Below are 576,716 nucleotides of genomic sequence, written 5' to 3'. Positions count from 1 at the left end.
AACCTGTGTCCCGAGTTTGGTGTTCGCCTGGCGCCCAATATAGCAACACGATAACTGGCGACGAAGGGAAACGAGCCGACGCGTAGTTCGACGCGTATTGATTGACGGCGCCATCAGGAACAACCAGGTGCCCACCCTGGATTTGCGAGAAGGGAAGGAGAAACGAGCGACATCGGAGCCCACCCAACCGCTTCTGAAAAGATTGCCAACAAAGTGCGGTAAGAGCGAAAGGAAGCGTGTTATCGAAATTGAGGCGCGAGCTCTCGCGAGAGTCTTGGTGGCCATCTTAAGGTCAGGCGGCTGGGCCAATCAGAAGCGAGATCTGTGAAGCGGCCATTTTTAAGTCAGGGGAGCGAGATTTAGATCGCGAAATCTCGCGAGAAGAGCAGCGGCCATTTTGGGAAAAGGACAATACAAAGAAAGACCATAGGAACCAACAGGGCGGCCATTTTAAGGCCAGGCAACAAAGAAAAGAAGCAAAAAGCACAAGGAAAAGACAAGAATAAAGACAAAAAAGGGCTAAGAAAGCCCAGAAGAGGCTAAATAAAGTAAAATAAAGGAATAAAAAGAAGAAAAAGGGACAAAAGATCACAAAAGAGAAAAGAAGAGAAAAGACGAACAAAAAAAAGAAAAAAAAAGAAAAGAGACAATAAAAAGAATAAAGAAGGAAAAGACAAAGAAAAATAAAACAACAAGGGAAGGAGGGACAAAGACCCCACAAAGACAAAAGTGAAAGAAAAGAATGATATAAAAGGAAAGAAAACAAGAGGAAACATAGAACAACACACAAAGAAGCGACAGAACAAAAAGAGAAAAGAGCATATAAAGGCAAGAAGGCAAGGATGGCAGACCCAAAGCCCAGCGCACAATACAAGAGGCCACTGCCGTTCAACTTATCGGAGCCACAAACAGGAATGAGGTGGGAGAAGTGGATCAGACGGTTTGAAAGATATATGGAAGCAACAGATGTAACAGACGGAAAGAGACTAGGGTTACTGCTGAACTTAGCAGGGGATGACGTCGAAGAACTTCTGGTGACACTGCCAACCGAAGAAACAAAGACATATGAGAAACTAAAGAAATGCCTAACGGGCAAATTTAACCCACAACGGAATGTTGAATTCGAACGATATACATTTACTATTGCGTGTCAACAAGTGGACGAGACGCTGGATGACTTCGCGACAAGGCTGAGAAAATTGGTGACAAAAGCAAAAACAACAGGTGATGGACAGAATGCAGAACAATGTCATACATTCACCCCAGTACAGAGATCTGGGCCTAAATCCATCGTTTTTTGCTCACCATGCCTTTCCAGTTTGAACCCAGCCATATGCAAATCAGTTTTGACCCTGTGCCCCATGGGAACAGTCCAGCCCGAACTGCCAAGCCAAGTCCTCCATGGACTGCAAACAAGCATCCAAGGACCGGTTTCGGGCTTTCAGCCCTCATCAGCCTGGATAGCTTGATTCCAGTGGCATGGAGAGCACGGGACTCACGTCTGAGCATACCCGTCCCACTCGGGGTGACAAAAGCAAAAACAACAGGTGATGGACAGAATGCAGAACAATGTCATACATTCACCCCAGTACAGAGATCTGGGCCTAAATCCATCGTTTTTTTGCTCACCATGCCTTTCCAGTTTGAACCCAGCCATATGCAAATCAGTCTTGAGAAAATTAGTGACACATTGTGAGTTCGACAAATTCGACAACGAACAAGCAATAAGGCTACGGATCATTGAAGGCTGTCGTGACACAGGATTCAGGGCAAGGATCCTAAAAGAACCGACCTCATTGGAGAGCATCCTGTCACTGGCAAGAGCAGAAGCGAGAGCAACGGCACATGCCAAGGAAATCGAAAGAGGGAAGAACGTCGAAATCGAAAACGCACACCACGTGACAAACAAATATCGCACAGGCCGGTGGAGGAATGACTGGAGGGAACAAACAGAGAGGAGACAACCTGAAGGAACATGCTACAGGTGCAGAATGGAATTTCCACACAGAGGTCCGTGCCCAGCGTTTGGCCAGACGTGCAAAAGATGTAATGGAAGAAACCACTATGCCAGTGTGTGCCAAGGCGTACAATTCAGAGAAGACAGAGGAAGAACAGGAATATCACAAGAGTCGACAACAAGACACGTCAGATATGTCGACAAAGAAAGGAGAAGTACATCACGAGGGTCAGGCGAGGAAGAGGAAGAAGAGAAAGTGGAAAGGCTATATTACATGTCTGAAGCACACGCAGGACTGAGTGGGGGAGACGAAAAAGGAGAAACAACACACCCAACAGACAGAAGCACGCCGGAAAAGACGGACTCGGCAACGATAGGAGTAGGAGCACATGAAGCGGAATTTGTACTGGACATTGGTGCAACATGCAATGTCAAGTGTGCATCAGAGTACGAGAAGATGGAAGCCAAGCCGACACTGAGAGCGTCCAGGGTTGAGGTTTTCACCTGGGGGTCAAAGAAACAGATAACAAACCTGGGAAAGTTCACAGAGGAACTGAGGTATAAAGACAAGAAGAACAAAGAGGACATTCATGTGCTGAAAGGTGATGTCCCAGGACCTTGCCTGCTGAGCAACAGCACCGCCCAGCCATGGGTGTCATAACCATGACATATGACACGGAAAAAACGAAAGACACACTGAGCGCAAGCGAAGAGAAAATGCAGGGACCAGAGAAAGAGGAAGAGAACGAAAAAGAATCACGGAGGGAACAAACACCACGAAGGGTGGCAGTAGAAAGAGAGGAACTTACAGAGATGGCGCCAGCCGGCCCGCACCACTGGACACATGGCAAGGAGCCAGAAGCAGACGAAGAGAGGCTGGCAAGAGGAGAGCAGAAGGAGGAGCAGAAGGAGGACAACGGACAAATAGAAGCAATAGCTGAGGGCAGAGAACAGCGACCAAGAGAAGAATGCAAGGGGACAAAGTGATGAAACGTAGGAGTCAGAGACTAGGGAGACGGGTCGACCAGACCTATGTACTCTCTCTCTCTCTCTTTCTCTCTCTCTCTCTCTCTCTCTCTCTCACCATAACCATCAGTAGAACTGTACCATGAACATTTGTTTGCAACAAAGGGGGAGATGTCGTGACCCGACAGATAGGGCGACAGGACAGGAAGACACTAGGACCCTGTGGGTCATGAGGGAGGTGACCAGGTCACGGACCCCACATCCGGTTAGGGACAGGAAGGACGGCAGACTGACCAGGACGGGCATGGGGACGGACGTACATGTAACCAGCGGCCAAGAGAAAGAAATAAAAGAAGCGTTGATCAACTAACCTGTGTCCTGAGTTTGGTGTTCGCCTGGCGCCCACTATAGCGACATGACAATATTGATATTGAGTAGATTTGTAAAGCAAAGTGTATACCCTGGTGCTATCTGTGGTCAATAAGAAGAGGGCCTTTAATTGGAGAAGAGCCAGTTTTTTAAAGATTTTCTTAAAGCTAAATGAGTGGTTGAGGATTTTAAAGATTGAGGGAGACTGTTCCATTTAAGGGAAGTACATCTGAGGAAGCTCCTTCCTCCCCAGCACATACGCTTGAGGGTAGGAACTACCACAGTTTTACAGTGGCTGAAGAATAGAGATCTGCCTGGAGTTTACGATTTCAGGTTATTCCTCAGGTAATCTGTGCGAATTCCATGCAGCGCCTTGTATGCTACACAGAGAGCCTTAACGGTAATTCGCCGCTCTATAGGCAACCAATGTAACTTCTTCAAAGTGTGGGATGCAGATTTAAACCTAGGGATGTTAAAGAGCATCCTTGCTGCCGTGTTTTGCATTGTCTGAAGCTTATTCAGTGATTTGTTCGTAGGTTTTGGAAAAGAAGTATTGATCCAAGTGTAGAATAAACTGTAGATGCTAGTGCTCGTAGTTTAGGTGCTATTGTATCACACATCAAAGATGATGTAGAAAAACCGGTAGCATTTGGTTAAATAACTTTGAAAGTTACAGAACACGATGGGTGCTGAATATTTCTGTTTTTAATTTTGGGTGTGTGCTTCACATTATGAATGCACCACAAACCCTTACCAAAGTCCTGCAGTCTGCTGGGGCTAACAAGATTTCAGCAAAGTTGGCCAGATTTGCTTCTTATCCACAAGAATTTCGCCACAAGGAAGAATATGTGGCTGGATGGAAACATTTACAAGCCACATTTTTATCTAGATTTCCAATAGATGTAGAGAATGTTGTAGTTGAATCTTGCAAATCTAGTGAGACGGAGGAATGGGTAAGGATTTTACAAGCCAATACCGTGATTCAGAATTCAGTAAGGAATATATGGAATGGAGAAAAGAATACAGTGTGATGCCTCCATTGCACAATTATGTGAAACTACAAGATGAATTGAGCATGGGGCAAAAGATGCATTAATCATGAGGGGCTATATTGTGCACCTCCAGAAGGGATGAAAAAGAAAAGTATTGAACTTGCACATGAGGGACATTTGGGTCAGACACTCACGAAAAGACATCTGAATGATAGATTTTGGTGGCTGTGCATGGATAATGATGTGAAAAGGTGGTTAGAAGCATGTATGCTCTGTAGGGAGAAAGAAAACCGTTTGAAAGTAGGGGGTGAAGAAATGGGTTCTTTAAGTCATACTGGAGGTGCTTGGTTGAAAGTGTGTGTGGATTTCATAGGTCCCATGGACTACTTATGGGAGTCTGAATGTTCTGCGGTTGTGGTAGTGGATGTATTTTAGAAATGGATGATTGTGAAATTTATGAAAAACAGCACCTTGGAAAGGTATTTAATATTCTTTTCTGAGGAGTGGGGGGTTAGGAAAAGATCATAACTGACAATGGGGCACAACTCACATCTCCAAGGATGCAAGGATTTGTGAAGGCTTATGGGATAAAACATATTTGTGAATCCTTGTATAATCCTCAAGGAACTGGCATTGTAGAATTGGCAAATAGAATAGTCAAAGGGATAATACAAATTACAATAAATGGCAGGAAGGATGTGAGAGAGTGGTGAGGAAATGGTTTGGGCACACAACTACACCTTAAATGGGTTTACAAGCAAATCATCTTTTGTGAATACAAGGGAAAGAGAGGCAAAACACAAAAACTTTCTCTGCAGTGTGTAAAAGAGAGTAGAAGTGGTAGAGAACAGAAAGATGTGCAGAGGAGTGATAGGATTGGGACTGGTGACTATGTGAAAATCAAATTGGGAAGGAAAAATTATGATTTTAGAAAATGTTCTGACCCCATGAAGATGATAAGTATACGTAACTGCCATGTTGTTCTGAAGAATAGGTATAGGTAGATTAAGAGAAGAGTTTTTTGTATTGTAAAAGGGATGAGACAGTGAAACATTATCTGGCAGGAAATGATGTTAAGAAGCAAGGTTGCAGTGTTTTTATGTTAATGAATGATCTTGAAAAGACAAATGCCAGTAACAATGTCTGTAGAGTACAAGGGGAACGAATGAGTCAGGATCAGAAAATAGAAGAAAATCAGTGCAAAGTGAAGTCAATAGTGCAAGTGCAAACAACCGGCACTAAAAATCAGTGCGAACGGTGCGACCAACACACTCTGCTGCTTGCAGAAATCCGGGTAACACAGAGGAGTTTTTTGGTCATTTCGCTGAGTTCCACATAGCAGAACTCCATAAACTCCACCCAGGCCTAATAAATACAGGGCCGTCGCTTAGTTAATAGGATTGGGGGGTGTAAACTCCAGATTTTCCAACAATCACACTGGGATGGAACGTTAAAAAAGATTATACAACATGCAAGCCGAAAAAGCGGGGCTTAAGGGGCAATGGAAATGGAGATGAATACGGACTAGTATAGATACATAGGAGGTGATTAGAATGGTGGGCGGACCCTAGCGGAAACGGGACCGCCCGCCAGCCATGTGACGGTCCGGCCACCCAAATCATGATGCAACCACCAATGCAGCAGTCGCATCAGGTATTCTCAACATTGCGGCGGGTGCTGCTGGCTGCAGCACCCACCGCAATGGTGAAATGCCATGTTGTGCATTGCCATGCACAACGTGGCAGGCACCGCAATGCCAGAGCTGGTTACTGTTCCCAGTCTGACCATGCTCTGAAGCTTGGTTTAAAATAACTTTTGAACTGTGAGTCACCTTGCCACCATTTTTGAGCAACAAACATCAGTGTAAATCAGCACGATATATGGTGGGAGTGAGTTTTTGAGGAAGCTTCAGGACAACCCCATTCATCTCTTAGGAACATAGGGGCTCATTATGATGGCGGGTGGATGGTAAGGCGGCGGTCCCACTGAGGGTATTAGGATGTGCCCGCCACTATGGCGGGCGCATCCAGGCCCCGGATCATTGTGGATGGTGCTGCTGACAGCAGCACCGTTTGCAATGCACAAATGGCAGGCACCATGCGGTGCCTGCCACCTTGTGCATGGAAAAGTAGGGGGTCCCCCAGTGCACATTGACCCTCCCCCTACACAGAGGGGGCCCGCAACGGGCCCTAGAACGCAGACTCCACCAGCCTTTCCTTGGCGGTGGAACCACCATGGAAAGGCTGGCTGACGCCAATATTGCAATCTGGTGGGCGGTGCCTGTTCGGCACCGCCGCATTTCACACATGCTGGACCGCTCCACCAGGCAATCGTGACAGTTGCCATGGCAGAAGCGTGGAGGGTGGTCATTGTGACCTCCGCGGTCAGTGAGCGATTCCCCCCGCCATCCGAATATGGCGGGGGAAATGAGAGCCAGATGGTGGAGGGATTGCCACTGCCGGGCCAGGCGGTGGCGGTCCCTCTGCCATCATAACGAGCCCCATACTATCCAGAATGATGCAGCCTATGCCCTAAGGCAGCTAAGAAGATGCAGATGCTGGTAAGTTTCCAAGATCAGTATGCTGGAGTGGTATTTAGAGTTTCATAGTAATAGGAAATATTGTGTTGTTTGGGAAAGGACTAAATTGGGAGGAGAATCCACTGGTGGAATTGTGACATTTCTCGTCTGCTATATTGGTGGTTAATGAATAGGCATCGGTATAATCAATTTCAAATGTAACAATTCCTCATGAAAGTCTAAAGATCATAAACTGAAGACTGAAGTCACAGCAAACTATGTTTTAATTCACTGTCAGCTAAGGTGGCCTTTGAATTTGTATTCCTCATGTTCAAAGGCAGAAAGGCTTCTGGGCTCATACTCCTTTCCCTTTGGAGTAAAATCATGACATCTTTCCACCAAGTCACTGTGGTTAGACTATAAGGTAGCTGGCAGTGACACAAGGGATCCTGGTGCTCTCAAGTCATCATTTCTACATACATTAAACTCAAGCACCTAGAGGCGAATCAGCCGGCTGCATAGAAATTATACCTTATATGGAAACAATTCAGTGAATTTCACAGACTAATTACCCAAATGAGCACCCAGAGGCATATTTATAATTGTATCACGCAGTGCAGCTCCCTATATCACCTTGCTGCGTGATAGGGAAAGGGCAAGAATGTTTCGTACTTAACATTATGCAGCACATTATTGCCTTTTCTCAGCGTTGCTGCACAATGGACTGCCTAGTGCCAAACCAGGCACAATTGCACCATGGTGCAGGGGTGCCTACATTGTTAGCAGGATTGTTTTTGTGCAGGAAGGGGCACCTAACTTCACAAAAAATGCCCCTGAGGCATTTTCCTTTCTCAGCACACAAAGAAAAAGGAAAAAAACAAGGAGAAATAAACATATTTCTCCTCGTTATGACTCACTTGGGGAGGTGCAGCAGTTTTGGCGCATTCCCAGGTCTACCACTCATGCCAAATCTCCGAATGCGTCAAGATCCATGGGTTTTGCATGGGAAACATCCATGCTCCACCCATCGAATGCCTCCATGGGGCAGAGCAATGCAATGCAATGATTTGCTCTGCGTTTGGTTGCATTACTCTGGATTTATCTGGAGTGGTGTAGCTCACTGGTTAGAGGCGGCAGACCCGGAAGCAGGAGTCGGCACGGGACCAGGGTTCAATTCCCGACGTGGCAGGGTCGTGGACCAGGGTCAGCGGACTCGATAATTCTCGCCTCGGTGCCTACTCTAACCAGGGGTCCCACTCGGCAACTCTGGGCATTAGCTTGCCTAATCTCCACAACGGCCCCATCAATGCCGGGGATGCCTGGCTTCACCTTGGGGACTCCCAGTAGGGACCATCCCACAGGGAAAGCCAGGACGGGTTCCCCAGCGGTATACCGCGCCAGGATACTCCGGTAGTAATTGAGCACGTTACAAAACAGCTTATAACATAACATTTATCAAGCCACTCAGGGCCACGCAAGGTGGTCTTGAGTGGCTTGATAAATCACATCCAAAGGGTTGCATCGCTTTTTCACCCCGTTGCATGGTTCCAAAGTGATGCAACCCTTGATAAATATGGCAATCAATTTCCATCTTCAGGCACATTGTAGGCAAGTGCCAAGGACCATGCTATTTTCTACATAACAATGCCTGTATAACTAAGACTCTACTTGAAAAGAGATGTAAGTCCAGATGCAATGGCTGGTTGTTTGTAAGAGGACACACGAGGCAAGATTTAATGCCAAGCTCTCTCTCTGTTGAGGCAAGACGGCATGTGACACCAGAGCAAAACTAAAATCTAAGGGAAGAGTTTTGTGGATAGCTTGGGAACGGGCTCGGCAAGTTAACATGTTCAAGATCTGCAGCTCATGAATTCAAAACCCAGTAGTGGCCAACACGGTTTGGTGGTGGCGGGCCGCACTGGGGGGAGGGGAAGTAAAAAAAAAAGTACCTCCTTGCCTCTCTCCTGCACTCTCCCACATCGTCTCAGTCTCTCCGGGGCCAGAAATGGAAGCAACCAGGATCCCTCGTTTAAGTCAATCACGACGCTGCAATGCAGCATTGTGATTGGTCTGAGCGCCAAGGATCAGCACTCAGACAGGAAATAGGGTCCGAGGCATGTTCTCCATACAGGCTGTAATGCAGCTTTCATGGAGAACATGCGAAGTGCTCATGACTGTTTGACCCGCCCGTAAGTTATTATCATTTTATTTGTTCTTCCATTCGCTGCTTTGCAGCAGTGGGGCGAAACTCCTCTGCATTAACAGAGGAGCCGCCACTGTCAAAACCTTTCACGAAAAACCACAGCTGTACATTATAAGGATTTTGCAAGTTACCGAAGTATTGCGTCACCATAAAGTGGAACGAGGCTTAAGGTAAGGGGATTAAACTTGCAATATCCCTTTAATTTATAATATGGGTATTTCAGCCCATATAAAGCACAGTGACCACATAACATTTCCCCAAAAAAGTGTTAATCCTTGGCCACATGCTTTCATATGAATGAATAAAGTGCAAATACGGTAAGTAATGCACTGAAAAAGAAAACAGTATCCAGTGAGTAATTTATTGCAAAAATATATTCTAAGCTGTTTTGTAAAAGTAACTTTCAAAAACAGCTGTAGTTCACACCGTGTGGTAACATGCAGAGAGATTCATGCTTTTGTGTAATGAACTATAGCAGGCGAAAAAAAAATCATAATGACTGTTAATTTCAGGAAGAGCCGAAATGATAGTTTTCAGTGTTAATTAGCAGCAGTAATTCCTCTCCTTGGCCTGCCCTTCACACTGTCTGCTCACTCTGGCAGTAGGAATGGTGAAGTTACAATTCAACTGTAATAAATTATCACTTGACAAGTTATGTCGTTTTATTACAAGTGATTAGCGATCTAACAAGTAGACTTTAAAAAGAGAAAGACTAGTGTTTATAGCGGGATTGGAAGATTCCATATATTTTGATGTAATGCTATTAACACCCTTTGTTGCAGCCTAGAAAAGATTATAACTCCTGGATTTAGGGCACAAACATAATGCATTTTATTAGTGCTATTAGGGTGAAGCCTGGATCTGAGTCTGATGAGAGGCAAGCTTAAGACAAGGGCTGTACCTGGAAGGAAGCAAGGGTCACCAAGTAAAGCCATCCTGTATCTCTAAAGAAGCGTGAGGCTAGGAGATCGCAGGCTCTTTGTGTTGTGAGATTTTAGTGCTTAATTTGTAAAAAAAACAAGTGCCAGAGCCCTTCTGGGAAGGGCACTGCTGCCTGCGCCATGAATCGACCCTCCCAGCGATGCCAATGACAGTACCAACATAACACCAAACCATCGCACTCATACAAGTGTGAAAATTCAGACTATTTCAGACAACACAAACAGTGGTGTAGCTAGACTGTTGGTTGCCCGTGACAGTCCCTGTGTTTGCTGCCCGCGACGGCCACAGGTAAGAGCGGGGGGTGCTGGTGATCCCTCACGACGGCGGCAGGTAAGAGCGGAGGGTTTCTGGCGATCACTGCATTTGCCGCAATAAATAACCACCGGCAATAGTGGGGGGGGGGGCACCGCCCCAAATACTCATGCCGCCCAGGGTGGACCGACCCTCCCTTGCTACACCACTGCACACAAAGATATAATAATGGTGTGAGAGGCTGGTATTATTCATTTTCAATGCCATTTGACTTAATAAACAAAGTTGTTGGGCATATCTAAGACTACACCACCATGTGGTGGACTGTCACTAGAGCCATTACTGACAATTAAGTGCCGGTGCCGAGCACCAGAAACCACTGGCTCAAATTAAGCACTGGGGTAGATGCTATGCCAGGGTCTATGGTGAGCAAAACACACAAGATGATGGACGGATTGTTGCACAATGGCAAAACATTCACCCCCAGTCACAGATTTGGGTTTAATCCATCGTTATTTTGCTCACCAAGCCACCCCAGTTCAGACATGGCCATATGCAAATCTGTCTTGAACCTGAGCCTCATGGGAACAGTCCAGCCCGAACTGCCAAGCCATGTCTTCCCTGGACTGGAATCAAGCATCCTAGGACCGGTTTCTGGATATCAGCCGTCTTCAGCCAGAATAGCTTGACTCCAGTGGCGTGGTAAGCACGGGACCCACGTCTGGGCAAACCCTTCCCACATAGGGTGAACAGAAAAATACACAAGATGATGGACGGAATGTTGCACAATGGCAAAACATTCACCCCCAGTCACAGATCTGGGTTTTATCCATCGTTGTTTTGCTCACCAAGCCACCCCAGTTCAGACATGGCCATATGCAAATCAGTCTTGACCCTGTGCCTCATGGGACTGATTTGCATATGGCTGGGTTCAAACTGGAATGGCATGGTGAGCAAAAAAATGATGATGGATTTAGGCCCAGATCTCTGTACTGGGGTGAATGTATGACATTGTTCTGCATTCTGTCCATCACCTGTTGTTTTTGCATTTGTCACCCCGAGTGGGACGAGTATGCTCAGACGTGAGTCCCGTGCTCTCCATGCCACTGGAATCAAGCTATCCAGGCTGATGAGGGCTGAAAGCCCGAAACCAGTCCTTGGATGCTTGTTTCCAGTCCAGGGAGGACCTGGCTTGGCAGTTCGGGCTGGACTGTTCCCATGGGGCACATGGTCAAGACTGATTTGCATAAGGCTGGGTTCAAACTGGAATGGCATGGTGATCAAAATAAACGTTGGATTTAGGCCCAGATCTCTGTACTGGGGTGAATGTAGGACATTCTGTCCATCACCTGTTGTTTTTGCAAGGGTCTATGATGAGAGTACGTGATTTGCCTCTAAGGGAAGGACAGATCACCAGACACCAAGAGACCTTTCAGGAGGAAGGAAGATGGGATGCGACCTAGAACATGGAATAAAAGTTCTGATCGAAAGGGCACAGTTGCCACTGCTGCCCTACACAGGGGCTTCTATCCAAGCTACTCTGCACAATGGGGGCATTGAGATCAGTCTTTATGTATCTCTATTCTTCACAACCATTGCTGGAAATGAGAAAACATGGCTGCCGGGAAAACACACATTGTGTGAGGTTAGCGAAGGTGACTAAAACGGGGTGGAGTCATGAGTGGGAGGCTTCTTGAGGTGCAGAGTCACTAACAGTCAGCGTGTGATCTGCCAGCACATATACATTATTTTTAAAAACTCTGGGGCCGATTTACAAGCCCCTTACGCTTCCTTGCGCCGCCATTGCGTCACTTTTTTTGGCACAGCGGCGGCGCAAACAATGCGGCCAATTTACAATGTGCCACATCTAGGGAGATGTGTCACGTCCTAAAGCCCTGCGTCACATTTTACCTGCGCCAGGAATAACGTATGCAGGGTGGGCGTTCTCACACAAAAAGCCATGTAGAACTGACGCAGTGAAATTTACAACATTTCACTGCGGAACTCTACTACTTCACTGCGTCAAAATCTCTATGCCTGCTCAGACCAGGCGTACGGAATGACGCAGGCATTTTTGTATGGGATTCACCTATCTATTGTGGCATATTACGTTACTTTCAAGAGCAACTCTAGCAATGTGTCACTTTTGTGCCAACAGATGAGTCAGTATTTCTGACGCATCGGTTAAACCTTGCGTCATGGAGCACTGCATTGTAAATACAGCGCATCCATGGTGGCGCAAGGATATTTGGCACTGACGCAAGGAAACTGACGCATCTATGCAGATGCGTCAGTTCCTTGTAAATCTGCCCCTCTACCCCTAAAAAGTGATGCATGGTGTTTGAAACATGTAATGTCTCAGTGGTTAATGTTGATAGGGATACTTCAGCGTATGATTTGTAACATACAGATCACATGCTTGTACTCTATGTAAAATATCTTAGAGTTAATGTGTTTGTAGTGAAAGTACTCGTGTAACCTGCAAACAGCATATCACAATCTTGGTAGAGTAACTCAGTGAGTTATGCAGTCACTGCAAACAACTATATGTAACCGCAAACGTAACTCTATCTTCTGTTGTTCTAAGATCGGCAAAATGCATTTCTTTGGGTGGAATTAACACTAATTGTCAGATTTCAAAATAAAATCAGTTTGTAAGATGTCCTGATGCCTCAGGATGTTGAACATTTATTCCCAAGAGCCCTGGCAAGGCTAAATCGGGATTCCATTCTTTCGATTTGAGCAGCATTGACACTTGTTATATAGCTTAACCCAACAGAAGTGTAGTATGTAGAGTCACAAGTTATTTTTATGAACAATTTAAAGGTCATCCGTTAATGTAATATACACACATAGATATAGTTTCCTGTATTTTCAATGAAATACACATACATGTAAGTTGTGTCTTTGTTCCTCTGAACAGTTGCTGAGTTTTGATGCATGGGTGTTAGGTTCCAGGGTCCATATTACATATATGAAGCACTGTCTCTGTTTGCTTTATGGCGATCCTTTAAATAGGTGCGCAGTGCGGAAACAGGAAGGTGAAGATGTTATACAGTGAATGTGCTGCTCCCAGGGCGGGACGGCACCGAGTGAGTGACTGCATCCACCTGCTAGGGGATGTCTGGGAAGTCCAAGGGAGCCCCTTTCTCGCTTCCAGGGGACTGATTTCAGGACGTGTATGGAAAGTGCACCACCTTTTTGTGCTGCCACTGGAATGGATTTTCTACTCGAGCAGCAGCCTTCTGACTGTGAACGGTTGTGAGGCGTTTGAAAAATCATGCTGCATGTCCTCCTAGCGACTGAAAATCATGCTAGGGGACACCAAATCTCACTTGCACTAGCCAACCTACAGTTTTGGCGCATGCACATGGAACAATTACGCCATGCTGCGATTGGCAAAATTTGGGTGGAACTCAGAGTCACCAAAATTCCAACAATTTCGCCGGCTGAATGGAATATTTCACCCACCCCTAGTTGAAATAAATGCCAAACCATATAGAATTTTATACAAGGCCATCCTGGGTTTACAACTGTTTACATTTCAGTGTCTGTAATTCCAGATTCACAGACACCATCTCAAGGAAGTAAAGACTTGATTTAAAAGTGTATGTGGTGCGTTTCTCAAACAAGCAGATGTACCTTGGTTTCATAGCTCTTCATTATTTCCTCCCTCTCATTGCATTGTGGATCTTGTAGTAAAGAATTTCACAGTACGCTGCTTATAGAACTTGCATGTTGCAAAAGCTGACATCGAAATGTTACTCTGACTTATGTTAATTGTAGATATTCATGTGGACTGCATCCCTCGGTTTTCATTCCATGTGATGCCCGGTATTCCACAATCCTCCAGGAAGCCAGATGCTGCTCGAGAGATATTTATGAGCCCCATGTGCCACTGAGGCGTCACTTTTTGTGAAAAATCATACTCATGTGGTACCACGTAGTAATTTTTCGTGGCTTTGAATGGCTTCGTAGATATGGAGTAAGGCAAGGTAGACTGTGCGCTAGGGAGGCATTCCATGGACCTTGCATGTCCCCACACATCACCCAGGGATTTTGACGTATTCTCAGATTTACAAAACCATGTAAACCTGGATATGCGCCAAAACCTTATGCCTGCAACGAGGAGAAATAACCTTATTTCTCCTCTTTTCTTTCTCTTTCCATGCCTACCAAGATTGTTATGTTCAAGAAGGTGCCCCTTCCTGATCAAAACTAATCCAGACGGAAAAAAGGCACTCTTGCACATTGGAGCTAGGCTGCTGAAATGGCACCAAGCAGGGGGATAAGGAATATTGGATAATTATGCTGCATTCCTGCCATTTCCTTGTGACATAGGGCAGCGCAACAAGGTGACTTGCTGTGTTGTCTGTCCTATGCCGAAACCCCATAAATGAGGTCCCAAATCTCCAAGGGGTTCACTGATAGAATATCGATGGTAAAAACATTGATGGTAAAATTATTCACAAAAAAATATAGATTGTAAAAATATCGACTCCCTGTACTTAAACAGGTAAGTACAAAAACATTGAATCTAAAATATCGAAGTTAAAAATATAGATGGAAAAAATATTGATTTAAAAATATAACGAAAATAAAATAATATATATAAAAAAGATAAAATGTATATTATCTTTAACAAAATTAATTAAATAATAATAATAATAATAATAGAACATTTTTAAAGCGCATGGCTGCACAGCTGTGTATCCCCGCGCTGACTGCTGAAAATAAACTCACAGAGAATCGAGAAGGGAATAGATGGAGATCATCATAGGGACTCGAGAAGGGAATAGATGGAGATCATCATAGGCTTATTGAGGAAATAGATGGGTTTTCAGTTTGGCTCTGAAAAGAGTTTCTGAAGGTTCCATTCTTAAGTGAACAGGTAGGGCATTCCAATGTTTCACCCCGAGGTAGCGAAAGGAGCGGCCACCAATTTTCGCTCTGTGGACACGGGGGAGTTTGAATAGGGACATTCCTGAGGACCTGAGGTCTCTGGTAGGGCGGTGGATGGTCAAGAGGCCTTTTAGATAGGAGGGTCCCTTGTTGTGGGCTATCCTGTGGGCATAGCATAGGGTCTTAAATTTGATTCTCTCCCTAACGGGGAGCCAGTGCAATTTGGACAATGCTGCCTATACATTTTATCTAAATATAAAAATGTAACTGAATTAAAAAAATATATACACACAAACATAATGATTTATAAATATACCTATATTTACTTTAAAATATTTTATTAACTATTATATTCAATTCATTTTTAAACTTTTAAATTATATAAAAATAAAATATATACATATATCAATAATTTTTAATCAAAAAAACATTCTATAATTAATTAAACTGAAAACTATTAACACAAAATTAAAATGTACATTTTACAACACAATTAATATAACAGTAAGGAAAATGATAGCTAAAAAATTACATTTACTATTCCAACTGCACTAAGTGCAACGGTAGGGAAAGTGTTGGATAGCGGAGGGGTAAAAATTACTATTACCACTCCAGTTAGTGCAACAGTAGGGAAAGTATTGGATAGCGTAGGCATAAAAATTACTATTCCCACTCCAGTTAGTGCAACAGTAGGGAAAGTGCTGGAAAGCAGAGGGGTAAAAATTACTATTTCCACTTCGAAGATTGCAACAGTAGGGAAAGTGCTGGATAGTGGAGGGGTAAAACATACTATTCCCACTCCAGTGAGTGCAACAGTAGGGAAAGTGCTGGATAGCGGAAGGGTAAAAATTACTATTCCCACTCCACGGAGTGCAACAGTAGAGAAAATCTTGGCTAGCGGAGGGGTAATAATTACTATTCCTACTCCAGTGAGTGCAACAGTAAGAAAAGTATTGGATAGCAGGAAATCTAAAATTACTAATAACATTTAAACAATAAAAAAGATGTAATAATCTTAAAAATAAATAAAAAATATTATAAAACTATACAATTAAATATATTAAACATATAAAAAGAGCACATATTATAATGTCAATTACATATAACAAACACTTACAAAGATTATATATAAAAAATAATAAATATAATTATAAACAATATGTATTTAAAAGGACTAAATATTCACAAACAAATTATTTAAAACATGCATATATTTATTTTATTTCCTTCTCTATAACTCAACACCAATAAAAAAAGACATCAACATTTTTATTGAAATTTCTTTACATAATTAACATAATCAATAGTGAATTAGAAATATATTATTAATAAAAAAGATAACACACATTCATTGAGTACACATTCTTTAACACTATAATATCCATAACACACACCTAAAATTATTTACACAATTAGGAATATTAATTACTAATTAATTAATTTACATGAATTAAAAAATAACTAATAATTAATTAATAAAAAATAAATTATTTCACACCATGTATACTTATAAACACTACAACACACACCTAAAATTAATAATACAATAACCATATGTAATTACTAATTAACCAATTTAAATTAATTAACAACTAATTAATAATTCATCAAAAAAAACAAATTACTTCCCACCCTTCCCACAATTTATGCCTATAAACACCACAACACACACCTAAAATTAATTACACAATTACCCTAATTAATTACTAGTTAATTACAATTAATTAACAACTAATTCATAATTCATCAATAAAAATAAATTACTCCCCATCCATCCCACCTTTTACACCTAATAAACACCACAACACACACCTATATTTAATTGTACAATTACCATAATTAATTACTAATTAACTAATTTAATTTAATATACAAATAATCAATAATTCATCAATAGGAAATAAATTACTTCCCACCATTTACACCCATGAACACCACAACACACACCTAACATTGATTACACAATTACCATCATTAATTACTAGTTAATTAATTTAAACCAATTAACAACTAATTATTAATTCATCAATAAAAAATAAATCACTTCCCACCCTATTCCCCTATAAACCCACAACCCGCTTCGGAACTAAAATCGCAAAATTCAATAAAAAAAAAGAATTAAATACTACTATAAAGAACCAATAAAATGTATATAATTAAATTACTTCCCACTCATTTACCCTATAAACCCACAACCCGCTACGGAACTAAAAACGCAAAATTCAATTAAAAAAATGTATTAACTACTAACATTTTAACACATATAATAAAAATACAAACAATTCTTATACAAAAAAACAAACATCACACACAAAATATATACTGAAATACATAATAATAATGAAAAATCTACATTTTTAACAACTATATTTTTACAAACGATATTAAACACTTCGGTATTTTTAAATTCGACATAACTTACCTAAAATCAATATTCTTGACCACGTGGATTTTCCTGTTCATATTCTTGACCCACGACATTTGATCATGATATTTGTGCAATTCGATGTTTTTAACTCGATGTGCTTTCTCTACACCATGCTGAGCACATTGGCAGCACAACGCTTGTGAACAATTTCTCTCTGACTTCCAACATTTGGTAGGCAGTTGTGAAAGTGTTTGCCATATTGTTTTAAGCTCTGCAGCATCATCTGCAATGTATGCGGCTGTGTCTTATGCAGTCAGGTGTCTGGATTCTATCTGTGGTAATGGAATAGAATGATTAGACTTATAATATTATTTGTGTGTTCTTTTTAGAACCTTCATGCTATGCATCCATGTGCTTCCTCTGTATGTATTTGAATATGCTTGTTTGTTCCATGTTCTGAAGTGCAGCTAACCTTCAGTTACTCCGCTGATCTTCACAAGGTGGATGCTCCATTAAACTGCTCTTAATCTACAGGAAGCCTACCTGGACTTATTTAGGAAACTACTTCACTATCCTACTCACTACAAATGTAATACATGCAGTTTCTGTGCACTCAAGTCCAAAAAACTACAGGTGTTTTTTAAGTGACCCTTGCAGTTTCATTTTAAGTTCTGTATGTTATGCTGATGTTGCTTGAATGTCGGCTTTGCTATTTCACTTTGGATGCATGTTTTGCAGTCTTTAAGTCTTTGCTCTATAAATATATACTTCAAATCTGATGCAGTGTTCGTGTAAAGCTCCCTGCCCCCAGCCTACATCCAGCATTTCCCAGATTGCAACTTAAAAATGACCCACATATTTAGAGACCCATTCTTATTTAACTTATTCTTAGTCAAACAACCCAACCAAATGAATGATGGAGTCTAATACATTTTAAAAACTTCATGTTTGAGGAGCAAGCATGGACTGGGCAACGAACGACGCAGGAAGGGGCAGGGGGACAGCAAATAATGCGACGCGGGAGAGAGGGCAAGCAACAAGGATGGGCGGCGAGACCTGGGAAGAGGCAACAAAACCATGGAGCACCGGAGGCGGGTGGGGAAAACGAGGAAATGGAAGACTGACTGTAATGCACCAGTAGGAGTGCAAACAATATCTGTAGGTCTGACATCTTGTGTGCATTGCGACCAAAAGTAGCATTTACACTGCTTTACTCTTTCTTAACAAGTTTTAATGCAAACAAACAAGCACGGACCAGGAGATGAATGAGATGGAAGGGGAACTGCAGATGACGGGGGTGGGGGGCATGCAACAAGGTGGGACCCGGGAAGAGGCAGCAAGACGACAGAGGGTGGTAGGGAGAAGGGATTATGAGGATGGAGAAGGACAGACTCACTGCAAACCACTGGTAGGAGTGCTAAAAGAAAGTACCTCTAGATGTGCACTGCCAGTGGACGGACTCTAGCCAGAGGAAGTTGTAGTTATTTGCTCCATGGCATGGACTGACACAATGGGAAACGAAGAGGAGGGTGGTGCCTGGGATAATCTGACCAATGAGAATCTAAGAAATAAGAGTGACCTTGAAACCAACCAATGGTAAGTAACGTGTGGGCTATAAGCCCTTTTATATTTTTAAGGTCAATAGTCTTGCAGACAGTGTATGCGCAGTTCAAGCGAGACCTAAAAATGGGGGAGGAAGGGGGTGTTGAAGCTAATTGGGAAATGCTGGTGGGGGGGAGCAATACAGGACAGAAACAACAAGGGAGGGGCAGAGACCCAAACAGCGAGACAAAGCAAAGTTAGGAGTGGGCACAGAGCACACTGCATGACAGCGCAACACGGAGACCGGGGAGCACAGAAGCACATGGAGAGAGAGTGTAACCCAGAGTCAAGGGGGGAAGCAACACAGGACACAGAAACAACACAGGAGGGGAATAGAAGCAAATGGAGAGACAGACTAACATTGAGACTGGGGTATCAGAGACGCACACAGAGAGACAGAGCAATACTGAGACATGGAGCACAGAAGCACAAGGCAAGGCAGTACAATGCTGAGATGGGGCAAGAGAGAATCCTGCAAGGCATAGAAACATGGAGACAGGGGCAGAGTAGAACACAAGAAGGACAGCTGGAAAATGCACAACTTTCGTAGAGTGCTTAAAAAAAAGAAAACATTAGCACCAGAAAAGAGCAGTGTAGTTACACAGTAATTCAACCATGCTCCATTCCCCTGAATTTGTTCCCAAATCTCCAACTTTCCTGTTCTAAAATGTTGACATTTATTTATCTCTCTTCTCAATCCCTCATAAGTTTATACCAAACTAAGGGGCATATTTACAAGCCCCTATCGCCACAAGAATGTCACTTTTAAAGAAGCTCTGGTGGTGATACGGGCTTCGCCTTATTTACAAGGCAGCGTTAAGTCACTTAGGGCCAGATGTAGGTAACTCATTTTTACCGATTCTAAAATACCGAATTTTACCGAATCGGTATTTTAGAAAAGGGAAATGAGATGTAGGTAAAAAATCGGTAAAAAATACCGATTCGGTAAAATTCAGAAACCCCGACCCAGCAATTACCGAATCGGTATTTACCGAATCGGCAAATACCGATTCGGAAATTCACATACAATCCTATGGGCATGGATGCCCATAGGAATGAATTGAATTTCCCGAATCGGTATTTACCGAATCGGTAAATACCGAGTCGGTAAATACTGAGTCGGGGATACAAAATATCAGGCAGTTGATGTATCAACCAATCACGTGCCTCCACCCCACCCCTCAGCCAACCAACAGAGCAATCTACCAATCCTGTGCATCCACCCCACCCCACAACCAGGAAGTGGCCACACCCATGCAGGTGCAGATCACACAGGAGAGTAGTTACACAGTGACAGGCTGTTGTGAAGCTGAGCTCTGCAGGACAAACAAATGGATTCCCAAGACTCCCAGAGGGAAGGTGCAGAGAGGAAGAGGAAGATGAAGTTCAGCACAGGTGAACTTCAGGTGCTGGTGGAGGAGGTTGTCAAGCACTACCCCAAAATCTTTGGAAAGCAGTCTCTGCAGGTAGCAGAGGCTGTGAAGAGGAGCACCTGGCTGGGGATCCAAACCAAAGTGAATGCAATAGGAGTGACAACCAGGGAAGTGGACGATCTCAAGAAGAGATTGTATGATTTAAGGATCATAACCAAGAAGAAATTGGCAGCAAGAAGTAAGAGGCCAATGCTACAGGTGGAGGAAAGAACAGGGCACCTGCTCTGACGGATCTGGAAGAGCTCGTGGAGTCCACACTGGAGCCAGAGTGCGTTGTGGGGATTGATGATGCAGACAGCTCAGCCCGAGCTGCATCAAAGAAAGGTAAGGGACATGTCCATCATCCCTCCCCCAATGTGGCTGTGTGTTGAGGACATCCAGTACAGACTTGAGTATTCACCTGCAATGCATTATGGGAGTGGTAGTCATAAGAATACACATCAGAGCAGTCAACATGAAATAATGTCAGGCATGCCACACAATACAATTAGAGACAGGGGAGGAGCAGGAAATAGTGCTAATATAATGTGATTTAATAGTGAATTACACGGTGAAAGCACCACTAAGACACTGTCCATATCTGTCCACAGGAGAGACTTCACGCAAGTCAATGCAGGAGAGGGAGAAGACACATCCCCAAAGGGAGAGGAGTGAGGAAGAAGGCAGGGATGCATGGCCCAGCACTGCAACACCTACAGCACCCTGCACACAAGCAGCTGCCACGCCAGAGGCAGACACCATGCAACTTGAAGCATCTCCTCTGCTCCTTGACTCACCACAACATGAGTCACAACAACTTGACACACCAGCAGACAGCTGCAGGCCCAGGAGGCATGACGTCCCCCCGCTAAGGATCCTACAAAAATCCTCCGATGAGGAAAGGGAGGGTGAGGAGTCAATGGCAGGAAATGCAGCAGGTCTTCCATCCACTCCTTTCACTCTATCCGGAGGAACAAGACGTTGTAGGGTCCGGGAGGCAAGCGTGAGTGGCCGTGATGAGGGTGTCTTCCGTGGCCGTGAGACCACAATGGTCATGGTGCAGCGCCTGCAGGCAGAAGCTATTAGTGCAGTGCACAGACAAATGCGCCATATGAACAAAAACTTTGATAACATGAACAAGGGAATAACATTAATGGCGGACAGCATGAGGGACATGGCCGATGGAGTCAGGGACATGTCACAGTGTGTGATGTCACTCTGTGAGGAACTACATGAGGACCGCGCCCAAAGGCACAGGGAGAGGCATTGCATGCAACAGCAGACAAAGGGCATGCACCGTCTTGCAACTACGACTTCACTGCTGTGTCGCCGTTCAGTTGCGATGCAGGAGGGGCTGGTGCACTGCTGTACTGATCTCACGAGGGGGATGGGGAGAGTCACTACAGCAATGGAAGTGCTGCTGACAAACCAATCAGCCGCCACAGGAGCTGAAGGTTTAGGGGACACTGACAACACCAGTAGCAGAAGCAGCACCCCTATCCCTGAAATACGGAGGAGCAGCAGACGCCAGAGTACCGGCGCTGGCACAGCAGACTTGGAACTAAGCCAACCTAACGCATCACGCAGTGCTGTTCATGGGCGCAAGCAGTGAAAGTGCCAAATTCAGTTGGACATGTGAGGGTGAGGTAACCCCCGTCCACCCAGTAGTGCTAGGCACACTGGTATGTTACAATAGTGTCTTCAGACATTTGACGTAGTGCCAAATAAACTACGTGCATTGCAGTACAACACGTGCTTTGTCTCTATACTTACTCAAAAGTAGTTGTGTGTGATCTCTGCCCGTCTCTGTCTTCCGTCTGTGGGTGTTGGTACTCCTACTGTGTTGGCTGCTGGTAGTGCCTGCTCATCGTAATGGTCTTCATAGTCCTCCAATTCCACCTCTGTGCCCTTCTTAGTTGCGAGGTTGTGCAATATTGCACAGGTTGCAATGATCTTACAGCATGTTACTGGTGAGTACTGCCGTGCCCCCCCCCACTTTTGTGGAGGCAGTGGAACCGGCTCTTCAGGAGCCCAAAGGTGCGCTCCACGATGTTCCGGGTGGATTTATGTGCCACATTGTATCGTCTCTGGCTGGGGGTTGTGGGGTTGAGGTAGGGTGTCAGGACAAAGGAACGGATTGCATATGCACTATCCCCTAATGTGAAAGGAGAAAAACATTACTCACAGGCACACATTGATATACGTCTCTGCATCATCTATCAAGGGAGTGTCACACAGTAATTTACCTAGCAGGTATCCTTTCCCAAATTCATCCGCTGTCAGGCGGGTGTAGATCCCACTGTTTTGGAAGATGTTGGAGTCGTGGGTGCTTCCTGGGTACCTGGCCACTATATCTGTGATCATGTACTTGGCATCACAGATTACTTGTACATTAATTGTGTGTGATGACTTCCTTTTCCTGTATATATGCTCAGTGGCAGCTGGGGGGCATATTGGGATGTGGGTGCCATCAATGCAGCCAATCACGTATGGGAAATTTGCCATGAGGTAAAAATCAGTCTTGGTCCTGAGCAAGTCCGTATCAGTGTCTGGGAAGTGGATGTAATGCTCCATTCTTTGCATTATGGCATCCAGGAACTTTCTGAAAAAACGGGACAGGCAGCTCCGGGACACCCAACCTACCACAGCAACAATACTCTGGTAACTCCCAGATGCAAGCAGGTGTATGCTACAGAGCACCTGCACATGGGGTGGGATGGCGTGGGCCCTTGGTTTTGGGTGCTCCAGGTGTGGGTGCAGGTCCCTGATCAGGTCCATGATGGTTTGGGGGTGCAGTTTGCCCTCTATTTACAAGGGTGGCGTAAATAGGAGGCAGCGCCCCCGCAAAAAAAATGGTCTTAACATGGCAAAACAAGGAGGAATGCTTTCTTTCTCCTCGTATTTACTGTTTCTATTTCCATTTAAGATCGTTTATGTGCGGTTAGGGACACATTCCTGCACATAAACAATCCTCCCCCCCCCAACGCAAGAGTGCCTGCATTGGCACTTGTCAGCTGAAATTAGAGCTGAAATTAGAGCCAGCACAGGGGGAAACGCGGATCTGCACTGTATTGTTGTAAATACGTTGCAGCCCTGTGTTTCAGAAGTGGCGGAGTGCGGTGTTAAGCCAAGAATTCTAACGCCCTGCTCCGTCACTTCTTTGTAAATATTCCCCTGAATTCCATGTGCACCACTCCACTGTTATCACCCTTGCACACAACAGTCACCACATTGCCATTCTCCTCTACTTTGATTTATTCACAGCCATCAAGACCATGTACCAGCCACTTTTCTTGCTGCTCTAGCCTCTCTGGGCTCGATAGCTCTGCATTTGACTGATTCTCCTCGCTAGCTAATCTGTTTCTCTGTATAGGGTTGCCCTTTCTTTACCCTCATTATCTTAATGGTTCCGTTGGCTTAGTCTGATTACGGAAACAGTAATTTCTATATAGATAAACACCATCTTGTCATGTTTAAATATATACCTTGAAAGTTCAAAACATCCAAGCGCACCATTAGCACATAACTAACATACTAATGGCGTGATCGACCAACAAAATCATGTATTTACTTGCCTATATGTTGGAGTAAATTTACAATTAATTTTGAACTCTCAAAAAACTCCAAGAGTACTCCAGGGATCTGCAGCAGTCACAGAATTCTAGGAGTATTATCAAGCATAATTATTTATGAACGAGTACATTTAGCAAATATACACTTATGTGAGAGTAAATTCATAGAAAAGGAGCATTTGCATTTTTTTTTCCTCCATAGGGAGACTGCTTCCCCTCGTAGTGAAACAGTTTAACTACAACCCCCCCCCCAAATGTTTTGGTGCAATCCCACCCCATTCCAGCCCTTACATAAGTCTAAATCTGACATTGACATGAGCAAATCTCCAGCCATATCCATGGTATAAATGTGCCATACAAAACTCGAATATTTGTTGGTGTTCATCTTTTCTGGTCCTCAAACTCTACTTCAAAAACCCTTAAGAAGCTATATCATATAAAATCACACCAGGGTAGTTTAAAGTTACCCTTTAGTTAGTACATTTAGGGGTGTAATTACGCATTTTATAAATATCAAGCATTAATTAACACTTATTGTCCCCCGGTATTTTATTGCTGTTAGAATTCTTCCAAGGCAGTATCTTGTCTTACACCTTTTTCCAGGCTTTGATTCAACAGTTGTTTTAGTATGCCCTATAACCGTGGGTCATAATTAAGCTCATCATCCCCCCATTTCAGTGAGTTCAACTGGGACACATTGGCCAACAGTAAGTTACTTTCTACACTCCAAGTTCATCGTGTCTAATGCCCAACCCTAAGGTAGTGCTAATGTATCATTTTACCATTAACAGTCCTGACATGCTTGATAGCCTTTTAATTCCTTGACGAGGTTGAAAAGGCATTGACTTAAACACAGTCAGACTCCCTGTGAGAAAGTGGATTATTAGTTGAAGCGGGTCGTAGTTCTCTTCAAGCAATAAGGGGACTATTCCATACTAAGTCCAGTTAGCTTTCAGTCATTTAAGCCTGAGCTCAACCCCTGATAGCTGTAGCACAGAACAGACAGACCTAACTTAGATGAAACAAGTGTAAGGCTTTATCAGGCCTAATTAGTAAATAGGTAGTACTCACTGCATAATAAAAATGCCCCCCCAATTTTTAGATGTTTCTAGCGCCAACAAGCACAATGCGCCAACCATGAGTTTCTTGTCACGCTAGATCGGGTCAAAGTCAAAGGTTTAGGCTGACTGCGATGGCGCTCGGGTCGAATGCAGAGACTGGGTTTGAGCCAGTGGTAACATTACCTTCTGACTGAGGGCCTGATTATGAGCATAAATGGCATTTTATTTTTGATAAACAGACTATTTAATTTTGCACAGGAGGTACAACATGACACACAATTATTACTATAAAATTGTTACAGCAGTTAACCACGGTACAGGCCACAAGGTTGCATAATATCATGGATCAAAGGCAACACATCAACACAGTACCAAACGTGGGACCAAGGCAAATTGTTCCAGCCACTTCTCCCATAATCGACAATGCTTCAAGGGGAATCCCCAGACCTCAAAGACTGTAGGAAAGTATGATCTGCTTTCATGGTCACCCCCACTTTTTGCTGGGGTCAGTATGGTTTTGTAAATAATCTGGCTGGGATCCTGTTAATCAGGACCCCAGTCACTGTGATACCTCCCTAAATTTGACATGGTAAGTACTTTGGTATCTCCACAATTGGTTACTGCTGCACCCTTGTAAGTCCCTAGTAAATGGTACTAAGGTAACCAGGTCATAGGTACACCAGGGGTCTCCCATGGACCCATGGGCTGCAGCATGTATTATCCCACCCATGAGAGACCACTCAAACTGTGACTACAGGACTGCCATTGCAGCCTGTGCAAGCTGATGCTAGCACCACTTACGACAGAGTTTTCTTATGTCTGAGGTCACTACACTTAAATCCTATAAGCCACCCCTAAGGCAGGCCATTCCAATCTGAAGGCAGGGTGCTGGGCTATAAGTGTGAGGGTGCCCTGCATGAGCAGGACACCCCCTACAATCCCCCGGAGACAATTCTCCAGTCTTTGTAAGCACAGCCAGCCATTTTGATACATATATTGGCCGTTCATCATTACGCGATGGCTAACTATATATTGGCTGACATCACTTCCTTTGGATTTGCCTCCAAACAATCCCACAGTGCACTGTTCTACCAAACTCCAACATGGCAGAATATTTCTTTCCCTGTTCAGAGCACTGGGCATACCCCTGAGGTGTGTCTAGGGAACTGTGAAACTCTCTCTGAAAACCAGTTCTGGAACAGGTTTCGCCCACTGAGATGGATGCCACTCTGGCTACTGGTACAATGGCAGGGGCAGGCCTAGGTGTGAGCAACATCTGCCTGGACAGCGGATGCTCCTTTAAAGCTTGTACAGTTTGTAGGCACATCCCCCAGGCTATCTTGTCAAGAGAAGGTCACACCTCCTGCAAGCCAAGGCCCTTTTCTCCCTTTCCTGGGAGTCATTCACACCTCCAAGCAGACTGACAGGCGACGTTTGGGGATTAACTCTGAAAAGGCTACAAGAGGCTTTAGGCAGGAAAGTGTCATTTTGAAAATAGTGATTTAAAATCCGACTTTGATATCAAATGTGATATTAAATGCAGATTAATTTGAGTTCTTGCACCATGGCTATATATTCCCAAACTGAAGTTATGCTTCATAAGGTGGTATAATGTAACCCAGTGCTTTCTTGTGGCAGAGCCAGCATTGCCACAGTGATAACTGACTTTTCACTGCCAGGACATGTAAAACACAAATACACCTGTCCTACTTTTTAAATACCATGCACGGTGCCCTATGGGCACTTAGGGCCTACATAAGGAGTGGCTTATAGGTATTAGAAAGGTTTAGGCTGGGCAAAAGGTCTATTTTGCAGGTCGAATTTGAAGTTTTAAAACTGCCAAGTTAGGGTACCATGGCAGATCTAGAGTCATGTTTTCACTTGTCACTTTATTGATGGAACCATATGTGAAGTAGTTCCCTAGTGACATTTGAATTACAGGCCATGGGTATTTATTTATTTATTTTTGTAGTTTTATATAGCGCTGGCTGGACCAGAGGGTATCAGAGCGCTTCACAACATATACAATAATATGGAGGTAGGCGATACAAGTACTTGGTAGAACAAGCTTCACAACATATACAATAATGTGCAGATAGGCATATGTCCATGTTAGTGTCTCTCTCTCTCTGTGGATTTGTGCATTTCGACGCAGTGTGTGGCAGATAAATCAAACAAAACTTAACTCCCCGTCTTCCCCCACCCACACCAACCCCCAAATCAGGTTGTGACATCACCCTCCCAAATCCCAGACACTGTACCTAACGGTCCACAGTTGTGAACCCGTAGGACTCATCCCATGGAGGTACATGAGGTCGCCGGTATTACTACCCTGCACTCATGGCAGGGTGGACGATCTAATATCATACCCCCAAGGACGGCCATCCCATCACCCCCATCATAAACACTCGGTTTCAATCCAATATATCAGGTAAACATGATATAAATATCAACAGGAGCTTTACATGGTTCAAGGTGCTCGAGTACCGCAAATGTTCAAAAGTGTATAGCATTAGGGTGGAACACATGCAATACTTATCTTATCATACTGCGATCTGGTCTAGGAGTGCCAATCATTATCGCTCAAATTATTGTCCGTCTGGGAGGCATTGTTCTTCTCCTGCTGCTTTTGCTCTTTTGCCAGCTGTTTCGCATAAGACATGGTGGATTTCGCATCTGTAAAAAAGGTCGGCTTGCCAGGACTTTGAACCCACAATTTCGCAGGATATATCAGAGCATACTTAGTCCGGATTTGTTGAAAGATGATCTTCACAAGGAGAAATTCCCTGCGAGCCGCCTGAACCTGCTGTGTGTAATCAGGGTACAATGCGATGTTGTTGCCACACAACGTACCTTATACTAGGGGCTTACAGGGCAACTCCCAATGTGGAGCACAGAACGAAGATTAAGCATGACACCTATGTGCAGGAGGGCCATTGTACCCTAAGAAGGATGCACTGTGCTTGAGACAAGTCTTGAGGTCGAAGTGGGGTCTTTTTCGAAACTGCACACTTGATTTATAAGTTACTGCTCAGGGGGGATGTTTGTTGGACCTGTATTTCCTCAAACCTCCCCTTTTTTGTTAGTTTTAATTTTTCAGCTCTGTGTTATGCTTAAAGCACTGGTTGGACAGTGATTTAACACTTGCTCTATATATTTCATTAAGTTCGGAGTTTCTAACCCCACATCACCTCTATCAGTAACCCTTGACTTTGTTACCTGGTATTTGAATTGCTTAAGTAGTACACTTGGCACCTGCTTTTTGACTCAATAGTAAGGTAAAGCCTCAGGACACCAGCTGTTAAAGGTTAACTTTGCTATGATTGGATCCTAGTAACACCCAATCGCCTGGGGCTTCAGAAAAAGGTCTCACACTAAAGAAAGGCTTTCAACATAATGATAGTGATATGATGCAATTCTTTCCATATAATCAAATTTACAAGGATAATCATTCAAAATCAGCTGATAACATCTACTTTTCCCAAGAGCACACCAGTCAGAGAAGCTGACCAGATCCTGACTCATACCACTTAATACGAACCAGGATCACCACTAACTTCTTATCATACATGTTCTAGATGGCCCATTCGGATGCATTCTGGCACCATTCACAGCTTGTATCAATGGGAGCTTAACACTGATATCATTCATAACTAGAGGTGTGTAAACATTTTGAAACTGGCCTTTACCAACCATGTCAATTTCCTCTGGGGAAAAACAGGTTCACTCAATTAAAAAAGTTGATGAAGTTAGCAAACTTTTACAAAATATCAGGTGAAAAACTAGAGTAAACACTAGGATGTGTATGGGAAAACAAACTCGATCAATATGACCATACATCTCTAGAAACAATAAAATCTCACAATCAGGAGAATGTCTGAGAAAAAACCTAAACTGTGAAATTGTAAGCTTTGTCACCTTCACTGTCAAACCTATAATTTTGCATTTTGCTAATATACAACCTCATGCTAAATGTGGCATTGGATCAAGGTATTTTGTAATTCTAAATAAATTAATGCTGAATTCAGAGCCAGGCTCTTTATTCGGAAAGTATTCTATCAAATAAAACAAAATGCGCCTATCGCCATAAGAGATATTTCATTTTGAATTATGACTCTGAAAGGGAGTGAGCCCTGACACGTTATAGCATCTTGATGACACCATACATGATTAAGTAGATATGGGGCTAAGTTGATGGCAGGTTAAATGATTGTGACTGACCAATACTCAGTGGGTCTATCTGTTAAGGCTAAAAGCATTTATTTGGATTAAACTGCAAAATACTTAATGTCTGCTACTAACTTGCTAAAGGGAAAAGAAAGAGAAAGAGCTACTTCAGTCTAACCCTCTGGAAACATTATTATAACAGTACTGGAAACCCATAACCATAATTAGTGATTTTTCCTCAACGAGCCTTAGTAGAAATAAGGGGCGGCTCCTCCATGTGGGTGGAGGAGCGCCACCCCACTGCTTTCTCGCAGTGCGAGAAGCAGGAACATAAAATTGTATTATGAATACCTTTTTATGTTTCTGCTTCTCGCACTGAGAGAAAGCAGAAGGGTTTGGTTGGGGGCGGGCGGATGGGCGGTCCTGCTCCAGGGCAGGGGAGTAGTGGCTTTGCCCACTGTTGTGGGCGCTGACTTTTGGTCCTCCCCAGGGCCAACAAACTAGTCATACGCACTCTCCCCTTTTGTCCATGTGTGCTGCATGCACCCCACATGGAGAAAATGGCCTCCCCATTGATGCCTGTGCGGTCGGCGTCCCAGCCAATCACAGCGCTGCCTTTTCAGCGTCGTGATTGGCTTAGGGGAGGGGAGAGAGGCTGCCTGCTTCCTGTGAAGTAAGTTAACATTTTTTAAAATGTATTTAAAATGACCCCCCCGCCCCACGACTCCCTCCCTGCCTGAAACACCCGCGAGTCATGCTGGTCACGACTGGTAGAAATGGATATATAAGTACAGTGAGGTTGCTGTTTGCTGCCATTTCTTCCGAGGTCCATAGCAGGCCAACTGGATTTTATGCGACAGGGGAGGACCAAATTATGCGGCATTGTTGGTTAAAGTATGCAGCAAGAAAAGGCAAATTATCCAGCATAGTGCAGCACATTTCGAAGCAGTATTACTTTGTTATTTTGACATTTTTATACATATTAACACTATGGGCAAAGATTTCACATCATTAAAATCAATTTAACACCTAAACCCTGAAATCAGCAACTGAAATGTGACCCGACTCTCCTAGATAAAAGGCCTGTCACTGCACAACATGTGTGGTAGCACATTTACTAACTTTTGCTCCGTTTGAGAGAAAATCATTTTTTGTGAAAAAATCTGCACATTATTCAGAAGATGATGGATTACGTGTCAAATCCATAATAATGCGGAAAGCGCTGCGGTTACAGAATTGCAGAACTCCAGTGGTCCTGCCATAGTGTAACCTCGAACCAATCATTTATATGCATCTGCATTGTGACTACTGTCCCTTGAAGAAACATTGGGGCATATAAGCAAGGGCAATATCGTCGCTTTAGCAGGACTTTTTCCCGCTAAAGCTGCGATATTTTTATCGTCCTATTAGTAAGCTATAGCTAACAGCAGTTAGCGACAGCTTTTAGGCGATAGCTACAGGTTTGGGGCCCGCTTTGCATGTCAGCGATATTTATCGCTAATGACATGCAAAGTGGGCGTACCCAAACTGTTAGCGACTGAAAACAGTCGCTAACACAGCTATAGCCTATTAGCAAGGCAAACGAAGTGATAAAAAGAATCTCTATAAACGCCTGCTAAAAAGTTGACTTACCTGTATAGTCAAGGGGGGTGGATTATCACATTAAGCCCCCATTGGCGTTAATGCGAGAATATCGTTGGATTTCCAGCGATATTCTCGCATTTCGCCGCTATCGCTGGATATTTTAGCACAATGGAGAAAAATGTTGCTGATACCATGTTTTCTCCGCTAAAATATCCAGCGATAGCCAGCGATAAAAAAGTCGCTAACCACGTTTAGCGATAAATATCGCTATTTCTTGCTAATAGGCCACACTATTTGAAATGCCACAAAACCAGTATCCCATTGTGAATACGATATTGGGGAGTGCACACAGAGGTGCCATTGAATCACCCTGTGCACCTCCTGATTTCTGCAATTTGCATAAGAAGACATTATGCGAATGTCCAACACTTTACAGTGGATCAAACTGTGCATTTCCTTGCAATTCTGAAGGGGGGAGTTACGCCCCTTGGCGACCTCCTTTCCCTTGAAGCTGACAAAGGTTTGCAATGCTTGCTTTATAAATCATATAGTCATTAAGATTCACAATTCATTTTTGTGCATTGCACATTGTAACGTTGCATTTATAAAGTCAGTTTCACAGGTTTTGCACATGCAAACTCTTTGGTGCCTTATGACCATGCTGTTCTGACTCAAGTACCCTTGCATCAGCACACACGCCTTGTAAAATCATGAACACGTAGACCACTGAAGCATTTCCTTTTCCAGCTTCTATGTGGAATGGGCTCACTCCGGAAGCCACAGCACATCCAGCAAGAATCTAGCAGAGGGCTCCCGCCATGTTGTAAACTCATAAAGTGAAGGCTGAGGGTTAGAAATTAGCAGTCTGAAGTAGGACTCTACTGCCACACATAAGGCTGATGGAAAGCTACCAGGAGAGGAAGGGGTCAGAGCTGCGAGAGGAACTCATTTTGTGAAATATTTCGTAAAGACATTGATGGAATTATCATGTTGCCAAAAAATCGAAGCTTTTGATAAGATTCAAATTTCAAACTGGATTTCCCGAATGGACACTATGAGATTCTTTATGATGGGATGAGGCACATACAAATGTCTCATCTACCTTGCCCTGAAGAAGTCCCTGTGTTTGCGGGACGAAACGCGTAGGCTGTGGTTGTTACTTCACAAGAAATAAGAAAATAAAGAACACGTCCTTAAAAAAGAGACCTTTGAATCTGTGATGTATTGACTTGTGTAATTGTTATAATGTCGTTACTTCTTCCGAAGTCTGGCAGGAACTTAGGAGCTTACATGACCTTTTTGTGACTCATTTTGAAAGTAAACATATATGTTTTAAGTGTGCTTCTTCCACCAAAATCTCTCAAGGCTGATGGAATGTCTGCCTGGAATGATTTCTATATATTCAAAGAGGTCCTACTGTGGAGTTGTCGCAGCCTGGGAGACCAACTTTTGTCCATATCAGTGCAAATAACTCAACATAGTTCTCCAAGGATTGTTTCCAAATGTTCTAAAGTTCTGATCATTTTCTCTGAAAGGCTGCACTTTCTTTGTGGGCATCTAGCAACAGGCTGGGGGCATACAGGCCATGGGTTTTCAAAAGGAGTGTATTGCCGTATTGGACTCCTCTGGAATCAGCAGACTTCCACATTAATCAGGTACCACAGATTTCTAGGTACACGAGGCTCCATCTGAGAGTCCTCAGCTATCCTCTGATTTACCAGCAGACAGAGCACCTCACTTAGTCCATATATATATGCTGGGGTGTTGGCACCTAGAATCCTTGTAGTCAAGTCCAGCCAAATCGGGACACTCACGATTCATTTTTGCTTAGTTTGGGAAACAGGAAATCCAGGTATTGCTAAAGCATGGATGACGTCTAGCCAGTATTGAAAGAGAAAAATGGGCAGATTTATTTGGAAGTTGCCAAACTCAGTGCATTGACCAAAGCTGCTGTGCTACATTGTGCTATGGAGAAAAAACTGTTCTGAGCCACATCTGCAAAGTTGTGATGCTGGTGCTGACATCCTTAGCGCTAAGTCTCCAGCAGGCTGCCTATTGCCATGCACACTTTGCACCGGTGCAAATGTGTGCATGTGTGTGTAACATGTAACTTGTTTGTTTCATGGAGGGTACCTTTTCAGTAGAAGCAAAACTATGATAAGATAGTTCAAAACTTTTCAGACATTGTATGTGTGCTGTACAGTGAAGTGCATATGCATAGTTTGAAAAGTTTGGATGAATGAAAACACGGGAGGCAGCACGTGAAGACCTATGTTTCAAGTTTCAAGTTTACTTTATTTGCATAGTTTGTTAAAACCATTGCAACACAGAAATATTTCATTACAGACCAATTTTTGAATATAAAAACTCCTTAATTATAAAAGGATAAAAGTTCTATTAAAAAAGCTGTACAATAACATTTCAAATTTTAGAAGTCATTAATTCAGGCACGTTATTACCAGAAGTGCATGTCACATTTGTTTACACGACGGTAATTCTTAGATATGATACTTTGTTTTTAAATGCACGGTACGACGCGGGCTATTACCACGCGTACCGTTACAACGCGTGTTTCACAACGCAACTACACGACGGTAATTCTTAGATATGATACTTTGTTTTTAAATGCACAGGTGAATTTAAAAGTTAGGTTTCAGCGGATGTATGACGGTACGACGCGGGCTATTACCACGCGTACCGTTACAACGCGTGTTTTACAACGCAAGTCGTTACCACGACTTGCGCTGTAGTGTGCGGACTTAGGAATAGTTTAATTTACTATTCCAACACCAGTCCCCGTGGATAGTAGGGAAGGTGTTGGAATAGTAAATTAACTATTCCTTGTCCTTGAGCGCCCTCCAGCGCAAGTCGTGGTTACGACTTGCGTTGTAAGAGACGCGTCATAATGGTAGCGCGGGGTAACATCCGCGTCGTAAAGGATGTTCCCCAGTTTCAGCCAATATTTTGATTTCCGTCAATTTCTTTTGGCATGCTGTCAGAAATGTTACCAAAGCGCAGTTTAGTTGGGGGTCACTTGGATTAAGGCAAGCCAGGACAGCCTGTCTCCTAGTTCGAATTCCACGCTGATTAAATTTTACTTTTAATATTTGTAGCCGTTCTTGTGAGAGTTGTTTGCAGGAGCATAATAAATGCAGCAGATCTTCCGATGCTAACCCGCATAGGCGGCACCTAGGGTCCGCCTTCTCCTTCAGCCAGGGTGGAGAATGCTGAGTGCCAGGTAACAAGCCAAGTCTAAGCTTCATGAAGCTGATTTTTGTGTGCTTGGCATAACCCGTGTTAAAGTACTACTGGGCTGCTTGCTCACAGTATGTATTCAGGGTCATCCAACCATGAAACCTTTCAGCGAGTGAGGCTTTGTCCTCCAGCCACGATAGGTATTTGACTGATTTCGAAACTAGTTTCTTTAAGTACGCCGGAGCTGGTGGGAGTTTCCCACAGTTGGTTCAGTCCCAATTTGTGTAGTCCTTCTTTGAGGTATCTTGCTGCAGGTGAGGTAGTGTATCTACTTATCTCTTTCCATAACTGTGCATTTAGTGACCCGTAAGTGGCTTTTCGTATTTTATCCCACGTTATGATGTATGCCCCATGTCTCGCAAGAGATTGCTTCTGAATGCCAAACTCAAGCCTTATTTGTGAGGGGGAGGTGTATTTGGGTAGCCTGAATATAATCCTAAACATGCTTGTAACTGTGGAGTCCAGTAATTTAGCATCTCTTCCTTTCTGGGCTTCGCTTCCATAAGTTATTGTTGGCAATAACTTTGCACAAATCACCTCAACTATGGGCAGAATCGACGGACTGGTTAGTTAAGAGTTCAAAGATTTTAGGGAGATTGCCAATGCGATTCCTTTGTGCCTAATGCTGTTTCTCTGTGCAAGGAATTGGCCTCCTTTATCGATCTTTACGCCCAGGTATTTGTATTCCATGGTGCTCTCTATTCGGGTGTTGCCCCAGAACCATACTGAGGGGTTTTCCCTTTTTTTGCTCACGGTGATGGTTTTAGTTTTATCAAGATTTATCGTTAGACCGTTTTCTTGTGAGTAGTCTTGTGTGGCATTTATAAGATGTTGGAGGCCTACTCTCGTTTTACTGATCAAGACTATGTCGTCTGTGTATAAGAGACATGGGACTAAGATGTCTCCCTGTTTAGGAGCGTGCGAGTTACAGGCGTTTAATATCGGCATGAGGTCAGCTATGAACAGATTAAAAAGTGTAGGGGCCAGAACGCAGCCTTGTTGAAGCCCTTTGTCCGTTGGAATGCGCCGCGACAAGTGTGTTCCGTCGCCCAGCTTAGTCTGGACCCAGGTGTTAGTGTTCAGGTTTATCAGTAGATTTAGAAGGGTTTGGGGGAGCCCCCAGTTATGTAGTTTGGACCACAGTCTGTTTCATTTTACATGATCGAATGCTGCTTTATAATCAATAAAGCACAAATGCAGGGAGCTCCTAGTCATTTCCGCCTTGTCAAAAAGCATTGCCATCGTTATTATATTTGTGGTCATCCCCACATTCTTTGAGACACCGGTCTGATTCAAGGGGATGATGGATTTTTCTTCTGCCCAGGCCTGGAGCTCTTCCAGGAGCATTCCCGCAAAGAATGTTGCCTTGTTGTCCAGTAGTGCAACTAGCCGATAGTTCTGAGGCTCTGACCTGTCCCCTGACTTGTGAATTGGTGCAATAATGGATCCCCTCCATGACTCTGGTAAAATGTTTGTCATCCTGATTTCCGAAAACAGTGGTTCTAATGCTTCAGCCCGGAATGTTGACTCTTGCTTATAGAGCACAGGCGGTATACCATTTGGGCCTGGGGCCACTTCCCTCCTTCCCTTGCCTATTTGCCTTTTTATGGTCATGGTTCGATTAGTTGGTGAGTCAACAGTTAAGATGTCATTTTTGATTTTAGGTTGTGTGATCTGGTAGATTCCTGCATGTGCAGCACTGATGTTGGAACCTTCGGAAGCGCCCGAGGGGTTTTCCCCATTTGTTCTAGACTCTGTGGCTTCATGAAAGTGAGACCCAAGATATTTTGTCCAGACTGCCTCCGAAATGTTGGCGGTAGTTCCCTTGTTGTTAGGATGAACAAATGTATTTATGGTTCTCTAAAAACTTGCGCTGTTGTTTTGCTTAATGTCAGCGTGTAGTTTGGCCCACATGGCGTTCTCTTTGTCTCTTTTTGCATCTTTTTTTGTTATTTCAACAGAGCATTTTGCTTTCGCAATGAATTTAATAGTGTTGTATCATGAGGATTCCGCCGTAGCTGTCTCAATGTACGATAGATAACTCTCTTGGTGCGCTTGATTTCTTTCAGCGCAAACTGCGATATCCAATTCTCACCTCCGACTCTTTGTTGGATTTTTGGCTTGATGTTCGGTGTGTAGGCTGCCATGGTATCAGTGAAGCTTTCCCATTTTTGAACCTCGTATGGACCGGCTCTCAGTTTGAAGTGATCCTTAGCAATTCCCACCATTCTGCAGTGTGTGGCAGGCCCAAATTTGATTCTCTTAAGATTAACAGTATAATCTGCTCCTTGAGCAGTCCGACAGTGCTCGAACATTTGGACTGTTGTTCTAAGCTCGATTTCTTGTGGCCGATGATCACTGTCCCCTTTGTCCCCTAAACGAAATAGGGTAATTTGGTGGAACAACTCAAGGGAGACAAAAGTGTAGTCTAGTATAGTATTTATTCTGGATGAACAGTATGTTGCTAGAGGAGGGTTATCTCCTCTTGATCTACCATTTAGTGCTCTTAAATATAAATTTTCCAGTTCCTCCAAGGCCAACTGCCCCACCTTTGTTTGCTTGCTTGGGAGTAGCTCCCCTTGCGTTGGAATGTTCCAGATTGTGTTTTGTATAAACATTTCGGCTTCCATGGAGGACCCCATTAAAATCAGATCTAAATCACCCGTAAGAATGAGCTCCGCTGATGGTCCTTCTCTAATATAAGTTTCTACCAGCTTGCACGTTTCTTTTATTAATTTTTCTTTTCGCTTTGGTTGGATATAAACGTTGATTATTATGATGTTAAGATCCGTGGCTCGTGTTATGCCTGGAGAGTATAAGTTTACAGCAAGAGCTGCGGATGAAGAAGAATCTAGGGGCATATTATCAAGGGGGTTTATCTCCGCTTTTTTGGCTTTAAAAGCCAAGAAAGCGGAGATAAATTTATCTCCCTATTACCTAGCTGTCACTAACACCAGTTAGCGACAGCTAGTAGGAGATAGCGACCATCTTGGGCCCCGCTTTGCATGTCAGTGAAATGTGTCACTAATGACATGCAAAGTGGGCGTGCCAAGATGTTAGCGACTGGAAACAGTCGCTAACATCGCTATCTCCTATTACCAACTTTTGGAGATATTCGCGCTAAGCGCGAATATCTCCAAAAGCTAACACCTGCCCCATAGCAGTTCTTAGCCATGTTATCCAATGGTAGGTGGATAACATGGCTAAGAGCATTAGCTCGGTAATGCATGAATATCGTTGACTTTTCAGCGATATTCATGCATTTCGGCCGATTTTTATCGCTTAGGAGATAAACCTTGATAATAGCAAGGTTCCTAAGCGGTAAAAATCGCCGCAGTACGGCGATAAAAATATTGCCGCTAAGCCAACATAGCGATAATTATCGCTAGTTGTTGGTAATATGCCCCCTAGATCTCAGACAGTAAGATTAATTCCACATGCAACATATATGGCCAGACCCCCCTGAAGATGGCCGTATTTTGCCTCAGCTAATGCACTTGTGTGGAAGCGCAGAAATCCTTGCAAGTGTGGGGCTCAGCCAAGTCTCTTGTAGAGCCAGGATGTAGTCAATGAAGTCCGCATCCAACAGTTTGCTTGCCAGGCCGTTTACGTTCCAAGAACATATCCGTAGAGAACCCTTTGTATCTGTTTTTATTTTGTCCCGCTAAGTTGTCAATCTTTTTTCCTTTTGTTTATTATTCTTGACATCCATCTTACGTCGATGTCCCATTTCGGTGTTGTTGTGGGATCTTGATGATTGTCACATTCTACCAAGAAGACTTCTCCATTTGTTTTGCTTTGCCCCCTGGCTCCTTTCAGTACCGAGGTGACGGACCTGCCATCGGGTACCGGATTTTCAGCTGTGTATTTTGGCCTGAGCAGGTTGGGATATCCTAGCTTAGTGTGTGGGGTAATTGTTATCCCCCAACTCTTGAAAGTATCCCTTTCTCTGTATATTCTTTGTGCGATGGTAGATGAACCCCATCAAGCACACGTTGTTTTTCCAGACGCGGAGTCCTTACATTTAATAAATTCGATCGAGACTAAGTCAGTTGACGTAATTTCAGACAGGGATGGTATGTGGGATAGTAAGCGAAGGATGTTGCCGCGATTCAAAGTGTCAAACCTGCCCTTAGAGATGTATTCTGGTGTGAACAGCAGTGCTGTTGTTTCCTGCCGGTTTATGCCGTTGGAGACTGTTTCTTGCATATTTGTTTGTGCGGCAGCATAATTCTGGTGTTCATCTATTTTTCTGTGAGTACCGACTACTCCTGTCAATTGGTTGTAATTTCCGGCTTCCATCAGTTGACTCACTGGCTCTCTCTGATGTTGTTCCATGCTGAAGTGGTTGTGCTCTGAGAATGCCTCAAGATGCTGTCCCTGACGGTAGTCTGTGTTTTTAGAGATGGAATTTGGTATGTCTGTCATGACCTTGCTTCGGGATTGGCATGTGCCGATATTCTCTGTTTCCGTATGGGCCGTGGCCTGGTTGAGATTAAGGTCCATATTTGTAATTGCTGAGTCTATGTATATTGTACCTTGATTGCCTGGGTTTACTTTGCTTCCCGCAGAGGCATAACCGTTAATATTCGTATTTTGCACAATTCCCAGTGGCATGCCCGCCTGGTTATGGGCTTGCAGCTGACTTATATTTGTATTTTCTGTTTTGGTATTTTTGCTGCTTTTTATAAAGCTGTTCCTTTCCAAGGATGGCTGTGCGAGTACGGTCTCCGTGGCCTCTCTTGGTTGCTCGGTCACTCTGGCTTCTGTGGTCCTAAATGTAAGGTTAAGACTTAATGCCTCCCTTATAATGGGGCCATTAGTTTTGGTTGTCTCTGGTATTAGTGGATTTTCTTGTTCAAGCTCACTCACGGTGATGTTTTCCCGAATAGGCGCATTAATCCATTTTTTTCTTCAGATTTGTTTTTGGTTCCGACCTTTGCGTTTTTGTGCTCGTCTTTGTTTTGCGTTCAGTTTGCTTTCTCCTTTCACCTCTTCTGAAGTCTCTGTCACTTTATTTTCAATCTCTGTTTTCTGACCAGGTGTTTTGTTACCTTCAGTTTGTGGTTGTTTACTCGTAGTGAGATCATTCTCACCGTTTGCGAGTACTGGTTGGTGAGTTATCGTGTCTGTGTAATTTCTGGTTAAGGGCTTTTCCACTCTTGGCTCAGAGCAATAGTTGGATGCACATATTTTTTCTTGTACGCACAGATCGTTTAGCATTGTTGGAAGAGTGGCTAGTTTATCTACGGTTGGGCTGCAACCGCAGTTTTGACTGTTTGCTAAGGCATAATCCTGAATATTCTGTAGAGAGGTGTTCAGTGTTCCTAGCTTACTGTCGATTGCGACCACGAACACTGCCAAGGTGTTCATTAAAGTCAATTGGGTGTCCATTTTGTCGGACTGATATGGCAGGGCTTCTACTAGGAGTTGCACTGAAGACCTATGTAATATTCTACCTTAAGCACACCACCTTGATGCAAAGTAGTCAAAATCACTATTTTGGGTTACTTTTAGATAACTTTCCATCAGAAAATAAGTTGTGCACTGGAAAGTAAATAAGAAATCAACACTTTGTGCTGGTTTGTTCCACTTTTGGTGACTGAACTGGCACAAACTGTTGATAAGTCTGCCCCTAAATATATCTTTATTATGGTTCATTTCCTATCGCAAAGTGCAATAACCATGTTTTACCTAAATAAATCCACTTGTACTGCAAAATGATCTCAGCAAAATCTTATTTTCTTACAGCTACTTAAAAAGCTACAGGCTACTTCTTATGAATTTCATAATTGCAAAGCCCTTTGTTTGGAAGCAAGAGTTGATCTTTGCTCTTGCCTCCTCCCCATCTCAGAGCAGATATCTGGGATGATGCAAAAGAGAGGGATTGATGTCCATGGTTGATATGGAGCCTAAGATGCTGCTCTAGTCCTTGTATATCAATGAATTTGCCTTTCGGTAATTGCAGTCCAAAAGATCATTCTGGGAGAGCTAAGGTAAATAATTCCATTGAGGCTTTCCCAGTATGGTCCATTAACCTACCTACATTCAAATCAAATCCAAACATAGAAATGTCTATTACAAGAAGTGTGGTTTATACCGTTCAATTTTCACAAAGTTAGTTGCTACTGCCATAGAAATGTTAAGACCAAATAATATTAATTGACACTATTTCTAATAAACTAGATTCTCTATGCCTTTCTGGGATCCCATATGATGAGAATGCCCTCAGGGGCATCCATGATCCTCTGGGAAACAGTCAGATGCAGTTGGACCCCATCTGGCATCCGGGGTTGCCGTACGGCACGATATTGGGTGCAGGATCTTCAGGACAGCCACTCAAAAAAAAGCCTAACGCTCCAACCTAGTTAAGTTCACCGGTGTCCACTTCTGGCCAACGTGGTCACTGTAGCGCAGCTGTGTGAGTCTAGTCTTTCCAGCACAATGCACTTCATATGGCTGCGATCATGGTGGCCTTCTCCAGGCATACAGAGGTAGTCAGAGTGTTCCTGCACATGGGCAGTGACCCATCAGTGTGCAGCCGCTCTCCGCATACCTCGCTCAGGGATTCCTCTCTGAGGGGCTCCTCACTGGACATTCGCTGCCTCGAATGCTCTCTTCTTCCTCACAGGGAAGACTGGTCTTGGCAAGCAGACAAGCGATGGTGTTCCAGGCTCCAAGGCAGGTGGTCTTGGTTTCCCTGGCTGATGCTCCCTCACCCATCAGGGAGACTAACAGGCCTTGGCCTTTAGTTCTGTACACAGGCAACTGCTTGCAGAGCTTCACCTCCTCGTACAGCCAGTCTGGCTGCTTAGCAGATTACACATTTTTGGGACTCAACCTCCCCTTCTTATTGTTGTTTTTCAGACACAAAAAGTAATTTAAGGTCTGGGTCTTTGAAGTTTTATGTTGGGGTCCTGCTTCTTCTGAAGTGGGCATGTCTCCTTTTCATCTTCCTCCGTGAAAGAGGTGTGTCACAGCAGGCATGACTTCAAAGTTGATTGTTCACAGCATAATTAATGGGAGTGACTAGAGTTTACTCCACCCAGCCACAGTGATATTTGCATCAAAAGGTTAATCCCAGACCCCCAGTCCCACTATTGATGAATCCTGTATCAGCTCCATGTCCTTTCCTGAGATGTCTTCAAGCCCCTTCATTGTGATCTATCATGGAATCAAAAAGCTGTCTTTTGAAATGTAAAGGGAATGCTTTCCTTGCCTGTAGTGTCTTTTGAGATGTAAAGGGAATGCTTTCCTTGCCTGTAGTGTCTTTTGAGATGTAAAGGGAATACTTTCCTTGCCTGAAGTGTGCACCCAAACAACTCACAGGAATGCAGCAATACACAAATTTGTCTGAGGGGGATTCCTCTTCCTCCTCATGTCTTCGCAAGGAAGGCCTGTGCTTCCCAAAATGGGAATTAGGGTCCTCCATATAATACAGGCACACTCAGTGTGCACTCACAGCACACTTACTGTCCAGCAGTAATATCTCTCTGCATCATACCCTCGCATGTACACATGATTCCAGCACGCACACTGAGTCTGCATGCACAGTTAAGTACTGAAGCTTTTCTACTTTTAACCAGGGTGTGCAGTTTTAAAACACATGCACAGACAGCACACCCGCTCACTATGTGTGCACTGCACAACTCTTCGCCCTTCATATAGTATTCTTCATGCAAGCACACGTATACCCAGCACATGTGGTCCCTGCACACGCACTGACTAGCACTACATATCTCATGTAATGTATTCTTCTCAGACATGCATACAACCAGCATATATACTAACTATGCATGTAGTGTACAGCACTCCTCCCTCCTTGTACTGTACACTACCCAGGCACAATGCACCTAACACAGAGTCACTACTTTTGCGCTGCACAGCACTCCACATCTACCTGATGTAGGTCATGGGTGAGTTAAGCACACAGCAGCATAACTTTAAAAAAAGAGCCGGTGGGCCTCACTCCAGTGGCACAGGGTATAAAGGTCCTGTTCACTACTACCATGGCTGGTCTTTGGTTAAATCATGCCCCAGGCACCACCACTTTTGGCACCCCAGTCTAATCCACCCTCCCGAAGCCCCCCAACACCACCAGTACACTTCTGGAAAGGGGCAATAATGCTACTGACTTTCTCTTCCCCCTTATCTTCCTTGTTGCTGCTGCTGATTTTTAGTGTGGGGGCTTTCGTGCTTACAGGTCAGGTCCTGGCTGATTACCTCAGCAGTGACTGGCCAGTGAATACAAATTCCTCCCTGCCCCTTCACCTGAAACACCTATTCATTTGGCAAATTGGAAGTAAGAGGGGGCGTGGATGAGGAGAGGAGAGGGGGAGAGCGGGAATTCAAGGGAGACTAACGAAGATCATGGCACACACGCAAGATCCGTGTTCACCTATGACAACAAATCAGCATTAGGGATCTGGGCAACAGTACATTTGGGCACTCAGGGCATGGGTACGTCTATTACTATGCAGAAGACGTTTCCATCCCAACAACTCAAATATGATCTTAAAATATACTTTGGAAATTCAACCTTTTTTTCTCTAAACATCGGCATGTGAATTCTGAAAATGCACACATTTTTATCTCGAATGAACACGTTTCAAATTTGGTACACATTTAATAACCCCTTCGGCACTGATGACGAGATCAGCTCGTCATCAGTTGCGCCGCTCGCACGCTGATGACGAGCTGAGCTCGTCATGTAACGCGGCTTTTTGAAAAAAGCCGCGTAGTGCGCAAATCGCCGCAGTGCGCATGCGGTTAATTCAACCAAGCAAAAGCTTCTAACTAATTTATTAGACTTTTTTTTTTATTTCAAGTCATTTTTATTGAGTAGAAAACCAAAAATAAATACAATACAATAAGTCTTCCGTTACCGAAATGCTTCGATTCAGCTATTGATTAACACTTACAAAAATGCAAATAATAGATAAATCAACTCTTGCTTGCATCATCAACATATAGATACATACATAACACTCAAGTATGGAGGTAGCGGCTTAGGCTCCAGTGGATGACAAACTCGTGCTCTCATATGTCATAGGGCAGAGAAACAAAATTACCATATAGTGCATCAAGGTGGTTCATAGTGAAATGAAGATGCATCCAGCGATTTCCACAGCTTTCTATTAGATGGACTCCATGTAGATGCTTGTAATGCCGGATTATTAGCACCTCTCAAAAATGACAACCATTCTTGCCAGATTTTGAAATTCACCTCAGTAGCACTTTTCCATTTGCACAGAACTACCTTACACGCCAATGTTAGCATTAAGTCTAAGAGCTGACGATCTTGATCAGTTGATACCCGTGGTTCAAGTGCTCCCAAAATAACATATACAAAATCCTGTACAGGCCTTATATTGAATACATGAGAAATACAGTCAAATATTTTCCCCCAGTATACTCCTAGAGAAGGACAATTGAATAACATGTGAGGAAGATCACCGGAACCTGATTGGCAGTTCCAGCATGTAGGAGAGTCCCTTAATTTGCATTTGAAAAGTTTATCCGGAGTCCAGAATGCCCTATTTAGAAGCATATATTTTGTCTGGAAAAGGATAGGTGACACTTTGTGAGCAAGGGCGGTCTTATGGATTGCTTCCCAGTCAAAATCTATTCCTGTTAAATTCGGTTCAGCCTCCCATTTCTTTTCCACCTTTTTGTGAGCCACCTTGGGCAACGGCAACAACAATTTATACACCTTAGAGACAAAGTGACCCGTAGAGGTAAGACGTGGGAGATGGGTAATTAACCATGGCGTATAGGGAGAGAAATTACGAGCGGTTAGTGCTGCCTTGATTTTCAAGAAGTCATAAAAATCCATCATAGTAAGATCATACTTCTGTTGCAAGATCGAGAACGGGATTGGGTCTTTATCATCATACAGATCTCCTGCCAAGTTAATGCCCTTCTTAGACCATGAGTCCAAAAAGAGTTTACTGCCGTTATGCTTGAGATAGGGATTCTTCCACAGGGACATAAAGGATGATTTAGTGAATGTTAGTTTCGTATTATGTGCTTGGTCGAGTCTAAGCAGAGCTCGTCTAGTATTTAGGATTATATATTTGGAGTGTGGTAAGTGTGACAGGTCCATGGTGAGTAAGGTTTCAAGAGGAGCGTGGTCAACCAGTGATTTTTCGATATCAATCCATAGTGGCATGTATACCAGGGATTCCGACATCCACAGCGCACCCTGTTTACAAAGGAAGGATGTCTGATAGTTTCTGAACGAGGGCAGACCCAATCCGCCTTTATCTTTTCCTAATTGCAGGTTCTTTAGTGAAACCCTGGCTTTCTTACCCCGCCACAGAAAACTACCAAACAGCTTATCCACCCTGGCAACAAAGTCGTACGAGAACGTCATAGGAAGCATGCTGGCTAGATAATTAACCAACGGAGTTGACATCATTTTGAGTGTCTCGCTCTGCCCCACCAGGATAGGAATTTCGGAGACCACCCATCTAGCAGTGTGGATATCTTTTTTATAGTCAGTTCTTCGTTTATCTTCAGGGTGGAGATCAAGTCTTTATCAAAATCTAACCCCAGATACTTAAAGCACTTAGGTTGCCATGTAAGTCCAGATTCCCCAATGATTCCTTTATCACCTAAGTTGTTTAAAAGTTTGACTTCTGTTTTGTCTTTATTAAGTTTGTACCCAGAAACCCTCGGGAATTCCTCAATATCAGACATAAGTGCAGGGATTGCTTCCTCAGCTCTCTCTGAAAGAACAAGCACATCATCCGCGTAGGCCGTTAATTTAACCGTGCAATCCCCAAAAGGAATGCCTGCGATGCGAGGGTCATTCCGTATATGATATAAGAACGGCTCTATTGCCAATAAGAACAATGAGGGAGATAGAGGACAACCCTGCCTCGTGCCTTGTTTCAAACAAAAGGCGGAGGAGAAAGAACCACCAGCCCTAACGTTTGCCGAGGGGCAACAGTATAAGGACATTACCAATCTTGTGAATGTTCCCCCTAGGTTAAATTTGTGAAGGACCGCTTCGAGGAAGGACCAGTCTACCTTATCGAATGCTTTTTCAGCATCCAGTGTTATTGCTGCAGTGGGTGTGTCTAGTAGTTTCGCCTTTTCTAAAACATGTGCTAAAATCCTAGTGTTGTCACTGGACAGCCTACCTTTAAGGAAGCCTGCTTGAGATGGATGAACTAACTGGGGAAGGATTTTCTGGAGGCGGGCGGAAAGTATCATAGCCAGGATCTTGCAATCTATATTGATCAGTGAAACAGGTCTGTAATTTTTTGGGAGCGATGGGTCTTTCCCATCTTTAGGAAGTACTGCAATAATTGCTTCTGCTAGAGTGCCTCTTACCTCACCTGAGTTATTAATTTCTTGAAATAGGTGTAGGAGTGGTTCAACTAATAGGGAGGGGAAGGTTTTGTAAAATTTAGCAGTGAAGCCATCCGGGCCTGGGGCCTTTCCTGATTTCAGACCTTTAATCGCATTTTCTATTTCGATAGCACTAATTGGGGGATTAAGACTAACCTGGTCCTCAGCAGAGAGTTGTGGAAGATCACATTCATCCAAGTAACTTTTAATCCTATCTTCCTCCACCTTCTTATTCTTTGCATAGAGGTCCTCATAAAATGCTATGAACACTTCTGTTATTTTATCTGGTTCCGAATGCGCAACCCCTGATGCGTCTTTAATCACACTAATAGAATTCTTCTGGACCTTAAACTTCAAGTATGAGGCTAGACTTTTGCCTGCTTTATTAGACTCGCAAAGCTTAAATCTCCTTCCCTTGTCAAGCCACACTCCCGCTCTCTCGCTAACTATTTTGTTGTATTCGTATTTTTTATTTGCCAAGGCATAAAGAGACAAATCATTCCTATCCTTCAAGTGCTTCCTTTCTAGATTTGCAATTTCACTCTCCAGGGACTCTAATTTCGCATTATGGTCTTTATTCATCGCTGATCTGATTTTGATACATACCCCCCTTATGGTAGTCTTCAAGGCATCCCACCTAATGAGATCAGATGTGTCTCCCTCTTTATTATCCTGCAGATATGAAGAAATCGCAGCCTGTATTGTGGACCAGTGTTTTTCATTACTTAGGATTTCATCATTCAGGCGCCAAGACGTCTGACGAGAGGAGGGTTTGACATTGGCAATGGACAGGGATATGCACGAGTGATCAGACATTACCCGCGGTTCTATGGCAGTAGACTCTATTCTAGGGACCCCATTCTGGGAAATGAGGATGTAGTCTATTCGGGAATATGAGTCATGTGGAGAGGAGTAAAAAGTATATTCTCTCCCTGTGGGATTTTGAAGCCTCCATGCATCCACCAAGTGAAAGCGTTGACATAAATTGAGGAAGGCTTTATGCGATTTATGTGGTTTGAATGGACAATGGGAGTCTCTATCCAACGTTGCATCCATCGGGAGATTGAAGTCCCCAGCCAATATATGGACAGCATTGTCCGGGATATTTTCAACATGCTTATTCAGATCATCCCCGAATTTAAGGTCACTGGTGTTAGGAGCATAGATGTTCGTGACATAAAATTCCATATTATCTCTACTTAGTTTGGCTGTGACCCACCTGCCATCGTCACTCGCTTCGGAGGACAAAAGCTCTACCTTAGATTTCTTCGCAATAAGTATCAATACACCATTCTTTTTACTCACAGCCTCTGCACCCACAATCTCACTATAAAACGTATTCCTCAAATGATAAAACTGCTTAGCTTCGTTTTGTCTCCTGCAACAAAACAATGTCACCTCTCAATCTCCGTGTGTAGTCTATGATCTTTTGTCTCTTCACAGGTTGGTTCAAACCCTTAACATTAAGAGATAGTATCTTCAGTTTGTCTACCCTACAAACTCCCATTGGAGTGCTAAGTGTATCATGCGACATCAGTAAATCGTGCTATCATAACGACACTTATAACTCCCATTTGGCACAAACAGTAGCATGATAGAGAGACAACATCTTGAGAACTTTAAGTCCACATATACGATAATAGAGCCCCCAACCTTCCCCACCCTCGAGCATTAAAACCATGAAGACTGTGCAAGCATGAAGAAACAAAAGCAAAATACATAGAACACATACCCCAATCCAGAATCCCATCAACCCCCCACCCCCCTCCCACCAACTGTACGTAGTAGGCATGGTGACTGGAGAGAGATTGCAATGTATCCTCTCCGTGCCAATACACTTCAGAAAAAATTTGCAACAAAGAAACTATTACAGCATTACCTTGGTTATGGTTAAATTAGGTAAGGAATGCAAACTAATAACCAGGAAACCAGCACATGTGTCTTGACTCAGGAACCTCTAAGAGAAAGAAATGTTAATACCAAAACTTCCATTGGCTTCAGGTCAGATTACAGAAACAACACCATAATCATCTAACACAACCCTTTGTAAATGCTATGGTATGCGAACCATCTTGTATCCAGATGCACCGAACCTGATGTTCAGTATACTAATGTATAACGACAAAACCATCAACCATATCCAGGAGATTAATAGCATTTGCAAACATCAATGAGACCATTGGTTGGAAGAAAACGTAAGCAAAACCTGGTACTTTCAGAAACATTAGACAGTGAGAAAGAGCAACACATATGAAATTGGTATGCAATATGTGATCATATTTCAGTCACTTGTAACCTGAGGCTGAGGCCGAGGCTTGATCCGATGGACTCTCTGTGTTGTTCGTCTCCATATCCAAGTCTTCAGGGCCATCTAGCATACGTTTTAGTTTCAAGGGATCTGAAAAAATGTGTGGAGAACCTTGGATAATCACCCGATATTTTGCTGAACCCACAAAGCCATACTGGAAGCCCCTTTTCTTCAAAAGCAGGCGTAGTGCCAAGAACACCTTCCTGACGTCCACCGTCTCTTTACTATAGTCCTGTGAGATGTAGACTTTAGCAGATTTCCAGAGAATATGATTGTTTTTCCGTACAAAGCTGAGGATTTGTTCCACATGTTGGTAGCGTAGTGGCTTACAGACAATAGCTCTAGGACCTTTTTGATTCTTGTTTATCCTGCCCGGCACTCTGTGGGCCCTATCAAACTCCAATGGGTGGTGAAAGGTCATATTGGTAGCTTGGGTGAACCAGGATTCTAGAAAGGCCACACAGCTCCCTTGTTGATCTTCTGAACCTTCTGGAATTCCAAAAATTCGTAGATTCCCCCTTCTATTCCTGTCTTCCAACTCAGCGAGTTTCCGTGTCGTCTGATCCGCAGCTACGCAAAGGCGTTTAATGGCGGCACACGTCTTGACCTCCACGTCTTCCAGCCTGCTAATCCTTGATTCTGCCTCCACCAGTTTTGCATTGGTGTCACGGTTGTCTTGTCTGATCGCTGCTACTTCCTCTTTAGTCGCTTTAGCTAGATCTCTTACTTCATCCAGTCTGTTTAGTATCATCTCTATTGGATCAGGGCTGTCTTTCCTCCCTTTGTTGGGTGAGTTTGGGTTTGACTGATCAGATTTAAGTCTTTTCAAGCTTTTCACAAGTTCTTTAGTATCTGCCATAGCTGCTTCTCTCGTCTACAGCCTTGATCAATTTGATTGCCTCTTATATATTTCCAAATGTTTTTTTTCGATATGTTCGTGGACACTGACCTTTCTGGCTTCCTCTTCTGGCGCACTAACAGATAAATGCACTTAAGACTTGTTATGGTGTTCGCTATATCCCGGTCGCTCATGGACCCCTATATTACCGTGTGAAAGTGCGCACCTACATATGAGGCCGGGAGCTTGCGTCGCCATATTGAAGGCCACCATGTATCTGTAAAGCCGTGCCCAAGCAGATTCACTTGATCGGTCGAACTGTTGGAATTAGTATGATCGGAGTCAATATTGTTAGCTGCTTGCCCATTTGAAGCCTCCGTGAGATATGGCAAACCACACATACATAAAGCTAGTCAGCCGCCACGCACTTAAGCCTTCAATGATACCATGCAATGCATATCACAGACCCAGAGCTTCCCAGAACCTCAATTGCCAGCGTTGAGTCCATAGACCTCATTCATCAAGGGAGACCGTGTTCTTGTAAGCCTCAGCATATGCATCCATAGCTCCACTTTGTCATTCCCTGTTTAAATCCATTTTCTAACATTTTCTCAACACAGGCCGACATTGCCAGGTTTGCACATGTGACCGCTGTTTCTGCACCTTTGGTAAAATGACCGCCTGTACAACACCATTGCAGGCGCCGGTTAACAGCAAGGATTACACAAGGATTACCATTTGCCAAGTCACTCCGTCATCCTGCTCTCACTAGTGGCGCGCATTTACATTACTCATATCAGAACGGGATGAGTCAACGCCAAATATATCGACACCGCAGGCTCCGGTGCGCGTTAGCAAGCATTAGGGGTTTCCCGTGTATAGAAACGAAAAAGTTCAGACCGCCATCTTATGCGCACAAGCAGCGCTAGCGATTCCCTTCTTCACGGGCTTGTCTTTACCCGGTAGCGGGCAGAGTACTCACGCTTCCCATCCGTGTTCTGCTCTTCCGTCACTACCACCAGTGTAGACTCTCAACCCCAGTCCGGGTCCCCGTATCACCGCTCGCCTGCAGCCTAGGCCACCACGCGGTCTTCCTTTGTCCGCCTCGCACGCTGCAGCAATCGGATCGAACCTCCACTTCTCAGCTACCGAATTCGACGGGCAGTCCCTCTAAATGGTCTTCACACATTCCGGTTGCCGATTCAACAATGATTATCGGCGCCGGTTTGATAGAGGGTGTTCCAAAATCAGATATAGAACCCAGCACGGACGGAGAGAATCACATCACTCTCGGCGTCCAAACCACGCCCCCCCTAATTTATTAGACTGAGAGGCACTTTGGAGAGCTACTTTCAGGGAGCTGAGCACCCACCAGCAGGGCACAAGTCCTAAAAAAAGAAGTGAGGAGACACTGTCACCGGAAGTGACGTCACAACAGGAAGTGACGTCACGAAAGGTGGCTTGCACCATCGGGCTCATTGCCTCCCCTCGCTCCCCCCTTAGATGCGATTGCATCTGAGAAGTCAGCGAGTGAGCAGCATGCTGTGAGCTCCGAGCGCCTCGTCCGAGAGAGGCCCAAAAGTCCAGCTGTTTGGCAGGGGGACGTCGTCCACCCGGTTAAATAAGTAGGGGGACGCCGTCCACCCGTGTGGTACCCCGACTCGAGCCCTGCACACCAGAAGTTCACAAACTATTACTCCTGGGATAGCCTGTCACAGTCATGCTAGGTCTCCATGACAAGAGATGTGAGCCCATAGATTATGCCAGGCTCGATGGAACAGGACACGTCGACGGACATGATGTCAAGTTTTGCATTTAAGAAATTGTGGAGTTTCATAAACTATCCCTTCCCTCAATTTGCATTGATGCAAAAAGTATATTTTTTGCATGGATTTGTATCCTTGCACGAGCAAATAATGAGGGTGAGAGGCATTGGGCATGGTGCTGTTCATCTATCCCTGGGAAAGGGTAGGTTTCTTCTCGTTGTCAGATCCTATGTAGCTTCTGTGCTTGCACACTCTCATCAGTGATGGATTGGAGAGGGGCTGGATTTCCTGTTGCCACAGGGAGGAAAGGGGTGTCAGCTTTAATTACACAGCAAGCTGCGCTTTTTTACACCCTGCCTCTTGCAAGGCACTGGATCCTCCTTCCGGTGGGAGATCGGAGTGCAGAATTGCACATTTCTCCACGGGCCCCAGCTCTGTCACCCCCGAGGGCCTACACTCCATAGACCTAACTTCCAAAGCATTTGCTCCTGTGGCTTTTCGAGAGTTGTCGACACTACGCCATAAGGACTATGACGCAGAGACGTAACGAAAACATCCTCTAGAAATCTTTGAATTTGAAAGGCGTAATTCTAAATGAAAGCAGATTTTATAATACTAATCCTGTGCACTGTGTGTCACGGGCCCTAGAGTGCTGGAAGGACATGGTCGCTATTTGAAATATGGAATACTGTAATACTAAAGGTTCAGTAGGCCCTCATACCTCTGAGCCCCGGTGCCACTGTACCTCCTGCACCAACGGAAGATACACCCCTGACCTTCTGAGTCAGTCATGGCTTCCTTTTTGGACTTCTTAAATTTAGATACCACAAATGAATCTCTTCAGAATGTGGACTAACCATGCCGACGCATTTTCCCCTGATTAACGCTACAATTTACCACCTGCGGTGCGCAAGTAGTAAATGAGTTTTGGGCCGAAACAGGTCATAAACGAGCTTTGATGAAGCTAATAGGTCTGGATTTATACGTTATGTATTGAGCATGGAAAGGCTCCAAGGGGCTTATTTACAAGCCCCTTGCGCCACTTTTGCGTCACTTTTAACATGGGAATAGTGACGCAAAAGTGGCGCAAGGGGCTTGTAAATCTGCCCCTAAGTATATACGGTTATAGTTGTGTGAGGCAGGTGTTTGTAAAGACATGTGACGTAGTTTGTCTGTGTAACACTTTCTTCCTAATGAGGAACAGGGCTCTGTACTATGGAAACAGCATTAGGGCACTGGGATAAAGAGAGAGCTGGGGACTGAATACCCCATTCAAAGTCCTCATTCAACCCTCTCAGGTTAAATATGTTACTATATGGAATATGGTTGGATTGTAAGCAGTAGCTTAGCAAGGATGCCCTGGGTCCTGTCGCGTTCGTGGCCTAGCGAACACGTGGGGAGGCCCAGTATGATGCGCTGCAATACATTGCAGTAATCACACACACACATTTGGCTGATAACTGGGCAGTGGCCACGAGTGACTATCCTCCCATTGATTTATACCCTTGGGCCGAGCCCGGCCCTTTTTGTACAACTGGATACACTGTATTGTAGGGACCGGCTGGCACTCTGCAACCCTTCTGACATTTACTCGGGTGTACCCAACTTTCCGGACAGTTCTATTGGGCAAACATAGTCGCTCAGCTTCTGGCTGGGTGCAGAGGTGATGTGAAGGTAATACCTTTGACTCCATACCTCTTCGTCACTCCCTATAGTCAGAATGGGAATGTCTGTGTTCGCACCAGTCTGGGTGTTTGCGTGCCAGCTAGTTGCTGCAGGTGCCCGTCCAAGACCGGAAGAACGTGCGGTAGCGTGCTCAGGGCATACTGAAATGTCCTGCTTTGAGGAGCTTGGTGCTGGTGGTCCCTCCGAGCTTACATCACATTCTTCCCGGGGATCACTGTCTTGTTCCCCGGTGGGTGTGACCAACCGCTTGAACCAGGACACATTCCTGATGGGATGTTTTAGTCACACTGGACAGTGACCATTATCCCACGGACCTTTAAGATTTGCCAAGTACCTTTCTCAAAGGTGGTGTGGATCATCCAGCCAGGGTGGCAGTCCCGCAAAAGTGACGTGATACCCCACCATAAGCTTCGCCGACACCACCCGTCTGTCCTCACTTGCACGAATGTTGCTATCTCTTGTCTTCCGTGGCCTGGATGTCCAGGGTGGCAGGCTGTCAGCCCGGACCCATCAGGATGCTGTCCCGCATAGATTTTTAAAACAGAAGGTCCACTAGAGCACAGTTGGTGGTGCTGTGCGGTGTTTGCCAATATGTCCTCAGGAACCTGTGAAGGCAGCACTCGGCTTCCTCACCTAGTTCCATCCCTATCAGGAGGGCTCGAATAATGTCCTCATGAAACTTTCTACTTCTCCATTAGCTTGAGGCTATTGTGGTGTCACCTTCCTGTGTAGGATGGTAAGTGAGGCAACATACTCTTAGAACTTGTGTCCCTGAAAAGGCAGGCCATTGCCTATCTTTTTCTTGTCGGGCAGGCCAACCTGGGCAAATATCTTCTCCAAAACCAGTTTCACCCTCAAGAATAAAGTCGACTGCATGAGTTCAACCATCAGGAACTTGGTGTAGAGTCAATCAGTACTGCAGTGAGGTGGCTGTCTTGGAAGCTCCTAAAGTCCATACTAACATCCGACCAGAGCTTCTGGATGGGTTCCTCCATGATTCCTGGTGCTTGCAGTGGTTCCCCACTGTTAATGGTGCAAGAATGACAACTGTGCACTTTCTCATCTACCTGGATGTCCAACCCAGGGAATCCCGCCTTGTCCCTTAGCCTTGCCTTTGGCTTGACCACACCTTGATGGCCTTTATGGAACAGATCAATCACCTTTGTCCACAGACTCTGTAGCACCACGATCTGCTGACCCCTGAGCAGCAGACCGTTTTCACTGATGCTCAGCTAATTTCTCACTCTCCAGAGCTGGGTCCTTGTTATCTGCTCAAGATGAGTTAGTCAATTGGAGCCATTGAGGAAATTCCTCTAATGACTCTTGGAATGCGCCTCCTTCGTCTTTGACAGGCTTTTGTCCAACACCGTAGCTTTTCTGATTTCCTGAATCAACAGTGCCTTCGGGCGTGCTGTGAGCACGACCACCTGCACGGAGTCCTTGGCTCCATCGCCCTTTTCAGTTTTTTCTCATCCCTCGGGGGCTGGCGGATGCCTGAACAGGTAGTCCCCCGGGTTGTTTGTCCTGGGACAGTTAATCACCTCTATGTCTACTGATGCACTGTCCACCTCTTGATCCGTGGGGACACCAGTCAGGCATTGCCTTTGAGCCGCGAGACCAATGGATTGTGCTCTGTGAGCACTCACAGAAATACTGCCCACATAAGTGCAGGTGGAAATGGTGGCATGCCCACTGAATGACCAGGGCTTCCAGCTTAATTTGGGCATATCTGGTCTCGGTTTCAGAGAATGCTCTGCTCACATAGGTGATGGGGACACAGAACCCTTTTGTTCTTTCCTGCAGTACCACCGCTCCTAGCCCTATGGGGCCTGCATCACCACAAGCACCATTCTTCACTGAAGGCTGAAATACGCCATGGTGGCATCATTGGAGAGGGCTTTTTTCACATGCCTGAATGTCATTTCTATCTTTTAGCCCCACTCCCATGGGATATATGCTCTTGTCAAGGTCCTCAGTGGCTTAGGTAGGGTGGCCAGGTTTGTGATACACCACCTGCAGTGTGTTGCCATACCTAGGAAGCTCCTCACCTCCGTTGCAATCTGAGGTACAGACGCACTTCGAATTGCTTTCGCCCTTTTTGGTTCAACCCATAGGCCATCCTTTGAAAACACATAGCTGAAAAACTCAATAGAGTCCTTGTAAAATTAGCATTTCTGTTGGTGCAGCTTTAATCCGGACTCCACCAGCCGGCTCAATGTGGCCCTCGGGCCTACATGGGACTCTTAGAGAGTATCCGAGAAAATCAGGATATCGTAATTTACATTCAACACTCCTAGCAGGCCAGAGAGGGTCTCTGAGATGGTGTTTTAGAACACCTGATGAGATGCCAAAATAAACCGTCCGATATCTTCTGAGGCCTGTTTGTGTTGAAAGGGTGGCAATATAGCAGTTGGCAGGCTCTTTCTGGTGAGAGCCAGTGTTGAGATCGAGCTTAGAGAACCATTGGGTGCTGTTCAAGTCCGCCACAATGTCATCCATAGTTGGTGTAATATGTTACTCGCTTTGGACTGTTTTGTTGGGGGCCTCATGTTGACATATAACCTAATGGCCCATGGCTGCTTGGACTTTAACAATAGCACTAAAGGGGACACCCAGGGTGTGGAGCCAGTGACATTCTCTATCACTCCTTTTTGTTTAAGGTCCCACAGTTCCTTCTCTACTTGTGGCCTCAGTTGAAAGGGGACTCTTTGATGACATAGAGCCATTGGTCTCACTGCCCCGTCAATGTGCAGATGGATCTGCTTGCCTTCAAGCCCCCCCAGGCCTCTGAATAGCGGGGAAAATTCTTGCATAATGGCTGTGGCATGTGATTTGTGTACTTGTCTGGCAACACCAGCCCCAAGTCATCTGCCATGTGGCAGCCCAAAAGGGTCCCAGTGGCCCCCTCTGTGATGTGGAATCTGGCTCTTGTCGATCGGCTTTCACTTACTACATTAGGTGTAGATTTGTGCCTTGGTGGCGGCTAGCTTGGGGCCTGGTGAGATTTTGCCAAACTGTACTGAGTCCATGACATTGACAGACGCCCCCATGAATGTAAATGCTGTCATAACTTTACCTCCAAACTCCACAGTGCACTTGGGGGGGAGGGTGTTTTCGGTTGCCCTCCTTCTGAGCAAACAAAACCACAAACACATTGTTGTCCTTGTCATTGTCCAGAGGGGCACCCTGTGCTTTGCCCTCACAGAAGCCTTCCATATCCTTTTCGGCTACAAAACCATTTTTGCAGGGTAGTGGTCATTCTGCCCAGGTACCCCGACATGGGCCCCTGCCTATCGATTTAACGCACCTTGGCAAAGTGGTTAATTCGCCTGCATTTGAAGTACACCCGCCCTCGCGTGGGGCACATATATGACATCTTGTGTTCTAGGTCGCAGTTGCCACAGCGGTCCCCTTACAATCTCCATGCACCTGGAGGCTGTTCACATCTGGATAGCATTGATCTTTCTTCCTTCACCTTCATGACTCTCGTGGACCCTCCTTTGCTCGCGCCCCTCCCCAGGGCTACTTCCATGTCATGAGCCAAGCTGTTCGACAAGTCATGGGAGCGGGCTAGAAATGGGATGTCATCCAGGGGTGCCGGGCTGCCGGAGAAAGATAATGAGTATCACAGATCTCCTCCAGCTGATTGATGTTGATGCACATGCTTGCAGCTTCCCAAGTCATGCATACAACATGTTGACGGACTCCTCCGCCTATCTGACTTGATCCAGTTTGAAGCACTCATAATCAGGATTGAGTTGTGGATCAAAGTGTTGGTTCAAGGTCACCACTGCGGCATCAAAGTCAGTGTCCCCACGTGTGTTGGACAAGTTCTTGAATAGATCCTACAGTTCCGTTCCACCGTAGTGCATTAGAAGCAACCTCTTGACTGCTCCATCGGTTTCGCAGGTGGCACGAAAGTGTGTTGTAAATGCCCGACTCAGAAGCGCCATCTCGGTGCCACTGTAGCCAGGTCAGCCAATTTGTTGAACTGAGGTAGTGCTGTGAATGAGGCATGGAGGTAAGGGGCTGAGGGCTGTGGTGCCTGGCTCTGCTGTTGGTCCGGCATCAGGATAGATGCTGTTCGTTGGGTGTCCTGCCCCTTGACACCTCTCGGGGCTCACAATATGTTCTCACCCATCATGGGTGTCCTGACGCTGGTCCTCTACTGCCCTGTACCACAGACTATTGCAGGGCCTATGACTAGTGCTGACCCCTGCTGTGTTCCTTGGTGGCCTGATAGTGAGGAGGAACTCAGCAGCACGATGTACCTGACCGACTAAGTGGTAGCACTGTTGCTCCTTTATGTAAATCTGTTTTTTTATGTCCCCTAACTTATTTACTTCAATATCAGAAAACATATATTTTCCAAAGTCATTCTGCAATCTGCACAAGTCACGCAGGAGACCAGTCGGCCTTCGCTCGGTACTCTGAATTTTCCTATGGGGCTATTGCCACCCTCACCAGCAGTCGACAAAATGTCTTCCCCTGAGGGAAGCCTCATGCACCCGTCTTAGCTCCAGCTGGGAAGCCAACGCCCTCACTCGGTGGGAAGCGGGCCGGAGGCTGCAGCAGGACTCTTCAGTTGCTGGGGGGAAAGCATGACCGGTAGGCCGATGCCCGGGAAGCTTCTTTGCTTGGTGTGCGGCCGACAGGCCGAGATGCGTGGCACTTACTGGTGTTGCTTCCTCTACATGGCCATGCAGTGCCTTGTGTTCATGGCACCACATGGCCAGTGGGCCTGCTCAGCTAATGTGCAATGCTGCACCACATGTGGTCAACGGGTACCCGGTGGCTCCGATCGTGGTTAGGCCAGCCAATCTCTTTGTCACCTGCAGTGCCACACAATTTATCGGCATGGAAATACGCCTTCTTTCATTGGGTTTACTACCGGCTTCATCACCAATGCCTAACGAACATGCGAGGAGGCCCAGTTTGCTACGCTGTGATACAATGCAGTAATCACAGACACCTGTTTGCTGATAACTTCGGAGTGGCCACAAACGACCATCCTTGCCATTTATTTATACCGAGCCTGGTTCTTGAGGTGCATGTGGATACACTCTATTGTAGAGGCTAGGTGGCCGTCTACAGCCCTAGTGCGTTCAAGGAAAATGGCAATTTGACTGCTGCTTGGGAAGTAAAATGCACCAAATTGTCATGGTTAGATGGGCTCTGGGTCCTGGTGCCACAGCATCTGCTGCACTAATTGTAGCTGCTTCTTTGATTTATGTCTGGTTCTAACTTTTCCCCAAAATAAAGGTAAATAACTTGCAGGGACGATTTTTAGGTTGCCACCTACCAGACAGTGCAGCTGTCTAGCTATGTGAAAGACAACTTGGGGACTTGCAGAAAATTTAGCAGGAAATGCATTCCGCCCTTGGCTTGCTATTGGCTTTGTGGTGTGTAGGGCACATTTTCTGCCTTTTCATTTGCTGGCTTTATTTGTTTTAGGCTGTGTAGCTTGAGATTGTACCATCCCATGATAAAGCTGTGTTTACAGTATTCTTCCACAAACTCGTTTTCTGTAGTAAACAGGCCTTTAAATCTTTTTCTTATCTCATTTGCTGGGTATTAACAGACCGGGGTCAAATGTTAAGCTGTGCTTTCGTGGGAGCCAGCTGTTTATTTTGCTTTCAGCTCACTTCAAAGTGAGAGAGTTTATGGGAAAGGGGAATTAAGCATACTTTCTCCATTCAGCCTGCGTGTACCCTTTTTAAAAATATGTATTTTAGATATAGCCATCTCAAAAGGTATCTCGGTTTTCAGCTGCACAAAACATTTGGAAGTTTTTTACAAATATTTTCTTCTTAGGTGAGTCCAATTAACTTGTGAAACTACCTTTTTAGGAACAAAGTACAAAGCTGCATTTCAGTCTCAGCGTCAACCTTACATACGGTGATCTTGGGCAATATACACTGATTATGGCCCATACACTGTCAAGCACAGGATACAATAATTTCACAGGAAAGAGCCAGCCACATAGTAACACAATTGAACAATGTTTGGTTTTCACTGTGATAAGTAAAACAGATGCTTTATTTATGACATCTGTGGCAACTTGTTTTGGAGAGTTGGATACGTTTAAAGGTACTTTTCATAAAAGATTTCGAGTTTATGTTTAGCTACACAATTATGTAGTCCACCTGCAACTGTGCCTTTTTTGGAACACACATAATATTGGATATAAACTATTTCCTCATTTGTCCTTGCAGGCACTAGGGTCATGATTTGAATGGTGCAGCAAGTGCAGTGGCACAGGGTCAAAAGCTCTTGGAAACCCACTGAACACTGATTATCGCTATGTTTTACTACTAAACAGGCAGTCACAAGTGTAGTTACCTTGCAGACACTACGGTTATGATTTGAATGGTGCAGCAGGTGCAGTGGCACACAGCCCAAAAGCTGTAGGAAAGCCACTGAACACTGATTATTGCTATATTTTACTACTAAACAAGCAGTCACAAGTGCAATTAACTTGCAGGCCCTAGGGTTATGATTTGGATGGTGCAGTAGGTGCAGTGGCACAGCGGCCAAAACATCTAGAAAACCCACAGAATATCAACTATTGCTATATTTTACCACTAATGAGGCAGTCAGGAAAGATTTTTGGGGGGGTTCTTCTATAGCAATTCCACCCAAGGTAAAACCAAGCCTAAAGCATCACTGTATTATAAGCAGCAACCTATTGGACTTTTCTGTCTACCTAAAACGTATGTTATATTCAGCGCATTTGTATGGCACAAGTTTTGTAGGGTCCTAAAATTCTTCGGAATCTGTACGCACTAACACCTTGGCAAGGGCATTCTCCATTCTATAACATTAGCACTTCAGCCATTATAAAAACTATATAAATACTTATGACTTACCATTTGGCATTCCATACCAAGCATTAGCAAATCGAACAGGTCTCACCTATGCAAGATCTATTGGCTTTGTCATTGTCTTTTTTTAGCCATATTATACAGCAGCGCTAGCTTCAGTGCAGCGTAACTGAAAATTTAAAAAAGGGCTATAACGCTTTCATTGCTGGCTGTGTCATACTGCTTTTTAGGTCGAACCTGGGCAGCGCAAGCGCTGCTCTATGAAGCATGCTGGATTTGAGTATAGACTTGAAGACCCGCCCACTTTCTGCCCATATTTGTCATTGGCTTCAGCCATTGCTCTTTGTAAATGCTGACTTCTGATTCGTTCATAGACTTCTAAGTCCCTCCTTAGTACCGCCTTATCTTTATTCGTAACCTCCCATGAGGACAGGCCCTTTTACTTCGGTTGTTACATGGTACGTCTTATTTAGTCTGTAAGCACTATATTCTTTAATGAGTTTCTCCTACTGCAGGCACGACATGCTTTCCTGCAGAATTCAGCGCGCTTTCAGTTTCCAATCAGCCGAGCCCAAATTAAATAGGTCTCGCAATTTCAAGAGTTTGAGCTATTGGCATGTGTTAATTATCAAAACAGATAAATAAAAGGCATGGTCATTTACAATGCCAATAGCTTAATCGCTCGCTGATGCTTGTTTACATTACTTTCAGCCATTTCCAACAGGGTTTGAAAATAGGGGTTACAACTGGGGTTTCTATGCACTATTCAGCACTGGTTTATCTATACAAAAGCACACGACCAATTGCAATTTCCCTGGAACCCGTGAAATAAAATCAGGTGCAAGCCCCATTTGCTCTCGATTTTAAATTAATTGCAACAGTCAAAATGAAGCTGCGAGGACGAGTCTGGGCCTTTCCACCTGAAACCGTCTACTCAGCTTATCACTGCAATATTAACAACACATTACTGCCAGACTACTGATAAATGTGCTAGCAGCTTGTAAACAAAAGAGAGAATTCGAGTACCCCCCTGCCTCCACAGCTGCTGTGCACGCGCACCTCATTCATTATTTTCTGTTCCACGGCGTGAACGCTAAACGCCCTTATTAATGACGGAAAGACACTCAGCGTAGCAGAGTGACACATCCGATATACAAAGAAACACAGCTGGTGTTCAGCTGGTGTGTCATGTAAGCTGCTTGTGTAACGCTTTTGCGAAGTGTTGAATTAAAGAGGAGGCAAAGGGAGGCGCAGAGAGGTAACAAGGAAGCAAGAAACAGTGCATACAGATGTAGAAGGAAGGGAGAAAGGTAACATCATGGGTCCATATTATCAAGAACGTCGTTCAAATTATCACTGAAGCGACGATAATAGGTTTGATAATATGACCTTGTGAATTCCCATAGAAGCCCAAGTAAACACCAGAACCTGGGCTTCTATGGGAATTCACAAGGCATATTATCAATATCAAGCCCATTATCGACGTTTTAGCAGCAGTTTCCTGCCGCTAAAGCAGCGATAATTTTAACGCCGTTCTTGATAATATGGCCCATGGAATGTCCATGGGCAGCATTTATGGGTCGCCAAATGTAGTCGCCTTTACCCCTGGCTTATCCATTCTTGCCCCAGGCACTGCACATGTGACATCCGGCACAGCTGTATTGCTTCTTTTGCCATTTTCACAGGTGGCTGCAACCTACGAGGCTGCTTACAGACCAGGATAGGCTGCCATGCCCCAGCCATGCCACCATGGACCCATTATAGTGGTGGCCTCCATCAATGTGGGTCTGAGTTAAACATATTTGTCAGGTTCACTTTGGGTTTCAATCTGGTTCTGGACACTCATCTCAGAGGTGGAAACCCCTGTTCCAAGAACAGAAGGTAAACAGAGTGCTGATACATATTATTTTCTCTCTGTTGCTCCTAATAGGACCCAGGGCCTTACCCTTTCGCTTCCGTAAAATAAATACATTTAGCTGTGCAAAGGCCGCTCTTTTGAAGAAGTAAAACATGTGGCAATACTTCAAACTGAAAAACATATACAAACCCCTCTGGTAAAAGATTACACAGCGATCCAAACACAAACCATACATCAAGAGTTTTCAAAATTTAAATAGAAAGTGAAATCGCTGTTTTGAACTCACCCAATGATGTTTACCATGTATCATTACATATTTTCATTACATGTCGTTCAATGCTATTTTTTTGTGAAAAAAAATTACACATTTTTAAACAACTTGTGCCCATGCTTCCCTAATGTGGGTACATGAAAAGCCACATGCTTGAACAAAATGTTGACCTCTGTGCTGTGCATGAGTGATGGTGCTATACAAGTGATTATAAACTGTTAGACCTGGCATCCTTGTCGTGGTTTCCCCAGTCTTTTTGGACTCTGCCTCCTTCATTTTTGCTGCATGTTGAATTTCGTTTTTGCTGGACTAGATGCTTTTGCCACTGCTGATCAGTGCCAAAGTGCAAGTGCTCCCAGTATAAATTGTGTTTATGGATTAGTGTTTCCATGATTGGCTTATTTTATTTACTGCTAAGATCCTAGTACATTGCACTGTGTGTGACCTGGGCCTGCAAATCAAATGCTGCTAGTGGGCCTGCAGCCCTGATTGTGCCACCACTCAGTCAACCTTTCAAAGGTGTCTCAGACCTGCAGCTGTAGTGTCTGTGCAAAGTTTTTAATGCCATGTCGACCTGGCAGGCCCTAACCTTCACCCTAAGGTAGGTCCAATGTACCCCCATGGGCAGGGTGCAGTGTATATCAAAGGTGGGACATGTACTGGTGTGTTTTACATGTCCTATTAGTGAAATACTGCCTATTTTGTTTTTTACTATTGAAAGGCTATCTGTCTATTTGGATAGCATAGGAGATTCTTTGTAACATCTTACAAGTATAACTTCCCAAGGGGACAAGAAATAAAGATGGAGTGGGGTTTGAAATTGCCACTTTTAGAAAGTATAATAGCAAGTAGGGTTGTGGCCCTAGGCGGCTGGACAGGGCCATAGTAAACTAAGAGAAACCGTTGTCCACAAATTTAACAGACTAAAAGCCATCAATTCAATTGATATGGACTATAAGCATTTTTTTTCTATTTTGTTCTGTGCACTTTGCTCCACATTTAATCAGGGGTCAGGTAAGTGCGGATACTTTTCAATCAAGAACAAATAATACATATTAAGACAACAATGAAAACAAAAGCATACAAACTATGTGATGAAACAATATAATGTAACAAACAATACATGAAGCGTGATACATTTATCTAAACATTATAACACCAGTGTTAATTCACAAATGTAGCAGCTACTAGGACAACCTGTAGCATCCACATTGTGTAACAAATTGAAGGAGCTGCTACCCACAGGGAAAAGAGAAACATTAGGCGCAGTAGTAAGACAATTCAAATAACATTTCTACTGGGGGAAACTTAATTAAAAGCGAAACTTAATTAATAGCGAAAATCCCCGAAGTGTAATGCCGATGAGTTTCAATTCCCAAGGTGGTTCATGGGATTCTCTTTAGGGCCTGGACTGGTTTATCTAAGGAACATGAAGGGGGTATGAATTATACATGAGGAGGGACTCTAAACTTCCCAATTACTCAAGTTATGTGGTGATTTCTCAAAAGTACCTGATTGAATAGAGAAATAAATGTGCACGTTGCAGGCGAGAAGAAACAGGTTAAAATGTGGATGGCATGATCTAAAATGAGAACGGATCCACCATCAGTCATAAACATAGTTTGGTAGATGTAAATATTCTGTAACTTGATGAACAAGAAAAGGCACTTACTTGCGCCAGACAGGCGGTGCTTTTACAAAGGGTATAAGAATGCTTACTGTTGGTTAAATGGAAACTTAGTTGTACTTTGGTTTGGCGATCTATAAACAGAAATGAGTGCTACATCAATAGAGTATATAAATAGATACATTGTAGCTTTGTGGGCGAAATGCAACACTTGCTTTCGCCATGCCGGCGATGTTTTCTTTAATGATTCCTTTCAGCTCTCAGTCGGTTCAACATATAGCTTGAACAGTGCCGCACTGCTGCCAATTTCTCAAATCGGGCAAAAGAGTTGCTTCCTTTAAATTTTGCACAGAAACTGAATGCATTGCATCTCTCTGTGTAGACAGAAAAGTATGTGTCGGTGTGTGTCTTGTTCTACAAAATGAATTTAGCGCGCCTGTGTAGTGAAAGTTTGCATAGTCTTACTTGCAATTGGCTGTGAAGGTCATCTAATGGTGTCTTATTCCCGGTTTCTCTCTTGAGAATGCTTCCGGGTCACAAGAAGTTTAAGGGTGACCTGATCCCATTGCATTATGGTAAAGTGAGTTTGTGAAACTATTGAAAATGTGCTGTGCAATGAGTAAATCATACTCTAACGGAAAAATAGAGCATATATATCCTTTTAAAGGTTTGTATATACCTGTTTCCAAAAATATTTAATTCATGGTGCAAACTGCAAATGCATAACCTGGACTGGAACTGTTTTAGCATTTACCCATTTCTGACATTTCATTCAGTCCTTTGGTGATGCTATTGAGGCGAGCTATCATGCAGGCTTCTTTTCTTAACAATTAAGCCTCAGCGTCACCCCCTCTTGGTGATGGTTTAATGACTGATAGAACAGTCCATTTAAACTCAAGTTCGTGATTGGAGTCAATGAAGTGGTTCACCATAGGTGCTGATGCAACTTTATTTGTTATCCTTATCCGTAGTTTTGCCAATGTAAATTCTTGGGGAGCCGGACCCACAATTACATAAATGACGTTTTTTGTCTTACAGTTGGAAAATTGTTTCCTTGTCCACTTAATGTCATTGTGTATAAAGTCAATACCCACTATCGTGTTACTACAATTCATACAGGTACCAGATTTATGGTGGCCCTTCAACAGCTTTATATTGAACATTGTTCTGAGATCTTTCTTTTTACTGGAAGGGGGTAAATCTGCTCTTAAAATTCTTTGTCCAATGCTCATATTCTTTTTTCTTCAAAAGAGATGGACATCAATCCCAAGTTCAGAATTCTGTATAAGGTGCCAATTTTTCTGTATAATTCACCGGGATGCATTTGTGTGTGGTCCATATGTCGAGCTACACACCAACTTCTCCATCTTGGGTTTTACTTTTTTGATAAGTAAAGACTCTCTTGGTGTACACTAAGCCAGTTTGAATGCATGTTTCAGCAGTTTTTTAGGATACTCCGTTCCTTCATCTGCTCGTAAAACACCTCTCCATGTATTTGGAAGTCATCATTACGGGAGCAGTTCCTTCGGATCCTGAGAAGTTGCCCATAAGAAAGGTTATCTTTGAGGTTCCTAGGGTTGAACCTGCGATAAAGCAGGAAAGCATTCTTGGCTTTCTCCTTTTTGTGAAGCATAGTAGCAAGATTGTTCTGATAGGGAAAGACCTCTACGTCTAGAAATTTTAATGTTGTATGACTCTTCGTTAAGGTGAATTGGATGTCCGGATGTCGATGGTTGAGCCACTCATGGAAATTGTGTAATTCTGACTCAGTCCCACTCCAGAGGCACCAAACATCAGCAATATAACAATACCATGTGGTAAAATTCTTCTTGAATGGGTTGTTATTATAGACAAATTTGTTCTCGTACCTAGCCATGAAGAGTAGGGCCATCTCTGGAGCAAAGGGACAACCCATGGCTGTCCCTTTGATTTGCCAGTAGAATGTCTCCTCAAATCTGAAGACTTTTTTTAAAGTGCCACTTCCGCTAGTTGTAGGATGCAATGAGTGGGTACTCTGTGTGGTCGTGTTCTGGCTTCTAAAAAGAATTCCATTGCTTCCAGTGCTTCATCTTGCGGGATCTGGGTATACAATGAAACTATATCAAATGAGACAAGCCATTTCTGTGATTGGTCACAAAGGGTGTCTTCGACTTTATTAATAAAGTCCATGGGATCCCGTAGATACAAAGGGACCTCAGGTAAAAACTCTTTGAGGAATGTGTCCACGTATTTAGAGATTGGTTCCAGTATCGAGTCACACCCCGATACTATCAGTTTCCCCGGGCGATCCGGTAATTGCTTATGGATCTTTGGGAGGAAGTAAATGACTGGAGTCCTTGGATGTTTCTTAATCAAAATTCATACTCCTTCGTCCCGATAATCCCTTGTTCAAAGCTCACCTTGACTATTTGGCTTATTTGTTCCATAAGTTCACATGAAGGATCCTCTTGAGTCGGTCTGTATCAGGAAAGGTTGTTAACCTGCTTACGTCGTTCATTTAAGTACATTACTTTTGGCCACACAACCACCGCACCCCCTTTATCGGCCTGCTTACTGACTATGGCGTAGTCTTCCTTCAAAGGCTTGTATCGCTTTGCGTTGCGCGCTGGTCAGGTTATTTTTACTGCCGGATTTTCTCTTCTCGAGTTGATGAATAGAAGAGAGGATGACCTGCTCAAATACCAAAACTTATTTAGGGATAGTATGGGCTAGTAGGATGAAGTTGGACTTATTTGCCAAGCCTGATGGTTCCGGAATAAGTGAAGTCTCCCTGGATGAAAAGAATGCCTTAAGTCGAATTTTGCAGAGGAATTCCATTATTTCCGTCTTCAATCTAGTGAACGCCGAGCGAGATGTTGGCACAAACTTCAACCCTAGTTGAAGGACTTCTTTTTCTTCTTTTGAAAGTTGCTTGACTGATAGATTCACAATGATTGTCTTGGTTATGTTTTGTAGCATTGGCGCAGTGTGCACATTTCCCAAGGCTGATGTTTGAAGGGCACTTTCTTCTGAGGTTGACTCTTCTCTAAAAAATAATTTTTCCTTGATTGATTTCGATTTGATGGACCTTCACCTGAATCAGATTCACTTGTAGTTTCCGAAGAGGAGATTTCAGACAATGTCTGGAACCTGTTCCTAGACCAGCCTTGATATTCTAACAGAGGCCGTCTGGATTTTGCTTTTGTATAAAAGTCCTCTTTTGAGTACGGATAAACCGACTCCAGGTTAAATGTTTTGATGTCTTTCTCAAGATTTAAAATGAATTGTATTGTCCTTGAATGTAGTGAGTTCCTTTTCGATGTTCTCCAAGAGAGATTTGGCTTCACTAACAGTGTGGTTGTCTTTAATTGTTTGAATAAGTTCAGTCAGTTCTTAAACTGCTTTTATACAAATGCGCTGCCCTGTTTCAATGGTATGCACCATCAAGTCCCAGCTGCATTTAATGCTGATACAGCTGAAGCCTTTCTTGTACTCTGGATCATCTGTAAAAATCACAGGTACATTTTTGACCTGTAAGCCCTAAGGTGTTATGCCTGCTTTGAGACTTTCCAAAAGAAAGAAGCCATGCAACTCAGTCTTGTGTGTTTTTTGTGGAGGCGTATTAGTTTCTCTGACTCCTTTTGTTGTCTTGCTGAGGTGCATAAGGAAATTGTAGAGAAGGGGGAAGGTGTAGAGACCAGTCTTTGGATGTGTTCCTCCATCAACAACAGCGTATCCCTCTCTGACATCCTATTTACTTGGTGTTCAACCCCTTGGAGATTGCACCAACTAAACCTAAATGGTAAGTGATCAATGGATTTAATCAAAATTTCGGGTAAAAACCCGGCTGTAAGCATAATAGCAACAAGGGGTTGGCCCTAGGGGGCTTGACAGGGCCGAAGTAAACTAAGAGAAAGGGGGCATTTTCTTGCTTAGACATCCTATGTGCCTCTGCTGAGTTGTGTATTGATTAAGCCCGGGCACACAACTCTGCTCCGCCAGAGGAGTGTGCAGAGATTTGCCTACTCCGCGTTCCGCGTAGAACGCGGAGTATAGGGCAAATTTCTACTGTGGAGCGGAGCTGGCCAGCCCCCACCTCCACCCCGCCTATTAAAAAATTAATAGTACTTTATTAAAAAACCCACAAAAAACACTTAACTCTACTGCTGGCATCCCCGGGCTGCACTCCTCCTCCTCCTTTCCGTCTCCTACTTGGGTCGATCAGCTTGGGTTGAAAACTGCGGGTGCGCATGCGCGTGCACAGTTTTTGCAAAATGACTAACCCAAGTAGGAGACAGAGAGCAAGAGGAGGAGAGAAGCCCGGGACACCGGAAGTAGAGGTAAGTGTTTATGTTGGGGGTTTTAATATAATATTATAAAATTTTTAATAGGCGGTGTGGAGGCGGGTAGCGCAGTGGAGTTCCACGGAGTTTGTTCCCAACTCCGTGGACCTCCGTGTAGCCCCGCTACGCCCGGGGTTAGTATTGACTGTCTGGTTTTTGAGTGACAGGGGCTGGGGATGTGCATTCGCTGCAGACAGCCACTGGGGGGGGGGGGTTGAGGTGCCTTTCCTGGATGACTCAGAGCCGGGTTGCATTTAGAGTAGTGGGAGGTGTTTTCCTAGCACCTTAATAGCCCTGTGTCACGTGCACAATGCTATCTTCACCACCTGACAAGAAATTGGACCAGAGAGGATAGAACTGGTTTGGATTGAGCTGAGAGACTTCTTGCCACAAGAGAACAAAGGAAATGTGGTATAAATATGGGGGCTGGACCACAGAACTTTAGAATACTTCTGGACTCAAGAGGGTCCTCTGCCAAGGAGAAGAGCTGAAGAAGCTGTAAGGAGGAATACTGCCCCATTGCTGTGTGGATGCTTTGCTGGGTTGGCCTGCAGTGGTTGCTTCTGCCAAGGAGAGAACAAAGAATGAACTGTGCTGTGTATCCTGCTTGAAGATCTCCAGCTCTTGGAGTAGAGCTAGCCTTCTGTTCTGAAGTCTTAGGGACATAAATACTTCAATTCCTATGTCCTCCTGCACCTGGAACTGAAGTTTCAGCTGCCATAGAGGTAAAAACTAACACTGACGCTGGTTTGCGATGCTGTGACCTGCAACAAAACTTGTGCACCGCTTGTGAAGTGTACAACACACCCCCCAACTTTCACAGCAGCCCACACGCCTGCCTACGCAGCACCGTATCGACTCTGACGCCCTCACCAAGGCCGCTGTCTGAACCTGAGACGAGGGCACTGCTCATGACGCTCACAACGCACCGATGCCGGTGCTTCATCATCACGGAGCTGATACCTGACGTGGGTGTCACGGCTCGCGGCGTTGCCGCGGCCGGCCATTCCCGCAGACACACACGGGAGGCCGGAATACTCGCTTCTGGCCGGAAGTCGAGTACCCGGTCTAGTCCCGGGCAGCAAAGCACAGAAGCACTTCCGGGGAAAACGCTTAACTCTCGCGTTTCCCGCCGGCTTGGTGCTTCGGATTTCTGATTCCTCGCTGGAGCCTCGCCGTTGGGAACCTGCCGTTCCTGCTGGAAACAAGCGCCGTTTTGAGCTCTACTCGGCATCTGGAGACAGAGCTCGTTAGGAGCACTTTGGTTACACTTGTGAACTTACTGTAAACCCTTAAACGCGCAGGTGCGCTTAGAGGGTCTTTCTGACACCAGGTTGGTTTTGTTAGGAAATTGCACAATACGTTTCACGCGCGCAGGAGCGCATACGAAGAAAGAAAGCTCAGCTTGCAGACTGGGGCTGAGAGACTACGGGCATTTGCCGTTCACGCGCAGGAGCGCTTTTCTTTCGTTTTCACTGGGGTGCAACGCGCAGGAGCGCTTTCTTTTGTTATAGCTTTGTGCCACGCGCAGGAGCGCTTTATTTGTTTATAGCTTTGTGCAACGCGCAGGAGCGCTTCCTTTTCTTATAGCTTTGTGCCATGCGCAGGAGCGCTTTACTTGTTTATAGCTTTGTGCCACGCACAGGAGCGCTTTACTTGTTTATAGCTTTGTGCAACGCGCAGGAGCGCTTCCTTTTGTTATAGCTTTGTGCAACGCGCAGGAGCGCCTTCTTTAGTTGGACCTAGGGAATACGCACAGGTGTGACTTCCCTTCGCCTTTCCTCTTCGGAGCTGATCATATCTGGGCACCTGCTTTCCTGTAAGCAGCGGTGAGTCCACAGAGGGTTACACGGTCCGTGTGTGCTTGTAGGGGGTGGTTCCATTTCGGGTCTGTTCTTGATCTTGCTTTTTTCTTGGTTTCGAGTTGACACCGGAACGCCCCGCCAGCTCCACGCTTTCCCTGCCCTACACCCTGGCTCCCATCCCTGCGTCCATCTCATCCCTGCTGGGTATTGCCATTCCACGAGGGTCAGGTGGGTACAGGGACGGGTGCTCTTGTCGTCTCTGCGGAATTGCGTCACAAGCAAAGGTAAGACTTGTGGGGCACACGACAGAATCCGAAGCCCACGTTACTCATTCCGCCCAGACGACATGGGCGACCCGGAGGTTACTCTGCAAGACATCGCAGTCATGCTGCCTGCCATGCAAACAGAGAATCTCGCCTTATGCCATGACATAACGGCCCTACAGGGTCAAATGGCAGCCGGGGTTACCAATCCTTGGGGTACCACTCCCAGCCCCAGAGCTAGACAAGACGGCCTGTTGAGACAATCTACGTTCACCTTTGGGGGGTCCTCCGCCGCCACCAACCAAGATACAGCCATCCAGGTTGTCACTCCCCATCCTGTGCAGTTGGCACCACCCGAACGCTTCTACGGTGATAGCACTAAGTACGGGATATTCATACATCAGTGTCAGCTGCATTTCATGGCAAGGATTGCAGCTTTTCCCGATGATGCTTCCAAGGTCGCCTATATACTGTCGTACATGGGCAGGGATGCTGCTCAGTGGTCCATTTCCTTGGTGGAGAACGACGATCCCATGCTGAACCACCTGCCAACGTTTAAGGAATCCATGCGGCGTATGTTCGCTCGCCATACCTTCGTGCAGGCAGCAGACAACGAGTTGCTCGGCCTCAAACAAGGCAATCATGATTTGCTCCATTACGTTACCATGTTCAACAGGCTGGTCATCGAGGCCCACTGGCCAGAGGACAAGAAGGTGTCAGTGTTCTATCGGGGGTTACGGGATGACCTGAAGGACCTCATCTCACAGTATCCCGATCCGCCCGAAGTCATAGGCCCTTTCATTGACATGGTGGTGAAAATGAATTTCCGCCTACAGGAAAGAAAGACCGACAGGGGAAAAGGCAACGACAACCGTCTCTTGCCCATCGGGGACAAGAGCGTCGAAAAAGCCAAGGAGGAACCTGCTCACCAGGGAGAAGCGACCGAACCCATGCAGATCGGAGGCATAAGAGGACCCCTGACCAGTCAAGAACGGGAAAAAAGGAGGAAGCAGAACCAGTGCCTATATTGCGGTAAAAGCGGCCACTTCGTAAGGGAATGCCCTGCTAAGCCCTCAAGACCGCGAGGCAGAAGGCCGTTCGCGTTGCCCATCAGCAAGGGTGACAAGACGGGAAACGAGACAACCCAGTAGACACCGGGGTCCGTCTTCTGGGTTCTTCGTCTTGTACATCTGCGATCCCTGTGGTATACGACGGTAGTCATCACGTCTGCATGGACGTGTCCTTACGGAATCTGGCGGGCAGAACCTGGGTGGTGACCGCCATGTTGGATTCCGGGGCGACAGGCTGCTTCATCGATACAGCGTTTTCCCACGCCTTGGGCATTGACACAGTGACGAAGGCCCAACCAGAACCCGTCAAGGCCGTTGACGGAACGGACCTTACTTCCGGCCCCATCCGACACCGAACAGAGACCTTGACAATGTTCTTCTCAAACAACCACACCGAGTCCATTAGTTTCGACGTCATAGACACCCCGCAGTTTAAGGTGATCTTGGGTTTGCCGTGGTTGGTGAAGCACAATCCCCGCATCGATTGGGTGACCAGAACCATCCACCTAGAATCGGAGCACTGCAGCAGCGCCTGTTACGCAAAGGTCAACCTGTCAGGCCCTCGTTTCATACAAGCACACTCGTTGCCTGTAGTAGGCATGGGAATGGTTTCCCAAGGAACCATACCGAAAGAGTATCTGGACCTAGCGGAAGTATTCGATAAGAAGGGAGCCAACACCTTGCCACCCCATCGATCATTTGACTGCCGCATAGACCTGATTCCCGGCTCCATGTTGCCATGCAGCAGGATCTACTCGCTCACGGAAAAAGAGAACATCCACCTCCGCTCCTATCTGGACGAATACCTAGACAACGGCTTCATACGTCACTCCAGATCTCTGGTTTCCTCTCCTCTTTTCTTCGTGTCAAAGAAGGAAGGGGATCTGAGGACCTGTATTGACTTTCGTGCGATGAATACCATCACTGTAAAAAACCGGTACCCGCTACCGTTGATATCCAACCTCTTGGACCAGGTCAAGAACGCCACCATATACACTAAACTGGACCTTCGGGGGGCTTACCACCTTGTCAGAGTCCGGAAGGGGGACGAATGGAAGACCGCCTTCCGGACGAAGTTCGGCCTGTTCGAATACCAGGTCATGCCTTTCAGACTCTGCAACGCCCCCGCCGCATTCCAGTTTTTTATTGATAAGGTGTTGAGAGACTTCATCGACGTCTTTTGTATCGTCTATATCGACGACATCCTGATTTATTCACAGACCAACGAAGAGCACGTCCATCACGTACGTTCCGTCCTACAGCAATTGGAGAAACACCGTCTGTACGTGAAGTTAGAGAAGAGCATGTTTCACGTCACATCGGTTGAGTTCCTGGGGCACATCATCACTCCGGCAGGCATCCAAATGGACAACAAAAAAGTGGAAGCCATCCTGTCTTGGCCTACACCAGAGTCCGTGAAAGGCGTCCAACGGTTCCTCGGCTTTTCCAACTATTATCGTCGCTTTATCACCGGTTTCTCCGAGATGGTGGCTCCCATCACGCGCTTGCTGCGCAAGGGAGTTCGTTTTGGTTGGGACCAAAAAGCAGACGATGCCTTCCAGGAACTAAAGAGACGGTTTACCGTGGCCCCGGTTCTGGTGCACCCCGACACCGAGCAGCCCTTCATAGTAGAGACTGATGCTTCTAGGGACGCTATAGGCGGTGTGCTCTCACAACGGAACTTCGAGACGGGCCGACTGCGTCCCGTGGCCTTTTACTCCAAGAAACTCCAACCCGCCGAATGCAACTACACCGTGTCTGATCGGGAACTCTTAGCCATCAAGACCGCGTTCGAGGAATGGCGGCACTTCCTGAAGGACTCGAAACATAAGGTGACCATCTACACAGACCACAGAAACCTACAGTTTCTACGATCAGCACGTGCCCTCACAGCTCGACAGCTCCGATGGACCCTATTCTTCAACGAGTACGACTTCGTGATCACGTTCCGGCCAGGGAAAGACAACGCCAAAGCAGATGCGCTGTCGCGGCTGGCTGAATCGGAAGAAGACGCCGAAGACCACGAGCCTGTCTCCATCTAACCGGAGAAACACTTCCAGGGCATAATCGCTCCTGTTCGTTCCGGCGGCCAGGCAGAACCAGACAAGAAACGGTCCGATCCCGTTGTCCCGACAGGGGACGAAGAAGGAGGGAGCGGTTCAGAGAGCTCAGGAGACCAAACACATCTTCCAGGGGTACCCGAACAGAAGAAGGCCCTCTACTCGTGTCACAATCATGTTCTCTCTGGCCATCCTGGTTACCACAAAACGCTCGATCTCGTGCAAAGGCAGTATTGGTGGCCAACGATGGTGATGGATACAAAGGCACACGTGACGAACTGCGCTGTTTGCCTGCTCGGCAAGAACAGATCCGAACCATCGGTTGGCCGTTTGCAGTCCATTCCTGTGCCTCCTTCTCCATGGCATACCATCTCCATGGATTTCGTGGTTGAGCTCCCGCTCACCAAGACAGGTCACACCACGGTTCTCACTATCGTGGACCACCTCACCAAGATGGCGCATTTCGTTCCCTTGACGAAGCTACCCACGGCGGCCGAACTGGCCTTGATCTTCGCACAAGAGGTGGTTCGTCTCCATGGCATCCCGTCTGTGGTCATAACGGATCGGGGATCGCAATTCGTGTCCCGTTTCTGGAAGGAGATATGCAGGATACTCGAAATGGACGTACGTCTCTCCTCAGCATACCACCCCCAGACCGATGGGCAAGCCGAAAGAACGAATCGCACCATGGAACAGTACCTCCGTTGTCTACTGCTTACAGTCGAGAAGGAATGGTCCGAAGTGCTATGGATGGCAGAGTATGCGTACAACAACAGCAAGCATTCGGCCATCGGCATGTCCCCTTTCTTTTGCCTCCATGGACGCCATCCCCGCACGTCGGCATGGGAGGAGCCTCATGATAGCCACCTGCCCACCGTGCGATCTTACCATGAGACATTACGCGAACTCTGGCAACAGGCACGGTTCGAGCTGGCCAAGGCGAAGGACACCTACAAGGAGCATGCTGATGCTCACAGACAAAAAGAACCCGCGTATCGCATAGGTGATAGCATGTGGCTTTCTATTCGGCACCTGAATTTGCATGGGCCCAAAAAACTGTTGCCACGTTTTGTAGGTCCCTTTCTTATTGAGAAGGTAATCAACCCTGTGGTCATGAAACTGTCACTACCTCCGCACATGAGGATCCATCCGGTCTTCCATGTCTCCCTGCTGCGGGCGGTCCAGTCAGGCGGCTCCCTTCCATCTCCCCCTTCTCCGGTGGTGGTGGAGGGCCATGTTGAGTATGAGGTCAGGGCTATCTTGGGGTCCCGTCGTACCAAGGGCAAGCTGTTCTACCTTGTGGACTGGAAGGGGTACGGTCCCGATGAACGGTCTTGGGAGCCCTTGTCCTATGTGCGCCATGCTCCTGTTCTGGTTCGTGCTTTCCATCTGAGTCATCCCATGTGCCCTCGCCCTGTCTCTCTTTTCTGACTCCGGGGGTGGCTTGGGGGGGGTTCTGTTCTAGGGTGGGGGGTACTGTCACGGCTCGCGGCGTTGCCGCGGCCGGCCATTCCCGCAGACACACACGGGAGGCCGGAATTCTCACTTCCGGCCGGAAGTCAAGTACCCGGTCTAGTCCCGGGCAGCAAAGCACAGAAGCACTTCCGGAGGAAAACGCTTAACTCTCGCGTTTCCCGCCGGCTTGGTGCTTCGGATTCCTGATTCCTCACTGGAGCCTCGCCGTTGGGAACCTGCCGTTCCTGCTGGAGACAAGCGTCGTTTTGAGCTCTACTCGGCATCTGGAGACAGCGCTCGTTAGGAGCACTTTGGTTACACTTGTGAACTTACTGTAAACTCTTAAACGCGCAGGTGCGCTTAGAGGGTCTTTCTGACACCAGGTTGGTTTTGTTAGGAAATTGCACAATACGTTTCACGCGCGCAGGAGCGCATAAGAAGAAAGAAAGCTTAGCCTGCAGACTGGGGCTGAGAGACTACGGGCATTTGCCGTTCACGCGCAGGAGCGCTTTCCTTTCGTTTTCACTGGGGTGCAACGCGCAGGAGCGCTTTCTTTTGTTATAGCTTTGTGCCACGTGCAGGAGCGCTTTATTTGTTTATAGCTTTGTGCAACGCGCAGGAGCGCTTCCTTTTGTTATAGCTTTGTGCCACGCGCAGGGGCGCTTTACTTGTTTATAGCTTTGTGCCACGCGCAGGAGCGCTTTACTTGTTTATAGCTTTGTGCAACGCGCAGGAGCGCTTCCTTTTGTTATAGCTTTGTGCAACGCGCAGGAGCGCCTTCTTTAGTTGGACCTAGGGAATACGCACAGGTGTGACTTCCCTTCGCCTTTCCTCTTCGGAGCTGATCACATCTGGGGACCTGCTTTCCTGTAAGCAGCGGTGAGTCCACAGAGGATTACACGGTCCGTGTGTGCTTGTAGGGGGTGGTTCCATTTCGGGTCTGTTCTTGATCTTGCTTTTTTCTTGGTTTCCAGTTGACACCGGAACGCCCCGCCAGCTCCACGCCTTCCCTGCCCTACACCCTGGCTCCCATCCCTGCGTCCATCTCATCCCTGCTGGGTATTGCCATTCCACGAGGGTCAGGTGGGTACAGGGACGGGTGCTCTTGTCGTCTCTGCGGAATTGCGTCACAAGCAAAGGTAAGACTTGTGGGGCACACGACAGTGGGTGACCTCATGAATCCATTGACCCCACACTGCCATAAGGAACAGCCGCCTCACCGCCACCTTGATTTCCCCTCCCCATTAACAGTACGGAACCGATGCATCACCTCCCTTTCAACAGTAAGGAACTGAGGCCTCACCTCCCCTGCATCGCAATAAGTAACCAACGCCTCACCTCCCCTGTTGTTGTAAGAAACCAATGCCTCACCTCCCCTGTGGTCGTAATGAACTGACGCCACCCAGTGCCATTGACGCATCACCTCCCCGACACCGTGCACCGTCTTTGTTTTCCTCATTTGCCAAGGGACTTTTCTTGGGGTCCTTATGACTCCACCCCCGGCCTGCGCACGCCGCAGTCGGCGCTGTACTTTGGGATTTCTATTGGTCCCGATGTCATAATAGTCCCAGGTGGAGCTATTTGTTGCTACAAGCTTTATTTTTGTGAATAGCCTATTTTTGATGATATCTTGACATATGTATGGTGGATATTTATCCTTTTCGTCTTTTTTTGTTTAGATAAAGTATACCTATTTTTCTAAACTGGTGTGGTGTCCATTTGTAGTGTTTTCACTGTGTTACTGTATGTGTGCACAAATGCTTTATACACTCCCTCTGAAATTCGCCTGTCTGGTTGTGCCAAGCTACCAAGGGGGTGAAGCAGAGTTGTGTAAGGGCATAACTCCCTTACCCTGACTAGAAGCAATGGTCCCTACCTGGAAAAAGGTGCCAACCATTGCCAACTAGAGACCCCCATTTCTAACATAAACCAAAACTTACTAACAAATATAAGGAATATTATAAACTAATGACATCGCTCATATTCAGTATATTGTAGTGCATGTGAGTCAGGTGAGCATTACAACTATTGTTTTAAATCTGCTTTTAGTGTTTCAACCTCCAAATTACCAATATATTTTCCCTTTGAGGTGCACACTAGGAGAACCATAAAAACATGACAGTTTAGGTATATATCATTTTGATTTTCAGTGTTATTCTGTGTTTTAGTGGCACTATTTCATCCTCTTTAAATCAAGACCTATTTTTCCAACTCAATACAAAAGAAATGCGTAATGTCCTCCTGGTATGTGCTGTCAGCTCCCAGCTTAACATTAAGAGCATGGAAATTCGTGTAATTTGCTTTCATGTAATTATGTAAAATTTCAGCAAAATGACACGAAATTATGTGAAATGCATATCCATCATTTTGAGCTGTTTTTTTTTGCATGAAATGCGTCCTTTCATGAGCACAAGCCACTCACATGTGTTTACCGTGAATTTTTACAGAAAGCGGCACATTCACTTACATTTTTTACTTTGAATCACGCATAATTATGCAAAGTGCTGTGGTGTTGTTATTTCTGGAATTTTGCATAACAAGTACCATATGGACTTCCGCAAATTAAGCAAATTATGTCAGAATTATTTACATTTCAACTAGGCCTAGTGGAAATATAGGTGGAGTCTAAAATTAACATTAATCTGTCATAGCAACTATTGTCTTATTATATATTTTGTGTACTTACCATGGGGTTCATCACTTCAGTCATGTCAATTATTGTGATGTATCAAAGTCAAGATCCTGTGAAATCAAATCCTGGGAATAGTCATGGTGAAAGGTCATATGATGCCACCTCCTGTAAAGTCCTTTATGTTAAAGGGAATGTGGTGTCACTTCTGCCACCCCAGGCATTTTGGTAAATCAAGTTTCATTGGCATGCCATGTAAGTTGCATACCTCTCATCTTTAGGCAGTTTCAAAACATTGTAAGGACCAGGAGAAGGAAATTGAATGCAAATGTATCGTGACAGTACACAAATGGTCTTGTATTTAGGACATTATATCTGAAGCATGTGCTTGCATCTTATTTTAGGTGACAAAGATCTCGTCCTTACATTATTAAAATAAAGAAATCATAGAAAGAAGCAGACCTTAAAGTGATATCTCTGACGTTTTTTGATACCAGGTAATCCATTTAGGTCAATATGATTATTAAAGAGAGCGTGGGTATCCAATATATAATATTCAACTCCTTGAAACTATATAATATCTGTTTTCTAGGATATAAAATATCTTCCACCCATTGACCGAATTGAAGCCTTCAAGCGACACCTGTATCCCTGATTAATATCTTTCCTTAGATATTATAGGTAACACCTTTAATGTTGTATTATCTTCATGACTCACTAGATCGCTTAGTAGAGTTCTTCTAATATGGATGACAATCAGAAATCCTTTGCCTTAAATGTTCTGCTCTCCATTTTGTAATCATGCGTATATGATCATTAGCGAATCTCAAACACTTTTTCAATATGTTAATGTAAATGAAATCAATATTCAGTGCCTGTCTCTTGATGAAGGGTCCTGGTGGATAGACAATGCACGTAGGTGCAAACATAGACAATTGTGTACAAAAATATTATCAAGTGATTGTGAATACCAATAATTGGCCACAAGATAGATTTATTTATATTTATTATTGCAGAAACCCTATCTCCACAAGAGTCAAAGGGAGAAAATCTGTTGGTCCTGAGGAAGGTGGTGTCAACCCACCGAAATGCGTAGACCTGGCGTACTCAGTCCTTTAAACCATCTGGACTACCTCAAACACAGAATATGTTTGGTTGAATTGTATGTTGTGCGGGTAACAGTATCAAGTATGTATGAATAGAGAGTGATTGTTTTTGTATGTGTGGATAACAGGGTTTTTCTCTAAATATTGTTTGTATCCTTTTTGATACTTGAATTATGTATAGTATTTATTAAATGTTTATATAATGAAAATATTCAACAAAAAAGTAAAAAATGAAAGTATCTCATGTGTAAAAAAGTAAAGAAATAAAATAAATTAACGAAATATAGGTTTTTATGTTATCTGTGTGTCTAATGGGATTATATTAATAAAAAATTATAGTCTGAACTATGTCACATATGAAAATATAAGGCCACAGGGGAATTTCTCTGTACTTTGCTTATTTTGTCCTCTCTTTTCCCTGGCCCAAAGTAAGTCTTAGAGGGGGTCCCATTATTTTGCTGTTGCATTCACGGTTTTTGAACTGTGGGAAATTCTATGTCCACAATTGGGAGAAAAATTTTAACTCCCTGTTTAACTTTACTGTGGTTGCACTTGTGTGATTGTTTGTTCACCTGCCCTCGCTGTAAGTTAGCGTACTGAATTTATTGATTATCACTAACTCATAACACTGCTCCATAGAACCTTTACGTAGGATCGGACGTATCTAAATTATCAACCTTTTGTTAAATATCCCACCCAATTGTTTACACAATTGTCAGTCATGGAGGGACTACAAACCTTTGGGTTCAGTGATGAAGAATTCAATTCCTTGTTAGGACATGTAGTAGACAACACCAGCTCAACATCCACATCATTAGGAGACAATAGTGAGTGGCAAAATCTTCTTAATCTAAAGAAGAAATTAAAAAGGATTGAATCCCATTCATTCTACATGCTAGAATATCTAAAGGCAGGAGTCATACCATCAGGCCTTCGAGTACGAAATGCACCAGCATTATTTATAGAGATTCGTAAATTCCTGGAGCGGTGGTCATTAATATCAAATCGCTGCTCCAGGGACTGGATGATGTTGATCATCGAAACAGCTAGAGATATGATCAACTCTATAGGCCAAGAGATCCAAACATTGGAAGAAAAACTCCAATCCTCTGATGCGGTAGAAGAGGCTAGGAACAAATTAGATAAAATCCAATCAGAAATGAAAGATTTTGACACATACTTAACTAACAAGAAAACGGACAAACTAAAGAAAGATGTCCGTTGGTTCGCGAAAGAAAAGATCTATCCTTATTTGAACCCAAATTATTACCAGGGAGGAAATCAAGGGAATTATCAAACGAACTATGATAATGGTTACAGACGGAATTATACAAATTTCTCCGATACAGGGTCTTCTGATTCAGAAGCGGAAAATTACAACGACCCTGGAAGGGGACGTTTCAATTCAGGCTCATTCAGAGGCAGACAAGGCTATCAAAACACCCATAATAGGGGTTTTTTAGCGAGAGGCCAATACAGAGGGAGGACAGTTCATTGGCAACAAGACAGGGGTGGACCACAGACAATGAGCCCACAACCTCAGCAACAACAACAACGATATGTGAAAACCAGGCACCAACAATACTGGTGGTAGATTCAGGGATAACTACTACAAATCATAACTCTCAAAATACCTTGCCAATCTACAACTTATCGTCAACCATCCTTAGTGATGAAGAGTCTGCATTATTAAGCAGAGGCCTATCATTTGTCCCTTGTACCACACTGAATAAGTTCAAACTGCATGAAGATCTATTTTCTTTCCTCAGAAAAGTAAGACTGAAGAAATATTTTGAAGGTCGAGATTCCTTATCTACTTGTGATAATCTCTCTGGATGTAAACCACCCTCAGTCTTCACTCCAACCTTGGACATGGTTGGACCTGAAGTCCAAATCTTTGAGCGTACAGTGTTGCAAGACATCAAACACCTCTTTACTGGAACCAATAAACCATGCTTTAACTTGTCCAAACAAGAAAATCTAGCATTAAACAGAATTGAAACTAATACCAGCTTGGTTGTTAAACCCTGCGATAAGGGTGGGGGCATTACAATCTTTGATAGATCTGTCTATGACAGAAAAATGCGAGAGATGCTCAATATAAAAGAACACTACAGGGTAGCACATCCAAGAGAATTGTATCATCTCAACAAGACCATAAAGGAGATAACCGAAGAAGCGTTTCGAGATGGTTTCATCTGTGAGGATGAATTGGTTTATCTAAATAAAACGAATCCAGTAACGCCAGCCATGTATGGGTTGCCTAAAACCCATAAAAGCGAAAAAGAACCACCAATGCGCCCCATTATTTCCACAATTGGATCAAGCACAGAGCCATTGTCAAAATATGTTGACAAATTCCTGTGTCCTTTGACTCAAAGGCATGAGTCTTTCATTAAAGACACAGGTGACATGATTGTCAAAATTGAGGGCACCGAATTCAATTCCACCATTGATCTGCTTGTAACGCTTGACATTGAGGCTTTGTACACCAACATCCCTCAATGTCAAGCGTTGCAGGCAGTAGCCCAATTATTGGAAAGATACCCTGACAATAGGCCAGATGGCTTTATTCTTCAATGTTTGGAACTGGTCCTTCTTAACAACTTTTTTGACTATGATGGTACCCTTTTTAAGCAAATCAAAGGGACAAGTATGGGGGCATCTTGTGCCCCAAGTGTAGCCAACACATATATGGGGGAATGGGAATTGAAAAATATTGTTAACGATGCAGCCCCATTTTTTGAAAATATTTTTTTCTGGAAACGTTTTATTGATGATATTTTTTTTGTGTGGCGAGGTGAGGAGAGCAACCTTAAAGAATTCATTCTTTGGTTGAACTCAAGTGACCCCAATCTCAAATTCACCTCAAATTATAGCCACGAAAAGGTCGAATTCCTTGACATCGAAATTGTTGGCAAAAACAGTATGTTAGAGGTAAGCCTTTTTAGGAAACCTACGGCAAAAAACACCATTCTCCAATTTGGGAGTTACCATCCACACTGCCAAAAGGATTCAATACCATTTGGAGAATTCTTGAGAATTCGCAGAAATTGCACCAATCTATCGGATTATCAGATACATGGGGAGGCCCTGAAAGAAAGATTGATCAAACGTGGCTACCCCCGTAGATTAATTAGACAAGCCTACAAGAGAGCGAAATATTTTGACAGAGATGCCTTATTAAGAGGAACAACACGCAGACCCTCGGACAGGATCACATGTGTAATTAATCACTCATTTCTTAATTACAAAATCAAAAATGTGATAAATAAGAATTGGAGGATTCTAAACACTGAAGAAAATGACACGGAATACTCAAAACCACTAATAGCTTATAGACGCAACAGAAACTTGAGAGATCGTCTAGTTCACACTAGGAATCATCCGAAAAATCTTGGAACTCAAACCTCGATTACAGGCCTTAGACCTGTTGTGGGCAACCACAGATGTGGGGCATGTCACGATTGTAACGCTGCACTCACTACAGAAACGATCAGCTACAACAACATAAGTGTAACTCTAAAATCTCTCACTAATTGTAGAAGTAGCAATATTATCTACTTGATCTTATGTCCTTGTGGTTCTGCCTACATTGGCGAAACGGGTCGTGAATTTAGGACAAGATTCAGTGAACACAAGTCCGCTATAAGAACAAGAAAAACAACAGCACCGATGGTTCAACACTGTATCGATAAAAACCACAAAGAGACAGATCTAAAGTGGTGTATAATAGAAAAAGTACACCAGAAACTGGGACAAATGATGGCAGATACACGGAGAAAAAGGGAATGTTTTTGGATCTTTCAATTCGATAGTGTACGCAAAGGATTGAATGAGAATATAGCTTGGTTTGTAACGAATACAGTCTAAGTTACAATTAGCACCTTTTTCTGTTAGTTAGTGACTTACATTTACCTGGTTATATATCATTAGTAATCATATCTGTATTAAAATCCTAGCACTCTTATGTAACTTAGTTATATTGAATAATAGACTCCATCTAAGTGTTACACTTCGAAGGGTGAACTACTAATATTAAACCATCCCTAGGTTGTCATTGGTTGCACCAGTAGTTAACATACAGTTTTGTACATATCGCAGCGGCAAATCGAAACACACTTTATGCTGCAGTTATCTATCTGCTAATATGTGACTAAATATTTGAATTGTCTTGCTATCTATAAATACAGCTGTGTGGCTGATATCAAGTATGACTGATCTATTGTAAGAAGGAAAAAGTAGCATCTTTTCCTGGAATAATCAAATTTACCTGCATATCGCAGCGTATAGTAATTGAAGCTTTGCAGATCTTGTAAGAATAACTAAAAGACGACAATGTGGAAGCTGCTTTGTAATTACGGAGCAAGTTGATCCAAAACTCCATTTAGAAATGGCGCCCAATAATGTAGTAAAAGACACATTATTTGTGTGCCACTACTTTCGGGGATAATTAACACTACCTGTATACCGCAGTGCCACAAGTATTTAATCGTTGTAGACCTCGAAAGTATAATTAAAAGACGATATGTAGAATCTGCTTTATAATTACTGAATGAGTTGAGTTACAACTCCATTTAGAAATGGCGTCCAATAATGCAGCGAAAAACACATTAGCTGTGTGCTACACTTTCAATTCCGGGTTGCATGATGACCCAAGTTAAACTAATATGAGATTGGAACCTGAATTTATATCGCAATGTTTTGTAGAAGACATGCACAAACTATGCAAGAGTACCTTATATTGTAGAAACAGCAATGTAACATACGGACCCGATCTAATATGTGACCCGTATCACGAGTTACACTCGCATCAATCAGTGAGGTTTAAAAGCAGCCTCCCCGCAATACCACAACTCTAGGTGTTGCGGTACGTGGCGGAGCATGACGACTCTGGACAGAACGACTAAAAGGACTCTAAAGTAAGTACTCGCTTTAAGCCCAACGGGTAGATAACTTGGTTCTTTATCAATAAAATTAAACGGGGAGCAGTTAACCAAAGGGATAGTGTATCAGCGATCAGTGTGTGAGGTTTTAGGGGTTGGAGACTCGGCCTCATTTATATAAAAAATCATCTGATGGGGCACCCCTAAATGACAGACAATGGGTTCCTAATTAGACATAGTCGAAATTTTTAGTTCGTGGAGGTCGGGATAGTGGAGATAGGACCTACACCTCCATTTGAAATGCATAGACATTGTATTTAGGGAAATATTGTCAGTGAATCTCTTATATACACATCCTAAAATCTATCGTATTACTTTAACTTCCTAGTTGACAAACCAGAGGAATAGGACGGGGAAGGAAAAAAAGGAAAAAAAACAAAGGGAAGGCGGCCTCATTGAGACAGGTTCGTATACCAGTCCATATGTGTAACAAATCAACCAAAAATATAATCTCCGTAGGGGCCTGACTTCTTTATTTAAACATTACAGCCTTGCGGTGAGGACACAGGATATTAATTTATAAACACGACAACGCCTTCACAACCTCCCTTTGACCCTTAATGAACTTCTGATGAGGTTAGTATGAATGCAAATGTATCGTGACAGTACACAAATGGTCTTGTATTTAGGACATTATATCTGAAGCATGTGCTTGCATCTTATTTTAGGTGACAAAGATCTCGTCCTTACATTATTAAAATAAAGAAATCATAGAAAGAAGCAGACCTTAAAGTGATATCTCTGACGTTTTTTGATACCAGGTAATCCATTTAGGTCAATATGATTATTAAAGAGAGCGTGGGTATCCAATATATAATATTCAACTCCTTGAAACTATATAATATATGTTTTCTAGGATATAAAATATCTTCCACCCATTGACCGAATTGAAGCCTTCAAGCGACACCTGTATCCCTGATTAATATCTTTCCTTAGATATTATAGGTAACACCTTTAATGTTGTATTATCTTCATGACTCACTAGATCGCTTAGTAGAGTTCTTCTAATATGGATGACAATCAGAAATCCTTTGCCTTAAATGTTCTGCTCTCCATTTTGTAATCATGCGTATATGATCATTAGCGAATCTCAAACACTTTTTCAATATGTTAATGTAAATGAAATCAATATTCAGTGCCTGTCTCTTGATGAAGGGTCCTGGTGGATAGACAATGCACGTAGGTGCAAACATAGACAATTGTGTTCAAAAATATTATCAAGTGATTGTGAATCCCAATAATTGGCCACAAGATAGATTTATTTATATTTATTATTACAGAAACCCTATCTCCACAAGAGTCAAAGGGAGAAAATCTGTTGGTCCTGAGGAAGGTGGTGTCAACCCACCGAAACGCGTAGACCTGGCGTACTCAGTCCTTTAAACCATCTGGACTACCTCAAACGCAGAATATGTTTGGTTGAATTGTATGTTGTGTGGGTAACAGTATCAAGTATGTATGAATAGAGAGTGATTGTTTTTGTATGTGTGGATAACAGGGTTTTTCTCTAAATATTGTTTGTATCCTTTTTGATACTTGAATTATGTATAGTATTTATTAAATGTTTATATAATGAAAATATTCAACAAAAAAGTAAAAAATGAAAGTATCTCATGTGTAAAAAAGTAAAGAAATTAACGAAATATAGGTTTTTATGTTATCTGTGTGTCTAATGGGATTCTAATAATAAAAAATTATAGTCTGAACTATGTCACATATGAAAATATAAGGCCACAGGGGAATTTCTCTGTACTTTGCTTATTTTGTCCTCTCTTTTCCCTGACCCAAAGTAAGTCTTAGAGGGGGTCCCATTATTTTGCTGTTAAACTCCCGCAAATGCAAGACCCATTGTATTGCAAATGTTGTTTTGTAGAGTCTACAGACAAGAGCCTGCATAAAATCCGTGTTTTTGTGTTTCTAAATGAAGCTTCTCTCTCACAAACATGTTACATAGTAACATAGGTGAGCGTTAGATAATAGGCAGCAAAGTAACTGTATGGCTCAATCAAATTGGTTACGATTTCACTATAACTATTAGTTTCAATTCAAGCACATGGAGATGGCATGATTAGCACATAGCAGAGGCATAGAAGACTGTACATTTCTGAGGGCTTTGGTCCCATAACTCCATATCAAGTGCTCATGGTCCGTGAGCTGCAGCCTCTGATAAACGTTTAGAATCAGATAGTTCTGAAGTGAAATGGAATGGCACACATGTAGTCATGGTTTGTAAGCATGCTGTATCCTTATTTCAATTCTTCAATAATGCAAGGGTGGACATCTGATGTCAAATATAGCTTTTGTAGTTTAAGGGTACCCTTTACCACTTCTGCCACTTTGAGGGTATTTACTAAAGTGCAGTAAGCATGCAAAGTTTGAAAAGTTGAGAGAAAAAAAACTTTTGTTAACTCTAAGCCTGACTCAAGGTATCGATTTTTGCCACAAAGTGTTGTCTACTTTTCTCAGCAGATTCAGATTTATATTTCAGATTTTTTTCCACGATTAATCAAAATCATCGCAAACCATCCAAAGCAAAGAAGGAAAAAGAAAAAAAAGATAAAATGCAAACATTATAGGAGTCTAACGCAACAAAACTGAACAATAATTGAATAGGGGTACGAAAAAACTTAATTTGATTTTTTTTAAAAACACATTGAAATAAATCATGGAATTAGGATTCGCTCGAGGCCTGTAATGACTAAGGGCCATATGTAGGTACGTATTTTGTGATCACAAACACTGCGTTTCACAGAATCCAAGGTGTATGCGAATGCAAAAGATAGTGTTCCGATGTAGGTAAGCATTGCGGCACGCAAAAATGAGAATCGCAAATTTAGCGATTAGCAAATCTACGTGGCAAGGATTCTGCGAATAAATCTGCGAATTCACAAGGTGCATCTCAGTATTTGCGAAATTTGCAAATACTGTTCACGCAAAATGCAAATTCGCAATTTGAGTTGTAGCAAAAATCACTATTAGCAATGTTACGAAAATCGCAATTTTGCACTTCTCAAATACCACCAACTCTGAACAGATGGTAACCAGTTGCAACCTTTTTAAACAGGCCCACAATGCCACTGGGGCTTCCCACAATGGCTGGCCTGTATGTGATAGCCAGGAGGCTGCGTATCCGAGAGGCTGCACAGAGAAGGAGACATGAGGAAAGGATCTACAGAGCACGCATCACCCTTTTCCAGCGGACCCAGGAGGATATCCATGTGCACTACAGGCTGCACCCAGACAGCATCCTGGAGTTGATAGAGGAGCTGACACCCATACTTGAACAACCCACATACAGGGCACACACCATTCCCACCCACATACAGGTTTTGTGCTCACTGCACCTCCCAGCATCAGGGAGTTTTCAGGGGGTGATAGCCGCAGTAGGAGGGGTCTCCCAGAGTGCACTTTCGTGTTTTTTCCACGCTTTACTTGATGCTATGGTTCAGAGGATGCATCACCACATCCAATTCCCAAACACACAGCAGGCACTAGACCAGACCAAGCAAGATTTTACCAAATAGCCCAATTTCTCCACATGATTGGCTGCATAGACGGGACCCATGTCACACTGTCACCCCCATCACAGAATAAGTATGTTTTTAGAAACAGAAAATCCTATCATTCCCTGAACATCCAGGTAGTGTGCAATGCTAAACATGTCATAACAGATATTGTTGCAAAATTTCCAGGAAGCACACACGATTCCTTCATTTTTCGAGACTGTGGTTTACATCGCAGACTCACAAATAGCGAGTTTGGAGAGGGCTACCTGCTAGGTAATTGCATGGCACAAACACACACAAGTAGGAAAGGTATGAACTAGCTGGACATTACTTAACATCAACCTACTTTTGCCCTGCAGGTGACAGTGAGTATGCTGTGTGTGACTACATCCTCACACTTTACCTCAATCCAGCCACAGCAGCAGAGAGGAGGTTACAACAGTGCCCACAGAGCCACAAGATGCACCATTGAGAGGACATTTGGAGTCCTTAAAAGCCATTTCCGGTGCCTCCATAAGAGTGGAGGTGCCCTACAGTACAGCCCTGAGACGTGTTGCAAAATCGTGGTGGCCTGCGCAATGCTACACAACATCGTTATCAAGAAGGGCACCGCAGTGGATCTGACAGATGCAGACACATCAGATGAGGAGGATCCAGCTCCACAACGCAGACGTGCAGGTGGTGCCGGGGCGGCTGCCAGGTGCCTGAGACGTGATGACATCACACAGAACTACTTCTAGGTGAGAAATGAGGACACAATACCAAATAATGATGCTCAAATAAGATGTGTATTTCCTTAACAGCAGGATTAAACCTGTCACACAGCGTGACGGAAATGTTGCTAGTTGCACATGTTGAGGTCACAGTGCTATCATTGTCAAGAGTCACTTAGTCCATATGGCATGTGTTGCCTCACACTTTGCCATGAGTACATGCAGCCCCTTCATCTCCTGCGTGCACGCCCTGATGCCCCTCGTTCGGCCTGCGCACTGGCCTCACTGGTGTCTTCCCCTGCTCTATCCTGGCGCCCACTCCCGCGTCTTTCTGCAGGAAGTGGAGGAAGTTAGGCTGCTCCTGCTTGACTGTTCATCAGTGTCCAAGCTGCCCAGTGTTCCTATGCCACCTGCGGCTACATCACACATTTGTTCAACCGCATGTGTGACCTGCACCAGGCCCCTACCCACATCCTGGCAGCAGTGTGCCGTTTCGTTCTTCATGCTCACACATCTCCTAGCTAGCAGGGATATGGCGGTGGACTGGCGGTTCACAGCCTTATTTTAGTGGTCCATCCGTGTGTGTAAGCGGTGTTTCTCCCTGCGCCTGGCAAGCCTGTCTCTCCTGATCTCCCTACACAGTGCTTCCATTGCACCAGTCATGGTATTCACACTGAGCCGCAACTCAAACATGTGATGGTTGTGTGTGGCAAGTTGGCGCTGGATTGATCAAATGCCTTTCCCTTGCAGGCGCTGTGCTCTTAACATGCGGCCCTCCAGGCCTGCAAACACTGTGTCTCTTTTGGATGGCGAATTGCTGGTGGAGGCCAGTGTCCTTTGTCTTGCACCACTGCCATATGATGTTTGTACAGTGGACTGTGGTGTGTGCTGCATTGCTAGTTGCCTTGGACCTGGCTGTGCCTCCTCATCTGCATCTGTGGACCCTGCCTCCATTAGTGGCAGTGGTGAGACAATGTTGCGCCATTTGGGTGGCGCAGGTTGGGTGTGTCTTGCTGGGCCCTGCTCCTCCTGCCCTGCCACGTCCACATTTGCTGGTGTCTCCACCCCTTCAGCCACTGTTTCCTGTGTTGTTGGTGGTGCTGTAAAATTAAATGCACACATAAGTTGTGTGTCATGTTAAAATTGTGTTATGCATTAAAGTTTGTAATACTGTCATGTATTCCTATAGGTTCTGAATCGATCCCCCTATTCCTGACCCTATTCTGGTTAAACTAACTATCAAGTTAACTAACAGTCAGCCCATGAGGCAAGAAAAGCCCCCATGATGCAGATACCGTTATCTGACGCAGTCACACTACGGCACAGGAACGTGTTATCTGATTAGGTCATAACGCTTGAGATCTAATTAGACAAGCGACATTCCTCCAGCCCCTGATAAGGCATACGACGTTCTCATAACAAATCAAACCTATGACAACCTGGAAAATCCGTGCGGCCATTGTTTTGATTTCACAGAGAACTTCAGTAAAAGAATGTGCTAACGAGCAAGTCGTATGACATCTTTATTGACGTATCTATGTCCATCCTTACGTCAATCTCGGCACCTTTAAGGTATAAATATTGCCGATCTTGCCCTATGCAAACACACGCGTGGTGACGAGACGGAGCAGCCATACTTGCCGAAGCCAAGAGCAGAGCAGACCCCGCTGGCAGCAGCCCCGCCTTCCTGACGCGCTGAGAGACGCGCTGCTATCTCCTGCCGAGAGACCCAGCACCGGCGCTTTCGGGCAGCCCTCGCAGGCGGCCTGGAATATCGAGAGCAGAGAAAGAGATACCATTCCTCATTTCATCCTAACTTCCAGGTACAGAACTGAATAACCCCTCACAGAGAATTCTTTAGTTATTCACTTGGCAAAAACAAACTTAACTTAAACTGTAACTTTCTATTCCCGCCCACGCATTAGACTTAGGTCAGGTACACGGGGTAGGCGTATTTAGAAACACCAGTTGAGTACGTTTAGTCAAATGTATATGTGTATGTAATATATTTTAATCATTTTAAACATCATATGGCTCAGAAACCATATCAATGTTTTTACAGTATTATTTTATACTATTGCTTTTAATGTATGCACTTTACTTAACTATAAGTATTGCAATAATATCGATCCATTTCTCTTGTACGAGAAAAGAGACTGATCAATAAATAACACCTGTTTATTGAACACGCCCGTCTCTTACTTTTCTCTACAATCTGATGAGACTAAGAATGCACGTACTGACTGAGTAAAATAATTGCCTTGTGCTCACACGACTCTGGAGATACACTCTTGATTAGGGGAGAGCAAAGTTGTCATGTTCTATGGTTGTCAGAAACTAAATCCCTTCTTGTCTAATCAGGCGAGTTAATTCTTTCCTGAACATTCGAGAAAGTTTCTAGCGAACTCTGAGCTACGCTGGCAAACCCAAAACTTAAGTCTAGTATCGACAGTAGTAGACCTAGTTAACGTCTGGCCTAGGCCTTTACTGCTGTAGGTATTATTCCAATGCGCAGAGCCTATTGGGAAGATAGGAACTACACTACAATACAACTAATCACATGACTACTACTTGTCTGTTTTGCACATTCCAAGTATGACTCTACCCTATGTCCCCTTGCTATATGTAACAGGACCAAGTATCAGGGCATGGAACTACATTTCCCATAAAGCCATTCTGGGTGTGCTTGTGGACATGTACTGGAGTTGTACTCAGGCATGGGTGTTTGGGGCTGTAAGTGGACTGGGTATGTTTTGGGGATATTGGCATGCATCTTACCTTGTCTGGTGTCTATATTTTCGGAGCTGTCCAGGTGCGCCACGCCAGTCACAGTCTCAGGCATAAGTGTGCCCTCCACCAACTCCTCCAGGGGCATCGGCTCTGGTGCTGTTGAAGTCCCACCTCCAGTCAGTTTTGCCTCAGCTAATCTGGTGGCCACCCTCTCCTTGGACTTTTGGCGCATCTCGTACCACTGCTTGCGTAGATCTTCAACTGTGCGGTGGGTTACGCCAATCGCGTTAATTTTCTCCTGGATCTCATTCCAGATTCTCCTTTTCCTTGCCTCTGGAACACGGAGTGAGTTCTTTCCAAAAAGGAGGTCATGTTGCCTTACAACTTCCTCTGTAAGCACCTTAAGCTCCCTCTCACTAAACTTTTGTTTTCTTTTCCTTGTGGGTTCCTCTGGCTGCTTCTCACTCCCCTGAGACTCAATTTCTCCTTCCTGCAACTGCGGAGTGGAAACCACACTCCCTCCTCACAGTCTCTCAGGCAGCTTCTGACTCAGACACAGGTGCTGGCAATCAGGTGCAGCATGGGCAGTCACACTTCCTGGTTGTGATGTCATCATTCTGCACTTGAATTGCTGTTTTCCGTATTTGCGAATCCTAATTAGCGATTTCGCTATTAAGGAATCGCTGTTTGAGTAATCGCTATAATATTCTGCGAATTTTTGGTAATCGCTATTTTTTTGCGATTATTTACCTACATCGCGATTTGCGATTCTGAAACTCCGATTAGCAGAAAATCGCATTTTCTGAATCGCAAAACCAATTTTACCTACATATGCCCCTAAAAGTCTGATACATATGCAGAGGCCATTAAATATTATTAGAGAACAGATGCTATTGCCATCAAACTCTGCCTATATTGGCAGTTTTGCATTAAAAACCATGGGTGGTTGCATAGGAATGCCCATGTACAATCCATGAAAAACGTACCCTTGATGCAAAGTTGAACAATGTTCCCATTTGCTTTATGGTAGGCAACTTTCCAATGTAATTCAGAATATGTGTTGAGAATTAAATTCCAACACAACACTTACCTCTGGGTTTGCCCCTCTTTCGGGAATCAAACCTATTAAAAAGTGTCAGTATACTTCCCCTCAAGGGCCTGATTACAAGTTGGTCATGTGTATTTCCGACCCCTGTTAATGCAGGAATACAAGTTGGAAGATGTTTAATGTGTTCGATAATTATGAGATGTGTCAAATACCTCAACCTTCATTACATTTCATCAAGTTAAACCTGCCAAAATGTAATGACGGGGAAAATCATACAGTATTTACTGTAACATGCAGATTTTGGTGTGTTACACACACAAATCTGTACGTTATTCTCCACGAACTCATAATAGCAGTGCTTTAGTTGTAATGAAAAAAGTGCCAGGGCCCACATCAGGAGGCCACTGCCGGTTGCACTACCCATTGTCCCTGCCAACGCTGCAAATGACAGTAACAACACACAACTACTAACCATCATACTCCTACAAGTGGGACAATTCAGGCTATTCATGGCCCCAAAGCTATAAGAAAGGTTTGGCCAGCAAGCATTCGTCATTTATAACACCTTCCCCTGTCGGGCTCATTCCCCCGCGGCGCAGGGGGAGGGGGCCACGCACGGAGCAGCGGTGCTTGTGATGAGCTCAGCTCGTCATGCAGCACAGTGGAGCTGTGCTCATGATGAGCTGAGCTCGTCACGACTCCACCCACTTAATGGAAACGCCCCGCACAGGAGGGGAATTATCCCCTCGTGGGTGTTCCTCAGCAGTTATGACGAGCTCTGCTCGTCATGAGAACAGCTCCACTGTGCCTCATGACGAGCTCAGCTCATCATAAGCACCGAAGGGGTTTTTAATATATATTGAATTAATAAACAACTGTAGTTGTGCTTATATCTTAATTAGTCAAACACCGCCACCATGTATCAAACTGTCATAAGTGCTGGTGTGGACAATTAAGTAACGGTGCAGAGCACCGGAAACCACCGGCTCCAATTATGCACTGCGTTATAGAGGTGCTAATTATCTCACCCGATGAATAACTTATTGCACAGTATTGTTAATTATCAAGTGCAATAATTAACCCTATAATTGTAATCAGGGCTTAAGTGTTTTTCACCTTTTGTGGCAGTCTATCTCACTCTGTGTGTAATGCATGTTTTTAACAGCTCTACAAATTCTCAAACACACAATTCTTGGTCAAGTATGAAAGCTAGCATTATGACCTAAATCTTCAAGTTCCAAGGTAAGTATCAGTTATATTACGTTTGCGCTACATGCTTATGAAATGTTCTGCTCTTGGGAACATGTACAAAATACTTTGTTTGAGAAGGAAAATAGACACACCAGGTAGGCCTGGCAGCCCAGATATGCTGTTCGGTTTTAAGCCACGATATCTATGGAGCAAATGAGACTCGGGTTTTCCCTGAAAGCTGTAATGGAGTTGACAGTCTAGTAGATGGGGGGCGGAGCTAGTCGGGTTGAGGGGAAGAGGAGGAGCCAGGACAGGATGAGGGCAGTTAGAGTAGGGACAGGGTTGACACTGGATGTAAGGAATAAAGCTCCAGTCAAACCACAAGCTGTGTCTGTGATTATTAGTAGCGCGATGCTACAACTGGCGACGAGGGTGGGATGACTAAGCCCACTGCTCACAGAACCCCACGAGAACACCCTGTCCCAGGCAGCGTCGAGGAGAACGCTGCCGAGTGAAGCCGAGCTGCCGCCTAAGCAGAAGAGGCCAGCAGCAGGTGACCCTGCCCCTCCAGAGACCGTGAGGGAGCCAAGAGGGGCCGCAAGAACGAGCGCTGAACCGCTCGAAGAAAAGGAAGCCGATCGCGCCAAAGCTCGACTCACGCCGGAAGCGTGTGCTTTGGGTGAGTGCTGGAAGGGCAGAAGTCGGGAGCCCACTCCGACCCTGCCTCGCACCCAGGAGCGAAGAAGAAGTGCCCCAGCGTGGAGGACGCTGTCCCCGAAGGTCCGCTGGTAAGCGCCGCCGAGCGCGTTGAAGTCGGGGCTCGAGTGCCCGTCGACGCCGAAAAAACCTCACGCCCGATGCGTGAGTTTTGGCATGCTGTTGCCAAAGAAGCGCGGGAACCTGCAGAGTAAGGCGGGAGCCCACCCCAACCTCACCTGGTGGTAGCAGTGGCTGGGGGAAGTGACCCCTGATGTGTGCTGCCGAATGAAGTCGCCTGCCGGTGAGTCCAGAGTGATCTGAGACCGAGTGAGCCATGAGAGAAAGCCTCGTGTGCATGTAGTGACGGCGGCCATCTTGGAGTCAGGCAACTTTCAAGACAGACCCCTTGGTCATTGTAGAGCGGCCATCTTGGAGTCAGGCATACAGCGAAATCAACAAGCATTGGCAAGTAAGAGTAAACAAGCATTGACAAGAGCAAATAAACAAGCATTGGCGGGAAGAAGTAAACAAGCATTGCCAAGAGCAAGTGAACAAGCACAATATCAACAAGCATTGGCGAGTAAGAATAAACAAGCATTGACAAGAGCAAATAAACAAGATCGTCCCGCTCAGACACAAGAAAACATCACATACGAGCTGTTCAGGGAGAGTCCATGCGGTCTCCAGACTCATCACATTCCAGCCGAGAATCACGCAGGTCACGATGGGAACGCCGATCCCCGTCTCGGGACTCGAGATCATCATCATCCAGGGACTCGGCTTACACCGTAGAATACTTCAACATGATTGCAGATCCTGATCAACTCAAAAGGTATCCGCGCCTAGACATTAAAGTAGGGAATCATGACACCAAATTTGTAATGGACAGCGGAGCTTCGCTGAACTACATTCCAGTTACAGAACACGAGAAAATGATCCCGAAGCCCCCATTAACTTTTGCACCAGTTTGTGTCTTCACGTGGATATCCAAAAAAACACTCCCTTGTCTGGGCAAATTCCACACAACACTCACCCATGACAACATCACCATACCAGCCGTCATACACGTCATCAAAGGACCTGAAGCCGACTGCCTACTCAGCCTCCCCACCGCAGAGCGTCTTCATCTGGTGGAAATTTTATTCAAAGTCAATGACAACCAGAACTGCGTCAGCAAGTTTCCCAAGCTATTTCAGGGCCTGGGTAAGCTGAAAGGGTGTCAAATTCATCTGCACATTAACGAACAGATCAAACCCGTTGCGCAGCACCCATGACGTGTTCCATTTCATCTTCAAAGTGCAGTTGAGGACGAACTTCAAGAACTCCTATCTGCGGACATCATAGAGCGCACGGATGGCCCGACCCCATGGGTGTCACCGGTGGTCATCGTACCTAAGAAAGAGACTCCCAACAAGGTGAGACTGTGTGTTGACATGCGCCTACCCAACACTGCGATTGAAAGGGAGCGGCACCCTGGACCGCATCTGAGCGACATGATCGCTGCACTGAATGGCGCAAAGGTATTCTCGAAGCTGGACTTAAACAAAGGCTATCACCAGCTAGAATTAGACACCAGATCTCGCTACATCACCACGTTTGCAACCCACCTAGGACTTTTTAGGTACAAAAGGCTGAGCTTTGGTGTCTCATCCGCCGCAGAAATCTTTCAGGAGGCGATCCGGCAAATCATTCAACACATCCCCAACACCTTGAACTACAGCGACGACATCCTGGTCTATGGGTCTGATGTTCGTGAGCACGACATCGCTCTTGATCGTGTTTGTCATGCCCTGTTGGATGCGAATCTGACGTTGAACAAGGAGAAATGTGAATTTCATCAAGCCACTTTAAAATTCTTTGGCCATATTTTCTCAGATGAGGGCATGAAGCCTGATCCGGACAAGATTGCAACCCTGAACAATACCAAGAGCCGCAGGACGTCAACGACTTGAGATCTTTCTTGGGGATGGCCAGCTACTGTGCCCGCTACATCCGTGACTATGTGACCATCAGTCACCCCCTTCGGATCCTCACCAAACTTGGTCAACCGTTCGACTGGACTCTCAGTGCGAACGGGCATTCAAAGACATCAAGCGTGCTGTAGAATCAGCCGACAGCCTCTCTTACTTTAATCCTCAACGGAAGACCGAGATCACCGTAGACGCCAGCCCCGTTGGATTGGGGGCCATCTTGGCTCAATACGATAATGACTCTGACCAGAGACGGATCGTTGCCTATGCCAGTCGCAGCCTGTCTGATCCCGAGAAGAAGTATTCGCAGCCTGAAAAGGAAAGTCTTGCGGTGGTCTGGGCATGTGAACACTTTCATGTCTTTGTATATGGCAAGCACTTTACCTTGATCACCGATCATCAGGCGCTGGTCACCATCTACGGCAACCCGAGATCCAAGATGCCTCCGAGAATTGAGAGATGGGGTCTCAGACTTCAGGAGTACACTTTCACCATTGTTCATAAACCGGGGAAGGCGGAGAACCCGGCTGACTACGTCCCGCCACCCTCAGCCATCATCAGAATCCAAACCATCGATTGCTGAGGAATATATCCACTTTGTGGCTGACCAAGCACTGCCACCTGCCATTCCCATGAACGTCATTCGGGAGGTCACCGCCCAAGGCACCGTCCTGCAGATGGTACTCCGCCGGATTCAAACTAATCGGTGGAGACATAACCCACAAGAGAAGACACAGACCCCACAGTCCGGCGAGAGATACAAGCATTCCGGCACGTCTGCGATGAATTGTCGGTCACCACCGATGGAGTCATCCTACGAGGCCAACGACTTGTGATCCCTAGTCAACTACGGCAGGGAGTTGTCAACTTGGCCCATGAAGGTCACAGAGGAGTAGTATCTACAAAGAGAGCTCTACCGGTACGCGTCTGGTTTCCGTTTCTTGACCAGATGGTAGAGTCTACCCTGAAGGATTGCCATCTCTGCCAGTTGACTAACAAAAGGAATCCACCAGCACCACTGCAAATCACCACCCTGCCCAGCGGAGTGTGGCAAGAAATTGCCATGGACTTCTACGGACCGCTGCAGTCTGGAAAATATGTGGTTGCCATAATTGACGAATATTCAAGATTTCCCATCGCACAAATAATATCGTCTACCAGTGCCTCTTGCACTCTCAAGGTGCTAGATAAGGTGTTTGCAACATGGGGTGTCCCCAAAGAGGTTAAGACGGACAATGGGCCCCCATTCAATGGACACGAATTCAGTGCATTCGCAAAACACATGGACTTCAAGCACAGAAAAGTCACACCACTCTGGCCACAAGCAAATAGCACCATTGAAAGATTTATGGCTACGATCAAAAAGACATTTCAGCAAGCCACGGCTGAGAAGAGGGAGCTGCAGAACGCCCTGAATGAAGTCCTCAGAGCTTACAGGACAACTCCACACTCAACCACCGGACAATGCCCAGCGACCCTCATGCTAGGGCGACCAATGAGAAATCGCATCCCAACATGGGAAGGGGCCTTGCAAGCTGTGTCGCCAACTCACAATCACCAAGAGATGGCTGTGACTGACAAACATAACATGGACAGAATGAAATCATACGCCGATGCCAAAAGGAGAGCGAGGTCTCCATCCTTGCATGAAGGAGACCATGTCCTTGTCAAACAGGATCAACAGAGAAAGACTGCTTGCCGATTCCGTGATGAGCCACTGCTGGTTACCCAACAGAAGGGCACCATGCTGACTGCGGAATCTGACCAACGTCGAATCACCAGGAACGTCTCTCACTTCAAGAGGTGTCCTCGAGACATGAAAGGACCTCTGATGAGCCCGACTGGCACTCTTGCACTTGAAGAACCCGACCATGGTGATGCAGAAGGCAGAGGTCAGCAGAATGGACCCTTGCCGAGTGTGTCCACTGGGACAATGTCTTTGCGGCCACGTCGTGATATCCAGCCACCAAAGAGACTCAATGAAGAGATGGATTGAAGCACTGTTTGTTTTGTTTTATTAAGAAAGGGGGAGATGTAATGGAGTTGACAGTCTAGTAGTTGGGGGGCGGAGCTAGTCGGGTTGAGGGGAAGAGGAGGAGCCAGGACAGGATGAGGGCAGTTAGAGTAGGGACAGGGTTGACACTGGATGTAAGGAATAAAGCTCCAGTCAAACCACAAGCTGTGTCTGTGATTATTAGTAGCGCGATGCTACAAAAGCATCCACTGTTCAAACGCTACAAATGTACGAAGCAATGGAGAAACGGCAGATGACGATTTTCTGCAACCAAGCATTCAGATAAGTCTGCACGTGCTCCTGTGTGTACACACTGAAGGAATACGCGCGTGTCCGTGCCTGTGCGCGCTCTATGTGTCTTTCTACAGGCTGGGTTGTGTTTTGCATATCAACAGGATGTGATTTAGAGGCCGCTGGTTTTGCGAAATCTGTCTGAGTCATGCCCGCCATATTTAAATGGCAGACATCCAGCTGGCAGTAACTGTGCTGTCTCGGCACCTGAAATATGGCAGTGACGCCGCCAGGGATGGCAGCTGGTGAACGGCCTGATCCAGTGTGGCCGATACGCCACCACGTCTGGCGCACTAACCTCTGTGAAGGAATGCCATGAAGATGGGGACAGACTTTCATGCAGTGATAAAGGGAATGCCCCTAACATGGTATACAACATCCTCAGCGTGTTAGGGGGCTATTCATTTAGGCCACTTTGAGGTTATATATCCACATCCCACATATGATGGTCGAATGTCCTACAGTGCTTAATTTCTAAAATTAAGAGTGATGGTACCCTCAGATGTCCGTGACTGGTGCAATTGAACATCTGTGCTCCGAATACCAAGGCTGTTTGGTCTCATGCCTCTTAAATTTACTATCAGACACTTCCTGTCTCTAGTAGCATAGCAAAGCGTGACGTGGGGGGCGGTCCGCCCTGGGCGCCATGAGTTTTGGGGGCAGCGGCCTCCCCCTCACTCTTACCTGCCGCCATCACGGGGCAGCAAACGCAGGAATCGCCTAGGGTAGCAAAAGGTCTAGTTAGTCCACTGCCTGTCTCTTTATCTCACCACTAGTTCTAAAAAAAGAAGTGGGAGGACTAACCAAGTTAGGCAGCATGCAAGTGATATAATGGCGTGCATGACAGCACAATGTGTGGCATCATAGCACGTGGCATCACAGGAAGTGGCATTACAACCCATGACCTCCCTGGAGTTGCCATCAGATCTTAAGATCTCACATATGTTTAGCAGGTCTATCATGAGTACTTTTGAGCACATTACAATATTTAACAAATGAGATTTTACGCAACCCTGACGCAAAATCTGGGCCTCAACTTATACATTTAGGGGCATATTACCAACAACTAGCGATAATTATCGCTATGTTGGCTTAGCGGCAATATTTTTATCGCCGTGATGCGGCAATTTTTATCGCTTAGGAACCTTGCTATTATCAAGGTTTATCTCCTAAGCGATAAAAATCGGCCGAAATGCATGAATATCGCTGAAAAGTCAGCGATATTCATGCATTACCGAGCTAATGCTCTTAGCCATGTTATCCACCTACCATTGGATAACATGGCTAAGAACTGCTCAGGGGCAGGTGTTAGCTTTTGGAGATATTCGCGCTTAGCGCGAATATCTCCAAAAGTTGGTAATAGGAGATAGCGATGTTAGCGACTGTTTCCAGTCGCTAACATCTTGGCACGCCCACTTTGCATGTCATTAGTGATACATTTCACTGACATGCAAAGCGGGGCCCAAGATGGTCGCTATCTCCTACTAGATGTCGCTAACTGGTGTTAGCGACAGCTAGGTAATAGGGAGATAATTTTATCTCCACTTTCTTGGCTTTTATAGCCAAAAAAGCGGAGCTAAACCCCCTCGATAATAAGCCCCTTAGTTTTCTAAACACTGGCACAATTGTTGGCAACAAGAAGAAATGTGGCAGTAAATCTGTGATGCTTACATGGTTGAAAAGTATGCATTTTAAAATATCTTATAGGGTTAAGGCACCTGCTGCAGAGATCTTCGTTTGCCAGCTAAATCTCAGGGAATAATAATGGTAAAATAACTCTGTAGAAGAACTTATTTTCTGTAGAGAATTTGTTATTAGCCCCAGATTTGAATCAGAGTATCATAGAGGGTTAAAATGTCCCCTGCAAAGCACATTATGCAACACATAGTTGAAAGATTTTTATTTTAAATAAATGGGTAAGTGGGTTACTGCTTTTAACACAGAGATCATTTTGTTACTTGATGTTCATACATTGTAATCCTTCTATTGTACCACAGTGAGCTAAGAAGGCCATGTGGTTCCTACACCTAGTAACCCTCACTGTCTTATGTAACACATCCTATACATTGATTTACACACATATGATGCATTGTCACTGTATAATGTGTACGTGTGATATATAGCGCTCTGATATCCTGCATTGGGATGAATAGTGCCAAAGCACTATAAAAGAAATAAAACAAAATAATGGTATTTAAATTGTTATTTGTGTAAATACTGGGACAGACTAACACATCTGACATTTTTACAGTGCATGCATATCTCTTATATACATGGGCTGAACAAAGGAAAAGCATGCCTCACTTAAGTACCTGTGAAGTGAGTGCAAGATGTGAGCCTATGTTTTCCCTTCATTGCATCTAGGTGTGAGGCTCTCCATAGCTCCCAGCAGAACACCCTCACAAAATGAGGCCTGATGGCTCCTCAACTTTGGTTTGTGTTATGGACGAGCTGGAAACTGATAAGCCCCTTACCCGCCTGCACATTGCTGCTCCGAACAAAAGCAGACAACTTGCAGTCGCTGCCGAAACTGTACTGGTGCCTGTAAGTTACACCTGGACAAGTTCAGCATATTTCTTTGGGGCCCAACCTCTTGGCAGGGTAGGCGGCGTCCACCCTCTGTAATAAAAATAGTGGGTAGAGGATGTCTATGGCGTGTACCCCCGACTTGTTCCCTGATTCTTACTGATTCCTGCTTTCTCTCTTTGTGACAGTTTTTCCTTCTTTCTCTTCCACCGTCTTTCTGCTGTGTGTATTTTCCCTCTATTGCTCTACGCTAGGGAAACATCTCATGCGGGGAAAAATAAGTGCGGTCCCCAAAAATAAGTGCATATGGCCCCCACTGGCTCAAATTAAACACTTATGCTCACTGTCAGACATATTAGTTGGCAGATTTATTGCCAGACATTTTAGTGCCCAAGTGACTCGTTTGATGACAGACCCAGCATCTACAGCATTGAAACCTCTATTGCCTGTGCTTAATTTGAGCCTGTAGTTTAGGGTGCTCAGCACCGGCACTTACATGTCAACACCGGCACTTATGACAGACTTTTTCGGTGCTGCTTATCTAATTTAGAGATGAGCAAAACAATGGTTGTTTTTTAACCCATTGACCATGGCGCGAATTCCGCCGCGGTGCGGGCGGTTTAATCAGTGGGTCTGCACACGCCCACTGTGATGTTGAACGGCCGGGGGCCGTCCAACGCATGGAACGGGTTAATACAATATACATTCAAGCCTGCCTCCTCAGTCATTCCTTTAGCTTTAGGAACTTGGAATAATCTGAACTGTCACACTTGCAGGAGAAAGATGGTAGGTAGTCGTTCTGGTGCCGTCATTGGTAACGCTGACAAGGGCAATGAGTGGTGCAAGTTGCAGTGGCCTCCTGGTCAGGGCTATGGCACTTATTGTTTAACAAATTAAGCACTGTCCACTGCTGTGGCAACGAGCTACCGACCGATCGTCTTCCTCTAAAATAGCAGGCAAAAAAACGTCCATCATCACCAGTCCATATGTTACCAAAAAGAGAAAAATGCTTTCTGCTTAACAGTCAGTTTCTTTACACATAGTGAAAAACATGGCGGCTTTTTTTTAATATGCAACCGGGGGTTCGTGGAAGGGAAAAAGACAAGAAAGAAAGAAAGAAAACTTAGGGAAATGGCATGTTAAATCAGTTTGTGGAAAGGGTTTCTTGTACCAGTAAGTGTTTTAATTTTTCAACAGAATGGTAGAGCACCATGTTATTGTGAAATTTGTAGGGGTGCATCATATTCATGAGTAGTCAGCACCCGCATATTTAGAGGATTGTATTAACGTGTACCAGTAAGTGTTTTCATTTTTCAACAGAACACAGGTATAATTTTATGTTTTTGAAATAAGGGAGGGAAAGAGGGGCGGTACCTGAGGCTACCGACTTCTGAAGAACTGCTCAATGACGTTTCCTGGCTTCTGGGTAGAGGAACTGCCCAGATTGCCTCAAAAAGTCAGAGCAGTGACTCAAGCGGGGATGTGGACATTAAAGGCCCTTTGATGTGCGAAGTTAACTTTTGTTTACTATCTACCTCACTTGGCCTCGTGCACAACACCCGAGTTTCAAAACCAACCGCATCCTGCGTAAGTAGCCAGCATAGCACTTCTTGCCTCGTTTCACATGGGCTGCTTTTCTCAGCCCACCTAGCAGGCCAGATGCAATAGGTAACTGGTAGAACCTGATGTCACAGTAGGCCATTGGGGAGATATTTATGGTGATGCTGTTTTCGCAATAGCTGTGGTAATTGTAATTGTATTTTTATAGTGATGATCAATTTATTGACATCTAACATATCATATTTCTGGAGGCATGGTTTCCGCTCCGGGCCAGGTTTCAGAGGGCGGCGCATCCTTTGCAGCCATGATGCGCATGGTAGCAGAGATTCTAAATCTTCAGCTGCCAGCCTTCGAGGCCAAGACAAATGTCTTGATATAGGTACTTCAACCTGGAGAGGGCTCACCTGAACCCACGCTTCCCTTTGATGAAGCTCTAACCGATTTAGGGGGGCTGGGAAAAAAACCTTGCAGGCAGGGTTTCCCGCCAGCACCGTCTCACTCCGGGAGACCCAGCTTTCCTTTCACAGTACCCTTTCGGTGAGAAACTGGCAGTGCAGCCCTCAACGGCAAATGACCACCCTAATACCTTCCCTACCACATAGATTAGATTAGATTAGATGTAGATTTGTAGAGCGCGAATTGCTGCCCGGAGGCGTCCAAGCGCTAAAAATAACCAGAACCTACCAAGGAACTGTAAAGGAGGATAGCTGAAGTTAGAGGGGTGAGTTAAAAAGGAAGGTCTTTAGCTGCTTGCGAAACACAGAGAGATTAGGATTGGCTCTGAGGTGCAGTGGCAGGGTGTTCCAGGTCCTGGAGGCATTGTGGGCGAACGACCTGCCGCCAGATCTGGATCTTTTTATTCTAGGAGCCACTGCTAGAAAGGTCTGGCTGGAGCGAAGACTTCTGTTGGGAGTGTAGTGAGTAACTAGGTCGCAGGTAATGCTAGGGCCTGTGTCCCAGAAACATACATCACCAAATAGGGAATCTAAAAGTCTGAACACTTTAGGAAGCCCATTTTTTCGTCCACAGCCTTGCCCTGCAGTCGGTGAAAGCTGCGTGATTCTTGGGCCAATAATCCCACACTTCCCATGGATTTGTCTGCATAGCTGCTTCCCATGCTGCCCAAAGAAGGACGTGCCATCAATGGCGGTGGTTGTTAATCACACTGGAGAGGGCGCAAAAAATATACAGATAACAAATACATATAATACCATTACATATACACATATATACACATAACACATACACATAACAAATACACAATAATATACACATTAACATAAATATACACATAAAAAAACCACTTACCGTAACCTGATGCTCCATGTTCTGCAGCACATCCTCGTTGTTCTGCAGCACGTCTTCAGTGCGCAAAACCCACAGCCAACTCTCTCATCCGATTAAGACACTGTTCTAAAGCATCTTGATTGGCTGGAGTGGACTGGCTCTACACTCCAAAAGGCACTGCAGGCCTGTGCTTGCTCTCCAACCCAGCTGCCCAAGACGGCCGAGTTGGAGATGTTTGAATTGCGCATGTCGGTTTGGCCACAGCAAGGCAGCCGGCCGAACCAATATGAGTAATACAAACTTAAGTGGGCACTCCTCACTGCTGCCAATCATTGTCAGCAGTGACACACTCTGTTTTCTGGCAGAAAGCATCAAAAATAAAATGATAATAAAATCTTTTTATTACCATTTCATTTTTTACAATTTCTGACGAGCAGTGTGGTGGGGTGGTGACGCTCCGCCGCTCCCACGGAGTAACCGCCGCTGTGTTGCATCCTCAGCAAAGTTCTGGTAGACGGCAGGGATGCCTTGAAGTTTGCTGTTTAAAATGGGGTTTCTAGTTGGCAGAGTTATGCACCATGTTCAAATAGGGACAAGGTAAATCAGATGCATACACTATATTAATCTGCACTCACCTTCTGGTAACTTGGCACAGAGCAGTCAGGCTTAACTTAAGAGACAATGTGTAAAGTATTTGTGCAAGACTTAAAACAGTCAAAACACCACATGAAAATATGCTACACCAAGTTAGACGAATAGAGCTTAATTTAATGAACAAAACAAGACCAATAACACAAAAATCCAATAAATAGAAGTGGAGTTATGATTTTTAAATATTGAATTGAAATATAGTGCCTTATAGTCAATAGTGCTTAGGGGTTACTTGAGATCGCGCTAGACCAGGTCAAATCTGAAAAGTGAAGCCGACCGCGAAGGAGTTACTGTCGATTACAGAAGCCACGCAGGCCTCGCTGAAAACAGTACCTTTCCAGCAGATGTGTCGACGGCAAGGAAAAAATGCATTGGTTCTTAGGCAGGCAGTTGGGTTCCTCGTCGTCATCGAACACCTTTACAATGACGGCACTGCGTCGTCAACGAGACTCACAGTTGGGTCCTGCATCACCGTTGAAGCCCTTACAATGAAGACACTGAGTCATCCTCGAACATTGCAGTAGGTTCCCACATGGTTGAAACCCTTATGACGAAGGTGCTGCGAGAAATGCGCAAGCACGGGCGGCCGCGCACGCGCATTGGTATCCAAGACGGCGGCGCCAACGAGAAGAGGGAGCCCCGGGACGCAGCAGACAAGGTAGGTGCCTTTTATTTACTTTTCTTTTAGTATATGCAGAAATTAGGTATGTAGGGGAGGGCGGGAGGGAGGCGGGTGGCGGGCAACTTCGCTACGCCACAGAGTGGGCATAGTGTTGCCTGCTACGCCTACTTTGCAAAGGGCGAAGTAGGCAACACTACGCCCACTCCATGGGCATAGCGATGTTCTTCACCCAGGGTTTGTATACAGCTCCTGGTCATCCTCAGCGTTGCCTGGTCCCCACAGCTGTAGAGAAACGGTCATCGACATCAGCCCTGAAGCACCCGACATCGGAGAGCATTCTTCTACCAAGTCTCCTGGTCACTCCCAAGTGACATAGGCTCTGTCCCCTCTGCTTTCAGGTACTCTTCTTCAAGAAGCCATATCTGGATTCCCACTGACACTTTCTTCTCTTTCAGCAGCTGTACTTTCCTGAAGTCCTGCATTTGGTGAGAAGGCGGTTTCTGACACCACTTCACCCCTATGCACCCGGCTTCCCTGGTATAGGTAACAGCGGTACTAGGGTATCCACGGGTGGGGTGGCTTTCCAACCTTCTGTCTTCCACGGGGTTTCCTAAGAGTCCACTGGGAAGGGTCCTTATTCTTTAAAAATCTAACTGCGACTTACATGTAGAGTTGTACGGAGCCGGCGGTTGTGTTCCCACACTGCACACGCTCTCCCTGAGGTCCCTATCTACTTACCTTGGGTGCTTCCTTGGGTCCCCAGCGATTCTATGTCCTCTTGACATTGTCCTGACTCGAGTTGTAGTTCTTATACCACTTTCTTAGTCTATGGTTTGGTCCCCCACTGGGGCCCACTGTGCATTTGTGCTATTTACTGTGATTTCTGTGGTAAAGTATTGTGTGATTTGTGTCTATCTCCATGTGGGAGATACTGTAACATACAAGATAGTGTTATATAATAAATACATAGTTTTATAAATACTTTGTGTGGTTCTTTTCCATTTAATCTATACTATAAGATTGCATTCTGGTTAAACAAGCTGCTTTAATCTCCTTCAAGACTAAGCCTGATGGCTGCTCTCCACAGCTACCACTTAGAGAGCTTTCTAGGGTTGTCTAAGACCTCTTCAAACATCATAAGCGTTGTCTGGACTGGTGCAAGGTGCCCACTTATATTAGTGAACATCATATACTAGGCCAGCTTCTCACAGTGGGCCTTCTTCAGGACCAAAGTGAAGTTGACTGCCTTTCAAGTAGCTCTAGGTGAGTAAGCTTATTCACTTACCCCTTTTCATCAGTGAGCTCAGTTGCTCAAGATCTGAAGTGTGTTATAGGTACGTGCTTTTCTTATAACTTATCAAGGAGATGTTAGTTGCTCCTTTGGGATGAGAGGGGAGGCACAACCCTTTGTGGTGCTTCTTAATCAAGCTGAAACTCCACCAAGAAGGCATTCTGGTCATACCAGTGTTTCTTGTGTTCCTGGCTAGTGTCCAGATTCTCTTGGGTTAGCTTCCGGAAGCGGGAAGGCCCAGGAGCTTGCTCTCAGCCCTCCTTTACCAAACTGAGAGGCCCTCGAACAGGGCACCCATACATACGTTCAAAAGGGCTAACACCAACCCCTTCTGCAGTAACTCCCTGTATGCAAACAAAAGGCATGGTAGGAGGACATCCCACTTAGGCCTCATGGTGTCTGACAGACCCATAATCATAGCTTTCCGGGTTCAGTTGAACCTCTCAATTAACTCATTGGTCTGGGGGTATTAAGGAGTTGTGAGCTGGTATGTCACCCCATACTCCTTCCTCATGGCCTTCATGTACTAAGACAAGAAGTTGATACCTAGTCAGATACCACCTCCTTGGCGATACCCACACAGTTAAAGACCCCATCAGTGCCTAGGCCATGACGGACGCAGTCACTGCCCATAGGGGGATAGGTTCTGGGTACTGGGTGGTATGGTCACCAGGACACCCCCACGCCGCACGGCCCTCTAGCTGTTGGCGCGCCCCTGCGCCACAGGCTCGTCCCTGACCTTGGTGCCCCCTCGCTGCCGCTCGTTCTTCCTCCCTCGCAGCTCTCCGCATTTTTCGCCAGCTTGTCCTAAATTGTACTTCTGTTTCGCCAGTTTGTCCTAACTTGTATTTTTTCTTCTGTTTATTTTCATTTTGTGCCTTTTGTTTGGATTGTACCCTCGGTTGTGTGCCCCCCCCACTCCCCGCTTCCCGCCGCTGCTCCCTTGCAGCCCAGCCCCCTTTCCTTTCTGTAAACCCCATTGGCCGCCCTGCTCCCGCCTCCCAGCTGCTCCTCCCTCCCACTTGGCCTCATATGGAGACCGCGCGGCGTAGGCGAGTGTGACCTGTCCCCAGGACACCCCCATGCCGCACGGCCCTCCAGCTGTTGGCGCACCCCTGCCCTGCGCCACAGGCTCGTCCCTGACCTTGGTGCCCCCTCGCTACCGCTCGTTCTTCCTCCCTCGCAGCTCTCCGCATTTTTCGCCTGCTTGTCCTAAATTGAACTTCTGTTTCGCCAGTTTGTCCTAACTTGTATTTTTTCTTCTGTTTATTTTCATTTTGTGCCTTTTGTGCTCTCGGTTGTGTGCCCCCCCCGCTCCCCGCTTCCCGCCGCTGCTCCCTCGCGGCCCCGCCCCCTTTCCTTTCTGTAAACCCCATTGGCCGCCCCGCTCCCGCCTCCCAGCTGCTACTCCCTCCCACTTCGCCTCATATGGAGACCGCGCGTATGCGCAGCGTTCACGCGCAGCGGGCGTGCCGATTTTGTGCCAAAGGCAAGCCCGTCTACGCCCGTCCGCGCCTGGACCGCGCCCAGCGCCAGGACCCCTGGCCCCCGACGACGCCAGCCCATACGACGGACCTACGACGCCGCCACCCTCAACGCACTCAACGCCGGCCGAACCCCCGCCTGCTACCAAGCCACCCCGAAACGCACCCACGGACCCTTCACCAGCCAATCCTGCAAATTCACCTGCCTCCGGACCTGCACAGCACCCGACAAGCCGAGCACCAGCAGCAACCACCTCAAGTGCATCCTGCTCAACACCCGCTCCGTCCACAGACACGCCGTCGAACTCTGGAACCTGCTCGACACAACATCACCAGACGTCGCCTTCCTCACAGAAACCTGGATGAACGCCTCCTCAGCGCCTGACATCGCCATAGCCATCCCGGACGGATACAAGATCACACGGAAGGACCGCGTCAACCAGACTGGAGGAGGCATCGCCATCGTACACAAGAACACCATCCGCATCACGACCATCCCCAACGACACCTTCACCGCCGCCGAACACCATCACTTCCAGATACACACCGACCCCAAGACCACCCTCAGAGGCACCCTCATCTACAGACCCCCGGGACCACGCACACAATTCAGCGAAGACATCACCAACTTCATCAGCCCGCACGCCCTCCCCTCCGCTGACTACATCCTCCTAGGGGACCTCAACTTCCACCTGGAGAACAACAAGGACAGCAACACCACCACCCTGCTGGACAACCTCGCTAACCTCAGACTCAAGCAACTGGTGAACACCCCCACCCACTACGCCGGCCACACGCTTGACCCCGTCTTCTCCTCCAGCAAGCACATCTCCTTCAGCCACTCCACCGGACTCCATTGGACTGACCACAGCTGCATCCACTTCAGCTTCAGAAGAACCACGACCCACCACCACCCGCACAGATCCCTAGCAGGAGCTGGAGCAAGATCACCGCCGAGCAGCTCACCACCTCCCCCTGCCAGAACCCTCCCGCCAGCACAACGGACCCCAACGAAGCAGCCAGCAACCTCACACAGTGGCTCACCAACTGCGAAGATAACCTCACACCACTGAAGAACCCTCCCAGCAGACCCGGCAGCAAGAAAGCCCCCTGGTTCACCGACGAACTCAAGATCTCCAAGAAGAACTGCCGCACCCTCGAGAAAGCCTGGCACCACGACCAGACCACAGACAACATGACGGCCCTCAAGCACGCCACCCGCAAACACCACCAGCTGATCCGCACCACCAAGAAGACAGCATTCAAAGAACGACTGGACAACAATGCCCACAACAGCAAGGAACTCTTCAGCATCGTCAAAGAGTTCTCCAACCCCAGCGCCGGAAACAACGACATCACTCCCTCGCAAGACCTCTGCAACTTACTCGCCTCGTTCTTCCACCGCAAGATCGCCGATATACACAACAGCTTCGGCGCACCAACCAGGCACCCAACCACCGAACCAACGCCCCCCACCACCACCCTCTGCGCCTGGACCCCGGTCAGCACCCGCACGATGAACACCATCCACTCCGGATCACCAACCGACCCCTGCCCCCACCACGTCTTCAACAAGGCCGACACCATCATCGCACCCCAACTCCGGGACATTATCGACACCTCCTTCAACACCGCCACCTTCCCGGAGATCTGGAAGCACGCCGAGCTCAGCGCCCTCCTGAAGAAACCAATAGCGGACCCCACTGACCTCAAGAACTACCGCCCCATCTCGCTCCTCCCTTTTCCTGCCAAAGTCATCGAGAAGACGAGACCGTCAACAGATTGCTTAACGCCTTCCTCAAGACGAACGGATCCCTCGACCCCTCACACTCCGGTTTCCGAGCCAACCACAGCACCGAGACCGCCCTCATCGCAGCCACTGACGACATCAGATCCCTGCTCGACAACGGGGAAACAGCTGCCCTCATCCTCCTGGACCTCTCTGCAGCGTTCAACACTGTCTGCCACCGCACCCTAGTACAGCGCCTCAGCAACATCGGAATCCAAGAGAAGGCACTGGAGTGGATCATCTTGTTCCTCGCCGGAAGAACCCAGAGAGTCCGCCTCCCCCCGTTCAGATCCGAGGCCACCGAAGTCATCTGCGGCGTACCACAAGGATCATCACTCAGCCCAACCCTCTTCAACGTCTACATGAGCCCTCTCGCAGCCATCGCACGCAAACACAACCTCAACATCATCTCCTACGCCGACGCCACCCAGCTAATCCTCTCCCTCACCAACGACCCCGCCACCGCCAGAACCAGCCTACACGAAGGGATGAAAGACGTCGCCGAATGGATGAAGAACAGCCGCCTGAAACTGGACTCAGACAAGACGGAAATCCTCATCTTGGGATCATCGCCCTCCGCCTGGGACGACTCCTGGTGGCCCCCTGCCCTGGGCACCACTCCCAAACCAACGGACCATGCACGCAACCTGGGCTTCATCCTGGACTCCTCCCTCTCGATGACCAGACAAGTCAACGCCGTCTCATCATCATGCTTCAACACCCTGCGCATGCTCCGTAAGATCTTCCGATGGATCCCCACCGAAACCAGGAAGACGGTCACCCAGGCACTTGTCACCAGCCGACTGGACTACGGAAACACCCTCTACACCGGAACCACAGCCAAACTTCAGAAAAGACTCCAGCGCATCCAGAACGCCTCCGCACGACTCATCCTGGACATCCCCCGACACAGCCACATCTCCGGCCACCTGAAAGACCTGCACTGGCTCCCCGTCAGCAAGAGGATCACGTTCAGGCTCCACACCCACGCACACAAGGCCCTCTACGACCTGGGCCCCAAGTACCTCAACAACCGCCTGACCTTCTACGCGCCCACCCGCCACCTACAATCGACCAGTCTCGCCCTCGCCGCCGTACCACGCATCCGCAAAGCCACCGCCAGGGGAAGATCCTTCTCCTACCTGGCAGCCAAGACATGGAACACCTCCCGATCCACCTCCGGCTGACCCAGGATCATCTCTCCTTCAGGAAGCTCCTCAAGACCTGGCTCTTCGAGCAGTAACGGACCCCTCCCCCCCAGTGCCTTGAGACCCGTCCGGGTGAGTAGCGTGCTATATAAATGTCCATGATTGATTGATTGATTGAAGAGCAGAATTAATATGTTGCCCATGGCTGTCTTGGGGTCCAGGGGTCCAACAATGTCTATACCCACGCTTCAAAGGGGGGTGCTAACAACAGGAAAAGGTTGCAGGGAGCCTTGCACTTCCCCCCTGTCATGCCACTCACATGGCGGTTAGGACCTATGTGAGGCTTTCCTCATTTGAGGCCAATAAAAGTGGGTGACAAGCCTGTCAACAGTCTTTTCTTCCCCCAAATGACCTGTTAGTGGCACCTCCTGAACCAGACCCAGTTGGAAGGTCCTGTAACACAGGTGCACCACCAAAACACATGTTACACCAGATTCAGTACCTTAGGCTCACTATACAGGAGACCATTCTCCCAGTAAATCAGGTGCTTTCCAGATGTGTGACCAGCAGCCTTGTTCTCAACCTGCTGCCATAGACCATAAGGAGAAGGGCTTCTATTCTGCACCCTGCAGAACTCCTCCATGCTGGGAACCCCTACCTACTGCTAATTGATCAGTTCAGGCAGGTTTCCCAGTTCAGTCACTTCCTCCCTTGTAGGTACAGGGGCTTCCCTATCCGGTTCAGCCTCCTTCCAAACCATGGGAATTTCAGGAGCGGGTTTCCTGCGCCCTTTGCCCTTTCTCTTTTTGGCAGGTGCCTGTCCATTCTTCCAGGCTCCAGGTCCTCTTGACCATCCTCTGGGGCTGCTTTGGACCGTGTTGCCAGGCACATCCACCTAGGCAGCCCCAACATCTCCATGGGGGACCTGAGCTCCACCTCCTTCCAGGCGATATGCTCCAGGTCATTACCCATCAGACAATCCACAGATAGGGACGGACTCACAGCTACCATAAGCAGACCTGAGACCCCCCTCCCATTCAAAGGGAACTAGAGCCACTGGGTAGTGGCTCTCACGGTTATCAGCTGCAACAACCAGGTGAAAAACATTAGTTCCAAGAAACCCCTGTTTAATCAGTTGCCTATGTGATTTAGATGTTCAGTGGTGGGAGAGTGCAACTGATTTCACTTTCTCTCGCTCTCCAATAGTGATTAAACAAACATTAGGGACAACCTGCTCTGAGGACACCAGATGACACCTGACAGTGGTCATACTGGCTCCTGTGTCTCTCGGAGCCTTCACCCTCTGCTCATTGATGAAGACCCACTGACTGTACTTCCTAGCAATTTCAGGCATGTGTGCTCTCTGCAATATCTCTCTGTCATCTTGGGACAATAGAGTTTCCTCTGAACTGAAAAATAGAGCTTAATTCAATGAACAAAACAAGACAAAAACAACAAAAATCCAATAAGTAGAATGGGAGTTATGAATTTTTAAAGATTGCATTGAAACAAAGTGCTTAAATTCAATAGCGATAGGGGTTACTTGAGGTTGTGCTGGATGTGGAGAAGTGTGGCTCACTGGTTAGAGGCGGCAGACCCGTAAGCAGAGAACGGCCCGGGACCAGGGTTCGATTCCCGACGCGGCAGGGTCGTGGACCAGGGTCAGCGGACTCGATAATTCTCGCCTCAGTGCCTACTCTAGTCAGAGACCACACGCGGCAACTCTGGGCATCAGCTTGCCTCATCTTCACAACGGCCCCCCAAGATCGCCGGGGATGCTTGGTCGCACCTTAGAGATACCCATCTGGGACCATCTCTCAGGGTGAGCCAGGACGGGTTCCCCAGCGGTCGAAGCGTGGAGATACTCCTCCGGGAGTCGATTCCTAGCGCTATATAAACCCACAATTAAATTAAATTAAATTAAATTGGGTAAAATCTAAAAAAAGTCAAGCTGATAGAGAAGCCACTCAGGACCCCATGTAAACAGTTCCTTTCCAGGGGTTGTAACGATGTCGAGGAGCAACCGCGTCACTTCTGAATCACGCAGTAGGGTCCCGTGTTATTGTCGAACCCCTTTATGATGAAGGCACTGTGTCCTCAGTGAGCCTTGCAGTAGGGTCCCACGTTGCTGCTTAACCCTTTACGATGAAGATACTGTGTTGTCATTAAACTTCGCAGTATGGTCTCATGTTGTCATCGAACCCCTTACAAAGAAGGTGCTGCATCTTCGTTGAGCTGCACTGTCAACGCTGTAGAGTCTGCGAAGTGGCACTGCATCGGCGTCAAAGTCAAATGCATTGTTCCTGACCTATGCAAAGCAGGTGATGTGTAGGCTTTGACAGAAAACAGCTGGAGAACCCCTGTTAAAGGTCCAGGACTGGATTGGCACCTTTTGGCAGGACAGGACTAACAGTTAGCAGAGTCTAGCAGCCGAGGCAGAGTTAAATGAAGTATTTGATATCCCAGAGACTTCAGAACAAGAGGTAAGGCAGCAAGCCCATGGAGTTTCCTGGTTCTGGAGATGAAGAGAGTCAGGTCCAGTCCTTCTCACCACCAGGCAAGGGGGCAGCAGAGTAGGTACAGCAGAGCAGAAGCCCAGCAAATCCATCAGAGTCCAGTAGGGTGTCAGTCCTTTCAACAGCACAGCAGTCCTTCTTTCCTGACAGAGTGTGCTTGGAACCAGAGTGTACTGAGTTGGTGGTGTCAGGGCTCCAGCACTTATCCAGTTGTGCCTTTGAAGTGGGGGAGACTTCAAGGAGGCCTTTGAAGTGCAGAAGGTCCCCACCCTTCCTGCCCTGGATCCAGACTCACTACAGGGGAGTATGCAGCTCTTTGTGTGAAGACAGGTACATCTCTTTTCAGGTGAAAGTGTCAACTCCTTCCTCCCACCTAGTCCAGAGAGACCCATCAGCACTGCAATGGTAGGCCTGAGACATGTTTAAAGGGCTACTGAATTGGGTGGCACAATCAGTGCTGTAGGCCCACTGGTAGCATTTAATGAATAGTGTGAGGGCAAATGTAGTGCACTTTACTAGGAACTTATAAGCAACTTAAATATGCAATTTTTGGATAAACCAATGTTACCATGCTGTAGGGACAGAGCACCTGCACTTTAGCAATGGTCAGCAGTGATAAAGTGCCTTGAATCCTAAAGCCAGCAATAATTAATTCTGAAAAACAGGTGGTCAGAAAGCAAAAAAGTCAGGGGAAATTACATCAAGGATGTCAGGTCTAACATTTGCCATCCTGGGTGTAGCAATGGCTTATTTGGTGGTGCTGCATCACCACACCTGGTTAAGGTCTACTGGGTTCTCAGGGGATGTACAGTCTTCGCTGATTAACCTGCCCTTTGATGGCTCCCGCCTATGTGAAGTATAAGGCTGAGGCAGGTCTCAAGTGCTTCCACAAAACAGGGTCACTGCCAGATCTCTTGGCCTTTCCCTCTCAAAATGTCCGCAACAGCAGTACTTTTGTGCCTACCGCAGAGGGGGGAGCTTTAGGTGGCTACAGTCCCAGCCATACCCAGTTCAGCAGCCTGCCCAGCCCTTTTAAGGATGGGGCCACTGTGCCAAAAAAGGATGTGGGAGCTATTCCCATCATGCTAGCTAGGCCTCTGAACCTCCAGCTGCCACATCCATATTAGTGTACCCTACATCCAGCACAGCCATCCTGTTGACAGCAGAACCAGGTACCACCTCCCCCAATGGTTGGTAGTTATATTCGACAAGTGGTGTTTCAGATCATCCAGAAGGGGTATGCCCTACTATTTTTGGGAACACCTCAGTCCCTCCCGCCTTCCTAAGAGTGGCTGATGAAGTACCATCTTTTCTTGCTTCATCTGGAACTGCAGGCTGTTTTGGCAAAAGGAACCATCAAGAGGGTTCCCGCGCCAGTGATAGAAGATGGCTGTTATTCCAGCTACTTGTTGGTGCCGAAGAATGACAGAGGTCTCCACCTTTTTCTAGACCTATGCCTTCTCAACTGCTTCATAAAAAAGAGAAATTCAAGATTCTCATTTTGGCTCAGGTCCCATGTGCCCTGGAGGACTTGATGGTAGCACTGGACCTGCAGGATGCTTAATTCCACAACCCTGCCCTGCAAGCCCACAGGCATTACCTGCAGTTCACGATGAACCACAAGCATTTTCCATTTGGTGTGCTTACTTTTGACCTCACCAATGCCCCTTGGTTGCTCATGAAAGTGACGGCCATGGTTGCAGCCCATCTGCGGAGATTAGGGGTGCCAATCTTCCGCTATCTCGACAACTGGTTTTTGAAGGCGGGCTTGCTCCAGGCAGCCGTCAGCCACCTCCAGACTGTGGTGGACTTTCAGCATTCACTTGGGTTCACTATCAATGTGCTGAAATCACACCTGACTCTTTCTCTGACAATCTCCTTCATGGGAGCCACCCTGAACACAGTGCAATTCTGTGCCTATCTTCAAGAGGGGTGAGTCCAGGATATTCAGGCTATGATTCTGATGTTTCCGCCTCTATCCTGGACTTGGGATACTGACACCGAGGCTGTTGGGTCTCATGGCCTCCTGCATCCTGCTGGTAAATCATGCCTGTTGGCATATGTGGTCTCTGCAGTGGGACCTGAAGTCCCAGTGGGTGCAGCATCAGGGAAAACTCTCAAACCTGGTCCACATATCAGAGGGAAGTTTAAAAGATCTTCAGTGGTGGCTGACAAACCGTGATTAGGTCAGCGGCAGATCCCTCTCCCATTTTCACCCAGAGCTCATAGTGGTGACAGATGCTTCACTCCTGGTTTGGAGGTGATGAACTGGGAGCGGTGGAGATCAGAGGACTCTGGTCTCCGGTGGACAGGCCCTGACTGGCCTTAGCGGGCACCGGGCAATCCCCAGGTGCGCTGCACGGGTGGGGGGCGATTTTGGGCCTCTCGGGGCCGATTTTGTTACAGGGCCGTTTTTGCAGTATAGCTGCAAAATCGACCCTGTAACAAATCAGCTGAAACCGGCCCTGGCAAAGAGCTCGGCGGCACCCCCAACCCTCGGAGAGAGGGGTGAGCGGGGGGCGGTCAAGCACTTTGCCAGGGCCGGTTTTAGTTCCCAGTCCAGCCCGGTGGAGTCCAAGCTCCAACTCAATCTTCTGGAACTGACGGTGATTCACTTGGTAATGAAAGTCTTCCTTCAATCTAGCAACGGGCAGATGGTTAAGGTGTTCACGGAAAAAACAACCACAATGTAGTATTGCAACAAACAGGGAGGAGAGGGGTTATGGACCCTGTGTCAGGAGGCTCTGTACCTCTGTACATGGTTTGGAATGTCAGGACATTTTCCTGGTCATACAAAACCTGGCAGTGTCTCTGAACTCCCTGGCGGATGAACTCAGCCGTCAATGGCTCAAGGAATTACGAATGGCGCCTACGTCCGGAGGTGGTGTAAGGTCCCTTCCAGGCATCGGTAGGACTGTGGTTGGATCTATTAGCCACTGCAGAGAATATGTAATGTCAGCAGTTCTGCATGCTGGAGTTTCCAAGGTAACAAGTGGTCCTGAGCATACGAGAGATAGGGAGAACAATGGATATATATAGATCACAATGGAGCTCTATATAGTTCAAAATTCCTTGACCAGCCGGACAAGGAATATTTATTGGTTCAATTGATTTGTAATATCAAAAATACAAACAAATAACCCAAGAAATAAGGGTTACATTGGGGCACAGTCCTGTGCCTTAAAGGGAGGAAAAGGTGGGAAAGTAAAGGTAAGTGGAGAAAATTTAAGTGGAGAAAATTTATCAGGCAAACAGTGTGAGCTTGCAGGTCACTGGTTTAAATTATACATTTAGCAGTGTATGCTGGAGTCATTCATACAACCAATAGTATCAGGGAAGTACATGTATGAACTACTCTAAGGTCGACGTTTCGATCCCCAGCTCAAATATCATGGGATCATCATCAGGACAAGTGTAATAATGTTGCCTGAACACAGTTATATACCACACCTGTTTTAGAAAAAATGGAGAAAATAGAAAGGGAGAAAGCAAAAGATATATGTACAGTCGTTATTTATGCAGTCAGCCCTAAATACCATTTATTTCCAACAGAATAAACGTGGTTGCCCCCCTCGAACTTTCTCATCTGAAGCCATTCCCATCTCAAGTCAACCGCTGGGTAGGTCCCTGCCGATAAGCATGATTCCCCTCCCCCGCCCCCCTGCCACTCCACCAAACACACCCGTTTTTACCAACACAAGCCTCACCAAATTGCACGGCTTACATAGAGACCGAGGAATCACCTTCACTCACAAGTCCAGCCATTACCCCAACACCAAAAGGACGACCTTTCACAAACCATATTTATATTGCATGAATTTCAATGTCTTGGCATGGAAGAGTCACGTCTCACGGCAACACCTACCACTGCGTTTCCGAATGCAAAGTTTGTAGATGCAATTTGAGCCCTGACTGCATAAATAACGACTGTACATATATCTTTTGCTTTCTCCCTTTCTATTTTCTCCATTTTTTCTAAAACAGGTGTGGTATATAACTGTGTTCAGGCAACATTATTACACTTGTCCTGATGATGATCCCATGATATTTGAGCTGGGGATCGAAACGTCGACCTTAGAGTAGTTCATACATGTACTTCCCTGATACTATTGGTTGTATGAATGACTCCAGGATGCACTGCTAAATGTATAATTTAAACCAGTGACCTGCAAGCTCACACTGTTTGCCTGATAAATTTTCTCCACTTAAATTTTCTCCACTTACCTTTACTTTCCCACCTTTTCCTCCCTTTAAGGCACAGGACTGTGCCCCAATGTAACCCTTATTTCTTGGGTTATTTGTTTGTATTTTTGATATTACAAATCAATTGAACCAATAAATATTCCTTGTCCGGCTGGTCAAGGAATTTTGAACTATATAGAGCTCCATTGTGATCTATATATATCCATTGTTCTCCCTATCTCTCGTATGCTCAGGACCACTTGTTGTTTTGAAAAATACTTGTTACCCATGGTCCGGAGCGATCTAATGGGTTCCCCTTGTCCCTTCCTGAGGAGTTTCCAAGGTGGCACTCTCTCAGAGACATGTTCAGTCTCAAGTGGGACTTGCAACTCCTATATGCCTTTCTGCTGACACCACTCCAGTAGCGAGTTCTCAAGAAGATCAGGACCAACCAGGCCAAAGTCATCCTAATGACTCTGGATTGGGCACGGAGAGCATGATATCACAAAATCCAGCGCATGAGCATCTGTCCTCTGGTCAGGCTGCCCTTTTAAGAGGATCTCCTGTTGTAAAAACAGGGCAGAGTCTTGCACCCAAACCAGTACATGCTCCACCTTCATGCATGGAGATTAAGCGGTGACAGTTGAGGGTTTTCAATCTCCCTCTGAAGTTTGTGATGCCATCTTGGCAGCAAGACATCCTGCCACTAAAACTTTCTACTCCTTCCATTGGAATAAGTATGTAGTTTGGTGTCTTCAACCCATGTGGACCCCCTTTCTGCACTTCTTGCTGAGCGTTTATTGTTTATTCTTTCTTTATCCCGGCAAGGGCTTGCTCTGGGCACCGTTAAAGGTTATTTGTCAGCCACCAGCTCTCCGGCGGCTGCCAGACCATCCCTTCCTGTTTAAGTCATCCGTTGTGACTCCATTTTTTTAAAGTTTGTAACATTTATTCACACCTACTCCCTTTGCTAAAGCCAAATTGATCTAAATGTTGGTCCAAACTGTCCTTATGTGTTCTTCCTTTGAGCTCCTGCATAGCTGCTCTCTATGGCTCTTGACTCTGTGAGAGTGGCCCCGATTCACAAAAGTAATCTGAGACAAAATCCTAATTTTACGACTTTTGGTATTCACAGAAGGCATTTAGGAGTATTTATGTTAGGATTTTGTCTCAGTTAATCTTAAATTTTGGTCTTAAGTTAAACTTAAACTTAAGAACAAAACATAAGTTTAACTGAGACAAAATCCTAACTTTAGTACTCCTAAATGCCTTCTGTGAATACCGAAAGTCGTAAAGTTAGGGTTTTGTCTCAGGTTACTTTTGTGAATCAGGCCCAATGTTCCTAGTGGACATTACATTGACCAGTAGGGTCAGTGAACTTCAGGCTCTGTCGGTCCAGCCTCCAATACATCAACTTCTTCCCTGAGAATCTGGTTCTTCAGACCTGTGCTTCAAATCTTCTGAAATGGTCACCCCTTTTCACATTGGCTAGAGCATTACTATGCCTGCCTTCTACTCCCCACCTCATCGTCAAAGGAGGAGAGACTCCATTCTTAGGACCCAAAAAGGGCTCTGTCATTCAATATTGATTGTACCAAAGGTCACCGGGTGGAGAGTCAGCTATTTATTGGTTTCCCTAGAGTGAAGAAGGGCAAGGCTGTGCAAAAACTAACCACCTCCAGGTGGATAGTATGCTGCATAAAAATATGCTATGTATTGGCAAAGAAGCAACTTCCAGAGGGCTTATGAGCTCACCACACAAGGGCCAATGCCACCACTACTGCATTAGCACATGAGATACCCGGCCTGGACATCTGACAAGCTGCCAATGGGACCTAACTCCAGACATTCACAAACCTCTACTGTTTGGCCAGTCAGGCCCGTCGTGATGGACATTTGGCCCATTTGGTCCTCCAGGACCTTTTAGTGAAAGCCAGTTCGCAGGCCCACCTCTGGAAAGGTATGGATTGGGTATCTATTCTAAGGTGAGGAATCTGTGGTTAGAATTCCCTATCAGAGCTACTTACCTTTGGTCACGCCTTTTATGGTAGAGACTCTGTCTAACAACAAATTCCACAAGGACACTCCCAACCTCCCAGTTATGCAAACCGTGTTTTTTTTCCCAAGGGAGATCCCTTAGACATTGCACACTGATCAAAACAGTTACATTGGTTTTTAAGTAGCTCTGCAGAATTAGTCACAAAAGAGACTGATGTCAGCCCACCGGGTTGGCGCCTGTGTGGGCGCATTGACATCACTTTCAATGCAGTTGATGCGGAGCAGAACTATGCCACCAGCTGGCACCCATAGGTGCTGCTCGGGATTTTCTGAATCCAATCTGATGCCTGGAGAGGTTCTGGGATGAGGAATCTGCGGTTAGATAGAGTCTCTACCAGAAAGGACGTTATCGAAGGTAAGTAACTTGTTCATTAACAGCACTATTTTCTTTTTCATTGAAGCATGGTGTGCTTTTATAGATCCTTGTGCTAGTACATGGAGCAGTAAATATTTATACAACTTTACTTGCTGTAATCAACACACCGCAGGCCAACACACCCACAAGCCCAGCCTACCCAGCCTACGCTGGGTCAAAACTACCAAAGCAGACTGTCTCAACATCCTCAGCACAGGTCAACCATTCCCCATGGTCGACCTCAACAACGATACTGCCAGGTACAGTAATTGGATCAAGTACTAAGAAAACTCCCTTGCACCCATCAAATGCAACAAGTAAAGAAGAACCAACAAGCAAGCCAGCTGGTTAGCAGAGGACCTTCGATACACCAAATGAATTGTAAACAGCAAGAAAGGAATAGAGATCCAGCGACCAAACCACAGACAAAATCACTGAGAAAGCTGCACTCAGGCACTGACTCCAGCAACCGAGAGACACCAAAAAAGAGCACCAGCTGAAAGCATTAAAGGGAGTGCCAACAGATGCAAGGATATTTTCTCAATTATCAAGGACTTCACCACAGCCCAGCCTCTGTCAACAGCATCACACCCTCTAAAGAACTCTTTAATAACCTATCGTAAAATTGCAAGCATCTATAGCAACTTCGCACACCAACCAAGGCCTAATGATCTAGTCACCAGCCACTCCATCATCAACCAAGACAAGCACATAACTGAATGGGAAAGTGTCACCAAGGAAGACACAGTGATGATCGTGGAATCCATCCATTCAAAAGCAACTACAGATCCCTGCCCCCACCACGTCTAGAACATGGGAGCAGCGCCAATGAGCCCCATCCTTACACACATCATCAACAGCTCCATCACATCCATCACATTTACTGAAGACTAGTGGTCCACGCCCTCCTCAAGAAGCCCTTGACTGACCCAAACCAGTTAAGTAACGTTTGTCTGATCTCCCTACTACCCCACACAGCCAAAGTGATAGAAAAGGCCATCAACAAGCAACTCACAACCCACTTCGAACTACACCATCTACTGGACAACACACAATCAGGTTTCAGGAAAAGCTTTAGCACTGAAAAAGCCCTTCTTGTGGCCACAGATGACATCCAAACCATCCTGGACAGAGGAGAGACACCAGTTCTCATCGTTCTAAAACTCTCATCGACATTCAATACAGTCTCCCACAACATACTCATCAGAAGACTAGACGAGATTAACATCCAAGGACCTGCACTCCAATGGATTTTCTACTTCCTCTTGAGAAGAACCCAAAGAGTCAAACTGCAACCCTTCACAACAGGGTCCACATACCTGATCTGCAGAGTCGCCAGGAATCGGACCTCAGCCCCACCCTGTTCAATGTCTACATGACAGCCTTCACCAACACCATCCGATCCAATGCCATCAACATCATCTCCTACTCCCACAACGCCCAGCTCATCCCCACCCTGGCAGACAACATTAACACCACCAGAACCAAATTCACCAACTGCATGACCATGATAGCAGTGTGGATGAAAACCAACGCCTGGAGCTTAACTCTGGAAAAGGGGAAGTACTAGTCTTCGGAAGCAAGACCTCCCTTTGGGATGCTACCTGGTGGCTGACTGAGTTAGGACCAACTCCCACCAACCACTCCAGAAACCTGGGGATAAAACTGGTCAAGAAGCTCAACATGATGACGCAATCAACTCAGTGAGCACTGCCTGTTTTCACATCCTGTGCATGCTTCAAATGGCTGCCACAGAGTAAAGTAAAAACCGTCACACAGTCACTTGTCACTAGCAGACTCGACTATGGCAACACATGGTATGCTGGAATCTACAAGCATCTCACACATGGACTGCAGGCCATCCAGAACTTAACTGCAAGGCTCATCTTCAACCTCCCATACCACACCCGCATCTCTTCTCACACCAGGGGGATCCACTGGCTCCCCATTCACAAACGCAGCCAATTTAAACTCCTCACGCACACATACAAAGCCTTGCACAACACAACATACCTTAACAGCTGCACTTCCACAAACCAGCCAGACACCTGTGCTCAGCCCCATTCTTACTCGTGTACTCCCCCACATTCACAATAACAAGCAGGAGGGCACTTGGAACAAGCTCCCATAGCATACCAGAGCCTTCTCCTCACTTCTTGAGTTCACAATAAGCCGAAGACCTGGCTATCCGAGTAACCGTACGAAACTACACACCAACTCAAGTGTCTGGAAACCCTCATGGGCGATTAACTCACTCTGCAAATCACCATAACAAAACATAACATAACATAACATATGAAGTTTGAGTTTCTATGTTCAATTCTTCCGGAAGGTTTCGAGTCAGTTTTTACAGATTGAGAGAGAGAGAGGCTAACAACACAAAGACAGGTTCTTTTCTCCAATTGATTGCACATACTGTTATTAATATGGTTTTGCTGCTGCTGTGAACAGCACAGTTATAAGGGAAATGACGAAAAAAGTACAAGGCGTTTTTCCCCTGCATCCCAGAGGTGTCACAATTACAGCTCAATGTATCCGGATGTTAACCTTTCCCATCGCCCTTTAATTGAGACATGAATCCTCTGCTGCCTTCTTCTAAGTGCCCCCAGTTACCCAGGGTGGGTCAGCCAGATATCAAAAGCCAAGAGTCCCGCTGTTGGCAGAGAACTGTAGAAAACACTTAGCATTTACTGTAAATAGCTAAGATTGGAGCCGGATCTTTAGAAGAAAGACGATATAGAAAGGCCCTAGAGATTGAGCCAGCCGCCATCACGTTGAATTAATTGGCTGCAAAGTTAGGTGTTCGTTTTGAAGAGCAGCACTAAAGCATAATTGAGGTTGGAAGCCTGAAAATATGGTTTAGGATTGAGTTTGATCGGGTTGGAATTAGGGTTGAATCTAGGTTTTAGGGTTGGGCTTTAGTTGCTTTAAGAAGAAGTTTGTGGGTGTCATTCATTTTGGTTTGTGAATGGTATTTAGGTTAGCTTTAGGGTTGGGCTTAGGATAAGGCAGACGGTTGGGTTATGGGTCTTGCTAGAGCTTGGGTCCCCTTCATGGTTGGGTTGTTTTTATGTTCATGTTAATATACGGTCTATTCCAGGGCCAGGATTTTGGGGAGCAATTAGGGTTCGTTTTTTAATTCATATTGGGGTCGGGGTGGTCACTGAGATTGTGATTTTGAGTAGGGTTAGATTTGATTTAGGTATTATATGAGATGTTAAGATTATGCTAAGAGTTGGTACTGAGGTTGGTGTTTGAGTTTAGATTTGGTTTAGGGTTGTGGTGGGATTAGCGGTTGATTTAAATTGAGGGACTGGCTGATGTTAAAAATAATTACAACATTGGAATTTGTGTTAAATTCAAGTTTGGACTTCTTTTACGTATTGGTGTTGGGATTAGGTTTATCGCACAAGTAGGTCGATAAGGTCTGACCCGCTGATCATGTCCTCCAGACATCCATAGGTTTTTCTCAGCAGGAGAAACCTAGCTGAAAAAGACCTCTCTTTGTTACTGTATTGCTTCCCGCGACCTGCTCTCTCTGATTAATTGCTTCACTTTCATGAGGACTAGGAATGACTTGGGCGACTTGAATGTTCTAAGGATAGGTGTGAAGTCACCAGAGATGAAGGGTGCAGATATCACATCAATTTCCCTTTCACAAAACACAGGACAGTATAATGCAACACTCCTGGTTACAGTTATACAGAGAGAATGCAAGCACCAATCACACAGTAACTAGGGGGCGTGAACACTGATATGACAGAGAACGCCCTAGTTGTGTTCTTTTTCAAAGCGCTTAACCGATGCATTTTAGAACTTTTTGAAATATCTTGTTTTTCAGTTTTGCAATATGCACCCATAGTACCTTAAACTCGAATAGAAATCATTGTATGACAGGAAGTGCATGAGTAGAATTATGTAACAGCGTATGGAGATATCAATCCCGAACAGATGTTCGTTCTGTATTTGTTTAAACCAGTAAATATGTATGCAATTTTGGATTTTCCCTGAAGCCATCTGGCGTTATTTATGACCATCCCTGTTCGTTCTTAATGAGCTGCTGTAAATGTGATTTTTTTGCGGATAATGTACAAGTGTGCTTTTTAGTAAATGTATATCATTTTGTCTGAATGTAGTTTTTGAGTTCATACACATTCATAGTTCAAGACTTACTTCCATGGTACAAATGCGCATTTGTTAGAATGAATCCGCATGTACTTGTCCTAATACACATTCATTAACATAAATGCTCACTGATTAAATCCAGTTCCATGTTTTCCAGATAAGCAATGAAATGGATGTCATGCCAGTTTCACTATGTAAACTGCATTTCATTTTGATTCATTACAGCTGTATTGATAATGACTTTGTTAAGTCCTGGTCATGTCATGTTTTTTTTCCTAATATGACCCTTTCCTTACTGTACATAAGAACGCCATACAGAAGTCCTGACTACACTGAAAATGTTTTTCCTCAGACGGTGTGGATATTTTGATTACTTTTTAATGGACAGGAGGGTTAAGTACATGAACGGATTGATCCCCTCATGGCACTGCCATGAAGGTATATTGTTCCCACTTGCAGCGCTTGTGGTTCCCCTGTTCTGTCTACAGTCAGGAGTGATGCTGGATATACATTAGTGGAGCCTCGCTTAACTATGCAGCTATAAATCCTTGACTTAGAGGTTCATCTGGAAACGCAAAATGGCCCCACGCTCCGGGGGAAAGGTCCTTGCCTGTATGGTCCATTGTGTTTTTTGTTTAATAAAAGCTAGCTCCCACTTCGGAAGTTTGTTTTCAGAAAATAAAAAAATTGCTGACTTGGCACATGAAACAGAGCACCCATTCATCAGAGTCAGTGTCTTAAGTGGGACGGCAGCCGTCTCTCCACTGATGACACAGAGATCCCTCCCGCCTTCCTTGGAGGGATCCCTAAATGTGTCTGGTGGGCTTCTTCTGCAATGGCAGACCGGTGGCCCACCCACAAGGCTCTAACAGAGTCTGCATACATGCATGTAAAGTTTGATAAAAATGAATACGGTTTTCAGAAATGTTTGAGCTTAATACGATATTAGAAGAATCATATGTTAGAAGAGTACTCAAACCTGCCTTGAAAAATCATCTTCCTTACCGATGGTCTACAAACTCTGGGGTTTGTAAGCTGTTCCCCATAAATGAATCTCAGACATCATAGATCATTAACTTGGCAATCCTACCTTTCTGCCAGACCGAACAGTCCATGGCGGAGAAGCAAAGGTACATTACTTCTGTCACATTGCAAGTTGGACAAAGGGCAGATATGCTGCTTCCTGACTTCTCAAATGTTAGCATTTAAAATCTGCAATGTGTCATATGTTTGCAGCCATATGAGTGTAAAGTACTCAGTAAACACTCCTCAAGGTACATAAAAGAAACTGAATGTTGTTTATGCTCCTTATCGATATTAGGAGACAACTTTCATTTGATCAAGAACCAAGATTTGACTTATACCTGTCCTGATATAATTTAAAGGAATGCTAAACGCCTCACACACAAATTGGATTGGATTGGATTGGAGTAGTTTTTATAAAGCGCGATAGTTACCCGCAGGCATCCTAGCGCTGGAGGATTTGCATGAGTATATGAAAGGAGGAACCTGCTCTTATCTACTAAATAAATAGTTTCAACTTGCGTAACTCACCAAAACTGATCCCCTGACATGTGGCCGCAAATGGCAGAAGGATGACTGAAATAATCTTATTACCCAGCTGAACTATCTTACTTGACTTTAAAGCTATACTCACTATCTGCCACCTTGCAGGTAAAATTATCATAAAAGCTCACGATGATTAGAATTATCTGCTGTGGCATGCCATAGGCTCTCAATATATGCACAAGCCTGTCTTGGTGGATACTGTAAAAGCCTTTCTCAAAGTTGATATATATAGTTGTCTCGGCCCCTCTGTGCGCTGCTCTGTGATGCTGCGTAGAGTACAAGGCTCTGATCAACACACCCTCTGCTCTTGTGAAAGCCAGACTGTTCTTTTCTTAACTGTTTGCTCACAACCTCAAAAATGTACTGCATAATGATTTTCCCCAGGGATTTTACAAGAGGTTGAAAAGAAGGGTGATTCCACGCCACTTCTTAAAGTTAGTAATGCTCAAATTTTGGAATCTTGATAATGATCACTTGGTTCCAGTTATCTGGAACTACATTTTCCCCCCAAATCAAAGTGGTTGAAGGAACTTGGCTGATGTTTCAGGGTCTGTCTTGAACATTTCTGCATTCAGGTTGTCTTGGCCAGGAGCTTTACTGGTGTTAACCTCGAAGTTAAGACTGGTGTGAGACAGGGGTGTGTGATATCAGTGTTGCTCTTCAACCTAGTCTTCAACTAGGCGATGAGATACACAACAGAAGACCAAGCCAGAGGCATCAAATGGACTTTTTTCTTTAGACTGGAGGATCTTGACTGTACGGATGACATAGCCTTGCTGTCCACACACACCAGCTTGTGCAGGAAGCTATGTCTTGCCTAAACATCTATGCACAGCAAGTGGGCATGAAGATCAACACAAAGAAATCTAAAGTCCTTCCATTCAACATCCCAAATTCTTCACCAATCTAAGTGAATGGAAAGGCCCTTGCCATGGCTGAAGTGTTCACCTACCTGGGCAGTACTATCAGCATTTGTAAATTCAATAATACTTCTGCCCTTGTCTGCATTATTGTCAACATTACAATAGAATTACAGGAGTACAGAATTATGTAACTAATTTCTCGGGCATGCTATTTTCAATGTCCTGATGACAATCCTACAATTTGTTTAAGGATCGTAATTTTGTCGATGCCTGTACTTCAACTCCTGTACTCTGGCCATATTGTAATGTTGACAATCATGCACACAGGGCAGTAGTACTATTGAAATGCCACTAAACCTATTCAGTTAATTTTGTCACATACAAATGCCTGAGTCTTTTAACTTAGACTTGACTTGTTTTTCGTTTGTTTTCTCTCCCACCCATTTTTCTGATATTGAGGAAATAAATGATTTATAAATACCCACTTGGCAACGTATATAGGTATCATCATATCTCTATTGTATTCTTAAGTTTTGATAAGGGACCCCTGTTCCTTTATAAATACTGCACAATCGTGGTCCCTCGACACCCATGCGGTTCCCTTGTTCTTTATAAATACAGATACATTTTAAGAGATGGGCAAAGTGGGCAATTGGCCAGAGCCCCCACTTTCCAAGGAGCCTCCTGAGAAAGTGAATGTTCTCTCCTTGAATTCTGTCTATTCTATTTCTTTAGCTAAACCTCTTTCCTACTCTGACTATCTCTACCTCTGCCTGGGTGTCTATACCTAGTGCCATCTGATTGATTTTAAGGCCCTGTACAAGATATATTTCAGATGTTTTTGTGTGACCTTGTGAAAGTTTAACATATAATTTAGTATTGTTTGGCATTGTGTGGTTTGAATTAGCAGGAAATGGGCAGCGGTGCTTCCTCCATTTCAGCGGAGGAGCGCTACGTGAAATATAAAATGATAATAAAGTGAATTTATGACCATTTTATTTTTCACAGATGCTCTCAGCCTGAGCCAAGAGTCAGGAAGGGGCTAGACAATTGCTACTGATGTGCTGCAGGGGAGGAGTGGTGCCGACTCCTGTTTAAAGTGCGAATTTCACATTGGCCGGCTGTTTATTCGAATGCCAGCCTGACATGCACAATTTAAACCTCTATAACAGAGCTGTCTTAGACAACTAAGTGGCGAGAAGGCTCAAGTCTCCAATGCCTAAGGAAGCATCAAGCCAGCCTTCTCCAGCCAATCCTGGCTCTGCTCTGATGCTGCTTTAAATATAAGCAGCATGACAGTAGCGTCTGGAATGGCTGAAGGTAGTTGCTGAGGCTCCAAGACACATGCTGGTACTTCCGAAGAGGAGAACACTGAGGATGTGTGGGTAAGTAAATATTTTATTATTATTTTTTACTTTTTTGACCCACTGATAGGCATTGTGAGAAACTTGCACTGCCTTCAGCCTCAAGGTCAGAGCTACCAATTAAGGCCTGCTATAGATAAAACACTGTTAACGAGCCATGATTGAGACATTTGGCATCAAAACTAAAGGCATTTATTACAGTGCCTGTCAGTGGGTTAAAATGTCCACTTCACTCTGGTGCCCCGCCAAGTCTATATATCAATCCCAGCCACTGGAAATGGGCAATAATTCAAATGTTTTTGGTAAAGGGGACCCCAAACTATGTCTTGCCTGGAGCCCGCAAAGTCCTTAAGATGATACTGGCTACAGTGAACCTAAGCTAAGTTGAACTGAAGCGGTAAGCCCCAAACTCAGGAATGGACTTAGTCCTCATCATAACAGGGAAAGTGATAGTGGAAAACATAGCAATACAAAAAATCCAAAGCAGACTCCAGAGAGCAGGATCAGGGTAACAGGAAGGAGGTCAAAGAGCTGTAAAAAGAAATCCACAGGTGATCGCCAAAGCCAAATAGAATTTAAAGAGCAATGTCAAAGTGAAAAAGCAAGGAGGTCAAGGATACCAAGGAACCATAAAAGGGAAAATAACAAGGGTAAGGGGAGGGAATGGTGAACAACTATTGACAGCAAAGAGGCAACGCAACACAGAATTGCCAGGCCGCTTCTTAAAGTCTTCATGATGCTTGAATACTGACACTGCCTGTCATAACCCAGATGTCCACCATTCACCCAGGCTGAATAGCTACATATGGCGTCGCAGCCGCAATAGACCAGTATGCCACAGCCTTAAATAGATACGACTCAATGATGTTGTCATAGTCTTTCTAATACGTCAGTCACACTCCTGATTCCTCAAACAGTTTTTGTTGATGTCCTATTATAATTGGAAAAAGTATCAATAGAAGAAGCCTTTGAATTTGTGTTGAACATCAAGTCATTGAACTTAAGTTTTAGAACTACTATGAGCCTTGCTGATATTAACTACCAAGATGATAGAATGAATATTAAAGATAATAAAATATATATATCTACATACAGAAAATCAACTCCCGGGAACAGCAGTTGGCATTCTCATAGTTTTTCCCTTTTTGCTCAAAACAAAGTTTATAAACAGGAAATTAAATGAAATTGTAATACTGAAACAGTATCTTTATAAGAATAGGAAAAAAAGACTGAAGACTCTAAGGCTAGAGATTACTCAGAAATCACTACTGAAAGTACAATCAACAGGGTGTACAATATAAAAATGTTATTCTTTAAGAAATGCGACACAGGTCCAAAATACCAAAGAGGAGCTGAAGCAAAGGGGGAAGGAAGTTTCTAAATTGATTGATATAGGCTATCTAACAAAGAAAAAATCAGTGGCACATATGATAAATGCTTGGTCCAATGAAAATTGGTTCCCTTACCTTGATAGATTACCTAACCGCGGGCTTAGGCAAGAGATCCTGAGGTGTCGAATTGGGATTAACCCGTGGGTAATAAACAAAGAGCTTAAATCAAAATTGTTAGATCAAGAAGGCCGTTGCCGGTGTAAGTTGGGAACCAAGGGAGACTGGTCGCATATTCTGTTGGACTGCCTGTTACTCCTTGAGCAGAGAAAACTATGGTTGCGCCCGGTTTTCCTAAAATATGGAATAAAAACAAGGTTGCAGGCAGCCAGTCTTCTAACAGAAATACCCTTTATTGACATTGTAATCGCCCTTGGGAAATTTTTAAAGGTGTCCCTGAGTGCACTGAGACCTAAGGAAAAATGTAGTACTGTATGAATTTTAACTATTGAAACTGCTATGGTGGTAAGAAAGTGAATAGGTTTTAACTTTTATAATTAAGTTTTAAGACATTTGCAATTTTTTACTGGTTGTTAGTATTTTACAGTTTGGACTTTGTATTTTTGAAAATGTAATGTATAATTGCTTTTTAAAGAACAGTATTTTTAAAAATAACCAAATATTTATTGTAGATACCCCCTACTGCGTTATGCTCACTGCTTTGTTTAAAGACTACGGTCATAATAAACATACTTTTTGACTTGACTTGACTTGACATAGATTCATTTCTGCTTACACTTCCGGACCAGGAGCTAAATGTATGATAATGACTAAACATAGGTGCCTTCTACGACATTACCTGGTAATTGGAAATGAATTCTCTTCTTACCAAAAATTTACTTTTATGAGAGGAAACTCAATAAACGACATTATAGTAACTGTAAAAAAACAACCACATATTATATACATTCAGTTGTCCATTTCGAAAGAACTATTTGGGAAGTACTGTCGTGCCTGTGCATTAGTGAATACTACAGCAAATTAGCACAGTTAAGGATTGCTCATTCATCTATGAATGAATGCCCCCAAACATGCCCACTGAGAATGCTTTAAAGCGTCTTTGTTTTAATCTAAATGTGTCACTTTTTAAGTAGAGTTTCATATATTTACAGATGGATGAAAATGGAAAAAGGAATGTAATGTATCATTCAGGATTGATTATTCAAAGTATTTAAGGGATGACATGGTCCACCAGAGAATAATGGTTAACAGAAAAATCACACTTCTTTTTTTTTTAAATTGCTCTTTATTCACATTTTCCTGACCTTTTCCATCTTACAGTGCAGCATGTTTGTGTGTGTGGGTGTATCTCTCTCTCTCTCTTTCTCTCTCCCTCTCTCTCTCTCTCTCTCTCTCTCTCTCTCTCTATATATATATATATATATATATATATATATATATATATATATATATATATATATATATGATTATGTATGTATGTATTTATTGATGCATTCATATATCTTGAAATGTTTAGTGAATTCACTAGTGAATAGCAATATACAATACAATGCTGTTTGAAGTTATAGTCTGTCTTCACTTTTGCTGGACATGTGACACGGAACCTGGGAGGTGGGTGTGCACTTAGCTAACATTTAAAAACAGGTATGGCGAGGATGTTCTGCATGTGATCAAGGGCTTTGTTACAACCGAAATGCGTCACTGTTCGTGGGAAACAAGGTTGAATAAAAACACCTAACCTGATGCTGCGGGGTCTGTGTCTCCTTCATCGCCGCCTGGAGGTTGCGGGAGTTCGAGTCTGTGCAATATATATATATATATATAGATATATATATATATATATATATATATATATATATATATATATATATATATATATATATATATATATATATATATATATATATACACATTCAATCAGAACAGGTAGCCTTTTGCGAAGCACCTCCACACGAAGTTTTTCAATATGCACGTTTATTTGAATCCATTTCACTTGCTCGATCCCCAGCAGATTTCAGAGTCTCCTTCGAACATAAAAGCCTGACGCGTTTCAGGGATGACCCTTTCTTCAGAGGCAATGTTCATGAAGGTCAATCAAACAGTTTCTGGTAGTGTCCACTCAAATAGCTCTCACCTGCCTCTATGGGCGTGTCTCAGGCGCACTGCATCCTGGGCTTTGTAGTGCACTAACCTTTAACCCACAGTGGGGCTGCTTCTTCAACCTTGCAATTGGAACCAATATTCTCTCAGTGGAGCGAGGAGAACACTGGAACCTGTCAGGAAACGCACTATACACATACATACATACATACCGACTCGATTACACGCAGCCGTGTGCAGTCTGGACGTCAGGGGAGGATTTCATTTGCAACAGGACTGAGTCGGAGTGCGGAGGAGGAACAGGGATTCATGAAGCGCTGCTGGGTACTGTAAAGGTGAAGGTGATGTGTGAGGCAATACGCCAAAGACTGGATGTGGCGAGGTCATTATTCATGGAGGCCGACGATGCAATCCAGGACAACACTGCGAGGCCAGCCACGGGAAAAACCGGGGCAAACCGGACCTTGTAACAAGATCTATTCAGATTAGAAAAACTATGTAAAAAGGAAATAAACCGTAGCTGGGAAGTAATCTCCCTAGACAACTATATTGAGGTGGGACGTGTCCCAAGGGGACTGAGAATGTTGGTGACCCCCACCTACCAAAACCCCAATCCCAAACTACTGGAAGAATGGTCTACTCTCAGGGCTGGCACCTGCAAACAAAAGCTTGGTCTGCTTTCAAAATACACGGCGATGGCACTCCAACAAATTGGGGAGGAACTTAAGGAACTCCGCGAAGCACTAAGCAATTTACCAGACCAAGATGAAATAACAAAATTCATCAAAGAAATGGAGACAAGACTAACAAAGTATGAGGATGGGATTAAGGCAAGGAAACGCTGGAAGCTTATCAGAGACAGGAACGATTATGCTGGAAACCAGGGTTCGAGCCTCAAGGTCGTGTCCACATCCTGTGATTCCGGGCAAATCACTTAAACACCCCGTGCCGGATGTACGATGTTACAACGCTTACTTTTACAACGCGTGCCGTTACTACTCAACTTTTACAACGCAAGTCGTTACAACGACTTGCGTTGGGGGGCGCTGGATAGTAAATATTTTAATTTACTATTCCAACTCCAGTCCCAGTGGATAGTAGGGAAGGAGTTGGATAGTAAATTAAACTATTTACTATCCTGGAGTGCCCCCCAGCGCAAGTCGTTGTAACGACTTGCGTTGTAAAAGTTGCGTGATAACAGTACCGCGTTGTAAAACCTTCGTTGTAAAGGTTGTTCCCCATAAAATATGCACAAAAAAAAGAAGATTGAAGCACTAAGAACACAGAAATTGGAGACCTTGGGCTCGAGCTCCGCTGCACCATCTGATGACGAGGACAGACAGGGGAATCTGGTATCTAACAGGGGACCTTTCACATCACTGGAGGAGTACCGTTTTATGCAACTAAGCCTCAGCGCTACCAAAAAACCAGCACACGAATAAGAGGAAAAGGAGGAGGCAAAGAACAAGGCAAAGGAGAAGACCAAGGACTTGAGGCGAAGGCCAGCGACAACTTAACGCCACATGGGAGAGGCATCAGGCGTTCGAAGAGGATGATGGGTGAGCAATCTAACTTTACTATCATCAACCTTTCCCCTCATGTGATTACCCCTGAAGAAAGATCGGTCTTGGAATTAGGCCTTTCTTTCTGCCCTACAGAGAATTTTGACTTTGCCAAAACCCGCATAGATTTGTTTTTATTTATGCGCAAACTCAAGCTCATGAAACTACACTCCCTGAAACATGGCACAGGCACAAGACAGACAGACAATTTCCCTGCCCCCACGGATGCCACTGTTTCCATTGGGGATATCGAAACCCTGGCAGCCATGAGGGAAATCCAGATAGAAACAAGGAACTGGGAGACGGATCGTGATCTCTTAATCAGTATGGATATGGAGGTCAGCAAAAGATCCAGAAATTATTTTAAACCCAGATCCTGATTCAATCCTGTAACCCCACGTGATGGAATTGATACATTCCATGAAGCTGTTTCATCTGACTTATTGTCTTTATGGAAAAAAGATGAGAACACTTTGCCAGAAATCTAACTGCAGCACAGGGAACGGGCTTGCAGTCACTGAAACCAGCAACCAGCTTCGTAATGAAGTCCTCTGACAAGGGGGGCAACGTGGTCCTGTGGGATGTCAATAAATATCAAACAGAGGCCAAAAGGCAACTTGAATTCTCAGGATGCTACCTGAGATCCAGCCTGGCAATGTATAACAAAAGTATCCAGGCGTACCACAAAATGTTGAATGACTGGCATGAGAACGACATGCTAAGTCAGAATGAATTTTTGTTTTTATTGGCCAAAAAACCTGTGACCCAGGTATTTTATATGCTACCGAAGGTGCACAAGCATCCCACCGACCCCACTGGTCGACCTATCATATCGGCCAATCAAATTTTTTGGGCGAATACATCCATCTATCTAGATCACTTTCTCTGCCCTTACGTCCTAAACCTACCATTATACTGCAGGGACACCATGGATTTCCTGTCCAAGGTGCAAGAAATTCCATGGAAGGACACTTACATCCTGGCAACAATAGATGTTGTTGCCCTGTATACTTGCATTGAACATGACCTAGGACTAAAAGCATGTAAATACTATTTTAGAGACAGACCAGTCACCATGTATGACCAGACTGCACTACTTTTACGCATGCTTCACTTTTGCTTACATAATAAATGCTTTCTGTTCGAAGAGGACTGGCATGAACAGTACACTGGTATGAACAGTACACTGGTACTGCCATGGGAAGTTGCTTCGCCCCTTCGTACGCCTGTATGTTCATGGGGTGATGGGAGGCGGAGCACCTGTGGCACGATGGCAATACACAACACATGAATAGTGTTATCCTGTGGACCCGCTACATAGACAATATTTTTCTGATATGCTTGATAATGCTCACGTGCCACCAAGTACCACGTTACTGTCTTGCTCACTACGTGAGTCTGAGACACTATCATTACCCTTGTGGCAGCCTCCATCCTCTAACCTTATTTTCTACCCTGATAATGGTCTTGCCATCCCACCCACCCCACTAATTTTTTAATTCACTATTCTTCCGCAAATCCGATGTTCATTTATTTGAAACCCTTTCAACAGACCATGAGTGGGCCTTACCCCATGTCTCGCATCCTCTGGACAACATGTGATCTGTATTGGGGTAGCACATGACACATAGGGCTATTGAGTACTGCTGTAATCGCGCACTCCCCCACTAGCGCTCCCCCCCTTGTTTAAAGCGAGCAAACGTTTGTATTCCCGAGGGTTGCTTGCCACAGGACTGCAACTACTTCGTGCTTCTAACAGGGCACGCATTAAATTATTACCAACCAACAAGCTATCATGATGCAGATTCTAGTGTTATTGTTTAAATAACCATTATTTTCAGTTTTCGCTACCATGACATGCTTTTTAAACTGCTCACCTGAATTATCAAGAATGTATTGATAAAGTTTTGTGAGAGTCTTTTTTCCAATAGACAACATAGAACAGGTAAACAGGAAATGCATATGTTTTCTATGTCCATTGTGTATACTGGAAATGCTTTAAAAAGACATGGCCTCCTTTTAGTCTCTGTATGACTTTTTGACAAAGACCGTGCTGTCGAAACGCGTCAAGTCAATAAATACTTTCCTGCAACAAAGAAATCCTGTGTGCGACCTTCCTTGTGCCTCAGCAGCGCGAGATATTTGCATATATATATATATATATATATATATATATATATATACATATATTTATATATATATATATATTCACTGAAAAAACCATAGGTTATAGACCATATATAGTTAGGAATTAGCATTTACAAAACCTTGAAAATTCACTGAAAAAACCATAGGTTATAGACCATATATAGTTAGGAATTAGCATTTACAAAACCTTATTTTACTCACACAAAACCATTGAAATTCCATATATAGTTAGTTGTACTAACTATATATCGCGCACCCGCAATCCACTGCTGATGATGTCACATATTACATAATTCATGACATGGTCAGTGACATCACTGATGACATCACTGATGATATCTCAAATGACATCACTGATGACATCACTGATGACAACATCCAGTGACTGTATGTTTCTGTAAAGTTAAAATATGTCTTATATATTGAAGAATGAGTGGATGTATAAGTGTCTGGATGATGTATTTAGTAGGTGCATGACTGACTGTATAAGTGAGTGATTAAATGTGTCTCACTGAGTGCATGGGTTAGTGACTAAACTGTTTTAAATTGTGCACCATTGTGTCTGTTGTTTTGTAATCTGATGCATGTGTTGATCATTAGCTATATGACTAACTATATGGGTTATTGATTAGTTGGCCAAGTATTTGTATGGGAGACTGGGTGTGTGTGTGGGTGTCTGGGAGGTGTATGACTCTGTGCATAGATGTGTGAGCAGTTGATTCACTAGATGTATGGGTTCAAAAGTGCATGTGGAAACAGCTGTATGGGCGGTTTACTGTGTGCATGAGTGTATTGGTGAGTGAATGGATATCTCAGTGCTACATGTCAAAGTAAGTACATATGTAAAACACAGTACATGTGGTAGTTGACATATATAAATAACTGTGCATAAGAGCCAGTGAATGTGTGAGTGGCTGTATGGATTATTGTGAACTTGTATCAGGGATTGTATAACAGAGTAAATATGTGTTATTATATGTTTCAATAAGTAAGGTGTGTTTAACTATATAGTTGAGGAAATGGAGGTGTGATTGATTCTTTGCCAGACTGATTAGGTGTGTGAGTAACTCCATGGATGAGTGACAGTCTGTGAGTGTCTGTTTACACTGAGTGTATCTAAGGTTATATTAGAGTCTGAAGAGGTTCATCGTATCATCACATGAATGATGTCATGAGTAATGTCAAATGAGATGTCATCAGTGATGTCATCAGTGATGTCATTTGAGATGTCATCAGTGATGTCATCAGTGATGTCACTGACCATGTCATGAATGATGTAATATGTGACATCATCAGCAGTGGATTGCGGGTGCGCGATATATAGTTAGTACAACTAACTATATATGGAATTTCAATGGTTTTGTGTGAGTAAAATAAGGTTTTGTAAATGCAAATTCCTAACTATATATGGTCTATAACCTATGGTTTTTTCAGTGAATTTTCAAGGTTTTGTAAATGCTAATTCCTAACTATATATGGTCTATAACCTATGGTTTTTTCAGTGAATTTCATAGGTTTTTTAATAGCAAATCTTTATTAAAATAATACATTTTAAATTGAATTTTTATTTTTTTTTATATTATTTTTGGTGCGCTCCCGGGGCGCGGACAGGTGAACGCACGGGTAAGCGCAATCTTGCGGTGCGCCCCGGGGCGCGTACTAATGCGCGTCCCGGAAGCGCTATTGCCGCGAACGAAAACAACATCGTGACGTATCGCGTAGCCGCCACGCCTTGCGTCATAAGACACCTATCGCATAGCCGCGAGATGCGTCTTATGACGCACCGCGTAAGCGCCCCCGGAAGCGCATACGATCGCGCAACGTAAGCGCCCCGATGCGCTTACGATACACGCCCGGGACGCGCCCCGGGGCGCGTAGCGTAAGCGCGTCAAACCATGTGACTTTAAAATAACACTTTTCATTGGTTTAGAACTTTTTTTTTTCCAAATTGTGTGAAACCCACCCATTTCTCTCACTATTGCTTTGTACTTGGAGAGAGCAAGAGCTGTTCTGTCTACTCTGTTTATCTCCTACTTTTCTGATCTCCAGCAATGGCTGCAAGAGAGTCATCCAGCAGTGATTCAGACAGATTTTTAGATGAGGACCCTCCTCAGCAAAAGAAAAAAAACCATTTCATCTGGAAATTTTACGACATCCCTGAAGGACAGAAAAAAGTCAACGCTCCCAAAGTAACCTGCAAAATATGTGGGAGTAGTTTATCCAGAGGCAATCCTCTGAAAAAATATAGTTTTGGGAATGCTAATTTGATCAGGCATGTGAAAAGAAGACACCCTAACAACTTTGCCAGGGAGAGTGTCAGAGAGCTGGCACGGAATGTACCCACAGATGGCGGCAGCACCTCCACTGGTGGAGCAACACCTTCGGGACCAACCCGTGGAAGAATGGTCCCTAACATTCAGCCGGTGTTTGCAGGCATCACATTTTTGTGCACGGAGTGTGACGAACTGCTCTGCTATGGGGAGCAGAGTGTTGAACTCATTGCCCTAAAGAAACAGCAACACCGCTGCTCTTCCAGTCCCTAAATTTTCAAATTTTTTTGCTCCTGTTGAGCAGTTTTGGAATCCTTGTTTTTGTTTTTCCCTTGACAAAAATCCAAAAAAAATATAAAATTGTTTTAAAAAGTCTAAAAAATATATAAAACAACAAAAACAAAAAAATATATATAAAACAACAAAATCAAAAAAAAGTTCTTTTCAGAACTACCTCCAATTTATAAAAAGAAGCTTTTTTTTTTTTTTTTTTTTAAAGTCTGTCATTTTTTATCTCCATGGTACGCTCCCCCGTACGCTCCCCGGTGCGCGTACCGGGCGCTCCCCCCCCCCCGCGAAAATCGATTTATTTATTTTTTTTTTTCACCCGCGGGAGCCTTTTAAGGCCCCCACATCAAAAGTAGGGGGTCAGGGGGGTGTACCCTGCCCCCTTTTGCTCATTTCCCCCCTTTGATTCTTGCCACCTCTTGTGTCTCAATCCTACCGAGACACAAGATGGCGGCCGCTGCGGACTGTTTCGAATGTTTACAGACACCCGAGAACCAATCAGCTTGCCGTGCGCAAGTCGCGTGGCGCGCCTGGAGCGCTCCCCGGTACGCGTACCGGGCGCGGCTCTAGATATATATCTTTTTTTAAACCTAATTTACTCAACATTCACAGGACCACATATCTTGAGACCTAGCAAAGGCACATCGGGCAAACAATATCTACAATTTTGCCTAGTTTCGTGGAAATCCATTCAGCCGTTTGAGCTAAAAGTGAGGCCAACCGCCCTATTGAAAATTGCATGGCAAAAACACGTTTTGGGACCCCCCTTTTTTCTCGGCCCCCCCTTGACGACCCCCCCCCCCAAATTTTCAGGGGCTGCTCAGAAACAAAATGTTCCATTTTCCTGAAAATTTCAGCCAATTCCGTCCACAAACGCCAAAGTTATTAGACATAGAATTTTCAAAAATCCCATAGAGAAAAAATCCTAACTATATATACCTACTGGCGACCGCCAGTAGGTAATATATACATACATATATATAAATCATATTTATATTTTATAGAAACACATAGTCACTGGATGATGTCATAAGTGATGTCATTTGAGATGTCATCTGTGATGTCATCAATGTTGTCACTGACCATGTCATGAATGATGTAATATGTGACGTCATCAGCAGTGCATTGCGGGGGCACGAGTTATAGTTAGCTCAACTAACTATAACGGGAATTTCAATGGAGTGAAATGTCCAACTAACTATAACGTCCCTGAAACCAATGGTTTGGTTTTTTCAGTGAATTTCTAAGGTTTTTTAAATGCTAATTTCTAACTATAACGTGCCTGAAACCTATGGTTTCTTCAGTGAATTTCAAAGGTTTTTTAAATGCTAATTTCTAATTATAATGTTCATTAAACCTATCTTTTTTTCTATGTTTTTAAATTATCATCCCATTCTCAACCTGGTGAAAACTGCAAATCTCACCACTTTTCCATCGATATCTTACGCCAATAAAGTCGCCACAAATGAGAGCCACAACTAACGCTAATGATATGCAAAGTAGGCGTTCCCTTGCAAAAAAAAAAACACCACTTCCCCATATTTTCAGCGACCAGCCAAATCTCAATGCGATCCAAAAAGCAGGCGATAAGCAGAGTTATCAGTAACAAATTAACATCAACCTTTAACTGGTGTAAGGAGGTCGACTGTCTACTGCATGAATTGGACCCAACTCACAGCCACATCTAAAGACCCGATTCAGAAAAGGGGGTGGTGATGAACAGAGTGTCTGAATTAAGCAGACCACTCTTACCCAGTCCAAAGATCAGGGCTTGATCCATCACCGTTATTAGCTCACTGCCCCATCCCAGCTCAGAACCTGGCTATATGCAAATTAGTCTGTCCCTGGCCCAGTGCATAATGGGAACAGGGCAGACCAAACTACCAAGCCAATTCTTCACCAGAAAGGAGACAAGCTTCCGGGGACCGGTTTCTGCCATTTCAGGCGTCGTCGGCCCGGCTTGCTTGAATCCTGATGGAGCAGTGAGCAAGGGACTCATGTCTGAGTATACCCTTCCACGCTTATGGTGGACAAAATGATTCAGAAAAGGGGGTGGTGATGAACAGAGTGTCTGAATTAAGCAGACCACTCTTACCCAGTCCAAAGATCAGGGCTTGATCCATCACCGTTATTAGCTCACTGCCCCATCCCAGCTCAGAACCTGGCTATATGCAAATTAGTCTGTCCCTGGCCCAGTGCATCATGGGAACAGGGCAGACCAAACTACCAAGCCAATTCTTCACCAGAAAGGAGACAAGCTTCCGGGGACCGGTTTCTGCCATTTCAGGCGTCGTCGGCCCGGCTTGCTTGAATCCTGATGGAGCAGTGAGCAAGGGACTCATGTCTGAGTATACCCTTCCACGCTTATGGTGGACAAAATGATTCAGAAAAGGGGGTGGTGATGAACAGAGTGTCTGAATTAAGCAGACCACTCTTACCCAGTCCAAAGATCAGGGCTTGATCCATCACCGTTATTAGCTCACTGCTGTTATGAGCTAAAAAACGGTGTTGGATCTAGCCCTGATCTCTTGACTGGGTGAGAGTATTCTGCTTAATTCAGAGACTCTGTCCATCACCACCCCTTGTTGTAAATATTTTTGTCCACCCTAAGCGTGGAAGGGTATACTCAGATGTGAGTCCCTTGCTCATTGCACCATCAGGATTCAAGCAAGCCGGGCCGAAGACGGCTGAATTGCCAGAAACCGGTCCCCGGAAGCTTATTTCCTTCCCAGTGTAAGAATTGGCTTTTGTAGTCGGGTCTGCCCTGTTCCCATGATGCACTGGGCCAGGGACAGACTAATTTGCATACAGCCAGGTTCTGAAACTGGGATGGTGCAATGAGCTAAAAAACGGTGTTGGATCTAGCCCTGATCTCTTGACTGGGTGAGAGTATTCTGCTTAATTCAGAGACTCTGTCCATCACCACCCCTTGTTGTAAATATTTTTGTCCACCCTAAGCGTGGAAGGGTATACTCAGATGTGAGTCCCTTGCTCATTGCACCATCAGGATTCAAGCAAGCCGGGCCGAAGACGGCTGAAATGCCAGAAACCGGTCCCCGGAAGCTTGTTTCCTTCCCAGTGTAAGAATTGGCTTTTGTAGTCTGGTCTGCCCTGTTCCCATGATGCACTGGGCCAGGGACAGACTAATTTGCATACAGCCAGGTTCTGAAACTGGGATGGTGCAATGAGCTAAAAAACGGTGTTGGATCTAGCCCTGATCTCTTGACTGGGTGAGAGTATTCTGCTTAATTCAGAGACTCTGTCCATCACCACCCCTTGTTGTAAATATTTTTGTCCACCCTAAGCGTGGAAGGGTATACTCAGATGTGAGTCCCTTGCTCATTGCACCATCAGGATTCAAGCAAGCCGGGCCGAAGACGGCTGAAATGCCAGAAACCGGTCCCCGGAAGCTTGTTTCCTTCCCAGTGTAAGAATTGGCTTTTGTAGTCTGGTCTGCCCTGTTCCCATGATGCACTGGGCCAGGGACAGACTAATTTGCATACAGCCAGGTTCTGAAACTGGGATGGTGCAATGAGCTAAAAAACGGTGTTGGATCTAGCCCTGATCTCTTGACTGGGTGAGAGTATTCTGCTTAATTCAGAGACTCTGTCCATCACCACCCCTTGTTGTAAATATTTTTGTCCACCCTAAGCGTGGAAGGGTATACTCAGATGTGAGTCCCTTGCTCATTGCACCATCAGGATTCAAGCAAGCCGGGCCGAAGACGGCTGAATTGCCAGAAACCGGTCCCCGGAAGCTTATTTCCTTCCCAGTGTAAGAATTGGCTTTTGTAGTCGGGTCTGCCCTGTTCCCATGATGCACTGGGCCAGGGACAGACTAATTTGCATACAGCCAGGTTCTGAAACTGGGATGGTGCAATGAGCTAAAAAACGGTGTTGGATCTAGCCCTGATCTCTTGACTGGGTGAGAGTATTCTGCTTAATTCAGAGACTCTGTCCATCACCACCCCTTGTTGTAAATATTTTTGTCCACCCTAAGCGTGGAAGGGTATACTCAGATGTGAGTCCCTTGCTCATTGCACCATCAGGATTCAAGCAAGCCGGGCCGAAGACGGCTGAAATGCCAGAAACCGGTCCCCGGAAGCTTGTTTCCTTCCCAGTGTAAGAATTGGCTTTTGTAGTCTGGTCTGCCCTGTTTCCATGATGCACTGGGCCAGGGACAGACTAATTTGCATACAGCCAGGTTCTGAAACTGGGATGGTGCAATGAGCTAAAAAACGGTGTTGGATCTAGCCCTGATCTCTTGACTGGGTGAGAGTATTCTGCTTAATTCAGAGACTCTGTCCATCACCACCCCTTGTTGTAAATATTTTTGTCCACCCTAAGCGTGGAAGGGTATACTCAGATGTGAGTCCCTTGCTCATTGCACCATCAGGATTCAAGCAAGCCGGGCCGAAGACGGCTGAAATGCCAGAAACCGGTCCCCGGAAGCTTGTTTCCTTCCCAGTGTAAGAATTGGCTTTTGTAGTCTGGTCTGCCCTGTTCCCATGATGCACTGGGCCAGGGACAGACTAATTTGCATACAGCCAGGTTCTGAAACTGGGATGGTGCAATGAGCTAAAAAACGGTGTTGGATCTAGCCCTGATCTCTTGACTGGGTGAGAGTATTCTGCTTAATTCAGAGACTCTGTCCATCACCACCCCTTGTTGTAAATACATCTAAAGACCAACATGTGATAGAGCTACTGATCATGCAGTTCCGACACCCAACACGGCCACAACACTCAGCGCCACCACCACCAGAACCTCCCCTCCGGACTACCCCCCTACTACCACCGAGGCAGCGCAAAACAATAACACGGACCTTCCCAAAATGCCATGGCCTCTCAGCCGCACAATAGCTGAATGTTGGGAGATGTGGCAACCAACTATGTATGAAGGAGGCAAGTCACCCATCAATAATAATGCACACAATGCCAAGTGTAACGCTGATGTGCTGCACAGACCTCACTATGCAAAGCACAAAACTCTTCATGAGGAAATATACTATTGATACTTGTACTGTTGTGCACAGTGGACGCAACCATGTTACCTGAGGCAGTGGGGAAGATCTCGGTCATGTAGCTGTGTTGTCTCCCCCTGGAAGCGGAAGCGGAGTGGGCTGGACCAGCGTAGGCCACTCCACTGTAAGAGTATGAATAAATAGGCCAGGCCCTGGGCGTGGTTCACTAGTGGGAAGACCAACAAATCTGCCAGAGTGGCAGCCCTCACCCTGGCAATTGACTGCCGCCATGACCGTGCGCCTCCTCCACACAAGCGTGCTGCGAATCCAGCAGCACAGAACTGCAGACTTTTGTCTGTACAGACTACTGCCTTCAATCTACACTGCGGATAGCAGGGCTCACAATTCAGATGCAGTGGGGATTGCAGATGACACAGTCCAGTACGCAAGACACGTTGCTCCCAATGCGGCCCGCACAGACCACGCATGATCGCAGGCTGCGCACACGCTGTGTGCTTCAGGTGCCACTAACTCACTACACCATAAGTCATTGCCACGTGGCCTTATGAAGGCAGAATTCATTAGACAAAAGACATTCCTCCTAGTGCGGCCCGTCGGGACCACGTATAATTGCAGGGTGCGCACACGCTGAGTGTTCCAGGTGCCACTAACTGTGCAGCTCAACTCAACGCCACGTGGCTGTGCGCCCATCCTGACAGCTGCCTCCGCCCCTCACTGGAGTTAATACAGTTCACAATTCAAGATTAGTAGCGAAGGAAATTGTGTAAGAGACTATAATGGATTAAGAAGACCAAAAGCTCCCAATCAGTGCAGCTCAAGTCAACGTCAAGTGGCTGTGGGCCTTTGCTGACTGCTGCCTCCAACCTACACTGTGGAAGACCGGCGACACGTGGTGCCAACTAACCCTTTTTAACCCAAGCTGATCCGACATGTGTAACTGTGTCCTGAGTCCTGAATGGCAGCGACCCCAACTTTGTGGCAGCGACCACAGCACGAGACTCCCTTCGATCAGTGAGGCATATTTCCATATGCAAGGCAGGCGACACGTAGTCCCACTAACCCTCTTTAACACAAGCCGATCCCACATGTGTAACTGTGTTCTTAATCCTGAATGGCATTGACCCGAACTTCGTGACAGCGACCACAGCATCAGACTCCCTTCGAACAGTGAGGGTTATTTGTATATGCAAGGCCGGCGACACGTAGTGCCACTGAACCTGCACTACGCAGGCCGGTGGGGCCACCAACGTATGCACGTGGCTGTTGACCCTTCCTCACCGCTACTTCTGGCCTACACAATGGTCAGCATTCCTCACAATTCAGATAAAGTCCTGATTACACATGACGCAGTCCAGTAGGTAAGACACATTGCTCCCAGTGTGATCCGTCCACAGCAAGCATCATCACAGGCTCATACAGTCTCAATGCTTCTCGTGCCACTAACCCTATTTAATACAAGCTATCCCACATGTGTAACTGTGTCCTGAGTCTTGAATGGCAGTGACCCCAACTTTGTGGCAGCAACCACAGCACCAGACTCCCTTCAGTTCTATTTGTTGTTGTTTTCTTTAAATAAAATGTTTTATATGTAAATCTAGACATGCCTAAGATTCTTCTTTGTCCAACCGTGCAGGGACTCTTCCGGGCCCAAGAAGGTTGTTGGGGGTATATTGGTAATGTGGGAAGAGGGTGCGTTACCTGCTGATGTGGGGAGAGGCAGCGTCAAAGGGGTATCTCTCACAGAAAGAACTCCGGTATGTTTTCACAAATGCCTCGGACAGATGTCAGCTGACGGACTGAATCCCAAAATAAATTTTCACTACTTATGTAGTGTGAGTTATGAACAATTGGCACCCAGGCTCATAGAGGGACAGCTGCAGCCCGTTCGCTCGACTCACAGATGCAGTACTATGAGCCGTCCACGACATTGTGGCTATCCCTGCCCTGTTCCATCGTACCCCACTCCACTCCTAATACGTTCCGACATTGGCCCCACATAGCTACCTGTTGCAGGCGTACTCGCTGGTCAGTGGTCTATTTCTCAACATCTTACGGCTACTCCCTGAGGGCAGGTTTGCACACACACCACACCCATCTGGCACATGCCTCACAGGCCATGTGACCACGCAAATATAATGGATCGACAACATCACATCTTTTATTGCCAGTGCTGACTGGATGGCGGACGCTCCACGGGTCTCAATCATAAAGAGTCCATGAAAAGTTGCGCAGAAGGTTAGTCGCACCCTGAGCTGTATGGCCGTCAAGGACCTACTACCACGTGGTCAGGGTTAGTGCCACCCGAAGCTCATGTGGCCATCAGGGGCCTACCACCACGTGGCGCGGACTTGAGTTGCACAGGGTTATTGCCACCGGAAGCTGATGTGCCCGTCAGAGGCCTACCACCATATGGCACGGACTTGAGTTCCACAGGGTTAGTCGCACCCTAAGTTCAATGGCCGTCAGTGGCCTACCACCACGTGGCACTGACTTGCGTTGCACAGGCTTAGCGGCAACAAAAGCTCATGTGGTGTCCGTCATTGATGACTCAGGACTCAGCGACATTTGTGAGATCTGCCGGGCCGCAGAGAAGCTGATGTGGTCTCCACCATTGATGACTCAGGACTCATTGACACGAGTGAGATCTGCCGGTCCGCAGAGAAGATGATGTGGTCTCCGCCATTCTTGACTCAGGACTCATCGACATCTGTGAGATCCTCGGAGAAGCTGATGTGGTCTCCGCCATTCTTGACTCAGGACTCAGCGACATCTCTGAGATCTCTGAGATCCGCTGAGTTTTGATGGGCATGTGGAGTGCCCACGGCTGCACACTCCGGTGGCACCAGGTAATTATTTGCTCATGGATGCGGAGGGGCGGGGAGTGTCTCTCTCTCTCTCTCTCTCTCTCTCTCTCTCCCTCTCTCTCTCACTTCCCTCTCTTCACTCTCTCTTCACTCTCTCTCTCTTCATTCCTTTCCTTCTATCTCTCGCTTCCTGCTCCCTTTCTCCCTCCCTTTCTTTCCTTCCCTCTCTTTTTCTCTCTGGCTTTTTTTTCCTTCTCTGTTTCTCTGTGTTGCACTCCTTTGATATGCGCATTACACACGTCCTTATTTTGTGCTTTATTTTCCAGGCTCTGTCGTTGATATCCATGGTCCCCACAGGAGTGTTCCGCCTTGTTGTTTTGTATTATTTTTGTTAAATTTAGTTTATTAGTTAATCATATATATATATATTGTATTCCGGTGAACAAGGCGACAGGGTCGCCGAAACGCGTCCGGTTCGCGGCACTCCTGCTGCACATGAGAAAATGAAATATAAAAGACACTGCTGCACTTGCTACCTGATTTTGTGTCCGTTCTTCTCTAAGAGGGTGCTGCGGTCTGTGGCACTCTTTGGAGCGTTGTTATATATATATATATATATATATATATATATATATATATATATATATATTTATAAAAAATAACGTTTGGAAAAAAAATAATATCGTTTTTGGTTGTTTTCTTAAGTGCTGCGTGACTCTTTCTTGTTCTTGTTACTGTTATTTGGTGGTTTCCACCATGGTGTTAAATTTTGGGGCAGTTATCGCGGGAATACTGGTGATGTCTGCAGTTTGCACCAACTTCTAAATATTGTGTTAGATTTATCTCAACTTTAGGTGCATTAAAGTGCTGATAATGAAATGCAGAGTAGCCGTTCCCGTGGAAAAAGTCACGAGGTGCACCTTTGTGATTTATTCTAAATACTAAAATCCTGTATTGAATTGCACTGTGGTAGTGGGTGCACTTTCACTGTACACACAAAATCAATGAAAAAATCTCATTGTATTTATATTGATTGGGAATAGTGGGTCAGGTGCTGGATCTTGACGGGATACACTGCCCAGTTTATTGTTCTGCGCACGAAAAAAATCACATCACAACTTTCACAACAACTGCCATGCGAAACAAATTCCGGCGATAAGCCGCGTTAACACCAGGGATTTTACACCTGTTTTCTGCTGGTGTTAAGCAGGACGACTACCTGCAGCATGAAGGGAACACAGCCAAGAGCCACACCAGAACACCCACAGGTGCCATAGAGTCAATGAGCATGATACAGGGATACCCATGAGGGTCACAAGACTCATCACAACAACCCCAGGACCGCCAATGCCCCCCAAACCTGCATCTGAGCAAGTGTGTCCCTGTGGTCATTGTGTTAGCATGATAGGCACGGGCCCTGCAACATCACAGTGTGCTGTCATCATGGGACGTTACCATGTCACCTCAGTGTTGGCAGTGACCCTGGACATGTAGCTACGCACGCATCCGCCTACATTGAAAAGCGGCGTGTGCTGGTCCGGCGGGCACAGTTTATCACAGGAGTGTGCCTATCCGGCAAGGGAAATGGGGTGTCTCGGACATGTCCGTGTGCAGCAAGTGTGGTAAGTGTGTCTCTATGTTCTGGTGTGGCCTACCACAAGGACCGCAGCAGTCGATGTTGTATAGTTGCATGCACCACCTCCAAACTGCACTGTCATGGTGTGGTTGGAATGCCGCAGGACGTGCGTGAATAGGCATTAAAATGGTGTGCCGTAGGAGTGCACGTGATACAACAGTGCACCGTACAAAAGTGATGGGGCTCATGGGAGGGAGGAGCAGCTGTTTGGCAATATAACACACAGTGAACCTGCCCATGTGCCACGTGCTGGGCATCTCATCCATGATGACCAGGGTCGCAGACATCCCACAACACCCATGACGGCCTTTGTACACATCCTGTATGAATGCAGCTGGACAAGTTATTGTAGGGATGAAAGGTTCTTTGTCTGAGCTATCTTGCACTAGCACATCTGCTGCTCCGAGAAGGAACTTGCAAGTGCCAGCCCCCCCTAACAGATACAATAGTATTTGCATCCGTCTCCCACACTACGCACTGCCCGCTTTGAGAACAACAAGTACACATCCCACACTCAAAAGTCCTTTGTCGTAGTTAGCGTGTGTGAATTGGCCTTCACACGTACTCCCACTACACCCCTGTCCTGCACCCATTGCACAAACACCCGGCTCATTGCACTAAGCTGTGCCATTTCATCCACAACATTGGCACACGGCAAGCCAGTGTAGCTACAAGCAGAGCCACGCAATGGCAGGGCATCCCGAACACATGGTCAACTCCATTCACATCCACCTATACCTTGCACGTCTGCTGCATGTCCTGGGTGCACTGCCTTTGGCAATACTGCGGATCACTTACCGGCTGAGCTTCCGCATTGTGGACGGCACCTACAATCAACCTGTATTGCAATGTGGCACGTACCTATCCGAGTGGTGCATGGATGTGAGCCTCTCCAACGAGTAGTTAGCTGACATGGATTACGACAGGTGTGTGCGCCCCCTGTTGGCCCACGACCAGGAGTGTCATGGTGATGCCAGTTTATGGCATGCATGGATGTTTGGCATGCATGTTGGGAACTGGGCTTGGGAGATTTCACGAGTTGTAGTATGCAGTGACCAAATTGACCCACTTCCCGATTCTGCTTTGGTTCACATTGGGTACAGTGGTTGGAGTCAGCACATCTGTCCCTGTCACCTGATGGATTACGTCGACGACAAGTCAAACATTGTGGCCAAACATCACTCATTAGAGATAGTGGCTTACGAAGCTGCACTCGACCTGCAACCACGACTCGATGTGCCACGTTGCACGTGTCCCGCCACATCATTGCACATTGTACATCTGGTCACATGTCCCAAAACAACAGTGGACATGACTGCATTGGCGTCCAATTATGTCCGAGGCGTGGACAACCAACGCTGCTTGACACTGACGTGTGTTGGTGATGGACTACCCAGAGGTGAATATGGACGTTTTCCTATGTTCCTTATTCAGGCATGCTGCTGCATTTGTCTGGATATCGTGGCACTACTCTTGGCAGTACTGACGCACACTTTTTTTATAACGTTCCCACATTTTCACTTGTCTCCAAATGTGTTGTGTCTTGATTTGTATGCCAATGTGTGTGTCACGCACTCTCTGGCTGCCGGCCATATACGTGAATTGCTACCCCATCCGGACTGTGGGTTTGTACCTATGCGTTCTCATGCGCCTCTTTTGTACTGATGCTTTTGGATACTTATCCGCCACAGGCGAGTGCATTTGTGTCCTGTGTTCGATTGTGCAAAGGTTTGTGTTTGGACAACATTGTGTTGGATGTTGATGTACTCTGCTTCGTATGTGTGTGTGCTGCATTATGTGTGAGATGTCCCTTCATGTGAGTTTTTGTTCACTTTTCTCCCTTTCAGGCAGTGTGGTTTTCACTTCTATGCTCGTTCAGTGGTGTGATGTTGGTGGGTTGTGTGACTTGTACTCCTTGTTGGTGTGTTTCATTTTGACCATTGTTTGTCTATTGATATGCTGTACTTAATTTTGCATGTGTACCATTGTGCCCATCTCCCCCCTCTCCCCACTCCCTGCTCTTCCTCTTCCTGGTGCTGTTGTGTCTGTAATTTTGTTGCTCCACACATAAATACATGTAATGAACAAATTAGAATAGTTCCTTGATTCTTTTAGGTTTCAAAACTTCTCTCTATTGTTTTTTTTAATTTTTTCCATATAAACATTTTTTTTAAATATTCAAGGACACATAGATGTCAGAAGTGCAAGTATTCTATTAAAATACTTTGTAGAATATTCTACAATACATGCATGTTAAAAGTTCATCCGTTTTTTTAAACCTAATGATATTTATTTGCAACATTTTCTCAAACATTTAACGGCACGTGCAGGTTAAAAGTTCACAATTGTTTTAAGTTCGAACAGTGCCTTCCAAATGCAAGTAGCAGGTGTGGTTGAGTTGAGCAAATTTTATCCCATGATATGTACTCCACGTTGAAACTGCTTTTTCTTAACCAATTACAAAGATGCTTTTTCACAAAACGAAAGTGCACCCTACTTTTAAAAAACTATGCTTTTCATCTCCCAATCAGGTATTTTGTATGGCTAAAAAAAGGAGTTCCCCATCTTTAAACATATCTCTTATTCTACGAACGGACTGCATGAGCTACAGACATCTATCTATTCCTCCCAGTCATACTTTCAAAATGCTAGTGTGGATCGTAGGACATAGCTATGTTTTCTGGTGCAAGAGGTATGCAGAACAGAGACGTATTGACTTAAAACCTAGGTTTACAAAATGTGGACATTAAATGGTTTGGACAGAGAGGATTGAAGTGGCAGCAATTGTTGCCTTTGGTTAAATCCTGTTTGCATCTCCAACATCCTGACCTCATGATTGTGCAGTGTGGTGGAAACAACCTTGGCACATTGACTGGGGTAGGTTTGGAAATGCTAATGAAGGACACCTTTCGACAATTGATGTTGCTTTTGCCTCAAACTGTCTTTGTATATTCCAATATATGCCAAAGACAGAAGTGGAAATGGTCAAACCAATGTTGTCCTCAGATTGAAAAATCTAGGAAGAATGTCAACAAAGCTGTTTCTGCATACCTCAGAGACCATAGAATGGGGTCGATCTACAACAACATCATACGTTTTGATATGGCTGATATCTGCAGAAGTGATGTAGTACACTTCACAGATAAAGGAAATCGAGTTTTTCTGAATAACCTGAAGCTGTGCATCAGCACTTATATGTAGCTCCAACTAATAAACAAAAGGGTTCTTTTTAGAGCCGACTTATGGTCCCAATATCGGTTCGCAGAGTGACAGCTGCGATCCGGCTAGCACAGGGAGACCTGTGGGCCGTCGGGCAGGCTCGCAGAGGGATACCTGCGGCCGGTGAGCTCAGCTAGCACACGGAGAGCCACGGGCCGTCGGCTCGCACAGTGTGAGCTACAGGCCGTCGGCTCGCAAATGCACACCAGCGTGCTGGCTCGCAGAGGGAGAGCTCAGTTCTAACTCGCAAAGGGACAGCCCCTCCTACACCATTCACCCCCATACTTTCAATATAGGAGCTAATAAAAAAAAAAGAAAAACTCTTTGGATGATTTCATAAAGATTTGTAATACAACGCCAAAGTTACAAGCACATAGAAGACTCCACGAGGGGGGCCGCGCAACCCCCCTCCCAACATGAGTGAAGCTCCGGGGCTGCGCAGACCCCAGGGGACCCCCGCAACCCCTGCGAGCCCCTGCTATTATCTTTTAGGAAATGCCCCCTTAACCTAACCCACTCAAGGGCCTCATTACAATGAAATGCGAGAACCCGTGACCCCAGCGCAAATGTTTGCCGATTTCTTTTTTTTAAATGATTTTTTGGGCCTTGGGGGTCTTTCTGGGACCCTCTGAGCAAACTTAGGGGGTCAGGGTTTTTCTACCCTACCCCCTTCTCTTGTTTTATATCTTTGTTTCTCCGTTTTCGGGTGACTCTCTTCTACCGAGCCACAAGATGGCTGCCAACAATTCCTGGTTTGGAGTGCTAGCAGCCAATCATATTGAAGCTCTCGGACGCGAGTTTGGCTCTGCCCAGGTATTGAAACTTTTATTTTTCTAATTTCTCAGCAACTACTGAACATTTTTAAATAGATCGTTTTCTAACCCAAGCACTACCTTTCTGCCAAATTTGGAGTAATTCCGTTCAGTAGTTTCGGCTGTAGCCTTGCACAAAGTTTCCTATGGGAAAATGATTTTTCACTCTTATTTTTAAAATTCTCAAAAACTACTGAACGGATTTACACCATTTAAAAAGAAGGTTGCTTTCTGAACTAAGCTCTACCTTCCTGCCAAATTTGGGGTCATTCCGTTCAGCAGTTCAGGCTGTAGCTCGTTGCAAAATTTCTAATGGAAATTAACATGGAGAAAACGACTTGTGGGACCCCCCTTTATTCAGGATAGGAGCTGACCTGGATAGACTTTTTCTTTGGAGAATTTCAGGAAGATTTGTCAAACGACGCCAAAGTTATTAGCAAATCAAAAAATTGCTTTTCCTATGGAAACTAGGCTATATATATATATATATATATATATATATATATATATATATATATATATATATATATATATATATATATAACCTACTGGCGATAGCCAGTAGGTATATATAGTTAGGATTTTTTCTCTATTGGATTTTTGAAAATTCTATGTCTAATAACTTTGGCGTTTGTGGACGGAATTGGCTGAAATTTTCAGGAAAATGGAACATTTCGTTTCTGAGCAGCCCCTGAAAATTTGGGGGGGGTTCGTCAAGGGGGGGCCGAGAAAAAAGGGGGGTCCCAAAACACGTTTTTCCCATGTTAATTTCCATAGGGCGGTTGGCCTCACTTTTAGCCCGTACGGCTGAATGGATTTGCACGAAACTTGGCAAAATTGTAGGGACTGGTAGCCCGATGTGCCTTTGCTAGGTCTCAATATATGTGCTCCAGTGGATTTTGAGAAATTAACGTTCAAAAAAAGATATATATCTGTAAGCGCGCTCCGGGCAGCGCCCCGGTTCGCGTACCTGACGCGTAACGGAACTTCGCGAAGCGAAGCTGATTGGCTCTCCGGTGTCTGTCAACATTCTAAACAGTCCGGTGCGGCCGCCATCTTGTCTCTCGGTAGGATCGAGAGACAAGATGTGGTGAAAAACGAAGGGGGAAGTGAAGGAAAGGGGGCAAGGTAGACCCCTCCTGACCCCCTAGGATTGATGAGGGGGATATTAAAGTGCCCCGCAGGCCAAAAAATAAAAAAATAAATTTTTGCGATTTTTCGCCGTAGAGGCGCGTCCTGGTACGCGAACCGGGCAGCTAACCGGCAGCGTAACGGGAGTCCGCCATCTTGTGTTTTTGGAGCGTCCGGTTCGCGTACCGGGTAGCGTCCCGGTAAGCGTAACAAAGAGAAACAAAAAAAAAAAGATTTCCAGCAAACTTGGCAAAATTGTAGGGACTGTTTGTTTGATGTGCCTTTGCAAGGCCTCAATATATGTGCACGTGTGGATTTTGTCTAACTAAAGTTAAAAAAAATATATTTATCTGTAAGCGTGCTCCGGCGCGCTTACGTTACGGGTTTGGTTTGCGCTGCAGAGCCGATACGTCGCGACGCGTCATGAGGCGTCTCACGTGGCTACGTGATACGTCACGTAATAAAGAATATATTTTACAGCTATAGATATTAGCTTTTAAAAAACCAATGAAATTCACTGAAAAAACCATAGGTTATAGACCATATATAGTTAGAAATTTGCATTTACAAAACCTTGAAAATTCACTGAAAAAACCATAGGTTAGAGACCATATATAGTTAGGAATTAGCATTTAAAAAACTTTATTTTACTCACATAAAACCATTGAAATTCCATATATAGTTAGTTGCACTAACTATATATCGCGCACCCGCAATCCACTGCTGATGATGTCACATATTACATCATTCATGACATGGTCAGTGACATCACTGATGACATCACTGATGACATCTCAAATGACATCACTGATGACATCACTGATGACATCACTGATTACATCACTGATGACATCTCAAATGACATCACTGATGACATCACTGATGACATCTCAAATGACATCACTGATGACATCTCAAATGACATTACTGATCACAACACTCATGACATCATTCATGTGATAATACGATGAACCTCTTCAGACTCTAATATAACCTTAGATACACTCAGTGTAAACAGACACTCACAGACTGTCACTCATCCATGGAGTTACTCACACACCTAGTCAGTCATGCAAAGAATCAATCACACCTCCATTTCCTCAACTATACAGTTATACACACCTGATTTATTCAAACATATACTAACACATATTTACTCTCTTATACAATCTTATACAATCCCTGATACAAGTTCTCAATGATCCATACAGCCACTCACACATTCACTGGCTCTTATGCACAGTTATTTATATATGTCAACTCTCACATGTACTGTGTTTTACATATGTACTTACTTTGACATGTAGCACTGAGATATCCATTCACTCACCAATACACTCATGCACAAAGTCAACCGCCCATACAGCTGTTTCCACATGCACTTTTGAACCCATACATCTAGTGAATCAACTGCTCACACATCTATGCACAGAGTCATACACCTCCCAGCCACCCACACACACACTCAGTCTCCCATACAAATACTTGGGCAACCACTCAATAACCCATATAGTTACTCATATAGCTACTGATCAACACATGCAGCAGTTTACAGAACAACAAACATAATGATGCACAAATTAAGACAGTTTAGTCACTAACCCATGCACTCAGTGAGACACATTTAATCACTCACTCATACAGTCATTCATGCACCTACTAAATCCTTCATCCAGACCCTTATACATCCTCTCATTCTTCAATATGTAAGACATATTTTAACTTTACAGAAACATACAGTCACTGGATGTTGTCATCAGTGATGTCATCAGTGATGTCATTTGAGATGTCATCAGTGATGTCATCAGTGATGTCACTGATCATGTCATGAATGATGTAATATGTGACATCATCAGCAGTGGATTGCGGGTGCGCGATATATAGTTAGTGCAACTAACTATATATGGAATTTCAATGGTTTTGTGTGAGTAAAATAAGGTTTTTTAAATGCTAATTCCTAACTATATATGGTCTCTAACCTATGGTTTTTTCAGTGAATATATATATATATCAGTGTGGCAATTACCACTCTGTAGTTATAGTTAGGGCTGCTAGAAATAGGATTGCTTCAGATTTTTGCCCCTTAATAACTTTGAACTCATTTTACGAAACTTTCCAGAAATATTCCTCGTCGTACAGTAGCAGACGATGGAAAGTTCTGCAGCGATTGGCCTAGGTGGTGAAAAGAAAAAAGGGAAAAGGGGGTTCCGAAAACAGATCTGGCTCTGAATGCATTTTATATAAGCATGGGCGGATTTTGCGGATTCGCAATCCGCGAATTTGCGGATTTGCGTATTTGCGGATTGCGAATATCCGCGAACTCTCGCGGATTTGCAGATTTTTTTTGGGGTGTGTGTTCGCACGGGTTTCTGCAAGTTCGCGAGGGTTTTGTACAATTTCGCAAATTGCGAACTTACTTGTCGGGTCGCCAATTTTGCGAACTTGTTGTTTATACGTGCCCAGCCTGTTTGCAAGGCTTTCTTCATCACTGCCACCCTCTGTCACCACTGGCACTCTCTTTGGTCACCCATGCCACCCTCTGGCTCACCCATGTCACCCTCTGTGTCATCACAGCACCCTCTGGTTCACCAGTGTACATTATTGGGGCAAAGCAAAGCACTGCCATCCTCTGTCAACACTGGCACTCTGGTTCACCCATGCCACCCTCTGGCTGGCACACCCATGCCACCCTCGGTGTCATCACAGCACCCTCTGATTGACTAGTGAGTGTACATTATTGTGGCAAAGCCAAGCACACCTGCACTAAGTTTTGCAAACAACAACACCTGTCCTGCCCCAACTGACATTAATGAAGGCTGGCACCTGCTTGTCTGCTCCCTTTCCTTTTTGTTGCAATAACAGGATGCAATGGCATACTTGTAACTATTCTGTGACTGTCAGAGCAGGGTCACACAATAGTTGCAAGTAGGCAACCGGATTCTGGATGGCCCCTTCAGGAAGCACTACAGGTAAATGGTTACAAATGATGAGCTCGAACGTTTGCACCTGCTCGTTGGTTTTGCTTTTGCAAAACTCGTTTTTCGGTAATTTCGCCCTATTCGCGAGGCGCGGCGTCGTACGAACTCGACCGTGGAAGCCGCGAACTCGTGCGAGTTACCCCAAGGTTGAGTATGGGCGCCGCCATTTTGTTTGCGTGACGTATTTCCGTTTCCGCCCGCTATGTGTAATCTCGCGCAATGAGCGCATTGCGAATGCAAGTTCGCACGAGTTCGCGAGAGAAATCGCGTGCGAACTTACTTACGCGCACGTGATCGGGCCGCCATCTTGTTTTTCATTCATTCCTATGTGTCTGGGTATGGTGTTTCTATCCTCTGTATATCTCTGCCATCCTTTGCTTGTTTTAATATTTTTTTGATCTATTTAACTTATTTTCTATCCCTCTATTTTTCTAGGTCTATATTTTTGTGTTTTAGGCTACTTTTGTTTACTTTTCAACTACTTTTTTAAACTTTTATTTCCTTCTTCCCTACTCTTATTCTTTTTCATTTTGTCTCCTTACTGCTAACACCTGCCCAGAACATGGTGAAGACAGCTGTCAAGCTGCCCAAGACGGGCACCGCAGCCCGTGCCCGGCTCCCGTGTGGCCGCTTGAGGGCGGAAATGGTGGTGCCCCGGGAGATCTTCAGCCCTGAGGAGGTGGGCGCACTCGTTTTTTATGTGCAGCGCCATCTCCCCAGGACCATCGGGGCAGGCGGCAGGATCGCTGCTGGTTATACCAACAGCCAGGAGCGACGGAAGCGGTGGGGGCAGGTGTGCCGGGCCCTTTTTAACATCACGGGGGTCCAGCGCACCTACAATCAAGTGACCCACCGCTGGACCGATATCCTGGACCGAGAGCGTGACCTGCTAGACGTGCTGGGAGTGGAGGTCCCCGGGCTTGGTGAGTAGTAGTAGCAATTTTTTCATCACTCACTACTCTGTTTTTTCTCCTGCTCTGTGTGACTGTGTTATATTGCAAATGTTTGCTTTAATTTTTTTACAAAGAGCAATAATGCTGCTGATTACATTGATAAGAGAGGTAAATTAATATTTCAAAATCTTCTGTGCATTTCAGGTGCACTGTTCTCCTTCTCTGTGGCGGTGCCACTGCTTATTTGTTTTCTATTTTGTGTTCATTTAATTGGGCTGAGTAATGTATGAGTGTATTTTACAGAACTGCGTAATGCTAGACACAAAGGGGCAGATTTACAAGCCCCTTGTGCCACGTTTACGCTGCCTTACCTGACGCACAGCGACGTAAACGTGGCGCATCCCTGCGAGTCATGTACAACGTGATGCATCTTAGGAGATGTGCCACGTTAAGGCCTGGGCCTGCGCCACAATGGGTGCGTTCCCACGCAGGGGGGGGGGGGGGTGGGAGGAGGGGGGTGGCGGTCAGGCAGCTGTGCGCCTCGCAAAAGTGCCTGCGTGAAATCTACAAGATTTAACGCAGGCACTTCCGCGACGCTGCTATGTCAATTCTTTATGCCTGCTTGCTTGAAGCAGGCGTAAGGACTGATGCGGTATGTTGAGTATTGGGCAGCCCTGAGCATTGCTATAGTTGCATCGCGCCCGCGACGCGACTCTAGAGATGCGCCCCTCTTTCGTCACGAGATGTGTCACGCATCTGCCTACCCTTGCGCCAGGGTTTGCCGCATTGTAATAGCGGCGCATCTGCCGTGACGCAAGGTTAGTTTTGCGTTACGCATTTGTTCTGGTGCACATCTGGAGGTGTCCAGCTCAGAACTCGTAAGTATGCCCCTAAGTGTCAGATTAGCAATTACCTGCGCATCCCTGCAAAGTGTGCGGCACGCCAGCACCACCCATGGTGCGCCGTATTTACAATGCGGCACACCATGGTCCCAAAACGTCACCGAAGCGTTACGCATCGGTGCCGTAAAGGCGGCTCATTGATGGAGTTGCGTTGCAACGATGGCGCAGCTCCAGCAATGCTGCGTCAAGCCGTAAGTCAGCTTCATGCAGGCGCATGGTTTCAGTGACGCATCATTGTCCTAAATGACTGATTGAAATTTTATATATTCCCCATAGCCACTTTTAGCATGCGTTCCTGCGCAGGAACGCCCTCCCTTGTGCTGGAACGCTCCCTTATGGCGCAGGGCTTTAGAATGGGATGCATCTCCCATATGCGTCACGTTGTTAATATACACCACACCATGGCGCCTCTCTTGTTGTGGCGCTGCGTCACAAAATTGACGCAAGAATGGAGCAAAAGAGCTGCAAGGGGCTTGTAAATCTGCCCCTAGAGTAGAGGCTCGGGTGCAGTCCTTCCTTTGTAGCCCTCATTTTGGCTGAAATAGTTGGTTCTTGTTCTTTCTAAATGTTTGATTTGGTTGACAAGGACATCGGCAAGCAGCAATCATCAATGTTTTCTGTTCATTCTTTCATGTTGTACGTCAGGTCCGCCCAGGGGCAAGCGGACAGAAAAAGCGGATGCAGTGGCTCCAAAGGAGGAGGATGCAGGCCAGGGCAGCGAGTGCTCCTTTGCTGGCCCCAGTAAGTTTTCATTTAAATATAGAGGACCTATTGTTGTCCAAGCGTTCCTAATTTAATTTTTTCGAAATAGTGTTTAGATAGGAGCAAAATCAATAATACTACTGTTGCAGGGACAATTCTCCACAAACCGAACTATGGACACCAAAGACCAGAGTAATAATATTTCAGAGTGGCGTGTTTGGCACACTGTATAAACCTGGTAGTGTCAGCGGCACGGACTCCTCCTTGCAAAAATTGCAAAACCTTTCGCTCAGTCACTCTAGCCTGGAGGACCAAAAACCACAGAGTCTATTCAAGTTTAAAAGCTTTATTAAAAGTTTAAGTAAACACATATATTAAAATAAAGTTAGTTGGAAATGGAAAAGTGCTTGGTGCTGAGTTGATGAGTAATGGAACACATTTCTTGTGGTCGAGCCGAGCTTTCACCTGGTTTGAAGTTGATGTTGCTCTTGTCCTTAGAAGTCCAGTTTCTGTCTGTTCAGAGAAAAATGATGTGTGTTAAAATTAATCAAGCATTCATCACTTATGACAAAAAAATGCAGCAAGACAACAACCTTCACTGGAAGGAGGGACATTTTGACTTTAGACTAGAGTAGACAGTCAATTAATGTTTCTGTTGTTTTCACATTTCTTCATTCATAGACCAAATACTAGTGACTGGTGTAATCTAACATTCTTAAATCTACTTTGTAGGTGGAACATCTGGTGGCGGGGCCAGCTCGGATGTGGTGGTGATCATTGACTCTGAGTCCGAGGATCACTCTGGGGAGGAGGCGGCGCAAGAGGAGTCGGACCAAGAAGTACAGACTGTGAGGAAGGAGACAGTGGCGGTGGCGAGTACAGGTAAGCTGGATCATGGTACTATCTGACTCTTAGATAGGATATGATGTGTATCCAGTGGTGGCCCAGTGACAAATTACAATATGGTAATTACAGCAGGCTGGGACCGACAGACAGATAGAGGCAGAGACAGAGAGAGAGGAAGACAGAAGGAGAGAGAGAGAGGGAGGGAGCCAGAGGGAGGGTGAGGGAGGGAGACAGAGAGAGAGAGACAGCGAGGTAGAGGGAGACACAGGGAGACATAAAGAGGGAGACAGAGAGAGAGAGAGAGAGAGAGAGAGAGGGAAACAGACATATCGCCTGGGCTTCTGCCAGATCTCTTTCATATGAAAGAGCATCAAACCAAGGATACAAGTGAGTTGTGGGAAGGGAAATGGTGGTTCAAGCGCCCCCCCTTGCCCCTCCCTGCGGACGCCCATGATACTGGCCTGAATAGTTTTGTACTACGCTGGCTAGTTGCTAGTTGTACTGTGACACAACTTCCTGCTGAATTATTTTGTGTTAATCATATTCTTAAAGAGCATTGGTTACATATTATGTCTTTCTTTCTTCATATAGTTGGCAATACTAAAACCTCAAAACCGACGAGGAGTATGCTGGCTGTACTGGCCCGGCAACGGAGGCTGGAAGCAACTGTTGCCCAATATCGGCGGCTGGTGGAACTGGAGGGGGACGACACACAGTCCAGTGCATCAAATGTAACATCTGCATCCTCCTCCGTGACCCCACGTTCTGCCGGTAAGCGCAGTGCTCCAGCCAAACGGAGCCGTGCTGGCAGACGCCACCGCCAAGCAGCAAAGGCTGCACCTCACAGCAGTGTAAAGGCTCGCTTGCGCCGAGCACTCCGCAGAGTGTCCGACCTAGAGGCGGAGGTCCAGAAATGGAAAGAGTATCAGAATGTGGTGGAGGGCCTCCGCTTAGATCACGCCACCCTCCAGGAGAAGTACGATGCCCTGGCCCTAAGGCATGATGCCCTGGAGGCCAAACTCAACACTGTGCATCCCTAGAGTGTCCCTTGCCCCTTTTTTAGAGACTTTTGGGGGGTGGGAATTGGGAGTTGGGTTTTTTGGGGACTTTTGAATGACTATTTATTTGTTGGGGTTAGGGAGGGTCTTGCGGGAGATTATTTTGTTAGGGATATAAAAATATACTTTTTCAAACTTTATCTGAGCATACCTGTTTTTTTACTACTTTTGAGCTTGGTGGGTGGTGGTTTTGCAGTAAGTTCATTTAACTGAACACTGTCATCGTGTTGGTTGACGTGTAATAGGCCAAATGTTTTCCAAAGTAAATGCCTGTCACAGAGTTTGTTAATTCAAGAGCCCTAGGACTTTACTACTAGTACCACTGTCACTCTCTCGCCTCTCCGAATACTCCATTATACTACCTCCCATCCAAACGCTTATCTTACCTGTAATTTGAGTTTGAGGGCTGGCTCCACCTGGAATTCACAGTGTCCTAAAGCGTTCTGCAGCAGGGCCCCAACTGGAGTTTCCCGGCGTGGATTTTCTGCAAAACAAAAGCAATCAACATTAGAAATATGGCATCGGTGCTCACAGACCCCAAAATCCTAGAAGCCCCACAGACAGCACCCCTAAGACAGGCAAGCGAGCAATAATAACGCCTAAACGTTCACGTGTAATTGGCCAAATGTTTTCCAAAGTAAATGCCTAACCAATTTCATCCCTTAATAGACCTTGCCAGCAATGGCCCAGCCAAGACCCGTAAACCCAAGCGCAAACAAGTTTGACACCCCCCAAACAGCCAAAAAGCAAATCGGGGAAAAAAAGTCACACTTAGCAAAATGTATTTAAATGAGGACTCACTACTTCCAGTCCCTCTTTAGGGGACTCGTCAACGTAAGTGTCTTCATTGTGCAGATTCCAGGCATCAGCATTACGGGAAATGGATAGGGTGAGTCTGGAGGAGGAGGATAGACGACCAGGACTGAGTTCTTGTCAACTAACTGTTGTGAACCTGAGGAATGCTGCGGCATCAAAATCAAGACAGTTCTGCTGATGGGCTTGTTGTTGCTTGTGATGGGGTGATTACAGTTTTGTTGTGAATGTGATCAAGCACTTGCTAAAAAAAGAAAGACAGACACACAGGAATAAAAGTGAATAAGGACTAATGTTAAAGTTAATTAATTATTGACTCATTTTCAGAACTCGCTGTCAGGGAAGCAGAACTCGTCCTCATACTCTGCAAATTCAGTCGGTAGTACTTCTGGTAACTGAGGAGAACTTTCCTCAGGTAGGTCGGTGTCCTCTTCTTCCTGCGTGCATTCTCGTACTTTGTAATCTGGTGGTATGAAGTGCTGGTTCATCTTTAGCATGGTGAGCCGCTCCACATTTGCGGGCAAGAGGCGGGACCTTTTGCAAGTCACAATGCCACCAGCAGAACTAAAAACACGTTCTGAAGACACGCTTGCGAGTGGGCAAGACAAGTAATTGATAGCCAGGTTGGTGAGCTCTCGCCATATGTTTCTTTTCCCATGCCAATACGCCAATGGGTCCTCAGTAATATTGACCACTGTGGAGTCATCCAGATAGGCCTGCACCATAGAAACAATGTTCTCCCGGATTCCTGTACTTTGCACTTCTGTGTCCTTTCTGGGACAAGGAAACCCTAGCTCACTTAGCCAATCCGCTTCAGACATATTGCCTGGGCCTGTTGCAGATGATACGGTTGCTGGTGTGGTTAACGGCTCAGAGGAAAAGTCTCTCACTTCAGCCACAGGCACAGATGCAGAAGTGTTTTTTTGGGACGCCTGATGGCCTGCTGATTCACTAGTAGTACTGTCTTCAAGTTCTCCTACAGTTTCCTTCCGCTCTCTTTCAAAACGAATGGCTGACTGAGCTAGCCAACCTTTGTACTCTGTAACATTTGATGTTTCAAAAGGAATTATTACTTTGCCAAACAATGGCTTTTTGTAACGTGGATCCAGAATAGTAGCACAAATGTAGTGCTGTTGTTTCTTGATATTTACAAGCCGTTTATTGCTAACTAGGCGATGTAATAATCTCTGCGCCAACTCATATGCTTCATTCTTTCCAGCATCTTTTAATTCTGAAGACACCACCTTGACTTGGTGCTCGAGCTTCAGCAACAATGGGATAGCTTTGCTCAAAGAACAGTCCTCCCTGCTGACGTCACGCGTGAAGACCTCAAAAGGACGAAGCATGTCTGTCAGGCTTTTAACTAGCTGCCATTGCTCCACCGCTAGCATCATTTCTGTCGTATCACCACCCAGGTTGTAGAAATACTCATTGACTACTGGAAACAGCTCATGCAGACGCTCAAGCATGTAGAAGGTTGAGTTCCAATGTGTTGTCACCTCCTGGATAAGTGCTTTCACTGGCATTCTACGTACATTTTGCTGGCGCCTCAGCTTCTTCCGGGCCTTAAAAGAATGGTTGAAGTGTGTGCATATTCTTCTGCAGATGGTCAGTATTTGGTCGACTGCAAGTTCTTTTTTCAAGAACTTTTGCACGACAAGGTTCATACAGTGCGCCAAACACGGCACTCTGAAATAGTAACCGTTCTCCATGGCCTTAACTACATTGCTGCCATTATCAGTAGAAACATAACCAACCTTGCAATTTCTTGGGGGCAGCCATTGCGAGACCTTTTTGTTAAAGTCATCCAAAATGTTGACTGCAGTATGACTTTTCTCCATGCCAAACATGGCTAATGTTGCATGTTTACGAGCACCCTTAAAAATCTCGGCCAAGTCACCACCTGCATTTATCTGTTTTGCAACCCCTGAAAAAGAGACCCAGTGTGCAGTGATGCACATGTAATCAAGGGCTTGGCAACTGGTCCACATGTCTGTTGTCAGGTGTATAGTGTGAACAGCACTCTTCTGCAAAGCTGCCCCAACCAACTCAAGCACCTCTTTATGTAGTGCTTGAACAGCAACCCTGGCAAAATAGAACCGGCTAGGAACCTTCCATTTAGGGGCCAGTGTTGCCACGAGTTCAAGAAAACCCACATTTTCGACAAACGAAAAAGGGAGAAGGTCCACCGCTAGCATTTTAGCCAGCTTAGTGTTATACAGGCGTACAATTGGGTGGTTGCGTTGAAATTGCACATCTGAGGAGAACATGGCTGAAATGGTGCGCTGGACAAATTTACTGGATGATGCTGATGCCTTCTTCGACCCACTTCTGCTCAGTGTTGACATTTTCCGCATTGGTGTGTCTCCCAGACTCTCAGTGTGCCTCCTATGTGTTCCGGAGGGTGTGGTGCTGCCAGGGGTACTGGGTGCAACCGGACAAATGTCTGACGCTTCTTCTACCTCCCGTCATCTTCAGATGAAACACCTAGTATGGGTATATTTTGGCCACTTGCCCTTTGGGGTTGCTTTCCCTTGATGTTTGCTAGGTGCCCAAACCATTCGATAGCGTGCCTTCTTTCAAGATGACCTATCTGGCCTCCGGTTCCATAGTTGGTACCAGTCTTACCACGGCTAACTCCAGTCTTACAAATGCAACAAACGGCTATGTTATCATACTTTGCATGGACACTAAAAAAGTTCCAAACTGGGGACTGGAAACTTCTGGTTTTGCCGCACGAGATGATACTGCCAATGCCAGATGAAGCAGTGGTGGATGAGCCTTGCAGACATCTACTGGGTTGTGCAATTATTGCAGCAACCCTACTTGAGGGAGTCGAGCTGGATGGAGTCCCCCTCTGGGGAGAAAATATGGGAGCTGTAGGTTTTGTTGAACTTGTTGTACTACTTGACTGCGTTGGTGGTGCTACCAGTGCCACGTCGCCAGGGTCACGCTCAGCATGACGTCGGGATAGGGTATAAATGTCTGTCTGCTGCATGGCCGGTGTGGCTGGAATGACGTGTGTGATGACTAGGTCATTGCTGTCATCCTGTTCAACAACATCAGAATGCACCACTTCATCAAGTCCGACGTTCGGATCCATAAGTATGAGCTTTCCGGGGCCCTTCCTTTTAACATTTGATACCTTTCGCTGCTCATGGTGTGTCTCCCTCTCAGACGTCATAGATGGTTGCCAATCTAGATCCAGATCATCATCTGATGGAGCGGGGCTTGAAGAGGAACTTCTACACACACTCCTTGATCTTTTCCTTAGTGGGGAGCTGGGAGAAAATGAATCATCAGGAGGAATGCCTTCGTCTTCCTGACATGATACCCCGGCTCCAAAGTCAATTTCCTCCTGTGCCCCTACTTCTGGAAGAACAACCATTGTGGGCACTTGCACCGCTCCATGCGCCGCTACATGGGCCTCTTCACTGACCTCTACTTGCAACTCTCCATGGACCTCTCCTTCTCGGCCTTCTCCTTCTCGGCCTTCTCCTTCTCGGCCTGCTCCTTCTCGGCCTGCTCCTTCTCGGCCTTCTCCTTCTCGGCCTTCTCCTTCTCTGCCTTCTCCTTCTCGGACAGCTCCTTCTCGGACAGCTCCTTCTCGGCCAGCTCCTTCTCGGACAGCTCCTTCTCGGACAGCTCCTTCTCGGACAGCTCCTTCTCGGACAGCTCCTTACGCATGTACTTGTGCTTGTACTAGTAGCCCATGCAGTTGTTGTTGCGGCTTTGGTTGTTGAATAGTACTTGTGAGATGAGTTACAACCTGTGTTGATGGTGTGCTGCTACTTTCTTGCGATGATCCAACATCACTGGTCGTTGGTGATTGAACTACTAAACAGGCTACCTGTGCAGCACTCATGGTGGGCCTTTTTTTTTCCCCAAAATGTAGTGGTCGAGCCACCAGTCTCCTTGGTAAGTGGTGCCACTTGCTTCTTCTTCTCCTTAGTAGAGACATTTTTCTTGCAAGAGGAGCTACGGGCACCTCTTTTTGGAGCCATCTTCTTCAGATGTCGGAACAACAGGCCGCAGCAGGACTTCTTCCTGGCACTGATGCTCAACGATGATGCGGAGTTATTGACTTTGTGCACCTAAAAGCAAACGAAGACAGAGGAACATCAGTAAAGATATGTTGCATATGTAGCGCTTCAATAAATAGTTTGCAAGTAGGCATTTATGAATACACACATGCACACCACACAATATGGAAATTTCAAAATTAGGATTTGCTAAATTTTTGGGAAACAGGAATTTAACATTGCTCCAAGAGAGCACACACAGAGAGGGTTATAGTTTCATGTACCACTGACTCCCCCTGGGCTAAATGGGTGAAAGCAAGGCAAAATGGGTGCAGGCCTATGGCACAAAGCTCACTGCCTGCCTTCAAAATGGCCACTTAACCCCCATCCACATGGCCAGGACCATGCCTCAAAATGGCCCCCACCAACATAGCCAGCCCCCAACCCCTACTCCAAAAAGTCAAAAAACACAACACCAATCAAATCACCACAATCCAATGCCATCCATCAAGTTTCAGAAGGTTTATGCTGCCTGCTGGTGGTTTTCTGGTGCGAAATTGCAATTTTTGCAATTTCGCGAGTGCGAGATTGTTGCTTCACGACGCGAACGTGGGGAATAACCAGCAAAATCCGTGAACAGACGGATTCTGGGCCCCCTGGGCATGATAAAATCACAGCACACTGGGGGCAGGCCTATGGCACAAAGCACACAAACTGGCTTAAAAATGGCCCCTAAACCCCCACCCACACGGGACCAGGCAATAAACTGGCCCCCACCCACATAGCAAGCCCCCAACACCACCCCAAAAAGTCGTAAAACACACAAAAATCACAACAATCCAATGCCATCCATGCCCTGGCCAGAATAATGTTAAAATGAAAGAAAACAGTTGTATCATGCATGCACCCATAACTAAGCCTGGTAGTTTTCAATTCATGTGCAGAATTGTAATTTTTACAATTTCGCGAGTGCGAGATTGTTGCTGCGCGGGACGCGAGCAGTGCGAACACAGGCAAACATTTTTTTTAAAATCCGATTTTCGGGTAAGTTAGAGGCCCCCTGGGCATAATGAAAGGAATCAGAGCAGACTGGGTGGGCATAGGGCACAAAACACACTGCCTGACTTCAAAATGGCCGATTGACCCCATCCACATGGCCAGGACCTGCAGGACCATGCCTCAAAATGGCCTCCCACACATAGCCAGCCCCCAAACCCACCCCAAAAAGTCAAAAAACACACACAAAAATCACCACAAACAAACAACATCAACTTATCAACTTACTTGTAAATCAAATTTCTAATCAAAAAGTAATCCAAAAGGCCTCAAAGCCAAATCTCCAGCAGCATCCACAAAAAGTAATCCTTCCCAGTCAAGATCGAATTCAAAGTGGCCAGGAAATGGACTAAGCAATGGGAGGAGCTTGCTGGACAGGAAGAGGAAGTTGGAGACTGGGTCACTTCCTTCACCCCTCCCCAATTGTAATTTTTGTAATTTCGCGAGTGCGAGATTGTTGCTGCCCGCGCCGCGGCCCGCGAGCAGTGCGAACACAAGCAAAAAATCCGCCGCGCGCGGATTTGCGTATTTTCGCCACATCCGCGAGAGTTCGCGGATTGCGGATTTACCGAAAATCCGAAAAATCCGCGAGCGGAACGGATTTTGCGCCCATGCTTAATTTTATATAGACTTTTTGTATTGGGAATGGCGCCAAAACAGCAGTTAAGATTTTAATGAAATTTCACGGGAATGTACAATATGCTGTATTGATGGTCATTTTTCACATGGCAACTAAATTGGTTAAGTGGTTGTTAAGTTATATAGCAAAACAACTTAAATGTTATCGTTCTTGTGGTAGTACTGCAGTACTGAATAATTAGTAGTTCAAGTGTACACTGTCACTTGACCTGGCCACACAGCATGAAAGTGGCCAGGTCAAGTGACAGTATATACTTGTACTACTAACTATTCAGTTCATGAGGTAATTTCAAAAAGGGGGTGGTGATGGACAGAGTATCTGAGTTAATCAGAACACTCCTACCCAGTCAACAGATCAGGGCTTGATCCATCACCGTTTTTTAGCTCACTGCACCATCCCAGTTCAGAACCTGGCTATATGCAAATTAGTCTGTCCCTGGCCCAGTGCATCATGGGAACAGGGCAGACCAAACTACCAAGCCAATTCTTCACTGGAAAGGAAACAAACTTCCGGGGACCGGTTTTGGCATTACAGCCGTCTTCGGCCCGGCTTGCTTGAATCCTGATGGTGCAATGAGCAAGGGACTCATGTCTGAGCATACCCTTCCACACTCATGGTGGCCAAAATAATTTCAAAAGGGGGGTGGTGATGGACAGAGTATCCGAGTTAATCAGAACACTCCTACCCAGTCAACAGATCAGGGCTTGATCCATCACCGTTTTTTAGCTCACTGCACCATCCCAGTTCAGAACCTGGCTATATGCAAATTAGTCTGTCCCTGGCCCAGTGCATCATGGGAACAGGGCAGACCAAACTACCAAGCCAATTCTTCACTGGAAAGGAAACAAACTTCCGGGGACCGGTTTTGGCATTACAGCCGTCTTCGGCCCGGCTTGCTTGAATCCTGATGGTGCAATGAGCAAGGGACTCATGTCTGAGCATACCCTTCCACACTCATGGTGGCCAAAATAATTTCAAAAGGGGGGTGGTGATGGACAGAGTATCCGAGTTAATCAGAACACTCCTACCCAGTCAACAGATCAGGGCTTGATCCATCACCGTTTTTTAGCTCACTGCACCATCCCAGTTCAGAACCTGGCTATATGCAAATTAGTCTGTCCCTGGCCCAGTGCATCATGGGAACAGGGACAGAGTCAGACTAATTTGCATGTAGCCAGGTTCTGAGCTGGGATGGTGCAGTGAGCTAAAAAACGGTGATGGATCAAGCCCTGATCTTTTGACTGGGTAGGAGTGTTCTGCTTAATTCAGATACTCTGTCCATCACCACCCCCTTTATGAATCGTTTTGGCCTCCACAAGTGTGGAAGGGTATGCTCAGATGTGAGTCCCTTGCTCACTGTACCATCAGGATTCAAGCAAGCCGGGCCGAAGACTGCTGTAATGCCAGAAACCGGTCCCCGGAAGCTTGTTTCCTTTCCAGTAAAGAATTGGCTTGGTAGTTTGGTCTGCCCTGTTCCCATGATGCACTGGGCCAGGGTCAGACTAATTTGCATGTAGCCAGGTTCTGAGCTGGGATGGTGCAGTGAGCTAAAAAACGGTGATGGATCAAGCCCTGATCTATTGACTGGGTAGGAGTGTTCTGCTTAATTCAGATACTCTGTCCATCACCACCCCCTTTATGAATCATTTTGGCCACCACAAGTGTGGAAGGGTATGCTCAGATGTGAGTCCCTTGCTCACTGCACCATCAGGATTCAAGCAAGCCGGGCCGAAGACGGCTGTAATGCCAGAAACCGGTCCCCGGAAGCTTGTTTCCTTTCCAGTAAAGAATTGGCTTGGCAGTTTGGTCTGCCCTGTTCCCATGATGCACTGGGCCAGGGTCAGACTAATTTGCATGTAGCCAGGTTCTGAGCTGGGATGGTGCAGTGAGCTAAAAAACGGTGATGGATCAAGCCCTGATCTTTTGACTGGGTAGGAGTGTTCTGCTTAATTCAGATACTCTGTCCATCACCACCCCCTTTATGAATCGTTTTGGCCACCACAAGTGTGGAAGGGTATGCTCAGATGTGAGTCCCTTGCTCACTGCACCATCAGGATTCAAGCAAGCCGGGCCGAAGACGGCTGTTATGCCAGAAACCGGTCCCCGGAAGCTTGTTTCCTTTCCAGTAAAGAATTGGTTTGGTAGTTTGTTCTGCCCTGTTCCCATGATGCACTGGGCCAGGGTCAGACTAATTTGCATGTAGCCAGGTTCTGAGCTGGGATGGTGCAGTGAGCTAAAAAACGGTGATGGATCAAGCCCTGATCTTTTGACTGGGTAGGAGTGTTCTGCTTAATTCAGATACTCTGTCCATCACCACCCCCTTTATGAATCGTTTTGGCCACCACAAGTGTGGAAGGGTATGCTCAGATGTGAGTCCCTTGCTCACTGCACCATCAGGATTCAAGCAAGCCGGGCCGAAGACGGCTGTAATGCCAGAAACCGGTCCCCGGAAGCTTGTTTCCTTTCCAGTAAAAAATTGGCTTGGTAGTTTGGTCTGCCCTGTTCCCATGATGCACTGGGCCAGGGTCAGACTAATTTGCATGTAGCCAGGTTCTGAGCTGGGATGGTGCAGTGAGCTAAAAAACGGTGATGGATCAAGCCCTGATCTTTTGACTGGGTAGGAGTGTTCTGCTTAATTCAGATACTCTGTCCATCACAACCCCCTTTATGAATCGTTTTGGCCACCACAAGTGTGGAAGGGTATGCTCAGATGTGAGTCCCTTGCTCACTGCACCATCAGGATTCAAGCAAGCCGGGCCGAAGACGGCTGTAATGCCAGAAACCGGTCCCCGGAAGCTTGTTTCCTTTCCGGTAAAGAATTGACTTGGTAGTTTGGTCTGCCCTGTTCCCATGATGCACTGGGCCAGGGTCAGACTAATTTGCATGTAGCCAGGTTCTGAGCTGGGATGGTGCAGTGAGCTAAAAAACGGTGATGGATCAAGCCCTGATCTTTTGACTGGGTAGGAGTGTTCTGCTTAATTCAGATACTCTGTCCATCACCACTCCCTTTATGAATCGTTTTGGCCACCACAAGTGTGGAAGGGTATGCTCAGATGTGAGTCCCTTGCTCACTGCACCATCAGGATTCAAGCAAGCCGGGCCGAAGACGGCTGTAATGCCAGAAACCGGTCCCCGGAAGCTTGTTTCCTTTCCAGTAAAGAATTGGCTCGGTAGTTTGGTCTGCCATGTTCCCATGATGCACTGGGCCAGGGTCAGACTAATTTGCATGTAGCCAGGTTCTGAGCTGGGATGGTGCAGTGAGCTAAAAAACGGTGATGGATCAAGCCCTGATCTTTTGACTGGGTAGGAGTGTTCTGCTTAATTCAGATACTCTGTCCATCACCACCCCCTTTATGAATCGTTTTGGCCACCACAAGTGTGGAAGGGTATGCTCAGATGTGAGTCCCTTGCTCACTGCACCATCAGGATTCAAGCAAGCCGGGCCGAAGACGGCTGTAATGCCAGAAACCGGTCCCCGGAAGCTTGTTTCCTTTCCAGTAAAGAATTGGCTTGGCAGTTTGGTCTGCCCTGTTCCCATGATGCACTGGGCCAGGGTCAGACTAATTTGCATGTAGCCAGGTTCTGAGCTGGGATGGTGCAGTGAGCTAAAAAACGGTGATGGATCAAGCCCTGATCTTTTGACTGGGTAGGAGTGTTCTGCTTAATTCAGATACTCTGTCCATCACCACCCCCTTTATGAATCGTTTTGACCACCACAAGTGTGGAAGGGTATGCTCAGATGTGAGTCCCTTGCTCACTGCACCATCAGGATTCAAGCAAGCCCTGCCGAAGACGGCTGTAATGCCAGAAACCCGTCCCCGGAAGCTTGTTTCCTTTCCAGTAAAGAATTGGCTTGGTAGTTTGGTCTGCCCTGTTCCCATGATGCACTGGGCCAGGGTCAGACTAATTTGCATGTAGCCAGGTTCTGAGCTGGGATGGTGCAGTGAGCTAAAAAACGGTGATGGATCAAGCCCTGATCTTTTGACTGGGTAGGAGTGTTCTGCTTAATTCAGATACTCTGTCCATCACCACCCCCTTTATGAATCGTTTTGGCCACCACAAGTGTGGAAGGGTATGCTCAGATGTGAGTCCCTTGCTCACTGCACCATCAGGATTCAAGCAAGCCGGGCCGAAGACGGCTGTAATGCTAGAAACCGGTCCCCGGAAGCTTGTTTCCTTTCCAGTAAAGAATTGGCTTGGTAGTTTGGTCTGCCCTGTTCCCATGATGCACTGGGCAAGGGTCAGACTAATTTGCATGTAGCCAGGTTCTGAGCTGGGATGGTGCAGTGAGCTAAAAAACGGTGATGGATCAAGCCCTGATCTTTTGACTGGGTAGGAGTGTTCTGCTTAATTCAGATACTCTGTCCATCACCACCCCCTTTATGAATCGTTTTGGCCACCACAAGTGTGGAAGGGTATGCTCAGATGTGAGTCCCTTGCTCACTGCACCATCAGGATTCAAGCAAGCCGGGCCGAAGACGGCTGTAATGCCAGAAACCGGTCCCCGGAAGCTTGTTTCCTTTCCAGTAAAAAATTGGCTTGGTAGTTTGGTCTGCCCTGTTCCCATGATGCACTGGGCCAGGGTCAGACTAATTTGCATGTAGCCAGGTTCTGAGCTGGGATGGTGCAGTGAGCTAAAAAACGGTGATGGATCAAGCCCTGATCTTTTGACTGGGTAGGAGTGTTCTGCTTAATTCAGATACTCTGTCCATCACAACCCCCTTTATGAATCGTTTTGGCCACCACAAGTGTGGAAGGGTATGCTCAGATGTGAGTCCCTTGCTCACTGCATCAGGATTCAAGCAAGCCGGGCCGAAGACGGCTGTAATGCCAGAAACCGGTCCCCGGAAGCTTGTTTCCTTTCCGGTAAAGAATTGACTTGGTAGTTTGGTCTGCCCTGTTCCCATGATGCACTGGGCCAGGGTCAGACTAATTTGCATGTAGCCAGGTTCTGAGCTGGGATGGTGCAGTGAGCTAAAAAACGGTGATGGATCAAGCCCTGATCTTTTGACTGGGTAGGAGTGTTCTGCTTAATTCAGATACTCTGTCCATCACCACTCCCTTTATGAATCGTTTTGGCCACCACAAGTGTGGAAGGGTATGCTCAGATGTGAGTCCCTTGCTCACTGCACCATCAGGATTCAAGCAAGCCGGGCCGAAGACGGCTGTAATGCCAGAAACCGGTCCCCGGAAGCTTGTTTCCTTTCCAGTAAAGAATTGGCTTGGTAGTTTGGTCTGCCATGTTCCCATGATGCACTGGGCCAGGGTCAGACTAATTTGCATGTAGCCAGGTTCTGAGCTGGGATGGTGCAGTGAGCTAAAAAACGGTGATGGATCAAGCCCTGATCTTTTGACTGGGTAGGAGTGTTCTGCTTAATTCAGATACTCTGTCCATCACCACCCCCTTTATGAATCGTTTTGGCCACCACAAGTGTGGAAGGGTATGCTCAGATGTGAGTCCCTTGCTCACTGCACCATCAGGATTCAAGCAAGCCGGGCCGAAGACGGCTGTAATGCCAGAAACCGGTCCCCGGAAGCTTGTTTCCTTTCCAGTAAAGAATTGGCTTGGCAGTTTGGTCTGCCCTGTTCCCATGATGCACTGGGCCAGGGTCAGACTAATTTGCATGTAGCCAGGTTCTGAGCTGGGATGGTGCAGTGAGCTAAAAAACGGTGATGGATCAAGCCCTGATCTTTTGACTGGGTAGGAGTGTTCTGCTTAATTCAGATACTCTGTCCATCACCACCCCCTTTATGAATCGTTTTGACCACCACAAGTGTGGAAGGGTATGCTCAGATGTGAGTCCCTTGCTCACTGCACCATCAGGATTCAAGCAAGCCGGGCCGAAGACGGCTGTAATGCCAGAAACCCGTCCCCGGAAGCTTGTTTCCTTTCCAGTAAAGAATTGGCTTGGTAGTTTGGTCTGCCCTGTTCCCATGATGCACTGGGCCAGGGTCAGACTAATTTGCATGTAGCCAGGTTCTGAGCTGGGATGGTGCAGTGAGCTAAAAAACGGTGATGGATCAAGCCCTGATCTTTTGACTGGGTAGGAGTGTTCTGCTTAATTCAGATACTCTGTCCATCACCACCCCCTTTATGAATCGTTTTGGCCACCACAAGTGTGGAAGGGTATGCTCAGATGTGAGTCCCTTGCTCACTGCACCATCAGGATTCAAGCAAGCCGGGCCGAAGACGGCTGTAATGCTAGAAACCGGTCCCCGGAAGCTTGTTTCCTTTCCAGTAAAGAATTGGCTTGGTAGTTTGGTCTGCCCTGTTCCCATGATGCACTGGGCAAGGGTCAGACTAATTTGCATGTAGCCAGGTTCTGAGCTGGGATGGTGCAGTGAGCTAAAAAACGGTGATGGATCAAGCCCTGATCTTTTGACTGGGTAGGAGTGTTCTGCTTAATTCAGATACTCTGTCCATCACCACCCCCTTTATGAATCGTTTTGGCCACCACAAGTGTGGAAGGGTATGCTCAGATGTGAGTCCCTTGCTCACTGCACCATCAGGATTCAAGCAAGCCGGGCCGAAGACGGCTGTAATGCCAGAAACCGGTCCCCGGAAGCTTGTTTCCTTTCCAGTAAAGAATTGGCTTGGTAGTTTGGTCTGCCCTGTTCCCATGATGCACTGGGCCAGGGTCAGACTAATTTGCATGTAGCCAGGTTCTGAGCTGGGATGGTGCAGTGAGCTAAAAAACGGTGATGGATCAAGCCCTGATCTTTTGACTGGGTAGGAGTGTTCTGCTTAATTCAGATACTCTGTCCATCACCACGCCCTTTATGAATCGTTTTGGCCACCACAATTGTGGAAGGGTATGCTCAGATGTGAGTCCCTTGCTCACTGCACCATCAGGATTCAAGCAAGCCGGGCCGAAGACGGCTGTAATGCCAGAAACCGGTCCCCGGAGGCTTGTTTCCTTTCCAGTAAAGAATTGGTTTGGTAGTTTGGTCTGCCCTGTTCCCATGATGCACTGGGCCAGGGTCAGACTAATTTGCATGTAGCCAGGTTCTGAGCTGGGATGGTGCAGTGAGCTAAAAAACTGTGATGGATCAAGCCCTGATCTTTTGACTGGGTAGGAGTGTTCTGCTTAATTCAGATACTCTGTCCATCACCACCCCCTTTATGAATCGTTTTGGCCACCACAAGTGTGGAAGGGTATGCTCAGATGTGAGTCCCTTGCTCACTGCACCATCAGGATTCAAGCAAGCCGGGCCGAAGATGGCTGTAATGCCAGAAACCGGTCCCCGGAAGCTTGTTTCCTTTCCAGTAAAGATTTGGCTTGGTAGTTTGGTCTGCCCTGTTCCCATGATGCACTGGGCCAGGGTCAGACTAATTTGCATGTAGCCAGATTCTGAGCTGGGATGGTGCAGTGAGCTAAAAAACGGTGATGGATCAAGCCCTGATCTTTTGACTGGGTAGGAGTGTTCTGCTTAGTTCAGATACTCTGTCCATCACCACCCCCTTTATGAATCAGTTCATGAGGTAGGCATCCTCATTCCTGACCAGCAAGCTTATATATTTTTAAACACAGTCATTTCAGTAGCTCCTGTTGAACTACACATAGTTTCTAGCTTAATGGGTGTGCGCAGAACTACTCAAGTACTGCAGTACTACCACGGCACATAGTGATGACATCACAAAATATGATTGGCTACTGGCAGGTAGTACAAAGTGGAAAGGCATTCATGTTAGATTAGCAAGAGAGGTTTGGTTGTGTGATGTATATTAATATAAAAATAGAGAGGTTAGAAATGTACTGGAAGAAGGTTTCAGAAAGCCCACATAAGGTAGTAGTGGTAGGGATATGCTATTTAATATGTGTATTTTTTTAAACAGAACTTTACTGACTTCCATGGTAGTAGCGATGTAGTTTCTAAGAAGTATTGGTGCACCAGTAAAAAAATATATATATATATTTCTCAATAATAAATTATATTCTACAAATTATAGGGTGGGTCCTACAAGAGCCTTTGGTTGTTTGGAAAATAAAATAAACTTAGATATGTTGGATAAGCCAATATTTTAGGTTTGAAAGGAAAATATGGATTCCATAGGTGGTAAAATGAACACCATCTATGCAACTCCACTCTATGCCATTCTATTGCAAACCACTCCAGTGAACGATATTCCACTGTATGCTACTCCACTGTGCACTAATCCACTCTATGACACTCTGCTCTATGCCACAACACTTTACCCCACTTCACTCTATGCCACTACAATTTACGCAATTCCAGTGTACGCCATTCCACTGTATGTTTCTCCACTCTAAGCTATTGCAGTGTATACCATTCCAATCTACCCAACTCCACTGCTCAGCACTCCACTGTACTCCACTGAAAGACCCTCCACTCTACTACACTATACTCCACTCTATAGCTCTCTACTATACAACAATGTACTGCTGTCAATGCCAGTCTACATCACTCTAGATTAGTGTATGACTGACACTGTACACTGTACTCCACTGTATGATACTCTATTCAACTCCTTCTATGCCACTTCACCCCACTTTACTGCACTCAACTCTATGACACACTATTTCATTGTATTCTGCTCTACTCTACTCCACTACTCCACTGTACACTACTCAACTCAACGCTTCTCTACGCCATTTACTCTGTGTCACTCCACTCTAACACACTGTAAACCACTTCACTCTACTCCATGCTACTTCACTCTATAACACAGTAATCCACTCTGTGGCACTCCACTGTACTCTACTCTACAACACTATCCAAGACTGTACGGCACACCAGAGCACTCTACTGTACGACACTCTACTCTATGACACTTTACTCCACTGTATACTACATTGGGCCACTATACTCCACTCCACGCTGCACTACTCTACAACATAATACTGCACTCTGTGACAATTAACTCCACTCTATCCTACAGAGCTCCATTTAACTCCACTTCACTCTGATCCACTGTACGATACTTTACCCTACTCTACACCACTGTTCGACACTTCACTCTACCCCGCATTCTCCTCCACTCTATGAAACTCCACTCTACAAAACTGTACTACTCTCTATGCCACTCTACGTGACTCTATTCAATACTATCCCTGTACACTACACTGTAAAACTCTGTACGTCACTCTATCCCACGCCACTCCACTGTCCAACACTCTACTCCACTCTACAATACTTTCCAACACATTATGACACAGCACTCCACTGATCTCTCCGAGACCCCACTCCAGCTTATTAAATTTTACTCAACTCTACACTATGCCACTCCACTGCACGCTACTGTACTCCAGGAGACACCACTCCACTTTATGACACTTTAATCCACTATACACTACCTCACTCAACTCTCTCTACTCCACTCTGTGACACCTCACTCTATGGCACTGTCCTCAACAGTACTGTACAACACTGCAAATAACAGCACTCCACTCAACAACATTGTACTTTACGGTTTGAAAGAAATTTTTATTAAAAATAAAAAAAACATTGAAATTCAGTTAAAAAAACAAAGTTTAAAACGTAGTTAAAGTTAGGAAAACTTTATTCATTCCAAACTAAATGTAAACTACATAAACATTACAAATCCTAAAGTTATAGTTATACCTTAAATTTCTAATGTATGCACCACATTTAAATTATTATACATTTAGTTTTTCTTTCTATACAAACCAACCTTAAAGTGCACACAAAAATAAATTAAGTTACAGTTATACCTTAAATTAATAATTACATTTCTGGTTAGCGAGCTTAAAAGAGTGTTTATGGAGCTGTGCTACTTGTAATAATTTGAAGGTGGTGGATAAATTGTAAATGAAAGTTATAACTATAAATTTTGAATTTCTAAAGTTTGATTTGTATAAGGAAAACACGTTTTCCAAACTATAACTAAGCTTTATCATTTGTTTTTTCATTGAATTTCAATGTTTTTAAAAAAAAGAAAATTGTTTCAAATCATAGAGTCCAGTGTTATCAAGCGGAATGCTGTTATGCGATGTGTCATACAGTACAGTGGAGGAGAGCTTTGTAAAGTTTTATGTCAGATGGAAGTATTGCAGAGTGGAATAGAGTGGAGTAGAGTGGAGTAGAGTGGCGTGGTGTCGTGTGCAGTGTATTCAAGTATTATATAGAGTGGTGGCATGGTGTCGCATATAGTGGATTCAAGTATTGTAAAGTGGAGTGGTGAGTTGTACAGTGAATGGGCATGTTGAATAGTAGAGTAGGGTAATGTAAACTGTCATAGAGTGGAGTAGAATGTTTTGTAGTGGAGTAGTGTGAAGTAGAGTGTTGTAAAGTGGAGTATTGTCGAGTGGAGTGTCATACAGTACAGTGGAGAAGAGTGGAGTGCTACGGCATATAGCAGAGTGGCATATCATAGAGAGGAGTGGAGTGGCATGTCATTGAGTGTCATACAGTGTAGTAAAGTGGCACAGAGTGGCAAGGAAGGGAAGGGAACAGAGAGGAGTAGAGTGCCGTAGAGTGTCATAGAGTGTAGTACAGTGTTGTATAGTGGAGCAGCATACAGTGGAGTAGAGTGTTGGTCAGAGGAGTGGCATAGAGTGGAGTGCGATACAATGGTGTAGAGTGGTGTTAAGTGTAGTAGAGGGGAGTATAATGGGATGGAGTTCACTGGAGTGAGATAGCGTAGAGTGGAGTAAAGTGTCATAGAATGGAGTGGAGTGGAGTGTTGTAGACTATATTGGCAGGGTGTGCATTGTCTTGGCATACAGTCAAGTAAAGTGTCATAAATCGGAGCACTGTGTTGTGCAGTAGAGTGTAGTGGCACATCTTACAGACAACATTAGAGTGCTATGGAGTGTAGTAGAGTTGTTTAGAGTGGGGTGGTGACAGTACAGTAGAGTGTTGTGGTAGAGCGGAATGGCATACATGTTATAGAGGGTGAACAGTCTAAATATCGTTTTTTAAATATTGAGTTGCCAAAATATCGAGTTTTAAATATAGAATTGCCAAAATATCGACTTACAAAAATATAGTGGTGCAGAATATCGAAATGGAGGTAAGAAATATTATTTTTAATGATATCGAAGTTAGTAATATCGAAAGTCATAATATAGTTGTTTGAAATATAGATTTATTTAGCGTTTTAAGTGTTAGTATATGTGTTGAAAGTATATATTATGTTTGTAATGTATGTTGGAATTTTTCTAAAGTAATGAATTTTATGTTAAATTATTTTTGCGCATTTTAGTTCCGTAGCGGGTTGTGGGTTTATATACCGGAGACTATTGGTCTACCTGGGACTGGGCTGATGCCCTTGTGTATTTTCAGTAAGATGTAAAAATACAGTGTTTTAGGGTCTTTAGTCACCAGGAAGTCGGCTTCCTTTTTAGTAATCCAACCTTCTGTTTCTGCTCTAAAAGCCATTGATAGATCAAGGTGGAAAGACTTTTTGTGGGGTTTTCGCTGATAGGAGTGTAATACCTGTAGTTACTAAGTTGAGTGAGACACTTAATGTCATAGTCGCAGGTAGACATGATGACAGTCGCACCCCCTTTGCCAGCTTGTTTGATGGTTATAGAGGGGTCATCAGCCAGGGATCTTACAGCAGACTACTCTGCTTTGGAGAGGTTGTGGAAGGGCATTGGGTCCGATCTCCTTGAGATCCTTGAGCACAGCTTGCTCGAAGGTCAGGATTTCATTTGGCATCATGCTGCTGTTAGGTGTAAAGGTTGATGGGTTATGTAAACCTGTGCCATTGCTGTTAGGTTTGGGTCTGTCTTTGAAAAAAGCGTTTAGTCTGACTTTTTGGAAGAAACTATGGGTCTCAGTCATGGGGGTGGGAACATAGCCTAAACCTTTACAGAGAACCCGAAGCTCGGTCTCCGTGAGGTTTCTGTGAGAGAGATTGACTATTAGTTTCTCTTCCTCCTCATCATACTCCTTGTTTCCACGGAGTTCTGGGTTTGTTTTTGCCAGTGTACTTGCTTGGCATTTCCTTTTCGCTCCCCTCTTCTTCTGCCCCAACCTCTGCCTAACAAAGGTGGGTTAGTACCCTGGAAGAACAGCTGTGGTCCATGGGGGTCCATGGGGGTATCCTGGAGGTCCTGGTGGGAACCCTGGAAAATGCCAAATGGGTGGGCCTTGGTAGGGTGGCATGTGGTAGTTAGGGTAGGACGGACTTGACATACGTTTGGAGTTGTTACTACCCCAGCTTCCTGTGCTTGAATCACTGTTAGAGGGAGAGCCTCCCTTTGTGTCTGCTGTGCTTTCATCTGAAGAGTAGCTTCTTTTTGTTGAAGTGAAGTCATCCTTCAAGTACGGATAGACATTTTCCTTATCGAACCTTTGAATGTCCTTTTGTAGTTTACAGATTTTTTGTTTCATCAGAAACTCTCTACTCTCACCGATTTCGTGGTTGATCTCCGCGGGTTTACAATTGAATATCGTGGTTTGAACAGTTGTCGTCAGATTACCTTCAGCTATTTGTATTTGTACTAGGAGAGCGTCAGCTATCCTTTTAGCGGTTATCGCGGTGGGTGTACAGAAGCAGCAGCGCACTTGCTGTCCCTAACTCAGACTTCTAGGAGGATCATTGACCGGGGACAGAGCCTCACCCAGCTCTCTCTCACTCGTACACTGCGAATCCGTAACTACGTGAATTGCAGTGACACTCCACCGAGCACGCATACAGGTCCATGAATCGCCCTGTTACTCGCCTTTTTGAAACACCAGTCCCATACAGCCGGGACGGAAGTACAACCGGCAGAGAGATCAATCAACTTTCAGCTATCTCGCCGAATAGCCCTGAAGAAGTTGTGGATTTTCCACCCAGACAAAACAGGTATTGGCTGGGCAATCGATCTTCATTAAACACTGAGAACACGTGATACTTGGAGTGTTCCGCTTATATATTGTTTGTTTGATTAGTTTTTTTGTCGTGGTTTTCCCAATATCTCATATACTCATAGACGCAGAATTTGCTCTGCATATCACTATAACATGTGCACAGGCATCCTGTATAGAAATTTGTTGACCTTGTGTCTGTTGAGGGGTTCAGGGTTATCCCCCCGCCTGTAGCACCGTATTATACTAAGAGCCCCTTCACACTGACGTACACACTAGCAGGTGCCATCGCATACTGCACTGATCCAAACCCTTTCTTCGCATTTATCCTTTTAGCAGTGATGATGATCAGAATGAGTAAGTCCCTGGTGCATTTCCATTACACCAGGACCATTCCTTTTTGAAGACAGGATCGTCTAGGAAGAGGCGGGAAAAGTTGTTAACAATAAGACCATCCGGGGCAATATTTGCCCGCAGGTACTCCGTCATCATTGTCCCGTGGAGAGTAGTTTTGAGCCATTCTTTTTTCAATGAAGTCAGGAAAACCCAATCCTCAGATTGGCCACCCGTTGCAGAGCTGCCATCTGTACCTAGGATTGAGGGTGTCATTAAAAGCAATGCTGCCACATCTTCACCAAAACTAAGTCCCTGGGTTTCCTCCATCCTGAGTGGGTGGGGAAAAAGGGAAATATATAGGGAGTAGCTAAGTGGTGATTTGAAGAGCGATTGTGGGCCAGGAAACGCAAGTGTTGATCCTGGGGGGGCGTGGCTAACAAACGAAGGGAATGGCGGCTCGGTAGCCTGGCTCCGATGCGCCACTCCCGAACCATCTGGTAATCCACACCCTTCGCCGGCCCAATTCTTGCCCTAGTGCCCTCGGAGGACTGAGGAAGGGCCCAGCAACATCCGAACCGAGTTTGGGGCGAATCGCTGCTACGATCTTTGGTGAGCTCCACGGGCCGGGCTCTGGCCGGTGAGGATTGCCGCTGAGTGTGCGGCTCCACGGCGGGCCCAATCACGCGAGGCCGTGGCTTTAGCCTACTTTGGCGGAGATCTCCTGACACACCGCAGTTGGTTTTGGCGGTGCTGAAGTGTTGTCCGGAGAATGGGTGCGGCGACGGAGGACCCCTGGGCGGTCCTTGAGGAATGGGAGACTGGGAATTGCGGCGTAGGCCCCCCGGAGGCGTCCTGGCACCCGTGTGCGGCGGAGCTTCACTATCTGGGCCGGAAGATCTCCTGACTCTGGTGCGGGCCCCCGGCAGTCAGAGTGAGTTGGCCCTTATTTGTTTCAGCTGCGGTGGCCCCGCGACCCGGATATTGACTGCCTGTGCTCCGTACTGCCCCTGGAGAGGAGCTTGAGGCCCGGAGTGCGTGACATTGGACCTGAGCCCCCTGCCAATGCTTCGTGGTTTGGGGCGGGAGTACTGATCGCCATGGGGTGCTGAGTGCCGCATCAGGATAGCATATGGATTGTAGCTGGAGGTTTTAAAGGGAGGGCCACGTGTCCTCGGCATCACCTATGGGTTCCCTTGGCCGATAACTTGCCCACAACGGACCTGGCTGATTTGCTGCGGACATAGTCAAGGACCTGAGTATCCCCGGCGGGCATATTCCACTGGGGGGTCTCTGTGGAGCCCTGGTAGTTTGGATGACCGTATTGGCAGGTGCAACACTTTGGCGCTTGAGGCCCTCACGGACAGTAGCTACGTCTTGTTATTGCGACCTACCTCTCATCAAGAATAGACACTACGAACTGCCAAGCCATGTCTTCCCTCCATGGCTCCATAGCATAGGCGCTAGGAAAGACTGCTCCGGGGTCGTTTTGAGCCTCAATGTCACATAAAGTTTTGTGGGGGGATCGGGCAGAGGGGGAAATCATTTTTTCCTGTTTAGAGTGGAAGGATGGGGAGGGGGTAGCGCACGTTCCTTGAAGTTGTATATGGGTGGGCGACAGGCACTCTGCATGTTGTGGGTAGCGGGTGGTTCTGGTCCCGCTAAGCAGGGAGGCAGGGAGGGGGGTATGTTTTCATGATTTGTGGGGAGTTTGGGTTTTCTTTGTTTTGGGTGTTTACCCGGCAGCCTTGTTTTCTTGTTTGCGAATTTCCTGAGTGGCACAAGTAGGATGATCAGTGGTACTTTATCCCAGTTTGGGTACAGAGTTGAGGAGCGACTTGGGCCACCCCTGGGGGAAGATGGTGGTGCTCGGGTTGAGACCTCCCGGCTTATCTGGTTAAGAGGAGGGGTGTCTATGTCTTAATGGCTCTCAGACAGGGAGTTAGAGTGTCCACCTGGAACGTGAACGGCCTGGGGGACAAAATCAAACAAGGCATAGTCCTGAAATATATTCAAATACAGGCCCTTGACATAGTATTACTGCAAGAGACCCACTTGATGGGCAATAAGTGCTTGGCGCTAAATAAGAAGGGATACCACATGTGCCTTCACTCTGGGTTCACATCGGGCTCCAGGGGAGTGGGGATACTTCTTCGTAAGGGTTGTCCATACATCTTACAACGCGTCTGGACTGATTTGCAGGGTAGGTATGCAGCAGCCACAGGACTTTGGGAAGGTAGGGTAGTAAATGTTATCTCAGTATATGCACCACCTGGTTTACAACGCCCAACCCTGCAGGAGATTGGAAAGTTGGTCTTGGAGTTACCGATGGGCGCCTTGATACTGGGGGGGACTTCAACCTGGTTATGAATGGTCTCCGTGATAGACTTCCGCCTAGACAAGATCCACCACGAGGCTCCCAGCTCCAGAGGTTCGCTGACGCCTTGGGGATAGTGGATGTGTGGAGATGGTTGAACCCCCAAAACACACATTATGCACTCCAGTCAGGAGTACATGGCAGTCAATCCCGGCTCGATTACTTGTTCACGCATGCACAAGACAGACATGACTTTGTGGGACCCACAACTTTGGCACGTGGTATATCCGATCACTCCTCAGTGGTGGCAGTCTTTGGTGCACGGCAGGTAGGGCACCCTGGTACCATTAAAATACAGCCGTGGGCTCTGAAGGTTCCCCACATTCGTGAGGGTCTTAGCCAAGACACCGACTTTTACTTTACAGAAAATTTGGGGTCAGATGAGTCGGCGGTCACGCTTTGGTGGGCGGATGGTACGGTAATTAAAGGGAGCGCATTGTCGCAGATGGTGGGTCATAAAAATGAATGGAACAAGAGGGTGGCTGAGTTGGAAACTGACATATTACAATTAGAGAGGGCCCTTGCCATCGATCCGACTCCAGAGACGCAGCATAGTATTGGCCTCAAGAGACACGACTACAAACAACTACTGCTAGAGGATGCTACTCTGCAATCCCTGGCCACGCGACACCGTATCTATGAGCAAGGTGAGCGCACGGGTAAGCTTCTCACATGGCTCGAGCGCAAGGAACAGGTGGCAAGGTGGGTTAAAGCGATAGAGGGCCCGGATGGCATGCTTATCACAGACCCGCAGGGGATTGCGGACGTGTTTGCCGTGCATTTTCAAGATGTCTACCGGGTGCCAAAGAACTCACAGGCTCAGTGGGCTGCAGATATCCTAGCCACTATAAACGTGACATGCTTATCGCCTCAAGATAGCGAGTTACTCAACGCTGTCCTCTCAGTGACAGAAGCCAAAAAGCAATATCGGCCATCCGGTCAGGCAGAGCGATGGGCCCTAATGGCATACCCATCCAACTCCTCCAACCTATGGCTGTAAAGGTGCCGCCTCACTTGTTGAACCTATATAACGAACGCTATGGCCATCTGCAGACTGAAATTTGTGATGTGGAAATTGTGGTGATCCATAAACCTGGCAAACCAGCGGAAGACTGCAAATCGTACCCGCCCTCCCATTTCGCTGTTGCCGGTAGAAGCGAAAATCCCTGCCAAAGTGGTGGCCAATTGCTTGCTCCCCTATCTACCCGACCAGATCCATCCAGATCAGTCGGGCTTCATGCCGGGCAGGAATACCACCAGGAATCTCCATCGTGTGAACAGGGTACAGGTAAGGGCAGATACCCTCGAAGAAGAAGCTGTACTACTGTCACTTGACGCCACTATGGCATTTGATACGGTTGAGTGGGAGCATCTCTTTGCGGTGCTCCCCCGTATGGGGTTGGGTCCTAAGCTGGTCGGGTGGATCAGGTTATTATACGGGCAACCTACGACTCATGTCTCAGTTAATGGCCACCGCTCTGTTTCGTTCCCCCTCCAGCGGGGCACGAGACAAGGCTGTCCGTTGTTACCACTCCTTTTTGTCATGGTGCTGGAGCCTCGGGCAGTCTGGGTAAGGGGTGACCCCGAGATCAGAGGCATAAAATGGACCCACGAACATGAGGATCATATATAATGCTCTACGCGGACAATATATTATTATATCTGGCCTCAACGGCACGTTCCTTATGTCGGGCTCTTCACATCTTTCACATATTAGGGGCACATTCTGGTTATCAGATCAACTGGTCCAAATCACAAATGCATGCCCTCTGGGGCGTACCCCGCCCAGTCCAAGGGGCTATGACATCCCAGTGGTGGACTGGGGTTTTGTATACTTGGGCATATTCCTCACGCCTGATGAGACTCTTTTCTATGAACACAACCTCAAGAAGCCCCTGGAATGTCTGAGATCAATGTCGTGCATTGGACAATGTTGCCCCTGACGCTTTTGGGATGTGCTTCCCTGTTTAAGATGCTTGCTCTCCCGCGTTTTCTGTATGCCCTGGAAAATACTCCATACCCGATCCCTGACTCTTATTTCTCTCAAATTGATGGGGTGGTGCGGGAGTTACTCTGGGACGGCCGGCCCCCAAGAATAGCCATAACCAAACTTACCATGGGGTGGTATGATGGGGATATAGGTTTGCCAGACTTGCGCCTATACTACCAGGAAACATTCCGTCCATCTTCTTGTGTGTTTTGCTGTTCACCCTATGTGGGAAGGGTATGCCCAGACGTGGGTCCCTTGCTCGCTACGCCACTAGAGTTAAGCTATCCTGGCTGAAGACGGCTGATAGCCAGAAACCGGTCCTAGGATGCTTGATTCCGGTCCAGGGAAGATTTGGCTAGGCAGTTCGGGCTAGACTGTTGCCATGAGGCACAGGGTCAAGATTGAGTTGCATATGGCCATGTCTGAACTGGGGTGGCTTGGTGAGCAAAATAACGATGGATTAAACCTAGATCTGTGACTGGGGGTGAATGTTTTGCCATTGTGCAACATTTCGTCCATCATCTTGTGTGTTTTGCTGTTCACCCTATGTGGGAAGGATATGCCCAGACATGGGTCCCTTGCTCACTACGCCACTAAAGTCAAGCTATCCTGGCTGAAGACGGCTGATAGCCAGAAACCAGTCCTAGGATGCTTGATTCCGGTCCAGGAAAGACATGGCTTGGCATTTCGGGCTGGACTGTTCCCATGAGGCACAAGGTCAAGACTGATTTGCATATGGCCATGTCTGAACTGGGGTGGGTTGGTGAGCCAAATAACGATGGATTAAACCCAGATCTGTGACTGGGGGTGAATGTTTTGCCATTGTGCAACATTCCGTCCATCATCTTGTGCGTTTTGCTGTTCCCCCAATGTGGGAAGGGTATGCCCAGACGTGGGTCCCTTGCTCACTACGCCACTAGGGTCAAGCTATCGTGGCTGAAGACGGCTTATAGCCAGAAACCGGTCCAAGGATGCTTGATTCCGGTCCAGGGAAGACATGGCTTGGCAGTTTGGGCTGGACTGTTCCCATGAGGCACACGGTCAAGACTGATTTGCATATGGCCATGTCTGAACTGGGGTGGCTTGGTGAGCAAAGTAACGATGGATTAAACCCAGATCTGTGACTGGGGGTGAATGTTTTGCCATTGTGCAACATTCCGTCCATCATCTTGTGTGTTTTGCTGTTCACCCTATGTGGGAAGGGTATGCCCAGACGTGGGTCTTTTGCTCGCTACGCCACTAGAGTCAAGCTATCCTGGCTGAAGACGGCTGATAGCCAGAAACAGGTCCTAGGATGCTTGATTCCGGTCCACGGAAGACATGGCTTGACAGTTCGGGCTGGACTGCTCCCATGAGGCACAGGGTCGACTGATTTGCATATGGTCATGTCTGAACTGGGGTGGCTTGGTGAGCAAAATAACAGTGGGTTAAACCCAGATCTGTGACTGGGGGTGAATGTTTTGCCATTGTGCAACATTCCGTCCATCATCTTGTGTGTTTTACTACCAGGCGGCGCACTTGGCGCCCATCAATAGATGGGCATTTGGACCTCATGACAACCTCAATTTCCGCACAGACCACTGGCTGATGGGAAAGGGGGGTTATAACTGGGCTATATGCTCCAATTATCGGAAACTGCATCTAACAGGACCACGGCCCTTACGGTTGAGGTGTGGCACAAAGTACAGCGCAAGCTGGGATGGCACAACCGTCTCACAAGGGCTACTCCGCGGTGGGAGTCTGATCTCTTAGGACACCTTAGCTCGTGCCCGGGATTCAACAGGGGGGACATGATTGAAATTTCCGGGGTTGGGAACCTTTGGGTTAAGGGGAAGAAAGCCACGTTCACTCTCCTGCGTACAAAATACCAGCTCGCCCCCTCGGAGATTTTTAGATATCTGCAAATTAGCCACGCGATTGACTCAGCCCTCCCCCGAGATGGCCCCCTTCCGGACTCCTCCCCCCAGGAGGATCAACTGTTATTAGACCCCATGGACCGCAAAGCAATATCCCTCACTTATAAAAATTAGTTAACAACCAGATGTACCCAATGCTGAAACTAAGAGCGAGCTGGGAGCGCGACCTGGGTGAGATGGAGGAGGAATGTTTGGAGGGAGGCGCTCGGCTCCCCTATGGAGGTAGCTAATCCACAAAGGCTACGATTGGTTCAGCGAAAGGTGCTCCACAGGGTCTACTTTGATGCCCCCCTATTGCTTCGATTGGATAGGATGTCCAACACACTCTGATTACGACAATGCAACCAGACTGGCACGTTCACACACATACTCTGGGACTGCCCCCACATACAAAGCTATTTGACAAATCTCACCCGGCAAATGTCTAGTGCCTGTGGCAAATCCATTCTTCATTCCCCCAAAACTTGCCTCCTTAACATATGGGACTCAACAGACCTCACCTAGATGGAACAATCATGGGCAACAATGGGCTGGACCGTAGCTAAACGTAATATCACCCAGAAGTGGGGTTCAGCAGTGATACCACGGGTAAGAGACTGGGCGACCAATATGGATTATGCCATGGTGGCTGAGAAGAAGGTGTTCAAGGGGCGTGGATGCCCCAAAAAATGGGACTGTAAATGGGGGAAGTGGATTAAATATAGGGGAGACATATGCATCTCTCCCACGGTGGAATTGCGGAGGGAGAGGCGGACAATACTGGCACAGCGGGATGGGACAGGAAAATCGTTTCACCAGGGGGAAGCCCTTAGAAATCTGCGGGGTGGAAGATACATGCTTATTCCCTGTGGTCTCCGTAGATTGTTTAGATATTCCCTTGTGTCAAGATGGCTATGTACTGCACTGAACAATGTATTAAATATCCTCTTACTCTGTATCATTGAAGGACTGTTGATTCTAATTGCTTTTTGCTTTGCCACTGATGACTCTGTAATGCCTGGAAGGCTGTTGTTTGTTACCAATAAAAAACAAATTTTATTTTTTTAAAGTGTTGATCCTGGTAAACTCAAGTCCCACGGTCATGCGACAGTGCCAGTAATGCTATCAAGGAGGAGGGTGAACAAAGGGCTTTGGAGGTCCACCATACAGGCCCTAATCTAAATACCAAGCAAAAAGAGTATGCAGTTCCTAAGGGGATTAGAGGTCGACAATTATGGGGCGAGATCCAATGGTGGCTAATGAATGGAAGGATGGTGAATCCTTCCTTTCAGAATGAGGGCCCTCGCACACCCAGCCCACTGGGTGTCATGCTTCATCATCAGACATGCTCCTCATTGGATAGGCGCTGCAATACCCGACAGGCACCCTAGGTAGGGGCTCCTTGGCGGAGATCTTTTATTCCTTGCCGTATGGTGCAGTGTGTGTAAGGGGCCCTAATAGTGTAGAAGTGCAGAGGTGTAGGTTCTAGTATACCATGTGGATTGAAACAGGGAAATGGGAGGATCAGGGTGACTAATTTTAATGATCCTACCTCCAACCCTGATTAAAATCAGTGTGGCGACTGTCTACAGCGATGTTGCAGACAGTTGTATTTAAATTACTTCGGTCAACATGTTTCTTGCCTATGTAGTCGGATGGATCTAGCGGCAATTCTTCAGGACCTAAAGCGATTGATGAATCTACACTCAAGTCAGTGGTAATGTGGTGTATTAGAAAAACAACTTTCAAAAGGAGGGTCTAGGGGACTGTGTTTACCGACCATTCAAGCTAATACCCCTTACAAACTATACTCTAACAACGAAAACTTGAAGGTCTAGAAAGCTGAGTAAGAAAAACTGCCACAAGAGAGATACAATAAACAGCTACCACTTGTGGTGAAGAACCATCAGGTACTTAAATAAGTCCTATCAGCCCACCCATATGGTGGAGCATCGTCATTTAGGACCTCTTGAACAGGGTCTGTGTGTCCAAGCCCAGAAGTAGTGGCTTAATATCACTAGACCACCGTTCAGAGGATAGATGTATCCTCACCGCAAGTGGTGCTGAGGGAGTGCAGTGCTCAAAAAAGATATGTGTAGTGGTGATTAAGAAGACGGTCAAGGCAAAAAAAAAATTGTATTGGTATCCACCTTGACGTCAGGTTTAAAAACAGTGTAATGACAGTGTGAAAATATCACTGTACAGTATGCTTGTGAGTTTTTAGGCCAACATGTTTCTGCCGTTTTGGTGGAGATTCACCGGCATTCTTCAGGGCCAGGCTGGAAATATAGCTACTGCAAAATACACCATAGTAAGTGTCAAAAAAACTAGAAAGATCATTAATCAGAAAAAACTGTTTCTGAAATAAATGGGTGTGGCCAACTTGACCACCCTACCGTGTCCTCGTGAATTACTGTGTAACGAGGAGTCCTTCCCTGTAAACATCAAAGGAAACTTATTTCAACATCAAATTGGTTATAGTGTTGTTATGTAATAACATTAATGTAAACTCAATTATGGCAGACAACATCACTCGGCATGCCGGTCATAGCTTGTGACGGCAATTATTTACTCCGTGCGCCATGATGGTCGCATACAGCTAATCTGTTTAAATGATAAAAGTAACTTAAATGCACTTACCCAGCTCTGTGTGGGAAGAAGGCCTCACCTCACCTGGCAACGGCTCGGATAATGAGGCCCCGCTCTAATAAACATGAAGAGGGACAATTTCAGGAAATGGTAACTGTCACACTCTCTAATTGTGTTCTATATGGTATACTAGAAAACAAATTAAACTTGGTTGTTCAGATAAGCCCACAAGGCCTCTAACATGATGTTTAACACAAGGATGGCTGCATCCAATTTAGAGGCATTGAGTTAGAATCCTTATTTGAATTGTGAGAGAATCCTTCATGCAAAATACAGTGATTCCCTGCAGATGGTATCTAAGTCTCTGTTGTAAGTTAAAGCCAGCAAGGTCTATGTCTAGTTTATACTGCCTGGTAAAAAATCTGGGCAGGTCTAGAAACTGGCTAGTATGCAAAAACTATCTTTTTTCAATAATTGACAATAACCCAGAAAACGGCTTGAAAAAAAGCCTATGTGCGCCGTCGGATTAGAATCAGAGGGGGTGCTCAGAACCTTACCTGTCCGTCGGTACCTCAAGGAGTGTTCCTAAGCCGAAGGGGAGGCACCGGCGGACGGAAGGAAGAGCGTATTTATACCGCCCCTGATTGGTAGATTGCCAATTGATTGTTTTCACCTGTCTCGGACGTCCGTAATCTATGCGTGACTTCCGGAGAATGTGGGTGAAAATATCTCGCTTTTGCGCATGCGCACCTCTACTCACTGCTATCTAGCTGGGACACCAACTGTCTCCACATCACGCATGCGCATCCCTCGCGCCGGTGATATGAGACACTGCCTCGATGTTTCCCTTGCGCTAGGAGCAGTGTGTCGTTTATTTAAATCTTGCACTCATATTTTTTGTATTACGGGTGGAGTCTATAGTATATTTAGAAATAGACCCTTGGAATAAGTCTATAGTATGTTAAAGGAAGGTCAAATCATACTACTGGCTAATGATCTGATGGACATAAGATCACATTAGTACTATCGTATACTATTTGTGTATCGGGAGTATGAGAAACCTTGTGTCATGAAGGGTACATAGATAGACCTAGACTCACTAGTCTAGGTCTATCTACGTACCCTTCATGACACAAGGTTTCTCATACTCATACTACACAAATAGTATACGATAGTACTAATGTGATCTTATGTCCATCAGATCATTAGCCAGTAGTATGATTTGACCTTCCTTTAACATACTATAGACTTATTCCAAGGGTCTATTTCTAAATATACTATAGACTCCACCCGTAATACAAAACATACGAGTGTAAGATTTAAATAAACGACACACTGCTCCTAGCGCAAGGGAAACATCGAGGCAGTGTCTCATATCACTGGCGCGAGGGATGCGCATGCGTGATGTGGAGACAGTCGGTGTCCCAGCTAGATAGCAGTGAGTAGAGGTGCGCATGCGCAAAAGAGAGATATTTTCACCCACATTCTCCGGAAGTCACGCATAGATTACGGACGTCCGAGACAGGTGAAAACAATCAATTGGTAATCTACCAATCAGGGGCGGTATAAATACGCTCTTCCTTCCGTCCGCCGGTGCCTCCCCTTCGGCTTAGGAACACTCCTTGAGGTACCGATGGACAGGTAAGGTTCTGAGCACCCCCTCTGATTCTAATCCGACGGCGCACATAGGCTTTTTTTCAAGCCGTTTTCTGGGTTATTGTCAATTATTGAAAAAAGATAGTTTTTGCATACTAGCCAGTTTCTAGACCTGCCCAGATTTTTTACCAGGCAGTATAAACTAGACATAGACCTTGCTGGCTTTAACTTACAACAGAGACTTAGATACCATCTGCAGGGAAACACTGTATTTTGCATGAAGGATTCTCTCACAATTCAAATAAGGATTCTAACTCAATGCCTCTAAATTGGATGCAGCCATCCTTGTGTTAAACATCGCGTTAGAGGCCTTGTGGGCTTATCTGAACAACCGAGTTTAATTTGTTTTCTAGTATACCATATAGAACACAATTAGAGAGTGTGACAGTTACCATTTCCTGAAATTGTCCCTCTTCATGTTTATTAGAGCGGGGCCTCATTATCCGAGCCGTTGCCGGGTGAGGTGAGGCCTTCTTCCCACACAGAGCTGGGTAAGTGCATTTAAGTTACTTTTATCATTTAAACAGATTAGCTGTATGCGACCATCATGGCGCACGGAGTAAATAATTGCCGTCACAAGCTATGACCGGCATGCCGAGTGATGTTGTCTGCCATAATTGAGTTTACATTAATGTTATTACATAACAACACTATAACCAATTTGATGTTGATATAAGTTTCCTTTGATGTTTACAGGGAAGGACTCCTTGTTACACAGTAATTCACGAGGACACGGTAGGGTGGTCAAGTTGGCCACACCCATTTATTTCAGAAACAGTTTTTTCTGATTAATGATCTTTCTAGTTTTTTTGACACTTACTAAGGTGTATTTTGCAGTAGCTATATTTCCAGCCTGGCCCTGAAGAATGCCGGTGAATCTCCACCAAAACGGCAGAAACATGTTGGCCTAAAAACTCACAAGCATACTGTACAGTGATATTTTCACACTGTCATTACACTGTTTTTAAACCTGACGTCAAGGTGCACACCAATAAAAATTTTTTTTACCTTGACCGTCATCTTAATCACCACTACACATATCTTTTTTTAGCACTGCACTCCATCAGCACCACTTGTGGTGAGGATACATCTATCCTCTGAACAGTGGTCTAGTGATATTAAGCCACTACTTCTGGGCTTGGACACACAGACCCTGTTCAAGAGGTCCCAAATGACGATGCTCCGCCATATGGGTGGGCTGATAGGACTTATTTAAGTACCTGATGGTTCTTCACCACAAGTGGTAGCTGTTTATTGTATCTCTCTTGTGGCAGTTTTTCTTACTCAGCTTTCTAGACCTTCAAGTTTTCGTTGTTAGAGAATGTGGTGTATTAACCTAGTTTTACCAGTATTGTTGCATCAGAAGGGTGTGGTATCCGTAAGTGCAGTAGCCAATCTAAAACAGAAAAATGAAGACAGTCATATCGATCATGACGTTGTAAGAGGATCACGACACCAATATTTATGTACACCACCCCTGTGCGTTTCACGTGTCAATTGTTGTATATATCACATGAGTCAAACACTGATTGTGCAGCAATAAACGTCAGTGTGGTAGATGAGGTGCCTTAAAAATCATTAAAAAGTGCTGTGGCAGCAGCGCGGTGAGAAACAAAAAATCACCTAAAATATACTCAAGACTGGCCTCATCGAATTGCGGCATAGAATGGACACGTTAAAGTAACGATTATCCTAAAGGAAGGGCCCAAAGGTGGTAAACTGTTAGAGATAACAAATCTAAAATGTCTGTTTTCATGGCACAGTTTGGTAGACCCAGCGTTTGATGTAGCAAGGGCAGAGTGCCAAGCCTGGATTTAGCTATTATTCAGCACTCCACCTCAAGAACTGTGTACCACAGTCCGAGTGGCGTCAAAACTACATGGAACCAAAGGCCGAACATGTGGTGGCCCCGGGGGGTCAAGCACTCTGTCCGGACCCTCAGTTCTCATGCCGAACTGCCATAATCACTCAGGGAGGACTCGTGGTGTACGTGCCTTGTGGTAGTATCCTGCTGATACCTGCAGGTGATATCAGAGCCCGCTGCCTCGGGGTGCTCGCCTTGTGCAAACAAAGCATTTGCGAGATTACCTGTGTTTAAGAGAAGGCAGGGGTCCCAAGTACTCACATTGTCTCGCGCCCACTCAGCGGAGGACCTACCCTGTGGTGCCAAATCCGGGAGGAGACTGCAAACCCAGTTCTGGCTGCAGATGTACCAGCGGAAATGGTGCGCATTTCGGAGCGTCTACGTTGATCGCGTGACGTTAGACTGAGAACCACCCACCGGCCTGTGGAGCATTAGCGGTGGCCATATTGGAATTCTTGTTTAGGAATGATGGGCGCCATATTGTAAGGTGTTTCAAAAGGTATGCAGTTATAAATGCCTAAATCTGGTACTGGTACTAGTGAGTCTTGCTCAGTCTTGGTGAAGACAAATTATGGGATGTAATGGTACCGCTTCGAAGTGGTATGGCACATAAGAAGGTACAAGGTGCCCGAAGGTTGGTTTGCACCTCATGCGGTACATAGTTCGGTACATACTTCCAATGGTTGGCACAGTGGGGAAACCAGGTATGTGGTGTAGGAACAGTCACTAGGCAGGCAACATTTCTGCGGTTGAGCATATGTGATATCGCGTTGGTGTAACTGTGGCAGGTTATATGCACGTCCTATAGTTGGGATCTGTCGAGGGTGCACCAGGGAATATCTACGTTAAGACCCTAGTTGTCTGAGGCCAAACGATATACCCATCTCTGTTCGATTCTGAACAGTGCCTCTGGGGTGATGGATGTATGTGCTTCTAGAATCACCCATCTGAGGGTGTCATAGGCATGATTACTTGTTACAAAATGTGTGTACAGTCTTATGGTGGTCTTGTGATGCCTGATATCGCTCTTGTGTTCCATAATATGTGTTTTTACTGTTCTTGTGGTCATGCCCATGTATTGGAGGTTGCAAGGGCAGGAAAGTAGGTAAATGCAATTATTGTTATTGCAGTTAGTGTGTTTTGTTAATTTCCAGGTGAAATTGTTAGCAAAGGTTATTTATTTGGTTGGTTTTGTTTGTGGGCAGACTGCACAGGATCCGCAGGGGTAGTGGCGGATGACAGGTGGTAGGTCCCATAAGAGCTCTGAGTCGGCGCTGTTTTGGTTTTGGGCCTGGTATGTATGAGTAGGTCCTTCAAGGTGTTGGTGCGTTTGTACACAAATCTGGGTATTGGGAGTGTTAACTCACGCGTATTAAGGATGTCCCAGTGTTTACATATAATGTTCCTAATCCAGTTGGAGTCAAGTGTGTAGGAAGTGACGCATGTGATGGCCTCAGTTGGTTCTTTATGTTTTTTTTCCAACAGAGCCTCTCTGTTGTTGTTCCTGGCTCTCTTCATTGCCAATGATACTGTCTGCTGTGGGTATTCTCGTTTTTTTTAGGTCTGATGCCAGTTTGTAGCCTCTGCTTTGTAATCCTCAATTGAGCTACAATTCCTCCTAACTTGGAGGAATTGGCCAAATGGTAGGTTTGTTTTGACAGTCCTAGGGTGGTGGCTACTGACGAGCAAAAGACTATTGCAGTCAGTGGGTTTTTTGTATAGGGCAGTGCTCAAAGAGCCTGTACCCAGATTTATATTAAGGTCCAGGAAAGAAACAGTGGAGTCAGAGATGGTGTGGGTGACCTTGAGATACGGATTCAAGGTGTTGATCCACAAGCAAAATTCATCACAACTTCTTCTATTTCCCTTCTAGAAGATCAAGACGTTGTCAATGTACCTCTTCCACATGATCAGGTTGGCTGAATATGGATTGGATGGATTGAAAATAGATCTTGTCTCAAAGGCTGCCACGTAAAGACAGGCCACACTGGGAGCGAACGTGCTTCCCATTGATGTTCCCTGTGTTTGGTGGAAAAATCTGACATCTTACAGCCTTTTGTTTCACAATGATTGTCAGACAGCTCACTTGACAAACACCTTAAACTGTAATAAGAGAAAGAAAAGTAAACAACATTTTCAAGGATAAGATAAGCAACAATTAGTAAAAAGACAAACTGACATTGACCTCTGTCCTTGAGCAGACAGCAAACGTGTCAAGATAAAAACAAGATTTAAAGGCATCTTTATTGCTCATTCACTTTCTGAATGAAGAGAACACCTGTTCCTTCCATCTTAAGTTCATTCCTCAGAACAGACAGTAGGTGCTAAAAATATCACTGCCTGATAAAATCTGACTCACCATAGAGAGTAGGCCATTAGATTATTGGAAGCTTTCTGATGAGACAGTACTATTGTTCACTGAACAGTATATAACATGTGAGATTCCCATTGAGAGTCTTAACCAAATTCTTAGAAAGCAACTGTTGAGATTTCAGTCCCGCAGATGTGACAAGAACTGTTACCGGACATACAGAACTAAAGGTAAATACTACACTAAGTGTTGCTTATGTTTCCCGTGGCCTGTTATCTCTAAAAGAAGAGTAAACTGTTACTGGTAAATCTCCTAAGAAGACAAACAGCATTAAGAGAAGTGAGGCATTGACCTCATCAATGACTACAACCATGACATTTTGTCTATGTAAATGCAAATACAGACATTACGTTTCGGGTAGACAATTCCATTGCTATTGCACACTATGTTACCTCTTACATAACAAAGTCTGAAAAGACAAATTTGAACGAGGTGTGGGAAGAGATATATGCAGAAATTACTTTAACAAAGAAGTTGTATTTCTGCAGTTTAAAGATGCTTTCACGCAGAGAGGTCAGTTTTTCTGAGGCGTGTGACAGATTATGTTATTCTAATTTATACAGAAAGTCCCAATCACCTGGATTACTTTGGGCCTTGCTTCTATTCGTTACAGAGTATTTCAGTCTTTTGATGAGATTGGATACCTTGCAAACTCAGATCCTGACACTACAGAAATTGTGAAAAGAAATATAGAGGACACTTAATACCCAAATCAAAGTGCTGATTAAGGAAATCTTTGTACCAAGTAGTTCAGTTCTACACATAGAGAAACAGTGTGGGAGAAAATAATGAAAGTGACAAGTTTTCTGTGACTGGGTGTTATGATTGTTCAGCTAGACACAATAAAGCAAGTCTCATCAGGCCCGACAAACTCTCTTTCTAAAGTGTTGATAAGAGAGAGTTATTTCATTTGACCGCCTCTCCAGCTGTTTAAAACGTGGCACCACAATGAAGAACTGTTATGTAATTATGAGTGCTATGAAGATGCTTTCAATACATCCAAATGCCCAAATTAAATATTCAGTGTGTCCTACTTATTTGAAAATGTTGAATGAGGAGATTCAAGAAGAGGAGAGTGTAGCAGCAGAAATTGCAAAGGATAGTTCACAAGGGACCCAGAATTCAGGATTTCATAGTCAAGTTCTAATGGGAAGCCCATTTCTGAGAATGAGACAGGCATTGGAATGAATGAGATGCAGCATGTTATGGATCAGGTCAAGCTTCAAACTATAGAGTTAGATGACTTGGTAGGTCAACCAAATGAAGACCAAATAAATATATTCAAAGATATTAGTGTATCAGTGGATCATGGTATTCTGCACAATAATTATGAATAGACATGTACCACTTTCACGCCTTCACTTCTATATGTTAGTGGGCAAGTAGGAACTGGGAAAGGTTTCCTGATGTCATCAATGTTACTGACCATGTCATGAGTGATGTATTATGTGAAGTCATAAGCAGTACACTGCCGGGGTGTAAGTTATAGTTAGCTGAGGTAACTATAACTGTTGAATTTCAATGGTTTGGTATGAGTGAAATATGAGACTAACTGTAACGTCCCTGTAACCTTTGTTTTTTTTAAGTGAATTTATATGTTTTTTAACTCTATTTCCTAACTATAACGTCCTTGTAACCTTTGTTTTTTCAGTGAATTTTGACGTTTAAAAAAAAAAATGTATTGCCTAATTGTAACCTGTAACCTTGAGTGTTCATGCTTGAGTGGCTGTATAGGTAGGTGAGGGTGTGTGTGAGCCTCTGAGTAGGTGAGTGAGTGTGTGCTTGTGTGTCTGAGTGGGTCAGTGAGTGGTTGTGTAACAAAGTGGGTCTGTGAGTGGGACCGTAACTGTCTGAGTGGGTGTGGAAGTGTGTGCATGAGTCTCTGAGTAGATCAGTGAATTGGTGCATGAGTCTGAGTGGGTCGATGAATGGGTCCATGAGTGTCTGAGTGGGTCTGTGATTGGGTGGATAAGTGTCTGCGTATGTCTGTGAATCTGTGTGTGAGTCTATCAGTGGGTCTTTGATTGGGTGAATGAGTGGGTGCATTAGTGTCTGTGTATGTCTGTCAGTGGATGCATGAGTGTCTGAGTGGGTCTGTGAGTGTGTGAGTGTGTGAGTGGGTCTGTGAGTGGGTGCATGAGTGTATGAGTGGGTCTGTCACTGGCTACATAATAAAAAAGTAGGGGGTATATGTATGTCCTTGTGCCTGGTCCCCAGTGATGGTCCTCCTGTCCAGCTTGCCTGCAGCCACTACTCTCTGCTGCCTTTGGTTTTGTGTCTCCTCTTCTCATTTTCTCCTCATTCTTTTGCCTCTTCTCTGCTCACTCCTGAACTTTATTTGACCTCTTTCTGCTCGTTTCTGACCTTTATTCTGCCTCCTTCTGCTTGTTTATCATCTTTATCTTGCCGCTTTCTGTTGATTGCTGACCTTTATTCTGCCTCTTTCTGCTCGTTTCTTACCTTTATTCTGCCTCTTGCTGCTCATTTCTGACTTCTTTTTTGCCTCTTTCGGCTCATTTTTTACCTTTATTGTGCCTCTTTCTGCTCGTTCCTCACCTTTATCTTGCCTCCTTCTACTTGTTGCTGACCTTCATTTTTCCTCTTTCTGCTCATTGCTGGCCTTTATTCTGCCTCTTTCTGCTTGTTTCTGATCTTTATTCTGCCTCTTCCTGCTTGTTTCTGACCTCTATTCTGCCTCTTTCTGATAGTATCTCACCTGTATCATGCCTCTTTCTACTCATTGCTGACCTTTGTAATGCCTCTCTCTTCTCTTTTCTCACCCTTATCTTGCCTCTTTCTGATTGTTTCTGACCTTTCTGCTCCCTAGTGTCCGTTCCCCCAGGGCTGCTAGGGTAAGAATCAAGGCCCCCGCAGTCTCATCTGGCTCCCTGCCTCCTGCAGAAGCTGGCATCACTGCTGCATGCAGGGAATTGCTGAAAATGCAGTTTCCTGCATGCAGGAGCTATACTTCCCTGCCTGCCTGTCTGTGTACCGGGAGGGAGGTGAAACTTTCGCTTCCAGGGCGCTGGAGCACTTTGACAGCTCCTGCCCACTGGAACCAACGTGCTTGCTTTTGTTGGCAGGAGCTGTCATCTCCCACCAAGCAAAAGCAAACAGCTATGTTCTGGGGGCGGGCACCCCGGTACTTAGCAGGAGCTGTCCCTGGGGGGGGGGGGTGGTTGTCCCCAAGGCCATTAATGGCTCCAAGAGTGGGGCCATGCTGCCTCCCTCCTTCTCTTTCACGGGCCAGCCCCAGGGAGGTGGTGCTCCCAGGGGCTGTATATGGCCCAGGAGGGGGCCTGCAAGGGCCTCTCCTACTTGTATTTCACTTCTTGCCCCAGAGAGGTGGTGGTCCCCGTGGTGCAGGGAATCCACGTGGCTCCTTAATTATCATTCATATTAATCCCCAGGGAGGTGGTGGTCCCTGGGCTCAAAAGAGCTCATGGAAGGAGGTCCCCCTCGAATATTTCAAATCATGCCCCAGGGAGGTGGTGGCCTCCAGGGCTCAAGAAAGCCCATGGAGGGAGGTCTGTGCAGCGCCCCTCCAATATGTAAAGAAAGCCCCAAGAGGTGGTGGTCCATCTGACTCTAAGAGCCTTAGGAGGCGGCCACCCTGGCCCCCCTCTTTTTTTAATGAATGCCCCCGGGACCTGACTCAAGTTTTACCATGGATTTGCTGCTCTGTTGCATTTCCTTGGCAACATTGTTTTAAAGTGCTTTTGGGTCCTGTCGGGGTGACAGGGGGACCCCAGGACCTCAGTTAGGGGATCGGGGTATTCTTACTCAGCCCTTTTTCCTTTAAAAAAAATGTGTGGGACTCGGCTGCCAACACTTCCTGGTTGAAGTGTTGGCAGCCAATCAGTTTTGGATTTCTTTTAAAATCTCAAAAACGACTAAACAGATTTACACCGATTCTCCAGAAGGTCCCTTTCTGAATCAACAGCTACCTTTCGGCCAAATTTGTTGCAGTTCCGTTCGGCAGTTCGGGCTGTAGTCGTGTTTAAATTCCCTACGGCAATTTACATTGAAAAAACACATTTTGGGCCCCCCTTTTTCTCGGCCCCAGCTTGATGGATCACCCAGAAAGCTGATAACCAGTTCTGATCGGTCAGGACCCTACCAATACACCCTTCCTATCTCTCTATGTTTTGTGATGATGAGGGAGTGCCAAGAGAGTGGTGCAGCATATAATAGCTTCACCACTTTCCTTTGTACAGGATTCAGCAACTGCCCCAACATGTTCAATGTAGTTGGTTCAGTTCGGTGAGAAGACGATATCCCTCCCAATGTATGTGCCAGGGTGTTGTGTGTGAGGAAATGTCTGGACCTCAAATGATTCATGTACCTGATGTCATGCCATGTACTTAGCATGTCATGTACACATATATCTCCTAGTTTTAATATCTCTGCCTCATCCCACAGTTTCTTATTATGGAAAGTGCCAATTGTCCTGATTGCATGTTTCTGTAAAACAAGGAAAGTCCATGTAGAATAAGGGAGTATGTATTTATTAAGGGGTCCCTTATGAAAAGACTGCAAGTAATTAAATGTACATAGAAATCATAATTATATCATTATATTAAATATAAATAAATTTTATTTAATGAAAATTAAAAAACAATGATGAGGGAAAGCAAACACAAGAGTCACATAAGACTTACTATCTCAGGCATAAGAGTGTGTCAAAAGGAAAATCAATGTTTGAAGTCACAGTTTATCAGAACCAATGCTCATGTGTACAGGAATGAACAATTATAAGAGTTGAGTCTAGCCAACATAGTCGACAATGTTTCGATCCTTAGTGAAATGTTAGGATCATCATCAGGGCATTTAAAGTTATGCCTGAGACAAGGATAGGCTTACGGCATGTGTAATCAAGTACCAACTAAAGGGAGGGGGAACGTGAAAAAATGAGGGGAAGAAAAGACAATTAGTTGCCATGATATGAAGCGAAGAAGAATCAAATATACGTCCAACCAGGGAGTCAGTGCATTAAGTGTCTAGGCCCAACCATTCGTGGGACCCAGGCATCAAAAACCAATAAGACAGAAGTGATTACCTACGGTGAGGGGGGAATTCTAATATCCACATATGAAATTAAAAGCAGGGTCAAGAAGATGAATGCCTGGATAGAGAATATGGGAGTGTGGGAAGCTTGCGTGGAGCACCTTGCACTAATCCAGACATCCTTATGGTGATTTTAGTGGTCTAAGACAACCTTGGAAAGCTCTCTAAGTGGTGGTAGCTGTGGAGAACAGCCTTCAGGCTTAGTCCAGAAGGAGTGTGAAGCAGCTTGTTTAACCAGTACCAATCCAATAGTGTAAGTTAAGTGAAAAAGAACCACACAGTGTAATAATAAAAATATGTATTTATTATAAACACTCACCGGAGATATAATCACAATACACACCATATTTCAGTAATAGAATACGTAAGTAGCACAAATACACAGTGGTCTCCAGAGGGAGACCAAACTATATACTAATAAAGTGGAATGCGACCTATGACCAAAGTTGAGACTGGACCTAGAAGACTTAGAAGAGCTGGGGACCCAAGGAACCACCAATGGTCAGTACCCAGGAACCCAAGGAGGCTGTGTGCAGAGTGGACACTCGACCGCGTGCTCAATACAAGTCAATGGGGAAGTCGCGGTTGCAGTTTTCAAGAATAAGGACCCTTCCCACAAGACCCTGAAGAAACCCTGTGGAAGATGAAAGGTTGGAGAGTCACCCCATCCGTGGATACCCGGGAACCAGGATACTTACACCAGGGAAGCCGGGTGCATAGTTGCATAGTTGCAAAGGATGCCGTAAACCACCGTAGACCACAATGGAGGACTTCAGTAAATATGCCACTGGCAAATAAGATGAAAGAGGTTGGTGGAATCCAAGGGCGGATTCAGGAAGAGAGGTACCTGCAAGTAGAGGGGACAGAGTCCATGCCACTCAGGAGTGACCAGAAGGCACGGAAGACGAATATCCACCAATTTCGGAAGATGCAGGATTGTTGGCGGTGACCTTGGTGCTGTAGCTGTGTGGACCAGGTGATGGTGTGGAAGACTAGGAGCCGTTCATGAGCTGTCCCACGTCAGTTGTCAAGAGCCAGGGGGTCGGTGTCCAGCAGGAACACCAATGAGCCTTGGCAGCGACAACAAATGTGGCAGACGAGAAAGGTGCAGTGTCGGGACTGCAAGGTCCAAGGCACTCACCAAGTACAGATAAATCAGATCAGGGCCCAAGCAAACAGGAAAGCCCACTGGAGCCAAAGAAGACCTTCACGAGGACCCAAAGGCCGCAGGCACAGGAGTTACAAGAGGACATCGAGCAGCTCAGCAATGATGCAGGGACACGGTGCAGAGGATGCGGTGAGGACAAAGTTCTTAGTAGCAAGAGATGCTGGAGGCTGGAGCCTCTTGGAGCCCGAAGATCTCTGGAGAAGAGATTTAACAAGCCTTGGCAAGAGTAAGTCAACACGCTGCACAGGTGTACTACTTCATCAGTTCCGATGAGGGATACTGGCTTCAAACTTGCTGTGAAGACAGTGCAGGCCTCGAGGGATTTGTAGAACCACAACCTGTGCTGCTGAAGCTTTCGGAGTCTGTAGGAGCTCAGGAACAGCAGACTGGTCAGTTTTGTTGTGGTGCCTGTAGATGTAGGAGAGTGACTCTTTCACTCCAAGGGAGATTCCTTCAGGTGTCTTGGATACCCACAGGCCTGGAAAAAAACCTGTAAGGAGCAAAGGCACAGACGGTGCAGAAGACTGGCAGGACGACAAGACCAAGAGCAGCAGGAGTCTTCCAGATGCAGTCTTTGTTCCTAAAGCAAAGTCCAACGAAGTCCAAAGTGCCAAGACAGTTGAAGATGAAGTAGTTTTGGATCTGAATCTTGTCCCACAACAAATATGAAGAGCCACCTACAGATAAGCCCTTAAGTACCCTAAGGAAAGGGCTGGGATGAATCAGGGGAGGGCTCAGAGGAGGGGCCGGACAGTGGGGCGGATACTCCCATGTCCTTTGTCCAGTTTTGAGCCAGAGCAAGAGCCAATAGCTCTCTAAACTGGTTCCAACTGGAGTAGGCGAGGAGGGCACCAAATTTGCACTTCAAAGCCGTCTGGTGGTGCTGACAAGCCCCGCCACCCTAGCCCAATACGCTAAGTCCTGTCAGGGAGGTGGTCACACCTCCCTGTGACAGGAAACCTATTGTCCTACCTTCCCCTGCTTGAGCGTTGCTCAGCAGCAGGTGGGTAGAATCGTGTCTGTGGTCAGCAGCAGCCATAGCTTGCTGTCAAGACTCTTGAAGACTGGTACCAGAAGCACAGTGGGTTTCCCAGAGGAACCCCACAGTGCATGGAATCATTCCTCCAACACCGTTTACAGTGTTGAAATATGATTACTACATGTTTGATTTCAAACATGCCAGGGTTTGTTACAACCAGTTTAGAGTTAGCCATTGCATAATGACACATGGTCACTCTATGTATTGCAATGGCTGATGCACTTACAATGCCTTGAAAATGGACTCTGGGGTTTGTAAGGGTGCCCTGCTTATGCAGGGGCACACGTACACTTATAACCAAGCACCCTGCCTTCAAGATTGAAAGTCCTGCCTTAGGGGTGACTTATATTTTTTAAGTGTAGTGACCTCAGATATAAGAAAATGTATATCGGTCGTAAGTGGTGCTAGCACCAGCTTACACAGGTTGCAATGGCAGGCCTGTAGTCACAAATTGAGTTCCCCCATGGGTGGCATAATACATGGTTCAGCCCATGGGGGGGGCTGGTGTACCTATGCCCTGGGTACATTAGTATCATATACTATGGACTTATAAGGGTAAACCAGTAGCCAATCTGGGGGGTACCTAAGTACTCACCATGGTCCAATGTAGGGACGAAGCACAGAGGCTGAAGTCCTGATTAGCGGGCTCCCAGTCAGACCAGTCGGAAAAACAGAATGACACCAGCAAAAAGTGGGGGTAACCATGAAAGCAGGTTCTACTTTCCTACAGGGAGCAAGAATTAGAACCATTATGGAAGGGAAAAACACTCTTGTGAGCTACGAGGAATTAATTAGGTAAGAGATATAGCATTCATTAAAAAAAACTTTGTTGGTATGGGTAGGCAGAAGGAGTGTAAACTGAAAGATAATGCAGGAGGCAAAATGGGACTCCAATCGCTGTGTGTAGGACAAGAAAACCTGAAGGTAGAAAACTGATGATGTTAAGAAGGAATTGAAGTTCTGAATGGAGAGGGAGTGTGAGGGAGGGCTAAGGATGGGGCAGGATAAGGATTGCTGGTTGTGGCATGACCAGGACTGCTGCAATTGGTTGAGTGGTCCACAAATGCCCGGGAGTAGACCCTATTCCGAAATTGTACTGATCGTGGCACCTCCCAAAGAGGAATATCTGGGGTGTATAGGAACGCGTGCCTCCTTAGATGGAAGTAGTGCTGTCAGTAATATTTATTTAAAACAACAAGGGGACCCCAATTAGTATCAGCGAGGGACCTCGGGGAACTTATCGTACAGACACAACAGTGGTCCCTAGCAAGGAGACAATAATAACCAACATAAATATAGACCCAGTCAGTTCTATATTGTAGAAGACATGCCCAGCCGGACAGAGGTCTTCAAGTTTTATATTTCAATAAACGTTTTGCGAAACAATAATGCACCTTCAACAATTCACTTTCGTGGGGCACAAGCCTGTACCAACCCACGACAATACATAGACACAGACAACATACACAGAAGGGCTTACAAGGCAAAGTCAAAAAAGTCTCTGTAAAGATTCAAAATTAAACAGAGAGATTCCAGTAGGTACCATTACATACTTTCATGTAGTAAATCATTGTACTGGTATATGGTACACAAGGTCGACGACGTTTCGGACCCCCTTACTAAATGCTGGGGTCCATCATCAGGACAGAACAGTAGTTGCCTTATTAAAATTTGAGCCTCTTTAGCCAAGGGGCATAAGGTTAAAGAGCTCACAGGCGAGCTTGAGTTAAAAATGATGGGACAAGATCGGTAATATAGTTAGTCATCGGTATGACTAGGTGAATCGGGATTACAAGAATAGTGTGTCAAGGTCCGGGGACGGAGCGGGCAGATTACCACAATACCGCTTGTACCTTGCGGTCCCGGAGATACTGGGAGCGCAGAGTCGCGCTTAGGTCCTGGATCCAGGGGGTGGCCGGGTTAGTCGGCTGCACCGGGTTTCCTGGGTCTATATTTATGTTGGTCAGTAATATTTAGCAATTGTGGCTAACTTATGTGGATATTTCTGTTCCTGGCACTTATACATTAACCAATGGAGCACCTTCATTGTCCCCAGTATCCCAAACAACAGCCCTCTTTCAGCATTCTGAGGCAGCTAGCCACTTTATCACCCAATCCAAATGGGCTGCTGAGTGAAGCACTTCGGAATTAGAGGCACCCTGCGCACCATGTACCCTTTTAAGTAATATTTTATTCTACATATACATATTCTGCGCAAATATATCAGAAGCTTAAATGGATTAATAACATAGTGATATAAGTAACCTAATGCATGGTGGAAGAATGTCTCCTATATTATAATACATGTCGATTCTGCACTGTATGAAGGATTATTCCTGTGTTGTTTCCGCATATATCGCAACGTAGTGTGGGGATATAATTAACAAAAAATATGTAGGGGCAGATTTACAAGCCCCTTGCGCCACTTTTACGCTGCAGTTGCGTCACTTTTGTGATGCAGCAGCGGCGCAAAAGATGCCCCATGGTGCTTGAAGCAGGCGTAAGGATTGACGCAACATTAACAAGATAGGACACCCCTGAGCATTGCTGAAGCTGCATCGCGCTTGCGACACAACTCCAGCAATGCGCTGCCTTTACGGCACAGATGCGTCATGCATCTGTGCCGTTTTTGCCCCATGGTGCTCCGCATTGTAAATGTGGCGCATCAATGGTGGCGGAGGCATGGCGCACAATAAGTGACGCATCCCTGCTGATAAGCAGGGATGCGCCACTTATTGTAAATCTGCCCCATAGTGTCTTTGTGGTAATCACGGCTCATTAAAGCCTGAATACACTGCCTTGGCTGCAGGGTGTTTGTGATGAAAGAAAGCATCAAGGAAATACCAGTGGTTGTGCCAGAGACTCTTTTGGAATTGCGATCATTACGCTTGCATCGTCAGCGCCAATGTATTAATGCTTAGGTTTTCATAGAAAAGGCGTTATGTAAGTATGTATTTTGTTTTCATACATCAATAACCTAGCCAAAAAACAGCAATGTGCAGAACAAAGTCAAAGACAGGCAGAAAGGCACTGAGTGATAGGAGAGAACACTGGTTTGTGGGATGTTAATGCACTGTGAAGTTGTTTTCTTTACAGAAATGCATCTTTAACCCTTTCCTAAATTGGAGCTGTGCTGGGAGTCGTCTTGATCCACGTGGGGATATTGTTCCATATTCGGGGGTAGAAGATCTGCTACCTTTGTTTTTCAATTCTACACTTCTCAGCCTGAAGCCTGATGATGCCCTGGCTGTGGATGTCCTGAGAACTACCAGTGTGGCTGAGTTCATCTGTAAAATAAGCAGGGATGCTGGTCGTGGTGGCTCTTTAAAAAATACCTGTGGTTTTCAAGATGGTGTTGGATGGCAAGGGGAGCGAATGGAGTTCCATGAGAATGGGGTTGATGTGGTCTTATTTCTTCAGGCCCTAGATGAGACGTTCTGCGGCATATAGGATGCCCTTAAGAGGTGTCAGAGTGGCATCTGGGAGGCAATGGAGCAGGGTGTTACCACCAGCCAGGTGCAAGAATACAAGAAACATAAAGTGAAATATGGAGTTCGAAGACATCAAGGTTCATGTCATTGAACCTGGTTTGTATGGTTTTGTGTTTGTTGTTCTTGACAAATAACAGGAATTCTATCTTACTTGGGTTGGCTTCGGGTCAAAGGTGGCCATCGAGGTCTAGGTGATGTGTAGGCAATGTTTCTATCATTAGATGTCTGAAGCCCAGGGGATTTTCAAATAAAGTCTGTATCATATGCATGTTGATGCATCTTGATGCTGTTACGTGTGATCAGAGCACCAAGTAGCTCAATGTAGAGGTTGAAGATGACAGGGGATATTTTGGAAGTATGGGGAACTCTACAGGTGAAAGGGATTTTTGGTGTTTTGAGGTGGCAATGTAAATACAGTGGTGTCAGTTGAAAAGGTAGGAAGAGAACCAGTGAAGGATATTTCTGGTGAATTCCAATCAAGATTCCAGGGTGCATTAAAGGGGGATGGTTGACTGTGTTGTTGGCAGCTGAGACATCCAGCAATATCACAAGGCGTTGGGTCATTTTCAACAGTGGTCAGGAGGGCATCACATTTTTTGCTTTCTTAAAACACTGGCGAATCTGCACAAAACCTTTTTAGAAATACCTCCACTTTGACTCCTCCAAAGCAATATTCATGCAGTTTCCTCTATGTGGGGAAAAAGAAAAATGATAGAGTCCCAAAAGTGTAACTTCTCATTTTAATTCCCTTGGGAATTTTGGTTCTTATTATACAGTAAAAGTGGCAGAACAGAGTTACCCCAAATTTGGCATGAAGGTAGAACTTTACACAAGGATTGTGTTTTTCCTTTTTTGGTCTAAATCTTTTCAGCAATTTTCGAGGAATTAGCATTTAAATGGGTGCTCGGATTGGGCATGAAAAAGATAACTTTTAATGTTATCCGCATTGGAAATTTATGGAGGACCCACATTGGTAGGACCATGGAGCTCCACGGCTCCAAAATTGAAAAAATACTCAAATCTCCAAGAGCTTTTTTCCCCCGTCAGTCATTTTGCTACCACAGATCGGAAAACAGATCAATCACACTGGGGGAATCCGACTGCCTGACCGCAACATTGGGAAAAGGTGCAGTGGCTGCTATCAATGAGTACTCGCATCCTAAAACTAAAAAAGGAAGGAAATATAAGGGGCAGGTTGAACACCCTCTGACACCCTTGGCCCAAAGGGGGTCCCCCTACCAGTTTATTTTTTTAAGGGATTTTTGCAGCTTGATTTGTAGATTCTGTGGTTGGAGCCACAGAACCCAGCAATTCCCAGATTCTGCAGAATGACTGCGAAACCAAGGCTTTAGGTCAAGCTTCATAGGCCACAGGTGGGCCTGGTGCTGGATTCACAGCTCTGGTTCAGGAAATGTAACTCCAGCATGGATCCATGAAGCTTGCCCTGGGCTCATGGAATCAGGCTGAGAACCTTATGTTTGGTACAGTGGGTCCAGTTGTGAATTTGCAGAACCATTAAATAATTTAGAAAAAAATAGAAGGGTCTGTATGTAGACTAGGCCATGAGGCTAACCACCACAGCACACAACTGAAGGCCTTGTGTGTCAGCGGTTGACTCCTGGCCAAATTTAGGGCTCCTGTTGCCAGCCCTGGTTGTGCAGCAGATCTTGACTACCCATGAAGAGATCCATGCAGGCCCGGTTGAGTGCCTGAGGAGTGTTGGAGGCAGGACTTAGCTGGAGGCCAGGCCATGCCGCGCACTATGTTGCTCATGGCCAAAGGTCATGGGCCATGTGTTTGGCTGCTTACAGAGGGACGGCGAGGGCCTGTGGCCAATGCCGGCTGTGCGCAGCCAAAAGCCTTGTGCTGTGGGTGTTGGTCATTCCTGTAAGGTTGGCCATGCACTGCAGTCAGCCACCTGCAGCTAACAGCTGAAGAGAGATTGTCCAGAAAGGGTTAGGCGCACGGTCGGGCTGGAGACCCGGAAGACAAGGACTGCAGCCAATCCCTGCTGTGCATGTGTAACGTAGTTGAGGCGGGTACACGTACCCCTCGGGAATGGTGGAGTCCGTGCCCTGTTGACCCTACCTCATCTCCTTCTTTCCAGACCGACCGGTGGAAAGACGATCCGTTCGGCCAGGAAGACGAGGACGAACACAGCGGCCCCTTTAATTGGGCGTTCGTCACAGAAGAGGAGGAACAGCCCCCTGGAAACGTCAGAGTAGCCGGATTGGCCAAAAGCAAGGAAGTGATGTACGCAGGGGGTGTGATCACCCCGGAGGAGCGGAAGGCGGAAGCAACTGCGGAGCCGAGCGGAGAAAGCGGAGGAGACGAAGAGGTACACGACCCGAAGGAACATCGCGGAGAAGAAGCAGAGGCGGAGAGAGAAGGAGAGCCAGGAGGCCAACGACCCCGTGCACCGCCGTGCCACACTCCCGAGGGAGGAGTGTGGCTGTCACAGGTACGGCGGCGTTGGGCAGCCTGGGTGGGGAGCCAGAGTGCTCACGTGTAACATAGTGTAAAAACCCCCGGTTCGTACATTTCCTTTTGTTTTGTTCCTTGCCTCCATTACCCTTTCCAACCCTGTACCGCACCTCCTACCCGACCCCCTTGTTCACCGTGCACTTAAAACTAAGTGAGAGCACTGTTCACTGGGGTTACCCTCACGCTACCCGGTCCCTAAAGGTGCACTTATGGAAGAGGACTTGAACTAACGGCCTCCCTCTTTTTTGTCTCTTGTATGTGATGGAGACGGCGTGGATATAAAAGCTCTCTGAAAATAAAACCTTCTTTACCCATATCACCTGGTGTCAAGGTCGTCCCTTCTCCCACGCCCACACTGGTGTCAGAAGTGGGATCTGCCCCCTCAGAACCGACCATGGCGATGGACCAGGTAATACAGACTCTAATTGATGGGCAACAGAAGCCGGAATGGGTTATCGGGCAACAGATCAATACCGCTGATGCTGACCGGGAACTGTTTCGCACCACCATGACTCAGCAGATGGACAACATACAAAAGGTGGTACAGACCCCAAGCACCGCAACCCACTCGGACAGGAGACCGTTCGGACCGCACCCCTCTGGAGTGGCCCTCCAGAAATACGTGGCAGGGGAAGACCCCGATGCGTTTCTCCTTAACTTTGAACGGGCAGCAAGGGCATGTGGGTGGCCCGAGGATAAATGGCCCTTCTTTTTGGCCACGTTACTGACAGGAGAGGCCCAGACGGCCTATCAGGTGGCCAACCATTCCGGAACCTCTTCCTACTACGAGGTCAAAGAGGTGATAATGGACCATTTAGGGATGGATGCGGAGGCCTACAGGCTCCGATTCAGGAAAGAGAAGGGTGCTACGGGGGAGAATCCCAAAACTCTGTACCTGCGAATCAAGATGGCCGCAGAGAAATGGTTGAGACCTGGAAGTAGGAGTAAGGAGGATGTCATGACCAGCATAATTCTCGAACAGTTCATGGAAGCCTTACCCTATGGCACTCAAAGGTGGTTAAGACAGCATCCAGGTCTGACGGCAGCTCAGGCCATCGAGATGGCGTCAAACTATTCCAGGGCCGCCCCCCGTACGTTTCCCTGGGATACGGACAGAAGTGGCAAGACCAGTGCCCCTCCGTCGAAAACAGACAGAAAGAAGACGATCCCCGAGCCACCCAAACCAAGACCTTACCGAATGGAAGCACCCACAACGAAGGGGCCCCAATGCTTTGAATGTGGGGACTGGGGTCACATAGCAGGTTGTGCCCCCACCGAAGACCTTCCGAAGAACCTATGGAGGTCGGCTACATCCCCAAAGCCGTGATGTACACCGCCGAGATGGGTCCATCGTTCTATGTAAGGGTCCTAGTAAACCGGAAACCAGTGAAAGCCCTGTTAGACTCGGGATGTAGGCAATCCGTCATCCAGGGGAGTTTGTTGCACCCTACCCAGATAGGACATGATGGTACCGTACACATCCGGTGTGTGCATGGGGACGTAAAGCACTACCCGCTGACCCGCATAACCCTTCAACCCCTGGGTAGGGAGCCTTGCTCAGTAAAGGTGGGAGTGGTGGAGACCTTACCCGAGGAGTTGATCATAGGAGTTGACAACCCCGACTTCCTATCCATGTTCAAAAGGGAACTGAGAGACCACCCTGCTGGGGCATACCTGTCAATAGAACCCTGGGCTCTGGATAGGGGTTTCAAGTTCGCACAGGCCAACGACTCATCCCTCATGAACGCGTGGGAGGCGGCGCACATAACCCAGACCACCCCTCCAACAAGGTACCCCAGGTTTAGAATAGAAAGAGATCTATTGTATAGGGAAGGGAAGGCAGGGGACCCAAGCCAACTAGTGGTACCAAAAGAATGCAGGGAACAGATACTATTCTACGCCCACACGCACTTAACGGCCGGGCTTAGCGGTACTGAGAAAACGACTCAGAACATTTTGCGGCTCTTTTATTGGCCAGGCATTTATAAGGAAGCAGAGGAATACTGCAGACAGTGCGAGGTGTGCCAAAAGAAAAACCTAACCCGACCTCCGGCCGTGCCCTTGCAACCGCTACCTATAATAGGCAACCAATGGGAGAGGGTGGGTATGGATCTCATCGGTCCGCTGCCCCGCACCTCACGAGGACATACATACGCCTTGGTGGTGGTTGACTATAACACCCGGTTCCCGGAAGCCTTCGCCCTCAGCGCACGCACTACAAAAATCGTGGCTGACAAATTAGTGGAGCTGTTCTTACGGGTGGGGTTTCCGCGGGAGATCCTAACGGATCAGGGGACCCCATTCGTATCTCGGATGATGCAGGAGGTATGTAAGTTGCTGGACCTCCGCCACATCCGGACATCCGCCTATCATCCCCAAACGGATGGCCTCGTAGAGAGGTATAACCGGACGCTGAAAACTACCCTAAAAAAATTGTTGAGTGCCGAGACGAAGGATTGGGACCGAGTGTTACCCCTGGCCCTCTATGTAGTAAGAGCCCAAGTACAGAGCAGTTTGGGATTTTCCCCGTTTGAGCTCCTGTATGGCCGCCAACCTAGGTCTCTGCTGGAGATCACCAGAGAAGCCTGGGAGGGAGAGGAGGCCGCCGAACAGAGAACCCTACTGGAATATACCCAACAGTTAAGATCCCGCCTGGGTAAGCTGCGCGACTTGGCTTATTCCAACTTAGACAAATCACAAAACAACCAAAGACGGCAGTACGATAAAGGCAAAAAGTGGAGAACACTTGAGAAAGGGGATTGGGCACTGGTGCTCCTACCCTCTTCCTCCCAAAAGTTCAGGAGCGAGTGGAAGAGACCCTACAAGGTCGTAGAGACCATAGGGCGGACGACATACAGATTACAACTGTCCCCGTCTAGGAGACAGACCTTCCACATCAATCTCCTCAAAAAATGGATAGGACAACCCCCCAGATCAGCCAATATAGCCCTTCCATCCAGTAGCACACGGTCAACCTTGGAACACCTTCCGGTGAACACGGAGTTGACCGAGAAAGAAAGACAGGAACTGTTAAACGCTCTATGTCCTTTTTCCCCGTTGTTTTCAGATACCCCGGGATGCACCGATATGGCGGTGCATCAAATTAACACTAAAGAAGGACAGATAGTTAAACAGAGGGCCTACCGCATTCCCACAGCAAAAAGGGCCGATGTCAGGAAGGAGGTACAAGACATGCTCAGGCTTGGAGTAATCAGGCCCTCAAAAAGCAACTGGGCGTCCCCTATAGTTATGGTTCCAAAACCCGATGGGTCGACCCGTTTCTGTATGGACTTCCGGGCATTGAACTCCATCTCTTCATTTGACGCATTTCCCATACCAAGGGTGGATGAGTTGATAGAACGAATAGGGGAGGCACGTTTCATCACTACCTTCGACCTGACCAAAGGGTATTGGCAGGTGCCCCTAAGAGAGGAGGACCGACACAAAACGGCCTTCGCAACGGAAGATGGGCTTTTTGAATTTAACGTACTCCCTTTTGGGCTCCATGGAGCCCCTGCCACTTTCCAGCGATTGATGAACTCGGTGTTGGCTCCCCATTCCAAATACAGCTCGGTATACCTGGATGATATAGTCGTCTTTAGCACAACATGGGAGGAACACTTGGGTCACATAACCAGGGTCCTTGAAGCTCTTCAAGCATCAGGACTACTTGTCAACGCAAGGAAATCAAGAGCAGCGTTTCCCAAAGTAAAGTATCTGGGGTTTATGCTGGGGGAAGGCGTTATAGCCCCACAGGAGGAGAAGATCAGAGCCATTACCAGGACACCATTCCCCTCAACCAAGAGTGAACTAAGGGCTTTCTTGGGCCTTATTGGATATTATAGACGATTCATTAAGAATTTCGCTGCCCTCTCTACTCCCCTAACAGAATGCTAGAAAGCCATGCACAGGAGGGGGCTAGATGCCTGGAGAGGGTTGAGAGCAAATCCTTGCAGGAGGCCAGACCTTGTGGCCAAACCCTTTCTGCTGAAGGCCTTGTCCACAGCTGGGATTGGCCACCCGCAGAGATTTGAAGCTGTGTACAGTGGAAGGCATGCATAGAGGGTGTTGGCCATCCACAGAAGGTTGGATGCAGGGAACTGCCCAATATGTTACATCATCGAAAAGCTCCAAGATGTACTGATTCCCTGAAATCCCCAGGTCAGAGGCTATGCCCAATGGGGTAGGAAATACATTATAGAAGTGGGGTGTAGTATATCATCTAAAAAATGTTTTAAAATGACAAAACCCCAGTTACTGCAGCAAAACGGTTATGGTTTAGACTTTGCCTGCACACTGTCTGTCACAAGTGTCTTAATTGGGCTCACTCTTTGGGTCAACCGAAAAAAAAACAATTGAATCCATACATACAGCTACACAAGTTGAGGAGCACAAAGTTTAGAAAGTCTAAAGAAATGTTTTGGAATTCTCAAAATGTATATATTATTCATAACGAAACATGCGACAGCAAAACCACTACTTAAAGTGCAATAACCAGATTTTTCACAGTCAGCTTGAAGACGATGGAAAAACAATCTGAATGTGAAAAATCTGGTTATTGCACTTTAAGTAGTGGGTTTGCTGTTGCATGTTTCGTTATGAATAATATATACATTATGGGAGTTCGAAAAATGTCTTTAGACTTTCTAAACTTTGTGCTGCTCAAATTGTGTATTCCCAGTTAAATTAAGGTTAGGATTAGCTATATCAATATCACCTTAATGTAAGTTTTTTTAAATCTCTGAAGTTCACTTAAAAAACGCAGTTAAAGTAAAGCTATTTGCTACAAAAGAAAAACTAAAATCCACTGAAATGTGCCAGTTATAGCTAATATCACAATCTATAACTCACTCAACAGCCATGCAGCCGACAACTTGCACTCCAACTACAAAGCGTATGACCACACAATATTTACACCAAGTAACAATACCCAAAAGCATGACGTCATTAAATAATATATACACAAAACAATAACAAAATATTACATTCATAGTTGTCTCTTCCATTTTGCTCATGGCAATGTGATAAATGATCTCTTCTGCAATATTATTTATGATAAATGTGATTTAAGAAATTTATGATTGCACCTGACTCATTAAGGGTGAAGTCGTGAGCATTGCGTTTCAAGTGCTTGCTTGCTCTCCTATCTGTAGGCAATCCCTGTAGTCACTTGGCAGGGAGCTTGGTCTGTGTCAATATCTTATACTAAGCACCCCGCCATGCAGTGCCTGTGGGCGCTGGGCCAAGCTCATGATAATCAATCGCCATGCCTTTTGCCCGGGAGATATCTGCGTCTACAGCAGCACATCTCCAGAAAACATGCAATTGTCTAGTCTGCTCCCAAGTAGCTTCAAACTCCATGCCTGACTTCATCATGGCTGTCCCAGATCCAGATGCTAGAGTGATGTTAGAGTTTTGCAAAGGGTAGTGCTTAAGTTTAAGGTTAATGTTCGGGTTAGGCTCCTGGACTGTGGAGAATGGGGTTAGGATTAGGTTAATTGTAGGGTGCGGATGCTGAACGGATCGGACTCACCTATTGGACAGCTTCAGCTGCACCCCTGCAGGGCTCTGCGGGGCCGGGGGAGACCGCCCTGGCGCCTCTGTCTGCTGCCTTAAATCCCCGAGCCCTGCCTGCTCCCGTCAGAGCTTGGCAGCGCTCTTGCCTGTTCCTGGAGGTTTGGACCATACACGTGGCAGGGAAGCTCGGTCCCTCCCCGCACCGCTCCCCCCTGACAGTCCGTCAAGACTTGGTTCCTGGCAATGGTTCGCCCCTGGGGGTCCGGCACCTCTTCCTTATGCACCCCGTTAACCCGCAGGGCACTGAGAACTCCGTAGGCGTTACACGGCGAGGAAGTACGGATGTCAAAGTGGCAGCTGCTGCGAACACGCCACAGTGAGACGAACTGTAGAGAGAGGCGTTTAAGCATCACGGAACAGCTCAAACGAGAAAACGAATGCACAGTAAAAATGCTTAGTTCACTGTATACGCCTCTTACATACCGTCTAAACGGTGTCAGTTTGTATCCCTTCCATCACTAGCAGAAAAGTCACTGACTCAGCTGAAATCGGGAATGCATAATCATGATGCCACTGATAAGGTACATTGTCATCTCGTGGTTGAGGTACTTTTCTTCAGGATGTCGATAGTCCTGCTTGGGGTGTGGGGATTCCATGCAGATCTGCACTGGAAGTATTTTTACTTGGGAGGAGTCAGTAGAATGACATTTCACCTCACGCCCAAACTTGGCACCTGACCTCACAACAGCTGAGCTGAGGTTGTTACCTCACATCCCAAGAGCACCAGCTGTCTCTCACCCAACTCCATTTGCAGGGGCGGCTCTAGGCTCATGTCAGCCCTGGGCAGTGCACGTAGGTAGGGGGCCTCGGAAGAGGGGGTCCGGGCGGGGCGGAGCCCCCCTGAGCTCAGGAAGGGGGTCAGGGTGTTTCGAAGTGGAACAGAGCCAGAGGCCCCCAAATCCCTGCCACTGGGGCCGCCACACAAATATGTAAATTGTAAATTGATACTTGTATAGCGCACTACTCATCCGCAAGGGTCTCAAAGCGCTTGTACGAATACCGCTGTGGAACCCATCCTGGCTTTCCCTGTGAGGTGCCCACTCCTGGGCACCCCCAAGGTGGAGGCCAGTCATCCTCATGAGGGGACTGTTGTGGAGATTAAGCAAGCTATTGCCCAGAGTTGCAGAGTGGGACTTCATGATTGGAATAGGCACCGAGGCAAGAATTATCAGGTCCGTGGAATTTTTGAGCCCAAGACCCGCCGAGGCGGGGACTTGAACCCTGGTCCCGGGCTAGACCTCTGCATCAGGGTCTGCCGCTCTAACCATTGAGCCACACTTCTCCACAGAGGAGAAGTATCCATCCTCAGAGGATTATTATATTAAGGATATATATTGGTTTGGCGGCCCTGTGCAGGTGCACAGCTTGCACATGCCTAAGACCGACCCTGCCATTGAGGGCATATATTCAGTCATGTCATATCTTCTCAAACCGTCATGGGAAGTGAGCGCCACAGACTGCGTCTCGCACTGCGAGAGGAGCTACTCTGACAACTCGAAGGGAGTATTCAGCCAGCTCAGCTCACCCTCACTAAGAGGTCATTTACAGCCAACCTCTACCTGGCCTAAGCTAAGGCTATAGGACGCCTCTGAGGCAGTGCGTTCAGTCCTCACCAGTGGCGTAACGCAAGCCACTCCAATCTATCCTGTGCAGGGGGTCCCCAATCATTCAGGGGATGCCCAACCCTTCAAGAGCCCTCCATCCTGGCCAAGGCCAATGAATATCAGTGAGATATGGGGGACCACTCATCACATTCTGTAAGAGGGCCCCATCAGCATTAAGCTACTGGTCATCATTGAGCACATGTCTGGAGAATTGACCAGCTGCATTTTCTAAGCTGCCTCTGAGGTAACGGGTTGGGGTCGCCTCTCCTAACACCCTCTGAATGGGTCACTATCCCTAACCATTTCTCTGCAGCCCTCTCAGGGTACGTGTTGAGCGATCTTCACTCACACACTTTCATAGGGTGTGCCGCTCTGCTATCCCTCCACACTCACTGAAGTAATGTGTTTCAGTGTCTCTCCCTAGCTTCTCTGTACCTACAGGTTCAAACGTCTCTGAGGGACTGTTCTGGGACATCTCAGTCCAGGCCTTCTGATACTTGCCATTTCCTCTTCATACACTTTTTGTTCTGAACCAGATTTAAGACTTGGTGTCTCCTTCTGATACAGATTCTGAACCTGGACTTTGACTTTCCATATCCTCTTCAAGCATTCTGTGCTTCCGTGACTCAGACCTTCTCTTGCTCACGATCCAGGGGTGAGACTTGCACTCTCCTCTTCAGACACTTTCTGATTAAGGCCTGAGACTTGCCATGTCCTCTTCATACAATTAAAACTTGAGGTCTCCTTTTCTTACACTTTTTGAACCTTGACTTAGTTGTGTCATATCCTCTTCAAGCACTCTGCGATCCAGGATTGATACTCACCATCCCTCAGTCATGATCGAGGGGTGAGACTTGCAGTCTCCTCTTCACACACTTTCTATTCTAAGGTTGAGATTACCATGCCCTCCTTATGCACACTATGATCTTGGACAGTGGCGTGCCATCTCCTCACACACTTTCAAGTCCATGAAAGAGACTCACTATCATCTCCTCATGCACCTTGTAATCCAGGTCTAGGTCTTGCCTTTTGCTCTCCTTATACTTTGTGATCATGGACTTGTACTTGCTGTCTCCTTTTAAAATATTTTTTGATCCAGGACTTAGACTTGCCATCTTTTCCTCTTGCATGAAGTTATCATGGACTGCGACTTGCTTTCGACTCTTCATACATATAGTGACCATGGACTTAGACTTGCCATTTCCTCCTCCTGCATAGAGTTATCATGGACTGAGACTTGCTTTCGACTCCTCATACATATAGTGACCATGGACTTAGACTTGCCAGGTCCTCTTCTTGCATAGAGTTATCACGGACTAAGACTTCCTTTCAACTCCTCACACATATAGTGACCATGGACTTAGACTTGCCAGCTCCTCCTCTTGCATAGAGTTATCATGGACTGCGACTTGCTTTCGACTCTTCATACATATAGTGACCATGGACTTAGACTTGCCATCTCCTCCTCTTGCATAGAGTTATCATGGACTGCGACTTGCTTTCGACTCTTCATACATATAGTGACCATGGACTTAGACTTGCTATCTCCTCCTCTTGCATAGAGTTATCATGGACTGAGACTTGCTTTCGACTCCTCATACATATAGTGACAATGGACTTAGACTTGCCAGCTCCTCCTCTTGCATAGAGTTATCACGGACTAAGACTTCCTTTCAACTCCTCATACATACAGTGGCCATGGACTTGAGTTGCCATCTCCTCCTCTTGTAAAGAGTTATGATGGACTAAGACTTCCTTTCAACTCCTCACACATATAGTGATCATGGACTGAAATTTGCCGTCTCCTCCAAGCTCCTCTTGCTGTCTTGGGTAATAACTGAGACAAGCCATCTTCTCCAGGCTTAACACTGTGTAAATTTAGGGCTGGGACAATATATCATGATCTCACGCCTCTTTAAACCCAGGATGAGCCGGGCTTTATCAACTAACTCCTCTTACACTGAACGAGTGAAGATCAGCCACCGTTCGATGCCCAATGTGGACTTGATATTTGTATCTTTATTTATTTATTAAACATTTGTAAGACAATAGAGCAGATCAGGGAGACATATGAGGTGCAGGTGGAAGAGAAGATGGGAGCAAATTGGGGGGCTGGGGCGACATTGAAGAGTCATAAAGGGAAAAAGTACTAACAACAGAGTTTCCATAGTCCTCTTTAGGACCACAGCTAAGAATCTTCATCTCATAAGCCGAGGGCTGAGATTTCCTCACAACTCGTGGAAATGGAGCTGATATTTTTCTCATTATACCCTGTGGGGACAAGCGTTAACATTCTGCTGCTCAGTTCTCAGTGATTTCGTGCTGAAATGGTGCTTTTTGCACTTTTGTGCATCTTGGATGAAATAATCCACATGACTTCAAAGGACCTTAGCTGTGATTATTTTCTTCACATGATCCAAAAAGTAAATACCCTCTTCAGACGTGCCTGCACCATGCATATGAGTCTCATTACGAGTTGACAGAAACTTGGTGGATGGGGAGGAGGTGGGGGCAGAATCTCCATTTCTGGCTGGTATCCCCGTTCCAAATTCCTGTTATTCTGAGTTTTCTCCCAAGAATGGTAATTAACTACAGGGCCCCAGAAATACAGAGTAATTTCCCATGCATTTTTTCTTTATTCCAGGAGAACAAAGCTGACATTTTCCACCTTCTCTGAGGATGTGGAATTGTTAGAGGTAGAAATGTAGGGTGTTACAAGATGGGGTGGAGGCATGGGCAGTCAGGGCTGGCTTCTGTTTGACCAAGGGGAGCATTATCTCCTCTGCCAATACTGCTGGAACCGGGATCAGCTGTGGCCTCCATCCCTGCCTCTGTAGCAGCAAACCATTATCAAAAATGGGGTGACCCAAAATGGTCCTGGACCTGGGTACAGTACGTTATCAAAAACAGTGGTCCTAGACCTGAATCCAATTCTAGAGTTGATCAAACTTACAATCATTAGTTACTTAGTATGAGCTTTCATTCACTTGCTCATGGTATCTAATCAAAACATTCATAAAAAGAATGCATCAACCCAATGTAACAAACTGGAGAATTAACACATTTTAAATCCTCCAAAGATGTATTCCTTTTGCAATTCAAAGGTAATTCATAACATTCACGTACAGAATAGAGGATGCTCAAGGGAACGTGCAAGGAGGTAGTGCTCGGGAATTGAGGCAAGTGAGTAAAAAAGGGGGGCAAAAATTAGTGACAGTATTTAAAAATAGAAAACACAATGCTGGTTCATTGATTCCAGACACTCTTGGCTTAGCCACATACAGTATTCACAACCTAGTGCATTGAATATTAATTTCCAGTTAATTATTGCACGTATGTACAATAGGTCTTTTTGTGGTCCAAGGGAGTACAAAAGGGGGGGTGTCGACGTTTCGACCCGACTTATTGCTTGTGGGTTAGTGGTAGCCTCAGCCTGCGGGTCTTCTTCAGGACGAAGGAGCAGCCTCAGTACCAGAAGGGTGTAAGACTCCCTAGTGTCGATCAAGGTGGTCAAGGTACTCAATATCCCAAACCGGGTATCTGGATCTGTGTTCCAGATGTGTCATATACCAAGAAGGTGGATTCAGAATCCCACTTCAGAAAAACCAATCCGAGTTAGGTCAATATAATGGTGTGCCGGTTCCATCATCTCAATAGAAGGGGTTCAGGGGATCAGTCTCATCCTGATTCAAAGAGGTAGCGTCTTCTTCTATGTAGCGGAGTGCCAGTGAGGTCACTACCCTGGTTCGTGGAGGTAGCGTCTTCCTCTATGTTGTAGAGTGCCGGTGAGGTCGCTGCGCTTCAAGTACGTCTGTGGCGGCACTTCCAATTCCGGGAACCAGTTCCTCTTCCTCTATGTTGTAGAGTGCCGGTGAGGTCACTGTGCTTCAAGTACGTCCATGGCGGCACTTCCAATTCCGGGAACCAGTAACCATGTTTAGATTAGATACCATGAGCAAGTGAATGAAAGCTCATACTAAGTAACTGATGATTGTAAGTTTGATCAACTCTAGAATTGGATTCAGGTCTGTAGCAGCAAAGGCAGGCCCTGAATTATCGGGTTTAAAGTTTGGAGACCAAGTAGCTCCAAGCCCAAAGCTACATTCAATTGCCAGTCGCATAATTCCTCCTGGAGTTGTTGCTTTGGGGGCAATTGCATCACTCATAATGAGGGTTTAAAATTGAGTCTCTGTATCATATCCTCAAAGTTCTAATTCCGAGCCTCTCAGCCCATCATCATGGAAGCACAACTAAGATTCTCCTCTTCATGATCTGACGGACGAGGGCAAAGAGTCTCCTCACACCTCATGACTGAGACATTCCTCCTCACACCCCGAGTGGACAGAGACTAGGTGCCTCCCACCCACCGACTGGCAGTTCTCCTTCACACAACGCCCACAGTTGTGCGCGCAACTCACAGGCTGTTCCTTCTTTCCCATCAATTATGCACACCAAGACCTTTTGTGGTGTTAGAACAGCTGCAATTTATTCACCTCATAAATTGGTACACACTTGTCATGATGGCATTGGTCATCAACATGCTAATTTCTGGGTTATCTTGGACTACAACGTGAGGCATTTTATAACAGGTTATATAGTGTACATCCTATACTTTATGGCATATTGATAACCATAACTTGCTCAATTCCTGCCATGCATCATCCATCGGGTCATGATGTTTCTTCGAGGTTGTCATAAATCAAGTTCCAACTGTAGCAACAGCTCTACTTCTGTCACTTACTTGGTAGAGCGGGTCGCGGCTTCGAGGCCTCAACTTGCTACTGAATGTCTGGCGTTCGTGGCCCCATGGCCATGCCTGAGCTGCAATTGCTGTGTCCGCCCCTGCGCTGACCATTTATTACTCTTTTGTCTGCCCTCAAGTGTCCCTGCTGTAGCATCCCAAAGACCACATTCGGGCATGCCCTTTTACGTCCTTATGTGAAGATATTTCTTGTTAAACCTCGTGACTCCCAACCACCTTGTCACACTGCGGCTGTGACACCCGCATTCTCTGGTGCGGGTGGGTGGGATAACTCGGTCGCCTTTTTGGCCATGTGGTGACCATGCCCCTCTTCCTTGATTGGGCCCTTCGAACTCAAACTCCTTGGTCACTCACTGGCTTTTTCCTTGACGCGCTCTGGAGCCCTGCTGCCGCCGTGCCCTCTGTCTGTTGCGCACGGGGGTTAGCTGTCCACCCTCTATGGTAGGCTGGGCCTCCCTGTCAGCGGTAAATCTCAGGGGAACATTCCCCTGGATAGGGCTCTTTATTTCAAACTCAGAGTGGGCACCTTACCTTTGGCCGATTTGGTGTCTTCAACCTCCCAGCCCTCAGCATTCTGCGCGGTGTGTTTGACACGGGTTGAGACGGTGGCACACTTCTTTTTTGAATGTCCTGACTACCGTGCCCCAAGGAAACGCTGGTTACTACCTCTATGCAGGCTCCTTGGCACAAGACAGCATCTGGTGGCCCTCCGCCTTTTATTGACCGATACATCCCCTCCCATTGTCTGTGCTGTCTCCAAATTTTTTAAATGGGCTTGGATGATCCGAGAAAAAAGGCTTTCCTTTTCAATTTAATCCTATTTTAACTATTTATTGTATTTTTTATCTGAATGTTTTATGAATTATAACTGAATATCATTATAAGCCTTGGAATTGTATTTTGTAATGTATCGCTTTTAAGATATTTACGTATCGAAATAAAGCTTTTACAAACGAAAAACATGCTTGACATGCTCAGCCTCCTACCTCAAAGGATCATGGATCAGATTCTCCTCACACTTGATGTCTTTAATTCTGTCTTTAGGAAGTCATTAAAAACCTGGGTCTTTAGCCTACCAGACACATTATGTAAAAGTCTAATCTGAAATGTTAGGTCCTCCCCCGATGAGTAGCTGATCCTTCTGCTGGCTTTCTCGCAGCGCCAAGATGCTACATGGAGTGATAGTCACGCTATATAAGAACCATTTTACATTACATTACATTACATTACATCATGGGGAAGTGATGTCACCCCCTGACACCTCATGGGACCAGAAATGGCATTTATTTCCCTCAGAAGATTAGAGTTGAGGTTCTTCACTTTACACAACTCGTGGGCCAGTGCTGTGACGTGTACCTCACATCCCAAGGGGAAAGGACTATGTATCACCTCTTCATACCTCAGAAAGACAGCACGGGGGACCCGATATGAGATTCTGTGTGCCATGGCCTCCGAGAAGCGTGGTCCCGATGACGCTCCTCGCAATTTCTAGCGACTAGGGCCGAGCCTCGCAACTTCCTGGCCAAGACCCTGTTGGGACACTCCCACTCTCCTTAATTAAAAAAAATACAACGTGACTTGGTGACATTCCCGATTTTGGGCACACACCCTTCTCATGTTTTGCACCGGGAATGCATAATACGGGACACAGCCCTTAAAAACTCCATCGGCAAGCAGCCACAGATGGTCCGCGGGGTCCTGACCAATCGGCCTCTGCTTTCTAGGGAGGAGGGCTCGACATAGGGCGAGGAGTCAGGACACCCCCAAGGGTGACATCATAGCATATGGTACCTCCCCACATCCCTCCTTTTACCAGGCACCCCCTCCTTTCTCTCCCTCCTTCCTCCCGTCTTCTACCCCCTCCCATTTTCCTCATCTCTTCCTTCCCCTCCTCCTCCTATCCCCCTCATCCCTTTCCGCTGTGCGGGATCCGGTGCTTCTGCTCCGGGTCTCACTGCCTGTCCCGGGCGGAGGAGGATGGCGGGTCCCGGCAGGCGAAGGTTGCAGAGTCCCGGCGCCGCTGCTGTCGCCTTGTGCCTCCTGCTGCTGGTCGCATCTGTGCCCCCGAGTTGCGAGCAGAGCGCGGAGGACCCCGGGGGGAGACCCGAGGAGGAGGGCGGGGTGCCCGAGACCTCATGCACGGGGGCCTTCGACCTCTACTTTGTCCTGGACAAGTGAGTCTCGCCCGGGATAGTGCGCGTGAGACTGTGTGAGGATAATACGCCTAGGAGAAGAAGAGGGGTCAGAGGAGCAGCCGGGACTGGGATGGGAGGCGAGACAAGCGGGTTATGCACGGTAGCTGTGTCAGGGAGAGCTCAGTGAGTTAATATATCATGGGAACTCTAACCGGGCAAAACATGGTTGATCAAGGACCGGCAGATCTGACAGCCATTGGGCAGAGCGGAGCTGCTAAACGGGACACAGAGGAGTCTAGGGAGGGGGTGGGGGCACAGTCTGAAGAGTTAAGGGGCCAATGCAACAGGATACATAAAGACTGAGATATATATATATATATATATATCCGGTTACCTAATGAGGAGCCAGAGAATACCGTTAGTTAAACGGGGTTGAGATAAAGAGCAAAGTATGGAAAGGGACTTCGCGAGTTAAGTTGTACGGGCGAGCTCTCGAGGAACAAAGAACTGTCAGAGAATCTGGGAAGAGGTAGGGGGGCTGGAGTATGAGGCAAGGTATGAGGCAACAAAGGTGGGCTGCGCCTTGGGGTTACTTAAAAAGATCTGCGAGAATAACACGCATGGGAAGCCACAAAGAGCCGAGGTGGCTAAACACTTGTGAAATAATTCAGTTATAACATATCTAACTTCATGTAGCTACCACACCTGCCATTGTTCTTGCGTTTTGTTTGATGTTTTGAACAGCCGCTCTGTTCCGAGGGCTGCCGCTCCCTCAACAAATGCAAATGTCTGAAAAGTGAGGAGAAATATAGGGGCAATGAGATATCAGGTTAGCTAAACCACACTAAGACATGAGAGAACTGGATGAGTAAGTAGACGGGGCGGTGCGATTATTTTAGAGTCTCGGGGTATTTCCGCTTTAATATGGGTTAAACTTTGTGTAACCCCTGTGGCAGATGAAGGGGGCTGCAATAGTTGCACAGACGAGAGAGAGTTACTTAAGTTGGCCGAGCCATTGGGGAGCTATATGGCATTTTAAATTGCATACTCACAAGTGGGCTGCATGTTGGGGTTATCCAGGGTGGTGACACATGATATAGGATTACATCAAGTGAGCAAGGATACTTTTTTTAGCCAAAGGGAAACCAAAGAGGGGTTAGCCGGGGGGGGGGGGGGGGAGTGGGAGGTATGAGGTTAGCTAAGAGGGACTGGATTTAGCAAAGAAAGAATGGCTGAAGTCTAGAGTTATCCTTGTTAGAAGATATGTGATATCAGACATGTTTGATTGAGATGGAAAGTTTGTTGGGGTGAGTAGAGATGTAAAATATGGGTATAACCTAGGGTTACCTGTGGTAAAAGTGATATATGACTTTAAAATACTTGAGGTTAGATCATATGGGGTTTAAGTAAAGTATTGAAATATGGGGTTAGCTGCAAGAGAAGAGCAGTGCCTATGAAGGTTTGTGGGATGGAGTTACTGCATATCAAAGGGTTTGAAAGCCTGGGTTCCAATATGGAGTCATTCAATAGGAACGACTGAGATTGGAAGTTTTTGTAACACAAGCTCCGATATGAGGTTATTCCAGGATTTTGGTTGTTGAAGGCGACCAGAGAAGTGGGCTAACAAATAATAATATATATTCTATTAAGTAATGTAGCTTGGAGTCTGGAGCTAGCAAACATGGTTGGAGATTGACCTATGTCTTGGAGGATGATGGAGGATTTAGTTAAAGAGGTCCAGCAACTCGTTAGCACTGGGACAGTCTGGATTCGGAGGTTAGCTACCTGAGCTGTGATTTTGCAGGACCTAAGAAAGAAGTTGAATCATGCAAGTAGTATAGGAATGATAGATGGAGTTGCTTATTGGGGGAGGATGTCATCTAAGGGCTCGGATATGAGGTCAAACAATTGCAATAGGATGTATTGATTAATCATAGGGGCACTAGATACAGTGTGAAAGCAAGAGTGCAGCGATATTGGTAGGCTGCAGCTGAAGTTAATATATGTTTAAACAATTGTTGAGCTGAGAAAGGAAGTTAATCAAGGGATTTAAATATGGCTTTAAGTAAGGTCGTTATTGTATGGGATTAGTTAATGCTTGTGTTACAATGAGGTTAGTTAAAAAAAGCTAATACATGGAATTATCTAGGTCTAGGGTATTTGAGAAGGCTGACGTATCACGCTAGTGAAAACGGCTGAATTACAGGGTAAGCCAGGAGTTGGCTGAAAAATGGGATTGCTTAACATGGTGTTATTCGGTTGACTAGAAGTGGACATGTGTGTAGCTAGGGTAAAACTCCAATTGGAACTAAGTAAGGTGGGTTGAGATAGTACTAGATGAGGAACATGTGAAGAATTGCATGATTTCAAGTTAAGTGAACTACCGGGTTAATTCAGGGGTAAAAACATTGGCAGCTAAGAAAGAATGGAACTTCACACTAGCAAGCAAGAAGCTTAAATAATGTTAGCTGACGTTGGCCAATATGTGAGTTTCTTAGAGTGGTATAAAATATAAGATTATCGAAAAGCAGGTACTGGCAACCGGGGTTAGCAAAATGTTGCTGGCTTATAATATTAACTGAAGTGAAGTTCAATATTAGTGTTAGCTACTTGTGCGGTTGGTACAACCATCTGCCTTTGTTTCAACCAAAGGCAGCAGAAGAGGCTCTATTGTAGGACCCAGACACCAGAGACAACCCCTCTAACCCTCTGACGACAGCATAGCCATGAAGTCACTCACTCTCCAGGAGGGGTGCAGCAATGGGGTGAGAACTAGGTTTACCTGAGTGGATGGTATGGGGGTGTTTAAATGGAAGAGCGACTGTCATTTATCAAGTTAGCTATGGAATTTACTAAGGAGATACATAAATCTAGACTGTTAAATTGGAGGCACTGCTATGACAACACCACTACTCTGAAATTGATTTAGATCATCTAGGCTTGAGATATCTATCTATCTATCTATCTATCTATCTATCTATCTATCTATCTATCTATCTATCTATCTATCTATCTATCTATCTATCTATCTATCTATCTATCCATCCATCCATCCATCCATCCATCCATCCATCCATCCATCCATCCATCCATCCATCCATCCATCCATCCATCCATCCATCCATCCATCCATCCATCCATCCATCCATCCATCCATCCATCCATCTATGGGGATATATTATGGTTAGAAGCAAAGGGTGAAACATGGTGAAGCAGATGTTACTTAGGTAAAGCACTCATTAACAGACAAGATACAGGCTATGCTTGAGGTGTGCATCATGAAGATGTATGCTGAAGAAATGAGGTGAAGACCTGCCTAGCTAAGGTATGGGCTTAACCAAGTGAAGGCTGAGCTATGGGCTACGTGCAGCTTTTTGATAAGCGAGGCTCATTATGTGATCAGAGGTATCTGGCTATATCAGGTGGTACTAGATATAAATGAGTTATCAAATGGCAGGTTAGTTTAAAGGATAGGTAAAGCAGTGTTCTAGAGGCAAAACTTAAGGAACATATAATAGGACACATAACAAGGTCGGGATATGGGTATGCCTAATGTGGGTGGGGTGGTTTCAATTGTGTTTTATTTTAATTTTGAAGCAATGTTTGACTTTATTTCTGTGTGCAATCTTGCAACTTTTCTTAATGTCGGAGAGACATTTTACCTGTGGTTCATGATTTATTTTTTAGTATATTATGCATTCCACTACACCTTTCTGTTATACACATCCGTGTCAGGCTCAGGTTTTAGGAAAGTATTAAAATATGTTTCTGAATCACAAACAAAATAATCAGGCCTATCAGAGGGTAGACAAGGTGGGATACAAGTATCATGTCTATTTCCCGGGTGCCCAAGGTGGATCCTATAATTCTTTGCTGAGTTACTCTCTGTCTGTTGCTTATTGGTCCAACTGATGTTGTGCCATGTGGAACAGTGAACATCGAAGGCCTTCTGGGCAAGATCACTAATTCAGAGATATTGTTCTTTCTACGCCTGTCTGTGGCTGTGTTTTTCTTTTAGTGGGATCGAGATTTGAGTACCTCGGTGTCTAAAGTTAGTGTTTGTGGTGACACCTCTCTGAGAAAATTGGGATATATAGAGTCTAGTTGAAATCAGAAATTTTGCAATCAACTGACTAAGCCTGGTACAGGGCACACCAGTTAAAACAGGCATACTCAATCAACTATGTAACACTTTGGTTACAATACGGATTAGAAGTTATATTTTCTGAAAGTGACTCTGAGAAGGAATGGCAAATGGTATAGCAGTATAGAAAATAATATAACACATGCATTTTGTCCTGGAGTGAAGAAGTAGGTAAACTTTGTGCAGGAGAATCAAATAGTTTAAAATCTAACCCAAATAGTTTATTTTTGATCTGGGCTTGAGGGAGGATGTCAGTATCTGCAACTAAGACCATAGGTATCACTGTCATCAATGCAACAGATGAGATGTTATAACAAAGTCAGCAGATCTGGAATGGCTCTTTAGGTAAAAAAAATAGTCTAGAATGGAAATGGTGTCCCTCATTGATAGAATCTCCAGAAATCTGGAAAATAAAATGGGATAGGCATCCTTCAGTAAAACTGTCCCAAATGTGATGCATCTGTCCCTGAGATGATATTCCCTCAGTAATGACTGATTAATTCTGTTGCAAAAAGATTTGAAGTTCACACAATATGATTTAATGTTGCACATCATGATAGTTTCTGAGGCGATTAATGTGACAAGGAGCAATCCCTCGGGCACTTTATTTCTCTACTAACCCCTGTTTCTAAAAGTAGGTAAAACGGTTATCAATTACTTACTTTCAGGTTGGGGGCTGCGAGAAATGCTTAATATTTCCAGCACTTAGAAATGGCAGAAAGGTGGTATGAAGTGCTCTATTAAAAACAAGTCATCTAATATAATTTTTACCCAGTGGGTTAGATGAAGCATTTTTTGTCTATGTAAGTAGCAATTAAAGGTGAATCAATTTTAATTATACATCTTGGAATACTGCAAGACTCAAAACAAAATTAGGTATGTTTTTGTTATAATGAATAACCAGGGAGGGGTGTTGATTTATGCACTAAATGTACATGATCATCAGCACTTCTCGAAGCGCAGTTTTGTTGTTGGTATTTTCCATGTAGACTTGAGTAGATTTCAAAATCTTCTTAGACTAATATCTGGATAAAAACCTCTGGCAAAGACCATCTATAATATATCTATAATGTTCTCTTTGATGTCTAATCTCTCTTCAGTGGATCCGTGGCTAGCAGTACATAGATAAGATTGGGAAAAATGATTGTAGGCAAATCCGCTTAAGCAGGTCTTATGTGGTGATATTAATTTAGCATTACTTAGCGTTTGTCCCAGTCTGATTGTAGATGCACCCAGCATTATAGTTTAATATCCTTCCCCTACAGGTTCACTTTCAAATCCTGGCAAATCACCTCAAATTAAGAAATGGGATTTTAAAAATGAGACAATATGGATACCTTAGAAACAAATTGTCCTGTCACTTAAATTAATAGGATGGACCTTTCCCAACATGTACCTTGGGGGGCACTTGAACAGTCAAGCTACTTTTTGGAAGCGGGGGAAGGGAAGATTAAATATGCATCAAAATGTTTGACTAGCTCTGCATAGATATTGTGTTGTTTCTATTGAACAGTTTAAATGAGATTTTTACAGTCTTAGAAGGAGTTTGAGTTGCAGGTTTCAGGATAATTTATCAGGTATCCAAGTCACACTTGAAAATATACGTGGTCGCAGCGGCTTTATGAAACATTTACCAGTGTGTTCTTATTCCTTCCCGATGGGGAGGTTTCTTGAAGGAATGCAAATTCAGGAGGTTTTTAACAAATGATGTAAGGGCGCAAATCCATGCCTGCCAACTTTTGGCTGTTTAGAGAGTCTTGGCTGTTTTTACCAAAAGCAGGCCCAGACATTTATTTGAGGAACTCAAAAATAGAAGCAGATACCATTGACGTTATTTTTATAGAGCTTATCAGAAATGCAAAACATTACTACAACACTTAAGTATGGACTTCTTTACTATAAAGAGAGCCATAATGCATGGATGCCTGTAGTGATTGTAAGAATGTCTATAACATGTGTCCTTTGACTCATTTGTTGCAGCAGTTCTACATTTAAAAAAAAGTATTTGCAATTAAATAGGTCTCGCATTTACTAGAATTTGAGCTATTGGCATTGTAAATGACAATGCCTTTTATTTATGAGTTTAAAAAAAAAACAGGTAACTAAAAGGCATTGTCATTTACAGTGCCAATAGCTTGAACTCTCGAAAATGCGAGACCTAATGCATTTTAGGAGAGAGCGTGTCCTGCCTTTTCCTGCCGGCAAGAACAGGCAAGACAAAGCTCTTTGAGAAAATAGTGTTTGGAGGCTGTAATTAAAGTCTACCGAGCAACAACACACGTAACAGGGGGTGTCCTCATGGCAGGTTACAAAATGGGAAAATATGGTACTAAGGAGGTACTGCTAAGCTTATTTACTAATGAAAAGCCACAGTTTACAATGGACAATGACACAAGCCAATGAAAATAATGGGCGGGGAGTGGGCGGAGCTTTATGTGCATACCTTAATACAGCATACCTTGCAGAGCAACGCATGCGCTGCCTTGGCTCGACCTAAAAATGCTGTAGTTACACCACTACTCTTCTGCAGTAATGTATTATTACAGTGCCTGCTGATAGCAGACAAAGTGAAAAGCAGAACCTATCGGTTTCAGTAGTGTTATCACTGCCTAAGTGATCTTGAAATCTAGCAACCAAAAATGTGAATACAATTATAAGTATGCATTGACAAAGACAATAAAGTTGGCATTTATGTAGTGGAAAACGTGATGCCCTGGCGCAAGTGTTGGAACACCCGCATAGGAAGTGCTGCTAGGAGCCCAGCAGCACTTCCTGGCTGGCCAGGTCTGCTGGGAGCCACAGAAGGTCTTTAGTGAAAAACAGGGCATGGATTGGCGGAGGCCGAGAGGCATATTCTTGCTACCTGCATATGTAGCACATGTGGAAATGAGTAGAGAGAAGGCGACTGCAGGGGTTCAGCTCTCGCCTCTTCCTTCCTTTGACAAAGTGAGCAGGGAAGGCTATCATTTTCTCAATCCAATTCCCTAATGGATCAGTCTCATGGTGTGTGGGGCAGAACAGGGCACAGACCGGAGTAGGGATGAGAGCACTAGGGTCTGAGTGTGGGATAGCACAGGAGGGTGACAGACAAGGCAGAAAGGAGAGGGGACAGAGTCAGGGCCGGAATGGGAACCAAAACCGGCCCTGGAAAAGTGCTCGGACGGCCCCCCCACCCCCCAGGGGGGGAATGGGGGTGCGACCGCGCTCTTTGCCAGGGCAGGTTTTCGCCAGATTTTGTTACAGGGCCGTTTTTGCAGCAACGCTGCAAAAACGGCCCTGTAACAAAAAACGGCCCCCAGTGGCACAAAACCGGCCCCCACCCTTGCGGCGCACCAGGGGATTGCCCGGTGCCCACAATGGCCAGTCGGGGCCTGGACAGAGTGACAGTCAACTCTGAGCCAGCAAGCTTAATCCAACCACCCACCCACCCACACACAGTCTCGAAACAGTATAAGAACTTATTTTGGAAGAATTGCTGGATCTCTCTTCCTAGGTGATGCAGATGGAGCTTCAGCAAATACTAGGCAGCAATTTGTAGAAAGTGTATGGGCCTCATTTATGAGAACTGTTGCATTGGTGCGTGAAAACAGCGATGCAACAGTTTTCACTGCACTCTCCTTGCAACATGATGGATGCACCGTATTTACTGTATGGCGCTCCATGCCGCAAGGAGTTATAGATACGTCAGTACTACTGACGTTTCTGTAGGCACAGATGTGACACATTGCTGGGGTGTGTCTGAAAACAGACACAACTCCACCAATGTGTCCTTTCACACAGGGCCAGCCCCATGAGAATGTGCCTGCATCAGTGTTACGCCTGTTGTGAGTCAGGCATAAGGTTTTGACGCAGTGACGTCCTAGAACTGGTGCAGTGAAATCTAATAGATTTAACTGTGACATTTCTACGAGGCTTTTTTTTGCAGTGGAACGCCCACCCTGCATACATTATATCTGACACATGTATGTATAATGTAGTGCAGGGCTTTACAAAGTGACACATCTGCTAAGATGGGTCACTATGTAAATAGGGCTCAACGTGGCACTTTTTTAACACCGCCGGTGTGTCACAAAAAGTAACGCAACGGCGGCATAAAAGTGTCACAGGGCCTCATAAATAAGGCCCTAAATATTTAGCACCTATGTCACCTTCTGTTAAATGAATATCATAGTCAGACTATCGTCTGACATATTGTTTTTTTTTTTTTATTCAAATCTTTTTTATTGAAGAATAAGAAAAAGAAGACAATACAATAAGGTTCGTACACAGAGATGAGATCAAAATAGCTGGTCGGCAGTAATACAAAATTGAAAAAACTAACGAAAATACAATTGCTCGATAATGCTTGATGTAAGTACAACATATGCAGAAATAAATAAAGACATAAAAGAAGTAACTTATAATTGTACAGTTACATGCAAGTCCAATCCGACTGTAGGAGGTCAAGTTCACGAGGTAGCAAAAACACAATATTGCCCCAAAGATATACATCATCACCTCGAGGATATGCATCAGTGCCATCACAGCGGATCAAAGTGAAATGAAGACCTATCGAGTGATTTCCAGAGATTCTTGTTAGAGGATCGCCCGGTAGAGGAGTGCAGTGCCGGGTTATCCGCTCCTCTCAGGAAGGAGAGCCAATCTTGCCAAATCTTAAAATGGACCTTAGTGGTATTTTTCCATTTACACAAGACCACCTTGCATGCTAGAGTGAGCATCAGGTCTAAGAGCTGGCGGTCCTGTGCATTAGGTAAATTTGGCTCAAGAGCCCCCAATATGACATATATGAATTCCCTCATCGGTTGCATTTTAAAAACATGTTGAATGCAGTCCAAGATTTTCCCCCAATAGGTTTGTAGGCTGGGGCAGTAAAAGAGCATATGGGCTAGATCACCAGTCCCAGTCAGGCAGTTCCAACACAGGGGGGTGTCTCTCAGGTGGCACTTAAAGAGTCTATCTGGGGTCCAGAATGTTCTATTTAGTAACATGTATTTTGTCTGGGTGAGGATAGGCGATATTTTGTTGGAGAAAGCAGTTCTGTGTATTGTATCCCAGTCAATCGCAATACCCGTAGAATTGGGCTCTGACTCCCATCTGAGTTCTACCTGCCTGTGTGTTTTCCTGGGCATAGGAAGGAGTAACTTATACACTTTGGAGACAAAGTGGCCAGCCGCCAGGAGACGCGGTAGGTGGGACATGAGCCAGGGTGTATGGGGATTGAGGTCACGCGTTGAAATGATGGCTTTCAATTTCAGGAATTCATAGAAGGCCATGGGAGGTAGGTCATTTGTTTTTTGCAGTGAGGAGAAAGGGAGGGGTTGTAGCCCATCATACAGGTCAGACACCATATTAATGCCCTTCTCGGACCAGGATTCCAGGTAAAGGGGTTTTCCTTCACGTTTAAAGTAGGGGTTCCTCCATAAGGCTACGAACGTGGATTTTCTCATTTTTAAATTAGATTTGTGGGCTTGGTCTAGTCTTAATAGAGCACGCCTAGTGTTCATTAAAATGTATTTGGAGTGGAGCAGGTGAGATAGATCCATGGTCAGTAGGGCCGATAAAGGTGAGTGTTTGATAATAGATTGTTCAATATTTATCCACAATGGAATGTAAGCTGGGGTGTCGACCAGCCATTGTGCCCCTTGTTTGCAGAGAAATGCTGTTTGGTAGTTCCTGAAAGAGGGAAGACCCAGACCGCCTTTTTCTTTTGCTAATTGTAGCTTCTTCAGTGATATTCTGGCTTTCTTACCCTGCCATAGAAAGCCACCAAACAGTTTGTCCACTCTGGAAATGAAGTCATCAGTGAATGGCATAGGCAACATGCTGGCCAAGTAATTCACCAATGGGGTGATCATCATCTTAAGCGTTTCTGACCTTCCCCACCAGGAAAGAAACTTGGGTGACCATCCATCCAATAAAGTGGAGATCTTCTTTAGGGTTGATGCTTCATTGATTTTAAGCGTGATATTAGATCTTTATCAAAATCTAAGCCTAGATATTTAAAGCAGTGTGGCTGCCAAGTAAGACCCGAGTTACCAAGGATATCTTTACCTCCTATGTTATTGAGTAATTTGACCTCCGTTTTATCCTTATTTAATTTGTAACCCGATACTCGGGAAAATTCCTCGATGGATGTCATAAGCGCTGGTATGGCTTCATCTGCCCTTATCGTCTGACATATTGTATCCTAAATATTGTTTAGAAACATTTTGCCGCATTGGCATTAGTACTAAACAATATACACCCAATGGAATGAAGATTTAAAACAAAATATAGGATATAATGGAAGCAAGGATGCACTAAGCGTCCAATGTCTATTGGCAAGCACATTGGAAATATTCGGCCATGGAGGGCCAAATTATGCATCAGGGTTGACTTCATTATGTCGCGAGCAAAAGGAAATTATGTGGCATAATGTTGCATATTTTTGGGCAGTTTTATTCACTGTTGTGTCATTTTAACACACATTGATACTGTCAGAGCAAACGTTTCACTTCATAACTTCTAGTTTATAACCTGAGTATAGTAATCCACAACTTCAAGGTGACCAGTTAATCTTCGCAAATGGTCTGCAACTGTGCGGCACAACGCATGGCACTAGTTGTAGTAACTTTTGAGCTAAATGCGTTTTTTAAATGATGTTTGCATACTTTGCTGCATTTTGTGAACTGTACAGCATGCTCAGTAAATCCACATTTATGTGGCAAAAGTTGCTGCTGAATTGCCTAATTATGCTTGATAAATACAATTTAATACAAAAGCGTTGGTACACTCTCTGTAGCCATGCAGGAGCTATACCACAGACAAACCCTGAGCAAAATTGTGAATTTACAGTGTCTTATTTAAAAATGAAAGCCATCTGCTGTTTATGTCTTATTTGGAATTCAAGGTGATTTGGAATAAAATTGAAATTGGTTTCTGGTTGTGTCCATACTAAATTCAAACTGCTGGACAGTCGGAGACTCCAGATTTCTCCACTCACAACATCTGGTACAATGAACATTTGGACTGTTGTTTATGGATTGCCAAATTTGTTTATACAAGAGGAAGCTCTGACACATTCAGCATGCGTGGGTTCCTGTAAATGAAGTCATCTCTAATTATACTGCCCGCTCTCTGGTGCTACTTTTGCCGACTGCGTCCTGTTAGTTAGTGTCTCCTGTTTTGGCCTCCACGGTAGATCAATAATTGGTGTTCGGAGAGCTGGGATAGGTTATGCGAGGCGCTAGCATGAATGTCAGTTTGTTGATGTTGTTTATTTCAGCCTGGTCCTGCCTGGTGAATGTGCTGAATCTGCAGACTTCAGAACTGCAGGGCCACAGTGAGAGATATGTCCCATGTAGTGACCGGCTGGTCACTGTTCTAGTGTTTCTCTGTTAATGTAATTGCCAGCCACTCCCCGAGGGCTGGCTTATAATATCACCACACACCCATCCATCACAGGTGTCACAGCACATGAGACCCTGTCAATAAAAGGGGAGGGGCGCATGTGCCCTGGACCCGTTCCAGACACCAATCTGAGTCTGTGGCGTCACTATTACTGTATGGGGGCCTGGCGCTCCGACTCTTTACATCCCCGTCGAAAACCGAAAGAGTTAGGTCTTGTTCTGAGTCCTTCTTTAAGCTTGGGCAGTCATTACACACCTGATATATTGTTTTAATTAATGAACAAGCATTGACAAACAAAACCAATAGATCTCCCTTTCAATGTCTTTACTATACTTATTGGCTTTGCCAATGCTTTTTCCCAATGCTATACAGCGTCAGCAAATAAAAACAAGCATTGACAAAGCCAATAGGTCTTGCCTATGCAAGAGCTATTGGCTTGGGCAATGTGTTTTAGCAATTATGTACACCAGTGTGGCTGCGGTTCATCATGGCTAAACGTTTGTGGCGTGGAGTGAGGTGGAGTAGATTGGAGTGGGGTAGATTGGGGTAGAGTGGAATGGAGTAGATTGGGGAAAAGTGGAGTGGGGTAGGTTGGCGTAGAGTGGCGTAGGGGTAGAATGGATTGGGGTGGATTGCAGTTGTGGTCCGTCCACTGAAAAAGTGGCGGTGGGCCAGAGGAAGAAGACCTGAACACCACTGCCGCCCACCACATTGCACTCTTCAAGTCTTCTTCTAGGCACAGGCTCCCAGACTTCACTGCTGCCAATCCTGATGCTGCATGAAAGCAGCATGAGGATTGGCCTGAGTGCTGGCAACTTGTGCTCCCAGTCTGACTGAGAGCCTGTGCCTGCTCTCTCCAGCCCCAGCAATGCAGCAGGGGCTGGAGAGAGCTTCAGTGCGCATGATGGTTTTCCCGGCTTGAGACAGCATGCCAAACCTTCATGCGCACTGTAACAGTGCCCACCATTCCCCCACCAGCAGTGTCAACCCCCTGGACCCATCCTCAATACTCGTCAGAGTCCTGGGGGCGGGTCCAGGGGGATTAAAATAAAACAATTATAAAAAGGGTTTAAAACCCATTTTATTATCACTTTATTTGAGGGTGGTGGCAGGAGGTGTAGCGCTCCTCCGTCCCGATGGAGGAGCCGCCGCTGGTAGATTGGAGTAGGGCAGATTTGAGGTGGGTAGATTGAAGTGGGGAGTTGGGTAGATTGGGAAAGAATGGAGTGGGGTGGATTTGGGTAGATTGAAGTGGAATGCTGTAGCGCCAGGACACCGGCTGGCAACAGTGCGCTTTACAAGTATACACATTACATTACATTACATTAGAATGGAGTGGAGTCGGGTAGATTGGAGTGGAGTGGAGTAGATTAAAGAGGGATAGATTGGGTGGATTATAGTAGGATAGAATTGAATAGAGGGGATAATTTGGGGTAGGGTAGATTGGGGTGGTTTAAGGTGGAGTGCGGTAGTTTGGAGTGGAGTAGATTGGAGTGGAGTTGGATAGAGATAGGTTGGGGTAGATTGGTGTGGATTAGATTGGAGTGGAGTAGATTGGGGTAGATTGGAGTGGGGCAGATTGGATGGGGTAGATTGGAGTAGGGTAGTTTGAGGTGGTGTGTGGAAGGGTAGATTGGAGTGGGATGGAGTGTGGTAGATTGGGGTGGAGTGGGTTAAATTGGACTAGAGTGGGGTAGATTTGGTTGGCATGTGGTAGATTGGAGTGAAGTAGAGTGGGGTAGATTTGTTAGAGCAGAATGGAGTGTGGTATATTAAGGTAGAATGGAGTAGGGTAGATTTGGTGGGTTGGAGTGGGGTAGAATGAGTGGAGTAGATTGGGGTAGAGTGGAGTGGTGTAGATTGGAGTCGAGTGGGATAGAGTGGAGTTGGATAGACTGGAGTTGAGTTGAGATTGGAGTGGAGTGAGCTAAATTAGGGAAGAGTGGAGGTAGGGGGCTAGATTAGGGTGGAGTGGGGTAGATTGGGTGAATTAGAGTAGGGTAGATTGGAATGGAGTGGGGTGGGTTGGAGTGGGTAGATTGAAGAGGGATGATTGGAGTGCGATTGTTTGGAGTGGGGTAGATTGGAGTGGGTTGGATTGGAGTGGGGAAGATTGTAGTGGGATGGAGTGGGCTAGAGTGCAGTGTGGTATATTGGATGGGGTAGATTGGAGTAGGGTAGTTTGAGGTGGTGTGTGGAAGGGTAGATTGGAGTGGGATGGAGTGTGGTAGATTGGGGTGGAGTGGGTTAAATTGGACTGGAGTGGGGTAGATTTGGTTGGCATGTGGTAGATTGGAGTGAAGTAGAGTGGGGTAGATTTGTTAGAGCGGAATGGAGTGTGGTATATTGGGGTAGACTGGAGTAGGGGAGATTTGGTGGGTTGGAGTGGGGTAGAATGAGTGGAGTAGATTGGGGTAGACTGGAGTGGTGTAGATTGGAGTCGAGTGGGATAGAGTGGAGTTGGATAGACTGGAGTTGAGTTGAGATTGGAGTGGAGTGAGCTAGATTAGGGAAGAGTGGAGGTAGGGGGCTAGATTAGGGTGGAGTGGGGTAGATTGGGTGAATTAGAGTAGGGTAGATTGGAATGGAGTGGGGTGGGTTGGAGTGGGTAGATTGAAGAGGGATGATTGGAGTGCAATTGTTTGGAGTGGGGTAGATTGGAGTGGGTTGGATTGGCGTGGGGAAGATTGTAGTGGGATGGAGTGGGCTAGAGTGGAGTGTGGTAGATTGTAGTGGGATGGAGTGGGGTGGGGTGGAGTGGGGTAGATTGGAGTGGAGTAGACTGGATTGGAGTGTGGTAGATTGGATTGGAGTGGATTGGACTAGAATGGGATAGAATGGGGAGGGGTCAATAGGAGTAGGGTAGATTGGGATGGATTTGGGTACATTGGAGTGGGTAGGTTGGAGTGAAGTGGAGTGGGTTTAATTTGGGTGGAGTGTGGTAGGGTTAAGTGAGGTCGATTAGAGTTAGGTGGAGTGGGTTAGATTTGCTGGTTTAGAGTGTAGTAGATTGGAGTGGGGGTAGATTATGGTAGATTGGGGTGGTGTAGGTTGTGGTAGATTGGAGTGGGGTAGATTGTGGTGGAGTATGGTAGATTGGAGTGGAGAGGAGCTGGATAGATTGGAGTGGAGTGGGGTAAATTAGAATGGAGTGGTGTAACGTGGGCTGGTGTAGATTGGAGTTGAGTGAAGTGGAGAAGAGTGCAGTGGGTTAGAATGGAGTGGAGTCGGGTAAATTGCAGTGAGTTAGACTGGGGTACATTGGAGTGGGGCGGGTAGGGGCAGATTGGAGTGGAGTAGATTGGAGTGGATTGAAGTGGAGTGGGGTAGGTTAGAGCAGAGTGGGGTAGAGTTGAGTGGAGTGCAGTAATTTGGGCTGGAGTGGGGTAAATTGGAGTGGGGTGGAGTTGTTTGGATTAGATTGGAGTGGAGTGGGGTAGATTGGAGTGGAAAGTGGTACATTGGAGTGGAGTGGGGCTCACTGGATCATAGTGGAGGAAAGTGGGGTAGATTGGAGTGGGGTGGGGTAGACTGGAGTGGAGTTGGGTAGATTGGAGTGGAGTTGGGTAGATTGGAGTGGAGTGGGTTGTATTGGGGTATATTGGAGTGGGGTGAAGTTGGGTAGATTGGAGTGGAGTAGACTGGTTTGGACTGGAGTGAAGTGAGTTAGATGGGGTAGATTGGAGCAGAGTGGGGTAGAGTTGAGCAGAGTGCGGTAGATTGGGCTGGAGTGGGTAGATTGGAGTGGTGTAGAGTTGATTGGGTTAGATTGAGCGGAGTGGGATCGATTGGAGTGGAAAGAGGGTAAATTGGAGTAAAGTGGTGTGGGATACATTGGTTCCTAGTAAAGTGGAGTAGATTGGGTTAGAATGGGGTAATTTGAAATGTTGTAGACTGAAATGGGGTAGAGTTGGGTGGGGTAGATGAGGGTGGGGGTTTAAATTGGGACGGGGTAGATTGGAGTGGAGTGGGGTAGATTGGAGTGGAGTGGGGTAGATTTGGTGACATGGAGTTGGATAGATTGGAGTGGAGTAGATTGGGGTAGATTACAGCAAAGTAGAGTGGGGTAGGGTACATTGAAGCATATTGGAGTGGGATAGATCGGAGTGGAGTCAGGTAAGTAGTGTGGAGAGGAGGGGCATAGATTGTTAGAGTGGCATGTTGTGTCTTGGAGTGTTGTGTCATAGAATGGAATGGCGTGGCAAAGAGTGGAAGGGCGTAGGGTGGGGTTCAGTGTGTAGTGAGGAGTATGCATAGTGTGGTAGCGCATTGCCATTACAGACCACACATTTTCAATTGAAAGCCCATTACATTTGCACCGGAAAACAGTTTTTTTCTGCACACAGACGATAATGTGTGCATGTCATCACCTAGTGTAAGATGTATTTTGATCTTTTTCTAATATTGGTTTCCACCACACTTCAGAATTACAAAAAAAGTGCATTATTTGTACACATTCTGATATACTCTTAAAGCATCAGCACAGTTAACTAAACAAAAACAACACCATTTTCTCTTAGCAGGATTTTCATAAATTCTCTCACTTCGAAGTCAGAGAAAGAAAAGTAAACACCAGGCTCCCTTGGAAGAGAGAGCTTGACAATTGACCTCTGTCTTTGAATGCACAGCAATTGTGACAGGATTTAAAGTCCTATTTCCTGAAACTGAGTTTGTGATGAACTCAAGCTGGACAACCTACAGCAAATAAAGCTAGCAAATAGAAAGTCCAAAATTTGCAAAGCTAATGACAAGCAACCTCTCGATAGGCTTCGACCTAAAAATTATGGTTTGCCTTTGCTCAAAAGCATTGCAAAAACAACTATGTGGTACACGATGATGATGCATACAATCATATGTATCCCTCATGATGCAATGGTCAGGGGCTTAGCCACCAGTGGTGCAACGGGTGCCGTAGCAATGGGGCCTAGAAGAGTTAGGGGCCCAAAGAAAATCAAATATTTGTGTAATTGTACTACCCAGCTAGCTGATAGTGGAGCCCATTTACCTTACTTACACAAGGGCCTATTGCTTCCTTCCTACGCCACTGGCAATGATAGGGTGACCACCTACTTCCTGGTCTTTATGGACAATATTTCCCATTTAGGTTGTTTCCATGACATCCTAATGGATTTAGGGTGTTGTAATCTTGTTTTGATACCACTAAACTAATTGAGCAAACAAAGATGAAAACAAAGATTTGTAGATGAAAAGTTGGAGACAGTGTCCTTAATGCTGTGGAGGGAGGTTGTCATTCTGCACTGCATGAATTTTTTGTTTTAAACTTTGCATATACCATTCCACGATGGCAAATGCCAATCTTGGTCAAAAAACAAACCGGGAGAATAGGGTCAAAGGGAAAGAATTTTTAGAGACCTACTACTGGTTCACTTCCCAGTAACAACACATTAATAACAAACAAGAACCTTATGAGGTCTATGAGCCAGGCAACTAGCTGGCTGAACTGTCAAATCTGTCTTTATGACAGTTGGTACTGCAGTCACCATATAGCAATATATAAAGAGAAGGAGAAACAGATGTGTAAGTAACCAAAGAGTGATAATGACAAAGACTTAATCAAGAACTGGTCAGACTAGATCCAGTACACATATTGTTTGTGAATAACCATCAGAAAACCAAGTGATCAGTCCTATCATTTGGTCGTTCACACTGTGACCAGGCGGGTCCTTAGATCATCTAGACCTCATGCCACACAGTCAAATTGAGTACTGGATATGGTCTACAATCAAAATTGGTACTACCAATTGTTGGTCTGATGGTGATGGCTCATAAAGGTGATAAAAGTACAGTGCAACAAAACAGAAAAGTGGTGAGTCTAAAATAGGGTGATATGGGGAGGAGCCAAACTCGCGATCGTAATGGTCGCTCTCTAGCTCGGCTCCGTCAGCCTGCCGGCCTGACTCGCATATCCTGCTACATATCCTGCCCCGAAACGACACACTCGAGCAGAAACAGAAACGTAAAGTATTGCTTCTACTCACCGTCTGACCTGGAGACTCCTGCGTGCCGCGGTTCCGAAGTTCTGCCCCGGTGGGACCGGGGCCTCCGCGGTGATGAGACCGGGGTCTCGCCTATTGGACCCAGCCCGGCGTTGATGTAAACGTCGCCCCTGGCCGGGGACGTGAGCCACCGGCGAGAGGCCGTTGTGCGAACATCCTGCTGGTTCTGTTGCGGGCTTGCCTTGGTGGCCGTGAGGCTGGTGCGGGGCGCGGTGCTCCGAGGACTGATCGTGTGAAGGGGTTCCCCCGCCGCTGCTCCGTTCATCCACCCTGGAGCCTCGCGCCCGGACTCTGCTCGTCAGACACGCCAGCGCTAGTGCAGGCGGATCCCCGACTTTGGCGGCTCTCCTTTCTGCACCAAGGCTGCCATTGCTGGGACCCCCTTAATACCTGCGGGGGTCCGCATTTGCGGAACTGCTCCGAGAGTCGCGAAGGGTGGTGTCGAGGCTGAAACTACAAAATGGCGGCCGTCGAGCTAGGCCGCGGATATCCTCAAGACGGCGGACTTGGGTTGCTGGACTGCACGGGGGCCTGGACATGTGCGCGTGAGCCTACGATTGGCGATGTTCTTGGTGCACTACGATCCCTACTTGCGACCTTGGCCCCTGGTGCCCCTGGGGGATCGGTGCGGTCCGCCGCCATCTTAAATGGACGGTTCTTTGTAGTTCCTTCTTGTCTCCATGCTACCATTGCCTCGCCCCCCTTGATCATGACGAGGGTCCATGCCGCTGTCCGTCAACAGGTATACAAGCAAGTGGTTTCGGAACCTTCTGCGCTTCAATGTTTGGAGTTCGGGGACTTGGATGTGGTGCTGGGGCCCGATCCTACCCGAGTACCCGAGAAGCATGGTGGACTGCTGCATATCTTTGCCTTGAGGAGGTCGTGTTTCTGTACTACAGGGAAACCCCCGCTTTCCCGGACGGCGAGACTGAACTTCTGTCTTTTATTGCCCTTGTTAACATTGTTGGGACTACTACACAACGAGACCTAGACTATAGAAGCACATGTAGAAATTCACCCTTATTTGGGATATTTCGTTTGTTGCTCTTCTTTAGCAAACATTACTCCCCTTCTTAAATATTAAATGGGGTAGCCGAAACCCTTGAGGGTAGTGCTAAATTCAACCAATTGCCATTGTTGGGACACCTGAACTGCATGCCCGGACCTTTGTTCTCTTGCCTATGGTTTGACCTCCCTGGCCTACGTTTTTATCGAAATGTTTCTCATTCGTATGATTGCACCGCGCCATGTTGCTCACTTCCCGCTGTCATGTGGTGGGTGGTAATTGTGGCTAAGAATGGCCTGGGGTGAGATACTAAGCTCCCGGTAGACTGCTGGTGTACGGATCCATAGCGCAATTGCCCGTATACATAGTGCTGTGGATGGCCCTCTTGTAAGTTCTCTGACGCTCGAGATCGTGTCGTTTTCGTTTACAAGTATTACGAATGTATGGTTGGGAGGAGGGCTGTGGCCGACCGTTCTGACTCTGCTCCTTCACTCCTCCCTCCTATGTATGTCTCTCTGTCTTCATGTCCTTTTTGTCTCTTTCTTCCTCTTCTCTCTCTTGTCTTTGCTACATTTCGGGTTCTGATTTAGGGCGACAGGCACGCTGCTGGGGGGGTAGGCCGTAGCCTTATGCAGGGGTGCTGGGTGGGATGGGTGGGATGGGTCTTATCTGCGGGTTTTATTTTTCTTAGTTCTATGGCCCTTTTGTGTCTCTTATAAGAGCGCCGCGTCTGTCCCTGCCTCCCTTGGTATGCTCGGGGTGGGGTCATTATCATCACTGCTCTCCTTTTTGTGATTATGCCGCATTTCAATTGCGACTCCCATCCCCTCCTCGTTGCTAATAATCCTGCTCTTTTATGTGTCCTTGCTACGGGGTGCTTGTATCGGCGCGGCGTTCTTCTTTTTCAGTCTGTATTTTTCTTTTTCCCCTCTTCCTTCCCCTCCCCTCTTCCCTTCCCCTTTTTTCTCTCCCAAAGGATAGTATGACGGGTTAGTTCCACTGATGTCGATATTCCGGTTCCTCTGTTCTGTTCCCGATGTGCTACTGGGTGGTGAATGTGTATATGATGAGTCTAATTGAACATTGATTTGTGTTAACCGCATCTGTTTTCCTACTGATGTATACTGTAGTGCCACTCCTCCGCGTTGCTGCCCTTTAGCTTTTTGTAGCCACTGATCGCTTTGGGGAACCCGGATTCATTTATGCTGTAACCGAGCCTGTTATACTCCTTATTGTGATATTATAAAATTAACCTTCTTTGTTCCTGTTTGTGGGCCGTCCAGATCCTCCCCGCCCCCCTTCTTGGGATGTATTGATTGCGCTCCATTAGGATTGATTCTGTATATTTCCCTTCTGGATTTCTTGATTGCTATATCGTTTCGTGGCCGGCCGTACTGGTTGTAGGCCCATATTTGTATATCCTTTCTGTACAAATAAAGGTTTATAAAAAAAAAAAAAAGAAAAAAAAAATAGGGTGATATGTCTAAACAACAACTTTAATAGAAACTAGGCACATCCCCTAACTAAAATAGGAACAGCGCAAACGACAGTATGGAACAATGACTATCGCAAAACGGGCCAACATGTTTCTGCCTACCGGGCACTAAGTCCCTTGGCATTGATCAGGGCCACTGCTCTCAAATAGTTGCTACTGTTAGAATGTGTGTGAAAACAATAGTGAAAACACAAAAAGATTTCAAAGTAGGAACGATACAACCTGTACCTACAGTTCAATTACTCATCCTCCTAGTCAGTGGACGTTCAAAGTGATCCAACATGACAGGGGACTGGACCTCACCTCACCTGGTCCGTGCTCAGGTATACGAGGCCCCGCACTCTAGTCTGGGCACCGACGGGGAGTGCGGGGCCTCGTATACCTGAGCACGGTCCAGGTGAGGTGAGGTCCAGTCCCCTGTCATGTTGGATCACTTTGAACGTCCACTGACTAGGAGGATGAGTAATTGAACTGTAGGTACAGGTTGTATCGTTCCCACTTTGAAATCTTTTTGTGTTTTCACTATTGTTTTCACACACATTCTAACAGTAGCAACTATTTGAGAGCAGTGGCCCTGATCAATGCCAAGGGACTTAGTGCCCAGTAGGCAGACACATTTTGGCCCGTTTTGCGATAGTCATTGTTCCATACTGTTGTTTGCGCTGTTCCTATTTTAGTTAGGGGATGTGCCTAGTTTCTATTAAAGTTGTTGTTTAGACATATCACCCTATTTTAGACTCACCACTTTTCTGTTTTGTTGCACTGTACTTTTATCACCTTTATGAGCCATCACCATCAAACCAACAATTGGTAGTTCCAATTTTGACTGTAGACCATATACAGTACTCAATTTGACTGTGTGGCATGAGGTCTAGATGATCTAAGGACCCGCCTGGTCACAGTGTGAACAACCAAATGATAGGACTGATCACTTAGTTTTCTGATGGTTATTCACAAACAATATGTGTACTGGATCTAGTCTGACCAGTTCTTGATTAAGTCTTTGTCATTATCACTCTTTGGTTACTTACACATCTGTTTCTCCTTCTCTTTATATATTGCTATATGGTGACTGCAGTACCAACTGTCATAAAGACAGATTTGACAGTTCAGCCAGCTAGTTGCCTGGCTCATAGACCTCGTAGGTTCTTGTTTCTTATTTAAATGCCAATCTTGGAACAGTAAATTAAATACATATTTGCAAATGGGCACCACTCTCATAGAGAAACGCCTCAGCAGCAAAAATGCATTTTTTGTAGAATGTGGCAGGGAGGAGTGGGGAAGAAATGACGAGCAGGTCAGAAAAACAATGCCACTAAGCAACAAGAGCAATGAGGAGCAAAGAGAATCAATGCTGGAGCTGTGGTGGGAAGTTACAAATACAATTTAAATTATGTTTAATTTAATTTTAAAAAGCAAAACAATAATCAAACCGAGTGAGCAGGGAACGGGGATGTTACGCTCCCATATGCACTCCCATAGAGAGCTGAAAGAAAAAGAAAGTTATAATTCCCTTGATATAACCTGTAGAAGGAGGCAAGTCTTGCAAATAAAATAATTTTAAAGAACCCATTGGTTATGGGGAGAGACACACAGAAAAAGGGGAAGGAAAACAATCAAATAAGATGAAAGCAAATGAGAATGGTAAGAAAACTAATAATTAGGAAGCGAGGTACTGCTCCAAACCCCCTTTAAGTATTGGTGTAGCCAATAATAGGTCTTTGACAACATCCAGCTAAAAGCTGTATGTATGTAAGAACAACAGAAAAAATCGTAGTGCATAGGAGCCATTTCTTTTGTTTCCTTACTGTACAGTGAATGCAACTGTAAAGAATTATTTTACCTGTCAGCTGTTCGGGGGTCCAGCAGTCCCCCTGTCTGTGTAAGGGTTGCAGGAGTTTCCTTATTCGTCAGTAACAATGGAGAGAGGTCCAAGGACCCAAACTGAGTTAGAAGTCCTCAATTGCCCACAGCATGTTGTGCACACGGATTCTTCATACTCCCCCTCCAATCGTGCACCCAAACGCCCTGGCGGCAGCCCATGTCACGAACTGCAGGACTGACCCATGTGCTGGCGGTAAAAAATGAGGGTCACCTGGCGACCATGACTGTGCACCAATCATGGTCATCAGGTGACCCTGTATTCTACCAGAACTTTGTATATCAAATATCGTCCAAAAATATTGTATAGATATCATTTCCTCAATATCTTGAAGATAAGGATATTTAGGTAAGAATTAATTTACTATTCCAAAAGTCATGTCTCAGTTTGTAGATGTGGAGCTGAGAATAGGAAATCCATGCCACCCTATACATATACAGGTAAGGATAACTCAACCATTCTCAATTCCGCATACATCTACTTTGACAACATCAATATCTTCAAGGTATGCAGATATGGGGTTAGCGTCATAATGTTGTAGTGGAAATTCGATGTATGATGTTTTTGCAACATGATGTATTTGCACATGATAATCTAACATACACCTCATGCTGGATGTTAGTGCAGCAGGGTGTGACAGTGTACTCAAATGAGATGCCCTTCAACACTCTAGTAACTTCTTTAAGTGGGAAAAGTGTGCGCAGCACTTCTACTTTCATCCAGAAAGCTCAATGACATAGTTTCCTAGAAATAAACTCCACAAATACAGTCACCAACTATGTACCCTTTCATCCACCATTCAACCCACTCTCCATCCATTCATTCATCTACCTGCCGGAAACACAGCAATTCAAACACCCTTTGCGTTCATGCATCCACCCAGTTAATATGTTAAAGACATATCCAGCCATCCACCCTTCCTTCATCATTCTTTTCTCTTGGCTATTCTTTCACCCCCGCCTTTCCATTTCCTTCTCTCCTTCACTCTTCCTTTTTCTTCATTCTTCTATCTAATATGTCCTTCCTTCATCTCCCCCTCCATTCATACCATCAGTTGTTTCTCCAATCCTCCCTTGTCTTTGCACTTTATCCAGTGCCCCCTGGGATGACAGATGTGCTCATAATGCCAGCTTCTCTGAAAATCAGAGTGAACGACGTTCTATACCGGAAAAGTCCTACAAAGTGTATAGGCTCAAACCGGACAAGGGAGATACATTTTTCAAAATACTTTTACAGAGAAAAAAATTAACTAATCACCCAAACCCCATCAGATCACTTCTATATGCCTCATTATATTCCTCTTCCAAAATATCCACTACCCACACTCTCTAACTCATCCCAAACCTATTTTACTACTAGGAACTCCCAAAATAATATTTTCTAAACTTTTCCCTCCTCTATCCATCCTCCATCCTATTTGTCCAACTAACAGACTTAAATGTCTACCACTCCCACCACTGCCAGTAACAATTTGTATTGCCCCCTGCTAATCCACCAATTATCCACTTTTGGGTTCCAGAGTATTGGAAAGTGCATCAACACCTTGTCAAGGGTAGTAAGCGATATATAAATACAATTACAATTGCAATTCCGCCCCACACCCAGAACCCAGAGTGCAAAATGGAGTCACTTCACAGCGTGCTTGTCACCGCTTCATTTATGGCATGGTTTTGAATTTCACACTCCATTTACAGCAAGCGCAGTGCGGTGCGGTAGGGAACCAGCGGTTCGTGGCTACTGTCAATTTGCCCAGTTTGACCCACTACAGACTATAGCAGGGCTGGCTAGTATTTATATTTCCTGCCAGTAAACACAATTTGTAGGTCTTTTGCTGTGCTAAGAGAGCCACCCAAGTGTTGGATTTGTCTTGTGATTGCGGCTTTATCTTTATGCGTTGTAAGCATTTTTGGGAGATTACTCACCATTCGCTGACTATCGGATGCCAGTCACTCGCTATCACTTGCCCCATTTGCATTATTGTTTTTCCAGAGGACACTTCATTTTCTTCAATAAGTATCTTCCAAGCAGTTGAGTTTGCAGGTTATGCCGATTATACCACACACTTATGCTTACGTCATATTTCAGGTACACTTCACCTTTTCTCCAAAAGCCCCAACATTTGTGATGATCAGTAAACACAGTCATGTAGACTAGTGCTTAATTTATGCCGGTGTTTGCCAAGGTTCAGCACCTGCACTTATTTCATAACACCGGCACATCTTTATATTCCACCACATGATGGTGCTGTCTGTCTATAGCACCCTCAAACAAACCCTTCAGCTTTCTTGCAGTGCGAGAAGCAGAAACATAAAATGGTAGTTATTACCATTTTATGTTTATGCTTCACGCACTGCGAGAAAGAAGTGTTGCAACGCTCCTCCGCCCAATAGGTTTTCAAATACTGGGTGCTTTAAGTATAAATGGAATCGGATTGGAGTTTACAGATATGATTGCAGGTGATGAGGTTTGAAAAAGTATTCAGAAAATGGTTGGAGTCAGACTCTGTAAATAGGTGAGGAAAATGTGTGCTCAGCTTTAGGTAATCTAAAGTAGGAGCTGAGCTACTGAAGCTGCTTGTGGGGGGGGGGATAAGTGCACTGAGGATGGATGTTAAGCTATAGCGGGTCAATGTGTGTCGGCTGAGATATAGGTGAGCCCCTATAGGGCTGACATTTCAGTGCCATTGGGGCCCTCAATATGTGAGCTAATATGGGCAGAGCTTTAGGTGCGGTGAGAGGTGGGCATTTAGGCCCTCATAATTCCCTCCAAATGCACGATTCAACCACTAATTCCTAGTACCCGTGAATTGGAAATTCTTAGGAATATAGAAATTTTAAATGTGGTGGAATATTTCCAGGAGCAAATTTGGTAGGTCAATCCTGAGGAATTTGATCATGTAAGATATGTGGGAAAGCAGTGTAGGAAGATGTATTTGCAGTGTTATTATACATTTTTGTAGGGGACTACTTGCCGTGTTCAGATAATTCTGGGAATTACCATTCCAGCGGGTACCAATAATTATGGTTGTGAAATTACTTTTTTGCAAATAATGATATGCTTATAATGGGGACCTTGGTGTGTTGGCATAAGACCTTGGTGAGCTATGGGGAGGGAGACTGGCCGGGAGAAAGGAATAGAGACAGGAAGAGAGAGTGAGAAAAAGACTGTGGAGGAGGGGAATTTGCCATCTAATTACTGGATGATATAGTCTTCATAAGGTTAAAGAGATAGTTCTACTACACTGAAAGTTCAAACGGAGGGGCACATTCACAGAAGAATGGCAGTGCGTCGTGTTACGCCACAATTGGTAACGCCGCGATCCGGCATCCTGAAAACGCAGGTATGCGCTGCATTTACAATAATACTGCACACCCCAGTGTTTCCCCTAGCCTTGCACCAACTCAGGCACCCTTGTACCACAGTGTAAGGATGCCTGCATTGCAGGAAATGTGCAGAAAGGTGTCACTACCTGCACATAAGCACATAAGCAATCACTAATGGTGATTGTAACTTCTATGTGTGCTGCAGAATGCAGCACATATAGAAGTTGAATCTCGTCATCATCTAATGATTATTTATGTGCGGGTGTGCAGGAAGGGACACCTTCCTGCACATGAACAATCACTAGTGGCGATTTGCTCTTACTATGTGTGCCGCAGAATGCAGCACACATAGAAACTGCAAAAACGAGGAGAAATTAATCATTTATCCTTCCTGCGCCAGTTTAAGACCAGGTTTTCCCTGGTCTTATTTTTGATGCTGACCCATATTTGCGCCATCCGTGTAAATAGGGGGCAGCATCAAAAAGTAATGGGTGTTGCGGCGGAATGCCCACTGCAACACCCTTTGCCCGCCTCTTTCACGCTAAGTGCAGCATGAATAGGGCCATTATTTACAAGGCTGCGTTAAGCCACGCTAAGTGGCTTAAAGCCACCTTGTAAATAAGGGAAGGGGTGCATCGCCACCAGAACATCACAAAAAGTGACATTCTGGTGGCGATAGCCCCTTGTAAATATGCATCTGAGTTTCAGCCTGGGACGTCTATGATTCGCATCAGTGCTGGCGTAATTATATTACCTCATTTCTCTATTCATGGGGCCGGTGGGCCTCTCTTTTGTACTATCCTTCCACATGTTATTCAATGTTTTGGTCAGAGGAAGAAGCTGGAAATAATGATTGGCTGGCATGCTCCTTCTTTACTGGTTAATATAATCAGTTAATTGTTTAGGGATACCTGGGCTATATGAAAGAAGGCAAATAATGTAGTTGAGCATCACAACCACCCTATAGCAAGTTGCACAGGCATTAAGCCAGCTCTGTGCTATCCCCTGAAGTTTAATCTAGAGATCAGCAATCTAGCTAAAAATCAGACAAAAGTAATATCAAATGTAAAATTGTACCAAATCTGCTGCGTTTGAGCATGCTGATGGCCTGTTATATGCCGAAATGTCAGTCCTGCACAGGACACAATTGGACCGGCAAAGGGAGGGTTGATCATTCTAATCAGGTACTCCAAGAAGAAGAGCCTGAAAATAAATATGGAAAAAAACCACAAAGGTTGCTTGCTTTGGGCCAAGAATTAAGAGCAGGTGCTGACATTTAGGGCACAGCTACTTGTGTTTGCAGTTCTACTCAATTTTATTCTTGAGGAAACTGTGCTATTGCAAGAAATGATCTCACAGCACCTTGTGATTAGCCAGATTCAACCATGAGGCTCAAGCTTGACATATGTGGCCAGGGCAGATCAAAGAACTGGGTTCGTGGATGTAAGATTGGCCTAGGGAATGCTGCTAGTGCTGATCTGGATGAGAGTATTGGGCTGCGTGAATCTAATGCCTTTGATGCAATTTTATCTATCAGCTCTTCTCATGGTTGTGCCCTGTGGATTTAATCAAGCAGTAATCTGAATTTTATTAAGATCGAACAACCTTAAGGGAGCTCCGCTTATGATAAGAAAAAAATGGATGATGTTTGACACACAGCTCAATCTGGCGCTGAGCAAGTAGTTTGCAGAGGAAACACAAAAAGCACAATTTATGGCAGCATGGGTGCTTGTAGCGCATTTCTCATGCATGCTGACCTTACTTGTTGGCAAAGTAGGAAAACCCTGCTATGTTTATTCATATAATTTCATACCTAGGAGAGGTCAACCCTACCTTGCCATGATAAGCGTCAAAGCGATACACACAAGTGATGGCCAACCAAGACATCCTAATTTTTCTGGAGATTATGGCAGCCTGGTAAGGCATAAGGAGCAAAGTTACAGGCTATTGCTATGTGAGAGCACTAGTAGGTGGTCCAACACATATTCAGGTCATGCCGCGCATTGAAAATACCCAGCTAATTGTATCTCTCCCGAACTGGACCACCATGCATCTATAATGGATTCTTGCAGCGCTGTACATGAAACACAAACTAATGTAGAGGACAGAGTGGATCACATTAAAGTGATTTAGCCCCTCACTAATGCCTTATATGTCTGAAAAAAGCTGGACTCTAGTGATACATTAGGCATCCCTGCGAGATATAAATATTTGGTAATGCTGTGGAAAATGAATTGCATTGGTTCTGAGTGTATTTTACTAGTGATTAGTCGCTCTTTGCAGTGGATTATGTAAAGAGCCTAAGTGAGTTTTTAACTTTAATCTGGTTGTATATTGCATCTTTTAATTGATGATTTTAATGTACATTGGAGGAATGTAGATTGCTTGTCTTTTTTTCCTTAGAGGTTTACGTTGAAGCTGCACTGACCACACTCATTAAGGCTGTATGGAAGGGTAAAACACATTCTCATTGTTTGAACCCATTAAGGGGGTATGGAGGTATTACATGTTTAAATCCTATCAGAGAAACCTTACCAGTATTAAACACTCTGAATCGAGCTCAAGCTCTCGAAAAGATTTGGAAACAAGGGTAAGGGGCAGCTGGGCAGAGACAGGGAAAATGGACCAAACACATTACAAAACATTGTCACGCAGTGCCAGTGAAAAAACGAGGAAACCAGTGACCTCAACAACAAAACTGCCTGCAAAAAACTCAGCACCCAGACCGGCCGCCATGTCACATTACTAAAATGGTAACACGGCATACAAATGTCCGATTAAATATCCCCGCTCCCCCAGCCCCAATAAATGCCCAACAAGCCCAATTGTGCTCTGGGCCGCACCACCGTCCCAAGGGGTGCAACCCTCCCTGGTGATCGGCTACCCCTCAAAGCCCCAATTGAAGATCCCGCAGAGGTTTAGATTCCACAGTGCAGTCAACACAGACAGAAACACTCAGTACAACACCTTGCACTTGTAGTTCCAATGGCCCAGACAAGAATAACAGGACGCTTTATACCCACATTGGTTAATAAAAACAACAAGTCTATCCTGCTTCTTCAAGAAAATAGCACCATGGGAAGCAAGTAAACTCTTACAAAGTTAACAGGGGTAATGTATATAACGGTTGTGGCCACTCCTTGAGAATAAGGTTAACACACACAAATGCAGTTGGAGTTGGAAGACTATGAAACTCCACAAACTGAGGCCTTCTGGTAGGACAACCTATTTAGCAGGACCTCTCTGACACTGAAGGTCACAAGGCAGAACTCTGTACTATACCAATATTATGTACTATAACATATCTAAGGGAGAAATCCAATGTATTACTCTGCCTGGCGTTAGTACTAAACTATAGGCGAATTAAGGTTGTTGACTGAAGTGCAGGTAGGTGAAAAGTGTGGACTGAATTACAAATGAGCAAAGGTAGATCCGACATTATATACAGTTGATCTAAAATATGGTCTGACTACTCCGCTAAGATTTTGAGGATCTATGTGAGCACCATAAAAAAAAGAATACTGTCTTGTCAAGCATACTAAGCGTGTAAAAGTTACAGTTGACAACAAGCATTGGAAATGCAATAGGTCTCGCACCATTAGAGTTAGTGCTTTTAGAATTGTTTATGGGGTTTTTTTGTAAATGTTTAGCATTTTTGTTTCCTGTAGCCTATGCTAAAGAATTACAAATAAAAAAAGCCATAAACCTTTCTAAAAGCTCTAACTGAAATGGTCTGAGACCTATTGCACTGTGTGAGGGTGAGGGGTTGAGGGTGAGGGTGAGGGTGGGTGAGGGTGAGGGGTTGAGGGTGAGTGAGGGTGAGGGGTTGAGGGTGAGTGAGGGTGAGGGTGAGTGAGGTGTTGAGGTTGAGTGAGGGTGAGTGAGGGTGAGTGAGGGTGAGTGAGGGTGAGGGGTTGAGGGTGGTGAGGGTGAGGGTGAGGTGTTGAGGGTGAGTGAGGGTGAGGAGTTGAGGGTGAGTGAGGGGTTGAGTGAGGGTGAGGGTGAGTTAGGGTGAGGTGTTGAGGGTGAGTGAGTGTGAGGGTGAGGGGTTGAGGGTGAGTGAGGGTGAGTGAGGGTGAGTGGTTGAGGGTGAGTGAGGGTGAGTGAGGGTGAGGGTAAGTGAGGGTGAGGGGTTGAGGGTGGGTGAGGGTGAGTGAGTGTGAGGGGTTAAGGGTGAGTGAGGGTGAGGGTGAGTGAGGGTGAGACCTAAAAACGACTTGAAAAAACAAGATCACACAGAAAACCAGCTTCTACTTCAAGTTATTTGTTGGAGCCCTCACACCTCTCAGAAAGTAGGCACTCTGAACTTTTTTTTAAATGTATTTTCTTTTCTTTAATGGTACACATTCGCAACTCAAAAGTGTAAAGGAGTTGATAAACCAAAGGAACAGTGAATTATATTTAATTTCGATAATTTTATGGTGGTGCTGAGTGATACTGTGGTGATGCTGAGTGATAATGTGGTGGTGCGGAGTGATGCTGGGGTAGCGCTGAGTGATGATGTGGTGATGCTGAGTGGTGGTGTTGTGGTGCTGAGTGATGCTGGGGTGACGCTGAGTGATGCTGTGGTGGTGCTGAGTGGTGCTGTTGTGGTGCAGAGTGGTGCTCTGGTGGTGCTGAGTGATGCTGGGGTGGCGCTGAGTGATGCTGAGTGATGCTGTGGTGGTGCTGAGTGATGCTGTGGTGGTGCTGAGTGGTGCTGTGGTTGTGCTGAGTGGTGCTGTGGTGGTGCCGAGTGATGCTGTGGTGGTGCTGAGTGATGCTGTGGTGGTGCTGAGTGATAATGTGGTGGTGCAGAATGATAATATGGTGGTGCTGAGTGGTGCTGTGGTGGTGCTGAGTGGTGCTGTGGTGGTGCTGAGTGATGCTGTGGTGCTGCTGAGTGGTGCTGTGGTGGTGCTGAGTGATAATGTGGTGGGTAATTAATAAAACCACTTATGCATAGCTGGGAGCTGCTTTATTGTAAGCAACAGACATGTATTTATACATTTTCCAACCTTGCTGTGACTGTATTTAGCTTTCGCCTATAATATTGTCCCGGTGCAGTTACTACTGTAAAAAGTCATAAAAGAAACTAATACACCGATAGTTTAATGTATAGTATATTAGGCAATGGTTTGGAAATTACAACTCGAGCTCTTACCTAGTCTGTTTTCCATAAAAACGTCAAATATAGGATTGCAACAACAGCAATAAACCCGCTTGCCTCCGTGAGTAGAATTCCTGCTGAGAATACAAAAAAAAAATGTCAAGAACGCCCCAGAGATTACATTTTAAAAAGGGGTAAATTGTGTTTTTTAACATTCGTGCAACGCGACTATTTATAGTTCTTAACAAGCTAAATAAGGTTTTTAAAAATATGATAATCTGCTGCTTCTTACCTACTTCGCATGGTTTCCGATCAGTCGGCTGCTGCACACTGCCTATTACAGGCAAAGCAGAGGCGCGCAGTCGGCTCAGATGGCCGGGACACACCTCCAGCATACCAACCCCCAAGGCCAAGGTCTCCCCTTCCAGCAAACCTGATGGAGGAAGTGACGTCGTTCCGAAATTGGCAGTCCGAACAACCACTCGGCAAAAAGCAGAATATGAAGGGACCCTATCGGCTTTCATCGCGTGGGTGGGGCTTTCGCAAATCATGTTTCAGAGAAAGCCGAGGTTGCTAAATAGAATAAATGTGACTGAATGCTGCGGCGCTTTTTTCGGGCTACCTTAGAAACAAACCGTTACCGTTGCGGGGCGGCATGCGGACTGAGACCAGCAGACCAATGTCCAGGGGCAACGAGTACTATAATGGGGGAGGAGGTAATGGAATGGTGCAGGTCGCGTAACGGCCCAATAATTAAAACTGAAAAGTATAAGAGTACTAGTCGGAGATCAAGGGTAAATCACCGTCATATATGGTCTCTGGAGGTATGAGCTGCATAAATTGCAAAACAGAAGGAAAAATAAAATAATGAGCGGCAGAAAGACGGGATGAGTCAGGAAAGTTGGCAACATGACAGACACGAGAGCCTACGAGAACACAGTTAAGATGCATGCTGGGAATAAAACATAATTAGCTATTCACTCGAATCAGGTAGCAAAATCAGCAAGTACCGTTAATGGTGCACAGCCATTGTATTAAAATTGAAGTACACGAAGTTAGCATGAACGTGGATCGGGGTGCCATTTAATGCTGTGGCCTCCTATGTAAGGCAACAAAAAAAATAATTGTCTCTAGGTAAAGGGAAGCCCACAAGATGTGAATTTCACCAAATTCCACCGGTGGCGTCTCAGTTTCTGCCGATCTTAATTCACAACCACTGGTCGGAAGCATAGTCGGAGTGCGTTTTTGGAAAATGCGTTAATTTTATGATAGCGCGTGAAACAATAGCACAATACAATAGGAAAATGTCATCATGAGGATGGAATCATTAAATAAGAAATGGTGATTTTAGTATGCCTACAGCCATTGTCGAGCGAGTTTTCGGGCTATCGGATAAACAAATGACTGCACGAGATGTGTTGATTTTACGATGCTTTCTAAAAATGCCCATGCATTCAAATACCGGGTTGATGTCGAGAGCCAACCATTCTTCCATGCATTGAGGATGAGGTATTGTCAATGTCATGATCAAGATGAATATCTTTAAGCTATGATGGTTTAGACTTCCACGATAGAGGAAACATTTTCTATAGAAAGTTGAGAGGGTTACATGCCAAAATCTAATGTGGAGGAATGGCGAAATCTAAACAAGCTCTCGGCATTGCGTGGTGGGAGGGGGCGGGGGGAACGTCGAGGGCAGGCAGGATGACTCAGGGGAGGGGGCGGAGCGGGGCAGAGCGGCATGTGGGTGTGAAGAAGCCGGGCCTTTGAAGTGAAGCTAAGCTTCACTTCAAAGGTGTCGGAGGAATGCGGGCGGCTGTGCACGCGCTTTTAAGCTCAATGCACATGCGCATTGAGCTTAAAAGTCACGGGCACTGCAAGGAATCGCCACGATTCCTTGCAAGTTAGATAAAGAGTCGATGAGCCCCTATAGTCTTGCTTGCTCGATGCGCATGCGCATCGACAGGCGAGACCTAAAAAGGGTGTCACAGCAAAGCTTTTGCTGCTGGGTTTGTCCACAGCCATTCTTTGCTGGAGTCTAAACTCCTCAATACAGGGAGGAAGAATTTAGCAGGTGAATACGCCACGTTTTGAAATGGTTGCAGTTGCATAATTTTTTGGGGACCGCTCCAATGAAGACAGCAGAGCGGTATAGGGCCTATATTATTTTATATAGACCTACAGATTCAACTTTCCAAACCTTTTCATTCTGTTGCTCCATGTTTGATTTAGAACACTCTACCCCCAGTGGGAATGAATGTTCTCATAGCCTTATCACCCCTTCTGCCATTGGCTATGCCAATTGTTAAAGGCCCTTTCCTATAGGCGAATCTCAGTAGCTCAGTACTACATCTCTGGCATTTAAGGACCATCATAGCCCTCAGCAGCAGGATATGGTGCTATATTAAATTAGAGTGATAGTGTCTACTAATCGGGGAGTCCAGCAAGATCTGACCCTTTTCCTGCTTGTTAAATTCTGTTATCTGGCCTCTTCACTGCTTGTTGAAAGAACAAGATACACCCAAAGATATTTACTTAAATCAAACTGGAATTAGTGGGAGACTGATGGTTAGTCCAAACTGGTCATATGAATTACAGCTCAAAGGTAATATTACCATTTCAATTGAATTGAATTCAATTTTATTTTGTAAAGATTTGGGACTCCGAAGAGTTACACATAAGAAATATACATCCAAGATCATCACATCCCACCCATAAAAGAAAATGTTCAATTTTTACAATATAAATGTCATCGTTACATTTCAAACAAGGAAGGAACCTATATACAAAAATCCATTTCGAAGACCATTCAAGTCCCAGTTATGCGGGGACATAGCATGACAGATTACAACCATTGATTCCTTAGAAAACATCAGTTAGATTTTTACAGTAATTACAAAAATATATATATACAATATTACAATTAATGCTTGAGGATTAAAAACTCATAGTAAAAACAGGATTTTACGATTCACGGTACAGTGCACAATAACTAGCAGCATAACGAGTGGCAGAAAAGTGCTTGGGGCTTAAAAACTCATAGTGAAAGCAGAGTTTTACTATTCAAGATTCAAGATACAGTACACAATAGCTAGTAGAATAGTGATTAGCAGAAAAGTGCAAGTGCTCAAATAACGGCGTTATAAGTAACTTGATGGGGAATTATGCCTAAAAATATTCATGCAAAAAACACAGTTGATGGACAGAATGTAGAACAATGTCATACATTCATCCCATTACAAGGATTCGGGCCTAAATCCATCGTTTTTTTGCACTCCACACCACCCTGGGTTAGACACTGGCTATATGCAAATCAGCTCTGACCCTGTGTCTCATGGGAACAGTCCAGTCCGAACTACCAAGCCATGTCTTTCCCAGACCGGAATCAAGCATCCAAGGACCGGTTTCTGGCTACTAGCCTTCATCAGCCTGGATAGCTTGACTCCAGTGGTGTGGAGAGCCTGGGACTCACGTCTGAACATACCCAGCACACTCGGGGTGAAAATTGCAAAAAACACAGTTGATGGACAGAATGTAGAACAATGTCATACATTCATCCCAGTACAAGGATCTGGGCCTAAATCCATCATTTTTTTACACTCCACACCACCCTGGGTTAGACACTGGCTATATGCAAATCAGCTCTGACCCTGTGCCTCACGGGAACAGTCCAGTCCGAACTACCAAGCCATGTCTTTCCCAGACCGGAAACAAGCATCCAAGGACCGGTTTCTGGCTATCAGCCTTCATCAGCCTGGATAGCTTGACTCCAGTGGTGTGGAGAGCCTGGGACTCACGTCTGAGCATACCCAGCACACTCGGGGTGAAAATTGCAAAAAACACAGTTGATGGACAGAACGTAGAACAATGTCATACATTCATCCCAGTACAAGGATCTGGGCCTAAAGCCATCGTTTTTTGCACTCCACACCACCCTGGGTTAGACACTGGCTATATGCAAATCAACTCTGACCCTGTGCCTCATGGGAACAGTCCAGTCCGAACTACCAAGCCATGTCTTTCCCAGACCGGAATCAAGCATCCAAGGACCGGTTTCTGGCTATCAGCCTTCATCAGCCTGGATAGCTTGACTCCAGTGGTGTGGAGAGCCTGGGACTCACGTCTGAGCATACCCAGCACACTCGGGGTGCAAATTGCAAAAAACACAGTTCATGGACAGAATGTAGAACAATGTCATACATTCATCCCAGTACAAGGATCTGGGCCTAAATCCATCGTTTTTTTGCCCTCCACACCACCCTGGGTTAGACATTGGCTATATGCAAATCGGCTCTGACCCTGTGCCTCATGGGAACAGTCCAGTCCGAACTACCAATCCATGTCTTTCCTAGACCGGAATCAAGCATCCAAGGACCGGTTTCTGGCTATCAGCCTTCATCAGCCTGGATAGCTTGACTCCAGTGGTGTGGAGAGCCTGGGACTAACGTCTAAGCATACCCAGCACACTCGGGGTGAAAATTGCAAAATACACAGTTGATGGACAGAATGTAGAACAATGTCATACATTCATCCAAGTACAAGGATCTGGGCTTAAATCCTTCGTTTTTTTTGCACTCCACACCACCCTGGGTTAGACACTGGCTATATGCAAATCAGCTATGACCCTGTGTCTCATGGGAGCAGTCCAGTCCGAACTACCAAGCCATGTCTTTCCCAGACCGGAATCAAGCATCCAAGGACCGGTTTCTGGCTATCAGCCTTCATCAGCCTGGATAGCTTGACTCCAGTGGTGTGGAGAGCCTGGGACTCACGTCTGAGCATACCCAGCACACTCGGGGTGAAAATTGCAAAAAACACAGTTGATGGACAGAATGTGGAACAATGTCATTCATTCATCCCAGTACAAGGATCTGGGCCTAAATCCATCGTTTTTTTGCACTCCACACCACCCTGGGTTAGACACTGGCTATATGCAAATCAGCTCTGACCCTGTGCCTCATGGGAACAACGCCCTTTTGTACCACTTTTGGCCGCCATAAGTGTGGCAGGGTATGCTCAGACATGAGTCCCTTGCTCACTTTGCCACTGGATTCAAGCAAGCCGGGCTGAAGATGGATGGAATGCCAGAAACCGGTCCTCGGAAGCTTGTTTCCGGTCCAGGGAAGACATAGCTTGGCAGTTCGGGCTGGACTGTTCCCATGAGGCACAGGGTCAGACTGATTTGCATATAGCCATGTCTGAACTGGGGTGGCAGAGTGGGCTAAAGAACGTGATGGATTAAACCCAGATCTTTTGACTGGGTGTGAGTGTTTGATTGATTCAGATGCTCCGTCCATCACCACCCCCTTTTGTACCGCTTTTGGCCGCCATAAGTGTGGCAGGGTATGCTCAGACGTGAGTCCCTTGCTCACTTTGCCACTGGATTCAAGCAAGCCGGGCTGAAGATGGCTGGAATGCCAGAAACCGGTCCTCGGAAGCTTGTTTCCGGTCCAGGGAAGACATGGCTTGGCAGTTCGGCTGGACTGTTCCCATGAGGCACAGGGTCAGACTGATTTGCATATAGCCATGTCTGAACTGGGGTGGCAGAGTGGGCTAAAGAACGCTGATGGATTATACCCAGATCTTTTGACTGGGTGTGAGTGTTTGATTGATTCAGATGCTCCGTCCATCACCACCCACTTTTGTACCGCTTTTGAAAATATTCATAACATCAAACAAGAGAATTAAAATGTAAACACACCACAATGGCACTAATACTATTCAATTTTTTTTTAGGTACTCAGTGAACCAATACTGTTCTAAAATATATTTAAAAATTGTTTACAGAATGAAAAATTCTTAAAACAGACTAATTCAGAAGGGAGGGCCAGCAGGCAATTACGGGCTTCCTCTGCTGTAACAATGTTATACTTTAGAAAAGAAGGTCTTAAGAATCTACTGCATAAAGGTTGTAATACGGGACAAACAAATAGATCATGAATGCGTGGTCTTAAAATAATTTTTTTTTAACCCCTTCGCTGCTAGGCCTTTTCCCCTCCTGTGCTGAGGCTTTTTTTGGCGTTTTGGAGTAGTGCGCGCTTAGGCCCTTGTAACTTTTTGACCACATAAGGTATCCACGCCAAATTTGCGTCCTTTTCTTCCAACATCATGTGGATTCTAAAGGCGCCCTGGGTTTGTGGATTCCCTTGGAGGGGGCCCAGAAATTTAGCAAAATATAGTGATTTTTTTGTTTTTTTCAGAAAAATGGGAAAAACGGGCTGCAAATGAAAGCCTCTGGGTGTTTCCCTGAAAATGGTATCACAAAAAGGTTTGTGGGGCTGAAATCTCCATTTTCTCAGCTTTCAGGGAATGACAGACTTTTGTCAGAGAACCGAAATTTTTCACTCAGTTTTGGCATTTTTCTGGGACATAGCCTATTTTTGCTATTTTTAGAGCTTTCCACCTCCTTCCAGTTAATGGTAGAAATGAGTTTGAAAGCAATAATGGATCCTGGAAAGCTTTACATTTTCGAAAAGTAGACAAAATTCTGAATTCAGAAAGGGGTCATTTGTCTAAATCCATGAAGGTTTCGTTATAGAAACTAACAGTTAGATATTGGAATATTTGAAATTTTGTTGAAAAAAACAGCCTTTTGTCTCAACGTTTTCACCTATAACTTTTTCTAATTTTGACAGCTCTTGGAAAGCAATATACCGTTACATCCGTTAGACCTTCCTGGTTGTGGGGATATATAGGACTTGTAGTTTCACCAAGAACCCGACGAACCCAGATCCAAAAACTGAGCAGCAACTTGCAATGGTATTTTTTCATTTACTGGGTATAGTGCACTTTGTCTTGGAAAATGTATACATGGAATAATCTGTATGAAAGACACCTATGTATTTCTGAATTGGGTACAAATTATAGACTTCAGAAACAGTATATAATTGCACATTTTCAAAGTTGGGAATACTCATACTAGCATGAGAATTATTGGTCATTTTTCATAAAGATTTTTTTTTTACTCAATGTCTTTCATTCAAAGGGAGAAATGCATGAAAGCTCAATTGGTAATAACAGTTGATTTACAAATCTGAATTACCCCAAGTGTCCCGATAAAAACGGTACCTCACTTGTGTGGGTCGGCCTTGTGCCTGCGACAGGAAACGGCGGAAAATGCAACGTGGTCACACCTAAATTTAGCAGTTACAAATTGACCCTTTTTTGGCAAAGTGCCTACCTGTAGTTTTTGCACCCTAGCTCTGCCGGCACCTAGGGAAACCTTGCAAACCTATACATTTTTGAAAAGTAGACACCCAGGGGAATTCAGGATGGGGTGACTCGACTGCCTACCACCAGGTTTTGTTACCCAGAATCCCTTGCAAAGCTAAGTTTTTCACAAAATAAACACATTTTCCTCACATTTCTGTGGTGGAAAGTTCTGGAATCTGCGTGGATCAACAAATTTCCACCCACCCAACGTGCCCCCAGGTCTCCCGAAAAAAACGGTACCTCACTTGCGTGGGTAGGCATAGTGGCTGCGACATGAAACAGCGCAAAACGCAGCATGGTCGCACCTCAATTTCCCAGTGAAATTTAGCACGATTCGGACAAAAAGACTACCTTTTGTTTTTGCGCCGTAGCTCTGCCAGCACCTAGGGAAACCTAGCAAACCTATACATTTTTGAAAACTAGACACCCAGGGAAATTCAGGATGGGGTGACTCGCCTGCCTATCCCCAGGTTTTGTTACCCAGAATCCCTTGCAAACATAAAAATTTGACCAAAAAAACACATTTTCCTCACATTTCTGTGGTGGTAAGTTCTGGAATCTGCGTGGATCAACAAATTTCCACCCACCCAGCGTGCCCCCAGGTCTCCCGAAAAAAACGGTACCTCACTTGCGTGGGTAGGCATAGTGGCTGCGACATGAAACAGCGCAAAACGCAGCATGGTCGCACCTCAATTTCCCAGTGAAATTTAGCACGATTCGGACAAAAAGACTACCTTTTGTTTTTGCGCCGTAGCTCTGCCAGCACCTAGGGAAACCTAGCAAACCTATACATTTTTGAAAACTAGACACCCAGGGAAATTCAGGATGGGGTGACTCGCCTGCCTACCCCCAGGTTTTGTTACCCAGAATCCCTTGCAAACATAAAAATTTGACCAAAAAAACACATTTTCCTCACATTTCTGTGGTGGAAAGTTCTGGAATCTGCGTGGATCAACAAATTTCCACCCACCCAGCGTGCCCCCAGGTCTCCCGAAAAAAACGGTACCTCACTTGCGTGGGTAGGCATAGTGGCTGCGACATGAAACAGCGCAAAATGCAGCATGGTCGCACCTCAATTTCCCAGTGAAATTTAGCACGATTCGGACAAAAAGACTACCTTTTGTTTTTGCGCCGTAGCTCTGCCAGCATCTAGGGAAACCTAGCAAACCTATACATTTTTGAAAACTAGACACCCAGGGGAATTCAGGATGGGGTGACTCGCCTGCCTACCCCCAGGTTTTGTTACCCAGAATCCCTTGCAAACATAAAAATTTGACCAAAAAAACACATTTTCCTCACATTTCTGTGGTGGAAAGTTCTGGAATCTGCGTGGATCAACAAATTTCCACTCACCCAGCGTGCCCCCAGGTCTCCCGAAAGAAACGGTACCTCACTTGCGTGGGTAGGCATAGTGGCTGCGACATGAAACAGCGCAAAACGCAGCATGGTTGCACCTCAATTTCCCAGTGAAATTTAGCACGATTCGGACAAAAAGACTACCTTTTGTTTTTGCGCCGTAGCTCTGCCAGCACCTAGGGAAACCTAGCAAACCTATACATTTTTGAAAACTAGACACCCAGGGAAATTCAGGATGGGGTGACTCGCCTGCCTACCCCCAGGTTTTGTTACCCAGAATCCCTTGCAAACATAAAAATTTGACCAAAAAAACACATTTTCCTCACATTTCTGTGGTGGAACGTTCTGGAATCTGCGTGGATCAACAAATTTCCACCCACCCAGCGTGCCCCCAGGTCTCCCGAAAAAAACGGTACCTCACTTGCGTGGGTAGGCATAGTGGCTGCGACATGAAACAGCGCAAAACGCAGCATGGTCGCACCTCAATTTCCCAGTGAAATTTAGCACGATTCGGACAAAAAGACTACCTTTTGTTTTTGCGCCGTAGCTCTGCCAGCACCTAGGGAAACCTAGCAAACCTATACATTTTTGAAAACTAGACACCCAGGGGAATTCAGGATGGGGTGACTCGCCTGCCTACCCCCAGGTTTTGTTACCCAGAATCCCTTGCAAACATAAAAATTTGACCAAAAAAAACACATTTTCCTCACATTTCTGTGGTGGAAAGTTCTGGAATCTGCGTGGATCAACAAATTTCCACCCACCCAGCGTGCCCCCAGGTCTCCCGAAAAAAACGGTACCTCACTTGCGTGGGTAGGCATAGTGGCTGCGACATGAAACAGCGCAAAACGCAGCATGGTCGCACCTCAATTTCCCAGTGAAATTTAGCACGATTCGGACAAAAAGACTACCTTTTGTTTTTGCGCCGTAGCTCTGCCAGCACCTAGGGAAACCTAGCAAACCTATACATTTTTGAAAACTAGACACCCAGGGGAATTCAGGATGGGGTGACTCGCCTGCCTACCCCCAGGTTTTGTTACCCAGAATCCCTTGCAAACATAAAAATTTGACCAAAAAAACACATTTTCCTCACATTTCTGTGGTGGAAAGTTCTGGAATCTGCGTGGATCAACAAATTTCCACCCACCCAGCGTGCCCCCAGGTCTCCCGAAAAAAACGGTACCTCACTTGCGTGGGTAGGCATAGTGGCTGCGACATGAAACAGCGCAAAACGCAGCATGGTCGCACCTCAATTTCCCAGTGAAATTTAGCACGATTCGGACAAAAAGACTACCTTTTGTTTTTGCGCCGTAGCTCTGCCAGCACCTAGGGAAACCTAGCAAACCTATACATTTTTGAAAACTAGACACCCAGGGGAATTCAGGATGGGGTGACTCGCCTGCCTACCCCCAGGTTTTGTTACCCAGAATCCCTTGCAAACATAAAAATTTGACCAAAAAAACACATTTTCCTCACATTTCTGTGGTGGAAAGTTCTGGAATCTGCGTGGATCAACAAATTTCCACCCACCCAGCGTGCCCCCAGGTCTCCCGAAAAAAACGGTACCTCACTTGCGTGGGTAGGCATAGTGGCTGCGACATGAAACAGCGCAAAACGCAGCATGGTCGCACCTCAATTTCCCAGTGAAATTTAGCACGATTCGGACAAAAAGACTACCTTTTGTTTTTGCGCCGTAGCTCTGCCAGCACCTAGGGAAACCTAGCAAACCTATACATTTTTGAAAACTAGACACCCAGGGGAATTCAGGATGGGGTGACTCGCCTGCCTACCCCCAGGTTTTGTTACCCAGAATCCCTTGCAAACATAAAAATTTGACCAAAAAAAACACATTTTCCTCACATTTCTGTGGTGGAAAGTTCTGGAATCTGCGTGGATCAACAAATTTCCACCCACCCAGCGTGCCCCCAGGTCTCCCGAAAAAAACGGTACCTCACTTGCGTGGGTAGGCATAGTGGCTGCGACATGAAACAGCGCAAAACGCAGCATGGTCGCACCTCAATTTCCCAGTGAAATTTAGCACGATTCGGACAAAAAGACTACCTTTTGTTTTTGCGCCGTAGCTCTGCCAGCACCTAGGGAAACCTAGCAAACCTATACATTTTTGAAAACTAGACACCCAGGGGAATTCAGGATGGGGTGACTCGCCTGCCTACCCCCAGGTTTTGTTACCCAGAATCCCTTGCAAACATAAAAATTTGACCAAAAAAACACATTTTCCTCACATTTCTGTGGTGGAAAGTTCTGGAATCTGCGTGGATCAACAAATTTCCACCCACCCAGCGTGCCCCCAGGTCTCCCGAAAAAAACGGTACCTCACTTGCGTGGGTAGGCATAGTGGCTGCGACATGAAACAGCGCAAAACGCAGCATGGTCGCACCTCAATTTCCCAGTGAAATTTAGCACGATTCGGACAAAAAGACTACCTTTTGTTTTTGCGCCGTAGCTCTGCCAGCACCTAGGGAAACCTAGCAAACCTATACATTTTTGAAAACTAGACACCCAGGGGAATTCAGGATGGGGTGACTCGCCTGCCTACCCCCAGGTTTTGTTACCCAGAATCCCTTGCAAACATAAAAATTTGACCAAAAAAACACATTTTCCTCACATTTCTGTGGTGGAAAGTTCTGGAATCTGCGTGGATCAACAAATTTCCACCCACCCAGCGTGCCCCCAGGTCTCCCGAAAAAAACGGTACCTCACTTGCGTGGGTAGGCATAGTGGCTGCGACATGAAACAGCGCAAAACGCAGCATGGTCGCACCTCAATTTCCCAGTGAAATTTAGCACGATTCGGACAAAAAGACTACCTTTTGTTTTTGCGCCGTAGCTCTGCCAGCACCTAGGGAAACCTAGCAAACCTATACATTTTTGAAAACTAGACACCCAGGGGAATTCAGGATGGGGTGACTCGCCTGCCTACCCCCAGGTTTTGTTACCCAGAATCCCTTGCAAACATAAAAATTTGACCAAAAAAACACATTTTCCTCACATTTCTGTGGTGGAAAGTTCTGGAATCTGCGTGGATCAACAAATTTCCACCCACCCAGCGTGCCCCCAGGTCTCCCGAAAAAAACGGTACCTCACTTGCGTGGGTAAACATAGTGGCTGCAACAGGAAACGGTTCAAATTGTACGGTGGTGAATTTACATTACCTTATTGCAAAACTACCTTGATTTTGGGGGGGGGGGCATCTGAGTTTGTGGCCCGGGGCTCGGTGGTATTCTTTGCAAAGTAGCAAACCCAAACAGTTCTGAAAACTAGACACCCGGGGGACTCCAGGGAGGTATGGCATGCATGGGTCCCCCAATGTTTTCCTACCCAGAACTCTCTGCAAACCTTAAAATTAGGTAAAAATTGCACTTTTCCAAACTTTTTGGCGTGGGATCGCCGGGTCGGCAAAAAAGTCATACCACCCTGCGTTCCCCTTGTTCTCCCGAGTAAAAGGATACCTCACTTGTGTGGGTGCCCCAAAGCAGAATACGCCAAAAATAAATTTTGAAAAAAGTAGTTTTTACTCATATTTACGTTTTACAAATTAAGCACCCCAGCCTAAGTCACATGCCTTTGGCCCACCCACACAAGTGAGGTATCATTTTACTCGGGAGAACAAGGGAAACACTGGGTGGTAGGACATTTGTTCCGGCAGCGAGATCCCACCCAAAAAAGTATGGAAAAGTGGGTTTTTTGACCAAAATTTCAGGTTTGCAGGGGTTTCTGGGTAGAAAAACATTGGGGGACCCACGCATGCCATACCACCCTGGACTCCCCTGGGTGTCTAGTTCTCAGAACTGTTTGGGTTTGGTAGTTTCCAAAGATGCCTGCCAAGCCCCGGGCCAAAAGCTCAGGTGACCCCCTCAAAAAATAAGATTATTTGGCTAAAGGTAAAGTTTTTGTCTCCACAGTATGAATTGGGCCTTTTCCTAAAGCAGCCGCTATGCCTACCCACGCAAGTGAGGTACCATTTTTATCGGGAGACCTTGGGGAACGCTGGGTGGGAGGTAATTTGTGTGTGCCCAGTGATGCCACGCTTTCCCACACTAAAACGTGTGAAAAAACTGATTTTTTACCATGCAAAAAATGAGGTTTGCAAGGGATTCTGGGTAAAGGAACGTTGGAGGATCCACGCAAGCCATACCTCCTTGGAAGCCCCCGGTTGTCTACTTTTCAGAAATGTGTGGGATTGGTAGGTTTCCCTAGATGGCTGTCTCGCACGGGGCCAAAAACCCAGGTAACCCCTCTTGCAAAAGCTGGTGGACTTAGGGGTTACCTGGGTTTCTGGCCCCGTGCGAGACAGCCATCTATGGAAACCTACGAAACCCACACATTTCTGAAAAGTAGACACCCGGGCGCTTCCAAGGAGGTATGGCTTGCGTGGATCCGCCAACGTTCCTTTACCCAGAATCCCTTGCAAACCTCAATTTTAGCAGAAAAAAATCAATTTTTTCACACGTTGTAGTCTGGGAAAGCGTGGCATCACTGGGCTCACACAAATTACCTCCCACCCAGCATTCCCCCAGGTCTCCCGATAAAAACGGTACCTCACTTGCGTGGGTAGCCATAGTGGCTGCAACAGGAAAAGGTCCAAATCTAACAGTGGTGAATATAAAATACCCTGAAGCAATATAACTTTGATTTTTTGGGGGGGAGGCACCTGAGTTTTTGGCCCGGGATGGGTGGTATTCTTTGGAAAGTAGCAAACCCAAACAGTTCTGAAAACTAGACACCCGGGAGAGTCCAGGGAGGTATGGCATGTGTGGGTCCACCAATGTTTTCCTACCCAGAACTCCTTGCAAACCTTAAAAATAGGTAAAAATAGCACTTTTCCAAACATTTTGGCGTGGGATCGCCGTGCCGGCAAAAAAGTCCTACCACCCTGCGCTCCCCTTGTTCTCCCAAGTAAAAGGATACCACACCTTAACAGAGTTACTCAAAAGTCAAACATTCAAGCACGGCTATCTATTCCTCAAAGACACACACATACAGGTTGGATTTGGCACGAGGGCGAGTGATGGTTCAGTACATAAAATTTTATTAACAAGATATTTCAAAAAAATGAAATGCTCTGTCAATAAATAAATGCATAAAAACTGAACCAGTGACTCGCAACTCGTGAGCTGTAAAGCCACGACAAGGCACCAACCGTTTTACAGGCCATTCACGCACCTTTCATACCTGATACAAACCAGACCATTGACACCATCCGAATGGAAAAGCAACACATAACAACAATCACAATAAGGGGCAAGGTACACCCTACTGCAGAAATTAGAAAAAAAACAATTATTACTGCACACCCATCTAATCCGCAAGCACACACACATACTGGTTGGATTTGGCACGAGGGTGAGTGATGATTCAGTACATACAATTGGATACGCAAGTAATTTCATCAAAAATGAAATACACTGCGTATAATTGAAAGTATGATAAACTGAACCACTGACTCGCAGCTCGTGAGCTGTAAAGCCACGTCAAGGCACCAACCTCTTTACAGGCCATTCATACACCTTTCGTACGCGTGACACATACAAAACATTCACACCGCCAGCCGCGGACCCATCACATTTCAACACTCACACCAGCAAACAGCGCCATTCAAGGGCCCATCACTTTCACACGCCCACATTTCTGACACTGCAACTACACAAAATGATGGACTGTGTGGAGTGTCACTCAACTAGCAGTGTGTGTAGTGACCAACAGAAAGTAACTACTCACACACCGCCTGCCGAGCGCCAGTCCACCCACACCACCATCCAAGCACCAGACCATGCACACTGCCAGCCAAACACCACTCAGCGCACACCGACAGCCAACTACCACTCCACACACACCACCAGCCAAGCATCACTCCACGCACACCACCAGCCAAGCGCCACTCCACAAACACAACACCATCCAAGCACCACTCCACACACGCCGCCAGCCAAGCACCACTCCACACACACCGCCAGCCAAGCACCACTCCACTCACACCGCCAGCCAAGCACCTAACCATACACTCCGCCAGCCAAGCAAAAATCCACTAACCCCCCCAGCACAACTCCAATCCATGCACTATTCCAGCCAAGCACCAGACCACGCACACCACCAGCCAAGCGCCTGTCCACGCACACCAACAATCCAAGCACAATCCTGCACACACCACCATCAAAATTAGAATTTTTTAAAGAAATACCACAAATCAAATGTAGAAACCTACAAATCTGCTAACACAAATTCAAAACCTAAATGCTTTGCACTAATGCAAACCTAAAAGCAAACAAAAAAATATTACAGAAAACAAACCAGACAGTACACTTACAAGCTCAATGAAACTCCCAAAACTTCTTTTGTGTGTGGTACGATTTAAAACAAGCTGGCACACACAATCCAGGATTTGAAGGACAGTCAGGACAGTGCATACGAGACTCCCTCCGCACTTCTCTTCGCCAACAGACTCTACATCTTTTAGTGGGTTTGTCTTTTGCAGTTGTGGGAGGAATGTATTCTGGAAAGTGGCGATCTTTCAGTCTAGCCACTTCCTCCACCACTCCAAATCTTGGCACACTTGCCTGTTCCACTAGTACAAGGCTGCCTATTATAGTCTCCTGAAACTTAACAAAAGGCATCTTTGACTCAGGACAAGATTTCTGGAAAACAACAAAAGCATTAAAGGATGCCAAGTGGAAAAGATGGATAGCCAACTTCTTGTACCAAACGTAAGCCTTTCGAAGAGCAGCATAAGGTTCCAACCTCTGATCTACTCTGTCAACACCACCCATGTGCCTATTATAGTCTAAAATGCACACAGGTTTACGCACTTCAGCAGTCTCACCCCGAACTGGCAGAGCTTCAGTGCTTTCGTCATGGATAGTAGTCAGCATGTAAACATCTCTCCTGTCTGAAAACTTCACAGCTAGAAGCTTCCCACATCGCAATGCAGTAGACTGTCCCCGCACAAGCCTTTTGCAAACAAGTTCTATTGGAAAACCTTTCCGGTTACTGCGCATCGTGCCACATGCAACAGTGCCCACTTTGGCCAACTCCTTGAACAAACGCACACTAGTGTAGAAGTTATCTACATATAAATGGTGGCCTTTGTTAAATAATCGTCTACCTAGTTCCCACACAATTTTCTCAGTCACTCCAAAAGTGGACGGACAAGCAGAAGTGTTAATGCTGGAATCCTTACCGGTGTACACCCTGAAATTATAAACATATCCAGTCTCACTGTCACACAGCATATACAGTTTGATGCCATAGCGTGCCCTCTTACTAGGAATGTATTGCCTAAAAACCAAGCGGCCCTTGAACAACACCAAAGACTCGTCCACAGCTATTTCTCTTCCAGGTGCAAACATCTCAGGAAAACGATCAACAAAGTGATCAAGGACAGGCCGAATCTTAAAAAGACGGTCACAATCAGGGTGATCGCGTGGCAACGCTAAATCATTATCAACAAAATGCATCATGCGAAGAAGAAGCATATATCGATCACGAGTCATAAGTGCTGGAAATATAGATGTTGCCATCAAGGGACTAGTGGACCAATAAGAAGACATTGATGGCTTCCTTAGCAAGCCCATCAAAAAAGTTAATCCCAAAAACTTCTTCATCTCTTCAACATATGTGGGAGACCAATGGGTAGCTCTGGAATGGGGCTTAAGGCTGGCACTGTGGTCCCTCAAATACTGCTCTGCATACAAATTAGTTTGCTCCACAATCTCCTGCAAAAACTCATCGTCAAAAAACAATTGAAAATATTGAATTGGCAAAAAATTGTCAGTATCCACTCTACACCCTGGAACACCAGTGAAGTCTGGCAATTCCGGCTGCACCATGCCAGGGGCAACCCAGACGTCATCACTAACATGAGGAGAAGAAGCCACCCTAGCCTGCAGGCCAGATGCCTCTTGCTGCACTACATCAACGGGAACACTAGCATCCCCAGATGCCTCTTGCCTCACTACACCAACAGGAATACTAGCATCCCCAGATACATTTTGCATCTCTTCACCAACAGACGAACTCACATCCCCAGCTGCCTCTTGCATCTCAACATCAACAGAAGAACTCGCATCCCCAGATGCCACTTGCTGCTCAACAACAACAGAAAGACTAGCAGCACCAGATGCCTCATGCTGCTCAACAACAGGAAGACTAGCAGCACCAGATAACCTTTGGCGCACCACAGCAATGTGAAACCTTTTGGGCGCAGCCTTTACCACACTTGCCTGTTCCTGACGAGAAAAAAAGGGAAACCTTGAGGACCTAGGCTGCCGCTCACATGGCTCTTCCCTCTCTACCGGCACATCAATGTCCCTCTCTACCACAGGCACTTCATCAGCACTAGAAGAAGAATCATCATCCGATGATACCATGCGAAGAGAAAACTCACTGCCTGAATCTTCTGCACCTAACTCAAGCTCCGAATCGGAGTCAGTGTCTGGACCATGGTCAGAGGAAGACTCAAAAAGCAAACTAACAACCTGCTTAGCAGTAATCCTGCGAGCAGCCATTATCCTTACAAATCAAGAAGACTACACACACAAGTGAACAACAACCTACACTGTGCAAAGGAAGAAGTAAACAAGGTAGAGTCTTCACACAAAAATCAATACACTCAAAAACAATTCAAATCTAACCAAATATAAGAAGACTCACCAGCACCTACTCTGCTGAAACACAGCAAAAAGAAAGGAAATCCCACTGGAAAGAAAAAAAAACAAGTATAGATTAGACAAAGTACACATCAAGCAGCAATACAAAAAAAAAGTTAACAATCAAGAAACACAAAGCCACACAAACAGCAATAACTTCACTTTTCATAACAACACATTTATCTAGGAAAAATAGTACAAAAAACATTTACTTACCAAGCACATGCAACTACACAAGCTGCAAAACCAGCATTAACCGAACCACAACCTACACCAATACAAACAGCAAAAGCCTGGATCAAAAACAAAGAAGAAAAAAAATAATTTAATACTACATTTCACAAACAACATAACAAATGAATAAACAATACACAAATGTACCCCCAAAATCACATCCACACAGATGGGCCATCAAAAAGGGCAAAACGGACAAAAGTACGGGTTGATTTGCCCACCGGGGGGGGGGGGCCAGAACATCTAAATTTAAAATCCGACCCACCTGAAAGCGACCCTTGCACAATGGGTCACTTCCTACAATCTAAAATAAAATCCCTGGTGCTAGTGAGGGCATTTCCACCGCACAATCGCAATGCTGTGCGCGACCGTGAGCCAGAAATGCCCTGCAAAGAGACATCAGAAGAGAGGAAAATCACTTACCTCTCCCCTGAAGCCTCTTTGCAAACCCCCCCAAATATCTCAAAACCAACCTAACACCTCCAGGCGCAGGAAGCAAATGGCTTCCCGACCGCCTGGGAATCCCTGAAGATGTTGGCGCGTGCTGTGCGCGCTGACATCATCAGGGATTCTCATGGGGAGGGGGACAACAGAATTACTGTGGTTAACTGCGATGCTGGACAGAGGCACTTGCATCCTTGATTTTCACAAGCGCAATCCTAAAACAGTTCCTATGACCAGGAGCTTCTTTCTCCCCATCTGCTGCTCTCAACAGTCTCTGACCATTTATACACATAAGAGGCATGTGAACTCACACAGAAGATCCCCTATTGGCAACGCCCACCAACTAGCGGAGTGCACCATCTTTCCTAAATTTACCCACTATGATGGACAGCTCACTCAAGGGACCTGTGCACACATTGGTGCGATGGCATAGTAACACACACGGACACTGGAGACAAAGCAAGCGCTCGAGTTGCAGCACAAATTCAGAAAAACATTCATCAGCCCAAAAACATTTGTGACCTTCCCACTATGATTCACAGCTCACACAAGGGACCCCTGCGCACATCTGTGCAATTGCATAGTAACGCACACATGGACACTGGAGACAAAGATGGGGCTCGAGTTGCAGCACAAACTCAGGAAAGCAATCATCAGCCCAAAAACATTTGTGAACTTCCCACTATGATGAACAAATGGTCTCTGCTTCCAGATACCTAAGAGCGTTGCTAGTTTATTCAGATAACAACCAACACACACTGGGGTCGATTGTGAAAATATGGTATTGTGTACAAAAAAGGGGAGAAATGCTCCTCTTTTAGGTGTCCCCTCACTCACCAGGGTTGCCCCACGGTGACATGCTTCATCATTGGGGCCATCCCAGTCCTCTACGGGCTGGGGCGTGCTGCGACTTGCGAAAGTTACGTAGGAGCACTTTATTAGACTATGTGTGGTGCATGTGTATTTGAGGAGTGGACTATGTGATGTGTGAAATACCTGCCCAGTAGGTTTACAATAAACTTTATTCTTGCCTCTAGGTGGTAATAAACGGGGTGGAAAGATAGGCTGCCCTAAACGTAATGTGTCCAGATGTACCTATCAACTCCTATCGTCGACATGTTTCGTGCATACCCCAAACACTATGATGGACAGCTCACACAAGGGACCCCTGCGCACATCTGTGCAATTGCATAGTAACGCACACATGGACACTGGAGACAAAGATGGCGCTCGAGTTGCGGCACAAACTCAGGAAAACAATCATCAACACAAAAAAATTTGTGAGCTTCCCACTATGATGGACAGCCCACTCAAGGGACCCCTGCGCACATTTGTGCAGTTGCATAGTAACGCACCCATGGTCAATGGAGACAAAGATGGCGCTAGAGTTGCAGCACAAATTCAGGTAACAATCAACAGCCCAAAAACATTTGTGAGCTTCCCACTATGATGGACAGCTCACTCAAGGGACCCCTTCGCACATGGCATAGTAACACACACATGGTCACTGGAGACAAAGCATGTGTTTGAAAAGCAGCACACAAAAAAAAAACATTCATCAGGCCAAAAACACTAGTGAGCTTTGCCTAGGCAGCACAGGTGTGTTTTTTAGCCACTTCAGAAACACACATCAGTATAAGTAATGAAGGACAGAGGCACTTGCATCCTTCATTACAATGAGCACTATTATTTTACTTTATAAATGACCCCCATCGGCATTTTTGTAGAAAAAACGGCCTTTCAACAACATTGCAGCAAAGAGAAGACTTCATAGATAATGTTCCCCCAACAAGGGGAGCGACCCTTCCCCAAGGGGCCGCTCCCCGAACTACGAAATTGATCATCCATGAAAAAAAAAAAAAAAATCCCTAACATTCCTGCTGCACGATCGCACGATCGTGCAGCAAGAAACCTCTAAAGTGCCCTCGAGGGAAAGGAAAAGCCTTTCCTTTCCCTCGTTAGAAGTTACAAGCAATCTCCCCCGCCCCAGCCGCAAAACAAACCTCTTTCCCATCCGACGCGCAGGAAGCAAATGGCTTCCCTGCGCGTCGGTAAACAAAAGGAGCCTCCGGTGACGTCAGCGCGCCTCGCGCGCTGACGTCATTGATGACGCGGGCGGGGAGGGCGGGGGGAGGCAGGGGAAGGTCTTCCCCTGCCATCCCCGCAGAAACTAAAAAAATCGGGCTGACTCGGGGGGAGCGCTGGCGCTTCCCCCGAGGGTGGGGCTCATGACGAGCTGGGCTCGTCATGAGCGTGCGAGGAGGCTACGCCATGACGAGCCCAGCTCGTCATCAGCCCCGAAGGGGTTAAAAAAAGGAAATTGGGTGTTTATTGGATTCTTCCTTGAATTTACAGGCTGAGAACGGTCACACAATTCTGCAGAGTTAATTAGTTAGATCTGAGAGGTACAGCCTGGTACTGTTTTATCGCATCCAACTTTTGGGAAAACACCTTATCGTCATTATGTTGACAATTGTTGGTGCAAAGTAAAAGCACCAGCACTGTTACAACAAAAAAAGACAGTAGAGGTCCCGGAAAACATCCTGAAACAAGCAGTGAGGAGTGATATTTAGAACCACAAAATATGCCTTGCATCATTATGTCTCCGGAAGATGTATTGGCTGCCATCTTGTGCTACCAGAGATTTGTAGCCACTGGTAGTTATGTGTTACTTCACTCATTGTACAACTTCCGGTTATTTACACATTTTAATTGTATTGAACATATATACTCATCAGTATTTAATGAGACCTGCTGGGTACATTTCTAAAAATTGCTTTGCCCTCTTCTGGTCATGTTACATTTACATGCAGAGGAAGCCCTGGTAGGACTTTTTCAAGGCATGACGTCAGCAAGAGAGCTTCGAGAGAGCATTGTCTGTGATCAGGGATTACAGAGTTTTAAAGTGCTTTTTTGTTTGCATATGTAGCTGCTCTGTTTTGAATAAAGGGATATTTTTGTTTTGACATGTTGAATAAAGTGATAGTTCTTGCGAATTGGATTTTTAGGCCCTGGTCCACCAGTCATCTGTCTTCTCTGTTTGCTGAACTTAAGTTTAGAGATTCCTTTAATCTCTGTCCTTCTGAATTTCAGAACAATGTTAAAGAGCTGCCTGTTCCAATAAGATGATGTTTTTTTCCATGTAGCTGGCAAACTCTGTAATGCAATGTAATCAAAGACACAATTAGCTATAGTGTGTGTGATTTACAAAACTCAGCAATACATTCACATGCAAATAAACAGGCTTCCAGATGTTTAGAGGTTCAGACATCTGTGCAAAAGGAATCTGTGCAATGTTGTGCACATGATACAATACAGGAAATGAAAAGCAAATCTATTTACATTGCTGTGACATTGATGGTTAGTCCAGTAATATTGTGACAAACTGTTCAACAGATAGTTTTTCACATGTGATCCCTGATTCGTCTGACCAACGTGTTGCAAATTTAGAACTTAGCATTTGTGAGGGTATACCTATCCATACATATCTAATGTGCATTATGTAGGAGGCAATGGTACTCACAACATATCACAAGCAGGCGGCATAGAAGAACACCTGATGAAAACCGATGGAATCATACATTTTAGGTCTCAATAACATATTCTAAGATGGATTGGGCTTGGCACACAAGTGTAATTTGCACTTGAATGACGAATCAAAAGCTAACTCTGTATCATAAATAAGTATAGAAACTATTGATAGGCTTACATATCTTCCTCGATACAGCTGTTTATGAATTCTGAAGAGATTAGGGCATCAGGGCCGTATTGGTGGGTGTGGAACCATATTGATTTGAATGGTTATCATTACAGCAGGACGCACTTGTCGTTTTACTGGTGTTATGAAGTCACTTGTGTTATTTTGGGAGATTATTTCCATCCCCTCTGCTCCCACTGTGTCTTCCATTTGTGTTTGTTTTTAGGTCTCGCTAGACGAAAGCAAAAGCGAAGCTTTTGCTGTCTATGCGAGACTACTTATGTTGTTACTTTTGGGGGAATGTGGACAGCAGACTGCCACGCGCTTTTTGAGGCAGAGATTTGACCTCGTGGTCGCGCACGCCCAGCCCGGCGCCGTGCACGTCCCCTGCCACAGATTCCCTGAACACACACATGCACACGCAGGCAGGAAGGCCCACACACACACACACGCACGCGCACCCCCCTACCCCCCCCACTCACCGGCACCCCCCGCCGCACACACACAGGAGCGTACCTACACACACGCACGCACACACACACATACAGAGACCCCCCCCGCCGCCGCAGCCACCGCATACATACAAGCGCCCCTCCCCCCCCGGCCGTCACCACCGCCACCGCCACATACATACAAGCGCCCTCCCCCCCCCAAGCCCCACTTACCGCCATTCTAAACTCTTGCAGCCTCCGCGGGGCTCTCCCTCGGGCATGGGAGCCCCGCGTCACCAGCACTGCTTCTCTCCGTGGGCGCGTGCGCGGGCTTCCGAAGATGGCAGTCCCGCCCCATGGAAGGAGGCAGTGGTCTCCGCACACATCACTCCTGAGGCAATGTGTCTTTTCTCTCTTGTTGTCCTCACTCTCTGCCCCAATCGCCTACTATGTCTGCCCATCTTTTTCTGGTTGACGTGCTTTTTATGTCTCCGTAATCTGCATGTATTTTGCGAGGTTTTTTTTCCTCCTAGTTTTTTATTGGCTAGAACTACGATTTCCAACCTGCACTGTACTTGTTTGTGTAAGCTTTGGTGGGGGGCTGTGTGCGAATTTGGGAGGAGGAAGCCGGATCCAGCGAAGGATGCTGCGGGCAGGGAGGGAGGGGTGGGGAGAGCGGGTATCAGTGCACTTCCTGGCTTCAATTAGGAGCTGCTTCGAGGGGAGGGCGGGAGGCACAGCGGTCTCACAGGAGTCAGCTCGCGGAGCCCTGCTCCGGGGAGGCCCCTGGCCCACACCCAGCAACCCCGGGGTCTCCTCTGCCGGGACAGCAGGAAAAGTCAGTCCGTGCGTTTATGTGTGCACGAGGTGGGTGTCTGTGCTCTGTGTACACGCCGGCCTGAGGGCCCAGAGCAGGGACGGTGCCAGACAGCGGCTAGAAGCCGACGACTGCGACCTCTAAGCGACAAGCGCAATTGGGACATCATGCTAGAGCTGCGTGTGTCCTTCGCGCAGACCCCGCTCATGTCCACTTTTTAAGAAAAGCCTCAAGCTGCGCTGTCTTATTGTTGTCATAGCTGCCAAGAGGCTCCATGACAGCCAGTACCCCTGGCTCACACTTTGCATGCTGGGACTTTTAGGTCTAAGCCCACTGTGGGATGTCAAGAACTACAAGTTCTAGAGCTGCCTGAATTGAAATTTATTTTCATTTATTTAAAGCGATTTTATATAGCGCGGACATTACCCGAAGGTGTCAAAGCGCTTTACAAAAGAACCAGTTGCGTTGCTTAAGGACTTTGGATTACATGAGTTACATACGAGATACAAACAGATTTTTTTTTGCAAATGAAAGGTTGTAAAGTCACACCAGGAAGAGATACAAACAGAACAAGCATTTGCAATGCAATTGGTCTCGCATTTACGCGAGTTTAAGCTATTGGCATTGTAAATGACTTAGTTTTATTTATGTTTCAAAAACCAAAACATAAATAAAAGGCATTGTTGTTTACAATGCCAATAGCTCAAACTCATGTAAATGCGAGACCTGTTGCATTGCAAATGCTTGTTTAACATGTTCTGATTAGTGTCCTATGTGAGGTAATGTGGATCAATTCACACTGCGGTTTCTTTGGTGGAGATCTATGTACATTGGCATTGAGAACATTTTGTGAATGGCATTTTAAGTCTTAACCATTACAAAATGCAATTGTAAGATTGTCTCGTGGATTTTCAAGTAATGAATACTCAAGTGAGCAAGGTTAAAACTAACACATATGCACAGTGAAAAAGCTGACATTATTTCCCTTAAGAAAGGCATATCATGCAGAAAGCCTTGCCCTTGTTATTTAAGAGTCAATTTCCTAGAGAAATGTCAAGCACTATTTGGATCAAAATCTAGAGGGAATACTCATAATATTTTTTAAAGAATCATTTTACAGTTCGCATGAATGAGGAAGGTGGACACTGTTATATGTAAGACAGTGAATTTAAATTGACTGTTGATTAGCATAAACAGCCCTACTAATTGCTTTGAAGTATTCTATGGATAGATGTAGACTGTAATGGATAGTTTTCACATTAATAATATGATTAGGTCAAGACATTTTAAATTTAGCACTCTTATGCATACATATTACTATATCATGTTACAGTCCACAAATTATTAGCACAATGAAGAATTGTCCAACTCCTGTTGTTTGTATTTTCAAATGTGGTTTTCACTTTATTTTTTCATCAACAGGTTCACTCCACAGTTCCAAAAAACATAGCCAACGTGTTTCGTCTACTGAGAGACTTCTTCAGGGTTTAGCAGTATGGCAAAAAGTGTTTCATCCCATCTTGTGGTATTCCTATCCCCAAACACGTTAATTCTTTATTATTTCACACTTCCTTAGCAGCCTGATAACCGCTCCTCACTCTCGTCAAAAAGTAATATATTCGTATATTACTTATTGACGAGAGTGAGGAGCGGTTATCTGGCTGCTAAGGAAGTGTGAAATAATAAAGAATTAACTTGTTCGGGTCCAAACCCATGTCTTAGCTGAATGGTGACCTTAAAATATTGATGACCATGTGCATCCATTATACCCAAGTGAGATTCATCAAAGGCCGTTTTGGGTGCACAAATGTTTGTGTGTTGTTCCAATGGCACCTTGTCAGTTTGAGTGCAGAGAGGCCATTTCATGGAAAGAGTGTGAGTTTACTACGAGAACACGAGTAGAAAACACCAGTACTTTGGTTTTCTGAGTACTTTTTTTCATGTTTAAATATTTCTTATATGCAACAGTCAATATAAGGAGTTTAACAGATACCCTAATTTTGGTTAGTTTCTCACTAGGGAAGCACACCAGGCAAGCCCTTTATCCCCATCCTCAAGGATCTGGCTCTCAAGCATTTGTTTAATCTCACATGGAAAGATGCTAGTGTTCAGGAGCATAATAGGAAGTAAGGAGCATACGTTAAGTGTTGACATATGCTGATAAAGCCTTATTGTTTCCCACCTAACCAGATTGTTATTTTTCTCATGAATTGATAGATTGGTCTCTACAGTCAAGTCTTAGATAATGAATTGAAGTTAAGAAAGACAAGGGGTGTGTCATTTTATAAGACTTGTTATAAAGGTCATATGCAATCATCTGGGGTCAATTGTCCTCATAGAGAAATTAAGGGCCAAATGTAGTAAAATTAGAAATAGTGATTCTCTATTTGTGATTAAATCAGAATCTCTAGTAGGAAATCACTATTCCTAACATATGAAACTTTTTATTTTAAAATAGCTATTCGTAGTGGGTCTTAAATCAATCTACGTCTTTAGTATTAATGAGGTAGGTTGCATTTTACTACCCACTACGACATGCCGCCAACACAGGGATGGTGGCTCTATTCATCTCTACTCTACAACATTTAACAGTACTCTGCTCTACGTCACTCCAAGTCACTCTACACCACTTTCCTCTATTCTATGCCACTTCACTCTACTTTTTGCCAGTGCACTTTAATCTATGCCGCTCTACTCTACACCACTCCATTCTACGCTACAGCACTCCATGCCACTCTACTCCACTCCTCTCTACTCTACTTCACTGTACTTCACTTCACTCTACTCTACACCACTCTATGCCATCTCACATCACTATACACAACTCTATGCCACTCTACACAACTCTACACTGGCCACTCTATGCTACTCTATGCCTTTCCACTCTATGCCACGTCTCTCTATACCACTCCACTCTACCCCTCTTTATGCCTCTCCACTCCTCCCTATGCCACTCTTCTCTACAACTCACCAGTCTACTCCACATCACTCTGTCACTTCACTCTATGCCACTCCACTCTACGCCATGCCACACCACCGACACCGCTCTACTCTACACTGCTATACTCTACACCACTCCATTCTACTCTATGCCACTCCAATCTACACCACTCCACACCAGTTTATGCCACCCCACTCTACGCCACTCTATGCCGCCACTCCATTCTGCACATTCTACTCTACATCACAATACTCTACGGCGCGGATTCTATGTTTCCATTAGGTGTTTATTGTACCTTACTTCATTCATTTTTTAGAAAAATCTGAAGCCTACAAAATGTGGTACAAGCAGTTTTTTTCCCCTGTCACACATCCGCACTTCTTGACACTTGCTGCTTTTCCATTCCCATTAAGGTTGACTGGTAGTAGTTCAAAGGATGTGTCTTTATATTGGTATAAGTTTCACTACTACAAGGAGTGAAGGGATTGCACACAATAGCAGTATGTATCTGTCAAGTATGTCTACATTGCTCATGGTATGGTTGTTGGTCAAAGGTTTTTCTAGTTCTTGGGCATTTCCTTGGTTTTATCGGTGTTGGTTTTTCTCATGGTGGTGGACTTCACCCTTTTGGTGTAGGAGTATGCAGGAAGAGGAAGGTTCTTATTTAGGAATCCATTTTAATAGAAAGGACACATGCATGTATTTATTGTACAGATCAGTAAGGTTTCTGTTTATGCTTGCAGGTCTGTATAAGCAAAGTGGGGTCTTGATACTGATGATGTTGTTTCTGAAGAAGGCGTATAACTCCGAAAGGCGAGTTGAAGAGATTTAGTTCAAGCCACAGCGAATGTGAAAATTGAAACATTTTATTAAACTGTCTAAAGAGTTATCCAAATTGAAATTATGTTTATCATTTAAGATTGGATAAATATGAAAAGAAATCATGGAATGAGATTAATACACAAGACCAAGATGAAGATTGACATTGTAAATAAAAATTGGTTTATTGTCTGCATGAATGTGTGGAAGGGAGATGAATGAATGTGACATTGGGTTTTCCAGCATATGCGAATGAGGTTTTAGATTGTTTTTGATGACTTGTAATGTTGATGCGCAGAACCTATTGCCTGTTAGAATAAGAGGAGTAATATTATGTTGGAAATTCATTTGACACCATGATTTATAATTAAAAAAATACATTCAAACAATGTTTTGATCTCTGGGACATACTTTGATATTTAGACATCATGTGTATGAAATTTAGGAAATTTGAGGTTGCCGGGGAATTTTGTTTATGTGTATAGCTTTTCCCTGCGCTAGGAACCGCATTTAAACAAGGGGGTCCCGTTTTTGTAAAATATTTCAACATGTCAAAAAGATATTGGCAAAGCCAATAGCCCTCCTATATGCGAGACCTTTTGGCCTTGCCAATGCTTGTTCATAAACTCTGGAAAATGATTTTATCACAAACTGTTCACTTCCACTTCGTCCACATTATTTCCCTTGCCATAACAATGCACAGTACCAAGCAGCCAGTGTAGGGTTAACTGGTATGTATTTTTTAAGATTGGTATTTATAAATATGTGTTTGTTGTGCACTTTTGTAGTGGGGTGTTACTTCATGACTAACTCTATAACTGTGGGGCCGATACCTCTGGGTTCCCTCTAGTTTTAGTCTGATACATGAAGTCAGCCCAGTAATAGCATTAGAAATGGGCGAGAGGCAAGGAGGCTAATGGGGGTCGGGGAAAGTGGGGGGGGGGGGGGCTACATCAAGTAAATTAAGACATGCAGCTGGAAACGGCACGCTAAGAGATACAGATGTCCTGATAGAGGTGGTTGAGACTACATTAAACTCTAATATTGATCAAATAAGCCCTAATCCTGTCACCAAGGCTGCAAAGCTTCTCACCAAAATGCGCAGACAAGGCAAGAGCATCTCGGTTAGCCTAGTTAAAGGTTCCAAAGAATGCAGCATCTAACTTTTCACTAAAGTTAAACCTTTGAATTGTCTTAACTCTGCACTTGAGCATTCAGTCCCTACAATAATTGGTAACAATAGATGGTTGTATGTCAATACAACGCGGTGTTTACACCGCACTACCATTACAACGCTGGTTTTACAACGCAAGTCGTTACCACGACTTGCGCTGTAGGGTGCTGGACTTAGGAATAGTAAGATTTACTATTCCAACATCAGCCTACGTACTGTAGGGAAGGTGTTGGAATAGTAAATCTACTATTCCTTAGCCTAGAGCGCCCACCAGCGCAAGTCGTGGTAACGACTTGCGATGTAAAACCAGCGTTGTAATGGTTGTGCGGTGTAAACACCGCGTCGTAATGGATGTTCCCCCGATAGATTTACACATCTAGTGAACCAAGAGGATGACCAGCAGGTGGTGGTTTCTGGCAGCTTGCTTACTAGAGACAACCAACAGACCTCAGTCGGACAGTAGTGTCTGCGACTGAACAGGGTGGTGGGCCGGGGGGTGGGTTTGGGGGTGAGAGAGTGGGGGAATAAAAGCACTTCCCTTGGTATGGCCGGCCACAGCCTCTCCTCCGTCCTCTTCACTTCTCCAGCAGCAGGAAACACACAGGCTCCCAGAATCCCTTAGCCAATCACAATGCTGCGTGGCTGCAGTGCTGTGATTGGCCTGAGCGCCGTGGTTCAGCACTCAGACAGTGGCTGGGAGGCTGTGCATGTTATCTATCCAGGCTGTAATACAGCCTGGTGGATAACATGCTAAGTGTGCAAGACTGTTCGGCCGGCCCAAGACGGCCGACCAAACTGTCATGTACACTTAAAAAGTGCCCACCACTCCTCCCCCTGTTCTGAAAGCCCAGACCAGCCCCGCCCCAACCAACTGGGCCAGTACGGTCAAATAAAATGATAATAAATTTACGTTGTTATTATTTTATTTTTCCTTTGTGAACTGCTCAGTAAGCAGTGGAGCGACGCTCCTCCACCTCAGCGAAGGAGCCACCTCTACAGTCAGAGCTTGAACAAACGAGGGAGCGCTCATACAGACAACTGAGGCGTTGAGAAAGGATATTATTGAAATAAAAGGCATGGTGCAGACAGTAAGCAATACACTTCAAGACACACTTGACGGGGGAAACAACACTGGATATACAACTGGCCCAAAATAATTGTTAAATGGCCCTGTTTCTGCTTCTAATTCCCCCAGTAATAATCTCTCGACAATTACCCATACTATATGTTATGTATATTTGTAAAGTGCACTATCACCCGGGAGGGTATCCTGGCGCTGATAAGGTGTGTGTGCCTAGCCCTGCCTATGATAGGTTGGCTAATTGAAAAGCCAGGTCTTTAGCACATTACAATTATGTGAGGATGGGTGGAAAATTAACAGGGTAGGTACAACAACAGTAGTAAGTACTCAAGCTCCTCTGATCAGGAAACCTTTCCCAAAGGCTATGAAAATACTCCATACCCAGAAGCATCACCTCTTTTTAAGAAGCCCAGCATAGAGCTTATATATATCACTTACTTCTGATACAGGAATTATTGCCAAAACGCGTACGGACAATGAGCATGCAGCCATTTCCACTGTGAATAAAATGCTTGGTGGTTATCTGGAACTGGGCTGTGGCAATTTATTTTTGGGATATATATACTTATATATAAGAAACCCGTCTAGTCCGGTGTTGGCTTGATGGATTAAACTGATTTTCTTCAATCCCAGAGTGCCGTGCTTTTCTGACAATGGAGAAGAAGTTGCGTATATATAAACATATAAACATATATATTGGCGAGGGGAGACCACTCGTCCGCCCTGCTCCACACATGGGGCGCCAAGACTAAACAGGACTACCAGTCCCATCAGGCACTGGGACATTTGGACTGCCCACCAGGGGCGTGCCATGGTCATTATCAGGGCTGGTACCTGCATTCCCATCATCAGTTCGCCAAATCCTCTGAAGAGAAAGCGGGAGCCTTCGAAACGCGTCAGGAATACCACGGTGAAATGGGATTTGAATCACTGTTTCTTGAGCTCCTCAGCTATTCAAGCACGCTGTGGCAAGAAAGGTGAGTTCAAGTTTCTCCCCGCGAGTGTGGCTGTGTTTTTACACGCGAGCGCCCATATGTGGATGGACCCATCACCATCCTGTTACCGCACCCGCCAGAAGAGTGCAGCAGCGCCATGATGGAAACGAGCTAGCAGTGACCCTGCATACACGCTGAGCACCGCCAAGCAGCCTCACGGTAGGAGCCGACCAGGGCAAGCATCCAGCTTGCTAGTTCGACGGGCATACATCCGTCTGCTACTCCGCTACCGTGAGGTCGCCTGGTTGGCGAGGGGAGACCACTCGTCCGCCCTGCTCCACACATGGGGCGCCAAGACTAAACAGGACTACCAGTCCCATCAGGCACTGGGACATTTGGACTGCCCACCAGGGGCGTGCCATGGTCATTATCAGGGCTGGTACCTGCATTCCCATCATCAGTTCGCCAAATCCTCTGAAGAGAAGGCGGGAGCCTTCGAAACGCGTCAGGAATACCACGGCGAAATGGGATTTGAATCACTGTTTCTTGAGCTCCTCAGCTATTCAAGCACGCTGTGGCAAGAAAGGCGAGTTCAAGTTTCTCCCCGCGAGTGTGGCTGTGTTTTTACACGCGAGCGCCCATATGTGGATGGACCCATCACCATCCTGTTACCGCACCCGCCAGAAGAGTGCAGCAGCGCCATGATGGAAACGAGCTAGCAGTGACCCTGCATACACGCTGAGCACCGCCAAGCAGCCTCATGGTAGGAGCCGACCAGGGCAAGCATCCAGCTTGCTAGTTCGACGGGCATACATCCGTCTGCTACTCCGCTACCGTGAGGTCGCCTGGTTGGCGAGGGGAGACCACTCGTCCGCCCTGCTCCACACATGGGGCGCCAAGACTAAACAGGACTACCAGTCCCATCAGGCACTGGGACATTTGGACTGCCCACCAGGGGCGTGCCATGGTCATTATCAGGGCTGGTACCTGCATTCCCATCATCAGTTCGCCAAATCCTCTGAAGAGAAGGCGGGAGCCTTCGAAACGCGTCAGGAATACCACGGCGAAATGGGATTTGAATCACTGTTTCTTGAGCTCCTCAGCTATTCAAGCACGCTGTGGCAAGAAAGGCGAGTTCAAGTTTCTCCCCGCGAGTGTGGCTGTGTTTTTACACGCGAGCGCCCATATGTGGATGGACCCATCACCATCCTGTTACCGCACCCGCCAGAAGAGTGCAGCAGCGCCATGATGGAAACGAGCTAGCAGTGACCCTGCATACACGCTGAGCACCGCCAAGCAGCCTCACGGTAGGAGCCGACCAGGGCAAGCATCCAGCTTGCTAGTTCGACGGGCATACATCCGTCTGCTACTCCGCTACCGTGAGGTCGCCTGGTTGGCGAGGGGAGACCACTCGTCCGCCCTGCTCCACACATGGGGCGCCAAGACTAAACAGGACTACCAGTCCCATCAGGCACTGGGACATTTGGACCGCCCACCAGGGGCGTGCCATGGTCATTATCAGGGCTGGTACCTGCATTCCCATCATCAGTTCGCCAAATCCTCTGAAGAGAAGGCGGGAGCCTTCGAAACGCGTCAGGAATACCATGGCGAAATGGGATTTGAATCACTGTTTCTTGAGCTCCTCAGCTATTCAAGCACGCTGTGGCAAGAAAGGCGAGTTCAAGTTTCTCCCCGCGAGTGTGGCTGTGTTTTTACACGCGAGCGCCCATATGTGGATGGACCCATCACCATCCTGTTACCGCACCCGCCAGAAGAGTGCAGCAGCGCCATGATGGAAACGAGCTAGCAGTGACCCTGCATACACGCTGAGCACCGCCAAGCAGCCTCACGGTAGGAGCCGACCAGGGCAAGCATCCAGCTTGCTAGTTCGACGGGCATACATCCGTCTGCTACTCCGCTACCGTGAGGTCGCCTGGTTGGCGAGGGGAGACCACTCGTCCGCCCTGCTCCACACATGGGGCGCCAAGACTAAACAGGACTACCAGTCCCATCAGGCACTGGGACCTTTGGACTGCCCACCAGGGGCGTGCCATGGTCATTATCAGGGCTGGTACCTGCATTCCCATCATCAGTTCGCCAAATCCTCTGAAGAGAAGGCGGGAGCCTTCGAAACGCGTCAGGAATACCACGGCGAAATGGGATTTGAATCACTGTTTCTTGAGCTCCTCAGCTATTCAAGCACGCTGTGGCAAGAAAGGCGAGTTCAAGTTTCTCCCCGCGAGTGTGGCTGTGTTTTTACACGCGAGCGCCCATATGTGGATGGACCCATCACCATCCTGTTACCGCACCCGCCAGAAGAGTGCAGCAGCGCCATGATGGAAACGAGCTAGCAGTGACCCTGCATACACGCTGAGCACCGCCAAGCAGCCTCACGGTAGGAGCCGACCAGGGCAAGCATCCAGCTTGCTAGTTCGACGGGCATACATCCGTCTGCTACTCCGCTACCGTGAGGTCGCCTGGTTGGCGAGGGGAGACCACTCGTCCGCCCTGCTCCACACATGGGGCGCCAAGACTAAACAGGACTACCAGTCCCATCAGGCACTGGGACATTTGGACTGCCCACCAGGGGCGTGCCATGGTCATTATCAGGGCTGGTACCTGCATTCCCATCATCAGTTCGCCAAATCCTCTGAAGAGAAGGCGGGAGCCTTCGAAACGCGTCAGGAATACCACGGCGAAATGGGATTTGAATCACTGTTTCTTGAGCTCCTCAGCTATTCAAGCACGCTGTGGCAAGAAAGGCGAGTTCAAGTTTCTCCCTGCGAGTGTGGCTGTGTTTTTACACGCGAGCGCCCATATGTGGATGGACCCATCACCATCCTGTTACCGCACCCGCCAGAAGAGTGCAGCAGCGCCATGATGGAAACGAGCTAGCAGTGACCCTGCATACACGCTGAGAACCGCCAAGCAGCCTCACGGTAGGAGCCGACCAGGTCAAGCATCCAGCTTGCTAGTTCGACGGGCATACATCCGTCTGCTACTCCGCTACCGTGAGGTCGCCTGGTTGGCGAGGGGAGACCACTCGTCCGCCCTGCTCCACACATGGGGCGCCAAGACTAAACAGGACTACCAGTCCCATCAGGCACTGGGACATTTGGACTGCCCACCAGGGGCGTGCCATGGTCATTATCAGGGCTGGTACCTGCATTCCCATCATCAGTTCGCCAAATCCTCTGAAGAGAAGGCGGGAGCCTTCGAAACGCGTCAGGAATACCACGGCGAAATGGGATTTGAATCACTGTTTCTTGAGCTCCTCAGCTATTCAAGCACGCTGTGGCAAGAAAGGCGAGTTCAAGTTTCTCCCCGCGAGTGTGGCTGTGTTTTTACACGCGAGCGCCCATATGTGGATGGACCCATCACCATCCTGTTACCGCACCCGCCAGAAGAGTGCAGCAGCGCCATGATGGAAACGAGCTAGCAGTGACCCTGCATACACGCTGAGCACCGCCAAGCTGCCTCACGGTAGGAGCCGACCAGGGCAAGCATCCAGCTTGCTAGTTCGACGGGCATACATCCGTCTGCTACTCCGCTACCGTGAGGTCGCCTGGTTGGCGAGGGGAGACCACTCGTCCGCCCTGCTCCACACATGGGGCGCCAAGACTAAACAGGACTACCAGTCCCATCAGGCACTGGGACATTTGGACTGCCCACCAGGGGCCTGCCATGGTCATTATCAGGGCTGGTACCTGCATTCCCATCATCAGTTCGCCAAATCCTCTGAAGAGAAGGCGGGAGCCTTCGAAACGCGTCAGGAATACCACGGCGAAATGGGATTTGAATCACTGTTTCTTGAGCTCCTCAGCTATTCAAGCACGCTGTGGCAAGAAAGGCGAGTTCAAGTTTCTCCCTGCGAGTGTGGCTGTGTTTTTACACGCGAGCGCCCATATGTGGATGGACCCATCACCATCCTGTTACCGCACCCGCCAGAAGAGTGCAGCAGCGCCATGATGGAAACGAGCTAGCAGTGACCCTGCATACACGCTGAGCACCGCCAAGCAGCCTCACGGTAGAAGCCGACCAGGGCAAGCATCCAGCTTGCTAGTTCGACGGGCATACATCCGTCTGCTACTCCGCTACCGTGAGGTCGCCTGGTTGGCGAGGGGAGACCACTCGTCCGCCCTGCTCCACACATGGGGCGCCAAGACTTAACAGGACTACCAGTCCCATCAGGCACTGGGACATTTGGACTGCCCACCAGGGGCGTGCCGTGGTCATTATCAGGGCTGGTACCTGCATTCCCATCATCAGTTCGCCAAATCCGCTGAAGAGAAGGCGGGAGCCTTCGAAACGCGTCAGGAATACCACGGCGAAATGGGATTTGAATCACTGTTTCTTGAGCTCCTCAGCTATTCAAGCACGCTGTGGCAAGAAAGGCGAGTTCAAGTTTCTCCCCGCGAGTGTGGCTGTGTTTTTACACGCGAGCGCCCATATATATATATATATATATATATATATATATATCCAGCTCGAGTCCCTGCGAATTTTCAGGAGCATTGAGGAAGGCGGAGCGCCGAAACGCGTCTGTTGCAAACCAGAAAATAAACTAACTGAAAACGACCCCCGGAGTGCGTGGTTTCTTTCCTTCGTGGAAGTTTGGTGGAAACCGTGAGCTGGATATATATATATATATATATATATATATATATATATATATATACATAGGTCCTAAAGATTTCAACAAACGCACAAGAAGGATAATGATTCACTGAAATATGAGGTGATCCGTTGGATTAAACAAACAAAAGGTGATGGGAGGAATGACTGCAATTTGGCTAATCACTGATAGTTTCTTGGGGTAGCATTCTAACCCATTGTTCTTCACTGCGGCGCGAATTCCGCCGCAGTGCTGAACAGTGCTCCCGGCCGTCATCAGCACACGCCCACCGAGCCGTCATGAGCATGGAAGAGGTTAAGCATTCATCCTATCACACCTTGTGTGTTTGATGTACTGCCCAGACGTGGGTCCTGCGCTCACAGCACCATTGAAAGCAAGCTACACTCAACTGACAAGCCCCAAGCAGGACAAAACCAGTCTTTGGTTGCTTTTGTTCTGGTTCAAGAAGGGCCTGCCCTGGCAAGTGATGGGAGGAATGTTTGCAATTTGTCTAACTGCATGAAATTGCTTGGGGTAGCATTCCAACCCTTGTTCCTCTAGGATCAGGGTCTAGACTGATTTGCGTATTGCTGAGTCTAAGCTGAGGTGGCATTGTGGGCAAATGAATGATGGGTTGGAATACTGCCCGAGCAACTGCCAGCGGTTAGACTTATTTTAAGCATTTCGTTCATCAGTTTTTGTGTGTTTAATCCATTGGATTAGGCACACTCGGCACTGCAACTCATTGATATGCACTGAATTAATTATAGTTGAGTGCTGCCCATTGCTTTAAGAGCATTACTACTTTTTTCATGATGATTTTTAAAAATAGAAATTTTGTAGTGATCCTTGTAGCATTAGATCTCTTGTCTACGCTTAGAAATGGCTCTGAGATACAATTTAAACATAATCCACCATATTTGTTGCCTCATACAATGATAATGGCCAATTGAAACAATTTAGTAGTAGAATGTTAAGGGATCAAAATATTTCCAACATTTCTGACATATTAGATAGCGTGTCTTGGTATTAGGCCATCACCATCAGGGGGTCAGGATGTTCAAATGACTCCCAAAGTAGTTATTAATCTTGATAAAAATCATGGGGCGTCTGTTGATACTGTGCGGGGAGGGTCTTTAACCTTTATTGATGAACATAGGGAGAATTAGTATTGTTAATAGAATGGGTAATCAAATAAATATTAATAATGTGACGAGTTTCAAGTTTTAGTTTTGAATTAGGCGGGACCAAAAGCAAAGTTACAAGACCCTAAATGAGGGACTTTATAGATGGGTTTCATGTATATGCGCAAGGCAACCTGGGGTTCAGATCAGATATTTAGATCAGGGTACTCCAGTTATAGTGTAGACATTACTACTTCAACATTGGTTGACCTTCTAGTGGCCCTGCAAACTGGATGAAGACTTCACTAGGTTGTACCATTAAGAACGGCCATCAGCTCACCTGATATATTTGGACCAGTCATAACTTCTTACAATGTCTTTCAAAATAAGTAAATTAATGTTTGTAATCATAGCATCTTGAAGAATGAATAATTACGCTCTTTACATCTCCTCGAGGTTTTTATAAAACAAAGTGTGCATAATTGTTCCCCTTTGGTAGGGGACTTTATTGTGACATTGATCAATTAGACATTGTGAGCACCCCCTTCAAAGCAAGAGAATGAGGAGTGACACACTGCCCTAGACACACCACCGACAAATAATTGTCTTCTGATGCAATTTAATTAACGGATTTGTCCTTATCCAAGGTACTTCGAGTCTGTAATACTTTACCTGCTTTAGACAAGAAAGGGGCGTTTATATTCAGAAGGGGAAACAGTTGTAATGAAATATTACCTTGCTAGAAGCTGGGAAGAGGAATGACAATAGGTCATTTAAGCACCTAAGGTACTTGCAGCCTGATTCATCAAGCCGAAATCGGCTCGCAAAGGGCCAGATTCTGAGATTCTGGCCCTTTGCGAGCGCTAGTTTTGCATTTGGGATTCATCATCCCAAATGCAAAAATCGGTAATAGCGATTTCGCTATTTTGCGAGGAATTACATTTAAGGAATCTCTATTTGAGATTCCTTAAATGCAATTCATCATCCATTTAAAAATTGCGAATTCGCAATTTCGGCCCGCTATTTACCGTGAGGTCAAACCTCGTGGTAAATAGCGAAAACTTAGAAAAATGCTTTTAAAAGCATTTTTCTAAGTTGCATGTTGCACACACACATGTCCTTTGGACATGTGTGTGCGCAACACCTGTTTAAATTTGCATTTAAGGGGTGCTACAGGGTGTCCTTTGGACACCCCTGGCACCCTTTAAATCGCTATCTTATTTGCGATTAGCTAATTGCTAATCGCAAATAAGGAATACTCCCCATTCATTCCTATCGGCCTTTTGGCCCATAGGAATGAATGGGGAGTTAGTCCTTATTTGCGATTAGCAATTTGCTAATCGCAAATAAGGAATGTGTAGGAATCGCATTTCTTCATGCAATTTCTACATGAATCCCGTTTTGCAAGTCCTTAATAGCGATTCCTTATGAATCGCTATTAGGGGCTCGCAAAACGGGAGCATGATGAATCAGGCTGTTGGACACATCATTGGCTAAAGGTATATAAATTCATACCTACCCTTCATTGGCTCTAGGTTGTTCCATACCCAGTCCTCATGATGACCCTGGTAGATGTAAGTAACCCACACGATTTATAAAAGGATAGAGACGTCTAAAGGTCTCTATTCTGCCAGCACTTTAACTTCGCATTTCTTGGGCATCTAAGGATAAATGGCAATAAGCCCATGTATAAGAGACCATTGACTGGACAGCTTTGGCCGGCTAATTAAAGAATCTGAATGGTTTCATGTTCCCTATGGATATGTACTGTAGTTCTTCCTTTTTTCTTGATGCACTGAATGATCACCTTATCATCTTTATGGGGCACCTTATTACTCGAATATCTGTTTTATCTGAATCCCATCACTATAAAATATATGTCATTTACTCAAATGACTGTGTTTTTTAGGCCTGCATGTTATTTTGAAATTAATTTACTATATAAGCATGTGTGCAACTGTTGATTCTGGAAGTTGACAATGATTTAAATCCGATAGAACCACTTATTGTTTATGTACTGTTGGATGCCCAGCTTCTGAGGAATACAGGGTTACCCCACTGATGATCAATGTCCACTTATGTTAGTCATTTCTATAGGAAGCTGTTATAGATCCTGAGGGTTTTTGTCTAATTCCAACTTTTTTTAAAGTGGTCTTAGATTTATTTGAACTTATAACCTTTCTCCTTTGTCAGCAGTGGGCATCACTATTAAATGGCCTTTAATTACTGCCCTTAAGGCATCCTAAAACCAATGGTGCTGGAACAATTTTCAGAGTGATGGTGCTGCTAACAATGTTATGTCATAGAGATCATAGAGATTGTGAAAAGCCCACATGTTACACAAAGAGTACTTGTTGTAAATGAGCCACACTCATCTAGCACAGGAGAGTGGTAATAGAGAAGTATGTCTACAGGGCTGCATTTTGGAGTGAAGTAGTATGTCTCCTCTGGTTCATTTTGGAACACATTGTTCCGAAAAATATGAATAAATCATTGTGTGGCATGGTATTGACATTTAAAAGGTCCACATTTTTCATTGAAATGGTCAGTAAACTTCATAGACATGCAGTTTTACTACTAAACTTGTATGTCACAGAAATTATAATATGTGAAAACTGGGTTTCAATGTATATTTATTATTTCCACATCACATAAATAAAGTGTTTTGCGTTGTTTTGATCCTATTAAAATCTTTTTTCAAGCACATTTTATAATTACAAAAAGTGCCACCTTTTTTCTTCCCTAACTGTTTTTAAAATATAAATATAATATCAATATAATATAAAGATACACCTGACTAATTCAGACGCCATGTATCCAAACAAGATTATCATTGTTTTACTTTACAAAATTCCTTCATATTACAGTCAGAGTAAGAAAATGTGAACACAGTCCTCCGTGTCAAAAGAATAAGTAGCAATTGTCAGAAGCCTGACCGTTGATCTGTGCCTTTGACCACAATGCAATTGCAACAAGATAAAAACGTAAAAGCTTCTCTATTGCTCATTGTCCTTCTGAACAGATTTCAAGTTTATTTTGGGGGTGCTGCAGCACCTCCAGCACCCCTGCTTCTAGCATCCCTCCTCAAAAACACACCAAAGGTTCGGTTAAGACCTGAGTAGTAATCTGGATACTTCTAATAAATTAGCTCTATCGTGATATATTTGCCTAACTCCAACCTGGTTTGTTTCTGGGGGAGGTTACCCAGTATTCTTGACTCACAGTGAGGCACAGTGGAGTGATGGGGTGATATGAAATAGTAAACCTAGCAATCACGGTTGCTATATTTCACTGATGTGCATGTCTCAGGAGAAATATATAAATTCTAGGTCATAAGCGGTGAGCAACTTAATACAGGAAAAATCTCTTTTTATCTAATTTTATGCCCTCCAAATGTCTACCAGGCCTAGGTCGTTCAACAATTATTTTGTGTCTCACAAAAGCATCCTTCACATTTCACACCACAGCAGGCTTATATACAGATCCATTACCAAGGTGAATTTACCTGCTGCTGTTATTGAGCCTTCAGCAAATCCAAATATTTTTCAGATGATCTTTTCCTGAAAGCAGTTTTGATCTTGGTTAGGGACCTAGAGTGCCGCAATGGTCACCATATCTTCCTCTAGTTTCCCCTTTAATAAAACATACATCCCAGATCCTCCAAATATGTTGCTAAGGATTGTAGTTAACGCATTTTGAGATCAAAATGGTGACCACTATAGTTTGGATGGTGCTATTGTATGGATTTGCATGCTGCATAGTTTGACTTTAAATCACTTTATGCCAATGCCTAAGGCTGTCTCCCCCACTACAACACAATCCCAGACTTCACACCCCCAATCATTAAAAGAGTAGATGAGAAACTAAGAAATATTAATCACAAATAAATTAAAGCTACCTCATAATCGGGCTCGACTTCCACAGTTGGCATTTCTGTTACAGTCTGTTTACCTTCTAAATCCAAATCTCAGGTCGCCAAAACGAGATCTCCCCTCCCGAGGCCATATGGTGATCATATGCAGCATTCACTCTCTTGAATAGGATTCGTGGTTCCATTATTTCGTGTCTCTTATTCTTTGGAGCAGCTTTACCTCACTGATCTGTGTCTTTGTCTCTGCTCTTTGAGTGGGTGCCACCCCACTAATCACGGGATCCTGAAAGTTGTGTTTCACAACTCTCTTCCCTCCTTAGTGACACACCAAGCATCAAAAATCCCTCTTGAATTAACTGTGGAAAATGAGACTTCTCTCTCATTTGGACACTAATTACTCATGGAAAGTGCCATCTAAACTGCATTCTGTTTTTGTTCAGCTCTTCCATGATGGGTCTTAGACCACTGTGCTTCACGAGCCTCAATTCGACCAGATCCGCGGACAGAATAAGGTTGTTTTCGTTGTGGAGAAGTGGGTAAAGCTGCGTTGACTTATGCAGAAGTTCTTCTTTTCCAAAAATATAGTGGTCGCCATTGCCTCTTTTTTTTGGGCCCAATCTTTGAGCCTGGTGAACCCCAACTGATTCTCCTTCAATACATTTTAGTACATGTTAAATTAGAGATTGCACGCAGGTATGGATATCAGAGCCCTCCGCTCCGTCCACAGCTTTCCGAATTCTGATGTTATCTGTGCATGCTCTGTTTTCTAAATCTTTACAGGTATTACAGTCAATCTTAAACAATTTATTTTTCCCATAATATTTGTGCCAGATATTCACCTATTTTTTTTTTACTGTGGGAAAATGTAAATGTTTCTAAAAAGAAACATATTTCCCAGACAATTTTATTTGTTTAATTGCAAAATACATTATATCAGACAAAATTCCTTAACTTTATTCATAAAGCTTATGGAGACTTTTTGTGAGCAACTCCTAAAAGTTATTAAATAGCAACGTAAATGTGAGCCGGGATGTTAAGATTTCTTGCAGTATCAAAGGCTGTTATATTGCAACAGTAGTCTGAATTGCCCTTGGTTGAGGAGCACATTGCTTTTGGATAGATATTGAATGTGATTTACTCAAACCTTTCATTATGCTCTCCTTCATGACGTCTAGTAGAAAGATGAATGGTTCTGGCTTCACAATTGCAATAGCAGGTCATGGGTTTGGAAAGAGTCCCTGACTCAGTTGGGCCAAGGAAAATCTTTTCATCTGTCACCTACACTATGGAATTATTTGATTTTTAAATAGGGGGCCTGTAAACTGTCAAGCACAAGTTGGATTTTTGCAAGCATTTTGTTTCTAAGTCTGATCTGGCAGATGCATGAATTTTATGGTATGAATTTAATTAGTACCAATACAAGCTCAAGGACTGTGAAAGGCAATGACACTGAGTTTCACGAAATGTGTTGTCTGGTCTGTCTGTGTTGACTGCTGGAAAGAAAATCCTAATGTCTGCATTGTTTCAAATTTCGGAAAAAGATTACATGTCTGCTTCCTTGGGGTATTAGTCAGTCAAATTGTTTCCAATAGTAACCTCTTTCCACATCCTTAAATGAAGCACAGCTTTTACTTATGTTGACACCTCTGTCTGTTAGCTTTAGGTCAGTTGTATTACGAATGAGCATTGAACGGATGCATTATTGACCAAGGGTTGTTTCTTATTCAGCAAAAACTGTTTCTTGGAATACATTGGGCTCTCATTCAGTTATATAAACTCGTCCACAAAAGTTATGAGTCATGTTGGGCCTGAGGTTCACCCAAGACTGCCCTGACTCACCTCATATACGATTTCAGCGATGGGAATGTCTTTCAAGGGAGGTCAGGGTCATATTACATTCGTCCTTGGGAGATGGTAAGATGTTCAAAAACATTATTCAGATTCAAAAGTTCTCCTCATCAGAACAGAGTCTCAAGTGGCAAAATGTCAAACTTTACAAGTCATGGTCTCAGTTAAATTTAAGACCAAAACTTTTGTGAATACCAAAAGTCGTAAAGTTAGACTTTCGTTTCAGTTTACCTTTGTGAATCGGATCCCATGAATATGGAGCACTGGATTCGTGGGCAGAGCTACATAGACGCCTTAGTGAAAAATCTGTATAAAATAGGTGTTCCTAAAAATGCTGAAAGTTTCTGGTTACCTTTCATTGAGATTTACTCTCACAAAACTGTCCTGATGCTGTCTACATGCTACTTCCTTAGGGGACACCTAAGTCTAAGGGTTCTCTTTTAGTGAACTACTTTTTTTCTTGTAGCTTAAGCACTCCATCAGACTGCATATGTTTTCGAGCTCATTCTCATATGTGCTTCGCTCCCTCATGTTGTAAGTTCTCTTTTGTGTGTTCCTCCCCATGCCAAACCCCCTGCCTCTCCCAAACTCCATGTTGTTTTCTCACCCGTATGCTTCTCCCCCACTCCAGGTTGCTCTCCCTTGTGTGCTGCTTTCCCCCTTCACTGCCTAGTCCCTGTTGCTTTCCCATTAACTCTCCTGTTGGGCCCCCCATATTGGCTTTTGGGAGCAAATTTTGGGTGGAATCCAAGATTGTGGGACAGATGCATTTGGGGATAGAGTGCCTTGGGTGTAGTGTGTGTGATAGAAAATGAAAATAGAAAGCTAATATCAATACAAGGTGATATGTCTGAGAAGAAACAGAAGAAACAGTTGCCCAGTGTGTACCTAAAGGACCGTTGTGTTAATATGCATGTTTTTTAAGTAAATGTACATATCGGCAGTGGTGGCTCCTCGAAAGAGTGATGCGGGCTGTGGGGTGGAGTGGGGGAGGGGCAGGGTAGGGGGTAGTAAACTCCGGAATTGGGCCGAACGAATAAAAGTAATTACATTGCGCACTGCATCGCTGATTTGGCTTTGCAACGCTCGCAATGTAATCCTTTTGATTTATTTATTTCTTTACTCAACTCAGTTTGGCCCAATCTGGAGTTTACTACCCCCCCCCCCCCCATCCTGCCTCGTCCCCACCCCACCCCACCGCAGCACTCACTCTAGGACCCGCCACTGCATATCGGTTGCCTATTTGCAAATGATAATCAATGGATTTATGAATAAATGACAAGAGGCTAGAGGAATGATTATGGGGTGCTACAGATTCAGAGTGGGCAAGTGTAAAGTCCAGAATCTAGGAGACATAAATTCTAAGATGTATTAGAGGCTGGTGGGGGAAGCCTTTAGATTCTGATAATGGCTACCCGCAAAATTTGCCAGACAATGTCAACAGGCTGTAAAGAGAGCAACAGGAATTTTGCTGAATATGAGGGAATGTAGAAGCAGCAGAAAGTGGTGGATTTATTATAATTGCAGAAATTAATTGGTCACTATAGCAACTGCCTTATGGCGATACCACAAGACATCACATTGTAGCACATTACCTAAGAAAATTGATTTTGCTAAGAGGACAGTCCACTGAAGTTCCTTGACCTGAGCTAATCTCAAGTATTCATCCCATTTCTGTTTGTTTCATTAAGGATAGACCCACCCTAGACTCTAGAGCAAGAGAATCCGATCTGAAAGAGCTGGATCCATCCAAGATTTTCAGCATGTCCACATAAGATACAATTAAACCCTGTAAAGAAATTAGATAGTGAGTGGTTATCCTGAAAATATGGCATGGATCTACATGAATCGGTCCCTCCTGGACGTAATTTGTCCACCCATGGTTTGTAGACAGTGGAGAGGTGGGCTAGCAAATCATGTTAATTAAAATACCAAGGGGCATATTATCAAGCCTGATTTCGCCGCTTTATCAGCCGTTTTTGGCCGAAAAGCGGCAAATTAAACATCAGCCTATCATCAAGCACACGCTAACGCGTGTTTCCCTGTGACAGTCGCCATTTTAAATACGCCTCGCATCACATCTCTAATAAGATGCAAAGTAGGCGTTCCTCAACTAAATACATGTGAATACCTCCCATAATCACCTTCTCCATATTTACAAGGAAGCCACAGACCCGCATTGCGATAATGGGAATTCCGCTAAACTCCCATTATCTCCTAATCTAACGTCTGCTGAAATCCGGATTTAGCAGTATTTCCTATGGGAGGTGGATTGTATGTTTACATCCACACTCCCATATCAGCGAGCTGAACAGTTAACGCTGCTCGCTTATCTCTATTTATTTGGCGATAAGGGGCTTTTCGCCCGCTACAGCTGGATCATATATCGCCCTTGAGTTATGAGTTGAGGATAACGCTGTAACTCGGCGATTTAATTCAGCGATAACCGGTGTTAAGGAAATCAGCGCTAGGCGCGCTGGGTGAAAATTATCGCCACTCATTGTTGAGACGCCCCCAAGTGCTATAAAACGAGGACCAAACATGTAGCATAGCATATATACAGTGCTTAGTTTGGGCCTGTGGTTTCCGGTGCTCAGCACCGTCACTTAATTGTGAGCACCGGTGATTGTGAATCTCTGCCACAAAGTGGCTAATTTAGCGATGACTACAACAACAGCTAATTATTAATTCAATATACATTAAAATGACTTTTACCTGCCGCCCAAGCCATTCTTATAGCTTTGTAGATGTGTGATGGTTAGTAGCTGTGTTGTGACTATCATTGGCAGCATGGCATGGGCAATGTGTGGTGCAAGCTGCAGTGACCCCCTGATAAGAGCTCTGGAACTATTAGTTTTTTTTCCAAATTAAGCACTGCATATATACGATTAAGAGCCGTAAAGCATATCACACTTTAGATTTATTTTCGGGGCATTTCTAAAATGCAGCGGCCGAGTACTGGAGAACTTTACGACATTTGAAATAATACAGTAAAAAAACGATTAGTTGTTAATAGCTGTAGGGCTGGTTCTTAGCGATTTTCATTCACCGGATCAGTTCGCATTATGTGCCGCAATATCCAGTGTGATAGTGGGCAAAAAGGGTGGAGGGGAGAGAGAGAGAGAGACTATTTCACAATACCATTACTCTTCCAATCAGAATAAAAGGTGCCAGAAGGCAGCCTCTTCGTTGCCATGGAGACCACTCTAACATAATCCCCTCTCATAGATATGTCAAATAATGCTGGTAATCCTAAACCCCTCTGAGTGATTCCTTGCCAAGAAATATGAGCAAAATGAAAATATAAGCATGGTGGCTAGTAATTACAGACATCCTCATACGACCCAGTGGACATTATCCAAAATAAGATGCAAACTCTAGTCCGTTATCAGACTCGATATGGGGACCTGGTCACCCACGGCTGACTGGAAATACCTATACCAAGAAAGCATATATTGCTGGGAAGTCAATGCCCCAAGAGCGAAAACTAATGACCGAGGCAGGCTCAAAAACACTTTTGTATTAATGATGCAAAGTTAATGCACTGTCGCTGTGCAATCTGCCACACCCTCTGGCCCACGGGCTTTCACAGATATGCAAATTCACATTTCAGTTTTTTATGGTATTTTAGCGCCACAAGAGGTATAATTGGGTCAGATAGGAAAGACGTCTGATAATAATTCTTTTTCATTGTTGTTTGGCTAGGAAAGTTAAAGTCAAGCAACACCTACTGTCGATTTTGCACTATTACCTAAAAGACTATAGCATTCGTGCTTCCTAACAGAAACCCTTTTCAGGTTCAATGCACATCGAAGGGAAATATGATTCTTATTATCTGCTAACAGAAGAGTCTATTGGCTTTGACTTACCGCAACATGGAGATATTATTTAACATACTTGATGACTAAAAAAATATAAACAAGCATTGGAAATGCAATAGGTCTCGGATTTATTTGAGTTAGAGCTTATGGCATTGTAAATGGCAATGTCTTTTAGCCATGTGTTATGGAGTGTATGCATGTGGTGTGTAATGGAATTATGTGGTTTGGATTGGAATTGTTCACCCTGCACACTCGCACACTGTTCACCCTGCACGCTCACACACTGTTCAGCCTGCATGCTCACACACTGTTCACCCTGCACGCTCACACACTGTTCACCCTGCATGCTCACACACTGCTCACCCTGCATGCTCACACACAGCTCACCCTGCACGCTCACACACTGCTCACCCTGCACGCTCACACACTGCACTCACTACTCTGCACTCACTACTCTGCACTCACTATTCACTACTCTGCACTCACTACTCTGCACTCACTACTCACTACTCACTACTCTGCACTCACTACTCTGCACTCACTACTCTGCACTCACTACTCACTACTCTGCACTTACTACTCTGCACTCACTACTCACTACTCTGACCTCACTACTCTGCACTCACTACTCACTACTCTCTACTCTTCACTCACTACTCTGCACTCACTACTCACTACTCTGCACTCACTACTCTGCACTCGCCACTCTGCACTCGCCACTCTGCACTCACCACTCTGCACTCACCACTCTGCACTCACTACTCACTACTCTGCACTCACTACTCTGCACTCACTACTCACTACTCACTACTCTGCACTCACTACTCTGCACTCACTACTCACTACTCTGCACTCACCACTTTGCACTCACCACTCTGCACTCACTACTCACTACTCTGCACTCACTACTCACTACTCTGCACTCACTACTCTGCACTCACTACTCACTACTCTGCACTCACTACTCTGCACTCACTACTCACTACTCTGCACTCACTACTCACTACTCACTACTCACTACTCTGCACTCACTATTCTGCACTCACTACTCTGCACTCACTACTCACTACTCTGCACTCACTACTCACTACTCTGAACTCACTACTCTGCACTCGCTACTCACTACTCACTACTCTGCACTCACTACTCTGCACTCACTACTCTGCACTCACTACTCTGCACTCACTACTCTGCACTTACTACTCTGCACTCACTACTCACTACTCTGCACTCACTACTCTGCACTCACCACTCTGCACTCACTACTCACTACTCTGCACTCACTACTCTGCACTCACTACTCACTACTCACTACTCTGCACTCACTACTCACTACTCTGCACTTACCACTCTGCACTCACCACTCTGCACTCACTACTCACTACTCTGCACTCACTACTCTGCACTCACTACTCACTACTCTGCACTCACTACTCTGCACTCACTACTCACTACTCTGCACTCACTACTCACTACTCACTACTCTGCACTCACTACTCACTACTCACTACTCTGCGCTCACTACTCTGCACTCACTACTCTGCACTCACTACTCTGCACTCACTACTCTGCACTCACTACTCACTACTCTGAACTCACTACTCTGCACTCGCTACTCACTACTCTGCACTCACTACTCTGCACTCACTACTCACTACTCTGCACTCACTACTCTACACTCACTACTCTGCACTTACTACTCTGCACTCACTACTCACTACTCACTACTCTGCACTCACTACTCTGCACTCACTACTCACTACTTACTACTCTGCACTCACTACTCTGCACTCACTACTCACTACTCTGCATTCACTACTCTGCACTCACTACTCACTACTCTGCACTCACCACTCTGCACTCACTACTCACTACTCTGCACTCACTACTCACTACTCTGCACTCACTACTCACTACTCACTACTCTGCACTCACTACTCTGCACTCACTACTCTGCACTCACTACTCTGCACTCAGAACACTCACTCTGCACTCACTACTCTGCACTCTGCACTCACTACTCTGCACTCACTACTCACTACTCTGCACTCACTACTCTGAACACTCTGCACTCACTACTCTGCACTCACTACTCTGCACTCACAACTCACTACTCTGCACTCACCACTCTGCACTCACTACTCTGCACTCACTAGTCTGAACACTCACTCTGCACTCACTACTCTGCACTCACTACTCTGCACTCACTACTCTGGACTCACTACTCTGCACTCACTACTCTGCATTCACTACTCTGGACTCACTACTCTGCACTCACTACTCTGCATTCACTACTCTGGACTCACTAATGCATGATTAAATAATACGTAATTAAAAAGAACCCATTTCATTTAAATGACCAAAATGTGCTCTTAAGTCTCGAGTGCAGTGTCAAGTGATAGCATGTCTCCTAATTTAGAGCCAGCTTTCTCACCTTACTATTTGGCAATGATTCAGGCTTCCTGTTCTCGTTTGTTTGTTGTGCTGTTAGACTAGGTTTTGCAACATTTGGCACCATCACTTGCATTGTTCACATCCTGGCTCATCTTTATATTTAAACGTGTGCTGAAGGATAATTTTCCTACCCATGAGTTGCAACAAAGTCCGGGAAGCTTTGGAAGCGCTCTCTCGCCCAAAGAGACACCCATTTCTCAGCGCTGGTCCCTTTAAAAAGTGGATTAAAATAACTTCCACGGCTCCTGCTAAATTCAGGAATAGTTTGCAAGGCGCTTTAGCGAACTTTCAATTGGTGACAGTATTGAGCAGGGATGGTTCCCCTCCGATGTGCACATTGACATCCTTTTCAATAATTCCTCCTTCCTTCCTCCCTGGTGACATCAAGGATGCGATCCATCAAGGTTCGCCATTGAAACAAAAGAGGGCTAACACTTTTTAAAGAGCACACGTGAGGTGCTAACAGTGAAGAAAGTGATTAATAATGACAGAAAATGCCTGCCGCGTTATCGATGTGAGTACGTGTCCCTTTTATTTTCGCTGCAATGTGAGTTAGGTAAATAGCGCCTTCCTGGTGATCGATTTGTTAGCTGTGTTTCCAGCTGTGATTTAAGTAAATGTTACAGAATGGCAGCTGCAACAGCATGAAGACAAGCAATTCATTAAACGGAACACCACCATGGCTTCACAAACAAAGTGACCACGGTGTCGCATTCCTCTCTTCATCGGCTCGGTTCCCATTTAAAAGATGCCAACTAAAAGTCACTCTTGGCAATTTCCCCTTAGACACATCCATGAACCATGGCACCAGAGATCCTTCACGCTTGTGCCCGTTCCACAGCGCGCCCGACAAACGCACTGCTCGATGGTGAACGCGCACACCATCTGGAATGCATTACACGGCCACCCTGACAGCTCCTAATTGATATTTATGGACGGCCGTGCGCGAAACCGCCGAGAAAATGCCAACATGGACGCCTAATGCCCTATGGCATCAAGACTACTACAAAAACAGCACCGCGACGACCAATCAACATTCAGATAAGAAAAAAACTAAGGAATGTGTCTTTCCCGAGGCCCTACAGACTCTTTTTTTTTTTTTTTCTGTTATATTAGGATCTCGGAGCTCCGCCCCGAGCCCTAAAAAGGATAAAGATTGCAAAGTAAAACGCGTTGACAAAATAAAGTATAAGGCCATTCCCCGACACTGAAATGTACATCTTTTTTTTAGGCAGATGTGCATAGCTGACTATATATATATATATATATATATATATATATATATATATATATATATATATATATATATATATATATATATATATATATATATATATATGTATATATATATATATATATATATATATATATATATATATATATATATATATATATCTTTAGCATATTTGCATATTTTGACAAATCCTCCACGAAACGTTCAAAAACAGTGCTCTTTTTTGCAAAGTTTGGATTTATCATTCACCTATTAGAAAGAGAAGCCCTAGGGCCTGAGATGGATTGGGGAGGGTAGCTGTACAACCTCTCTCTCCTTTTGAAATGAATACGTCCCTGGAGGATGGGGTTCCCAGGGCCTAATGATGCCCAGGAGGGGGGCTGCGTGGCCACCTCCCCTTTTCTATTATATTTGGCCCCAGGGATGGGTTCCCAGGGGGCTAATAAGGCTTGGAGAGGGTTTTCTATGTGGCTCCCTTCCCCCTCTTTTATTGTATTTGACTCCGGGGGATGGGGTCCCAGGGCCTATTAAGGCTTGGGGAGAGAGGCTACACCTCCATCTCCTTAGATTTTGGCCCAGGGGGATGTGGCCCCCGGGCCTATCAAGTCTCAGGGAGATAGGCTACATGAACAACTCCCCTTAGATTTCGGCCCAGGGGTCCATGGGCCCTTACAAGGTTGGGGAGGGAGGCCTCACTCTTTTTTTTTTCTTGAAATATTTTTATCAAGATTTCTGTAATAGAAACTCAATGTATTACATGGCATGTGAAATTGGCTTCATTTAATGTGATAAACAACATTGGGTATTTCAATCTTGTCAGGGAGGCCTCACTCTTTATATTAGAATTGGCCCTGGGGACCCTTGGGCCAATTGAGGCTCAGGGGGAGGGGTAGCACGACCCTCCCCTTAAGATATATATGTTTTGTTCCCTGGGCAATGTGTCCCTGGGGCCCGAAGACCAACACTATGCCACACATGCCAAAGGCTGTGTGTGGTGTGGTGTTGGCAGTCTGCTGGGTATTTAGCCACAGCACCTGGCGGCTGGCCAAGCCCAGTGGCAAAACGCCCGCTGCACATGGCTAAAGGCAGTGTGCACCATGGGGTTGTCTGCCTGCAGGGCGTGGTTGGCCACCCATGCCCTGTTGCCAACCTCTTGCTGTGCACAGCCAAAGGCTGCCTTCAGGTAGGTTGGCCAGGCCGTCTGGCCAATTCCCATCTGCGCACGGCGGAGTCTGTGCGCAGCGCAGAGTTGTCTGCCTGCGGCCAACCCCCCACTGTGCACGAATGGATGCCATGTGCAGCAAGGGGTTGGTTTTACCTAAATCTAGAAATTTACTGAAAAAAGTAAAGGTTAAAGTAACGTTGTAGTTAGGTGAAATGTTTAGCCACAACGTAACGTTTTAGACTAAAGAAACACAGACATTCACCAGTTATAGCTATCTCAAGTATTTATGCCCTAAGGCAGTGGTTCCCAAACTTTTCTGACCTGTGGCTCCCTTGACCTAATCGTCAGTTGGCCGTGGCTCCCCACCATTTTTTTTACCGGTGGGTGGGGGGTATGTACTTCCTGTTGTCTTCCTTAAAGTAATTGGGACGCAATGAAGGTATTATAATGGTTGGAATGCTTTAATTATTAATCTCATCCACTGGCAATCACTTTGGCTGCCACTTACAGTCCACAAAAATGTGTCCAGTACTTTAAATAAATGTATTAAGACGTTTGTATGGGCAGGCAAAATACCTCATCTCACATCGGAAGGACTCCCCCCTACACTCCCCCCTACGCTGTGGCTGCAATTTCCCAAATCGTGTGCACTAGGGTGACCAACTGGCATAGGTGCAAATTCAGGACAGTGAGTGTAAAAATTCAGGACTAAAGGACTAAATTCAGGACAAAAATTCAGGACAAAAGGTCAAAATTCAGGACAAAACTTCAGGACAAAAGGTACATTTTACAGACACGTCAGAGGTGGTCATGCAATCCATTCACCCAGTCACTTATTCTTCCAACCGTTCACCCTTTCAGTCATTCATTCTCCCTTTCTCTCTCCATCCCCCATTTCACTTATCCACCCACCCACCCATCTACTCATCCATCCATTCATCCTTTCACTCATCCATCCTGATCCATCCACACTTTCACTTCTTCACTCATCCATCCATTATTCATCTACCCACCCTGTCACCCCATCCATCTGTACAGTCATCCATCCATCCACTCTTCCACCCAGTCATCCATTCACTTACTCATCCATCCACCCATTCACTTACTCATCCATCCGCCCAGTCATTTATCCTTCCACCCATTCACCATTTCAGTCATTCATCCTCCCTTTCTCTCTCATACCCCTTTCACTTATCCATCCATCTACCCACCCATCTACTCATCCATTCATGAATCCATCCATTGATCCTATTACTCATCGATCCTTTCACTCATCCAGCCATCCGTTCACTCATCCAGCCATCCGTTCTCTTCCATCCACCCTTTCACTTCACTCATCTATCCATCCTTTTGTCCATCTACCCCCTTTCACTCACTCATCAATCCTTACATCCACCCTTTCACTCATCCATCCATTCACCATTTCACTTATCAATTCATCCATCCACCCATTCACTTGCACATCATCTACCCTTTCATTCATCGATCCATCCTTTCACACACCCATCCACCAATTCACTCGCCCATCAGCTGCCCTTTCACTCATCCATCCATCCTTTCACTCACCCATCCACCCTTTTACCCATCCATCTACCCTTCCACCCATACATCCACCTATTTACCTTTTCTCTCATCCATACTTCCAGTCATCCATTCTTTCATTATCTATCCATTCGCCCTTTCATTCATCCATTCATCCGTTAAGTAATCCATCCAGCCATTCACACATTCCTTCACTTATTTACTCACCCACCTTTTCACATTATGAGCTGAGCCTTTGTCTGCAAGGTTTCAGACAGAAGAGCCCCATCAAGAAATTCACCTTGCTGTAGTTCCTAAAGCAAGGGGTGGGGGAGGGTTCACTATGCCCCTGCACATAGGCAATCTGAAAACTTAGAAGTGATGAGTCATGCATGATGCACAGTGCCAGGATGTGAGGTGACTGTGACATGGTGTTGTTTCCAGGGCTTCAAGTTGTGTAAAAGAAACTGGGGGGGTCTCTTCAAAGGGGTGTTGGATGTAATTAAGAGTGCAGTTTAAAACAGCTTAGGTAAAAATCTGCGCTTAGCATAGTGTTGCGCCCAACTGGTATTATGTTGTTTCTGTCCTTGCATCCAGATATATAAAACAGCAAGTATCATTCCACCAACAACAAGCCAGGACTATTGGCTTTGTCAATGGTTGCTAGTTCCTTAAAATAACAAGCATTTACAATGCAATGGTTTCGCCTTTGGAAAAGTTAGAGCTATTGGCATTGTAAATGACAAAATTTGTATTTATGTGTTGGTTTTGAAAACAGATAAATAAATGGCATTGTCATTTACATTGCCATTAGCTTAATCTCTGCAGTCACTCTGCAGTCCCTCTGCACTCCCTAGCACTCCCTAGTCACTCTGCAGTCACTCTGCACTCCCTAGCACTCCCTAGCACTCTGCAGTCACTCTGCACTCCCTAGCACTCTGCAGTCACTCTGCACTCCCTAGCACTCCCTAGCACTCTGCAGTCACTCTGCACTCCCTAGCACTCCCTAGTCACTCTGCACTCCCTAGTCACTCTGCACTCCCTAGCACTCCCTAGTCACTCTGCACTCCCTAGCACTCCCTAGCACTCCCTAGTCACTCTGCACTCCCTAGTCACTTGGCACTCCCTAGTCACTCTGCACTCCCTTGCACTCCAGAGTCACTCTGCACTCCCTAGTCACTCTGCACTCCCTAGTCACTCTGCACTCCCTAGTCACTCTGCACTCTGCACTCACTACTCTGCACTCTGCACTCACCACTCTGCACTCCCCACTCTGCACTCACCACTCTCTACTCTGCACTCTCTACTCTGCACTCTCTACTCTGCACACTCACTTTGCACTCTGCACTCACACTCTGCACTCACTAGTCTGCACACTCACTACTGTGCACTCACTACTCTGCACATTCACTACTCTGCACTCTGCACTCACTACTCTGCACTCTGCACTCTACACACTCACTCTGCACTCTGCACAAAGGTCCGTTACAATTAAAATAAAATAAAACGATGTGTAAAAAATTATATGAAGTAATCTTCCTCGAGTTTTTCTAGCACCCGATTCTCTCCCTTCCTTCCCCCTTCTAGCTCCCCACTTCACCTTCTGCCCACACTTTTTCAGATTATGCTGTGAATGGGTGCAAGTATTTATTTTACTTAATGCAGTTTTATATAGCGTAAACTTTTCTAGTACCCGATTCTCTCCCTTCCTTCCCCCTTCTAGCTCCCCACCTCACCTTCTGCCCACATTTTTTCAGATTATGCTGTGAATGGGTGCAAGTATTTATTTTACTTAATGCAGTTTTATATAGCGTAAACTTTACCCAAAGTTGTCAGACCGCTTTACAATAGAACCAAGTAAATTACATAATTTCATTTTACAGTGTTTTAAGAAGACGCAAACACACTGCAGACTGGATCTAATAACGTGGCTGCTGTGTGGCGTCTTAATTACAAGCTCCCTTGCGCCGCCCCTACGTCACTTTTGTCCATGTTTAAAAGTGACGCACTGGCGGTGGAAGGGGCTTGTAAGTAAGCCCCTCAGCGATATTCTCCCCAAAGCATGTGACAACTTCAGGCACCGACACAATGGATTACCGGACGGTACAACCACAGTTATGTATCATAGATTATATACTCCCAGAGGTATGTGACAGCATTACAATTACACAATAAGATATCGCCGCACAGGGCGAGCTGTGAGTGGATCTGGGTGGAGGGACAAAGGGAATGAGGGATGGCGGGCAAAAAGAGATGGGGTGAAGGAGGGACGAGGGGGTCGTAGGGAGGGGGGTGGGGCGCCAAGGACGGATGGTGGACGTGGTATACAAGGACGAGGGAGGGATAGAGTTATTGGGTGTAGGGATAGGGAGGGTCGTAGGAAGTGGGTACGAAGGGAAGGGGCCGGAATGGAAGGGGGGAGATGAGGGAGGAGATGAAGAGAAGAAACGTCAAGAGAGCTGAAGGAAGGGGGCCGGACAAGCTGGCTGCAGAGGGAAGAATGGCTGAGTGAAACCGGGTAGTGGAGAGAAGGAGGGACGAAGTGAAGGAGATGCGAGAAGGATAGGATGAGAGGGTTGGAAGGGAGCCTGGCTGAGGCTCGGCAGGGGCTGGAGCTGAGTGAAACCGGGTAGTGGAGAGAAGGAGGGACGAAGTGAAGGAGATGTGAGAAGGATAGGATGAGAGGGTTGGAAGGGAGCCTGGCTGAGGCTCAGCAGGGGCTGGAGCTGAATAACAGACGGGATGTAGCGGGGGTCTGTGTGGAGTGATGGAGGGGTAGGTGAGGTGAAGGGTTGTGAACTGATGGTGGGAAGAAGGGGCACCAGAGGAGAAGAGGACTCAGGAGAGACAGGCAGGGAGGATGGACCTTACCTTCCCGACAGATGTTCTCAAAAACTCCGATTGCTTCTACTTTCCCCCGAACCAGAGCAAACTTCTGTCTAGAGGCTACTTTCAGGAAGAAACAAGGAAAGGCACAAACAGCGGGGGGGGCAGGAAAGGCACGGACAGCGGGAGGGGGGGCGGGAAAGGCACGGACAGGCACGGACCCTGCTGAAGCACTGCAATTCCTTGGATTTTGTGTTCTGGAGCCTGTTTAAATGTTACAAGGGTTTTGAACAAGACTATATTAATCTCAGGGTACTGAAGCATTGGACCTTTTCAACCGTATCTATGAAGTCGGAAAAGTGTCTGATAAGGGTAAGTCACGGAGTATCTCAGCAGCCATGGTAAACAGCGGTTCAACAAGGCAGTTAATTCCACAGATGACCGGTCTCACAGACATAAGCTTGCAATGTACAGACATAAGCTTGCAATGTCAAAGTAAACAATAAGGATTGAGGCCAAAACTTTTCCAAGGCGTGTCTTTCACATTTGGCTACACAACAGCGGGAGGGGGGGCGGGAAAGGCACGGACAGCGGGAGGGGGGCGGGAAAGGCACGGACAGCGGGAGGGGGGCGGGAACGGCAAACGGCAAGAAAGGCAAAGCAGAAGGCAAGAAAAAGCACTCACCTGGACTTCTTCCGGCGGCGGTCTGCCTGCAATGACCAAAACAAACCTTCCCCCCCCAAAAAAAAGAAACACGCCCACAGCCGCATGACGTGAACAGAAAGCCTAAAATTCTCGGGAACGCCCCCGAATCTACTCTGCAATTGACGGACAGATCTCTGTTCCAATGGCTAGCCTCCATTTATGGAGCTAGCCAATGGAACAGAGGGCGGATTCCCAAGCCACATACTGTAGACATAAGATTTCGCCTGCGCCGAAAAGCTGCGCGGCGCAGCTTTCGACGAGGCAAAACCTAAAAAAGCAGCAACCATGGCTTTGTTCGATACAATATTGAAAATACTTCAGTACTAAAATGAGGAGACAGTGAAAGAACGATAACCCGTTCTTTTTAAGTTGTTTTACATCCTTCTTTAAATTAACTGTTTTCTACCGTTGCAGCATGGGCGTTTTACTTCTTACATACAGAATGCCCTGCTGTACACTGAGGCAGGAGGCCGCCACCACATGCTGTCACACCCCCAGACTGCCTCATTGACATTATGCATGTGGCAATTACCCCCATACAGAATGACAATGGGCGGGAGGGGCTGCCCTGTGCTCTAGGAGGAGTGCGAGGCGCCAGCATCAAGGGGCTGAGGCCTCTCACAGGGAGCAGCGCTGCTCCCTTTGATGGCCAAAATGACAAACAAAAGGCTACGGACGCTCCGTGAAATTTAAGGCTGGTTGGTCACCCAAGTGTGCGCGTCGCCCCTGGCACCTCATTAAGGTGCACCGGGGTGCCGCGGCGCACAGTTTGGGAACCACTGCCCTAAGGTAACTATGACACAATACCTTTCTATACACTGCTATTTACCCCTATATTAAATCACCCATGACATCTTCTATAATATTGATAATATCACTGCAACATTTGAAATGAAATTATTGATGACAAAACTGTGCATGGCAGGGACACGAGTTATAGTTACCTTAGGGCACGAGCTATAGTTACTTGAGATAACTATAACCAGTGGCGGCTGATTAGGACATCTTAAAGGGGAGCGTGGGGCTCACACACACACACATGCACACAATCTTACACCCATGCATTCACATGCAGACACGCGCACACACACTCATTCACAACACTTACTCACAAATATACGTACATTCAGACATGCACGCAGGCATACACCAAACAGTCAATGAATATACACTTATCTGCTGCAGCTCTCGAGGAGGGAAGCCTCAGAGATGCCTGGAGGGTTATGACTGCTGCCTCCCCAGTCAGCCAATGAGGGGAGGCAGCCGTCCCTACCTATTCACAGAGAAGGATGGGGTGAGGGGAGGCAGCAGTCCATACCTATTCACAGAGTAGGATGGGGTGAGGGGAGGCAGCAGTCCGTACCTATTCACCGCGTAGGATGGGGTGAGGGAGACTGCTGACCCCACCCCACTCTGAAAAGAGGTGTCAGAGATAGACACTTGGGCCTGGGCATTTCAGGGCTTAAAACTGAAGAGGCCAGATACAAGGCTTCCCCTCATCATGACGGGGAGGGCTGTGAGAACCTTTGGTGAACTGAGGAAGTCATGCTCACAGGAGCTGTGACATCCTCAGCCGAGCAAAGTTCAGCTCAGGCAGCCAGGATCCTGCGCATTTACCGCATGTCCAGCTCCTGGCTGCCTGACTTGAAAATAAAAAGTGTATGTCAGGCTGACCTTTGCTCAGCCTGACAGACACTTGTTATGTCCAAAAGGTGCTGGGGCATGGTGCTTCCACCATTAAGGATGGGCCGCTGCTGACTATACCTATAACTGGTGAATCTCTGTGGAGTTTTTTTGGAGTTAAAAATATTAATTTGTTACTGAATATTTTACCTAACTATAACATCACTTCAACCTTTGGTATTTTCAGTAGAAAAAAAATATATATATATATATATTCAACGGAGGCGAAGGGAAAATAGGAGCAGCTTCTTCCAGTCGTGTTGCTTTTGTTTTGGAGATCATAGCAGTAGGAGTAGGCTTGGGATGAGTAAAAAGGGATGTGGATGGTAAGAGTCAGAGGGAAGGGTTTTAGAAAGGCTTGTTTTGGGGGATCGGTATAGTAAAAGAGGTACCAGATGATGCAAGGAGGGATAGAGTAGGGGAGAGTCTAGAAAATGTTATTTTGGGGATCATAGTAGTGGTATGGGGTTTGGTATAAATAAGAGATTGGATATAGAGGATATATCGATAGAGGTATAGGGTGAGAAATAGGTAGTGCATTGGAAAGAGTAGTATAATGAAGTTTGAGATGAGTCAAAAAGTTGGGGTAGAAAATATATTGAGAGAGGTATAGGGTGAGAAATAGGGTAGTGCATTGGATATGCTGAATTAGAAGAAAGTGATAAATATATAGACCCATACGTACATGGAAAGTATATAGTTGTATAAAGAAGGTAGGTATATGTTGATTAAAGATATTGATAGAGATATAGGATGAGAAATAGTGAAGTGGATTGAATATGCTTTTTTAGGAGAAAAGTAATATATAGGAGAAAATTAATATATAGATCCAAGTACATGGAAGGTATATAGATGCAGAAAAAAAGTAAGTGTATGTAGATTAAAGATGCATTAGATAAACTCTGGTTTTCAAGTGTTACTGTACTTAGAAATGTATTTTATTTATTTTTCAACAACATAATTATTCTACATGTTTAGACAAAGCAATACACAAAGATAGGTACATATCTATAGTACAAATAAATGCTTATATACAGAGGGATATGCTGTAAAGTTCTGTTTGCGTATGGTGCTTATGTGGGGAAGAGCAAATTATTGAATCTTGAGTCCTTTTCTGAAGATAAGGTGGTCGTCCGTGGATTTTATGTTGGGGTAAAGAGCTCCATACCATAATTTGGCTGCTTGAAGAGAGAAGGATGTGCCACCGATGGTTTCTTGTCTCTTGGGATTTTGAGGCGAGGTGCCACTCTAGAGCGGAGGTTTCTTTGAATGATGATTCTTTGGTGATTTTATTCCTGATGAAGAGCGGTCCCATTCCATGTATCGCTTTGTGGGGGATACAAAGCAGCTTGAACGTGGATCTTCTGGCAATCGGTAACCAATGCAGGGCTTTCAAGGCAGGTGAGATGTAGTCTTGCGGTTTGATTTGCTAGAGTAGTCTGGCAGCCAAGTTCTGAATCCGTTGTAGTCTTTTCATGGTTGTTAAAGGTGATCCATGGTAGAGGCTACTGGTGTAATCGAGTTTGGACATAACAAGGGAGATGGTAGCTTGGACCTTGTGTGGAAATCCCAAATGGGGGAAGATGCGTCACAGAGTTTTTATAGTGACAAAGCTTGATCTTGCTAGTTTGTCCACTTCTTACTTCCTTCGATACTTTAGGTGGTGATCCCAGTTCATCAGTCTAGACGGCAAGTGGGTCATAATGTTTCCAATCACCACACATGAGTATTTTCGTCTTGGAAGCATTTAATTTGAGATGACTCCAAGTCATCCACTGATCCACGGCTCGGAGACAACTGAAAATTGGAGAATTTCCAATGTCTGTGGGGTATTCCAGTTGAAGCAGTATTTGTGTGTCATCTGCATAGTTATAGCACATGAGGTGAAATTGATTGATCAGTACCGGTAATGACTTCATGTAGATACTGAAAAGCATGGGCAAGATGATAAAGCCTTAAGGGACCCCTGATTTTGTGGAGCATGGTTTGGATGAGAAAGGTGGGGTATGGATGACATTAGTTCTGTTTTGAAGGTAGGACGTGATCCAGTCTAGAGAAGTCCCCTCTATGCTGGCTTCATTGAGTCTTTGTTTCAGAGTGTCATGGCCAACTGGGTCAAAGGCAGCAGAGTGATCCAAGAAGAGTAGTGCAGCAACTCCTTTGTGGTCAACTGTGTACTTCATGCCCTCCCAGATGGCAAGGTGGGTAGATTCTGTGCCTCTTCCCGGACGGAACCCTATTTGGAAGTCACTAATGACATGGTCAGTGATATCGCTGATGACAGCTCAAATGACATCACTGATTACATCATCCATAGAACCATTCACACACCCACTCACACTGCCATGGAACCTCTCATACACCCACTCAGACACACATACCCATTCATAGACCCATACCAGTACTCACACAACCAATCACTCGGCTATAGAGTCACTCACATAACCCCTCACACATACTGCCACTAACACACCCACTAATGCACCCATTCAGCCAATAATGCTCCCATTCGCTCACCAATACAGCCTGTCACACATATAGTCATACAGACACTTACACACCCACTCATACACCCAAACAGCCACTCACACACCATACACAAATTCACAAACCCACCCATATAGTCACTCACTCACACTGCCACTTACTCACCAATACAGCGACTCACACACCTGTTCACTTACCCATGCAGCCACTAACACAGCTATTGACTCACTCATCCATACAACCACTCACACACCAACTCACCTTTACAGCCACTAACATAGACATTCACTCCCCAATATAGCTACTCACACTCACTCACTTATCTATGCACACACTCAAACAGCTACTCACTCACCCAGACAGCCACCCACACACCCAACCACTCTCCAATACAGCCACTCATTCACCCAAACAGCTACTTACATAATCTCTCACACTTCATACAGACATTCACACAGCCACTCACACCCATATAGGCACTCACACACCCACTCACACACTGATATAGACTGTCACACAGCATTAGGATGAGCTATGTTAGAAATAGTATGGCTCACTATAAGTAAAGAAAGAATAGTAATTTAACTTATGTTGTAGCTTAGTATATATCTTTGTCTCAGAAACGTTTACAAAACACACTCATAGGATGATATCATCAGTAGTGTCATTTGAGATGTCATCAGTGATGTCACTGACCTTATCATGAGTGATGTAATATGTGAGGTCATAAGCAGTACATTGCAGGGCGTAAGTAATAGTTAGCTCAGAGAACTATAACTGCAGAATTTCTATGTTTATGAGTGAAATCTGAGCCTAACTATAATGTCCTTGTAACCTTTGTTTTTTTCAGTGGAAAAAAAAAAATATATATATATATATATATATATATATATATATATTTGTGTTTGTCGTTAATGTGACATACAAACATTCTTAGTTCACTTCCGGTTTTTACCTACACATTTTTCAAAAACAAGGTGCCTCTTTTATTGAACAAGTCTTGACACATTTGCTCATTTGTTTCATGATTCTGAAGATTCAATATTCAGATTTTATTTTGAAATGATGACTCCCCCCCCCCCCCGTTAAGCCATCTGTAACCCACTCTGATTGATCTTGTTGTCCTTACTTGCTTGGGGACTTTGGGTTCTACTTGAAGCTGAATGTCCTTACCTATATACAGAGCACTTGAGTCGCCTTGTATCTATATTCTGCATGCAGTGGGAGAAAGTTAGCAGTGCTGGATTATTATATTCTATTTTTCTGTTCTGTACTGTTTGAGATGCTCCAGTCCTAAATCTCTTCTCGGGTCGGGAGTGGAATATCCCAAGCCACTGAACCTCCTCTAATTAATGTGCAATGCATTCTCTTTGAGCTGTAATTGTAGAAGGCAACTTAGTTTTCTTGTACTTTGCTGTCTTCACCATGACTACACTGTACTCCTCCTGTGCACTAAGATCTTCATGGAGTTACTTAAAAGTAGCCAAATGGCTGAAAGGAGCTCTGACATAGCTTTTAGGCTCAAATGAGATCCTATGTGTCCTATGTGAGCCCATAGTGTGAACTGAAGTCTTCTTACTGACTTGTCCTGCCTTACGCTAACTTGTTGGTATGCTTTGGTTCCTTCAGAGCATGCCATTGACCCTAACCTATTACCATCTGTTTAGAATCCCTTTCCTACTCTCCTCCAAAATCTTTATATCCTACATACACTAATCTTGGTTTGAAGCAAATATGTTTTATAAACGCTCAGCTCACAACCTCTCCTATATTGTTTGACCCTCTGCATGGCCTATGTTAAAAGCTTGGGTGATTTGGTTTTAAAGCTCAAGGGTTTGTCTTTTCCAGAACAATGGGTTTCACTGTATCTATTGTTGGTATTATTTGCTGCATTTGGTCGAGTTATGCATGTTATTGCAATTTTCATCTGTGTGAGCTTCACCCTACAGCATTTACCTGGCCTCTTTCTGGAATGGCATAACTTGTTGCCTCTCTGTACAGTAAAAGCAGCTGGCTAAAGACTTGACCCTATAGGTCTGTCACATAATATACTTATTAAAGTCCTATCAGTCATGGGTGGTTCATTCAGCATTATGACTTAAGGTAGTGCCTAAGAGACAGAGCTAACAGAACTGTCAAGGTCAGAGAAGGGATTGCACTTATGTGGCATTTGGTATGGGTACTAGGATTTATAATGCTAATATTTGCCATAGGGTGGGAGTGTTAAGTATAGCCAGATGAGATAAGTAGCTGGGTATGTGATGTGAGTAGCCAACATTTGGTGGTAGTGACTAGGCTTATATTATGCGCATATCTGAACACCTACCTGAGCATATGATGGCTATTTTGGCATATGGTGAAACATGTATATGTACCATGGCAATACCTACCATATAAAGCAAATATCTGGATAAATGCTTACCCTACCTAACCATTTCAGGAGTACCTCGCTATAGGATGGAATGCTTGCTTGTTGACGTATTTTCTTGGCTGTCGGTTTACTTGCTTTTTATTTGTACCTATTTGCTTGGGTGTGTAGTGTTTTTGCATGCATGCCAAGAGGTGTGATGTTTGTGCATGCATGGGTGACTGGATGTTTGTGTGTGCATTGATAGTGTTAGAGCTGGGATCTTTTGGGGTGGTTTCCCCAGCCTTTTTGCTTCTGATCTCCTGTTTCATGATGTGTGCTTAACTTAGCTGGTTTTAGGACTCTGGACACTTTACCATTGCTGGCAAGTGCTAATATGCAAGTGCTCTAAGTCTACATTCTGATAGTATTTGATTTCTCCATGATTGGCATGATTGATTTACTAGTAATTCCCTAGAATAGCGCACAGTGTGTGCCCAAGTCTTGTAAGTCAAATGCTGCTAGTGGGCCTGCAGCACTGATTGTGCCACCCACATGAGTACCCCCACAAACATGTCTCAGGCTGCCATTGCATAGCCTGTGTGGACAGTTTTAAACTGCCATGTCGACCTGGCAAGTGCACTCATTCACCATGTACAAACCTTCTCTTTTATTACATGTAAGGCAACCCTAAGGTAGGCCAGAGGCGGCCCCAAGGACAGAGTGCAGTGTATCTAAATGTTAGGACATGTATGTTGGTGTTTCACATTTCCTGGTAGCGAAAGACTGCTAGATTCTTTTTTCATTACAGCAAGGCCTATCTCTTCCATAGGTTAGCATTGGAGCTGCCTTGTAAGATTTTACAAGTGTATCTTCCAATTGGGCGCGGACAGAAAATTGGAGTTTGGTGTCTCAGGACTCACAATTTAAAAACACATTGTTTAGTGAAGTTGGTTTTTAAAGTGCAGATCTGAAAATGCCACTTTTAGAAAGTTAGCATTTTCTTGCTTAACCATTCTGCACCTCTGCCTGTCCCTAGAATATATGTCTCAGTTGGATGACATTTGGTCTTTTCGAATTCACTCTAGACAGTCAAACACAAAGGGAGCTGAGGTGTGCCCTGCATATCCTGATGGCTCCTTCACCAGGCTGATGGGTCTTCCTGAGCTAGAGTGGTGGGAAGAGTTGACACTGACACCTGAATAGGGCTGTGCCTGTCCTCACACAAAGCAGTTTCCACACCCCTGTAGTGTGTCTGGAGTCAGGAAGGGCAGGGTTTTGGCACCACAAAGACATTTCTTTGAAGTTTGCCAACTTCAAAGGCCAAATTGGGTATAAGTACTGGACCTGTGACACGATAAACTCAGAACACTTCTGGATTAAGGACATTCTGCTAGGAAGAAGAGCTGTGCTGCTGTCAGGAGGGACTGCAACTTTGCTGTTTGCCTTGCTGTGCTTTCCTGCTGCTTGCTGCTTCTGTCCTGGGAGTGAAAAGACTGGACTTAGCTTTCAACATCTTGCTTTAAAAGTTTCTCCAAGGGCTTGAGTTGAGCCTGCCTCCTGTTGGAGGTCTCAGGGCCATCAAAGACTTCCTCTGCCAGCACCAGGGCTCCTCTGCTGAGAGCCCTGCTCTGCCAAGTGGTGCCAATTCCAGTTTGGGGCCCTTGGTGGTGAGTTCTGGTGCTAAAAGAAGAAAGCCACGCATCAACTCCAAGTGTTACTTCGGAATTGGTACACCCCGGCAAGAATCACCTCATCGCCGCTGCCTGTACCGAGCCGTGGTCTCCGCTCACTGAGTGCGCGATGCACTGTCTACTGTTTACAACGCAAGGTCCGACTTTGCGGTAGGGCCCCGAAGAATCGTAGCAGCGTGAGTCTCGAACACTGCCTCACTGATGTCCTTGATGCACCACTCCGACTCCAACAGCACCTGTGATTTGACATTCATACCATGTAATTGATACATCGTGCTGTGACATCGTCGCATCATCGACAGCACGTGGCCTTCCAGAACCGAGGCATCACACTCCCAGTCGAAGCATCACCTCCCCTGTGCCTCGCATTGTCCCTGGGAGTTAGCAGCTCAACCACCCTCCACCACCTCCAGGAACCGACGCATCACTGACTACAAGCGACGCATCACATCCTGTGTGCAATGTACCGTCACCAAGCGTTAATGTGCCAACGACCTGCATAGTAGTAAGGAACCGACGCATCACCTGCTTTAACAACACCTCTCCTCCCCATCACCACGCATCAACTTTGATTTTTGATGCATCGAAGGTACTTTGTCTTGGTCAAGTGCAACCATTGATTTCTAAGAGCAATACCTTTATTTCATCTTGAAATTTTGTATCTTGAGCTGTGTATGTTGGATTTTTGTCATTTTGATCTTGTTTAAATCAGATAAATATTGGCTATGTTTCTAAACTGGTGTGTAGTACTTATGTGGTGTTTTCACTGTATTAATATGTGCCTATACAAATACTTTACACATTTCCTTTGAGGATAAGCCTGACTGCTCTTGCCAAGCTACCAAGAGGGTCAACATGGGTTATTCTGAGGGTGTAAGATTCTTACCCTGACTACAGTGAGAGTCCCTACTTGGACAGGGTGTAAACAATTGCTAACGAGAGACCCCATTTCTAACAGATACCGAAACATGTCATCAGCAGCATGTCTGCGGATGCCAGACTTTACCCATCTCTCTCTTGCCTCACTCTTTGTCATGCTATCAAACCACCGCACTTCACTCCTGTCCTCATCACATCACCACACTCCGCAGAAACATGTTCTCCCAGCCTCCTGAAAACTATAATGCATGACATATAAATGTTTCTCAGTATAAAAGCTCAATTTATTGGTGTAGTAAGTACATATATATAGAATGGCCCTATGTATGTTTTGTTCAAATAATTGCACCATGTGGTTAAAAGGGTGTACTCCTTTACTTAAACAAAATGAGTATGGTTGCTGGCGAAAAGAGACTCCGAAGGAGCTGTAGGAGCAGAGGTCTTCAGCAGATTTCATCTAGAAGATGGTTTGCAACCCCTGCCCCCCCCCGCCCCTGGAACGTAAAATCTGCCTCAAATATGGAACTCTGTGGGACTTAGTTGGCAAGACTTTGAGTGCTACTGAAGGGAAGAGAAGTTGAATGGGCTGTAATAGACGTCTGTAGCAGTCTGCAACCTTAAATTCTCCTTTGCAGTGAGAACATAAAATCATCTGCTCTGCTGCTGACATGTCAGCGGTTCCCTCAACGAGTGTTAAGCGCAATTGATTCACTGCTGAAGTGAAGACAGGCCCTAGACCACCAAAACCGAACTCTAAAACATGAAGAAGGAAGGCTGAGCAGCTGTAATCCTGTCTCACAGACACCACTGATACCCGTAGCCATGGTATGCTATTCTTCGCAGTGCATACCAATGAAAAACTAGGCGCACCGGCCATGAATGCACATGAGAGGGAACTGGATGCATTAAAGATGTGAAGAAGTTTAAAATAATATTAAGCTTGCCTATTATTAAGATACTTCTCTGCTCTAGATCCTATGCCTCCGAGGAAGTGAGCATTGTAGGAAAATATGTCTATGATTGTCTATTTCTGCCTCCCGGTGGCAGTGATGCAGGCAAGTAATAGGGGAATAGCGAAATATTACTCCTTTGGGGTAATGAGGGTCATGATATAAGAAACTGAATTTGAGGATCCCATTAGTACGTCAAATGACGCACCTTCTCCACACCTTCTGTGAAAGTGTGTTGCGAAGTTTCAATATTACCCTCTGTGGAGCGCTGAGAAAAATGTAGCGAGTATCGAAACCTAAAACCAATAGGTGGTTTCTCCATAAAAGTGATCCTCACAGCTTGTGATGGTGGAACATACCATGGAAGATTGAAACAAACACCCCCTAAAAACAAAAAGCTTTTATTTGTAGGAAGGTTTGAAACCGAGGGGTGTGTTAAAAAGTGTACTATTGCATGAGGATCCACTATTGATTCAAATTAGATCACTGGCCAAGAGTAACATTGAATTTGTGGATAAACCAATGAGGGAAATCTCTGAAGCATTCTCCAAGGCAGATGGTAAATTGTCCATTCCTGTTACTGAGCAAACCTCATTTGTGAATCGTCTTGTTAGCAAGAGGTGATGTACTCGATTGACCAGTCTGGTGGAGGACCTCTGTAGAGAGGAGTGAACCGTGCTCACCAGGATCTTGACAGGGAGGGAAAAACATGTTGATAGATCTCCAGGGGAAAGTTGGGTAGTGATGTGATGTCTTTTTTTCCACCTCTGCAACCCTGGAAGCTGTGCATCTTTTTCTATCATCTGTAATAAGTCTCTGTGAAGCAGATGATAGGCACGAGGTCGAGAAACACTCTATAATATTGCTCCTGAAAATTTACACTGTTGGTGGATTCTATTGGCCTTGAAATAAAGAGATTTTTCTAACAGGAAACATACAAGAAAAATAGTGAATATATATGACATTACAGTGCAAACAAATACAGCACATGCTTTTACAACGTGGGTTTTACATTGCAACTACCATTATATCAAGTGATTATACAACGCATGCAATACAATGCATTGTTTAAAACTGCCATAACAACACATTCCATTACAACGCTTACCATTACAAGGCATTCATTACAGCGCATGATACTTTTAGGGCAACAGTAGGTATGTGTTGGATATTGTAGGAGTAAAAATTACTATTCCCACTCCAGTGAGTGCAACAGTAGGGAAAGTGTTGGATAGTGTAGGGGGTAAAAACTGCTATTCCATTCTACCCCAAAACCCATACCCACACTAAAACTAAAAAATCTACATTACTTACCTTATTATGCATTGTAATGGCATGTGTTGTAATGGTATGTGTTGTAATGGCATGCGTGGTAGTGACATACATTGTAATGGCATGCAATGTTATGACATGTGATGTAAAGGCAGTTGCGGTGTAACAGTAGCGATGTAAAAGCAGTGCGATGTAATGACTGGATTGTAATGGATGTTATCCAAAATAGTGGCTTGTAATTCAATAAAGCACAGTCTGGGAACTAACTGGGTGTTGGGATGGTAATAAACTGTTAGTGGGATAAAGATAGGACCCAATGCAGGTTCAATGAAGTGCAAGTACATGGAAAAAATCAGAGCAAAGAACTTCCAGATTCATCTTGTGACAGGTGTAAAAAGAAAAGTCTAAGCGCATCTGAAGCAGCGTCTGAAGAGGTTGTTGGATTTTGACACGAAAAGTGGCCAACACAGGATGATAATGGAACAGAGGGTGACAGCCTTTTCTCAGGTGATGACACAAGACTGTCCGCAGTCGAAACGCATTACAAGATTAAATAAATCTAGCATTCCATCGTGACCCTCCCTCCTGAGTGTGCACTTTCTTGGATCTTTGGAAGTATCAATTGACCGACAGGGTCCACCGGTGCATCCCACCACCTTTGAACAGGCCCCCGGTCTCGGAAGGGGCAACTCATGTTTATGTATGTATATATATATATATATATATATACATATACACATACACACACGCACACACACACACACACACACACACACACACACACACACACACACACACACACACACACACACATATATATATAATATACATACATATATACATATATGTATATATTATATATATATATACATATATATGTGTGTATATATATGTGTGTGCGTATATGTATATATATATATATATATTTATATAGATATATATATATATATACATATACATATATATAAAATACCCGTTCAGGCAAAGAGTGACGAATAAATTATGCAAAAAAGAAGCAGAGAACTCTGGGTAGTTCTCAAGTTTAGGTGAAAAGCAGCTCCTGTATAGAGCACTCTCAACAAAAGCGAGACACTACATCTGCTCATCTCAAATGTCTGCTTTTCTATCATAGTCTTTAAGCATAGGATTAGCACAGTGCTATCAAAGCAGAGATGGAAAAGGACAAAGTCTTTTGCCATTTCTTCAGCAAAGTCTTTAATCATAGGACTTGCACAGTGCTATCCTTGCCAAGCTGTAAAATGACAAAAGCCATTTATCACTCCAGGCACAGCATTACAGCTTTGAATTGGTAAAATACCAACCAAGCCAACCTGAAATGAGTAAAAGCAACCCCTAACACAGTGTTTTGCTCTAATTAGAGCTCTTCAGAGAGGTATAGCTTTGTACAGACACAAGAGAGCACTCTGTATAAGTAAAAAAAATACCCTTTCAGGCATAGAGTGACGAATAAATTATGCAAAAAAAGAAGCAGAGAACTCTGGGCAGTTCTCAAGTTTAGGTGGAAAGCAGCTCCTGTATAGAGCACTCTCAACACCAGCGACACTCTAGATCTGCTCACCTCAAAGTCTTTTGCCATTTCTACAGCTAAGTCTTTGAGCATAGGACTAGCACAGTGCTGTCCTTGCCGAGCTGTAAAATGACAAAAGCCATTTACCACTCCAGGCTTTGCTGTCGAAATGACAAAAGACGTTGTCCTTTTCTATCTCGGCGTGGATAGCACTGTGCTAATCCTAAGCTTAACAACTTTGATAGAAAAGCAGACATTTGAGGTGAGCAGATCTAGAGTGTCGCGGGTGTTGAGAGTGCTCTATACAGGAGCTGCTTTCCACCTAAACTTGAGAACTACCCAGAGTTCTCTGCTTCTTTTTTGCATATATATATATATATATATATATATATCGCAGATTGGCCCTTAGACGCCTGGAATCTAGGTACATCATCTTGCTAGATTCCAAGATCCCCAATGGTTTAAACTCGGACGAAGCGCTAACTGTACACTTATAATCCAGCGTTAGCCTCTTCCTTATCTGAGACCCGCTCCTGTAACATATCTGCAACCGTATAGATGTAAATACTTTTGTTTTTTTGCTGTTTTATTAGTTAAGCTAAGTGTCTGACTTAGTATCCATTATATATACCATGAGTATGTTCTCACCAAACATGTATATAAAGAGTCAAATCACCTAAAACCAACTAGTGCAGTAGATATTCACAGGTTCATCTAGTAACAATGAGCCATAATGTGTCAATGTACAGAACAATTTACCTTACTCCACTTGGAGACGAGGCCCGTGCAAAGTGCCCGTGTACCGAAGGATTATAGTCCAGGTCCTGTGTATCTGAAAATTACTATAATTTAACAGATGGCATGTGTAATTCACTACTATAGACTGTTGTGGTGTAGTGAATTAAGGCCACTAGCACCAGTAAACTGTATAATTTGTCCTTATCAAGGTACATCTATGAACCTAGTTCTAGAATTAAGATATCATTTTTCTATCTGCACCGGTTATTGACTATATTGCAATTTTTAGGCAATGCAACTCTTTAAATAAGTAGTAGCAATATGACTCAGAATCCAGGGTTGAACTAACCACTTATTATCTTTTCAGAAGGATTATTCCGTTTGTGTAAGGATGTAAAATTGCACAGATCGGGTATCTGACTTATTTGAATTTATTTTCGCTTTGAAAGTTAACATTGTTTTAAGTATCACTGAATCTGTTTATGCAAAGATTAGCTTATATTGCTTAAGTGGTTAAATTAGGCATATTGTTAGAAGAATGTTTACAATTTTAAAACTCTTCTATGTCTATCTCTGGAAAAATCATGACTCATGGTTACTATGGCAACAAACAACCAGTCAAGCCATAGCGTTGTTGGGATGTGTCAGTATGCTTATATATGTCAGCATCACTTTTTGCAGAGTGAGTGAGCAAGGCGGAGTCTTCCGCCGAAACGCGTCCTGCGCAGCATGTTGGAATAAATACCTTTCTTGAGTAGAATTCACGGTGTCAGTGCCTTCCTTCAATCGTCTGGGATTTGGACTGGTAAATAATATATATATATATATAGGTAGTATTTCTTCTAGTTTCATTTGCACATGTGATGAACTTGCACTTTAAATGGGGCTGAGTAAGTGGCATTGTCATGTGACCAAGGCCGCAGGGACGGCCGAAACGCGTTATGACTAGCTGTTGGGAACAATAAAACAGATTGCTACGAAGAAGTGGTCCATGCCTCGTTTTTACACCTAAATAGGTGGAGCGCCGCGAGGTATTGCGGATATATATATATATATATATATATATCAATATATATATATCAATATATATATATATATATGTGTGGATTTTTTCCAGATCCATTGGCCCACTGGTCATGTGACATTGAGCACTTGCGCTTTAAAAATGGTGGCTTGCACTATAAGCGTCATGTGATCAAGGCCTCTCTGGGGCCGAAACGCATCATGGCAGTGCGTGGTGTTACTTTGGAATAAATTACTTCATGCACAAAACTTACTGGGTCCGTGTTCGTCTTTGCCTGGAAGATTGGTAACCAAAAGACTGAGTTCTATCAAAACAAAATTATGAATATATGTCAAAACAAAATTATGAGAGTGAAACATGTGTCAGGGGTTGCTTTTATTCATTTCAGGTTGGCTTGGAAGGTATTTTCCCAATCCAAAGCTGTAATACTGTGCCTGGATTGGTAAAAGTACAAAGATGGGGTGGTCCGAGTTTAGATATGTATTTTACAATTACTATATACTGGTATATAATAGAATCTTATACACCACAATTATTTTCACAGTACATATATTCAGCGCAATACAGGTGTAGTATGCAGTATTTAAGGAATTATATTTATTCCATATTGGTGCAGTACTTATGCTTTTAATTGCATACCATTATTTATAAATCATCTGCATTTCATTTATGTAATTATAACAGTCATTACACAATTGTTGCTCTCAGTGAGAAATAGGAAAGGGGGGTGATAGGTAAGTGTGGGACGTGGTAAAGGTGGTGTGACAGTGTTACATCACATAGAAATAAAACGCCTTTACAATTAAGGTACTAGTAATGTTCCCAAAGTACATCACACATAGGTTATAGAAAATTGTTCATTTGTTCCTATGGCGTGTAGGGTTCGGCGTAGTCGACGTTTCGACCCCGAGTATATAGAAGGGTTATTCTTCCCTCATGTGGGGGTCTTCATCAGGACAAGGTGAAGAGCATGGTGTGAGGTGGACGGCATGTCTGGCGTCACGTCTTGGGCTTGGATTTGCTCCTGTAGATTTCGAAATTTTAATCCGGCGTCTTAAGTGTAGTAAATGGGGTCTTCATGTAGTATACTTCAAAATGTGCAGCACATCATTCTTCTCTCTTGTGAAGCTGCAAGACCGGCGCACCACGGCTTAACCGTGATTGTGGCTGGATTGGTAAAAGGCTTTGGCCATGGCCATGGGCATGTATAGCACTGTCCTAATCCTACGCTTTAAGACTTTGATAGAAAAGCAGACATTTGAGGTGAGCAAATTTAGAGTGTCGCTGGTGTTGAGAGTGCTCTATACTGGAGTTGCTTTCCACCCAAACTTGAGAACTACCCAGAGTTCTCTGCTTTTTCTTTTTGCATATATATATCTGAGAGTGGGAGCCAGAAGCTGTATGCATTAACAACTCCTCTTTTTCTTTTAAGGGATACAAAATATTTAGTACACAAAGGTTCCTTTTTGGCTGAACTAGCACCCAAAGTAATGGCAACACGCACTTGCAATTCCAGTAGGTCTAGCTTTAAAAGAATGTTGTTTGGTAATGTGAAGTATTACGAGTAAATCGTGTCGGAATGGATATGTATGTGTGTTGAGGCAAAGAAAGGCAGAATAATATTGGTGTATGTAAAAAGGTCAGGTGACAGTGCACTGTCAAACCAGACCTAAAAATCCATATAGGTTAATCACTACCCACCTCCCGTTTGTGTTTCTGCCAGAGAAAAACACCATAAATCATGTAGTTGTCTAAGACAGTTTAATAGCATGTGTGTGGCAATGAAAGTTCAGCCTTAGGCAGCTGGATAAATATACAAAATGATCTCAGCTGTGCGGACAGCAAGCACTTTTTTGTGGAAGCACACAAATTCTGCCCAATCAAAACATGTACTCCTGGCTCCCAACTTGTGGGTGGGGCAAAAGCCCCTCTCCTGGTGTTTCCACATAATTGTCTGGCAACATCTGTGCTGTCAAGCACAACCACAAAAACTATTGAAGACATAATATTTAGCATAAACGTCATGAACTTTCAATGGTGTTTGGACATCAATAATTTAAGAAAAAACATCAAGGCTGAAAATCTTTGTCAGGGTTTTCCTGAGCTTGCAACACAAGGGCTGCAATAGAGAGAAATAACTTAGCTAAGAACGTTAAACTCAAAAGAACAGACACATTTTTCACTTATTTGTGCCATGAATGCCAACTCAAAGGGGTACTACTGCATATTGTTGAGATTTATGACGTTTTTGTTGCTGCAATATCTTCAGAGATAAAAAACAGAGTTGTGAGCGCACTGATTGATAAATTAACTGTATGATTGGGCTACTGCTTTTCACCACATGCCCTTCCTTACGGGTGAACTCTACAAAGGCATAGATTTGAGTGGTGCTCATCTAAGGGTACACACTAATCATCATCACATCTATTGGGCCTCCATTTTCTGTAGGAGGGATTAGGAATGTACCTAACCTCCTTTCGTCTGTCCTAAAGACAAGAGGAAAAAAAGATTCTGCTTGTTCAGACAATGTGTGTTTTGTGTGCACAAGTCAACTAATGTTAAATATTTAATTGGCCGATTAATCATTAAAGATCATAAGAATCATGACAAACCTTCCACATGATATTAGAATTCCTGATTTGGGTGACTGGCATTCTTCCAGCACCCCTGAAGTTACCTCACATGCAAATGAAGCACATAAAAAGGAGAAGAGCCATATTATTTGCAGACAAGTGATTTCCCTCAAAGTTTCAGCAAAATTGGTGCTGGTTCTATTGGCCTCCATCAGGGCATCTTACAAAATTGCCTACGTAACAGTTCTGTCCAGGGAATGTAGTGATAGATATTCTAGTTCATTGTTATGTGGTTGCTAGAAGCCGGCGTTCCAGCGCGCACCGTTGTTGTCAAGTGCATGACCCGGACCTCCCCGCTCCCGCATTAGGCCAAGAAAGGACACCGTCCGAGACAGCCCTGCTCACCCCCTTAGTAGCTTGACATGAGCAGCCAGGCTTATCTCCAAGGCACGAGTGTTCAGTATGTGAACCACACCAACAGCAATCTCAATGATGTCACCCCAAATGGACTCCACACGAGTTTGTATAAAACGAGTATATATAAAAAGATATACGAAATGACCACACGATACAACTCCCACATATATACACTGGGTAATATTGTGTCCGGTGAGTTGGGCGGTTCTAATACCCAACCACCGCTTCTAACCAACAGTTACGCTGACTTTTAACCGTTCTCAACAGGTTAGTTATGTTGTATCACTAGATTCACACACGTTGCAAAATACAAGGAATACTGCACTACTTAACGATGGGTTCCTGTACAGTGCCACAGTGAAACAATGCAATGCGTAGCGTCAAGTTCATGTACTGAGTCAACACAAAATAATGCAACTCAGTTCGCTACCAGCATGCCCTGTTCAAGGAAGGAATACAGCAATGTGTCAGGCTGCAATTACATACAGTGCGATAGGAAAACAATGCAATGCGTATCACCACCAGCATGCCCTGTGCAAGGAAGGAAAAAGGTAATGCATCACAGTGCAATTCAGTACAGTGCAGTAAACAACTAATGCAGTGCGCTACGCTATGATCCTGTATCCTGCAAGAGAAACGTAACGTAATGCATAGCGCACTAACCCCTGAGTTTGTTAAGCACCTCTAGTGTCAGTCATTGTTCAATAGTTCGATAGTTCATTAGCAGCAAATATGCAAAGTGTTATACGACTGTTTTTAGAAATTGTGCGACCGGTTGCCCCCAACACGGATCAACGATGACACCCAAGTTCCACTCCGGGCCCTAGCCCCTGTACTGCCCCCTTCGGATCTGGGCCAGAGCAAAAGGTGCATACAGCTGTCAGCAGCGAGAGGCCGAGAGCGTGTCCCTCTCCTCTCCTGCTGCAGCGGCTTGGCCTCACTCCCGAACCTTGTCACCATGGGCAAGGCGCTCTCGGGCCGGTAGTTCCGCTGCTGCGGGGCTGCCGGTCCGGGTTCAGCACAAACTCCTTCCACGAAGCCTTCCACACGACGCTGGTGCTACCTCACGTTGCCTTCGAGGACCCGATCACTTGGCCCTATCCATATTTCTGTGTGTAGATGGTGGAAATCCAGACACTGAGGTGAGGCCGATGGAGTCTAGGCTCCCTTTGGAAATTCAACTACGGTTTTGTTAGCAAAGGTCTGCTGATCAAAGACTTTTGAAGCACTACCTATGATAGATGGCAGGGGTGAGATTTGGGACTGTAGAATCTGTTGTGCAAGGAGAAATTGACCTTTTTGGTGAGTTTATCTTCTGCCTTTTCGACCACGCTCTCAGTTCGGTTGATGACAGCCAGGTGCAAAATCCTCACATCTCTTTGTGCCTCTGTTGTGGACACTTCAGGCCAGAGACTACCCTGATGTTAGGACATCACTCCATACAAAGGCTGTGTCTATAGAGCAGCGTGGAAAGCACACCTCCCAAACTAGTTCTGCAGTAGGAGACTATGAATGCACTTGCAACATGAATCAAATTAAAATTCTGTAGAAACAAAGCCATAAAAATAGCACTGGAGTGTAAAAAAAACACACGAGACACATGGGCTAGATAAACTGACCTATAATGTGACCCCTTCATGAAAAAATAAACAGCATGTTCTGCATCGCAAACTACAGAGACAAAAGCAAAATAAATGTACATCTACATAAACATCACTCTCAGAATCTGTGTACAGTTCTTTGAAAATAATCATTAATTTTAGCATGATGCGTGTAAGGTCAAAATGAAGCTGCCTGCTCTATCTTGAAAGGAAACCAAAAGCTTTAAAAAGCTTAAAAAAGAACTTGTTTAGCAACAATTTGAATAATCATGTTACTCTCTGGTCACTGATAAAACAAACGGACACTGAGCAAAGAGCAATGCCTCAGCTTCAGCCCTCAAAGTTAATATTGTCTTGTGATCCAGGCCAAGTCTTAAGAATGTGGTACAGAAGCTTTTTCCTGATAAGGATATCTGTCTACTCTGCATTTCTTAAAGCCACTGAAAGAAGTATTTGGTGAGTCAGTAGGGGGATGTGCGTTGTTGCTACTAATTACATGACTTACCTATTTCTGTTTAATCTTTCTGGATTCCAAAGGGGTCAGATGAGTTTCCAGAATAAGAGTGATATGTACTCCTTTGATGATTGGTAATGGTGTAGAAGAGTGATGTCCCATGCTCATCTCCATTGTTAACATAGTGTGTCAGGGTATGGCAGCTATAATCAGGGGCTGTGGATGACTGTTTGGGATGGTAGGCAGATGACGAGAATATTAGAGTCACCTAACTATAGCGAGAAGGTCAAGGGGTGGTTACAGGAGTAACAATACCATTTGAACAACTCTTAAGGGAGGAGATCTCAGTTACATGGAGTACATTGAGAGGGCTAGTGGTGAGTGAGACTGTGCTAGCAGAGATCATACATATGGGGTAGAGTACAGTGCAGGAGCTTGAAATAGAACTCTGGCCTAAATGATATCCTCTTCACCGGCAGCCTAGAGCCATCAACGAGCATGAGTGATCCAATAGAGATGGGTCAATGCTCATAGCAGTGGTATTGTTCCATTAGAGGGGTTTGACCAGTGGCATCTTACCAACTCCAAAACACCTTCTGCTGACCTTGTAAGAACTCAAGAAGGTTTAGGTATGGACTACAAATCTAATCCATTCATAATTGTCCTCATATGAAGGCCTAACAACAGAGATGAGATAGGTGACTGAAAGGTAGACCTGTCACTAACAATTCAACATGCCATAAAGCTCTAAGGTAGAAAAAAGAGCACTATTTCAGTAGCCAGTGAAAGAATTTGAGTGTACTTTCTTACAGTGGATTTCTGAAGTCGAATACCGCAATAAAGTGCTGTAAAAAAGACATCATATGGTTGTTGGGGTGGAGCTAGAAGTAGTAGAGACAGCATCCTGCTGTGGAGATGGCAATGATGGACTATTATCTTTCAAATGGCGAACAGGACTTTTCGTTGTCCCTCAGTGCTTCAGAAATCTGGTGGAGACCTTTCTTGTCAGATCGACCTAGAGGCCCTCTCTTTACAAAAGATCATTACCACCATGTGCCAGGGAATGGGTAAGCTGGTGTTTGAAATACAAAGAGCTATAGAATGATATTCATCCTTCTAAACATCCCCTGAGGTGTTCTTGAGTTAGATACAAACCTTTCTCCACATCGCCAAGATTCAGTAAAATTAAGCACATGCTGGATAGGAGGGCAGGAGGAAAGCCTGCCTAACATTAATTGTCTAGATTATCTCACAAAATCATTTGCTCTGAAACCACTGGCTACAAACAAGTTGCCTATTTTTACGTGCATGTATACAAATCCATAGAGGTTATATCTGATGAAAGTTTTCCTGCAATAATCTCAAAAAATTAATATTGTTTTGAAGGCAAAACATGCTCCATGCCTTTTCAAACCTTTATTTAAATTGGAAGTCTCATTGTTTCTCAGAGACAACTGCAAGTTGGCTTCCTATAAAAAAAAGAGGATTCTTTTTAAGGCCTTGGTTTTAATGCATGAGGCCTTGCACGACGTGGGTACAGTACACCTCAGAGAGAGGATTAACGAGTACATCGCAGCGCGTACCCTGTGTTCCTCCTCCGCTCGCCTGGCAAGTGCGACCCGGATCAACCGACTTAGAGTAGGCGAGGATCTTTCTCTTACCTATTGTGGCTCACCTGGAACAAATTTCCGAAAGACCTCCGCATGGTCAGCAATCTTGCTGCCTTCAAGAGGAAACTGAAGACATGTACCCTGGTCTGTTGCCCTTCGCCTGATCACCAGGACACTCTGCTGAGTAGCTGTGCGCTTTAGAAATCGTGTTAACATAACATAACATTCGGGGTTAAACAGTTTTTGACAGTATTCTAGAAGGAATTGGTGTAGTGAAGGCAATTAAAAAGAATAACTTGTTTTCTAATTTGTGGATTTTTCTGGAATTGTATTGTTTTATACACCTATAAATAACAGGTGTTGGTAATTCTCATTTGAATTGTGCTTTTCAACCTTGGAAGGATGAAAGTCTGAGACCATCCTGGTGGTTGATGACAAAAAAGATCCTGTGGAGATATGAAAGACTCAAACTAAAAATGAATTAATGTGAATTGATATCTGTCTAAGGTGGACAGCTTCATCATAGGACTCCTACTAATTTCCAAAGCTGTCGGATACAACCCTGCTGATGCAGTGGCGCTCTTAGAATGCTAGGTGAGAGGGCGCTAAGGAATGAGGGTTGTATGTGTGTAGTGTAAATGTAAAGGAATGGGCAAGCTAATATCTAATAAATGGGTACAGAGGTAGGTAGTGCTGTTAAAAATAACTTATAGGTGAACTGATACACTTTATTGTTGTCCGCTAACAGGATTGTTCACCCTTTATGGTCAACATGTTCCAGCCCTCAATTGAGTTTCAGGATTTGTAGATGTGCTTTCTTCAAGACCCAAATGGCAGATTGAACTCTGTACCAATTTTAACCTTCTAGGTAAAAAATAAAAATAAGTAAAAAGTTACTTGACCAACTTTGATCACTTGCTGATGCTTACGTCGTTCAGACCTGCACTCACTTTGTGTGAGAATCCCTGAATTTATTCTGTATATAATCTCGCCTTTAGAATAGAACTGAAAAGGGCATGGATTATTATCATGTTCCTTCCTTCGGCCTCACCGGTCCTGGCTTGAGCATCGGCGGGGTTGTAGTTCACGCCCATTGGGCATGTGGAGGAGCCCTGTGTCAGGTGTCTACTTTATGGAAGAATCCCTGTGATTTGCCTCTTTCCCCCATTTTGGTTGACCATACTTATAGAAGTATAACCTATGCTGATCATATTATACAGTGATTCCTTTCAGTTGCTTTGCTGTGACAAGTGGCTGCAGATCATAAAACAATTGATGAAGCTTCTGCCGGTAGCTATTTATTGGTTTACAGGAGGAAACCATACTAGCAGACAGCCGATCGAGGGAAGGAATTTTGTAGTTTCTTCACATTTCATTTTTAGGAGGTGTGGGATTTAAACGTGGTTGGAGAATTGGCAGAGTTTAAAGTAGTCTGAAAATGTATGATCTAATTTAGTCCTGTGGAGCGCCAGGAATTAGATGTCAAAGTCTGAAGGGAAGTGTAGATTTTTTTAAACTGATACTGAGGCCCTTAAGTTTGTGTTATTTATATGCCATTTTTGTAGTTTCCTTGAGAAAGCGACTCTCGAGTCAGTAACGAGTGAAATAGATTAAATGGGTTTAGCAGTTCAGCAGGAAGATTTGCTAAATTCAGTATATTCTCTCAGGCAGGTAATACCCAAGTTTTAGATCACAGGCGCTGAAAGATGACTTATGACATTAGCACCTATAAAATGTAGTTATTCTTAACAGCACTAGTAGTAATAATAATCGCAGAAATAATTACAATGGCTACATTCACGCATACACAGAGGCACAGTTATCTTTTCTGCAATAATAACACATTTGTTGCTTGTAGAATCTGGAGTCGAATAATACAAAATGGCACAAACCATGAGCAGTCTCAAGAGTGGGCCCAAATCACCCAAAAGCAGGTGCTGAGTATGTGCAATGGGGTGACTGGAGAGTTCCCGAGTCACCCATTGCTCACGCCGGAGGGTCGCCCTATGATAAGCCCTGACTGTGTCCCACTTCATGAGTGCACCTCCAATAGTCTGTTTACACCTGCAAAAACTCCCCATGCACATGAGCGAATGCCCTATTGCATTGCTCAAAATGTTTGTTGCATGAGTTATTACAGATGGGATTGCACAAGTGTTTGTTGCCCTTTCTGTAATACCAAAGTGAACTGAGGTGCAAAAAAGGGTCTCAAGTGCTCGTTGTGCCCCATTGTGCACTCAATATTATGGCCCTGCTGTCACTGGTCTAAATTTAGAAGACATACACATTTGCTTATATAGTTAGATTTACAAAAGCAACAATTTTATGAAAACCATTCAAAAGGCTAGGATGAACTTTTTGCTTGCTACTTTAAAACATGCAACATGATCAGAATTCACTCCTAGTTCTGAAACAAAATGTTATTTGTGAAAGAGGGTAAGTAATAAGCCTTAGTTTTGAATAGATTGAAGTTATGGTGATGTAAATCTTTTATTCGTTTTATCCTGATTTATTCACTTTCCTTTTGCTTTTTCATTTATACATCGTGTTTCATACTCCACATATTTTATAATTTAAGAGTTTTATATTTTTAGCTCCAAATTGCCAGACAACTAACTAAATATAGTGTGTGACTGAGGTAGCTGAAGGTCTTCACCATTAGCTTCCAGTGTGGAATTATAATGGCATGACAGATTAATAAGCGTACGTTTAATTATGAACTACTAGGAAAGTTGAAGAGGTGTTGGAGATGGCACCCTCCATAAATGAAGATCGAAAATAACAAAAGAAGCCTTAGCCATACCTCATTGGCTCGAAGGGACAGGACACTTTTGCACTATCCATAAAGAATGCCATATGATTGTTTAAATGTGTCTAGTTACCAAATTGTGGTACTCAATAGCCCTAATAGGATTCTTCCGCTAGTGTGAAAGAGCCATGTAGCTCTACTGGAAAAGTGAACAGAACATGTATGGATTATTGTAAGATCTTAAGATCAAAAGAATTGACCAAATGAATTACCAGTCACACAGACGTTAACTGAATAGACAGAGTAATCTTCAGTATTACAACATTTGAAAAAAAGGCATGTTCTTTCTTTGTCTTAAACAAGGTTATTTAATGTTCTCATGGTAGGGATATATGGCTCGAGGCCTTTGAAGGCTCAAAACACTGTCCTCGCCTGCAAATTGAAATAGTGATAGCTTGAGAACTGAAAATATTTGTGTTAACTGAGGGTAGTGGTTTCACCTTTCCCGCTAGCATTCCTTTGTGGTTTTTTGGTCAAGACTGAAAACATTTTATTTCAGACCGATTGGACATGCTTCTCTGGCAGCTGTTGACATGCCTTAAAGAAGCTAATGTGTATCCTGGTGTCTTGCCATAAAATCTAAATCTCATAGCCAGCTGTATCAAGATTTTCAAAATGTTTCCAAGGATGCAAAGGTGTAGTATTGAGTGGCCTTACTTGCCTTGCATTTATTGATGTCTGTTTTTGCCATTTTAGTTTTAGGAGAGACATTGTGCTGCTGATTTGCTAAAGGAAATGTGTGCATAGGTAAATCGCAACACATATGATTCTGAGTGAGTGGACTTTTTAACCTGCTTTCTGAAATGTCCTCTTGAACATCAGTGTTCAGGTACAACTAACGCACTGTGAAAAACACACCCAAATGTATATCGTATACACGAGGAAAGTGGACCCGCGCCTGTTTCAATAATCCTGTTTCCCATCCGTTTCTGTAAAACCTATTGCTGTTAACTCGTGCTGAAGCTTGACTATGTGTGGTTAATATGATGCTCTGTATAATTTACAACTAAACTGAAGTAATCCCCTACCAGGCCATAATTTTGCATTGTGTAATTGACACAAATGGAGGGCTAAGGTCTTGTGTTCTTCTACCAAAATGGAATGAAATGGAAGGTGGTATTAATCTCTTCACCTCGTGGGAGGCACCTCAAGGTGCCAGCCATGGGGTGCAGGGATTAACTGGGGGGCCACCACAGGTGCCGCCTCGCACCAGAACCGGAGGCCATGCAGACAAGGCGCTTTCCAACATGGTTTCCATGTTGGACAGGCCGGCATGGAAACCCTGCCAGAAACCGTGCATCATGATCCCAAGGGTCGCAAAACCGCCCTCTGCGATTACAGGCCAGCCTCATACTGGCCACCGGGCTCTTCGAGCCCATTGTAAGCCAGACAGAATGACCACTGATTTCAATTCCCACCGGCTGGTTTATAATCACAATGGCAGTCGGAAAACCATCGTAGTACGCCCAATTGTGTTGCTTGTTTTAACAACCTAGTCTGTTACCCATGTGTATATTGCAAGGTTTTCCAAGCTTTGTTCAGACTTACATCTTCAGAAAACTTGGTGGGTCTGTCCTCGGATATTTAGTTGAAGGGGTGTGGCCTCCTGGATGGTAGATAACTACCTTCAACTCAATGGTGACAAAACAGAAGCCTTGATTTTTGGTAGTCAACAATCTATATGGTCCCACTCTTGGTCACCTGAAATGCTTGGCTCATGCCCCTGTCCAGCTCCAACAGCAAAGAATCTTGGTGTCATAGTTGACAGCTCTCTTTCTTTTGAGCCCCAGATCAACATAACGGCCTCCACCTGTGTTGGCATCATCTGGGTCTTGAGTAAGATCTTTCCATGTCTTTCCTTTGCCTCTCGAAAGCAGGCAGTTGTCTCTCTGGTCCTTTCCAGATTGGACTATTGTAATGCTCTTCATCTGGACATCCATAAGTGATCCATTCATAAACTGCAGCTTCTACAGAATGTTTATGTTTAGGGATTTGTAAAACGCATGGCTGCCCGAAGGCTTCCCAGTGCTCAGGAGAAAAAACAGTCAGGGTGCTTAAGTTAACATGGAAAGAGCCAAGTTTTGAGTTCTTGCCTTAATGCCAGTTCCTCTGTAAGCAGTCGCATTTCTTTAGGTTGAGAGTTCCAAAGACTAGGAGCCAGATGTGAGAAGGATCTACCTCCCCACCTGGATCACTTTATTCTTGTACTTTTCATGAGCTGATCTGCTGAGGATCTTACAGATCTGCCCAGAAAATAGGGGGCAAGAACCTTTTTTATTAAGGCCAGGCCTTTGTCATTCATGGCTCTATGGGCAATACAGAGTAGGGGTGGGCGAAGTTGGCAGAGTACCACTATGCAGAATTCAGCGGAGTTAAACAAAAACTCAGTGAACTCTGCTCCATAACTCCATTCTTTCTCATCCCAATTAATAAAACAGAAACCTCACAAACCTTTGGTAAAACAAGTAACATTATCTTTACATGCGATAATGCATATAGTCATTTCAAAAAAGTAAAAATTAAAATTTAGCAAGCAGTGAGAGGTGATGATTTTGGGGTCCTCCGTAACCTAGGGAGAGAACCACACAGATGCATTGAACACAAAAAGCACATCATGCTGAACGATTCGGTGATGGTCCCATCCTCCTAGGACCACCCCAAGCACAGTTATGGGCAACAATACAATCCCAACCAAAGACCCTGCAGAGCATTATGGGACGAGATTCTAGAGTGCATTGAATATTATAGTATCCAATATTAAAACATTCCTCAAGGGGCAGCCCTCTTCCGGCTCAGCTGAGAGTTATTACTAATATATTAACTGCACTATAGAATCTCGCTCCATAATGCTTTGCTGGGCCTTTGGTTGGCATTGTATTTTTGCCCATAACTTTGCTTGGGGTGGTCAAAGGCATTGAACGGCAGGTAAGGGCAAGTAATGACAGAAATGTGGGTGAGTGGGGACAATCAATGACACAGGCAACGTAGGGAGGCAGGCAGGTGAGAGCAAGCTACATCGACGAGGGAGGGAAGGTGGGATAAGCAGCACAGACGAGGGAAGGAGGGAGGGCTTTTGGGGCAAGCAACATGGAATAGGGAGGCATGGGAGTGAGCAAGCAACATGGATGAGGTAGAGAGGGCGGGTGGGGGCAAGCATACTCTTGTAATGGCTGAATAATCCTTAAGAAATCAGAACTATTATTATTCTTTGCAACATCCAGTAGAAATTGGAGTCCTCTTTCTGTCAAACCCAAAAATGTAGGGCCAATGGAAATCTCTTACCTATCACAAAGGATCAGGAGCCAGATGTATAAACTCACCTTGACTCTGTGTTGCACTGTTTTCGAAAGCACAGCACTGCAACGGGGTAGTCTCTGTGGACAGGATCATTCACAACAAACCTTTCCTCTAGTACTACTCTCTCTTCACATGTCACACACAGACAGACACTCGAGCACCCTAAGACTTCAGTATGAATCCCTCAACATTAAATATGCAAACTGCAAAATTCTCATGAACAAAACTTAATGCAAGCATAGTACCTCTAGGTTGGTACAGTCAAGTGTTTATGTATTACTGAGGTTACTGCACAGTGATGGTGCTCATATCTGACTTTGGTTTGGGTATGGATTCAAAACATGTTACTGATAGGTCTACCCCCCCCAACCTCCCAACCCCCAGTGTGGAATATTTAGCCATGTAGCTGTTCATTGTTATTCTATGTCAGAAAGAATGCTCTTTTTTGCTTTCTAGTGAGAACATACTAGTGCTTGCCATTTCTGAGTGCAGCTTGTGATGTCATCACCGAAAGTTGCACTGGCATGGAGCGCGATGGCAGTTAACGCGTGAGCATGAAGGTGTGAGGAAAAAGTTAAGGACGAAAGTCTGAAATCTGGGGTAACGAGCCAGGCTCTGATTTCAATCCAAATTTCATGAAAACCCTTCCAGTATTCACCCCCTCTTTGCTTTTCTTTTCGAGCGCTATCGTTGGCATATTTCAGGCTTATCCAGAAAGGTCTGCGGCTTCTGAGAACGCGACTTACTATGATAGAGGTCCCATCGTTCCAAGACAAAGCGGGCGCGGTGTGCACCTGGTAAAGGCAGGTGTGCAGGTGAAGGGGATCCCACTTAAATGGCACTAAAGGAAGCCTGTTCTCTGATACTGACATGACGTCATCAGGTAGCTCTGAGTGAATGAGAGGGCTTTTGAGAAGGACTCTTTGCCACAAATTAGAATGGCAGTTTTATAAGTACCATAGGTAGTGTTATGCAATGCCATGTCAGTCTCAGTTATAATCTATAATGGGGAAATGTTTTACAGTAATATAAGAAAGTTGTGCATGCAGAGGCAGCCGGAATTCTGAAAGGGATATTCTCTCATTTAGCAAAAAGTGAATTAATATATATTTCCTGATAAGGATTCAAGTCAAAATCAAGGTTGAATTTCAAGCTACTCGGAAGGCGACTGCTTAAGGCGACTGCTTAATATTGTGCTCATCAGATAAATAGGTGTATCATAGACTTGACAGGGTGTTTATTGTTCGGTGTGGATACTGGACAACCTGCTGACGTGTAACTAAAATGCGATTCAAAATCTGGGAGAGTGACAGCGTGAACTGATTAGGAGCAGAGAAGTACTCATGCTCAATAAGAGTCTTGATAAAAAGCCAGGTTTATCTCTACATGCTGAAGAGATAATCCTGTCCCAGAATTCTCTTAAAATTAGATCTATCGCCGTACGTCCTTAACAAAGAGAAACAAGCATTTACAATGCAACGGTCTCGCCTTTGCAAAAGTTAGAGCTATTGGCATTGTAAATGACAAAATTTGTATTTATGTGTTGGTTTTGAAAACAGATAAATAAATGGCATTGTCATTTACAATGCCAATAGCTTAATCTCTCGCAAATGCGAGACCTATTGGATTTGCAATGCAATAGGTCGCGTATTAACACGAGCTTAAGCGATTGACATTGCAAATAACACGTTTTATTTACGTTTCAAAAACACACAATAAACAAGCATATGTATGCATATATGTATGCATGCATTTATATAGATCTGCAGATGTGTATATATATGTTTATATATGTATGTGTGTATATATATATATATATATATATATATATATATATATATATATATATATATATACACACACACACACAATATATAAATATATATATATACACACACACACAAATGCATATGCATAGATACATATATATATTTATATATGTGCATATGTGTGCGCTTAGAGAGGTGTAGAGGTAGATAGTAGAGAGAGAGGTAGAGTGAGAGGTAGAGCGAGAGGTAAGAGGTAGAGAGTGAGTAGTAGAGAGTGAGTAGTAGAGAGTAAGTAGTAGAGTACAGAGAGTACTAGAGAGTGAGTACTAGAGTGAGTAGTAGAGAGTGGGTAGTAGAGAGTAGAGAGTAGTAGAGAGTGAGTAGTAGAGAGTGAGTAGTAGATAGTGAGTAGCAGAGAGTGAGGAGTAGAGAGTAGTAGAGAGCGAGTAGTAGAGAGTTAGTAGTAGAGTTAGTAGTAGAGAGTGAGTAGTAGAGAGTAGTGGAGAGTGAGTAGTAGAGAGTGAGTAGAGTAGTAGAGAGTAGTAGCGAGTGAGTAGTAGAGAGTGAGTAGTAGAGAACAAGTAGTAGAGAGTACAGTGAGTACTAGGGAGTGAGTACTAGAGAGTGAGTAGAGAGTGAGTAGTGGAGAGTAGTGGAGAGTAGTGGAGAGTAGTGGAGAGTAGTGGAGAGTAGTAGAGTAGTGAGTCGTAGAGAGTAGTGGAGAGGGAGTAGAGATTAGTAGAGAGAGTAGTAGAGAGTAGCAGAGAGTGAGTAGTAGAGAGTAGTAGAGTGAGTAGTAGAGTGAGTAGAGTAGTAGGGAGTGAGTAGTAGAGAGTAGTAGAGCGAGTAGTAAAGAGTAGTAGAGTGAGTAGTAGAGAGTGATTAGTACAGTGAGTAGAGAGTAGTCGAGTAGTAGAGAGAAGTAGAGTGCGTAGTAGAGAGTGAGTAGTACAGAGTAGTAGAGAGTGAGTAGAGAGTAGTAGAGTGAGTAGTAGAGAGTAGTAGAGAGTGAGTAGTAGAGAATGAGTAGTAGAGAGTAGAGTAGCAGAGAGTAGAGTAGCAGAGAGTAGAGAGTAGAGTAGCAGAGAGTAGAGTAGCAGAGAGTAGAGTAGCAGAGAGTAGTAGAGTGTGTAGTACAGAGTGAGTAGTACAGAGTGAGTAGTAGAGAGTGAGTAGAGAGTAGTAGGGAGTAGTAGAAAGTAGTAGAGTGAGTAATAAAGAGTGAGTAGTAGAGAGTGAGTAGAGAGTACAGAGTAGAAGACAGTAGAGTAGTGGAGAGTGAGTAGAGTAGTAGAGAATGAGTAGAGAGTAGAGTAGTTGAGAGTAGTAGAGAGTGAGTAGTAGAGAATGAGCACTTAGAATGAAAACCCGACAGAATTTCCATACAGTTTAGAGTGTGTAGCCGTGGCCCCGCTGGGTAGCGGGAATGTGCACAGTACACTAGAGGTTACCAGTAGTACCGGCTGCGGCAGGCAGCAAAAGAGAGAACTTTGGGGTTTAAATCCTGGCCTCGTCACTGTGACCGAATGTGTGATTCTGTGTAAATAACGCAATATCCCCCTTCTGCCTTCTCTGAAAGAGCCTGGCCATAGAACCATGATTGTCCGTCATTTTTGTGCGCTACGCAAATGCGATAAGCCAAGAGAATTTAAAGTACTCTGATCTTTTCTGGAAAACTTGCTCAGTGTATGTAAATTAATTATTTTGTGTGCTAGTGTAAACAATTTTCTGTAAAAGTGCTAGATTGTCAAGATGTATGTAGACCTCTAATTTCACCGTTTGTTAAGTAAATTATTAATCATATAAAGCAGCTCTATTCGTCCTGAGGGAAAGGGGGCGGAAGGTTTAATAAAAACTCATTTTTGAAGCAAGTAGTTTCGGTCTGAAATATGGCTGCAGCAGGATATCACTCGACTGAATACCCCGAGAACAAATGCACTCAGAGAAGACAGCCCAGTGGGTTGAGTCTTGAGGGGCAACATCTCGAGGCCGGGGACAGAGCACTAAATCCTCCCACAGAGAGTGAAATCAGTGATCTGGAGTTATTTACAGCACGCGGTACGAAGGCGTGCGACAGACCGCTGCGTTATTACTCATCATTACTAGAAGTAGTAACGGTGGCGCTAATAATTACGATTATAGTATAAACTATCAAATAAGGAATAATAACATGCGTAATATAATATACATAAAAATGAAAACAGTAAACCGAATATTAATCTAAAATAACGCCGATATTAATAATACATATAATAATATTAATAATAATAATAATAATTACAACACAAAAGAGGTAATAAAAAATAAAATCAAAAACAACACTTGTAACGGTATTGGAGGGACAGGTTTTCTTGCGCTCCGGAGGAAGGTTCACTTTCTGGTATACCTGGTGCGCCTCACATGTACCTCACAACATAGCGCCTTGTGCCTGGGCGGGAGTAAGGGGCGCCCAGAGGCACAGCAGGCCCCAGGACATGTTAGAGGGGCAGACCCCGACAGGGCCGGTTGCGTGATATATATTGCACCTGCCAGAAGTGCCTTCTGTGGTGTATGCAAAAACCCACAGGTGAGTTGGGATCAGCGCCTCGAAGCGCATCAGGGCTGAATACGCGCTTTACAAATAAAGCATCAAATATCCATGCATAAAACACATTATGGTACCACACCCGCATTGCACGTGGCCATAACATAAAAGCAACATGCCACATGGCGGCCACATGTTATGTATTACGCAGCGCTAAAATACAAGCGCCATTAACAAACCGTGATGTAACGACCTGGAATATAACACACCATACCAGACCATAACCGTGCATAGCATAGCATCAGGTACACAGAATTAGATAATGGGCCAAGCCAAGCTATTACATCCCAGTACCAAGCTATATCAGAACTACCATACCATAATACTCCATAATATACCACCTTATGTTTATTATTCTGTCGCCTTTGCCAAGGCTTGTGCTACAGAAATGACATGCGCGCCCCTACAGTTTTAAGTACCTTTATGTAACACACAATGTGCCTAGTCATTTTCGTCATATTGCGCTATCTGTACCATTCCATCCGCAACGCCCATACCACAACCTTGCTTTCTATACTATGCGACGTCAAACATACTGTATATAGATTTCCCTAGCACACCATGTCATTACCTGTTGTACAATATCAGAATATTCTACCGTATGTTACACCCTTTGTTAACAAACTATCCATGAGAATTCACGATATAGGAAGGCTTATCGCGACATTTAATACTCTACCAAGCCACCTTATCACCGTCCATAACAGCCTGGTAATTTCTTAAAGTGCTATGCCATAAGAGTCCACAGCATACCGTGCCATGCTTGAAGGTGTTTATGTCGCGACATGCATTGGACGCCTGGCACTGGTGCCGCCGGGCTGTTACCCCGGTTGATTTCTTGGCCCCACACCCTCGCGGGTTAGTATGTAAATAGAGAGCATAGTTTTGGTTTGGTGGGGGGATGGGGGTCCCAGCGCTGCCTTGCTTCTCTGTCGCGACTAAACGATCAGTAGGCCTTCACACGAGGGGCTTCTGGGGCAGCAATCACATCTTCGTGTACCCACATTTTGTTCTAGGAAACGCTCGCAGTTTCTTTTTTAATCAATACAAATCGTATCTCATTTACAATATTTCTGTGTCTGATTTCTAGTGTTTCCAGCAAGAGATTTCGAGGCGCTGCATGAGGCATGCGAGTCAGAAAAATGAGGGAGCAGATTCCCCGCTCTGGAGGAGAAAGCCCTCTAAATTCAGGAGCTGGTACTGCCCGTGGCTTCTCTCTGCACCCAAGGGTCATTCCACAGCCGACCAGAGAGTTTCAGATTCACCTACCAACTTGCGGCAGGACTGTGATCGACAGCGGTCCCACGGCACGTGGCACGTGAGGGAGGGAGGGAGTCACAGACTAGAACACAGCAACTCTGCCACAGACCACTACACTGCGGGACAGAGCAGCAGAGCATCCTCCCTTGTAACAGAGAACCACAGACAAGTCGATCGCCACAGACCATCGTCCCTAGAGACAGAGGCAAGGAGCCACAGGCTACACCCCGCGCTAGCCTCCCACGAAGTCACAGAAATACAGACCACCCCACGGCGGTCAAGCGTGCTACAAGTGCAACCCCCACCCCCCAGATCACCACACAACCACTGACGCACACCGGCCGCTGCCGGACACGGAAGAGCAGAACCACAACCAAGCATCAGAGAGCACCCTCCGACCGTCCACCGTGATGCAGAGTCACAAAGAAGCCGGGTAGAGTCACAGGACCTGGGACCACTCTACAGCACGCCACGGTGCAACAACGTGCAGCTGAGGACACAGGTAGAGACAGGGAGAGGTGTGTGTGAGCGAGAAAAATATACACAACAAAGTGTGTGAGGAAAGACAGAGATAGGGGAGAGGAAGAGTAAGTAAAATAGATAGAAAAGAGGAGTAAAGGAGAAGTAAATAAGCAGAAAGTGGAGAGAGGGCTGGAGGATGTAGGGCGTGGGAGAGAAAAAGAAAACTAAGGAGACGGGGAGGGATAGAAACAAGAAAAAACAAGATGCAAGATGCGTTTCCTAATGGTACCTTCCTAACAGTAACTAATCCAAATTATATACATAACAAAACGCCACTGTTCTATTTCACCTTTCACAGACTGCGTAACGCAATGCGTGCACATTTTCTCACATTTCCTTTGGAGTCTCCGACTCTGCAGTCCCTACACACACTCCTAATCAGTTCCACGAGACATTAATAATAACTAAACTATATAGGGCGGCCAGGGAGGAGAAAATGCCAGCTCGTAGTAATAAGAGTCTGGAGACATGTAATAGGTCCTTACCCCGTGATAGCGATAGTTCCAACAGCATGACCTTAAAAAACGTACATTTATTAAGTCCGGCTAAGCATCACCCAAAATGTTTCCGCTCCATGAGCCGTGGTACTCCGTGATCATGGAGTCGACCAGGAGAGAGCGACCAGCCAGCTCACTCGGCCGAGTGACCTGCCGCCATCTTGCCTCCTAGGTTCATCCACAAAATACCATTCCAATGCATTTACAAACCAATACCTCTTACTCGCGTACTGGGGCTAAGCTATTAAATGTTTGTTCTTTTTGTCACACACGGCTCATGGAGCGGAAACATTTTGGGTGATGCTTAGCCGGACTTAATAAATGTACGTTTTTTAAGGTCATGCTGTTGGAACTATCGCTATCACGGAACCGACTTACCAGCAGGATTCTTTGTCCAGGGCTTGGCTCCTCTACTCGCTGCGCCGGCCACCACTCAGTGTTTCACCTGCCTGGGTCCTTGTGTTCCATCATGCCTCCCAAGGTGCAGGGGAGGAACCTAGCGGCTGTGGCGAGTCGCGCTCCTGCAACCCGTGGACTTGGTTCGGCAAAGTCAGCCGGCGCAGAGGGGGTCACCGGTCACGCAAGGGGGAACATCAGCAGCTGCTGCCGCCGGGGACATAGTTCAGAGTCAGCTAATGCCCTCGGGAGTAGCGGTACCGGTACCGGCCTCGGCCAAAACCAGGCAGACCCTCCCCGCTATGTTTAAATCCCGGGCGGGCAAAATGAAGACGCTGCAGCAACCAAATAAAACAAGCATTGGCGCGCGGGTGTGAAAGTAAAGCAGCGCTGCGGCGAAATAAAATTAAAAAAGCGCTATTGTGTGCTTCCGCTTTGGCCGGCAATGCTTCCGGGTCGCCGCAGGCAGCGCGGCGGCCCGCCCTGCACGGGGAAGGGAGGCAGCTTTCGAGGAGGACAGCACCTGGCCGCGAGCGCGTTCTCGTGCGCGTGGCCTTAACAAATCGGCGCGCGTGGCCAGTGCTGTCCTCCTGGGAAGCTGAGCCGCTAACAATAAGGTCTCTGGCGAGAGCGAGCTTCGCTCGCTTCTAGCCGAGACCTAAAAATGAGAATGTGTTCAACAAGCCTCTATAACTGACTGTGTTTAGACAGAATGTCGGAAACAGAAATATCGTGGGACAAAATATTGTGCCAAGAATATCGAGGACAAAACTATTGTGAAGGTAAGTTTCCATAGGAACTCAAAGGTTTACTAAATATACCTCCACATATATCTACCTTGATGAATGTGGATGAGTGTGACCGAGTGTTCTGTTTGGTTTGTTCTCTACCTGGCGATAAGCTTAATTATATGTATATTGTAGGATCTATGTATTTTGTATTGTGATTTTTGATGGAAATAATGCAATTTGAAGTGAGAACTTTTTTAACTGAGAATAATGATGAAAAAAAGAAACAATGAATGGAAAAAAAAAATTAAATAAAAATATGAGAAAGTAAAAAGAATGTGTTATTGCAGTATGATTTCATTACAAGACCGGAGGCTACATTATGCAATAACCTTTTATTGCTCCCAGGACATGCAGCCCTTTAAAGTGTAACAAAACATCATAAAGAAACATTCCATAGCAACAACAAAGCACCATGACGACAAGCCATCTTCCTCTTTTATTCGCTGCCCACGGACAGTTAAGTACAACTTCTTCTTGTCTCTCATGGCTTTTCCTTTCTAAGATATTTAAACCGATTTATTGGTTCTTTGGCATTGTTTTTTAATTCCTTTTCAATATGTGTGATTGATGAAAGAAACGAACTTTCTTAGCCCACATTCTTTTGTGACCTATTAATCCTTTCTTGCCTTTACTTGCTCTTTGTACGCTTGTTTTCCCTTAGTATAAACGCTAAGTGACTTTCCTTCCTACCTTTCCTCGCATACCCTTCCAATTGCGGTTGGGTTCCTTTCTTTTCCTGTCTTTCCGTCTGGGCCGTTCGTGAGAGTCGTTAGAGCCTCCGCTCGCTCTCTACCCCCGAACAAGCTCGTTGCCGGTGTTTCCGCCCCCAAACAGGCTCATTACCGAGGATGTGCGTTCGGCAGGCTGCAGTCTCCTGATCTCGGACTCTGCGCCATGCGGGCTTCTTCCGGGCCCCTCCCGTTACTCGGAGGTGACCCGCTCAGCCAAAATGGCTCATTTTGTTGTTGCTGTGACCCGCAAGGCGAAAATTTGATTATGAACACAGCGCGAGACCCGTCCTCACGCTCTCCTTCAGCGCTCTTTTAACTGCCGGTTTTCCCTGCCTCAGGCTACCGATTGCGACTGCCTTCCCTCGCACTCCTGACCTTTCGAGCTTTAAACCCCTAGATCTACCCTTTTCAGGTGGCGTTTCTCTCCCTCTCAACTTGATCTTAATATAAAAAAAAAAAAAAAAAAAAGGGGGAACAGTTTATTCAGACAGGTAGCGTTTATTTATTTATTTATTGTTTATTCACCTGTCATCCCTCGTTACATTATGTCACAGGGAGACTCCTCCTGTAATGACCCCCCCATTACTCAAGCCTCCCTTATAGGTCTCTTTGAGAGTCATTTGAAATCTTCCCTTAATGAAGCTATTGAAGCTGCTCTTAAGAGGAAAAGGGACACTCCTATTGAACCAACGCCTTTTTCATCGGATGATGACGAGGTGGACCTACTCCCCTCTAAGGGCGGTAAGGCTGTTAAAAAATCTAAACATATTGAACCTCAAAATCTTCCAAGGGGAACATCTGATAAAGTTTTATCTGTTGGTAGCCTTTGCGCTACGAGTGACACTGGTGTCCCGAGCGGCACAAAAAGATCGAGCGGCCTTAATGGCGCAAAGAGCACAGGTGTCCCTTGCGGCACGCAGAGATTGGGTGTCCATCGCGGCACAATTGACCTCGTCAATGATGATGACGATTATTTATCCCCATTGGATTTGGAAGAGGAGGCTGATGAGTACATATTTGACCCTCAAGAAAAGCTTGAGGACGACCTCCTTGACGAGGACCTGACCCTAGCCTCTACTAGTCTCAACACCATTAAAGACCCTTCGGGGAATGAAATGTTTAATCCTTCTAAAATCACCCATCCTAGAGGTTCAGATTGGTGGCCTTTGGACCACGTCTCCCAATTTATTAAAACCTGGATTGGCAAACCTCTTGAAAAGGATTCGCGTAACCTTATGAAGTCTGAGTGCCCCAAACCCTTTTTGGATAACAAAGCAGGGTCAACCCCTAATCTTGATCCTGAACTTTTAACCTTTTTATTTAAAACTGGGAGAGATCCCCGCAAAGGCCTGGAACGCTGCCTTAAGCAGTGCCAGGATAAACTTTTGGATACCCTCGGCCCTTTGGCTAGGATCCTTGACATGGCTGAAGAGGCCTCCTTGAATGGCACTCCAGTTGACACTGAACTCCTTAGAGGCTGGAGCCAGCGTGCCATATGTCTTTTGGGTAACGCTAACGCTAACCTTACCTCGGAGAGAAGGAGAGCGATCCTAATGCGTATGAATCCCAAGTTAGGGGATTTGGCCAACAAAGATGTGCAAGGGGATCCCAATGGTCTTCTATTCGGAGAGTCCTTTATTAAGTCCCTTGGCAAATATGTATCCACCTTTGCAGCTTTTAACAAAGCACAGACAAATATGAGACGAATGTTTGGCGGACGATTTTTTGGAAGGGTCGGCAGGGGAGGATCGGCTGTCGGCCGTGGTTACAACAGATCCTACTACCAGCAGAATCAGCGTGGCTACTCAAGGAACTACCGGGGATACGGTAACTTCTTTCCCCAAAGAGGCCGGAACTATCGTAACAGAGGTGGTACCGGTCGTGGAAGATTCCAGTCCCAAGGACAGGGACAAGGTAAGACTCCCTCTTCTTGGTTCTTCCCTTCCAAGGGTAGGGGGAAGACTCTCCCTTTTCAGTCACGTTTGGCCTTCCATAACAAACGATGCTTGGATCTTGGAGACGGTAAGGGGATTCAAGATAGATTTCATATCGATTCCCTTTCAGGCCAAACAACCCAGGGAGCTTTCTCTAGACCAAGAACAGTCAGTTTTGGTAGATGCAGAAGTGAATCAAATGCTAGAGAAGGGTGCGATACGCATCGTCCAAAATTCTGGTCAGGGTTTTGTCAGTACAATCTTCTTGGTGAAGAAAAAAGAAAAGGGTTGTTGGCGTCCGGTAATAAACCTGAAGGAACTGAATTCTTTTCTGGTCTACCGCCATTTCAAAATGGAGGGTATTCACCTCCTGAGAGACCTCCTTCAAAGAGGAGATTGGCTCATAAAATTGGATCTCAAGGACGCTTATTTTACAATCCCTATGGATCCTTTCTCTCAGAAGTTCCTGAGGTTCGTTTGGAGGAATGTAACTTACCAGTTCCAATGTCTCCCTTTCGGCCTATCTTCCGCCCCTTGGTGCTTCACCAAGGTGCTCAGGCCTGTAGTCGCCTCTTTAAGAAGAAGAGGGGTTCGCCTTATTATCTATCTAGACGACATCTTACTGATGTCCCAGAGCAAAGAAGAACTCCTATCCCATATGGATTGGACAGTAAGTCTCTTGGAGAGTCTTGGCTTTATTATCAATATAGAAAAGTCTATTATGACGCCTTCTCAAAATCTGGAATTTTTAGGTTTTCAGGTGGACACAACCTTAACCCAGTTACAACTCCCCAAAAAGAAGCTAGCGAAAATAAAGAAGGAAGTTTCTTATGTCTTATCCAAGGACCAAGTGAGTTTGAGAGAATTAGCGAGAATAGTGGGTCTCTTATCTTCTTCCATCCAGGCTATTTCTCCAGGTCCCCTTCACTACAGGGCCTTACAGAGACTCAAAGCTTCAGGTCTGAGGAGGGGTCGTTGATACTCAGACATAGTTCCCCTCTCCCAAGATGCTCGGGAGGATCTTATATGGTGGCGAAACAACTTAGACAGTTGGAATGGAAAGGCAATTTTCGGAAATTCACCGAGTTTTGTCTTGGAATCCGACGCGAGCAATCTTGGTTGGGGTGCCAGACTTGGAGAGGTGGAAACTGGGGGGAAATGGTCGAGAGAAGAACTAACCCTTCACATAAACTCTCTAGAGATGTTGGCGTGCTTGAATGCCCTGATGAGCTTCAAGTCTATCCTCCAAAACAATGTAGTCCTGGTCAAGCTAGACAATTTCTCAGCCGTTACTTATATCAATCGGCTAGGGGGAGCAAAGTCGAAATCCCTAGCAGACCTTGCGGAAAAGATCTGGTATTTCTGCTGGAATCACAAGATTTCTCTGAGAGCCGAGTTTATTCCGGGTCTCCTAAACACAAGGGCGGACTGGAATTCGAGATTCCTAAAGGACTCCAGCGACTGGAAACTGGACCCTTCAGTGTTCCAGAGAATCTCAATGCTGTGGGGTCCTTTCGAAGTAGACCTTTTTGCAAGCAGACTTACCTTTCAGGTAGATCGCTTCTTCAGTTGGAGGCCAGACCCCTTGGCCTTAGCAGTGGACGGTCTTCTCCAACCCTGGAAGTCCCTGCTGTCCTATGCCTTCCCTCCCTTTGCCCTAATCCAAAGAGTTCTTTTGAAAGTTCGAAGAGAGCTTTGCCAAACTGTTCTAATTACTCCCTTTTGGAGTTCTCAGATTTGGTTCCCAGGGGTGATGGAGTTAACAATAGACTTCCCTCGCCTTATCCCCGGGAGTTTAGATCTCCTTCGGGGTCCCGACGGAGAATTTCATCCTCTTCTCTTAGAAGACAAAATGGACCTTCTTGCCTGGAAGATTTCAGGGGTTCAGGAAGATACTCGGGCCTTTCAGGAGAGGCTAAAGATCTTTTGGATGAATCATGGGCTCCGGGAACGAGGAGAAGATATATTGGTTCCTGGAAAAAGTGGTGTAGTTGGTGCTTGGAACGGGATTTGGATCCCGTGGCTGCCCCTCCTGTAGAAGTGGCAAATTTCCTTGCAGATCTTTTTAGGTCTGGACTTTCTTACAGAACAGTTAACTGCTACAGATCTGCAATTTCTGCAGGTCACTCTCTATCAAATGATTTCTCTATTGGTACTGACCCTCTAGTTCGTAGAGTTATGAAAGGTATAAGACTCAAACGTCCTCCTAAGGCTAAGTATAATTCTTTATGGAATGTTAATCTTGTTTTTGATCTTTTTACCTCATGGCCTGATAACCTTTCTCTTTCCAGGAAACAGCTGTCTACTAAGTTAGCTACTCTCCTTTGTCTAATTTCTTTTAGACGTGTTTCTGATGTTAAGGCTTTAGAAATCTGTAATAAAATGTATTCTCCTGATGGTGTACTGTTTGAAATTTGGAAAAGAACTAAAACTATGTCTGAAAATATTTTTTATCCTTACTTTTTGGATTGTCCCAAACTCTGTGTTGTTAATTGTATCAAAGCTTATGAGCAAAAGATGAGTGTTCTAAGACCTTTAAATGAAAATCAGTTGCTGATTTCATATGTTAAACCCTTTCGGGCAGTCTCTTCTGCTACAATTTCGAGATGGGTGAGAACTGTTATGCTTGAAGCTGGCATAGATCTATCCAAATTTGGTGCTCACTCTTCTCGAGGTGCTATGGCCAGCAAGGTTTTTTTGGAGTGGTGGCTCTATTTCAGATATCCTCAAAGCAGCAGATTGGTCTAATGCCTCCACTTTTGTTAATTTTTATCTTAAACCTGTCGAACATGTGAGTAACGTTGCTTTACAGAGCTTTAAACGTGCATAATGTAGCCTCCGGTCTTGTAATGAAATGTCGATTCTCCAATTATCATGCTGAGAGAATCTTGATTTCATTAAAGACAACGGAGGCTGACATTATCCCCCCCACCACTCCCTGGTGGTTGATTTGTTTATTCTGTGTTTTTAACATTTGCAGGATGTCACATCTTTAATCCTTGCCTGCTTTTTATGCCTCTAATTTTTGTGCGTTTTTTACCATTAATTTCTTTCTTCCTTTTCAGAATCTTCATAATTATAAAAGAATCTATGGAGCATGTTTTTTTGGAAGAAGTTGTTTTATTCGTTTGCAGCTCTAAGAGGAAGATGGCTGGTCGTCATGGTGCTTTGTTGTTGCTATGGAATGTTTCTTTATGATGTTTTGTTACACTTTAAAGGGCTGCATGTCCTGGGAGCAATAAAAGGTTATTGCATAATGTCAGCCTCCGTTGTCTTTAATGAAATCAAGATTCTCTCAGCATGATAATTGGAGAATCGACATTATGCCCATATAATTGGAGGTTGCACCATGAAAAAATAGTTTAAATGTCACGAGGGAGCTTTTTCTATTGTATCTACCTTGATGATATACATATCTTCAAGGACTGTAGATGTGGAGTTAAGAATAGTATATCTATACTTACCTATTTGCACTTACTGTCTCAATATTTTGGTCCTCTGTGTTTTTGACAAGCTATTATGTCCACACGATATTTCTGTTTCCCATGTTCTGTCAGTGATCTGGTACTGACAAGGTACTGACCAGGGCATACTACTGGAACACAGATTCCTAAATATCATACTAGAAAAATAGTATAGCAAGAATGTCAATAATAAAAATATTTGGAAGCTCTGTGTATGTGGGAAAAGATAGGTCTACTGCACTCACCTCTATGTATGGGTACCTTGACCAGGTATCTATCTTCAAGGGAGCTAGAGGTGGAGTTAAGTTAATAATCGTATGTTTCTCTATATATGCTTAATGCCAATATATTTTTGTTGTTGATATTCTTTTTGTGATATTTTGTAGCACAACCTTGTAGTGGTTAATTTTCTGACTTAAAACCATTTATCTGTCAGTTCCCTGTGACAGAGTTATGTAGTTTGGTTAAGAAATTAATTGCCATGCTTACTGAAAACGAGAATACACGAACAATACCTTGGGGTTTGCTTTGTCACTTATCACTTTTGATGATGTTATAGAATACGGATGCCAGCTTTTGCTAAGTATTGACCATGTGACAATCAAAAAATGTTTGTTTTACTCGGTTAAAAACATGAATAAGCAAAACCACAAGAATATTAGAAGACTATTTATATTTATCTCTTGTGAGTATTCATCTCTTGTAAGTTGACGGAACACTGAAAATATGGTAGTCCTCCTCTTTGGGAACAACACTTCACCATGGAATGCCACAGTGTGGCCCGTGGAGCTCGGGACCCACCCACCACCGACCTAACAGACCACGCCTGCATCCTCGGCATCATCCTGGATAGCAAGCTATCCATGAAGAAACATGTCAACGCAGTCTCATCGGCCTGCTTTCACACCCTTTGCATGCTCCCCAAGATCTTCATGTGACTCCCAGTAAACTCCAGAAGGATCATCACGCAGGCTCTGATAACCATCAGACTGGGCTACAGAAACACACTCTATGTAGGAATCACTGCACGCCTGCTGAAGAGACTCCAGCAGGGCCGGCCTTAGGCATGTGCAAGCTGTGCACCTGCACAGGGCCGCCAAACCCTAGGGGCCGCCACCGCAAATATATATCATTACACAGCGGCATGTTTCCCCAGCACCTACCACGTCTGTTACCGACCCTCGTAACCACCATAAATCCAGCAACCAACAGAATCGCATCTCTTATGAGCCAGCATGTGTCACGCGAGAAGCCTGGAGGCTGGAGGGGTCCGGGCACAGAGTGTAATGACAATAAAAATAACTCTGTATTAATAGCAGCATTGGGCATTCCCTGGCAGGGTCAGTGGTGGGCGCCTGACTGCTGTGAACTGTGTGGGGGAAGGGAGGAGGCAGAAGGGATAACTGGGTGGGACTGGCATACTGCTCTCAGGCGCTGCACCCTGCCATTGAACCCTGTGTCTGAAAGCACTGCTGTGGGATGTCGGCCATCAGCACTAAAGACAAACACACCACAGTACTGCTAGTGGGTCCTGGGAAACCACAGCATCCCCCGGGGTGCCCCGCACCATGCAGTGTGTGTCCGCACCCCACTGAGCGCTGGCCGGCGGTAATACTTGTGAAGCAGGAGCCCCACTTTACTTCCATCAGTCCTGGGTTAGTAGTGGTGCCATTTTCCCTCTGCCCAGTGAGCCCTGCGCCCTGTAGTCGTGGCTGGCGCTCAGTGGCCTTCACCCTAGCATCTACCACATCTGTTAACTTCAGCTCCTACCACATCTCTACACCCCAGCACCTACCATCTCTCTTTACTGCAGAACCTACCACCTTTCTTCACCCCAGAACCTACCACCTTTCTTCACCCCAGCACCTACCACCTCTCTTCACCCCAGCACCTACCCCCTCTCTTCACCCCAGCACCTACCACCTCTCTTCACCCCAGCACCTACCCCCTCTCTTCACCCCAGCACCTACCACCTTTCTTCACCCCAGCACCTACCACCTCTCTTCACCCCAGCACCTACCCTCTCTGTTCACCCCAGGACCTACCACATCTCTACACCCCAGCACCTACCACCTCTCTTCACCCCACCTCTACCACCTCTCTTCACCCCAGCACCTACCCCCTCTCTTCACCACAGCACTTACCACATCTCTACACCCCAGCACCTGCCACCTCTCTTCACCCCAGCACCTACCGCCTCTCTTCACCCGTTCACCCCAGCACCTACCACCTCTCTTCACCGCAGCACATACCACATACCACATCTGTTAACTTCAGCTCCTACCACATCTGTTCACCACAGCACCTACCACCTCTCTTCAACCCAGCACCTACCCCCTCTCTTTACCCCAGCACCTACCACATCTCTACACCCCAGCACCTACCACCTCTCTTCACCCCACCTCTACCACCTCTCTTCACCCCAGCACCTACCCCCTCTCTTCACCCCAGCACTTACCACATCTCTACACCCCAGCACCTTCCACCTCTCTTCACCCCAGCACCTACCGCCTCTCTTCACCCGTTCACCCCAGCACCTACCACCTCTCTTCACCGCAGCACATACCACATCTGTTCACCCCAGCAGCTACCACATCTGTTCACCACAGCCCCTACCACCTCTCTTCAACTCTGCACCTACCACCTCTCTTCAACCCAGCACCTACCACCTCTCTTCACCCCAGCACCTACCACCTCTCTTCACCCTAGCACCTACCACCTCTCTTCACCCCAGCACCTATCACATTAGTTAACCCCAGCTCCTACCACCTCTCTTCACCCCAGCACCTACCACCTCTCTTCACCCCAGCACCTACCACATTAGTTAACCCCAGCACCTACCACCTCTCTTCTCTTACTAGACCCACATCTCTTCACATCCATTGCTCGCATCGTTTCACTTTTCACACACATCGCATCTCTAGCAGCTCCTATCATATCACCTCGTTTTCAGTACGTGGATCTGTTCGCCTCCAGTATTTACACATCACTTCCTTTTTAGCACCCACCACATCTTTGTACCCGCTATATCACTTCACTGCCGGCACCCGCCCCGCCCGGACCCCCTTTTCCGGGGGCCCCCACCTACGCTCCCTTCCCAGGGCCGCCATGAGCCTAGAGCCGCCCCTGACTCCAGACAATACAGAACTCAGCTGCAAGACTCACACTCGACCTTCCCAGAAGGACACACATCACACCCCATCTCAAGAAACTACACTGGCTACCAATCAGAAGAGATAGTTCAAGGTGCTGACCTACGCCTACAAGGCCCTGTACAACGAAGGACCAGCATACATCAATAAATGCCTAAACTTTCAGCAGCTGGCCAGACACCTCCAATCAGATTCCCTCTCCCTCACAGACACCCCACGGATCCGTCGAACAAACAGCGGAGGAAGCTCCTTCTCGCACCTGGCAGCCAAGGCTTGGAACAACCTCCCCCTGCACCTCAGAACCGCACCGTCGCTCCAGCAATTCAGAAGAGAACTAAAGACCTGCATGTTTGAATGATCAAACCTCCACATGGTAGCAAACAGCTCAAGCGCCTCGAGACCCTCACGGGTGATTTGCCATGCTGTATAAATGTTTCATTAATTAACAGAATGATCAAATAGCAAGTGTGATAAATGTACTTCTTTAACAACTCCATAAAGTCACTAAAAGCGACATTGGAAGAGGGCACTGACTAAGTCATTCAGCGCCTAACAAGGCAGGATAGTCACTTTAAATAGGCAATTCTCCTGGCCTGCCAAGCTTAGCTTGTGGTTCCCCCTGCTTCATTTAGAAGGAGGGAAACTGCTGATTTAAAGGCCGGTGTAACTTTCATCAGCTCCACAAGGTCAATAAAAGGTAACAACCTGTCTGCAAAAGGGACATTGCCTTTCATGCATCAGAGGACCATTCTATTTGGGGCTTTCCTTTCAATTCATATTTTTTATTGCAATAGGCCAACCAGATGAGGCATGGTGGTCCCTAAAAGAGTTAAGTGCCCACCACAGTCAGGGAGATAACGGATGTACGTCATTACGATGCACACTTTTACAACGCGTTCCATTACAACGCGGTTGTAACAACGCAAGTCGTTACAACGACTTGCGTTGGGGGGGCGCAAATTAAACATTTTTAATTTACTATTCCAACACCAGTCCCCGTGGATAGTAGGGAAGGTGTTGGGATAGTAAATTAAATGATTTTAATATCCTTGAGCGCCCCCCAGTGCATTTCGTTGTTATGACCGCGTCGTAATGGAACGGCGTTGTAACGGTTGCGTTGTAAACGTTGCATACCGGAGATAACTTCTTGCATGTCAGCGCCATTGTTTTGTTTTTCGCAATCTCTCACTTTGAGGTTGTTCTTTGCAAGGTACAGCTAACAATGGGGACTGTCGATGAGAGTTAGGATATTTGATTGTTATCAATAGAATGTTGGTTAGCAATTGAGAATATTTAATGATTAATTGGGTTGTAGCTGTCATTATGATATTATTCTGCAATTCCATAGGTCCTCGTGAAACATGGGTATTTATACCACTACATTGTGTCTAACAAAAGTATTCAACCTTTTAATATATATTTATATATTATGGATGTATTTAGTATTGCAAACCAATAAGTGTCTCAGTATCAGAAGTGCTATGCAAGATTTAAGTTACATTTCTGTACTATTTTTCTGTTAAATGAAGTAGAATGCTGTACACCCAAACGTCTCGTCTTGATCTGTATGTTCATTCCTGCGTGAACTATCAAGGGTGTTATCAAAAGGGTTTTCGATGTATCCATCCATTCACTTTGAATTGCAACAGAGTCGGACTAGAGGCACTTTATGTGAAAATATAGTTATATTCAGTGCTTTAGCCAGTACTGTCCGGGACGGAGTAATGGACTTTTTATTATTTTGAGAGGGAGAGTACCAGCACTTCTCAAGAGTGACATAATACTTTTACTGAGAGAGTACCAGCACTTCTCAGAAACAAGCAGGTACTCTGTTACAGAGTACCTGCACTTCTATTTCTCCATTTCAAGCACTGTTTATATTTGCTGTATCTTGTCCCAAGATAATGACTTAGTGTGGTTGTAGTGACAAAGATGAACAAAAGTTAAAGTAGCCTTGCCTGTACCAGGAGTGTGGAACCTCTTGTCCCAGGAAGTTTAGTGCAGTGCCAATTACGCTCCTTTCTGAGAGACAAAGGTAAAAGGTTGCCATTTTTAAAGTAATTCAAGGCTCGAGGACCAGTGTTAGACAAGTCTATGACCATCTCCAACCAACCAGCCAGCCTTTCTAGAACTAAGGGAGAATACTTGATCTCATGTTCCCTGTCCCTAAGCTCATCAAATGCTCCATGCTTATTGCCATTGACTGACCACACCACTTTTCTGCTACCTTCCAATCACTATCACCTCAACGTTGCCATCCATCCATTACCTTAAGACAGAAAATTGACGTGTCTTCCTCAAAACCTCTCCCTTACCGTTCATTCTACATGACCTCTTTATTCCTACATTAAAGCAACTCAACCTTGAGGTTGGCTCAGTACTTATTTTGACTGCGGTAAACAATATAACATAAATAATGAATCGGAAAATAACAAGCCAACTGAGGTTCTCTGAAACAATCTTTCAATAAAGATTGCTTAGAAAAGTTGAAAGTGAAGAGCACAAAACTAAATGGTACAAAATGTACTCTAATCTAAATAGCATAAGAAATTAAAACAAACACACCACATTTTATTCCCCAAAACCACCTTTATCCAGAATAAAACAACACTTCCCTTAAACCAGCTTGCAGATTTCTTCGGCATATCAAATCAAACACTACACTCCAAGCAGGTTCCTTTATATTTTCGTCTAACCAAATGTGTCAGATTTCTCCAATATGTCACAAAGGCTCAGCTCTATTAGAATCCAAATGAATTATTTCTCAATATAGTGGGATGTTCTGCTAATAAATTAGCAAACAAATACGGATTTCTTTCTTCTAAATCAGCAACGATGAAATGTCTACCATCATGAAACAGCAAGGAAATGCTAGCACAATTGGCATGGAACTCGAATACAGTTGTCAGACTGCTATCCTCTGATGATAATATTGTGTCCTAAATTGGGTTTATAAAAATATTGCCACATTAAAGTTAATAGAAAATCTACATAGATCTGCAACCACCATCTCAAGGACAACTTTTCCATCTGTGAAGACAATTGGTACAGCCTGATCAATGCTTACCTCTCCCAAGAAACGTTCCCATACTCGCTCAAGATTGGACAAATCCCCCACATACTCAAATAAACAACCTTCAGTCCAAACCAGCTCTCTATATTCTATTTGACCTTCCATGGCTATAGAGTCTGGAAACATTCATCATCAACTAACAGAATACTATCTTGCTAAGGAACACCTGCTGATGGACTGTCACATTCCCTATCAAAAAAGCTGACCTGCAGACACTGGAAGATATTCCTTCTTGAACAAAGTGGGTGCTTGTTTACTTGCATATTAGACTTATCAGTGGCCTTCACCACAGTTGAGGCCATATGTATCAACATCCTGATTTGCGATTCTCAAATTGCGATTTTTTATAAATTGCTATTTGGGAATTGCAAATAGGGATGTATGTAAAAATTCACAATTTTTTATCGATTTCTTAATATTCCTTAATTGCGATTAGCAAATTGCGAATCGCAATTAAGGAATACTTTCCCATTCATTTCTATGGGCCAGGAGGCCCATAGGAATGAATGGGAAGTTATTCTCAATTTGCGATTCGCAATTTGAGAATCACAAATTGAGAATAATTTCAAGGGTGCAAGGGTGTCATAAGGACACCCTGATGCACCCCTGAAATTTACATGTGTGCGCATATGGTGCACATACATGCCCTAAGGGCATGTATGTGCGCCACATGGCACCTTTCCAAATGCCAAAAGGTGCATTTGTGAAAGAAATTGCAAATTACCACCAACTTGAAGTTGGTGTTAATTTGCGATTTCTTAATGCCCAATTGCACTTTTTTGGTGCTTCTTACCTTGCATTAAAGGAATCGCAAAATGTTCGATTCCTTAAATGCAATCACAAAATAAGGAATCGCAAATTTTGCGATTCCTTATTTTGCCTTAATAAATACCATTTGGCAAAATTGCATTCGCAAACGCCAAAATTCTGCGAATTTCGGCGTTTGCGAATGCAATTTTGCTTGATACATATGGCCCTTGATCATGTCCCGTTAATCCGACCATTGGAACATTGCATGGGCTTTTTAGACCAGTTTTTATTCTTCACCTACATTTACCGAGTGGTGAAGATTGGGAACTGCAATACCTTAAAGTGGTCACAGAGGCTCTGGTTTTGGCTCCTGCCTCTCTCTACATATGGGGCTCATGAATCTGATCTTCAATGATAGTAATGGTTTTGTATACTCATATGCCAGTGCCACTCAATTATACACAAAAACATTCACAGAGGAAATGTTCATCTTGCGCCTCACCCCGAGGAGGGTTCAGGCATGGATGTTGGAATACATCCCCAAATTATACCCCAGAAAAATGAATTCATTCTTTCCACGTTCTTACACAGGAGCATATTTGACTCCTCTCTTAAGGACACTTTAAAACTTGCAGGCTATTTTTTTTTCTTTCATCCTCAGTAAAATCTCTTGGTTTCACTTTAGGTAACTCTCTCACTCCTATCCCTCATGGTAACAAGGTCACAAAAATGGCTAATTTCTATCTGCACGCCCTCAAAAAAACTAGACGGCAAAACCCCAGACCAGCTGAAGAGAGCAGTACCATGTTACCTCCAGACTGGATTTGGGGAATACAGTCTTACAGGGGCCTCTAAATCTTCTATTGCACAGCTCAAAGTGGTGCTCTATTGAGCAGCCAGATTGGTGACCACCTCATGCAAACTTCACGACCTCAATACAACGCAACATGATATCCCCAAGGACCATATTCAGACTCTGCTGCTGACATGTAAGTCATCCACCAAAACAATCCTCCTTATCTGGCTAAAAGCAATCCTTCATTGAATCCTCACCAGTCAACATCAGTGAGAAGCACACTCCGGGGCAGATTTACAAGCCCTGTGCAACACTTTTGCACTGCTGTTGCGTCACCTTTGTGATGCAGCCGCGGCATAAACAATGCAGCCAATTTACAATGTGACACATCTAGGGAGATGTGTCACGTTGCAAAGCCCTGCGTCACATTATACCTGCATCAGGTATAATGTATGCAAGGTGGGCATTCCCACGCAGGAAAGCCACGTAGAAGTGACGCCGTGAAATCTACAAGATTTCACTGCACCACTTCCAGGATGCCACTGCGTCTAAAGCTTACGCCTGCTTCAAGAAGGCGTAAAGAGTGACACAGTGTATTAAGTATAGGCCTCACCCAAGCATTGCTGGAGTTACGCTGTGCTTGTGACACAACTCCAGCAATGCTTAACTTTTGGGCCAACAGATGCGTCAGAATTTCTGACGCATCTATCAATCCTTGCACCATGGTGTGCCGTATTGTAATTATGGTGCATCCATGGTGGCGCAAGGGTATAGCAGGCTGCCGCAGGGACACTGACGTATCTCTACAGATGCGTCCGTTTCTTGAAAATCTGCCCCTCATTGTCTATTGAAAACACCTAAACACCAATATCTTCCATTGTTTTCTAAACTAGGTTTACAAAACTTGTATTGTTGTATATAATTTAGACTTCTGTGATTGGGTAATGTATTGCCTTCATTCTCTATCTTATTAAATTATCTTCTGAACAGCGCTTTTTTTTTAAATTCAGTATAATATAATGGGAGGTTCATTTAAATGTAAAGCTCATGTATAACTTGCGCTCCAGGGACACTATGTGCAAGAGTGGTAAATAATGAGTAAATATACAATGTGCAGATGGGGCACTTGCAGTGGGTTATTCTTTCTCTAAGATCTCCCTTTACTGGTAACATTGCCAAAGGCACCCCTTGATACGCTAATCGTAGAACCATCAACAGTGCTGAAAAGACAGGATAATAAGTGTTCAGATCTTTCAAACTGTTTTGCATTCCTCCATGGAGGCAAATATATGAATCTGTCCCAGTTCTTAGCCTCCATGGAGTTCCTGTCTGTGCTTCCGCCATCTTCCGCGCTTGATCAGAGTTCATAGTCACTGCACCTTCAACAATTAAAACATGTCCTTCCTCTGGGCCTGTCATTATTTTAATTAGTTTAAAAAATCATTCCACACTGGACTACTGAGGTCCCCAAACCCCCTCCCCCTATCCCTCCATCCCCCATTGAATAATATAAAATAATAATTTGCGTTCGATTCAGTTCGGCCCCAGGTTTGTGAACTAAGCTTAAGTACAAAATAAGTGACTAGGGAAAGTGAAAGGGATGTTATTAACCTCCTTTCAGTTTTAAATCCGTTAACTTGGACTAAAATTAAGTGCAACCGGAAGCCACAGGAAGGTGACCCATTTACTAAGGGAAATGTGTGCCTTAGGATTGACTTGCATTTATTTGCGTAAATTACAAGCTCTTTGTGAGGAGAGGTGTGGCGCCGCGGCCAGGGCGACTGACGCTGGAATCTGGGCCGGACTGGCCGTAGTGGGCACCGGGCAATCCCCCGGTGCGCCGCATGGGTGGGGGCCGGTTTTGGGCCCCTGGGGGCCGATTTTGTTACAGGGCCGTTTTTAATCGGCCCTGTAACAAAATCGGCTGCAAACGGGCCCTGTCAAAGAGCTCGGCGGCACCCCCACGCGGGGAAGGGAGGGGGGACGAGCACTTTGCCAGGGCCGGTTCTGGTTCCCAGTCCGGCCCTGCTGAGGATCACGGTTCGATTCCCGGTGGCAGATTAGCCCAGCACCATGTGACTCTGGGCAATAGCTTGCTTAATCTTCACTACGGCCCCCAGCGCCTGGAGACCCTAACGGGTGATTGTTGGCGCTTTACAAACGTGGATCATTATTATTACAAATGTAGATTATTATTTGCAGAAATTCAGAAACTAACTATAAATCAGTAACTTAAGCATGTGCAATTCAGGTGCATGTGAATAAGTTACAGACTCTTAAGTTTTTTCTTAAGTGTCCTTTGTGGGCGTCCACGCGGTTGTGTCAAAGGAGGGCAAAGGAAAATTCCTTGCAGATATGCATATGCACTCAGGTGTAACATTTCGTTATTTAACTACATCTATAAGAGCATTACCCATGCTTATAGGCACACATACGTTACAACTGTAAGGTGCAGACATAACTGTGGAAGTATAGGAAGGAGAACCAATCATCCCAATTATTTACGGTGTGGTGGAGATAAAAAGGACATGTCAGAGAAAATTCTTTACAGGAGGGAAGGGAGGATTACCAAAGTTTCATCTAAAAATGAAACCCTTAGCCTAAACCTATATATTTTACAAAAAACAAAAAAAAACAAAATAAGTAGCGTGAAGACAGTAATTTTGAATTTTTAGGGATTCCCATACATTTAAGACTTTTTCTTCCAACTGTTGTAATTTACGCTTGTTTGCGAAGCCAAGGATTGTGACTACCCCCTATATGTGTGAGTTAAGAAGAGATGTTGGGAAAACTTTCAAATTATGTTTATGCTTAATTATAAGTAGTAAATCTGGCCCTTTGTATAGTTGTGTTTTCAAAGTATTTCTAGTCTAATGTTCTTCACTTTATCAGCTGTATTTTACTAACTTCACCATGGTCTGTTACTCCATCCTTCCTTTTTTACATAACCATATTCTCACTTATCACATAAAGTTGTGCACTAGTGCAATGAAATGGAGCACACCAGTGTGCAACAAGGAATTGAATAAATTGATTTTGCTGCGTTTCTTCGATAAGAATGTTGATCAAAATCATTTTACTTACGCACCTCATATTAATTTAGGTGGCCAGACAGTAATATGTGCCTTATATTCCACATCGTAGTAGAGAACTGGAAGGTGCCCAAAGGGCTGCAAAAGATCCACCCGACGGTGGAATTTCGCTGTGGAAAAAGGAAGAGATCATCCCAATATTTTGATTGGGGTGTATTGAAATAGGTTTTCCCCTGAGGGAAAATTATTTTCTGTGTGGAAAGAGAAAAAGTATAACAGGCCAATGTACTTTTACCCATGATTTGCGCATGGAGCTTTACCGTTCAGTGGAAAATCCATAGATTCTTTTTGGAAGCAGCAGTACGTCTGGCAATCAGAGATTAATGTAGGTTTCCAGGACTACTTCCGGAATACTCCTTGATTCCCCAAACAATTGTCAATCTAATCCATAGGGAGAGGAATTCTACAGTGGTAGATTGAGCTTTTCCATTAGAAACTGAATCCTGAATAAGCAGAAGAAATATCAGAAAACAAATTTGCTTTATTTTATTTTGAATGATCATACAATCTTTATGTAGTATGACTAGTTCCAAGAGTATTGTTGCACCATCCTTTAACAGCCAACATGGTGCACAGTGGTCTGCCCCATTTCTAGACTAGTGCAAAATTTACCACATTTTGGGCCACAAGTATTGCATATTCAGAAGATGGAGCAGGCTGGTGAGCAGGAGTGCAACTAGACCCGAACTTCGGGGTCGGGGGGAGCTAACACTCCCAGCCAGGGATGGCTGTAGCACTGGTCGCACACGGTGCAACAGTGTTTTTTGGCACCCCTCCCCCATTTCCTCCTTCTCCATGAATTCCCTCACTACCACTCACCAACAATGTAACTAATTTTTCTGTAGCATTTTTCTAGCAAACATTTAATTTTTTTATAGTAGTACTCATAGTTTAGTCACACTTCTGTGATCTGCATGGTACACGTTCTTTGTAGCAGGCACGTTAACCCTCTGCACTGTGTGAGTAATAATAATATAATAATCCACATTTGTAAAGCGCACAATCACCCGTAAGGGTCTCTAGGCGCTGGGGGCCGTCGGGAAGATTAAGCAAGCTATTGCCCAGAGTCACATGGTGCTGGGCTAATCTGCCGCCGGTGCCGGGGATCGAACCGTGATCCCCAGATTCCGAAGTCAGTCGCCCTAGCCGCGGCGCCACACCTCTTCCTGAGTGGCAGGAGTGCCCATGTTAGTGCACGGTGAGCGATGCAACAGTGTGAGAGTAGGGTAAGAGGAGTGACTGCAGGGTGAGTGAGGTGACCATATGAATTTGGGTGCAGATGTAAGTGCAGAGTGGAGCGAATTAATGCATGGTTAGTGATATGCTTGTTTGAGTGAGATTGCAGATTGAGCAGTATGGGGGACAGGTGAGTGAAGTGTCACATGAGTGCATGGTGAGTAGTGTGCTCATGTGACTGCAGGGTAAGGTATAGGGTGAACAGCGCAAATGCATTGTGAGTGCAGAGTGATCACTGTGAGTGCAGGGTGAGCGGGTGAATGGTGTTAGTGCATAGTGATCAGTATGAGTGCATTGTGATCACTGTGAGTGCAGGGGGAGCCTGAAAATGAAGGGCGAGAATCAGGAGTGAGTTGTCTAAATATAGGGTCTAAATATAGGGTGCAACCCCAGACACTTGAAGTAACTCAGCATGTTATTGACGGCGGCGTATTGTTTCAGATATAAGTTAAACTATGGCTCTTATGCAGGGCTTTAAGTGGGATAGAAAATCTGGTGGAGGGTCACTCAAAGTAGCGTGGCCGATATAATTAAGGGCATGACTTAACCATTTATACTTAAAATCTGTGCTCATCATAATGTGCCGCTTGACTGGTATTTTGCTGCTTCCACATAAGTAATAGTACACCTACAACAAGCCAGGACTATTGGCTTTGTCAAAGGTTGTTAGTTGCATAAGATAAATATACTACATGCATACATACAACTATGGCTTTCGATGTATATAATATTGAAAATGCTTTAGTTCTTGTGAAAGAGGTTGAGGCATAATGGCTAGATCTGCCAAATTTGGATCTGAGGAAGCAGGTTTGAGTCTCAGCATCAGTTCAATATCCTCTGTTTCGGGGCAAATCACTTAATTGTCCGTGCCTACCAAAAAATAAATGAAGATGTCCTTGTTGGTGCTCATTTAAAGCACTTCGAGTTTAGCAATACAGAACTGCAAAAAAAAAGTTACATCAAAATAGTGAACTGCTGCAGAGTTAAGATTTTTTTTCCATTCAGAGTGTGAGGGTAAAAACCTAGGACTCGTCTCGGCATCTGCTTTTAAAAACTGGCTGTGCTGAGCATCGGCAGGAACTGGCCCATTCTAAGCCCTGCTATTATGGCATTAATCAGGGATCGAGGGTGGAGGAAATAAATAATGTGCTGATCCTGCAACAAACTTCCAGTCTTATGATTAGGTTTAGCAGCTCATTATTTTGATGGCCCAGGCGGTACAAAAATAAGACGTCATATAAAGCCATATTTTCAGCACTTATCTGTGCATACTTTGAACAGTAAATATAAATAGAAAGCGTTTTTAATTGTGTTCTAGAGCTGCCTGAATGATCCAGAACTGATAATTAAAGGGAACAAAGACAGAGAAGTCACATTACAAATGAATGCATACTTTTTTATTTATATCCCTATTTAGTTTCAAGACGAGGTCTTTGCATGCTCTTTAAACAACACATGGCTGGCATTTTTCTTTTGGCAACCATACTTTATATTCTATTTTATGAAATGCATTCTCACACTACAGCAATAAATGGAAAATACAGATGTAAGGAATAGGTAGAGTGGGGGGCAAGGGTGTACTGGAACCAGAAAAAAAAACTAAGCCTCCTAACCAGTTTACAAAGGTATGTAAATATGCAAATGGTCTTTAACCCCTTAAGTGCTGCCATCGGCAGTTAGACGTCGCGAGCACTACCTTCGTAGTGCTGCACACGTCCAACGGCCGACGTGGTCCCGCCCGTTTTGCGGAAGTGCCGCACTGCCGTGAAATCGCGGCCGCGGCAAACGGGTTAAAGACCTGTGAAGAACTCAGGCGTACCGGGGATAAGACTCCAGACACTAGACAACTAAGAAGAGGGTTTCAGTGTATAGGAAGACTAGGCGCTCAGCAAATTTGCGTTCTGTGTGTCAGGGTGAACTAGTGGGTATGGTGCTGACCAGAAAGGGGAGACCCTTATAACCCCTGAATGTGTGTAGGGAAGACCCTACAGCAAGACAGTCTAGCTAAATCCTGTCCACACATACATGGTAAAACAAGTAAATACAATTGTTGACGTAAGCAATTTGTACAGAGTTATTGAGTGTAGCTGAAAGTTCTTTATTGTGGTGAGAAGCACAACCAGCCGACACGTATTTCGTAAGGGAAAAATAGTCCCTCGACTCTTCATGGCTGTGGAAAGTTGCGTGAATTCGGTAACTTTACCGAGTTCACGCAACTTTCCACTGCCCTGAAGAGTCGAGGGACTACTTTTCCCTGCCGAAACACGTGTCGGCTGTTTGCGCTTCTCACCACAATTAAGAACTTTCAGCTACACTCAATGACTCTGTACATATTGCCTACGTCAACAATTATATTTACTTGCTTTACCATGTACGTGTGCACAGGATTTAGCTAAAGACTCCAGACACTGACCAGCCGAGCCCATAGCAGCTCAAGCTGTAGCAGCCTGGGCTGACACACAAGAGGGAGGTGGGGGGCTGAAGCCCTTTTAGCCCTATGGGCGTTGCATGCCTGATGGTGAATAACCCAAATGCTGTGCTGACGTGGGAATTAACAGCATTAATAACTGTGTAGGTTAAGAACTGTACAACTCACGAAGTCAGAGTAATCTTAGACTTCTATTTGGCTACAAGTGCATATCTGTCAGTAATGGCGGACACACCTGCCATAAACCGATGTCTGGAACCCTGACAGTATCTTCTAAATTATACACGCCCTAGGCCTGACCCAGCCGAACTGCTGACGTGAGGAAATGTCTTCCTCTCTCATTCGAGCTTTGTTCTGCCGAAATATATGTAATTTAAGGCGACAAGCATATTTTTGTAGGGAAGATAAGACCTGGGGTCTGTTGACAAAATGGCTCCTAACCATAAGCCACAGTTGGAGGAAGTTGCCCAAAAGTTATTTATTTTCAGAGCCACAGGATCAGTCACGATTTTAGGGATTCGCTGAAAAGGCATCGTCTGAAAAAAAAAAAACAGAATGTATTTTTCCTCGGCAGAAACGTTGAATAGTGAATGTTTGTGAATACATTTCTCCTACAAATATAATCGCGCGCGCTTCCTCAGTTATGGGCTGTTAAAGTGTAATGAATGCCCCAGTGTGTGTGCTGAAAGGGTGCGGTGGCTCGCCGCAGTCTTGCAACAATAATCACTTGATTCCAAAGCAGCGCGCCTGTAAAATTCTGTATGTAGCCTCGTAGTATTTTGGTATCATGCCTCGCGCTCTCACGCACCCAAACCTCGCTTTAGTCGTACTTTAATAATTATCTAATTTTGGATTTCTTATAGCAGCACTGAAGTTGTTTTCCATCAGTATTTTTGCACCATGCCATCATACAGCCGCCTGTATCCTTATTTCCAGAGTTGTAATAGAGTAGATTGCAAATGAGGGAGCGGGGGAGGTAGCTGCTGGCAAATGGGTAAACTTTCACAATATATCAGTCACTCAGGGGAGACTACTGGCACTAAAACAGGCAAAGGGAAATAGGGAATGTTGGAATGCCGGGCCTCCAACTTTCTATCTTTCTAATGTAGCCTATTGACTGCAAATCCTTTCAGTAACATTAGAAAGTATTCCTTATCTTAATTATGGACATGGACAACAAGTCAGGTATATATATATATATATATATATATATATATATATATATATATATATATATATATATATATATATATATATATATATATATATATATATATATATATATATATATATATATATATATATATATATATATATGTATATATATATATATATGTATATATATATATATGTGTATATATATATATATATATTTTCTCTTCAGAGTTTTAGATAGCCTGAACTTGACCCAAAGATACCAAAGCACTCTAGATGAGCACCAGTTGCATTACATAAAGACACATTCATTTTTTTGTTAGACGCGGGGAGAATTTGTGATTTTCCCAGAATCAAAGGATGTTGAGCGTTGTTGCTGAGTTTCGAACGTGGTTGCCCATATTTGAGGTCGACCGCCCTAGCCGTTAGGTCACATCCTCTCATATGTGGTGAGTAGTGGACAGTATCATGCATTATTGTATTATTGATCATCTCTTTATAGGTCGAAGTGTACCAGACAGCGCAGCTGTCTGGTTTGCTAAAGACATCTTGGGTGCATTCAGAAAGTTGACCTAGGAATGCATTCCACCCGTTGATTACCATTAGAATTGCGGTTTGTAACTCACAGTTTCTGGCTTTCTATTTGCTGACTTTATTTGCTGACTTTATTTGCTCAAGCTGTTCGACTCTAGTTCGTCCTTCCCATTGCCCAAACCTTGTTTTCTGTATTCTTCCACAAACTTACTTTCTGTAAACAGTCCTTTAAATCTTGTTCTTATCTTGTAAGATTTGCTGTGCATTCAATGACAGAGGTCAAATGTCAGGCTGTGTCTTTCAGGGAGCTTGGTGTTTATTTTTCTTTCTCTCACTTCAAAGTGAGAGGATTCATGTGACAATCTTTCAGGCTATGAGGGGTCTGCTTGACAAAGTCTGTACAATGCTATTTTTTTTCTAGCACACAACATAATTGAAATATATTGGGTGATCATATTTCCACACATTATCATTTGTGCACTGTATCAGTAAAACTGTACGTGAACGCAAATGTAATGGTCATTTCAATTGAAGATATGTTGTCTGTAAAGGCAGTACACTACCATACCATGCATACTCTATGTTTACACCATTCCACTCTACTCTACACCATTCCATGCCACTGCTCTCTACTCTGCACCCACACTGCACAATTTCACTACACTGTATCACTGTATCACTGCACTCTTCTCATCGCCACTCCACTCTACTCTATGGCAATGCATTCTACCCCACACTACTCTACTATGCACCATTGCACTCTTCGCCACTGCACTCTACACCACTCTGCACCACTCCACTCTATGCCACCTTACTCTGCAAAACTGTACCCTATGCCAATGCACTCTACTCTGTACCACTCCACTGTATGCCAGTGCGCTCTATACCAATCCCCCTTAAATTACTCTAATCTACTCTGCACCACTGCACTCCACTCTGGAACAATCTACTGTACGTCATTGCACTCTGTGCCACTGCACTCAGCACCACACTACTCTACTCTGCACCACTCTACGCCACTACTCTTTATGCCAATGCATTCTTCACCACTTTACTCAAAACCAATGCACTCTTCGCCACTTTTCTCAAAACCAATACACAGTACACCAATCTACTCTACACCACTTCACTCTACACCATTGTGCTCTGTTACTGCACTGTATACCACTCTAATCTACTATGCATCACTGCACTCCATGCCACTCTATTCTACTCTGCACCACTGTACTCTATGCCACTGCTCTCCATGCCACTCTACTTTGCACCACTGCACTCTTTACCACTCCACTCTGTGCCACTGCACTCTGCGAAACTGCACTCGACAAAATTGCACTCTGCGCTATTCCACTCCACTGTACTATACACCACTGCACTCTACGACAGTATATTCTGCAACACTGCACTCTCTGCCTCTCTACTTTATGCCTATTTACGCCACTGAACTCAGCATCACTCAGTTCTACGCGGCTGCACTATACGCCATTCCATGCTAAGCAACTCTGCACCACTTAACTCTATGACACTCTCCTCTTTACCACTGCACTCTGGGACATTCTACTCTATACCACTGCATTCTACGCCACGTCACTGTACTCTGAAACTATCTATTGTGCGTCACTTCACACTACTTTGAAACAATCTATTCTGCACCGCTTCACTCTGTTCTGAAACAATCTACTCTATGCCACTTAACTCTACTATGAAACAATCTACTCTATACCACTTCACTTTTCTCTGAAACAATCTACTCTATGCCACTTCACTCTACAGCACTCTATTCCACTCTACACCACTGCAGTCAATGCCACTCTTCGCCATTGCACTCTATGCCTCCGCACGCCACTCTACGACACTTTACTCTACTCTGCTCCATTGCACTGCACGGTACTATACTTTACTGTGCACCACTGTACTGTATGCCACTCCACCCTGTGCCACTCTACCCTGCTATTTACTGTGCACCTCTGCACTCTTGACACTCCACTGTACGCCACTTCACTCTTTGCCTCTCTACTCTGCACCACACTACTCTATGCCAGTGCACTCTACCAGGCACCACTGCACTCTCTGCCACTTCACTCTGCACCACTCGACTCTATGCCACTCCCCTCAGGAACACTCCACTCTGTGCCACTCCTCTATACCACTCCACTCTACCCTGCACCACTCCACTCTATGTAATTGCAATTTATGCCACTGTACTCCACTCTGCTCCACTCCACTCTATGCCACTGCAATCAATTCTGCTCCACTCTACTCTACTCCACTGTGCTCTATGCCACTACTCTATGCCACTGCACTTTAATCTGCACCACTATACTCTACCCTACACCACTCCATGCCACTCTGAAACAATCTACGCCACTGCACTCTATGCCACTGCATTCTATGTCACTCTATTCCGCTCTGCATCACTGCACTCTGCACTGTATGCTGTGCCACTGTATGCCACTGCACTTTATGCTATGTCACTCTAATCTAAATCACTGCACTCAACACCACTTTTGCCAAAACCAATGCACACTACTCCACTGTACCTACGCGAACTACTTTGAACCACTGCACTTTATGCCACTTTATTATACAATATTCTACTTTATTTCCACTGCACTCTACTCCATGGTACACTGTCACTCTACCCCATTGCTCTCTACATCACTTCACTCTATGCCACTTTATTCTACTCTGTAACCCTGCTCTCTCCGCCACTGAACTCTGGACCACTCTACTCTAAATCACTTCACTCTATGCCACTGTACTCTATGCCAATCCATTCTAAACCACTTCAATCTATTGTGCAACACTGCACTCTACTACACTCTACTCTATACCACTGCACTCTATGCCACTTCACTCTACTCTGAAACCATCTACTCTATGCCACTGTAGTCTATGACACTCTGTGCAATTCCACTCTGTGCCACTTCACACTACCCCACTCTATTCTGCACTCTATGCCACTACACTTTACACCAATGCACTCTACTCAAAACCAATGCACTCTACGCAACTGCACTCTATGCCAATTTACTCTGCAACACTGCACTATATGCCACTATACTCTAAGCCACTGCACCCTGTACCACACAACTCCAATCTACCTCACTCCATTCTGCAACACTGCACTCTACACCAATGCAATCTATGCCACAACTCAATGCTACTCCACTCTACGCTGCACCACTCCACTCTACCCTGCACCATTGCACTCTACACCACTTCCGTCTACTCTGAAGCAATCTACTCTATGCTCCTACACTATACCCTGCACCCCTATAATCTACCCTGCACTATTCCACTCTACTCTGAAACAATCTATTAGTAGCGGCCCGTAATGGGAGTGCTCCCGGGCGCTGATGTGGGGCGGGGGGTAGTAAACTACAGATTACGGCCAATTAGAGGTAAGTAAACATATAAATAAATAAAATGAATTTCATTGAGCGCGCTGCATTGCCAAATGCAATTGATGGTTGCTTGATGGTTTTACATTTCAGAATTAATTTCTTAATAGGCAGCCATGATACTATATGACTTTGTTTTGATTTCTGTCCATCAATTGTTCTTTTTGCATTTTTTTTATGTCAGACTTTAAAGTTGTACCTCCGTTTTAAATGATGGGCACACATTTAAATTACATTGATGTGCTGTTGTCCAGACCCACAAACACAACTTTCCCATGATGGACTTACATCTGAACAGTAATGATGCTATTTGGGCTAGGTCTCCAGATGTTTAACTTGATACAGTTTCTTTACATTGCTTTTCTGAACTCTCTTTCAGGTCTGGAAGTGTCAGAGATCAATGGACTGAAATATTCTCCTTCGTTGAAAGTCTTGCTGAAAAGTTTATAAGGTATTGTTCCAGAGTTTCTTTATCGCCTCATTTATTGTTGAGTCTGTTGTTCCCACACTTAATTTTTGAAACAGTGCCACTGCGCATGTGGGAAATGCATGTGGGAAGGGCAGTGTTTGAGCAGTTTGTGAACATGGTCAGCGACTAGCTGCCGCCTCCCCCCCAATCCGGCACCCAACACCCAGGAACGTGGACACGAGACGTGTTTTACTTTTTGGAAGGCGGGCGCTAGTCGCCCGGCCGTATTTATTAAAGTATGAAATTAAAAAGGGTTTTAATTGCATAATCAACAATGAATACAAAAATCAGCAGGACATTCAGTTATACAATCGTTATCAACAAGTTTGAGAGCCTGACCTTAACAAAACTCTAATACAAGTTGTTCCTAGCTTAAACTAAACATCCTACCTTGATTTTTGTACATTTCTGGCCATATGGCAGGGTCACTACCGGTGTCAGGTCCTACAAGCTGCGCCTTCCCCCTAGAAGTGCGCATGCGCAGTGTTACCCCGGGAATTGCCCGGTCTACGCCCCAAACTCCATTTACCCACTAAAGGAGGGCCCTTACTCTGCGCCGGTGGCGTCATGAGTCCACGCGCGCGGGGTGGCTACTAGCCTAAGGAAAGCGTGAACTACTCCTACCCGCGCTCCTTTGCATATTACCTTGCCCCTGGAGTACTGGGAGTGGCCCGCAGGCCCCTCCCCCCGGGCGGGAACCTCCATAGGATGATGCCCGCCCCCTCAGACCTCAAATATGTGCTCACCGATAATGACCTTACCGCATGCCCCATACCTAATAAATACGACGACCTATGGAAAAAATTCTAAAGGACAACTACACTGGCTAATAAATAACAGTATCCACGCATAGCTAAAGGGGAAAAAAGGCCTAACGACACATGGCATAAAATTACAATTCGGTTCACGCATGTTACTCAAAATCACAATATCAACGTATATCTACAAAGGGAAAAAAGGCCTAAAGACACATATCTTCAAATATAGTTCACTTCACACATCACTTTTCTACAAAGGGAAAAAAGTCCTGACAACAGATCACAAAATACAACACCAGCCTACTCTCTCCCGCGGTCCATACATATGAAACTTACCATTAAACCGGACATAACGCTGCTTAAACTTTGTACCAAGGGATGGTGGGTGGGAAACAAAGAAGCCCCGAACGCGGGGCACAACGTTCAGCGAGGGAGCGTCCAGGGACAAGGGGGTCTCCTGGGCGCTCCCTACCTCTTATTCCCGAGGGGCCGGGTGGCCCCTCCTAACGCCCGCCCCCCCCGACCCGGAACCAGTCCATTGAATCCGGGTCAGGAGGGGCGCCGGCCAATCGGCGGTGGGCCGCGCCCCCAGGGCACGCCCCCACCGTCGAAGGACCCGAGGGGAGAGGGGGTGAGGCGGTCGCCGCGCCGCCATGCGTGCGGGGGGGCCGAGGGCCCCCCCTTTTCACATGGTCAGCGACTAGCTGCCGCCTCCCCCCCAATCCGGCACCCAACACCCAGGAACGTGGACACGAGACGTGTTTTACTTTTTGGAAGGCGGGCGCTAGTCGCCCGGCCGTATTTATTAAAGTATGAAATTAAAAAGGGTTTTAATTGCATAATCAACAATGAATACAAAAATCAGCAGGACATTCAGTTATACAATCGTTATCAACAAGTTTGAGAGCCTGACCTTAACAAAACTCTAATACAAGTTGTTCCTAGCTTAAACTAAACATCCTACCTTGATTTTTGTACATTTCTGGCCATATGGCAGGGTCACTACCGGTGTCAGGTCCTACAAGCTGCGCCTTCCCCCTAGAAGTGCGCATGCGCAGTGTTACCCCGGGAATTGCCCGGTCTACGCCCCAAACTCCATTTACCCACTAAAGGAGGGCCCTTACTCTGCGCCGGTGGCGTCATGAGTCCACGCGCGCGGGGTGGCTACCAGCCTAAGGAAAGCGTGAACTACTCCTACCCGCGCTCCTTTGCATATTACCTTGCCCCTGGAGTACTGGGAGTGGCCCGCAGGCCCCTCCCCCCGGGCGGGAACCTCCATAGGATGATGCCCGCCCCCTCAGACCTCAAATATGTGCTCACCGATAATGACCTTACCGCCACAGGCCAGTATTGTTAACCGACGATCTGGCCTCCCCCTCTAGCCCCTGCCTAAGGACACATTCCTCCTACCCCAGCCCTCTAGCCAAGCCCAGATATTGTCAGCCCATAGGACATTACCCTCTTCTGTCAGATGAACCCCGTCCTTCAAGTAATACTTTTGACCCCAGATGCACCCATGAGGTATTGACTGTAACACGGGGGTTCGAAACAACCTATCCAACCGTGTGTTGATCCTCTTTACCGAGTGATTCAACGCCCTGACCGAATGACCCCCCCGCCACTGAAGTCGAGGTATTAGTTGTGACCATACTAGTGTGCACCCGGGGCAGGTCCTAGCTATCCAACCCGCTGTTGAGATAATCTCCTCAATCAAGATGCGCCTGCCCAGTGTTGCCAAATCGTTCTCCCCAAGGTGAAGTATCACCACTGACGGTGGAGCCCGCTGGCGTGCTAACAGCCCTTGGAAGAATCCCCTAAACTCGTGAAGACACAACCCTCCTCTGCCAAAGAACGTGATATTCAACCCTAGTTGTGCCGCCTTTTCCTTCTTGTCACCTGACAGGAAGACACATTCCGCTCGCTTCACATATGAATGACCGACAATCCAGACATTGTTCTTTGTTGTTTCCTGTTCGTCGCTCCGTGCCGATGAATATTGGCGGTGCCCGACGACAGATTCCTCCCCTGCGTAACAGGTCTGAGAAACTGTAAGAGAGCGGAAAAGAGACCAAGCGTGAGTGACAGGTAATCATAGCATGTCAATCCGAACATAACGTTTATAGCAGTCTGACGACCACCTCCCAATTGTCTTCACTCTTTCCACTGGGAGGCCCCCCGCCACCGCCTCAGTTGCTGCCCCAATCCTGAAGGAATGAGATCCAAAATCTCTAGGATCAAGACCCGCTTTTGTAACCCCTATTTCGAACACTCTCCTGAATTGATACCTGGTCAAGGGGCTCCCGTCGGCGTGACAAAGCAACGCCCCGCCTGCTGAACCGACCAATAATCCCATGAGTGATTCCACGTGCCTCACCGGGCAGCACGGGTTGGCGGGGGCCCGTTGCAGAACTATGGTGTGACCCCTAGCTTCTTGATCGGTCTTTGATTTCTGGATAATCACCCACATGGTGTCACCCCTTATCGTCACCCCAGCCTTCTGCAAGCCACCTAGTATGTCAGACTTAGATCCTGCCACAAGTTCACTAATTCTCAGTGCCCCATAAAATGCCAGGGAGAATGCCGCCCTAAAAAGAAGCACTTCCCACTCCGAGTTACAAACAATCTCCAGCATGCCCAGTAAGGCTGTTAGCCGGGCCAACCCCATGGGCTTCCTCTTATCCTTCTGGTGTCCCTGAATACGGCGCCATCCCCTTAAAGCCTTGCGTATCATAAAGGTATTAGTGGGATCCCGGAAGCCCCTAGCTTGAGCGAAGAATGACACTGCGGCCCTATGTCTGGTTGCCGCTGCCACTGAGCGCCCCTCTTTGTGCATCCATTCTAAATAGGCTGCAAACCCATCCTCCTTCGCCCAAAGCACTTCCCACTGTGGCCCCAAGAAAGAACAATAAGACAGAAACGCCCCTTCGTAAGCCGTCTTGGTCCTGGGGGCTAGGCTAGCGACCACGAGGTCATGTAATCTGGGGCACCAATCTGCCAAAGTACTGCTGGGAAGTGTGCTGGCGAGGGGTCTGCTGTGGGGAGATGTTCCCTGAAAACCTGCATTTTGAAGCGAGAAAGGGAGTCAGCAGCATTGTTTAAAACACCAGGGACATGTTTGGCTCTAAAATTAACATTCAGTTTAAGGCACCGCAGAACAATTTCTTTGATCAGACGAAGTATGAAAGGACACCGCGCCCCCTGCTGATTGATACATTCCACCACTGTCATGTTATCTGACCAAAACACCACTGATTGGTTACATAGGTGTTCGGGCCAAACCATCAGTGCCACCCATATTGGAAAAAGTTCCAGGAAGCCGATGTTGCTGAGCAAACCCCATGTGTTCCATTCTTCTGGCCATTGTTGAGCGACCCACCTATTCCCTAGGATGGCACCAAAGCCCACACTACCGGCCGCATCAGTCCATAGTCCCAACTCCGCTGATGTTTTGAGCGGGTCGGGCCAGACCACCCTACCGTTAAAATCCTCCAGGAATGCCATCCAAATAAGCATATCCTGGCGAACTTCAGACGATAGGCGCGTGCGGTGGTGCTTTTCCCTCAGCCCCTTCATCGCGTGCGCGATGGAGCGAGAGAAGGGGCGAGCCATTGGGATGATTCTTAGTGCGAAATTCAGTTGCCCTACTACCTCCTGTAATTGCTGCAAAGTGACCTTCTCCTTCCGGAGGCATAACTGTAGCGATGTCTTGAATTTGCACACCTTGTCCTTAGGTAGTCTACAACATCTCTCCATTGAGTCAATCTCGATGCCCAGAAATTCCAAGCAGGTGGTCGGGCCCACCGTCTTCCCAGGCGCGAGCGGGACCCCAAAAGCCCGCATAAGCACGCAAAATTCCTGCAATGCCAGTGCGCACTCCTGAGAACCCGCTGTACCGAGGAAGAGGAAATCATCTAAGTAATGCATGACCCTTTGATGGCCCGTCACTTGTCTCATGGCCCATTCAAGAAATGAACTTAACATCTCAAAGTAGGCGCAAGAAATAGAACAACCCATAGGCATGCATTTGTCCATGTAGAACCTATCCCTAAAGGTGAATCCTAAAAGATGCTGGTCCGCCGGGTGGACTGGGAGGAGGCGGAAGGCGGATTCTATGTCTGATTTCGCCATCAGCGCCCCGGGTCCAGTGGCCTGCAATAAGGTAACAGCCTGATCAAACGAGGCGTACTTAACACTACAGATACCTTCGTCAATGGCATCATTCAGTGACGCCCCCTTTGGCGCTGATAGGTTATGAATCAATCTGAATTGCCCCTTCTCTTTCTTGGGGACAACTCCCAGTGGGGAACACACAAAATTGGGTACTGGCACTGCAGGAAAAGGGCCAGATATCCTGCCTAAGGAAAGCTCCTTGTCAATTTTGGCGGCCACAACAGCCGGATTGTGTGTGACTGACAATTGATTTCTACAGTGCGCACTACCTGTGTATCCCCCGGCCGGGATCCTAAAACCTTTAGAGAAACCTTCCTGGAGTAGGGTGGCCGCTTTGTGGTCAGGGTATCTGTTCAACAATGGAATCATTGCCACCACATCCACTGGAGTGGGGGGGCGTAACCTGTCTGACTTATAGTGGCTTTCCCCTACCCCTCTGTCCTGTGTTACCTTGCTTGGACCTACAGGTAGTTTCTGGATGAGAGGGGTGCCCACAGGAGGAACATGCATGCCTAAACTTACACGCGGCCCTTGTGCAGGTGCGCCTATTAAAATCCCAGCACACCCCTTTCTTCTCTGGCCCACCTGTCCTAAATTTCCCAGGTATTTCACTCGTTTGGGGGGGCCGAAAGGGCTGCTGCGGTCTAGTGAACACCTTGCCCGCACCGAACTGAGGGGGAGGTGCAGTGTCAGAGAACTGTTTGTGCCAAGCCATGGAATCTACCGAGTCCCATGGCAATGATCTATTGAATTCCAATGCCTTCCTAAAATTGACATCATAACCCTTCCATGCTTCCCCAGAATACTGTTGACTCCACCCCACAATCCTGCTCGAGTAGCAAGCCAATGCAGCCTGCAGATCTGGAGGACGCTCAGCCTTAACTGCAGTGAAAACGGCCCATGCTTGCATCCAATTATTGAGATTTTCCTCAACCCTGAATCTAGTACACTGCGCCCTCCATTCACTTGGGAGCATCCACTCTTTCAGTGCTTTTGCCTGCTCCATTTCCCTATTGTCCAACAATAAAGAATAAATGTACACGTATTTATCAGCCCAAATCATTTCTTTTACAGCTAATGACACATGCTGAGCTAGATTTTCGCTCCTGGAAGGTATCACACCGTCCCCCAAGAGCGGCAATGCCACTTCCTTACCAAGTGCGGGCACCGGGGGCGGCTGCCCTTTAACTCCGTCCAGCTGGGGAACACTTGGACCTGCAAGGGGAGAAGAAATTGGCAATGCAACACTGTCGGCGACCGGTGCCGATCTGATTTTTTCTACAAACCTTGCCGCCTCTGCCGCATGGTCTGCAGAATTCGGGAAGGCTCCCCCTTTTTGGAGCCATGGCATCATGGCCGTTAACTGAGATACCAATTCGGGTGGCATCGAATCTACATTACCCCCCGGGACAACAGGTACCACTGGGGTTATGCCCGATGGTCCTGGCACAGGTGGCAGGGCGGGCGCCGGGTGAGGCCAGCCTGTACCCGGGATTGTGGGTACCGGTGCGGGAGCAGACCCAGCGTCTACTGGTTGACCTGCCGGCACCGGCACCACGGGGGCAATGGGTGTAGGCACATGCGGGGGTGGGACCACCGCGGGTGGTGCGGCGGGTAACGGATCCCCTGGGCCTGGGGTGGGGACCGCCTCCCTGGGTCTTTTGGACCTGGGTTTCCCCTGTGGGGTGACAAATTCCCCTCTTGGCACTGGTGCCACCCTCTTGCGGATCGGTCGCCCCGACGGGCCCGGTGCCTCGCTCTCTCTGTCATCCAACCGAGCTTCCCGCTCCTTAATTTGACCTAGCTGTTGCTTAATGTCACTCATCTCCCGCATCATAGCCCGCATCATAGCCTCCATGTTGGACCCCCTTTTTCCACCCCTTGGGCCCGGCATGACGCTTACCCAAAAAAACACCCGCTGCCTACTCTCTTAGTGCCCAACAGGTCAACTGTGTGTACCTTGCAGATGGAGGGTCACCAGGGGGCTTTCAGCACCATGCAACGGCGACCGCAACACTAGCGGCTTGTCCGCTTATGTAAGGGGTGAGTAAACCTAATGTAGACCCACCCGGCGGCCACCAGGAGCGATGAGTGCTAGCCCCCCGTACCCCTCTTACCGATCAGTCCCGTGTCCCCGCCGGCGATGATGATCTGCGCTCACGCCCCCACACCACGTTGCGTGCTGAATGCCACCACGGCTTGTCTGCGAGTGACTTGTACTGGTACTGTTTATACAATAGCCTAGAATCGAGAAATATATTAACACCGTGTATAACAGTAGGAGCAGATGAGGAGAAACCTAGTCTTAATACAGAGGAATATTTGACCCTCCCCTTAATGATGTTAAATGTCTGCCTAGAGATATGTATCACCAGCCTGTAACTAAAAAATTGTACCCCTCTTTGAACCACAAGTCACTTAATCAATAACACAGTTATGAGACACAATTTTCTTATTTGTATCCTTTACAACGGTTCACTTAATAACACAGCAGTAAAATCACTTCAAGAAACGCCACCTCGTTTTTCAACATGAAAACATTCACTTTTGGGAGTTAATCACATACAGCAGTGAAAGAATTAAAGAAATGCAACCTCGTTTTTCATCCACTTCATGCACTACCCATTTTCCTCATGCCCTGTGATGCAGTAATGAGAAACAATTGCGATTTAATTCATCAGCGATCTCCACTCCCCACCCAGTTCTTATCACCGCTCTTAATAAAACGTGACTTGGCATCCAGAACGCCACCTCACGTGCTGCCCAGCCTTTTTAACTTTTATTTATATTTAACGAGTGAAAGCTGTGTCCAGTACGGGGATCAAGCACGCGAACTAGGCGTTGTTACCCCCACACGCAATCCAAGGAAGCTGACCGGCCAGCACAACCTGTGTTAGTGCCCGTGTAGGTTTGAATGCCGGTCGAGCGGCTAGGCAGGCCCTTTTCCCTGCCGCGTTACCCCTGAGCAGGCCGTTCACTAACAAATGCGCGGCACCTCGTGCGCCTGTCCCTGCTAGAGCACCCCCAATCCCGCACAATACCTCACGCGGCCCCAGCGGCTCGCAATACGCCTCACAATGAAGCCTCCAGGCGCCGGGAACCGTCAGGCAGGCCAAACGATGCGGTGTACCCCACGCGGTCTCGGGCTACCCTCTGGAAGAACGCCGAGTCTCGGTCCGCCACTCAGGATCGCCGCAAACCGCTTCTCTCCAGCCTGTGCCCTGTAAAAGTCAAAACCGAAACCGAGGAAACGAGGGAACGTTGATCCGCCACCCGGGATCGCCGCCAACCGCTCTCTCCAGGCTGTGTTCAGGGATCCTGTGAAAACAAAGAAAATACGTTAAAAAAACAAAGAAGCCCCGAACGCGGGGCACAACGTTCAGCGAGGGAGCGTCCAGGGACAAGGGGGTCTCCTGGGCGCTCCCTACCTCTTATTCCCGAGGGGCCGGGTGGCCCCTCCTAACGCCCGCCCCCCCCGACCCGGAACCAGTCCATTGAATCCGGGTCAGGAGGGGCGCCGGCCAATCGGCGGTGGGCCGCGCCCCCAGGGCACGCCCCCACCGTCGAAGGACCCGAGGGGAGAGGGGGTGAGGCGGTCGCCGCGCCGCCATGCGTGCGGGGGGGCCGAGGGCCCCCCCTTTTCATTTTGGCACAGGGTATCGTTCAGGCTAAACAGCTGTTGGACATGAATTTTGCAAATTTGGCTATTAAGCATATTGATTATTCCCTACTGAAAGACAATTTGTATTTATGTATGGCATGAATAGTATAGCATGCACACCAGAAACTGAATCATCAGAATGCGAGTAGGGATGGAGAATAGATAAAGAATAAAGATCCCCATTATTAAATATAATCTTAGAAGAACGGTGTGCTAGGTCAACAGCAATAAGTGTGAGCTAGTGTCTTACTTAAACCCAGTGGAGCAAAGGTCTCGAGAAAATGCCAGAAACGTATTTTCCAGAATTTGGGGCCCTGCAATTAGGGGGGGGGGTACTCTATTTGAGATGTGTTTGATGGGAAAAAGGGGCTAGGTGCAGTTGGTTACCCAGTGACCAAATTGAGCACTTGAAGAGAAATAGTAATAGTTTCCCATTCGAACATGAATAAAATGATAATGCTTAATTCGGAGCACTTAAAAAAGTTTATGTTGTTCGCCTACTGAAGGCCTTAACATTCTCACAAATCAACCTGCTCTCTTGTTATTACAAAAATATGTTATTATTACGTTGCATGATTTTTAAAAGCTAATATGATATTGGGACATTTACAGATAGATTGTTCTGTGTTTTAATTGTACTTTATGAATCATGGATTTTTGCATTCTATGCTATGCTTTTATTGTTTTAAATGCAGGTGAATAAAGCTTAATTTGACTGATTGATTGATTAATGCTTAATTATATCAACTGATGTTTGGACTTTTTTAACATCAGACTGTATCTAACCCATGCGTTTAACACTTTTTGGACAATATTTTACAAATACACCCAATAGGCATCAAGGATTCATTTTTGGGGAGTAGCGGCCACACTGGGCATGGACTAGTGCTCCTAAGTAGGGGTGGGTAGTGAACTCCGCTCCGCCAGCAGAGTTTGCAGAGTTTTGAACACTCCGCGCTCCGCTTGGGGTGCGGAGTTAGGCAAAGCTCCGCCAACCACCACATAGAGGAGTTACAGATGCCCAGCCCCACATAATTGAAGCTGATTCCAAATTGGGTGTGACCGGCCACAGCCAACAGGACACTATCCCACAGACTGGAAGGAAGAGGGAAAAAGTTGGGTTCATGTGGGTCTGAAAGTAGGCAATTGTGCACTTCCCCTCCCTCAAGGTTGTGAATGATATCGCATGGATCAAAGACAATGTAGGTGTATTGCACTTACTGTACCCGATGCTTCTCTGCTGTTCCTGGACCTATGGTTACACAAACATTTCCTGGGTCATTTATGGCCAGCCGGACTACAGAGTACTTGTGGATCCTGATTAACATATATGGGATCTACAATTCTGTTCATGTAATCACTGTTCCATCCATAAAACACCATTCACTCTGTAAGTCACATCCCAGATACACAGCACAGATGTAATACCCCACTCGCAGAGCACACTACCTACCATGCAGGGGAGAGCGTACAAGCGCATCCCTAAGCCCCGTAAAACCCAACCATGGCTGCAGCCCCTGGTAGCTTGGAAGGGAAAGGGAGCTGCAAAGACCTGCCTCCCTGTCCTCTATCCTCCGGATATTTATCAGTGCTTCCTAAGGGGCAGGATTATCCAACGCTGATGACAAGCATAAACTAAATCCTTCCACACTCCAGGATCGACCGCCATAGCCTCATTAGCTGCTAGCATCACTAACTTCACATTGAGAGAATAGGCACCATCTCACATCAGCACAGCTGCACTGAAGTGTGCGCTGTCCTCCATGTCAGCCATGGAGCCTCGCACCATTGTGCTACTGCTCTCTGCCTGCTCACCCCCGGCCAGTCGCTTAGCCCGGACCGGAGCTGCTCGATCCCCTGCTAGTGGTGGTGGGAACGGGGCACTGCACATGGTGAACTGTTGTTCATCCTCGTACTGTACCCACTACCCCACAACCTGAGTGTTATCACTACTCACCAGCTACCTGTAAGTGTGCATGGACGCCCTCATGTTTATTAACCTTTATGACTGTCCTCGCAGCATGTGCCTCCTCTTACACCTCTCCCCACCTCTGGGGCACGGGGGAACATTGGCACAGAGGAGAGGGTGTAAGGTATTTTACAGGGTAATGCCGTGGGCTCATGGGAACAACCAGAGTCCAAGCCATTTCTGCCCTCCCCAGAGAGGGAGGGTAATTTCGTCTAGTAGACAAGAGGATAGTTAGATTTTGAAAAATGAAGTAGGACAGGCTGTTCTGTCACTGAGCCATAGCCCCAATCCTCAATGGGCACATTGTCTTTAGGTTGGGTGTGTTTTCCCCTCAGTCTGCACCCAGGCAGAAAATTTATAAGACACCATGAAAAATATAAAAAAAATGAAGGGTGGGAGTGGCCCTCCCAAACACAGAGCTTCACCCCACCCCCCAGCAGCTAAATAAAACAAGCATTGGCATAGCCAATAGGTCTCGCATTTGGGACCTTATAAGTGTTTAGCCATGCAACAGTTGGTGTTGTTGCACCAAGGATATTCTGCTGCATAACTAAATACTTATACGGTCCAAAAAGCGAGACCTATTGGCTATGCCAATGCTTGTTTGTTTTCTGTTGCTGTTTTGTTTAAGTTGCCAGATCTACACTAGCTCGACATAGTTTTTGTTAACAGTTCTTTGCATCAAATGAACTTGTTTTCATAGATCTGAATGTTGTTTCCATTTTGGTTGGGAGGAAGCAGCCATTCCCGGGGGTGGGGAGCTGCCTAGCTGTGCGCTGAACTTTTGACAAATGAGAAAATGCCTGGTGCAGGTACAATTTGCAAGTGTGGAGTGAGTGAGCCCCAGGCATCGTGAGTCACTCACACAGGAGTTCATGCACTGCACCTGCATACTCAGCATGGTTTAAGGAAACTCGACCCACTCCCTCCCAGGCATTGAACACATATTTACCAAGAAACTCCGAGAACAGCCTGCCTGCTGCACTGACGGCTGGTGGTGTGTGTGCCTGGTGAAAGCGTGCACTGACGGCTGGTGGTGTGTGTGCCTGGTGAAAGTGTGCACTGACGGCTGGGGGTGTGTGTGCCCGGTGAAAGCGTGCACTGACAGCTGGTGGTGTGTGTGCCTGGTGAAAGTGTGCACTGACGGCTGGGGGTGTGTGTGCCCGGTGAAAGCGTGCACTGACAGCTGGTGGTGTGTGTGCCTGGTGGAAGCATGCACTGATGGCTGGTGTTGTGTGTGCCTGGTGGAAGATTGCACTGATGGCTGGTGGTGTGTGTGCCTGGTGGAAGCGTGCACCGATGGCTGGTGGTGTGTGTGCCTGGTGAAAGCGTGCACTGACACTGGTGGTGTGTGTGCCTGGTGAAAGCGTGCTCTAATGTCTGGTGGTGTGTGTGTGCCTGGTGAAAGCGTGCACTGACAGATGGTGGTGTGTGCCTGGTGGAAGCGTGTACTGACGGCTGGTGGTGTGTGTGCCCGTGGAAGCGTGCACTGACCGCTGGTGGTGTGTGTACCTGGTGGAAGCGTGCACTGACGGCTGGTAGTGTGTGTGCCTGGTGGAAGTGTGCACTGATGGCTGGTGGTGTGTATGCCTGGTGGAATGGCTGGTGGTGTGGGTGCCTGGTGGAAGCGTGCACTGACGGCTGGTGGTGTGTGTGCCTGGTGGAAGTGTGCACTGATGGCTGGTGGTGTGTATGCCTGGTGGAATGGCTGGTGGTGTGTATGCCTGGTGGAAGCGTGCACTGATGGCTGGTGGTGTGTGTGCCTGGTGGAAGCGTGCACTGACGGCTGGTGGTGTGTGTGCCTGGTTAAAGCGTGCACTGATGGCTGGTGGGGTGTATGCCTGGTGGAAGCGGGCACTGATGGCTGGTGGTGTGTATTCCTGGTGAAAGCGTGCACTGACGCCTGGTGGTGTGTATGTCTGCTGGAAGCGTGCACTGACGGCTGGTGGTGTGTATGCCTGGTGGAAACGTGCACTGATGGCTGGTGGTGTGTGTGCCTGGTGGAATCGTGCACTGATGGCTGGTGGTGTGTATGCCTGGTGGAAGTGTGCACTGACGGCTGGTGATGTGTTTGCCTGGTGAAAGCGCGCACTCAAGGCTGTTGGTGTGTATGTCTGCTGGAAGCGTGCACTGATGGCTGGTGGTGTGTATGCCTGGTGGAAACGTGCACTAATGGCTGGTGGTGTGTGTGCCTGGTGGAATCGTGCACTGACGGCTGGTGGTGTGTGTGCCTGGTGGAAGCATGCACTGATGGCTGGTGTTGTGTGTGCCTGGGGAAGATTGCACTGATGGCTGGTGGTGTGTGTGCCTGGTGGAAGCGTGCACCGATGGCTCGTGGTGTGTGTGCCCGGTGAAAGCGTGCACTGACGGCTGGTGGTGTGTGTGCCTGGTGGAAGCATGCACTGATGGCTGGTGTTGTGTGGCCCTGGTGGAAGATTGCACTGGTGGCTGTTGGTGTGTGTGCCTGGTGGAAGCGTGCACCGATGGCTCGTGGTGTGTGTGCCTGGTGAAAGCGTGCACTGACACTGGTGGTGTGTGTGCCTGGTGAAAGCGTGCTCTGATGTCTGGTGGTGTGTGTGTGCCTGGTGAAAGCGTGCAATGACAGATGGTCATGTGTGCCTGGTGGAAGCGTGCACTGACGGCTGGGGGTGTGTGTGCCCGGTGAAAGCGTGCACTGACGGCTGGTGGTGTGTGTGCCTGGTGGAAGCATGCACTGATGGCTGGTGTTGTCTGTGCCTGGTGGAAGATTGCACTGATGGCTGGTGGTGTGTGTGCCTGGTGGAAGCGTGCACCGATGGCTGGTGGTGTGTGTGCCTGGTGAACGCGTGCACTGACACTGGTGGTGTGTGTGCCTGGTGAAAGCGTGCTCTGATGTCTGGTGGTGTGTGTGTGCCTGGTGAAAGCGTGCACTGACAGATGGTGGTGTGTGCCTGGTGGAAGCGTGCACTGACCGCTGGTGGTGTGTGTACCTGGTGAAAGCGTGCACTGACGGCTGGTGGTGTGTGTGCCTGGTGGAAGTGTGCACTGCCGGCTGGTGGTGTGTATGCCTGGTGGAATGGCTGGTGGTGTGGCTGCCTGGTGGAAGCGTGCACTGAAGGCTGGTGGTGTGTATGCCTGGCAGAAGTGTGTACTGATGGCTGGTGGTGTGTATGCCTGGTAGAAGCGTACACTGATGGCTGGTGGTGTGTGTGCCTGGTGGAAGCGTGCACTGACGGCTGGTGATGTGTGTGCCTGGTGGAAGCGTGCACTGACGGCTGGTGGTGTGTGTGCCTGGTGGAAGCTTGCACCGATGGCTGGTGGGGTGAATGCCTGGTGGAAGCGGGCACTGATGGCTGGTGGTGTGTATGCCTGGTGAAAGCGCGCACTGACGCCTGGTGGTGTGTATGTCTGCTGGAAGCGTGCACTGACGGCTGGTGGTGTGTATGCCTGGTGGAAATGTGCACTAATTTCTGGTGGTGTGTGTGCCTGGTGGAATCGTGCACTGGCGGCTGGTGGTGTGTGCCTGATGGAAATGTGCACTGACAGCTGGTGGTGTGTGTACCTGGTGGAATCGTGCACTGATGGCTGGTGGTGTGTTTGCCTGGTGAAAGTGTGCACTGACGGCTGGTTATGTGTGTGCCTGGTGAAAGCGCGCACTGACGGCTGGTAGTGTGTATGTCTGCTGGAAGCGTGCACTGACAGCTGGTGGTGTGTATGCCTGGTGGAAACATGCACTGATGGCTGGTGGTGTGTGTGCCTGGTGGAAGCATGCACTGGCGGCTGGTGGTGTGTGCCTGATGGAAATGTGCACTGACAGCTGGTGGTGTGTGTACCTGGTGGAATCGTGCACTGATGGCTGGTGGTGTGTTTGCCTGGTGAAAGTGTGCACTGACGGCTGGTGATGTGTGTGCCTGGTGAAAGCGCGCACTGACGGCTGGTAGTGTGTATGTCTGCTGGAAGCGTGCACTGACAGCTGGTGGTGTGTATGCCTGGTGGAAACATGCACTGATGGCTGGTGGTGTGTGCCTGATGGAAGTGTGTACTGATGGCTGGTGGTGTGTGTACCTGGTGGAATCGTGCACTGATGGCTGGTGGTGTGTATGCCTGGTGGAAGTGTGCACTGACGGCTGGTGATGCGTGTGCCTGGTGGAATTGTGCACTGATGGCTGGGGTGTGTATGCCTTGTGGAAGCGTGCACTGATGGCTGGTGGTGTGTGTGCCTTGTGGAAGCGTTCCCTGATGGCTGGTGGTGTTAATGCCTGGTGGTAGCGTGAACTGACGGCTGGTGGTGTGTGTGCCTGGTGGAAGCATGTACTGATGGCTGGTGTTGTGTGTGCCTGGTGGAAGCGTGCACTGACCGCTGGTGGTGTGTGTACCTGGTGGAAGCGTGCACTGACGGCTGGTAGTGTGTGTGCCTGGTGGAAGTGTGCACTGATGGCTGGTGGTGTGTATGCCTGGTGGAATGGCTGGTGGTGTGGGTGCCTGGTGGAAGCGTGCACTGACGGCTGGTGGTGTGTGTGCCTGGTGGAAGTGTGCACTGATGGCTGGTGGTGTGTATGCCTGGTGGAATGGCTGGTGGTGTGTATGCCTGGTGGAAGCGTACACTGACGGCTGGTGGTGTGTGTGCCTGGTGGAAGCGTGCACTGATGGCTGGTGGTGTGTGTGCCTGGTGGAAGCGTGCACTGACGGCTGGTGGTGTGTGTGCCTGGTGGAAGCGTGCACTGATGGCTGGTGGGGTGTATGCCTGGTGGAAGCGGGCACTGATGGCTGGTGGTGTGTATTCCTGGTGAAAGCGTGCACTGACGCCTGGTGGTGTGTATGTCTGCTGGAAGCGTGCACTGACGGCTGGTGGTGTGTATGCCTGGTGGAAACGTGCACTGATGGCTGGTGGTGTGTGTGCCTGGTGGAATCGTGCACTGATGGCTGGTGGTGTGTATGCCTGGTGGAAGTGTGCACTGACGGCTGGTGATGTGTTTGCCTGTTGAAAGCGCGCACTCAAGGCTGTTGGTGTGTATGTCTGCTGGAAGCGTGCACTGATGGCTGGTGGTGTGCATGCCTGGTGGAAACGTGCACTAATGGCTGGTGGTGTGTGTGCCTGGTGGAATCGTGCACTGACGGCTGGTGGTGTGTGTGCCTGGTGGAAGCATGCACTGATGGCTGGTGTTGTGTGTGCCTGGGGAAGATTGCACTGATGGCTGGTGGTGTGTGTGCCTGGTGGAAGCGTGCACCGATGGCTCGTGGTGTGTGTGCCTGGTGAAAGCGTGCACTGACGGCTGGTGGTGTGTGTGCCTGGTGGAAGCATGCACTGATGGCTGGTGTTGTGTGGCCCTGGTGGAAGATTGCACTGGTGGCTGGTGGTGTGTGTGCCTGGTGGAAGCGTGCACCGATGGCTGGTGGTGTGTGTGCCTGGTGAAAGCGTGCACTGACACTGGTGGTGTGTGTGCCTGGTGAAAGCGTGCTCTGATGTCTGGTGGTGTGTGTGTGCCTGGTGAAAGCGTGCAATGACAGATGGTCATGTGTGCCTGGTGGAAGCGTGCACTGACAGCTGGGGGTGTGTGTGCCCGGTGAAAGCGTGCACTGACGGCTGGTGGTGTGTGTGCCTGGTGGAAGCATGCACTGATGGCTGGTGTTGTGTGTGCCTGGTGGAAGATTGCACTGATGGCTGGTGGTGTGTGTGCCTGGTGGAAGCGTGCACCGATGGCTGGTGGTGTGTGTGCCTGGTGAAAGCGTGCTCTGATGTCTGGTGGTGTGTGTGTGCCTGGTGAAAGCGTGCACTGACAGATGGTGGTGTGTGCCTGGTGGAAGCGTGCACTGACGGCTGGTGGTGTGTGTGCCTGGTGGAAGCGTGCACTGACCGCTGGTGGTGTGTATGCCTGGTGGAATGGCTGGTGGTGTGGCTGCCTGGTGGAAGCGTGCACTGAAGGCTGGTGGTGTGTATGCCTGGCAGAAGTGTGTACTGATGGCTGGTGGTGTGTATGCCTGGTGGAAGCGTTCACTGATGGCTGGTGGTGTGTGTGCCTGGTGGAAGCGTGCACTGACGGCTGGTGATGTGTGTGCCTGGTGGAAGCGTGCACTGATGGCTGGTGGGGTGTATGCCTGGTGGAAGCGGGCACTGATGGCTGGTGGTGTGTATGCCTGGTGAAAGCGCGCACTGACGCCTGGTGGTGTGTATGTCTGCTGGAAGCGTGCACTGACGGCTGGTGGTGTGTATGCCTGGTGGAAATGTGCACTAATTTCTGGTGGTGTGTGTGCCTGGTGGAATCGTGCACTGGCGGCTGGTGGTGTGTGCCTGATGGAAATGTGCACTGACAGCTGGTGGTGTGTGTACCTGGTGGAATCGTGCACTGATGGCTGGTGGTGTGTATGCCTGGTGAAAGTGTGCACTGACGGCTGGTGATGTGTGTGCCTGGTGAAAGCGCGCACTGACGGCTGGTAGTGTGTATGTCTGCTGGAAGCGTGCACTGACAGCTGGTGGTGTGTATGCCTGGTGGAAACATGCACTGATGGCTGGTGGTGTGTGTGCCTGGTGGAAGCATGCACTGACGGCTGGTGGTGTGTGCCTGATGGAAGTGTGTACTGATGGCTGGTGGTGTGTGTACCTGGTGGAATCGTGCACTGATGGCTGGTGGTGTGTATGCCTGGTGGAAGTGTGCACTGACGGCTGGTGATGTGTTTGTCTGGTGGAATTGTGCACTGACGGCTGGGGTGTGTATGCCTTGTGGAAGCGTGCACTGATGGCTGGTGGTGTGTGTGCCTTGTGGAAGCGTTCACTGATGGCTGGTGGTGTTAATGCCTGGTGGTAGCGTGAACTGACGGCTGGTGGTGTGTGTGCCTGGTGGAAGCGTGAACTGATTGCTAGTGGTGTGTGTGCCTGGTGGAAGCGTGCACTGACGGCTGGTGGTGTGTATGCCTGGTGAAACGGCTGATGGTGTGTGTGCCTGGTGGAAGCGTGCACTGAAGGCTGGTGGTGTGTGTGCCTGATGAAAGCGTGCACTGACGGCTGGTGGTGTGTATGCCTGGTGGAAGCGGGCACTGATGGCTGGTGATGTGTATGCCTGGTGGAAGCGTGCAATGACGGCTGGTGGTGTGTGTGCCCGGTGAAAGCACGCACTGACAGCTGGTGGTGTGTATGTCTTGTGGAAGTGTGCACTGACGGCTGGTGGTGTGATGCCTGGTGGAAGCATGCTCTGATGGCTGGTGGTGTGTGTGCCTGGTGGAAGCGTGCACTGACGGCTGGTGGTGTGTGTGCCTGGTGAAAGCGTGCACTGACGGCTGGTGGTGTGTGCCTGGTGGAAGCGTGCACTGACTGCTGGTGGTGTGTGTGCCTGGTGGAAGCATGCACTGACAACTGGTGGTGTGTATGCCTGGTGGAATCGTGCACTGATGGCTGGTGGTGTGTATGCCTGGTGGAAGTGTGCACTGACGGCTGGTGGTGTGTGTGCCTGGTGAAACCATGCACTGATGTCTGGTGGAGAGTGTCTGGTGGAAGCGTGCACTGATGGCTGGTGGTGTGTGCATGGTGGAATCGTACACTGATGGCTGGTGGTTTGTATGGCTGGTGGAAGCATGCACTGACTGCTGGTGGTGTGTGTGCTTTGTGGAAGCGTTGACTGATGGCTGGTGCTGTTAATGGCTGGTGGAAGCGTGAACTGACGGCTGGTGGTATGTGTGCCTGGTGGAAGCATGCACTGATGGCTAGTGGTGTGTGTGCCTGGTGGAAGCGTGCACTGAAGGCTAGTAGTGTGTGTGCCTGGTGGAAGCATGCACTGACGGCTGGTGGTGTGTGTGCCTTGTGAATGCGTGCAATGACTGCTGGTGGTGTGTGCCTGGTGGAAGCATGCACTGGTGGCTGGTGGTGTGTGTGCCTGGTGGAATCGTGCACTGATGGCTGGTGCTGTGTATGCCTGGTGGAAGCGTGCACAGACAGCTGGTGGTGTGTGTGAATGGTGGATTTGTGCACTGACGGCTGGTGGTGTGTGAGCCTGGTGGAAGCGTGCACTGACGGCTGGTGGTGTGTGCCTGGTGGAAGCGTGCACTGACGGCTGGTGGTGTGTGTACCTGATGGAATCGTGCACTGATGGCTGGTGGTGTGTATGCCTGATGGAAGCGTGCACTGATGGCTGGTGGTGTGTGTGCCTGGTGAAATTGTTCACTGACGGCTGGTGGTGTGTATGCCTGGTGGAAGTGTGCACTGACGGCTGGTGGTGTGTGTGCCTTGTGGAAGCGTTGACTGATGGCTGGTTGTGTTAATGCCTGGTGGAAGCTCGAACTGATGGCTGGTGGTGTGTGTGTGCCTGGTGGATGCGTGAACTGACGGCTGGTGGTGTGTGTGTGCCTGGTGGAAGCGTGCACTGACGGTTAGTGGTGTGTGTGCCTGGTGGAAGCATGCACTGACGGCTGGTGGTGTGTATGCCTGGTGGAACGGCTGTGGTGTGTGTGCCTGTGGAAGCGTGCACTGACGGCTGATGTTGTGTGTGCCTGATGAAAGTGTGCACTGACGGCTGGTGGTGTGTATGCCTGGTGGAAGCGGGCACTGACGGCTGGTGGTGTTTATGTCTGGTGGAAGCGTGCACTGATGGCTGGTGGTGTGTGTACCTGGTGAAAGCTGGTGGTTTGTATGTCTTGTGGAAGTGTGCACTGACGGCAGGTGGTATGTATGCCTTGTGGAAGCGTGCACTGACGTCTGGTGGTGTGTGTGCCTGGTGGGAGCGTGCACTGATGGCTTGTGGTGTGTGTGCCTGGTGGAAGCGTGCACTGACAGCTGGTGGTGTGTGTGCCTGGTAGAAGCCTGCACTGACGGCTGGTAGTACTACAGGGTTGGCCTTTCTTCTCCAGGGAGGTAGTGACGAAAATATCACATTATTTTTATGGGAGATGAATTAATTGAGCCCCCGTAAAGACCGGTTCAGCAGTAGCTTCAAGTAGCCTTGCCACCTAGCCACTATTGTCCATGCTCTGCCAATATTTCTATTTCAATGCAAGTATACACAAATTGCGGGAAATCGCTAAATCCAATATTTTACTCGTTTAAATTAAAAACTCGACACTGGAATACAAACCAAAAGCTCTACAAACGTGTTTTGGAACTGAATACTCTATGCTCAAATCATTACTGTTGAAGGCAATGCAGACCTGTGCTGGAAAATGAATACTTGAGTTTTTCCTCGAATTATTACTTAGGTGACAGCTCCTAGTCCTTTAATAATCCGACAAGCACAAAAACTCGCTATTTGTCTCTGAGTTAAGTGGCTCCAACCCTGCTGTGGATGAAAGCAGTGGGATAAAAGGCTTCAAATAACCTCGGCCACAATCAGGTCTGTTATATTTTTACCCCATACTGCCACGTCACCTAAACAGCTAAACAATGCAGCTATGGTTAATTTCAGTGAGATGCAGTTTCCGCCTGTACATTGTATCTTTTCTCTATTCTGTAGTCTTTCTTCTATTGCAATGGCACGGACTGTACTGACTGACATTCCATAATCTACAGCTGGGCTATGAGTGGACTAATGACATCATCGCTAAGTGATAGATGTTGCGATTATTTCTCTCATTCCAATTACAGATAAAGAACTCCGAACAGACGGAACAGACTTAATCCAGAGGGTACACTTCGCATTTTGGTGCATTGTGGGTTACGTAGATGTTCCTGTATTAGTACACTAACGTATTATGGAAATTAGGTAGACGGACCGATGAATGATGCAAGCCAGGAATGGGGTGTGTTGTGAGAGCTGGGTTGATTGTCTCTGAAGTGAGATGCTGAAAGGTGCCGTCTGCTGCAGGTCAGAGTAGGTGTGCATGATGGGAGTCTTGGTGGTATCTCAGTATTAGAAAATCGCTGCATGGAGCGGGCCAGAATAGAGGTACATTGAATGAGCTCCCCCTCGTGACTCAGGAGTGAGAGAAGCAGTGTTGGGTTGGCAACTTACTTGGGGGCTCTGCCTTTAATAATTGGCCTGCTGTTCTTTACCTCGCACATCGTGTTTAACTGCTGATGATTCTTGTGGTGTGTAAATGCTTAAGCTAATAATTACAGGGATACAAGAGGCAAATGAAACTGACAAGGAGGGTTGGGGTAGAAGGGAGGAGGGAGTGTGAGCAGAGGAACATTCACAGGATAGAAGACACAAATGAAACTGACGAAGAGGGAGGGAGGGGGGAGTGCGAGCAGAGGAGCATGATTCACAGTAGATAGAAAACACAAATGAAGCTGACCGGGAGGGAGGGGGAAAAGGGAGGGGGTAGTGCAAGCAGAGGAGCCTGATTACAGCAATAAACACACAGATGGCAGCTGTGCACGTGCACGCGCTCGTGAGCGCAAACTGGAGGCCACTTACTAAATGTCTCAAAGAGACAGCGCATACGATGTCTCAGGCGAGACCTAAAAATGGATGGAGCATCTCTCCTTGGCATGTAGGCAATGTACCCATCCCCCGAAGGGGACTTAAAGTGCACTAGATACAAGAAAGAAATGGTTAAAAAATAAAATGTGGGCCAGGCCTTACCCAAGGTATCAGACCTGCCCCCATGTCCATAACAACCAAAGCATCCATCCTGTCCAAGAGGTGGTTTGGAGAGGTGTATCCCAAATATATTCCCAGAGATACAAGGCCCACTGAACACCAGGGATATCATTTTCGAAAAAGAGAAGGCGTATGGTTGGGCTGTGACTCAACCCCATAATAGGCCCAACAGTCTTTAAGACCCATATGGAGCAAGGAAGGGGGTGATTACCTCCAGTCTGCCTCCCCTCCCCAAGGGGCAGATGGGCAACCATTTACCAGGGATTTGTCAAAACAATTATTGGATGGGATCCGGCCAGCACAGGCATCGTCCTTACCTGCCCTTTTAAAAGGTTCCACAGTCTTTCTTTCCACCCCTGGGCATATAGGGGGGTTCTCTCCAATCTATACCCCTAAGGGGCAGAAGGACCACAAGACACTAAAGAAAAATATTAAAAACAAATTGGTTGTGCAACCATCCCATAATAGCCCCAACAGGATTTCGGCCTTGCTTGTGGACATATTGTGGGAGATTTTAAGTCGTTTCTGCTCCCTCCAGGGGACTAAAAACTCAGACAACAGAGATATTTTTTTTCTAAATAAATATGTAGCAGGGTTGGTTCACCCAGTCACCGGGCTTACTCCTATCTCTAAAGAGTTCAACCGATTTTCTTTCCTCAGGGGATCAGATTGGGGGTGCGCATCCGATATGCCCCCTCAGAGGACAGAAAGCTCACTAGACACCAGGGATCAAAGTTTCCTCTAAGCTGTGCAACTGGACGACCGCCATGCTTTCCCCCTCATACCATGCAGGTAGACATTATCAGTGTGAACTCTCATGGGATGGATGGGGAGGGGAGCACTGGGAGGTACCCATGGTCCCCCACTGCAGTTCCCTGCACCAAGTGGCAGGCACCACGTAGTGCCTGCCACGTGGTGCAGGGAAATGCTGTGCATGATCTTTTTCCATTGTGGACGGTGCTGCAGCCAGCAGCACCGTCCGCAATGGTCAAAGGCCAGGATGCGCCCGCCAGTATGGCGGGTGCATCCTAATTGGGCTGGTGGGACTCCCGCACCTCTGGCGGGCGGTCCCATCACCTTTAGGATGGCGGGCGGACTGATGTCCGCCCGCCATCATAATGAGCCCCTGAGTTCCTAATTTGCACGCTCTGAACTCATGCCACACTGCCCCCATTGAATCCCTGCTCTCTCATCCTCTTGCACATCTGTGACACTCACCTAATTTACTCTCTGATCCCTTGTCCCCTTGAATCATGTCTCTTTACTCACTGTGCGTCCATGCCACCCAACACCCCTGTGCCCCATGTTGAGTCCTGCCTCTTGACTCACTGTGCATTCATGCCACCCTCCACTGCTGTGCGCCATGTTGAGTCCTGCCTCTTGACTCACTGTGCGTCAATGCCACTCTACACGGCTGTGTCCCATGATCCTCCCTGATTTCTCAGACTTTGTGCCTTCATGTCTGTGTGCTTCTACTTGTAACCTCTGCACTTCCTTGCCACTGCTCTATGGCGTCCTGGTACCCTTGCCCTCTCCACATTCGTACCCCTTCCCTCTTTTAATCTGCCTCTACTTTCCTATGTGCACTTATTTGCAATTGCATTTCAATTGTCCCCTTATTAATTTGTCCCCTGTAGCTATCCGTCCGTATGCTTCCTAGACCACCTCTCTCATGTGCCTTGCCCTGGTGACTCCCATTAAATCTGCAATTCACGCTGGAAAAGGAGTAAAAAAGTCACAACACAAACATGAGCAATTGTAGAATTTAAGGGCTCATTTACAGGTAAGCGAGATGGGAGCACAGTCTTAAATTGACGGTTCTGCAGCCCAGCCACACTCGCCTCCCTTTAAGTGGTGGGGGACCTCATGGTTTCTGGTGGCAGAGCCTTGTTTGGCTTCATATTCACTCCTTGATCTCATATCCTACCAGATGCACTATGGCTAGTGTATCTTAATGACTGCAAATCCACATATATAGGGAATAAGCGAGATAAGTTGGTAGACAGTTAAAGGGGATATGGATCACGTTAGAAATTCGTCCACTCTTTTCATTCTGATACTATACACTTTCTGAGCCATCCTGACACATCAGACAATTGATGTGGGCGTTCATTCTCACAGAGGAGCAAACCAAATGATTTTAGCATGCCCCAAGTTTTTTGTGAGGGTTCGAAGTTCTAAATAAAGAGCAACATACTTTTTTCTACGGAAACTTAAGGATGGTAATGAGTTGAATAGCATAGAAAAAGGCAGAGTGAGCTGTATTTCTTGTTTTACATACTGTCTCGCAGGAAGAATGCACCGGATTCTTGTAAAACTGCCCCTCTCACTCCATGTTATTGTTTGGACTGGCGGCTCATCTGCCAGTGGGTTGACAGATTACAGTGATGGTCACTCCCCCTAATTATGACATGCGAACATCACTCATCACCCCTGCCCAGGGCTGCCATGCAACTCAGGCAGGGAAATTTAGGGGCATATGTACAAGCCCCTATCGCCACGGGAACTTCACTTCTTGTGACGTTTCCGTGGCGATAGGGGCTTTGCCTTATTTACAAGGCAGCGATAACCCACTTAATGTGGCTTAACGCTCCCTTGAAAATAAGGCCCCCTTTCATGCTATACTTAGCATGAAAAGGGTGGGCAGTGGGTGTTGCAGTGGGCGTTCCACCGCAACACCCATTGATTTTGACACTGCCCCCTATTTACAAGGGCATCGTAAACAGGAGTCAGTCCCAAAATAAGGACCAGAGAAAACCTGGTCTTAAGTTGGTGAAACGAGGAGAAATGCTATATTTCTCCGCAATTTTGCTTTTTCCATGTGTGCTGGCGTGTGCAGCACCCATGGAAAAAACAAAAAGCCTTTTATTGTTTATGTACAGGAAAGTCCCCCTTCCTGCACACAATCTGTAAAAAAAAAGACATTTTTGGACTGCCATGTGTGCTGCATTAAGCAGCACACGTAGAAGTGACACAATGGCAATTCAAGATTGTTTATGTACAGGAAGGGGGACCTTCCTGTACATGAGCAATCTTTCCCCTGCACGCAGACACCCTTGCACTATGGTGCAAGGGTGCCTGCGTTGGTGCGACCCTGCTATGTGTAGCGCCAGCAGAGGGAGAAATGCAAGGCTGCACCATATCGTTGTAAATATGGTACAGCTCTACGCTTCTGAAGTGGTGAAGAGAGGCGTTAAGCGCCTCACTTCGCCACTTTAGTTGTACATATCCCCCTTAGTTTTAGTACAATTGATTTTTGCTTTTGGAGTTCTTTGTCACAAGAACAAAAAAACATGCCAAGAGTACATGGCGCCCACTTTTCATTCTGCTTTGCCCTCTGATTTTCTATGGCAAAGGGAGTTGCACAGAAGGTAGTGAGATCCCGAGATTCCTATGTGAGTAGATGACTTGACCTCAGCTATCCTAGTGGGCCACCCACCAATGTTTAAACGACCCCTTATTGATTTTGAGTAAGGAAGGCGTACACTTCTGCTTTCACGTCCTAATTTGAAACGTTTTACAGAGAACATTTATTCTATCAGTACTGCTTGATGGTCATAAATAGAAAACCTTGCACAAAAGCAGTTACATTCAGGCAGTGAGATAAAACACACTACAAACCCCTGCCTTTTGGTAGTCTAATATAATTCCAGGCCTCTTTCCACTTTATAGTGTACCTTTTCCGTCTATATATGTGTGAGTTTGCACTATTACAATGTGAGTGAAGCCTGCACCACTTCTCCGCAAGGTGCACCTATTTTGTATCTATTACTGAAATTGAGAAATCGTATTCACTGCACAAGGGCAAAACAAGTGGCTTTGTCAATGTTTGTTACTGTGGGAACTACATTTAGTCAGTGTCCTATGATATATGATGATAGATGCTTTCTAATAAGTTCTCTGTGGCTCATGTCATGTACACTGGTAAAATGTTTTAAGCCCTTTGTTTTATTTGTGTCAAGCAGATGGGTTGGGTGTTCTGGTAATTGCAATTGGGTGGGAAGTATGAAAGTGGAAGGTAATAGGAGAATGGTCTGACCATGTTCAACGCTTCAGTCTTATGTATGAAACTTCGAAAGAGGGTATGCCAAAAACATATGGTTAGATACCGCCTGCAAGCCCAGTCACAAATTAAGCACCACTTAGGAGAAATGTTTTCAGGGACATTGTCTAGAGGCGCAGTGTCTGCAGAGAATCTCCTGCAGATAGGATTTATTATTTGGAGTAATGCATTCGATGATTCAACTAACAAAATTATATGCCTATTATGGATATGCATTTGAGGCATTTGTATGTTGTTAATCATCTAGTGTCTCTGCAAGGCAACTCATCTTATGATACTATCAGCAGCCCTTCTCCCTGTTCCTGTTTTTAGACCAGGCTTGATAGCTCAAAAGTCACCTGACCTTATGGGATCAAAAGAAAAAGAGCTTTAAGAATCACTACTGAGCGAGGACTGTGGCTCTGCCAACATGTTTATCTTCCTATTTACTGTATTTCATTGGGTACAAGTTGTGTATTTCCCCTGAAAAATAGTACTTGTATTGCACATATTATGCTCAATACAATGGACCTAAGCTGGTTACGGTGACAGGCAAATGATCAAGGCTGTAGGCCTGATTCCTTGGGAAAAAGTATGTCCGAGGCATGAATAATATATGTTGAAGCCAAAAGGCCTACATGGATGAATTATTACATTGCGTCAAAGCCTGTAGATAAGTATTTTCTAAAATGGATTCCAAAAGATAATCTCAGCCGGCAAGGAATTTGGGGCCAGATGTAGGTATCCAAATACCGGTTGGTAACGGCCGAAAATACAGATTTTCGGCCGATACTGACCGGCATTTGGATACGGAGATTACCGAATCTGTATTTTGACATGTAGGTAGCACTTTAAACAGTGCTTCAGGGCTTTAAGGATTCGTTATTTACCACCAACTATTAGTTGGTGGTAAATAACTAATTCCTATGTAAATGCAAATATGTGCATTTACACCTGTGCATTTACACACAAGCACTAATCAGGGGTGCAACAGGGTGTCAAAGTGACACCCTGCCACCCTTGAATTTTTCGGTAATTACCGAATCGGTATTTACCGATTCGTTAATTGCCATTCATTCCTATGGGCCTTGAATTACCGAATCTTACCGATTCGGTAAAAAATACCGAAAATTTACCTACATCAGATTTACCGATTCTAAAATACCGAATCGGTAAAATTCGCTATTTTAGAATCGGTAAAAATGATTTCCCTATATCTAGCCCTTGTTTTTTAGGCCTGGCTTGACAGTGCTAGTTTCAAGGAGGGTATATATGATCAGCAGAAAAAGAGCTGTAAGAAATAGTATTAAGAGGGGGTCTGTAGCATGCTCAAACGTTGATCTTCTTCTACAAGCAATTGATTGAAAATGAGTTGTGTTTGTCTGCCTAAGTTGTTCAATTGCTCAGAACTGATAGGGACATTGCTAACGTAGACCCAAATCAATACAATACAGATCAAATTCAACAAAATAGGAAGATGTTTCTCTCTGTGAATCCTCTCCACAAATATTATAGGAGGGGGCTTTACACTGAACGCTTGGCAAGATCAAAACATCTTTACACTGTGAGTCCTCTGACGAAAAAAATGGTACAGTGTTTTACAAAACGATGTCCTTTTCGGAGGCAGGGACATTACATTGTGAACTCTCAGACCTATGCAGTATTTATTTATTTATTTATTTATGCGATTTTATATAGCGCAAACTTTACCCGAAGGTGTCAGAGCGCTTTACATAAGAACCAGTTGCAAAACATAAGGATTTAGGATTACATGCGTTACAAAAAGAATACAAACAGAAAAAAATTGCAAATGTACAAGATGTAAAGTCACACAAGGAGGAGCTACAAGTGGATATACTCTAAGAGTCACATAGGAATGGTAGATAATACAAAGGTCTACTGCATATACTAGTGATTAGAGTTATCTCTATATACATAGGGAAGGGATACACATGGATATACTCTAGAGTCACATAGAAATGGTAGAGAGCACAGCGGACTACTGCATATACTAGTGATTAGAGTTATCTCTATATACATAGGGGAGGGATATGACTGGATATACTCTAAGAAGGAAGGGTAGGAACTCTAAGTAGGAAGGGGTTTGCCTCTGTGAACCATGGAAATGCATTTGGAAGGAGTTTTACTTTGTGAACTCAATGGCAAACATCAAAGGACGAGACTTTACATTTTGAATTATTTGACAAATACAAAATAATGAATTGTGCATTGGCCACTCCTGAACAACTGCAGTAAGGACATATTTAGTACATGTATCCCTTTGTCGGTCCATCGACTGTAAACGCTTGGCATTTCCAGAAGAAGAATTAATATTCATCTCAATGTATATTTTGGGTGTTGCCAAATTATTTGATGGGTCTCTCTAGGCATACTACTTACATGCTTATCCTATAGCCCTATCTATCCCCAGACCAAGATTAGTTTTGAAAAACTCTGTATGAGGAATCCTTATTTATTTCTTTTAAGACCCAAATCCTTATTAGTGGCATGCCTCATCTTCGGGTCTCATCCTGATTCCTATAAAACAGGATGGGCTCAACTATATTCCAGGCAGCACTTAAAGATATTTCCGAATGAGGTCTAAGTACATACAAATACCTTAGTAACACCATATCCTTTTTATTATTGGTGTCCTAGGTATGGATAATTTTTTTTATTTTTACTTGCATGCTGTAGGGTACTTAATATTCCCTACTCTGTTTTTGTCTATTTGTTTCAGCCCTAATGTAAACTGTCTCTCAGGATCCTGGGCTTTCATCAGGCGAAATCGTACCCCATATGGAGTTAGTTATAAGTCACTAAATGTGCTCTACATATCAAGAGTGCCATGCCGGTAATTCACTTACTTATTTACTCTGCTGAAATCCTGACCGCACCATTACAGCATGGTAAAGAAATAGGTGAATTACCCGCATAGTGTCCTTGACGCAAGTGAGACTACGGGGACGTGCCTCCTAGCTAACCTATGGAGCAGCATCCTTAACATATCAGGGCACTAATACATGTTTCCTACATTGCAGCGATTAGGCCTGCAAGGTTTGTGTGTTGTGTTTGTCCATTTACAATGTGGCTGACTGACATGTATTGTACAGTCACTACTGACTGCCCTGTGTCACCCTGAATAAGATTTCTCTAGGGATTTTGCCTTGTTAACACCTTGCCAAATACCAAAGAAAGGAGTTTTATATTGTGAACCTTCTGGCAAATGCAATAGGAGTGGGTTTTATACTGCAACCTCTTTGACAAATGCAATAAGAAGGGAAGTGTCAAGTGTGGCAAATACAATATTAAAACTTTTTACAATGTGAACTCTTAAACAACTGCAGTAGTAAGGGGTTTTACTTTGTGATCTCTCTGACAACTACAGCAGGAATTACTTTTACATTGTAAACTCTAGGGCAAACAACATATAAAGGGGATTTATAGTTTAAACTATTTGACAAATACAAGAGGAAGGGAATTTACATTGTAAAATCTTTGACAACTGCAATAAAATATGTTTAATATTTATGCTCCTTTTCTTGGTCTGGCACTGGAAAATGTTTAATATCTTTAGAGGGAGATTTAATGTTCATGTCAATATATACTAAAATGTTTGATGGTTCTCTCTAAACGCTATGTTTATTTAATTTCTTGTTAAAGTCAACATGTTTGTTTTAATGACTATTAAATGTTGTGACAAAAAGAATAGCACTTTCTCTTTGTTTTGTGAATGACTTGGCAAAACCTGTGGGTTTAACCTTTTTGATGCTGAAAAGTATCATATTTTCCAGTTGGCCTTAAAGCCTGATGGTGATCAAATGGCCATACAATATGTCACAGCTAATAGTAGCAGATTACATTTACAGGTTTAGTTGCCCCTTGTAATATTTCTTTAGGGTACGTAATTTGCTTCTTTATGAATCCTTGTGGCCCTAAAAGGAGGGTTTCCAATTTTGTATCCATTTGATGTTCAGTGGCTCATGGCTTATTCCCAATTTCTACCGCCATTACCAAAAGCATTGGTGCTACTATTCGGGGGTCATCCTACCTTATGCCCACATATCTGCAAGATTGCTGTTACATTTTGCTCCATATTACAAAGTGTTAAGAAAGTTCATCTTACTTCAGGGTTGAAGGCAAACAGTTGGTGAGCAAATGCCTGTCTCAGCATGTTTGGATTATAGGAATTCAGTTTGCTTGACTTACCTAAATACCTGTTGCCTTAATTGTTCAAACTGCAGCTGCAATGGCAGTCACTTAATAACTTTTGTCATTCTTCTGTTAAATCCTAGTTGGACTTCCTCCACAGGTTAGCAGTAACTGGATGGACCTAGTTTAAGACACCTTGCATGCTACACAAGGCACTTGCTGGCACTTATACTGAGTGTCTCGACTGTCGGTTTCAGCCCTCTGTGCCCTCTTGTATGCTCCGATCCTCTTCTAATACATTTTTGGTTGTGCCTATGTTCCATTGCACCAGAATAGGTAGCCACACTTTCTTTTTTCCTGCTCATTTTCCAGGTACATCAGAGGTAAAATACTCATGTGTGTGCATGGTTCACTGTATGTGTGTGACTTTACAGTGTGCAGCACATTAATGCAAGACTTGTTGTTTATGCCAATGCTTTTTCTGTACACATTTTCTGGGGACAATTTCTTGGTTCTGAACTAGGTTTATGTAAGTCTTACAATATAGCATTCATTTTTACTGATAAAATCGCGAATGCCAATGAGTGTCCCTGTGCAGTGTGTTTCAATCACCTAAGTTTAAAAGAGTGGATTATTTTCCACACTTGGCATTAGAATGGGCATTAGACTTCTGTGACTTGCATCTAGTTCCCCTCTCTAGTCCACATGATCTGCCTGATGTGGGCCATCTCTGCAACCTTTCATATAGGAAGATAGATCTTTGTATGTTCCCAATTGTTATATCAGTTCATAGGTTTACAGTATTGATCATAAGACCCGTCACTCCCTGGGTTGATCTCAGTGGTGGCTCCTCCGCTAAGGTGGAGGAGCGTCACCCCACTGCCATAAAGCAGCAAATGAAAGGAAAAAATAAAAATGATAATAACGTTGTGCTATTATCATTTTATTTTGTCCTCCTGCTTGCGTGAGGGGGTGGGGTGAATTGGAGCTGATGAGCCTGGGAGGAGGGTACAACCCTTTTAAGTGCGCAATGACTGTTTGGTCGGCCCTCTCGGGCCGCCCAAAACACTCATCAAGCACATTTTTCTTGTTCTCCATACAGGCTGTATTACAGCCTGCATGGAGACCATGCCCACCCCTACAGACCCTGGCTGAACGCCCTGTCATGGCACTCAGACCAATCGCAATGCTGCATTGCAGCGTTGTGATTGCCTGCAAGGAGCATGGGAGCCCTGCTTCCTGTTTTTCACTGGAAGACAGGAAGAGGACGCAGGAGAGGCAGCGGCGGGAGGTAACTGTTTTTTAAAAAAAAACAAATCCCCCCTCCCTCCGAAGCTCCCCCCTTCCATTCCTCCCCCACCCCTCCCGCTCCACTGCTGCTTCCAGGCAGCAGACGTGACTGGTTGATCTTTATGAACGCCAGTCAGAGGAATAAGTGCTGTTGAAATAGGCTGGCGCTTGAAAGCCTTGTGACCTCAGTGTATCTTGCCAGTGGCCCTGATGATCCTCCAAGCCCTCAATCAATCTTTGTCTTGTTGTGGGCAGCTGAATGGCAACCACTGCCTTAATGCCCGGAACCCTTACTCGTAAGCAAGAGCATTTATTTTGTTTTCTACCTATGGTAACAAATTAGGCAAAGGTCAAATCTTTAGAAATAAGTATTTATTAATGGAGACGTATTACGTAACTAGCATGCCAAGACACACATCAAACAACATTACAGAGGGATTATTGAGAAGGGCCTCAATAGGTTTTAAGGGGTGTCTAACTAAAAGTAATAAGCATTTACAATGCAACGGTCTCGCCTTTGCAAAGGTTTGAGCTATTGGCATTGTAAATGACAAACTTTTTATTTATGTGTTAGTTTTGAAAACAGATAACTAAATGGCATTGTCATTTACAATGCCAATAGCTTTAGCTCTCACAAATGCGAGACCTATTGCATTTGCACACATACAGAGAGACACACACAGAACCACAGACACACAGAGCCACACACACACACACAGAGCCACACACACACACACAGAGCCACACAAACACACACAGAGCCACACAAACACACACAGAGCCACACACACAGAGCCACACACACACACATAGAGCCACACACACACACACACACACACAGAGCCACACACACACACAGAGCCACACACACATACACAACTGCCTCACCCACCAAGCTTGAGTGACCTGTTCCGTGGCTCTGCCCCAGCTCTCGGCCCCACAGCGGCAGGGGCAGGCTCCCAGGTCTCCCCTCTGAAAAGAGGTTAGAGGGTTTGTGGGGGGCGGGGGGAGCAGCGCACCAGGGGTGGTGGAGGAGGGCACCGGGAGTGGTTGAGAGCACCGGGGGTGGTTGTAGGGAACACCGGGGTGAGGATAAGTTTGAGTTCTGGACGCAGCCAGCTAAATTTATGTCCCAGCTCTTTGTGTTCCGCTTCGCGCATTCCCCGCCGCCCGTGACCCGGCGGTATTGCCGTAGCTCCTCCAGTACACCTCAGTCCAGACAGGCCTTTCCGTTACTGAGACCCACACGCAGGTTTACTAATTAATCATTACTTCACAAGTGCGGTGCTCCCTCGAATTTCAGCCCTGGCGTGACCCAAAGCCCAAATTGTCTCTGCCAGCATCTTTTGTCATGTCTACTTCCGGGCAACACACAGCTCTCCCACTGCTCCCCGGGATTTATGTGCAGCACCCCCTGAAATCCAATCCCCTTCAACCATGACGTGTCAAGAGCCTTATTGCGAGGAACAAGCGCCCCAACGCCAACAGCCGAGGGGGGGGGGGCACGGTGGTCTCCAGTCACCTAACCCCCATCTCCAAGACAAAACTACTCAATCCCAGCCCGTCCTGGCCCTTGGTAGCAACGACAAAGGAAATGTGGTTCACAGCCTGGGTTGGTGTGAGGGTTGGGGGAAGGACTCAAGACACTGGCTCTCGGTGGCCCCGGGCTAGTGCGGGGGCCCTGAAGGCAGTGAGCCAGAGACCCGGGGTTTAGATGGGCAGGACACTGAGGAAGGAACTGTGGTGGTAATTGGGCGTTTGTGGACAAGAATCTCGTTGCGCGGCCTTGGTGAGGGGAGGGGCAGACTCATGGATTCTGAGCCTGGTACGGGTGGGATCAAAGCCCCGCAGAGGTGAGAGAGGAGCAAAGCGGGAGGCGGGAGGAGGGGCGCCTCTCCGGCGTGCTGGTCGGCTCTGAATCCGACATGAAAGACAAGTGGCCTCGGAGCGGACCAGGGAGGCTGAGAAGGGGGCTGGCTAGGGTGCGAGGCATCGATCGGAGGCCGGAGGCTCAGCAGGGCACACGGCTCCACGGCCCGCACAGAAAGGGTTAACGCTGAGCGGAGACTTGTGAGACGGTATTGTTGCAGCCGTCCCTCCGCCTCAGTCCGAGCGGTGCTTTGTGGGAGCAGAGAGGGGCTACGTGAGGTTCAGCATTTGGAGCAGGGTGTGTGGTGAAAGCGGGAGAGTGTGAGGGGTGCAGAGAGGTGCGTCTGTGCTGCGAGTACTGGGGTGAGTACACCTGATCATGCAAGACGTGGGAGTCATGTGAGTGGTGCATGGCCAAGCTCCAAGCCTGCAGGAAAGCCTTGGTGGGGTAGAAGGGATGGCAGGAGCATACCGGCGCTGTATTTGTGTGCAGTTGCAGGGCTGAGTTTGTTTGGGGTCTGTGTGGGCGTGTGCATGAAGGTGCACGCGAGAGAGTGTTAGTTTGCAGAGCTGAGACGCCAGGTGTGGGCGTGCAGCAGCGAGTGCATGGCAGGTGTAGAGGATCACCCATGGAGTCTCATGCCGCCGGTGCACTCTGTGTCCGGTCCCGGACTTTCGTCCAGCGAGCGCCTAGAATTGAAGGTATTAGATCGCCCAACGCCAGGCGATGACAGGTGGGAATAAGTTCAGAGGTTGAGGGTGGGGATCATTAAACAGCTCTGTGTAGAGCGGAAGCGCCCACCATTGATTTCTGCATTGATACGGATTGGGCTCAGTCTTCCGAGGGAAGGTGCACATTCCTTGCGTCTTCATTGAAGTTTTGAGGGTGATGTAAAGCCGTGTTACAGACATGATTCTGTGCAGATTGTTCTTCTCCCCATTTCACAAGAGAAAAAGTCCTAACAAGCACGCCCCGTCCTTTTCAGACTGGTGGGGGGGTGCGTGTTTTTCTTTCTCCCCTCTTCTCCATTGGCTGGAATGTAAACAACAGGCGTGTTTTTGACTGTTGTTTTTACATTCCAGCCAAAGGAGTAGAGGGTAGAACAAAACTTAAAAACACGCCCCCAATCCGAAAAGGACGGGGCTTAGATAGAAAGAATGACATCACTGAGACCACATCTCCAATGGCTGGCCGCCGTTTAGGAGGCCAGCCAATGGAGAAGAGAGGCAGGGTTAACGTTCGCTACTCAGAGTCATTAAATCTCGCGAGCGAGACTGCGCCTGTGCGCAGCCTAGGCCACGCGAGACCTAAAAATCAAGGCACATACTCGTTCATCAATGACCCAGTGAATCAACTGGTAACTCAATCTTGTCAGGGCCCTCCCTGGAGCTTCTCCAGGGGCAGAGGGGGCAACGTTATGAGGCTATTGTGAGTGTAACCCTGATGGTCTGCCTTAGAAATTGGTAAATACTATGGAATCAATTAATCTTGCATCAATTCCCCTACTTACTTCCCATTTCACACCCAGCTTTTAGCAGAAGGCAAAATGGCCAGGTATGCGGAGTTGCTACAGACGTGTAACTTCAGTGGTCTAATAACTTCTGTTACCATCCTCATCTGTATTAAAAGGCACACACAATGAAGACAACAGTGTATCATAATTTTAAGAATCACTTTACATCATTAGATTTTTATAGTATTCTAAGATTCTGTCTTGTTGATGCGGTGATGTCACAGTGTTAAGTGCATGCTCAGAATGTTACTGTTCAAAGGTTGGAATTGTAACTGCAACTTGGATCTGATTTGCAGTACCTAGTAAGTGATGACCTGCAGCTGTGTAGTTCCTGACAATAAATCTCTCGTCCATCTTCAACGTGTTGAAGTGAATTACCATAATTTTCTGTTGTTATTTTGTTGATAGGGGATTAGTCAAACTATTGGATTTTGATTAGCAGGGAATCTAGTCAATTAGGAAAAAGATTGATTATTAACTTCTGTGGTTTTGCATCTAAACCACCAATAATGATCTTTAACTTTGTGTTCATTTTTGGATTTTTGTTTTTACTTAGTTCTGCCATGTGTGATTGTGTAACTTTTTTTCTTCTTTTCTAGTCCAATGCTGCGAATGTCCTTTATAGTCTTCTCCTCGCGAGCCAACACCATTCTCAAGCTGACAGAGGACAGGTGAGACTCGAATGCTTTGCTTTTCTCATGTGGCTCCACTGCAAAATGTGTACATTTCTAATACCACTTATACATTCACTACATATTTTATATACCATTTTATAGAGTCCAAAATAATGTTGTTGGGTCACTCAAGCAAATACACAGTAATTGCATTCAGTTGTGCATCTCTAGTTTAATAGTCCATGCTCTCTTCTGGTATTCCATTGATTGTATGTGCACCTTACAGTTAAGGTTTGCAGTTCATCTGCTACATCACAATAGCACCCAATCTTAGATTGATAAGCCAAATTCCCAGGTTTCAATGTATTATGGTTTTGTAGTTATTAATGCGGTGAACAGTATTCAAAATGTAGCAGGGGCTCGTTGAAAACTGACCTGGCTCTACAGGAAGCCGAGGGGTCACTATCTGCCCTCGACAATTGTGCTCCCTTGGGTGACACGGCCCTGAACACTGCTAAGGCAAAACATGTTACTCTAGAGTAGCCCCTCCATTGCTACAATTTTGTAGAGTATTCAGGAAACGAATGAAATGTGGATCTATACTGAACAATAACAATATGTGACCAGAAAACAATTATTACTCAAAAATATATTATTTTATTAATTTTTAATGTAAAAAGTTTTGATATATAATTTTATAACAGTTTCTACTAATAAATAAGAAGTAATCAAAAATTGGTGGAATATAACATACAATCATTAACAAAATACATTCAAAATGCAATATACAAACTTATTTTTTTTTGTACAAATGAGATAAATTGATACAGAATTTATAACAGACTTCCAAGCAAAATAATTATGACTAACATAATTGAAATCAAATAAGATAGGTCAATACAAAATTCATTACAGATTTCCAAACAAAATAATTATGGCTATCATAATTAGGATCAACGTGCGTTTCGGCGGGACGCCTTAATCAGGTAGCCATATGAGTCTAAAAAGAAAAAATACAAATTGAAGAAAACATGTATATCTAGAAATCTGGACACATATTAAAGATCCTACTAAGGGGTCTATTAGGATGGCGGGCGGATGGCCGCCGCTGGTTCGGTGGTGGCAACCGCCGGACCGGCAGCAGCCATCCACCGCGATCGAAACCCGTAAATCCACCGGTCCAATTAGCACCGCGGTCATGACCGCGGCATTGTGATTTTCCGCCCGCCACTTTTCTGCCAGTTGTAGTCCGCTCGCTTGCCTGGCGGGTCGGAGCTGGACCGCTGCAATTGTGGCGGATCAGGGCCAAGCACCGCTAGCACAATTATGATGCCGGTGGTAGCCAGCTTTTCTGCTGCAGAGGAACTGCCATGAAATGGCATGAGGAGAATGTCTCCGGGGGCCCATTGTGGGCCCCCATTGTGTTGGGGGGGCTGTGTGGGTGCCCTGGGCGGGTACCCATTGTACCCCCTACATATCCCTGTACCAGGTGGCAGGCACGGTGCAGTGTCTGTGACGCAGTGCAGGGAGATGCAGGACATGCTCCTCTTAACATCGATGTGGTGCTGCTGGCAGCAGCGACCTCCGCAATGTTAATCACCAGAATCCGACCTCCGCGGAGCATCCTAATCGGACCAGCGGTTAAGCCGCGGTCCTTGCGGGCGGTCTTTTCCCGCTACCATGGCGGTCAGGGAGGTTTTCCAACCGCCTTCCTAATCACTTGTATTTTTACCTATATTTCATTGTTTAATGCATACGTATACTATGCATTAACACAGTCATATGGACGTAGTAACGGTTAGGCACTGTATATATTGAGTGATCCTTCACATTGAGCACCAGTTCGCTTGCATACTGTTCTTGAACTAACACCTATGCTAGATCAGATATGCTAAAATAATTATATTTGTTTAAAAACATGTCACAGTAAGAGATTGTAAATTAAAGAATGTCCCCTTATCAGAGTGGGACTATTAGTTACTAAAGGAAGAACGGAAATTGATTTAAAGTGAAAAAGAAGAAGAATACATCCGATAACCAATGGGATAAATCACTAAATATGAAAGAATGTGGTTCAGAGAATTGTATCATATATTAAAGAGCCAATGAGTGTGATGAAACCTTACACATATAAGACGGTAATATTTTCTGTCCCAAGTAAACTGTGTAGAGTGGATTACTTTAATGAAATTACATTACTCAATATAATATGTAAAAGCAACGAAAAAGAAAGGGGAGCATCTTATCATGGAAGCCTGGAGTATCGGTCGATAGTGCTTGTAGGTATATCTAGGACTTCTAGAAGTAAAGATGAGAGCATCATAAATATCATTTTTGCCACGGTCTCAAATTAATCCAACGAGTAGAGAGGTGGATATTAGGGAACAATTAAAGATCTCTGCTGGAGGGATACTTATCATTAATATGAATTTCTTGATTAGATGGTTAATTTTAGAATACTGACAATGCCATACATGTAACGCATGTGGTCTAAGTATACTTAGCAGTAACTTGGATTGGAAGGGTGCACAGCTAGTTGTGTTTCCTTGTTTATAGATTGATTTTTTGGTTCTCCGCAGGTGACGTCATAACCCCTTAGGCACCTTAAATCAGTCATACAAGTGATTCCAGTGGTTCACTGGAACCATCCCTATGGGAACACTCAATTCTCCTCTCTGTTCAAAAGAGGATTCCCACACAGTTTTGTCTTTCTCAATTTATCCTGATACAAAGTTAAATTGATAATGCCTCACTTGTGAAAAGTTGAACGAATCAAATGACAATCTTTGAAAATATAAAAGGAATAAACATTTGAAATCTTTTTTGAGAAAGACAATCCTGTGTGGGAATCCTCTTTTGAACAGAGAGGAGAATTGAGTGTTCCCGTAGGGATGGTTCCAGTGAACCACTGGAATCACTTGTATGACTAAGTATACTTAGACCACATCCGTTACAATGATAAAATGATATTTATGATGCTCTCATCTTTATTTAGAAGTCTAGAAGTCCTAGATATATATTATATGAGGTAATGTAACTTCATTAAAGTAATCTGCTCTACACGCGCATTAAGGCCTCATTGAAAAGCGGCCCAGTGAATTGTGATATGTGTAGTGACTTTTGCCACCGCACATGTCGGGATTTTCTGTCATGAGGGAAAATTGAATGAGGTAATTACCTTCACAATTTTTTTCACAGGTCACTTTCAGCAGATGAAACCTGACAACATTTACTGGTGAAAGAAAATGCATGGTAATTACTGAGACGTGTGGATTTTGGAGTAGCAAACACCAAAACCCATGTTTGTCCCCGTTATTGGGATCAAATAGGCGCTATTTACCACACCTGAAAAATACTGACCCACAGACTATTGTTACATTATAAATTGAGACATTGGGAACAGTGACAGTTTTTTTTTATTTGGTTTAGTTAAGATGAGAAGCAGTGCATCCAGTGCTTAATTTGTAAAGCAGAAAGTGCCAGGGCCACTCAGCTTGCACCACTCATTGCCCCTGCCAGTGCTGCCAATGACACTATAAACACAACTATTACACTCCTTTAAGTTTGACAATTCTGACTTTTTCAGGCCCCCAAAGCAATTAGAATGGTTTGTACGGTGGGTATTAGCCATTTTTAAGGTATATTGGATTTATAAACAACTGTTGTTTTTCTCATTTCTAAATAAAAAAAATAGAGCGCCACTGTCATAGGTGCTGTCATATGTGCCGGTGTCATAGGTGCTGGTGTTAACAATTAAATGCTGGTGCCCAGCACCGGAAACCACTGGCTCAAATTAAGCACTGTAAGCTTCATACTCAAAAGTATACATTGCCTCTGCTAAGCAAATATTTGGGCATAGCAGCAGATGCAGAAGTGGTTTTATTAAGGCTGATATTAAGACCTTGCTTATTTCTGGAAGCATGCCATTGTTTAGGCAGGCAGTTAAATGGGGCGTACATTGAATGATGTCACAATATGTATCAAAACCTAACAGCCTTTAGAATGTTTATTGCTGGTTACTGTTAGAGATAAAAGACTGGTTAAAGAGAACTACAACTGCTTGTTTCTCTATACCCAGTGGCCCCTTATATGTTTTGAGGATTAGCAGGACAGGATGGCCTTCGAGTATTTACACCGATACGTGAGCATTTAATTGGTAGGGTTCACTAAGAAGCGGTGGACATGAAAAGTGATAGAAAGTCATATGTTTTTGTTTATTATGACCGAAAATATGAGTATTAACTGTGATGTCAGTTATTTTTTGTAATACTAGTACAGAAGTAAGAATATTTGTATATTAGGCCCTTTGTAAGAGCATTCATGTATTTGTATATCAGGAATGATGGATAACCGTGGGTATTGCGGCAGGTGGATGTGTTTGGATTTTTAGGATGATGAAAGATCATTTTGACATTGGACTGAAATGCACATGCTTGCTTACCATGTACAGACAATAGAAGATTATAGCTTCTAGCGTCCTGCCAAGTGCTATACCGGATGTTAAAGACTGGCAGCGAGGGCAAGGGCCTATAACGAAGGTGAGGACCTTTAACAACAGGTATAACCCGAGACAGAAGGGATATAAAACTATTGGAATATTCCACCCACTGAGGGTAGAATGTGCTAATTTAAAAAAGCAGAAACAGAAAGACAAGCGTTGGAATGTTGGAGCAGAAGGCTTATGCCAGCCATTATAACTAAGCTCCGATACACTCCATTGTCTTCAATGGAGCTCTCAACAATCCAATAATCTAATATTTGTTGCTTATGGTGATCTAATACCATTTATTTAAAGGAACAAATCAAAGTTGATTTGTGTATTCAGGCAGATATTGGAAGAGCCTATAGAGAACTGGGGTTTTTTAGAGGTAGGGAAATACTAGGCGCACAGCACACGGTAGTGTGAGATACTGATAGGTCAGGGTGCAAGAAGGTGAGGGGATAAATGCCCTAAACCCCTCCAATTGTGTGCAAAGCACACCAATACAAGGACAAAAAACAATGACCTGATGCACACCAATGGTTGATAGTATAGTTAAGATGTCACAATGGACATAAGTATGTACAAGTATCAACAAATGCAGAAAAGGAAAACGATGGTGATAGGATTCCTCTTTTATTGACAGGATGGCCAGCCGACACGTGTTTCGTCGTCAAGCGGTAACAGTGCTTGCACGACTCATCAGGGCTGTAGCGCGAAGGTATAGAACCACAGGTCGCTTAGCCGGTGATAATTCCGACCCGGCCTCTGCCCGAGACCAGGTGAATTCTTGAAGCAAGATGTGGCTCCAAATTCATAAAAAGGTTGGTACGTCAAGAGAGCTTAACAATATGCAGTCAGTGCTCAAGACGCCTGTGGTTCGTCGGTGTCACCAAAGGTGACAAACATCCACTGAGGGGTGATTGGTGGTGAAGGAAAATCAGATCCGTGTGTGTGACGGAAGAACAAAATGTCACAATCCGGAGAGTGCTCCGTTTCCTTGGTGAAGAGGCCGGCAGGACGAGTAATCCTACTTGCGGGTTCCGGTCCGCACCCGGAACCCGCAAGTAGGATTACTCGTTCTGCCGGCCTCTTCACCAAGGAAACGGAGCACTCTCCGGATTGTGACATTTTGTTCTTCCGTCACACACACGGATCTGATTTTCCTTCACCACCAATCACCCCTCAGTGGATGTTTGTCACCTTTGGTGACACCGACGAACCACAGGCGTCTTGAGCACTGACTGCATATTGTTAAGCTCTTTTGACGTACCAACCTTTTTATGAATTTGGAGCCACATCTTGCTTCAAGAATTCACCTGGTCTCGGGCAGAGGCCGGGTCGGAATTATCACCGGCTAAGCGACCTGTGGTTCTATACCTTCGCGCTACAGCCCTGATGAGTCGTGCAAGCACTGTTACCGCTTGACGACGAAACACGTGTCGGCTGGCCATCCTGTCAATAAAAGAGGAATCCTATCACCATCGTTTTCCTTTTCTGCATTTGTTGATACTTGTACATACTTATGTCCATTGTGACATCTTAACTATACTATCAACCATTGGTGTGCATCAGGTCATTGTTTTTTGTCCTTAGATATTGGAAGAGCGTTTGGGCCTTGAGGCTGCTAGAAGAGTGTTGGTGTTTTTCAATATGTTTTTGCTGTTTGGAGCAGATGGACGATGTATAGGGATTGACAGATTTGTAATTGAGTTTTAGGCTGATGGAAGAGTGTTTAAGCTGTATTTGTTTTTTGACGTGTCAACAGTCTTCCCATGATACACATATGTTTTATGCGAAATGCTAAAGTGAGAACTCTTATGTTATGATGTTAGCATACTAGTAGTTGGGAGTGGGTGGAGCTAGGGGGCCAGAGGAAGAGGAGGAGCGGACACAGGAAGAGGACAGTTAGAGTAGGGACAGGGCACGAGCAAGACGTGTAAAATAAAGCTCCAGTTCAGACATCAATAAGTGTCTGTGTTTATTGTAGCAGGATGCTACAACTGGCGACGAGGGTGGGATGGGCATGAACCTAGCCCACAGAACCCCACAAGAGAGCCCTGTCCCTGGCAGCCTCAAGGAGAAGAAAACGCTGCCCAAGGGAAACGAAGTTGCTGCCCGAGACGAGAAGCCAGCAGCAGGTGACCCTGTTTCCCCCAGCAGTCGAGAGGGATCCAAGAGGGAGCCGAGGTACCGAGCGTGAAACGCTCGAAGAAGAAGAGACCCCTTCGCGCTAAAACGCGACTCACGCAGGAAGCGTGTACAACTAGTGAGTACTACACGAGCGGAAGTCGGGAGCCCACCCCGACTCTGCCAAGCCCCAAAGAGAGGAGAAAAGTGCCTCAGTGTGGAGGACGTTGCCCCACGAAAATCGCCTGCCAAGCGCTGCTGAGAGCGCTGAAAGCGGAGCCCGAGAGAAATTCGAGGTCGGAAAACCTCACGCCCGATGCGTGAGGTTTGGCACGGTGCCGGTGAAGGAGAGCGGGAACTTTAAAAGTAAGGAGGAATCGGGAGCCCACCCCGATCCTGCCTAATGCCCTGGTCACAAGAGGGCGCCTGGGGCACTGTGGAAGCCCCGTGAATGTGCCCCGAAGTAAGAGCGCTGTTCGCGCCAAAAGAAACGGAAAGTGCCCGAGTGAGGTGAGGGCTGAAACGGACTGAGCGAGGGATCGGGAGCCCAACCCCGATCCTGCCGTGCTGCCTGAGTATAAAGACGCAGAGCGGAGACTGTGAGAGCGCTGTGAGAGGAAGCGCTGCCCCGCCAAAAGACATTGTGTTGCCCCGATGGAAAACCTCACCCCCGAGGCGTGAGAAATGACATGCCGGTAACGAAGAATAGTCGGGAGTTTGCCCCGACCCTACCTGGATGTGCTGGAGGCCCAGGAGTGTGTAAGGATCAAGAAGAGTTGCTGCCTAGAAGGGGACCAGCTGCCGGTGAGTGCCGGGGAGATTCCTGTGAGTGGCAGACTGAATGAAAGCAAGTCTCGTGAGGGGTGAGATTTCAGGCGAGCGGCCATCTTTGAGTCAGGCGGATTTTAAGGGCATACCCTGTGTGATCCATAGGCGGCCATCTTGGAGTCAGGCAACAGCAAGAAAGTGAACAAGCATTGGCAAAAGTGAAACAGCAGTGATACATGCAAATAGACAAACATTGATACATGCAAATCAACAAGCATTGGTGCATGCAAAGACAAGTATTGGCGAAGAGTAAACAAGCATTGATCCATGCAAAGAGACGCAGGCACTGATACATGCCGATCAACAAGCAGTGGACAAATCGTGATAAAGGAAGAAAACAGGCATTGGTGAAGGCCAAACAAACATTGGCGAAAACCAAACAAGCATTGGCAAGGACCAAACAAGCGCTGGCGAAGACCAAACAAGCAGTGGCGAAGACTGAATAAGTATTGGCGAAGGCCAACCAAACACTGACAAAGACAAGTAAACGGAAACGCGAACAGTGAGAAACGCAAGCGAATGCGCAATGGCGAATGTAATGCAGTAACGCGTGTCCATAAAATAAAAGAAGTGACAAGCAAAAATAAACAAAGACGACGCACAAATAATTACAACGGAACCAGCAACGAGCACAAGCCAATGCAAGTGTGGAGTAGCCGGTGAACACGCACACAACAAGCAAGTGATACCCAACATTGTCACTAACCATGGATAAAGTCAAGGGTGCAATGTTGACCAAGCACGAGTGCACTGAAAGAAGAACTGACAATCTAGCTCAAGATAAAACACAAGCGGAAGCAACTGAAACCCGAAGAAAAGTGTACAGCACAATGCCCCGCGTCTACGACAGATCAGAACCTTCTTCTCTTATGGCGGGAGGAGACGTAGCTCAATGTTTCAATCCACACCTTGAAGTATCGCCCCCAGCGGCGCGGATTGACGATTGGATCCAGGGCCTCAAACGGCACTGGTGGCTGGAAGCATTGGACAATTTCTTGAAAGCCAACGGTGAGCAAAGAGAAAGAAAATGTCTGGTGCTACTCCTCCATCTGGTGGGTCCCGGGGGCCGATGCCCAATTAGAACATTTTCCAAAGAAGAAGCGGATATCTATGATAGACTCCAAGAGGAGCTCTGTGCCCATCTCAATGCACAGGCCGAGGTGGATCATAATCGCATGGTCTTCAATACAGCACGGCAGGAACCAGGCGAGCCATTGCCGCGTTTCATCACTCGGTTGCAAAGTCTGGTACAAGGCTGCCATTTCAACACGTTTACAAATGAGGATGCTGTTCGGCTCCGAATAATTGAAGGCTGTGAAAACCCCGAAACAAGGCACAAAATACTGAGAGGGCATTGGTCGCTAAAGGAAATTATCAAGAAAGCCGAAATTGGAATGCAAATCCAAACAAGAGACAAATTGAGGGATGTGCATCTGTGTACAAAACTTCGAGATACCTGGGAAGAGAGAACCCAGAAATCCAACAAACACAAAAGGAGAGAGAGAGAAGGCAGACCAGCGAAAAGACTACGGGAGAGACACTGTGACAAGGAAAGTGACAAGGAGTACTCAGAGTCAGATTACTCAGCGTCCGACCACTCAGAATCAACCAATGATTACTCAGAGCCAACCATCCAAATAACAACTCACAGGAGTCATTCAAAGTATGGCACAAGCTACTCTGACGGGGAGGGAGCGTCCAGTGGGACAGATTGCACTCCTGGACAAGATGGCATTCTGCACAACAAGTGGGGGAGAAAGACAAACCATAGAAGAAGGGGCCACAATGGTCAACACCGGAAATCGACGCCGGAACATCAATCGCCAAGGAGTGAAGATGAGTCCGAGGAAACAGCCGGCAGGAGAACACATCACCAACAGATCAGAGATAGTAGAGCACCAAACAATCGGGAAGGAGAACCAAATCGCGCAACACGGACTGGTCCCTCACAACAACAGGCAAGAAAAGATCCATGCATCCGTGGGACCCACGACAACGAAGAAACAGAGCGGAGATGGGTAACCTCAGGCGAGGAGGACGAAGAGGCAAAAGCTTGGGATCAAGTACAAGGGACAAGCACGGAATCTTCAAACAATCTCCCAAATGAGACAACATTGAAGATGTTCCAACAAAGACACACGGAGAAGTTTTCCAAAGATAATTCCGAGGTGGAAAGCAGCTCGTCACGGACTACCCGGTTCCGAAGACCACCTGGTAAGACATTCTCAAAGGAACACTCACAGAGGGAACTGACGGAGCACCCCTCCGATTCAGAAAGCACGTCGGTCCGATCCTTTGAGTCGGCAGAGTCGTGGTCCCGACAACGACCACGCACAACATTCTTAAAGAAACATTCTCAGAGGGAAGTGACGGAGAACCCCTCTGATTCAGATAGCATCTCGGTCCGATCCTTTGAGTCGACAGAGTCGTGGTCCCGACAACGGCCATGGCACCAAGCACCTGAACACATCAGCGAACCAAGGGACACTCTTCCCGTCAAGAGTGACATGTCTCACACCAATGTCAATGCACACTCGATCACTCCACCAGACAACCTGTCACATCGATCACAGGTGCATAGCGATACAAACACTACACCGTCACCCCGGGTAGGGGCAGCAAGGTTGACTCGAAGGTCCTGGTCCTGGTCCTGGTCCTACAAAATGGAAACAGACATCGTGGCCATTAGCACCCAAATGAAGACGGACCAATCAGTCGATCTGCAAAGGAAGCCGGACATGTCAAGAGAGCCAAGTCATCATCGGATAAGAACGAAACATACAAATACCCAGCCGGTTCCAAGGTTTGCCTGTTCTAGACGCGAGCAGGAGTGGGAGAGACAATCCGAGACAGCAAATCAATCTCCAAGTCATACCAAGATGACCTCCACCGCTCATACCCCACCGGCTGGCATCCCAGACTCGAAACAGGAAGACAGTGTTGTTCTTGATTTGACAAGGCAAAAGGAAATAAAAATACATGCAGACACTAGGAAGGGAACTAGAACAACATCCCCTTGGAAAAGAGGCCGAGCTTCACGTGAGCAAGAGTCACAAAGGAGGACAGACTGCCGATATCAAACTGAGCTCGCCATAGGCACCTCAGACACTGAAGGCTCCATCTCTCCAGACATCAGCAACAGACTGTCTATTCCAAGACGAACCATTGGCGATCACGAAGAAGAAAGGAACCAGGTTGACTGCGGAGTTCGAGCAGCGGCTAGTCACGAGAAACATCTCACACTGTAAGGAACTGTCACGGGGCACCTCTAGAACCCTGATGAGTGAAATGGACACTCTCAGTTCAGATGACCTGCATCCTGATGATCGTGAAAGCACTGCTCCGATCATTGAGACAATGAGTACTAATAGTCCGAGAGTCAGGTCGCCACGACCTCATCGCGACATACGTCCACCCAAGAGACTGATCGTGGAGATGGACTGAGTAGTCAGTATGTTTTGTTGTTTTGCTACAAAGGGGGGAGATGTTATGATGTTAGCATACTAGTAGTTGGGAGTGGGTGGAGCTAGGGGGCCAGAGGAAGAGGAGGAGCGGACACAGGAAGAGGACAGTTAGAGTAGGGACAGGGCACGAGCAAGACGTGTAAAATAAAGCTCCAGTTTAGACATCAATAAGTGTCTGTGTTTATTGTAGCAGGATGCTACATCTTATAATACAGGTTTCCGTAGAGGATACACAGTTTCTAACTTATTTCACAATTTCTGTGCTTTATTTGGACTATGGCGCCAGACACCTTCAAACATGGTGATGTTTTCATGCTGTGATGTGGGTGAATAAAATATTTTCAAACTCGATTTTCAGCCAGTTTCTAGTGTAGCCAAGTTTAACAAGCATTGGCAAAGCCAATAGGTCTCACCTATGTGAGATATATTGGCTTTGTCAGCGTCTTTTAGCCACGTTGTACAGCAGCATGACTGCTATGATGCATGGCTGGAAGTTAGAAAAAAAGTGCTATGGTGCTGCCAGGGCTGGTTGCGTCTGTGATTCTTTTTCTGCCAGGAATGGTGAGATAAGAACCACAAAGCAGGAGTGGGACTGAACAAGTAACACACAAAAACTAGTACATCAGCTCGGTAAATCCTGTTCTCTGGGAAGCAACCTACATTGCTCTGGACACCCCCCTAAATGCCCCTGAAATAGAGGTCATGGACAACACTACAGCTCTGAATCCTAAAACGGGGTTTAAACAGTATGGGTGATTCTAAAGTGCTTAATAAACAGCCTACCTGTGACCCTTACTGCAATAATTCCATATCATGGCTCTAAGAGCATTGTATTTAGTAGATCATTTGAGTGAATAAAGTTTGTAGGACTAAGAAGTCCGTTTAATATAAGTGTTCTTGTGAAACACCATCCTTTCTTTGCTTGTTATCACACACACACACTTACAAACCTGTCCTAAAAAATCCTTGCTAAACCAAGTATCATGTAAAGGCACCAGGCAGTGGACAGCCATCTATGCCTCCCATTTGTTAAATGATGAACAACGCACTACAAAGAGCACTGATAGAATAAATGGCTTGCACAAAGATTCAACCAAGAGCTACAAAAAGCAGTGACAGAGTAACATGCTTGTTCAAAAAAATTATCCATGCGGCACAAGGAGCACTGAAGAATGAACTTAGCACTACATAGAACACCGAAAGAATACCCCCCTTATGCAAACAATGAGTCAAGCACTACAAAGAGCAGTGACAAAAAAAACACTTGCTCAAAGAAAACAAGCATTTGCAATGCAATAGGTCTAGCATTTATACGAGTTTAAGCTATTGGCATTGTAAATGACAATGCCTTGTATTTATGTTTTAAAAACAAAAACAAATAAAAGGCATTGTCGTTTACAATGCCAATAGCTCAAACTCGCGTAAAGTGAGTCCTATTGCATTGCAAATGCTTGTTTTTTTATGTCAACAAAGATTTTATGAGGGCAGTGTCTGCGTTGTCAATGGCCAGCGTCAGCGGCGTCATCCGTGCCGTGCACGCAGTTACACCCGCATAAAGTTTGAAGTGTGCAGTGTTTGCAGTGTCACTCGTGCAACACCTGTAGTACGCAAGCAGTGCCTGCATTGTCACCGGACAGCTCCGGCAGTGCCGTCCGTGGAGTCTCTGCAGTGCCACACTTGCGATTCCTGTAGTGTCACCTGAACGGTCTCTGCAGTGTCACCAGACAGCGTCTACAGGTACTCTTGCGGTGCCTGCAGTGTCACCAGACTGCATCTATACGTACCCTTGCAGTGCCTGAGGAGTCACTGGACAGCCTCTGCAGTGTCACTATAGGTACCCGTGCTGCAGTGTCATCGCTGCAGTGCATCCGGCTCGGTGTCAGCATCAGGGAGGGGTGCCTCGCCAGGCCCCATTTCATGGAAACATTAATCCTTCAGACGGTGCGCTTGAAAAATCTGTAAATCTCGCGTTCAGATATAGTTTTACTCCTGAGCAGCCGCGGTCGGAAGGGGAGTACCTGCCGGGGCGGAGACGCGGGGAGGGGGAGGGGCAGGGTGGGGGGTAGTAATGTATGGATAATGGAGGTTTGCAGGTAAGTAAACATTTAAATAAATCAAACGAATTTTGTTGCGCATACTGCATCCCCAAATGCAATGCAGTGCGCGCAACGAAATTCGTTTGATTTATTTAAATGTTTACTTACCTGCAAACCTCCATTATCCATACATTACTAACCCCCACCCTGCCCCTCCCCCTCCCCACATCACCGCCCCGGCAGGTACTCCCCTACCGACCGCAGCTGCTCCTGAGGCGGAAGCCGGGAGCTGTGTAATTCGCTGCATGCTTTTAAAATATTTCTTGCACCTTTTTAAAACAGTAAAATTGTTCTGCCACTCGCTACCTGTATTATTTTAGCCGCAACCACTGCCTGCATTCAGCCGAGTAGGCGCTGAGTGTTCATGCCCACGGAGGTTGCCGGTGAGAGCGAGCGGCCATCTTGGGGAGGCACACAGGGTGGCGGACTAGTCTCTGGGACGCGCTCTGAGGGAGTATAAAGCAAGACGGGCATGCCTCCGCGCAGCGGACGCGCCCTCAACGCGCCGAAGGAGCGCCAAAGGAAAGCCCCTCTGCGCCCGTCAGCGTCCCGGAGGCGTCGGGTGTCGGGCGGGAGGATGGATCTTCAAAAATCACCAACGATAACTTGTTCATTTATGAGTCAGATCATTTAAAAACCTTAAGGGACAACATTGGTTGCTGCTGTCCGGTGTTCCCCAATAGCTTTGAGGGCGACTTATGCTGTTCCAGCTGTGGATGGACACGTTATAATGGTTCACCTAGTAAGGAATTTCCGGGCTCCTCTAATCCTATTGTCTCGGATCTGACCGGGGAAAACCTTCAAAAGAATTTCTCATGTATGCTCCTTAACACGCGGTCCTTAGGCAAACATGCCTTTGAACTTTTCAATTTATTAATCGAGTCTAAGCCCGCGAGTCTTTTTTTGACTGAGACGTGGCTTGGAGATTCCTCTAGTCCTGACTTATCTAATGCTCTCCCCCAGAACTACTATATTTTGAGGAAGGACCAGGTGACGGGCAAGGGTGGAGGAGTTGCAATTGTGGTGGATAGACGCTACACTTGCTCAATTGTTCCAACAGAAGATATTCATGGGGTGGAGTCCCTCGGCTTCTGCCTGTCTTTCTCGCCCCATCACTCTTGCTCCGGGCTACTATTGTATAGGCCACTGGGCCAGGCTGGATCCTTTCATGAGGAACTTCACATGGCTGTCTCCTCACTAATTATGAAGTTTAAAAACTGTTTGCTTTTGGGGGATTTTAACATCCATATGAATGTGGCAGACGCGGTAGATACTATTAAACTACTCGATGTTACAAATCCATTTGGTCTGATCCCTTATCCTACTACAGCCACCCATAATAAAGGCCATACTCTGGACCAAATCTTTTCTACTATTCCAATTGCTTCTGCCCTGCCTCTACCTGTGGTGTGGTCAGATCACTATTTAGTGAATTTTGATATCTTGTGCGTGATCAAAACGACCAACAGCGGCCCTAGTCCGCAGTCATCTGCCACCCGCTCCTACCATCGTGTGTCACCTGACATGCTAGCTCAGTCTTTGGCGGTGCACCCTTGCCAGCTCATAGGTGATCTGGATGTTGATTTAGATCTTTTTCAGACCTGGCTCACGCACCGCCTTGATGAGCTGGCACCTCTTTCTATCAGCCGCAAAAACAACTCCCGTGCCTCGGCTCCTTGGTTTACTCCGGCGTTACATGAAAGTAGAAGGCTCTGTAAGAAAGCTGAGAGAGCGTGGTGCAGAAATTATGATGTGCTACTAAAGGAGGCTTATAAGGACCACATTAAAACCTACCATAAAGATATCATCCTTGAGAAAAAATCTCACTACGCTAAAAGAATTGAAGCAGCAGCTAACACTAGCAAGGAAATTTTTATCATAGTCAAGGAATTTACCTCCCCTTCTACTTCAATATCCAAATTCTCTCCTTCTGAACTTTGGATTAATCAATTGGCCAATTTCTTTGCTAGTAAAATTAAAAACATTCAGGCTGGCTTGCCCACCTAGTGATCCTAGCGCCATCTTCCATGCCCCTTCCTCTATTCCTGAGCACAATCTGCTCACAAATTTTCCTCCTCTTTCCCCACAAGTATCATTGGAATTTCTATCCAAATTAAAATCTGGTTCACTGACGGATCCATGCCCTGCAAAGTTCCTTGCCAAGATAGCGCATGTCATCAATCCCATAATCAATCGGGTCCTTAATCACTCTCTTAATACTGGCATCGTTCCTAGCTCCTGGAAAAAGGCTCATATCCTCCCTTTATTAAAAAAAAACAACTTTGACCCCCTCGCCCATGCTAATTACAGACCAATTTTGCTACTTCCGGCCTTTGCTAAGGTCGTGGAAAAACATGTCCATTCCTCCATTTCTAATTTTCTTGAGGTTCATGATCTCCTCCATCACACTCAGTCCGGGTTCCGTTCCAATACGAGTACGGAAACGGCGTTGTTGGAGGTTACTGAATCTATTAAGGAGGTTTTGGACAACGGAGGGAGGGCGATGTTGGTCTTGCTTGACCTGTCGGCGGCTTTTGATACCGTCCCTCACAACCGTCTTCTTTTAAGACTCCAGGAGATTGGTTTGAGAGGGACGGTATTCAGTTGGTTTGTGTCTTTTCTATCTGACCGCCAACAAGCAATCTGGGCCCCTCCATTTTCATCCCTGGTTCCACCTCTTGAGGTGGGAGTCCCACAGGGATCAATCTTGAGTCCTACTCTTTTTAATATATATATGTCCCCCTTGGCAGCACTGGTTGAGTCCTTTGGAGCCCAGATTGTGTCCTATGCTGACGATATGCAGCTTCTTTTTACCTGTAATAAGAATACTGCTTTTAACGGCGATAACATCAAGAGCTGCCTCGAGGCCGTTTTCGCATGGTTCCAGTTGAATCAACTAAAGTGTAACTCTGACAAATCAGAGGTTCTCTTTTTTGGCTGCCCCCCGGATGCCAACTGGAAATCCTGGTGGCCTGCTGATATGTTTCCTCCATCAGCTGCTACCCCTATGGCGAAAAATCTAGTTGTGAAATTGGACAATGGGCTCACTCTCAAACCCCAGATTTTGGGTTTAGTGGGACAATGTTTTGGCCTTCTAAAAAAATTCTCGGAAATGTCTTCCCTTCCTGTCACATGCCCATAGGAGGATCACGGTACAGGCCTTGATTTGATCACGGCTAGATTATGCCAATATATTATATCTAGGCCTCCCTGAGTATCTCCTCTCCCGTCTACAAACTGTTCAAAATTCGGCCGCGCGAGCATTCTTTGGCCTCAGTCGTAGGTCCAACACTTCTGCTCTTCTAAACTCGCTTCATTGGTTGCCAGTGCGTAAACGCATTCTTTTTAAGACTCTTACTATGGCATTTAAATCTCTTCATGGCACTGGCGCCTTCTCTTTAAGGAAAAGAGTTTGCTTTTACCATCCTTCAAGATCCCTTCGTTCCGCCTCCCTAGCACTGGCCAATGTCCCGGCAATTAAACAAGCTCGCATTGGGGGACGCTCTTATAGACTTTTGGCACCCCAATTGTGGAACAAATTGCCTTTGTTTCTCAGGAAGTTAGATAACCTGCTCTCTTTGAGGAAGGAGCTCAAAACATGGTTGTTTGGACAGTAGCCTTCTGCGTTTTACGGTCTTTTTGGCCCGACAGGTCTGATAGCGCCGGGACACTCTGCCCGAGTAGCTGAGCGCTCTACAAGACTCCCCCTAACATAACATAACATAACATAACAGTGTAGTGCCGTCAGAAAAGCGATTGCGTGCCTTAATAAACATGCAGTTTTGTGGCCACACTTCGGGTGAAGAGGGCCACTCAGATGCGAGGTCGCCGGTGCCACTTCACACGTTGCACTACTGATAGCTACGCCGCTGCAACGATGTGTGGTCTGTGGAGGAAAACTCAAAATGAGCGGATTGCCTGCATTAATCGGAGCCACTGGCGGTCACTTTGGCCCGCAATCCACCATTGTTTTCTCACCCATTTTTCGTAAGGCGCAGCGTTCTGCAAAGCTTCCTCTATAACAACAGGAAAAAGGAACGACTTTGTCAAATCTTTCTCCTAGATTCAAGCCAAAGCTGGTCGGGCAGTCGGTCTCTGTAAACTTTCAGCGGGATTCCATAGATCTCCTATGTGTGAAATATTCCGAGTGCATACTCTAGACATACAATTTGCAGAACTGATGCTAATCTGCATCCCTGCGAGCCCTCCAGACATGATAACTATCAACTAACTCCCCTCCCTCTTAAATGTCTTCAGTAGCGACCGTCAACCTCAGAGTGCCAAAAAGCAGGCTACTTTTCCAGTATGTGGGGTGGCCATACTGTAGTGTGTTGACGTGTTTCTACCACTAAATGGCGCACCTTAGCTATCTCTGGACCACTGACTATTTCCTTTTCCTGCTCTGTTTCTCATTTAGGAAAGGTCGTAGAGAATGAAAAATCGTTTTAAATGTTGATAATCCTATTAACGGTGTCATAACTTAATTGATATTACAACACTTTTTCCAACCTTCTCTAACTGGGGACGTGTGTAGTTGGCAAACGATGAATTATGTATTTTATTTTATTCATTGAGTTTACTGGGCCGCTTTTGACAGAGCATGCATATATACCTCTTGGCTGTTCACGGAGCTGAGCTCACCGCAAGTTACTGTGTGGTGGCATGTGGTTGACACGGTGTGTGCTCGGGGAAAGGGGAAACTGTTGTCATTACGCTACCGCCCTGTTTCCTTTTTGGACGGCCTATCCAGACTTGTTCCTTTGCTTCACGGCTTGTTTATATAACACACCCCCTTTAGATAAGAAATTCCTTCACGACAGCCGTGAAGTTGACGACCCAGTCCGGATGGGCCGTCCAAAAGGGAGACAGGGCGGTAACTAAGACGCATCCTTTTCAATGGGAAGCCAGCGTTTAGCATAAACGCTGACGCGACCCAATGAAAATGATGGGCGGGGCTTCAAGTCCCCTTCTGAAATCTCCTGATCACATTAGCTCTCGCAGAGCGAGCAGCGCATGCTCCCTGGAACGCTAGACGAGACCTAAAAACCTAGTACTGCAAAGAGCAGTGATGGAATACCACTGCAATTCAAGTAAGCAGGCGAATGATAATACAGACACTTAAAAAAACTTGACGACAGCACAGGCAGGGTGAAACCTGACCTGTATCTACCTATAGCAGGGGCCTCCAACCTTTTCAGTAATAAGAGATACTTGTTTTCAATGAGAATCCTCCTGAGCTAGTTATATTATTAGAGATGCAGTAGTAACGACATCAGGCAAGATTACATTAGTGCCCGCCTTATGCAAGGTTACCCTGGTTTATCAGCTCTGTGCTTTAGGCACCGTTGCCAGCAGTAATGTAAAAAATGCTTTGTCAATGTGGAGTGCCTCTATATGTGTAATACATAACAGCCATAGCTGCAGTGCCCCTGTAAGTTAATAATAATGGTAATAATCTTCCCACAACCATTTGATTTTCATCACTCAGATACCAGCTTGAAATATAGTATGGAAATTCAAACGTTTTTCTCTAATCATCAGCTTATAAATTCTAAAAATGATGCACGGTTCTTTCGAATACACACTTATCAATTTTTGTAAACATTCATTATTTCAACCAAGCAAAATCATCAAATGTAATTTTCTGGGCTGCACACAGTAGAGCTACTTACAGATAGCTGGAGAGCTACCAGTAGCTCACGAGCTATTCGTTGGAGAAGCCTGAACTATAGCTTCCAGACAAAAGGATTTCATTCTGTTTTTAATGGATGTACATTTATGATGTCGTAGAGCAATGCTAGCCTTACACCGTACACTGAAAATGCAAACAAAACAAGGCCGAGTGCCTTTTGTGCTGCGGATCTGACAATGACCCAATAGGGAGGCATGGAAAACGGGTGTGGTTCATATGTATCACACGTGGCAGGCGAGTCCCAGCTCACACCAGAAACCCTGCTGGGCTCCTCCCAATCTCAATAGAGATTAAAAAAAAAGTTTGAAGTTAGAAAATAATGAGCTAATAAAGCTGGCTGTTGTATGACAAAGAAAGGAGAACAGAATGATAATGAGGAGACTGATTGATTTGCCACTGAATATGCCCCTGTGCAGCCACCAATGGCAGGGATAACACTGTTCAATTGTACTGAAACCACTTCCTCATGCAGTTTGCAACACTGAAGTTAAAAGTGGTTTTAAAAGATGGGCTCAATTGCCTTTCTGAGCTGCCATCCAAGGCATGTAAGGGCCGCAGTCTAACAAAACCATACGCGCTTCTTCTCAGTGCATGGCGCCAAGGAATGTTAAAGAAACAAGAAAAATATTTGTCATAAGCATCTTGCATGATGCGCTTTTTAGGTCTTGCCTGAGCCAGCGCATGCGCTGCTCTGGCGAGACATTTAGTGACTGGGTTTTAAAAGTGCTACACAGAGGCTTTTTCAGGCCACCAGCCTGCTGTTACGCGCACAAGCGCACGCGACGTGAACAGCTGCCATCTTGCTTTTTGTAATGGCTCATTAACCCTTACAGTGCACGTGTGAATCCCCTCCCTCCTCGTCAGCTTCATTGCTTTTACTTTCGTGCGTGAATCGCCTCCCCTTCTCCCACTCCCTCCTCGTCAGCTTCATTGCTTTCACTTTCGCGCCGCCTGGCCATGTCACTTTCACGGCCGCGCGGCAATTGCTTATTACACATACGACTGTGTTTTTAGTGGCTTCGTATACAGCTGTGTTTTCAGTGGCTTCATGCGTGCTTCTGTTTTCAGTGTCATGGCTCATTAATTCCCTCGTATCCACATGTATGTGTTATGCAAATAAGGCCTTTCCTCCATAACATGCTATGCTCATACTAAGCTTGAAGAGCACAGAGTTTGAATCGCTAACTCAAACTATCTAAGGGAATCACGCACTCCGGGTCTTCTCTTCTTACCGCTAAAGACTGATCGTTTCTCATTGTCCCCCCGCAGTTCTCAGGTTCACACAGCAAGACGCGGGAGACCAAACTACCGCGCGGCGCTCCAAAGAACTCTTTGCGCATGCGTCAAACTCCATCACATCAAAAAGCGCTAGAGCGCCTATAGTGGGAATTTATGATGACGCTCAAGTAGTGGCAATTTGTTATCGTTAGTGAATTTGTGAACTTCCTGAGAAAATTCGAAAGACTCAAAAACAACCCCTTTAACTTTTAGAACTAATTTATGGTACGTAGCCTTCACATTCAGATGTTATATTTCTTTGTTTGACGGTAACGCTGAGAACAACAATTCATACGCCACTCCAAAGCTTTGTTGAGGCTGAAGGACACACACTGGGGCTGTTGGTATGTTCTCTGTTGGGCTGCGCAGATGCTCCTGACATATGTTGGAAGTTAACAACTTCATGCCTTCTGTGTTCATGGTTTCTCAGAACGAGGCGAGGAACGCACAGAATTGTGTTCCGCCCCCAGGCGTCATATGTTGCCTGGAAACCAGACTGTGCCAACATCAACTGGAGGCTGAGTATTGAACTGGGTTCACAGTGCTTCGTTTGACGGGGTCCGCATGTGACACCGTGTTTTTTTCACGCGCTGCAAATTATTATGAGTTGAGATTAGTTAAGTGCACCCACAACTGAAATCTCTCTTGTAAAGCAAACTGTATATCGAATGGCGAGTAACAGTGTTCCCCATCACACAGCGTTTAAAGTTGATGGGGAGGGGGCGTTGATGTGTGACATCAGGGAGCAGGGGCGTAGCTTGAGAGGGGGGTTGTTACACCCCATAATACATGTATTACTTACCTCCCGTAGCTTTATTTTCTGGTTCATGCTTGTGGTAGGGTTTGTTTTCCTTCATGTGCCATGTGTACGCTGTTATTTCATTGCATGGTCCTACACCAGTCCAGTTTGGTAGACCAAATGAGATGCAGTTGTCTATATTGGCCATGCAGCGCAGGGAAGCACGATAGAAAACCAATTTGGACCAGCACCTAGCATGCAGCAAATAAGATTAATGTCAGCAGTGTTTCAGTAGTTTCTCTCGGCTAACGAATTGGACTCCTAAGTAGTTCGGTCCTGGTAAAGTGCTTGGGTGAGATGATGTGGGATAGCAGAAGTCAGATTCTTTTACAGTGAATCAAACAAAATGACTGAGCTCTTGACTCATAACTGGCCTATTTTGTTGCTTGATGAGCTTCAACTTGAAAATTCTGCAAGCTTCAAACAAATGCTGCTCATTCCTCGCTTAGTTTGATACCAGTTTAATGGGCTACAGTGATTGATGATCGTGAATAATAATCAACAATCAAAAAGCATGGCTCTTTTGTCAGCAGATTGGTTTGCAGGTATGCAGTAAAACAAAGTAATGTGCTCCTCAAGTGTAATCTATTAACAACTGACCAGCAATTAATGCAGGCGTTGAATGGGTTTTACTTTGGGAAAAGTGAGGAACCTACATAAGAGAACTCGTCTTACACCTCCGAAAATGTAAACATTTGGCAAGCTGGATAATGAGCACAGGGGATAGAAAAGTAAGCACACGGTATTATGAGACAAAACACGATTGAATATCTTTTATTAATTTCACGCATGGATTTCACATGCTTAATTTCGATTGAGCTTCGGACAAATTAGGCACACGCTTTCATATTTGTGTTTCTATTCAACACTTGCATGGTGGTGTAGCATGCTTTACTCTAGATGCTACACGTTTAGGGATCATTCTTCCTAATTGCATTTCATTATTGTAAGGGTAATGAGACCACACTCTCACATTCTTTCAACAGAATTTGTCACATTATACTATCGGGCCAATTATTCTTCTTTGTTCCACTTCATTATTCAGAGGACTACGAGTACACACTATCCCAATCTTTAAACAGGACTTGTGACTGTTTTACATTTTCCTTTACACTGGAATTACTCAAGATGTCTACAGACTTTTTTAGGGTCAAGATACCTATGGACTTAAGTGGAGGATCGACAATTCACCAGCAACCCATTACACTGTGGGCTGTACTTTGTAAAACTGTTATCTATTACCCTATGAGTCAAATACTACAAACAACCCCCATGGTTCCATTACCCTTCAAAACATTTGCCTGGAATCTATTGTGCAGATCACTTCTCAACCTCTGGAAAAGCCATATGCTTGGTAAACTAATGCTCAGAAGAACGCAGGGAGGAGAGACTTAAAGCAAGCATTGACATTGAGAAGTTTGTGTATGGCAGAATGAAGAAAACTACCATACTGTTTTTTTTTTGGGGCGGGGGGGACATGATGAAAATCTGAAAAACAGGTATTATTCTTAGTGTTGTCATGGCCCGCCTATCCTGGCAAGAGCAGTCAGGCACCCAACAACAGTATCCTTATGCATTGGCATAGCCAATAGGTCTCACTTTTGTGACCTTATAAGTATTTAGTTAGCAGCCCAATATTCTTGGTGCAACAACATCAACCGTTGCATGGCTAAACACTTATAAGGTCCCAAAAGCGAGACCTATTGGCTATGCCAATGCTTGTTAAGGGTTTTATTACAGTCTCATAAATGGAGCCTATGAGGGGCAGGAGCGGGTCCTCGGGGAGAGTAATCTGCATTCCTCTTTCCTATAAAGGCTTTTACTTTGAAATCAGCCTAAATCAAGGTAAATACCATGCTCCCTTGAAAAACACAGCTTGACATTTGACCTCTGTCTTTGAATGGACAGCACATGTTTCAAGATAAGAACAAGAATTAAAGACCTTTTTGCAGAAAGCGAGTTTGTAGGAGAATACAGTAAACACGGTTTAGGTAACCAAAGGGACGAACTGAACCTGGAGAGCCTAAAGCAAATCAAGCCAGCAAATAGAAAACCAGAAAATGTTAGTTACAAAGCCAATGGTAAGCAACAGTTGGAAAGCATTCCTAGGTCAACTTTCTGAAAGTCCCAAGATGTCTGTCTATTAGGCTGTGACCTAAAAGTGGGCTCTTGTAAACAGTCCAAAAATATACTTGTTATTGAAGAAAGACTTTAACACAGACAAAAATGTAAACTCAATTATCTAAGAAAACAATTAATCCAAAATGCAAAACACACCATAAACCAGCTTAAATTTGCATTTCTTCTCAAATTGACTGATGACTTTGTGTGTAATCAGGTCTTTATTCACCATGAAGAGAAGTCTTCTTTTTATGTGTGCAAAAATCTACAGCCTGACGGTGCTTTGCTTTCATTCAACACATTGCTCTTTGCTCAGTGCAAGCTGTACACAAAACCTTTGCCATGCATTAAAACGCATTCTTTGCTTGTTGTAATTGCAAATTGTATGTATATACCGCTTATTACCCCTGGTAAGGCTTTGAAGCGCTTTGTGACGAGAAGCACACTACTTGAGACCAAGTAGTGCTACCAAGAATAGAAGTTAATAGTTAGTAGATTAATAATTTTTTGTGCATCAGTTGTGGTTGGTTTGTGCGCTCGATTTTTTGTGTGTTTAGTAGAGTTTAGAGTAGGGATTTAATGATGTGAGTGGTTTTGACAGGGGAAGTAGCATGTTGTTTTGTAAGTAGAATCTTTGTGTAGCTATTACGTGACATGGGTAGAAAAAGGAGAGGAAAATTTGAGAAGGATTTTTGGGGGTTTATTGTACTCAGGAAGGTTTGGGATGTGTCGGAGGGAGGAGGTGATGGGGCAATGTTTGACAGGAGTTTTAAAAAAAAATCAAAATATTGTCGATTTTTGGAGCATTTAAACCATTCAAAAGACTTTCTTCTCTCAACGTAGGGATGCCATTAAACGAGGTCTTGAGCGTCTGAGGGAGGAAGTACCCGGTGGAGACACATTCATGCACGAAGGCTTCAAAATGGTAAAGAACTAATCCCCTGGCTATCTACCGTTTTCACTTTCCATAATCCCACTCATTGGCCGGTTCTCTACTTCAATAACTATTTCAAATATGTATTGCAGGCAAATGAGCAAATTTATCACGAAAATTATGAAGGTAAATATACTTTTGAATTTTCTCACTGATTTCGCTCCTTTCATTTAACATCTCTGTTGAGAAATTCTTTTAACAAATCTATCTGTGGGTTTTAAGCATATTTTATAAAGAGATTTGTTTTAGTTGACTACAGTAAAAGCATGTTCTTTTCGATAAAAAAAGAGATTAGAAATAAAATCACCGTCTCTACACGATGCAGTGACATTTGATATATCTGTGAGGGCGGTATGAATATTATTGTTAGTGGGTGCATAACGTTGTGGGCGGCTGGGAGAAGCTTTATTGCGAGTGGGTGCATGATACTGCCATATGTGGGTTTAGGGGGATACGTAACAACGGCATGGATGTCATGGATGTATGTGTGTGTATATGTATATATGTGTATATGTATATGTATATGTATATATATATATATATATATATATATATATATATATATATATATATATATATATATATATATATATATATATATATATATATATATATACTTTTTTTTTTACTGTGGGTGATCCATGACATTGGTATGGGCATGCAGAGTTTGTTTTCTGCAGATGGGTGCCTGACTGCCACGCGTGGGTGTGAGATAGTGCAAATTATATGTTGGAATATTATTTTGGGCTTGGGCCTCACATTTCTGAGTGGATTTACATGAGGTTGGTAAATGACATTGCAATGGATGTGTGTCATATATTTCTGTGAGTTGTATGGGATACTGTTGCGTCTGAGTGTAGGTTTTCGTCGCAGGGGGTGCAGGCTTGCCTCGCGGGAAGGTGTCAGACATTGCACGTCAGCACGTAACGTGCATGTAATTGTCATCACACAGGATTCCGGACGGCCAGCGTTATCATAGCTTTGACTGACGGAGAACTGCAGGACGGCCCGTTCTACTATGCGGAGCAGGAAGTAAGAATCTATTGCGCCTCTGTCACACAGACTCAAACAACATTTCATCACCTCGAGAAGTCTTTTTAAAAAATATATATTTTGCCGCTTTTCTCTTAGGCTGACAGAGCGAGAAGTTTTGGAGCCATAGTGTACTGTGTTGGTGTGAAAGATTTTAATGAAACTCAGGTACTTTACGTGTTCTCTCTTTTCCCCCCAGTCACCTGGGTATTCCACCGTGCTCTAATTTGCATTTGCGTGTATTTCAACAGAATGATGTTTAATGGCAGCGATGGCTTGCTCTCTTGCCGGGCTTTAAATAGCTTGCTGCGTGCAATGGGGGTCTCCACATCAAAAGGAATCGAGCTCAAAAACTGAGCAATCCTCCGCTCTGCGAGCTGTCAGGACGTTTTATGCCGTGCTCAGCTGGACCGTCAGCTCTCATCACTTGGGCGACAATGAAGGTTGTTATTTCAATACCCAGCCAATCATCACTGGCTTCAAATAATCGCGAGGAAAGGGCCAGCGTTTATTGGTGACAGGTTAACCGCAGAGACCATCAATCACATCGCAGGGGCGGAATCGGAGGTCACTGCTTGTTCCTTGGCTGCATTCTGTCTCCGGCAGCCTCTGTCCATCTTCCTTGCCATCTCTGCTCGCTTCTCCACCGGCCACGTACCTGTCTCTCTTCCAGACCCCGCTTATTTCTCATGCAACCTTTGCCTAGCTTCATGGCAGCCCCATACCATCTACACATACAACCCCTCCCCAGCAGCAGACCCTGCCCACCCTTTAACCAGTAAAGGTTGACCACTCTTTTTGCCATGTCCTCGTTTTATGCAAGTCTTTCCACCAGCGGTGGCCGCTGCAGGTCAGAGCGGTGGGGCGTTGGGGCCGGCTGGGGGGGATTTTGTGAGACGACCACAAAGGAAAATTAAATAAATAATTAATTTCCCCTCGCGGTCATCTCTCGATATCCCCCCCCCCTCCGAGCCGGCCCCACCGGCCTCACCTGCAGCGGCCGCGGCTGCCTTCCACTTTCCTTGTCTTCTGGTGCCTTGCTCATATCTCCTGCTTACACTGTCCATGCTTACAGCCACCACTGTCCACCTCTCGACTCCATTGCTTCCAACCCCTATGGCCTCATCCACCTCCCCTGCTGGCTGGAACCTTCTTTTCAACTACACCTGCCCACCTCTTCCCTGCAGGCACTGTCTGGTAAATTACTGCCCTATGCATCTTTAATTTCGATGCAGGCCACCAGTCCTACTGCCCCCGTGATTCTCGTCTTGTGTGCTTACCTCTTTCCTGCGGCTTCTCTTGGCACTGAGAATACCTTGCCCAGCCCACATCTTTTGCTCATCTACTGACAGAATACTTTGTGTTTTGCTTCCACTTTCCTCCCCTGTTGCCAAAATTCACCTGTTCTGCTTTCCTTTAGGTTCCTCTTCTGCCATGTCACCTCTCAACTGCCACTATATATCTCGCACACAACTCATGCGTCTCCTCTCACTGCAACGCCCACCTGTTGTTCTACTTCTGCCCAGCTGTCCTGCTAATGTAAACACCTCCCCGTCTTTGCCCTAAATAGTGAGGGTATGGGCTTTTCTGCATAAGTTAGAGGGAACTGCTGCTCCATTGAGACCTATTTTATGTGTGATCCTGATCATAGTACTATCTAGGGAATGGCTAATAATAACCCAGCCTGCTGTCTTTCCTACTTTTCTTGGTGTCCTGTCCGCCACTAATACTGCTCCACCCATCTACTGTAAACTCCAAACAGGGCCGAACTGGCCGTAGCAGGCATTGGACTTTTACCCATGAGACTGGGTGGGTGGGGGCCACATTTGCAGCTGTGGGCCATTTGTGTTACTGGGGGAAGGTTTTGCAGCGGTGCTGTTATGTCGACCCCCAGTAACAAAAGCAGCAGGGGGCTTGTCCGTCAATATTGCCAAGGCTACTTTGGGTTCCCAGCCTGGCCCTGACTCCAACCCACCGCTTTAGTTGCCCTGGGCACATGTTATGCTGCCTCTTTCCACCTCATGTTCTTCCACCAGTCTCTCATTTACTTCCCTCATAATGTGTGCAGGATATATCCAACTCCCTGTTGATGTCTTCACCCACATTTCATGGGGTCCCTTCTTCTGCCCATGGCCTTTCGTATGTGGTCTTGTCTCGTCTCGTTCTCATGCACCCTCACTCATGACTTTTCTTCAGATCCAGACTAAGGCCCAGATTTACTTATGACTCGCAGTGCCTTTGCATCATGCAAGTCAACGAAAGTCCTTCAGTGATAATTACTAAGCCACGCAATGGGCGATTTGCGCCACAGTGCATGACTTCGTTTCCGTGCATCCACCCATGGAATTTGACGCAATTGATAATTTACTAAAATCAGTAAATCTGAGATTGTGCCAAAATGGTGTGGCTTCTGAGGATGGCGTACTGAGGAGAAATATTTTAATTTCTGTTTACTTCATGTTGCTATGAATTTCACATTACACGTAGACAAAGGAAATTTCCTCTTAGAGTTGTTTTTGCCTGGCCAGGTATCCCTTCCTACACGAAAATAATCCTGCCTATAACACAGGCACCCTTTCACCATGGTGCAAGCCTGCATTGGCGCTAGGCAGCACACAAAAAGCGAACACAAGGAGGGAGCAGAATTGGTGCATTTTTGCTTTCTCTGTTTCCCGCAATGCAGCTGCGTTGTGTTGTGTGAAACTTTGGTAAATATGGCCATATTCTCTTTGATGGTCATGCCTCATTTCTTATACTTGTCTTTCCTATCACTCTATTGCTGTCCCTTTTACCCACAGTTTTTCCCTCATTCACCTTTTAACAGTTTCATCTGTTCTCCTAGTTCTTCTTTCTCTGTTCCACTTCTCATTCTGTGACTACCATTCCACTCACTGTCACATTCTCCCCTCTTTTTCTGGCGTCGTCTAATTTTCTCCTGTAGTCTCAACTTATCTCTTCTTCTTCTCCTACTTACTTTTGACCCCTTCCTACATCGGTGGCAGAGAGTTTCTACTATTGGTCCATTTAGTCTGTATCTTGCACAGCTATTGAACTGCTATTCTTTGCATTGCTACACATGTACTCAGACATACTTGCTGGTGAGGGAAGTGGTAGTCTTTCATGCACATGAATCGTGTGGGGAACCATTTACTGACTCCCAGTGTTTAATTTGTAAAATAATAAGTGCCAGGACCCTGACCAGGAGGCCACTGCAGCTTGCACCACCCATTGCTCCATCATCGCTGCCAATGACGGTACCAAAATAACTACTAACCATCTCCCTCGCCTGCAAGTGCGACAGTTCATGTTATTCTAGGTCCCCAAAGCTAAAGGAATATCTGGGGAGGCAGGTATTAGTATTTTTAATGTACATTGTATTCATAAACAACCGTTGTTCTGCTCATCTTTAACCCGTTGCGTGCTCTTGACGGAACCGTTCCGTCACGGCCCGCTCGCCGCGCCTGCGCGGCGCGAATTCCACGCCTGCGCTGAGCGTTCCGATGAGCGGGCGGGGCCGTGACGGAACCGTTCCGTCACAAGCACAGCCCACCCGAGGCTCGTGACGGAGCAATTCCGTCACGAGTACGGGAGCGCCGCGCGGCCCCTCCTCCCCCTTAGCGCTGCGGCGGAATATCCGCCGCAGCTAAGGGGTTAAATGAGATCAGCAGCGTCACCATGTGGCAGAGTGTCATAAGTGTGCTGATGACAATTAAGTGCCAGTGCCGAGCACTGGAAACCAATTAAGTGCTGGGGCCGAGTACCAGAAGCCACTGGCTCAAATTAAGCGCTGCTGGCTCCCCTGTTTCCTCTGCCGTGTCCTCCTCCCCTCCTCTCTGGAATATCAAGGGGAACCATTTGCCGATTCCCCATTTCCTGTCATCTGCCTTCTCCACCATCGCCTCCAACCCGTTTTGACCCTCTCTTTTAGTAAATATGCCCCACTTATATAGTTGGGTCTATATATTCCGATGATGGTCTCACACCTCAGTGTCTCATCGTGTAAGAGTGATTTTGGATTTCATATCATAATCCCCCAATACTAAGAATACACAAATTAAATCAAGTCTAATAGCTTTTATCATTTATTGATGATATAGCCAATCAATCTTTCTTCCTAGCAGAATAGTCCATCAAATGTTTTGGGCCTTCTTTAGGCTCTGGGGCGATCTCAAGGCTACCGAGTAGTATTGTGCGAACAAAGTATAGTTGTAACTTGGTAGGTGTTCTTGTGATGAGGCAGGTGTTGGGATATGTAAATTAATCCATACAAGTATTCCGATCTTACACGTCCCATCTGGGTTTAGATTAGAACGGTTGTCTATGACTGACAGAGACTGTGCCGCTAAGTAGAACTGGGCTATATTTATATCCTAAAACAAATTATAAATTCCATAGTTTAGATAAAGTAATGCTGGCCAAGGGAGCTCTCCTGGCCTATGATAGGATCAGAGAGATGGTAATTAATGTGCGGTTCACGGTTTGTGATGCGATGTAGTCAGATGTGGACTACAGGAGTTTACTAATGAAACATTGAGGTGGGCATACATCATCAAAATATGTATTTGAAGAATGGTTATTTTTTACCATTCCAGCTAGGCCCAATGGTAGCAAGGTGCTTTTTTTTATTAGATCACCCTCCTGTGATTAAACTCTAGAACTGGATAATTGTTATTAATTGTTGGAAATGAGAAGCAACAGGGTCTCCACTCTTACCATCATAACAGTTTGTGCGGCTGTGTGTGTGCACTGAGATCCTTGTAGACTTTGGAATGCTATTTGGCATAATCATTATGAAGTTTGAAACCTTCAGCACTGCTCATGTGCATGTCTGCTTTTATTCTCGACTTTGCTTTGAAGCTAAAATTGATGCCTTGTAAGGAAACAACCTCTGCCCCCCTTGCTTCCCTTTGTTCTATTCACAGAATGCATAGGAAATCCTGTGCTGCTGTCCACTGTTGCATGCCGTTGCTTCCTCTTATTTCCAATGTCCAGTAGTATCCGTAATGTGGTGCGGCGTCTGTCAAATAACCTAACTTGCAGTGGTTTATGTGTGTTGGTTTGATATCTTCTGAATCTATGCTGTCTCCTTTTTTTCAGCTTTCAACCATTGCTGACAGCCTTGAACATGTTTTTCCTGTGACCGGTGGATTTCACGCATTGAGGGGTGTCATTGATTCGGTAGGTTGTTTTGGAAGCTGTGATTGGAGGCCTTCCTGGCAGCATGATGTGACGATTTGAGTCTTGATTGGAAGATGTGAATTGAGTATGTGAGATGGAAAGAATTACTGACTCATTGGAAAATTTAAGATCTACTGGATAGTGAGTACAAGAAAAAATGGGGGGGTGGGCACGAAAAGAGAAGGGTGTGAATAGAGGTAAATATGAGGAGTGTGGGCAAATGAAGAGAAGAGTTGTGGAAAGAGTAAGATAAAGTGTGTAGACAGAGGAGGAGATAAGGAATTGAGACAGAATAAGCTAAGAATAATAAGAATGGATACGTTTTGGGCAGACAAAGAGTTAAGTACTACAAGAAAAATAAAAGATTAGGAATCTAGACGAAGAATTGAGATGGTATCACCAAAGTACATGAGAGTTGTGGGAATGTGAAGCCCTTGTAAGACAAGGTATAAGGGCAGAGTAAAAATCAGCCCTTTAATCAAGGGAAGCAATAAACTGTGCATCCAGAAGAAGCAGTGTGCTCTTTTAGTAAGGGAGAGACAAAGGTGCACCCTATAGAAAGGAAAAAAAGAGCTGAAGGTGTAAGGGTGAGAAAAATGGGTGTGGGCAGTGGAGTAGTTAAGTGGTATGGGGAGAAGTAAAGAAAGGTATTTTGTTGAAAGTGAAATGGCAGATGTTGACTAAGGAAGACATGAGGTATTGGCAAAAGAAAATATGAGGGCACTAGCAGCAACAAAGACAAACATGTACAAAGTTAGAGACAAAGATTGTGAGCAGAGAAAGAGATACAAGTTGTTGATAAAGGAAAGGATACATTGTGTGGATAGGGTAAGTGATCTGAGGTGTTGGTAGAGGGCAGAGGAAAAGATGGGATGATGTGACCATGGAAATAGATAAGGGGGTGTGGACAGGGGCGCAACTAGGTCTTAATTTCGGGGGGGGGCTAACATGGCAAATGAAGGGGCGTGGCTAATGTTAATCAATGGGGCGGGGCTAAAATGTCAGATAAACGGGATCGATTAATGCTCAGGTCAAGTGGAGAAAACATGCAACCCTAAAATTACCCCCTCGCACCCCAAAACCCATTACCACCCTGAACCCTGAAATCATCCACCTAGAACCCCAAACCCACGCCGATCCCTAAAATTACACCCTTACCCCCCAAAACCCATACCCACCCTGAACCCTAAAATTACCTCTGGCACCCCAAAACCCATACCCGCACTGATCCCTAAAATTACACCCTTGCCCCCCCAAATCCATTACCACCCTGAACCCCAAAATTACCCCCCAGCACCCCAAAACCCATACCCACCCTGAACCCTAAAATTACCCCCTGGCACCCCAAAACCCATTACCACTCTGGACCCTAAAATCACCCCCTTGGAGCCCCAAAACTCATACCCGTGCTGATCCCTAAAATTACACCCTTGCCCCCCAAACCCATACCCACACTGAACCTTAAAATTACCCCTGGCACCCTAAAACCCATACCCATGCTGAACATTAAATTCTCCCCTGGCACCCCAAAAACCCTGTGGCGTCACTGGGGTTGGTGTCACCCGGCGCGGGTAACTCATGGTGTCACCCCCTCACGACTTACCGCATGGACCACCTCTGTCAGAAATGTACGGCGCTAGGTACTGTCTTACTCCCTCTAGCTCCTTCTCTCTGTCTAGCTCCCGCTAGCTCCCTCTCTCTGTCTTACTCCCTCTAGCTCCCTCTGGTTCCCTCTCTCTCTGTCTTACTCCCTCTAGCTCCCTCTCTCTCTCTCTTACTCCCTCTAGCCCCCTCTCTCTTACTCCCTCTAGCTCCCTCTCTCTCTCTCTTACTCCCTCTAGCTCCCTCTCCCTGTCTAGCGCCCTTTAGCTCTCTCTCACTCTGTCTTACTCCCTCTAGATCTCTCTCTCTGTCTTACACCCTCTAGCTCCCTCTCACTCTGTCTTGCTCCCTCTAGCTCCCTCTCTCTCTCTTACTCCCTCTAGCTCCCTCTCTCTGTCTAGCTCCATCTCTCTCTGTCTTACTCCCTCTAGCTCCCTCTGTCTCCCTCTGTCTCCCTCTCCCTCTGTCTTACTCTCTCTAGCTTCCTCTCTCTATGTCTTACTCCCTCTAGCTCCCTCTCTCTGTCTAGCTCCCTCTAGCTCCCTCTCTCTCTGTGTCTTACTCCCTCTAGCTCCCTCTCTCTCTCTGTCTTACTCCCTCTAGCTCCCTCTCTCTGTCTAGCTCCCTCTAGCTCCCTCTCTCTCTGTCTTACTCCCTCTAGCTCCCTCTCTCTCTGTCTAGCTCCCTCTCTCTCTCTGTCTTACTCCTTCTAGCTCCCTCTGTCTCCCTCTCTCACTGTCTTACTCCCTCTAGCTCCCTCTCTCTGTCTAGCTCCCTCTCTCTCTGTCTTACTCCCTCTAGCTCCCTCTCTCTGTCTAGCTCCCTCTAGCTCCCTCTCTCTCTGTATTACTCCCTCTAGCTCCCTCTCTCTCTGTCTTACTCCCTCTAGCTCCCTCTCTCTGTCTAGCTCCCTCTAGCTCCCTCTCTGTCTTACTCCCTCTAGCTCCCTCTCTCTCTGTCTAGCTCCCTCTCTCTCTGTCTTGCTCCCTCTAGCTCCCTCTGTCTCCCTCTCTCACTGTCTTACTCCCTCTCTCTGTCTAGCTCCCTCTAGCTCCCTATCTCTCTGTCTTACTCCCTCTAGCTCCCTCTCTCTGTCTAGCTCCCTCTAGCTCCATCTCTCTCTGTCTAGCTCCCTCTCTCTCTCTGTCTTACACCCTCTAGCTCCCTCTCTCTCTGTCTAGCTCCCTCTCTCTCGCTGTCTTACGCCCTCTAGCTCCCTCTGTCTCCCTCTCTCACTGTCTTACTCCCTCTAGCTCCCTCTCTCTGTCTAGCTCCCTCTAGCTCCCTCTCTCTCTGTCTTACTACCTCTAGCTCCCTCTCTCTGTCTAGCTCCCTCTAGCTCCCTCTCTCTCTGTATTACTCCCTCTAGCTCCCTCTCTCTCTGTCTTACTCCCTCTAGCTCCCTCTCTCTGTCTAGCTCCCTCTAGCTCCCTCTCTCTCTGTCTTACTCCCTCTAGCTCCCTCTCTCTGTCTAGCTCCCTCTCTCTCTGTCTTGCTCCCTCTAGCTCCCTCTGTCTCCCTCTCTCACTGTCTTACTCCCTCTAGCTCCCTCTCTCTGTCTAGCTCCCTCTAGCTCCCTATCTCTCTGTCTTACTCCCTCTAGCTCCCTCTCTCTGTCTAGCTCCCTCTAGCTCCCTCTCTCTCTGTCTTACTCCCTCTAGCTCCCTCTCTCTCTGTCTTACTCCCTCTAGCTCCCTCTCTCTGTCTAGCTCCCTCTAGCTCCCTCTCTCTGTCTTACTCCCTCTGTCTCCCTCTCTCACTGTCTTACTCCCTCTAGCTCCCTCTCTCTGTCTAGCTCCCTCTAGCTCCCTCTCTCTCTGTCTTACTCCCTCTAGCCCCCTCTCTCTGTCTAGCTCCATCTAGCTCCCTCTCTCTGTCTTACTCCCTCTAGCGCCCTCTCTCTCTGTCTAGCTCCCTCTCCCTCTCTGTCTTGCTCCCTCTAGCTCCCTCTGTCTCCCTCTCTCTCTGTCTTAGTCCCTCTAGCTCCCTCTCTTCCTGTCTTTCTCACTCTAGCTCTCTCGCTCTCTGTCTTACTCCCTCTAGCTCCCTCTCTCTTTCTGTCTTACTCCTTTATCTCCCTCTCTCTCTGTCTTGCTCTCTCTAGCGCCCTCTCTCTGTATTACTCCCTCTAGCTCCCTCTGTCTCCCTCTCTCTCTTACTCCATCTGTCTTCCCTGGATTTGTATAAACAAGAGTGCGAGCAACAGGTTGCATTGTAGTGAAAAGCAAGCTGAAATTTGGAACTGGTTCACTGGAAAACTGAAGACTGTGCAAGATACTGAAAAATAGGAAACCATGCACCCTCAGGTGAGCTAGGCTGCTATAGAGTTGCCTTGTGAGCAAAGAAAATTGCAGTCAAGAATTGCAGATCTCCTGCGAGACGCTGGCGAGTGTGAACAGCATGAGGAACAAGCTTGCACAGGGAGCGACAGTAAAGGTGAGAGCAGATGTGAGGCTGCAGTGCAGATTGGTGTCACCCCATGTGTTGGTGTCACCTGGTGCGGTCCGCACCCCCCGCACCCACCTAGTGACGCCACTGCCAAAACCCATACCCACCCTGAACCCTAAAACTGCCCCCCTGCTCCCCTGACACTCGAAAACCCACACCCACCCTGAAACCTAAAATGCCCCCCCCTCACAAACCCAAAACCCATACCCGCACTGAACCCTAAAATGAACCCCATGGCACCCCAAAACCCATACCCACCCTGAATCCTAAAATTGCCCCCCTGACACCCGAAAACCCATACCCACCCTGAACCCTAAAATTAACTCCATAGCACCCCAAAACCCTTAACCACCCTAAACCTTAAAATTACACCCTGGCACCCCAAAACCCATACCCACCGTGAACCCTAAAATTGCCCCCTGACACCCGAAAACCACACCCACCCTAAACTCTAAAATGTCCATCCCCTCACACCCTAAAACTCATACCTGCCCTGAACCCTAACAACCCCATGGCCCCCTAAAACCCATTACCACCCTAAACCATAAAATTACCCCCTGGCACCCCAATTCCCATACCCACCCTGAACCCTAAAATTACCCCTGGAACCCCAAAACCCATGCCCTCCCTGAACACTAAAATTACACCTGGCACCCCAAAACCCATTACCACTCTCACCCCCAAAATTACCCCCGGAACCCTAAAATTACACCCTTGCCCAACAAAATTCATACCCACCCTGAACCCTAAAATTACCCCTGGCACCCCAAAACCCATACCCACGCTGAACCCTAATATTACCCCTGGTTTCCCAAAACCCATACCCACCCTGAAGCCTAAAATTACCCCTGGCACCCCAAAACCCACACCCACCCTGAACCCCTAAATTACCCCCCTGGCCCCCATACCAGTCCTGAACCCTAAAATTGCCCCCTGGCACACCAAAACCATTACTACCCTGAACCCTAAAATTATCCCTGGCACCCTAAAACCCATACCCACTCAGAATCCTACAATTACCCCCTGGCACCCCAATTCGTAACCCACCCTGAACCCTAAAATTACCCACTAGCACCCCAAAAAATGAACACTACAAACTTACACTACATATTCATATTCGGAGGGGACTCTCCTCTTTAGAGAAAGATACATGGCCCTGTTCACCATTTATCTGGTGAGGTGCGCTGTGGATGTGAATTCCCTACAAGTGCATGGACAGCAGGGGGAATGGGATGTCCAGTGCAAGTGAAGCTTTTCCTTTGTAAATTAATTCCTTCTGGCGTCATAGCCCAGGGTTTGCTGTCTGTGCACTTGTATGGAATACACATCCATACAAGTGCACAGACAGCAAACCCTGGGATCTGACACCAGCAGAAATTCCTTTACAAAGGAAAAGCGTCACCTGCACTGGCCAGCCCTTTCCCCCTGCTGTGTGCATCTTCCCACTCCCACCCCATGCTGAACACATCAAGTGCTTAGGTGAAATCCCTGCCTTCAGGCAAGGATATCACCTCGGCGCTAGTACAGGAAAACAAGAGGGGGGGGCTGGGGGTTTACTTTATACTGTTCAGAGGCTGGCTGGCTCGGGGTGCCGGGCCTCTCAGAATGCATCAATAACAATGACATTCTCAGCTCCGATGTGCAGTCATCTCAGTGCTGTCAATTGTGGAGTGGAGAAGTGTGGCTCACTGGTTAGAGGAGGCAGACCTGGAAGCAGAGGTAAGCCCGGGACCAGGGTTCAATTCCCGGCTCGGCGGGGTCTTGAGTCCTAAAATGTCCATGGACTCGACAATTCTCGCTCCGGTGCCTACTCGATTCACGGGTTCACACTCTGCGACTCTGGGCAATAGCTTGCTTAATCTCCACAACGGCCCCTCGCGGCGGGATGCCTGGCTTTCACCTTGCGGATACCCCGCCGGGGTTATCTCACAGGGGAATACCAGGACGGGTTCCCTAAGCAAGCGCTTAGAAACCGCTTGGTGATTTGCGCTATATAAATTCCTGTACATTTACATTTACATTTACATTTAGCCCGGGCTGAAGAAGACGACGGGGGGGGGGGCTGAAGCCCGGTGAGCCCAATGGGTGTTGCGCGCCTGGGTGTGGACATAGGACTGGCCAAGGTGATGAGAGAGGGAAAGATAATAAGAATTAGCAGAAGAACTGTTAGCAGGAGACAAAAATCATGTGGGCACAGAGAAAGAAGGTGGTACCGTAAGAGAATAGAGGATTGTGCTGCACCAATATGAGCGGTATGGGAGGAGGACGAGATGGCTGGCGTGGGCAGAGGCATAGCATAGAGGGTGGGAATAGCAAAAGATGTGACCTGGGCCATCGGAACAGGAAGGGAATTTGGTGTTTGCACACAAGACATGCATTGTGTACAAAGTGAGATGTAAAAGATGTGGGTAGACTGAAAAAAGATGGCTGCCCGCAGCAAAGGGAAATAGCCAATGGCACACAAATAGATGCATTCGCAGGGCAGTGCTAGTTAATGTGTTGTTGCACTAGGATGAGATGAAGGCAGTGGGAGAAACTTGAGACATGGGCATAAGAAAACGGGTTGTGGGAAAGGTAGAGGAAGGGAATTGGGGTTTGGACAAAGGAATAGATGAGGGTGGTGGGCAGAGTAAAGCTATGAGGCAGTATCCTTCTTACACATACACCTCTCTCTCTTTCTCTTTAGCAAGATAAGTGACCAGTAGCCTAGTGGATAGGGCTGTTGACTTTGGAACATGAGGACTTGGGTTAAAATCCTGGCTTTCGCTCAGCATCTTGAGATTCTGGGCACATCATTTAATCCTCCCGTGCCTAAAAATTGTGAACTGCTTTTGTTTGAAAACGCTCTAATGCCCCGGACTGGCTATATGCAATAAAGAATGTGATCCTCTCAGAAATAATTATACAATGCAACTCTATACAACTCTTCTGCTCAGTGCCTGATAAAACGGTCCTAAAGGTTTTAATGCATAACGTAAGCGCATCTGTTTCCGGGCTTGTGATTTGTGGCGTTTTGGTTCGAGAATCAGTTCTTGTGTGTACAATATTTATTTTCGGCCATTCTTTGATGGTTGCACCAGGATAATGAGTAGATTCTGACAACTGGAAGAAATGTAATCTCGATGGAGCCTATTTATTCAGTGAAATACACTGATTTAATTTCGAAGCGGTACACCATGTATAGAAAAAATATTTTGTTTTAGGTATTTTACAAATTGAGCATTCACAAATTTTATGAACCATTTACCGTGTTGTATGGCCGTAGGCGGAAGAGCACTACACTCACAATACTGCAGGAAGAGAGTTTCAAAGCGCTCGTATTCCCCTTTGTGTGTTGTCTTTGGTTGTAGTTTGTTCTCCCAAAGGCAGGCCTGCATGTTTAGAGAAAGATGGGACCCGCCTGTTAGCCTGTGCTGCGCAAGCACATACACAAGGAACGCTGCAGGTGGGAGGCTGGAGCCAGGAAGGGATAAAGACCCTGGGGCCCCTTGTGTCACCCGTACTTCACTTTTTTCATGTTAAAAATGACGCAAAATTGGTGCAAGGGGCTTGTAAATAAGCACCCTATGCGCTACATCAGTATGAAGTGCTGTGAGAAGAAACAAGGGAACTCTTGAAGGAACTTACGAGTTATGAACATCATTGCCTGCGTGAAAAAAGGGTTGTGATAAAATATAAAGAAACACTGGAATCAAAACTCAAAAACGTGACCAATAATATGCGGTACTTTATAAAAACGCAAAACGCACAGCGTTCAGCAGAAACAATACAACACTGTTGCATGAGAGGGGAAGTTGAGGAGGAGATGTTGTTAAAATCACACCCCAAAAAACTCAAGGAGAGGAAAATAATGTTTTTAGGAAGCCGCTGGGCCCTTGTCGTTATAAAAAAAAAAAGTGAAAACCTTTGCTAAAAGCAAAAATAAAAGTGTCATCAATCACAGCTAAGAGAGCAATGGCTGATTTGGGCTGTCCCACTGCACCGTGCAGGATGGCGTGGTGGGAGGAAGAAAAAGGCAAATGACACTTGAACAGACCAATGGATGAAGAGTTCTGCCGAAAAGCATATTGATGTATATAACATTGTATGTATTTTTTTAATGAATTTTTGGGAAATCTTGAGGTTGGCGAGACTAAACAGAATACTAGGAAGAGTACCCGATTGCTCAGGTGGTCTGGGGGTATGGTGAGTTATACAACCCAGCAAAATCCATCAGGAGGAAAAAACAGGGATCCCCCTACCTTGCCACAAAAATACCATAACTTGTAAAAAAAAATTAATTAATCAGAAAATATTTTTCCTTTTCATTTTTGTCATGGCAACGTAGATCCCTATGGGAAAAAAAATCAATTTATTTTAAGAGCACTATATCACATTTTAAACAGTATATGCACATGTTGAATAAATACTGAGTAGATTGTCAAATGTTCTCCTGTTTCAGATTCTGAAGAAATCCTGTATAGAAATCTTGGCAGTTGAACCTTCCAGTGTGTGCGCGGGAGGTGAGTAAGTTTGCTTTGATTTCAAATTTAGAAATGTTGTTCAAAAAACAGCCAAGGCTATCTCATTCCTCTACAGTTGTAAAGACCCCTGCAGCAGAGGAAAGATGCAGCTAAATTAAAGTTGAACATTTGCTGCAGGAAGATGATAAAAATGTCACTCAGTAGAATACTGTAGATTGGATACTTGCCAAGGCCGGCTGCATCCTGCCTAGGCGACAACAGGGAGCCATTATGGCACTGCATTTTCTCGAGTTTTCTTCTTGTAGAGTTCAGCATTGCCAGATGTTTTGATCTGTAAGAAGATTATTCCTAGAAGACATTTTTTGGCTAGAGAAATATAACAGTCCCGAAGTTGACTTGGGCGCCCAACAGCTCCATTGGGCCTTTGTTAAGTTGAACCTGTGTTCAATTAATAGAGTTGTGTTTGTTATGGATTTTTGATGCCTGTATGTTGCACACAGATTGCTTCAGATCGCCTCGATGCAATAGAAATTAAATATCCGAGCAGCACATGGCTATGTGGTGACCTTTATTAAGAGGTTATGCAACCTAATCAAGGTTATTATTGTTTTTGCATTGATTCTGGGATGAGATTCCTTAGATAATTCCATATACCGAGGTATCAACATAAGAATTTGTTTCTTTACCAAAATACACTACAATAGCTTTGCCGTAACACTGAATTTGATTCAAATTGTAATTAGAGACAGTCCATTTCTAGTCCTAAAATGTTAAGAAAATTCAACAGCTTCAGACAGTTGTCTATTAAAAGTAAGTCGTGAGAAGGAGGTTATTTTCTTGATTATTTGTAAAAACCTAATAATTGCGCATATTCTAGATGACGGATATTTCATTATTTGTAATGTGGTAATTGCAAGAAATTCCCTGATAATGAGGTAACCTTCATGCTTAATACACATAATCAATCAATCAGGGGTTTTAAAGCTCACTACTCACCTGTGAGGGTCTCAAGGCACTGGGGAGGAGGAGGGGGTGCAAGCCGCTTGGTTGGTCATTCGAAGAGCCAGGTCTTACGGTCCTTTCTGAACTGATGCAGTGTCGAACTTCGTCAGATGCGGTCATGCTTGTGGTAATATCAGCGGCAGCCCGTGAAGGTAAGAGCAGTGGGGCGGTGGCGCCGGGTGGGGTGGGGTGGGGTGGGTGTGGGATTTTGACAGAAGATAACGAGGGTAAATTAAAATATTGAATTTTCCCTCATTATCGTCCGTTGAAATCCCCCCTCCCGGCCCAACTGCCCCACAGCTCCTACATGCACGGGCCTCGGCTGGATGATATGCTTGGTATTCTCCTTAGCAAGTAAGGTGCTGCTGATGCGTATGGTTGTCTTGGAGAGAGAGTGTGTTTTGAAACACTAACACCTAACCAGACACCATCATGTGCTCCAACCATCAACATATCTTTATTGATACAACTGCTGAAAACATTAATTTCACCCAATAGCACGAAATTCAGGGCGAATGTACAAGCAAACCCACATTCCTTTTTTTTATAACTACTGTTCATAGATATCATCACAATACAGCAAAACTGACATGGAAAACAGGGTTTACGTTTACTGCCTCACAGATGGCAAGTTACACTCACTTTACATAGTGGTACAGCTCTCCTAGTATTCAAGAGTCCTCTCAGCTATGAAGTTACCTAAATGCACAAAAAAAGCTTGCATCAAGGTTCTGTAAAAATATATATTCTTCTAAACATATGGCATGGAATACATCACTTACAGAGAGGCACAAATATTATGATGATAGAGTGGAGGGAGTTTGCCTCTCTTGAGACATGCTCCTGGCCGACACTCAACATTGTGAATAAATAAACATTTTCTGTGTTCACCCTGGAGATGCCGCTTTGTAACGGCCTCCTTCAGCTTTTCTCCTCATTTACAAATAACTTGGGGCTCATTCTAAATGTGGTAATCCATGCGAAAATAGGCACACAAATATTGCGAGCAAGGATTACTAAATTGTTTTTGTTCGCTGAGATTCCAGGCATACTCAAAGAAAAATATTGCATGTTTCAGTTTCCCTTAAATCTACACATCTAGGCTGCCAAAATTACACATGATTTACAAGTTTAGGACTAGTTGAAAAGTCCATTTGCTAAGCTGTTTTCTAATTTGTTTTCACCCTACGGCAATAACATTTCTCTATGTAAAGAAATCTCATTATCAACACTCGCTGAAAAGTGAGGTATTCAGTACAGTTCCCACACAAGTTCCACAACCTCAAGAAATTTGGTAAAGTTCTGGAATAACAATGAATTTAGGAATAGGTGTTACCTATGCTTGTGAACTCTTCCAAATGACAAATTTAGGGATATTGATTACATTGACTATAACGGGTCCCGAGACACTCCCACAGGACCACAGATTCCTCCCCTGCCCTGTAGCAGTTATGAGTACAGAAAATCCTGACAACTCTCAGGTTTTTTGTAGAACTGAGTGCAATTTGTGACCTGGGAAAACACAACTCCTGATTCTGTGGCTGCTGTGCTAACAAACCTCTCTTGATCAAACCAGGCGAGAGGTGGCAGTAAACCAAAACATCCTAGATTCCGCACAGTTCAGTGTCAACAAGGATATTGAAAGACCCCATGGTGCATCTTACTTTAGATATATAATGATTACTTTCTCTCAGTTGCGGTCGGTGCAGGTAAGAGCAGTGGGGCGGAATGGGGGCGGGTGAAGTAGACAGACGACGAAGAGAAATAAAAAGAAAAACACTTACCTTGCGCTTGTCACATTCGGCGAGTTGGCGATGTGGCGAGCACAAGGTAAGTGTTTTTTTATTTTTGTATTTTATTTTCCCTTGTCTGTTGACTTCACTCCCCCATCCCCTGACTCCCCCCTGCCCCGTCACCCCACTGCTCTTACCTGCACTGGCCACGACTGCTTTCTCTGAAAAGTCATTGAAACCCTTTAGAGATGGGTAGCATTCTACTCCGCAGAGCCCAGAGTTACTCTGCACTGTCAGTTATAAGTGTTGCTTGTATATTATTAAAATATATTAAAGTTAGTATATCAATTAGTTGCATGCAATTGCTAGTCTAGAAGAAAGTTTGTTTTTAATGGTCACGGATACAAATGCTTTAGATAAACATCAATTTGCATTCCTAATTGTGTCCCTGTGATTAAAGGAGATGTAGGAACATTTAAATGATTTAATTGTCCTAGTACACTGTGCTATTGGATGACAGTAGTGTTGTTGGAGAATGTTTTTTTTTAATGTATTTTGGGTCTTGCCCGCGCTGGATCAGTGAGTCCTGTCAGTAGAGTTCAATAGGATTTAGTTTGGAGGACCAAGCAGTGCAGAACAGGAGGTGACATGGATTTAGTTAGCAAGGGTATCAAATAAGCCTGTTATGCATGTAATGCAAATGTAGGTGATGCTTCTACTCCGCAGAGCCCAGAGTTACTCTGCACTGTCAGTTATAAGTGTTGCTTGTATATTATTAAAATATATTAAAGTTAGTATATCAATTAGTTGCATGCAATTGCTAGTCTAGAAGAAAGTTTGTTTTTAATGGTCACGGATACAAATGCTTTAGATAAACATCAATTTGCATTCCTAATTGTGTCCCTGTGATTAAAGGAGATGTAGGAACATTTAAATGATTTAATTGTCCTAGTACACTGTGCTATTGGATGACAGTAGTGTTGTTGGAGAATGTTTTTTTTAATGTATTTTGGGTCTTGCCCGCGCTGGATCAGTGAGTCCTGTTAGTAGAGTTCAATAGGATTTAGTTTGGAGGACCAAGCAGTGCAGAACAGGAGGTGACATGGATTTAGTTAGCAAGGGTATCAAATAAGCCTGTTATGCATGTAATGCAAATGTAGGTGATGCTTCACATGCTCATGCCAAGGAGTACAAGGATATGTTTCATTCTTTTTTTTTATTTGTAATTACGGAATTATACGGTTCTGTACCGAGTACTGAAAGTTGCCAGAATTGTATTGCTTCTGTTTAGGTCTCTGTGGATGTGTGTTAAAGAAGCAGGAATCCATTCATTGTCCATAGATGTAATCTGGTATTCCATCTGTGTGGATGATGTATTAGATGTGGCGTTCTGAGGCACTGTCATTTTCTAGCGTTTGTCAGAAGTATGCGATCCTTCTAGTTTTGTTGTGGGTCTTACAATAAGTGCCCACTTCCTGTTGACAGTGAGATCTTTACTGTACTTTTTGAACTCTGAAGTTCAAGAAAGGAAGTCACATTTTCAGCATCTTTCTAAACTCCAGGGTATTTACAGAAGCCCTTATCTTAGCTGGAAGAGAATTCCGTAATTATGCAGTTTGAAAGGGCATGGATGTATCATTGAGAGTTTTCTCCTTATATGCAGAACAATTATCTGTGGGCCAGTCTGGAGTGTAGCATCCTTTTTTGGGAGTATTGCCTGAGTTTCATCGGTAAACATATTGGCCCTTCACCATTTATTGCCCCGTGCATTGTGCACTGTAATTTGTCGGCAGATATTTAATCTACTACATACTGGCATTTCCTACTATTCTACACCTTGGTGAGGGCTGCTGAGATACTATCTCTCAAAAACTCTGTATTCGCTCTACTCTTTTATAATAAAAAAAATATTAAACATGTGGAAGGTTTTAATATTACTATTTTGTATCAATTTTTTTAGTAAAGCTGTATTGGTTGTACAAATATTAATGTTCCCTCAATTCTATCTCACAAAAGTCACATGGCCTAATTATCATTAAGACAAATATCATGCAATTGAATGTAGATTTTCTATTATTAACAGTGGGGTGCTATTTTTTTTAACTATTTAGGGCACAATATTTTATGTCTGACAATATTTAGGCGTTGATATTCTGGTACCATACAAATCATACATCAAAAACAAATAGGGTAGTCAAAAAGAAGGAATAGTGCGAGCTATGGAAATTCTTTAAATTTAAGGTACCCTTTAAAGCCTATAAGGAAGCTGAACAAGAAGTTGTCAAGGGCCAAATCACAACTGGTAGGTAACATACATAAGTTTATTAAACAGCCACTCTGCCTAAATCCACCAACAAATGCAGCAAACAATAATATTAATTATCATACATTTTGTATTTCTTAGCACAGATTTGCTGTTTTGCAGTCTTAGAAGTAGTAGGCTTTCTTATTACGTTTATCAATGTTACTCAGTCCACAGGCCTTAGAAGAATGAAGTGCCGAGTGAGTTCTGCTGACAAATGACCAAAGACCTGACTTGTGGACAGGTTTCCATCTTGAGCAATTAACTAAATGAACTATCAAGGAGGTTTGCAATCCTCTCTCATCCCTTGATTCTCGGCAGCAACATCCTCTTCTGTTATGCATCTTGCCCCTTCTTGCTCACAGAAGCAAACATTGAATTCAGACAGTTTTAAGTACATACTCTAAAAAGAAAACAAATTAATATCCACAAATTTAAGAGTGATCAGCAGAATTTAACGCAGGATGTCCCAAGACATGATTTGCAGGCAAAAAAATGCTGAGCTCCTTCGAATTCCGAATGCTTGCTCTGCTTACACAAACACAAATTAACCAGAACACAGTTAAAACAAAACCTCAAACTGTTTGTCCTTCAACATGACCTGGGACTTTTATTTCGTTCCCCACGATGTGGTTTGCGATGTCTCAGTGCTCTGCGGTAGGGGAAGGCAGCGCATTTCAGGATTAGCGTGGAAATTGCTGCCACAGTGTTTAGTTGCCTAGCATCTGGTGTAGCAGGTTTTGTGCCCTGTTGTTTGATGTCGCAAGAGATGTGCACAGCTGTGTCTGGCTTCTGTAGGCCATTTTTCCTGTTTGAAATTTGCCAGGTTCACAAATGAACCGTATTTCTGCGGAAGAAGAATATGTGGCAACTTAGTTTCCTGATCACACTTGACAGTGCCCGGAATCTGCTTAAATCAAGCAACAACTGACAGTGAAAACATTTCTCAAGACAATTGGAAACATCTTTTCATACCGAAGAATGAAGGCGACAATTCAAAATACCATTGGTCACACACAACAAACAACATGGCTGCCAGGCGTAGTTGTGGGGCGGCAAGTCTTGGTACATCTTTTCATACCGAAGAATGAAGGCGTCTGTGGCAGAGGCACATGGCTGACTGCAGAATCTTAACTCTGACCATTATATATGACATTGTCAGCTACCTTAAGGAGACATTGAGAGACTTTTTTGTAAATCTAGGATTCATACTTTTAGACTTTTTGTAATTGGTTTGAACACATTTTTCCAGCTTTGCGTTTAGGTGTCACATTTTGTCACATTTGAAGGCTGTGCACAATGCGCTGCAGAATATTTATCCATGCCCAGATAGCATGGCATGCCCCCGTCTATCAAAAATGTTTACCACTTAATGTTCTCCACTGTTCCTTTACAGCACCTGCGGGTATGGGTAGGTTCCAAAACTAAATTCCAAAGGGTTATGGCAGAGCAAGGGATCAGGGAACTTGGCTCCAGGGACGTCTGCCTTCAACACGTCGAAATCTCTCAACTCCATGGACATCAGTTAGTGGTAACCAGGGACAGCAGCTGCAGTCACTAGCTGGCCTGTGTGCTTCCTCTGCCACTCCCCTTGGCACTTCTCATCTCAAAGGATTGGGAAAAAGTAATTGAAAGGTCTCTAAAAGCTGTGATTATATTTCATAGTGCCCAATGCCCTTCCTATGGTGTACCATCACCAAACAGGAGGCTCGTGAGGGAGTATGGGTAGGGCAAGGCGTAAAGACTGTGATGTCATTAGGATGTTAAAGGGTGAGTGATGTCACTCACGTTCTCACTGGCATTTTGGTTGGCATTCATGAAGCAGTTTTAGCGTTTCTAAGTGGGATAAATAACAGATGTTATTACTATTTCATGATATTCAATTTAGCAATTTAGAAGAATGAAAGGATGAATAAGCCATGCCAAGATCTGAATTGCGACCTACCGGTTGCAAAAAAATTCAGCAGCAAATGCTTCATTTTCATGGCTGTGTTACTTTTTAAGTAGGATCTGTGGGCATTGTTCATTTTTGTTAAAAGATTGTGCTGATCCACATTCATATCCATGTACACACGTAATAACACACTGGAGGTGTCTAGTTAACCTGAGCAGGATTTTGATCCACCATTACATGTCGGTGCCCACCTGGTGTATTGATAATGTTGCAACAGATGCAGTTTAACAATATTGTTACACCTGGCATCTTTTGGTGTGGTTTCCCTGTCGTTTTGCCTCAGACCTCCTGTTTTTCATTGTGTGCAGCATTTCGTTTTTGTAGGTTGGTTTTGGGACTCTGTGCACTTTACCACTGCTGACCAGTGCTAAAGTGCAGGTGCTCCCTGTTCAAAATGTAATGGTATTTGGGTTCTCCATGAGTGGCCTGTTTACTCTACTAGTAAGCAATGCACCAGGTGTGCCCATGGCCTGTAAAGCAAATGCTACTTGTGGGCCTGCAGCACTGATTGTGCCACCCACACGAGTAGCCCTGCAGCCATGTCTCAGACCTGCCACTGCAGTGTCTGTGTATGCGGTTTTAAAACTGCCTTGTTGACCTGGCAAGTGCACCAACTTGCCAGACTCAAACCTTCGTTTTTGTTACATGTAAGGCAGCCCTGGGCAGGGTGCAGTGTATTTAAAACATAGGACATGTACTGTTGTGTTTTACGTCCTGGTTGTGAAATACTGGCAAGTTCATTTTTTTTACTACAGAAAGGCCTATCTCTCCAATAGGTTTATATTGGAGCTGCCTTGTAACCTCTGACACATGTATCTGCCAATTGGGAGCTGAAAGAAAACTGGAGTTTGAGGTCTCTGGACTCACAATTGAAAAATATATCTTTTAGTGATGTTGGTTTTAAAATTGCTGATCTGAACATGCCACTTTTAGAAAGGTGGCATTTTCTTGCTTAACCATTCTGTGCCTCTGCCTGTCCCTAGAATACATGTCTTGGTTGGAGGACAGTTGGACTGTGTGAATTCACTCTAGAGAGTCAGACACACCAGAAACTGAGGTGTGCCCTGCATATGCTGATGGCCCATCACCAGGCTGATGGGTCTTCCTGGGCTAGAGTGGTGGGAGGAGTGGACACTTGCACCTGAGTAGGGCTGTGACAGGCCCCTAACAAAGCAGTCTCAAGGCCCCTGTGGTGTGTCTGGAGCCATGGCCAGGAAGGGCATTGTCTTGTGCACTACAAATATTTCCCTTTGAAGTTCGTCTACTTCAAATGCTGAATTGGGTATAAGTAATGGACCTCTGATGCCATATACTCAGAACACTACTGGACGGAGGGCATTCTGCAAAGAAGTTGTCAAGAGAGACTGCAACTTTGCTGCTTACTTTGCGGGGCTGGCCTTCTGCTTCTGTCCTGGAAGGGAAAGGACTGGACTTTACTTTCTACATCCTGCTTTTCAAAGTTTCTCCAAGGGCTTGAGTTGAGCTTGCCTCCTGTTAGAAGTCTCAGGGCCATCAAAGACTTCACCCGCAACACCTGGGTTCTTCTTGCTGAGAGCCCTTAATTTGGCAAGTGGTGCCAATTCCAGTTCCTGGGCCCTTGGAAGTGTGTTTGCTGTGGTGACCAAGAAGAAACAAATTCATCGACTTTGAATGTGATTTCGGAGCTGGCACTGCTCTTCGACACCAAGCTGCTGCCTGCACCGGAGCCATGGTCCCTGCTGAACTCAATGACCGTGACTTACAACGCAGGCCCAACGCTGTTGCAGCACCTCTAAAGAACCACCACAGCGTGAGTCCTGAGTGCCAAGTCTCTGACACCCGATTCCGTTGCAGCACATGTGGTCCCGTGGTGTGACCTCGACACTGTGAAGTCGACGAGATGTGGCCTAACTCATCTCTTCAGCTACCCCGCATCATCAAAAGGACCCAGCACATCGCTGTCACCTCCCCTAGGCTTTGAAACCTCCTAAACGTCACCGCCTCACCAACTGCACCACCTCCTGGAACCAACACCTCCCTGCTCCAGTGATGCCTCACCTCTGTGGGATAACGCACCATCCCGAGCCCCGATGCGCCACCGACTTGCACCAACAGTAAATTATGGACACTGCACCGGCTTCAGAGACACTCACCTCCCAGTGACTCGCAACGTCTTTGTCACCGTTTCCAAAGGTACTGTGCTTGGGATCTGCACAACTCCACTACTGGCCAGCGCTCCATCTCAATCTACCCTGAACTTTTGGATTCAACTTAGTCAAGCATGTCTTGATAGTTCCAGCCGGAGATATTGTGCTTCTAAATTATATACTTGCATTTAACCTCTTAAAATATGTACGTCAACTTGTGTATGTTGGATTTTTGTAATTCTGGTGGTTTTATTCAGATAAATATAGGCTATTTTTAAAATTGGTGTGGAGTACTTTTGTGGTGTTCTCACTGTGTGTGTGTGTGTGTGTGTACACAAATATTTTACACATTACCTCTGGGATAAGCCTGACTGCTCTGTGCCAAGTTACCATGTCCCTACTTGGATAGGTGCAAACCGCTGTTAACTAGAGACCCCGTTTCTAACAAATATGTACTCTGGAGGAGTAAAAAAAAAAAAAAAAAAAAAAATCTTATAAACATGGGAGAAATCCACCCAGTGGGATGGTCAGATCACCATCTCATAATGTTTAATATCCATAACCTGGGCAAAACAGATCAAGCTAACACTCAAGTTAGAACTTTTATCAGTCGCAATTGGAAGGGACTACTGAAGAGGAAAGGAGAAAAGGAGACGGACCTCTTTCAGATGCAGACCCTCCTCAAACCAGAAAATGATATTGCTACGAATTACAGTCTACTCTGTGACCATGTCACCAAGAGACTTGACTGCATAGCCCCCCTAAAAGCAATCAGGAAAAGAGGCAACCCCTCCGCACCCTGGTATACAGATGCACTAAAAAATCTGAAAAACGTCTGTAAAAGAGCAGAGAGACAATGGAGAAGAGGCTATGAAGAACAGAATAGACTACTCTGGAGACTGACTATAACTCAATACAAGAAAGAGATCGCCACAGCCAAAGCAGAACACTTTGCTGCTGTAATCTTAAAAAGCTCCAATAAATCACGCGATATCTTTAAAATTGTAAAAGATCTGTCCCACCCCGTTTGCACTAACAGTAATATTAAACCCTCACAGGAACTATGTGATGGTCTGGCCTCCTTCTTTCAGGAAAAAATTTCCATACTTATTGAAAGTATGGAGGATCCCGCCTCCTCCATAGTGCAGCACCAAAGCGGCATGGAGAATAATGAGAAGGATGAGGAAACAGAAGAACGCATGATACCAGGAGCTATCCTGGACACATTTGTTACCCCCGCAGAACAAGAGTTTAGACAATTAGCCCTTAAAGTAACATCTGGCTCCCCATTGGATCCTCTACCTCACAAAATAGTGAAAGAACTGGGGGCTGAATTCTTTCCTGTACTGCACCAGCTATGTGCACAATCCTTCCGCACGGGCACGGTGCCGAGGGAATGGAAGCAGGCAGTGGTCACCCCCCTGTTAAAAAAATCCAATCTGGATCCCAGCTGCCACAAAAACTACCGTCCCATCTCTCTCCTGCCGTATCCAGTAAAAATCTTGGAACGGATGGCCAGCAGTTCGTTGTCCCTCTTCCTGGAATCTAATAACATCCTTGAGGAGGAGCAATTCGGATTCCGACCAGCCCACGGAACCGAGTCAGCTTTACTGATGGTCCTGGATGACCTGAGAATGAGGGCGGACAGGGGAGAGTCAGCAATTCTGATTCTGCTTGACCTGTCCGCCGCATTCGATACGGTGAGCCACGACATCCTGCTGACTCGGTTGGAAGCTGCTGGAGTAGAGGGGATGGCACTTGAGTGGCTACGCTCGTACCTGTCAGATAGATGGCAGGCAGTGGCACTACCCCCGTATCAGTCGGAGTTTGCTATGGTTCCACATGGGGTTCCTCAGGGGTCTGCGATCAGCCCAATCCTTTTCAACGTATATATGCAGCCCCTGATGACCATCATCAAGGCCCACGGCATTAGCGTGATCAACTATGCGGATGACACGCAGCTGATGATCTCCCTTGATGGTGCCCATGCAGAATCCCTTGAGACCTTCCATACCTGCATAAGGAAAATGGCAACCTGGCTAAAAAGAAACTCACTACAGTTTAACAGCAGTAAAACTGAGATAATGCAATGCAAAGTGGGTAGAATAGCCAGAAACCTGCCCGCTGATTTTTGGCCTCTGGACTCAGGAGAGCCATTGGCACCAGTAACAACCGTACGGAACCTGGGGGTTAATCTCAATGACAAATTAAGTCTTGAGTCGAACGTCAACAGACAGGTGAGCAGCTGCTTCATATTAATGCGGGGCCTTCGAAAGCTACTGCCCTTATTACCAGCACACACCAGAGCAACCATGGTCAGAAGCATCATCCTTAGCCGCCTGGATTACTGCAATGCTCTGTTACTGGAATCTCCTGCTTATCTGATCTCCAGGCTCCAGAGCATCCAGGCGGCAGCTGCAAAGATGGTGCTTTCTCGAGGACGTCGTTCTTCCACCACTCTTGCTCTGGCCGAGCTGCACTGGTTACCCATTCAGCAGAGGATCCGGTTCAAATCTCTGTGTACCGTTTTCAAGGCTGCACATGGTTTGGGTCCCAAACCCCTGCAGGCCAAGTTCAAGTGGTATGAACCTACACGGGTCCTCCGATCCTCTTCCACCAATCTTATTAGTATACCCAGGATCAGGAAAGCCACCTATGGTGGCAGAGCTTTCAGCATAGCGGCAGCCCACCTTTGGAATAGCCTGCCTCTGGCAATTAGGAAAACCAACGAACTGATGCTCTTCCGCAAAAGGATCAAGACCTGGCTATTTCCTAATGTCTCACTTCCATAAAGCCTCCCCCCTGTTTTTGCCCTCACAAACCAGCTCATCAGTTGCATTTTTCAGCGCCAGGATGCCCGTAGGGTTACAGCGCGCTTTAGAAATGATATAAATATAAATATAAATATTGTAAGGAGGCATGGCCCCCAAAGCCAATTGAGCAAAATGCTTTGCTCTTAACATCCGTTGACTTCTGACCCTGAGAGGACTCCCATTTGACAGCACCCTTTCATGCAATTCTCTGAAATAAAACGTGTGCCCAACGTTAAATGTATTCATTGTGGGGTTGGCTGCCCTCGGGCCGGACTGGGAACTGAAAGCAGCCCTGGCACTATTGACAGAGCAGCCCCCCTGCTGGTGGTGGTTACTGGGGGCTGATACGGCACCACCGCTGCAAAAAGCAGCCCCCAGTAACAAAAATGGTCCCCACTGCAGCAAAATCGGCCCCCACTCTTCCAGCCTCCCGGGGAAACGCCTGATGGCCGCTACGGCCAGTCTGGCCCCGTCTGCCCTTGTGCACCCATAAATGCTGCCAGCGAAAGTCTGGCCACAAAATGAGAAAGGCCTTTCAAATATTGTTTTGCATTAATAGTGATGTACCTCGCCAAGGAGGGGTGTGGGCCTCACTTAAAAGGGGAGGTTGGATCCAGATTAAAAAGTGCAGTCCATTAGTCCCTAAGAGTGCATTTTATACACGAAAAGTGGACTCTGACTAAATCCTATAGATGAATATAAATACTTGTAATCCACTGGCTTTTATTGCAAGTTTTATTTAATACCTTTCCATCAATCACTAAGCCCGCTACTGAAAAGCTTTTATTTCCTTAGGCACGCATATCACAATGGAACAATCGCGTTACCTGAACTAAAAGGTTGGACAGGGGTTGGGATTATATGTGGCACATTTGTAGCAGATGGGTTGAAAAGGCTGACGTTTTCTAGGCAGATAATGCTTTGTGACCCCGCAGTTTATACCCCCTGATCCGAAGAATCACTCTCCAGTCTCTATGAGCCGCCTGATTTGATGTGACCGAGACATGGAGGTTGCGCAAAAACCTCCCGCCTGGAATTAGGCCGCCGAGCTCTTTGCGTTCGCCCTCTTTCCGGCATCATTGCTTCGATTATGCTCACGTGCAACTGAAAGGTTTTTCTGGAAGTGGCATCCTACCGGCCACGTCAATCCCAGGTGTGGATGAAAAGAGTCAGCTCCTCACGAGAGCCACGGAAACCGGGTCGACAGCACCGCCCCGGCACACCAGCACCCACGCGCCGGTTCGCTGTCAGCGCTGCCCCCAATATATCCCTGCGCTGACCTTTCCCCCTTCGCTGTCTTGTCAAAATCGACATTGTTTATTCTGACAGTAACTGAAATCGAAAGGAAGTGGCTGAGACAGGACTCGAAATTAAACGCAGTTGTCCATTGGAGGCTGCGGGCAGGCACGTAGTTGCGTGATGACGCGAGAAGGTTCGCAGCAGAACTGCTTACTATTCAGTTCAGGCCTATCATTAGTCGCAGGTGAGGCTTCTATGCTGATAACAGGTTATTATCGTCTGATAACAGCCTACCCTGGGTTCACTTGCACGAACTGCTGTGAGAGGCAGCTAGCAGCAGAAGGGCCACCATGTGATGATAATAACACAAAGGATTAACCTCCAGACAGTGAGGTGTTTCTGGAAGGGTTGGCGTGAAGTAATCCTCGTGCACTCAGTGTCTTTAACTTCAGATGGAGTACACTTCCATACAGGGAACATACATGCTCGATCTCTTTTGTTATTTGCCTATTATGACAAATATTTACTGCCTGCGTACAACCCGCACATCACAAATCAACCTTGAAAATAAAAACTTGGGCGAATCTGTCATTTATTGTTATAGGAAGAAGAAATCCCACCGGTTCTTTTGCTATATAGTGCTGTATCTGAGTTTTTACAAAGCGCTGCAAGAAGTACAACTTTTGCAATGCATGTTTTCCTATTTATCAATGTGGGGTTTAGATGTATTAAACATGAACAAAAAAATGCACATTTTGCTTTCAAATCTTTTTTCCATGTTTGTCTTTCTTGAACACTAACATGCTTTTGGATTTCTAAACATTTCTCTTTTGGGCACTTGGGATTTCACCCACTTAATTCGGAAATTCCAGAATTTCTTGTAATACAAGATTCATGGCATTTTTCGAAATTTGCATTGCTAGATTTTATGTCATTTTCGCTCACAAGAGTCTGTTAATGCAAAAAATGCTAATAGACATTTTCTCTTTGCGCCAGACCCCTAAAAGTATATCGCATGACATTTTTCAAGCTAAATATGTCCTTGCTTGAATAACGGTCGCACGAGAGACCCACAAACAACATTTCACACTCAAAGCATAATTTTGTGACATTTTCATTAACTTTTATGAAAGTTCAAAAAAAAGTGTGCAGTTTTACACACCTGAAGTTGGGCTGCAAAATACAACAACGACTGTTGTTTGTGTCAATGTATTACTAAGCAGCAATTTAATTAGAAATGGGGCCAATTTCTCCCAAATCTGTAAACAACCTTTCCATATGTAGTGTAATGAGCTCAAGTGTCCTTACTCCCTTGCACCCCATGCAGTGTTTGAGCTCGTTAGTTTATTGTGCATATTTAAAATAAGATGCTGCCCATTCCCTTTAATTCTCTGATGCCCTATGCTTACAATGTGCCACGCTATTGCATGAGGGCATGTGTCTACAGTGGGCAAATTTGTTGTAAGATGCTGTGTTTAGTGACACACCCCAGAATATGATGGCCAGTGTTTACAGTTTATAATTAATGGAATAAACAGCATGTTTAGAGACTGCTCGTGTATCATGCTCTTCGTTTACAGTGTCCACTGTTAAAGCTTAGTGGCTTCTTTTTACGCCTTGCCTGAGATAACGCATGCTCTGTTGCTTGCACCACATTTTCCCCCACATGCATCAATCTAGGATTTTGCATTTCTTAAATAGCGAAAATTAAGGAATCGCTATTTAGGAAATGCAAAATCCTATGCATCAAGAAATCCTAAAAGTTTTTAGGATTTCTTAATTTTCGGAAATTGCGATTCCTTAATTGCAAATCGCAATTAAGGAATGGCATTACATTGATTCCTATGGGCCTAGAGGCCCATAGGAATCAATGCCGTTTTGCATTTTTTTTTTTTTGCACTCGCAATTTGTTGATGCATTTCAAGGGTGCAGAGGGGGGTCCAAAGGACCCCCCCCTGCACCCCTGAAATGTATTTTCAAGTGCATGTTTCACACACACATGCCCTAAGGCAGAGGTCTTCAATCTGTGGGGCGCGACCCCCAGGGGGGTCGTGGAGTCCTGGGAAGGGGGTCGCCGAATCTGTCAGAGTGCAGTTCCTGGCGTCGGGCTGATTGAGGGTGCTCACGGCGGAGGCCTTATTCACACCAAGGTGTGAAAAACATTAAAGCCTCATTAACAAGTAAAGGTCTTTTGAAGACCTGTGAAGTACTCTGGTGTGCCTTTGTATATGTCCCTGAGGCTGTTTTAGCAGAGCTCACATACACGAGCTGGGGGGGGCTGGGGGAGGAGGCTGTAGCCCTTTGAGTTCAATGGACTTCGCTGTGGAGTTTATTTTAATTTGTAACGTTTTATATAGCGCTAGTTTAACCTGTAGGTATCTTAGTGTGCCAGTGGAATGGTGGCTGCTGGTCTCGCCTGCTTTCTGCTACCTCTCCTGGGTCCCACCCCCCCTCGCACTCCGTTGTCTGTGCATTTTCGCACACCCCTGCCCGCATTCTGCTGTCCTTGGATGGATTTCGCACCACCCTCCCCTGCCAGCACTCCGCTGTCCGTGATTTTTTGCCCACCCCCCCCCGCCCGCATGATAATTGGGATTTCTGTGTGAGAATGACAACACTCGTTTGAAACAAACAGACATGGAGAAAACCTTTCAATCATCCTTTGGATTGTCTGTTGCATGACATTACCTGCAAAAGGGGTGAGTGAAACATGTGTGGTCCTTTTGCAAGCCTCTCCGCATTATAACTGGGGGTGTTCAAAGTCTGCTTAACTTCCTTTGCACAATTATGCGAAATTTCAGCAATTGTGTTCGGAATTCAAAACTGGCATTTGATGATGTTTGTAGCTTTAGACAGGAAGATGCATTTTGTGCATAAAAAAGTGTTAAATAAACACGCACATTAGCTGCCCGCACTCTGTCATTCGGGTTGTTCACATGCATACATGTGTGTGTGTGTGTGTACATGTGTGTGTATGTATGTATGTATGTATGTATGTATATATATATATATATATATATATATATATATACATATGGATAGATGTGTGAAAAGGTGGGTGGGTGGAGGATGAATGGATGGATGAAAGGGTGGATGGATGAAGGATGGATGGATAAAAGGTTGCATGGATGGATGTGTGAAAAGGTGGGGGCTGAATGGTGGGTGGATGGATGGATGAAAGGGTGGATAGATGAAGGATGAATGTATGTAAGGATTGAAGGATGAAAGGGTGGGTGGATGGATGTATGGATGGAATGAAGGGTGGATGGAAGGATGAAAGGATGGATGGATGTGTGAAAAGGTGGATTGAGGATGGATGGATGGATGAAAGGGTGGATGGATGAAAGGGTGGATGGATGAAGGATGGATGGAAGGATGAAAGGGTAGATGGATGTATGGATGGAAGCAAGGAAGGATGAAGGAAGGATGGATGGATGTAAGGATGAAAGGATGGATGTGTGAAAAGGTGGGTGGATGAATGATGAGTGGATGGATGAATGATGAGTGGATGGATGAATGATGAGTGGATGGATGTAAAGATGAGTGGATGGATGTAAGGATGTAAGGATGGATGTGTGAAAGGGTGGATGGATGGATGAAGGATGGATGGATGTGTGAAAAGGTGGATGGAGGATGGATGGATGGATGAAAGGGTGGATGGATGAATGATGGATGTATGGATGAAAGGGTGGATGGATATATGGATGGAATAATGAAAGGATGGATGAATGATGTATGGATGGAAGGATGAAAGGGTGGATGGATGAAGGATGGGTAAAAGGGTGGATGGATGAAGGATGGATAAAAGGTTGCATGGATGAATGATGGATGGATGTGTGAAAAGGTGGGTGGATGAATAATGGGTGGATGGATAGACGGGTGGATAGGTAAAGGATGGATGTATGGATGGAAGGATGAAAGGGTGGATTGATGTATGGATGGATTAAAGGTTGCATGGATGTGTGAAAAGGCGGGTGGATGAATAATGGGTGGATGGATGGACGGGTGGATAGGTAAAGGATGGATGCATGGATGGAAGGATGAAAGGATGGATGGATGATGGATGTATGGATGGAAGGAAGGATGAAAGGGTGGATGGGTGAAGGATGGATGAATGATGGATGGATGGATGTGATGAGGTCTAACAGGCGCATTTATGGTTGTATATAGTTGTTGATGATGAGGAGTACCAGTTTCTAAAATTTTTGTCGGAAGGGGGTCCTTACGCCTAAAAAAGTTTTACAAGGGGGTCCTGGCATCAAAAAGTTTGAAGACCTCTGCCCTAAGGACATGTGTGTCTGTAACATGCAAGTTTAAAAAATGCATTTTTTTGCTTTTTTTTAAATTTTCGCAAATTAACACGAGGGTCAACCTCGTGTTAATTTGCACTTCCAATTTCAAAATTCGCAATTTAAAAAAAAATTATGCATTGCATTTAAGGAATCGCACAAATGCGATTCCTTAATTGCATTTGCATTTTTAAGAAATGCAAAAAATAGCGAATTTTGACACTCTGTTTGATGCATCCCAAAAACGTATTTAGGAAGTGCAAACGGCCGAATTTACCGATTCGCACCGTTTGCACTTCCTAAATAGGTTGATGCATGTGGGGGTTTGTTTGCTTAGTTGGTGCTTTCCATCACAGTGCATGTGTTAGCAGGCCATCTTCCCCTATCCTGCCTACCCTGTCGTTCCTTGCCCCATCCATCCCACACCCCTACATGGTTTTTGCTTTCCCTGTTGTTGCTTTGCCTCACCCCCTCCCGCATTGTTGGTTTGCCTCGTCCGTCCCTTGCGCACCCCTGTTTTGGCTTTGTCCCATCTATCCACCTCCTACCACGTTCTTCCTTTACCCCATCCCCCACACCCCCCACGCTGCTTTACCCCATCACCCTGCCATCCCCACAGGAAAAAAAGTGCTATGATGCAGTGAATTCTGGATGTGTCATGGTGTATTTTGTTTCTAAATTTTAGTCTAGCTGCGCTGCTGTACAACATTGCTAAAAGACATTAAGTCAATGGCTCGTGTGTAAGGGAGGTCTGTGGGTTTGCCAGTGCTTGATTGTTTGTTTTAATGTATTTTGTATATATTGCATGGTTGCCGTTTATCTGGTATCTTAGTACTTTGGTGCAGGATTTGTCCACAAGGGTGAGCTTGCCCATATGATGAGGGGCATTGTAGGGAAGATGACCATGAACATGCCATGGCATGATGAGTAAGCATGGTATGGAATGAGTGTATGGTTTTCCCTGAAGATGTGCCCCTTGTGGGAGTCGGATGAGCATTTCCGCTTGCCATCTAAACAGGGCTCGAGTCGGGGTACCACGTGGGTGGACGGCGTCCCCCCACTTATTTTACCGGGTGGACGCCATCCCCCCTGCCAAACAGCTGAACTACACTCTTTGGCCTCTCTGGGACGAGATCGAGCCACCTTTCGTGACGTCACTTCCTGTCGTGACGTCACTTCTGGTGACAGCGTCCCCCCACTGCTTTATTTTAAGACTTGTGTCCTGCATCTAAAATCATGTTAAACTGATATGTGTTTGGGTTGTCTCTGCGGGAGTGTATCGTGAGTGAGATTCAAGACTTCTAGCGGTACATCAAAGCCAAGTCAGCAGTGGACATGTATGTTGTGGCTTTGGTCTCGTTGGACACTGTGGTGGATGGGTTGGTTACTGTCTTTCATAGGTCTACTGGGGGATTTTGCTGGTTGTTTAGGTGTGTTGCGAGCTGCTACTAGCCTTTGTATACTTGTTCTTCAGCTGGGTCTATCACTGGTACATTAGGCAAGGGTCTTACTTCACGGATCACCCCCATGCCGGCCCCAAATTCATAGACATCAACTAAACTTACATAGTCACGTTCAACTATCTAAAACACTGTGTTGAATTAACTATTAGGCCCTCTGTATACCATACCTTTCTCCCTTCCAATATACTGTCCTGGCATTCATTTATGGAAATCACTGAACACCATCTCACCAAAAATCTCTATTCCCTCAAACAGCAGTAACATGCACTCCTCAGCCAATAAATCCCTCGCCAAAGAACCTCTCTCCCCCTACTCTGAGCAGTCAGCATTTCTCTCTCTTTAGGAGCTTGCCAAACTTTCATGAATGCAAACACAATTCTCCTACTGCTAAAAGAAACCACAGCTTGGTAGAATCTTCAAAAGGCAGTTGAATCTATGCTTTCCCACACTGAATGCAACAAACTCTTAAACTCATGCCATTGACCCTTCTAATTACAGGTAGTGACAGCCTAATCGTGCTGCCATACCTTTCAGCATCTTTCAACACTGTAAACAAGCAGGCATTCTTAGCTATTGTAGTCACTTGCGTGGGCGTCAGTTAGATTGCTATCATCTTTCCTCTCCAGCAGCTCATCCAACTGGAGATATCCAGGTATCATTTCCTTTCAGTCACCTGGCTGGTACCACATGTGCTATCCTGGGTCCCATTGCATTCACTCTGGACATTGGACTTCTGAGGCACTCCTGTATGCTAAGGAAATCATGGCCCGCTAATATACCACTGCACTTGAGCTCTACATTTGGGTGTAGTCAACTTTTGATATTCTTTGTTACATTTTCTGTCTGAGCATCCCCTTACACTTTCTCGAACTATTTTGACAAAGCAGTTTTTTTCCTCCCCTGCTGGAAGACACAATAAACCCAAATCGAACATGGTCTTTCAAACGCCAACCCTCAGTTATTCGCCGCTTCTCACACAATGTTTACACTTAAAGTCCACAACTTATACATTGACTCTGGCCTCTTATTCAGTAGCCATTGTACAAAGAAGATACTAACAGCTAGGAATCAATTAAAAACCTCCAAAATACAGGCTCTTTCTCCCATCCACCAAATGGGGTTCTTATATTCAAGATCTCGTGCAGTCCTACACAGATTCTTCAGCACAGATAATAAAGAAGAGACAATTTGGGGGATTTTTCCTACATCTGGATTAATGAATTGTGGCGAACAACAATTTACAGTCTCATGAGCGGTCTGTGCAGGTAAGAGCAGGAGGGTGGGGGGGACTCGACAGACGACAACAAGGGAAAATTATTTATTTAATTTTCCTCCGTCGTCATCTGTCGAGTTCCTTCCTCACCCCACCGCTCTAATCTGCACCGACCACTCCTGGACAGTCTGCTTGCATCAGTCCTACAGACCAGAATACTGCTGTCTGAGTGTGATTTATCTTTGACAGCTTAAATTAATCATATGACATGTATTCCTTTTCTCTGTTCTTTAAAACCTTTGGAAGAGTCTCTCTCTTCCACTTGGGCACTGGACAATTGTGGTACGGGTGGTGTTACCTTTGTGGTTTGACTGTGGCCATATCAGGTTCCTTATCCTGGCCAAATATTTTGTAAGAATTCAGCTTATTCAGAACATAGCAGTATGCCTGATTTGTGTCTTTTGAGGTTTTCTTTGTTTGAGGAACACTTTAAAGAACTGTATTGGCTCGCCATGGAGAAGAGGGCGACAGTCGTCTCTGGTCCCTGTAGTAGGTGTTAAAGAATGGGATATCATCTGAACTTGAATGCGGTTGAATTGCAAAGCGCTCTGACACCCAAGATTTTGGGTAATGTTTGCGCTATAGAAAACACTGATTAAATAAAATAAAATAAATATGTTGTCCTTTCTTTTTGACACATGTGCTCTCCCACTACCAGGGTACCAGTGCTGTATGATTTGCATACAGTGCCCAACAGCTGATTGTGTTTTTGTACTTATTTAGGCACATGCAGGAGATCCTTTAGAACTTAGAATTCCCAAATTCTTTATCTGCAGATTGATGATTCCATACGTTTCCTTTTTAAAAAACAGCAAAAGGCCGGACTCTTTGTTAATCAGTCTTGTTCGTGTTCTCTCTGGTCATCTTCTCTCTCAGCCCAGCCCCAGCACCCTTTGGGGGTATAAGTGCACTTTCACTTACAATGTATATAAAATTAAATCAAAAGCAAGTTGAAGGATGTGTAAGCTTTAGGCATGTCTTCTCAGAACATGTTTCGTAACATTACTGCTCGCATAATCAGAGGGCAAAGAAAATCTGACCGCATGAGCCTCATTTTCTTTCCAAGTAGCCAAACTCTGACATGACCCTCCTGTACATTCGGGATTGTCTCAGTCTGTCCCAGTTCGAGAAAAGCTGTAGGGACACCCCTATTCCAGTAATACTTATTTTGTCCCACCTCCTAACAGGAGTGTACAGAACCCTGCTAGCTAACTACCCCCTCATTTCCTTCACAACCACTAAACATTGAACTGGTGACTGGTTAACCCTGTTACCACGGGCAGGACCGGTGTACAGTGCTATTGTTGTGACATGTTAATCCTATAATAAAGACACATTGTTGTAAACTGTTCAGCAAGGGTTCCTGGTCGTTTCCCACCCCTTATCCATCTATCCCTTTTGTTATCTGCACCCATATTCCCACCTGGGCCCAGGCCAGGTTCAAGTAATAGTATACCCTATGTAAAGTAAATAGACAACCATAGAGCTTTATTTATTTTTTATAAACACGTGTAACACAGTGATGGAAATTAATGACTAAATCACACCTTTTGTTTGGTGTAAAATAAACTTAGTCACAGGCAGAAGTTTGTGAATTAGGCCTTGTGCGATTTCTGGCATTCCTCTAAACCGCATTATTCAGTGGAAAGCCCTTTCATGTGGTTTATATTTTTTTTAATTACCCTCCCTCCTCAGAAAACACGACCATATTGGATTTAGTCCTGCACCAAATCTTCACACTGCAGGCAGTTATTTTTCAAATTTAATTCCCGAGAGTTTATTTATCCCTCAGCAAAGCAAACTGTCTTCTTCCCGGAGGGGTAGCCGCCATCAGTACTGCAGTTGCCGTGATAGTGAGGTCCAAAAGGTGGGAGGGGTCACCACACCCCAGCTTTGGCACTCTTAATGACCCCACAGGCAGCCCCACTTTCCTTGCTTGCATGATGGCCCCGGCGACACTGCCACACGGCTTCTTACTTGGGCTGTACATGACCTATCACCCCACCGTCACCTCCTTCAGCAGACAGCCCCCTCCCCCCACACCCACGGTGGCTTTGTAGTCTCCCATAGGCATATTGCCTCTGAGGTTTGACTGTTCAATTCCCACAAGCCGGTGGTTGGGTGCCTCTCTCAAATGGGATTCATTCCTGAACTCAAATCCCCTTCCGCCCAATTCACCTTGGCAGACAGCCCTCTATTTATTAATGCGCCAACTTTTCGCCCACTTCTTCCTCCTATATATTCTATTTCGGGAAGCATTTCCTTCTCAGACCATTGAGGTCTTCATTGCGGTCCTGACCTTTTTCACCTCTGAGGTGTATAAGGCATTTCCAGGGAGGGGCAGTGCTCCTTGTGTAAGGACACGTCATTTCCTCGCTGCCGCTGACGGGGCTGTATTTTCACCAGGTCAGCCAGTTCCTCGGATCCTGCAGCAGCAGTTGTGGTGAGATTTGGGGTGGCAGCATCCTGTGTAAATAAGACCTGATCGGTCACGTGATCGTGGTCTCATAATGCAAAGCAGGACTGGTCTCTGAGCAGCTGCTTCTTCCTAGGAAGAAACCATTTCCTGTTTTAGTTATGTATACATAGTTCATTTAGACTGTAGCACAATGTTGATGGCCTAAACTGTCTTTCTTCTGCAAATGGGATTTATTGAATCGAAATGCTCTAAGATTCATTAAATACAGACAAAAAAACAAAACAAGGAGGGTGGAGAGATGTATACATATATAGATATATATAGGATTTTTAACAGCGGAAATATTTCACCCTCCTTGTTTTGTTTTTTGTCTGTATTTAATAAATCTTAAAAATTTCGACTCAATAAATCCTTATATATATGTGTGAGTGTGTGTACACACATCTGCTGAAAATGTTAATAGGCTTTTCAAAATGGATGACTTAACTAGGGGATACTATCAAATAAATAATTAAGGCAAGTTTGGGAACCATAGTCCTGACAACAATGTTCAGAAGAACCCGTTGCTTTTTTGTGTCTTTTGTTCCTGTCTTTTCCGTTTTGCCTCTCTCACTCTTTTGCCTGCTATGTCTGCTGCCATAAACCCAGAAGAGATGGATACAGGCGGCAGCCATTGACCACCAATGGCTCCAGCTTCCAGTGAAATGCCCAATAGGATAATTGGCCAGTCCTGCCCTCGGTACTTTGACTATGCCATATAGCACAGCTAGTAGAACATTCATTGTAATTTCTACATCTATATATCTGTGGTTAGACGAGTTTCTCCTTAAACGTCAAAGGGGTTTGAAGGGTCTAAAAGCCCCTAGTGCAGTGTCCATGTGACCAACTGCTCTTTACTTTATCTTTCTTACAGCCCAGGTATGTTTTCAGGGGCGGTAGATCTATGTTACAAGCCTACTGACCTGTGCTCTTTTTGATTATGATGACTTCCTCACCAGTTGCTTGGCTGTGTTGGGGTCTACCCAAAGTGTTATACCACTTTTCATCTAGGTCAGTGGTTGTTAACTGTTTGACCAGCAGCGACCTGTCTGTATTGGCTGAGGGGCCACGCCCTCCACCTTTTTCCCAGCAAGAAGAATGTCTGTGAGATTGAGCAAAGGTCAGGCTGACAGGCACTCTTCTTGTTCACATGAGGCAGCAAGGAGCTAGACTCCTGGCTGGTTGAGCTGAATTTTGCCAGGCTGATGATTTCTCAGCTCTGGGGGCTTAACTTCCTCAGCCTGGCAAAAGTGCATCGTGGCCCTCCCCCTCATGACAAGGGGGAGAGTTACTGATTGCCTTGGACCCGGGTGCTTCAGTTTTAAGCCCTGAAGTGCCCAGGGTTCGAGGGTCAGTCAGTGACAGCTCATCACAGAAGGGGGTTGAGTCAGCAGGCTCACTGACCCAAACCTACTCTGTGACGAGTAAGGGACTGCTGCCTTCCCTCTCTATCTGACCTTAGGTCCGTCAATGAGGGAAGGCAGCAGTCCAAACCCTCCTGGGACTTCCGGAACTTCCCTCTCTACAGTGAAGGTACGTTTTATGGCTTTTTGTATGTCTGGTGACAGTACGTATTATGGCTTTTTTGTATGTCTGGTGCATGCGTGCATGTATGAAAGTATGTGCATTTTTTAGCGAGTGTTGTGGATGGGTGTATGTGTGTGGGTATATGAATGCATGAGTGGGAGGTAATGTGTATGTTGGTGTGTGGTCTCCGCTTCCCTCTCTGGTTAAATTTACCAGCCACCATTGCATTTGACATTTGTGGACCCCCCTTTAATAATTACTGGAACCCACGGACCCCCAATGAATCAGCTTTAGAATCCGGAAACCGCCACTGAGATATTACTGAAAGCCAGGGAACGTGGCCTTACCATTTTTGATGAATTGAAAAGCAAAACAATACAGAAAAATGTATTTATAAAAAAAAACCACACATGATTAAATATTTTATTTAATTTACAGGCAAATATAAAACTTAATCAAAATTAAAATTTTAATGGGAAGGTTGGAGCTTTTCTAAATTCAATTGAGGCCACTCATGGCCCGTACTATATTCCTTTTATGCACTTACACTGCTCCCACAAATTAATCTGAGGATACTAACTTAGGGGCCGATTAGGATGTCGGACGGATTGCCCCCGCCGGGCTGGCTGTAGCCACCGCCGGCTCGGCGGGGGCAATCCGTCCGCCATCCTCACATAAATGACCCCCCGCCACATTAGGATGGCGGGGGAGTCCGCGGCGGACGGCAAGACCGTCCGCCACTTACAACATGTATTTTTAGCATTGCGGCAGACGGTTCTTTCAGCACCGCCCGCCGCAATGTTAAAAATGCGGGATGCACCCGCCACTGTGGCAGGTGCATCCTAATTCGCCGCACGGGACCGCCGCCCCTGTGGCGGAGGGTCCCTTCTTACGACGGGATGGCGGCACCTTAATTTTTAGGCTCCAATTTCAGATTCTTTCACATTGACAGAGCATTGTAAAATTTTCAAGTTTCCATTTTGCTTCTTTATTTATATACAATTTATTAATCTGTTATTATTATTTAATATTCTAAGCTGCCACAGAGCTCTACTGAGTAGGATTCACAGACTTCCATAACATAGGTTAAGAACTACTTACCTAGGTGATTACTTTCCATATGACCATACCATAGCACTGTAATGGTTGGAGGCAGCTGATTTCATTAGTAGGGTTCAGGTCTTTTTTCCACAACCCTAGTGGGAGTTGCCTAATGGCTATCTCTACTAAATGTGTGTAGTATGCAAGAACAGTGTCCACTAACTTCCACTACTGTTTGTGGAATGTGTTTGTGTGTGCTGGTATTGTTTGAGAGATAAGTTACCCATGTAAGAGTCCCTCTATATATTGGTGGCTCCTAAAGTGGTATGGTGCTCCATAGTGGTAGTTTTAGCTGGAGATTTCTGTCTTCATTCACCTTGGACGTCTATATATACTGCTTCTTACATTCACTCCACCCTCTGAAATTTGTTGATAAAGTCTGACTTGAATCATCATCCAGAGGAAGGATTATTTGTTGACGTGGACTGAACCTGAACTAGTCCCAGAAGTGTAAAGTCTGTCCTCAAATAAGAACAACCATTTGACAATGGCTGCACCAGAATAACTGGCACATACGAGATCCCACATTATTGTTTACAGTCACATAAGCAATAACTCTTGTCCAGACTTTCATGCCAGCTCAAAAAACGATGTATAAAAATACACTGTGACCTTAGCTCAGAGTACCTTAAGGCCCATCGGAGCAGACAGCGTGCAGCCATACAAAATACTACAATGATAAACTCTCTTGTGGCACACTCCCAATTTTACTTCTGTCTTTTCTAAAAAAAGATCAAAGCCAATTAGCCTTTCGAAGATGTGCCTCTTTTTCCTCCTGTTACCTCACCTTCTAGAGACACTGAATGGTTTGTGACCTGATAATACCCATATCAAAAATTAGCAAGAGTATTACTGACCTACAATAACCATGAATCATTCAGCCCAAAATGTGAGGCGAATGTATAGACACACCACCCCGACGCCAGCTCACTCGCACATCAGACTTTGAATCAGCCGGACTATAAGACGTTGACTCAGCTCATCTGACCCAAAGTAAAGACAAAGAACCTTAGAAAAGTTGGCTGTCTCCTCTATGCTCCATTTTCATCCTGCCCAAGTCATTTATCTTTTTTTTTTACAATGCCACAATTGTTGCCTATTTTCAGCTGTAATCCAACATTTAAAAGCTATGATGTCCACACAAAGCGAGATCACATGCACACAGTCACTCAACAACTTTTGCCTTTACTGAATTTACCATTGTTCACCATATACACAGGTCCTTTAAGGAGAACGGTGAGCATTCATGTAAATAACTACCACAGGGGAGATTTGTTGAACTTAAGGTAAGCTGCCCCACTTTAGCGCATCTGCCTCCCTTCTCCCCTTTTCCTCCCTTCGCTCTACCTCATCAGTAATAGTACTTTAATATTTGTTTAGATAAATATTAACAGTTCTTTGTCCCAAGGTCACCCCAAAACAATTGAGGGTTAAAAACACACTGACAGCTTCCAACAAGGGGGAAAAGACCCAGCAAGAACCGATAGACAACATTGGAAAGTGTCCCTCATTTGCAGAATTCCAAAGAGGCATCACATAAATTCAACCTTGGTCCTCACTCTTGGATAATATACTAAAAATGGGGTAGACCAAGCAGCAACCAAAAGAGATTTGATCCTGCCTATCCCCCACATGCTCAAAAAATCTTTGGTGTGCTGGCAACACCAATGCATTTTTGTGGAACATGCATTTGATAATTGATTGTCACTACACCCTTTTTAAAAAAAAGAAAGAAATTACATTCTCTTGAGCACAGTTTTTGCTCTGCTGAAGGGTGTTTGCTTATTCTTTACGTCCAAACTGATTATTGTTTTTTATTTATGTTGCTGAATTCGTTGAATTGCAATCCACTTTACAAAACTGCATTGTTATTCAAATGATTTACTGTGCTTCTGCAAATACTATGCTAGAAGATGTGTGCATATAATTACAAATGCAAAGTTAATTGGCTTGCCTCAACTTGATTCAGTCTGCTTGTTGCCTAAGAACAATGAAGTGGAGGAGGTGCTTTTGTGTTACATACAATTGATTTGGTTTCAAGCTCATCTCTGTTCATATAGGCTAACCACTATTCAATTAACCAATGCTTGTTTGTATGCATTGTTTTGAAAAAATAAAACAATAATAAAAGACAGTGCTAGAGAATATTAAGCACATATCTTAAGGTTCCTCAAAGCTCAATCTTTAAAAATGGAATGGTTTATTTTTAAAATAATTTTCTCCCAGATAACTGAGACCATTCTTAATAAAAATAAGGAGGTTTAGAATTTAAAGTAAAACACTTTGAATGCCTAATTTACTCTCCAAAGGACCTCGTATTGACACAAACCCAATAGCCATTTGATCCTCTGCAGTAGACCATGGAGCTGTTTTATGCGTCTCCAGAATAAAAGACATCTGATTCACGGTCATGCTAAATATGACTTCTGCCTTAAGCTCCAGCTGAGTAAGTGCAGCAGGCAACTCCTATACCAGCGCCATAAAACCTTTGTGTGCCAAGGACTGTGCCCTCAAGCAGCATGTGAAACGCAGGAAATATAACAAAAACTACCCTTAAAGTCTGCTATTTAGTTATACACTGACAAAAAAATAGACCTTTTGCTGTGTTTTTACAGAGAAGCTTTTAGTTGTGGGAAGCAACACTTTAGAGGGCAGATGGTAAATAATTGGGGGGAAACAGCACATAAGAAGAATGCTAGAAAACGCACACATTGTGATAGAGTGCTGAAAGAAAACAAATAGGGAAATATGTACAAAAATTAGAATTTATGATTTTCAAATTGTGTTTCTTACCAAATTCCAATTAAGAAAGTGCGATTCCTAATGTAAGAGACCATAGTACTTTTAATTAGTGATTCAGAGGGAACCCTGCTTGGAGGGGGATGTCTCGAGTGGGGGGTGGATGCCACTTAGAGGCCTCAGAAGTTGGATCACTTGAGGCAATCTACCAGAGCCTAATGGTACACCGCAAAGAAACATGGACAGAAAGCTGCAGAACTCAGTTTGCCTGCCGCAAACTGCAAGGTGCCATTTGTCGGGTCGCTAAGAACTGGTTTGAATTTTCTGAAAGGGTGGGGAAAGCAGAGAACAGGATTTTGACACTAGAAAGTGAGTCAGTGAAGCAAAATAAAGCAGCAGAACTGGAGGTGAAAATGGTGGATACCCAGTGGAAACTTTAAGATTTTGAGAACAGACTCTGACAAAACAACCTTAGAGTTCTGGGTATCCCTGAAGGACTGGAGGAAGAAGATGTCTATAAATACATTATGGGGGTCTTTAGGGGAGCCGTCCCAGAACTCTCTGACTAGAATTGTGAAGGGTGAGGTAGTAGGGAGAGAGAAGGGAGCTGAGGGAGTGGGTTTTGAGGGGGCATGGATGGTAAAAAAGCAGGAATATCATGATTAAGTTTCACAGAAGGCAGGACTGACTAAAAAGCAAGTCTCTGCGCAGCAATGGTGAAGAAAATGTTCTCCCAGGGTAGAAACAGCTGCACGAAGCAGGTGTATTGGCACTTCCCCCCTTCTTTTTTCCCCCTCTGGTATCCCACCCCGTGGACCCTTCATATTTTAGTGAAATTGACGGTGGCCTGTTAGTTTGTGAGGGAAAAAGATGACTGTTGTATTAGGCTGAACGACAGGTTATATGTTGCGGATATGTAATATTAACATCTGTGGCCTTAACAATAGGGCCAAGAGGTGTAAGATTTCTTTGGGTTATACAGTTATGAAGCCAGATTTGGTGTATATGTAGGAGACCTGCATCTCATGGGATAAATGGGAGTGTTTTAAGGGTCTAGGTCTATCACTTTTTGCATGTACACGACAAGGGCTAACATCCTGCAGGGTGTCAGTTCTAGCAAATAAGTCTATCTATACTAGTAATCATGTGGAGGTGGATAAATTAGGTCACTGGGCCATTGCTGAGTGTGGGGTTGGTAACGGCCGATTTACGGTGTGCTCAGTATATGGTTCTAATATTGATGAGGCTGCTATGTTTGATTTTTTGAATGTACAACTGGCTTTGTGGCCACTCCCCCTTGTTCTCTGTGAAAATGTAAACATTAATGTAGATTTGCATGATGATTTAAGTGTGAGCCAGCCCTATGTAGGAAGGAACAGGATTTAGATGTTCCTCAAGGCCCTTTCAGATCACAGTCCACTGGTGCTGGAAGTACCAGTAGCAGGCATAACTAGATCATGGAGGTCTGGGACCCTTGATAGGAAGCTTCTGGCAGATTTAGCATATCAGGATCATATGTGCAAATGGATTTTGCAGTTTTTGGAACTCAATAGAAGGACAGCCCTGGCTGGCCTGGTGTGGGTTGCTCTTAAGGTAGGACTCCAGGGGTGAGACCCTTATCCCAAGAAAAGCTAAGACAGTGCCTGTATAATCAGCTGTCCTTAGCAGAGTAGTAACTTACCTGGAGGCTACAGAAGGAGTTGGATGTGCAGGAATCCCAGCAAGAGATAGCAATATTAAAATCAAGAAATAACTGACACTTTGGTACTGAGGTGGCTGCTAAAATTCAGAGAGTACCAGGCGGCTATAAACCAAATTGATTAGACAGAAGAAGATTGATTATGGGATACCTGCTGTAATGGATGGGGAGCGGCAGACCTATAAGTCACCGGCTGACATTCTGCGGGTTTTTAAGGACTTCTACAAAACTGTTTATACAGAAGAGCTTGAACGTCAGGCAGATGGGTATGAACATTTTTTTATGGGCCTAGAACAGGTCAAGTCAAATGAGGAAGACCAAGCCACTTTGGATGCGTCAATAACTCTGGATGAGATAGGCGGGGCAATAAAGTCCTAAGTCACTGGGAAAGCCTCGGGCCTGATAACCTCCCACTGAAATTTGTTTAGAGCATGTTTCAGGGAACTTCGGCAAGATATGTTACAAAACCTTTTGCAAGCACAAGCTGGGACAATCCCACCATCCTGGGAGACTACTTCTATAATTGTGCTTAAAAAAAAAGGCAAGCTGGCACTGCGTCCTGGCTCTTACAGGCCGCTCTTCCTAATGAATTGTGATGGGAAGGTATGTGCCATGGTATTGGCAAATAGGTTAGGGAGGATTATTTCGCCACAAGTTTAATCTCAGCAACACCGCTTTATTCCTGGATGTGGCGTGGCTGACCACATCAGAACGGTGATTACGCTGTTGGACATGGCAGAAGCATATCAGTCACCACTGGGTTTAGCCTTATTAGATGCAGAGAAGGATTTTGTCTGTGTGTCATGGGGGTTTCTCTGGGCCTTGCTAGAGGGGAAGGCAAAAGGCAACAGCTGTATCCAGACTATTGAGGCCCTGTATAAGTTACAGAGGGCTACTGTGTGAATAATGAGGCAGGAGTTTTATTCCATACGAATTTCAAGAGGCACTAGACAGGCCTGTCCATGCTCACCCTTGTTATTCACCCAATATATTGACCTATTCATAGGAAAACTGGAGAGGAACTCATGCATTAAACCTGTTAATGCCAATCAGGTTAAATATAAGGCCTATGGATACACGTACAATATCACAGTGATGCTTCTAACCCCTTAGTAGCACTTCCCGAAATTGAAGATCTAGCTAGGCAGTAAGGGGCATGCTCAGGGCATAAGCTACATGAGGTCAAAACCCAAGTATTATGAACTGATGAAGTGGGGTTTATGGACCCCTGGGAAGAGGCTGATGCAGTGTACCTTGGTGTTAAACTTACAATAGCCCTAGACAAGCTGGTGGAATTAAATAAGGCACCACTGCTAGGCAGTATTAAAAAAAATCCGGATAGAATGAATCATTTACACCTGTCACTATTTGAAAGGTGCAATGTGTTGAAAATGACCATCTTGCCAAAGGTACTACATATCTTTAGATCTATACCATTTGAAATCAGTACATTTTGGATATCCAACCTGCAAATTGCTTGTTTTAGCTTTCTGTGGGGATATCGGGGACCAAGGAGGGCAACCAAATATAAGATTCTGCCAAGGCAGTGCGGTGGATGGTCGGTCCCCAATTTTAGATTTTACTACTGGTCCTGCATGTTGCACCACATGAAGATATTAATCTCAGGTGGCTCTGGTGTGGTCAACATGGCAGACACTCCAACAATATATGAGCTGATTTTGGGGAGTGAAGCTAAAGGATACCTCGTTAAAAAAGTGGAACCGAGCTACTACAAGAAAACTAGGTTCAAGATTTTAAATTCAGCATATAAGGTCTGGGTTCAGGTCAAGCAGAAATTGGGTATCTTCAAGATTAATTTATATCACCTATTATAGCTCTGCCAGTTCTCCCATTTGTATTTCAGGATGCAATCATGGTTAGATGGGCACAGACGGGCCTCACAGTTTCGGGGGAGTTGTATTCTGATGGCCAACTCTGCTGCTTTATTGAGCTGCAAGAGGCTTTTGGATAGGCCAGAGGGATTTGTTTTCTTCTGTTGCAAGACTTTCTTTTTAGAAACATACAGGACGCAAATGAAGTTGTAAAGATCCCTTAGTGGAGGCAATAAGGCAGAAGGATAGGATTGGCTCAATCTATGATCTGTTGTTATGTGGATTACAAGATGATATAGAGCTGCAAACTTTGAAATGGCTGGCTAGGTTTGGTGTGGAAGGGCTTTATATCCATGAATCTTTGGATCTAGGGAGTAGGGTGCTGCTGATGGCTAGTTCTAAGACAATCTTTAATTTATATCACCTACTGCCGAAGGTAGCAAAGCGGGGTGGTAGGTTTTGAGGCAATTGCAATAGGTATGGGTCTGAACAAGTTGGAATCAATCATGTTTTTTATACCCAAAACTAGATGTATTTTTGCAGGAGGTTGGAAGTTGTTTAAGGATAATTGTAGGTGGATAGATGCGAATTACCCCAGCGCTGATGATTGCAGGTGTGCTCGACAACACAGAGGATAATGATGTACTAAGGCGAGAAGCATTTTTATTATTTGTTACTATGGCGGTTTCTCGCCTATGCATCGCAGCAGAATGGCTGAGTCCAGACCCCCAAACATTTTTTATGTGAAGGTCAAGATTGTTAACAATCTATCATATGGAAATCTCCCTATATAAATGCAAAGGGCGTAAGCCGTAAGAAACAGTGATGGGGGTCCCGAATATGGGCCCCGGTTACTACTTGAATGAAAGGGTCAGCAGGGTAGCAGTGAAAGGGAGAGGAAGACAACAAAGGTGGTGACATATGTGCTGCCCCTGTCCCTTATTTGCCCTTTTATAATTGTCCCAGCTTGTCTAATTTCTCCCATCGCTCGTGATTTCTGGCTCCTGATACTGTCTGGCATAAATTGTTTTTAATTTTTGTCTGCTTTGTTTTTCTAATTTCACTACGCAATTGTACTTTATAAATCAATTGGTAGTAAGGGGTTGATGGGGCTTTTATGCAGAAATACCTGTGCTGCTATGGTTCTGCACTGTATGCTTTACAATAAGTACATGTATTTTTAGATCTTGATTGAGAACCTGCTTTTTAGCATTTTTGATTAGAACAACGGGTTTGGCCCACAGGCGACTAAGTAGTGCCTTACAACATTTGTGAACAATAAAGAACCTAGCCGTAGCTTCGAAAGCTTCTTTTTTACTTAAACAGACCACAGTCCCTTGTGGTAAGTAGCTCTCTATACAAAAAATTATTAACTGAAAAATGAACTAACATAACGGCTGCTGTTGAGTTTTGAATATTGACTGGATTCATCATGATTGTAATCTACTTCACATTGTGCATTGTATGTATTGTATTGTGAGTTTTATGTTTTCTTTAAATGTTTTATTTACATGTATGTTTATTAATAGAAGTAAGAGGTCTGTCTTTCAGAATGACATGTTTGACGGATTTTATGAACATTTAAAAGATTCAATGAAAAGTAAATAAATACTTCAGACCATTTAACCCCTCCCCTGCTGATGACGGAACCACTCCGTCATCAGCTGCGGTCACGCTGTGCTGATGACGGAGCGGTTCCGTCACGGCCCGCTCGGCACGCCGGCGCGGATTCCGTGCCTGCGCTGAGCGTTCCATTGAGCGGGCGGGGCCGTGACGGAAGCGCTCCGTCATGAGCACAGCGCAACCGCGGCTGGTGACGGAGCCGCGGAATAGCCGCCGCAGTGAAGGGGTTAAATCATAGAATTACCTGAGTCTGTTTAAGTTAAAAGCAGCATTCGAAACAACGGCTAGGTTCTTTATTGTTTAAAAAGTTTTTAGCATATGTGGCACGATGATTATCAATCTCAACTCTTCGATTTATTGTTGCCGCTGCTTAGGAATTATATGCTGTTAGTATGGACTGGTGTTTTATGCAGTTTTTTTTCTGACTGCGGCTATTACTATGACGGCCGGATCATGTACCTGGATTGTATACCCTTATTGGTATTGATGGTTTGGTTGATTTACTTATAGGAACATCGAGATCCCTGGGTATTATAGGTCCTAGGGCCTCCGGATCACGGAATTTCTTTGGTTTTTAGAAGAAGCGCCTGCACTGTAGACTTAGAACTGTGAATTAACGTTGTGCACAGGGTGCAGTATGTTTTTCTAATGATCAATTTTATGTCTTAACAGGATTGAGGTGGCAAGGTTAGAAATATATTTTGTTTTTGATAAAATGTGGTTGATTATTTTGTACTATGTATTGAAATGTTTGCTATGCTTGATAAGGAACTGCTGGGTAAATTCCATAAAAATATTCGAAAATAAATAGTGGGTCGGCATAAACCCATGGAGGCAGATTTACAAGAATGGACACATCTCTGCACATCAGCCGAAATGCACTAGTTAATTTGAGTCACCCAAAAAAACCTTGCACCACCATGGATGCGTCACATTTACAATGCGGCGCACCGTGGCAAACGATTGATAGATGCGGGACGCATCTATTGGTGTAAAGGCAACACATTGCTGGAGTCGTGTCGCAAGGACGACAAAACTCCAGCAATGCTTCGGAATGCCTATTTCTATTATGCTGCGTCACTCCTTACGTAAGGTTTTGACGCAGTGGCATCGTAAAAGTGACTCAGTGAAATCTTGTAGATTTCACTCCGTCACTTTTACGAGGCTTTCTAGCGTCGGAACGCCCACCCTGCATACATTATACCGGACGCAGGTATAATGTAGTGCAGGGCTTTACACCGTGACGCATCTCCCCAGATGCCTCACATTGTAAATGTGTTGTAACGTGGCCCATTGCTTACGATGACGCTGCATCACAAAAGTGACGCAACAGCGGCGTAAAAGTGTTGCAAGGGGCTTGTAACTCTGCCCCATGATGTGGAAAAATTGCTTTGGGTTTTAATCCTGAATAAGATTCAAACGCAATGTTGCCTTCCATTCAGTATTTGTGCACAAATCTCAATCAGGGCCCCAGTGCTTTAGAAGGCCATTTCTTTGCTTTAATCATTTAAAGCCCCTGGCCGAACTCTCTTGGTGTCATAGATGTGAGTGACATATTAACTGACAGGATGATGTCAGATCGCTGAGAGTTTTCGACTTAATTTATTATTTTGGTTTGTATATTGAAATTGCTATTGGAGGTTTTCCGTTTTGTAGAACTTTGATTTATTAGCCACATAAAAATCGTGAGATTGATGATACCCAGAATTTCATTTTCCTTTTTAGTAGCAAACTCCGGCAGTGCATGCAAGCGTGAGATTCTGCAAGCACTGTAAAAACACGCAGAACTGACTGCATTTGCAATTCATGAGTGCAGCATAGTACTTACTGTCCCTCCAGGACACAATATATGTCAGCACTGTGACAGATAGTACTGTAAAGAGGCATTCTATCCAGAAATGAACAGAACGTGATAATTCATGGGAGATGCCGGATTGACTCCATGGAACTGTGTCTGAACATCTCCAACTGCTTAAGGGTTATCCGACAAGACCTGCTGAAAAAAATACTGCTTTCACCCACATGACTGAATGTAGTGCTAGTGAGAGTTCACAGTACCTGTGTTACATGTAAGCAGACAGTGCTTAATTTGTAAAAAAAAAACAATGCCTCGTCAGGGGTAGTTATTGCTATTTAGATATAAATGTAAATACATGCAGAGCCACTGTACAACTGCATTTTAGGTATGCTGCCCCTGGTATTGCAGAGCCAGGCACTGAGCCTGATTAATAAAAGCATCAAACCCTTCATATGGGCTAGCAGAAAGCCAAGACATAAGTCCCCAGAATTACGTGAGTCAACGAAACCCGGGGGCATATGACTACCTGGCATGCTTTTTTATTGTTTGACTCCTCAGCTATCACAGCTCGCGTAACATGATACTGTCCAACTCCTTGATGTAGACTACCATTGAACAATCACATCTGTTCAGCGACACACCATCCCACTGAAAGCAGTGGATGGCCAGTGTTACCCACAACGGTGTTTTGTATTCTTCTGCTCTTACGTACATTGATAGTTGCCACATAAACTGAATTGCTGGCGTAACTTCTCAGATTTGCAGCACTTGAACTTATTATGCATGGTTTATTAGAATAATCTGCACTATCTAAACATGTGAGGGCCCCTTGCTTGCAATGTTGTGGGCCACTCACTCCTCTATGACCAATTCCAGACATGTGTCATTGATACAGGCATCCACAGGGCACCTCTGCCAGAAAATAACCAAAAAAGAAGTAAACTTTTTTTGTAGTGCAACTATCTTGTGCCAAAAATGTCGTCAAGTCAAAAAATATTGTGTAATCGAATATAGAAGGTAGGAATATCGTTTTTTTAAGCATATAATATTATTATATCGTTGTATTTAGTGTTTACTTTTAAAAATTTGTATTAAATATAGTTTTGAATTTATTCAGTATATAATATTTTATTATTTTTAGGTATTAGTATTATAATAATTGTTTAATTTGTAGTATAGTTGGTACATTTTAATGTGTAATAACATTTTTTTACATTTAATTAGTAATTTATGATTTTGTTGCAGGTTGTTGTAGGGTATTAGAGTGGGAAGGTATTGAACCTGTTAATTATTGGTTTTCTGTATTTTAAATTAATTGTTTCTGTTAATTAAATATTTAATCAATTATGTAAGTTATTTAATTGTATAATTTTTTTGTATTAGTTAAGAGTATTTTGTGAAGTTTAATGTGTAATTTCAATTATCTAAAATGTAGTTACTAGTTTGTTATTTAATAGTAAGTTGCTGGGTCTGTAAGGAATTGGGAACTTATTGTAAATAGTAATTAATGTTTATTTGTAATGTGTTTTTAAGGTTAATTAAAAATACTTGATAATCATGAAAACTTAATTTATTATTTTTATATCAACTAATTGTTTTATTGTAATAATTGTTAGTTTAATAACACTTTTTAAAAATTAACTTTATATCTATTATTTTGTTCATTTTGTTTGGTTTTTCTCATTACTATTTCAATGTTATGAATGTTTTCTGTATAATTTAGGTAAACCTTTTTGTTGGTGGTTGTTTTGGGTAGTAGGGAGGGAAGTGTATTTATTTTAATTATTCTTGTTTCATGTTTGTTTTATTTTTTATTGTTAATTTTCTATTAGTTTGAATTTTATTTCTCTATAACGCATATATAGTTTTTAAAAATGCTTTATGATTTTATAGTGTTAGGTATTTAAATGTTTTTTTAAAATAATTAATCTAACTACTCCAAAGTCACGCCAAATTCCTTGCTTTTGTTTACATTGGAGTAGGAATAGTACATTTATCTCCACCAAAGTCAAACACTTTCCCTGAATTTAGTTATGCTGGAGTGAGAATAGTAAGTTTATCCCCACCGAAGTCCAACACTTTCTTTACTTCTTCTTATATTTGAGTGGTAATAGTACATCTTGCCCCTCCAAAGTTAAACAGGCTCCCTGATTTTGCTTACATTGGATTGGAAATAGTAAATCTAATCTATTCATAGTCTATCACTTTCCCTGCATTTGTTTACTTTGGAGTGGAAATAGTATATCTTAACTTCCCCTACTTCCCCAAACTCAAACACTCTCCCTTATTTTGCTTACATTGAAGTGGAATTATTAAATCCTCTAAAATTCAACACTTTCCCTACTTTTGCTGAAAGGGGATCTGGAAGAGTAAATTTGACTCCTTTAAAGTCCAATACTTCTGACAGTGTTGATTTTGGATTTTATTTATTTTCTATAATGTTTATATTATAAATGAAAAACAGTCAGTTTTTATTTAAAATTAGTTTTTTCAATATTAATTGTCTTTTTAATTAAGTGTGCTATGTTTTTTTAAATATTTGTTCGTTAACTTTAGTTTTTAAGCTATTGATATTTTAAATGTGATTTGTATTACAATTGTTTAAATATTGTTTTTTTATATTTTAGGATATATATATATTTATTTATATATGTATGTGTATGTATATATATATATATATATATATATATATATATATATATATATATATATATATATATATATATTATGTATACATTGTTTCTATTTGTATTTCACATAAATAATTGTAATTATATCTCAATTTACATTAAAAAAAACCTTAGACATTCACTGAAAAAAAACAAAGGTTAAAGTGAAAGTTAGCTGTAATAATAATAGGATATGATTTTGTGTTTAAAAACAACTTAGAAATGTGCTGAAAAAAACGAAGTTAAAGTGACTATATAGCTAAAAAAACACAGAAATTCACCAGTAATAGTTAGCAGAGCTAATACCTGTTTCCGGTGTTGGAGGTAGGATCCCATGTTTTGGAGGGCCCCTTATGGGAGCCCCGGTGCTCCCTGTTACAGCCTTTCAGGGTCTGTCAACAAACTAGTGCTGCTGACAACCTTGGGCACTGTCCTACCCTCCTGCTGCTGAGCTGAGCTCAAGCAGGGGAAGGTAGAACAATCGGTTTCCTGTTACAGGGAGATGTGACCACCTCCCAGACAGGACTTTAGTGTATTGGGCAGGAGGCACTTTCCAGAGCCACCAGACTGCATTGAATGGCAAATTTAATGCCCTCCTTGCATACACCTGTTTGAGCCAGTTCAGGAACCCTTGGTTCCTGCTCTGGCGTGAAACTGGACAAAGGACAGGGGAGTATCCTCCCCTCTGTCCAGCCCTTCATCTGGGAGGGATCACTGAGTCGCTCCAAACGTTTCTTTGGGTGATTAAGGGCTCCCATGGGTGGGTCCTCAGATTCATCATAGAACAAGACTCTCCTCTGAAACCAAGACATCGACCATCTGGACACTTGAACTCCGTTGGACTTCACCTGGAACCAAAGATGCATCAAGGAAGACTCCTGCTGTTCCTGGTCTCGCTGTTCTGCCTCGTTTGTGTCTGTGCTTTGCTCAGGTTCTCCAGAAGACCTGTGGGCATCAAGGACATCTGAATATATCTCCCTTGGATTGAAAGAGTCACTCCCCTGCATCTTCAGGCACCACAACAAAGCTGACCGGCCTGCTGCTCCTGTCATCCTATGGACTTCCCGAGGCTCAGCCACACAGGTAGTTTTTCTGTGGCTCTCCAGATGCCTGACCTGTCTTACCTGCTATCTGAAGGACAGTTTCCCTTGTCAGAGACGCTGATACCAAATATTCAACTACTAGGAGTCAAGAGGGGTAGAAAAGACTGGATCGCCCTCCACTCAATCAAACACTAATCAAAAAATGACCCAGTCCTCAAGGCAACGCAGAAATAAGTCAGGCTGTAAACAGTTCTAGATCGTCCAGAGAGCACTCTAGTTATATCTCTATTCATAGAGATTATACCACCGTTTCAGGCTATTGCCAACGTTAAAAATTGAGCCCATCTCTGATAAACAGAAAACCATCCAACACATGTTGTTATTGTGTTGGATGGTTTTCTGTTTATCAGAGATGGGCTCAATTTTTAACGTTGGCAATAGCCTGAAACGGTGGTATAATCTCTATGAATAGAGATATAACTAGAGTGCTCTCTGGACGATCTAGAACTGTTTACAGCCTGACTTATTTCTGCGTTGCCTTGAGGACTGGGTCATTTTTTGATTAGTGTAACGCTGATACCAAACCCTTGTGCACCAAGTTGACTTGCCGTTGCCAAGGCTTGTTGCCTCTGCACTCCAGGAGATCTTCGGGCTACAGGAACAGTTGGCCTCAATCTTTGGTGAGCTGCCTGAGGTCCTCTTGAGACTCCTGTGACTTTGGCTTGGGGATCCTCTTGAGGGTCTCCTCCTGTTTTGGTGGGCTCTCCTGCTTGCACAGGACCTGCTCTGACTCTCCTCCACTTGGTTAGACCCTTGGACCTTGCTGGTCCCAGCAATTGCATCTTGTTGACTTCCGGCCCAGTTGTGGCTGCAAAGACTTGTTGGTGCTTTTGCCGGACACCGAACATCTATACATCAACATCCGCCGTGGGGCATCTTGTGTATGGTTCCTCAGCATTGCCTGGTCCCCACAGCTACAGCAACAAGGTCCTTGTCAACTCTCCTGAGCTCCCTGCCAAGGGTGAACATTGTGCTTCCATTTCCCTTGGTCACCTCTGAGTGGCATAGGCTCTGTCCCCTCTGCATGCATGTTCGCCTCTTCAAGAATCAACCTGTGGATTCCATCGGACATCTTCAGAGACTTATCCAGAGGCTTTTCTTCCCAAGTCTTCCATTGTCATCTGCAGGAGGTTCTGATGTCTGACTGTTTTGGAGAGAGGGGTGAAAGAGGTGACCCATGTCATGACCTCATCCTTGGTGCGTGTGTTGTCTTCCAGAAGTGCCTCCCTTTTGTTGTTTCGTGCCCGCTTTTCTGCCAGTCTCACTACTTTCGGAGGGTATTTTCTTTCAAGGATGTTACTGCTGAGTTCCTTTGCTTGGGTGCAGTAGCTGGTCAGATTGCTGCAGTTGCGTCGAAGGCGGAGGAAGTGTCTGTAAGAGAGATTTTCCCCCGAGGGCCTTAGGATGATGACTTTCAAAGGAGAGGAGGCTATTGGGGTCGGTTCTTTTCTTGTATGTCTTGGTTTCAAGCTGGCCTTGTCTCAGGCAGATCAGTAAGTTGAGAAAAGGAAATCTCAGAATTAGAGATGGAGCTTGTAAACTTAAGATAGGGGTTCAAGGTGTCAATCCAATCAGTAAAGGATTCACAACTGTTTCTTTCACCTTTCCAGAACACTAGAATGTCATCTATGAACCTCTTTCACAGACGGATGTTGGTCATGAATGGGTTGGTGGCACAGAGGATGTTTTTCGATTCAAAGTCAGCCACATACAGGCAGACCCGGCCAAGCATATTAAATGTTTTTTCTCTGGCATTTTTTTCATGTCGGTTCCTCCTCCATGATAACCGTGGCAGTAAACGAGGTGCAGTGCCTGCCAGCCTTTCCTCTCGTAATCAACGACTATAACTACAAAGTGTGTGTTTACTCACCGCTTGCAGGTTTTTAAAACACATAAATAAATGGCATTGTCTAGCTCAAACTCCTGCAAATGCGAGATGTATTGCATTGCAAATGCTTGTTATTTTTTTCGCTGGGTCAAAGTCCAATGGTGAAAAATATGTACTGGTCCCTAAAAACGAGTGCTGTTGTCCACCATCGGCAGTCATCATCAGACATTATGCACTATGCAGAAGGCATTGCTCATCACAACCTGGTGGCTTGTTGGCCTGTATAATGGCAGAGCTGATGCTGATATCACTGCAAAGGTAACTACTTCCTAGGCAGAATGAAAACTACCATGATGATTATGATTTGCTGAGCATTTCATTGACTGATAGGATTTTCATTAATGTGGCAGATGTGTAAAGTGTCAGTGAACAGAGGGTTTAGACGTATCCACTGTTGGTGCTTTGCAGATTTTTGTGGATGATGTAGATTGCTGTTGATTTTTTTTTCCAAACTTTGAATAAGTCAGCTTCACATTCTTTGTTAGTTGGTGTGGAGCCAGTTGAAGGCTCATAGCAGTGATGTAAAGTTATAATAATCCCTATCTGTAAAGCGCGAACATATCACCTCCTTAAGGGTTTCAAGGCGCTGAGGACTGTCTGGAAGATTAAGTGAGCTATTGCCCAGGGTCACATGCTGCTGAGCTGCTGCTGGGGATTGAACCGTGAGCCCCGTGCTCTAGAGTCAGCTGCTCTGGCCACTGCGCCACATTTCTCCCATAAAGTTGTGGGCCAAAACAAGACTCTGCCACCCAGAATATCAGACGAGGAAGGACATGGGTGTATATCATGAATTATTTGTCAGTGGGTGATTGATTTGATGTTTTAGGTACATTTGTGTCTCTTCTGGAATGTCCTGAGTCTGTGTATATGCCTAATGGTGGAGTGTACGAAAGGCTATGGGGCGAGCGTGCAAGTAACAAAATAGCATAGAGAATCAAAGGGAAGCTTTTGTTGTGATACTTGGTATGGAGAGCATCAAACCGTAGAAGTACACACTTCTCCCACTGGACTGTTTGGCTATTAACTATAACTGCATCATTTACAGATCAGACGCATGGTCCTGGTCTTCACTGGTGCACATTCTCATTGGGTGTGCCTGGGGTAGACAAAATGTATTGTCTTCAACACTCGGCGTTTGAGTCTGCACTGTAGAGTGTGCTGCAGTGAAACACAGACTGTCAGTTCTTGAACTGCCATTCCGTGTTTCACTGCAGGCAGGCCCAGCATGCCTATTGGCAGAGGTCAGGGTTGAGGTGGCTTCTCCAAGTGTTTATAGAGTTTCACTGGGATTCTCGCTTTGATCTCTCCCATATGGAAAACTCTGGTGGAGGGCTTTTGTTTTGCCTCTTCAGAAAAAGGTAGAGGAACTCGAGCAAAAGTGCTTCCTTATTTTTATAGGACCATGCCCCATGTAATTGAGGGAACAACCCCATGACGTGTGATGGAAAAAGTGCACCTATGCCATGGATATTACAGAAGAGACTTTGCAAATGGTTGCAGTCACTTTGGTAATCGAGAAACATACTGAAAACCAGACACATGCTCCCTCTGCACCCCTTAGTCACTAATATAAACCAGCCATAGATTGGCAAAATGGGCTTTCTCTCTGTTCTTACATAACTGCACGTGGAGCAAAACACAAGTAAAATGTGCCACATAATGAAAGTTCCACTTGAGATTCTGGCTGCTCATTATATATGGCACCTCCTGCTCTTAACCATCCGAGAAAAACCACACGCGCTGTAAACACAAAACATCATTAACTTTGTAATATTGCTGCTTTAATACTCACTGATTCCTTATTCTCTCTGCACAGAAACCTTCCAGGTGGTTGTGAAAGGCAATGGATTCTATCATGCAAGAAATATCGACCAGGTCCTTTGCAGCTTCAAGATCAATGACTCCATAACAATCAGTGAGTATTCTTTGGAGTCCTGCATTGCCACTGCACTCACTGTATCTGTTGAACACTACTGATCCATAACATTCCGCCAGTATTCAGTGGAATACTGCATTGTCACTGCACTAGCTGATTCTAGTGAACGCTCCTGATCCAGAACAGTCTGCCAGGGTTCATAGGAATGCTGCAATTTTACTGCACTGGCTGTATCAGTTGAACACTACTGATCCATAACAGTCCTCCAGTATTCATTGGAATCCTGCATTGTCACTGCACTGACTGTAGCTGTTGAACATTACTGAACCATAACATTTTGCCAGTGTTCAGTGGAATACTGCATTGGCACTGCACTGTCTGATTCTATTGAGCGCTACTGATCACAACAGTCCGCCAGTGTTCAGTGTAGTCCTGCATTGGCACTGCACTGACTGTATCTATTGAACACTACTGATCCGTAACAGCTTGCCAGTATTAATTGGAATCCTGTATTGTCACGGTACTGTCTGATTCTGTTGAACACTACTGATCCATAACAGTCCTCCAGTACTCATTAGAATCCTGCGTTGTCACTGCACTGACTGTATCAGTTGAACGCTACTGGTCCATAACAGCCGCCAGTATTCATTGGAATCCTGCATTGTCACTGCACTGACTGTATCTATTGAACACCACTGATCCATAACAGTCTGCCAGTATTCATTGGAATCCTGCATTGTCACTGCACTTTCTGATTCTGTTGAACGCTCCTGATCCAGAACAGTCCACCAGTATTCATCGGAATCATGCATTGTCACTACACTGACTGTATGTATTGAATGCTACTGATCCATAACAGTCTGCCAGTATTAATTGGAATCCTGCATTGTCACTACACTGACTGTATGTGTTGAACGCTACTGATCCATAACTGTCCCCCAGTAGTCACTGGAATCCGGCATCGTCACTGAACTGTCTGATTCTGTTGAACTCTACAGTGGAATCATGCATTGTCACTGCACTGACTGTATCTGTTGTCACTGCACTGTTTGATTCTGTTAAACGCTGCTGATCTGTAACAGTCTGCCAGTATTCATTGGAATCATTCATTGTCACTGCACTGACTTAGTCTGTTGAACGCTACTGATCCGTAACAGTCGCCAGTATTCATTGGAATCCCGCATTGTCACTGCACTGACTGAGTCTGTTGAATGCTACTGATCCATAACAGTCCTCCAGTATTCATTGGAATCATGCATCTTCCCTGCACTGACTGTATTTGTTGAACACTACTGATTCATAACAGTCCTCCAGTATTCATCGGAATCATGCATTGTCACTACACTGACTGTATGTATTGAATGCTACTGATCCATAACAGTCTGCCAGTATTAATTGGAATCCTGCATTGTCACTACACTGACTGTATGTGTTGAACGCTACTGATCCATAACTGTCCCCCAGTAGTCACTGGAATCCGGCATTGTCACTGAACTGTCTGATTCTGCTGAACTCTACATTGGAATCATGCATTGTCACTGCACTGACTGTATCTGTTGTCACTGCACTGTTTGATTCTGTTAAACACTGCTGATCTGTAACAGTCTGCCAGTATTCATTGGAATCATTCATTGTCACTGCACTGACTGAGTCTGTTGAACGCTACTGATCCGTAACAGTCGCCAGTATTCATTGGAATCCTGCATTGTCACTGCACTGACTGAGTCTGTTGAATGCTACTGATCCATAACAGTCCTCCAATATTCATTGGAATCATGCATCTTCCCTGCACTGACTGTATTTGTTGAACACTACTGATTCATAACAGTCCTCCAGTATTCATTGGAATCCGGCATTGTCACTGCACTGTCTGATTCTGTTGAATGCTACCGATCTGTAACAGTTCGCCAGTATTCATTGGAATCCTGCATTGTCACTGCACTGACTGCATCTCTTAAATGCTACTGATCCATAAGAGTCTGCCAGTATTCATCATAACACTGCATTGTCACTGCAGTGTCTGTTTCTGTGGAGCGCTACTGATCATTCCAGTCCACCAGTATTCATTGGAATCGTTCATTGTCACTGCACTTAATGTATCTGTTGAACGATACTGATCAATAACAGTCCGCCAGTATTCATTGGAGTTTTGCATTGTCATTGCACTGACTGTATCTGTTAAACGCTACTGATCCAGAACAATCCTCCAGTATTCATTGGAATCATTTATTGTCACTGCACTGACTGATAATGTTGAACACAACATATCCATAAAAGTCCACCAGTATTCATTGGAATCCTGCATTGTTACTGCACTGACTGTATCTGTTGAACGCTACTGATCCATAACAGTCCTCCAGTATTCATTGGAATTATGCATTGTCACTTCACTGCGTGCATTGAACGCAACTGATCCAGACAGTCCACCCGTATTTATAGGAATCCTGCATTGTCACTGCACTGACTGCATCTCTTAAATGCTACTGATCCATAAGAGTCTGCCAGTATTTATCAGAACACTGCATTGTCACTGCACTGTCTGTTTCTGTTGAGCACTACTGATCATTCCAGTCCACCAGTATTCATTGGAATCGTTCATTGTCACTGCACTTAATGTATCTGTTGAACGATACTGATCAATAACAGTCCGCCAGTATTCATTGGAGTCCTGCATTGTCATTGCACTGACTGTATCTGTTGAACGCTACTGATCCAGAACAGTCCTCCAGTATTCATAGGAATCATTTATTGTCACTGCACTGATGGATAATGTGGAACACAACATATCCATACAAGTCCACCAGTATTCATTGGAATCCTGCATTGTTACTGCACTGACTGTATCTATTGAACGCTACTGATCCATAACAGTCCTCCAGTATTCATTGGAATTATGCATTGTCACTGCACTGTGTGCATTGAACGCAACTGATCCAGACAGTCCACCCGTATTCATAGGAATCCTGCATTGTCACTGCACTGACTGTATCTGTTGAACGCTACTGATCCATAACAGTCCTCCAGTATTCATTAGAATCTGGCATTGTCCCTGCACTGTCTGATTCTGTTGAACACTGCTGATCAATAACAGTTCACCAGTATTCATTAGAATCCGGCATTGTCACTGCACTGTCTGATTCTGTTGAACACTGATGATCAATACAGTTTGCCAGTAATGATTGGAATCCTGCATTGTCACTGCACTGACTGCATCTCTTAAATGCTACTGATCCATAAAAGTCTGCCAGTATTCATTAGAACACTGCATTGTCACTGCACTGTCTGTTTCTGTTGAGCACTACTGATCATTCCAGTCCACCAGTATTCATTGGAATCGTTCATTGTCACTGCACTTAATGTATCTGTTGAACGATACTGATCAATAACAGTCCGCCAGTATTCATTGGAGTTTTGCATTGTCATTGCACTGACTGTATCTGTTAAACGCTACTGATCCAGAACAGTCCTCCAGTATTCATTGGAATCATTTATTGTCACTGCACTGACTGATAATGTTGAACACAACATATCCATAGAAGTCCACCAGTATTCATTGGAATCCTGCATTGTTACTGCACTGACTGTATCTGTTGAACGCTACTTATCCATAACAGTCCTCCAGTATTCATTGGAATTATGCATTGCCACTTCACTGTGTGCATTGAACGCAACTGATCCAGACAGTCCACCCGTATTTATAGGAATCCTGCATTGTCGATGCACTGACTGTATCTGTTGAACGCTACTGATCCATAACAGTCCTCCAGTATTCATTGGAATCTGGCATTGTCCCTGCACTGTCTGATTCTGTTGAACACTGCTGATCAATAACAGTTCACCAGTATTCATTGGAATCCTGCATTGTCACTGCACTGACTGCATCTCTTAAATGCTACTGATCCATAAGAGTCTGCCAGTATTTATCAGAACACTGCATTGTCACTGCACTGTCTGTTTCTGTTGAGCACTACTGATCATTCCAGTCCACCAGTATAATTTGGAATCGTTCATTGTCACTGCACTTAATGTATCTGTTGAATGATACTGATCAATAACAGTCCGCCAGTATTCATTGGAGTCCTGCATTGTCATTGCACTGACTGTATCTGTTGAACGCTACTGATCCAGAACAGTCCTCCAGTATTCATTGGGATCATTTATTGTCACTGCACTGACTGATAATGTGGAACACAACATATCCATAAAAGTCCACCAGTATTCATTGGAATCCTGCATTGTTACTGCACTGACTGTATCTGTTGAACGCTACTGATCCATAACAGTCCTCCAGTATTCATTGGAATTATGCATTGTCACTGCACTGTGTGCATTGAACGCAACTGATCCAGACAGTCCACCCGTATTCATAGGAATCCTGCATTGTCACTGCACTGACTGTATCTGTTGAACGCTACTGATCCATAACAGTCCTCCAGTATTCATTAGAATCTGGCATTGTCCCTGCACTGTCTGATTCTGTTGAACACTGCTGATCAATAACAGTTCACCAGTATTCATTAGAATCCGGCATTGTCACTGCACTGTCTGATTCTGTTGAACACTGCTGATCAATACAGTTTGCCAGTAATGATTGGACTCCTGCATTGTCACTGCACTGACTGCATCTCTTAAATGCTACTGATCCATAAAAGTCTGCCAGTATTCATTAGAACACTGCATTGTCACTGCACTGTCTGTTTCTGTTGAGCGCTACTGATCGTGCCAGTCCACCAGTATTCATAGGAGTCGTTCATTGTCACTGCACTTAATGTATCTGTTGAACGATACTGATCAATAACAGTCCACCAGTATTCATTGGAATCCTGCATTGTCACTTCAGTGACTGTATCTGTTGAACGCAACTGACCCAGAACAGTCCTCCAGTATTCATTGAAATCATTCATCATCACTGCACTGACCGATAATGTTGAACACAACATATCCATAACAGTCCACCAGTATTTATTGGAATCAGGCATTGTCACTGCACTGTCTGATTCTGCTGAACACTGCTGATCAATAACAGTTCGCAGGAATTAATTGGATTCCTACATTGTCACTGCACTGACTGCATCTCTTAAACGCTACTGATCCATAACAGTCTGCCAGTATTCATCAGAACACTGCATTGTCACTGCACTGTCTGTTTCTGTTGAGCGCTACTGACCATACCAGTCCACCAGTATTCATCGGAATCGTTCATTGTCACTGCACTTAATGTATCTGTTAAACGATACTGATCAATAACAGTCCGCCAGTATTCATTGGAGTTCTGCATTGTCACTGCACTGACTGTATCTGTTAAACGCTACTGATCCAGAACAGTCCTCCAGTATTCATTGTAATATTTAATTGTCACTTCACTGACTGATAATGTTGAACACAACATATCCATAACAGTCCTCCAGTATTCATTGGAATCCTGCATCGTCACTGCACTTTCTGATTCTGTTGAATGCTACCTATCTGTAACAGTCTGCCTGTATTCATTGGAATCCGGCATTGTCACTGCTCTGTCTGATTCTGTTGAACACCGCTGATCAATAACAGTTTGTCAGTATTAATTGGAATCCTGCTTTGTCACTGCACTGACAGCATCTCTTAAACGCTACTGATCCATAACAGTCTGCCAGTATTCATCAGAACACTGCATTGTCACTGCACTGTCTGTTTCTGTTGAACTCTACTGATCATGCCAGTCCACCAGTATTCATGAGAATCGTTCATTGTCACTGCACTGACTGTATCTGTTGAACGCTACTGATCCATAACAGTCCACCAGTATTCATTGGAATCCTGCGTTGCCACTGCACTGACTGTATTTGTTGAACGCTACTGATCCATAACAGTCCGCCAGTATTCATTGGAATCCTGCAGTGTGATTACACTGACTGATTCTGTTGAACGCTACTGATCCAGAACAGTCCTTCAGTATTCGTTGGAATTCTGTCACTGCACTTTCTGATTCTGTTGAATGCTACTGATCCGTATCAGTCTTCCAGTATTCATTGGAATCCTGCATTGTCACTGCACTTGCTGTATCTGTTGTCACTGCACTGTTTGATTATGTTAAATGCTACTGATCTGTAACATTCTGCCAGTTTTCATGGGAATCCTGCATTGTCACTGCACTGACTGAGTCTGTTGAACGCTACTGATCCGTAACAGTCTGCCAGTATTCATTGGAGTCCGGCATTGTCAGTGCACTGACTCTATCTCTTGAACACCACTGATCCATAACAGTCCTCCAGTATGCATTGGAATCTAGCATTGTCACTGCACTGCCTGTATCCGCTGGCCTCTAAGGATTCTTCAGCAGACTTCAAATCCACACTTGTGCAGCTTATGCTAAGTTGTATGTTATGTTGGATATTTTTTTTTATAGTGAAGTGTTCATTTCCACGGCCTCATGGTGGATTGCAGACTATTGACTGCTTGCTGTGCTTTATCCTAATAGAGGGGACTCTAGATCAGGCAATTGGCGTCCTGCAACATTCAACCAAATGCAAGAGTGCTATTAGTAGCTCTTGAGTATGTGTTAGTGATGCATGTCTCATTTTAGGAGGCATGCATCTTTTAAACTTTAGGGTCAGTGGACGATCTTTCATGTAACCTTTAACCCAGATCTGGCAGCAGCTGCATTCAGACTGAAAATCTAAAATGAATGCAGATTTTATAATTTCCCTCAAGGAAATGTGTTTAGTGCATTAAGGATCAGTGATGTGCATTCCAGAGCCACTGGCTCATGCCTGGTGCTCTTCCAGCCTTATTAAATAATCTTGATTTGATAAACCCTGGACGGACCCAGCGGGAATACTACAAAAACAGCAAAATCCTTAACAGCGGTTATCTTTCAATGATGTAGACTCAGTGCTCTTGCCAAAGATTCCTAGAATGTGATATCAGAAAATGACCCATGGGCCAGACAGATCTGGCCTCAAAGTCTGTGTTTAAAACATTTTCATAACACCTTAACACCACCACACACAGTAACAATAACAGGATGACATCACACCAAAACTAAGATTGACACAGTGACAGCACAATATATCAGACAAATGTTATAAACAAAAGCACAGGTGCACCACTTATTAATATTCAACAAGAACAAATATAAATTCTTTCTTCAACAAATGTGTTTTTCCTAAAAAGTTTTTTCTTTTATTCCCAGATCCCCAAATTCTGTCATAAAAACAAGGTCATGAGCATCACTTGTTCACAACGGCACAGCCGACGCGTTTCGTCCTTGGAGCAGACTTCTTCAGAGCTGTGGATGCCAAACACATAAATATACATATAAATACACATAACTGACAAATATAAATCACATAGACATAACTTTATACAAAAAAATAAACTGATTATTAAAAACTGGTAGTTAAAGATACAGAAAATGGCTATTTCTTGTAGCCACTAACAAACATCATGCACACATCTATATTTGCACTAAGACAACAATTACTATAGACAGACTCCTTACAGTATAATCTAATACAAATTCAATTTTCCAAACCTATGAGCAATGTATTTGATGGAAACATGTCCATATACCTTCTGTATGACCTCAAGGGTCAAAGAGACCTCATGAGCCACACCAATCAAAAAAGTATGAGAAGGCATGCAAAAAAAGTAGGAGTTGAGAGGGAAAAGGACAGGAGAGAAAGCAAAAAGTATTCATATCGCATTCTGGTCCAAGAACTATTTCCAAAAGCTTTGTCGCCAGATGTGAGTCCAAGGCCTATTACCAAATGATTATCACAATGCCAGGTCTAATGCCAAAAACCGATCTCTCAATATCAGACAATCACGCTATGCCAATTGAGGGCCAACTATAATTCAGGGAGTATATTCACAATGACAAGAGAAATGTCGAATCTTACATAGCCAGACGGTCGTTTACAAAGAAGACCGTTGCTCAAAGGACAGCAAGGTCCAAGGAGTTCCCCAGTCCACTTACCATTAGTCATTCCCCATTCCGTGTAGGAGTAAGACCTGGTATTGTGATAATCATTTGGTAATAGATGAGGTAAGAATAACAAAGGGATAGTGTTAGAACCTGGGATGTCAGGTCACCTAGGGTAGCCTGGCCTAGGGTAAGACATGCAATTCTAGAGGCACAAGTGTGAAGGTTGCAAACCACCCAGCAGTAAATCCACGCAATTCCACACAAAAATGACACTACACCAAAGTATGGAAAAATATGAGCTGCTTTATAAAAATATTTCTCTGCTCTTTTGTCCTTTGAAATTTCAATTCAACACATTACAGTTTGTCATGAAACATAGAGTCACTTTAACAGTTGCCCATTCTTTACATTAATCAGTTTTCAAATTCACTATACTTTTACATTCAGACATAGGATCTGTAACTTCCTCAAAAATTATCAACTTAACCACTCTATTTGGCTTCAAAAGAGCACATCACAGTACAGTAGCCCCAAAGGAAGAAGTTTCTATTCTTCACTAGGGACAGTTGACTCCTTTACCATCTTCACCACAGAACCAGAAGAATTGGTGAGCCTTTCGCACTTTAGTGGTTTCTGAATAAGCTCCTCCTCAGAGCTGACAAAAGTAAGAGGGGAAGAATTGACAAGAAGTCGTTTTAGTCATCAAAGGGGGAAACGACCAGCTTTATGGAACTTGTCTTAAGGATCCCTTGTAAAAAGCTGATTAGCACTCCCCAGTGCCAACCCAATCCTGGCTTAGCCAACTGTAAGTTTGGATTCCCCTGGAGGTATCTAAGGCCTCCAACGACCCCCTTCACCACCTACTTACTTCTCTTTGGTTGGGCCCTTTCTCACAGGCCTGCAGTTATATCCAGCCAGCGTGGGAATCACCAGCCTGCAGCAGCGCTCATTGAAGACCTTCGCCCCTCCTCCCCTGCTCAGCTCCGCTCCTCCTCGTTGGAGCCTTGGCAGAGGAAAAGGCTTCCCGAGTGGAGAAGCGATGGGGCTCGCTTCCCGCCCACTCCCTCGAAGAGTTCTCCTCAGGCGCTTCACGTCGCGTCTCCTGCAGTAGTGTCTCCGCGCATGCGCGGGTGATCAGTGTTCCTAGTCCGGAGTCTGCTCCAGCCACACTACCACTATCAGTGGCTTCTCCTCGGGCCTGCTCCCTCCAAGGCCCCTCCTAACAACGAGTAGTGGGACCGCCTGGGGCATGCGCGATAGCGCTCAACTTCCCTCAGCCAGCCCTCGCACTCTAGGTCAGTGGCACCACCACAACAACACGGCCGGTGCCCCCGGGGTCCTGCTCACGGTGAAAACAGCGCTGTCTCCTAGAACCCGGCAACCCTGTCCTTTCTCTGATTCTTGAGTGGAAGTGGAGTTCTGACGACTGCGTGACGGGTAAGGACCCACAGAGTCACTTGGCCAATACCCTGCTGTACATCCAGGACGAGGGGGAATAGAACTAAATCTCTATCCTTTTCAGAGACTTATTACCCCTCTGTGCTGGGCAGGGGTTGGGGATGAAGAGCACCCTTTCAGAAATCTCTCCCACTGCAGTCTCCTTCTCCTTTTTACACCCCGGTATTTCTAAGCTAGGGGTTGGTCAGGCGCCCAGTGTCTCCAGTCATCCAAAACAGCAGGGACAGGACAAATATCCCAAGGGAGGAAGGGTGGTGAATCAGTAAGGCAACCCTCTGACTATCCTACCCCCCACCTTTTGCTACAGCCTGTCCTCCAGCTGACTCCCTCTGGTTAGACAAAATGGCTGTCCAGCATTCCGCCTTTTATAGGCTGACCCTCAGGAGTCCAGAAGGGACCAGAAGGTTCTGGAACGCCCTATACTTGTCTATGGGCAAGTTCTGGGTTTGGCAGTTAGGGCAGTTGGGAGCCACCATTTTGTGGTTCCAACTTTTCCTGTCAGAACAGGCCTCTAGGCCTGAGGTGAAAAACTATGAGGGGGGGAAAGAACACCTATCCCCTTGACCAACACCTAGAAAAAGCTAGTGGACACAAAAATTAATAAAGGTATGAGAGGCAAAAAGGGGACAAAATAAATAATAATTTGGAGGGACTACGCAAAAAAACCAGACAGGTCTAACACGCGTCCCCCCCAGCTGAAAGTGGGGAGAACTACCCAACCCCTTGGGAGTCCTCATCACTAAGGCGGAAATACCTGGAGAGACCGTCTGCATTGGCGTGGTCCACTCCAGGCCGATGTTCCACCCGGAAGTCCATTCCCTGTAGGGAGATGGACCACCTCAACAGCTTGGGATAATGTAAAAGTATAGTGAATTTGAAAACTGATTAATGTAAAGAATGGGCAACTGTTAAAGTGACTCTATGTTTCATGACAAACTGTAATGTGTTGAATTGAAATTTCAAAGGACAAAAGAGCAGAGAAATATTTTTATAAAGCAGCTCATATTTTTCCATACTTTGGTGTAGTGTCATTTTTGTGTGTTATTGCGTGGATTTACTGCTGGGTGGTTTGCAACCTTCACACTTGTGCCTCTAGAATTGCATGTCTAACCCTAGGCCAGGCTACCCTAGGTGACCTGACATCCCAGGTTCCAACATATTGGGGGCAGCGGTGGGATTTTCCCCCTTCATTTGCATCAGCCAACGAAGGGGTCGGTGGTCAGTCTGAACCAGGAAGTGCGAGCCAAACAGGTATGGCCGCAGCTTCTTCAGAGCCCACACCACCGCAAAAGCTTCCCTCTCAATTGCACTCCACTTCTGTTCCCGGGGAAGCAGTCTTCTGGATAAGAAGACCACAGGCTGATCCAGGCCCTCTTCATTTAGTTGCGATAACACTGCCCCAATGCCATGTTCTGATGCATCTGTCTGGACAATGAACTCCTTGGAGAAGTCTGGGGCCCTCAGGACCGGTGCTGCACACATTGCCTGCTTCAACTTTTCAAAGGCTTGCTGACAAGCCCTCGTCCAAACTACCCGTCGAGGTTGTTTCTTTGAGGTGAGCTCTGTGAGGGGCGCTACAATAGTGCCATACCCCTTCACAAAGCGACGGTAGTATCCTGTGAGACCCAGGAAAGCTCGGACCTCAGTCTGTGTCTTGGGGGGTTCCCAGGCCATGATTGCCTCAATCTTTGCCTGCAGGGGCTGCACTGACCCCCTACCCACCAAGTGTCCAAGGTACACAACCGACCCTTGCCCAATCTGGCATTTGCTGGCTTTGATGGTCAATCCAGCTTGTTTCAGGGCCTGGAGAACTGCTTGCAAATGTTGCAAATGGTCCTCCCAACTGCTACTGAAGACAGCAATGTCATCCAGGTAGGCAGCAGAGAAATTCTCCATTCCAGAGAGGACCTGATTCACCAGCCGCTGAAATGTGGCAGGGGCATTTTTGAGCCCAAAGGGCATCACACAAAATTGGAAGTGTCCCTCAGGCGTGGAGAAGGCTGACCTTTCCTTTGCTCCATCTGTCAAGGAGATCTGCCAGTACCCTGAAGTGAGGTCAAAGGTATTTAGGTATTGGGCAGCTCCTAGCCGGTCAATTAACTCATCCGCCCTAGGGATCGGATGAGCATCAGTCTTTGTAACTGAGTTCAGTCCTCGGTAATCCACACAGAACCTCAGTTCTGGTGTGGTGCCTGGTGGGGCGGCTTTTGGCACTAGCACCACCGGACTGGACCAAGGGCTGTTGGAAGGTTCTATCACTCCTAGCTCTAGCATCTTGGCAACCTCTCCATGGATGCTAGCCTTCACCTTGTCTGACAGCCTGTAGGTCTTTGACTTCACTGGGGGGCTGTCTCCTGTGTCCACATCATGGGTACACAGGTGGGTTCTTCCCGGGACAAGGGAGAACAACGAAGAGTACTGCTCCAATACCTGGCGGCAATCCTCTCGTTGCTCAGGAGTTAGGGATGGGGAGAGAATCACTCCCTCCACCGACCCATCCTTCCCTTGGGATGAAAAGAGATCCGGGAGAGGCTCGCTTTCTGCTTCCTCGGCACCATCAGTCACCATCATCAGGATGACCTCTGGCCTCTCATGGTGGGGTTTGAGGCGATTGGCATGCAGCACCCGTAGGGGCTGTCGAGGGGTCTTAAGATCCACCAAGTAAGTGGCCTTACCCTTCTTTTCCAACACCTCAAATGGGCCTGTCCAACGATCTTGAAGGGCACTTAGCTCTCCAGGTTCCATCACCCACACTTTTTGGCCAGGCTCCAACTCCACCGGGTTAGCATTTTGGTCGTACCATTCCTTCATTACTGCCTGGCTGGCCTCCAAGTTATCAGAAGCCTGCTTCCACAACTTTGCCATCTGGCTCCTAAAGGCCAGCATGTAGCTCACCACATCCTGAGGAGGCTTCCTGGGAGACTTTTCCCATCCATCCTTCACCAGGCTGAGAGGTCCACGCACAGGGTGCCCGTACAACAGTTCAAAAGGGCTGAAGCCCACTCCCTTCTGCGGCACCTCTCTGTAGGAGAACAGCAAGCAAGGCAGGAGGACGTCCCATTTCCTCCGTAGGCTCTCAGGCAGACTTCTTATCATGCCCTTCAGGGTCTTATTGAACCTCTCTACCAATCCATTCGACTGGGGGTGATAAGGAGTGGTGAACCGGTAAGTCACTCCACACTCCTTCCACATCGCCCGCATGTAAGCTGACAGAAAGTTGGTCCCCCTGTCGGACACAACTTCCTTGGGGAATCCTACTCGGGTAAAGATTCCCATAAGGGCCCTAGCCACCACAGGTGCAGTGACAGTCCTCAGAGGAATGGCCTCTGGATAACGTGTGGCATGATCCACCAGAACCAGGATAAACCTGTGACCAGCTGTTGTTGGTGGATCCAATGGCCCTACAATGTCGATGCCCACCCTTTCAAAGGGGGTGCTAACAACTGGAAGTGGTTCCAGGGGAGCTTTCAGCTACACTCCTGTTTTCCCACTGGCCTGGCAGGATACACATGTCCGACTGTAGGTGTTGGACGCCACTTTCATTTGAGGCCAGTAAAAGTGGAGGACAAGCCGAGCAAAGGTCTTGTCCTGGCCTATGTGTCCTGCCAAGGGTATTGCATGAGCCTATTCCAGCAGAAAGGCTCGGTATGGCTGCGGGACCACCAAGGCCCTTGATGAGCCAGGTAGGGGTACCTTGGGTTCACTGTAGAGGAGTCCATCCTCCCAGTAAATATGGTGGTGTCCCGTAGCATCACCTGCTGCCTGGGCTTCAGCCTGACGCCTCAGTCCCTCAAGGGTAGGGCACTCCCTCTGCCCCTTACAGAATTCCTCTCTGGTAGGTCCTCCCTCCACATGCCACTCAGCAGGGATGGGTAAATCCTCCAGAGAGTCTACTTCCCCCTCCATGGACTCCTGGCCCCCCCCCCCCCGCAGGTGGCCGATCTGTCACATGGGGCGTGGAAGCCGAAGCAGGCTCTTCCTGTCTTCGGGTCTGTCCCTTTTTGGCAGCAGGTTGGGCCATTGTTCCAGGCTCCAACCCAGGTGAACTCCCTCTTCGGGTAGTCGCAGACCGTGTGCTCACACAGGCCCAGTCAGGTGTACCCAGCATCGCAGAGTGCGTCCGGTATTCCACCTCTCTCCAAGTGTTGTGCTCCATGTCATTCCCCAGCAGACAATCAACTGGCACGGCAGGGCTTACGGCAACTCGAAGTGAACCTGCAACCCCTTCCCACTCAAAGGGAACCTCAGCCACTGGATAGTGGCCCATTCTGCCGTCAGCCATCGCGGCGGGGTGGAGTACATTGGGAACCACCTGCTCTGGAGACACCAGTTGACTTCTCACCATAGTCATACTGGCTCCTGTATCTCTCAGAGCCTCCCCTCTCTGGCCATTGATGGTGACCCACTGCCCATACTTTGTAGTATTTGGGGGCACCTGGATCTTTGGAACCATCTCCCGCTCTCCCAGGGACACTAAGGTGACACCCGCCCACTCACCCCCCTTATCTAAGGGCAACTCCTCCCCGAGCGCTACACTAGCTACTCCCGGTGGTTTTCCTCCGGTGGGAGGGGGTGGTCTCTTTGGGCACCTGACATCTCCCTTATAATGTCCAACACCACCACACTCAAAACAGTGGAGAACCCTTGGCTGCTGGCTTTGGCCAGGATTAGGGTTTCTGGGCGGGATTGCCTTAGGGGTGAAACCTGTTCCCTTCCCTTGGAAACTGTTTTGGGAACCTTTAGAGAACTCCCTCTTCTTGTCTCCCCCCTCCTTCTTCTGAGGGGCGCCCTGTCCGGCCTTTTGGGAATCCCCTCCAGTCCCCTTTGAGGACACCCGGGTACTTGCCCAGATGTCTGCCTCCTCTGCAAGCTTCCGGGGATTGGTCAGCTTGCTGTCCACCAGGTGTTGGCGCAGCTCGGGAAAACATTTCTCGAGGAGGTGCTCTTTCAAAAATAGATCATACAACCCCTCATAGTCCCTCACCTCGCTGCCCTTGACCCAGCCCTCTAATGCCTTACGTGCGTAGTCAAGGAAGTCCACCCAGTTCTGGGTGCTTAACTTGTGGCTCCCCCTGAACTTCTGGCGATACCTTTCCGGGGTAAGCCCAAACTTCTTTACTAATGCTAGCTTCATGATGGGGTAGTTGGTTTGCTCCTCTGGTTCCAGGGCCAGCAAGGTGTCCCGACCAGTAGGAGGCATGTACCTATACAAACCACCCCCCCAGTGCTTCTCCTGCACCCCATGGGCTCTTAAGGAGACCTCATAGGCAGCCAACCACTTGGCTATGTCATCTCCCTGACTAAAGCTAGCGATAAGGTCTTTTGGCAAATAGGGTCTGGACTCCCTGGCTGTCTCTTTGGATTCGCTGCCACCACTTATTACAGGAGAAGGCCCCCGTTGCAGGGCCTGGAGTTCCAACTCTTTCAACCTGAACTCATGAACCATCCTCTTCTCTTCCTTCTCCTGCTCCAGCTTAGCCAACTCCCATTTTAATTGCCTCTTTTCCCTCCTGTCAGCGAGCTCTGCTTCGGTTAAGCTTCCCCCGGAGACACTACTGCCTTTCCTGGAGTAGGACCCTGGTCCTGGGAGTAGGTTTTCCCCCTCCGGGTGGAATAATCCATTTATCTCCACAACCGGGTCCCGGTCTGTCCCTTCATCCTCCTCCTTTCCTTCTTTGTGTGCCTCCACCCAAGCCCTTAGACTAGTCTGGAGTTCCCCCTTCTTGGCACCATGCTTAAAAAATACCCCCATTTTCTGGCAGAAATCTTTCAGCTGAGCCACAGAATAGGTATCTAGGTTTTCTAATGCAAACTCCATTTTGAAATAGGCAAAACCAGATTATACACACCAGGAAATTAGAGTTGCAAGGGCAACCTAAAGCTACCTCCACCCACCACCAGAAACAAATTTGGAAAAACAAAAGGACAAATTAGGAGGGCCGCTAGGAGAAAACTCCTGGTGTAGGCTTAGTGTATTACGTTCAATTACTACTGAGTAGCTGCAACCACAGTCAGGATCCCACCGCTAGACACCAATATGTTGGAGCCTGGGATGTCAGGTCACCTAGGGTAGCCTGGCCTAGGGTAAGACATGCAATTCTAGAGGCACAAGTGTGAAGGTTGCAAACCACCCAGCAGTAAATCCACGCAATAACACACAAAAATGACACTACACCAAAGTATGGAAAAATATGAGCTGCTTTATAAAAATATTTCTCTGCTCTTTTGTCCTTTGAAATTTCAATTCAACACATTACAGTTTGTCATGAAACATAGAGTCACTTTAACAGTTGCCCATTCTTTACATTAATCAGTTTTCAAATTCACTATACTTTTACATTCAGACATAGGATCTGTAACTTCCTCAAAAATTATTAACTTAACCACTCTATTTGGCTTCAAAAGAGCACATCACAGTACAGTAGCCCCAAAGGAAGAAGTTTCTATTCTTCACTAGGGACAGTTGACTCCTTTACCCTCTTCACCACAGAACCAGAAGAATTGGTGAGCCTTTCGCACTTTAGTGGTTTCTGAATAAGCTCCTCCTCAGAGCTGACAAAAGTAAGAGGGGAAGAATTGACAAGAAGTCGTTTTAGTCATCAAAGGGGGAAACGACCAGCTTTATGGAACTTGTCTTAAGGATCCCTTGTAAAAAGCTGATTAGCACTCCCCAGTGCCAACCCAATCCTGGCTTAGCCAACTGTAAGTTTGGATTCCCCTGGAGGTATCTAAGGCCTCCAACGACCCCCTTCACCACCTCCTTACTTCTCTTTGGTTGGGCCCTTTCTCACAGGCCTGCAGTTATATCCAGCCAGCGTGGGAATCACCAGCCTGCAGCAGCGCTCATTGAAGACCTTCGCCCCTCCTCCCCTGCTCAGCTCCGCTCCTCCTCGTTGGAGCCTTGGCAGAGGAAAAGGCTTCCCGAGTGGAGAAGCGATGGGGCTCGCTTCCCGCCCACTCCCTCGAAGAGTTCTCCTCAGGCGCTTCACGTCGCGTCTCCTGCAGTAGTGTCTCCGCGCATGCACGGGTGATCAGTGTTCCTAGTCCGGAGTCTGCTCCAGCCACACTACCGCTATCAGTGGCTTCTCCTGGGGCCTGCTCCCTCCAAGGCCCCTCCTAACAACGAGTAGTGGGACCGCCTGGGGCATGCGCGATAGCGCTCAACTTCCCTCAGCCAGCCCTCGCACTCTAGGTCAGTGGCACCACCACAACAACACGGCCGGTGCCCCCGGGGTCCTGCACACGGTGAAAACAGCGCTGTCTCCTAGAACCCGGCAACCCTGTCCTTTCTCTGATTCTTGAGTGGAAGTGGAGTTCTGACGACTGCGTGACGGGTAAGGGCCCACAGAGTCACTTGGCCAATAGCCTGCTGTACATCCAGGACGAGGGGGAATAGAACTAAATCTCTATCCTTTTCAGAGACTTATTACCCCTCGGTGCTGGGCAGGGGTTGGGGATGAAGAGCACCCTTTCAAAAGTCTCTCCCACTGGGCAGAGGACTGCGCTCCGCAGCGCTGCAGTCTCCTTCTCCTTTTTACACCCCGGTATTTCTAAGCTAGGGGTTGGTCAGGCGCCCAGGGTCTCCAGTCATCCAAAACAGCAGGGACAGGACAAATAACCCAAGGGAGGATGGGTGGTGAATCAGTAAGGCAACCCTCTGACTATCCTACCCCCCACCTTTTGCTACAGCCTGTCCTCCAGCTGACTCCCTCTGGTTAGACAAAATGGCTGTCCAGCATTCCGCCTTTTATAGGCTGACCCTCAGGAGTCCAGAAGGGACCAGAAGGTTCTGGAACGCCCTATACTTGTCTATGGGCAAGTTCTGGGTTTGGCAGTTAGGGCAGTTGGGAGCCACCATTTTGTGGTTCCAACTTTTCCTGTCAGAACAGGCCTCTAGGCCTGAGGTGAAAAACTATGAGGGGGGGAAAGAACACCTATCCCCTTGACCAACACCTAGAAAAAGCTAGTGGACACAAAAATTAATAAAGGTATGAGAGGCAAAAAGGGGACAAAATAAATAATAATTTGGAGGGACTACGCAAAAAAACCAGACAGGTCTAACAGATAGCAACTTAGGTGCTGTCGTTCAGAGGGTTCCACTGTCAAGTGCATTATCTTTATACGATATCTGACAAATGATACAATGAAAACACTAACCTGTTGTTGAACCATGACTCAAATATTACCCAAACAGTGCAATTACACTAGCACTTCATACCAGGATGATAACACAAAGTTAATAATGTGTTTAATATAAGAGAAACCACTACAAACTATGATATGAAACTCACTATACCACTCATCGTTAGTGCAATACAATATCACCTATAGCACACGTACAGCTAATGTGCAACTACCTATCAATTGTTACAACACAAACGTTCAGCCTGTAACACACAATGTATCTCCCTTAAATACACAGCCACTACTTTACACTTCATATCGTAAATACTCGAAAAGATACAACACTCTCAAGTAGTGATCAAAATCCTTTCTGTGTTACATGCACGATAATTCCACTGTATGACCCTCATCACTGCAATGAGGGATGCTTTACGATGGTATGAACAGCACACACTATATTGTAGTACCCTTTTGGGGAATGTAGATTTGCATATTTACAAAGGACAATATTGAATGCATTCCTTACAATTACATTATCTCTACTGGCTTTGCAGTGGCTGAGCTATGTCCTAGGAGTGATTGAATGATTCAGGTGTGGATATGTGGTGCTGAAACTAATCAAACCCTATCATGTCAAATGAAACGCTTAGCTACTAAGAGTGATGGTAGGCGATCTGGCTACATTGTGATTCAGTCCTACAGATTCATTTATAATAAAATTAACTTTTGTTACCTTCACAGAACATTCATATTATGTATGTCCTTACTGCATCTACTACCAGGTTGCTGAATCCTAGCTCTGGAGTTTTCTATCGTCCCCAGTGGTGTAACTTTAATTGAAGTATGCGCATTTTGAAGCCAGTGTTAATTGCCTCTGCCATATTCTTTTTAGATGAAAAACCATCAGTTGTACAAGACACGTATATGCTTTGTCCTGCTCCTGTCCTGGAGGAGGTTGACCAGTAAGTATTTTTCCTGACTGATGAAGTTTCACATGTTCTTCCACTGGCCTCCATTTTCTATGCAGGACTCAGTCTGCCTGCCTTCTCTCGTCCCAAGGTCTCTGTGTATGTTTCATGCTCCTCAGCATTTGACTTTCAGTTTGGTCCTGTCTCATCCACCTCTCATACTTTCTGTCTTACTAGCTTCTCTCTTTCTGCAGGGCTACTGAATGGTTCACATCTCTCTCTCTCTCTCTCTCTTTCTCTCTCTGCCAATACTCTAGACATGCAGTTTTGTTTCACACACATCTCACTCTCAGGAAATAAAGTGTTGTGGCACTCCTTTTCTACTGTGCAGACATCAGTTTTGTCTTAAACAACTCTCAATCTCAAGACCTAATGCTCAGCCTCACTCTTCAAACATATAGCTCTACACCACATAAGGTTCCCTCAACCACACATTTAATTGCCTGGACAAGATTTGCTGTTTTCATTTTGTATTTATTGTAAATTCTGATGGGGTTCAGTGATTTCTTTGTTTACTCTTTTATGCTCTGTAATAAATTAAGGAGATTGCGTTTTTATGGTGCTTTTTGTTGCTCTTCCAAGAAACCTTTCATTATTTCCTTTAACTCCCTGTCTGTCTCATTTCCATGCACTCAAACTCCTCATTTCGAACAGCCCAGTCCCACCCAATGTCCAGAATGCTCATCATGGAGGGGGATATGTTTGCACCTCATTAAGATTTTATTACAGTAGATAAATAGTTAATGGTAGTGATTAGCACACCTTCCTGCTGCATATTCTTCAGACAAATGAAAAATATCAACTGAATGAAGATTTTCTGCTTGGGACATGAGGTATATATATTATAAGATGGTCGGTGCTCTGTGATTGCTAATCATCATCACACAGCCCTGTTATTTGTTTCAAGATACCAAGAAAGTACTGGGTTGATAAACATAGTAGTACTTCCTGTCCCGGGCATATTCCTGCTGTACGTTTGTCATCAGGGATGCTAAAGAATTAGTAATCAGACTGCTAGCGGTCAAGTCTTTGGTGATAGCAAACGCTGTTGCTGTGCTGATGAGGTAGTAAAGGCATTTCAAGATCTGCAGGATGTCTTGGTTGGTTTGCATTTGCAGTTCACACAATGAATATAGTTTATTTTATATTGTTTGGCCATTCCTGTAGGTTGTTGTGTTTATTTGAAATCCAGTATAAGAATAGATTTTTACCATGCATGAGGGCCTTTGTTTATTTGATAATATTTCTGGACTAGGATCATCCTTGCAGGCATGTGTGTGAGTTGCTCAAAGAAATGTATTTTAGCATTCTATGCAATATTCACTGCCATACATTCCATCTTGGGCAGAAAGAACAAGCACAGCTCGCTATGATTTCGTCAAGTGTTAGGTCTTTTTTTGGCATCATAGGTTCCAAGCTTCATGATGACATGGTGGTGATAGCAATGAAAATTGAAGTTGGTTATCCTGTAGCTGTATCATAAGCATTTTCTACTGCACTGTGCAGGCTCAGAACAGGTCCATCGACACATTTCTGCTAAAAGTTTACTGTGTGCAGCACATACTTGGAAACACAGAGCAGTTGCTGGCTCTTAATAGTTTCTAAACTGTGCTGTCTGCAGTGTATACATAAATGCATACATTTACTAATTTATGCGCTATACATATGTACTATACCCACCTCAGTTTCAGCAAAACCTCCACATGGACTTCCGTTGGGCCTGGTATTGGTTGCTGAAGATGTTCATGGTATTGTCCTTGCCCTTCTGTTTGAGGGGATTCAGCATCTTTAGAAAGTTTTTCAGACCATCACCATGTAAATCTATGAATAAGAGTGTTAAATACAGCACTTTATGTGAGGACATTCGATATAGAGCTATCCCTATGGACAGTGATGTTTTTTCCCCCAATCTTGATATCAGATTAGTTACAATTAGTTACAATCTTGGTATCAGAACTTTCAGAAAGCAAAGCTTTTTCCTCCTTGGACTGGGAGAGGATGACTTCATGATGGTGCCTCTTGTCCTGGACTGATTGATACCTTGCTCATAGGCCAGCTGTGCAATTGTGCAATCAACAATTGGTACCTAGAGACTTTACAGATTGTTAAAATGGCATACTAAGTGGCTTACCATGGACCAAGAGTGTCATGGTGGGAGCATTCACCACAGATAAGTGCTTAGAGGTAGAGGCTTCACATCTACTCCTTTCTACCAGAGGGTTCACTTTATGGTGTTTTATTGTCTCCAATTGGTTTTAACTAACTCGCTTGACATACAGATATGCTTTGGGCAAATCGCCCTCTCTGGGTATAAGGCTGTGCCTAACACATATCTCAAAATCCATCACAAAAGGCTCCGACACTCACTTCCATATCTCTAAGCAAACACCTCTCACAGGTCTCTTACCCTGCACATAAAGTTTCCACTTTCATATGTGTAACTCACTAAACATAGAGTTCTGCCTCAAATCTCTCTCTCTCTTTCTCTCTCTCCCTCTCGTTCCCTCTCTGTTACTTTCTCTCTACCAAAGGCTCTGCATTATAGTTTTCCATCTGTGGGCCTAAGGCTTTCCCTCCTGTGTTACACTCTGGACATAAGATTACCTCAGACACCTTTCCCACATGTGACACAGGATAGTAGCATATAGATAAATAACCCACTGGGCCTAAATCTCAGCCTCATCTATCTTCTGTGGACAAAAAGCTGCACCAAACTCCCACCTAGCACAAATTTGCGCACTACACATATGACCGTGCCACGCACATCTTCTTCTCTGGGCAGAAGTTACAAAAGGGTATGCATCAAACATGCCTTTCTCACTGAATGAAAGTCTGTACCTCACACACATTTCTCCCTCACTGGATTTAGTATTCTCCCTCACACGTCTAACTACCTGGTCCTAAGGGTCGTCCTCACACATACACATTTCTTTCTCAAGACACCTCTCACTTGTTTCACTGTCTTTCTTCCCTTCTTTTTTTTTTTTTCCTTGAAATTTTATGTTTTTACCCATTATCCTCCCACTAACTATATGGCTGTGTCTGAATACACGTTATTGCATATATTTACCCCTATGCTAGTAACTTATTTTACGGGGTCCAAAACTAAACCCTTGTTACTTTGTATTTTAGGGTAGTGTTCTTACAAGTCAGCATGAACCAAGGACTCACCTTCATCTCCAGCTCCGTCAGTATTACAAGCACGCACTGTGTGAGTATGTTGCAGAGAATGATGTTCACTAAATGATTCTCATTTCATTGCTGACATCACACACGCATTGCCAGTTCAGTTTGGTCTTTACAGGCACTTCTTGTCATAGAGACATGCTTGGCCTTTACCCCTCAAAACTCTACACATGCTGGGAATTGCCATTAACACTACACAGCAAATTAGGCATGGTGAGTCTTCACTCTTTGTCCTGTGTTAGAGTAAACTCAGGTTTTCTCTTTGTTGTGAGTAGATTCAGGACACTTCTAGTTAAGTTAAATGTAGTTTTATTTAAGACACAGCTGAGCGCACACCTCGCCAGCTGACCTGACCATCAACTGACAAGAGTAGAACACTCCGGTACAAGTTAGAAAACTCACAGGTATTCTTAGAGGCTGAGGAGGTAAGAACACAAAGGAAGGGCTAATGACCACTGTCAGCCATATTACATGAAGAACTAATACACAACACTCTTCTTTCTTTTTCAGAGTATATTATCACTGGTTTCATAAGTTCTTAGCAGTGTGTTCTGTATATTCGTTTTGTAGACTCTTCTAGGTTGGGGAGTCCAAATATTGATATCTTGATATCAACTGGTAACAGTATCAGCTCCATTAACTTTTACTATACTGTCAAGGTAAGTAGATGTGAAGTTAGCTTAGTTTACTTCTCAGTATATACTTACTTTGATAATATAGTGGTAGTCGATATTGTGGAATAGATATTTTTGTGGGTCAATAATTCTGTAGTCAGGATTGTGACACACAACCCCCTTTTAGCTAGGCGTATCAGGTCACCATAGTGTGGGATTTTATGGTGAAGCAGAGCAGCTTGAAAGTCAATTTTGTGCTACAGGAAGCTAATTGAGCTCACTATATCTCAGATGGATGCACCGGCTTGGACAAGAAGTGCACTTGCACAAATACGTTCTAACAAGAGGCATGCATTTCTAGATCTTGTGAAGAAGGAAAGGTTGACAGTTTGTGGCTTGCACAACCTGCACTATCCATCTTTTTCAGATGATTTGCTCACTAATGAATATTAAATAGTGCTTTTTAGGAACTGGAAGGAAGATCTTATAAGCTGTATGACGGGTTTTTAGAATTCCTAAAAAGGGTGAGAATGGACGATACATATCTGGCTAGTTCATTGAGACTGATGAATAGTGCCTAGAAGTTTAAATGTGGACCAACATGTATTTTAAAATTTAAGCCTGGTAATAAAAGTCGGTTTTAAATAAACTAGATGGAAATTTGTTCAATCAATAACCAGTTTCATTTATAGACACAGAAAGAAATCTGAATTGACAAGTCTACACAAAATGTCCTCTAAATAGTTGCTTACCTATACCATCACAACTGAATGCGAAAGTATTCCAAATCTATGTATTGCTGTTAGTTTCCCCTTGTGCATCAGCAGTTTACTAATGGAACATTCCATTCATACAGCTCGGTCTACTACTGCTAGAGTGACGGTGAGTGGCCACTGACGCAGTGTTGTACGCTGATCATTTTGGTAAAAATTAGATCTTTGAGAATAAAAAGACTCTCTGGTGTCTTGTAGTTTGTACGGTCAGATTCACTTACCCACCAATAAGTGAGACCAGTTTAAATTGAGAATGTCCCCAGTAGACCTCATCCCCAGGGTGGGAATGTTCATATGTAGTCACATTGCTTTGAAATGTCTGAACCTTGAACATTTCCCCTCTCTGGTAGAACAAGGAGCAGTCCATGAAGTGGAAGTATATGTATTCAAAAAGAGCTTTATAATGTAGAAGTTGATATTTGACTTGGGAAGGGACCATATGAAGTAAACTTAGATGTTGATGTTGAGTTACACCATTGAATATGATATTGTTGCTCAGCAAAAGAGAGACCAGTGCCTGGAGGTAATTGATTTGGACTGCCAAATTCTGTGATACATTTAAGAAATGTGTAGTATTTTGTCTCCTATTAATAAGGAAACATAAAAGGTGAGCATGAAAAGGGTCTCCGAAAGGGAATCTTGTCGGAGTTAATAAATGATTTAAAAAAGTCTGAATTATAGTTCCTTAATGTGTTTGTAATTGCACCAAGGTTGTCTTGAAATAGTTGCTGTAGCTGGGTAATTTATAGCAAGTACTACCCTTACAATAGCCCAAGACATTACGCCCAGAATTTCCGCAATCTAGCAATCCAAGAATCACAGGATGCCTGTGCATACCCTGCTAAAAAATGTTATTCATCTTGTTTAAAGTACCTCAGATGAATCTGAATTCAAACAAGACATGTTCAAAGAAGATGTTGATAAACGTTTTGTCCTGGGGTTTGCATCCGACGTTGGTTTTACATGGCAACCCAAGAATAGAAGTCAGGGAATGGTCTACCACCAGCAAGAAGGGTGGACTACAAGACACAGTTCGATATCCTAGGTTTCCTACGGGCCCAAATAAAGGAAGAAATCAAGGCATTAATGTTCTGAATGTTTTCAGTTCAGTCATTTTGACAACATTGCGCTTCCCTATCAGTGATAGGGTGAAATGCTGCCACTTCTTCATAAGTCCACTACGGAGGAAAGTACTGTTCAGGAATTAACGGGAAATATATGTTAGAAATATGCAGAGGTGTAAACTCCTCTAAGTATTTGGTAGAGGTTAATAGCCCATCCTCGTCAGATTATAAGGTCCGGATAACGATACCTGGATTTTCCAGGGTATATGTTGTCACCTCCCTATATGTCACATTACAAAGCGACAGTCTCAATGCTCGCAAATGCATTGTCAAGGTTAGAGGTGAATGTAAAAACATTATTGGTGCATGTAGTAATGTTAATATCAAGATTCAATGCACTAACAGGAAAATGTTTTAGTGATTCGTTTGTTTTCTCATAAGAGGTTTCATGTACAAAGTGTAGAGAGATGGAGAGAGTGGGTAGCTTGCCTGGTTTCTTACAGATTACACATGTTTGTAGATGATAAAATTGACTATGTGGATAAACTTACAGTAATCATCAAAAATGATCTGTTAACTGAGATCTGCATGCCTTAAGCATGTTTGAACTTTCCATTAGCAGAAGGATAGCTTTGTTCACTGTTCTTGGCAAAAAGAAAAGTGAATGTTTAAGGACTAGTTGCCCCTTTCACATTGGCTCTGAGGAGCTGTGGTTGCTTAAACAGACGTTGTCCATCAACGAACAATCAGCACAACAGTGGTTTTCGTTTCTCGAAGCCTTTGGTTTGAATGTATGTGGATTGATTGCATCTTCGGAGTCAAATGCAAAGGAATAGTTTAAAGGATGGCTCTCATCACATTATAGAAATTGTTTGCACAGAACAAATTCCAAGAAAGCTCTCTAGCAAATTCAGTATGGTTTAAACACATGCTAGCTGGAGAGAGTTGTCTGCCCGCAGTCAAATAAGCAGTGTCCATCTGTGCGCCCCGTGGGCTTTAGAATGTGTGGCTCTTCATGATGTATGTGTGCCTGGATCATGACATGCAATTCTTGACATGTATATCTCACTTTTATTTAAGCTATCCCCAGGAATTGAATAGTTAAAATTGCCAAGTTGACCGATTTTAGTCAGTTTAGATGGTAAGTTCTAGCAGTGCCTTAGAAAGAATGCACAACAAGTGCAGGGCGGCTTCGGTCACAAACCCATCAAATGTGCTTGCTTAACCCCTTGCATGCTCATGACGAGCTCAGCTCGTCATGCAGTGCACTGCTCCTGTGCTCATGACGAGCTGAGCTCGTCATGAACAATGGGAAAATAAGTCATGCAGCGCAGAGGAGGAATTGCCTTAGCACTAATGTGGTTAAGAAGAGTACTCACACCTACTGTAGTGCATAATTGTTGCCAGCGGTTGCCGGTGGTGGGCACTGGCGCTTATTTTTGGGGAATTTGGTTTATTTTTCAAAATCTGACTTTGACCCAAGGCAAGAGAGGCATAAAAAGTGGAAAGAAGGAACACAATTAGGAAAACAGTGACAAAAGAAAGGGATACAAAAGAACCAGCAAGAATCATAGGAGGATAGAAGGATACAGGACGTGTAAGGTAGTGGAACAAAGTCAATGTGAGTTGTTTGAGTCCGGTCACACACCCATTTTTAAATGCATATGCTAATGTTACCATTCTTCTTTCATGTACACCTTTCCGTATTAAGTGGCAATGTCTAGTTTCTTATCTGGCTCCACATCTTTCCCAGAAAGGGTGTCTTAGCTTTGCTTCGATTCACTTCAAAGCTAGGAAAACTTGCCAACATAGCTCGGTTTCTTTTATCTGCAGGGTGGTGATTTTCTTGCGACCAGGAGACATCCTTTAAAACACCTCTATAAAAATACAGACATTGATTCTCATCGACGTCATGAATGCGTTTTTTACTTACACTTAAATAGTTGTAACTAAAATAAAACTATCACTAGCTGTGCTTTGACAGTTTCTGGTTTTCAGAGGTCGGCCTCGAGGTGTACAATATTGTTATTTTTAAAGAAAGAAAAATAAATCTATTCCCTGGACGTTGATTGAACTGTAAGTTATTCAAAGAGGTGTAAGTTACAAACTATTTTTCTTGAATTTAAAGTGCTGTTAATGGAAACTGTCAACTGCCATTGAAGAAATCTACGATTTGGAGATTGTAAAAGTGGAAAAGATTGATTGGCTGCTGTGCGAAGGCATTTCCTGCATTAAACTGTTTCTTTATCATTTTACAGACTTCCTCTGTCTCCTTTCTCTACACTTCCTTTTCTTTCTGAGAATCTGCCTTCTACTTGGCTTTCGCTCTCAGTAAGTTTACTTTTCCCTTTTCTACTTTGCAGTGTGGCCTTCCAGGGCCATATCTGGGGTCCTGCACCCTCTGTCGTCTTACGCTAAATGACTTAATAATTAAGGCCATTTCATCCCATGCATCTTCGAATACCCGGCCCGAGATATCCTCTGTAAACTCGGACTTAACACAACTACAGAGCCAGCTGCCTGACAGCAGCACTTATAAATGATAGGTCACTTATTAACAATGCAATGGCATTTGCTGATTTTATAGATGCCCAGAAATTGGACCTAGTATTTGTCACCGAAACATGGGCAAATGCTGGTTCGGACCCAGATTTTATTATGGCTTCCCTCCCCTGATTTTACCATCTCTAGACTAGACTGCCCACCCAAAAAGGTGGTGGCCTAGCTATCATCTTACAGAGATACCTAAAAATCTCTGTGGAACCCCTTCAAACCTTCCCCAATTGTGACGCACTGGTTTTTAAAATTACTTTGACCACCCAGTACTCATATAATGGAGTACTACTTTACAGACCCTCTGGTCCTAGCGCCACCTTTCTTAGCAATAGTAGCCACCTTCTGGACATCAAGGTCTTATTCTCAGACTTCACGATTTTAGGGGATTTTAATCTTCATCTTGAAAACAACTCAGATAAAAGGGCAGTAGCCCTCACTGACCTTATGAGCAGCGTGGGCCTGGTGGTCGAGCTAGTAGACGGCCCGACCCATCAAGCAGGTCACACATTAGATCGGATCTTTTCTGACAATCCCTTTCTCACGTTCTCATCAACTGTCCCTCTTACCTGGCCTGACCATTCAAGCGGTGCTGTTTAGTATCTGTCCTGAGGTAAGAACAGAGATGGATCTTCCCTCTCCAGTTATAAATGTTAAACGCCTATGGCACAAAATTACCCCGTAAAGCCTCTGGTGAAGTTTGGACCTTACCATACCAGGTCTGCCTGTCGACCTGGATGAGACCACAATGACACACCATGAATGGATTACCAGAAATGTTGATTCTCTAGCGCCCCCTAAGTGTACTAATATTAAAAGGACATCGCCCTCCGAACCATGGTTCGATGAAAGCCTGAGACAACTGAAACAGGTCTGTGGAAGGTTGGAAAGGAAATTGCGCTCACATTATAAAGCAGATGACAGACTCAAATACAAAAAAGCCATGGCAAACTACAAAGTAAAAATATTAACTAGAAAAAAAACAATATTTTCCCACTAAGATAACAGCCTCTCTCAACTCCTCCAAAGAACTTTTTTAAACTGTACAAAAACTAAGCAAACTTCCCACCCAAAAAATCATCGGAGTTAATCAAGGCTTCTGCAACCAACTAGCATCATTCTTTCAAGCTAAAGTAAAGGCAGTTGCAGACTCTGTGTCCTCGGCTCAGGGAGCAGGAGGTAGTCTGTCTGACGGGCCCCCTTCTCTCAGAACGGAGAAATTTGATGAGAAAGCCTCCCTGGAAGAAACGGTGCCCTGCCTCTACAACTTTAGCAACATCTCTGTAACACAGGTGATGGCATTGCTTAGCCAGATGCGCTCAGGGTCACCCTGGGACCCTTGCCCCCCTAAAATTCTGGCTCTAGAGCCGAAGTTCGCTGCGGGATACTTACCGAACGCTTGGAAAAAGGCATCTATTCCCCCTCTACTAAATAAACCTAGATTTGATTGCCAAGACATTAACAGCTACCGGCCTATTTCACGGCTCCCCCTGCCCTCTAAGATCATCAAAAAAGCCATAAATACTCAACTTACTAAGTTCTTGGAGGACAACAAGTTATTGGATTGTGCCCAGTATGGCTTTAGAAGCCAACATGGGACTGAGCTTGCTCTGATAAATGTATCGGAGGAAGTTCAAGAGGTTCTGGACAAAGGGGGGAAGGCAGAGCTGATCCTCATGGACCTCTTGGACATCTTGGCGGCCTTCGATATGGTTGATCACAGCCGGCTTACGGGCCGCCTTTTCTCCTTGGGAGTTAAAGGCAAGGCGCTGGCCCTTCTAAAATCCTTTCTTACGAACAGAGAAAGGAGGTTGGAGCTCGAAGGATACTGCTCGTCTTGGTTCACCTTGCCCTGTGAAGTACCACAGGGCTCCTCACTGAGTCATACACATTTTAGTCTATATTTTACCCCCCTCTGCCTGCTCATAAACTCCTTTGGTTTTAAAACAGTGTCTTATGCCGATGACACACAATTTGTGGCTTCCTTTGTTGGAGACCACATGTACACCGCGCTAAGATTTCAAGAATGTATGCGCAAGGTTGAGCAGTGGATGACCCAAAACCACCTCAAACTGAACGCAGGAAAAACTGAGGTACTCCTCTTCAGAAGTGACATCTCTTTCTGGGTTCCCAATTGGTGGCCACAGAAAAAGGGTGAAATTCCTACCCCAAACAACAAAGTGAAAAACCTTGGAGTCATTTTTGATTCCAGACTATCCTTTGAAGGGCAAATTAACGCCATTATGTCTTCTTGCTTCTTCTTAATGACAATCATCAGGAAGATCCTTTCCTTCATTCCACTTGCACTCCAGAAGGCTGTAGTGACAGCATTTATACTGCCCAGACTGGATTATTGTAATGGACTGTTTCTGAACATACATACCCATCTACTAAATAAAATGCAAGTCCTACAAAATTCAGCAGCTCGGCTGCTCCTCAATATCCCTAAGTAGCAATCGCTAGCACATACTTTTCCTTCCTTGCACTGGTTGCCGGTGCAAAGAAGGATAGAATTCAAGGCTTTCTGCACCGCCTTCAAGGCCCTCCATGGACTTGGACCAGTCTTTCTGACAAACTAATTGCAGTGGGATCTCCCTGGAAGGGAGTTTCGATCTGCAAGCTCTGCCAATGTGCCAACTTCCAAAATCAAAGAGGCGGGGGGGAGGGGGGAAGAAGCGTAGTGATAGGGACAGTGAAGCTGTGGAATTCACTCCCAATACGACTGAAGACTGAAAAGAATCTTATGACATTTAGAAAATCTTTAAAAACCTTGTTGTTCATCCTATAGTGGCTCTCTCGTCTTTCTCTACCCATGCAGGCTCACTCTTTAGTTCTGAGCCGCGGCATCTAGATACCTCTGGGTATTAGTGCACATTATAAATATACATTTCATTTCATTTCATATCTGTGAACCACCTCTTTATGTTTTGTTATGTTATTCCTATCCTTCTATAGAACCTATTTTGTTTTGATGTCTTAATGTTTCATAAGTCTTGTACATTCTCAAATTCGAGGATATTGAGAAATTGTCAGTTCCGGGAAGGTATGTTAAATGCTATTGGATTTGCTGTCTGGAGAAATGTCCCATTCAGAGACGGGCATCATCAACATAAGCTCACCCTATATGGCATCACATCAAACTGGTTCATCAAGAAAGCGACCCTTGAAGTGCATTGTACCAGAAAGAGAAAGGGATAGGAGAAAATGTACTTTTTTACAGCAAGGCTTAAAATGGGCCTCCTTAGAAACGTACTCTTTATGAAAAACATGACATTAGAAAGAGATTTTATACAATAATATTCTTAATGCATATCATTGCAATGGATTGCAGTGTCATAGATATAGACTGCCCCTGGCCCTTCAAATGGACAGTCTTTGAATTTGGCTATCATTAGGACGATATAGTGTGCCACAGCGCTGATGTACAAAAGACTTGGCCTTCTTTGCAAACAGCTACTAGTGTCAGGGTGATGGGGTGGTAAAGTGGCATTCTTTCTCCATTGCAACTTACAATGTTATGTCATAACAATGCAAGGAATGTTTAGAGACTGCAGATGTACTAACCACTGAAAAACAGTAGGCTGTCAGTATTTTACAGTTTACACTGTTCCAGTGCAGAATTGAGACATCAGAACAAGAGGACAGTGGCCCTGGGGACCACTGCATGCTCTCCCCATTGATAAATTCAGTGTGGCATTAGGACTAAGGGTCAGGATGTGAAGTACAGACAAAAACAAATGGTGTGCGAAAGACTGCTATAACCTGTAGACTCCATCATATCACATATTTGCAGTGAGGTACATGCCGATTTCCAACCCATTATTATTAATGAACCAGGTATTTTGCATATTTTTGTAAACAGTCGCATTAAGCTTCAAGCAACTGTAGAATCCCTTGTACACCGAGGAGGTAGGAAGGCGATATTAGCAAAATGCAGTGCATTGCGCTGTCACCACCCTCTTGAGACATCAGGCTCAGAAGGTATCATATGCTTTTGTGTTCACAAAGTCTGCGTAATGCAAATTGGCAGGTTTTGAGTGGACTCCAGAAACATTTTGAGTCACAAATAGCTTTGCAACATATGAGTGTATGGGCCAAAAGGGGCAGCACAGACCACATACTCGCTTCTTGTGTGAAAAAAGCAGCTTTATTGAAAACAGTTTCCAAAAAGCAACAGCAGTACTGTTTTGTGGATGGCACAGGTCAGGTATCCCAATCTTTTAATGTATGCCAACTCCTGAAGTTTTGACTGCCCACTAAACTCAATCCTTAGTGAAATATTGTCTCATTGATAGGAGGGCAACCCAATTTCCTCATTCACATTGAACTTTACAATTCAAATCAATTGCATCCGTAATCACTCTCCTTTTTTCAATTAATTTCCATATCACATCTTCAATTAATTCCCAAACTTTGGTGTCTTTTTTATATAAAGTTCTTTTTATTCTGTATCCAATTCATAATAACACCTTATTTGAAACAGGTGCACATCACATCTAATAACCCTAGGCCGTAGCCTCACGAAACTAGACCTCACTATACAGTACTTCATCTAATTACCTTCGTCCCCAGTCCTTAGTTTTCCTGACCCCTTAACATCCTTATCTTGCAACTGTAACTCCTACCCTGGCATTGAACTTTCAATCTTTACATCAAGCCATCTAAGTATCCTAACTCTTTTTTTTTTTAACATATTTTATTGATTTTTAAGTACCGTATACAGTCATGCATAATAATCATATAAAGTGGATAGCATGTCTTTCACATAATCATTGGTGCATTTTCCACAGACATGACACAGATCTATCATCTTATTACGGATAATTTCAAAAATCTCCCTTGTAACTCCCCCCCCCCCCCGCCCCATAAACAGTGGTCACATCCCAGACATTGCAGCAGCAGTGATACATGTACACCCCCAACAACCTCTTTATCCAATATGGTTAGGCATAATACAACTTTGCAGTACATTATCTAACAAGGTATGGACACTAAGGGCCCGATGTAGGTGGCCATTTACCGACCGGTAACGGCCGATTTCGGCCGTTACCGACCGGTAAATGGGTATTTGTGATGTAGGGGCCCTATTTTACCGATTCAGTAAAATTACCGAATCGGTAATTTTACCGAATCGGTAAAATACCGAATCGGTATTTTTACCGATTCGGTAACTTCCTGATGTAGGTGGGACTCTTCTGAGTCCCAAAGGCCTTACAGATTCAGTATTTTACCACCCAATCCAATTGGTTGGTAAAATACCGAATCCAGGTGTGCGTGCACATGTGTGCATGCACACCTATGCCATGTGACAGACAGACATGCCCTTAGGGCATGTCTGTGTGCCACATGGCACACATGCCTGTATTTGGGGTGCTGGAGGGTGTCAAAGTGACACCCCCTGCACCCTTGCTGAAATCGGTATTTACCGGCTTCAAGGCCCATAGGAATCAATGGGCAATACCGAATCGGTATTTACCGATTCGGTAAATACCGATTTTTACAGATTCGGTAATTCAATTACCGAATCTTCCTAAATCTCCCTCCTTCATATTTACCGATTCATAAATACCGAATCGGTAAAATTCGGTATTTATGAATAGGTAAATACGATTTTCCTACATCTGGCCCCAAGTATCCTAACTCTCAACATTTCCTTTGCTTCCTCCAGGTTTAACTTTATCATCAACCTCCACCCCCCCCCAATGTTCTGCTACCTCTATGTTCAGGACTATCATCTTAATGTATAACTATGCGAACTGAAACTGCCCACCGCCACTCAGAAAAAGCTTAACCCCCTCTTTACTGAAATCCTCCTAGGAGCTTCCTCCCCCACTGCTCTTCTTCAAAATCCTATGAATTGCCTCCTTTATCTGCATCAAATACAGCTCTGTCCCGTACTTTAACAAATGTATCCCATCCCCTCTGAATAACTCTGGTGCATAGAACCTCAGCTCTGGATGTTCTACTCGTCGTAACCTTTCCTTCCTACAAACACCCTCATATACCTATTGATCTTTCATCTGGCCTTATCAATGGTGGCTGGCTTGGCCACCCCACTCCAGTATTGCTGTGGAATGAATTATGTCCAGATGACAAATGTCCTTGACCACTGCCTCCTAATCTCTAGCATTTCCCTCTTCATTTTTTTTAGCGGTACAAGACCTTTACAAACCACTAAATCGTTTTCACCTAGGTGCAGTACAATAATATCAGGACTTCTGTGCCTCCTCAGTAGCTTATTCAAGCATTGTAAAAGTTCTTGTCATCTCATACCACCTTTCCCATGCCAATTCACTGCAAAAAGCTGCCTTTCCAGCCCGAGGTTACCGCCTTGTCCCTTCTGTAGTTTGTGCCCTCCTACCCACTTAATAAACGGATGTCCTACAATTGATCTCAACGATTCAATTGCTTGTGGCCCAGCCACCACACCTGCAAAGAACCACATTTTCGCTGTTCATAAGCCCCACTACTTCCTTGCACACATATCTCCAGAAGCACTCTGACGACTAACGCCCCAACTTCATAATCCTATCCCAGCCCCAGCACCTCTGAGCTGCCACTGTGGCCGCACCAATCCTAAAAGAATGAGTTGCAAAATCGCCCGGGGGTTCACCAATGCACTCTAATGCATTTTGCATTACCCAAAGCAGCTGAAGAGCAGTCACTCAAGCCCTATTCTTGTGATGGAAAACCTCCCCACTTGATGGTCCACTAACCGCCTATCACTTCACTTACTACTGCACCAGACACACATCTGATAAAACTTGAATCTGCCCTCTCTTGCCCAGTGCCCTCTGCTCTGTCTTAGATTGCTGAATGCACAATTCAGCCTCACCTTTCTCATCTCCCACGTCTACCCATTCAAACCACGGGACCCCTTTCCTAAACAGTTATTCTGAAAACCCTAAAGGCCCTGAAATACATCCATGACATAAGATACGAAAAAAGAACCCACTCCCAGTTTTTCTTACATATCTCGTCATCTCATACCACCTTTTCCATGCCAATTCACTGCAAAAAAGCAGCTTTTCCAGCCCGAGGTTACCGCCTTGTCCCTTCTGTAGTGTGTGCCTTTCTACCCACTTAAAAAATGAATGTCCTACAATCGATCTCAACAATTCAATTGCTTGTGGCCCAGCTACCACACCTGCAAAGAACCAAATTGTCGCTGTTCATAAGCCCCACCTATTTCCATGCACACATATCGCCAGAAGCACTCTGACGACTAACGCCCCAACCTAATAATCCTATCCCTGCCCTAGCCCCAGCACCTCTGAGCTGCCACTGTGGCCACACCAATTCTAAAAGAATGAGTTCCAAAATCCCCCGGGGGTTCACCAATGCACTCCAATGCATTTTGCATTACCCAAAGCAGCTGATGAGCAGTCACTCGAGCCCTGTTCTTGTGATGGAAAACCTTCCCACTTGATCGTCCCCTAACAGCCTACCACTTCGCTCACTTCTGCGTCAGACACACATCATTATCTGGTCAAATTGAATCTGCACTCTCTTGCCCAGTGCCCTCTGCTCTGTCTTGGATTGCCGAATGCACAATTCAGTCTCACCTTTCTAAACTCCAACGTCTAACCTTTCCAACCATGGGACCCCTTTCCTAAACAGTAATTCTGAAACCCTAAAGGCCCTGAAAAACATCCATGACATAAGATTTGAAAAAAGAACCCACTCCCAGTTTTTCTTACATATCTCTGGCAGCACCGCCATCCTTCTGCCTAGCATCTGCCTTGATAAAGGTCTCCTCAGCTGAGTCCGATGATTCCTTTCCCTTGCCCATCCCTCTAACATGCTCTATCCTAGCTCCCTGGCCGAAGCGTGTAGCCCCATAAAAGCTTGCCCATGAAGGCAATTCCGGCCAGCTTTTCTGTTATTGTAACCCTCGACAATGCTTTACCAATCCGTGTCAGGATGTACTTTCTACTTCTTCCTCCCTACTCTACTTCCCCAGCCTCCACCTTGCCCCCACACTCAAAACTCCTTCTAGGCCAGTAGATACAGCCAATGATTATACCTCCAACTGAAGCATCCTCTCTCTCCTATGCTCCACATGCTCAAAGGCACCTGCGTACTGTCCCTGTCTGCCTCCGTGGCCAGCTCATGGAACCTCTCCCACTGTGAATGAGACAAAGCGTCCACACTGTCATTGTCCACCCTGGCACATGCTTTGCCCTGAAGACAACATCATGCTTCAAACTGACACTGACGGTCACCATATCACCTACTAAAATGGTGACTGGTCATATATAATGGCTGTATATTTAATGAGCATAAAGCCCAACATAGCCTAGCCCATCTTTAGCCCAAAGAAGCCCAAATGTGACCCGTGCTGCACCATTGTCGCAAACTCCCCGGGAGGCACACCTCCCTTGGGTCGGCTGCCCCCACAGCCCATTCTGAATCTCTAAGAACAGAATGCGTCATTGATTTACCAGTGTTTCTGCAATTGTAAACAATTGTTGAAATACCAACTCCTGAAATGGGGAAGTATTCATTCATAAAATGGAAGGGGGGACATCTTTCAACATGTGAAGGACAGCTGTGAGCACTGCGAGGAGGAGACACATTGTGCATGCAACTACTGCATGGTTCCCCCGATGTCCCTTTGCATCAAGCCTCTTTTGTTTTTCAGATTGTAGCCGCTGTCCCTTTTAGTAACAGGGCTGCTATGATTAACTGCACATGCAGGGATGGAGGTCTGCCATTCAAGTATTCACAGCCCTTACCAAGGATTTGCAGAGTAACTGCTTCCTGACCTAATCCTTGGTACACCTCACCCATAACTGAAAATTATTCCTGCAAAGTAGCATCAGTTTGGTAACCATACAAATGGAATCTTAATGCTTGGCAGACCAAGCATCTGCTTAGGATGCAGTATATATGGACTGTTCCTGTGGGGCACTTGTCAAAGGGGAAATATTTAGAAAAAGACAATTCCATGCACGGTCTCTGTAGAAGAGAGAGTAATAGACTGGGACCTAAAGAAATCAGTTCCTCCTGAAAGGCATGCATTTAAATAGTGAGGCTGAAGAAATCAACCTTTCTTTCAGGACATGGCATAAGATTAAGGCTTCATAATATTTCCCATAAAGCATGGGGCCCAGCGGGAATGCCCAGACTTGTTATTTTCCTTTTGAGCACAACCCATCACATTGTTAGGGCCTGTCTGATAAGAATATGTCTCAGACGAGGACTCTTCAAAGACTGACTTTTTCAGTAGAACATGCCTTTTTAAAGGGCTTTTATAGAAATGTTGTTTTCAAATAAATCATGCTGAGTTCTAAGACATACACAACACTATATTTTTCATTTTTGATAATGAAGTTCATTTACTTCTAGCTTTAACACAGTATTTGTTTGTCTGAGCTTGCTGGCTTGGTCTCTGTTATCAGCATCTTGCATTATAGTGTACATTCATGATGCCAGTCTACTGAAAACTATTTGGTATTTGTTTTTAGAAGAGTGGAATGTGTAGAGGTCCAATGTAGACAAAAGAGTTAATTTCTTCGTAGACCTTCTGCAGCAACGTTACAATGTTTGTCTTTCTGTTACTTCTTGTTTAGCTCAGAACATTCCACCTCAGGTAGGTGGAATGTTCTATTAGCCATATGTCTCCTCTGTCTCTGGTTTTACGAGTCTTTAAATGCCTTTCCCTCATTTTAGATTCTCGCCTGTAGCTTGGGCCAGCAACTCAAGTAGACGGTCTTTAACAGCCGGTCTAGCCCTCCGCAGCAGGTTAAAATGCTTGGAAAATTGCTAGGTTCTAATGCACTGTAAATAACTATTCTGTATTTTTCTTTCTCTGACAGAACACTGGGATTATCCTGTTCATTGTGCTCCTCATTCTTTTTCTCCTGCTGGCCTTGGCACTCCTCTGGTGGTTCTGGCCACTCTGTTGCACTGTGGTGAGTTCTGTCCTCATTTTTTATTGCTCTTAAAAGTAATGACCCCATAATCAGTGGTTCACCTAAGACCAGTGCAGTTGGTGCTCTGCGTGAGCTTGAATTGAATTTCAATTAATGAATATGAAAATGGGAGCCTCTTCAATTGAAGCATGTACCTCGAACCTCAGAATACCACTTACCTTTGGAAGAAACTTAGCAAACAGATTGTATGCCGATATAATCATTTAATGTCAGTCTCAGATATTTAGTCGGCCACAACAACAACTGTGGGGAAGTTGAAAACAGGGAAACATTTATATTAACTGTGATCTATTGATTGAAATCAAAATTGTGCTACGGGTTATTTGCACCTTCCTCAACTTGCACTTTCTCAGTCGGTCTAAGGACACTGCCATGAAGCATGTGCACATCTCAGCGCTGCCCATATTGTTATCCTAATTTGATCTGCTTTTGTCTAAGAATGGCAGAATAACCTCCAATTTCTCAAATTACCCTGTTCTTCTTTATTTTCACCGGTAATTACAGTATTAAATAATTAAGCTGTGAACTTGTTCCTGATGTATGAAGTTAACATATATTTATCTATAAAATCTAATACAATGTGATCATTTATTACTTTTGAAAGCAGGCCTTTGCCACCTTTCCATTTAAAAGACATATCAGCCGGCTCTAAAAGAGAGGGCTGAATTATATCTTATATTTAATCCAGTTTTACTGCTGATGCTGCTGGTTAGCATCCAGTCTCCAGATTGCCAATTGTCATCAGTATCTATAGGGCATTTTAATCAGAGGAAGAAATGGAAACTGCCTTTCACTTACAATGTGATACCAATTGGAGGAAAGCTACAAGGGTTTAACCTTTCCCATTATGCATCATAAAGGTATTTATTGGTTAATTGTTGTCCTTCACTTTTCAGGTCATCAAGGAACCTCCACCACCTCCTCCTCCAGAGCCAGTAAGTAGTTGCTTTATTCTTTCCTATTCTTGAAAAGAATGTAAGTAAAACATATCGAAGGCATTCTAGAAGTAGTAGGAGAGATCTTTCAATCTTGCCACCTTGTGCTGTAAAAAGTGAACCTCAATCGGTGGCTAGTTTCACCTGCATCTTATCAGTGATACAGCAGAAGAGTGGTTTGAATTGGGGGCTACAGATGGCTGATGGATGAAGGAGGGATGGTTATTTCAAGATTAATGTCAAACACATACACATTTGAAGGGGCAACTGAAGGGCAGAGAAGATGTGCATGTCAGACAGATGAGAGAGGGTTGGATGGCAGGTGGTATGGAGAGCACATGAGTAAAGCAGGGATAAATGGCAGATTACTGATGGATGTATATATGGCAGGTAGGTAAAAGAGTCAGAAGTGGCATACATGTAAATTGGATTGATTCCAGAAAAGTGAAATAGGGAAGAATTGTAGACAGATGAAGGAGGAAATGGCACCCTGGGGTGTATGAGATGATTATCAGGGCAAATTGTTTTTGAGGGGGCAAAGGGGCAGGGATTTTAGGGGTCAATTGCAATCTTGTAGGTTAGTTCAAGAGACTTTTAGAAGAATTGGTGGTAAGAAGGGATCTAACTGGGCTGGTGCTGCTAAGATGTGGCTATGTAGTAGGTGAGGTTGAATAGGATGTGCTTGGCAAAGTTGGTGAACTTGTTGATGGACTGTAAGGCATTGAGGGGTTTGGAGGAAATCAACAAAAGGGGCTGTCACCGTAGTCCAGTTTCCTGGGCATTAGGCAATTGATACGGGTTTGGTTTAAAAGAAGGTAAAGTGGGAATGGGTTGTTTGGCTCTTCACTGGATAGTAAAAGGCTGAGCTGAAAGTTACGTCATCATAGCCATGCAAGACCACTGGGCTTTCAGGAAACTGTCAAGACATGGCTCTTTTCCAATCTCTAGCCTACTACCTCTCTGTCCGCCTCTACTCTGGCTTAGCACTGGGACGCACCATTGCTGGGGCAGCCATGCGCTTTATAAATGCTCATAACATAACATAACATAACATAGACATACATTTAATATTGACTTCTGAAGAGAATCTGAGGGCATGCGGGATGAATAGAGAGAAATAGGAGAGTGAGAAGTGAATTTGGCAGCACTTGATTTAGGTAGAAGATCTCTGCCTTTGGCGGGTTCGGCAAGAAACAAAGTGGTCTTGCAGAAATACACACTGGATGCAAGAGTAAGAGATACAAGTTTGAATGAGATGAAGAGATAGCTGAAGGTGATGACCTTTGGATGATTTTGGCAGACCACTGATACTCAAACGAAAGTAAAAATAATCTTCCATGAAAGGAGGACAGTAGAAAGGACAGGACTTTGGGACCCCCCCTCTCCTCCCCCAAGCAGGGGAAGGAATGGAGGGAACTGAATGAGCACAGCGAGAAGCTGTAGGGTTTATTGTGGGAATATGCAGAGAGCAAGGAAAGAACAATCTCTCAAATTACAGGGAAAGGAGTGATACATGGTTGGGAGGGAAGATGGGATACGCAAAAGACAAGTGAAGTACGGATTGACGGCAAATGAGGGATTGATAAACTGCATAGGTGTGTAGAGGAGATGGGTAATTATTGGGTGAGCCAGAAATGTGTGGCACGCCATTGCTGAAGAATTGGGTGGTACACAAATTAAAGAGGGGTAGAGACCTTAGAGTGGCACAGGATTCTGCAAGTGCTTATGGATTCGGATGATAACATAACATAATATTGATATCCCAGACATTTTAATCCGATTGGAGTGACTTTAATCTCTGTACGTGATGTCAACAGCAAACTATCATAAATTATATCTGAAGCAAACAATGTCACGTTTTTTGTGCATCTGCTGCTTGCTCTTCGAGCAGAAGAACTACCTACTGCCTCTCTTATTTGTATTTTACATTTCAAATACTGTGTTCTCGAATCTTGCGCCATTGAGTTTATTCAAAGAGCTGAGGACAAGGCAAAGGAAGGTAAGATGCAGGTGGTACTGGGAAGACATTAATTCATGTGTTGTGGTACACAGTACTATGGTCAGTTAACTAGCTAGACATAAGAGCGACCAGAAGGGAGCCAGGCAGGTTGAAGGTAAAATCAAGGATATAGCAGAATCTAAAATTGCATGTCAGATCTTGAAACGTCGCAGTATTTCTTTCTTTCTTGACGTTGATCTACTTTGAGCGGTGGCTGCCAGCACGCAGCGGACCAACCCGTGTGACCGGCGGGAGGAAGCCGTCTTCAGAACTGGAGGAGGCTTTCTTGGCAGGAAGCAGAAGGCATGGCCTCCCCACCTGGAGGGCAGAAAGTGTCCATAGTCACTTCCATCACTCTTTAAGTGGACTTTATGGAGTTATGCATTGCTAGACAGAATGCGGGCTAACTTTAATGATACCTGTACTCTTCTTTTGATATTTTAAGGTGCCCATCTCTAGCATGGTATTTCTAATATAATCTACATATGGAGAACTAAATACTGATGCTGTGATTAAACCTGGTGTCATCAAAGGTGATGACTTTTTTAGAATTTTAGGAGAAGAAAAAACAAGCCCTGCCTCATTTATTGTCTTCATTTCATGCAGACAACTTAGAAACTATTTTCCATAGATCACTTTAATTCACTTCAAGCCACTCCATAACCTTTCCATGACACACTTGTCCTCTGTTCTCTGGGCAGCCTCTGGTGGGGAGGGTTCGTGCCCTCCCGCTTGGATTGAAGAAGTCTATGATGGAAGATGGGTTCTGTAGAGCCATGACTGGTTACCATTTTAAAGTCACAGCTGTGAGCACAAGAGCCTTTTTCATTCCTCTCATCAGCATCCAAGCAATCTGCAGGACACGTGTCTCAGAAAGTTCACCCTCACAGACAGCTATTGTTCATGACATGTCTCAATCATCGCGAGGGTATAGACTTTGTTTCCTTTTTTCCAGGAATCCGATGACGAGGATGGATTTCCCAAGAAAAAGTGGCCCACGGTGGACGCGTCTTACTACGGCGGAAGAGGGGTCGGTGGTATTAAGAGGATGGAGGTAGATACGTCCCCATATTCACAGAAATTGACAGAACTAAAATACATGTACCGAAGACTCGTGACATTCTGCTACTCACTCACTGTATTAAAAGTGCAGACACAGGGCTCTTTCCCGAGCTTAGCAAGCATTAGCCTCCCCTTCCCTGCGGGATAATGAAGGAGCGTGTCCTGCTGTATCACAGAGGGCGCACTGGGCATCAATCATGCAATGCTTTCAAGGGGACACTGCAGATAAGGATACTGAAGGACTCTCCATGGAAAGGGCTAGGTGGTGGTGCTGGTTTTTAGGTCTGGCCTAGAATCAACTTTAGCAATACCTTCCTTTTTTTGTTCTGAATAATATAATGAATAAACGACATAGGCATATTTATCCACAGATGGACTTTGGGTCTGCCCTCTGAATTCACTAGTCAGTTCAGATGTCATTCAGCATAAGCCTGGGGCATTGGGTCATCCACATCAGCTGTGAGCTGTGAGTGCTGGTATTTTTCGTGATCACATGTGCATATCTGATAAAAATTAGGTCTTTTGTGGCTGGTCTGGTGTGGCCACTCCTTTACTTGGCTGATGTTTCTTCCTTTTCATTCTGTGCCCTTTATTATTCATTTTAAACTGTATTTTTAGTTGTAAAAAAGTCACAGGTAACCGTACCTTTTCACATCAATAAGAAACAGATTTTCCTGTGTTGTGCATTAAAACTAAATACGCTTTCTACACCTGTTCTAAGTACACCTGCCGCTGTGAGGCACCAGTACTTTTGTATTAAAATGATATGCGTTTTTTTAATTCAACAATTGTATACCAATGATATGGATGCCTTTTTTGATTGTCGCATATATATTTGTTTTCTCTAACATATTTATGGCATATTCTTGCATGGAAAAATAAGAAAGTTATTCATAGCACCATGTTATCATTGCATGACCTATTAGCTTAGCCTGTGCTTGTTTACTGCAGTGCCTAGGTTGTCCCATCAAATGAGGCAGTGATAGCACATAAGCCGGGTCCTGCAAAGATTACATTTGTGGGGAGTGTGGTCACAAAAGCTCCCTCTGTCAGGTTTAGAGCTGACACGTTGTAAGTAAGAAATCAATTGTTTGTAGTGTTTGTTTGCCCCCAAACAGTAAACAGTCCTGAACTGGATTATCGTCCACATTTGCATTGACTTAGTCATGAGATGGCAGTGGCTACTGCCCCTATATGAGATACTCACCATATACTCTAATGTCAGAATATTTTGCTGACACTGGGCCTCTCCTTTTTAGGTCGAGCCTGGGCAGCTCATGCGCTGCTCTGTGAGGCATGCTGTATTTGAGTATAGTCGGGAATCCCCACCCACTATCCGCCAATATTTGTCATTGGCTTGTGTCATTGTCCTTCGGAAATAGGCTTGTTAGTCCCTCCTTAGTACCACCTTGTCTTTATTTGTAACCTCCCACGAGGATTGCCCCTTTTACTTCGGTTGTTACAAGGTACGTCTTATTTAGTCTGTAAGCACTATTTTCTTTAATAAGTTTCTCCTACTTCACGCACCGCATGCTTTCCTGTAGTATTCAGCGCACCATACGCGCATTCACTTTCCAAGCAGCCTGGGACAATGGCGGCCGCTTCTTTGAAGAGTTTGAGCTAATGGCATTGTAAATGACAATTCCCTTTATTCATGTGTTAATTATCCAAACGGATAAATAAAAGGCATTTTCATGTACAATGCCAATAGCTTAAACTCTCGCAAATGCGAGACTTGTTGCTTTGCAAATGCTTGTTTTTAAACAGATGAAACAGACCCTTTGACCCACTAGAAATATTGGAAGTTGATCAGTTGTCAGGTAGTGGTGGTGACATTGAGTTTGTCTTCAGGAAGAGCTGATGTCGCTAAAGCTTTCTGTAGATAGAGGAAATAGCACCGGTCTTCTTTCATTAGGTAATAAAGGTGAGCAGGACCTCGGGTGAAGTTTATGTGGTGAGCTGTCCTCAGGCATGTATAAGGGCACTGACTGTCTTTAGGTGAGAAGATGGCACTAACTTGTCCTCTCTTAGATGTTACAGCACTCACCTTTCCCACAGGGTAGGTGATTGCTTTAAACTGACCCCAACTTCAATTAATAGTATTAACCCTATCCTCGGATGGAGGTCATTGCGCTACGTCTACTCTAAGGTAGAGCTAATGGTGCCGGCCAGTTGGTGACAGCACTGACAACCTTGGCTGGAGGTGATGGTGCTGATCTTGATCTTAGGGCAAGCCAGTAGCGCGGACTGTATTGCTATTCAATGCCTTACATGCCATTACTGCCCTAAATAAGTTAAAGCCTTGCATGCCTGACCTGAAAGTGTTGGAAAGTCAGGAACTTAAGAAACATAGAAAGAGGTGCAGAATGCATAAAAGGCTTATATTTGAACATTTATTTGCTCGGTAATGAAAGCAGCATGCATGTCATAGTAATAGCTGGATATAAGTCAACGTTTCACAATTACTATCAAAATATACTCCAACCAGTTTTCAGAAACAGGGATTTATCTTTAATATTCTCAACCACCAGGTGAGATGGGGCGATAAAGGTTCGACTGAAGAAGGTGCAAAGTTAGAAAAGCCAAAGAATGCTGTGATCAAGTTACCTGAACAAGAATATGAGCCGTGGGAGCCAAAACCAAAGAAACACCCCAGAAATAACAGACCCACGGAAAGGAAGTGGTACAGTCCAATCAAGGTATGTTCTTTCTACATGGTATTTGATCACCTAACCAGTATGCTTGTTACAATCTAATATAAGGAAGTCCTACATATTAAGATTTGAGACCCTTAAAAATAACAGGTGGGACTGTCTAATCAACTTGAGACGCGTGTTTCTTACTGATTCGCCTACAAGCAACACATGGTGTAGTGTAATTAATATAGATGATTTCTAAGAGCCAGTATTATTAGTATGATGTTTTTGTGGGGCAGTCCTTAAATCTAAGTGAAATGTATTATCGTGTGTTTCCCATGTGAGCTGTACGTAGAAAAATAAATAAATGTAAACAATATCTATCCTGTAAAGAAAGGGTTCCAAAAAATTCTACAAATGGTAGGGTCTAACAACTGTGATACCTATTAGGTGCTGGAATTCCCAAAAATGACCAGTAGTAAGGCCTGATATAAGTAAGCAATTTTTATTAGATATTAATTTTCAAACATTTGTCCCACCCAATAAGGGATACAGGTGTCTATTACAACTTGAGATAATATACTAGCGAAGCAGCATCATCCGTAAAATGTTTGATATATGTTTCGCAGTATATCCTTCCATTAGACTAAGAAAGGTCGTTTATTACTCTTAGGCTTAATTGTCCCTTCCCGTTTTATGCCATGCCATAATAAGGGCATTGGATATAGATTTTACATTTTTGATAGAGGAAGCCTTTGATTCCTGTTTTAACAGAATCACCAGACAGTGCTCTGAGACCACTGTATGGAAAAGGAGGGTTGAGTTTGAATATATTTCACAGTCGTTTGCCTTCTGAGAGGACTTTAAATTGCTTGATGTTTAACTGAGTCACATACTTATTTTGATGCCTGCTAATCTTAGGCATGAAAGCAAAGTAAAAAGGAACTCACAGAGTTCCAGACTTTGTGAGCCCTAAAAGGGTTGCAGACCAATAAAAAAAGATTTAACAATGGTTCCAGGACATTCCTCCATCCACACCAGGTCATGAAATATGCTCTAAAAACTCTAAGTCCAAAATAGTTGAATAAAAATATATAGGTAGAAAAAGAATGAGGAATCTCTGAGAAAATTGCATTAATTCTTTAAAAGAACACATATTTATATATAAAAATTTGTAAAGCCAACGACTGGAGACTGAGAACATATGTGGCTTACATTTCACATACAAATCCATTCTTTCTATCCTGGACAGATCAATATTCCTCCATAAATTTTTTAGCAGCACTCCTCTTTCTGTGTTGTACCATGTATTTGAATATCTGTATTTATTTGTATTATATTTCAGGGCAAACTCGATGCTTTATGGGCTCTTGTTCGGCGAGGGTATGACCAAGTATCCCTTATGAGACCAAGACAAGGAGATCAGGTAAGATGTGAGGAACTCACATTACGTGTTCTTCCGCATTATGACTTTAATGTTATGCAGCAGAATTCAGTGTCACATGAAAAATCAGAACTGCAACCCACAGATGCCAAGATCTTTTGTTGCTCACTTTGTAATATTTGATTTAATATAAAGATGTGGTATTAAAAGTTTGCAGTTATTGCATTTGTTTTCAATGCTCTTTATTGTATGCTTCGGTCAAATGACCTCTCAAATGACATCTACAGTTCACACTATACACTTACAGAAGGAAAACTAAGGTTTGCATCTATTAGCTGAGAACTATATATCATCCCTAAACCCAGGGAGGGCTGTGTTATGATCCAGGTTTAATTTTGAAGGATCCATGGCTACTTCCAATTCCAGCCACAATACAATGGGACAGTATCCCTAAACAGTATCCTTGCTTACAAAAGGTGGTCCTAAGTAGGGGAATAATTGGCAGCTGCAATACAACAAGTAAGATGTTTGCAAGGGTTCCTACAGCCACATCATGATCCCATTATGTCCCTTTGCAAAGGTGCAGAAGGGATAATGCACCTGCTTTCTTTGAACTTGTGCTTTCTACGGTGCATACGCCAACTCGGTAACTGCATGAGTTAGAGCTTCAAAACATGGAGAATTGATTCTGATTTTGTGAGTTTCAACTGTGCTGTCTGCAGCACATGCAATAATTCATAAAGTTAGTGCAACCTCAGACTGTGCAAAACTTATTTATTTATTTATTCAAAGTTTTATATAGCGCGAACAAGATCTTAACAGATATCAGAGCGCTTCACAGTAGGGTGAGTAGACATAGTAATTGGGTACAGTATAGTGAACGGTAGCATAATAGGATAACAATCATGTGCAATAAGATACAGGTAAACACTCAGCTAGACAGTAAAATAAGGCGGTGCAGAGTCTTTGATCTAACTAAAATAGAGATCATGAAATAGCAGAGAACACTCAAATAGACAAAAATATAAGACGGTGCTGAGTCTGAGCTAGCTACAATACAGGTCTAGAGATAACAATAGACATTCAAATAGACATTAGGATAGGGCGGTGCAGAGACTCTGATCCAGCTGCCATAGAGATCAGTGGATACCAGTAAACCCTCAAAAGACAATACTATAGGACGGTGCAGAGTCTTTGATCCAACTGCAAAAGAGGTCAGTAGGTCATGAACAGAAAGTTATTGGATCACTAAGTATCCAACGTTACAAGATCGGTGCAAAGTCTCTGAGCAGCAACAGTGAGGATCATGTAAACTTGGCCATAAGGATGGCTTTCACTTCTTTCTTGAAGAGTACAGTGGAGGAGATAATCCTCGTTTCAGGAGGGAGTGCATTCCAGATCCTCGGTGCCATTCCTGAGAAGGAGCGTTTGTAGGTTTTTTCCTTACGGAATCTGCAAGGTTTCAGGAGCAGACTTTTAGTACTTCTATTGGATCTCAAACCTCCTGATATAGTCAGCTTTTGAGTGAGGTAGGTGGGAGCCTTGTGGTGTATGGCTGAGTGTGTCATAACCGCAATTTTCAATTGTATTCTGGCTTCGAGGGGAAGCCATTTCAGCGATTTCAGGTCAGGGGTTATATGAGAGTGTTTCCTTGAGCCCGAAATGAGTCTTGCGGCCGCATTTAGGGAGGCTCTTAGGGGTGCTGTTGTTGCTTGAGGGAGACCGCTGAGGGCCACAATTCCATAGTCTATGCGGGGGATGACTAGTGCTTGTACAGCAGTTTGGAAGTCCTTGGCTGGGAGGAAGGGTTTGAGTTTCCTCAAAGTGTTGATTTGAAAGTTAGCTCCTTTCGTTGCTTTGCTAATGTGCTGTTGCATATTGAGCTTTGCGTCCAGTGTGATGCCTAAGGATTTCGCAGAGTCCACGATGGTGGGTTGGACGTTGAATGCTGTTAGGTGATTGAGCCATATTTGGGTGGCGGTAATTTTCGCAGGGGGTGATATCAGGAGGAACTCAGTTTTCAACGCATTTAGTTTGAGGTGATTGTCGGCCAACCAAGATTGGGTGTTCCTAAGTGTGCAGTTCAGAAGTTTGATATCTTCCGGGGATTGTACCTTTAGGTATAGTTGAGTGTCATCGGCATACATGTGGAAGTGTACATTGGATGCCTGGAGCAGGGTAGCGAGTGGTTCCATGATGAGGTTGAACAGCGTGGGTGAGAGGGAAGATCCTTGTGGGACGCCTAAATCTACTGGCACTGGCGAGGACAGCACGTTGTTAATCTTGAACTTCTGGGATCGGTTGTGTAGGAAGGAAGTGAACCATTTGAGCACAGTCCCGGATAAGCCCATTCTGGTATTTAGGAGCTCTAATTGGTTCTCATGTTTGACCGTGTCGAATGCTGAGGAGAGGTCCAGGAGAATGAGGAGGCAGGAGTCGTTGCGATCCAGGATTTGGAGGGCGTCATCAATTATGTGTGTCATGGCCGTTTCCGTGCTGTGTTTCGCTCGAAAGCCTGATTGATGAGGGTCGAGGAGTTCGAACTGGTCATTGTGTTTTGTTAGTTGGAGTTGCACACATTTTTCCAACAGCTTGGCCAGAGTGGGGATATTGGTGATAGGACTTAGAAACTGGACTTAGATTTAGCCTCGGTGGTGCAGAGAGGGCAGGATAGACATTTTGGGGCTGGTGGGTTCAACCTCACTTCCAGAAACTGAGAGATTACAGGGGTTCCACCAGGCCAGTGTCTCCCACATTTTCTGCCACCATATTTTTGTGGGGAGACAGAGACATTGGCCAGTTAAAGAAGGTGCCATCTACCACCAACGCAATTGGTAAGGCCCATGCAAGAACTGGGCTAGGAGAGGAATCAGAAACACTGGTCAAAAAGAAGGAGCAGTATCCGATTCCATCCTTTTTAGGTCTCACCTAGGCAGTGCATGCGCTGTCTCTGCGAGACATGCTGTATCTGCGAGACATGCTGTATCTGGTACATGGGCTGAAAGAACCTCCCATGTTTAAAATTGGCTAGTGTTAATGCACTTTGTAAATGGCTGCTTTGCATTGATGAATGCGATTAATTTGTCCCGCCTCTTGCTGATACGGACCCTCCCAGCAGACTGCCCCTCTTACATGCATACTTCCTTGTTTTTTCTTATGTTTGTTTGTGGCACTTTTGTCTTTTTGATCAATAGGGCGCCCGCCGCCTTTCATCTGCTAACATGGCGGCTGCAATCTCCACGGCTCCTGCCAGCACAGGAGAGGTTTTCTCTTCTGCACCCTCCTAGCTGCATCTCTCCCTCACCCCCACGCCCCCAGATCCCATCTGCCTCTTGCCACACTGCAGCTCCCCTGCCCATTTGAATTATGTACGTTTCTTACTGTTTCTTCTGTCCAGCCTGTGATGCACACATTTTTTAGAAGAGCTGCCTTTTAGGTACATGTCAATAAATACATCTCACAATCATAGAAGGACAAGGACTCTGGTGGCTGCTTTCTCGTCTTGGAGGTGCACTTTACATATTTTAGACCTTTCATACCACAGAGCACAAACTCTTACACATCTGAGACCTGGGGAAGAGACTTGCAGCGAGTGTGGATTTACAGCCTAGCCCCCCCCCCCACCCACTCCCCTGCCAAAGAGATCCATGCAACAAAAAACAGGCCTTTGACAGTTTCTTCTTTATACTGAAATGCCATGAGGGCTGAGTCATTTTCAGTTTAGCCATATTCAATTCTGAATGCATTGGCTGAACAAGAGCAGGACTCTCTCAAATAATCACTTCTTCCCATTCCTTACACACAACCTTGTTCCTGCTTTCCCTCTTCCTCTAACAAAGCCAAGCTGCTACAGTAGCAAATGTTGAGTGGCGCTGGGCGTGTGTTTCCAGTGCCAGAGAGATCTGTAACTCGATCTCCAGGAGAACGCATGTAATCTTTTCAAATCCCAGCTCTAGCAGGAGTCTATGTGGCTCAGATTTTAGGTTCTGAATTCATCCCCTCCACACTATTACTTATAAAGACAACAAGTATTCAACTACACATAATTAAACACAAAGCCACACAATTAAATACCACCCAAATCCACAAAACACAAATGCACACCACATAATTCCACTACACAAACTATTTCAACATCTTATAACTCTGCACCACACAATTTAACACTACATCATTCCACTACAAGCCAGATAATGACAATTCAACTGCACAAGATTTCACTCCGATCCATGCCACACAATCCCACTTCACATTATACCACTCAATGTTACATAATTCCATTACACTTCACACCACATATTTACACTCCATATATATCCACTCAGCTCCAAAACTGTTATTTACAGTCAACAGAATTCAACTCTGCAACGTGACCCATATTTACACTCCACATAATTTCACACCATGCAACACAATTCAATACAATGCCAAACCACACAATTCATCACCACACATTTCATCACCACACATTTCCATACTACACAACATAATTACACTCCACTCCATACCACATAATTACACTCCACATAAATCTACTCCTACTCCGTGCCATATAACACTCCTCATAAATACACTCCACACCATGGCACATAATTCCACTCTCCATATTTTCACTCCATGCCACACAATTCCACACAACACAATTCAAATTCAGACAATACCATTCCAATGCAGAAAATTCCACTCCACAACCCATAATTCCACTACACGCCACATACATCCATTCCATTCTACGCCATATAATTCTGCTACATAATTTCATCACACTCCACGCAACACAATTCAACTTCAAGTAAATTCACTACACATATTTATACTCCAAACTACATAATTACACTTCACGCCACATATGTACACTCCAAATAAATCCACTCGGCTCCAAAACACATGTTTACACTCAACAAAATTTAACTCCACGTGACCCATAATTACACTCCTCATAATTTCACACCATGCAACACAATTCCACACAATGCCACAACATGCAATTCAATACCACACAACATAATTACACTCCACTCCATACCACATAATTTCACTCAACATAAATCTACTCCATGCCACATAACACTCCACATAAATACACCCAACACCATGGCCCATAATTCCACTTTACATATTTTCACTCAGTGCCACACAATTCCACACACCACAATTCAGCTGTACACAATTCCATTCCACCCTGGAAATTCCACTCCACAACCAACAAATAATTCCACTACACACCACATTCATCCAATCCACACCACCCAGTTCCACATCATGCCACATAATTCAGCACCACACTATATAATTCAGCACATAATTCCACTTTACATAATTGCACTCCATTCAACCTTTATTTGATGACTGAGGGCAGCCAGATAGTTTAAGGTTTCAGTGACCACTGCCAGTGGGTGACTTGGGCTCTAGAATGTAGAGGTGTACCATGGGTGCCAGAGGCTCTAATCTAAATCTGAGAAATAACCGTCTGCTCCACCATTGAGTAGTGAAAGTCTTGTATAGTTAGGGGCATGTTTAAAAGTGACGTTGTGGTGGAGATAGGGGGTTTGCCTTATTTACAAGGCAGCATTAAGCCACTTAAAGGGGCTTAATGCTGCTTTTAATAATAAGGCACCCTTTCACGCTATACTTAGCGTGAAAGGGGAGGGCAATGGGTGTTGTTGTGGGCGTTCCACCGCAACATCCATTGATTTTGACCCTGCCCCCTATTTCCAAGGATGGCATAAATAGGAGGCAGCGTCAAAATTAAGACCAGGGAAAACCTGGTCTTAAACAGGCAAAACAAAGAGAAATGCTTTATTTTTCTATGTTTGTGCTCTTTACATGTATGCTGCGTTGTGCAGCACACATAGAAACAGCAAATTGCCATTGATTGTTTATGTACAGGAAGGTGACTCTTCCTGCTCATAAACAATCAAAAAAACAAATGACATTTTGCAAAATCTATGTGTGCTGCATTAAGCAGCACACATAAACGTTACAAAACTTTATTTTAAGATTGTTTATGTGCAGGACAGTAGACCTTCCTGCACATAAACAATCTTCCACTCAACACAGACACCCTTGCACTATGGGCAAGGGTGCCTACTTTGGCGCTAGGCTGCTAAGTTTAGTGCCAGCGCAGGGGAAAATGCACGCCGCACTCTGTCACTTCATTGTAAATATGCCCCTTAGTTTGTAATGGGCTACTTACAACCCTTGGTTCTGATGTCAATACATCTGCTGTGCTTATAATAGCTTTACCCCTTGCTCCCCTCTTCGTTACTTTACCACTTTTGTGTTCACCTCACATAGACCTACAAGTCGCTGCCTTTATTTGTTACATCTTCATAGAAAACCTACTTTTAATTCCTTTCATTCATATTTTGGTTGATTTTCAGACGTCATGACAGGAAGGGAACAAACGTATAGAGTTCCATCCTCGAATGCGCAACAGACCAAGAACTAAGAGCATGCGCAGGGCATACTTTGTACCTCCAATGCTCATCATAGAAACAATTCACATATTGTACCCATTTAGTCCTAGTCCTGGGAACTGCGACAAAAAAATTGTATGTGGATTTGTTCAATTTTGTCGTCAGGCATTATCGGCTCATGTGGAATTGGTAGAATCATATAACTGGATAATTTTATTGTACAGCAGCATTTATATAATGCTTACTAGCTCTCTGTGGGACACTGAAGTGCTTGCCAAAATAGGCAGCAAGCTATGCCATGTAAGGTTTGTTGTTGGAAGTTTTGTTGTCTTTGTTTTGTGATTCTATGTGGGACGTGTTTCCATGTTGTCCTTGATGACTATCGTGGCAATGTGGTGTATGATAAGGTGTGAGAAAAAGTCATGCAGTTTTTGGTTTCTGTAGGCAGATGCCTCTGTATATACTATACTAAAGTAAGGTATAATGTGCACAGAGTCCAGTAGAACCCAAAGGTAGGCAGAGGTAAAAATAGATAATACCTTACTCTCTAGTTGTGGTGGCGTGGGCGAGCAGTAAGGCTTTATCAGAGGGTACTGTTAACCATTTATTGTACACATTCAGGCAAGAAATTATGCCACACACTCAAAGACTGAACTCAGACCAATTTGTTTGTATAAAAATATTATTTTGTTTGTATTTTATTTTCTAGAACCATGCCAGGCCTGGTACAGGTAAGTATAATAACACACAGGAATAATACGGTTAAATACAGTTTGAATGCAGATCAATGCAGTAGGATTGGTTACAGGTAAGTAATTTGGTTGTAAATCATTTTAATTACTGTTCAGTTACTTTGCAGATTACTTTTTAAGTTACTTTTTCTATCAAGTGTGATATGCCTAGATATCACACTGTGTAACCAAAAACAGGGCCTGACTCTAATCAGTAAGGCTGAGTCACAAACAATACACACCAACCAAGCTGCCAATACTGATGCCTAACTTTTATGCTATTGACTAAATAGGTGCAAGGAAACCAAACCAAGCATCCAAATGCTTATTATTAGCTTTTATTTTCAATATTCAAAAAAAGTTGTGTTTTCAAATAAGACATATATAGGGGATATATACAAGTCAATGTCGTCAAATAAATACACACGCCTTTTTACACTCACACTCCTCCTAATTATTCATATATACACACACATATCCACATTGACACACATCAACACAAACAACATATACAACATAAATCCTAACGGGCCAATGTCCTTATTATGAAAACTGGCCTGGTCACTCTACAAACAAAATTCTCTTTAGGATGTTTAATACGTGCAAAACAAATTTTGTCAATGCGACTTTTCACAATGTAACATAAATCTTAATCCAACCAAAGGAACACTTTGTATGGGAGTGGAAATAACAAGGTCTACGCGTTTCAAACCCCGTACACTGTGGGGGTTCTCATCAGGACCAACAACCACAACTTCAGCCTAAACCACCACTGTGGGTTTCTTCTGCTCTGTGTTTTAAAGTGTGATTAGCCACAAGATCTTTTCGGCCATAGAACGTCCGTTTTCGCCGAAATTCATAAAGTGCCTAAGCGCCCGCACTTTCCATTTCTTGTGCGCAATAAATTGTAAATCAAAGTCAGCTCCCCTCGCCGCGCTGTGTGTATCTGCGTTGGCCCCTTCTTAATATGCCAACGTCTTGCTTATACGTCCTTGCTTCCACCCGACAGTTGTAGTGTGAAGCCGCGTTCACGAAATCCGCGTCATGCTTGGTTTGGTTTCCTTGCACCTATTTAGTCAATAGCATTGAAGTTAGGCATCAGTATTGGCAGCTTGGTAGATATCACACTGGACATTTCCTAGAGAAAAGGTAAGTAAGTTTTTGTATATTTGCAGTTTCTTAGTGTTTCATACAAACCTACTCCACACTTTACAGGAAAGCAGTTCAATGGAGCCCTATTGGAGAAAACAATGTTATCAACTTAATGGTAAGTACTTAGGATTGGGAGTTGGCTTTCTGGAGTTAGAACCAGGGTTTCCCCAGGGTCAAGGATTCACTCTCAAAGCACCCTCAGCGGCACTAGGACGGCCGGGTGCAGAGTGCTGAGGCCCAATGTTATCCAATCGGGGATAGAGGGCCTCCGGTTGGTGGCTGCTCACGAGCAGGCCACACGGTTGTGGGAGCAAACCTTCTGGACTTAGGCTCAAGGCACAGGGGGATTCAAGTTAGCACACAAAGTGCACCCACAGCAGCACAGGGGCGGCCGGGTGCAGGGTGCTGTTTTGGCATTGGGTGTCCTGTTGTTTTCAATGGGAGTTTCCGTTTTTGGATTTTGGCTGCAGGCGCAATCCAGGAAGTCTTCCGGGAGGAGCCAACAGCTGGGAAGGTAAGTTGGAGGGCTGAGGGATGTAAGTGCACCTTAGGTCCTCTTCTCCAGAGCGCAGGGAGGCTGGATGCAGGGGTGTCTTTTGAGCTTGGATTTCACCTTACCAGGTTGGTTCAGGGGGTCTCCGTGCAGAGGTTGCAGGTGACATCATGGAGTTCTGAAGGAGTTAACCCATGGTGGACTCGTACTTTGGAGCGCTGGGGCACCTTGCTGGGACTAGTTGGCCACTCGGATTCAGTCCGTAGGCGTCGGGTGCAGTGGTGGTTCCAGGTGTCGGGTTTCTTTGGCCACAGGAGGCCCATTGTCTTTCTTTGGTGTTTCTTTTGAACAGACCTGCTGTTCACTGGAGATCCGAACTTTGTTGAAGGCAGTCAGTCCTTCCAGGGGTTCTGGAGGTCACTGGCTGCAGGACAAGGAGACTTTTGGCACAGGATCACTGGAAACTGCAGACGGGCCGGTAGGGCTGGGGCCAAGTCAGTTCTCCTCTGCAGTCTCCTCTACTGAACGTCTTCTTTCGTCCTTGTTCTTTGTCGGTTGAGGGAATCAGTCTTCTTGGTTTCGGGGCTGCCCCCAAATACTGTATTTAGGGGTCATTTTAGGGGTCTCCAGGTCAGTCGCCAATGGGCCACTGACCTTAGGGTGAATACACCCTTGGTGTGCTCACCCCATGTGGGGGCGATGGCACAATCCCTAATCCTGATTGGCGAGTGCCTGCCATCTGCAAGATGGGGCACTGAAGAGTGGGCTTCATCTCGCCTCCCCCACATGAGGGATGGGGTTAGCCGAGGTGGGCACACCCTCTGAGCTGTTCTAATTTTCCCCGCCTGTCTCCCCGCTGAAAGGAGGGAAGACAGGAAAGGCCTGCTCCTGATAGCGGGAGAGGGTGGGGGTCACATTACAAAGGCGACAAGGCCTTTGAAGCTCCCCTGCCACAGATGTCTCTTCCTGGCCTGGGGAAGCATGACCACCTCCGCCTAGGAAAGGCTTTCTTTCTGACCTCAGGGAGCGAAGGCTCCCACTCCAAGGGTCCAGAACCATGTCTTGTGGAGGCAGGCTGGTGTTTACCAGCCAGGAAATCCACCAGAAGCAAGGTCATTTTTCAGGGGGCATCTCTAAGATGCCCTCTGAATGCATTCTTTAATAAACCCCACACTGGCATCAGGGTGGGCTTATTATGCTAAGAAGTTTGATACCAAACTTCCCAGAATTCAGTAAACCCATTATGGTGCTGTGGAGTTCATAATGATAAATTCCCAGACCATGTACTCTGTATGGCTTTACTGCACGTACAATGTCTACAAATGGACTTAGACACTGTAGGGGTACATGGCTCATGCACCTGTACCCTCACCAGTGGCATAGTGCACTCAGCTAGAGGGGTAGCTTACCTGTGCCATAGACAGTGGGTTGTAGGCATCACACACAGGGATGTGTGCCATGTCAACTATTCACTTTTCGCTGCACCAAAACATGCAGCTTTTAATGGCAGTGTGTGTGTGTTATGGTAGAGGCCCTCTAAGGGTGGCACATTGTGTGCTGCAGCCCTTAGAGGCCTTCCCTGGCCACAGTGCCCTTGGCACCCATGGTACCTTTTACAAGGGACTTACATGTGGCCAGAGAGGTGCCAATTGGAGGTACAAAGGTATAGCTTTTGTGAAAGAAGACAGGCCCTGGAAACCTGTTTGGTAGGGACCTAGGGCACATCAAGTCAAAGTGCATCAGAAATCTGCCAACAAGTGCGGGGTTACTGCAACAGAAACTCAGCTTCCTGCAGTTTCCATTAAGCTTGCAGCTTTGAGCAGCTCTGCATGTCCCTTTATGGTTTTTCTTATCTACTTAGATGGTTACTGAACTGCATTGTCAAACCTGAAATATTGTATGCAGTTTTAGTTCTGACCTGGCATGTCTGGAGAGAGAGAAAATAGTGGAGAGATTTCCTGGGATGGATTGTGTTACTATCATCCAATATCTGAGGATTATTGCGAGATGTAAATTATCAGCCATAATGTATAGTTATTTGGACTTGCAGTGGTGGACTAGACTAGATTAAAGTCCTCTTAACTGACCAGCAGTATGTGATGGGACTCTTCAGGTATTCTATGTCTGTTCATTGGGTGGTTTATTGGCTGGTATAGGCTTTGGCTGATGACCACTGAGTGTTAAGGTATTAAGATTTGTGTGTGCCAGTAATGTTTTATATGAATTGACATAACTATATAATACCCAGTTGGACCGTAGGTCAGACTTTTATAGTTTACCTACATACAGAAAGTAGTGGACTGGTTGGGGTGGTTGTTCCTTATCTTTGCTTTGCAAGCCCAAGATTGAACTGGAAGATGCGATTGTCTTTCTACATGCTGTCCATCAGATCATATAATTATCTTGGGAACATCCACTTTTTTAACTCTCTTCTTAAGTATATATGCTCCTGGGAACTTCAAATGGTAGCTGGTAGTAAGTTCCAGAGCTTGGTGGTTTGTATTGAGAAGTGGATTTCTATGGATTTCTTATGGTAGGTGGGACGATGATTTGTGGTGCAAGCCTGGAGCACAGTCTCCTGTTTTGTTTGTATTGCTTGAATTTAACTTCTAGGTATAGTGGTGATTTTCACTGGGAGGCTCTGTGGATAATGCAGAGTGCCTTGAGCATTGCCATTCTAGCTGTAGGTCAGGAATCTCCAACTTTTTCTTCATTAAGAGCTACAAATAATCAATGTAAATCACACTGAGTTACCAGTAATATTAGTGTTGTAGTTATTTAAATTCTTTATTCGGTTAAAAGAGAGTCATTAAGTTTTGAACTATAGAGGTGTTACAGGCCATCCAATTTTAGAATGCTGTGGTTGTCACCTGCATAGCTGTAATAGGCGAGGTTGAATGATTTAATCAGGTTTAGTAAGATGGTTAGGTAGATGTTAAAGAATAGAGGGGATATGATGGATAATGTGAGTTAAACCCTCACTATGGAAGCCAAACTTTTAACGAGGGTGTGATTCCTTTGCAACCCTCCTTTGATACATCAGGCACCTAATAATAACTCCTAAAACTTGTATGTCCTCTTCCTATTCTCTTCACATTTTGACTTCCAATCCATCTCTTTTGAATCTCAAAATGCTCTGAAGTGTCCAGAGACAACCAAACTGTTGCAACGGCAAATAGCTTTATTTCCTATTACATTTTTCTGAGTTGTGGGGAAATGATGCATTCATAAATGCATCTCTGATTGCTCTGTGGCTGTACATTGAATGTCAACATTTGCTTAGTCAAGTATAAATGTACTATTCAGAATAATAAGGCATAGAATGGACAGCACAGAATACGTTTACCCTGCATATATTTACATAATTGGCTTTTTGGGAGGTTAAAATTCTCTTCGGACAATTTATGCCTAGATAGATTGTACTCAAAGAGCAGTAAAAATGGAAAATCTTTCTGGATCTTTGCATAGTACATTTGCAAGAATTAATCTTATTACTATAACGAGAAGCATCCAACAGATTAGAGCAGTCTCTACTGCTAACTTTGTTGTTACTCATGTCGTTTTTGCTTGCATGATATTCAGTTTATGCCTATCGCGACAGGGGCCATGTTATACGTAGTACACATTCTTCCTGTTTGTGCTGTGGTGCTCCTTTAAGTAGGTGCACAGAATGAAAGAGGGGCAGTGCTCACTATAACAATAATTTATGGTCTTCGGGCAGTGGCGTACTGGCGCCTGCCCTAGGGGCAGCACAATAGTGAAAGGCGGACTGGCTTTTTGAAGTTGGTGGTCTACCTTTCACAGTTCAGGCTGCATCTGGCCTGCTTTTGAAAGGGGAAAAGGGACTCCCATGAAGGTGTGTGCACCTGTCTGACAGGGATGCCTTGGGGCTGCATGAAACCCTCTTATTCCCTATTAGTTGTCGCCCCGGGAAACTAACCAGAGCTGTGGGCAGCAAAAATGGTTACCACTCAGCTGTAGTCTACCTTCCATTGCAGTTGACATCAACTAAACCCTGCTTCTTCTGAGAAAATCCATGAATGGGAACTGGATCAGGTCATAAATAATTTCTATAAAAGGAGAAACATCTTATGATGGCAAAACAGAATCATCACTGTTAGTATTTCATATCCAGACCAACACTAATGGGAAGTGCACTTTGATAATATGATACATTACATTTGCTTCAGCTTTGCTACTGACGCAACTGATTCCATTCTTACCCCACAATGTATTAGTAAGTTCAAGAACTTGCCCCATATAATTTAGATTTCGATCAGATTTTTCACCCACACATCTCTTGGTGCTTGATTAAGGCAAGAGAACAACACGGAGAATAGCAAAAAGACAAGATTGAGAGAATTTTTGGGGGCAAATCTTGTATCTGCTAGGGACTATTAGTTGTAGATTCCTTACCTTAGAATTTCCCCCAGGTGTCAGTCTGGATCCAGAGATTTTTCAACAGCAGTACCCCTGAACGTTGGTAGGTAGCGTCGGTTGGCTCTGCATCCATCGTCGTGGGCGCCGGGATGATGTCACGGGACCTATATAGACACCGCCTAAGCACGCTGACGTCAGTTCTTTCTTTTTCCGCACCAGCCTAAGCACAGTTCTGGAGAGAGCTACCCCTTAGCCATTTTTGGCTAGCTTTTTACAACTTTTGTCAACTTCTTTTTCAAGTCTTGGACTCCTGGTGCGTCAAGAATGTCCCAGCGTAGGTCCGGCTTCAAGCCCTCTAGCTCCTGTCATTAAATGATGTCTGTCAAGGATCCGTACCTCGTATCCCTCTGGTACCTGGAGCGCGACCACGACCCAAAGCCATGCTCTGAGTGCAGCGCTATAAATCTGAAGGCTTTGTGGGAGCGGGAGCGGTCCCGAAAGCTGTTGGAGTCCCGCGCTCGGCTCCAAGTTGCTGCCATTTGAGAGGAAGGTGCGGAGAACAGTCACACAGCCCGCACTCCTCATTGCATTCCAAGTTATCCGGGAGGTTAGGTAAGCACAAGAAGGAGTCAAAGAAGCACATGCGTTCTTCAACTTCACCCTGTCCATTGGCCAACGCAACGTGGGACTTCACGCATCATCTATCGAAAGCTCCGTCCCTGGAGCCTCCTTCTGAGACGATTCTGTGCCTCCCTGCTTTTCCGGGAGCCAGAGTTTCTCCTGCCCAAATTGAAAAATTCTAAGAGGCCCTGGACCCCGTTATTGGGAAGCCAGGCTCGCTGGTGCTCCTTCAGGCCCAGCGGAGTTGGTTGAGGGCCCTTGGCCGGGTCTGGGCTAATATGTCCACTTCGGGGGCCTGTGTTTGACCTCATGGTCACAGGTTCAAATCCTGGCGCGTCCACTCAGCCTTTCATCCATCTGAGGTCAATAAAATGAGTACCATTGAGTTGGGTAACAATAAACATCTGTTTTTCAGCTCCAAGATGCCTTCGGGTAAACGTGCACTTTACAAATACACATGTTATGTTATGTTAGGCCTTCCACACCAGCAGTTTCAGTCCGACTCTCATGGGCCCCGTGGATCTGTTAATGGATCGGGCCTGATGCCGGTCGATCTTACTCCACCTTCCTCAGCTTCAGTCACAGCGACAATGCTCCCTACCTTGACTCTGCCCCTGGTTGGTGTCAACCCATACTCATCTGCGAAGTAGATTCGGAGCCGGACCGACCTTGGTTTCGACACTGGAATTGACTTTTGCCCCTGTATTCATCCCTGGTGCTGATTTTATGCCAGGAGGTGCTGATGAGTAATGAGAGGGGCAGCTGGACCCTTTAACTGACCAGCTTGAAGACCCATCGACTGGCGGATGGACCTGGGTGAGGCCAGTGGTCTGGACACTTCCCCTGACACTGGTTTGCTTTCTCCCTCTAACCTGGCTACAGAGGAGGGAGCTTCCTACGCTGAAGTGGAGAGAAGTGCAGCCGAGGTCCTTGGCCTCAAGCTCCCTTCGGTGGCTATCAGGACTAATCTCCTGACAGAGGTACTTCAACCTGCGGCTTAAACTTCAGAACACCTTTTAGCCTTCAGTGAAACCCTCACAGATGTCCTTCTGGGCACTTTCTGCAAGGCCAGCACAGGGGCTCCTGTGGACAGGACATTCACCTGCCGCCACTGCCCCTTTAAGGCAACCCAGCCTACCTGGTGCAATATCCCTCCCTGAGGGCTTGGTTGTCCAAGCCTTATCTTTAGAGGGTGCATTCCCTTCTGCAACCCCAGATAGGAAATCCAAGAAGCTGGACCACCTTGGAAGAGGATGTTTTCATCCTCCAGCTTGGCATTGCAGTTGGTGAATACCACATGCCTCTTGGGCTGATACTCCCATACCATCTGGGATAGGGTTTCACAGGTGCTACATCAGTGACCGGAGGAGGCCCGGGCCGTTCTATCCCAGGCAGTTACGGATGGGAGAGACACAGCCAAATTTACCATACGTTGTGGATTGGACACCAACGGCTCACTGGGCACTCAGACGATACGCCTGGTTGAGGTCTTCTAGCTTTTCGGGAGATGTCCACTCTACTTTGATGGACATGCCCTTTGATGGCACTCACCTTTTTGGCGACATGGCAGACTCCGCGATTTAACACTTCAAGGAATCTCGAGCTACGACCAGATCCTTGGGCCTCACGGCTACCTTCCGCCCACCCCAGTCTGCCTTTCGTCCCTTTCGTGGCTACAGAAGGAGCACCCAGCCACGTCTTGTCCAGCCCATCCATCGAGTCATGCAAGCTGTCCAGCTCTTTGTGGCCACGGAAGAAGGACCCAACATTCTCGTGGATCAAGGAGCCAGTGGGCAGGCCAGTCCACCCTTCCCCCTACTGCCACTCCCTCCAAACCTTCCTTGCATGGCATTTCAGGTCCATCTTCAGCCCGTCGGAGGCAGAATTTTCCGTCATCTCCTCCGCTGGCAGTCCATCACGTCGTACAGGTAGGTTCTGCAGCTAGTCCAAAGGGGCTACTCCCTCCCCTTTGAGTCTACCCTTCCCTCTATGCCAGCTTCTTACCACCATATGTCGGAGGATCATTTGACACTGCTACGCAAGGAAGGAGGCCATATAGAGTGTCCCTATACCAGAAGTAGGAAGTGGTTGTTATTCCTGCTACTTTCTGGTGCCCAAGAAGGACAAAGGCCTGTGTCTTATCCTATGCCTCTGGACCCTCAACTTCTTTCTCCGGAAAGAGAAGTTCAAAATGCTCTCCTTGCCCCAGGTCTCATCTGCTCTCGACCCAGGATACTGAAAGGTAGCGTTGAACTTGCGGGATACTTATTTCCATATACCCGTCCTGCCTGCCCACAGAGGTTACTTACGGTTCACAGTGGGCCATGAGCACTTTCCGTTTACCGTGCTCCCCTATGGCCTATTCAGTGCCCCTATGGTGTTCACAAAGGTGATGGCGGTGGCCGCAGCTCATCTGAGCAGATCAGGAGTGCCAGACTACAGCTATATTGACGACTGGCTGTTGAAGGCGAGCTCGCCCCAGGCTGCCGTCTCCCACCTCCAGACAACGGAGGACCTCCTTCACTCACTGGGGTTCACTATCAGCATGGCGAAGTCACACCTGACTCCCTCCCAGAAGTTCCCTTTCATTGGGGTGGTTCTGGACACGGTGCAGTTTTGGGCCTATCCGCCCAAGCAGTGAGTCCAGGATATTCGGGCTATGATACCAATATTTCAGCCTCTATGTTGGATTTCGATGAGAATGACTCTGAGGCTGCTGGGCCTCATGGCCTCCTGCATTCTGCTGGTGGATAATGCCAGGTGGCATATGCGGGCTCTACAGCAGGCCCTGAAATTCCAGAGGGCGTAGCATCAGGGTTATCTATCCGACTATGTCCAGATTTCGGAGGGTATCTGCACAACAACTGCAGTGAAGGCTAACAAACGAAGATTGGTCAGAGGTAGATCCCTCTCTCTTCAGATACCCAACAGTGGTGGCAGATGCATCGCTCCTGGGATGGGGCGCCCACCTGAAAGAGGCAGAGATCAGAGGCATCTGGTCTCCGGCGGAGTCCGGTCTCCATATTAACCTTCTGGAGCTCCGGGCGATCAGGTTGGCGCTGAAAGCATTCCTTCCCTCTCTCATAGGGAAAGGGGTACAGGTGTTCATGAACAATACCACTGCCATGTGGTACTGCAACAAACAAGGTGGTGTGGGGTCGTGGACCCTTTGTCAGGAGACTCTTTGCCTCTGGACATGGCTAGAACATCAGGGCATAACCATGGTGGTTCAACACCTGGCGGGTTCTCTGAATGCCAGAGTGGATGAACTCAGCCGTTGATGCCAGGTCAGTCACGAAATGCGATGCAGTGCGCGCAACGAAATTCGTTTTATTTATTTATATGTTTACTTACCTGTTAATGTCATACATTACAACCCCCCACCCTGCCCCTCCCCCTCCCTACGTCACCGCCCTGCAGTTACACCTACCACCGGCCGTGGCTGTCCACCACCACCCTTAACTCTACATCCAAGCCAACTGCAGGCCCCTAGGAGTTTGCCAATTAAGAGTCCCTTTCCCAGAATTCCACACATGGAATTTGCGATTTCGGTTGGCTTTGTAACTTCAAATTTGTTTAATTGACTCTTTTCACCCCGTGGCTTTCTATTGAAATTGTTATTATTTATCTCACGATATTATAACACTCTGTCCATATTTCTGTGGTATTTTACTCCTTACATTGTTTATCTTTTGATGTAACTTGATATGAACCTCAAAATTATGTCTTCCTTAACTGTATTGTTGGCTAGTTGGGGTTTCACACACACTTTCTTTGAGGAATAACTTGTTTCTCAGGACCGGCCTTTCAAAGTTGATCAAACGGCACCCTTATTTCAAATTTCTCTATTTTTTCTCTCTGGGTTCTAATATTTGGACATGGTAGAAGCTCGTTCACAGCTCACATCAAGACTGTGTGTTTGTTTCCCTTTTCTCCACCCCAGTCTGTAGAAAAGACTAGTGGGAGAGTTATCCACACTAATGTGAACAATACATGTTTTCCTGTGGTCTTCTCCCTAGTATATTGCAGCTCCCAACTGGAACATGATATTGTGTGATGCCCCCTGCAGGTGGTGCCAGGAAGAATTAGTATTACCTCACCTTAAGCCCTCTTATGCTATGCCCTAGTCATTGTACTGTTGTAACTGTGCAAAGATGACTCTTGCTTGCACACTTTAGACAATACTTCTGCACTATGAAGACTGTGGAGAGCAGTGATATTTTAAGATGTGAGCTCCTCTATGAAGACACAACTTGAGAATTTGGTCTGATCCTCTCCCTATACATTCAGAAAAATGTACCCTATTACCCCAATCTTGGGTGGCCATTTTCTGCAGCTCCTTCTTGACATTAAACTTATTTTGGACTACTTTATAAGTTTGTGCTTTGTCTCAAGAGATTACGAGTTGTTTGTAGTGCTCCATCTTGTTGTCTAACCAATTGAATAAAATATAAGCACAAACTCTGATGTGTCAAACTGTACCAATAGCAACTGGCAAGCTGTTTTGATTAAACCGGCCTTTCTAAGCGCGATCTTTGCACATCGGTGACAGATTCAGACTTTAGAAAGCTTCCATAACTATCAAAAAGAGGTTTACATTTTTGTCTCCTTCGCCTACTCAGATTTATGTGAAGAGTATAATGGGACTTCTTTGTCAGGGCTGACTGCTACCTTACAGGACCACACTACTGGAGAACTTCTATATGCCAAAACCTTGCACAAAATCTCAAGAGAGACATTCAATTAAACCAATATCTAGATTATAACTCACATCTCTGTAAAACTGCTGTGTGTAGTCGGAATAGTGTTTTTACATCTGTCTTCTTTTAGAAAGTATCATCCTTCAAGAAACTGCTGTGTAGCAAGCAGTTTCTGTGTACTATGTTAATTTGTTCTTATTTTAGCTTAAGAACATTGGCACTCGTACCAGCTTTTAGCAGTGTAGACCCTCAAGTAGAAATGTTGATTTGCTGTGAAGTTGTGCAAAAAATTAAAGTAACACGCCGTAGATGTCCATACTTAAGATAAGCACTGGATGTCTTTTCCAACATGTACCTGTTGGTGTAGCTTGGTGGGGGAAAAAATGTAGCGCATCTTAGTCTTATACACGCTATTGTAATTGAAATAGGATCAAAATGAATATTACAGTTTTATTTAAATCTCCTGCCATCTGGCAACTCCTGCAATTCTACATTTCAACATGTACTAGTAACATGCACAGCTATAGAAGCCCCTACCATTAGAAATAGAATTTTCCAGACAGAATGGTGCCAAAAAGGACTGATGGAGCTGGGGCAGTCAGTGACATATGGGCTAACTGGCTCTGCTCCAGGCCTTCCAGGTTTTATTGGTGGCATACCATTTTGAAATATCCGAATTTCCCGGTTAGGCTTGCTCACCTCTGCTCATGGTCAACCTCTCATCAGCTGCACAGGAAGGGGTTATGGGGACTTGTGTAACCTTTGTAACGAAGTAACCTGTAACTATGATCTGATGCTCATGTAAAGCGCCCTGATACCTCCGGGTCTAGCCAGCGCTATATAAAACCTTTTAAAAATAAATAAAATAAATAAGGAAGGTGTGCCCATTAAGTCCTCTTTTGGGAGTAAGGGAAAGCCATATTTTTGGTAATAGCGGCACCCTCGCAAAGCTTGGCTCTGGTGGGGGCTGAACCTGCTCCGTTATTGATACCTACGCCCTTTCCCTCCTTGAAGTTAATCTGACAGTCTCTCCGTCACTCAAGGACCAGCGAGCGCGGGAACTACCACGTCTCCCACGTTAACACGCTGCAATGCCTTCAAAAAATAAAAGGTAGCGCGACGCCCAAAGGAATATCAGGCCCGCTCCTTTAATCCGGACTATTAGACCAGCCAAATGCAGACATCCTTTGTTTAAACATCAGGGTGAAAACTAATGGTGACAAATAGCTTGCGCGCCCCACTAAGCCCCTCTCAGCGCTGCGGGGTAATCAGCGCGATTCCCGGGCGCGCGGTGACAGCTTTTAATGGGCCCTGACAGGCTGAGCAGCCAGCCGAGCGGGGCCGCCACGCGCCCGGCGCAGGGCGAGTTATAGACCCCCCATCCCCGGAACAAGAAGCGTCATCTCTGGAAATTACTAACTCCTGAGCACAAGCAACCCCTCTGCCGGAAAGAATTCTGTATGAAACATTTTTTTTTTTTTGGCGAATTACACAATTTTAAGATGCATTAAATAGATTGCAGTGTTTTCTAAGGATACATATCACCACAGTTTTCTAGGTCAGCGACCTTCAGCACGCGCTGAGGTTGTTCATCCGTGCTATGCAAGGGATGCATATTTTGCAAATCTCGAAATAATGGGTAAACGCTGTAGTAACACGATTATAAATGCCGCGTGCCAATGGTACAGTGCGTGGCGGTTGGGAAGGCGCGGTAATGTGGCCGATTTCTGCCTCTGGTTACCGTTTCCACTTGCACCCCGAAGAGCCTTTTCAAATTCTATTGCAATGTCTCGTGCTCTTGTATTAATTCGCTTGACGTTGCACCGAGAAGCGTAATCATATCTAAGATTGGGAATGAAGAAAGCCGCCTGAAGAGCAAAGAGCCAGAGAAATCTGAGGACAGGGCCAAAGGAAATAGCTTTTATGCATGTCATGAGCCATGGGGGTGTGGGGGGTCTAAATCACAGATACTTCGTGGACCTCGTGACCAAGGCAGCAGAGAATTGAACTCTGTTGTCACAACATAGAGTTGCCCCCACGAATTTAGAATTCAAATGTTTAATCTGGAGTAAAGAGTAAAGGTATACCCCTAGTGCTGATGCATCTAGAAACCAATGTGTCAAACCCACCCTGTAGATGTCATGAGAAGTGGCACATTGTCAGGGCAGTCGGTTTAAAAATTGCGTCAGAATGACAGAAAAATTGCGGTAATTCTGCACTATTCCCTTAGTTATTCCTCATTCCTCCCTTATATTTCAACCAGGAATTTCTGCCAAAATCTCAGGGTGAAATGCAACATATCTGCAGAGTTATTTCAGGTTTTGTAAGTCCAATGGGGCCCTATTAGTGGCCCTATTAGAATGACAGGGAACCCAGAAGCATCTCTTGCAGTTAAATGTGCACTTCTACATCACCTGCATCTGTTGATATGTGGAGGTGAGTGCTATTAAATCCAAAATGAGCAGTTAGTACTTTCTAGATATAGCTTGCTTGACATCATAATACTATTTTAACTTTCTTTCTGGTACGAAATATAGTCCAAGAAAGAACATAGACCCTTTATTGTCGCTACAGTACAACACACAAATGTATTTATTTGTATTCTTTATTTGTGTAATCTGAACGACTGTAGCATTTCAAGAACTCTTCTTCATAGTTACAGAAACATGGTACCCTGAGCGTTATCATTTGGGGTCATAACGAAAAGAAGATGGTGGAATTAATAAAAGCAAAGTGATTGATGGAAAATACTATCATAGAAAAAACCATTTGGCATGTGTGCATATTTATAACATGGGTGACAAGCATGAAGATGGGCCCGGGGACAAGGAAGGGGTGAGAGTCAGGATAAGAAATGAGTTATCACCACTCACTAATTCAGGGGGAGCAGTGCTTAATTTGTGCCACTGTTTGCAGCAAGTGGCCACTGTTCCTCGTTTTAAGGTCTTGGACTTATTTTTCATCATTAGGTTTTGACCCAGAGCAAGAGGGATGATCTGAAAGTAGTCTGTCATATTATGCTAGTGAACCCTGTCAACCTGATTGGCTGCATAAGCCAGTACATCAGCTCCATTGTTCCCACTACTAAAAAAGCTGAGGCTGACCCTGAAAATCCTATGCAATTTTAGGCCTATTTCCTTACTATATCTTGCGATGAAAATCACAGAACATGTGGCTAACCGTCAATTGTCCCAATATTTGGAAGTGCATCATGCACACACCCTTTTTCAATCTGGTTTATGACAAAACATCAGTATTGAAAGGGTCATGGTGAAGGCTACTAACAGGGCCGGACTGGGAGCTGAAAGCAGCCCTGCCTAGTTTGTAGGACCAGCCCAGGGGGAAGGGGTGGGGGCGCAAGTTTGAAGCACTGCTGCTTTTGTTCCTGGGTGCCGATATTGAAGCACTGCTGCAAAACCGGCCCCTAGTAAAAACAAGCATCTGCAATGCAATAGGTCTTGCATTTACTCGAGTTTGAGCTATTGGCGTTGTAAATGACAATGCCTTTTATTTATGTTTTAGTTTCAAACCTGGTTCCCGAGTTCCAACGTCATCAGCGGTGACGGTAACACCACATCTTGAATAGAGGGAGAGGGGGAGGGAGGCTGAATGCCCATGAAAGTTCGGCTAGTTACAGACTCCACGTTCCAACAGGACTTCGAGCTGAGCCAGACCCAGGATTTAGGCTCGGGCTCAGCTCGAGCGTTCAGTGGCTCGCCCACCTCTAATTTCTACCCTATCTTGAACTCCACATAGTTTGAATAGGAGCCAACTAGTAAAGTCTCATGATGTTCGCTGCAGAATACCAATAAAACATTAATTGTACATTATGGCAGAGACCAACATCTCCATTTAGTAACTTGTGTTTTCATGTAGTGCTGACTATCAGAGTTTCTTTAACTCTCAGTGCTGTAGGTCGAAGGTGATACTGTCGCCTACTGAGTTCCATCACAAGAGGAGGGCAGCCTGGATTTAAAAATCTGTGCGCTTTAAAGGGCCCCATAGTCCTGCTTCAAAATTACCTTATATAATAAATAATTAAAATGCATGATGAGACCGCAAACGTGGTCTCGCCGCCAGATGGCAACACATACTGTCTTTCATCTTTACTTGAAACTATTGTTTTCTGTTTATGTTGAGAAAACCAGAGTGGGTCTCTGCAAAAATGTCTTGACCCGAGCTCTACAAAAGCTACTGAGAGCCTTGAACCTACCTCACGTCTGATATTATTTCCAAAGGATGAAACGTTGATTTGTCTCAGTTGGAATTTGACTTTCTTGCCCAGGCTCAGCTTTCTGAGCAACAGCTCCAGCTATCTGATCCTCACAGGGTGTCTTTATCCAGAGGAATTAAAGTATAGCTTTCTAAAAACACACATCAGCAAAACAGTTAGCCAAAAGTAACCATCGGCCAAAAATTGAAATCCTCTCCTTTTCTCATTCCCCCCTTCTACACACACATACAGCGTGGGAGAAAGTGATGCGTTCCAGTCATGGCAGACAGCACACATTTATCTGGGAAAGGGGGTAGGCAACCACGTTTACTTGGGTGCAGGTAAAATAATAGCCAATAATCTGAAAGTGCACAATCAGCTGCCATCAGCCATTGGTCTGTCATGGCCGGGCATGGCATGGGAACGGTAGTCGCCCACGACAAAAGACGTCAGGTACTCAGCTGCTGTGCAACCAGAATCATGTAAACCTCCGCCAGTGTACCGAGTACCTCTGAAAATAGCGTCCACTTGAACTATATGTTGAGGTCTAGACGCTCTGTTCAATTTGAAGAAATTAGGAATATTGAAAGACTTCAGTGTTGCAGTTTAAAGTAGTTGAGGGTGTTGTACATCATTCCAGTATGTTCTTAAATCACAGCTGAATGCTGCGATGCTTTGTCTTATGTTTGTAGAGAAGGCCCAGAAGCCATTCAATAAAATACAAAATATGATCAAGTGAAGCAAGACTTTTATCGTCAAATGGGTCATCTTCATTTGAGACTGGTTTGGGAAGCATGTAAAGACTCTGTGATGCTGCCCTCTAAAGTCATTTAGCTAAAATTAAATTGAAATAAAATCGCCTGTCTGAAGTAGTAAGCCTAAGAGGCGACCAGTGGCGGTGATCAGAGTGAAGCCTGTCTGGAGACTTTAAGGATCTGAATATTGGAGTAAATCAAACCCTTCCCATCGATTAGAAGCCTGTCCTTTGAGCCTAGGCGCTTGGTGACAGCTGCGGGCTATTTTCTCTGTTAAGGTATATTATTGCTGGTCCTAGGTACCCTTTAAGTGGAGTTATTAAATGTTATTTCACTGGCCATTTGATCGCACATTCTTGTTCTCGGAAGCTCCTAGATTATTACAGAGCTTGCTGAACCATTTCACGAGCTGCTCACCTCCGTAAATGTCTCTGTCAGACACGACGGAGCAGCGCGCGCTGCACGTGACTTGGGCACTGATTGCTCGTTGCACGCGCCATCGGCCTGACAGCTCGGAGTGAGGCGGGAAGTGGCCCGGAATACAGCAGTCAACGAGGTAATAATGTCACCTGACTCCCGGGAGCGCGTGGAAATATTTCAAGAGCCACAGTTATTGCCTGCAATGGATTTGGCGAAGGGCAGGGATAATGGGCCAAGGGCGGTAGTCACAAAGCGTTTCGAAAACATAAAATCTCAATTGTGATTCATGCAATCAAGAATGTATCCTTTTCCATTTGAAAAGGTCCCTGAAAAATACTGATGTTAATGTGGAATTTGCAGGTTCACAGGTTTGGCATCAGGGGCAGGATTGTGGTGATTTTTATATGGAGTGTCCTGTAAAAAGTAGGCGAACACAAATATACTCCCAGGTGTACCATAGATTTACCTCCTGATTGTCCTTTCTCACTCTTCACGGGCATGCAAAATTCTTTCAAAATGCAAAAGCAAATTGATTTCGAGAACTTGGACTGTGAAAAAGTACCCCTACTCCATTGGAGAAGTAAATTACTGTCAAGAACTTGGACTTTGAAAAAGTACTCCCTCCTACCATGGATTTACCTCCTGATTGTCCTTTCTCACTCTTCACGGGCATGCAAATTTGATTCTTTCAAAATGCAGAAGTAAATTAATGTCAAGAACTTGGACTATGAAAAGGTACCCCCTGCTCCATTGGATCATAGAGGAAGGGATTGATCTACAAGCATCAGTAAAATATGTTCCCTAAAAGACAAATTCAATTTACATCTGCAATAATAAGCACCTGCCCGTCAAATGTATAAAGGTACAGAATTTTGCATGAATGCATTTTACACATTGGACTACTTCATAAAACATATGGTTGACATATATTTCCTGGAAACCTCCCGGGATTTTTTGAGTTCCTTAAAAATGAATAAATCTGCTCCAAGTGTAGGAGTATTCCTACATTAGCCGATTTCCCAAAGCTGTCTTTTTTGTGCAGAATATTGATTAACTCCATTAGGTGTGGTCTTGCTTTTTGACATGATGTAACCCACGAATTCCAACAACTTACATTGTGGTTTAAAAATCTGAGTTCATGAAGAGTTTATGTAAGAAGCTGATTGCAATCGGCATTATTTCACTTAGATATACATTCATCTGTAGGAAGAAACTCGTCTGGAGACTCTCCTTTGTCTTGGTTTTGATGATGTAAAGGTGTCTGGCTGCATTTCATAATTACTTGGCCCAACATCAGCTGAAATTGGCCTGCATTTCATTTTAGAAATAAGGAGAACAGATGTCCCCAGGGTCTTCTGAAGCGGCTCTCTACATCATTGTGATGCTCAGAGTGACAGGGGCTGTGCTTCACTAGAATGAGTTTAAAAAGTGCTCCGTCTTCTTGGGCTCCAGCAATGTTGGAGAGTGCGTACGCATGCCTGTGTCTGATAATTTGCGTTTTGTGAAGCACCCCCTGAAAATCATTTGTTTCTTTGCAGTAGCCTGGTTGTCTCCCGCCAAACTATGGATTTCAGTAGTCATCAGACTCGCTCAATTTCTTCTGTAGTGTACAGAATGGTGACTTTAGTTTCATACTGTTGAGCAAGGTCATAGTTACTCAGCATCATGATTCATTTCTTGCCTCTAGTGAACCTTATTTATTTGTTCATTTCCACTAGTGAACATTATTTATTTATTTATGGGTTTTGTGAAGTGCTGCAGACCACCAAAGTAGGCTTGGAGTACTTATTTATGGTTACTTGCATTAAGGTAATGTAAATTTCTGTGCCTATTAATATTTAATGTTCCTATTCTAAAAAGGGGCTCAGTCGCACTGAACCAATTAACTGAACACGTTATCAGTAAAATCCTTGGTCTAGGCACAGAATCTATAAACATCTTACCTTTTGACATGCATACTCCGAAGCCAGCAGATATTCCATCCGCAGAAAATCCAACACTTTGCTTTCCTTCCCCCTTTTTCACAACCTGGAAAATATTTTTCTAGGTAGAGAACCCCACTTTCCTAACTCCCTTTTTTATCTTTCTGGATTTTTTTTTTATTAGCAAATTTACGTGTGCTTCGAACTTTGGGAAAGCTGTGCACAATTGTTTTTGAATATTCACAAACATCATATTTTGAGGATGTTTCCAGACTTTTTTGAAAGGACATTCTCCTATTACTTCTCTAATTGCTCAGATTCCAGGTCCTAGCCGTAAATAGCAGAAAGTGGAAAAGGTGCTGTACCTGTGGAGTTTCCTCAGGTATATTTGAAAGTTGAGGTGGAAAATATAAACTTTTTAAACACTTAATTGTGCCAGTGTTTTTTATCTCGGATTCTGTATGGTTGTGAAAATGATCAATACGGTGTTTCAGAACCCCAAGGGATATCCATGTTCCGAAGAAAATGCTAGGTAATTTAGAAGACAGCAACATTTAATTTTATAGACAAGCCAGAAGCGACAAATGCTTTTGTTGGTTGCACCTTGTGTCCTGTAAATGATTTATTTCACTGTGCACATTATCCTGGCCTAATGATAATGGCATATTAAGTGCTTTGCGTTAAATGACAAAGTGACAGACATGAACATCAGTCACTAGTGTCGTACTCGAATATCAAGGCTTTTCAGGCTTTTTCTTGACTACTCAGCAGGATGAACATACACACTGTGGACACACAGGACACAAATGCCTCCAATATTATATACCGTCTCACAAAGAGATTCACAAAATCCAGTGAATCCCTCTAGGAGGACCTTGTATTTCTTCCCAGTAACATTTCCAACAAATGGCTGCAATTCAGAGTAGACCCCACGCCTTTGGCGACTGGATACCATATTGCTAAAATAGGAAACAACAGTTTAGAGTTACATGTTGTTCAAACATGACTTCATGAGCCTTTGCAAGAATATTAGAAATTTTAAAAATCACTTGTTGATATTAAGAGCGGCTTCATCCGTGTTTCCACACTAAAAACCGAATAAAACTGATGCTCGAAAAATGGTTGCCCTGATGTCCTAATTCATAGCTGAATTCGACCAAATCACTCTTGAATAAAGATATATTGTTATAAAACTTTATAAATAAATACTCCTGCACAGACACAGCCATGTCAAAATCCAGCCTAACAGTCAGGTTGTGTTCACTTTAGCGATACTGACGATTTGATCTCAAACCTAAACCATATGTTTCCTTCCGTCAGTCACATGGAAGGCATCAGTTTCAGTCTGATGAGTCTGAAGGAGGCCAGGTGCACACCCCTCAATCTCCTGCTTGAAAATTTGCAGTTTCAGGAGACGTTAACAGGCCAGGTTCTCTCAAAGGGAAGACCCGCGCAGGTGTATGTCACAATATTGACCTCTGAAATATCCACCTACAGCTATACCCAGACCATAATATGGACCCCACAAATTTAATGGGGGGAAGTGTAGATTTTCTATTAATAACTTTCGCTATTTCAAAATTTAGGGAGTCAATATATGGTCACGATATATATCTGTAGGTCGGTATTCCAACCACGATATTGTAATACAAGACTAAACCTACCTCTGTTGTCATCTTACGTAGGCAGAAGAATGAGCTGAGAAAGGATCGGTTTTACTAAGCACTCCCTCACTGTTTCCTTGACTTTCTGTGAGCACAGACTGAATGTTCAGCCTACATGCCCTGTTCCCCACAAGTGCATTGTTTTGAAAAACATTCAAGGAACTTGGTTTGATTCAGAGAGAATGTAAATCCGAGTCAATTCAGAAGGGGTAAAGAGGGGTTCTATTTACTGGCCATTTTAGGAACTGTATCCTGTCTCATGTTTAATTTTACACTCTGATCGCCTCTCTTCTCTTTCTTTCTTTGTTTGTTTGTTTGTTTCTTTCTTTCTTTCTTTCCTTCTTTCCTTCTTTCTTTCCTTCTTTCTTTCTCTCCCTCTCTGCGTCCTCTCTAAAATATTCTACATGGTTTTCTGTCTTCTCGTTCATGTCCTTTTATTCCTTATCCTCCTTTCCTACCTCCTTATGACTTGTCCTTACAATCTCCAGGTCGACTCCCAATTAATTCTTCTTCCACAGCATTGGGGTCAATGGTGATCTTTGGGTTGCTTGTCTTTCATTAAAAAATCCGATTCTGCTGCCACATAAATAATTTTAGGAAACAGTTTGCATTCAAGAAAACCAATGATTTATACAACTGTCATTTACTAACATGCTTCTTTCATCCTTTGTTTCCTTGCTCATAAATTCAGTCTTGGTGAACCGACGCACAATTCCCATTCAACCACAGCCGTCTTTTTATGTCTATATTGTTTGTTTTTATCGTAGGGGCGATGCATGAACTTCACTAGGGTGAAGGCAGACGGAACGTCAACCTCACTCATCACTCCTCCAAGAAAACCAAACATGGACAGCATCCCTCTCAACACTGCAGCCAGACCGCAGCCCCCACAACCGTCAACGCTGCCTCCTGGAAGACAGCCCCCTCCAGGACCGCCTCCTGCGAGAATGCCTCCTGGGCCGCCTCCCTCTCGCCCACCACCACAACCCATAAATTAACTCTTGCAGTGCCAAGGTTTACTAAAAGATTTGTTCTGCTGAAGGTGGCATATTTATTGATTCTTGGCCTTATCCTTTCTGCTTACAGTTGAGATTTGTTGCTGGTCAGCAAAACACTGTCACATTTATTGACGCCATCAGTTCATCTCTGAAGGACGTGCAGGTGCCTTTTGTAGTCCACATGGTCATTTTTCAATGTGTCCCAGAGCTGGTTCCATGATATTGGCCATGTTTCCCTGAAATGAGAGCTGTGGCGTCATTGCTTGGCCCACGAGCTGTCTTGATGTCGCATGTCATCTTTTAATGCGTGGCATAGCTGTACCAGTATAGCATGCCATGCATCACTGCATCTCTGCTTCGAAAGTCATGATTGTCCTCATCTCTGGAGGGCATGTCATGTGACAGGACATCTCTTTGGGACACATCATAGTTCATTTCACCTCTGTTGGACATGTCATATTTTACTGCATCTCTGTAGGCAAAGTCTTCTTTCACTGCATCTCTGTGTGAGGCATTTCTATGGGACATATATTTCACTGCATTTGTGTAGGGCATGTCATGTTTTGCTGGCTCTATGTAGGGGGAAGTCATGTTTCAATGAAACTCCTTGGGGCATGTCATGGTTTCTGCATCACGGTAGAGTGTGTCATGTTTCTGTATATGTCTATAGAGAAAGTCATGTTTTATTCCACCTTCAAGGGACGTGTCATGTTTCACTGTATCTTGGTACGGCATGCCATTTTTCACTGAATTTGTTTAGGGCACGCCATCTTTTACTACAACGTTTAGTGGTACATCAAGTTTCTCTGTGCTATGGCGCTGTCTACATACTGCATAGTTTCCGTGCCACAGTTATCACCATGTACTTTTCCAAATTACACCTGGTCAGAGGCATGTGCAGTCAAGGAGCTGTCTCTAGAGACATGTGGGACTTGTGCATGCATTTTTGCCACCCTAAGCAGAGTGTCACTTTGCTGCTCTCCAATTAGATGGCACCGCACTTTATGTTCCTCAGTGGCAATTTATGGAAAACAAAAAGTGATGAGTGGAATGCTTGAAATAATCTCAGGCACTGGTAATTACTCAGACAGCAATAAAATCCATTGCGTTTTGCCTACTATGCCTCATCAGAGAGAAACCAGCCGTATGAAAATCAGCCTTCATCTGGTCGAGTAGGAAGTCCAGTTTGAACTGCCAGACCAGGTCACCTCTGATTTGGAAAACAAGCAACCACGTATCAGTTTCAGCCTATTTGTGGTTTTTCAATAAGGTGAAGTTTGGTTCCAGTGGGAATGTAAGCGTGGGTTCCACACCTTGGTATATCCTTCACACTTATGGCGATGCACTGAAGAAAACAAAAAAGTGATGTGTGGAAGGCTTGAATTAATCTCAGCCTCTGCTGCTTACTCGGGCCCACATTCCAGTCAGTTGTTTTTATACCCACCATGCCTCCTCAGACAGAAACCATCATATGCCAATCATCCTAGATCCAGCTCCAACAGGAACAGTCCAATCCAAACTGCAAGGCTGGGCCCCTCTAACTGGAACACAAGAAACGCTGGACTAGATTTGGCTTACTCAGTCCTCATCAGTAGGGTGTGACTTGCATCCAGTAGCACATTGCCCACAGGACCCACATCTGGGCCTATCAGTTGTACTTATGGCATCACACTGAGGTAAACAAATGTTTCACACCAGGTGTCCACCTAAAGTTACCTTTATGATGAGCCTGTTTTGTTGCCCTGTATCATAGTTGCTTCTATGGCAGAATATCATGTTTCAAAGTGTCAAGGTCATATCTGCCTGGGTACGTCATATTACACTGCCTGCTTGAGCTACCTCTATATAGCACATGTAATATTCAATGGCGTGAAAGGTACCTCCATGGAACATGGTGATCTTTTTATATATTTGACATGTTTAAGTGTGTGTTTCAGCCAGGACATTGCAAACACTGCACATCTTAAAGCAATTTGCATATGTTTTTCTATAAAAAGAACAAATGTTTACATTTGAGCAGCTAAATTCCTTCCATGGTACCTCTGGCTGTGTGCACAGTAAACTATTTTTAAACAGTCATTTCTACTTTTCTATGCAGGGCTTAGCCAATGCTGTACACTGTTGATTAACTCTTACAACAGACTCCTCCTGAACCTCAACCCTAGGTCTGACACACACTTTGTGCCTCTGGTTCCCACACCTTTCACTCCTTTTAACATTGTTGGGCCCAGTCAGATGCCAACGAGGACCGATTTCCCTTGATTTACCTCAATTACCTTTAGACACAACTGTGTGTGTGGCATCAATTTGTAATAACATGATGCCCATTCAGCCTTTGTGTACTCCGTTTCATGTTCTGCTATTGTTAAATGCATATCATGTGCTTTTAGTTTTTTTTTGTTATTCGAGTGTTATGTCGCAAACAAAAGACAACTGAACTACCTAACTGCCTTTAAATGTGCAACACACTATTTTAATTCTCAAGTAGGAAAACAGTGAGTACTTAAAGTCCATTGTTGTTTCTGAATAGCCTGGGGTGTTCTGGGAGCATACAGCCCATTGACTGAACTTGTTTGCATTTGCCTGCTTTTCTTTACTGTTATTTAACCATTTCTGGCAGACCTGCTTTAATCTGACCCTTGGTGACAATGCAACACAAAACTTTTAAATGTGGTCCACCTCCAAGGTTTTGCCAGATGTGTTTTTCCCTCAATATGCATCAGAATTTACCAGTCACCCCTATACACTGACACATCCTTAGTATGACCTCCATCCACCGGTGCAGTAGCGACATTTCTGAGGCATCCTCGCAGCGCCATAAGCAGCCTATAGATCGCCAATGATGCACAAGAAAATGGATGCACTCTGCATACCTAGACTACCGACTCCACCCCATTGTAAAACAAGGAGAAGTCACCTTTTACATTCTGACGCTCCTTATCAAAAAGAGCCTTCTCTTAGCTAAATGTGACTTGTGCATTGTGCATAATCTGCAGCAGGCATCCGTGCTTTTATGTTAGAACCAGCAGCCTCTTAATTAACAATAAAATCACTGGGACTCGAACAAACCCGTATTAGCATGATGTACGGTGTACCTAGGTGTCAATGGGATAATAACAATGACCCACATGCTAGTCTCTCCATGATTCCCAAATGCTTATTTTCTATTGCCATCAACTCATAAATTCCTACTTCCTGTCCCATTTGATGTAATCTCTGTGCAGCATTGCCTTTCCAGAGCACCAGTGAATAAATAAAAATAAATTAAAATGTCACCTTCCTGCAGAGCCATTTCACTGCAAATGAATCTTCAGCGGAATACTAAAAGCTCTTAAGCCTATTTCTTTGCAGTTCGTGTAGATTGAACGTTTACATTAATAGAATCATTGCAATTTTAATATCTTCCAAAGGCAGCAGACTCTTGGCCGTGAATTATTGCAGTGTTCAATATCCCAAAGATAATGCATAGCTGCGTGTGCAAATATTATGATGCATGCCTTCGTAGCCCTTTTCCTTGCCCTGTTGTGACCCTATTGTTTTGTTTTAGTTTTTGGCCAGGAGTCCTCCCCCATGGTGTGTGAGCTCGCAGGACCAGGCTCTCACACCAACCGCTCTTACTTCCTAAGGTATTGTCTGTACAAGTAATGTGTAATCGTGTTTTTGAATAGTATCCTTCTTTTCAAACTAACAATATCTTGAATGCAGAGATAGAGAGAATTATTTCTTACTTAGACAAGGTGCTAAAAGACTTAACTAATACTTTTTGTGGGAGGGAGGGAAACAAGTGCTGGGGTGTATCATAAGAGGCGATTGCTTTTTGTGTTGGACATTTTATTTCTGATATTTAGAAGCTGGGGATTTGTATTTTTTTAAAAGGTACTGCCATATCCTATATACTGTGCAGCTGTTTATCCTTCTGTTGACTTCACTGCTTTTTTGATGCAATTGTATAACCCAGACGCTGCCCCTTTTTCTGACACTTTTACAAAAACGTGTGAAAATGAATGTGGAACATGTATGCAAGACTTCTTTATCAAACATTAATGTAATCTTATCTCTGTTTCCCAAAAACAATAAATTGTTCTGGCCAAACATTGTTGTTTTAATGAAGCCGAAAGTATAAATGGCAGTCACTGATTGGATTTTAGCTGATGGTTTCCTTGCTGTACCATTTTCCTGCACCATATAAACCTCATTAGGTTGTTTATGCAGATCCTTGGCTATTTTTATCCTCATTCTTTGATATTTAATCAGAATCACTTAGTAAACCCTGCAAAGTTGTGAAAGCCAAAATATCACAGTACAATGTGTAAGTCAAATGGTTACGAACAAAATCAAATATTTACATGTTGCACTTATTCCATTTATATGGCTTCAATTAAGGGATTCTTACAAATTGCTATAGAGGAAGGGCCTTAGTCCTAGATCAAGAGAAGTGACAAAGGCCCCCACCACTCTTTTGGCCACTCATTTTGTTTATCTCCTTTTTTAAGTGAAATACGTGTTTTTGGATCTTATTTCACTATAAAGGTGAACAATTTTAATAGTTCAGCTTATCTAGGTAAAGTGTAAGCATATACAACTAATAATAAATCTTTTGAGGACAAGTAATTAACCTGCAAAACAAATACAGAGAGAACAACACATCCTGTGAAATAGTCAATGCACAAAAAAGCAAAAAACAAATCTTTTGAGAATTTGCAAGCAACCCATCTTTTGGGATACCAATTCAAGTTTTTAAAGAATAATAATCATTCCCAAAATTCAGCTTCCTACATTTTATTATTTTCATTTCTGGGAAATGTACCACGCTGCTTAGCAACAGAGACTACCAGTGGCGACTGGGAATTTTACCAAGGGGGGAACATACATACACACTCACACCCATGAATTTGCACATATACGCACACATTCACAACACTCACTCCCAAATGCCAGCCACACCTGGTGCAGGTAAGGGCGGTGGGGCAGGGTGGGGGGGGAGTAGACAGACGACGACAAGGAAAAATAAAATTAAAGAAAAAGAAAATCACATACTTTGCGCTCGCCGCATTGCTTTTGCGATGCGGCGAGCACAAGCTAAGCCATTTTCTTTTTTTAAACGTTTCTTTTCCCTCGTCTGTCGACTCCCCCCTTCTCGCCCCTCGCTCTTACCTGCACCGGCCACGGCTGCCAAATACACATACATTCACGCACACACACCCCATACATTAAAACACATAAAACTTACCGTCACTGTAGAGAGGGAAGCCATGGAGGGCTGAGGAGAGTTGGAACAGCTACCTTTCCTCACACGTGGCAGAGAGGGATGAGTGAATGAGGCTGCTGCCCCTCAATCCTTTGTGACGAGGTGTCACTGATTGACATTCGGCCCTGGGCATTCCAGGGCTCAAAACTGAAGTGCCCAGGTCAGAGGCAATCATTGACGCTCTACCTCTTGTGACGTGGCCTTAAAGCACTTTTGCCAGGCTGAGGAGGTCATGCCCACAGGGTTTTGAAATCCTCAGCCTGGCAAAGTTCAGCTCAAGCAGCCAGAAACGTGCATATTTAGCACATGTCTAACTGCTAGCTGCCTGACCTGAAGAAGACGAGTGTCTGTCAGGCTGATCTTTGTTCAGCCTGACAGACACTCTCCTTGCCGGGAATAAGATTGAGGAGCGTGGCCCGTCTGCCCATATGAACTGACCACGGCTGGAGACTATGCATGAATGTTTATGGGGAAATGCTAGGATTTATTTAATTATTCAAACTCAATGAACTGTAATAAAATAAACCTATCTAATTATTATCATATGTTGTAATACATATGAGTGGAGAACAGATTATACGAATTAGAAGAATTTACATGTAAATATATTGCGTTATGGTGTAACTAACTAACTCTATTCCATAGGTATTTACAATAATCATTGTGATCAGGGTTCCAGCTTTTTTTGTTCCATGTGAATTTTCTCCCATAAACAGCTTCATGTAGGAACTCCACTTGGAAACGAGAACTCATTTGGTGCATTCATTAATAATCTCAGTCAAGTGAATACACATAGTGCCATACAGTGCTTACGTAACAAGTGATGATGTCAAACACTATCATACGTAGAGGCAAAGCAGCCCACAGCGTTGTGACTCCAGAAAGCGAAACAATCACTGTGGGCCCTCAAACAAGTGTACAACCACTTCATCGTGCATTTGAAATGTGTTGTTAAAAAAAAACCAAACACTGTAATAAACATAAAACACTCCGTTGAGCATGTAAACTAACGTTTAGAGACTCATTTTCAGAAACAAATGAAGAATTCATCTCTAAAAGAAAACACATTTGGCAAACAGATTCACATACAATGTTTGTTCCGTGGGCGGTGCAGCAAAACAAAGTGAAATGGGGAAAGGGACTCTATTAGGTGAGAGTAGAGCAGTCGGTAAAGCAGATGGCATTACAAATGTTGAATGAAGTAAAATCTGTTATACTTACCAGTGCAGCAGGCTCACACGAAAGTAACTAAAAGAAAGCTCAGTGAGGCAATGCCACAATTCACCCAGCCTTTGACTTAGCTACTGCTAAAAACTACACAAGAGTGATCAGAGCTGCATTATGCTTCTCTAGTTACTCAAAGGGGCAAATTTACTTAGAAGTCATGGAACGCGGTGAAGCAACTAAAGCTGGAGGGCTGTGTTGCATGAAAGGGAGAGAGTAGAAAAGTGAGTGAGTGAGTGAGTGAGTGATGGTATTTCTAAAGCGCACTTATGCCGAGGCGTCTTGGCGCTGTGCAGGGTAACTGAGATTGCGCTGGCCACTGTCCTATCGTGTAAAAAGCCAAGTCTTAACCTCCTTCCTGAACCTCCTGTGTCATTGTGTTCTGTCCCCCATCGCTGGTCCAATTTAGGCTGCCTTGCACCACACACAGCCTAAATTGGACCAGCTTTACTACTCCTAATCTGAGAAAAATCCTAACTTTAAGACTTTCGGTATTCACAGAAGGCATTTAGGAGTCCTAACGTTACGACTCCTAACTTCTGTGAATACTGAAATGAGTAAGTGCCTTCTGTGAATACCAAAATGAGTAAGTGTCTTCTGTGAATACCAAAATGGTAGTAAGTTTAGGTTTTTGTCTTAAGTTAGTTCTGTGAATCGGGCCCTTTGTACTGATGTGAGTCACTTTAGATGACACTGCACCAGCTCAAAGTCTGAGAAACCTGGCCCGTAGTTTAGTGAATCATTTCCCTGGCAACGTAGCCATCAAGTGAGTCAAAATGTTGGCTGCTTTGGAGTTTACTCCACTGGATGCAGTCAGTTGATAGACTTTCGTTTTCAAGGTTCTCATTTGATCCTGGAGCTTTGCAACCTTTAATATATATCACTAGAATAGTTTACTATGCACTGTACATGAGTAGATCTAGTTACTGTGCCTCTTCAGTAGTGGACACCAAAATTCAATTTCTTCAAGTTGTTCACCTGCGTACGCATTTTTTCCATCAATATATTACCCATAAGACAAGTCTTTAATTCTATGCATGTGTATCAAGTTCAGCCTTCCTTGTTGGTTTCTACAGTGTAGAACATCTGCACCACAAGGTGATAGGAAATATCATTAGTACTACTCACATGCACGATTGTGTATCATATCAGACTACAGCCAGACAGAAGTGTAAGAAAGCTATACAAACAACAGGTAGCAAGGGGTTAGGAAAGAACAGGTAGTGAAGAAAAAAGTGCCCTATGCTGACTGTGATGAGAAGTTGCTCAAAAGTCTCTACTTTCCTGTTTTCTTTGGCACTATTGCATAAAGATATGCAGTTTGCTTATTCAGACATCACTCTTCTGAAATCCACCAGGCCTACCCATTTTGACACATTTGATAACTTGTCACTAGAGAGGATGACTTGCTGCTTCAAAGTCCCAAATCTTCGGATGAGGATTGTCTGGTTTGTATCCTTTTTAAGTCCAGATAGAGTCAGCTTTAGCTGTAAGAGCTCAGATAGGAGCCAATCACGAGTGGCATCACCCAGAATTACCGGCACGGTGCAAAATCTACCAGTCATTACCCTACCATTTGGATATGATGATCCGTTAAAAGGGAATAACATGAATCTGTGGACTTAAGGCCTGATTACGAGTTTGGCGGATGGGTTACTCCATCACAAATGTGACAGATATCCCTCAAGTGTCCCAGAGTGGTTAAAGGAAAGAATAGGAGAAATAAGTTGCTCCAGGGCATCGAAATCAGGTGCCCGTTCGCAATTGCGCAGTGAAAGTTAAGAAATGGAATTAAACCAGTAGCAAATTGTAATAAAAGATTAGTATGTCATGGGTAAATTATGGTGGGTAAGTATCTTCTTTAATACATGCTTTGAACCCCTCTAAAAGTGCATCATTTGTCTGTGCTATGAAGTATTCTCTCAGACCAGTTTGCTCCTCCCTGTGTAACAGGATGCTACAAAATGAAACTAAAAGGGCAAGAGTTTGGTCCTGGTTGCAATAGTAGTATGGGTTGAGCTCTCCCAATGAATCATATCATTGCACTTTTCTAAAAGGAAAGCCAAGCCAAGAAACCAGGTGCAGGCTTTCTCAAGTTTAAGGCGAGGAAATAAGTCTGGCAACACTACATGGGGGAAATTGTAAGCACGTGGCGTGATCGATAGCAGCTCAAGAACACCCACCCGGTATGAGAGGAGCCAAGGACAGGCCAGAGCATATGGAGCAGGTCAGCTTTTAAGAGAGTGCAGTAAGGGCACGTAGCATCAGCTCCGGGTATATTTTGTTAATGCAGGTGGGTGTAAGTAGGCCTGGTTCAATTTATTAAATTAAATATATTTAAAAAGAGCACAACATTTTGTGGGGATATTCCAATATCCTAGCCTAGTCAGTATCTTGCAATGGCCTAGCCTGGTCTGTTTCCCAAGCTGCCCAGAGAGAAGCCCTGGATTGGTCCTCCAGCTGCAGAAATGCTTTTAAGATCTATTTAATCAGTTTGCTGCCAGACCCTGTGGTATAAAGCATCTTGTACACCTCATGTGGGTCCAGCGCTTTCCGTAAGGCATGTCGTAAGGCATGTCGTTGCAACAATATCCTTGGTAAAGGAATGCATGGTAAAGGCGAATTCATTGTAAAGACTGCGGTATAACGGCATGCGTGGTAAAGGCATGCATTGTTTTGACAAACAACCCATTTATAGTGCAGTGAGGCGGTATAGCTCATTGTGATCTGAGAAGACGCAAGTGAGCTGGTAGAGTTTCTAAAGCCACAGAAAATAATAATGGGGGGAGCAGACCGTTTGCCAGGTATGGAGGGATAAAAGTGTGGCTTAGCCTTTCTGAGGTTAGGAGTCATAATCATCAGATCGCAGCATATTTTAAAGATAAACATTCATAACATTTTGCCATCTCTTCTAGATTCACATGTTGCACATTATTCCGTCATCGAGTGGTAGGATACACCCTGTTTCATATTTTTTCTTCTGGGGAATTAACAAGATTGCATTACTACCAAAGTTTATCAAAGCCTTCTCAAGAGTCACAGTGCAAAATACGGTTGAAAGGCAGAGTACATCAAAATAGAAACCATTATAACAAACACTGGCAAAGCAAATCGGTCTGCCAGCATCTTGACTTTGTTAATGCTTGATTTTTTATTTCGATCGCTTGTGTGAAAAAATCTATTGTTGAAAGGGCTGCCAGGCCCATGCCAATATATATCTAAATTAATTTGGCTAAAAAGAAAATACGTTTTGATTTTGAAAAGCACACATAGCCATAGAAACACTTGGCACTTAAAGGAACTATTTTGTGTGTGGGTGTGCTCCTTGTCAAAGGGCAGAATTCCATCACTCTCAGTGAAATTATCTGATGGCTAAAGTGGACTAACCCATTACCACATGCTGTATGCAGTAGTGGGCAGAAGGAAAATGTGGATGACAAAACAACAGATAAATGAATGAAAAGGGTTAGTTGTTAATTATATAAGTCATTTTAGTAAAATCAACAGGTCTTGGCTAATGGTAATCCTGAAAATGGGGAAATACGATTCTTTGAACAGACAAAAGCATAAAATAGCATTCCAAAATCCACCTTTGTTAATAATTCCAAATCAGAGCTGTCTTGATTTAAAAAAAGTAACTCTTATTTGGAAATCTGTAAAAATGAAATGATTGAGCTTCTTCATGGCCAAACTCATAAAATAACGACCAGCTCACTATGTAATCTATTTACTTGCTACTTAGAAGATGGCAAACAAATTACTGAATGGCAAAAATGAAAATTATCATCACAGTTCACATCCTAACCCTTTGTATCAGAGATTCTAATCCAACACTGAATTTGGCCATTCATGCGTTTAACATTTTCAAACCATATTTTTGCTTTATTGTACACTGTTAAGGGCCTGAATATGCGTGGGTCAGTTAATTCTGGCGCATGCATAAACATTTACGCATGGGTCTGAAGTTCGTGTTTGAAGTTATTTAACACATCTAGTAACTTATTGGGTGCGTTAAATAACTCAATCTTAATCACATTTGCAGTATAATGCAGATTTTAGTGCATTTTACATCAAAATCTGCATGTTAATCCCCACAAACACATAATAGGTGTTATTTATCGAACCTGATAAACAACGTACTATGTGGTATTTTTATTTAACAGATGTGTTAAATAACTCCTAAACATGTAATCAGGCCCTTAGACTATTTCACTGGAAGTGCCATCCTCACTCTTGGTGCAATTGCTGCAGGAAAGAGGACGCAGACTTGGGGACAGATATACAAGCCCTTTGGCTGCGCCACGCGGCGGCACTTTTAGAGCACAGGAATGCGACATATGTACAATGATATGTCGCATTCTTGTGCGCTCCCCTGAGCTGGCGCAGAAACGGCTGCCATGCCCAGGCACCCTTGCACCATGGTGCAAGGATGCCTGCGCCATGGGGATATTGCGTTTGTGAAGGAAGGGGCCCCTTCCTGCACAAAAGCAATCACTGCAGGCATTTTCCTCTTTCAATGTGTGCTGTAGAATGCAGAACGCATTGAAAGAGGAAAAAAGCGAGGTGAAATGAAAACATTTCTCCTTGTTTCGCTTGGCTACGCAACCCCTATGGTGGCGCAGCAAATTGACGCATTTCCAGGTTTACGATTTCTCGTAAATCTGGAAATTCATCAGTGGACATGGGTGTTGTGTGGGAACAACCACAGCAACACCCATGTCCCGCCCCTAACACGCAAAGTGTTGCGTGAACAGGGGCGATATTTACAAGCACAGGTTAAGTCACGCAGGGTGACTTTACCTGTGCTTGTAAATATCCTTTAGCAAGCTGCGCCACTGGTGCCTCACGCAACGTGATGCACCGGCGGCACATGGGGCTTGTAAATCTGCCCCTAAGTTCACCTGTTTGTAACTGCCTCATACTGGCACATTATGGGCTAAAAAGTTATGGCAGAATCCACTTCATCACTGATTCAGACCCTAAATTCTCACCTCAGGTAATTCTTTTTCATATGGTCATCACCAGACTGCATCACCCAAAGTAAGAATCAGCACATATGCTGAACAGCTGTGGCCAAACCACCTAATTAAAAATGCCCACCTTGACTGCAGACACTTTTCCTTCAAATAGTGGCAGAGGAGCGTCGCCCCATTGCCTGGCTCAGAGCCAACAAATGTAAATTAAAACAATGTTCTTGCATCGTTTTAATTTACATTTGCCGGCTCTTAGCCAGCGCTGTTGGGAGGGGTGGGCCGAGGTATGGGAGGGGGAGGAGGAGTGCTAGTGCTCTCCATTCCCTAAGTCCCTAACGGACTGAGGGCCAGATGTAGGAGCCAAAATACCGGTCGGTAACGGCCGATTTCGGCCGTTACCGACCGGTATTTAAGAATTGGCATGTAGGGGGCATATTTGACCGAATCGGTAACTTTACCGAATCGGTAAAATACCGAATCGGTATTTTTACCGATTCGGAAACTTTCAGATGTAGGTGGGACTCTTCAGAGTCCCAAAGGCCCTACAAATTCGGTATTTTACCACCCAATCCAATTGGGTGTTAAAATACCGAATTCAGGTGTGCATGCACATGTATGCATGCACACCTAGCCATGTGACAGACAGACATGCCCTTAGGGCATGTCTGTGTGCCACATGGCGCACATGCCTATTTTTGGGGTGCCAGAGGGTGTCAAAGTGACACCCCCTGCACCCTTGCAGAATTCGGTATTTACCGATTCGGTAATTACCGAATCGGTATTTCCCATTGATTCCTATGAGCTTCACAGCCCATAAGAATCAATAGGAAATACCGATTCGGTATTTACCGAATCGGTAAATACCGAATATTACTGATTCGGTATTTCCACATCTGGAAATACCTACATCTCCCCCCTTCATATTTACCGATTCATAAATACCGAATCGGTAAAATTCGGTATTTAGGAATCGGTAAATACAACTTACCTACATCTAGCCCTGAGTGTTTTGGGCTCAAGCCGACCATGCGCACTTAGGTTTTCTCCAGTGCAGCTGCATTTAGCAGCCAGGCTGGCGAAACCCCACTGACTCCCTGGTCAGAGCAGGGGTCTTTTTTGCCTGCTCAGACCAATCCCTGTGCTGCTCTGCAGCGCGGGGAGGGGACAGGGAGTCTGTCCCAGGGGCTGCTGGGACCAGCAGGCAGTAAGAGGAGAGGCAGTGCGATGAGACGCGACGCTGGAGCGGCTGGTGGAAAAAGCTATGTTTTAAATTTTTTTTATTTCTTATATTCAAACCCCCCGCACAATGCCTCCCACGCAATACCACCCACCCTACCACCCTTCGTTTATTGTGGCCGCCACGGGTGGGAGCTGCTTTGGGGAAAAAATTTCAATAATTGCAGGTCTGCAAATCCAGATAGATACGGTGAGCTTGCCAGGTAGATACGGCGAGCTTGCCATCACTTATATTATTCCTGAAGCCCCACCACCACAAGGGTTGCCATCTTTAGAAATACGTTAAATAATGGCCAATACGCTGGGAATTTTTTCCAAGCACGTGGGGAGCACCAGATGTTTACATGGCAGTCCCAGACCAAACAGACTTCATAGAAAGTGTGTCAAAGAGACCACCCTCCAACCCCATTTACACCAGTATAGGCTCAACTAAAAGGGTGTTTCTGTTGGTGGACTCACCCACTGCTCCACCTCCGACATATCTTATGATCACACCTTTTGTTCTTTACTTTGCAGAAACTTTCAATAAAGAATTTAAAATTGAGAAAAAAGTCACATTCCCGCAAAATATGAATGCAAGTAGTGCGGATGGACATCTTCCATTTTTTGCAGATGTCTCATAACACCCTCTTTTCAATGAGGCCCTAAATCTGTCAAAGGGCTTTAATTCACCTTGTGTTTCTTTGTGGCCCTACTGTGTCTTTCTCCAGGAAAAAAGTCTTGATCAGCCTTAATAACAATCTGATATTGCACAGTACAATGGTGTGGCATATTCAGATACGTGATTGCATAGCACATGTGGGACTGACTGCTAATTTAGCCAAAGGCATTTTATGCTGGCAGAGATTGGCCATCTCTCAGCAAGCCGACAGAGTTCAATGTCCATTATTTGCACACAGTAAGAGATCACTGACCACATAATAAGCCATCTCGCTTCCTGCCTGTGGGCAGCTCTGTTGCTACCGAGGTCTACAGATGTCAAAATGGAGTCATTGTGACGCCTTCAATCGTTTCTGGCAGCAGGGAGCACGCTTGATTTGATTCTGTGTTTTCTTCCGGGTTAATGAGGCCTCTGCCCTTTTAATTGCAGGGTATTTGCACACGTTATTGGTTCAGGAATATTAAGGATGAATCCAGCACGAGACTCAAAAGCGAAACATCCGATTATCACCTGACTTTTGTGGGAGAGATTAAGTTTTGCATTAGAATTGAGCTGCCATTTCTGATGTTAAGATGCTGAATTGTGATTGGTGAGTGAAGGGTTGGTGCTGCTAAAATTTTGCGGTTGGAACGTCGCCATTTGAGATGTGTATTTGGGTGGCGGCTGCAGAGTCTGGTTCAGAGGAGGACACACCGGGTAATGTGTACAGCAAAATACTGCTAATAATCTTAATTTATTAGCACTAAGGCTACGTTTTTATAGGATTTTTTTTGCCATTTCCATCAGTATGTATCCATAGAAATATTTTGATTGTTCATTAGATATTTTCATCTGTTGGTCGCTAAAAAAAAGTTTGTAACTAGAATATCTCACCATTTATTTAAATGATAAACGTACACTCAATTAAAGCCTGCAGGGTTTTAGTACGCAATGTAGTCACATGAGATAAAACACACTACTAACCTGAAAGCAACAGCTTTGTCGTACATGTACATCTGCAGTTCACTAAGAAAAACACTAAAACGAAGATCAACTTTCTACATTTTTCTGTTCTTAAACTAAATACAGATAGGGAAACAAATTGTTTCCTGTGTTTTTGAGTAGAAATAATCAAAACCTGAAAATGAGGGGCCTGATGGGGCTATTCACAAAGATACCTTAGATTTGTGAGTAATTTACACATTTAATTTGCTCTTACACTTTGGAATAACTTTACTACTTTTGGCTGTTCACAAAATAGGAGTGTTAAGTTGCCCAAAGGTATACACACACCTCTCCACGCTCTGAAAAAGGAGGTAGAGACAAATTTAAGACTATAAGGAGCATATGTACAAGCCCCTATCCCCATCGAAACATCCCTTTTTGTGATGTTCCCTTGGCGATAGGGGCCTTGCCTTATGTACAAGGCAGCATTAAGCCACTGAACGTGGCTTAATGCTGCCTTGTACATAAGGCACCCTTTCACATTATGTTTAGCGTGAATGGGGCGTGCAGTGGGTGTTGGGGTGGGCGTTCCACCCCAACACCCATTGAATTTGACGCTGCCCCCTATGTACAAGGGTGGCGTACGTAGGAGGCAGTGCCAAAATTAAGACCAAGAAAATCCTGGTCTTAAGTTGGCAAAATAAGGAGAAAGGCATTATTTCTCCTCGTTTTTGCTTTTTCCACATGGAAAAAGCAAAATACCATAGTTTGTTTATGTACAGGAAGGTTCTCCTTCCTGTACATAAACAAACCTTTTAAAACAATGCCATTTTTTAACTTTAATGTGTGCTGCACAAACAGCACACATGAAAGTTACAAAATGGTATTTTCGGAATGTTTATGTGCAGGAAGGGACACCTTCCTACACATAACCAATCCTCCCCTTCACACAGACACGCTTGCAATCTGGTGCAAGGGTGCCTGCGTTGGCGCTAAGTTGTTAAACTTAGCGCCATCGCAGGGGGAAACGCAAGGGTGCACCACATACATGTAAATATGGAGCAGCCTTGCACTTCAGAAGTGGTGGAGCATGTCGTTAAGCCAAAGAAGCTAACGACACGATCTGCCACTACATTGTACATATCCTCCTAAGTTCCTTCTGATACTGCAACACCCTCCCACAGAAAATAGTGAAGTTAGGAGCTCCAAATAAAATCCCATCAGAAATGATGTTACATTAAATGTAATTATTTATAATAGTTAAGGATATAATCAAGGTTGGCATGTATATATAAACAACACATTTATTATTTAGTTAGATTTATTTTCATTAATTTGATATGTCACTTTGATTAATTATGCATGCACTATGGAAAAATATAATTTGGTTACTTGAGGTAGAAATTCATGTTTTTATTTACACTTCAAATACATTTGTTATTTAATTTAATGTATTTAAATTAATTAAATATTTAATTCACAATTTAGTAAATAGTGCTGTAGCATTTCTTTTCTTTTGTTCTACAACCACCCGCAGCACAAGCTCCCATAGAGAAATGGGGGATTATATAAATCCCTGCACCGTGTGGCAGGCACCATCAGGTGCCTGCCAACGGTTGGGGGATTTACAGGAGGGCTCAGCCCCCAACCGGAGGCCGCAGGGAGAATGGGGCCCTGCTAGGGGCTCCCAAAGTCACTTTCTGACAGACTTTCCATTTCGGAAAGCCCGACATGGGAAGCCTGTCAGAAACCGTCATCATAATCCAGATGGCAGACATGCCATCATCACGTGATTATGGTGGGTTTCTGACTGGGCGACGGGCTCCACGAGCCCGTCAGAAGCCAGCCATATTGACCGACTGGTTTGAATTCCGACTCTCATAATCCTAATACGGCGGTCGGAATTCAAACCAAGGATGTTGGTCAGAAAGCCTACGACCTGCAGTTGGAGGCTTTCCAACCAACATCCTAATGAGGGCCTATACAGTAAACTTACATGTGTGAGGATCTCCTCATATAAAAGATAGGAGAGGTGGAGTTGGAGATTTACATTTGTAGGTTTTTGAATAGCACTACTTTAGTACAATTAAACGTGCTACAAAATAAAGCTTGTGAACAGATCCCTTAGTTACCATTAAATATAGATGCTCAGCAAACTGCTGCCTAAATATTCATAAATAATTGTGAGGTGCAAGAAATATATTACCAGGCTTCATTTTGCACTACTAAGCATAGTCATAATGAAGTCAATAGAATAATTTTCAAGTTGTATACATTTGTTCATCTTAAGGCAAAGTCATAGTTTAAATTTAAAATGGTCAGCATAATGTGCTGCAAAGATTTCTGTGCAATGGAAAGGCGGATGCTGTAGAGGAAAAAACATGTTTTTGGGTGCTGGAAAGTTTAAGTCAGATATTACTGCACTCATTAACATATGTTTATGTCTTTTACAAAGAAATCTGTAAAACAAAGTCATTATTAAAATGTTTTTTTTTCACAATGTACAGTCCTCTAAACACTGCACTTCACATAATACCTACCACCAATGTACTTACAACTTTAACCCCCTAACAATACTAATATCAGCGTTCCGAAAACTTTAAATCCCTCAACAAGGATTATTGAAAAATCATCTTCAAACAGTATCCCTCTTCAGTCTCTGTTTTTCATGTTGTACTTTGCTCTTCTAGTAACAGCCCTCTGCATCCACCTGATGTATCATATTCATGGGTATATTATAATACAGTATTTATTTAATTCCAAGGTAAACTATTTATAATAGAGTATAGGTCCTTGGTCATCACACCTGTTTACCGGTCTACACTTCTTCATGCTTGCCTCAACATGTGCCTTCTGCACAGTATTTACTCTATGCTCCTAAAGGTAATTCAAGGTTGTAGTCTATACTTCTTTCCAAAAACAAAACAGTGGGTAGATGCACATTAGAGTGATTGCCAACCATGACCTGTCTGCTTCATGTATGTATGAATGTATGTATACACGTATGTATATGGTATTCCTTTAGGGCAGTCCTAGCCAAAATGTACTGGAGTGCTGTAAAGGGCAAAGCCAAGCTTAAAGCCAATGAGTGATAGGAGAGCTAGTTGGTTATGGACGGTTAATGTAGTGTGATGTATTGTTTTTTAAGAGGTGAGGATTCAACTGTTTCCTAAACTGGAGCAGCATTGGGGCATTCCTGGTGGATACTGGGATATTGTTCCAGATCCTAGGTGCATAGATGGAAGAGGTCTGCTGCCTTACTTTCCCCTTTTTTCCACTTCTCAGTGTGCAGTCTGATGTTGTCCTGTGCTGACAATAACCAAAGGTGATGAGTTTGTCTGAAATATAAGTCTTGAAGGCCTTGTAAATGATACAGCTCATTTTGTAGCTCATACGGACCGATAAGGGGAGCCAAAGGAGTTCCATCAGGATGGGATTGACGTGATCATCTTTTTCAGGCTCTGGATGAGACGGTGTGGCAGGCAGAATGTACTTCAAGGGTGCCAAAGTGGACTCTGAGAGGCCATGGAGTAGGGTGTTACCACCATCCAGATGCACGAGTATGAAAACTGGAACAGAATTTTTGAAGCTCTGAAAGAAATTGTTTAATTTATTTGTTCCTTTCTGTTGCCACTGCCCCTGTGCTGGCCACTGCCCTCCTACACCCATCCCCACTGTGCCCCATTCTCCGAGTACATGCCCATTTCCTCTGTACCTCTATGGTGTGTTGTGCTACCACTGCCCTCCCGCTTGCCCTCCATTGCTGCTTCTGTGTGGCTGGGTATATCTTCTCTTGAAAGGTTTTGCTGTATTGGTACTACTGCTGGTACCACAAGGGGGCCGCACTCAGTACCAGCTGTTTTGACTTCAGTACCCACCACCTTAAATATATTTTTATATTTTAGATGTAACAGGGGGTACTCCCCTCGTGGCCCTGGAGGTAAGGGTGTTCTCACTCTTCCCCCTTATAGTCATTAAAACAAAATTATTGAGGTATCTGGGGCCGAGTCCCAAGTATTTTAATGATGGCTGCAGCATTTTGTTTGTAGCTGTGGCCAGTCAATCAAATGCCTATGTTGCTCAGGACCAGCTGTGTTCCTGTACTACCGAAAAGGGCCAAGAGAAGGCCTCATTTTTTAAAATGACAGTCCAGCAGGATCCCACTGGGCCATCGAGCAAATATAACAAACTTTTTAACCCATCATGACCACCCCTTTAAATGTGAATTTCTTGAAAATGCTTGAACGTATATACATGAAATAATGAAAAGCACACTGTCAGAGTAAAGTTCTAACTTTTTTTTCTGTATCTCCACATAAAATGTCCAATGGGAATTAACTTTGGAAATCAAAGTTTTGGGACCCCGCTTTGTTCTGGGATACCACCTGGTGAATTTTACGCAACATTTTCGAGGAAGGAGCTGTGGTAGATGCACTTTTATTGGAAAGTTTCGTGAAGATTTGTCAAACAGCACCATAGGCATTAACAAAACCAAAAACGCATTTCCAGTGTAAACTCTGACCAAAATATAATAAATAACTACACAGTGCCGACCACCACTATGCACATGAATTAAATAGATATATTTCTAAATAGAATATATTAATAATAATTTGAAGCTGAAAAACATGTATAATAATTCATTCTGAACATGATCCCCACCTATGTTTATTAACAAAGCATTAAAAATAAATTTTAAAATATGTTTCTAAAACTATTGTAAGTCAAATTGTAAAACACATGAAAATATAGTGTAAAAAACAAAACACAATTACAAAATTATAGAAATATAATCACATTTAAAAGAAATACAAGTTAATTGAATTCAGTGAAAACATTCCAAACAATATTGAATCAAATAAAAAATAGTAACCTAACGCCAATCCAAAAATATAGACAAATTAGAAACTATTCAATTACACTACTGTAAGTGCAGCCCTACAAACATTTGGAAACATACTTCTATTAAGGGGGGAAGTTCAATCCAAAAGACAAATATATTATTCTTACACCATTCGAACACTCGAGAAAGTTCATACTCTGGGAGATAGGGTGTAGGTTTACTATTTTAACTTCAGTCTAACAAACATTTGAGAAAATTATCATTTGAGGGGTGCATTTACTAGTCTTAAGCTAGTCTAACAAACATTATAGAAAGCACATATATTGAGGACGAAGAGGGTCAGATTTATTGTTCTAAACATTGGGGAAAGTCCATAACCTGGAGGTGGTCATGTTTGCTATTATAACTTCAATGCAACAAATATTAGGGAAAGAATAGATTTCACATCTACCACTTCCAACCATTACAATTAAGGGTCCCTGTTTTCAATATTAACTGATTTTTACAGAAAAATACAGACATAACTCTTTTATTTTTCTTTCTGAATTGTTTTTTAAATGTGGATAAAACGGGAATTGGGTTGTTTATTGAGTGATTCTAAATGCTGTCAGTCATGACTGCCAAGTGAAAAGCTATGCAAATTGACAGGCAAGGGGATTAAAAAAATGAACGCCATTTTAGTAAAGAGGTTTAAGCACCCAAGGTTGATACTAAATTGTATGTTCTCAAATCAAATCAGATCAAAGAGATCTTTATTCTGCCATATAAGAAAAGACAAGGTAGGATAAAAACATACAAGATAATCAAATAGATATTAAAAATCATACAGGCAAAAGAGGGAAGTTGTCACCCTACAAAAGTACTATAATGATAACTACGATTATACTATTCGTGTAATGTACATTAATAACATGTTTGCTTACTGTAAAGTATAAGGTACCTGCTCGATTGCATTTGCTCATGCTATGACTACTTGTATGTAAATGATGATGACACAAAGGTTTTTGAAACTTAAAAAAAAAAAAATCATACAGGGACCAAAAAGCCCATTTGCAATGAAGCGGCATTACATGAAGTACTGGCTCAAAAAGCACACAGCACTTGGGCCTTGCGTCAACAACAACGTTTAAGCATGAAATAGTAAATCATAAAATATGCACAATAAGGATAAGAAAAAAGTAAAATTCATTTAATAGAAACTATTAGTAAAACAGGGGTGTTTATTAAGTTGCAAACACATAGAAGGGCCACTAACAAATTCAGCTATTGGTGATGGGTTTACGACAGGGGTGTAACACAGGCCCCTGCAGCCCCCGCGGTGCGGTGGGGCCCTCACCCTCCAGGGGGCCCCGTCAGCACCATACTTCTGCTGGGGAGCTCTAGATTGAGTCCGGAGGGGGCCCCTTCACTTACCCTGCCGGGGGGCCCCCTCAAGGTTTGTTACGCCACTGGTTTACGATGTAAGATGTAGGCAAAAATAAGCAGCCCCAATAGGCTACCCATCAATTGATTTTCTGGCTCTTATTGTGGTTTTAAGAAAGGCGCTGACCCTTAAACATATTTCAGGAGAGTTCAACGATTATAATTAAACAAAGCTTCTCTACATTTGCGTTGCCCCAAGTTAATTAATAGGGGCTTCAGAAAGTGTCTATTCAAAAAGGCTGAAAACAATTACAAAAATAAAATAAAATGCAGTAGCGATTGCTCTGCTGTGCCACCACAGAGGCAAGGCAGGGCTGGACCCCACAGAGGGCTGGAATCTCTTCCAAAGCATAGGAAATGCCAGACCATCTGTGCTCTGAATCAGAAGAGGGGAGACCTCTACCAATTCGCTAGATCTAGGGATAAATAGAAGGCCGGTTAAACGAAAGCAAAGGCCCTATAATTGGTCAGCATTGATGGTTTCAGAAATTCAGTTTTCAGACTTTTGTCCAAGCAATTTTCTAAGAAATGATGCTTAACCCTTAATTTATCTTTTTTTATTAATGCTCCGAGGGGTCGTAAATACAGAAGGCAGTCCCAGTGCATAGAAGGTTTTCAAAATATAATTCAGCCATGGGATTGTGTGCCCATTGTCCAGACTGAGGCAATCCAGGATGATGTCTACATAGTAACGCCTCTGGATTAACTCACACACTGACCCATAACAACAGGGGGACCAAGTGAACCTTCTCTGTAATATAAATGCAGGTTTAGCTGCAGGTGGGTGTTACAGCTGGAGCTTGATGGCAGTAGGTGCAAAAACCTTTGACAGATACGGTTTTCCTCAGCTTAGAGAAGGGAGGTGATAGCATAGCAGCCAGGACACACTGGGCATTGTAAACATTTTAAACGAGGATAATGGTCCTTTTCCCTGTAGATCTTGACAGGTTAAAACTTGCACCCCCCCCTCCCGCTCTGCTGAGTGTAAGGCGTAAATTGTTTAGCTGTGAGTGCCAAGACCCCGAAGAGTTGAACGTTACTCCTAAATAGCTAAAGTCTCTTACTCTACTAAGTGTCCGGACCCTGATAGCCAGCCTTGGTATGTTAATTTTACCAGCCATAATATGCACATTTCCATAGTAGGCACCCAGGTTGAGACTGCTCATTTGAAACCAAGTGGTCCACCAGCATCTGAAAGGCATTAGAAATAGGGGCTTGTAGGACTGTGTCATCTGTGTAAAGCAGCACAGGCACCTGGGTACAGGCAACTATAGGGGTGTCTACCAGGCTTGAAGACAGATTGGAGCACATACCATTTATGTAGATGATAAGTAGCAGAGGGGACAAAATTCAGCCTTGGCGCATCCTCACTTAAGAGAAAATCCAGGGGACATTTCCCCATTAGTGCTCAGGCACACTTTTGCTGCTAAGTCAGCATGCGCAGAATGCAAGAAATTCATCAAAGACAGCCCCACCCCCAAGTCCAATAGCATCAGCAACAACTTGGTCTTATTCACCCAATCGAAGT

At 45.0% G+C, this 576,716-nt stretch overlaps 1 protein-coding gene across 1 annotated transcript; it reads left to right on the top strand.

Annotated features, from left to right (window-relative positions):
• The first annotated feature begins 219,011 nt into the window (after positions 1–219,011).
• On the top strand, positions 219,012–558,749 carry ANTXRL (ANTXR like). The gene is made up of 18 exons (XM_078642693.1): positions 219,012–219,302; positions 365,904–365,975; positions 400,523–400,594; positions 424,269–424,350; positions 424,452–424,485; positions 425,312–425,391; positions 425,491–425,559; positions 430,489–430,569; positions 439,061–439,121; positions 481,530–481,628; positions 499,970–500,039; positions 503,178–503,256; positions 518,057–518,152; positions 519,070–519,108; positions 522,063–522,161; positions 524,701–524,868; positions 526,151–526,231; positions 554,427–558,749. The coding sequence occupies exons 1-18, from the start codon at positions 219,106–219,108 to the stop codon at positions 554,655–554,657; spliced, it is 1,710 nt and encodes a 569-aa protein (XP_078498819.1). The 5' UTR covers positions 219,012–219,105; the 3' UTR covers positions 554,658–558,749.
• The last annotated feature ends 17,967 nt before the right edge of the window (positions 558,750–576,716 follow it).

Source organism: Lissotriton helveticus, chromosome 5_1 (genome assembly GCF_964261635.1).
Source record: "Lissotriton helveticus chromosome 5_1, aLisHel1.1, whole genome shotgun sequence".
NCBI lineage: Eukaryota > Metazoa > Chordata > Amphibia > Caudata > Salamandridae > Lissotriton > Lissotriton helveticus.
Note: the sequence above shows the minus strand (reverse complement) of the source record. Positions and strands in the feature narration are given on the sequence as shown.

Bases quoted from the DNA above. Each gene is read 5' to 3' on its own strand.
- ANTXRL (XM_078642693.1), top strand. From the start codon at position 219,106: ATGGCGGGTCCCGGCAGGCGAAGGTTGCAGAGTCCCGGCGCCGCTGCT. The intron at 518,153-519,069 runs GTGAGTTCTGTC...TTCACTTTTCAG, and splicing joins GGCCACTCTGTTGCACTGTG to GTCATCAAGGAACCTCCACC. The intron at 524,869-526,150 runs GTATGTTCTTTC...ATTATATTTCAG, and splicing joins AGTGGTACAGTCCAATCAAG to GGCAAACTCGATGCTTTATG.